Below are 439,723 nucleotides of genomic sequence, written 5' to 3' on the forward strand. Positions count from 1 at the left end.
GCTCTGACCCAGACCGGCATAGCCCCATCCCCTATCTTGCTTTTTGTCATCAGAGGCTTCATCCTGGCTTGTCCCGCCTGCCCCCAGTCCCAACTCTCGCTCATGGGTGCTGCAGCCTAACCCTGCCCAGTTTGCCCCCATCCCTAGCTTTCAGGCAAATCGGTAGCTATGATAGCCTAGCTCAGCATGGCCCACATTCAGTCCTGACTCCTGCACATGCCAATGTACTAAGATTTGGCCCAAGCCTGTACCCCCAAGCCCCCAGGACCCCGCCTGTGCCAGCAGAAGCCAGGTGCTCATGCTGGCAGGAAGGCAAATGTTCTCTTGGGCAGTGGCAGATGATGGACAGGCAGGCCCTGCACCACAGCCAGACGTGGGCAAGCTGGGCCTCAAGGGTCAGCTCTGGGTACTAGAATCAGACGCGAACATCCGGAGAGTAAATGGCCACTCTAGACCCCCAGACACCCTGGTGTTAGGGTTCTGGCTGTCCTACTTCCCAGCCAGCTTCCTGCTGATGTCCCTAGGAAGGTAGCAGGAGACCTATGTACTGTCCCTTGCAGCCTCGTAGGACACCCAAGTGGAGTGCCAGACTCCTGGCTTCAGCCTGGCTCAGCCCTGATTGTGGTGAACCAACAGATGGCGCTCTTTCTCTACCCCTGCCCTCAGCAAATTCTTAGAAACAATGAGGACAGGCCTGGCGTGGCAGCCTAGTGGCTGTGGCCTTGCCCTGCATGCACCAGGATCCCATGTGGCCACTGCTTCATATCCCTAGTGCTCCACTTCCTGTCCAGCTCCCTGCTTGTGGCTTCCCACGTTCTGAAGCCCCCTGGTCCCATGTGACTGACATGCAGCTCAACAGAACCACACCGGTCGCCTTCACGGCTATCTTTGTTTTGAAAAGGCCAGGGTAGCTGACTGGGTGGCTGCTGGGGTGGCTGCTGGGGTGGCTGCAGGGCCACTGGCTCTCCCGGCTGTTGGCCTTGCCTGCACCTCAGGCAGCTGCTGAGCCCTGCTATGAACCAAGGGGACCCCAAAGACAGACGAGTATACAAACACTTCTGTTTATTTTGAATAAAAAAGTGGCCAAAATAACAATACTAGTGGCTTGGCATACAAAACACAACGCATCTGAGGTGACTTCACATTTACAAAACGGCCACCATGTACAGCACAGCGTATTCACACAACCTTGTGGGACTTCCAAGTACCAGCCTCACGGCAGTGGGAGGGATCCAGAACAGGAAGAGAAGCCAACGGGCTCATATCGCAGACACTCTGCCAAGCAGTGCGCTGGCCTGGAGACAGCACCTGCTACCCTCTTCAACAGCATCAGCTAAAGTGAGACGCCCCCACACTGCAGGGTCCCCACACATGCCCATCCTCTCATCCCACTCCCTTGGCAACCTCCCCCTCTCTGCTGCTCCCAGACACCTCAGCTCTGACACAAGATCAGGGCTCAGGGCAGGCATGTCATCCGTGGGAACAGAAGGGCCAGAGTGCCAACAATGTGGCCTGGTGTGGTCTCAACTCATGCTGTGAGCAGAGCTCCACCCCTGGTCAGCGTGTGTGGTCTAGTGGGGAACATACTGAGAAAGTGAGGCCCCCTGTACCTCCTAAGGGAGCCAGAAGTCACCCCATGGGGTAGCAAGCACCTGCTCAGGTGTACAGGATGTAGTGCCCCCTGCCCCAGGGACTCACGGTCTGGCAGCGACCACTGCCTATGCCCCCCCCCCCCCCCCACACACACCCGGCGGGAAAAGCAGCAGCCATTGCTGGACCACAAGATCTTTCAAGCACAACATGGTGTGATTCTTGAAAGTTTTTTATTTAAACACAGAAAGTCTAAGACATACCACTTAATTAGATGCTAAGGCTTTAAAAACAAAATCTCGCAACCTTTCCATTTAAAAACAAACAAAAACAGGTGGCAAGAAACACGTAACCCAGGCCAAGCACAGGCCTGGGTGAAGGTGAGAGGCGTCAGGGCACACGGCGCAGGCTGGCTTTCCAGTAACACACCTGCGCTCTGTACCGCCTTCCTGTCGCCCACCGAAGCATAAATCGGAGCCCAGGTCTCAGGACAGCAGCGAGGCCTGGACCTCCGTCTGCCTCGCCGTGGGCGGGCCGAGTGGGGACCAGCGTGCAGGGGAGGTGGCCAGCACCACCTCTTACCTTGCCCATTGGGCCAGTTCACAGGGTGGTTTCCATTATGAAAAAAGCAAGATTGCATGATGGCAAGAGGCGCAACTTTCAACCCTAGAACTAGACAGCCACATCCAGCTTCCTTTGGTCGGCACTGGGATGCCACCGGACACTGCTCTGAACAACCCCACTGGCCACACTGCATGTCACACTCGGGCCCTCCCCAGACAGCTAGAATGCCAAGGAAACCAAGAGAAGCCAGCCTGTCTGCTTGTACAGAGGGACTGAAGAAAAGTGTCCACAAGCAATTTTTCCCAGGATGCCCGTGATAGCTGTGACACACGTCATCAGAGCACCCAAGCATGTGGGACGAAGGCCACGTCCCCACTGAGACCCTGTGGGCCCCAGGCCTGGGAGGAGCTGTGTCCCAGGGGCCACACCAGACAGCCACGGCAGCAAGAGGCCATCCAGTCTTCTTTGGTCCACACTCCGGCCTGGGGTTTGACAGCCTGCAAGGGGCAGACAGGAAGCCCCAAGAAGGCACAGTTCACAGCTGAGTCACTAGCAGGGCCCTGACCTCCAGTAACAGTCACCGTAAAAACCATTCACTTCAGCCAGGCAGAAAGGCGGGGTTTGGAGCCATGCCCTGGTCTCGTGGATTCACTTGGCGCCACTGGACTCACAGAGGTTGGGGAGGGCTGGGGGGAAAGGTATTCATTTGCCTGTGCTTTTAATATGCATTCTTAAAGCCAGTACTGAGTGCAGGGGGAGAGCCCAGTCTCTCCTGGCTTACTCCCAGGACAGGTCCCCGCTGCTTGGGCCATCACCACTGCCTCTCACACAGCAGGAAGCTGGAGCCAGGAGGTGAACTGAGGCCTTGGACAGCAGACACAGGTGTTTTCAGTCCCAGGGAAGTGGCCACTCTGGCTCCTGCTAACCTTCAACAATGTACATGAAGCTTTGCTTCGTGTGGCATCTTGGCATGTGATGAACTGTCCTGGCTCAGGGGTCAGATGCAGCTACGATCTGGTAGCCTGTACCCTGAGGCTCAACCAAGTGATTTGGCAGCTGACAGGGAAACGCGGGTTCAAAGCCGTGGACAGGGCCAAGCCACTGCCTGCTGTAGCACTGTCAGCAGAAACGTTAGTAACCCGTCGACCCTAAGGAAGGGAAACTCAGCAACACACTTTAGAAAATTGGATCCATTCTCAAATACGTCCCCGTGGGTTGAGAGGCCAGTAGAGCCCCATGGCAGCCGGCGGCGCCCCTAAGGCCACCCTGCGTTCCCCTTAGAAGCTGCAGGAAGCCCCACTCTGTAGTGTGTCTTATTTAATACCATTATAACCACAACAGTGCATACTTTAATATTTAATCATGAACCCTTAACACTTTTAACCGAATTAACCTGTCACACTCGCGAGTAGTCTGACCCACATGCTATGACATTAGCATCCTCCGTGGCTGTTTGGGAGAAGCCGGGAGATGTCACCCTCAGCCAGGGCTGCCTGCACACTTCTAATAACTTCTGACATGGGGAAATAATTGGGAGTTTGGTGCCTCTAAGAGCAGAGATGGAGTGCCTGACATCTGTGGGCTGGACAGCGGAGGGTTCCAGCAAGAATATCAGCATAACAAGCTCTCCACTTCTTATCTGGAATAACAGGAACAAATTCACCCCAGGCAGGGAAGACGTACCCTTGTGCGGGTATCAGCCTCCCCGCTATGCCATGTGTCCTGGCTGCAGCCGGAACCCACCAGACCAGGCTCACGCGGAGAGGCTGCCGGAAGACTACTGCTGCCACCCGGCTTATCACAGCCGGTCGCCGTGCGTGCTGACCCTGGGCACTGCTGCCACCCGGCCTATCACGGCCCGTCGCCGTGCGTGCCGACCCTGGGCACTGCTGCCACCCGGCCTATCACGGCCCGTCGCCGTGCGTGCCGACCCTGGGCACTGCTGCCACCCGGCCTATCACGGCCCGTCGCCGTGCGTGCCAACCCTGGGCACTGCTGCCACCCGGCTTATCACGGCCCGTCGCCGTGTGCCGACCCTGGGCACTGCTGCCACCCAGCTTATCATGGCCCGTCGCCGTGCGTGCTGACCCTGGGCACTGCTGCCATCCAGCCTATCACGGCCCATCGCCGTGCGTGCTGACCCTGGGCACTGCTGCCACCCAGCCTATCACAGCCTGCAAAGCCACATCGCTACCATCCCAGCATTCTCACTTCCGACTGAGCGATTCGTTGAGAGGGATGTCTGACATTCATCTTAGAAGTCCAGGAAGAGCCCTGGGCCCCTGTGCCAGGGCCGAGGGGAGAGCAGTACGCAGCACGCTGGCTTGTGGGCCCTCCACTGAGCTGCCCTGCTTTCTCCATGAGTCATCAGACTCCGGCTGTGGCTAGAAAACCCAACGTCCAGAAATATGAACGCCAGGAAAACTGAAAGTTTTAAATTTAATACTAAAAAAGGAAAAATTTTCTCCTCTATGTACAAGTGTCTCACCCAGGGTACCACAGTTCAGTGGGAGGCAGGCTGGGATGTGGGCAGACTCGAGTACTTGACATCCGTATGTGCAGGAAGCAGTGGGCCAGGCAATCTGACGATGGAATTAACACGTCACAGCCGTTTAACTTCAAACTGCCCCTGACCACGGACACACCGGACCAACTAGAGTCTTGGCTGCAACTGTGCAAAAATAAGAATTTCTAGAAAATGTTCCCCACGGGCATAAAGCACAGGAGGCGAGAGTTGCTCGTCAGAGCAGGACGGCAGCCTGCACGCTGCCACTTCAATGTTCGCTGGCACATGGTGCTCACACGCTCTCTAGAGCTGCAACACAGGTCCAGGCTCAGCAAGACCCTTCCACACTCTCCAGCAGGGATTATTCTGTGCCTAGAAATAACAGGCCATTCGTTTTGTTCCAAGTGCTTCAGTCAAGACACCGGAAGCCTCGTGTGCCCCACGGCCCGGAGCTGAGGGCTGAGGGCTGAGGGCTGAGGCTCAGCCCTGCATGGCCAGTGCCCTCTGCATGCAGTCGCTGTGGACAACGGCTGTGAGCCCCGGGGAGGGAGCGCGTGCGCAGAAACGAGCTTCCGGCGACCCCGTCCGTTGAGCGGAGCCCTGTCTGCGGCAGGACCAGGCAGCCCCGGGTGGAGGGCGTCTTCTACGGCACCCGCAGAGTGTGGGCGCTCAGAAGACAGGTGAGTCACAGAAGGGGCAGGGGCTCTGCAGCAGCCTCTTGATCCAATCAGGATCTGCAGGGGAAGACAGGAGTATGTTACACCAGCAGCTGGGACGGGCAGGGGCTTTATTCCCACCATTCCACAGGAGGGGACCTCAGTGCACGGTTCCCAATACAAATGTAATAACACATAAAGAAGGGTACTGAATAAACATTTCATAAAACTATGTTATGTAAGGAAAGGCCTGAGGTGGCCGAGGCACAGCGTCTCATGTCACTGCTGGAGAGGTCAGCAGCCCGCCCACATTCCATACAGGACCAAGGGTTCAAGTCTCAGCGGCTCCGCTTCCCATCCGGCTCCCTGCCAGTGCTCGGGGCGGATGGGAAGATGGCCTGAAGGAGCAGCACGCTCCTGGCTCCGCCCTGGCTCCTGCAACCATCCGGGCAAGTGAACCAGTGGATAGACTTGTCACTCTGTCTCTCAAAGAAGCAAAACCTTAAAAAAAAAAAAAAAGACTAGCTGCATCAGAGATTACTAAACGCCCTCTAATTTTTTAGAATTGCTCTGACTGGGAGGGAGAACAATGCGGCAGCCCTGGGTCAATCCCTGCCCCTGCCTCAGGGATGGAGCCACGCTTGGGCGCCACCCTCCCAAAGCTGCCAAGGGACACCTCTAAGTCAAGGTCAGTGTCATTCCAATCAAGTTTCAATCCTTCCCAGATTTCCTGCCCACCGTCAATTCTTAATTGCACAGGGCTCAACTGAGTGGGCGGAGCTCACGGAACAAGGAGGGCTACGGCCTGATCAGTTCTGAGGTGGGTGATGGGAACTTGGGATTTCTTAGATTCTCTTTAATTCTGTGTCTAATTCTAGTCTAATAGGACACATGCTGACAACACCACAGCGAATCAGCGGTCTAAAAACAAAAATCAGCAATATTATTGTTTTATTGAGAACTGAAAACTCCCTCAGATATATGGCTGTTTGTCTCTCAGGCAGCCATCGGACACGCGTGGGGTGTCAGCTCGCTGACGGCCTGCCTGCAGCTAAGATCTCCTTGCCAGTCTGTCATTTCCTGAGATGCACACAACCGACTAGAAGCAGCCCACACAGCTAGCTGAAGACAGACACCAGGCACGAGCCCCAGGCTGCCCTCGCACACGCCATCGGCGGGGTTTTCAGTCAGGCCTCTTCAAGCTGACCATCCAGGAACGAGTCACATGTCTGCAGTGACAGACCATGGACACAGTGTGGCCCTTACCATGTCAGAGTCCCACGACTACGGGCAACTCACACCGCAAAGGTAACTGGGCGGACCCACAGGCATTGGGACAGCCTGCCCACTGCTCCACCCATGCCCAGGCCGGGAGGGCATTCACCTTCTGGAGCTGGGTGCCGGGCAATGCTGTCATGAAGCAAACACCGTCGGTAGATCAGACTCTGGCAGGACTGGTAGGTTAGGAAGCACCTGCAAGGAAAGCAGACAGTGAGGGGCAGAGGCCTGTGTCTACCCACACGGGACAGCAGCAAGGAGAGCAGAGACAGTGAGGGGGCAGAGGCCTGTGTCCACCCACACGGGACAGCAGCAAGGAGAGCAGAGACAGTGAGGGGCAGAGGCCTGTGTCCACCCACACGGGACAGCGGCAAGGAGAGCAGACAGTGAGGGGCAGAGGCCTGTGTCTACCCACGCGGGACAGCAGCAAGGAGAGCAGACAGTGAGGGGGCAGAGGCCTGTGTCTACCCACGCAGGACAGCAGCAAGGAGAGCAGAGACAGTGAGGGGCAGAGGCCTGTGTCTACCCACGCGGGACAGCAGCAAGGAGAGCAGACAGTGAGGGGGCAGAGGCCTGTGTCTACCCATGCAGGACAGCGGCAAGGAGAGCAGAGACAGTGAGGGGCAGAGGCCTGTGTCTACCCACACGGGACAGCAGCAAGGAGAGCAGAGACAGTGAGGGGCAGAGGCCTGTGTCTACCCACGCAGGACAGCGGCAAGGAGAGCAGAGACAGTGAGGGGCAGAGGCCTGTGTCTACCCACACGGGACAGCAGCAAGGAGAGCAGAGACAGTGAGGGGCAGAGGCCTGTGTCTACCCGCGCGGGAGAGCGGCAAGGTGGGGCAGTGTACAGGGGCACATCACCACGTGGCCATGCCAGGGGCAGCAGGACGCGCGCTGACACCCAGGCAGCAGGGCCCCGCACGGAGCTCCTGGCCCGAGGCTGGCCCCGCCATGGCGAGCTTTCAGGGCATGGAGCAGCAGGGACCGACCGGTCTCTCGAACTCTGCCTTGCGTTAACTAAGTGGAGTAGCAACAGTGTCTTGGCACTAATGTAGGACTATGTCCACTGGCACGAGGGAGCGGCCGTGTTGTCCAAATGGCGTCCGTGGGAGCTAGCCCGTCTTCTGAAGCGTCTCACACACAGCACAACTCCGTTTCTGTGAGCAGCAAGGCTTTGCGCCTAGTGCCGAGCGTCGTGTTACTCCAGAAAGAGCTCTGCTGGAAACCCAGCCTGTCCTCAGGGAAGGGAAGGACAACTCGGAGCGACAACAAGCCGGCCGAGCACCGGGAGGAAGGGGCTCCGAGCTCAAGGCGGCCCGCGAGGAGGCCGCGTGGACGCTGGGCAAGCGGCCTGGACGGAGATGCACACCTCCTGTGCCTGAGCAGAGCTGGGCCGCTGCACCTGGAAGGCGGTGAGGAGGCCACAGAGAGGAGTGTGTCAGAGGACAAGCAGAAATGGTGCAGGCTGTGCCCAGGCTGTGCCCAGGCTGTGCAGGGCAGCTGCACCGGCCGCCAAGAGGCTCTGGTGTGGCCTCCTCAGGCACAGGCGGCTACTGCATTTGGAACACAAGAGTCACAGGATCTTTTTTTTTTTTTTTTTAAAGATTTAATTTACTTTTATTGGAAAGGCAGATTTAGAGAAAAGGACAGGAAGAAAGATCTTCCATCCACTAGTTTACTCTCCAAGCAGCCTCACAGCCAGAACTGAGCTGATTCAGAGCTAAGGGCCAGGAGCTTCTTCCGGGTCTCCCACGCAGATGCATGGTCCAAGGCTTTGGGTCATCCTCCACTTCTTTCCCAGGCCATAGCAGGGAGCTGGGTGGCAAGTGGGGCAGTGGGATATGAACCAGCACCTGTACAGGATCCCAATGGATGCAAGGCTAGGGCTTTAGTCACTAGGTTACTGTGCCAGGCCCAGTGACATAGTTTCAACAAGAACACAGTCCTGCCAAGTACAGACTTGAGGGGGCAGGCAGGAAGAACAGCTGAACAGAACCCAGGCAAGGGCTGCAGTGCGAGTTGGATTCCAATCTGAAATGCTGTCGGATGTTGACGCCTGGCCTTGGTGGGAGAGGTACAGGCCAAAGCTCTGCACTGAAGTCACCAGTGTACCAGTGACACACCAGCACTCAGCACCAGGGACAGCTGGACAGACCCAGAGAAAGCCAAGGACAAGGAGGCAAGGGCCAGTGAAAATAAGGCGGCCCCGAGCCCTGGAGGGCAGGTGCCACAGGGCTTCCAGAGGGCAGGTGCCACAGGACTTCCCGGAGCAGGCGGACCAACCTGGCTTGAGTCCTGGCTGTTCTACATTGGATCCAGTGCCCCGCTGATTGCCTGGGAGGGTGGCAGGGGATGGCCCAAGCACTTGGGCCCCTGCCCCCACACGGGGGACCTAGAAGAAGCTGCTAGCTCCTGGGAAATGCTTTCTAGCTGCTGACACTGCTCAGAAGCCAGCACTGAGCCAGTCGGGCTCCGGGCAGCGCTTACCGCAGCCAGATGTGGCCATTGGAGCAGACGGCCTGCTTGCGATCTGTGAACGGCAAGATCTCCTTGCACAGGCTGCAGTGCTCAGGGAAGGTCTGCTTGTTCATCTTCTTGGAGATGTGTCCGATCAGGACCTGGGAAGAAAGAGCAGGTGACAGGGTCCATGTGAGTGCAACCAAGCGCACTAGCAGGAAAGGACAGACGGAACCACACAGTGCTGTGCAGGAGGCAGACGGCCGCCTGCCAGCTGGCTGACCACAGCAGCCCACTCCGTGACCCGGGTGACCGGATGGAGGGCCTCTTGAGAACCCTCACCTTTTTAGCTGCCCATGTTCACTGCTTTTGAAATGAACTTCACCTGAACAACACTGTATCTTCAGCTTTATAAGAAAGATAATCTCTATAGGCAAAGATACTATATGGGATGCTACCAAGTTTGTCAAGCTATTACAAACTCAACAGGCGCCTTCTGTCCGATGGCAGAAGATCCAGCTCCAGTCCAGTCCGGCAGGCCACTCCCAAGAGCGCTGACCGTTGAAGGGCCTGGGACCCAGCATGGGAGCACAAGGCAGGAAAGACGGGATGGCGGAGGGTCTAGGCCTTGTCCCTGCTTGCATTATCTTTTGCTCTGCTTGATTAAGATTACCTTTAAAAATAAAAGTCTGGGGCCTGGCGGCACTCTGGCCTAGTGGCTAAAGTCCTCGCCTTGAAAGCCCCGGGATCCCATATGGACGCCGGTTCTAATCCTGGCAGCTCCACTTCCCATCCAGCTCCCTGCTTGTGGCCTGGGAAAGCAGCTGAGGACGGCCCAATGCATTGGGACACTGCACCCGCGTGGGATACCCGGAAGAGGTTCCAGGTTCCCGGCTTCGGATCGGCACGCATCGGCCCGTTGCGGCTCACTTGGGGAGTGAACCATCGGATGGAAGATCTTCCTCTCTGTCTCTCCTCCTCTGTGTATATCTGGCTGTAATAAAATGAATAAATCTTAAAAAAAAAATTTAAAAAATAAAAAAATAAAAGTCTGGACCCGGCGGCACTGTGGCCTAGCGGCTAAAGTCCTCGCCTTGAAAGCGCCGGGATCCCAGATGGGCGCCGGTTCTAATCCCGGCAGCTCCACTTCCCATCCAGCTCCCTGCTTGTGGCCTGGGAAAGCAGTCGAGGACGGTCCGAACCTTTGGGACCCTGCGCCCGCGTGGGAGACCCGGAGGAGATTCCTGGTTCCTGGCTTCGGATCGGCACAGCACCAGCCGTTGCACTCACTTGGGGAGTGAATCATCGGACAGAGGATCTTCCTCTCTGTCTCTCCTCCTCTCTGTATATCCGACTTTGTAATAAAAATAAATAAATCTTTAAAAAAAAAAAAAGTCTGAAAAAACACAAGTCTACTTCATGAATTTGTTGAAAAAAAAACTTCACTGGTCACTTTACTGGGAAGCACCAAAACCCTTTCTTGGGAGCAGCAGGTGTCCTTCAAGTTTTAAATCCATGCATACTTAACTTCCTGTGGGAGAAGCCACAAGACTTGGTTTAATTCACTAAAGTCCATTACTCAAGTTATGAGGGGTATCTTAGTTGTCAGAAGTTGATAAACCAGTTATATCATTTCTACATAGAATTTGCAAGTTCCAATTCCCTTAAACTTTCAGTATTTTTGGTTTTTTAGCCTTAAAAATTCTAAATTCGGGCTCCGGAGAGGTGGCCTAGCGGCTAAAGTCCTCACCTTGAATGTGCCAGGATCCCATACGGGTGCTGGTTCTAATCCTGGCAGCCCCGCTTCCCATCCAGCTCCCTGCTTATGACCTGGGAAAGCAGTCTAAGACAGCCCAAAGCCTTGGGACCCTGCACCCATGAGGGAGACCAGAGGAGGATCCTGGCTCCGGGCTTCGGATCGGCGCAGCACCGGCTGTTGTGGTCACTTGGGGAGTGAATCATTAGATGGAAAATCTTCCTCTCTGTCTCCTCTTCTCTGTATATCTGATTTTGCAATAAAAATAAATAAATAAAAAAAATTTCTAAATTCAGGATGTGGTGCCAAGGTGTAGTAGGCTAAAGCTTCTGCTTACACAGCCAGCATCGCTCTCATATGGCCGCCGGCTCAGGCCCCGCTCCTGCACTCACGACCCAGCTCCCTGTTAATGCCTAGGAAAGCAGCAGAGGATGGTCCAAATGCTTGGGCCTCTGCACCCAAACGGGAGACCCAGAAGCTCCTGGCTGCTGAACCCAGCTCTGGTCACTGTGGCCATTTAGGGGGAGGGAACCAACGGATGGAAGACCTTTGTCTCTCCAACTCTCTTTGTAATTCTGCCTTTCAAATAAAAAGGTTTTTTTTTTTTTTTTTGTAAAAAAAAAAAAAAAAACAGAACAAACAAATAAAACCTCTAATCCAGGGCTGCCACTGTGGTATAGCATGTTACGCTACCATTTGCAATGCTAGCACGCCATGAGCAGCTGACAGCCCAGCTGCTCCACTTCCAATCCGCCCCTGCTGAGGACCTGCTAAGGCCCTGCCACCACGCAGGAGGCTTCGACGGAACTTCTGGCTTTCACCAACCGGTCCAGCTGTCATGACCGCGGAGGGAGTGAAGCAGTGGACGGAAGCACACGCATGCGCTCTCTCACTGCCTCTCCTCTCCCCAGTCCTCCACTCCCTAACTACCTTTCAGACACAGCAGCCTTCTCAGAACAGACTCGGGATTCCTTACAGCAGGACAGCCCCCTAGCAGCCCCTTTCTGGACCACAGAGTGCCCACTCACACTGTTTCCAGCCGGGACACTCTCAGCTCCCAGAAGGCAGGACTGCCTGTTTGTTCTCACCAGCCTTGCCCATGCTAGTCCGGCTGGGCAGCCTCGTTCCCAACTGCCAAGGGGTGATGCTAAGGGCAAAATACTGGTTCTTAAGAGGACAGATTCTTCATCTTCTACGTCTAAAGCACAGACGTACAAATAGTACATATAATGACACTATTAACATTTTATAATCTGGCAATCAGGACAAACATTTCTAAGAATGTTCTAGGGAAGTGACAGTGGATACAAGCTTAAGACATACACTACCTGACCACACTGGACAGCACCCCAGGAACAGTCTAACTACTGCTGACCCCACACCCTACGTAATGTTTTACACACATTGCTGGATTTTTAAACAGGAGATGCACTGTCCTTAACCCACCATCAGCTGCTGTGGCAGGCCTTGGGCGCCCTGGGTGGCTGGTCTTGGGCGCCCCGGGTGGCAGGCCTTGGGCGCCCCGGGTGGCAGGCCTTGGGCGCCCCGGGTGGCTGGTCTTGGGCGCCCCGGGTGGCAGGCCTTGGGCCGGGTGGCTGGTCTTGGGCGCCCCGGGTGGCAGGCCTTGGGCGCCCCGGGTGGCAGGCCTTAGGCACCCCGGGTGGCTGGTCTTGGGCGCCCCGGGTGGCTGGTCTTGGGCGCCCTGGGTGGCTGGTCTTGGGCGCCCTGGGTGCAGCCCTCCCATTCTTTGACCTGGCTGGCTGGAGCCACGAAGCCATGTTAGACGCAGCTCCCCACGCCGTGACACAGCACGTTAACCCTCCACCTGGGACACCAGCATCCCAGTGGGTGCCAGTTTGAGTCTCAGCCCCTCCACTTCCCATCCAGCTTCCAGCATGTGGGCTGGGAAAGCAGCAGATAGCTCAAGTCCTGGGGCCCTGCACTCATCTGGGAGACCTGAAGAAGCTCTAGGCCCCTGGCTTTGGACTGACCACACTCCAGCTGTTGCAGCCATTTGGGAGGAGAGCTCACGGACTGGAAACTCTGTCTCTCCTTCTCTCCATAATCTTGCCTTTCAGATAAAAAAACAATTCTTAAATTCCATACACACAAAACTAACTTTCACTATTTTCTGTAATGCTTTTTGTTAATATCTTACTGACTTAAAAAAAAAAGATTTATTAATTTTTATTGGAAAGGCAGATTTACAGAGAGGAGAAACAAAGATTTGTCCGCTGGTTCATGCCCCAAGTGGCCTCAACGGCCGCAACTGAGCTGGTCTAAAGCCAGGAGCTTCCTCCAGGTCTCCCACATGGGTGCAGGGTCCCAGCGCTCTAGGCCGTCCTTCACTGCTTTCCCAGGCCACCAGCAGGGAGCTGGATGGGAAGCAGGGTTGCAGGGATTAGAACTGCTGCCCATATGGAATCCCAGTACGTGCAAGGCTACCATACCTGGCCCATATCCGATTGATTTTTTTTTTTTTTAAAGATTTTATTATTATTGGAAAGCCGGATATACAGAGAGGAGGAGAGACAGAGAGGAAGATCTTCCATCCGATGTTTCACTCCCCAAGTGAGCCGCAATGGGCTGGTGCTGTGCCGATCCGATGCCAGGAACCAGGAACCTCTTCCGGGTCCCCCACGCGGGCGCAGGGTCCCAAAGGTTCGGGCCATCCTCGACTGCTTTCCCAGGCCACAAGCAGAGAGCTGGATGGGAAGTGGAGCTGCCGGGATTTGAACCGGTGCCCATCTGGGATCCCGGCGCTTTCAAGGCGAGGACTTTAGCCGCTAGGCCACAGTGCCGCCGGGCCCCCGATTGATTCTTAAAACAACCTTAATGAGGTCCCAGAATGCTGGAAACCAGAACATCTTCAAGATTTTTTAGAATACTGGAAACAGTTTTTAACCTTTAAAGCAGTTACCTGAACAATACATTCTAACAATTCTTAAGATCCCTGCAAATATCCTACAAAAAAACGTAGCAAGCGATCTGTGAATGACTTACCATTCATTTGGGATAAGAACATCCCCCACCTTAAAGAAGACTCTAGGCAGAGACAGCATGGTGAATTCTCTGAATACAGGAGACTTACAGGACTGATATTTTAGCATGGAGTGTGCTTCCTGGAACACACGCTGCCCAGGACTTTGGCGGCTGATGGTTGTGGAGAATGAGTCCCTGATCAAGAAGTCTGTGTGATATCAGAATTCAGAATAACATACAGTGCACCTGTCAGGGCACAGCCAGTATGCGGCCCGTGCTGTGGGGTGGCCAGTCCAGCTGCCTCCTGCAATGCTGTATCCCATGCGAATGCAGGTTTGAGTCCCGGCTGCTCCACTTCCCATCCAGCTCCCTGCTGATGCCCCTGGGAGAGCAGTGGAAGATGGCCCTGCTCCCATGTGGGAGACACAGCTGGAGTGCCAAGCTCCTGATGCAGCCTAGCTCAGGTGTGGCTGTGCAGCCATGTGGGGAGTGACCGGGCAGAGGGAAGTCAATCTCTGACACTCTGTCTTTCAAGTAAATAAATAAAGCTTAAAACGAAAACAAGTACAATGTGTGGGACTCCCAGTCCTGGAGCCCGGACGTCGTCAGAAAGCTCGGATTCTGTGGAGTTCCCTTTGGGATTCCTACAACTTAAGAGACTGCACATCTCTGTAAAAATGAGACATGAGCAGGACCAGCATGGTGCAGTGGGCTAAACTGCATCTTGCAACACAGGCATCCCATCTCAGGGTACCAGGTGAGTCCCAGGTACTCCACTCCCTCTCTAGCTCCCTGCCAATGAGCCCGGGAAGACAGCAGCACAAAGCTCTAGTGTTCAGGCTGCTGCCCACCCGGGAGCAGAGAGAATCCCAGGTCTTGGCTCTCAGCCTGCCTTGGTTCTAGCTGCAGCACCCATCTGGGGAATAAACCAGTGGACAGGAGATCCACTGCTCCTTCTCTTCCCAACCCCTGCCCTCTCTGTCCTTCTGAGTTTCAAACAACATACCCCCTCCTAACCTACCTGTGACCAGGAAGGGCAGGGAGGCTGACTGTGACTGCCATGCCCACGCAGCCTCCCCGGGCTCACCCACAGCCCAGGAATCTCACCTAGGCACGTCAAGGTCACATCGAGGAGGACTTGATGTGGCTCCTGAGAGCTATGCGTGTGCCCTCTGCAATCCTCCCTGTGTCCTCTTTACTCCCGGCACCTACACCTATCAACTGCCTAAAAGAACACCCGAGTCCAAGTTTCATTTAGCAACTCGGGGAGGTCACTGCCCGCCCAGCCTCGGGGCCCCGCCCAGCCTCGGGGCCCCGCCCAGCCTCGGGGCCCCGCCCAGCCTCGGGGCCCCGCCCAGCCTCGGGCCCCGCCCAGCCTCAGGGCCCCGCCCGGCCACACCTACCCGGGCCGTCCTGTCATCGCACTCCTCGGCGGACATGAGGAAGTTGCAGAGGCCCCGCGTGGGGATGCTGGTGTTCTCCGTGATCCAGGTGTGCAGGTACACCTCCCCCAGCACCCGCTTCATGTGCTCCCGGGTCAGGTGCATCTCCACAGCTTCGATTTTCCCTTGGATTTCCAGAAGTTTCTCTTCCATGGGCTCACGGCCTCCGACCTCCCCAGCGGGGAGGAGCGCGTCCTCGGCAGCCTCCTCGGCGTCACCTTCTCGGCTTCGCTCCTGCAGGCCCAGCCTGAGCGCCTGCTTGGAAGAAGCGCCTTCTTCCTGCTGCTCCTCCTCGGCAGGGGAGTCAACCAGCAGGATTTTTGAGTCCTCGTGGGCGGGTTTCCATAACGCTTCCGAGGGTGTTTTCTGCATTGACTGATACAAGATCCTCAGGAGGAAAAGCTTGAAGCGCCAGAAGTAGGTGACCCCACTGCTCTCAATCTTTTTTTCTAAAGCCTCCTGCAGGAACTGAGGGATATGCTTGTCTTTTAAGATCTTCCAGCGCACAAGGTCAATTAAATCCACCTGCTTGAAGAGATTTTGAACCGAAGATTCCAGGAGTTGAGCCGCTGCCTCTTCGAAGGTCTTGAGAGCGACGAACTGGACCTGGTAGTTTCTGTTCACAGGATGGAGCCCGTTGACCATGCCCTCCGTCGTAATGATGGCCAGGTACGCGCCGCAGGGGCTCACCGCGATCCCGTGTGTCCTCACCGAGCCGAACACGTCGGAGAGCTTGATGAGCTGGTGTTCGAACTTCAACGCCACGTCCGTGAAGATGGGGATCAGCTGGCGCACCTTCCCGTCGCTTGAGCAGGTGTACACGGTCCCGTTCTGTCTGTCCGCCGCCATGGACACGATGGGCAGCGAGTGCAGGCCTGTGACGTGTGAGTTGTGCACATTCAGACCCGCCTTGGAGATGAGCAGCAGACACCAGAACACATAGGAGCCCCTGGCGGCCACGACCAGGCTGCAGCTACACTTCTGGTAGGGGTGGTAGAGCGGCACACACTTGATGCTGTGCACAGGCAGCTGGTCCGTCTCCTTCCACAAGACCACGGGCTGCCTTAACGTGAAGTAGCCTTTGACTGCTTTCAGGTTGACAGGCAGGATTTTCACAGGTCCAAAAGCACTTCCCACGATAAGGCCACTCATTTTGCGATTATTGTGCTCATATTCCCACCAAAACAAAACGCTGGGAGAGCTGATGCCGGACTCGATGGTGTTGCACGACGAGATGGACTCCTTCCCCACAAAGGGCAGCTGGAACTGCCACACGGCGATGTTGCCGTTTTCCAAGAGCACGGCCAGGAGCACACTGCCCACGTCTCGGCACTCGTTGTTGTGCTTGACCTGCTGGGTGGTGCAGATGCCCGACCACTCCATCCTCACCGGAGTCTGCATGCTGTGTCTCCTCTGGAACTCGGCAAAATCGCCCAGGCTCCCGTGGGCAGGGTCGTTCTTGGAGAGCCGGTAGCTGGTCTCATAGAGTCGCTCTCCGTAAATCTCTGTCAGGTCGGCCAGCTGCGCCCACTGGAGTCTGTTGAGGTTAGCCTGGATGGTCAGGCGATTGTCCATGGTCAGTGCTGCCAAGAGGCACCTGCCATTGGCATCGCAGCCCATGGGGGACCAGCTAGTGTATTTGAAGCCTCGCATGGGCGGCAGAGCCTTGCCCTCAGGGTTGAACACTCTGTCCAGCATGAAGGTCTGACTGACAGTGGGATCTTTAGAGGTGGCAAACTGCTCCTTGCACTCAGCAACCTCTGCTTTTGGACCCACCTGGAAGTAAGGAACAAAAAGCTTTAGACGCGTGTCTCCATGAGCTGATCCAGGCCACACATGCAAACACCATCACTTCCGTTCACTTTGGCACGACATTCGTTTTACAGACCAAGCATTCAGCCCAGAAGACGCCATTTCCGTAGCAGGGTCAGAACAAATGTTGTCACTGCTCACATTCTGGCTCCCATCCTCTCAGAACTGACTGAAGCAACAGGGATGAAGCCTGAAGAGTCAATACAGCCCTTATTGTTGTTATTGTTGTTTAAACAGATCTTCTAAATGTGTTTTACTGGAAAGGCAGCATCACAGAGAGAAGGAAAGACAGAGATGTACCTGCTGTTCACTTCCCAGATGGCTATGCCGGTCGGAGCTGAGCCAGTTCGAAGCGAGGACCCAGGGCGTTCTCCCAGGTCTCCCAGATGGGAGCAGGGGCTCAAGGACTTGGGCCATCCTCCACTGCTTTCCCCAGGTCGTTATCACGGAGCTGGAACCAGCGCGCCTGTACAGGATGCCTTTGTTGCAGGTGGAGGATTAACCTCTTACGCCTTGGCACCAGCCTTTATTCACCAAACAATCAAGGTGTGAAAAGACACGAACTTGGGCCTGGCACTGTGCTGCGGCGGGCTAAGCCCCCTGTGAGGCCCACATCCCAGACCAGGATCTGCTTGAGCCCCTGCTGCTTTGCTGCCGTTCCAGCTCCCTGTTAACATGCCTGGGAAGGCAGAAGACGGTTCCTGCCACCCACACGGGAGACTGGACAGATGCCAGGCCCCGGCTTCGCCACGGCTCAGCTCCGCCCATTACAACTATTTGGGGATGGAAGACCAATCTCTGTCTCTTCTTGTCGCTGTCTTCCAAATAAATAAATGAATCATCTGATAAAATGTGTGAAAATAAGCATCTATATACATCTTTCATACCATCTGATTTTTATAATACCTTGTTAACAATAGATTCAGCTTTTATAATCTGCATTTTTCATTCACAAACTATGCTAAGACCCAACCTGAACGGCCACATTTACTGTTTCCACAGCACAGCGTCCACTGCCATCAAATGACCCCGCCTGCAGTTCCTGGACGTTCCCAGCTCCACTCTCCCCACCCCATCAGCTCTCAGGCTCCCCAGTCTCCTGAGATGATCCTCACTTCCACTCATCCCCCCCGCCTTCCGGTTCATAGTAATTATATACGGGGGGAGGGGCGGTTTCACAATGGTGAGCTCTCCAGGAAGATTTTAAAGGAACATTAAAGACGGAGAAGATCAGTGGCCAACAGAAAGTGTTCCAGAACTCTGAAAAAAATAGCCAGGAAGGTGACAGCCACAAAGCGCAGAGGCCAGTCCAGAAGACGGCCCCTGGTACGCTGGAAGCAGGAAGCACTTGATCCACTGCCTCTAGAGAAACGATCAAAGACAGAGAAAAATGCATCTCTCGTCCTTTCTAGTGTCAATCTCCTTGTTCAAAGAGGCTGGTCCTCAGAACCAAAGGGCAGACCGTGATGAGAAGGGGGCACGAGCCTCAGACACCCACAGGGACGCGCGTCGCTTTCAACAAGCTGAACTTCCCAGGCACACAGATGAAGTCAGGAGACCTTACCTCATAACCCCCACGTCCTACACCAAGCCTGCACAATCAGGATGTGCCAGAAAAAAAGACACCCCTACTAACTAGATACAGTTACACCTAGTTGAGAATAAAATTCCTCCATGTGTGAACAACGAATAGCTTGGGAGACAGCAGGGATAACTAGAGACCAGCAAGGCCATTCATCCAATCTGATCCCACCCCTGGATGAGACCATGAGCAAGCATATAAAACGAATGGTAGACAGGAAGGGGCCCACCAAGCCAGCCAACTGTCCCCAAAGTGACCGGCAGGCTGCTAAGGACCAACTGTCCCTTGAACAAGCGTTCCTTGGTCAAGTCCTGGCCGTGACTGCTCCAGCAAGTCTCAGGAGTGCACCGGGTGCTGTGGCCAGCGAACCTCAGCAGGGACTCCCCGACCAGAAGCAACCAAACTTTTCTTTTGTCTCACAATAGCATCTTCCGCATTTCCATTCCAAAGGCTCCTCTAGAAACAGTATTAGGGAACACAGCTTGACTTTAGGAAGCTTTAATTAGGGCAGGTGAAGAGCTGCTGGAGGTGAAGGGCAGGACACAGGTCTGCGCTCTGGTGTCGGCCTTCAGTCCTCATTTCCACAAGACAGTAACAATACATGCCATTGCTAGGAAGTGGAGGACACTCGGAATCTTTGCTATTGAGGGAGACAGAGCCAGCTGAAGCTCCTTTAAAAGACCCGGGAGCAGTTGATATGGCGAGGAATGGAGAGGAAACCTCCTGGTTTGCAGGTTTATATAAAGGACCTGCTGGAGGAACAAACTGTGTATTGGGGGACTGTCTCTCGCTGTTGAAATGTAAACGGCTCAAGCCCCCCCTCCGTGGATGCCTACCTGACAGCCTTCTTTTAAAAGTCTGATCCTGTTAATAAACTTTGGCTATTGACCATCGGTCAGTAGTCCACGCGTGTTACAAGTTCCCTGCACCAGTTCACCGCTGCTGGAGAGCGAACAAGGGAGGTCAAGGAAAAACATGCAAAGTGTTAACAAGTGCTCCAAAAAAACTTTAGCTACACTCTTCAAGACACTTTTTACTTAAATGAAAGGTGCGGAGAGAGAGCGAGACTAAGCGAGACCTCAGCAGTTTCATTCTAGGTTCGCTCTCCAGAAGCCCTGTTAACAGCCGGGCTGGTGCAGGCTGACCCAGGGGACCAGCAACTCGGACACCCCTCTTGCGCATAGGAGGGACCCAAGGGCTTGAGCCTGTTGCCTGAGGATGTGCATCAGCAGGGAGCTCAAGGTGGAGGTGGGCCTGAGAGGAAAGCCACACCTGCACACCGAGTCTCGCATTGGGTATTAATGCAACTTCACACAAGTCTCCGATACAAACTTGCCCACCAGATGAGGAGTGTACACTAGGGAAAGACTAAGCTCATGGCCTGTGCCACCAAGGCAGCCACACAGGGTGACATGCGGGCAGCTCGGGCGTCCCTCCGTCCCACTCACGGTAGGGAGCAGGCCTTCTTGGTGTGGCGATTTGTAATACAACAACGGGTCTGAGTTAGCCTGTGGGCACAGAACTGGTTAACACAGCAAGCTGCATGAGGATCACACCTCTCCCAGTCCAGCTCCCAGGCCTCTGCCCACTGACACTGCTAACTGCTAAGTACTTTGTACAAGTGCAGACTCATGACAAGCTTTTAGACAACAAGTTCTTCAGGGCCAAGAATAGGATTCCAAAAGTAGATGGAAGTTTCTTGCCACAGCAGATGAAGTTAGTAACTTCCTAAGGCTTTGGACGGTTGGCACATAACACAACTAGGCACACAAACACACGTAGAATTTATCAGTACACAACAACATGATTCAGTATAGTCCAATGGGAAAGAAAAAAATTGTAGCCTTTCTTTGTTTCCTCACCAAATCTTTGCTTTCATTTATTTCACAGGCAGTGAGAGAGGCAGGCAGGCAGAGATCTCCATTCACTGGCTCCGCAGGCTGAGTGCTGGCAGCAGTCAGGGCTTGATCAAGGCCAAACCAGGAGCCCGGAGCTCAGTCTAAGTATCCCATGTGGCCAAGCCACTCCTCACCTGTCATGCTAGGCATCCCATGTGGGTGGCAGGGTCCATGTGGCTGAGTCGTCCCTCATGGCCCAAGCCGCCCGTTGCCTCTCACGGTGGGCACTCACAGGAAGCCTGAACAGGAAGTGGCACTGGGACTCAAACCCAGTGACCTCACTGAGGGCTGTGTGTCCTGCACAGCCCCTAACTGACCACCGCATCCAGTGCCAGCCCTGCGCTTCTAGTCACTGTCTTTTGCTTTTCAGATTTTCATCATTCATCTTTATTTTACACAAGCTCCATGCCCAGGACAGAAACCTTCATGTAGCTGATAACTAACACGTAAACTTAGGATTCCTGAGACAGACTCACACTCAAAATGACAGAATCAGCACCCAGGCTTCCAAGGGGGTCCAACACTTAGCCTTCTGGGGGGGTGCACACACCGAAGTGTGAGCCAGGATGCAGACTGTCGCTTGTGTGGTTGCAGTCCTGAGCGGACACATGCCCGCCCTCTGTTCATAGGCACAGCTGTCAGAGTGTCAACACAGACTCCAGGAGTTCACCGGCACACCGATTTATTCCACGGACCTCTCACCAACAGCTGCAGGGACACCGCAACACCAGCTCCCTGGGCAGCCCTGGTTTCCGACAGGACTGCTGACAGGAGACTCACATGGCACACATCCACACGGACGACACCCCTCATTTAACATGTAGGCCACTTACCTGTTATTAGAAGGCCACTTGTTACTAAATAATTGTAAAATGAGTTGGTATTTCATCAGAACACTAGGCTACTACCACACTGTTGATCCTTGAATGTAGTATCTTTAGCTTGAGCATGTATTATTACTATCATTAACTTAAACACTTATCTAAGCCAGAAATTATGTATCTAAATGAAATAATAAATAATGTATAAACAATAACAAAGAATGTATCTAAATTATGTATCTAATCCTCCCAAAGCATAGATAGGCAGCTTTATCTCCCTCTCATAGATACTTTGATCTTGTTATCTTGTATCAAAGCCCAATCTTTCTCTTTAAAAAATTCATTTTTATTGGAAAGGCAGATCTACAGAGAGAAGGAGACAGAGAGAAAGATCTTCCATCTGCTGGTTCACTCCCCAAGTGGGCACAATGGCCTAGAGCTGAGTCGATCTGAAGCCAGGAGTAACGAGCTTCCTCTGGGTCTCCCACACCGGTCAGGGTCCCAAGGCTTTGGAGCAACCTCTACTGCTTTCCCAGGCTACAGGCAGGGAGCTGGATGGGAAGTGGAGCAGCCAAGACTGGAACCGGAGCCCAATTGGGATGCTGGCATCACAGGCAGACAATCATCCTCGTACCATGTACCACGGCAGCAGTCGCCAAAGCCCCGTCTCTTACCCCTGCCTGTGCTGATTCCATCAATCACCTGCTGGCCTCTGGTCCACAGACACCCACTCCTGGTCCCCAGGTGTTCACGAGTGATGTCCAACAGTACTGCAGGGCTTGCTAGATGGAAACCAGCTTCGGGAATGGAGCTCCCAAGTTCACAGCTGGCCTCAGCCCACCGTCCCTGACTCTCCAGAAAACTCAGAGCTCACCTGTTGCAGCACCATGACCTACCCATGCAGCGGCAAACTCTGTTCACAACTTCTGCCTGCACATGTGCCCCAGGTGCCACATTCCTGCTCCTAGGAGGATCACTCTCTCCCCACCCCCAACAAACCAGACAGGGCCTGTGCAGCGGATGGCAGACAACTTGCCCAGCAAGGAGCCCCTCCCCCTGCTGTCTCCTTTACTTTCTCTTGCCTGGCCAACCTCTCCCATTACTGACACACACACCCCCTCCTCCAGGTGCCACCAGCATGCTGGGAAACAGGAAGTTCCATGCACCCCTGCCTGTCTCCATCACGCAACACTGGTTTGTTCATTTACTTGAGCCAAGCTGCCCACACTCTCTCCAGAGGATCACAGAGGGTCCCACGAGATCCTGAGGTATGCCGTGTGCCTCTGGGTGGGCACTGGGCACGGTGGACAGGACACCTTCGGCCAGTATGGGAACGGTGGATCCCAGTCCCACCTGAGCTTCTCAGCCCAGCTTCCCGCGATGCTGCGTCTTGTCACGCACAGCAGGTCGCACTTAGTGCAGACGGCTGCTTCCAGGCTGGCCCAAGCCCAGCAGGTGCAGCCTTCCAAGGAGTGAACCAGTAGCTGGGAGAACTCCCTCCATCCCGACCACTGCTACTTTCTGCCTTGCAGACGAACACACACTCCAGATGCCACATCTGTAACAGGCACTGGGCGTGCCATAACATCACGGGGGCTTGCTTCACCAGTGGCTGACACTGGACAAGGTCTGACCAAAGTACAGAAAAATCACTGCTCGGAACTAAGCCCATTCTCCACATATGGATTCGCACTCATACAGGGCTTACGATGTCCTGGCACGCCGTGCCTCTTTACTCGGGACTCACCAAGGAACCCGTCCTATACTGCTTAACGCGCGAGCACAGGTGAGCACCCGCGTCTGTGGGGAAGCCGCGGCAAGCCTCACAGAGCAACAGGGCTTCTGGTTTTAAAAAGGAAATATTTGCGTGCGAAAGACGGTGGGGATGGAAGCACGGTCCACTTGAGGAAGCCCCAAGTCACCAAAGTAACCGTGGGTCATCTATGCAGCAGAAAGCACTGAACCGACGCCGACGCTTCTTCGGGCTTTAAGACCTGTTTCCGGGGCGAAAGCTTCCACTCTACCTCCCCCCACCCCGAGACTTTGTAGCTGGTGAAGACGAGGAGTAGGAGCCACGGCATCCAGTCTTCCTCCAGCGGTCCGCCCAAGGTGCCAAGCAGGGGCATTCTCGACCAAGCCGCCAAGAACCAGCCAAAGAGACACCGTAAACAAAGCGAGCCGGCCCCAGACAAAGAGAGCGAGGGACAGCGGGGCAGGTCCGGGGCTGGGGCCCCAGGAGGCAGCGACCGAGCGCAACGGGCACCCCGGCCTGCGCACCTGGGGGAGTGCGGGATCCGGGAATCCCAGACGCGCGCGCTCTTTTTTGAAAAGTGCGCAGAACCCCCCGAGCCGTTTCCTAAGCCGGAGAAAGCCGGGTGGGGGGAGGGAAGGGGCACGGGCTGGGGTTCCCGCCGGGACGGGGAGGGCAGCAGGAGGAGGCCCCGGGGCTGGGGGGCTCACCTTGAGCAGACAGCTGCTGAGGGGTGCAGGCACCGAGGTGCGGTGGATCACCAGGTCCTGGCCCGGGTTGTGCACGTCGCAGATGAGCTCCAGCACGGCGATGCTGCGGGCGGTGGACACCGACACGCGGTGGTCCTCGGACCAGGCCAGCGGCTCCAGGCCGCTCACCGCGTACTGCAGCTTCACGGCCGGTTCCCGCCGAGTCACCAGGAGCCGGAACGCAGCGCTGGGCCCCGGGGCCGCCGGCTCCTTCCCGCCCGCCTCGCCCTCCTCCCCCGCGGGCGGCACGGGCCCGTCCCCCGCTGGCCGGGCCTGCTCGGCCGTGCTCATCTTCCCGCAGGGGCCGAGCTGGGAGCCGCGGCGCGCCGAGCCCCGCGCCCGCCGTCCCGCGCGCCGCCGCCGCCGCCCCCGCCCCCGCCCCCGGCGCCCTCCGAGGCGGGCTTTCTCCCGCAGGCCCCGAGCGCCGCCGAGCCAGGAAGGACCCCGCCGTTGCCAGGCGACGCAGCCCGGCTAGGTGGCCACGGAGCTGCCTGTGTACAGATATTGGGGGGGGGGGAGAAAAAGCGCCTCCCCGTGAAGGGGGTCGAACCCCAGGACTGCGGGCGGGGGCCGGGGATTCCTGAAGGCCCTTCTAGAAGGGGCTTTCACGGAGGGCTGAGGAGACTGAGGCGGTGTCCGGGGAAGGGCTCGTCGGCCTGAGGGAGCACCGCCTCTCGGGGTTTTCTCCGAGGCTTCCTTCCGGAAGGCTTCACACGCCGGGCTCTCGGCTCACGGCCGTTTTGCCTCCTCTCCCACCAGCCGAGCCGCGGGGCCCGCGGGCCGGAGCAGTCAGCCCGTCGCCCGCCCGGGGTCCGCCCCGCGGCCGCCGCAGGCCCTCCGAGAGGCGGCTTCTCGGGCCTGGAAAGGGCGGCGGGGCCCGGCGGGGTCCTCGCGCCCGCCGCACGTGCGGCCCCGCACGCCGAGCTGGGCCGGCCATGGCTGCCACCAGCGGCTCTCCCGGCCGAGGCTCTGAAGCCCGGGCAGCTGCTGCCAGAACCCTCTTCGGAGCCCCGGGGCGGGTGAGTTGTGAGCCGGGGTCCCGATCGGGGCGGGATTGCCGTGCTTGACAGACGTTCGAGGGGGAGTGACTGGCTGGCAGTCCCGGGAACCGCACCTGCCGCGGGGCTGGTCTTGGAAGGGGAGAAGGGGCGGGCGTGCGGGCTCCCGCGTGCGCTCGGAGGACCGCGAGGGCGCGCGTGTGGGGTGGGGGTGACGACAGCTCGTCAAGTCGTGAAGCGGGCGATCTAGTGCCCACACTGGGTTTTCCTTACCACCACCATCACCCCCCAAAAAGGGATGCACCACACGCTGAAAAGAATGCCCATTCAATGCATTGAAGTTAAAATTCCTTGAGATGATGTAACTTCAAACCCGCAGACAGCCACTGTCTAGACTTTTTTTTTCCCTTTTAGTAATAAGGAGGCTAGGATTCAGGCACTTGAGAGTAGTCGGGCTGTAGCTGTGACCTGTGGGAGAGGAGTGACACAACGTGGAAGGGCTGTTGGGAGCGTGGGGTGTGAGCTGGGCTGATGGGCTAATCTTGCAACACCCCAGCCCTGGGATCTTGGGGAAGGTGCCGTGAACCGTCTGAGCTTTGTTTATCCTCTCTCTAAATTGGGACCAGTCAGTGAAATCGTATACTTACAGATGCCCCCCACCCCCCCCTCCATTTGGGCCGCAAAGGCCAGCAGTGACCTTAGCAGCCTTGGGAGCTGCGGGGGTGCTAGTTCAGGAGGTCCGTGGGGTGCTGAGTTGTGCAACTCACATGTAGGAAGCACTGTCTGGAACTTGCCGTGAGTGTGGTGGCTGGTGTTCTGAGTGCTTGGGCCGATATCAAGAGGGGGTGGGTCCGTGAATGTGAGTGCAGTGCCTTTTCCGTGCTTTCCTTAAACGTCTTACCTGGGAATGAGAACTGTGCTCAGCCGGTTGGCCAGCGCCCGGATTCAGGCTGAAGGATTCGAAAAAAAACTTAGCAGCTTAAATTACACCCAGCGCTGTGCAAAGTATGATCTTCATTGTTTTCTGATTGTTAAACTGACACAAACTTGTTGTAGTAAATTTGGAAGACTTTAAAAACTCACCCTTAATTGCACCACTCAGCATGCCACGGCTGTTAACACTTAGATGCATGTTGTGTTAGAAAAATAACAAGTCAAATAGGAGTCAGACAAGGGTGTTTTCCAAGCAAGCAGGGCACAGGTAGTCAATGGCCTTAGGGCACTGGTGTCCTCATTGTCGGGAACCTGGGCTGTAGAATGGACTGGGGGATGGATGGCAGGCCCTGTCCCTCATGTGTGTAGGTAACACGCAGGCTGGCAGGTCACCACCACTCAGCGTTGGCCACGGTGTGGCCTCTTAGACTCTGAAAGTCTCCTGCCATGATCCCCTCACCTGACAGGTGCAGAGAAATGCCTTGCTTAGCATTGGGTGGGTGGTGGGCAGTAGGTGCTGGTCGTGGGGACAGCAGGTGCTGAGGCCCCCAGAGGGAGGGTGGAATGCTGGCCGTGGGGACAGCAGGTGCCGAGGCCCCCAGAGGGAGGGTGGAATGCTGGCCGTGGGGACAGCAGGTGCTGAGGCCCCCAGAGGGAGGGTGGAATGCTGGCCGTGGGGACAGCAGGTGCTGAGGCCCCCAAAGGAAGGAAACACAGCAGGAATTTACCAGAACATTGTGGTGAGAGGCGGAGGCCAGGTTCAAGGGCTTGAAGATCTTATCACAGCCCTTCCATTCTGGTCTGAACTGTGGGATACCTGTCGACAGTTACACTTGACAGCTTGCTTTTGGAGAGATATTGACATAAAGATTTGGGGTGAGTAGGCTGGTTTGGGGTGTAGAGTTTTGGGGTATTTCGTCTGAAGAAGAGGAGGGGCCATTGTGTGACGTCTGAGGGAGTGACTTGCATAAGAGGAAGAAGGTTTAGCCCATGCTGCTGCAGGCAGCACCCCTCCGCCCTGGAGGTACAGGTCGAAGGGGGCAGATCTGCGCTGAGCGTCTTCTATTCCTGGCTCAGGAACAGAGCAGGCTTCCTACAGGATGAAGGTTGAGGCTGCACGGCTCTCCACCAGGTAGCCTTTGGGTGCCCCAAGGTCTCTGGGCCCATGACGTTGGTGGCACCTGCACATTTCATGTCATTTTGCAAACGAGTCCGCTGATGTGAAAACCAACTTTGTCTTCCTGTAATCTGATATCTGTGACTCTTGAACTCTGCTAAAATGTGAAATACTGGCCAGTACTGTTACTCATGGAAAGGAGTCACGGCTACCAGACAGCAGAATGGCTGCTATGGCTTGGTTAGTCTGAGACTGACAGCCGTGGTTACAACAGGCTGGTGGATGACCATGAGCCGTGATACCAGGCCACCAGAAAAGTAAGGCTGAAGAAGAAGCAGAATTCTGGAACGCCAGCTCTGACTACCAGGGGTGGCTGCTGTATTCATGTCAGAACGGAAGAGAAAGGCAAAGAACAAGGAGGATTGAATGTTTCTTCTAGGGGAAGTTTGGACATCTGTGTTACGAAGTGAGGAGCAACAGGCAGGAAATACTTGGAGGAATATGGCCTGTGACTGGCAATCCAGCAGGGAGGTGGGAAAGCTAGTGGGGTAGAAGTGACGGATGGAGCAGAACGTGCGTTTGGAGTGGGAACAGTGTGTGGGACCGTCTCCAGAGCATCTGAGCCTGCGGGAGAGGTGTGGGGGGGCAGGCTGCAGAGCCAAGCCGGGCCCAGCAGCGACCAAGGCTCCTGCTCCTGGCACAAACCAGGCGCTGCCTCCTGCTCCTCCCAGCCCTGCCTGGCCGCTGCTGCTTTCCCCTGCCCGCCTCTTCACGCACATGGAGGTGAGGGCTGTGGGTGGACTCACCTCCACCTGCCCTGGTGGGCTCGCAGACCCCACTGGCCGCCAGTTCAGCCCCTGCTCCATGTCCATCCTCGTCGGGGTGGCTTAGCCGTTGGGTGGTCTGGCAGGTGCATGTGTGGAGCTGAGGCTGAACCTTTTTCCTGTCTTTTGTAAGAGGCTGACTTAAAGACTCAGACTGCAAACCCTGAACCGTTGCTTGACATACAGGGGCAAGTGCTCCCGGTGTGGAGAGAAGCAGTTCCATGGGCGGCCCAGCTTTGCTGGGAGGCCTTCCTCACGCCCTAAATGCACCTCTTGTTGTCTTTCCTTCTGGGAACAACGCAGCGAGCGAAAGCTGCCAAGAGGAAACAGCCGGCATCCGGGGCGGCTCCCCCAGCCAAACAGAGGAACACAACTGTTGGAGAAGCCGAACGGACTTCCAAGGGGCGTGCCCAAAAGGTGCTTTCTCCCAGGACGTACTCAGTTCCTCCAGGTGATGGAAAGCGAGAGGAGAAGCCGTGCATCAAGACGTCGTCGCTGTTTAAAAACAACCCTGAGATCCCAGAACTCCCCAGGTATGTGCTGGCGCAGGGCGCTCCGGGAGACGGGCAGGTACATGTGTGTGCCGTTCTCAGCATCCACACGGGGGCTGATGCCCGGGTTTGTTCATGCTTTGCAGATCTGTGGTAAAGCAGGTGCGCGAGACAGTGTTCACTCCTGACACTTTCCATGAGCTGGGCCTCCACCCGCATCTGGTGAGTACCTTGCTGCATCGGCGGGCCGGGCGTCGTGGTGTCTGTTCAGAGTGACCACAGCGGGACATCCCGGAAGAGCAGTCACTGAGGGGCTCTGCTGCCCGGTGCATGGCAGGGTCTCTGCTGCTGTGCGTGGTCACTCGTCACAGGCTGCTGAAGCCAGCTCTCTGTGCTCCCGGGATCTCATTTACTGGACTGGACAGTCACTGGATGGCTGTCGGGTTGGAGCCATGCGGGGTAGCATGTGTCACAGTGACCATGGGAGATGAAATGAGCTGGCCTTGTGTTAGTGAGACACCTGTGCATGATAGGAGAATTTCAGGAAAAGGAAGCTGCTTAAATGCGTTTCTAGCAACTGAAAAGCCAACAGGAATGAATTTTCCAGTCCTGCAAGCAAGCAGAAAAGAGGATGTTGATGTTCGGGGTCTTGATTTCCTCTGCTCACTGTCCCAGGGGGCGCTTGCCTCGGGGTGGGTTACTGGACCACTGCCCATGCCACAGGGTGAGGCTGGCTCCCTCAGCCTCAGGCAGCAGCCGTCTGGGGCTGTGTGACTCTGTTGTGGGGTCTGCTGTGTGCGTGGCAGGAGGCTTCTGGCCACGCAGGCCTCCCCTGGCCCCTCTCCCCTGGCTGAAATCTCTCTAGGTGTTGCCCCATGTCTCATGGGATTGGGGAGCAGCACTCCCCCCAGTGAAGGGTGCTGTTGGAGGAACTTGCTAAATACTGTCGTCATCATGTTTGCTCCTGTTTATGTCACTTGCATTAAACATGTTTATATAAAAAAATGGACCATGAAAGAAAAATGCTGTTTTTTTTTTCTTTTTTAGATTTCCACGATAAATACAGTTTTAAAAATGTCTAGTCTGACCAGGTAAGAGTCGCAGGCTCCCTTTGGTCTTCTCACTGCCGCAGTGGGTGTGAGCAGGTGATGTAGTTATGTCCGCATGTCTTGGCTTCAGGGAACTGCCCGGTGGGTTGTGACCAGTGGTGCGGGCTTGCCCCGGCCGCTGCCCCTCGGCTTCCCCGCCTGCAGGCAGGAGAGACCAGGTTTGCTCTGTCTTGTGCCCTGCCCTAGCCCGTGAGAGCCGTGCTGTTGTCTGTGCTGCTCGGAAACGACTGCCCCAAAGGCAGAATTGGAGTGTGTGATTTTTTGGTGTGGGAACTGGGGTGAGCCCAAAAGCCGGCAGGTGAAATTGTCTTAATGTTTGCTAGGTGATGACACTTGGGGAACAGACAGAAAGGCGTGTGTGCGCTAAATGTCCTCATTGTGAGCATGAATACTTGAATGACCATTTTTTAAAAATAAAAATTAGTAAGAATGTTGGAAGACTAAGGAACCCTAACAGTGCTTACTATTGTCTCATCAAGCAAATGTAAGTGATTTCCGTATTGTTTTCTTATTGTTTGTTTCTAAATACACGTGAGGATCCATGGGGAACATGCTGCCGGCTTTCTGGATAGCTGCAAGCTTCCCTTTGCTCTTTCGCATGACAATCGTATTAACTTTTCGTTGTCTCCCCTATTTCATGCTATAGAAAGCAAGAGAGCATGCGGCACACCTTTGTGGTCATTCTGTTTTTGCTATCATGCTCATCCAATTTTTAATACTTTTAATATTTATTTTTAGAGGCAGGTTCACTCCCCAAATGCCCTCAGTAACCAGGGGATGGGCCAAGGCCCGAGCTAGGAGCCAGGAGGCAGTGCTGGTCGCTGTCCAGCAGCAGTGGTGCACAGACTACCAACTGATGGTCAATACCCAAAGCTTATGAGTGGCATGAGGCTTTTATAGACTGAGGGTCACATAGGGTGAGGGAGGAGGCATTGAAGAGCCTTCATACTTCCCATAAGCCTGTCTAGAGAACCCACCAATTATTTCCACACCCTTGCCTGGAAGTATCTCTTTGTTTTGTGTATCCAATTAGTTGTTCCCATTCAAGTGATACCCAATCAGTTGTCCTACACCATGCCAGTCTCCCATATGGGTGGAGGAATCCAGTTACTTCCACCATCACTGCCCCCCCCCCAGGGTCTGTGTTGGAAAGCCAGCGTCACATGCAGAGCCAGGGGCTGAGACAGGACGCAGGGGTCTCCACTAGAGTCCCACCCCGTAGCCAAAATGCTGCACCCTCATTTAAACAGAATTTCATAAACTGGCCAGTTTCTGGCCAGTCTCTCACCATTTCCTGCCTACCTGCCTGTCTGCCTTTTTTTCTTAAGATTTTTTTAGTGGGCCCGGCAGCGCTGTGGCCTAGCGGCTAAAGTCTTCGCCTTGAACGCGCTGGGATCCCATAGGGGCGCCGGTTCTAGTCCTAGCAGCTCCACTTCCCATCCAGCTCCCTGTTTGTGGCCTGGGAAAGCAGTTGAGGATGGCCCAGGACCTTGGGACCCTGCACCCACGTGGGAGACCCGGAGGAGGTTCCTGGTTCCTGGCTTCGGTTCGGCACAGCACCTGCCATTGCACTCACTTGGGGAGTGAATCATCAGACAGAGGATCTTCCTCTCTGTCTCTCCTCCTCTCTGTATATCTGACTTTGTAATAAAAATAAAATAAATAAATAAATAAATCTTTAAAAAAAAAAAAGATTTTTTTTTAGGGCCCCGTGCAATAGCATATTGATGGTTTAAGTCCTCGCCTTGAATGCACCGGAATCCCATATGGGTGCCGGTTCTAATCCCGGCAGCTCCACTTCCCATCCAGCTCCCTGCTTGTGGACTGGGAAAGCAGTCAAGGACGATCCAAAGCTTTGGGACTTTGCACTTGCATGGGAAACCCGGAAGAAGCTCCTGGCTCCTGGTTTCAGTTTGACTCAGCTCCAGCCATTGAGGCCTCTTGGGGAGTGAACCATCGGACGGAAGATCTTCACCTCTGTATATCTGCCTTTCCAATAAAAATGTATAAAAAAATAAATCTTTTTAAAAAAGACTTATTTTTTTATTGGAAAAGCAGATTTACAGAGAGGAGGGACAGAGAAAGCTCTTCCGTCCACTGTCTCACTCCCCAAGTGGCCGCAACAGTCAGAGCTAAGCCAATCTGAAGCAAGAGCCAGGAGCTTCCTCCAGGTCTCCCACATGGGTGCAGGTCCCAAGGCCTTGGACCGTCCTGGGCTGCTTTCCCAGGCCACAGGCAGGGAACCAGATGGGAAGTAGAGGGACAGGAACATCAACCTGTGCCCGTATGGGATATTGGCGCATGCAAGGTGAAGATTCAGCCACTAGGCAGTTGGCCGGGCCCATCGCTGTTTTCAATTAGGTTCTAGAACTAACAATTACAGAAACTTAACTAGAGTTTTATCCTTGGAATTAGCAGTTTCTTAGCACCTTGAATGTTCAAGTGACTTCTAAGGTGGGAGCTGTTAGGATATCAGGGTCTGGGGCAGGTGCGCTGTGCCGCACGTGTCTGCCTGAGGACATAACTACGTGATGTGCTTTATGTGAGATGTGCTTTTTCTTCCGGGCGGCTCAGCGTTCAGAAGCGCAGCATCCCTGCACTGCTGGAAGGCAGAGATGCTCTCGTGAGATCCCAGACAGGCTCCGGTGAGTCGCTGTTTCACTTCTGCCCATCTTCCTGTGGCACGCAGGCCCCTGGCCATGGAGTGGGTTGTGCAGCGTGGTGGTGGGCGTGGGTGTGTGTCTGGGAGGAAGGCTGTGCTTGCTCTGGATAAGTGCATGCCATCCGTTGAAGGGTCCACCCGTCATGTCGTGGTTAGGAGTGCCCAGGAAATGCTCGGGTTCTGCTGTTCCTCAGATCCTGTGTCGGGACCGGCAGGTGTCATCAGTTGCAGACACAGCTACCAAACCTCATTCTAGAGAGTTGTGTTGCTTTCCTTGTGTTGAGCAGAGCTTTGGGGCGCGTACAGGCTGACCCAATGCCAACGTGTGTGTGAGGATTGGACGTTTCTGTGGTCTACAGATTTTACTGTGATTTTACTGATTTTGCTCTTTTTTTAAAAGGTAAAACTCTTGCCTATTGTATCCCAGTGGTTCAGTCTCTTCAAGCAATGCCATCAAAAATACAGGTGAATATCTGTGTGTTTCTGTCAAGGTCTGTTGTGCATTAGTAACTAGAAGCTAGACCATAGCAGTACAGTGGAGTTAGGGGTCAGGGAACGGGTGTTCATTTCCTTTTTTTTTTTTTTAAGATCTATTTTATTTTATTGGAAAGGCAGAGTTTCAGAGACAGATCTTCCAGCTGCTGGTTCACTCCCCCACATGGCTGCAGTGGCCGAAGCTGAGCCAGTCTGAAGCCAAGAGCGTCCTCTGGGTCTCCCACGTGGATGCCGGGGCCCAAGGACTTGATCCATCCACCAGTACTTTCCCAGGCCATGAGCAGGCAGCTCATCTGGAAGTGGAACAGCCAATGCTAAAGGTAGTGCCCATGCGGGATGCTGGCACCAGAGCTGGAGGTCAGCCGCTGTGGCACTGTGCCAGCCCCAGCATGTTTCTCTTGGTTTAGTTTTTCTTTGGCTGCATCTAAATACTGAATGGCAGAATTAGAGGATGTCAAGCCTGCTGCTGTCTGAGTGACAAAGAGCTCCATAGACTAAAACATTTTTTAGTCCAAATTGACGTAAATATATTATCGAAGAAATAGGGAGAAATCCAGCAAGAAACTGTGGAAGTAAAGCGAGGGAAAGCCCTCACGAGGCGAGTGGCGCAGTCATGCTGCTTCAGACGTGAGTTGTCACAGATACGGAAATAAAACAAGTGGAGGGGCTTGATGATGAACAGCGCAGCGGTCACATCCCAAAGGTGTTTCCACACATGCCTCTGAGCTGCACGGGCGAGGCAGCAGCTTTACCCTGGGAAGCCTGCCCCCCTCACGTTAACCACGTGCTGCAGCCCTGGGCCACGTCCACCTGCTGTGCTCCCGAGAGCAGGCATCGGGGGTCCTGCACCCAGACTAGCTGGGCAGTGGTGTCAGCAGTGGTAGGGTCCTAAGTTCAGACAAAGAAATGCTACAGAGCTGCAGGCGTTATAAAAACAGCGCCTTGAGCGAGGCTCTGGAGGCGGGCCACGTGAGTGCACGGGAAGCTCTTAGGGGGGCCTCTGTCAGTTGTGCTGACCGTCAGCGCTAAGGTCCTGATGCTGAGCATCTCACTATGGTTTTTGTAGTTTTCTTTTTAAGATTTATATATATTGTTTTTATTGGGAAGGCAGATTTACAGAGAACGCGAGACAGAGAAGGATCTTCTGTCCATTGTTTCACCACCTAAGTGGCCGCAGCTGCTGGAGCTGAACTGATCCGAAGCCAGGAGCTGCTTCCAGGTCTCCCACACGGGTGCAGGGTCCCAAGGATTTGGACCGTCCTCGACTGCTTTCCCAGGCCACAAGCAGGGAGCTGGATGGGAAATGGAGCAGCCAGGGCATGAACCAGCACCCGTATGGGATCATGGTGCATGCACGGTGAGGATTTAACCACTGGGCTATTGCACTGGTTCTGGTTTTTACAACTGTTAATATGTATGGAAAATAAAATGAGGATATTTAAGATTTCCTTGTATTATTTCGACATTTTAAGTCTGAAATTATTTCAAGTGAATAGGTTAAAATATTTAAAAAATCCATTTTCAAAAGTCCTGCACAGGGGTCTGGCGCAATAGCCTAGTGGCTAAAGTCCTGCTTTGCATGTGCTGGGATCCCTTATGGTTCTGGCTTGTGTCCCAGCTGCTCCACTTCCCTTCCAGCTCCCTGTTTGTGACCTGGGAAGGCAGTTGAGGATGGTCCAAAGTCTTGGGACCCTGCACCCACACCAGAGATTTGGAAGAAACTCCTGGCTCCTGGCTTCGGATTGGCTCAGCTGTGGCTGTTGAGGTCACCTGGGGAGTGAACCAGCAGATGGAAGATCTTTTTCTCTTCTCTCTATAAATCTGACTTTCCAGGAAAAACAAATATGTCTTTAAAAAAAGAAGAAGAAAAAAGAAAGAAGTCATGCTGAACAGTCACCCATTGAAGTGGCATTTGGGGTGGGTGTTTGGCACAGCCGTGACGTCACTGCTCTGGAGGCGTGTGTCCTGTGTCCATCTCTGTCACTCCGCTTCTGCTCCAGCGTCCTGCTCATGTGCACCCCAGGTGCCCAGGCCCCTGCCACCCAAGTTCCTGGCCCCTGGCTTTACTCCAGGCATTCAGTGAGTGAGCTAGCAGGTGGAGGACCTGCTTGTACCTTTCATGTAAAAATGAAAGTAAGTAAAACTTAAAAATGATTTTCTTTTCAGTTACTGCTTGCAAACTTGAGCTACTTTGTTGCCATGTTAATTAAAGAAAAGCAGATACTGTTAACTCCAGTCTCATAAATAATAGTTTATGTGCACATATACATTAAAAAGCTAGAAGAATACTTAGCAAATTGTTAATATTGGTTTTCCCTGAGGTGGATAGATGAATAATTTTATTTCCTGGAGGTAACTGATTTATTTTCTCATTACACACTTTACAGTGAGATAATTCATGTGAAATGCTTAGCACTGTCCCTGGCACGTAGTTAGAGAAGAATTAATGTGAATTAGTATCGACACGCAGTGAAGTCTCATCCTCTTGCCCGTGGAGTTGTTTTCGTTTGTGCCAAGCCCGGGCAGCTGTCGTGGGGCCTGCAGCTCAAGCACAGCTCTCTGAGGGCAGGTGAGCGCACCCCACGCAGGCAGTGCAGGGGGTGCTTGTCAGCCCCTGGTCTCCAGGTGATGTGGAGTGAATCGTTTCATCCACAGCACGTGGACAGGTGTGTGAAGCAGCCGCTGGTAGCACCTGCTCAGCGTGTTAGCCGCCGCCACCAGCAGCAGCAGCAGCAGCAGCAGCCGGGTCTGTGGCTTCTTGGAACAAGAATTTGATTTGCTTTTGTTGAAAGCCGTGAACAAGTGAAGCTTGAGTATGCATTCAGGAAGCGGAGAATAGAATTAGATAACACACGTCTTCCAAGAGTGTTCTGACGACCCCTCACGTCTACGTTTTGCCAACAGGCCGTTCTATCTAAGACTGGAATGTTCTGTGGAAACCCTGTTCCCAAGCCTCACTGGGGTTCACTTCTTTCAGTAATGCCCAGTAGAGTCCTTTGCAGCTCCTGGTTAAAACTTCTCTCGGGGAAGCAGCCAACTGAAGGCAGCCAGGAGATTGGTAAATTACGTTGGTGATGGAATAGGAGGGGCTGTTTTTCTGCGTTTGCAGGCTTTCTGTGTTGGGGCTCTGATTTTTTTTCAACATCACATCCATCCTTATTCACTTACGTGTGCCCTGCGAGGAATTGATTTCTCTTTCTTCTTCTCTGTGTAGTAACACCTTTTGAAATGTCAGACTCTGCTACCATCACGCAGTGGCACGTTGGTTCTGTTGTACTAACATGTTTACTGTTCCTGGCGTGGGCTGCTGTGTCGTCTCACAAGTTGATGCTGAGTACAGATGACTCCAGTCTCAATCCCAAATCCTTTTTTTCCTTTTGGGTAAACATTTCTTATGCAAAACATGACTCCCACATGAGTAATTGAATTTGCTGCTCGTCTCTGGCTGGCTTTACTTCCTTCCTTCATTCAGCGTGTTGGAGCACTTGTCATCCGCAAGGCGGCGTTGACTAGAGGGCCTGAGTCAGGCTACTTTGGTCTCTCCAGTTTTTAAACTTGCTTCTGGTTAGATACGGTGTATCTGGTTAAGCATTCCGAGGCTCCGACGTGTACACGGTGAGAAGGAGGCCATTGGCGGTCACGTAGGTCCACGGCTGCGTGGTCCTCCCCCGTGCCTCCCTGTGCTGCTCGTCCAGCAGGTGCACGGAGCTCGCACGGGGCGAGGCGGTGGGTTCTGCTCACCCTGTTGTCTCGAGTTGCATTGTGCATGTGAATGGCCATCACAGGCTTCTACTGTCAATTACTGACTTACTCCCTTATTAGGAAGTGCAGTTTTTATCATATCCATTATCTTGCCACAAACAAGACTGTTAACAGTCTGTGAAATATTCTACATCTTCCTACATACATACACAGCTGTGCTATAATTCGCATTTTATTTCGGTAGCTAATGCCAATCTCGACTCTTTTTTTTTAAGATCTATTTATTTTTATCACAAAGTCAGATATACAGAGAGGAGAGACAGAAGATCTTCCGTCCGATGATTCACTCCCCAAGTGAGCGCAACGGCCAATGCTGCGCCAATCCGAAGCGAGGAACCAGGAACCTCTTCCGGGTCTCCCACACAGGTGCAGGGTCCCAGAGCTTTGGACCATCCTCGACTGCTTTCCCAAGCTACAAGCAAGGAGCTGGATGGGAAGTGGAGCTGCCAGGATTAGAACCGGCGCCCATCTGGGATCCCGGCGCATTCAAGGCGAGGTGTTAAGCTGCTAGGCCACAGCGTCGGGCCCCAAACTTGACTCTTAAAGGATTGTGTAAGCAGGCACCCTGCCTGCTGGGTGCGCCTGCCTTCAGCAGTACTGCCAGCTGTTTTGTTTGCTCATCTGATGGCAAAAGGGGAAAATGCTTTATTGTGGTTTCTCAGAGCAAGGTTAAATGTCTTTCCATATATGAAGGTGTGTGTAGTAGTGAGGCTATGTCAGGCGAAGATTTATTTATTGGGCCCAGCGCAGTAGCCTAGTGTCTGAAGTACTCGCCTTGCACACGTCGGGGTCCCATATGGGCGTTGGTTCACATCCCAGTGGCCCTGCTTCCCATCCAGCTCCCTCTTGTGGCCTGGGAAAGTAGTCAAGGACGGTCCAAAGCCTTGGGACCATGCACTCACATGGGAGACCTGGAGGAGGCTCTGGGCTGCTGGCTTTGGATTGGCTCAGCTCTGGCCATTGCGGCTGCTTGGGGAGTGAACCAACAGACGGAAGATCTTCCTCTCTCCTCTGCTCTCTCCTCTCCTCTCCTCTCCTCTCCTCTCCTCTCCTCTCCTCTCCTCTCCTCTCCTCTCCTCTCCTCTCCTCTCCTCTCCCCTTTCCTCTCTGTATATCTGACTTTCCAATAAAAATAAATCTTTTAAGAAAAAGATTTATTTGTTTTTGTCACAGTGGCTATGGGGAGAGGTCTTGCATCTGCTGGTTCACTGTCCAACAGCCAGAACTGGGCTGGTTTGGAGCCAGGGGCTTCATCTTGTTCTCCCACAAGGTCTTGACCCATCCAGTGCCGCTTTCCCAGCCACAAGCAGGGGGCTGGAAGGGAAGTGGAGCAGCCAGGACTTGAACTGGCCCCATATGGGATGCCCGCGCCGCAGGTGGTGGCGTTACCCCACAGTGCAAGCTCTTAGTCGTAGACTTCTGTAAAAGATTGGCCCTTGCTTGCAGCTTTGCTTTTTTCTGCCATGTGTTGCTTAACTCACACTTTGATTTACTTGTTCTTCCATCTTGAATTCCCACAGTTTGTATAACAGAATCTGTCACTGTTGGATGGTTTCTGAATTTTGTGTCTCCTATAACAAGGTCATTTTAATTCCAGCTTTATTTCTCCTCAAAGCACTTTTGAATGTGCCTCTCCCCTACTAGTACAAAATGGCCCTTGTATTATTCCATATTTTTCTCTATTTTTTATTTTGTTCTTGATCCTATTTGCTCTTGAGATCTCTGTTTATATGCTAGTGTCATTTCTTAAACTTCCAAAGCTTTAAATTATTTTGATACATAGTTTTCATAAATGTATTGACTGTTTTTGCAAATTTATTTTTCCTTAGGAGTTTTGAAATCAGCTTGTACAGTTAGCTATGTTATATTTGCATTTATGTACATACTCGTTGGCATTTCGTTCAGGGTGCACCGCGTGTGTGTATTGGGTTAGAAAGCATTAGTTCATTGTTACTGCGGGGTCTCCGTGACTACATCAGTTGCCACTGCAGATTCTGCTCTCCCCTCGAGGTGTTGCCAAGGTTCCCTCTGTAGATTTTGTGCATTCTGGGGTTAGGCTGTTTATCTTTTCTGTTGCAGTTATTGGTGAGTTTTTTGCAGATCGTAATTTCTAGCATTTTATATTGGATGACTTTGCATTCAGCTGCTTGACTGGAATGTCTTACTTGTAATAGATTTTCAGCTGAGGTCCTGTAGGTTGTGGCTCCCTTCCCCTGAGACGCCTCTCGCTCCCCTGTCTGATTGCGGAGCAGGAACTCCGGAGCACTGCGGGGTGCCAGGAGGGTGGCAATGTTGTTGCCTCCGCTCCTTCGCCGCCAGCTGCCACTGTGCTCTGCCCGTCTGGGGTCTGCCATCTCGGTTCACGCCATTCCCAGCATTTCTCTTCTTGTCCACAGCGCAATGACGGTCCCTACGCCCTGGTAATAGTGCCAACGAGAGAGGTAAGCGGCTCGCCCACACTTTCCGTGATAGCCCTTTAACTTGGACACTGGCTTACCATTTGTGTTCCTGCTGTACAAACCGCTACGTGCTTTTTCTCTTTTGCTGGTTCCTAAATATTAAGATGAAAACTCCAAGCACTCTTTGAAAAGAGTAAGAATGAGAAAGCAATTCCATGTTATCAAAAAGCTGTTAACACTGTTAGATTTCTGACCCGTGACGGGACAGGGACGGGCATTGTGGTGCAGTGCGGTCACCTTCTGCCTGCGACACCGGTGTCCCATGTGGGAGCTGGTTCGTGTCCCAGCTGCTCCAGTTGTGAGCTGGCCTCCCTGATAAAGCTCCCACGGAAGCAGAGGAAGATGGCCAGGTGCTTGGCCCCCTGCCACTTCCTCCTGTGACTGAGATGGAATTCCTGACTCCTGGCTTCAGCCTGGTGCAGCCTGGTTATTGGGGAACCAGCAGTTGGCGGGCTGTCTCTCCTTCTCGTAACTTGGCCTTTCAAATAAACAAATCTTTGAAAATAAATAATGTAACATATTAAAAGAATCAACTCTTACAGTTTTTTTTTAAGATTTATTTATTTTTATTACAAAGTCAGATATACAGAGAGGAGAGACAGAGAGGAAGATCTTCCGTCCGATGATTCACTCCCCAAGTGAGTCGCAACAGCCGGTGCGCGCCGATCCAAAGCCGGGAACCTGGAACCTCTTCCGGGTCTCCCACACAGGTGCAGGGTCCCAAATCTTTGGGCTGTCCTCGACTGCTTTCCCAGGCCACAAGCAGGGAGCTGGATGGGAAGTGGAGCTGCCGGGATTAGAACCGGCGCCCATCTGGGATCCTGGCGCGTTCAATGCAAGGGCTTTAGCTGCTAGGCCACAGCGCCGGGCCCCATTTCTTACAGTTTTTAATTTATGCCTCATTTCACTTGAAAGGCCAGAAGAGACAACTGTTGGATCTGTTTTCCTCTCTGACAGCCCGCAGTAGCCGGGGCTGGACGGGTATAAGTCAGGGTTCAGAACCCAGTGCCAGCTGGGACGGGAACCTGGGCCCGCTCCCTGGGGCTGCTGGTGCCAGCTGGTGACTTACTTGTGGCACCAACACCCACCTCATAGTTGTTGCCTTTTTTTGTTCTCTGACAAGTTAATTCAAAGTCAAGAGCAGTTGGCTCTGAAGCTGCTACTGCAAAAAGCATCACCTTCTCCTGAAAGTTAAGCTGCTCAGGGTTTTTCTTCCTCAGAGGGAATCTGCTCTCTGATGTATTTTATCTGCCCACAGACGCAGTGTCGCGTTAGGGTGTCTGTTTTCTGTCACAGATGCTGATCATTTCCTGGCAGCAAAGTGTGGACTTGGAGACTTGAGTCAGCCTTTCAGGGCCGCAGTGCCCAAGCGCTCTCTCACAGCAGGGGCAGGGGCGGGGGGCTCCCTCATGAGCAGGGGCGGGGGGCTCCCTCATGAGCAGGGGCAGGCTTTTGTTTATTATTATTTATTTTTTATTGGAAAGGCGGATATACAGAGAGGTGGAGAGACAGAGAGGAAGATCTTCCCTCCGATGGTTTGTTCTCCAAGCTGCTGCAACCGCTGGAGCTGAGCCAATCCGAAGCCAGGAGACTGCTCCTGGTCTCTTATGTGGGTGCAGGGTCCCAAGGCTTTGGGCCGTCCTTGACTGCTTTCCCAGGCCACAGGCAGGGAGCTGGATGGGAAGTGGGGCTGCTGGGATTAGAACTGGTGCCCATATGGAATCCCAGCACATTCCAGACAAGGACCTTAACTGTTGCGCTATGGCACTGGGCCCAGGGCAGGCTTTTTTACCACAGCACACTTGCTCCTTCCTTGGGCTGTCTTAAGAGTACTAAAAACATGCAGAGCAGATATCTGTCTCGTTGGCTAACAGGATACTGCAGAGACATCTTGGTATTGTGTTATAACCTTACTCTTTACTGTGGTGTCCTGGGCCTGTGAGTTTTGCTTTGTTTTTGCTTCTGTGGATTCAAGGAAGAGCCGTCCGCCCGTCTCAGGGCGCTCTGCTCTGACACAAGCTTGCCAAGTCAGCCCATTGCACTGCTGTTCCGGCTTAGCCCTCAGAGGAGTGCGAGATGTAGGCTGACTTCTTCCTTTTTCCGTCCTGTGCACCTTGCTCTTGAACTGGCCTTGTGGCACTCTGGGAGTTTGAGCCAGCAGAGGGAGCACACAGCACCATTTCTGTGTGTGTCAAGGAGACGGGCGGGTTCTCACTCTGATCCCCCGGCTGACGGCCGCAGAGCCGGCCCTAGACCACGGTGTATTTCTGAGGTAGATTCTGTGGCAGGGCAGGGGAGTCTTCTGAAGTTTTCACTTGAGGTTAAAATTTGAATCTTTATCACTTGGCGCTGCCCTAGAGAGGACAGCAGGGTGGGGGGACCAGCACCTGCTCACGAGTTTACTGCTTACTGTTTACAGCTGGCCCTGCAAAGCTTTGACACTGTCCAGAAGCTGCTCAAGGTAAGATGGATCAGGAGCTCCATCTCATCTTCATGTGCTGGCCTGTTGAGGAGAGATCCCTCAGCCTGCCAGGGAGCGAAGCAGGCATCAGCCCAGAGAGGCAGCTCAGGGGACCTGTCGGGCCTCCCCGCAGCGGGGCTGGAATGCACCTTCAGTGCTGGCTGGGGGAAGGGAGGGGGCCGGATGGCTCCTGGGGTCCTTCGGGTTACCACTGGAAGCCGCTGGAGTCCTTCCCCAGCAGCCTGAGAAGGGGGAGGAACCGAGACTCACCCTGATACCTCCTGTCTGTAACCTCTCACCTGTGCTGCGCACTCACTTCCTTCTGTCTTTGTAGCCTTTTACCTGGATTGTGCCTGGAGTGTTAATGGGAGGAGAAAAAAGAAAAGCCGAAAAAGCCAGGTAGGAAGAGAGTGTGGTCTGTTCCTTTTTGAACTTGTCCTTGCTTCTGCTCTTTCCACACATGGAGAGCCTTGCCTGCAGCACGCTGCTTGTCCCATTGCACAGGGCTGGTGAGTCCACTGGGCATTGCCACCTGCGGACAGTGCTGCCTTTAACATGTTGACGAGCCACCAGCAGGTTCCCTCATGGTGAAGAAGTAGCAGTGCCCCGTCTTCCTGCCCTCTGTGACGCACAGACACCCACCGCCTGGCATGGTGCCCTTTCTTGTTTGGTTTGTGAAAGTGAAATCACAAGCAAACACCTTGGAGCTGGCTTTATGCAAATGCACTGATTCCTGGTTTCCTGTTCGCACCCACAGTGGGTGTCAGTGGAAGCTGTAGCAAGTATACCCCAAAACACCTGCCTTCTTTGTGAAATGGTTTGATTGTGTGCCTGTTAATGAACATCTCCAGCCATGTATGCTGAGCCCGGAACCTGTAGGTTTGGTTTTGCTTAGGGTCAGATTCTGCTGTCGACACAGCGACGGTGCGGCAGTTTTATTGCTTCCCACTACTGAGAAGTCTGTGGAGCCAGTCCACGACCTCGGCTCTCTCTGTACCGCTGGAGGAGGCTTGCATTTCCACAGTGACCTCATGGCTTTAGGTGGCTGCTGGAATTCCAGCTAGCGCGTGTTCTTGCCATACCTCTTCCCACCAGGGGTCCTGTGTGATGTGCGTGGTCACATCACTAGAACTTGGGCAAATGGCTGTACTTAGCTGCAAGCGGAGCTAGAAAATAAGACCAGTTGAAAATGTCTTTCCAGCTGTCACTGCAAAATAATGGAGTGGTGGTTGTCTTGGAGAAAACTGGGCTTGTCTGAATTGCTTTTGGGGCAGAGTATAGGCCCCTTGGTCACCTGGCAGTTGGAGTCCATTAACTGGGCCGACACTGCAAGAGGAGGTTCCCTGACACAGAACCTCTGAGAGCAGACCAGGTAACCATCCCTCTCGAATGTTCTCAATTGTATCTGCCTTGGTACAGAGGATAGGATTGTTTAGTTAAGATTCCTTTCAAAGTTTCTAACAGTTTCCGATCTTGGCAGTCAGTGCTATGGAAGCGGGGAATGTGCATGGGGCCCTCGACCCACCTGCCGCTGTGCGTTGCTGGGATGTCGGGCCGTGGCCACTTAAATAAAGCTGTCTTCCTTGCCTTTTTCGTGTGTGTGTTTATTGATGTAGCCTGTTTGAGTGACTTGCTTTTTATGCTATGTGATTTTTCCACAGAATCCGCAAAGGAATAAATATCCTTATCTCGACCCCTGGTCGTCTGGTGGATCATATAAAATCCACCAAGAACATCCATTTCAGCCGGCTACGGTGGCTGGTTCTGGATGAAGCAGACAGGTGAGCCAGTGTGGGAGGCACAGGAGGCGGCAGGGAAGGCCGTGTCTGCCACCTTCGCGCAGCTGCTGCAGTTTCGGGTCCCATTGATTCCTCCGTCGACTGAAGTTCTCTCATCACAGGATCTTGGATTTGGGTTTTGAAAAGGACATCACAGTGATACTCAATGCCGTGAATGCCGAGTGCCAGAAGCGACAGAATGTCTTGCTGTCGGCCACACTCACAGAAGGTGAGTGGAACGTGACGGGCCCTGCTTCTCTACGCCTGAGAAGGGGCCCCAGTGTACCTGAGCCTGTGCTCACAGGGACACGCAACCTCGGAGGAAGGTGGCCCAGGAAGCCTGCAATTCAGACTGGCAGGTCCTGCACACTTACCTTACCCAGTCAGTGAGGACTGACAGAGGAGATGCCAGGGCAAGGGCTGGCCACCAGAACCCGGGGACCGCCCACCGTGAGGGCTGGCCACCAGAACCCGGGGACGACCCACCGTGAGGGCTGGCCACCAGAACCCGGGGACGACCCACCGTGAGGGCTGGCCACCAGAACCCGGGGACCGCCCACCAGGAGGGCTGGCCACCAGAACCCGGGGACGGCCCACCAGGAGGGCTGGCCACCAGAACCCGGGGACGACCCACCGTGAGGGCTGGCCACCAGAACCCGGGGACGACCCACCGTGAGGGCTGGCCACCAGAACCCGGGGACCGCCCACCAGAAGGGCTGGCCACCAGAACCCGGGGACAGCCCACCAGGAGGGCTGGCCACCAGAACCCGGGGAAGGCCCACCGTGAGGGCTGGCCACCAGAACCCGGGGACCGCCCACCAGGAGGGCTGGCCACCAGAACCCGGGGACCGCCCACCAGGAGGGCTGGCCACCAGAACCTGGGGACGGCCCACCAGGAGGGCTGGCCACCAGAACCCGGGGACCGCCCACCCTCTGTTCTGAAGATGCTGCGCCCTTACCCAAGCACGTTTCTGTGTGTGATCCCACTTCGCTTGTAAGAGACACTGAGCATCACAGTGGCCGTGCCTGCAGCTCTTTTGTCTTCTGCCCTCGGGAGATGGACATGCTTAGCTCTCAGGTGGGGACACTGAGGCCTGAGAAAATTCCAGAATCAGCATGAGCAACAACACATCATTTGTGTGATATGCCTGATTTACCTGACATCCCGGTCCATGTTGTCTGAAGCACTTTCAAGTGGCTAGAAACAGTTTTTGTTAAAGATTTATTTTACTTATAAGAGTTAACAGAGAGAAAAGAATAGAGAACCATCTGCCAGCTCACTCCCCGAACAGCCACAAGGGCCTGGTCTAAAGCCAGGAGCTTCCTCTAAGTCTTCCGTGTGCACGCAGGGGCTCCAAGCCTCAGGCCGTCCTCTGCTGCTCTCCCAGGCCACTAGCAAGGAGCTGAATCGGAAGAGGAGCAGCCAGGACTTGAACCAGTGCCCATATGGGATGGTGGTGCTGCAGGCCCCCAGCATCAAGGGAACTTGAATTTGGAGAGAATAAATGAAAAAAGAGTCTGAGGTCAGAACTTGGAAACTGTCCTGTGCCTTCCTCCTTGTAGATTGATGTTGCACGTCAGGCAGGAGGCCCCGAGCGTACATGCTGCAAAGCCACCTGGGAAACCTGGCTGGCTGTAGTAACTTCAGGCAGGACAAGGCACAGGCTACTCCCCTCTGGATGGTCTTCCATGGATGAGTTGGAGTTGGAAAACACGGGTGTGATGGCTTGTTGGGGCTATTGGGAAGAAGTTGGGATGGGTCAGTGCTAGGATTTGGTTAGTGTGCCAACGTGCCGTGTGTCTGTTTTGCTGTTGCATTCTGTCCAAGGTGTGACACGGCTCGCCGATATCAGCTTGCAAGATCCGGTCAGTATTTCTGTCTTGGACGAGAGCCATGAGCGGAGTCAGCCAGAAAACAGAGCAGTCCAGGAAGTAGCTCCCCTGTGGTGGGGTCCCGGGCTGGATGGCTTTGCGATCCCAGAGAGCCTGGATCAACATGTGACACTGGTCCCCAGCAAACTGAGACTCGTCTGCCTGGCGGCCTTCCTGCTACAGAGGGGCAAGGTGCGAACGGTGGTCAGGCGGGCCCATACGGGGAGGAGGGCGTGTCTGTGTCTGCTGGAAATGCCAGAGAAGGCGTTCTCTAAGCTGTCTGCCTTGATGTGTACGTCATCTGCGTCTACACGGCGGGAGGGAGGTGTCCTGCCTGTGTCCCTCACGCTGGAGGGGCAAGAATCATGGTCAGGAATCCAAGGTCGGCGAGAGCCCGGGGTTCTCCCTGCAGTGCGCGGGAGTGGCACTGCGCCGGAATGCTGGCGTGAGGCGCTCACTCGGGATTCTTATTTGTTTTTGTTTTTTGTTTTTTTTAAGATTTATTTTATTTTTATTACAAAGTCAGATATACTGAGAGGAGGAGAGACAGAGAGGAAGTGGAGCTGCTGGGATTAGAACCAGCGGCCATATGGGATCAAGGCGAGGACCTTAGCCACTAGGCCACGCTGCCGAGCCCGATTCTTATTTGTTTAAAGAAAACTGTTGCTTACTGGGTTGCATGCATGTGGCTGTCGGCTCCATAAGGGGAGAAGCCTTGCCTCTTGCTTTTCTTTATTTAAGCCTTTATGCTTATTAGAAAGGCAGAGCTGCAGTGAGAAGGAGAGACAAAGATCTTCCATCTGCTGCTTCACTCCCCAAATGGCTGCAGTGGCCGAAACTGAGCCAGGAGCTGCCTCCAGGTCTCCCGCAGGAGTGGGGGGTCCCAAGGCTTCGGGCCATCCTTGACTGCTTTCCCAGGCCACAGCAGGGAGCCGGATAGAAAGTGGAGCAGCTGAGATACGAACTGGCACCCACATGGGATGCTTGTAGGTGGGAGATTAGCCAGTTGAGCCATTGTGCCAGCCACATGCCTCTTGCTTTTTTTTTTTTTTTTTGATTTATTTATTTTTATTGGAAAGTCAGACATATATAGAGGAGGAAAGACAGAGAAGATCTTCCGTCCAAAGGTTCACTCCCCAAGTGACCACAATGGCTGGAACTGAGTCAGTCTGAAGCCAGGAGCCAGGAGCTTCTTCCAGGTCTCCCATGCAGGTGCAGGGTCCCAAGGCTTTGGGCCGTCCTTGACTGCTTTCCCAGGCCACAAGCAGGGAGCCGGATGGGAAAGCGGGGCTGCTGCGATTAGAACCGGCATCCATATGGGATCCCAGCACGTGCTATGCAAGGACTTTAGGTGCTAGGCTATTGTGCCGGGCCCAAATAAATAATTCCTTAAAAAGCAAGAGGCATGGGCCCAGCATGGAGACCTGGTGGCTAAAGTCCTGCCGGGATCCGATATGGGTGCCGGCTCTAGTCCCGGCAGCCCCACTTTCTATCTGGCTCCCTGCTTGTGGCCTGGGAAAACAGTCAAGGACGGCCCAAAGCCTTGGGACCCTGCACCCGTGTGGGAGACCTGGAAGAGTCTCAGGGCTCTTGGCTTCAGATTCGTGCAGCTGTTTGCCGTTGTGACTACTTGGGGAGTGAACCATCAGACAAAAGATCTTCCTCTCTGTCTCTCCTTGCTGTATATCTGACTTTCTAATACAAATGAAATCAATTTTTTTTAAAAAAAGTTATTTATTCATTCACTTGAAAGACAGTTCTAGAGCAAGAGCTGCAAAGAGCTTCCATCGTCAGGTCCTTCCTGGGTGCCCGGAACTCCATCCCGGCGTCCACGTGGGTGGCAAGAGCCCCAGGCACGCGGGCCGTCTTCTGCTGTTTCCCCGGGTGCATCGGCAGGGAGCTGGATGAGAAACAGAGCAGGCAGGACTGGAACCAGCACTCACGTGGAAGGCTGGCTTTGCAGGCTGGGACCAACCCGCTCTACCACAACATTGGCCCATTCAAGCTTCTTGTTTGTTTGCTGGCATTTGGGTTTCTTCACCACACTTAGGAGATGGAAGAACAGTGGGTAGAAAGGCTTGAGGGTGAAGCTTCAGGGGCTGCCAGGCCCGTGTGTGAGCCTCCAGGCCCGTGTGTGAGCCTCCAGGCCCGTGTGTGAGCCGCCAGGCCCGTGTGTGAGCCTCCAGGCCCGTGTGTGAGCCTCCAGGCCCGTGTGTGAGCCTCCAGGCCCGTGTGTGAGCCTCCAGGCCCGTGTGTGAGCCGCCAGGCCTGTGTGTGAGCCTCCAGGCGACGGGAGCCGGCTCAGGACTGGGCACTCTGCAGCATAGGCCTGGTAATGAGAGTCATGTCATTTCTACGTCCTCTGAGGGAATGGAATATCCGTTTCTAGAAGAAAAAAAAAGAAGAGTTCAAAACCATCTGCTTAAACTCAGAACCAGTGTGGCTGTGTGTGTCAGAGGAACGCGCCCCTTGTGTCACTGCAGTTCGAGCGAGACCACAAGATAATCGTCTTTTTCTCGAGTTGCGAGCTGGTGGAGTTCCACTACCACCTCTTCCTGCAGACGCTGGCCAGCAGCTCGGGGCCTCTGGCCTCAGAGCTGTCCCCATCTGCCCACGCTCGACTCAGGTTCCTGCGGCTGCACGGCAACATGGAGCAGGAGGTGAGCCCCACTGCTCGTGCGGGGGCGGGGGCGGGCACGTGGATGGGGCAAACCGAGTCCCAGCAGCCTGACCCTCCTGAGCCACGCAGCTGCAGCCGGTGCCCCTCAGACTAGAGGGGGCATGCTGCTGGGTGGCCGCGGGCAGGGGCGGGCTGCTGTGCTGGCGCTGTCCCCGGGCACGGGGCTCTTCCACCCGAGAGAGCTCACGAGCCCCGCTTGGCCTAAGTCTGTCTCAAGCAGCTGTTAAGGCAACAGAGTGCCACTAAGGAGCTGGCACCAGGGAAGGGTTTTGCCTTTTTAGTACCCAGTGTGTAATTAGGGCTTGATGTCTTCAAATTAAGAGCATTAATGGAGCTAAATTGTGGATCCCATATGGTACTGCTGAGCACGGCTGCTGTCATTGTCAACAAGACGCAGCGCTGTGCTCGGAGCACTTTGGTGGGGAAAAGCTGGGGCCGGGTGGGGGGGGCAGCCCAGGGTGGGGAACGGCCGGGGCGGGGGGGGGGGCGGTCCAGGGTGGGGAATGGCCGGGGGCGGGGGGCGGCCCAGGGTGAGGCGTGTGCTTGGGAGGGGGGGCGTGCCGCCCCCTCCTTTGTGAAGCATCCCTCTACTCCTAACTAGGCCGCCCCGTGGGGAGTGCGGCTCACAGCACAGCCTGGGAGAGGATGGGAGGACGGGCGGCAGGCAGGGGCCTTCTTGTGGGAGAGGTTACAGCACGGCCAAGACGAGATAGATCAGACTAGGACCAGCTTCTAAAGTGAACGATTTATAACGGAAAAAGCCAGAGACAGTGTACCACAATCCTGCACAAGTCCAGCCCCTCTTGGCTTTGTCCGTTATAAATCGTTTGTTTTCATAATTAAGGACATGGGGATCCAGAAAAGTACATTTACTCAAGGTCACTCAAGGACACAGCCTATTTACAAGAGTGAGAGTGCTCCAGTCTTCCTGCGTTTCATGAACTGTGATTCAGTCGAGTGTGGGTTTCATTCTCTGCAACTGTTTGTGCTTCGGGGTTCTATTTTAAACCTCACTGTTTCTCTGGGTCTGTTGTCACCAGAGGCGTTGGCAGGACAGCCCGGAGGACGCTGGGGACAGACACAGGCTCAGTCAATGCCAGCAGCCCCAGCAAGTCGGGACAGAGTTCCGCAGCTGTTAGCTCCCTTTATATAACAGGGCTGCAGTCTAGCGTGGTGGGTACAGCCGTACCCTCTGGGGACAGGCTCCTGTCCTTCCTTCACTGGCTGTGTGACCTCGCATCCCTGTCCTGAAGGTGGGGAGGATGCCAGAACTCCCCCAGTGGCTGTAGCCTGCCAAAAGCTCTGTGTGCAGGCTCTGGCACGCGGTGGGTGCCATTGTTGGTGCTGTCTGCCTTTGGGGTAATTTACTTTTTTTAAAAAAAATTTACATTTTATTTCAATGTTTCCTTTTCACAGTTGCTCCCTGAGACAAGTAGGACATAGAAGGCAATATCCCCACCTTGCATTGTGCAAGTGTCAGGGTCAGGTGACTTACTGGAGTAGGCTGAGGTTGAAGCAAGTGCATTGACCCAGCTTGTTGCTCCGGCCACTGCCCGCAGAGCCTTAGAATGTTCTCGGAGGAGTGACGTGATGAGAAGCAGGTTGTGGGCGCTGGTGGGGCCGACAGCTCTGGAGTCGGGCCGTTTGCTTCCCCAGGTCCGCATGCATTGCTGGTTGACCTGTGCTGCTCTCGGAGCCCTGCCTGCCCCTCGGCCGTGTTGCCTTTTTTCCTGCCGAGCTGCTCTGCCTATCAACAGCTGTTGCAGTAGGAAATGGGGAGCTTCAGGGAGGTCTGTGCTTCCTGGCTGAAGCTTGTCTCTGAGTCACGAGGCCCTGTCTCCCTTCTTTTTGTAGGAACGAACAGCAGTGTTCCAGGAGTTCTCGCGGTCCGGAACGGGCATCCTCCTGTGCACGGTGCGTATGGCATCTGTCTCGTAGCCGCCATGTCTTGTCTCCTGACAACTTGTCTGAGGTTCACCCCTCGGGGGGTGGGAGTGCCAGGGGCCTCTTGGTGTGGTGGGTCTCTTTGCACCTCTGGCTTGTCACCTTACTGCTACACATAGCTGGCTGCCACCAGGCAGAAGACTTGGCAATTTGCTTACTAATAGTGGCAGCTGTTGGCCTGAAAATGTGTGAATCCTGGCAATTTCTAGCCACCAAAAACTTGTAAATTACAGCTATCGGGAGTAATTAGAGCTGAGAAAGTCCACAACAAAACACTCTGCTTTCCTTTTCCTTAAAGGAAAACCGACCATTTGGGCATGCGATGTCTCCTCACTTGCCCTCTGGCTCTTAGAACCCTGAGCTCTGCAGCCTGTGTAGCTGGATGCCCAAGGTCGGCCTTGTGAACGCGCATCTCTTGTGCCCTTTGGAGATTGGAAATCACCTCTGGATGTGTCCTCTTGGGATCCCTGTGCCCTCGTGGTCTCTCTCCCAGGGCTCACACACTTCCTGTTTGTGCCAGCTCAGGCTGTGTCATTTATTCTCCAGCGGATGGGTGGAGAGGCTGCTGTTTGTACGCTAAGGAAGTTGCTCTGTGAACGTAGCAAATCTGGCGGGCAAGTGCCAGGTGGAAATTGGGACAGGAAGCAACTAGACTGCCTTGCGAAGCCCTATGGAGTGCTGTTGCTTTTTTAGGGAACTCCATGACTGTTGCCACCCTAAAGGCAGTAGGGTTAGTTTTATTTCTAAATTTTGAGAGGGGTGTGTGTGTGTGTGTGTGCGCGCGCGCCTGCGGGCACTCACCTGCAGGGTCTGCCTGGCCACATCCTTGTCCCAGCCCTGAGTCTCCCCAGTGGGAGCTGCCCACAGTCCTGGGATACATGCTGCCTATGAGGCAAGGGTCCAGCTGCGTGTTTTTTTCCATAAGTTGGGTACTTGTGTTTGTTCTAGAAACCATCTTTAAATGCATAGTGCAGAGTGAAGACAGTCCAAATAACCTGCTTCATGGGGAAATGGATCCTGAATCCTTGTGTGGTCCAGTAATGTTTCCGGAACTTGACCCCCATCTGTGTCCCCTCAACCGACTTCTTAACCAACAGGCCCCTCCTTCAGCTCCTGGACTGTGTCATTCGGCCTCGGGCTGTGCTGTTCCACCTGCGTGCACCACCCATGGTGCGCTGTGCCCACTACAGGTCTCAGCTCACATTTCCCTGGAAGAGCTACAGTTCTTCCCTGCTGGCCCCTCCTCGTGCGCCCGAAGGTGGTTCTACCTAATGCTCAGACCCGGGCACCAGGCCATAAACTCAATGCCAGTGGGCACTTGGTATGTGTAAGTTGAACTGGATGAATAACTGGGCCCTAGAGACTACTGAGAACCACACCGGACATGCCTTTTCCTAGACTGAGAGGGGGCAGAGGTGAGTGTGTGTGGTGTTGCTGGGTGAACCCTTTGTCATGCGTGGGTGTTAGGTGAGGACTCGGTATGGCCGAGTAGTGAAGCACGGGTCACTGCGGTTGGGGTTTGGATGGGATAGGGAGCACACTTTCTGCCTTTGACCCTGTGGGGGCTGGTTGCTCCCTGGGGAGTTGTGGGTGTTGTAGTTTGCCGTGCTCTGTTGCTGCAGGCGAGCTGGCAGCCTCAAAGCTGACCCTAAGGATCTGAAGTTGAGGTTGTGGTGTGTTTAGCAGCTTTCTGTGGGAGGAAAGATTGTTGTTTCCAAGATACACATAGTTGTCAGCGGGGTCAAAGCAGTGATCACGCCTCTGTGGTGTGGGGCTTGCAGGCGGTTCTGTGAGCCTGCCAGAATGGCATACCGTGCCGCCAGAGCTCAGCGCTCCTAGGTCCCATCCCCCGCCAGCCTGGGTGCCGCCACGTGCACAGGAAGCTCTCTCACCCACAGTCCAGTCTCTCCAAGGCCTTTGGCTGTGGTCATTGGTTGTCCAGGTCACTTCCATTGCCAGCCTTCTGCCACGGCCTCTGGTCCTCCCTGTGCAGTTAAGTGACAGGAGAGAAACTGGAGGGGCTGGCCCGTGTCGCCACTTCTTAGCCGAGCCGCAGGCACAGCTCTGCAGTGCTGAGAGCTGCTTTGCTTACTCACTGTTCCTGCTCCTTCGACCGTGTTCGTTTACTGTGGCCTGGCACTTGTGGTGTCAGAGAGCTGTGGGCACAGGAGACATGTGCCATGATCGCTCACACCCAGGCCGGGGCGGGCACTGTCACTTGGTGTCCTTGGAAGCAGCCTGTTGCTTGCCAGGCTATCTGAACACTCTCCAGGAGCCTGCTTGGTGTTAATGAGGAACGAGGACCACGTCAGGATGAGGCAGATGGAGGACTGGCGTCTCTTGATAAAGAGGAATCATGTTGTGCATTGTTTTAGAGGTAGAAGGAGGTTCCTTCCCGGGTACCCTGCATTTCCCCAGACTGGCTGAGCGTCTTCAGGAAGACAGGGTGAGAAGTCCCTTCTCCCCTCCACCTCGGGCTTCCTGAGTGTGGAAGTGTGGGTTTCTTTGATCTTAACTGTAAACATCTTAAAAGCAAACCTTGTTAATTTCATGCGGCTTTCTCTCTCTCTCTCTCTCTCTCTCTCTCTTCCTGCCCCCACCAGATAATGTGGCAGAGGTGACAGGGGTGAGGGGACGGGGGCAAGGGGCACAAAGCCTTTTAGGAAGGAGTTGCTGGAAAATTTGAAGCCCACGTTCTCATTGGACTCAGAAGACATAACGCAAAATACTGTTTGCTCCTGCTTATGGGGAAGAAGCCGTCCTATAAGCCAGAGGAAAGGAGGTGGTTTCTGTTCCAGCGTCATGTTGGTGGGGTGACCCGCAGAAATGCCACCGAGGGTACGGCCACCGGGATTTCCTGGGGGCTCCTAGTTTTCTGGCTGCCGGAGGCTCTTTGTGCTGGTCCCTGGATGAGATGCCCTGCGGCCTGCCTATCCCTCAGAGGAAATCTGAGTGTCCTGCTAGGCCCCTCCCCTGGGTGCTGCTCCGTCCCCGTGCCTGTCCCTCCCTGGCTCGGGAGACACTGCTGTCTGCAGCTCCTTCCACTCTTCCTGGAAGCTGCCGCTGCGCCAGCCCAGGAGACAAAGAAGGCGAGGCCGTGAGAGGAGTGTACCCCAAATCAATGGAGGCCCCCTCGCTCTTCACCGGGGGAATGCCTTGTAGGTCAAGTGCGTCTTCTCCATTGTGTTGCACTTGAGTTCATGGAAGGATGTTTGGAGATTGTTTGCTGTTTACTCAGTCACACTAACTCATGTTGCCAGTTTTTGGCGGCTCCAGCCAAGATCTCTCGCCTCTGACAGCTTCTGCGCTCACTGTTTCCTCCTCTGATTACGCAGCCCAATCTGTCACCAGGACGGCGGGGGCCTGTACCCCGCTGATGGCTTTCCACACACGGCAATAATGACTTTTGGCAGGCCGGGAAGGCGTCAGAGGCGAGTTCGCTGCGTCCCTTCTCAGAGAGACGGCAGGCCCCTCTCCCTGTTGGTAAAAGCACTTTGTGAGGTGCTTGGGTAAATAAATGAGTCATTTTAATCCAACTGACAGGCTGGCGCCTGAGCAAGCTGCCTTCCATCTGTACTCCCAGGTCTCATGGAGGCGGTCGATTGTCAGGCCCGGGGCCGGCAAGGCCTCGCCTCGGAGTGCCTTTCAGAACTGACTTCAGGGATTCTTCTGCCCTAATGAGGTTAAAGAAATGGAGTGGGGCTGGCTGTGTGTGCGGGGCTGTGCAGGTCCTCAGCAGGTCACTTCCCTGAGGACCCAGTGCCACTGAGATGGTGTTCTGTGAGGACGGGGCCATTTCTGGCTTCTTGGTAGTACCCTGCCTCGTGTGTGTGTGTGTGTGTGTGTGTGTGTGTGAGAGAGAGAGAGAGAGAGAGAGAGAGAGAGAGAGATGCAAAGAGGGAAAGAGTGAGAGGATTCCAGGTGCCCTGCCTGCCCAGCCCCTTCTGGCCTTGACCAGGCTGTCGGCACTGTTGCATAGCCCTTGAGGTTGTTCTCTTCTCGGCTCTAGTGAGCTAGGTAGGACTAGTCCCCACTGCCCTCACTGCCACTGCCTCGGTGGCCAGCTGAGGCTCAAAGAGCTGCCCGGCCTGCCCGCAGCGTCCCCCTGAGCTGCCCTAAACTGGGAAGTTCCCCGGCCTGCCTTTCCCTTGCTCCCGATAGCCTAGACTGGACTAGAGAAAAGAAGCTAAAGGCAGTGGCTAGATCAGGTGTGTGTGAGCGCAAACAAGGCGGTGATCGTAGTGGCTCTCGGCAAGGTTGCCCAGCACCAGAGCACCAGGGACAAGGAGATTGTGTCTTTGCATCTGGCCAGAGCTAGCTCATTCACGCAGCGAGCAGAGACTGGAGGAGTTGACTTGCTGTTGCAGCGTGTTGTCCTCTGATGCCAGAATGCTATGTGCAGTTTGGGGTTTTACTTGGATGAATTTACTAAACCACATTGAATTTTTTATAGAATTTGTCTGTAATGCTGAGACAGCCTGTTATCTGCACTTGACCCACCACAGAGCACTTAAATGAGGAAGTCCCTTCCTAATAAGAGCTTAGACAATTGAAAACTCAACAGTTTTCTGAAGACATCAAGTGTGCTTAGTATAGAAGACAGCTCTGAACGTCAGCCTTCAGCTCTTAGAGTATGTGGAAACCCCTGGTGGGTGCAGCCCAGCCACCGTTCGCAGGGTCACAGCAGGTCTGGGACAAGTGCAGAGCTGACCCCATGCTCCCAGGCACAGGGTGGCAGGATGGTGGCGGGGAACAGTATGTTTCGCACGGAGACCGCCGGGACTGGTTCCTCCAGAGCAGCAGATGGGACAGGTGCCACAGTGCCCGCATCCCACGTTGGAAGGTCTGCGTTGGAGTTCTGACTCCACTTCTCATTTTAGCTTCCTACTGATCTGCCCCTGAGATGGCTCAAGGGCCTGGTCTCTGCCGGCAGGATGGAAGCCCCTCGATGAGTCTGGGCTCCTGGCTTTAGCCTGGTCCAGCCTCACTGTTGCAAGCATTAGGGGAGCACACTAGCTGGCAGGAGATCTCTCTCTCTCTCTTTCTCTGTTCTGTTTCTCTGCCTTTCAAACAAAAATGAAAATTAAAAGAAAGTGTATTTCTGAGCCATCAGGGATGTTTGGAAGTGTCGGGGGAGGCTGTTCTTTACCCCAGAGTTCACAGCTAAAGAGTGAAAGGAAGGTGCCATGAGCTTAGTCAGCAACAGCTGAACAAGGAGCCTCAGTGGACATTAAGCCTTGGGGAATGCTGGGAAGCCAAGCCCCATCCTCACACTGGCTTCACCTTACCCAGGGCCTGTTGCCCGCTGTGCGGCCCTGAGTGGCCTATGCCACCCTGAACCTGTGTGTGTGAGGGGCCGAAGAGAGCTTGTGGAGAATTCAATTAAATGCCAAGTCTGTGGTGGAGCAAGAGTGTTTTGAAATCCATGCGTGGTTGTTCTCATGGACTTTCTGAAGATCTCCCTCATCTTCCTGCAAGGACAGCCAACCTGAGCCTCACATGCAGAAAGCAGGTAGACAAATCCGGACTGTGGGGTGATCATCAAGACAGCTGGAGCCATCCGGAATGAGAGCCACCCAGACACTCAGTTCTCAGAAGGCAAAGGTGCTGTTCCAGCTTGAAGAAGTCTCCAGAACTCCATCAGTAGGATGGATGACCTGTGGTTCAATCCTGGCCAAGGAAAGGAAGATGACCATAAAGAGCAAGGCAAGGGCAGGTACCATAGTGTAAGGGTCGGGCCGCTGCCTGCAGCACCAGCATCCCGTATGGGTGTGGGTTGGAGTCCCAGTGGCTTCACTTATGATCCACCTCACTGCTAATGCGCCTTGGAAGGCAGCGAAAAATGGCCCAAATACTTGGCCAGGAAGCCTCTGGCTTGTGGCTTCAGACAGACCCAGCTCTAGCTATGGCAGCCATTCGGGGAATGAACCAGCAGGTGGAAAATCTGCTTTGTGTCTCTCTTTCTCTCTATAGTTCTTTCAAATAAAAATCAATCTCACTCTTATTTTTTAAAGATTTTTTTTTTTTTTTTATTGGAAAGAGAAGGAGAGACAAAGAGATCTTCTGTCCACTGGTTCACTCCCCAAGTGGCTGCAGTGGCTGGAACTGAGCCAATCTGGACCCAGGAACCTCCTCCAGGTCTCCCACACAGGTGCAGGGGCCGTCCTGTGCTGCTTTCCCAGGCCACAAGCAGGGAGCTGGATGGGAAGTGGAGCAGTTGGGGCACAAGCCGGCACCCCATATGAGATCCCAGTGGTTGCAAGGTGAGGATTTTGTCGCTAGACCATCGTGTTGGGCCCAAAAATAAATCTTTTTTTTTTTTTTTTTTTTTTAAAGAAAAGCATGGTAAGTACAGTTGGAGAAATTTAAATTCAGTTCATTAAAAAATAATGTTTTACAATATTAAATTTCTAAGGTGTGATAATGGTTTTGTGGTTATGTAAAATGCCTTTCACTTAGGAGATGCCTGCTCAACTATGTAGGACTAAAATGTCATGATGTTACAACTCGGTTTCCGATGATACCAGAAAGGGAGGTTTGTGTGCAGAGGGAGAAGGAGCAGGCAGCGCCCAGCCTCGTGGCCCGTGGGGTGAGCTGCCGTTTGCTGTGCCAGCATCCCGGGGGAAAGGAGCAGGCAGCACCCAGCCTCGTGGCTCGCGGCCCATGGGATGAGCCGCCATTTGCCGCACCAGCATCCCAAATCCAAGTGCTGGTTTGGCTGCTGCACTTCCCATCCAGCTCCCTTTCCTTCTCTGGCTTTCTCCTTTTCTCTGATGCTCTGCCTTTCAAATAGTAAGATGAGTTGTTAACATAAACAACGCAGAAGGTCGCCCAAGTCTCTCCCTGCCCAGAGTGACCATAGGGACAGTTTCATAGACTTTAAGACGCTCCACTGGTTTGCCCATCTGTGAGTTGACTCAGTGTGCCCAGCTGCCTGGGTACTGTGTTGAGGCCTTCTTCCTCCTCCTCCCTAGCCCCTGAATTTTTTTGTTAAAAAACCCATTGTTTTATCTTTAGAATTCTGCATTCTGGATTTTGCTAATTATATCCTCATGGTGTGGTTTAACATTTTCCTCTTTTCTCCCATGTTTTCTGTAAACTGGTAGTTGCCTCTATGGAATGATGGAAATTGGGTTTGAATTTTTAGCTTGATTCTTGTGTGCTTGGTTTGGTTGCTTTGGACAAGAAGACAATGTAGATGCCACTGTTTCCCATGGCACGGCAGCTGGTCATCCTTTTTGCTTGGTCTCAGTAAGAAGGTTCCTGAAGTAAGCCTTGCTGACGCTCCCCCACCCTGCCAGGGCACCTTTTGTAAGCTTTTGAGTGTTTCCTTCCAGGACCTCTTTGTGAAATGATACTTAGGTTTGTACTTCTCCATTTTGGGGCATGATATGTAGACTCAAAATACAGTTTTTTTGGTTTTTGATGTTGTTAAGATTTATTTATTTTAATGGAAAGGCAGATTTTACAGAGAGAACAGAGAAAGGTCTTCCACCCACTGGTTCTCTCACCACTGGTTCTCTTGCCAAATGGTTGCAACAGCAGGAGCTGAGCTTTTAACAAAACCAGGAGCCTCTTCTGGGTTTCCCACACAGGTGCAGGGTCCCAAGGGTTTGGGCCATTCTCCATTGCTTTCCAAGGCCACAAACAGGGAGCTGGATGGGGAAGTGGAGTAGCCAGGACATGCACTGGTGCCTATATGGGATCCCGGTGCTTTCAAGGGGAGGAGTCAGCCAGTGAACCGGCACACCAGGCCCCACAGAGAGAGAGATCTTTATTCTGATTAGAACACTGACAGTAAGCTAGGTGGGGCTTGGCCGTACTGTCTTCATTCCATCTCCTGCCAGCTAGCATTTTCTGCCGGCTAGCAGACACTGAGTGCCCTCCAGGTTGTAGGCCCAGGCAGCGCTGTGATGGAGTCTCTCACGGGTCTGTTGCTGACTGCTTTGCTGGCATGTCTGGGCAGACTTCTGGGTGGGATTTCACCACCTGGCTCCAAACTCCCAGCCCTAGGCCTGTACCACTTTGCATTGCTGCCTGGAGCGTGTGAGGGACATGGCACGTTTCTTGATGGTAGAATGCGTAAGGCCCTGGGAAAGCACAGGTAGACTCATCTGAGGGGAGTCCCCACTTGTCAGCCTCATGTCCTGGGGTGAGCCACAGAACCTCGCCGAGCCTGCTTTCCGCCCCTGTCCAATGGGGCGTTGTTTTGAGGCATTGTCAAGATGATGCAGGTAAGATGTCCAGCACCTTGTCGTGTAAGTGCTCCCTAAGTGCAGCGGGGATGTTCTCATTATGACAGTGGCACCAGAACAAGAATGCTGAGTGCAGATTTCTTGCTGAAGGTAAAGAGATTCCCGTTTGCTTGTCTCCCCTGAATGGTGAGACGGCGGGTAGTGTGCAGAATTTTTACTCTTCAGGTAGGGACTAGTTGAAAAGGAAAACATAAATCCCATTGCTTTTATAGTGTTCAGCTGTCTGGTTAAGTCTTTGAAGTGATGAGCAGCCCTGGCCTACTTTCTGACACTGCTCTCAGAAGGGCAGGGGACGACTCGGTCCTTCCTGCTCTCTGAAGCTAACAAGCAACATCCCCAGCGGATGTTTGGCAGCTACCATCGGCCCCCGAGACCTTGAGGGATGGCACAGCCTACACAAACCTCCATGCCATCTCAGTATCCAGTGTTGCTGATAGCTAACAGTTACAGATAATCCATGAACGTGTTCACTGCCAAGTGGCTTTGTGGATAAAATACAGATCAGGCAAGCATGCTACAAGTCCTCAGATGAAGCACTCCCTGGCAGGGGCTGCCTGAGGCCAGGACGGCCTCGGGATGACCTGCCCAAGTCACCCACTTGGCCCTATGTGAGCATTTCTTAACCTCAAAAGAACCTTGGTGCATCATGGGCCCCCTAAAGGTCTATGCAGAATCTGGAGGGGGAATATGTAAGCCTGTGTGCATGCAGGTGTTGGCACGGGCAGTGAGCACTCAGTTTGCACTAGATGATCCAGTGTTTCCATGACCCTCAAAAGGTTCAGAAAACTCACTCCTAAAGTTGTCTTCTCTCCTCTTCTTTGAAGGATGTTGCAGCTCGCGGCTTGGATCTCCCACAGGTCACGTGGATTGTTCAGGTAATTTTTTAGTTGTTAACGGTGTGAACTGGAGACAGGAATATATGATCGTGAGCTGATGCAGTCGCTTTAAGTAGAATAATGATTATTGCCCTCTTGGGTGTTGCCCTGGTAACCAGGCAGCAGCCAGTCTTACCTGCACCGTTCTGACATGTGGCACTGCCGCAGAAGGCAGTGGGAGTACAGTGACTGGAGGAGGCAGGGGCTCTCCAGCTCCCAGGCTGATTCATGTCGCCAACTCAAGTTTCCACGGTGTGAAAGTAATGGGAATCATGCGGCCGCTGGAGGCCTCACTGTGTATGAGAGGAGATGGCTCAGCCAGGTCCGTGCCCATTGGCCTGCAGGGAGCAGTTAAGTTTCTGACAGTGCCTCATGTGCCTCACGTACACCTCCACAGCGCCTCACGCACACCTCTACCTGGTCTCATGCACAGCTCCACAGCGCCTCACGCACACCTCTACCTGGTCTCACGTACACCTCCACAGCGCCTCACGCACAGCTCCACAGCACCTCACGCACAGCTCCACAGCGCCTCACGCACACCTCTACCTGGTCTCACGCACAGCTCCACAGCGCCTCACGAACACCTCTACCTGGTCTCACGCACAGCTCCACAGCACCTCACGCACAGCTCCACAGAGCCTCACGCACAGCTCCACAGCGCCTCACGCACACCTCTACCTGGTCTCATGCACAGCTCCACAGCGCCTCACGCACACCTCTACCTGGTCTCATGCACACCTCCACAGGGCCTCATGCACACCTTCACAGCGCCTCATGCACAGCTCCACAGCACCTCACGCACAGCTCCACAGCGCCTCACGCACACCTCTACCTGGTCTCACGCACAGCTCCACAGCACCTCACACACAGCTCCACAGCGCCTCACGCACAGCTCCACAACGGCTCACGCACACCTCCACAGCGCCTCACGCACACCTCCACAGCGCCTCACGCACACCTCCACAGCACCTCACGCACAGCTCCACAGAGCCTCACGCACAGCTCCACAGCGCCTCACGAACACCTCTACCTGGTCTCACGCACACCTTCACAGCGCCTCACGCACACCTTCACAGCGCCTCACGCACACCTCCACATGGTCTCATGCACACCTCCATATGGCCTCACGCACACCTCCACATGGTCTCACGCACACCTCCATATGGCCTCACGCACACCTCTACAGAGCCTCATGCACAGCTCCACAGCACCTCTCGCACAGTTCTAGCCTTAGACACTTTGCCAGAGGGTACAGGTGTTGGCATTAGAGCCTGGTAGGTTAGTATTGTCTTTTCGTTAGTCTCCATGATGGTATTTTTAAGCCCTTCTGTGTGAGGCCAGGGGATTCTGCCGTGCTTATTCATGTCTGAGTGGAATTGCATGCCTCCCTCTGACTAGGAAGTCTGACACCCCAGGACTGGAGGTGGTATCCTCTCACCGCAGGCTGCAGAGCCATGTGGAGAGAAGAGGTAGTTCTTAGGTATGGGAGGCCACACAGACAAAGCTGATCTCGGGGCCACCTTATGGGGTCAGTGTTGATGAGTTTTGGGTATCAGTGCAGCCTTTGTCATACTGGCCCTCTGACCTTTGACTCGTGTGGCAGCAAAGGGGGAAACAGGGACGAGTGGTCAGCCAGACAGTGACTGCTGGAGATAACGTGAGGTGGCCCGGGCAGCCACTGTACCAAGCTGCCTGCAGGGAGCCTGCCTGGTTGCGGGCAGGGGAGCTGTGCCTCCCAGGACCTGCAGTCAGGCCCCCACCCCATCCAGGGCCACCATTTCCTCACTACTGCTGCTGCTGCTAAGTGTGCCAGAGAAGTAGGCCAAGGTCGTGTGGGCATCCTGGAGACACTCGCCCCCACCTGCCTGCATGTTCACCTTGCAGTCACCTCAGTGAGAAGATGCAAATAGGAAAATGAAGAGACCTGTGGAGAAGTAAAATTAAAACGGAGATATTGGGACGAGAAGACATCTCGTTTTTCTGAAACTTGGCCACTGTTCCCATTTGCGTGTCAGAACCTTGTTACTTCCAATGAAGCCAGAAGATTCAGGCTTGAGTGACTTCTAGTGATTGTATTCGAGTAACCATAGCACCAGGATTTAATTCTTGGGCTTCCTGGAGGCAGGTGAGGGGCATTGCACTTCCAATTAATGGCAGCCCCTTGATGTGTGAACGCCTTCATTTGTGTTACCCTTTTTAGTACAACGCGCCGTCTTCACCTGCAGAATACATCCACCGCATCGGAAGAACCGCCCGGATTGGCTGCCACGGGAGCAGCCTGCTCATTTTGGCTCCTTCGGAGGCAGAATATGTCAACTCCTTGGCTTCTCACAAAATCAAGTGAGTCAGAAACCTGCGCAGGTTTGGCTGATCTCACCTAATTAACTTTCTGTCGCTTGGTACAGTGGTTGGGCTTTGTTCCTGACAATGAACCATTAACCCTTGTGATCCCTAAATGAGCCCCAGAATAGCCAGTGGCAAGAACCAGAGCCCAGTGCCCTCGGCACTGCCAGGTCTCCTGCGGCCGCTTCCCCTCCTTGGCCCGGCCCTCCCACACGGCTTCTTCAGACCTTTCTCAAGCAGCTTGTACTTCTTGCAGCTAACATGTGTGTCTTAAAAAGCTTCTTTTTTAAAAAATTTTATTTCTTTGAAGGGTAGTTACAGAAAGAGGGATGGAGGGAGGGAGAGGACTTGTGTCCAATAGTTTACTCCCCAAAAAGCCAGGGCGTCCTCCGCAGCCTTCCCGGGCATGTTGGCAGGGAGCTGGAGCCCTCACGGGTGGGATGCTGGCGCCGCACCCCGTTGTCCCAGTGTTTAGTATCTTCAGCCGGCTTGTCTTGTAAAAATCAGTTATGCTTTTTACTCAACATGCAGTTCTCCTCCTCCCAACACATAAAACATAGAGGAAATATTTCAAGGTGGTTGGCACACAGCCCATTGGCAGCCAGGACACTGCAGGTGCAGCCTCATGTGTCACACAGTTGGATGGTGGCACCCAGATTCTAGCCCTGGGCCCACAGACATCAAGAGAGTTGGGCGCAGGGGGAACCATCACAGAAACCATTTACCTGGGCCACGGAGATGGATTCGTTTTGTTTTCCTTCAAGTCTGTAGCTGCTGAAATAGCAGATCCTAATCGCGGGCATGTGAAGGCATGCAGCTCTTGACCCCGATCTACTTGAAGGGAGTTTTCCAGCTCAGACCCAGCACAATGATGAGTAGAAATACTTTGGGACACATGGGGAGAGGCGTGTGTCTGCCCAAGGTAGGAGGGCACAGGACCAGGCTCACACAGAAACAGCTGTGGCGGCTCGGATGCCACTGAGCACCCGGCCATGCTGTGGGATGGAGTGGCCTGATTTGTTGTGGTTTTCCTCACCCATCCCTGTGTTTTGAGTAAAATGTAAAATAAAACTAAGATCTTTTTTCACTGACCTACAGAACTGGTACACTTCTTGTGTTCGACGGGCTTGGTACAGGGCGCCCGTAGGACCAGGTGCAGGCTTAGTCCCACCTACAGGAGCTGGCCACGTGTCCACCTGCGGGTTAGCATGCGTGTTCACGCAGTGAGGCTTACTCAGACAGCACTGGCCAGCAGGAAGCTGTTCCTGCAAAGGAAGCTGCTGGAGATTGGCCCATTGGATACTTTGTACCTGGAGGTGTTGCTCCAGCTGGGGTTCAAGGCCCCAAGGCTGCCGGCTAGCTGGCACCTGTCTTTGTGGCCTTCCAAGTGTCAGGGCTGCGAGTCCCCCACACCTGTACCCACAGCCTCTGCTCTTCCCCAGCAAGTACACTCCAGGGAATACTAGGGCTTGGCTCTTGCTCCATTACCCCTTCCTCAGGCTGGGAGCTCAAGCTAGGAACTCAGCTCCATGCGTAGTTTTTGTGCGTGTGGTAGAAACATGGGACTACAGAAAGCATTTTGCAATCTGGTGTTGCAGCCGCATAGCAGACATGGAGTAGCGCTGCACCTTAGCAGCTGCCCCCAACTCCACACCTGTTTCTCTTCCTGTTTCCAGGTTGGACCCACAGCCCCATTCTCCACCCATTTGCATCAGCAGCTGTGATCTCCAGAAAGAATGAGTGATCCTATTGTCTAACACCAGAGGTGTCGATGGACACCGCTCCCTGCTTCATGTTAATAAGTACCCTGATTGATTGTTACCCAGGGTTCAGCTATAAACCGGAGACTGAAAGGGAGTCAGTGATTAGCACAGATAAAGATCAGTGAGCCAGAGACCCAGCAGGCACAGTGGCCTGTGATGAAGTTGTCACATAGAGTAGCGTGCGAACATTCATGTTGGTTGTGAGACGGTGTCCACATGCGAAGGGAGATGACTGCAGAGGACAGAAGGGACAGTGCCCGAGGGAGGACACTTGGGCCTTTCGGGTTGAGCGTCAGGGCTGTGTAGGAATCCATATCATGTGAGCAGGTGGGCATCCCCTGTGAGTTCCGCCTTGCTTGGGGACAGCCCTGGACCACTGCCTGCCTTGTGCCTGGACAGATGAGCCAGACAGGAAATCGGGGTGCTTATGTGTTAGCCGTGCTTTGTCCCTGACAGTTCCAGTTTGAGGAAAGACTTATATCGGATACCTGTACAAACTTTCTTTGACTTAATATAAAATAAATAAATAAAATATCAGGGCCAGTGTTCTGCCATATCAGGGTTGAGTCGCTACTTGGACGAGCAACCAGTCGTGTTCAGACTGCTCTGCTTCCAATCCAGCCTCCTGCTAAGATGGTAATGATCGATGGCCCCAAGTGAGAGACTGGATGGACTTCCTGGCTTTGGCTTGGCCTAGTCCTGGCTATTGTGGCCGTTTGGGGAGTGAACCAGTGGAGGGAAAATTCCTTCCTCTCTGTGTCTCCCTCTTTCTTTGATGTTATGGCTTTCAATAAGTTTGTTTTTTCATCTAACAAGATCTAGTTGCAAAAATATATAGTGGGAAGCAGCAGACTGGAACATTTTGGCTCATAAAAGTTATACTCTTTTATAAGATTGATTTGTTTATTTGAAAGGCAGTGTTAGAGAGATCTTCCATCCTCTGGTTCACTCCCCAAATGGCTGCAGCATCTGGACCTGTGCCGAGCCAAAGCCAGGGGTCCAGAGCTTCTGACAGGGTCTCCGTGTGTGTACAGGGACTCAAGCACCTGAGCCATCCTCTGTAACTTCCCCAGGTACACTGCAGGCAGCAGCTTAAATTGGTATGCCGCAGGGCCAGCCCCAAAGGCGTGTTCTTAAATGCAGAAGAGGAGGACATAGAAGAAAATGTGTATGCTTTGTGCCTGAAACTGAGGGCCAGGCAACAGGTTTCTGGGATAGGAATCAGGACAGGTTCGGGAAGACACAATACATGCTCACCTGCCTTTCAACTGAGCTGGGCACTGTGGAATCCACCCCAATAGTTTCATTAAGCAGCCTGGGCATGAGAGTGCCCCCTGGCCAGGGCCACCTCGTGTGAATGCTCGGAGCTTCACCTCTGTTTCCTCTGGACTCCTTTGAATTTGCCAACTTCTTGACTTCTTCCCACCTCCCCTTTTCGTGTGTTCCTAATGAAAGTCATCACTGGTTTATTTAAATGTAAATGCTTTATCAAAGCATGAATTCCTTGGATCAGGCGTAAGACGGTTCCCTGAATTTATTCTCTTTTCATAACAAAGTGAGGTGATAGAACCATAAATAATCATAGTAGCTTTGCTTGTTTCCTCGGAGGCCATGAGTTCTTAGAGATGAGAATAAGGCCCTTTGAAACTGTAAATCACTCATGCTCGTTTTGTTCCTGGTCACCTGGGAGGTGTGGCCCGCAACACATGTTCCTAGAGGCCCACGCTGTGAGCGTCAGTGCTGCCCTGCCTGGGCAGGCCCGGTCTCCCTGTGTGGGAGGTTGCGGTTCCGTGGCCGAGCGTGGACAGGTTGAAGTCCCATGTCTGAGCATGGACAGGTTGAGGTTCCATGGTTCCATGTCTGAGCGTGGGCAGTTGAGGTTCCATGTCTGAGCGTGGGCAGTTGAGGTTCCGTGTCTGAGCGTGGGCAGTTGAGGTTCCGTGTCTGAGCGTGGGCAGGTTGAGGTTCCGTGTCCGAGCGTGGACAGGGTTAGTCCCTTCTTGCAGCTTCCGGGTTGGACTCCATGTCCTGCAAGCCCTTTGCATTTGTCTTTCTCCCTTTTTGTGGAGAAGGTGAGGGACAGAGGTGAAGATGATAGGGCCTGGCTCTGTTTTCTCCTCAGTTTCCAGTTATCTGCCACACCTTCCCGGAAAGTCCTGGGCGGCCTCCCCTGCCCCTGCCCCTGCCCCTGCCAGGGCCTGCCCTGCCCTCTCAGATTGACTCTCAGGCTGGGAAAAGGCTTCACTTACCCCTGAATGGCACAGGGGTGCGGCTGCTCTCAGCTGTCAGCTGGCATGTTGGTCACAGTCTGTCAGAGCCGCCTCTGGAGGGGGTTCCACCAAAGAAGGTGCCCTTCGTGTTGTGATTTCCAAAAAAAAATCCCACGCACACACAGCACAGTCATTTGTCTTTTGATGGTGTTTTCCTCCCCCAAAACTCCTTCCCAAGAAACATCCCTCCAGCAGCTGCCGCCGCAGCCTACAAGTGTCTGCCCCAGATGGGGGATGGAGGCTCACACCCGGATGGTGCAGCATGGGTGTTCCAGCCCTCCTGTCTGGCTCCAGTTGTCTGCACGTAGCTCGATTGTCCCTCACCCTTTGATATCTTGTCAAGAGGGGGGAGACCTTCCAGTTGAGAGTAGGAAGCAATGGTGGCCCTGTGGCCCTGGCAGCTGCCCTGGCCATGGGCACTTTGGCTGCCTTTATTCTTACCTTTAAGAAGACTTTTTATTTCATCATGTTCTGTTCAAGTCATGGTGGCCCATCAATTCTCCCAACGTGACTATTCAAGCTCCATGCACAAATAAGGGCGCAGTCCCCAGGAAGGCACCTGGTGTAACCTTGGGCAGGACGTGTGCAGAGCCGCTGCCCACTGTCCCTACAGTTTCCCAGTGCTGTCTGCCTTCTGTGTGCCTGGGAAGGCTGCAGCTGCCTAGTCCCACTAGCATGAGGCCAGGCCAGTTGTAGGAAGTGATATTTTGGGAGTTTCTGGAAGAGCAAAGTGCTTACCTTTGTGTGCCCTTTCCTTTACAGTGTTCATGAGGTTAAGCTGGAAGACATTTTGTCTGTTCTGGGCAGGGACGATTGCTTCAGAGGAAGGCGATGGGGCAGTCAGGTGAGTTTGAGGATGAATCCTGCTTGCTGCTGACAGACGCGGTACGTGTCTCGGCTTGGGTTATTTCTGCTGTTGAACAACATGTGTGTTTGTAAAGACCGAGGACGTTAGAAGAGACCAGGTTCTGAGTGTCTTCCCTCTTCGTTTCTGGATGTGCTTGCTGGTCTCATCCAGTGAATGGGCCAGACGGCAGCAGGTGCCCCGACAAGGGGGGCCAGGCCTGCTTGATGTGCTGGGCCCTCACCAGCGGCAAGGACAGCCACCCACAGGTATCCATTCCAGATGGGCACGGAAGAAAAGCGGGAGTTCTCTGTGCTGCCTTGCAGACGTGCTGAGTAGTTCATCCACTGTTCACGTGCGCCTGCTGTCCACAGAGCAGGGGAGTCGCCATCATTAGGAAGAAAAAGTCCTGTTATCCATGCAGCTCCATCTGGGGGTTCTGAGCAGTTGCAAGCAGCCCCAGACATGCTTTCCTGCTGCTGTTCTGAGTCCCCAGGCTAGCCCATGGCTCAGTCCGTGTGTGTGTGCGCACGTGCACACACTCACACGCTCTTAAATATTTGTTTTCTTATGCCTGAAACAGACTAGAACTCTCAGTGCCAAATAGATGAATCTACAGGGTTTCCTTTAAGTCTTAGGGTGGACCTCTGTGCTGGCCTTGGCCCCAAGACAGGCAGCTGGGTTCACCCCACAGAGTCCCCAGGGAAGCTGCTGGCACAGCTGCCACTGGAGCATGCGCTCCCGACACACAGCCCGTTCCGTCCTCCCAGCAACCCTGCCAAGGAAGCTGAGACACGGGCTGAGAGTCCCCAGCAGCCGGCTGGGATCAGAAATTCTGCCGCCCTAACTTCGGAGCGTGGGTCTTTTAAAAGCAGTTGAGTCTGTTGAGGACGTGTAGACTTTTGTTTTCTCTGTAATTTTAGTTTTTCATTTTTCTTGAAAGGCAGAGAGACAAAGGTATCCCATCAGCTAACTCATTCCCCACACGGCCTGGGGCTGGGCCAGGATGACGCCAGGAGCTGAGGCTTGGCCAGGTCTCCACAGGTCGGGGCTGTGCACCCACCTGCACAGGCCATCTTCTGCCTCCCGGGGTCCACATTAGCAGGGAGCTGGCTCAGAAATCCAATCAGGGCTTGGAGCTGGGGCCTCTGTGTGGGGTGCCAGCAGCATGGCTGCTACCCCAAGGCACATCTCTTTATGTACCAGCATACTTCATTGGTATTACCTAAACCAAGAGAACGAAACTAGCTTCTTTTCCAAAGGCCATGTCAGCCATTTTCCTAGAGGTGAAATTTTTGTCAGTAAACTATACCTTGTGAACAGAAAAATTCCATGGGAGATTTGATCAAGGTATTTTAAACCAAGTTTGTGTAGAGCCTGCTGCCCCGTCAGCCTGTGAGCCGTCCGTCCCTTTTGCCAGTTAGTGCTCGGAGAGCTGACAACACTTGCAGGTTCAGGTTTCCAGCGCGCCCAGACACTTCACTGGGCGGCTCTGGGACTGGACGGGCAGTGCCAGAGTGGGGAGGAGGTGGCCTGGGGCAGCTCCCTGGCCTCCCCAGCTGTGGGATTTCAAGCAAGTTCTGGCCCCCACTTCTTCACATGAAAAGTTGAGGTGATCACACTGTTGCCATGAGGAGATGGCGTTACAAACAGCCCTGAGACACACACAGTACCAAATGATGTTTTCACAAAAATTATTATTGCTGTCATCCTATTCCTATTGTCATGTGGCTTCATAAATTAGGAGCAGGTGTAGACTTCAAGCCCAGACTTTCCTTTCGCTGCATTGTAACAAGTGGAACACTGGCATCTGTCCCTGCCCAGACATAAGCAGCAGCGAAGCCGCAAAGCAAGGCAGCGGGCGTCTGATCAGGCCTCACGTCACGTTTGCTGTCTCTGGGACTGGCTTTGGAACCGGCTCTTAGCCCTGAGCACAGATCACTGCCCTCCAGGGAGCTGGTCATTGTGTACATGCACACAGCCCGGGCAGTGGGAGCCCCGGCCCGCGTCCGCTGGAGGACGTGTCCCCAGGGAAGAACAGACTGGCTCGGCTTCCCTCTGCTCTTGGAGCAACAAGCCTTACTCATTTTAGTTTTTTTTAACATCTACCCTTCTGTGGCCTTCAGCCTCAGTTCTTCTCCCTAAGCCCTCTCCCTGGCGTGGGGCCAGGCTTGAAGACTTCCTGAGCCCGCAGAGCTGAGCAGGCCTGGGTTAGAGCCGGCTCTCGGCTGTCAGCGTCAGGCACAATAGCCGGCGCCTCTGTGACCTTGGGCAGACCACCACCTCCTGAGCCTTGGTCTCCCCATCTGTGAAACAAGGCGAACCAGAGTGTCTGTCTTAGGGGTTGCCAGGAGGTCTCAGTGGCATCAGGTAGCAGGTGTTCTGCAGGTCAGGCCTGGCGCCAGGGATGGGGACTCTGAACTCCTCCAGGCCATGCAGCCCACCGCTCCTGCCTGGGAGGAGTGATGTGAGCCGCTGTGATGTGTTTGAGGTTTGGGGGTCTGGCTGTCATGGTCACCCCTCTTTACCAGATACCTGGGGAAGCCACCCACATAGCCCTGGGGTCAAGTGTCTTGTGGATGAAGACCTGCCTTTCAAAACAAAAAAGAAAAACGTAGCTCAGTTGATTGTATTACCAATTATTAATAGGGGTACCTCCCGAGAAGGTAATTTTAAGTGTGCCATCTGTGAAAAGTATAGAGTTGGGCTGGATGCAACTTTTAATTCTATTGTGTGCTTTTAAAAAAAAAAAAAAGCCAGCACCATAAGTGTGGAGTGGTGTTGTCAGCTTGGGCAGGGCTCCAGGTCACACGCCTGCCAGGTGCACGCATGTGGCTTCAGCAGCGAGGCCTTGGGTGTGCAGAGACGCACACCTCGTCACGAAGCCGCCTCTCCATCCGGCTTCACTGCGGGCCCTCCTAACTGTCCCTTTGCCACATACGTTTTTGGGTTTCTGTGAACAGAAAGAAAGCGAATGAAGCATCTGTAAATGTATATTTCATATTTAGGTATATAAAATATATATAGCTGTGTCTGAGTGTGTGAATGTTCACCCACCTACAAAGAGAATAAATTTGATCTTCCAACTGTACCGGGAAGCACTCAGAAGGTTCTGGGGACCATGGAGGCAAAATTCAGTTTGGCAACAAAAGGATTAAAACAAAATCCAGTCAGTTAGCTTAGAAATATCATGGAAGCTGGCAGTATCAAGGCAGGCCTGTGCTGCCATGTGCGTACACACACATGCGTGTGCGCACACCCACACACGTGCACACCCAGTCATCACCTGAGACTCCTGCGTGGCTTGAGCCAGGGGAGGCTTTCAGCGTCCAAGTGCACACACAACCTGCACTTTTTCCCACAGGTTTCTTGGTCCTGTACAATGTGCCTGCAGACTTGCCCTGGCAAGACAGCTGCCCACTGGCCCTGCAAGATGCTGCAATCCCACCCATCAGAACCCCTGCCCACTCCCTGCTGGGTGGGCTCACCCATCAGGAGGGCGTTTTCTGAACTCTCCCTGGCCCACTGGTGAGCAGTTGGCTTCATTAGGCAGCCCTGTGTCCATCCTGAGAGCAGGAGCTCCATGCTGGTGTGCCCCCCACCCCGGGCTGACCCTGACCCACCCTTGTGCCTGATCCGAGCCTTTACCTGTGTGCGAGAGATGCCGCCGTGTGCCCTGCCCGCCGCGTGCCCTGCCCTCCGTCTCCAGTTTCAATTTAGGCTCTCTCCCCAGAAGGGAGCAAGAAAACGCCTCCTCGTCCTCAGGAGGGGCAATTGTGAAATAAAGTGTTTCCAGGTGCTGGGGGGAATCTGGGCGGATGGGCCACGCTTTCTCCTAAGTATGCTCTGTCTCCTGCCATTAACTTTTTCTTTTATTTTACTGAAACTGACCTCATCTTTTCAAACGTGTGAACCTAGTTTTTATCATTTTCTCCTAACATATTTCGCTTGTATATACACTCACATTATATATGTATAATTTTTGGTGGGCTTTCTTTTTTGGGGGGGGTGGAGTTGGAAGGAAAAGATGCCTCATTTTGAAACCTAAAGGGGGGAATAAGAAAAGCCCTTTGTAATATATTGCCATATTATCACTAAATCCCCTGACAGTTGTGACACAGAAGCAAGTCACCTGTCACTTAAGCTTGAGGTCTCTTTAATTTTCTCCTGGAATTCGCACCAGGCTGTCTTTAATTTGAGGCCTTTATTGGAATTCTGAAACCTCTCTGCCTCCCTGGCTCTCAGATCTATTCTGAGAGCTGTTACAGAATGTATACAATAACCAACAGAGGGATTCGGAGAGGGCTGCAGCTCTGTTTATTTAACACTCTGGAGGGATTTTGTGCTTATTCAGTCCTGGCTGCCCGGCTTTCAATATCGCTTTGACAACCATTCTGCCCTTCTCATTAATTTTAAACAGTTAAAACACAGGAAAAAGAGGAAAAAGTTTTCATTATTAAAGTGCTTTACTTTTTAATAACAGAGGATTCTGTCCGCCAGGGGAAAGGGCATCCTCACTAATTTCACATTCATATTAAAAAAAAAAGAAGGAAAAAAAACCCACAAGGACAGTGACAGTTGCGCTGCTGAGGTGGCTTAACGAAAGGAGGCCAGCGAAAAAGTTTGCGTTTCACATCAGTTAAGAGGGTAAAAAAAAATCGTTGTTAATGATAATAGCAAATGTCCACTTTGGTAACACAGCTCCAGAGCGACTTTTCTCCTGACATTTTAGCAGACAAAACCCTTAGGGGGACCATGTACTGTGAAATCAGCCAGACTGTCATCCACCAGAGAGGGAGCAGGGATGGGATTTGACTAAATGGAAAACATTTTCAGCTTGTTAAGTCTCTATTAAAACGGAGATGAGTTTCGCTCTAGAGAATGAGGGTTTCTGTCCTCTCCCCCTTTGTTCTCCCTGTCAGCCTCAAAGCAAAAAAGGGACCCGGGGGACGAGGTTGCCAGGCTCAGGCGCTGGCGCCCACCCTGACCGCTGGCTGGCCGGGGCACGGTGCGCCACTCAACTGGTCAGCGTCATGTGGCTCGTTCGCCTCAGCAGGTTGGAGAGTCTTCTTTTGGAACTCATTTCCACCTTCAGTGGCGTCCCTCCGAGCTGGCGTTCCAGGGCATGTGCGAGACAAGGGCAGCATTGCACTGGGTCTGTCGCACCTGATGAACGTTGTGTGCCCCCAGGACCCAGGGCGGTCTTTGAATGTGGCTTGCTGAAGTTTCCTGAAAACAGCACAGTGGTTAGGGCTGCATCTGAAGCTGCTCCAGGGAATCGGGATGTACGCTCTCAACCTCAAGGAGGGGGCTCCCTTCTTCAGGCGGGATTTTAGTGGGGTTGCCCAGACACTGTTGGAGGGAGTCAGTTCCGCTGATGAATCTGAGGAGGGGGTGGGAGGGGGTTTGCGATGGAGACACAGTTTCTGTGAGAGCAGCTTCTGCTCGGGGGTATTTGAAGTGCCCGAATTGGACTTGCACAATTCCACACTGCCTCTGATGGTCTTTTCCTCTGAACAGGAGTGGTAAGAGGTCAGGAAGAAAAGCAAGTAAATGCGTAAATAAATAGCTGGCCCCGATGGGCGCCCCTCGCAGCCATCCTCACCTTGACTTTGACATCTTTATAGCTCCCTTTTTTCCCTAGTAATATTGAAAGGATTACCCTCCGTGGCCCCTGAGTGGTTGCTGTGTGGTTTTACTGTTATTAAATCTATTATCAGCTGCTTCATTATTCCTGACTCTGCCTCTCCTGTGATCCTCTGCCACCCTCCCAGGAGTCCCATGCCGTTGGCCCCCAGGAAGTCCGCGCGCGCGCCACAGTCCTGCAGACGGTGTTCGAAGATTACGTGCACTCCTCCGAGGAGAGGGTCTCCTGGGCAAAGAAAGGTCAGTCGCTTCTCCGCTGATTGTGGACTGACCCTCACCTTCACCCCGGGCCCCGGTGAGGCCACCCAGGGGCCACTGCGCACCCGCAGAGCCTCCGTAACTCTGCAGGGTTGGAAAGAGGGCGCGCAAGGCTTTAAAGTGATATTAAATGTTAATTTCACCCTTCCCCATGTTCTGCACAAATGAGGCTTCATCTTGGCTTATGTCAGGCCTGGAGCTTTGACCCAACATCTTGGATCTCGGGGAAGTATTTTTCTCTTTCTTTGAAAACCAGATATATGAGATGACAGGACAGTAGAGACAGTTGAAGAGATGGAAATCAGAGATGAAGGTGAGAACTGGAAATACCAGACCTAAGCAGTTTCTATTAGAGGGTACATGGGAAAATGAGAACTCACAGGGCTGAGCAAGAGACACAGCCCGAGCACGCCATTCCTGGGAAGTGCGTCACAGTCGGGGACTGAATATTCAGACCTCAGTAGGATAAACGGGCCCCAGGGAAGACTGGGCGTTAAGCGTGGACCCTAAGCAGGGAGCCGATGGCCAGCGCTGTCCTCAGCCGTGGCGCTCCCCACTGGCGTAGCCCCCACGATGGATGCTGACGAGCCCTGGTCCATGGTGAGTGTCCAGCAGCCCACCAACACACAGGTGCTCTCGCATCCTGTCTTCTCTTCATAAATAGAAACATTCCCCAAAAACTGACTGAACTGAGCACTGTTCCAGGTGCTTGGGATATGTGAGCAATTAGAACAGACAATACTGCCCTGTTATCAGTGGGCTTGGGCTAGCGATGAGCGCTGCACCCATAATAAATGAATTGGTCTATAAAAATGATAAAAGCCCTGGGAAAAATGGGGCCAGGCAAAGGAGAAGAGGAGGAGTGGGTAGAGTGGATTTCTGAAGGAGGCCAGTGGAGTGAGCCTGGGAACTGCCAGGCTGTCCAGGGGGCACTGTCCCTGCTCGGGCAGCACCTGGTGCCGGAGAGCCGGAGGAAGGCTCTGACTGGGAGGAGAAGAGGCCTGGCAGAGGTAGAGGCACAGACGGCCTGGAAGCTGTTGAAGGGCTGTGAGCAGAGACAGGAAGTGGCTGCAATCGTTGAGAAGGTGGCCTGGCTGCCACACCTAGCCAGGCAGGGGTGAATGGTGGGGGACTTTAGGGACAGCTGTGGACCTCAGAAAGCGGACAGTGCGAACAGCAACATTTCAGAGTGTGTTACCACCTCTGGCACCTGATAACAAGCAGTCATTGGCTGTTGCCTGAGAACTCAAGTCACAACTGCAGGTGGTACCATGAGGTGCCCGGGGAGTGTGTATCCTTCTGGACCTTTCTACTGACATCACGCATGGTGTCTCCCCAAATGCCCTGTGAGTGCTCTCCTGAGAACACGCCTCCTGAGAAGGCTGGGCTGCCTTGTCAGACTGACTTGCCAACACCCTGGAATTGGCATCAGGTAGATGCTGTGGCCCAGTTCATGGGGGTTTCAGTTCAGGGGTTCCTTACATAATGACAATAAAATCAAAGCTTGCTTTTATGCAAAAAATAATTGAAGCCAGTGTATGTTTTTTTCATAGTACACATTTTGCTTGAACTTTTTGAAGACCTCCACCCCTCATACTTCATTGGGTGTTGTACTGTTAAAGTAGTTAATACAAAAATTGCCAGGTGGGACAAGGCTGGGGCACTGCGAATTAAGCCAGAACCTGCAGTGTCAGCATCCCAAGGGCCCCTGGTCTGATACTGACTGTACTGCCCGTCCAGCTCCCTGCTCGTGCTCCTGGGCTGGCAGTCAGGATGGCCCCTGCACCTGCGTGGGAGGCCCTGGCGCAGCTCCTGGTAAAGCCTGGCCCTTCCCTGCCTGGCGCAGCTCCTGGTGCGGCCTGGCCCTTCCCTGCCTGGCGCAGCTCCTGGCGCAGCTCCTGGTGCGGCCTGGCCCTTCCCTGCCTGGCGCAGCTCCTGGCGCAGCTCCTGGCGCAGCTCCTGGTGCGGCCGCCCTTCCCTGCCTGGCGCAGCTCCTGGTGCGGCCGCCCTTCCCTGCCTGGCGCAGCTCCTGGCGCAGCTCCTGGTGCGGCCTGGCCCCTCCCTGCCTGGCGCAGCTCCTGGTGCGGCCTGGCCCTTCCCTGCCTGGCGCAGCTATTTAGGGAGTGAACCAAAGGAAGAAAGATGCTCTCTCTCTCTCCCTCTCTCTCTCTCTCTTTCCCCTTCCCTCCTTATCTTTCTCTCTGTGTCTTTTAACTTTGCCTTTTAAATAAATGAATAAATCTTTTTTTTTTTTTAATATTTAAGAAGTTGCAATATGGGACACACACCAACTTTTGCACTACAGTTATTCTAAGGTGCCTGGGCCATCAAAGTAGAAGTTGCATGCAGTAATTCTTGAGAAGATGGTTTGAGTTTTTCTTGTCACCATTGAACTACTCACGTTCTGTGGAGGGGCTGTCTGTTGGTTGGGTTCCACCCCAGGTTGCCAGTGTGCTGGGTCAAACCCTTCAGGTGAGAGTCCCCATCTCCGGTAGGATTCTGAGGGCTGATGCACGGAACTCTGGACCCATAAGTTGATGCAGCCTTTTGCATCTTGATCTGCATATGCAAATTCCCACTACTGACTTGCTTTCCCTTTAATGTCATTTCCAGCCCACCTCATGAATAACTAATGAAGCGCCTGGCTTTTGCCATATTGCTGACACCCAGTTGGATAGTGGGCTGAGTGTGTGTGGGTCTGTTTTCCTTTTGCGTTTTCTGATCCAGCCTTGTTCAGAGCCAGCACTTAATTGTTGTCAGTTTCCTGTTCGTTTCTTACGTTTTTTAGCCAGGGATTCAAGTTGTAAAAATAGCGTTAACATATTTGGAAAATGGTTTGTTTGTTTTAACCTACAAATGCCCCATTCTTCTGTTTGAACCTCTTCCGCCCTGGGGCCTCCCTGGTGGCCTCCGCGTGCAGAATGTATGCCTCTGCTTGCCAGGATGTGTCTCCAAGTCCAGAAAAGCCACCCCAGTGTGACAGGTCACCCTTCCCTCAGCGCCAGCACAAGACGGCTGAGCACTTGGCCAGCTGCTCTGACACACCGCCGTCTGGCTGATTGTAGCTGCTGGTGTGTCCTGACCCCGTGCCCGTGCCCGAGGGCCACAAGCGAGGCCTGCCTGCCCCTCGCTGGGGCTCTCGCTCCTCTCCTTAGTGTGAGATGCCGCTCTCTGTGAGGGAGGAGGAGCAGCAGATGAGCTGTCCAGTGGGGAGTCTTCAAGTAGATGTCCCCTGACTCTTGCCCCGTCAGTCACAGGCCACAGAAATGGGAAGTGGTGAATACTCGGCCCTCATTGCTTGTAGGGTTGTCCAGCACCCCCAGAATTCCTTGCTTCACTTCCGCTGCCTTATAGCCCTGTCCTTCCATACACTTCTGGGCCTGCTGTAGCTGACATTTTCCTGCTGGTCTCAGTCATCCAAGCCCGGCGTCATTGCGCACCCGTGAGGCTGACCGGCCGTAGCTGTCCTGGGAGACAAGAGCCTGGAGGACAGGAAGTTGAGGACCATTACGCATCGCCTGGAGCTGCCTGACTAGTTGTCCTGGGGGAGGATGTCGCTACCATTTCTTGGCAAGCTCATTACCCCTGTGAAGCTGTGAAGCTGGGCACCTGCTTTTCCTGGGACCTGTCGGTGCTTGGCTCCCAGGGCTGGGGTGGAGAAGGGGAGGAAGGGAGGTGACCCGACGAGACTCCCTGCTCCCTCCCTACATAGGAGGTGACCAGTGCGGTGGCTCGGCTGCCACTGAGGTTCTGAGGTGTGCGATAGTGACTGGACTTGGGTTCAAAGTGGTGTTTCAGCCCAGAGTACCTGCCAGGGCAGCAGAGTAGAGGCGGAGCCCTCCTGTCCTCGTTGTGGGCGTGGCCCTCCTGGGACTGGGCTATGGGACTGTGTGTCTGGGAGCCCTGGTGGGGTCTGAGCCCTCCAGACTGTGTGGAGCTTTGAAGTGTTAAAGATTTTCTTTGAAAACCCTCGGTTATTAACAAGGGGAGTGAGCAGCGATTTCAGAGAGGGGTGCTGAGGAGCTGCCTCGGTTATTATTGCTCATCGATTGGGAAAAGGAGCTCACTTTGCTCAGTAAACAGAGCTTTGATGGATTCCCAGGATCCCTCCTGCAGCTGATCTGCTAAAATGACACTTTTTATTACTGTTCCTAAACGCCGCTCTCCAGGTGCCGCTGGGCTCTCAGGTTTAAGCTGTGGGCAAACTTGCCCGTCCAGTGGCTCAGCAGGCACCTGTGAGCCAGGCTGGGAGACTCGGCCTCCTGGGGTAGGGGGAAGAGGGCAGATGCCCAGTTTTCCTGCTACTGCATGTCAAGGAAGCACTACTTCCAGCACAGTCTCTTGGCAAAGGATGCCTACTAGGTGAGCCAGAGCCTTGCCTGCCCGCACAGGCTGTCTCCTCCCTGCCCAGGGCTGGGCTCCAGAAGCTGTATATTGCCCTGGACAGCGAAGAGCTGGCATGTGGGTTGCCTCTGGATTGGCCAGCTGGTGGCCTGGGGGCAGGCTGTGGTGGGAGCAAGCAGCCGGGCACCCTACCCAAGGGCCTTTGGGGCTTTTCAGGGGTTTTAACCTTTGTGTACATCAATAGCCCTCTTTTAAAAAAGAAAATTTTAATTAGGAAAAAAATTTTGAAATGTGTGTGTCTAATGATTTTCTTGTGTTGGTAAGAAAATACTGTCCTAATTTGGTCATTTCTTGGTTTTTCTCCAAGTCTCACACTATTCATTTATACAACAGTTATCAGATGCCTGCTTGTGCCAGCTGCAGTGCCACAGTATTTGAATCAGTTCAGCAGTGTCACTAGGTTTAGTTGAGTGATAATCGTGGCCTGCAGTGTTAGGGGTTTAGGTGGGTTTCAGATTTAGGGTCGCTGTGTCTGTGGTCACGTTCTGGTAAGGCATGGGGGCTGACAGGCCCTGGGGGTGGGCGGCTTTTGCCCTTGCACAGCCCGGTCCTGACAAGGTCCCCTTGCTCTCCCATCAGCTCTGCAATCCTTCATCCGCGCCTACGCCACCTACCCCCGGGAGCTGAAGCACATCTTCCACGTCCGATCCCTCCACCTCGGACACGTGGCCAAGAGCTTCGGGCTAAGAGATGCTCCAAAAAACCTTAGCATCCCAGCTGGAAAGAAGAAAGCAATGCTGAAAAGGTAAGGCGAGCTGGAGGTGTGCTGTGGCTGAGTTGGAGGGCGGAGAGTGGTGTGAGCATGGGTGAGCCGGCTGGAGGTGTGCTGTGGCTGAGTTGGAGGGTGGAGAGTGATGTGAGCATGGGTGAGGTGGGCCGGAGGTGTGCTGTGGCTGAGTTGGAGGGCGGAGAGTGGTGTGAGCGTGGATGAGCCGGCTGGAGGTATGCTGTGGCTGAGTTGGAGGGCGGAGAGCGGTGTGAGCGTGGGTGAGGTGGGCTGGGAGGCCAAGGCACTCCAAGTCTTACCCGGCTGTGTAGCTCAACTTGAGAAATCCTCTGTGTCCCCAGTCGGATGCAAGTCTCATGGGAAGGATTACAGCAGCAGGGCAAAGCTGTTGAATTGTCTGCACCGTCCTCACTAGAGAAACAGGGGAACTTGGCACAGTCAGAGCTACAGGTAGTTAGACCATGGCAAGCAGCTGGGCTGTGTACCAAGGCTGTGGTCGTGAGCCCTGTCCTTGCGGGTTCAGGAGTTGCTCAGGTCCAAGTCTGTAACCAGGGGACTCCCAGGGTAGCCTGGGCACCACACCTCACCCTGCTCAGTGCTAAGGGCCTGCTTGCAGCTGCACACTCAGGCTGGAGCCAGGGGTGTTTCCCAGAGCTGGCCAGGGGGCCCAGGGTAAAGCGGAGGCCAAGGAAGGGGTGTGGCCTGCAGGGCTTGGCTCCGCATCCAGCTTCCCGAAGCTGAGAGCATCTTGTGAGTACTTCTCTCCCCAGAGATGCTGTGTCATGGAGCAGCAGGTGCAGCCCTTCGCAGGTACTAAGCCGTGGGAACTGTCGCCATGCCAGCTTGGAGTGGACCAGTGCTGGGCACAGAGGCTCCTGCAGCCACAGCCCTGTGCATGGAAGAGCTTCACAAGCTGTGATGGCAAGACTGGAGACCTGGGCTGGCTGTTGCCGTGTGAGGGGCTCGTCTCCCAGGGAGCATGGAAGACGCCAGCTCATCTTGATCTTGGTGATCTTTGCTGATCTTGGCTCAGAGCCCCAGATTCTAGAACTCCAAAAGGTCAGAAGATAAGTCCTGTCTTGGTAATCCTCAAGCTTGTTGTGGAAATCGGAACTAGGGAAGCCTATACGGCCTGCTCCCACAAACAGTGGAGTCCAGACCCGGGACACACAGGGGAAAGTCTACGGACTTGCCCCTACTAGGCTCTCATGATGGGTGTGACGTAGCCCCGTGTGACTCTCATCTTGGGAGTTGTGGTGGGTGTGACGTGGCCCTGTGTGGTTCCCGACCTGGGAGTTGTGATGGGTGTGACGTGGCCCCGTGTGGCTCTCATCCTGGGAGTTGTGATGGGTGTGACGTGGCCCTGTGTAGCTCTCATCCCGGGAGTTGTGATGGGTGTGACGTGGCCCTGTGTGGCTCTCATCCCGGGAGTTGTGATGGGTGTGACGTGGCCCTGTGTGGTTCCCGACCTGGGAGTTGTGATGGGTGTGATGTGGCCCCGTGTGGCTCTCATCCTGGGAGTTGTGATGGGTTTGAAATGGTCCCATGTGGCTCTCATCCTGGGAGTTGTGATGGGTGTGATGTGGCCCCGTGTGGCTCTCATCCTGGGAGTTGTGATGGGTGTGACATGGCCCTGTGTGGTTCCTGACCTGGGAGTTGTGATGGGTGTGACGTGGCCCTGTGTAGCTCTCATCCTGGGAGTTGTGACAGGTGTGACGTGGCCCTGTGTGGCTCTCATCCCGGGAGTTGTGACGGTTGTGACGTGGCTCTGTGTGGCTCTCATCCTGCGAGTTGTGATGTGATGCTTTGGACTTGTGCTCACCCAGCACTGCAGCAGCTCCACAAGGCAGCCAGCAGCCCTCTGCCCAAGTGCCGTTCTGCTTCAGTGCCTGGCTCGGCCCGAACGAGGCTGTAGTCCAGCCAGTTTTTCCCCTGCCTTGGTCCCAGGCATGCGTGCTGGTCAGGGTTTGTGAGCTCAGCGGCCTCTGGAGTTGGCTGGCCAGTGTCTGCACATGTTGGCCAGCCTGACACGGGACTGAGAGGCAGCACAGTGCGCATCAGCAGTCTCCCTGTCCTGTGGCTATCTCAGCCATGCTGAGCCCTGGGACGACGGGGCCACAGCTGCCCAGTGATCCCTGTGGAGAAGCACATTGTCTCAATTCCTCTCCTCAGAGCCAGGGCAGTCCTAGTGTTTTGTTCTTAGCAGATGATGTACTCTGTGGACTGGAAGGTTCACTCCCGAGTGCTCATCCAAACCACAGCCCTTCCAACCAGGGTATCCAAACTCCTTCCCAGGTACTGGAAACAGAGCAGAGGCCGGGGCTGGGGGGGAAGAGGGGACTGGCTGCAGTATTGTCCTGGCCTCGGAAAGTCGCTAGGGAGGGAGCAAGTGTCGCCTCCTACCTCAGCTGAGCCTGGCTAGCAGATGGGCACCAGGACCACTGTAGCCCTGTGAGCCGGGACTTAGCAGGCTTTATTCAGGGAAGAATGGGCTGCTCTGCCGTTGGAGAGCATGTAGGATGGTCTGGGGCGCCTTTGATGTCTGGCTGGCGCAGCGGGAGCCCAAGGGTGAGTGACAGCAGCGTCACAGGATTACTCCACACACCACAATGCTGCTCTCTGTTCTTGCCGAGTCACCACTCTGTTACAACCACCTTCCCGTTGTCACGCCCTGCACCACAGACGGGGCACTCGAGGGTACAGTGGGTACTTGGTTTTGGGGGGGAGGGGAATGACTTCACAGCCAGTCTGCACATGGACCATATAATCGTGGCTGGGGAAGCAGCAGAGGAAACGTGACAGACTTTTCCACACCCCGGGCAGGGCTCGGGCAGACAGACGCCCGCTGCTGCTGTGTGAGGATGGGGCAAAAAAATCCCTCAAACCCCGCGAAGTGCGGGGCTGTGGCCGCCCGAGATCGTCTGAGCAGGGAGTGTGCGGACCCGCCTGTGGACCAGCGCTGACCTCTCCACACGCCCCTGCACGCCGGGTCAGGGCGCAGTGCCTGAGCAACTGCATGCTATAGGCACGCCTGTGCTGCCCCAGGCCAGCCCCCCTGACAACCCAAACAGGGAGTTCAGGGCAGGCGAGGCGGGAAACAGCCAGGATTTCCATGCAGTGACAACAGGGCTTCTCTTTATTCCTTTACTCAACTCCTTTTCAGAAAAACTAAATCAGTAATGTCCCTGAATGAGATCTCAGTAATCGGTGTCTACCAACTCTAGCACGTCCCCGCTCCGAAAGGCAACGCTAAACGCCTCCCCAGACACCCCCATGCACAGGTACACACAACGGGTGCTCTTGTGAAACATTGAATGGTCCCTTAGCGCTGCTCGTCACAGGGCAGCGTCTCCTCATGTGAGACACGGGTCTCCGAGGAAGCCCAGGCAGCATGGTCTCCGCACACCTCCATCTTAGCGGCAGCTCGAGAGCAGCGCTGGCTGCCAGGAGAGGCCAGCGCGTGTGCTGTGCCCACAGGGTGCCTGCTGCCCCCGGCTGTCTGACCCCCGTAATGCGGTGCAGGAGTGGAGAGCCCACCTGCACCCCACCAGCCAGCCTGTTGTGTATGGGCTTTGGGCGAGCCCAGCACTGCACCTCCACAGGTGTGTCTGTAGCCCCCCCCAAAAGTGTCTTTACCCCAGCTGCCTCCTCGGGTGTGTCTGATGCCACTCCTGGAGCTTGGAATCACTGGAGAGTCTTTGTGTCAGTGGGTGAATTATCTGGTTTCCCTATTCTCAACTCCCCCCTTTTAAGATTAATAGTGGCCGCTATTGTTAGAAGAACAATAGTCAATAGTGTAGATGTTCTCAAGCGAGCCTGGCTAAAGCATTACCTAGTAGTTCCAAGTTTACGTGCGGTAAAGCAGTAACATCGGGACCTCCCTGGCCCCTCGCTTCTGGCTGTGGCCAAGATCGGGCTGTATTCAGCAGGCGGGCCCTCTCGACAGAGTACCCCGAGCAGCACGCGGCAGGCCCTTCCCTACCCACTGTGCGCACAACGCGCTGGAAGTCTCAGAGCCTGTGTGCATCCTTGGGCAGCTGCGGCGTGCCAGGCATCTCCTGCCTGGGTGAGGCGCACACTGTACGCTTCCACACTGAACACGAAGCCTAGAATGTGCTAGGTCCCATCTTGGGCATTTTCCATCTTCCAGGCTTCTGCTGTGTCATTCTCTTGGCACTGGCACTGTTGCCAGCCCCTGCCCTCCCCCCACTCTTGTTTCTGGTTGTTAAGGTTCCCTTAGTTTGCGATGGAGGCTGAAGAGACAGACCTTCCAACTGCTGGCTCCCTGATGCAAATAGCCGCACAGCCAAGGCTGGGTCCAGCTGAGGCTCTGCTGCCTGCGTGTGCTCCCTGCTGACCTCCTGCCAGTGGTCAAGTCAGGACTGAGGAGCAGCTGGGCCCCCACCCCCACAGCAGGGGGTCCTGGTGCCACGGAGCAGTTGTGGGGATGGGCAGGATGAGGAGCGCATGAGCTGGGCATCTGACAGGGCACATGCGGGAGCCCCGTGTGGCACCTCTTTCCCCGTCTTCCATCAGCCTTGTAGGTGCCCCTGGAACTGAGGGAAGGAGCAGGGAGTGTGGCAGTGACAACTGTTAGCACACCCAACCTCAAAACCACAGAACTACCCTCTGGGACTGGCCCGAAGAGCCCACAGCCTCTCTTCCTGTGCAGCGAGGCCCACCTCGCGAGGAGCCACTGGCCTGCCAGCGTTGCATGGCCTTTTCAGCCCTTGCTATCCCTTAATTAGCTGACTGCAGCCCTGGCCTCCTGCCCGCCATGAAGGTGCTCTCAATTGCGTCAGGCTGGTTGTCACTGTGTACACAGAGCGGCCAGTCGTGAGATGGGCGGCTGCACTGAGCTACGTGTGTGTGTGGCTTGGCTGCACCCTGGTCAACCCAGGTTGTCCGTCTCCTGCTGTCCAGTGCCTTTATCCCTCGGCCTCTGCCCTATCTCAGGGAGCAGTGAGGAGCAGCTGCCTCAGCCCCTTCTGAACGGAGCGTTGCCTTCCCAGTCTCCCCTAGCCACCACAGAGCCTGCCTGAGTGCCACTCCCTTGCCCATCTGGCCCTGGCACAGAGCCTTTCAGGGACACCCCATGATGCTGGTGATTAAACCAAACCGCACACCTCCTCATGAGGTTCTGCATGGATGGGACTCCGCTGGGCCTTTGGCCTCTGCTGATGGTGTCCTGGCCCGGTCCTCCCCGCTCCTGCCGCAGAGAGCTTTGCCTGATGGGGTGCCCTAGATGCCCACCGGCCCTGTGGTGGCGGTTTCCTGTCTGTCCTCCCTGCTCCTTGTGGTGGTACAGAAGGAAGCCCAGCCCAGCGTTGGCTCGCTCGTTTCCCAGCCTCTGCCTTGCTACCTGGCACTGAAGGTGCCCTGTGATTCTGAGAGGAGGTCCTTTAGGGGGGTGATGGTGAGCAGCAATGGGGGTGGGGGGCACCTGCTGAGACCTGGAGAAGGAAACCTTGCCTGCCTGCCCAGTGAACTCTGGGAACCAGCCCTGTCTGGTGGGCACATGGTCTTTGTGGCTCCTGGTACACCTGCCAGTCTGTCCTTAGGACCGCTTTGTGGGGAGAGGGGCAATGCCCACTGCTGGTGTCCCAGCTTATGTACTGTGTGTGTGTGTACACATGTTTGTGTACGTGTGTCTGTCATGTCCCCCACCCCGCTCCCCAGGCCTTGACTGCCTCAGTAGGAGGCGTGGAGAGCTGCCCTCCTAAGGAAGGAAGTGGACGTGCTGGGCTGTCTGCACCTACCCCACCCTCCCAATGCCAGAGGACTTTCAGACAGGGTCAGAGCCCCCAGCCTGGGTCCTGACCACAGGAACTGGGGACACAGGTGTGTTGTGTGTGGGAGACAGGGTCTGCCGGCAGCCAGGTGCAGGCCCCCAGCTTGGGTCCTGACCACAGGAACTGGGGACACAGGTGTGCTGTGTGTGGGAGACAGGGTCTGCCGGCAGCCAGGTGCAGGCCCCCAGCCTAAAGGCCTGAAGGAGATGCCTTCCTAGGATACCACAAGCTCAAGTCAAAACAAACAAAGGATACCACGGACCCCGGCACTCTGGGACCCGGAAGCAGTGAGTGTTTGGAGCAATTTGTGGGGAGCTGGCTGGTGAGCCTACGGCCTAAAGAGGATGTGGAGTCGTCACTGACGTGCAGGGCCTGGTGAGCAGCACAGGTTCCCAGCCTGTGTGTCCAGGGAATGGGCACCGGTGCCCTGGAAGCCCACGCCTGCTGATTTGTCTGGGACACACACTGAGAGAAATAAGCTTGTCCAGCCTGGGACGGGGCCCTGGGAGGTGGTGGTCCCTCCACTGGCCATTACCACCATGCTCGCTGCGTGCAGTCACTTCGGGGATGCCGCAGTGCGAGGTCCCCCCTCCCTCTCCCTTCTCTGCATCAGTTGCTCCGGGCCCTGCTGGCATCAGGTGCCCCGAGCCCTGCTGGCAGACTCTGTGCCGTTACTGCTGGCCACACGCAGCTTTCACAGTTGGCCTTGTGCTCCCAGCACGGTGGTTTTTGTTTTTTTTTTTTTTAATCTGATACCACGCAGTTAGCAGCTCTGCCTCCCCATGCAGCACCCTGCTTGTCCCCACCCAGTAATGAGGTGATTAGAGGGCTTTCCATGACCCACTCTTCTGCCCACCTGGGTCACCTGCACACAGCAGGAACCGCAGGGTGTGTGTCCAGCCCCATGGTCAGCACTGAGAGCGAAGGACAGGCCCCCAGCCAGCCTCCCCTGAAAGTGTGGTACAGACGTTCACACCGCAGCTGACCGCAGAGGTGGCCGCGTGCAGCCGGAATGCCTGTTCCCCACTGGACCATCCTTGTTGTCCCTACCCCCAAGGAGAACTTGTCCCTGCTCAGAGTTCACAGTGCCCAGTGCCGAAGTGTCTCCTGAGTCAGAACTCAGCACCACCCTCATGTCACCCAGCTGTATGCGCACGGGGGGAGTCTGGCCCCAGCCCGCCACAGCCTCTTCCCCTAGTGATGCCAGGGCCTTGTGGCTGGCTGACCTGTATTTTACATGTCATCTTCGTCCTGCTCCTGATGTTAGAGCAACATCCAAACTGTGGATAAGGGTTTCACTATGTCATGAGGCAGGAAGGCTGCCATTGATTTGCAGTGAGTCCTATGTGGGCATGGCCTCCCTGAGACCTGCCCAAGGGCCTCCACGTGCAGGGCCGGGGCACCTTGGAGCCTGCCTGGCTTCCTAACCAGGATATTTCTTGATAAGAGCAGATAACCAAAGAAATGGACTTTAAGGCAGGAGAGATTGTGGTTGTGTGCATGGGGGAAACTGGCTTCTGTCAGTGCAGCCAGCCTCCAAGGAGGGCTTGTAGGCAGTGCTGAGGTTCAGCTTTCTGCCCTTCCCCACCCCCACCCCCAGCCAGGGCGTTGGAGTCAGATGCTCCGCCTTTGGTGCCAGCCCTTCCGCTGAGCAGCGGCTTACCTACACAGCCGGGTACCGCGGGGTTGCTCTGTGAGCTTGGGGTAAGAGGATGACCGTGTAGCCCTTCACCCAGCACAAGGTGGCTCAGAAGTCACGTGTCTCCAGCCCTCGCAGGTCAGTGAGTCAGGGTCCTCGTAGCCTTCCCTGAACCCTGCAGTCCAACCCCAGCCTGAGCCTGGCGCCGTCGGTCCCACTGCTCCTGCAGAGCTGAGTATGGCCTCAGCTGTGGCACTTCCTAAGATTGATGGGTGGATTGATGTGAAAAGCAGAGAGACAGTCAGAGCTTTCCTTTGTTGGGTGATGTCCCAAATGCCCACAACCAGAGGCTCTGGACTGGACCAGAGCCCCAGGAGCTCCAGGTGGCACTGCCCTGGGTGGCAGGAGACAAGCCTGTGGACCGTGGGCCACTGCCTAGCTGGGCACACGAGCAAGGAGCTGGGGTAGCGTGTAGTCGGCATTCTTGGTCTGTCAGGTCACTGACAATGTCCAGCAGGACAGGACAGGATTAGGGGTGGAGTCCTAGCCTGTGGTTCCAGGGACACCTGCCTCCACGTCTGCCCTGCGTCTCCCCATCTTCCCAGCAGTTGTCACGGAGAAGGAAACAGTGTGGCCCGAGTCTGCTGTCCCCGCTCCCGGGGTGTGTGGGCCACTGGGGACCATGGGGCAGGAAGCCAGGAGGAACCGCTCCTACGCAAGGCTCTGGGCTACGGAGTGGCAGAAGTGGGCCTGCCGCCTGCAGTCACAGCACACTCGGCTGGGCTCAGTACTCTCCAGTGCCCCCTGTCTCATTCTAGATGTGAGCTAGTTAGCAAATCTCCCATCGATGCAGCAGGCCCATCGGGCAGCAGCAGGCCCTAGCACCATGCCGGCCCTTGCTCGACCCAGGGCTCAAGTGCCATGTGTCCCCTGGGAAATGTCTTTAGACTGAGGCTGCACTCCACGCTCGCTCACAGACTTCCTGGGGTCCCCAGCAAGGCTCTCCTGGCCTCCTCTTGGACCTTGGCAGTTGTTTGGGGAAGGCAGGCAGCTGGCAGTGCCCGTCACCGGGGGTATTGGGAAGGCCTGTGAGGGAAATGCCTGGAATGCAGTGTCCCTGCGCCTGTGCTACCACAGGAAGGTTCAGAATGGGTTGTGAAACTCCTGTGGTGAGTCGGAAGGGTTTGCTGCAATCTGTTTATGTGTTTGTTTTCTCAAATATTCAGCCTGTCATTGCGAAGTCAGCTACTGAGTCTCCCGTGTGGGTGCAGGGCCCAAGGACTCGGGTCGTCTTCACTGCTTTCCCAGGCGCAGTTAAGCAGGAAGCTAGTTCTGAAATGGAGCAGCCGGGACTCACATGGGACGCTGGAGCCACAGGCAGCAGCTTTGCCCACCATGACCCAGGCTGTCGACAGCCAAGTGATTGGTGGCTGCCCCGTGAACAGGTGACTTTGCTCTGGGTCCCCCCACATGTACACACAGCCTCCAGAGTGGATTAGAAGCTACAGCTTAGGTCCTGGGAGAAGGACTTGACACTGCGTGAGTTGGTGGATCACCAGGTAGACTCCTGGCAAAAACAGTGACGCCTGCATAGACTAAACTGAGTCCTGACAGGATGACAGCACGGCAGGTTAGAGGAAAACGCACTCGGACGATTCCTCAGTGCTAGGATGGAGACTTTTCTAAGCATGACCCCGAGCAGTAGACACAGCCTGAGCAGTCCAGGAGCACTGAGATGACAGACCCCACCCTGCAAGGAAATGCGTCACCGACAGAGGCCTTCCCGGGGGGCCTGCTCCAGCAGTCATGCCAGCAGGTGTGCTCATGGCCCAGGTAGGCTGTGATTTCACCTGACTGGCACCTGTGGCACCTGTCCATCCTGCTGAGTAACCCAGCCTGGTGCGGGGTGGGGGCGGGGCTCTGCAGCCTGCACGGCCAGCCAGAGTTCTCTGTGGTTAGATAAACTGATCTGTTGCTTGGTAACTGCAGGATTACTGCAGTGGCTGCACAGAAAGCCTGTCTGATAGGGGCTCGGGTATTTGGGCGGGAGGGCAAGAAAGTTGGCAAGTTCCTGAGAGAACTGCAGCTGGCAGAGGACACGCACGCCCAGCACAGGCCCCGGGCATAGAGGGTCCTCTTCCCACCTCTGCTCTGCCCCTTTAGCCTGAGGCCTAGAACAGAAGGAGACAGGACTCCTGTGGGATGGCCGCAAGGTTCTCCCACCCGTGGGGGAAGGTTCTGGAAGCTGTGGTCCCTACCTGCTCCCCTGTCCTGTGGCTCCAGGGTCCTCCCTCAGCATACCTGTTGTGGTTCTGCACACTGCCAGGGTGTGCCTTCCTCTGCCTCGGGCTGCCTGGATTAGTCAGGAAAGGGACAGAGCCAGAATGTACCATGGAGGTGATGTACATTCTATGGGCTGTTGGGCCCCTGCTCAGCCATGGGCAGCGGACGGCCAGTGTCACACATGTGTGCATGCATGCCCGTGCCCGGGAGCCGTGCCCTCGTGAGAGCTTCGGCGTATATTTTGCTTGAGCAGCGGCTGCAGCAGACCTGGAAGCAGGAGCTTGTGCTGGCAAGAATATTCTGACTGATACTTTGCATATTTTGAAACTCATGTTGTTGCACTTAGCATCATACACCTGTGAGTAGCCGGCTTCAAACACAGGGGGGAGAAGTACGCCTTCCTGTCAGAACCTCCTCGCTCCGTCTGTCAGTCTGTCAGCGAGCCTGTCTAAAAATAAGCTTTTCCTGCGACAAGTGGAGCAGGGCGTGTGCTGCTCACCGCCGGGCCCGTCTCTGCCACCTCTGACACGCGTGGGCCTCCAGGGGGACACCCCGGGGAGCCCGGGCTAGCACAGTGTGTGTCCTGTTTAACCCTCACGGGACTCGAGGAACTCTCTCAGCATCATGGCCACCTGTCCAGTGAGGCCCCCGAGGACAGCCCTGCCCAGCCAGTAAGTGGCAGACACTTCTGAGCCCAGTTCCCTCCTTCTTCCTCCTGCACAGCCACGCACAAGCTGCCCCACGTGGCCAGGGAGGGCTCCCCAACAGCCCATGGTTCCTCCTCCCCCTCCCTTGGCCACTCAGGCCTTCCTGCCATCCTGCTCGGTGTGGTTCTCTGCTCCTGGACCCGCGGCCTGGGTTTCTGTCGGCTTCTGCCAGCGACATGCCTCCTGCAGCCTCTGTAATACCACGGTCATAACCATCTCTACCTCCAGGAGTGGCCGGGGGTGAGACACTGGGGCAGCTCACACGGACCACCCCAAAAAATGTGTAGGTGAATTTCTGGCCTTGCTGCACCACTCATGCTCCGCCTCCTGACGCCTGACCTCGCCTGTGCCTCCCCCACACTGCTTGACTTCCACATCTTCCAAACGTTAGCATGGGCAGCAGCACCCAGGCAGGGAGGACAGACAGTAGTCTCAGCCCAGGTCGGGTGCGGCTCTGTAGGCACAGCAGCGGCCCGGCTTCTGCCACCCTGATGGGCACAGCGAGGCAGGCTCCTGCAGTCCTCAGACAACACCCTTTCCCGGGGGTCGGAGGGATCGCCCGACACGGCAGTGTGGCTTCATCAGTAATTGTTTTGTCGTCGTTTTGGTTGAAGTCTCATCTGAAGACACATTTTACTCTTCAGTTTTAATAATCATTCGTGATTGAACTACAAATCGCCGCCTCTGATGTGTGATCAAATGGGAGCCTGCTGCCTTAGAGCACGCTCGCTTGGAGGCGGCACCGAGGAGGAGCTGCAGCCCTGGGTTCTGTGGAGATCAGGGCAAGGGGAGACTTCCCTCTAGTGCCCCACTATGTGGGAGCTGCGAGCCTGGGGCGGCCCAGACACCAGCCGCCCACACCCTGGCAATGGGTCTCAAGTTCTGGATCTGTGGACACTGGACCCGAGTGGGGCTGGTCGCCGTGGCGTGGCTGGGGAGCTGCTGCCCTGGGAGGAGGGCGACTCGGCCGCACCTGGATTGCCGTCGCGGGGGAGGGTGTGCAGACTTTCCCGAGAACACAGCACAGAACAAAGCCTTACTTTTAAAAATGCCATGATATTTTGCCACCATTATGAAAATCTGTCAGTGCTGTATCTAATCTTCTGGTGCACAGAATACCTAAACAGGCCCCACTGAAGGGATTGTACCTCAGTTAATACAAAAATGCCAGCCGCACGGTCTCGGAACCAGCTGCCACTCAGCCTCCTTCCAAATGAGAGAAAAGAATAATAAAGTTTCTTTTCCTCTGCTGTCACTGTTGTGCAGGCCCACCCTCGGGAAGCCGACCCAGAGCAGACGTCGCCGGCTGGCTGAGCTGCTGCGCTCCGAGTACTCCAGTGGGATGGAGGCTGGTGCCAAGGGCACAACGACCCAGAACAAACAGGGCGGCCCGCAGCCGCCCCGCAGCCTCCGCCGTGGGAACCGGCGGAAGCGCTCTCCGTGAAGGGCCTGCTGAGGGCAGCCCCCAAGTGTCCCAGGTTCTGTTCGGGCCTCAGTCTCGCAAGGGGCCCCGGACCCTGCCCGGCTCCCGTCAGAGAGGCCTTTCTGCCAAGCCTGGGTCCCCGATGGGAGGGGGCCCGATGGGAATAGGTGGGGCAGGGGGTCAGCCCGGGGCACCCGCTGCTCTTCACGCGGCTGCTGCCTGGCTGCAGGTGGCATGGACTGCAGCGGGCGGCCCTGGCCCTGCCCTGCCCTGCGGCAGTAGCCTGAGGCCCTCACAGCTCTACTAGAGAGCTGTTAGAGTGTTTGTGGCTGTGAGGAGGGCATTAAAAATCTTAAAAACCAGAGCTGAATCTGCTCAAAAAGAGGGGAAAAAATCAAGTAATCCTTGAGCAATGCTGTGCCCCAGAAGGCCCACCGAGGGCTTAGGGGCAGGCACCCGACGCGACGTTGGTGACGGTGGCTGACCCCCCGCACGCGGGCTGCCCTGACATGTGTGTCCCTCACCCTGTCCACAGGAACCTCTGATTGACCGCTGCCTTTGAAGTCAGAAAGCACCCGTTTCCACGCTTCTCTCGCCCATCCAACCCCATCTTGTCTTAGGAAAGGTCTGGGGTCTTTGTGTGGTGACCCCAGACCCCAGCTGTCCCTCCCCCACCATTGTGTTTTCTGGGAGGTTTGAAAGACCCCTGGAGTGCATTGATTTCCAATAAATGTAAACCCCAGGCCCTTGCCGAGATGCAAGAAAAGCAGCAGCCTGGAGTCTGATCTCAGGGGTCCTCAGGTGACCCCCCAGTCCGCGTGGACTCTGGCCCAGGTGGGAGGCTGCAGCAGCTTCCGCTGCCGTCAGGGCTAGACAGGCTCTGAGCCCCCTTTCTCAGTTTGGACGAGAGAAGGACCAGTGCCAGTGATTGGAGGTGATCCTGGCGGGAAGGGGCTGGAGCCTGGCCCACCTGCAGCCCTGCCCCCACAGCCTCTCAGTAGATACCCTCCTCTGAAAATCAGCGGCAAAATGTGGATTTAGCAGACAAAGGGTTAATATGATCCAAATTTAAATAACCTTAAAATCTCTCTCTCAGTATGGCTCTTGACAGATTATTCGTTTCAGACATCAATTAGGCAAAGCTGGGGCCTAATTCCACCACCGCACACACTCTAATTTTGTGTGTATTTTCAACCGTACCACCTCTTCCCACACTCACCCATTTCTCTGTTACCATCAGCTGGGTTCTTGCTTTGCAGTCGGAGTCTAGATGCGTGAGTGGGACGTGGCCGCCAGACCATTCTTCTCCAGCCACCTGACCGAGGGCTTTGCTGAGATCCCCGGTGTCCCTGTGTGTGCGTGGCCCAGCTAGGAGCCAACCGGAGCTCAGCAGGGGCCTTGTCCATGAGGCCCAGTGGGGTTGGGGTGCCCTCCCCCCTTTCCTGATGAGCCCAAATGTGGAGCAGAACATGGAGTGAATGAACATGCGGAAGACAAGCCTACCCCGACTGGACCTTGTCCCGGAGGCAGAAAGGGAAGGCCGCGCTAGCTGTCCTCCCCCCCCCCCCCCCCCGCGCTCCCCCGTTCCTCCTGGCCACCTCCTGCTGCCCTCTGGAAAAACCCAGGGCATGGCCCGTCTGGGCAGTGGGCACCTCTCAGATCAGCTCAGCCTCCACGCCAAGACTAGTGGGCACAGCTGGACCCGTCTCAGACCTGGATACCTCCACGCCTCTCTGCCTTTCCTCTTGTTGGGCCTGGGTCTTCCTCCCACTGCCCTTAAAGGAGCACTCCACCAGCCCCAGGATCGGGAGCAGAGAAACCAGTTTAACTGAGTGGGGGAAGGCAGACGCCCACCTCGTTGCACAAGTTGTAGAGTTATTACAGCCGGGAGGTTGCGGGAAATTTTAAAATATTGTAATTATCAACTTGTCACGAAGCCTTGTTCTTCATTAATGTAAGATATTAAATGGCCTCCGCCATACAAGGACATTACATAGTTGGGACTGGACCGGCAGTTTACCCTGGCGCTGTGTAAATGTGAGGGTGGGTGCCGCCGCCCGCCGCCCGCCCTGGCACCGAATGAGAAGCACACCAGTGCGAGTTGTGCTTTGATAGATTTTTAATATGATTTTAAGGAGTTTTGTTTGGTCTCATTCTTATTCAATGAGATTAATTTAAAGCACTTATCCCCTGGGTTTAAGTCAATCCGTGTAGGATTTGGGCAGGGTTTGTTGCTTAGGGGGTTTTGTTTGTAGGAGGCTATGAGAGACTCCTTTCCCACTTCATTAACCCTGAGTTGGGGACAATCCCCGGGCCCGCCCCACCACCACCAGGGCTGCGGATTTAGCAGCCCCTTTCACATGCAAAAAAAACTCCAAAGCCGAGCGGCTCCTTGACTTAATTAGCTGCTGTGCATTTTGCAAAAAATTAGAATAATACCCTTGCTGTCCTGGCCATCGGGGAAAGAAGGCTGCTGGGGTGAGGGTGTCTGGGGACCACAAGGGGGGGGAGGCAACAGTAGCGGGCCTGGCCATGGAGCTGGGCTCTCCCCTGGGTCAGGGTCTCCCACAGCCCCCCCTTTCCAGGCAGTCCTGCCCCGAAAACTTGCACTTCCCAGCCTCCGGCATCTCCTGTGTTGGGGTCAACTGTAGGTGTCTTGTGTGAGGAGAGCGCCTGCTCCCACCTCCCCAAAGAGGAGAGTCCAGGAGGCAACCCAGCCCTCGGGGGACTGGAGGCCTGGAGTAGTCAGACTGCGGGCCGGTTCGGGACCTCGACCCCACCTCCTGGGGCCGGGGTTGAGACTGCGACGAAACTCCCTGTCAGGACCCCTCCCCGATGAGGGGGTGGGGGAGGTGGAAGTCGGGACCGAAGTGACCCCAGGGGGTGTCAGGTGCCCGTCCTGAGCCTCCGCTACCCGAGTTGGGGAGGAGGAGGGTGGGGATGATGGGGGAGCCGCCTCGGAGCCCAGCTGTCGGCTGAGCCCGGCTGGCCGGTCACCAGCTGCCGGCGCCCTTGTCGCGGCCAGATGAGTCGGCTCAGCCAGGGCACTGCAGTCCGGCCCGGCCGACCCCCGCCTCTCCACCAGCGGCCCACGGGACCCTCTGCAAGCCACGAAGAACCGTATGGAGCCGAGAGGGGAGGAGCCACGCGCTTGCCTCATTGTAGAGATGGGAAAGCTGAGGCCCGGGAAAGGGCCCCCCCAAGCAACCCGTCCGGTCTGGGGGCGCACCCTTACGCGGTCCCAACAGGGAAGGAGACCGAGTCCCGGGCCGTGGGGAGGGGCCTGACGCAGACCCCACGGCAGCGCGCACGGGCGCCTGGTCGTTTGTAAGAAGTTTATTTCGACATTTAAAAAAGAGAAGAGAGCCGAACCGGGGAGGCTCAGCTGTTGGGGGGGTCGGGCGGAGGAGGGGCCCGGGCGGGGCGGGAGGGCGAGACCCCCTCGGTCCTCGGCCGCCCCTCCCGGCAGGGGGGACAGGGGCACAGACTCACAGTTCACGGACACAGCCACGGGCTCGTGGGTCACGAATAAATAACTTCATATACACTTTGCACACGGTATGTACAGTGCAGGCGCTCCAAGCAGGAGCCACAGGCGCCGGGTTCCCGCACCCCGCTTCCCCCGGGGTCTCCATCTAGAGCTTGGAAGTCGGGGGCTGTGGGAGGGGACGGAGCTGGAGGTCAACCTCGCCCGCTCCTGAGAGAAAAGAAAGGGGCTTCTGGAGGGGATAGGAAACCCACAGAGACCGCGGGCCGCGCCTGGAGGGCTAAGGGGACGCAGCCCAGGGGCCAGGCTTCGGCGGACCTGGCCTGTGACCCTCGAGGGGCACAAGATGGGAGGCGCCTGAGAAGGCCGGCGACCCCCAGCCCAAGGGACGTTGACCTGGGCGCGGGGCGGGCGGGCGCCTCACCGAGGCTGCGCGGCGCGCGGGAGGACGCCGGCCAACGGGGGCAGCGGCGGGGGCGGCTCACTGGCGCCCTGGAGTCCGTGGATGAGGATGCGGGGCACGAGGGGCCTCTGGAGCGCGGGCGGCGGAGCGCTGGGGCCGCGGTACAGGTAGAGCGCGGCTCCCGGGTCCAGGTTGGAAACCAGACTCTGCGGGTAGAAATAAGGCGACGGGAACATCCGCTGGAGCGCAGAGTAATTGCCCGCTTCTGCCAGCAGCTCCAGGCCGACGGCTGTCTGTCGCTTCCACTTAGTCCTGGGGACCAAAAGAGACGCGCACGGCGAGGTGAGGGCCGGGGACCCGCCGCAGGAGCCCACGCCAGGGACGGCGCTCCCACAAGCCCACGGCCCACGCCCGGCCTGCCGTGGTTCCTGGCCCCATTCTGCAGAAAAACAAACTGACAAGCCACCCTTTTGCCATCACCTCAAACAAGCAGCGGTGAGCCCGGGGTCTAGAGGAAGCCCGGTCCTGGATCCCGCTGCGGCGGGGGCCCTCAGCACCTCCGTCCCGCTGGGACTCCTCAGGAAGCAAGACCACCCTGGACGGTGGCGGGCGAGGCCCGATCCCCCGGTAGGATCCCCCGGGGCCAAGGCTCCAAACGTGAGCAGAGGCCGCTGTTGTGCACACACCCCCATTCCCAGCCCCGAGACTCCCATGGCCAAGGCCAGAGAAGGCCGACCTGGACCATCGGGCTCACCTGCTGGTGAAGCTGACGCTGGCCAGCCTGGGTCCCAGACAGTCACCCCCAGCCCCGTGCTTCTCCGGAATGATTCATCATCATCATAATTGTGTAATTACTGTAACGGGCCTTAATTATTGATGCCCGGGGCAGTAATCGGTATTTATTATTCATGGGGCTTGCCAGTGTTCCCAGCTCCTTTAACAGAACCGCCAGTCGTCTAAGCTGAGCGCTGCAGCCATCGGCCAGCGTGAGGGTGGCCCAACGTGGGCTTTACTTGTGTGGCTGCTGCACCTGTGCCTGATCTGCCTTTCGGTGGGACACCAGGAGTCAGGGCCCAGAAAGCACTGCTTTCCGGGTGCCCTCCTCTAGTTTCAGGGTCAAGGAACTCAGCGAAAGCTCACAGACCCACGGTGGCCACTGGGATGCAACTGTGACCACCAGCACCTGAGGGCCATGGCTGCTGGCTGGTTCTCTCTAGCAACACTGGAGACCCACACCCCGCCACAGCTGAGGCTTCCACAGGGAGACCCGGGAGCCCAGCTGGGTCATGTGGGAGTTCACCTGTCCCAGATGACTGGACACTGTATCCTAAGTCCACACTCCTCCTTGGGCCTTCACAGTGAGAATGTGCTCGGTCCAGTTTGCTTACTTACACAGAATGGAAGGAGTCTAGGGACCTTTCCTGTGGGCATTGACAGGCGCGCCAGAGCCCTGCCTTACCTGCGGTTCTGGTACCAGGTCTTGACCTGGGTGTCGGTGAGGTTGAGCGAGGCGGCGAGCTCCATGCGGTCCTGCACGCTCAGGTACTTCTGCCGCTCGAAGCTGCGCTCCAGCTGTGCCAGCTGATGGTCGGTAAAGGCCGTGCGCGCCTTTCGGGGCTTCTTCAGGCGCACGGGGGGACTGTCCCGGGAGCTGGAGATCTCGCGGTCGCCCTCCTCCTTCACTGCGGAGACAGCGGCGCGTCAGGGCCCGGCTGCTGCCCGCAGCCTCCCACCCCGGTGCTGGCGATCGGCTAAAAGCGGCTCAGACCGCCGCGCTGGCCCTGCCGCTCGAAGCGCAGCGAGCGCCGTGCGTCTGCCGGCCGACCGCTCACAGCGGCGGCCTCCCAGCTCCCCCAGGAGCAGGGCGTGAACCCCAGAGCGGTGGAGGAAGCTCCCGAGGCCTTGTGCCTCGGAGAGCTCCCGGGAGAAAGAACCCGAACCCCGAAAAAACTCAACCCACTTTCCGCACCCCCCCCCCCGCCGTGCGCCGGGATGGGACATCTGAGCCGCCCCTGCGGTGCAACCGGACCGGACCCGCCGCGTGGGGAGATGGGAGGGAGCTCCCCACCACACACAACCCACCCGTATCCCCGAGGACGAGGATGCGCTGAGCACCTGTGTCAGGTTGGAAAAACCCGCGTGGAGAGATAAAAACCGGCTCCTGCGCGGCAGTCCTGCAGAGGAAAGTCCTGTGCCCACGTCCCGCGGGCCCCGCTGTGGACAGGGACCTGCAGCGGTAGTGCTGCCTTCGAACTGTCAGAACCGGGCGCTGGGCCCTTGGAGAAGGCAAGCCGGCTCAAGGCGCCTTGCGTTAGGCACGCCCGCTGCCTGCTGGCTGAGTTTCCTTGAGGTCATTTTGCCCACCCTGGCACTGTGTGGCTATAGCCCACAGCCGGGCCCCTACCCTCCCGGGTCCAAGGATGGCCAGAGCCAGTGCAGGTTTATTTTTGTCTAGACGATTTCGTGGGTGCTGACTGCACAAGAACGGCACCCTCGGTCTCTCCATGGAACAAACGCACCTCCCTCCCTCCTTCTCCCAAAGCGAATCTGTGACTGGAGGGGGTCCCCATCTCTCCGAAGCACACAGCCTGGGCTGCAGGCTTCTGCGCCCCCACCACCGCCCTGATCTCTCTTTATTCTCTTTAACGGTGAGTTTCATCATGCCTGGCATTTGCTGTGACAGGGTGCAGCTGAATGTAGGTAGATTTCTCTCTGTAGGAAACAATAATCCGGTTAATTGAACCACTGGGGAGCAAGACTTTTCAACCGGAAAGGCAGCTTTGTTGCGGAGAGGGCAGCGGGCCCCAGCCCCGGATCTGGGAGCGGAGAGCTGCAGGAGGGAAAGGAATCTCCTGCGTCCTCCAGCCAGGCGTGGTCCTGTACCCCGTCACTGGAGCCAAGCCACAGTCTAGAGGGGATGGGGTGGGGCGGGGGTGAAGTCTCTAAGTGGATTTGAGGAAAGAGGGACCCAAACTTAAAACCCCTGGCTTGCAGGAGCTAAGGGCTGGGGTGTGTAGCCGGTTGGGGCTGCCCGGCTTTCTCTCCCACACCCTGGAGCCCAACTCTGCTTCCGCCTTTGGGACAGTCGGGCCTCAGCTTCAGAGGCTCTGGTCTGGAGCCCTGCTGACCCAAAGCTCCAGCCACGGGGCTGCTCTGGTTCCTGCAGGCCCTGGCCTTCCACAGCCTTCCTTCACCCTTCACCGCAGCTTCTTGCAATTTCCCCTTCACCCTCCTTAGAAGAAGTGACTCAGCGTGGAAGGCAGGGCCCCTCCCCTTGCCACCGGCCAGGCTTCCTGTCCCCCCCAGGCTTCCTGTTACCTCCACATTTCAGAATCACTCTAGACTAGAACACTAGAATCACTCTAGAACACCAACGCGACAGTGATGGGGGCATGAGCAGGGGAGGAGGTTTCCAGCTGCCAGACCCTTGTCTCTCATCAGACTGCCACCGGGACTGAAGCACGCGGGTATTCCAGTAAGCTTACCCCTCTAATATCAAAACTGGAGGAAAAGCTGTAACGGTGTTTTCTTGTGCACCCGCCCGTCTGCCCATGCAGCCAGTGCCAGCCGTTAGCACCACGGCTGGAGAAGCCTGTCCCTGCCCCGGCTCTAACCAGAGCCGAGTGATCTTGTCATGGCTGCAAATTGGAAATAAGGAAACATGATGTTCATCTTCTCTGTTGATGTTGCCTCCCCACCCCCACAACCTGCCTGTCTCTAGAACAAATTTGGCCTCTTGGATTAGGCCACGGAGGAGGAGCAAGGGTTGCTGGACTCACTGCCCTCTCAATCTCCTCCTGGGGGTGTGGGGGGGGGGGAACCTCATAATCTGGGTGTTTTCCAAGCCTGGCAGGGCCCAGCCTGGCTGAAGGAGCCTCGGCAGGTCGCACGGGAGGCTGAGAGGAACGGTCTGCGAGCCGGCGGCCTCACAGGGCTCGGAAGGCAGAGCTAGCTGCTAGCGAATTCTTGGCTGGGAGGAGGGCTACAGGAGCCTTCCTGCAAATTTCTGTGTGAAAACTTAGGGCCAACGGGGGTTAGCAGGTGCAGGGCCCCCAGACAATAAAGAAGCTGCTTTTGGAGGGGCATTTTGTCTTATGAAAAGGGGGTCCCAGAAATTATTTAAGCCACCAGGGCAGCAGGGAAAAGCCTGCCAGGTTCCCTTTTCTGTCAAATGGGGACACAGGGCTCTTCACCACCAGGCCCAGTAACCGTCACCCCGCGTATTCCTCTCCTGGTAGGTCTGACCGTGTCACACAGCTAATGTTGAGGTAGTGCCTGGGAGATGTTCTGTGGTTTTTTCCGTTTCTCCACCCTTTCCTCTCTCTTTCCTGTCCCTTCCTTTCCTTTCCTTCTCTTTTTCCTCCTATTACGGATCTTAGCTCTTTGGCTAAGTTAGAACGAAGACTGGACAGTCCGCTACATAAACGGAAACTGGGCAGGCAGCAAGTCCGCCATCGGTGACAGCAGGGCTGGTAGATGCAAGAACCCCTGGGTCTCCCACCCAGCCTGGCGTTCACTGCCCGTGGTGGGTTCAGTCGTACCCATGAGAACCTGCAGGTGAGCATGGATCCTTCCCTCTGAGCCTGCTCCCCACCAGCCTCCAGGCTGCTGTCTCTACTTCCCAGCCTGTCTTTCTTTATGCTGGTTCCACAGCACGCCATCTGCTCTTCCCAGCCTGGAAAGCCAGAGTCAGAGGGGCAAGGATTGTGAGGGTTCCCAAAGCACCTTACGGGCTTCCACTGCACCCGGTGGCTGTCGGTCCCCCAGCAGTGCCTGCACAAAGTCTTTTGCCCTAGAGCCACTGGTCCAGCGGGTGCCCTGCTGCATGGGGTTAGTACCAGCTGGAGTTTAGAAAGTTTGCTTAGTGCATTTGGGAACAGTCTGTCCTCAAGTACGCCGGACCCTTCCCAGCCCCCACACCGTCCACTGGATACAGCCACGGAACTGGCTGCGTGGTTCCCATGAAACCGACTGTTCAGCCTGGGCCTGGAGGGAGCCTGGAGGTGGGTGCACAGGCAGGTTCCCATGTGCGCGCGCACTCAAGTTTTTAAAACGCCAGTTTTGCAAAGATCACATTCCCGCCAAGTTGCCACCTCCGCTGCTCTTACCTTTATATTCAGAGTCGGACGACGCATTGCTGCCACCCTTGTCCAGCTTGTCTCTGAAGTCCTCCCCTGCCTTGGCTGCAAGGCGTCCGCCAGGCTCGGGGGCTGCCGGCTGCCCGCTGCTGGAGTAGGGTGCGCAGGCCGCGAGTGGCTTGCAATCGGCAAGAATGTCCCGGATCAGAAAGGAGGAGGTGACGGTGCGCGACTGGGCCGGCGCCGAGAGCTGCCCCTGCTGCAGGTGGGAGTCCAAACCGGGGCCCGGGGCTGCGCCAGGCCGTGGGGCGCCGGTCTCCAAACAGTCCCGTCCAGGCGAGGCTGGCGAGGAGCAGTCGCTGCTGCTCTCGGAGCGCGGACTCAGCTCCAGGGGCGACCCGCAGTCCCCGAGCAAGGGGTCCCCCTTGGGAAGGGCGGGGCTGCCCGCACGGTGGGAGAGGATGGAGTCGATCCCAAAGCCATTGGAGCCTTCCATAGCCAAGGCGCGACCCGACCAGTCCCCGCAGCTCCCCACCCACCCCCGGCCCCAGCCACCGCCGCTGCCCCTGCCCCTAGCTGCGGGCTGGCATGAGGAAGGCGGGCAGGGAGCCTGCGGGCACCTTGGACTAAGTTCAGCCTTGGGGGAGCCCGGGAGCGCTGGGCCAGCCTCCTCTGCGCATTAGATCCAGAAGGGCTCAGCGCATCTTCTGCAGCACCGCGCCGAGCCGCTGAGTCGAGGGGGGGTGGTGGGAGTGTCAGGGAGGAAGGGGAGGGCGGGTGCGTCAAGTTAGGGAGAGCGAAGGGGGAGAAGGACGCCCGAGGGCCCCTTTGGCACAGAGAAAACGCGAGAATGCTGGAATCTAAATAAAGAATGGCTATTTTTTGGGGGGGGGGTGGAATCTAAACCGCACCGCTTTTTTTCCAGGCCAAGCAGTGGCCGAGTGTGTCGGTGTCGGGGTCAGCGCCGAGGAGAGCCGCGGGCCCCAGCCGTGGGTTCGGGGCCGGCGGAGCGGAGCGCACCTGCCGGAGTCAGCACCGCGGAGAGCAGCGGCGGCCCGAGGCGCATGCCGGCCGCACCTGCCGGGCTCTGGGCGCCGCGCCGGGGCCGTCAGCACCGCGGACAGAGCTCGCCACGCACCTTCGCCGCCCCGGCCTCTAAAAAAAAAAATGAACTTGTGTCACTTTTACTTTGGGGCTGGGTGGGTATTTTTTTTGTTGTTGTCTTTTTTTTTCTGTTGTGTGTGTGTGTGCGTGTGCGTGTGTGTGCGTGTGTTTTAAAGGGGGCTCGCCCACGTGTCCCCGGAGTGGTGCCGCTGATTGGCTCCGTCCGATTTTGGGGGTGATGTCACGACTCCGCCAGCCGCCGGCCGAGTCCCCTTCCGTGTGATTCAAACAGACACTGAATTAATGCCGGCGCAGACCCCCCTGTTGGCCGGCGGCTTCCACGCAACTCGGCTTCCCGCAGGTGGGCGATGCGGGCCTAGATGGGGGCCATCCCCTGGCCAAGGTTTGCAGGGGCGCCCAGCCCAGGCCCACAGTTGTGCAACTACTTGGCTCCTCGGCGGTCCGCCCTAGACCCTCTTCCTGTGCCCCACTTCTGGTTTTTGTTTTCCTTCTTCCGGCCACAGAAAGGGGCTCCGTGCGGTGGAGAAAGACGAGTGTACAGTGAACCCCTCTCCCTGAGTGGGGAAGGAATTTCATGAAGTTGTTTTCGGGGCATCTCTCCCCCGGAACCCGCTGGGTTCTAGCTGTTTTCTGAGTGGGGCGATTTGCAGTTCTCTACAGGCGCTGAGGCCCCAGGGGAAGTGGGAAGGCCAAGTGGGTGCCCCGGGACGGGGCCGGCACAGGGAACGTACCGACCTCGGGAAGATCGCGCCCCCGGACGTCGGGAGACCTGGAGAGGCCCTTGCAGTCCCGAACAGGCAGCTCAAGGGACGAAGGGAGCCGTGGCCCCCGCCCCCTATAGGGGCCTCCACGGCTACCGCGTTGACGTTTGCGCCTGGGGACCGGAACGCACCGGAGCTTGCAAGCGCGAGTGTAGACTTCTGCGAAGAAAGGCTTCCGAATCCGTGCGGGGAGGCCGCGCGCCGGGGGAACGCTTCGCCAGCAGCGCGGGGCGGGGGGGGGGGGGGGCACTGGCTTCAGCGGTGCGAAAGATGCAAGCCCTGGCGCTCCCCACACTTCTGTGGTCGGCCTCCGGAGGCCAGGCAGATCTGAAGCGCGCCCAACGCCTGGTTCCTCTCCGCACCCGCCCCGGAGTGCAGACCTCGGCCGGCCGAGGGAGCGCAGCCCGTGCGCCCGTGGCCCAAGGCGCCCGCCCAGCGCCGGCAACAGGCCGCGAGCCCAGGCCTTCCCAGCCCGGCCCCCGCGCGCAGCCTCCCCGGCCGGGGATCCCGGAAAACGAACCCGGCCCCACCTGGGGCGCAGCGTCCGAGACCGCAGCCGCTGTGCGAGGCGCCCCGCGTTCCCTCAAAGCCGAGGCTCGGGACAGCCCCGCGAGGTTACTCCGAACGGAAACTTGGTCCTCCCTCGGGCGAGGTCAGCCGTGGCCTCACGCCCGGCTCCCCGCGCTCGCCTCCTGCGCCCGCCGGCAGATTGGAGGCGGCCTCACCGCCGGCCGGGCTGGGGGCGAGCGCGGGCGTCTCCCCGGGGACCATGGGCCCGGCTCGGCTGCAAGCTGTCGGGGAGGCGGGAGGGCTGGGGCCGCGGCCGAGCGAGCGGCTTTAGCGGGAGGGGAGGGGGCCATAAATCAGCCGGAGCGGAGCTGCCTGGCTGTTTCCCCGCCGCCGCCCAGCTTTGGGTCTCGCTCTCGCCCTCAGCACCTGCTCGCCCACGCCATCCCCAGGCCTGCGCCCGCAACCCGGAACACGCGTGCCCTCCCTGCCCTCGTACCTGGGGCGACAGGAGCCCCCCACCTCTCCAGGCTTGTTAGCGGAGATGACGCCCCTAAGCCAGGTCCTGGGAACCGGCCGGCCCCCCAAGGTCTCCAGAGCCGCTCTAGCTCCGGCTGAGGTTCCCGCCCACACCCTCACCCCTAGGCCTGTGGGTCTTAGGCCCGGGTCGGATCCCAAACCCAGCGAAGGCGCAGCCTCCCGGGCGCTGGGAGTTGCTAGGGAACAGAGAGGAAGAGGGGGAGACAACGCAGCCTCCAGGCCGCCAAGAACTGCGGGCTCGGGCTCCGGCCTGCTGCAGCCGCCGTGGGCTCCCGCCCTGGGCTCCGGCCTGGGCTCCGGCCTGCTGCAGCCGCCGTGGGCTCCCGCCCTGGGCTCCCGCCGTGGGCTCCCTACTCCGGCCGTCGGTTACGAGGTGCACGCAGCCGCTGGTTTTGTGTGGGATTCACGTGGGAAGTGAGCCCTCTCCCCGCCGACCGGTAGCCCCTCCGGAACTTTCTGCTTGAACCTTTCCTATCACCTATTTTCCCGCACTTGCCTGGGCCCCCTCCTCGCCCAGGCTCTGGGTCCCCAATCCTCGCCCACCCTAGGTGGTCTGGAAGGAGTGAGGCGGGATCCGGCTAGCCAGTGGGAGGCTCCAGGCAGCGGGGCTTGGGTCAGGGGGGCCGCTGTCAACAGAAAAGTCCCGGTGCCCAGCACTACGGGGTCTTAACTAGGGATCCAGCCCTGTGGGTGCGGGGGGGGGGGCAGGCGCCTGTCGCGGCTGCCCCCTTCCCACTTGCTCTTGAGATTTCTCTTGCTTCCAGTTCAGGCCCCTGGCCGCCCAGTTCTAGCAGACGACTGTCTGAAAACAGGCAGGTTTGTCGTGGCCCTCGGAGCACTCAGGATGAGAAGGGGCAGGCCCTCACTCTGCCTCCAGCGGGAAGCTCTCCCCCAGAGCTCCTCGGTGGGGAGCAGGGGTGGGAGGGAGCCAGACCGAGTCCTTCCAGCGCCTGGTGCTGGGGGCCCTGGGCTGGACTTGGAGTGGAGGATGGGTCACCCCCGGTTTAACCCTTTCTGTGTCTAGAATGTGGATTCCTTTACCTTTGGTTAAGTTGTTAGGTTCTTATTTTCAAACTACCGTATTAGCACAGGGCTGCTTTATCCCCCCCCCCCCCATGCCAGTTCTCTCTCAGCAGTTCCTGAAGCACCTGACTTGGTTGGAGGAGGCCTGGGGCCCCAGGGCTTGTTTTAACGGGATGGTGCCCATTTCACCTGCCCCTGGCCAAAGTCCCCAGGAATGTCTCAATTCTTGGATTGCCCACCACCTCTGGCAGCAATGGGCAGAGGCGTTCTGCAGGTTGGGACCCCTCTCCCCACCAGGGACTGCCTGCCTGCTGAGGTGGGTGTTGGCAGAGGCTGGTGGAGTGGGGTCCAGCCGCCAGACCCCGGTCCTAACAGGTGCACTGGGCAAAGACCAGGGCAGTGATGGACCTCAAGGTCACGCCCTTAACATTCTCAACCTGTGCGCGGGAGCTCCTGAAAGGACACATTCGTCCTTCCCTCTGGCTCTCTCCCTGCCCCCTTCCTCTCCTTTCTTCTGAGCGGTGCAGCCGGCTGCCGACCGGGCCTGCGCCCCCGAGAGTGGCACAAGGGAAGCTCATCTGTGAGGCGGCTCTCAGAAGGTGTCCACACACCTGATGCAAGCTGGGAGCTGCCCTGTGTTCCGTTTGCAGAATCTCTATTTTAAAAGCATAAAATTAACCACAAAACAAAAACGAAAGCGAAAAGCTCTACAACATAAGGGTTCCAGGCAGCAAGGGTTTCCCGAGTGAAAGGAGACGCAGCAAGGAAGGCCTGTCTGGGAGAATGCAAGAGCAAGGGCTTGACTGGACGCCAGACCCGCGTGGGCACCAGACTGGGCTCTGCTGCCGCCGGGCGGGCCTCCCTGGGTCCCCAGGGCTGAGCCTGCACCAGGAGGGGTGTCAGAGGCTGGGGGGAGCCAGGACGCCCAGCCGGCTCTGCCAGGACAGGGGCCTCTGCTTCCGGACTGGGTGGGCGGAGAGTGCTCTTCCCCCTCCACCTCCCTCTCTGGCCAACAGGAGCTCCAGCCAGGCAAGAAGTGCCTGTGGCTCCCTGCTACAAATCCTCCAGAACCCCGTTTCTTTTCTTCTGGCCAAGAAAATGATTAATTGTTTGGTGATAGGCAGGGCTTTGGGCTCCAGTTGAACAACCTGGTCAGTGGAGAGGAGGGCCTGTTTTGGACTGAGTGCTGCTGCTAAGCCGCCCCGCCCCTCCCCGGGCCCCTAGGTGGCTCTACGGATGCCCCAGCCTGTTCCACCTGCACACAGCTGCTGCATATGCCTCTGTCCCCAGGCTCCTGCACCCCCACACCCCAAGTGCCCCCTCTCAGAGAAGACGGCAGAGGTCAGGCAGATCAGACCGTTCTACTTGGTTACTGTGGTGTTGCCAAGAAACCCAGGCACGAGGGACAATGTTCTCTAATGCCAGCCAGCAGGGATATTTGCCAAAACAGGGGCACAAGACTGTTCCTCCTGGGAGGCCCATTCCTGCATGGCACCTATGCGATTACGGGACGGGAGTGGTGAGCCCAGGGCACCCCACTTTCCTCCATGTTTTACTGTGCAATTTTGGGGGCGGTGTGCAGGGCAGGCACTGGGACCAGTAGTGAACACTCCTGGCCTGGGGAAACCTGGTGGCCGCGCGTGTTGGGGGCTCCAGGCACTCTCTGACATTATTTTTTCCAGTTGAGAAGTTGGGGGGTGGGATGGCAGAGGAGGGTTAAAGTAAACTCCCAGTGCTCAGACTTCGGAGGACTCTGTCCCTGGTTATGAAGGGCAGGAAGTTGGTGTCCCCATCCCCTGCCCATTCCAGCTAGGATCATTCCAGGGAGGGCTGGGCTGTGGCCGGTGAGACATGTTGCCCCAAAAGATGAGAATCCCCTGGAATCCGCCCGGGTGGGCTTGAATAATTAACGGAGAGGAGGAGCTGGGAGAAAAGTGCTGGGACCCTCGGCCGCCGCCGACCACGGCTCACCAGTGGGTGGCGGTGTTGGACAAGGAAGGAGCCCAGGGACTCGGCTGCCAGTTGGTGTGGGCCCCGGCCGGGGAGGGTCCCAGGAGCAGGCAGAGGGCTGTTCCCAGGGCACAGTGCAGCCAGTCTCAAAGCGCCGGGTGCTTGAATAAACAAAGATTTAGCAGCCGGGCCTCTCCAGGGTCCAGGGCCAGCTGCACGCAAGGGGCGTGCCCTGCCTCCGGAACTCTGCTGGGTGCTTCCAGATTTACCCCATCCCGGCTCCATAGGGAATTTCCAAGCAAAGCACTGGACTGCATTCAAAGTATGTCCACCTGCCCGCAGCACTGCCTGACTCAGGCTGGGGTCCCTGCTTGCTGGCTTTTCACAGCAGGCATTCAGCACTGCTACTGCACTTACCTGGAAAGTGCCAGGCCCGTGCTGAGCACACGTGCAGGTTGTAATGCCACGGTGTGAGGATGCATCCTGCGGTGCGTGGAGGTTCCATCTCACAGACAAAGGAAGGCACACACTCAGGGTCACACAGAAACTCCTTGGCATGCAGGCCAGCACTGTGGCCCAGCAATAAAGCTGCTGCCCAGGACCCGGGCATCCTTATGGGTGCTGGTTCAAGTCCAACTGCTCTGCTTTCAATCCAGCTCCCTGCTGGTGGCCTGGAAAAGCCACAGAAATGGCCCAAGTGCTTCGGTCTCTATACGCACATGGTTTCGGCCATTGCAGCCATCTGGGGAGTGTACCAGCAGATGGAAGCTCTCTCTGCCTTGGCTGCCCAGTGCCCAGTGGCCGGGGGATGATGGGTGGGGTGGGGGGCTTTGGCCACAATGAATGAGGAGGCCTGGCTCCTGTGGTGGTGGTGGGAGGGGCACTGCAGGTCCCTGGGGTGGGGTGGGGTCAGGTTACACCTGCCTGGTGCAGTGGGGGCGGGTTTGGAATCACAGAAGCCCCTCCCCCTCTGTGGCTGAGCACCCGGGAGGGTGACTGGAATCAAGCATTGGTGCAGAGCCTTCTCACGGTACTCATTTCCTGCCAGCTTCAGGCGGACCTGTTCTGGGCCGACCCTGGGGACCCGGGCTTAGGCCCTGACCCCAGACAACACCTGCTGAAGAGGGAAAGCAGTGAGTGAACTGGGTGGGCTCTGCTGGGCAGCGAGCCCCCTGGGCGATGGCAGGGAGTGCCCTTTATTATGGCTAACTCTGTTTTTCATTTCAGATTTTGTCTCTTTTAGAGGCAGAGAGGGAGAAAGAATGAGGCCTCCCAGCTGCTGTCTCAGTGACACCATGACCAGGCTGGTTCAGGACTGAGGCTGGAGACTGGCGACACATTCCAGGGCAAAATTTGGGAGCCCTCAGGACCGGGGGTCTGCCTGGGAGAGTCTCAGATTCCTGGTACTCACAGCAGGGCATCACAGGAGGCCGACCACAGCACTTTTAATTGAAAATCAGAAGCAGCTGTTTTGTAGGGATAAAACAATAGGAAACAGGGAAGATGGGGCGGTGTAAAGAGGACCTGGGAGGTCCGCCACCCCCAACTCATGGTGGGCTCGCCTGATCAGCAGGGCCCAGTTCAGGGGGTGGGGAGGCCCCTCCTGCCCTCAGGGATCCCCGAAAGAGGACACTGTGCCAGGTGAGGCTGTCACGAAGCCCCATGTATGGGGGTTCTGGCAGCAATAGCAACAGTAGCAGCAGAAGCTGGAGAAGGCTGGGGTGGGGGCTGGGGCAGGGGCAGGAAGAAGGGTCTCGCTGGCCTCTGGAGAGGGCTGCTCAGGGGTGGGTATAGTTGCCCATCCGCAGGGTGCCCTGGCGCACCGCACACTCTTCTCGGTGGGCTTGGAATGCTCTCCTACGGTCGGCCTCAGTCGGGAAGGTGTCAAGATGGGCGGCCACCTGCGGACAGAGGGGAGAGCTGACAGCTGGCAGGTATGGCTGGGCCACGGGCTCCCACTCTCCCCGCTATCCCCATCACTCCAGTTGGACAGACAGTGCAGGAGCAGGTGAGTGAGGCAGCTGGGGTGGGGTGGCCACCCCCCGGAGTGCATCTGTCACTCACTTCAGTGCAGAGCAGCCCTCCACACACACACCTTTCGCCGGGTTCAGGGTGCCGATTACATGAGGCAGGCTTTGTGGGAGATATCCTGAGATCACAGGGTACCCCGAGAAGGTCGTCCCCCAGGCTGGGCTGCCACTGGGATCCCCCAGCCCCACCCTCTGTGCTCCACCCTCAGCTGTTTGCCAGGAGCTCCGTGGCCCCTCTACTTGGTCAGCAGGTGGAAGGCAATGCCGCCTGCAGCCTATGGGACAGGCTCCCAGGACTTTGCTGCCCAGGGGCAGTTAGCTGGCTAGGGACCTGAGGTGGGGTCGGTGAGGGAGTGGGGAGAGGGACACCTGGACTGACCTCCCCGTGCCCAACCAGGGAACTGGCTCTAAGTTCTGGATTCTTTCTGGAAGTTTCTACATGTGATCCACAGATGCAGAAAGGAGGTGAGGCAGGAACAGAAGCTTGTGAGAGCATACCTGGGAGAAGGGGACAGCCCCAGTGGGGACTGTGTCCAAAGCCCATGAGTCCCTGTGGGGAGCCACGTTTCCCAGGGGTGCCCAGCATCAGCTAAGCTGCAGGCTTGGGATTTGGGGGTTGGTCTTGAAATTGCCTGGGGGCTATGGTAACCCCAGCAGCAGTGTGCGTCCCATCCTGAGGCTCCTGAGCCCTCCAAGCTTGGAGCCCATGCAACCAGTGATGGCCACAGGGGGGCCGGGGGCTGACTGTCACCTCCATCTGCAGCTTTAGAAGCCCCCGACCCCGAGTGGCCTTACTAGAGTTCTGGAAAAAGCTCATCCCACGCTGTGTGCAGGGAAACCAGCTGGTAGCTGGCTGTGACACAGCACGTTAAGCCACTGTTTGCAACACTGACCTCCCCTCTGAACCAGGTTTGAGTCCTCCCATCCAGCTCCCTGTTAGTCCCCAGGGAAAGCAGCAGAAGGTGGTCCAAGTACTTGGGCCCCTGGCACCCACGTGTGGTTCTCAGATGGAATTCCTGACCCCTGGCTTTGATCTGGCCCAGCCTCACCCATCATGACTGCTAAGGCATGAATCACAGAGCAAAGAAACCGTTCTGGCTCTCCGTTTCTCTGTGTCACTCTAACTTTAAAATAAATGAATACATCTTTAAAAAAAAAAAGGGGGGGGGAGCGAAGCAGGGTGATGGCTCAATGGCTAAATTCTCACTTTGCAAGTGCCAGGATCCCTATGGGCACCCGTCCGGTCCCGGCTACACCACTTCCCATCCAGCTCTCTGCTTGTGGTCTGGGAGAACAGTTGAGGACGGCCCAACTGTGTGGGAGACCTGGAAGAAGCTCCTGGCTCCTTGCTTCGGATCGGCTCAACTCTGGCCATTGCGGCCACTTGGGGAGTGAACCAGTGGGTGGAAGATCTTTGTCTCTCCATAAATCTGATCTGTCTTTCCAATAAAAATAAATAAATCTTTTTTAAAAATTTAAGGCAGTAGCTGGCATATGGACTCAGTTTTCCTAACACCTGGGTCTCTCTGATACTCGGGGTGGGCTGGCTGGCCCTCGGCCCTCCCCTGCCTACCCCGGATGTCCAGCTGGCTGCCATGCTGTGGTCTCTGGGTCTCTGGGGCCATTCAGATTGGCTCCAGCGCTGCCCTGGTCACCACCCTGCTACGTGTTTTCCGGCTTAGAACATAGACATTTTATTCAATGCCCCTTTACTATTGTTATGATCAACAGACAGTTTCACAAAGCATATTTAAGGGGTACAGTCTGCTACCTTGGACTGATGCAGCCCCCACAAAACCATCCCACAATCGAGGTCCTAAAGTGCCCGTCCCCTGCTAGAGCTGCCTTGTGCCCCGGTGGGAAACAGCATGTGACATGAGTTACACTTTCTTTTCCAGAAATTTCAGGAGCACAATACAGTGTGCTACGAGACTGTCTACAATTTGTCACTAAGCGAATCTTGGGTCCCCTGCCCTGAGTCCCTAGGCCCTGTCTCTTCCCACTCGGCTCCCACAGGTTGCCATGGGTCCTCGGTGCTGCTTGAGGACCTTCCTCAGCCCTGGCACCAGGGGGACTGTGACCCCAAAAGGATATGGCCGTGTCCTGGCGCCCTGAGCCTGTGCAGGCACCCTTGCTTGGAGAAAGAATGTTTGTTGATGTGACCCAAGGCCGAGAGTGCCCTGGTGTGCTTGTGGGAGACAGAAGTGGACACGCGGTGGGGGGGGGGGGCAACCCAGTGATACCAGAGACCAGGAGAGGATCTTATACAGGGTCCAGTCCTGCTGAGCTCTGCCCACCCCACCCCACCCTCAATCTGGAACTGTAAGAGAAGGCATCCCTCCTCCCACCCCGAGCCACCATGTGTGGGCCTGTCTTGGCATCCTCAGGGCCATCAGGGAAGTCAGCATGCAAGGGTAGGGGTGCCCATGGTGGGTGGCAGGGAGGGGGTGGTGCTGACGGCAGGAGGTGCTTGGTGCCCACTCAGCTTTTCCCCAAGGATGGTCGCAGGAAGCTGCTCAGCCACATCCTGCGTGGGGAGGTGAGACATCAGACAGAAATCCCTGGTGCTTCACAAAACATCAGTACACCTGCCACCCACCAGTGACTGACCACACCCAGCTGGCACCTCTGGTGGGTGCGCTGCACTGGGCTGCCGGGGAAGCCTCCCACCTTGTGGAGTTCATACCCACCTGGAATTTCCTGGGGGCCCCCGGGAGCAACCAGCCCGGGCAGGTGAGGGCTGCTGCCCACTGCCCCACTGCCCGAGGGACTGCCGCCGTGCCCCAGTGCCTAGAATCCAAGATGCATTTCGGCAAGGTCGGAGGGGTGGACCAAATAAGTGAGCGAATACGTGAACAAATGAAGCAGAAAGCCTTCACCTGGCTCAGGTGTCAGCAAGGCTTCCCAGACCAGGTGAGATCTGCCTCTGGCTGGAAGGAAAGTGAGGGAGGAGGGCGAGGACAGGTGCCCAGCGGGGACCTGCGGGCTAGACAGGAAAGCCAAGATCTGGGGGGAGGGGAACACGCTCAGACCTGCCTGCAGCAACCCCAGGTCGGGGGCAGCAGTGCCCATCCTGCCTCCCAGACAGCCCTAAGTTCCAAAACATCCCCAGCGGGCAGTGGAAAGCCCCAGAAGGCCAGAGCTGGCACCCAAGGACCTTTCTCATCACAGCAGCGTCAGTGCTGGAGCTGGACGCTACAGGATCATGCCCCACTCGTACACTCACTCATACACACACTCACATACACGCTCATGTCTAAACAGTCACACACACACTCTCTCACACACTCACGCATGCCTCAGAGCAGCCCAGTGAGGCCAGACCCCTGCTGTGTCCATTACACAGGCGGAATAGTGGGGACCAGGCATCCAGACACTTGCCCTGGGTTTTCTGGTCCCTAGCTCTTCCTGACCCAGCCCCGTGTCCCTCAACCAATGTCCACTGAGCGAGCACAGAGGCAGTCACTGCAAGCAAACAAGGCTACACTGTCCCCCTGCAAGGTTCAGCAGGTGCGGGATCCGGATGAAGACCCTCATTACAAGGCAGGCCCCAGCCCCTGTGAGGTCACAACCCTGCGGACCCCTGGAGTCAGAACTACAGAGCAAGGAATGCCTTCTGAGTGGCTTCTAAATGAAGTCATCTGCAGTCTCTCCGCCTGGAGCTAAGAATTGGAACGGCTTTGGCAGGAGACAGCTTTGCTGAAGGAGGCTGTGAGTGGCAGCAAGGTCGAAGCAGGTAAACAGAGAGGCACGTGTCGCTGGCAGGGAGCCCTGCACCACCGGAAGGCCAGGGCACAGTCACAGAGCGTGCGGGGGTGGGGGTGCTCCCCAAGGGCGAGGACTGCAGGAGGTCCAGGGAGGCCCGGCTGAGATCCTGAGACTGTGTGCCATGCCCAGTGGACTGCCCAGGAGTACCAGAGCCAGCCAGGAGGAACAGAAAGGGAGGACTGTGTGAGAGCCCTGACATAACTCATGGGGGGAGACAGGATCCAGCTCAGCCAGGGACTGGCAAGATGGGCAAGATTGGGCTACGGTGAGCAATATTGGGAACTTAAAGGGGATTTGTTCTGGGCACCCATAAGTGAGCTGAAGAATACCCAGAGAGTTGGGGCGAGGAGAGGACTTGAGATCATTGCACCCCAGCTCTCCAGTGTCACAGATGGGAAGCAGGGGGGCAGAGTGGGATGCCAGGCCACCGGGTCCGTGAGTCCTGAACAGCCAGCTGCAAGGCTGCCTCCACTCTGCCCGCCCCTCCCCCATGGCCTCCACCAACTGCTCCTGATGGACGCCCTTCAGCGTGCCTGTGACAGTTCATTAACTTTACACCAAACTTTCGTATTTCCTGTTTTGCTTTTAGTATAAAAAAGTCATTACTTTGGGCCTGTCACAATGGCTCAATAGCTAAATCCTCACCTTGCAGGTGCCAGAATCCTATATGTATGTCAGTCCGTGACCTAGCTGCTCCACTTCCCATTCAACTCCCAGCTTGTGACCTGGGAGGGCAACAGAGGATGGCCCAGGGCCTTGCTATCCTGCACCAATGTGAGAGTCCTGGAAGAAGCCCCTGGCTCCTGGCTTCAGATCAGTTCAGCTCTGGCCATTGCAGCCACTTGAGGGTGAACCAGCAGGTGGAAGATCTTTCTCTCTGTAAGTCTGATCTGCCTTTCCAATGAAAGTGGATAGATTTTAATTGTGTGTGTGGGTTTGAGCATAACAGGGCCAAGGCAGGGGAGCCCTGTGCATTGGCCCACCCCCAAATGCCCACATGGTGGGGGCTGGGAGCGCCCGGTGCATTGCTAACCTGCACCGCACAAGGCACCAGGTAATGGCTTACCTGCTTGGGTCCTTGCCACCCATGTCAGAGACCTACACTGAGTTCCAGGCTCCTGACTTGGGGCCTGTCCCAACCCAGGCTGCTGTGGGCAAACAGGAAGTGGACTAGTGAGCTCAAGGTCTCCCTGTCTCAGCCTTTCAAATAAAATGAAAACAAGTACTTTTAAAACTTTGTAACAACTTGGTATTAGCAATTTGTTTTGTTATAAAAAATTTGAAATCCTGCAGATTTTTCCTGACACGTGCTCCATTTGAACTTTTTTATAAAGGTTTATTTTTTTATTCAAAGGCATATTTACATCGAGAAGGAGGGACAGAAAGAAAGATGTTCCATTTGCTGGCTCACTCCCCTAATGGCCGCAATGGCTGGAGCTCAGCCAATCCAAAGCCAGGAGCCAGGAGCTTCTTCTGGGTCTCCCACACAGGTGCAGGATCCCAAGGCTTTGGGTTGTACTCGACTATTTCCCAGGTCATAAGCAGGGAGCTGGATGGGAAGCGGGGCTGCTGGGATTAGAACCGGCGCCCATATGGAATCCAGCACATGCGAGGCGAGGATTTAATCACTAGGCCACCATGCCAGGTTCTGAGTTTTTTTTCTTAACTGCTTCACTATTTTAAAGATTTATTTCTTTTGGGAGTTAGTGGAGTGTTTCAACAGGCTAATTTACCGGCAAGTGCCATCATCCTATATGGGACCTGGTTCATGTTCCAGCTGCTCCACTTCCCATCCAGCTCCCTGCTTGTGGCCTGGGAAAGCAACCGCGGACGGTCCAAAACCTTGCTATCTTTTTTTTTTTAAAGATTTATTCACTTCCATTACAAAGTCAGATATACACAGAGGAGGAGAGACAGAGAGGAAGATCTTCCATCTGATGATTCACTCCCCAAGTGAGTGCAACGGCCGGTGCTGCGCCGATCCGAAGCTGGGAGCCAGGAACCTCTTCCAGGTCTCCCACGCGGGTGCAGGGTCCCAAAGCCTTGGGCCGTCCTCGACTGCTTTCCCAGACCACAAGCAGGGAGCTGGATGGGAAGTGGGGCTGCCGGGACTAGAACCGGCGCCATATGGGATCCCGGCGGGTTCAAGGCGAGGACTTTAGCCGCTAGGCCACGCTGCCTGGCCCCAAAGCCTTGCTATCTTGCACCTGCGTGGGAGACCCAGAAGAAGCTCCTGGCTTCTAGTTTTGGATTGGCTCAGCTCTGGCCATTGCAGCCATTTGTGGAGTGAACCAGCAAATGAAAGATCTTCGTCTTTTCTTCTCATAAATTTTCCCACAAAAATAAATAAATATTTTTTAACAGAGAGAGGAGTGATGGATCCATGTAAATTCTTTGGAAACGAAATAAACTGCGTTGGGAAACAGCAACGCTACTGAAAAGAACTGCTCAAGAATGTTGAAGCGTGAGAGTAAGTGACTAATGGATCAAGGAAGAAATCTAAGCAGAAGTGAAGTGAAAGTCAGATTACAAGAGAACTGAGTGAAAGTAGGCTGAACCCTGTGAGCCGGCCCGGAGGAGAGCGAGGCGCGAGGCAGCAGGCAGCATGCTGCGCAAATGCTATTGGCTCCGGGAGGCAGGAGGAGGAAACAGAGATGAAAAGACAAGGAAGTAGCTAAGCAGACAACTCTCCATGCCAGGAAAAAAAGAGCAAGCTCAGAGAAACGAGAGGGCAGGCGAGAGCCACTTCAGCTCCCAGCACCAGCTCTCCGCTGAGGCGTACCCTGGGAGGGAGGTTCCAGCCCCCGCCTGGGAGACCTCACCAGTGTCCCGCTCCCAGCCCCCGCCCATGTGGGCATTTGGGGGTGGGCCAATGCACAGGAACGGGCTCCCCTGCCTCAACCCTGTTATGCTCAAACATACACAAAAAAATTAAAATCTATCCACTTTCATTGGAAAGGCAGATCAGATTTAGAGAGAAAGATCTTCCACCTGCTGGTTCACCCTCAAGTGGCTGCAATGGCCAGAGCTGAACTGTTCTGAAGCCAGGAGCCAGGGGCTTCTTCCAGCACTCCCGTGTCTGCACCTGCCAGGTCCTGGTTGGTTTTTGTTTCTTCGTTTGGTTGTTTATTTTGACAAGGTTTAAATTTTTTTTTTTTTTAAAGATTTTATTTTTACTGAAAAGCCGGATATACAGAGAGGAGGAGAGACAGAGAGGAAGATCTTCCATCCGATGTTTCACTCCCCAAGTGAGCCGCAACGGGCCGGTACGCGCCAAACCGATGCCAGGAACCAGAAACCTCTTCCAGGTCTCCCACGCGGGTGCAGGGTCCCAAAGCTTTGGGCCGTCCTCTCCTGCTTTCCCAGGCCACAAGCAGGGAGCCGGATGGGAAATGGAGCTGCCGGGATTAGAACCGGCGCCCATATGGGATCCCGGGGCTTTCAAGGCGAGGACTTTAGCCGCTAGACCACGCCGCCGGGCCCGACAAGGTTTAAATTTAATAAGATATCAACAACACAAGGCAAAACCATTATTTCATTAAAATAATGAATAATTTTAGCTGTTGAAACTGTACCAGGAGCAGGCACTTTTGCTCTAAACATTGCCATTTAAGACCCCTGTTTTCCACCTTGAAGTACCAGTGTTCAATTCCTGGCTCCGGCTCTTTTTTTTTCTTAGAATCTTTACATAGTTGATTAGGGCACAAAGGGTCAAGGGCTACAGGAACATGGGTAAGACCATTGTTTCCACATTTTCTCTGTGTGTATCTGGGGTAAGGAGGGAAATAAAGGGAGAAGCCCCACCCGACCTCCCACCCCATCCCAGGGTCCCCAACGTGGGGTATGCTCTGAGGGTCTTGCTCAAGTGGTTCGAGAGTTCAACGGTTTTGAATTGCTGCCAATCTCACCATTCCAAGCACGGTGAAATCTCTCCAGAATCCACTGGCTGACATAGTCCACCTTAGAGTCTCCGTTTGCGCAGATCCTCACTGCCAACCGGTGGCTGGGGCAGATGATCGGTATGCTCTGTCCACCATCTTGTGTTGTGGCCCCAGTGTCCTCTGCAGGCTCTGATGGGCTGCCATGTCCTCCATGTGCACCTGGCTGTGCTGTCCACTGCTCTGTCTGAGCCTCTGAGGAGGACCAGCTTTAACACATGTACTCCACGGTCAGACCATGCAACCTGCAATTCTCTCCATGATCGGGATTCTTTTTTTGTTTTTTAAGATTTATTTATTTTTATTACAAAGTCAGATATACAGAGAGGAGGAGAGATGGAGAGGATGATCTTCCATCTAATGATTCACTCCCAAAGTGACCACAATGGCTGGTGCTGTGCCAATCCAAAGCCGGGAACCAGGAACCTCTTCTGGGTCTCCCACGTGGGTGCAGGAAACCAAGGCTTTGGGCCGTTCCTTGACTGCTTTCCCAGGCCACAAGCAGGGAGCTGGATGGGAAGTGGAGCTGCCGGGATTAGAACCAGCGCCCATCTGGGATCCCGGGGCGCGTTCAAGGCGAGAACTTTAGCCGCTAGGCCACGCCGCCGGGCCCATGACTGGGGTTCGAGATCATCAGTTCCGTTGCATGGATCCCCAAAGAAATAGGTCTAAAGTGATCCCAGATCTGTTTCTTGTGTGTGAATGCCATTACAGGGTCCAACACAGTTGGCCACCCCAATCAGCTTATGCACATGCTGGTAGTTGCATTTGCTGGGTAATTTCTGTTCCCAGCCCTGTCTTCCACTGGGACCAATGGGCATTGCAGTCCAGCCTGATTCTGCCCAGCACACACTTGGCCCTCTCGCAAACCAGTGGGAGTTGCAGCCTAGTCCTAATAACCCCCACCAGCCCTGCCCCCTATCCTGGTTCCCGTGCTTGCCATTAGATACAGCAGCCTTTTCCTGTCGGTCCCACATCCCATTCAGCTCTTATACATGTCAATGGTCACTGAAGTCTAGTTCAACCCAGCCCTACTTTGCAGCCCACACACATGCTGGAAGGTGCTGTTCTGTCTCGCCACCCCTGCCCGTCCTGGTTTTCATGCTGTCCAGTGGGAGTGGTAGCCCAAGAGGGAGGTGCTCACTTTTTCCCTACTGGGCCACTCCCACTCCCAGATCATGCTCTCTGCAGGTGGTTCTGCAGTTTAACTTGACAGAATTAGGCCCTAGTGCCAGCCTCTGCCAGCTGATGCTGTGGCAAAGCCCAACCAACCCTCACCCATTCTGATTTTGCTTGCACCAGTTAGAACAGTCAACCTAGCCTGGCTTTTCCCTGATCTAGCTCACATGAGGCCTACATGTGTTGTAGCCCTGCCTGGTCTGGTCTGCCCCCATCCCAACTCATGCTTTCCAGTGGGAGTGGTGATCAGGCAGGCAGGCTTTTCTGCCTCCCCCACTGGTTCTCACGTGTGCTGGTTGGGTGCTGCGGCCAGTTTGGCATGGCCCCCCCTTGTCTCGGCATTTGCCAGTGAGTGCTGTAGCTTGGCCCGGTCCATCTTCAACTCCAGCTCCTGCTGGTGGGGGTTACAGCCTAGCCCAGCCCAGCCGGCACCACCCTAGCCGTAATGTGCCCCAGTATGTGTTGCGACCAAACCTGGCCCGACCCACACTCTGTTCTGGTGCTCAGATTTGCCAGCGGGCGATGTGAACTGGCCCTTCCTGGTCTGCTCCCGATGTATGTCAGATGTATGCTGGTGGGTATCTTTCTGGCCTGGTCTGGGTTGCTCCCTTTCATGGTTCTTGCGTTCACCTGCAGGGACTGTGTCCTGCCAGAGGATTTGAACAGGCTCCTCTATCAGAACCTCTCCTAATGCTAGATCTTGCGCGTACTGGTAGGTACACGGGCCAGTACTACTCAGTCCACCTCCTGTCCTTGCAGAAACAGTAGCCTTTCCTGACTGGCCTTCACCCCATTCCGGTTCTTATTGTTGGATGTTTCAGCCCAACCAAGGCTCGTCCATACCCAGACACAGCTCACACATGGCTCAGTAAGGACAGAGACCTAACTTGGTCTGTTCTACATTTACCCTGGTTCTCCAGAGCACTAGATGGTGCTGGAATCTAGCCCGGCTCAGTGCACCCAGCCCCAGTCCACAATGTGCCAAGGGACACTGCAGCCATATCCAGACCAGAATGCAACCCCCAATCAGGACCCCGCACTCACCAGTAGGAACCCCAACCCAACCAGGGTGTTCTCTTAGCTCCCCAACCAGGCCTGTTCCCAGCCATAAATCACGCACGTGCCAGTGGTTGTTCTGACTCAGCTTGGCATAGCCCCTCACCTGCATTGGCCTTTGCCTTCGTTGCTGTGTCTGGCATTCCTGGCTCATGCAAACCAGCCAGTATAAGAGCCTAGCTCAGCATGACCTATGCTCCATCCTGGTTTCTGTTCTTGCTTGTGAACTAAGGTTTGCTTGGCCCTGCCCAGTCCGCCCCCTTGCATAACCAACCCACATGTTTGCCAGCCATTGGAGCTACTATGCCCAGCTTGCCCGACCCCCAGGCTTGGACCATGTGATCATCAGTGAGAGTTGTGACCACTAGGGGAGTTTTCCAAGTTCCCCCAGTTGACCCATTCACAGACTCAGATCTCATACATGCCAGTGGGTGTCAGGCCAGTGCCTGGCATAGTCTGCCCTTCCATTTGGCCTTGTATGAGCTGCAGCCTGGTCCACCCCACACCATTTTAGGATGCACATTAGGGTGCTGTTGCCTTGACCTGTCTAGACTGTTGTTGGTTCCTTTGCCCATGAGTGATGGCAAGTTCCATGGTCACATATAGCTCAGCCCATCATTACCCCAACTCTTGGGCTAATCAGCGGAACTTGCATTTCCACAGGGTTTGACTCACACATCCCCCACAGAATCTATCCTTGGACCTGGTTCTCTCACGTGCTGGTTAGGGTCATGACCCTGCCTAATGTGACCCATCCTGTTTCAACACTCTGTCAGGTACTAGTACCTACCCTGCCAGACAGGCCCCCAGCCACAGCTTTCGTGTGGACTGGCATGTGGCATTCAGAGATGCTCTACCCTAACGGCCCGCCTCAGGAGTCCCATGTGGGCTGGTGAATCAGTCTGGCCCAAATACATCTTACGGACTCTCCCCTCCAAACCACCAGGTCTCAGTCCCCACGCATGTCAGCAAGTTTTGTGACCCCATCGCTGGGAGTCACACAGGATTCATCCCTCACCTACACTCCTATTGGCCTTGTCCATGGATGTCTCTAGGCAGCAATTACATACCCTAAAAACCCCAGAGCTCGTAGCCAGGCAGCCAGTAGGCAGAACCTGGCACCCAGTGGGCGTACTGGCCGCCCAACAGCCTAGGACTCACTCACCATGTGGCAATGGTGTCCATGGGTCGAATCCCAAGCATGGGTCTGGCCTGGCTTGGGTCACCCCCCACAGCAACCACGCTGCAGGGGGCTCCCTTCGCCCCAGCCCCACGGATGAACCCTTGGTTGGTTTTTATTTTTCAGATTTTGAGATTTGCACCTCTTCATGCAGACCAACAGGAGAAGGACTTCCTGTGACAGAGTTCTGGGTCCATCCTCCCCTCAGCTGCTCCCCCAACCTTGCAGGACTGGCAAGCGCTTACTTCTGAACTGAGTTCTGCATTGGAGCTCCTTGCGGTCCACTGAGGTTTAAGCAGCCAGTGTGCCCCTAGAGCCCTCTCCCAGGGTCAGGCCTTGCCTGTGGAGCAGTGTGTACATGTGCATGTATGCATGTTTGTATGTATGCATGCGTGCTCATGCTTGTAGTGTGTGTGAGCATGTGAACAAGGGCTGGGTAAACCTAAGCCCCTAACATGCATGTTCCCAACCAGGAAGCTTTCCCTTGGGGCCTGACCCAATCCCACCACCAAGGGGAGCCAAGCCAGTGACTTTCAGGTCCCAATGTGACTCACCCCCAAATGCCCGCAACAACCAGGGCCAGGTCAGCCAAAACCAGGAGGCCCAGTCTCCATCTATGTCTCCTACATGGGTGGCTGGGACCCAAGCACTCAAGCCAGCACTGCTGCGCCCAGAGGAGTCCAGGCCCTCTGATCTGGGGTGCAGACATTCCCAGAGGTGTCTTAAGCTTGGTCCGTTAGCACTAGCAACACACAGACCCCCAGGTCACACCAGCACTCCAGAGGCAGGCGGTGGGGACCAGAAGGCCAAGGAAGGTTTTGAGGAAAAAGAGCCAGATAAGAAAGGAAGAAAGAAACAAAGAGAGAGAGAGAGGAAAGAAGGAAGGAAGGATGGAAGGAAGGAAGGAAGGAAGGTAGGTCTGAGAAAGAGCCAGTGGGGGAGGGAGGAAGAAGTGACAGCTGGAGGGATTTCAGTTTCGGTTTTTCTGAAGGTGACAAGCACGCAAGTGACTGCGAGGGAGACGGTGCGTTAGATTGAAAGGTCGTCTGCTCTAATGAGCTGCCCTTGAACATTATGGATTTGTCCCTGGTCAGCAATTTCTGTCAAGTTCGGGGCAGCTGGAGGTCAAAGGCGCCAGCAGAAACACAAACCTGAGCGGGCCCTCGCTGGGAACAGGCTGGGCCGCACGCTGCTGTGTGGCAGGCTGAAGTTTAAGTAATTAACGAGGGTAGCAATCTCTCCCGGGACAGCTGGTCCCCTAAGTGGTTATTCTGCCACTGGCTCTCATTTCTCTGTGGTTCAGAAATAGATGGAGCAAGGATGAGAGCCTGACCCTCCCTGCTGGCACCCACTGGGATGGCAAAGAACATCCAAAGAACAGACCTCCTGTCTGCAACAATGAGACCTGGAAGTGGCACCTGCTGTGAACCCTCAAGGCGCTCAGTGGGGCGGGGGACCACTAGCAACTCAGCGAGGAGCAGACACAGGCCATCTCAGCTCACCAGCCACAGGGCTGAGGGCAGACTCCCCTTCCCAGCCTTAAAAAGGAGAGTGAATTTGCAGCTTCCAGGAGCCACACCCATAGCCAATACAGACTGGATTCCGTGAGGCGGTCCAAGTGAACAGTGGCTGCGGATACATAATGGGGGCCACGTGGACCCCAGAGCAGGGTGGGTGTCCGGACCTCCCACGGGCCCCCCACTCCCTCCCGGGCAGGCCCACCTCTGGGCTCCAGGAAGTGGGAGTTAGAACAGACCAAGGGACATTGAGGACAGACCAGAGAGCTTCCCTGTGCTGGCTGACCGCTCAAACGCCCACAGCCGGACCAGACAGGCTAAAACTCCACCAGGTCTCCCTCAAGGGTGGCAGGACACATGTTCCCTCCCCCGTTTCGATAGTTTCATTTGGAGCAGAAAAATATTTAATATTGATGAAGTCCAGTTTATCTATTTTTCTGTAATGGACACAATTTAATCCTTTCATATAAATATCATCATGTTATTTATTTGAAAGGTAGAGACAGAGAAAGACAAGAGGCAGACAGATGCCTTTAGGGTGCTGGTTCACTCCCTACAGGCCGGCCAGACTGAAGCCAGGAGCCCAGGACTCAATTAGCAAGAAGCTGGAAATGAGAATACAGCCCAGACTTGAACCATGACGCTCTGATATGATCTAACAGCTGTGCCAAATGCCTCCCCCACACCCTGTGAATGGCATCTTAATGTGGCACCAAAAATATGGAACTCCAGCAATTCTGAGCGGCCCACTTTAGATGGCCTCTCTCAGGCAGGAGTACAGAGTAGGTAACCATTTCATTTCCCACATCGGCTCTGTCGATGATCAGATGGTGGGGTGATGGCCGAGTTCCACGAGGAAATATTCCAAGTGAGAACAGTACCGCGGTTGATTAGCAAGGTCTGCTGTGGCCCTCCACTCCTCTCCCTCTGGGGTCCGGGGCAGGTCCCCTGCACCTGTGGCTGGTGTGGACACCGAAGCCGAGGGAGGCAGACCGTGGCTGCCAGGACAAAATGAGGACAGGCACCTGCAGGGTGCTTTTGGTGATGGTTTTGATCTGTGAGACTTCTCCAACAGCTAGTCTGGCCTGGTGCTCCCTTTTGGCCAGTGTGTGGCCCTGCCTGGCTGCGCCCTGACCACTCTGGAGAACTGAGAGCCGGCTGCCTTGGGCGCCATCAGGCTGCATCCTGGGTCCCCACGGTGGCTCCATGGGGAGGTGTGTCCCCTGCACCTGCCATGGCAGCCTGGTTTTGGAATGCCTCAGCCCCAGGAGAATGTCGTGCCGGAGGCGGCCATGTCGGACGCAGGGAGACAAAGACCCCAGGCCATCCCCCATCTCTCTCTCACACACACACACACACGTGTGCATACACACACATGCACACACAGGCGCGGCCGCGTACGCACACCCCAGGATGCAAATGATAACCGCCGAGCCATCACTTGTGAAGCTTGACGGAAAATAATGAGAAACACTAAATCTTTTATAAGGTCAACACTTGCCTTAGCCGAGCAGCTGTCAAACAAGAAAAGAATTTAGCGCCCGAGCCACGAAACTTCCATCGGCTCATTAAGCCCAACAGGGCCCGGGCCTGGCGTGGCGACGGAGGCGCGGGCCCTTCCGTTTTGTGTCAGTAATTTGTGGCGGAGGAGGCAGCAGCAGCAGCCGGCGCCAGTGGGGCCTGGGGGCTGGCTGGGGAATCGTTAGCGCGCCAGGAGCGGCCTGGCTTCTAATTGGAAGCATTGGGCATTATCAACGGAGGATTTGCCTCAGTTCCCTGACAGCTACCGGGCCCAAAATGATCGCCCACTTGTCAGTGTAAAAGACCATTAAAAACAAACCGTTTTGATTTAATTGGAGGCGGTGCACTGTGGGGCCAGGTGAGGAGGCCCGCAGCCGCTCACCCGGCTGCCGTCCGCTCCCTCCCCACCCCCACCCCAGAGTGAGGGGGCCAGGGGGGTCGGAGCCTGTGTGTTTTTCCAGACTTAGAGCTTTTCAAAAAACTGTCTGCGCGAGGAGTGAATGGGAGCCTGCGGACTTCGCAGCCGCGCTCAGGCGATCTGTCTTCAATGGGGTTGTCAGCCGAGCGGGGAGGAGCTCAGCTGCCAGGAGAGGCTGGCGGAGGGCCCCTCCTCCCCTTTGCAGGGCTCCCATCGCCGGCGGCCTTCTGCTGGGCTCTGTCCTTCCGGGAGAGGGTCCTGAGGCACCCGACTGGAGGGGTTCTGCCTGGCGGTGGTGGCATATTCCAGAGGGTGGTCTCCCAGTGCAGCCTGTTAGAACATAGGCCATAGAGGGCCATGGGCGGGACTTCTTGTCTTTGATGCCCACATGACAGCAAAGGAGTGGGTGGAGGAGGTGGGTTGCTGCAGGTGCCCAGGCTGCTGACCCTGGCGCATGTCACAGTGCCGACTTGGCCAGCACCAGCCACTTGGTTAATACACACACACACACACACACACACCCAGGGGCAAGTGTTCCTGACACACCAGCATCTCCCAGTGTGACAGTGAGAGCCCAGGTGTCCGATGCCAGGGGCTGCCTGCCGTGCGGGTTGATTCTGAGGGTTGCACGCGAACGTGCACAGTGGGCACTTGATAAATATTAATCGATACTTGCCAGATCTCACGGAGGCCTGTGTATTTTGTATATTAATCTCACTCTCGCTCCCAAAGTGGGGCTCTCATTTGCTGCTTGCTGCTTCTCTGACAAGGCAACACATGTAGGCCCATGCAGCGCTGGAGGAGAGTGCTCGGGGGACACACGCAGCTGTCCATCCCTTCACACACCTCCCTGAGTGCAGCCAGAGGAAGGCTTGGGCTGCAAGGAGACCCCAGGGCCCTGGTGATCAGCAGGCTGCCCAGCGTCAAGTGTGGCTGCTCTGCTTACATGATGGGGATTCCCTAATTACTTTCTCTGGAAATTTACCTGCCAGTACTTTTTTGGGCAGGAAGCAGCAGAGCTATCCAGGCCACAGAGCTCCTCTGCGCTCAGTCTTTGATCTGGTGCTCCACTGCAAATCACATGCTTTGCTGTGCTGCTCACGCGGTGCCTGCTGGTGGGGGCCGTGGGACGACGCCGGTGTGCTAGCCAGGGAGGCTGAAGCATGCCAGCTTGGGTCCTCAGCCCATGGGGGCTGGGCCCTCAACAGCAGACTCAAGGGCTGCTGCTCTGTCATGGCAGTGACAGGTGGAAAGGATTCCTTCTAGCACCCTTTAACCAGGGACAACCTCTATGTGGGCGAGGTGGACTGTGTCTGGAACCACGGGGATATTCATGCCGTATCCTGGATGATATACAATTGTCTTGGGGGTAGCTCACTATTCCTCAGTGATTTTTATAGAGATTTATTTATTTAAAAAGAACTACAGAGCGACAGAGTGATCTTCCATCTGCTGCTTCACTCTCCAGTTGGTCACACCCGCCAGGGCTGGGCCAGAAAGAAACCAGGAGCTTATTCAGGGTCTCCATGTGGGTGACTGGGGCCCAAGGATTTGAGTCCTGTTTTGCTGATTCCCCCCATGCCATTAGCAGCGAGCTGGTTCAGAAGTGAAGCAGCCTAGACTTGAATCTGGCACCCATTTGGAATGCTGGCATCTCAAGAAGTGGATTAATCCACATGCCACAATGCCAGCCCCTCCTTAACAGTGTTGGCTGGAAGAGCAGACAGAAGACAGATGGATGGGTGAGTGAATGGATAGCTGGATGGATGGATGAATGGGTGGATGGATGGATGGATGGATGGATGGATGGGTGAGTGAATGCATAGGTGGATGGATGAATGGGTGGATGGATAGGTGGGTGGATGGATGGATGGATGGATGGATGGGTAGATGGATGGGTGGATGGATGGATGGATGGCTGGATGGGTGGATGGATGGGTGGATGGATGGATGGATGGATGGATGGATAGGTGGATGGATGGGTGGATGGATGGATGGATGGATGGATGGATGGATGGATGGATAGGTGGATGGATAGGTGGGTGGATGGGTGGATGGATGGATGGATGGGTGGATGGATGGGTGGATGGATGGATGGGTGGATGGATGGGTGGATGGATAGGTGGGTGGATGGATGGATGGATGGATGGATGGATAGGTGGGTGGATAGGTGGGTGGATGGGTGGATGGATGGATGGATGGGTGGATGGATGGGTGGATGGATGGATGGATGGATGGATGGATAGGTGGATGGATGGGTGGATGGATGGATGGATGGATGGATGGATGGATGGATGGATAGGTGGGTGGATGGGTGGATGGGTGGATGGATGGATGGATGGATGGATGGATGGGTGGATGAATGGATGGATGGATGGATGGATGGATAGATAGGTGGGTGGATGGGTGGATGGGTGGATGGATGGATGGATGGATGGATGGATGGGTGGATGGGTGGATGGGTGGATGGATGGATGGATAGATAGGTGGGTGGATGGGTGGATGGATGGAAGGATGGATGAACAATGAGATGGGTGTGTATGGAAAGATGGAGGGATGGCTGGATGGGTAGTTGGGTAGATGAGTGGATGTGTGGAAGGAGATGTGGGTGTGAATGTGTGGGTAGATAAGCAGAGGGATCGGGAGCTTGATGAAGCAAGACCCCCCCCCCCAGGAATGCTTAAGAGCCTCCTTCTGTGCCTTGCTCAGCTTATCCTCCAAGTGGGAGGAGAGTCATATTTTCTTCAAGATTCAGACCATGTCTCCTTTCCAAGGGATCTGAAGGTGCCCACGGACTGCCCCTGAGGTGAAACAAGCTCCCAGAGGTGTGTAAAGCAGAGGCTGTTGGGGCAGCCGGGGGAGGCCCTGAGGCCCTGGCACTGGTGCCTGCAGGCACGGTGGGCACTGGTGTCTGAGGGCACGGTGGAAACTGGGGCAAGGTGGCTGCACTGAGCATGTGCAGCCTTTTCCTGACACTGCCCTCTGGGATGAAATCCCCACCAAGCTTCTCCTGCTGAAGGAGTCACGTGCTGTGCTGTGCTGTGCTGCTGTGCTGCTGTGCTGCTGTGCTGTGCTGTGCTGTGCTGCTGTGCTGTGCTGTGCTGTGCTGCTGTGCTGCTGTGCTGTGCTGTGCTGTGCTGTGCTGTGCTGTGCTGTGCTGCTGTGCTGTGCTGTGCTGTGCTGCTGTGCTGCTGTGCTGTGCTGCTGTGCTGCTGTGCTGCTGTGCTGTGCTGTGCTGTGTTGTGCTGTGCTGTGCTGCTGTGCTGTGCTGTGCTGTGCTGTGCTGCTGTGCTGCTGTGCTGTGCTGTGCTGCTGTGCTGTGCTGTGCTGTGCTGTGCTGCTGTGCTGCTGTGCTGTGCTGTGCTGTGCTGCTGTGCTGTGCTGCTGTGCTGTGCTGCTGTGCTGCTGTGCTGCTGTGCTGTGCTGTGCTGTGCTGCTGTGCTGTGCTGCTGTGGGTAAAGCTGCCACCTGTGCACTGGCACCCCAAATGGGCATCCTGGCTTGAGCCCTGGCTGATCCACCTCCAATCCAGCTTCCTGCTAATGTGTCAGGGAAAGCAGTGATGAATGGCTCAGGTCTTTAGGCCTCTGCACCCATGTGAGAGACCCAGGGGAAGCTCCAGGCTCCTGGCTTCGGCCCTGCCTGTGGCAGCCATTTGGGAGGTGAACTAGCAGATGGAAGATCTCTCTCTCTCTACCTCTTCTTCTCCTTCTCTCTATTTGTCTGTCTTTCAGACAAATAATTAACTCTTGAAAAGAGAAAAATCCCAGGACCTGTGCTGGCTCTGTTCATTACGCCAGGAACAGTGCATGGCCGTGGGGCCCCAGGTCAGAGGTCGGCCTGGTCGCACAGGGGGGATGTCTCCTCACCTACACACAGGGGCCCCCAGAGGCCCTGCCTTGAGTAACTTCACTCTGGGAGGCTCAATTCAGCCCCCCGGAGACCATGTCTGCCCCCTCCCACTGCACCTTTTCGTGGTACTTCTGGCTCCGGAGTCCTCAAATAGTCACAACTCCCAGAACTGGACTGGTTGGAAGTCAGGAGCTTGGAACTTCTTCTGGGTCCCCCGTGTGGGTGCAGGGGTCCCAGCACTCGGGCCGCCCTCCACCGTTTTTCACAGGAGTATTAACAGGAAAGTGGATGGGAAGTAGAGCAGCCAGGACTGGTACCTTACAGGGTGCTGAGGTAGCAACAAGTTTTATCCCTCTGGGCCACAGTGCTGGCCTCACACCGTGTCTTCTGACAGGCTCCAGTGTGCAAGTGCATGTACCCATCTTGGTAAATAAGCACTTCTATCCTTTAAGATACAGTGAGAAGGAGAGAGGGGGAGAGAGAGAGAGAGAGAGAGAAGCAGCAGCAGCAGCAGAGGAGGAGGAAGAAGAGAAAGGGAGAGAAACAGAGAGAACAGAAGCGGAAGGGAGAGGGAGAGAGAGGAAGAGAAAAAGGAGAGAGGGAGAAAGAGGAAGAGAGGGAAGGAGGGAGAGAGGCCCTTTATTTGCCTGCAGCACCTGGGGTTGGACTAGGGTGAAGCCAGGAGCCCCAAACTCCACCCAAGCCTGCCACGTGGGCGGCTGGGACCCAGGTGTGCGTGGGCCATCTGCAGGTGCATTAGTAGGGAGCTGGATCAGAAATGGAGCAGCTGGGACTCTGATGGGCATGCTGATGCCTCACGCAGCATCACTCGTCACCCTGCCACGCCCACCCCTACACACGAACTTCTAACATGACTGCACAGGAGTGGGGCTGACACTGACCCAGGCACCCAGGTTTGTTGGTACCCCACTCCTGCTGGATCAGAACCCCAGCAGGGCATCTGGAGTCTGTGTGGTAAACCCTCCTCAGAGAGCCCCAGGCAGAGCAGGTGTGCAGGCTTCATCCCACAGACACACTGACGCTCAGGGACTGGCCCCAGCCTAACGCTGCAGTGTGCAGTGTCCTTCTGGGGTCCTAGGGTCGGGCAGGGTTAGGGCACTGGCCCTCCCTTTGCTGTCTTTCCCCTTGGTCCACTCTGGACACCCCAGATGTCTCTGCTGCTGTGGGAACTTGGCCTGCGCTGCCCCGATCTCGCTCCTCCCCAGCCCCAGACCTGCAGCTCGGGCCACTCACACTGCAGACATTTGAGTGTCAATGTCATGCCAGGCGGGCGCTTGCAACTCCTGCCTGTCTGAGGTGCCAGGTGATGGCAGACCAATTGGGCGCCTGCTTTCATCCCTGGGGCAGCTGCCCGGCATGCTGATGGGTTCAGGGACTGGGTAGCGACAGTGTTTAGGCAGGAAGTGTGAGTGGCATCAGGGCCCCTGACTCATCCCTCCCTTCACTGCGCTCCCGTGTGTATGACACATCCTGTCCTTGCACTCAGCGCCCTGCACGGACGGCGACACAGCATGATGGCTGTTCTGGTGAGACAGGGGACAGGATTCTTCAAATATAACAATGGGGCAGAGGCCCCAGGAGGGGCACTGAGTCGGCAGCTGTCACTCCTGGGACTGGAGACTGACGGGTCGGATGCACTTTGGCAGACACGGTCTTCTTTCTTTCTTTCTTTCTCTCTTTCTCTCTCTCTCTCTCTCTCTCTTTCTCTCTCTCTCCCTCCCACCCTTCCTTCCTTCCTTCCTCTCTTTCTTTCTTTGTAGCTGAGCAAGCCCCCCCTGGCAAAGTGGAGGCCTCAGGGGTGGACTGACTCGGAGCCCTCTGCAGGGTTTAGCTGAGAGTTAACTTCCCAACCAACTATGATTTGTAAGAGAGCTTAAAGGCGGGGAAGAAAATCCTTTTCTTAGATTCAGCAGCTTTCGCTAATCAGTGGCATCTCTGGGTGTCGCCGCTTGGCTGCTTGCTGATGGATTTTTTCCCTCCTCCATCTCTTGTTCCTGTTGAGGGAACCAAGGGGCCCAGGAGACCCAAGGCAGGGTTAGTCTACCACAAAGACAGGGCTCTGATCCAGCCCCGTCCAGAGCACAGGAGCTTGTAAATCAAACCGTTAGCTTAATAGCTTGGGCCATTATTCTAAAGCAGTGGGGCTGAAACCCAAAGCCAGATGAAAATATCGGCAATTTGTTCATACTTTAGTGACTGAACGACTATGTAATGTCAGCAGGGCCGGGCGCGGCGAGCACTTCGGCAGGTGGAGTGTGTGCTGGCGGAGGGGCAAGGGGAGACTGGTGCCAGCACCGTGCCCTCCCGAAACAGACCCTGGCGAAGAGCCCTTTCCAGGCCTGGCCCCCCGCTGCCAGGGGCAAATTCAACAAGGGCAAGCAGGCCCAGGCCAGCCATGTGGGAGCATTTCCTGAGCCATCAGCAAGAGTGTGGCTTGCAGGGGTGCTGGACACTGGGGAAAACATGGGAAGAAGTGCCCGGAGTAGCCATTCCTTACAAACAGGGGAACTGGCATTGCATGCGTCAAGTCAAGCCCACCACCTGGGAGGCTGTTACCCCACATGGGCACCGGTGCGAGTCCTGGCTGCTCTGCTTCCGCCCAGCTCCCTGCTAAGTGTACCTGGGAAAGCAGCAGAGGAGGATTCAGGCAGGTCCTTGTACCCATGTGGGAGGCACACAGGAAGTTCCAGGTTTCTGGCTCTAGACTGGCTCAGCCCCATGTGGTGAGTGAACCAGCAGGTGGAAGATCTCTCTTTTTTAAATTCTGCCTTTCAAATAAATAAATTTACAGAAAGAGAAAAAAACCTATTTTTTTTCAAACTAGCCCTACTTGTGCTATAAAATTTCCATATGCAAATGGGATAATTCAAGTCACACAGGAAGGAGCACCAGACAATGGACCTTTGCCCCAGCTCTGGGGATGCCGGGCTCCTTCCCCCCCTCCTTCTAGAGGCAGATGCCCAGAGAGACGGACATGTGCTCTGTCCAGACGGGGGGGGGGGGCGCCGCCTTGGGCCTTTCACTTGTTGAATCCCTCCAGGTGGCAGCGAGTTTGCTGGAAGCTGAGGTGCCAGGGGCTGCAAGGGCCTTTGCCATCTGCACCCCTGACACCCCAGCCGTGTCTTCCACAGGACAGTCCATCCTTTCGCCAGCACTGGGGAGCCCTCACCCCTCTGTCTGCTTGCCATGGTTTACACTTGGGGGACCAGAGCTGGTGTGGTGCACACTGGGCTGCTGTTGGGACCGTACAGTCTTGCCTCCGCATGTGGGGATGGCTGGGAAGGCTGCCCGGTGCCTGCTGGACAGAGCGCCGGCATCCACAAAAGGCCGGTGAGCGGCATGGGCCCGCCCAGGGTTGTACAGCACTTAGGGTTAATGCTAGCCTAAGGCTGCCGCCTGGGCTGACTTCTGGCCATGCATGCGGGGGCGGAGTCAACCCAAAGCTCCCTGCCCCATACCTCTGCAGCTACGCACCCATCTGTGCAGCCGTCTGTCCACCCATCTCCTCATGCCACGCTCGTGGCACAGCAGCAACAGGAATCGAGGCTGTCTTGTCCCACCATGGCACTGCACACAGGGCCTGGCTCAGGGCAGGGAGATGTGAGCCAGCAGAGGAAGGCTCCCTGCACCCTCACCCAAAGGGACTTCACACATGTGCCCAGGGCAGGGCACTCCGACAAAGGCCTAAGCGTTCACTTTGGGTCGAGCACTGGCTGCTTCGCATCTGATCCTGCTCCCTGCTCATGCACCTTGGAGAGTAGTGGAAAGTGGCCCAAGTGCACCTGGGGCCCTGCAGCCCCTGTGGGCCCTGCACCCCTGTGGGAGACCCGGAAGAAGCTCCAGGCTTCCACCTGACGCAGCAGCTCCGGCTGAAGCCACTTGGGGAATGAGCCAGCAGATGGAAGATCTCTGTCTCTTCCTCTCTATGTAATTCTGCCTTTCCAATAAAGTAGAAATAAACCGTCTTGGGAAAAAAAATGAGCTTTATCCTTTACCTTTCCACAAGGAAACAGGCTGGAGAGCTGGGCCATGCCCACCTGCCTCAAGGCCCTGGTCGCTCTGCCCCGCTCCCTCCGGGCTGGCCTCCAGGGACAACCTCTGGTTGCACACACATCACTGGGCACCCTGCCTGCCCGGCCGAGGCCCCAGCGGAGCTCTGCCCTCAGCCCTGTGGGGGGCTGGGCTGGGGTCCCAGAGGCCTCTCTCTTGGGGCAGCCCTCTGTGAGCAGCAGAAACGGTGCCCCTGCCTGCCGCGCTTCCGTGTGAAAGGTGTTTAATTATTCCTGACAGAGTTCAGCGTCGACATCTGTTCCCGAGCGGGCAGAGTCCATTTACGTTATCCATCACCCTGACAGCTCCAACTTTTTTGGAAGCCTTTCCTCCCTCCATAACGGCCCGCGGCTCAGCAGCCACAGGGGCGTCAACAAAGACCCTTGCCCCCGGGGTGAGGGTGGGGGACGAAGGCTTTATGCATCGCCTGGGGTGGGGCCTGCCTGCTGTCTGCTGGACCTGAGCAGTCCAGCCCCTGTGGGTGCTGGTAGCCTCTCCCATGGCTCCAGGCTGTGCCACAGGGGCTTCTGACGCCCTGCGCTGGGCTAGACACCTGCTGGGCTCTGGGAACCCATAGCAGAGGAGGGTAGGTGAAACAAGCGATTCAGTTCATTGATGAATTGTGGAATTGCTGAGTGCCTTGCAAGGGAGGGAAGGGCTCCTGAGGTGGTGCAGAGGGAGAGCCTGCACTTGGGCAGCACCCCGACTGCGGAGCCTCAGCTTGCCCACCTGCAGAATGGGAGCACCTGTGATTGGCACTGCTTTGCGACACCGACATCTAAAGCTGCAGCACTGCGGGCCGGGAAGGGCGGGGCCCGGGAACAAGCCCCGCTCTGAGTGCCCCCAGCTCCCCACCCAGAGCTCGTGGCCTCTGGCTGAAAACGGTCTCTCACAGCACCCTGACAGCAACCTCGGGAGCACTGCCAAGGCCTCTACAGCAGGAGTGCATGGGTGTCAGCCCGGACCCTGCCTGCAGACGCACCTCGCTTTCAGGCCCTGCCCTTTGAGCGGCGCAGGGGGCGAGGCAGTGACGAAGGGACATGTCCCTCCCTGCTCTCACCTGTACAGCAGGGACAAGGACATTTTGAGGATTAAATGCAGCTGTGCGTGCAAGGGGGCTATGCATGAAGCCCGACGGGGAGCAGACATGACCTTGTGCGCTGCAGACGGCCAACGACAGTATCTTAGAGCAATCTAGAGACCGCAAGTGTCCCTGGCAATCCCACTCCAGTTCTCTCTCGGAGGTAGACACCCCTTGGCTTATTCCTGCCCTGAGCTGCAGCCTTGAGTCGGGTACCTGGGGGGACCCAGACCCCTGAGATGTGCACTCCCGACACAGCAGTGTCCCTGTTCCCTGGGGAGGGGACAGGACGGCTCCCTTTAACCTGCCCAGGTAAGACCACCTGTGACCACCTGTGCCAGAAGCCTCGGACTTTCAGTGGGAGAGGAGGGCACCGAGTAACTGAGTAAGGCTGGGCAGTGCAGGTGTGCGGCACAGCACACCAGGGCATCCTTTACCCCACAGCCACAAGTCTCTGCCCCATGCAACATCCCTTGGAAGCCTGTACCCCCAGGGCCCACGAGGAGGAGCACCAGGGAAGTGACCCCTTCCACCTGCCCTTTCCCGCCAGAGCCTGGTCGTGTTGTTAGCTTTATCCACATGCGAGCCTGGGTGGCAGGCGCAGCTGGCGGGCAGCAGGTCCCTTGCGCTGACACGGACCGGTGGGGCCCCCCTTGGCCAGGACATGGGAGGCCGCCTCAAGCGGGGGCCAGGGTCGGGGCCTCTCTAGCGCAGAATGTTGGAGGGTGTTAAGGTCAGGGTGGCACCAGCCCCTTCATTGTCTGAATCACAGTTTGATGTAACCTGGCGGGTGGTCAGACCACAGCCGCAGGCAACCCTGCCTGAAGTGGGCAGCTGCCTTCCCCCGCCCGCCTGCTAGCACCTGTGGCCTCCTCTTACATGAAAAGCCCCTTCTGTCCCAGGCCAGCCCTGCTTCCCACCCTCAAGCCGAAAGCCCCACCTCCCATGTTCCACCCTCTCATGAACTTCTTCCCCATCGGGGTACTCCAGGGCTGCATGGCCCCCTTAGCTGGGCTCTGCCGCTGGAGCCCGGCACGTCCCCTTGGACAAATCCAGGTCAAGCACAGCCCCAGAGTCGCCACCCCAAGACAGCGCTGGGCTTGCTTTGCCTTCCCAAGAGCCCAGCACAGGAAGCAGTGCACCTGCACCCCCACTGCTGGAGCGAGGTGTGGCTCCCACAGCATCCTCAGTAGGCAGGTGCACGGGACAGCCCAAGGCTGGGCAACTTCATGTGCGGTGGTCCTCCCGCGCCCAAGGCCTGGTGGCCGCCACTCCCCTCTTCTGGGACCTTGCAGTTATGAGCTGATAGAGCCTGTGGGGAGTGACGACTGACCCTACTTGTGTGGACTGTTCTGCCACTTCAAGGCCTGGGCACCGACCTTCTGGAAGTGAGGCATGTGCCAGAGGGCGTTGAACTTCACGGGCGGCTTGTACTTCCTCAGCTGACTGCTCCGGGTCTCGTACAGCTTCCCCAGGGTCACCTGCAGGCCAGTAGCGGGCAGTCACCTGGGTAGGCCCTTGACCTGGAGGGCAAGGAGTTGGGGTCCTCCACGTGGCAGCCGGCAGGGTTATGCGCCCTGCCATGGCCTTTCTCGGAGCCCTGCTCCTGGGGGGTGCTCAGAGGACCCCTGAGGGGTGCTCAGAGGCAGGGCTCTGTCTGGGGTTATCCCAAGCACACCACTATTTCTGAGCTGGCCTTAACAGAGGCAGGGCTAGCATGGAGCCCTTGGGGTTTTGAGGGACCCCGTGGTGTTGGGAGACATGAATAGTCTGGTGGCGGAGGGGCAGTGGGTGTCACCATGGCCTCCTGTCTGCAAGAGGAGAAGCCCCCTTGGGGGAGGGGCCGGACTCCAAGCACCAAGGGAGCCCTGCTGTCCCTCGTCCCACGGAAACTGATCATCTCGGTGCTGTGGCTCCTGGGCTGTGCTGGGGACTGGGCCGTGGCCCTAAGATCCGTGGGATGGAACTCAATGCCAAATACATTAGCAGATGGCACACCCCCCCCCATTTTTTTAAAAACCTGTGAAAATTTTCTTTGAAAACTACAGCACTAGACAGAAACATCTCCCATCTACTGGTTCACTCCCTCAATGCCCAACACAGCCAAGGCAGGACCAAGCTGACGCCAGGAGCCAGGGCTCCAGCACCTGTCGCCTCTCAGGGTGCACAGGTGCAGAGAGCTGGATTGGAGACAGAGGCGAGACTCAAACCCAGGCACTCTGATGGTATGGGATGCAGGTGTCCTAAGGGTGGGGGTCTCATCCCAGGGAAATGGGGCAGAAGACCAGGTAGGCCGCCATCTGCCAGCCTAGGAGAGCGTTAGGAGCCAACTCCTGCTGGCATCATCATCCCACAGATTGGAAAGCGTTAAATGCTGTTGGCAGCCACCCCAGCTGGGTCTTTGTCAGGACAGTGGGGATGTGAACCGGCGCCCCTATGGGAATGCTGATGCCACAGCCGGAGGATTAGCTTGCTGGGTCACTACCCAGGCTCTGGCTCGCTCACCCCTAACTCCTGGCTCTGGCTTCCTGCTGATACAGGCCCTGGGAGAAGGCGGAGGTGGCTTACGGGCGTTGGCTGGCCGCCACCCAAGTGGGAGCTGGAGTTCCTGCTCCCAGCTCCAGCCTCATTGTGGGTATTTGTAGGGAAGACAGCCATTGGCTAGGAGCGCCCTCTCTTGTCTTTCTCTGCCTCTCAGATAAATAAAATCTTAAATAAATAAATGCAAGGAGGGACTGAGCCACAGGATGGCCACAGCCCTTTCCGGCTCAGAATTTCTAATCAGTGCAGCAAGAGACTTAACTCTCACCGCCACCACACCCCACACGTCACCTGCACATCTACGGAATGGGGGCAGGCCTCTAGCCCAGCAGTCACGGTGCTTGTCAGGCTTGGTGAAGCCTCCACCTGCAGCTCTGCCATCCCAGCTCTCCACTTCCCATCCAGCTCCCTGCTAATGCCCCTGGGGAGACAGCAGAAGAGGTCCCAAGTGCTTGGGTCCCTGCACTCACGGTGGAGGCCTGGAAGAAAATCCTGGCTCCTGGCTTTGGACCGACCCAGCCCTGGCCAGGTAGCCATTTGGGGAGTGAACTGGAAAATGGATACACACACACACACTCTCTCTCTGACTCTGCCTTTCAAATAAATTAATAAATCCCCCCCTCCTTTTTTTAAGAAAGATGTCCGTGGCCCACATCAGTGCCTGGGTTCGAGCCCAGGACCCTAGGCTGGCCCCAGCCTTGGGAACATTCAGGGCAGTAGAACACTAGTTTGCCAATCTCAATTCCTTTCTCCTTATCGGCCTCTCAACAGACCCTTAGACACCGGAGCTTCTTCCAGCCAGGCCACCCGGGGCCCGAGCCCGGGGCCAGCTGCACAGGACCCACGGGCCGCGTGGGACCAAAGGGCCACCTTTACCTTCTGCTTTTTCTCCAGCTTGATGGCTCTCTGTGTGGCCTTCTGTTCCTGCACCCACAGCTGCTGGTAGCGGTGCTGCAGCAGGTCGAAGAAGGGCGTCGAGGGCCTGGGGAGAGAGGTGCGCACGGGGCTTGAGGCCATGCCACCCTTCCTGTAAGCTGGTGTTCCTGTCACCCGCTAGGCCACCTGCCTTATTCCCAGGCCCTCCCAGGCCCAAAAACAGTGGGAGAGGCAGGTCCTTCCCCAGCGCTGAAGGTGCTGGTCCCCAGGGGATGGCAAACTCTCACCTTGGCCCAGCTGCAACCAGGTTCAACCGGAGGTAAGCACTCCGTCCCCTCAACCTGTTCCTAGCGTCTCCGCTCAGCATGTCTCCATCTGGGGACCCTCGCAAACAGCTCCTTGGCTGACCGTCCCGGCTGCAGTGCTCAGGATGCAGCTCAGGGCTGTGGGAGTCTGTCCCCTTCACAACTACTAAAGACTACTGCCTTCAGCATCTGTGCTGGTTCTCTTTGACACTGGTCCTGCACCAGCCTCGTCGCGCACGCCCATTCCCTTCATAACACTGCTCCCATCTTAGACAAGGGCAGGGGAGGCGGCCATGTGAATCAGACCTACTCAGGCTTTGTGTCCTGCAGCTGAAACCCTAAACAGAGTGGACAATGGCCAGACTCCATGAAAAACTGCAACTCTGTCCCACAAGAACCAGCCCAGGCAGCCCGCCTGCTAGGTCAGATCAAAGATGGAGGACATCGGAATGCTCGCTATTAACAGGGAATCCAGCAAAGCCTCTGGAACAATCCACAGCGAATGGGCAGGACCCAAGGCATGGCTGCCCGCTTTCTGAAGTGTTGGCTTCATTCCAACTGGGGCGCGGTCAGGAAGAGCTGAACCCGCAGCCCTGTCCACCTCAGGGCTGCCCACTGCGTGCACAGTCCCTGCTGCCTGCCCCGCAGAGCCTGTGTAGGGGCGCTTTTCTTTCCAAGAAGAACCTGGAAAACCCAGCGAAACCCTCGTCGCCAGCGGGGTGAGAGGACAGGAAGAAGGAGCAGAGGTGGAAGCTGCAACTTTTGCTGTAAATGTGGGTTTATAGCTTAGACTTTAAAACCATATAGCAGGTAGAAATCAAAGTATAAAATACCACCCTGGAACTCAGTATTTTCCATCTTTCTGTAAAACCACACGGGCCTATCTGTGTCCACTGTAAAGTTTGGAAGTGACCACAGCCCAGTAGCAATGAACACCCCCCAAGGCCCGGCCTGTGGTTCCTAAATGCTGTTATCCAATCATGGGATCTGGACACTTGGAGAAATGGCCTGAGATGTCCCTGTGTTGGCAGCCCCAGGAGGCCACCAGGGGGCAGCTTGGAGCAGCTGGGAACCACTGGTACGACCTGAGATGACCTTGGTGGGCAACACTGCTGCATCAGAATCCTTTGGCGTGGTCTCCTATTTACATATGCACTGGCACCTGCGCGGGGGTAGGTGTGTGTGTGTGTGTGTGATCAGGCTGTGAAATCTTACTATGAAAATAGTGAGGCCAGCTGCATCTTAGGGTGGCCAAGTGGGCGATGAGGGACAGTTCCCACAGAGAATTCAAGCTCGTATCAGGGCTCTGGGAACGCTGGTCTGGCCACTGACACAGGCAGAAGGGGGACAGGAGTGTCACAAGGGATGGGGCACTGCGGCAAGTGACCGTCATCACTGGCATCTTCATTATCGCTCTTCCTATGTATGCAAGGGTAACCTCACCAAACGACAAGCGTTCTGCCAGCCAGGAGGGACTGGGAGGTCTGAGCAGCACCTGCCACGGGTGGCGAGGGACAGGCACAGGGCACTGGGCAAGAACACCCCGTCGCAGACTCCGTGTGAGCCGCCATGGACCCGGAAGAGGGGGAAGGCCCCTGCCCTTCCTGGAGGTGCCAAGGGTGGTGTGGCCCTGGCCTCTGGCCTGCAGAACCGGAAGGAAGCAAATTCCTAATGTGGGGGGTTACGGCTTTGCCAACCCTGCTAGGAACTGCTGTGTGTGTGAGTGGTGTCCACAGCAGAGCCCGACACACAGAATCTCTGGTGGCTAATGGCGACTCTCCAGATGCACATGGGTCCAAGCTGCCTCCCAGGGGCATCTGAGTTCACCCTTGGACATCCCACTGTGACCTCAGGTCCAAAGCCAGCGGCACTGCATTCACTGTGAGCAGTTGTGTGACCAAGCTGTGGCTTTGGTCCCATGACCCAGGAGTCTCAGGATCGTGGGCCAGCCTCTGCTGCTTTCCCAGGCATGTCAGCAGGGAGCTAGATTCAAAGTGGAGCAGCTGGGACTCAAACCAGTGCTCACATGGGAAGCCAGCATCGTGGGTGGTGGCTTCGCATGCTGCACCCGGCATCCCCATTACAGCCATCTAACAAGCCTTTGAGGTCGTAATCAACACTTCACACCTTGCAACTTGTCCATGTTCACAGGCACTGTATGGCTTTGAGGCACGGCTCACACGCCCCCGGCCTCTTCCCAGAGCTGCCGCGGGCGTCCACAGCAGGCCTGTTTCCCAGCCGCTGTCCCCCGCTGCGGTGACTTCCATTACTTAATTATTGCACACCCCATGCACTGGAGCAGCCCAATTTACAGCTGTGCTTTCTAATGACACAAGATGTGTAATCTCAAAATATCGACCCCCAGAGGCCCCTTGCCACAGCAAAGCTGCCCTTCCAGCAGCGCCCCCGCAGCCGTCGTCAGCACAAGCCTGTCCTCGCGGCCCCCCAGCAACCTTGGCTGACCGGCTCTCCGGGAAAGCGCCGGGAAGGGGCTAGGAGCCCGAGGGTGCTGGACAAACCTTGGGAGGCCCCAGCCCAGGCTGTCCAGGTGAGATCCAGCAGGTCCTCTCCGTGTCTGCTCTGGATCATTAACTTGGATAAACAGGTGGAGGAAGTGGTCTGGTGTAGGGGAAACCCAGGGCATAAATCAGATGAAACTCATTACCATGATCCACAGGCCCTTCTGGCTCCTGCCTGCCCTGACCCTCACTGTGGTCCCCCTGGCTAACCCTGGCCCTCTGGTACAACCTGCCCCTGGCCCTGGCCCTGGCCATGCCCCCTGGCCTGCCCTGGTCCTCGCCATGGCTCCCCTGGCCTGCCCTGGCTCTTGCTACAGCCTCCTGGCCTGCCGTGGCCATTGCCGTGGCCCCCTGGCATGCCCTGGCTGTCACGATGGCCCTCTGGCTCACCGAGACCCTCACCACACCCCACAGCTCACCCCGGCCTTCCAAGCCCTTTCCCTTCTCTGACATCCTCCTGCCCGGGTATGTCCGCTCTTCTCGTCCCTTCAGGTCCCAGTGGTGGCATCCCCTCTTCGAGGGCTCACACAGGACCAGCTCACGTGGTAAGAAGACTCTGACAATGGACGCTGTCATCAAGTATCAGCACCGCCGACAGGAGGGGCAGCTGGGCGGGAGGAAGCGGCCCAGGCTGCTCTCAACAATTTGTTGAAAAGAATGGGAGTGAGACAGAAGAGGGAAGGAGACAGAAGGATAAGGCTTCAGGGGTTATACTTAATACTTGGGGCGTTAGCAATGCTCAGCTGGCTCAAGGGCCAGCATCCCTTATGGATGTTTGTTCGTGTCCCAGCTGCTCCGCTTGCCATCCAGCTCCCTGCTTACGGCCTGAGAAAGCAGATAGTTCAAGTCCTTAGGCCCCTGCACCCTGAGGAAGCTCCTGGCTTCCGGCTTCAGATCAGCTCAACTGCGGCTGATTGAAGAGGAATCAGCCGATGGAAGATCTTTCTCTCTGTGTCTCTCCTTCTCTCTGTAGATTTGATCTGCCTTTCCAATAAAAATAAATAAATCTTAAAAAAAAAAAAAAAGAAATTGGGTTCCATGTGAATTCAGATCAATGAAGGAGAAGAAGTGGACGGAGCCGAACATGGTTGGTGGACAAGGGGACAGATATCCCCACAGATGGTTCTGGAGTCCTGGCCATCTTGGGCAGGTGCAGGATAAAATCAGGGCAGAGAACCCTCTCCCACCAGCTCGCCTCTTACGTAAGGATGAGCTCAGATGGATCACAGATTTAAAACAGGTGAGAAAATTATCAAACTCGCAGGCCAGGCTAAAAGTTCTGAGGCTGGACACCAAAGCATGACCCAGAGACGAAACCCATGGGCCAAGTGGCACACTCCACAGGAACTGTGATGAAAAGACGGGCTCCAGGCCAGACCATGAGCACCCCAACTCCTGCATTTGCAAGCTGGTTGACAGCTGGCTCAGCCACTGAATGCCAAGGTCTCGAAGGCAGGGGTGGAATATTTGCAAAGCATGCTGTTGACAAAAGATTTAGATCTAGGATAAAGACGTTCCAAAGCTTTGCAGCAAAATTTCCAACCTTCTTACAAAATGGGTCAAGGCAAAACTAACGGGAATGGTGAGTAATAAACACCCAGCACCTCCAGCCACGCAGAGCACGGTGACACGTGCGTGATGTCATACGCCATGATGTCACATACCATGATGTCAAGCATAATGACGTTCACTGTAAAAGCCTGTGTCATACAATAGAGCTCCTGATTTGGACTGATGCTGTGGCTCCAGAGTCCAGCTGCCCACCAGTCCACATCCGGGGAGGCGGCTGCGGCAGCCAAAGAACTGCATTCCTGCACCTGAGCCTGGGCTGAATCCTCAGTTCTGGTTTCTGCCTAGCTCAGTTCTCACTCCTGTGGGCACTGGGGGGACTCACTAGAGAGGGGGTGCACGCTCTCCTTCTCGCTTTGCTTCTTTCTCTCCCCCTGCTTCTCAAGTCAAACATAACAATATGAAGAAAAATAATTACATGTGATAATACCATGTAACCACAATTACCTGTGACAACACAATGTAACCACACGGATGGAAGTATAGGCTCCTTGTGGCGAGACCTGCAGGGTGAGGAAGTCTAGTGGGGCGAGGCAGGGTGGGCAGGGCACCTGTAGATGCAGGTGCCAGGGGCGAAGGGGTGAAAGAAGGCTGGCAGGAAGCCCACCCACCAGGTGAGCTCTACAGGGAGATGGGCGGGGGGCACGGCCCCCTCTCTTCTGTCTACATGGCGGTCTTATGACTATTATAATCGGTACAGGAAAACAGAATTCCAAGTCCAAGAGATTGGCATCACCTGCTGAAGTGATGCTGCCGATGGGCGGGGTCACGGATGCCAGGTCCCAGGATGGGGCGTGTGGCCACTGCTCAGCCCCAGCTGGTACCCGCATATCCCCCACAGACAGCCAAGGATGAGCAGACATTCCCGGGGTCCCCCAGGGACGTGGGCAGAGCACACCCCCACAGTGTGGCGCACCGAGCTTCCGTGGCTGCCTTTCTGCGGGACGCTCCTGATTAGGTCCCATTTTCCTGTCTTCTAGCAGGGAGCCCCATCTGGGTCTCCCATGTGGGCAGCAGAGACTCAAGCACTTAGCCGTCTTCTGCTGCTTTTCTCAGGCCACCAGCAGGGAGGTGGATGGGACGTGGAACAGCCAGGACTCCAGCTGGCACCTGTATGGGATGCAACGTCCACCTGTGGCTTCTTGTTCCCCTTATGTGCGAAGGCCCTGGGCGCAGCCCCTCCTGCCTTGCTTCCTCCCACACACCTCCGGGTCCTCCAGACCCCAAACACGACCAGCACAGGCCCTCGGCCTGCTCCCTTCCCACAGGGTCTCGGAGGCCTCCCTCAGTTTGCCTGTGGAAGGTTGGCAGGCGTGAGCATGCGCAGTGTCATAGTGTTTCCACCTGTGGACTATAGCATGCCCTGGCACATGCCCCCAGTCTAACGAGAGCTCACTCCCCTAGGGTTCTGACCATCCCATCCCACCCCCGCCACGTGGCTGCCAGAGCTTCCACGTTGCCATTTCCTGTGGCACTAACCCTGGGCAGTGCCCCTCCCACACCCCACACCCCACACCCCGCCAGGGCACCTGTCGTGACCCTGCTAAGATCTGGGAGGAGTCGCATCCTGATCTCCCCACGGACACATAACCTAACCCCCCTCAACCGTGCCCCACTGGAGCCTGATGGAGCGGAAAACTGGGACTGCCACGCGGTGAAATGAGCCTTTCACAAGCCTCAGGTGAATTCCATCAGATCCGCCCTCGCTGCTCTGCGACTGATACCCCAGACCAGGGGTTGATCTCAGAGCGCAGGGAAATGGAAATTACCATTTGCAAACATTAGGCTGACACTTTGTGCGCGCGGGGGCTTGCGGGCTGACAGCTCTGATTCACCAGGAGCGCCGGGAGGATTAGAGGCGCCCTTTCATGGCAACCCATCTTCATCCACTCTGCTCATTAAAACTTGGTGCAGCCGGAGAACTTGGTGCCTGGAACTGGCGCAGGACCCTTCTGAGGGAGGCGAGTTGCGCATCTGTGGAGAGGCGTTTCAGAAGGGAGCCGCGGCTCTGACAAACTGGGCTTCAGGCCGGCGCGCGTTCGCAGCGGGCTGAAATAATTGGTCATCAGTGACTACTAATTCGGTTTAGTAGCCAGAGGCGATTTTTTTCTTCCTGGAAAATCAATGACAGCGCGGAGGTCTGTTCCACGCTGGGCGGCTTGAGACGGCTCCTTATTTGGCTCTTGATGCTTCTTCCAGTGGAGACAGCTATTTTGTTAAAATAAAATTAAAATCCATCTCTCACATGCCAGCAGCTGGCTGCTTCCAGAGGGCTGCAGAGGCTCCCAGGGGGCCAGGAGCCCAAGGAAAGGGGTGGACAGCTCTCTGGGCTGGGCTGGTGTTGGTGGAGTGGGGCGGGCTGGACTGGGCAGCGGGGCTAATGGAGCAGACCCACCTCATGCCCACCCCCCTGGGGACCGCCCCCAGTGCCCACTGTGGCTCCGGCTCCGGAGGCCACACTTGCATTCTTGGTCGGTGTGCTTGGGGCCAGCGCTCTCCTGCTCCCCTGGGCCCGAGGCACCCTGGACAGGCTCACCCCTCTGGCTGCCAAGGGACTTCCATGCCTCCTCGGATGCCCAAAGCTGTCGTGGTTTCAGGCAGGTGGTTCTGACCAGTCTTACCTGCTCTATACCCCGGATACTGTTCAAACCTTACTGGTGTGACTGTTTTGTTTTTTAACCAAAATATTGATGAAGATCATTAGATTCACGTGCAGTTTTAAGCCCTAACACAGAGGTCCTATATGCTGCCACTCAGAGCCCCATGATGGCAGACTTTCATAAAACTGTGTGACAATTTCACAGCCCCATGCAGGCCGGGGCCCCTTATCCAAAACGTCTGGGGCCGGCAATGGCCCGCCTTTTCTGTCTTTCAGATTTTGGAAATATTTAGCTGATCAAATGAGAGCTCCCAAGTGAGGGCCCAGGTGTGCACAGGAAGCACCTTTTGGGAACTTTCTATTAGAGTATTCTTAGAGCATCTGAATTTTGACTGTGACTGGTCACTGGTCAGGTGTGGCATTGTCTATGCGTGGTCATCAGGATGTTTTGGGGCCCCACCCCGTGGCCCGCAGGAGGCTGGGGCTGGCCGGAACAAGCGCCTGGCACGCTGCTGAGGAGGGGCTTGAACAGTGTGGTCACAGGGTCCACAGAGGGGGATTCAATGAGCTGCTCCCACCTGGGCACCCTGTGGAGGAGGCAGCAGCAAAGGATGGGCAGCCCGTGGCAAAGCCAGAAAGGTCAGTGACCAACCATGAGGAACCTCAGACCACTCAGAGACCCTGCAGGGGCCTCCGCACCTGGGAGCTGGTGAGAACCAGCTGGGCACCCTCACCAGGAGGCCACGAAAGTCGTCAGAGGGTAACAGGCTGGGCTCTTGTCAAGTGCACGACTCAGGGGAGGTGCTGTTCCCCTTCGCCCCACTTTCCCTTCTGGCAGGCGATCCCAGTGCCCGAGAGGTTAGGGAGCAGAGTGTCCACGTTGCAGGCCAACACAGGCAAGGCAGCAAAGGAGGAGATGGCGGGTAAGGGGCTGGCGGCGGGGGGAGGGGTAAGGGGCTGGCGGCAGCGGGGGAAGGGGGATGGGCTGGGGGTGGGGGGAGGGGTAAGGGGCTGGCGGCAGCGGGGGGGGGGGGGGAAGGGGGACGGGCTGGGGGTGGGTAACGGGGTGCCGGCGGGGGGTGGTCCACACCTGCCAGTGACCCTGCATGCTTGTTCATGGCAACTAAGAGGCACCTCTTACAGGCACACCAGGCTGGGGGGGATGAGAAATGCCTTGGAACCCAGTAACAGGGAGAGCGGTCCCCTAGGGCGGCTGGTTCAGCCAGTGGGCCAGGGCGACAGGTGCACAGACACACTGGTGGTGATCAGACAGGAAAGTGGAGGTGAGAACGCTGTGTGGAAGCAAGCATGTCCCAGCCTCAGGGAAGGGAGGGAGGCGTGAGGTGAGCCAGGATCACGGTGCGATGGTGGGGGACTGTCTGGGGTCCACAGGAACAGAGGCAAATGCTGCTGGGTGGTCCGATACAAGGGGCTTCGGAAGGCACCCGCTCCTCTCTGGCCTGCCAGTCCCACGGGAAGGAGACACTGGCACTTGAGGTTCAAGGTGCTGTCTCGGCACCTGCCAGTGGGCTCTCGTGGCTGTCAGCGAGAGGCATTCCTGCCAGCCATCGTCCCCAGGGGGCTCCCATCTGTCCGTGGCTTCACCTGCTACATCCAGACAAAACTGGTTGCCCATAGCGTGTGCCTTTCAGGATTTTTTGCTTTTTAAAAAATTTATTTATTTTTTTATTGAAAATCAAATATGCAGAGAGGAGACATAGAGGAAGATCCTCTGTCCAGTGATTCACTCCCCACAATAGCCGGAGCTGAGCCACTCCGAAGCCAGGAGCCAGGAGTCTCCTCTGGGACTCCCACCTGGGTGCAGGGTCCCAAGGCTCCGGGCAGTCCCTAAACCTTCCTCCAGGCCACAAGCACTTGAGCCGGGCAGCCGAGGCCCTGCGTTAGTTTTGAGTTACAAGAACTGGAGCTGGACAGAAAGTGGAGCAGCCAGGACACGCACTAGCACCCACACTGGATCCTGGCAGTTGCGAGGCAAGGACTTTAGCCACTAGGCTACAGTCCTGGGCTCACTTTTCAGGATTTTTAAACACTATGTATTTATTTTAATGGCTGTGTGTGTGAGAGAGAGACAGAGGCTCATTCCTAAGTGCACCTGAGCCATGGAGCTGAATGCCACCTGCCCCAGCTTTCGAGATTTTGGTGCAAAATATCAACCCTGGGTACCCCCGACTGCCCATGAGAGCACCCTGAAGAACTTCAGCTCCACCTCCATAGCCTAGCCTAGACTTTTCTTTTTCCATTTTTTATTATATTTTTGACAATCTTTACATAGTTAATTAGGGCACAAAGGTTCAAGGGCTACAGGAAAGTGGGTAAGACTATCATTTCCACACATTTTTTTCTCTATCTGGGGTAAAGGGGGAGGTAAAGGGAGAAGCCCACCCAGTCCCACCCATCCCAGGTCCCCGATGTGGGGCATGAATTGCTGCCAGTCTCGCCATTCCAAGCACAAGGAAATCACTGCAGAACCCACTGGTTGACATAGTCCATCTTAGAGTCTCCGTTTGCCCTGTTTTTCACTGCTAATATATGGCCGGGGTAGTTGATTGATTTGTTCTGTCCTCTGTCTTTTCATAGTTAGGGATCTGAGTCCAACAGTTCGATCGAGGAGATCCTTAAAGAAACTTCGTCTGAGGTGTTCCCAGACCAGGTTCTTGTGTGTACTTGCAAGTATGGGGCCCGGTACCCCATACTGGTGGTTGCAATTGCTGGGTCGCTTCTGTTTCCAGCCCTGTCTTCCACTGGGACCAATGGGTGTTGCAGTCCAGCTTGATTCTGCCCAGCACACATTGGGCCCTCACACAAACCAGTGGGAGCTACAGCCTAGTCAGAGTGACCCACAATGACCCCTACCAGGCCCGCCCCTGCCCTGGTTCCCTTGCTTGCCAGTATGTACAGCGGACTAGTCCAGTCTGTCCCACATCCCATTCGGCTCTCGTACATGTCAATGGGCATTGAAGCCTAATTCAACCAAACCAGCTCTACTATCCAGCCCAAACACATGCTGTTGGGTGCCCTTCTGTCTAGCCACCCCAGCCCCCTGTCCTGGTTTTCTTGCCCTCCAGTGGGGGTGGTAACCCAAGAGGGAGGAGCCCATTATTTCCCTGCTAGGCCACTCCCACTTCCGGATTATGCACGCTCCAGGTGGTTCTGCAGTTTAACTTGACAGACTCAGCCCCCACTGCCAGCTGCTGCCAGCTGATGCTGCCATAGCCTGGGTTTTCAACATCTCCCAGAGCTGAGCCTGGCAAACGTCTGCGCCCAGGAGATGGGTGGCTCGTCGTTTTGTGCCTTGGCCCTGCAACACTGTGTGTGGCCACATAGAGGACGGGTTGCAACCAAGCTGCCTCCTGGCTCCCACTTAGTCGTTAACAAGCATTTGCTGAGCACCAGTGAGGCCCTGAGCGGGCAGCGACCACGCAGGGAGCCATATCAAGGAGCGGAGCCGGGGCACACCTGCAGGGTGCAGTGGCCTCGGCCAGGCCGAGGGAGGGAAGAGTGTCCCCCACGGAGGGAGTAGCACAGGTGAACCCAGAGGATGAGAAATCCAGGGAGCCTCAGGTGGCAGCATGTGGGGTCAGTGTTGGGCCAGGCAGAGGGGCGCTGCCTCGGGGCTCCCTCTTGCTCTTCCGTCGCCGCCCCCTGGGGACCCTCTCTACACTCCACATCCTCCACTCGCCCTGGGTCTCACAAAAACAGGGAATAAGCGACTTGGAGATGCACTCTTGACACTGCCCCCTGCTGGCCATGTGGCCCTGGACGGGTGCCTCAGTCTCGCTGTTTGTGGAGACAGCTGATGCCACTGGATTGTCCTGGGGGACCTGGGGGTGCCTTGGGTAATGCACCCGTATGCTGCTTGATGTGCAGGGGCTGAAGTTCTGAAGCTGGGGTTCTTGTAACTCAAAATGAACACAGGGCTCGGCTGCCTGGCACAAATAAATGGCTGCTTCCATTCGATGGAGCTAGTCTCCTTCCGGACCTGGTCCACTGATCCCAGGCACAACATGTGGATTCTGTGCAGCTGGATATGGCCAGGGGCTGCTGGCTGGCTCTTCTGCCCTTGTGTCCCCTCACCCTGCACCTGCTCTGGGCACAGGCGGGTGAGGCCTCTGGCTCCACCCAGAGCAGGAGAGGGAGTGTACAGACAGAAGCAAGAGCAGAGCTGGAGTGTGTGTGCAGTGTGACAACGGGCAGGGACAGGGAGTCCCCGAAGGGGAGTGGCCGGCCAGCCTTGTTAGCGCTGACCTTGGCACCCAGCTGCTCCTGATGGATGGAGTTCGGGCCTGGACAGGCCCCAGGAGAGTGGTGGCCCTATCCATTACAGGCCCTCTGGCACCTCCCTGAGCCCTCCCTTCCCTGGATGCCACGAGCATCGGGCCAGGAATAAATCTCTGGGTCACAGGAGAGAGGCAGGGCAGAGCATGACAGATGCCTCTGCTGTGGCTTCGGTGACAAAGCCACCGTGTAGGAGGGACAAGGTGGGAGAGAATGGCGCCTGAGTAGCTGGCCATGCCTCCCAGGAATGAATGGGGAGCGGGGGAGTGAGCGGAGCTCGGGAGCGACAGTTTGTTTTAAAGATTCACTTGTTTGTGTCTGAAAGGCACCTTCCCATCCACTGTCACAATGGCTGGAGCCGAGCCGACCTGAAGGCTGGAGCCAGGAGCTTCTTCTGGTCTCCCACACAGGCATAAGGTCCCAAGGCTTTGGGCCACCCTCAACTGCTTTCCCAGGCCATAAGCAAGAAGCTGGATCAGAAATGGAGCAGCTAGGACATGAATCAGCACCCGTGTGGAATGCTGGAGCTTGCAGGTGACGGATTCAGCCAGCTGAGCCGTCACACCGGCCCCTCCACTCCCTTCTCCTGCTCCATCTCTGCCAGGGTCCCTTGGCACTAATCTCCATCAAGATCCAGCTCCAGAGGAGAAAGTGGGCCCTTAGAAGGAACAACTCCCTGGGACTGGTCCGGGGTACCCCAAGCCCAGCAGAGGTGCCCGACTAGGCAGTGACATAGAGGCCCCAGTGCCCGTGCTGCCTGCACCATTAAAACAGCCATCAGGGGCTCTCATTACTGAAGAGGCGCTGGGTGTCTCCTGCATGGGCCTGCATGGCAGGACAATGGGGTCGCGACACGGCAGCCAGGGTTGGCAGCCAGTTTCCCCCTGCACAGCACCACCTGTACCCTGGTGGAGGGAGTCCAGGAATGCAGACTGACTTCCTAAGCCAGGGCCTTGCTCTGTGCCCTGGCAATGTGCAGCCGTGGAGAGGGGACGGCGCCCTGCAAGGAGACAGGGCTCAAATCCTGGTGCCTGTGGCTGTGGGCACTGGCTTCACTCACTTCTCTGGGGCTCCATTTCTGTATCTGGCACATGGGGTTGTTGGTCCCCACCATCCCATGGCTGACTTGTGAGCACTCAAATGAGACGGGGCATGTGAAGTGCTCAGCGTGGCACCCGCTGGCCACCTGGCCAGGACTGCCAATATCCACTCCCTGTCCCACCTACACTCATCACCCGTTTCATTCTCACAGTCCCAGAGGGCAAGCCCTGCTCCCGCCCCATTGTCCTCATGACAGCTTCAGGGGCTGCACCTGCTCCACCAGCTGGAAAGACCTGGCGTCTTGCCTGCTCTGTGTGCACAGTGGTCTCCGTCATCCCATCCCGACACCAGCCCCAAGGTTCCCACCTCTGGGTGTTCTGCTCTTTATGGGGCCTTCTGAGAGGACTTGCAAACCTGAGGTTCCAGTACGACTCCATCAGCAGGACGTGGCAGGGAGGCCCTCCCATGTTTACGGCTCGTGCGCCCTCTTCCTGCAGCCCAGGCATGTTTGGTCCAGTGGGAGGGGCACACGCAGAGTCTGTTAAACGGCACTGGAGTCTCTGGGGCCTGAAAGGGTGGTCTCTATGCTTTCAGTTGTTCTGAGTCAAGGCCGTAAAGGGTCCCAGGCTTTCCTGAGCACCTGCTCAGTACTAGGCATGTCCACTGGACTCTGATGGAGCCACAGGGCCCCAGGAGTGAATTTGCAGGCGACTGTGCCCTGGAGGGAAGCTGGGGGGAAGCATGCTGCAGGAGGCTCCCAGGCCGGGCCACATGTGCCCCCTGGTGGTCAGCTATGGGCTTGCAAGTCAGGGGTCCAGCCACCAAGAGAAGAAACCACCCTGGGGCAGGGACTTGGGGTTACTTCACTGGCTTCCGGGTGGCCAGCTTGGCTCCTGGTCGTCGGCTGCAGAAGACACAAAACGACCGAGAGTGACGGATGGGCTCACTGTAAATTTGTAAAATAAATCAGTCTGGAGGGAGATTCAAAACACCTGTCAGATGGTGGAGTTTTCCTTTTTCTTCTTAACAGCCTGCAAAAGCTCCCCCATCGGTCACACTTGTCAGGATGTGCCAGTGACGTATCTAGGAGAGGCACACAGTGGTCACCAGCTCAAGGAAAGAAGGGCACCCACCTGCCCGACTTCCAACATGTTCCTCATGTCTCCGTAGCCCGAACGCTCTGGGAGGCTAGGTCAGCGGCTATCTAGACCAGACTGACGGGTGGATGAGGTCACACGTCACTCCTGGCTTCAGGTTCAGGTTTCGGTGTGGTCATTCAGTCAAGCGCTTATTCAGCCAGTGTTGGCTGAGGGTCTCGGCGGCAAAGGCACCGAGGTCAGTGCCTGAGATGCCAGGGTGGGCTGAACCAGCCCTGGGGTGTTTCCTTGTGGCCAGATGCTAGCAGACCTTCAGGACTCTGAGATTCCTGCGGTGGGAGGAGCCACTCAAGAGAAGGTGACACAAACGACACAATGGAAGCAAAGCAGAAGCGACGGGTCGGTGCCGTGGTGTGCTGGAGGAGCCGCTTCCTGTGACGGTGGCATCCTATACAGAGAGCAGTTGGAAGCTCGGCTGCTCTGCTGCCCACCCAGCTCCCTCATGTTGGCCTGGGAAAGCAGCATAGGCTGGGCCCAGTCCTTGGTCCCCCACATGCGTGGGAGACTCCGACGAAGCTCCAGGCTCCTGGCTCCAGCTTCCCCAGATCTGAGTGCTGTGGCCATTTGGCAGAGGGAGGAGTTCAAGCTGAGTTCAGCTGGAATTCCAAAGCTTTAAAACAAACAAGAAAAAAAAAAAAAAAACCCACCCTGACAGTGCAACCTCAGCTCCTCGGAACTCAGGAAGAGCAGCCTGCGTGTGTCCGAGGGACAGGCCAGTGGCACGGTCAGGCAACAGGCCTGACCCCAGTGCACGGCGGCCACTCCTGCTCACTCCTGGCTCCTCTTGTGCAGCGGGCAGGGGAGAGAAGAAACAAGCTATTTCTCACTGAGACACCCAGAGTTATGTCAAGAGGATGCCCCCGAGGTGCCCACACAAGTTCACAGGTGCTGCTCTAAGTGCAGGGTAGGGCCCGTCCACGTGCCGCCTGGCAGCAGGGCCTGCCCCACTAGCACCCTGCCTCAAGTGTGGCGTGAGACTCCAGGAGGAGGCCGGCGCCCCTGCAATGGGTGAAAAGCATGCCAGCTGCTCCCTCCACACCATCCCCTGGACTCAACCTAACCGACGATGCTGGAACAATTAGAAGCATCACAATCAAGACACACTGAGGGCATGTGCACATTTGCAAGTACTTATTAAAATGCATCAATAATTAAGTGCCTACTTAATGGTTACATTCCTGGCCTCCAGACAGATCTGTCGAGCGACCTGCGGCACAGCAGGCTGTGGCCTTACACGCTGCCCTGGGAGTGTCCCCCTCACCTCCCTAGCGGAATGCTGATGGCAGCGGCACGGTTAGAGTTGCCAGGGGGCGCCTGGGCTCCTTCCAGCTGCCTGACCCCAGGGGCGGAATCCACAGGCACCCGCTCACTGTCACATCCTGGCCTGGGGGAGGCAGGTGGCCTGGGGGAGGCAGGCTGGAAGTGTGAGTGCTCCCGTGTGCACAGCACACCTGCCTGCTTTGGCTCAGTCAGTCCACAGCAGCTCTGGCGGCTGGGAGTATCTGCAGGTCCCGGGTTAGGGTGGTGGGATGGGGGAGCCAGGACCACCATCCTGGGTGGGCCTGTGTGGTTCCAAGCCACAGAAATGAGAGAAGCCAGGGGATGCGGGGTGCATGAAGAGCAAAAGCCCAGCCCTGGAGGGGGGTTGACGGAGAAGAGGGGTACATTCCCACTTGCTCAGGCTTCTGTGTCTTCAGGAGCAGCAGCTGAAAATCCAGCTTATTCTTAAAAAAAAAAAAAGACTTATTTGGAAACAATATGGAAATAATAGTCTTACCCATTTTCCTGTAGCCCTTGAACCTTTTTACCCTAATTAACTATGTAAAGATTGTCAAAAATATAATAAAAAATGAAAAAAAAAAAGACTAGTTATTTGAGTGTTCTGATAGAGAGGGAGACACCGGTCTTCCATCCACTGGTTCACTGCCCAGTTTGCCACCATGGCCAATGCCCGGCCAGGCTGAAGCCAGTTAGTTCAGAGGCCCAAGAGCTTGGCCCACCCTCTGCTGCTTTTCCCAGGCCATTAACAGGGACATTAACTAGGACACGGACGGACCAGCGCCTGTGTGGGAAGCACCTTAACCTGCCACGCCATGATGCCGGCTCCAGAGACCGATTTATTTAAATCACTATATGAGTGACACAGCATCTTTGTGCGTTGACTTGGCCGCAGCCCTCCCCCGCCCCACCAGCTGGAGTCAGCTGACCCCTTTCTGAGGGACAGCTCAGATCTTTCAGCCACAAAAGCTCCGTGAATGCCAGGCGCCTCCCCTAAGCGGTGGTGAACACTGGCGCCCAACAGCCCGAGGGGGCAGGAAGTGATGCAGTCACCCCAGTTTTAGGCTTGGGTCCCATCTGGTAGGTGAAAGTCAAATGGGCAGGAGGAGCAGGTGGGTAGCAAGAGCTCTCTGCCCTCGGTGGGAATCAGGGGTGAGCGGGCTTGATTTGGGGCCATGGGGCCACCCTGTGCTGGCTGCGCCCCCAACGCAGAGGGGGTCTCCATGTGCATTTCTCTGCCTGTCAGAGGTAACGGGAACGCGTTTGCTCCCTGGTTTACTGGCCCCATCAAGGGCCACTGTAATCTGATTGGGGTTTTAGACTAGCTATTTAAGTCAAGAAACATGCACAGGGAGGGTGTGGAGGCGCGATCATTAGAGGGCAGGCTTTGGCCACATAACTTTATGACAGTCCCATTAATGGAGGGGCGGCGATCCGGTCACTGGGGTCTCTGCATCCAGGGGGAGGAAGGGCCGCAGGGTGGGGGAGCTTTCCCAGGCAGGTCGCGTCTCTCAGCAAAAGCTTCTTCACTAGCCACTTAACCTCCATTTATGGAGGAATAAAGCGAAATTGATGCTGATTTGGGCCTGCTTGGGGGATATTTGCGTTCCATAAAGCGCTTTTTGCCTGCAATTTGCCGAGCCGCCCTGTCACATCAGAGCGGGCGGCCACAGATGAAGATAGAGCTTTATGGCCACAATATTTGCTGCTAACAGCAACCTAATGCAGCATTTTCATTTTGGGGCAATTAATGTTAATGTCTGCCACGAAAATTGTCATTAAATACCATTTTAAAATCCATTCAATTTGCATATGCAAAGCCCACTTGCCATCACTGTGGATACAGCCAGCACTCTATCACTGCCTCTCCCCGGCCCCTGGTGGTCGCGCCCGGCTCAAGCGGCTGCAGATTTCCTATTGAAAGCCGGGAACTAATGGATGCATGGAGGGTCACAGCCCCAAAGCTGGTCTTCTGGGTCCCCATGTGGGCACGACGGAGTCGGGACGGGAAGCCTCCGCACAAGTCCGCACTGTGACCTAGGGAAGCTGTCTTTGCCTCTCTGAACTTCCAGCTCTCCCTTTGTGAGGGGCTCCTCTCCCAGAGGCTCCCACATGCTGTTCTTTGAAATACATGCATCCTGCGAGGAGGACCCAGTCCCAACTCAACCCTGAAGAAGTCATGTGAGGTTAGGGCGCTCAGCAGCCCTCCCTTGGCCTTCGCTGGACCGGGACTGGCTCATGGTCTGCACAGCGTTCTCATGACAACCGAGTGAAGTCGGGGAGCAGCTCTGCAGCCTGGCTGGGGCGCTGGTGCAGCCTTGGGGAGGGGAAGTGACCTGGAGATGTGAGGACAGGCTGACTTCTGACCCCACCTCCCTCTGACTGTCTTCGGTCTCCAGCGGGGATTAATCGAGTCCCCTGTGGGTTGAGCAGACACCCTAGGTCTCCCCTCCCTGGGGGGGCAGGAAGGAGGTAGTTTGGGAGAGCAGAGGATGCTGCTCCCCACATCCAGTTCCTCATAGCTGATAGCCCAGGGCCAAGTCCCAGGTCTGTCCTTCACTCCAGCTTCCGGCTATTCCTTGACCCTGGGAGGCAGCGGGTGACGGCTCGGGGGTGCGGGTCTCTGCTGCCCGCACGGGAGAACTGGACTGAGCTCCTGGTTCCTGGCGTGGTCTAGCCGCAGCTGCTGTGGGACCCAGCAGACAAGAGATCTTGTGTCTCTGCCCTTCCAGAGGGAGAGCAAGCAGTGAGGGAGGGCACACGTGTTGGGGGCTGCAGCACTGGAGCCAGATCAGGCAGCATGGCGAGGTGACACCTTGCAGGGCAAGGTGGGGGTGACTCCAGTGGTGGGGAGAGGATGAGGAGCCCACCGGAAGCGCCGCCCCCTGCATCTCTGGTGGCACACTCCTGAAAAGGGACATTTAGGATTGAAATGACAGAAGAATTTAATTTGCTTTTTACTTTCTGTATTCTGCTTGCGGTAAAAGGACAGTGAAGGGCAGTGAAACATTTCATGATAGAGCCTGGGAGCCTAAGAGATAAGGGGCACCTGCAACCTCCGCCCCTAATGGCATGGCCCCCTCCCTGTTTATGTTAATGATTCCCACTCCCTGCTTATGTTAATGGTTCACCCTTCCTGCTTATGGTTTCATGATTTTAGCCTTAGCTTAGCCTTTTAAAAACCCCTCTGTCTAATGATTCGGGGTCGATGCCTAGCTTCCTGCATGAGGAACTGGCCTCGGCCCCAGCGCGCTGGTAACCAAATAAAACCTCTTGCTGTTGCATCCTTCGGCTGGTGTGTGCTGTTTCACCGAGCGACCTCACGTCCCGTTCAGAAGGCCGAGTTTGGCCTCGGTCTTAACACTCCGGGGTCTGAGGTCTGGTGAACAGGACTGCATCAGTGGGACAAGGGGGTGTCTGGTCTCTAAGGCTGTGGACGGTGGGGGAGGTCCAGCAGGATACTGAGAATGAAGGCAGAGAACAGCCTACAAAGCAGGGTGGCACCTGAAACAGTGTGGCAGGTCCCCAATGAGTGAAACATGCGACCACCACATGGCCCTGCACCCCGTGCAGTCACAAAGCAAGCACTTGGGCAGGGGTCTGCGCACCCAAGTTCAAGCTCACAGTAGCATCCTTGATAACCAAAACATCAGCCAGTGCCCACTGACAGATGAACAAACGGATGAAGCGTGGTGTGCACACTCTGGGATATCACCAGGGCTGCCACACGCATGCGCCTGGAGGATGCCATGGTAGGGAACAGGAGTTGATCTTTCTAAGACTCGCACTCAGATTTGTGGACAGTAGACACTGCTTATCAAGAGGGGCTTGGAAGTGGAGGAAGAGGAGGAGGAAGGGGAAGGGGGTGATAGCCAGGGCTGTGTGGCAGCATGAATGTCCTTGACCTTACCGAATCACGCACTCACAACAGCAAGTCAGGCGGTGAAGACTGTGTCACATTAGGGAAACTGACACTATAAAGGGAATGAAGGAGGCAACACCAGTGTGATGGCAGAGTGCAAGGGAGGCCCGAGTCCAGGCCCAGGCCAGAGGGGTTCCTGCGGCATCAGGTGGGCAGGAGGGCTGAGCACAGGGCGGCAGAGTTCACAGGCCACCGGCTGGGGCTTGGGTCACTTGTAGGACAAAGATTGGTTTTGTGTTGCAGTGCAGGGTGGGTTAAGAAGCCCTGGGACCGGGGCACTGGCTAGTTCACAGGAAACAAAAGCGGGACCATCAGCACCTGCAGGTTATGGGGAGGGATTTCACCCCTGACTCTGGGGAGGGGCCAGGTGATTCTGGCCAATCAGATGGCATCAGGTTCCCCTGGCCTCTGGAGTTGGCGCAGAGGCCGCAACCCAAGCCTGGCCAATCAGGGTCTTTCATGCTAATCTTCTCTGTAGCGTTCCAATTTTAGTATATGTGCTGCCGAAGCGAGCACCAGGGTCTTTCATAAAGCCTAGCTACCGTGGTTGGTGGCAGAACCGGCAGGTGACCTCACTGGACACTCACTGGGCATTTGCCGTCCTTTGAGTCATGACACGAAGAGGACATAAGACGGTAACTCCTTCTGCCATTTATCCAGGCAAGGAGGAAACTTGTCAGAGAATGGAGCCCAAAGCACAGGCACAGCAAAGACTCGGAGCGGAGGTCAAGTGCCTGGATCCAGCCATGCCTGAAGCTCTTCCCTGGGCTTTTTCAATCATGCATGTCAGTGAGTTCCCCTTTAGGGGCGGTTGGGGCTGGCTTTTGATCACCAGCAATCCTCTTTGGACGGTCTTGCACATCCGCCTGGGGTGGGACACGGGGGCCCGGTGTGCCTCAGAGTGGCCTGGCCTGGCTCACACACCTGCTGTTACCTGCAAGAGAGCATTGTACACGGAGCAGGCCACATCCCAAAGTGCACGGGTCATGTAATTCAACCTGTGTGCTGGGAGATGATGCGGGGTGGGATGTGGCTGGTGCCCGAGGCAGAGCCAGCTCTAGAGGAGGGAGAGCAGTTGGTAACCAGGCTTGAGCAAACAACCTGGCAGGAGGGGCCGGGGCACGGATGGAGGGTATACAGCTCTGCAAGTCCTTCCTTCTCTGTGAAGGACACGGATCCTCATGAGCACTGACCCACGACCCCTGCCGGGCTGTCCTGGCCTTGTTGTGATAAAACATGGAGACTGGCAGGGCAACCCAAACCCAGCCCACCTGCTGGGGCAGGGGAGGGGGAACAGACCCAGCCCAGCACAGGCACATCCCACCTGCTGGGGCGAGGGAGGGGAACAGCACAGACCCAGCACAACACAGGCACATCCCACCTGCTGGGGCAAGAGAGGGGAACAGCACAGACCCAGCACAGGCACATCCCACCTGCTGGGGGCAAGGGAGGGGGAACAGACCCAGCCCAGCACAGGCACATCCCACCTGCTGGGGCAGGGGAGGGGAACAGCACAGACCCAGCCCAACACAGGCACATCCCACCTGCTGGGGGCAGGGGCAGGGGAACAGCACAGACCCAGCCCACCTGTTCTGTAGTGGGGTAGGGCAGCAAGAGCCATGACTGCTGGGAACACAGGAGCTCAGGGCCAAGTAGACAAAGGTACATCCAAAAGTTAATGGAGACGGGGAATCAGAAGATACATTGAGGGCCTGGCATGGTGGCATAGCCACCTGTGACACCAACATCCCATATGGGCACTGGTTCAAGTCCTGGCAGCTCTACTTCCAATCCAGCTCGCTGCTGACGCACCTGGGAGAGCAACGGAAGATGGCTCAAGTGCTTGGTCCCCTGTCACCATGTGGGAGACCAAGAGGAAACCCCTGGCTCCTGGCTTCAGTCAGATCTGGCCCTGGCTGCTGTGGCCATTTGAGGAGTGAACCAGAGGATGGAAGATCTCACTGTCTCTCTCCCCCCTCTCTGTAACTCTGCCTTTCAAGTAAAAATTTACATTTTTAAAAGATATGTTGATATTGCTGTAAAAATGTTGAAATCAATGCATTTTTTTTATAACATGCCTTCCTTGAACTTTCTGAAGACTCCCTTGTCTATACGCATTTCAATATTTTTTGTATCAAAAGAAACATCTCTTTCTTTTAAAAAGAAGTATTTATGTATTTATTTGAAAGAGTAAAAACGAGAGAGAGAGAGACCCCTCTCCACCTGCTTTCATCTCTTCCCAAATGTTTGTGACAACCTGGGCTGGGTGGGGCAGCAGTGAGAAGGCAGTTTCCCACGTGGGCGGCAGGGATCCAGGGACGGGGCCCTTCTCCGCTGCCCCCCAGGACGCACTGGCAGGCAGCTGGAGCACCAGTGGAGGAGTGGGGACTGGAACCAGGAACTTGGACACCCCACGCGGCAGGGTAGGCAGTGCACGAGTCTTGTTCTCTCACTGTCCGTGAGCTTTACGAAGCACCCTGACCCTGCACTTCCTCAGGCCGGCAGGGCCACACGTGGTTCTGTTTGTAGGGCTTGGCTAGGCCGTCACGGTCTGTATACTTTATCGTGTAGAACTCAAACTTGCTAAAAATATCCTCTTGGCCTACAGTTTGCGTCACGTCACCTGATGGTTTTCGGTCACCCGCAGTGTCTCCAGTCCTGCGCTACAGTTTTCACAGACACCTCTCAGCAACACTGTGCACCAGGCGCTGTTCTCTCTGTGCCAACTGGGACCTGTGCAGGTTAGAGTCTAGCTGCATGGTCTCCTTGCTTTCCTTACCTGGGTCAGTATTCCTGCCCAGGGCAGAGATAAATCTTGTTGAAATGACAGGAATTGGTGGCCAGCGCCCAGCCCGTGCGCCCGACTGCCCAGCCCATGCGCCCAGCCCGTGCACCCAGCCCGTGCGGGCTGCCAGCCGCCTTACCGGGCCCGGATCCCGAATGTCATGTCTGGAGGCAGGGAGGGCGGCTCCTTTTTCACACGTCGGTCATCCTGGTCGCCGATGCGGATGTCATTGAGCTGGCGGTAGAGGAAGTTTTCGCGGGCGGTCACCAGGCCGGCCTTGACCGCTCCGCGGTTCATGGCCACGTAGTTGCGGGTTAGCTCATGGGGGCAGGTGGGCTGCTGCTTAAACACGTTCCAATGGCTGATGGCTGATGGCAGGGGAGACAGAAACCCGGTACATGGGCAAACTGGGAAAAAAGCCTTGTCCTGCCCTCCATGGTGTAACCAAGAGGAGATGGGGCTCCCCAAACTGGCAACGAGCAGCTGGGGAGATGGCCGGCCTTGCCCAGCCCTGCTAAGCTCGGTGACCAAAAGACCCTGGGGTTTCTAGAGAGTCCAGGGCCCACCTGGGCATCTTCCATGGGGCGTGGCTCTCCTCTGGGCGAGCAGGGGCTGGGTCCTGAGTCCTTTTGGCTCCTGGCTTAGTGCACAGAGGGCAGCCAGCCCTTGCCTGGGTGGTCTTATGACGTCAGGACACCCAGACCCAGGCCCTGCGGGCTCCCCACTTACCGAGCCCTGGCTGGTGGTTTCTACCCGCGAGATCTTTCTGTCCACCCATCTCCCGCAGTCCCCTCCAGCCCCCGGGCACTCACCCTCCTGGACCCCGCCATCCAGCCCCCGGATGTAGAGGCCATAGTTGAAGTTGACGCCAGGCAGACTGCAGCTTCTCTCCCGGCTCTTGCCCAGCTCAGCCTGGGGGGCAGGGAGACGGGAGAAAGGCGGAGCTGAGTGTTGGGGTCTCGGGCCTACCTGCTCCAATCCTGCAGGGAGGCACCGCTGCCCAATGGGCCCTGTGCGAGGGAAGGCGGTGGGCGGACGGCTGAGTCAAGAGACCTGCCAGGTTCAAGATGGAAACAAGGACTCGGTTCTGAAGGCGCATCCGGAGGCCATCAGGGGGAAGGAGGCGTCTGTCCCACCTGACGCCTCCTTCCTGCCAGAGACAGCTCCACCCATGGTCAGCAGCACCCAGGGGGCCACAGATTCCTCCCCTCAGGGCGGAGACCTCAGTTGGACAGCTGCTCCCACCTCCTGGGTGTGTGGCGGGCACCTCACTGCTGCCCTGGTGGCCACCATGCTGCTGTGGCGCCCAGGGGACGGAGAGGAAGTATGTGTGGCCCGCGGATGGGAGCTCTTGATCCTCATGCCCAGAGCCTTGCTTCAGAAACTCCCCAGAGATGGTGCTGTGGCGTAGCCGGTAACGCAAGTGCCTGGGACAGCAGTTGGGACAACAGTAGCCTGCATGGTGCTGCTTTGAGTCCCGGATGCTCCACTTTGGATCCAGCTCCCTGCTACTGCACCTGGGAAAGCAGCGGAGGACGGCCCACATGGCTGCATCTATGTGGGAGAGCCAGCACCAGCACGGCTCCTGGCTTCAGTCTGGCCCAGCCCAGGTCACCCTGGCCGTTTGGGGAGTCAAACAGAAGGTACATTTCTCTCTCTGTAACTACGCCTGTCCACTATATACATCAAATTTCTAAAAAAGATTTATCTATTTTTATTTGAAAGACAAATTTACAGAGAGAAGGAGAGTATCCAGGACCAGAACTGGTGTCCATATGGGCGACTGACGCTGCAGGAGGAGTTAACCTGTTGAATCACCGTGCCATCCTCTCACCATGTTTTTCCTTAAGGAAGGCAACTCCCCCAGGTGGGCACCCCGCCTGCCCAGAGCTCAGAGCCTGTCCCTGTTGGTCCCTGGCATTCGCCAGGTCCTGACTGTTCTAGACACACATCTACTTCTTCCTGTACCTTCCCACATGTAGGCCACCCACCGCCCAGGAGTTGGGTCCCATTCCTAGCCCCACTTTCCAGGTGGAGAAGCTGAGGCACGGTGAGCCGAAGCAGGCTGCCCGGCACTGGGCCACAGCAGGGGGTGGGGGAAGGATGGCGCCAAAGCTAGGGTCTGAACCGACTGTCTCCAGGGCACACTCACAGCTTGCACACTAAATGGGTGGACGCCGTTCCCTGGTGCACACAGGCCAATGGCCGCGACTGCAAAGGAGGGCGCAGCTCCTCTTCTGTCCCCAGGGTAGCAGGTGGGGACTCCCAGGACAGGGCCACCAGGCCACCAGGATCTCCCCACTCCAGCCTCGCTAGAGACTGTCCAGAGGTTCCAGGGGCTGGAATCCCGCTCTCACCTGTTGACCTTTCTGCCCCCTAGGCTGGGTGCACAGAGGTGGCTGGGCAGGAGCGCCCACACGGGCAGCTCTTCCTGGTCTTCCTTGGCCCTCAGGCTGGGCCCCAGGCCCTGTGCTCCAGGCCTGCCCCTGCCGTCCATTCCAACCCCTGTACGTGTTTGCCCACGTTCTCCGCACTGGCCCTTGTCCCATTGAGCTGCCTGCAACACCTGCCCCCTGTATCAGCACAGGTTCAAGTCCTGGCTGTCCCTCTTCCGATCCAGCTCCCTGCTAATGCACCTGGGAAAGTAGTGGAGGACGGCCTGAGTGCTTGCTCCCCTGCCACCCACGAGGGAGACTTCAGGCTCTTGATTTGGGCCTGGCCCAGCCCTGACTGGTGTGGCCATTTGGGGAGTGAACCAGCAGATGGAAGATCTCCCCTCCCCCCTGATTTTGCATTCAAAATAGTCCTTTTTTTTAAATGTTCTAAAATTATCCATGGAGATGGTGGTACAACATGTTCAGAGCCACTAAGTTGTTATAGATGATGGGTGAATCTTGTGGTGTTTGAATGAAATCTGGAAGCATTGAAAATTATCAAGGAGTATCATTAAGTCATCACAACTTCACACTCGCCTTGCTGTTCATCTCATCACAGGAAACGGTACAGTCTATGGGAGTGGGGAATCCAGGTCTTATTTTTAGGTTGTAAGATTAATTTTGGGGTCCAGTTTGGTAGCCTAGTGGCTAAAGTCCTTGCCTTGCATGCGCTGGGATCCCACTGGGCACTGGTTCGTGTCCCAGCGGCCCTGCTTCCCATCCAGCTCCCTGCTTGTGGCCTGGGAAAGCAGTAGGGGACAGCCCAGAGCCTTGGAACCCTGCACCCGCGTGGGAGACCTTGAGGGAGCTCTTGGCTCCTGGCTTCAGATCAGCTCAGCTCCGGCAACTGCAGCCACTGGGGGAGTGAATCAACGGGCGGAAGATCTTCCTGTCTCTCCTCCTCTCTCTGTATGTCTGCCTTTCCCATAGAAATAAATAAATCTTTTTTAAAAAGATTAACTATTAAAACAGATTCTTTTAAAGTGGGTTTAGGTTCCCAGTAAAACCAAGCCTGGGTACCCCACTTCTGCTGCCCACTGCAGGGCCCACGGCCGAGGCAGTGCCAGTCGGCAGGGGGTGACGGGCTGAAGGGACCAATGAGTGAGGGGCTGTGTGTCACAGAGCTGCTGCAGCCATCGCCACGGACAGCAGCTCAAACATTCGTCTCCCAGGATCGGGAGGCTGGAAAATCAGACACTGAGGCAGACCTGGGGTGCAGGTGGGCTCACCCTGTGGAGGACAGCGCCCTGGCTCTCCAAAGCCTCCCTTCCCCCTAGAGGTCTCCCCCTCGTGACTGCAGCTGTAGCCTCCCAAAGGTCCTGCCCCCTGATCCTGTTGGGGTTGGGATTTCAAGACATGGCTTTTGTTTTATTTTAAAGATTCATTTATTTGAAAGGCAGCATTACGGGAGGGAGTACGGGGAGGGGTGAGGATCTTCCACCTGCTACTTCACTCACCAGATGGCCACAACAGCCAGGGCTGAGCCAGCTTGAAGCTGGGAGCCTGGAGCTCCATCTGGGTCTCCAAGGTGGGTGGCAGGGGCCCCAGCACTTGGGCCATCCCTACTGCCTTCCCAGGTGCATTGGCAGGGAGCTGGATGGGAAATAGAGCAGCCAGGACACGAATGGACACTGTCCTATGCGGCCAGCATCGCGGGCAGTGGCTTAACTCACTGCACCACAACACTGGCCCCTCAACATGTGCCTCCTGGGGGACACATGCCCACGGCAAGCTCCCTCACTTCCTTTCTTACTGAGTATCTCTTCCTCCCCCTTGCCATCCGAATCCCAGGCCTGGGGCCACAGCGGGGTGCCTGGCTCCCATTCCCGACACCCCTCCCTCGGGACTGCACGCAGAGCTCTGGCCTCTGATTTGTTTCTACGAATGATCTAGCCTCACTGGGGTGGCCGGGCACGCCTTGTCCAGGGCAGGTGCAGGTGGGCAGCACCCCAGGAGCTGGCTGTCACCCTCAGGCTGTGGGCGGGTGGCCGAGCAGGATGGCACCTCCATCTCTGTGTGTGTGTCAACAGCTGCCAGGGGCTTGCCAGCAGACAAGCTTGTGGGAGTTCTGCTCACACTGGGTGTTTCACAAACGTTGATTTCAGCCTGCTCTGCACCAAGCCCTGCCCGGCTGGGATCTCTAAGGTGGCAGAGGCAGACACAGCCCGTCTTTCATAAGGTTCAGTACATAGCACAAAGAATAGGGAACAAATGACAGGCCAGGGAGCCAGGGCGTAATGAGGGGAGTCCAGGGGGAAGTCCAGAGAGGAGTCCAGTGTGAGGACGCAGCACTGAGCACCATGCGGGAAGTGGAGCCCAAGCCCCTCTCACACCACACTGGCCAGCAGCACCAGCTCTCGGACTCCCAGGCTCTGGACCTGTGAGAAGCACGATTCTGCCCTTGGCAGACTACTCAGTCCAAGTGTGACCTGGCAATGGCAACATGACCTCACGCTAACATGAACTGACGTGGCTCGGCTATGGCGACTCTGGGCTTCGATCAGACTCCTGCCTTGTGGGATGCAAGACAGACACTCGGAGAGGCTGGGACATGCCAAGGTCCTGGGGCAGATCAGATGGCATGTCCCGTAGAGACCCAGAGCCCCTTCCCAGCACAGGCGTCCCTGTAGGAGATAACCCCCACCGGCTGAGGACCCCCTCCCCGGGGCGTGTGTGACGCTGATCTCACCACAGCTGCCCTTACTGCATGCTGAGCACCCCAGAACTTCCTAGGCTCCTCCTTGCACGCTGCCGACCACTCTGGGAGGTGAGTCACCCATTTCACAGATTTGAAAATGGAAGTTGGCAGAGGTCTGCACTTGCTCCCACCCATTCAGGAGGGAAGCAGAAGAGCCTGGGGGGGTTGTGTCCAGTCCCCAGGTATCCCCGCTCTGCACCTCGCCTCCCATGTCCATGCAGTCCCCGCAGCACAGGTGGGACTTTGAGGCTCAGAAAGGGAAGGCATCCCAGGTCCTCTTCAGCTTTCCAAGTCCGTGTGTTTCCCACTTCATGACTGAAGCTTTGAGACGCCATGTGCAAAATCCCCCAAGGTCTTTCAAGAGGCACGCCTTGGCATGGCACATCAGGCAACTGGGAAGCCCCAGAGACGACTCAAATCCGGCCCCGTGGCCAGAACGCGGGGGCTGAGCTGGACACAGAGAGAGACTGCCCCCAAATACACATGCTTGTCTCTGACTGCCCCGCCTTCTCCTGCCGCCTCCAAATTGCCTTTTCCCGACGTTCCTGTCATCAAGTGGCTTGGCTGGAACAGAGCTCAGGGTGACAGCTGTCCCCATGAGCAGACAGCTTCATTAAACCTCATTAAGACGTCATCCCTCTCTGCCTGATTTCCCAGCCCTCAACTCTAATTACAACCATCTCTCGCCCCGTCCCAGGGGGTCTTGGATCCTCCGGGCTCTCCTGCAGCAGAGCGGTTCCTTGCATGCCCCACCAGGAAGAGTCTGGCCCTGAGCACCAACTCCCCATAGAGAAACCCACCAGCAGTGCGGGGACCACGAGGACTTGGGGTGGAGGCGGGACAGGCCCCTGCAGTCCATAGAGCAGGCTGGGCCACCTGTGCCCAGGGTCAAGGGTCTCTGGTCTTGCAACCTCCACAATGCCCGTTTCCACGTGTACCCCTTCACAACAGGCCATCTAGGCTTACAATGCAGTCTGATCACTCCCTACCCCCTTTACACACATTTTTACCCCTTTTCCACTAAAGGCGAAAAAAACAGATGCATGGATGGCCTGCCCCAGCTCACGCCAGACAGCCCTGATGGTGCTCCCCCGCAAGGCCAGCTTTCTGTCTGGGAGCTCAAGGTCCAGGTCCTAGGTCTTCTGTGGGCATTCGCTCCCTGGCCAGCCAGCTCCTCCCCACCTCCTGCAAGTACCCATTCCCTGCTCATTAACCCTCGAGCCCTGCACCTAAACGAAATGAATGTTTAAAGTTTAGTGGCCAGAAAGCCTCTGCCCACATTCGATTAAAGCACAGTTATGGGAAATCCCACAGTTATTGCCTGGTAGTTATTAAATAAATACCACGTACGGCTTGTAGCCAGAGACGAGGGCACGTGCGGCCCCCAGTGCCGAGGGAGGGGGCAGCTCATCATTATGAAACAACTTGAGATCCTCGAATGAAAAGCACAATATAAATGCAAATTGTGATCATTATTAGCATAGAGGATATTTATTTATTTCCATAATGAGAGCCTCAGATAAACAATCATGTAGAATAAGGTGCATTATGCATCCAAGGGTGCAGGCACCACTCGCAAGTGCTGGCACAATGATGTTAAGATGGATCAAAGGTGCGGCAGACAGCGCCAAGCCAAGAGGCCCGCAGCAGGACCCAGCCTCTTACACAGACTACAGTGAGCACCCGGGTGTTTCTGCTTGTTTTTAAACGCCCCATGAAAGCGCTGGAAGGAATCTGGGAATGCCACGGCACTGTGGAGGGTGTGCAGTTAGAGACACAAGCCTTCCTGGTGAGGGGAAAACAGAACCACAGAGCTGGGCTAAACATCCATTTTTCTTTCCTGGATGAAGAAGTTTCCAGAAGCTTGTGCCACTGCAAGTCCTGCGAGTCCACAAGAGGCACTTTAAAATGCCTGTGGGAAGTGCAGTTAAAAGATGGCTGCTTCGTGTCATGACTTGGGAAATCCATGGGTGAGCTTTTCCTAATATGCGTTTCCATGAACTTAAAAAAAGTTTTATTTGTTCAAAAGGTAGAGAGGGAGAGAAACAGAGAGATCTTCCATCCTCTGGGTTACCCCCAAATGCTCCCACATGGCCCAAGCACTGGGAGCCAATATCTGCCATCTCCCAGGTGCATCAGCAGGGAGTTGGATGGGAAGCTGAGCAGCCGGGACTATAGAGCAGGCGAGACTACAGAGCAGGCGTTCCAGTATGGAATGCTAGGGCCCTAACTAGGGGCTGGAGATGCCTCCTATGTCTGGGTCACAAAATAGGCTTCGAATTCCACTTCTCCGTGAACTGTCTGCGCAGGGAGCAGTGGTGGGCCCATGGGCAGATGGACTCTGTCCCACAAAACAGAGCTCCATTTCCAGCTCGGCCCCCTCCTGGGTGGCCTCAGGTAGCCACCTGCCTGGCCTGTTTCCCACCTGTCCAGTCCTGCACAGCTGGCCCCAGCAACTCATTACCCATTGCTTCCGCCACTGCTGTGGCTGCTGTGAGGATCGCCAGTGTGGTTCTGCAGCTTGGGGTTCAGGGGTGTCCTGGAAAAAGGGGACCTTCTCTGGCTCCCATTGTGCCCGCCCAGCCACTGCCCTGGTCTGGTTGTCACGGCCCGGCCTGGGGCTGCCTGCCCGCTCCTCTCTGTTCCCTGGGGCAGCCGGGCTTTGCCTCCTCCAGCCAGCAGCGAGCAGTGGTTCTTGCTTTTTGATGTATGGGCTTTGCCGTCTTCAGTCACGGTGACAGGACCCCCGGCGTTCCCTCCCCTCCCCCTCGACAGCTTGAAATCAGGTCCTTCATTTGCATTTACATGATCTCGCTGTGCAGCTTATGAGATGGAGAGATTTATTTGCTACTTAGCTTGATGTTTGATTATACTCGGAGCAGGCGGGCGGTGGGCCACAAAGTGCACGGAGGCATCCGCTTGGAGCCGCGGCCCCCGGGGGCCGGTAACTCAGCAGCGCATTCAGGTGGATGCGGGGCTCTTTGCAGAAAAGCAAACGAACAGCAGAGGCTGCAGGGAAGCAAGGCTGTGCGATGTGCATCTTTGGCAGAAGCAAAGCTGGCTAGAATCCTCGGGAAAGAGGAGGAGCCCCAAGTTGCTCTTGTTCACAGGAACCTCCCAGGAACTTCCCAGAAAGTCCTCAGAGGTGGTGTGTCTGTTCCAAGGATGGTGCGGTTCCAGGAGAGCCATGCCTGCATGCCAGCTACACCTGTGTGCTCTTGGCTCGGTTCCTTGAGCGCATGAGCCCCAAATTCCTAATCTGAAAAAGGGGATCCTGTCGCCCACCTAAGGTCTGTGGCTGAGCGCTCAGTAATGGGAAGCCCACAGCCAGCCTGGGAAGTCGACGGGGGGTGGGGGGCGCGGGGAAGACGAGTCGCCCAGTGCCATGCAGGGTTGACCTCCAGCGCCCTAGCAGGCCAACCCCGGCTGTGTGCGGCACATGAGAGTGCGAGGCAGGCACACTCGGGCTTCCTAACAGAATGAGGAGCAGAGATCCACCGCAGCCAACCTACCCCCAGCACAGTGTGGATTCGAACGGAAACCACTCAGCACGTTCCTGCGATGCGACAGCTTGAGTGATTGAGAACGTAAGATCAGGCCAAGCCTCAGCTGGGATCCTGGCTTCTCAACTCCACGTCACTCCGAGGAAGTTACTCAACCTCTGCGCCTTCGTGTTCCTGCCTAGGGAATGGGTTTAAGGAGACTGCCCAACTCAGAAGGCTGGCAGAGCGTTTTATTAGGCAGAGGGCCTGGCACAGGGTGGGGGTGGGGTCTTATGAGAGCAGTCACATTAGCTACTGGCTGTCACCAGACTCCCACGGCTCAGTATTAGCAGTAGTTTTGTCTTCATCTGCATGAATAGAGAACCAGGCACACAGTTAGCACATCTGCTTGACGGTCCCACAGATAGTTAAACAGAACCACCCAGTATGGTAGTGCAGTGGGTAAGACTGCCACCTGCAGTGCCGGCATCTCATATGGGTGCCTGTTTGTGTTCCAGCTGCTCTACATCTGATCCAGCTTCCTGTTAATGGCCTGGTAATGGTGCAGGGGCTTGAATCCCTGTCTCCCATGTGGGAAGCTCCTGGCTTCGATGTGGTCCAGCCCAGTCATTGTGGCCTTTTGGGAGTGAACCTGCAGCTGGAAGTGAAATAGCAGCTTTGATTGCAAATCGATCAATCAATTAATCCTTGCAGAGAGAGCACCGTCCTACGTCCCAGCAATTCTGCTCCTAGATACCACCCAAAGGAGCTGCGACAGGTGTTCAGACGGGCACATCCAAGTGCACGTTTGTGGCAGCCCACTCATAGCGGCCACACGATGGACACCACCCACATGTCTGTCAAGGGTGGTCTGTCCACACAGCAGGATGATATCCAGTCGCAGTGAGGGAAGCAGCAAATTGTTGACACATGTTATGACACAGGGGGACCCTAAAATGTGCTAAAGGAACCCAGAGCTATACAGGGTTCTTAATGAATCAAGATGAAAAGTCCAGAATGGGGAAGCGGGGGAGGGAGACAGGCAGCCAAAGAGGCAAAGAGCAGAGGGCGTGTGGCTGCTCAGGGCACAGGGCTTCCCTCGGATGTGTCTGCACCAGAAGTGGAACACACAGCATGCACACAGCAATGCTGCTGAACTGCGCGCTCTAAGGTTTACTCATTTTTATTGGGAAGGCAGATTTGCAGAAAGAAGGGGAGACTGAGAGAAAGATTTTTTATTCACTAGTTCAAAAGGCCCTGAGCTGAGCGGATCTGAAGCCAGCAGCCTCTTCCTGGTCCCCCATGTGGGTACAGGGTCTCAAGACTTTGGACTATCCTTGACCACTTTCCCACGCCACAAACAGGGAGCTGGAAGGGAAGAGGAGCAGCCAGGAGATTCCCATATGGGATGCCAGCACTTGAAGGGGGGAAGATTAACCCACTGAGTATGGCACCAGGCCCCTGAGCTGTGCCCTCAACAGGTCTGATGGCCCATCTACATGAATCTCACCAGGGAAGGACATGTGGCTGCCACCAGAGCCATTTAGGGCAGATAATGACAGAGGGACCTGCGGTCCAGCAGCTCAGCGTGAAGGCAGTTATGACCATGTGGAGTGGGGGTGGGGCTTGGGGTGAGGTCTGAGGGTCATTGTGGTGGAGGCTGGCTGTGCCATGAGGGTCAGAAGCCACCAGTGTGTCCCTTGCTGGCTTCAGGTGGCCCTGCTGTACTATCTGTGTGGACAGCCAGGTACTGCTCCCTCCTCCGCCTCACCCTGCTTGTCCTAGGGGCCCCAGGGGGGTGACTTCCCTCCAAGCTATACCATCTCTTGTGGCTTGGAGTGGCACTGCTCTGTTGTGTGTGCTTTATTGGGACAGAGGGAGCTCTCTGAGGGCCCATCACATCAAGAGTCGATTCTATGGCTCCAAGGAAGAAAAACGGCAAGCCCATCTTGGGTTAGAATTCTGGCTCAGAGGCCTGAAGTGATGCCTCAAATGGCCACATCCTTGCCTGGCTGCACTAGGATCCCACGTGGGCACCAGTTTGTGTCCCAGCTGCTCCACTTCCCAGCCACCTGCTTACAGCTTGAGAAAGCAGTAGAGCTTCAGTTCAGCACAGCTCTGGCCTCTGTGGCCATTGGGGAGAGAACCAGCAGATGGAAGAGCTGTTTCTCCGTCTCTCCTTCTCTCAGTCTGATCTACCTTTCCAATAAAAATAAATTAATTAAAAAACAATTCCGACTCAGAGCCTCCCATGCTGCTGGCTTTGACCAGGTTCTCATCATTACCCCACTGAGGGCGTGGCCAGGCCTGAGACCCCGAGGCCAGGTGCCGGGGCTGGCGGGGCCCTGCTGCCACTCTCTCCAGTCTGCCCCTGCTTTAGCAAAGGCAGTGGCAGTCTCCAGCTTTGATGTCACGTCCAGCAAGGAGTGGAACAACTTCCTGGATCTATGAGGAGCAGGCAGCAAGTCAAGCAGCCAGCATCTGCCCAGCGCAGCGGGGTCAGTGGCGTGAGGGACAAGAGCCACTGCCACCTGGTCACTGCGTCAGTCCAGCCGTCAGGGGTCACAGCCCGCAGAGCCCAGAGTGCGAGGACTGGAGAACGAGGCCTCCCTGGGCAAAGGAGAGCGGGGAGACGAGGGAAGGAAGAGGGGAGAGCCGAGAATGATCTATGTACTTTTTCAAAACTTAAAACAGAAATCAAAGGGAAACTGAACTGTTTTAAGTTTTGACAGCTGCAGGGCCCATTCTGTTTGGTTGCTCTGTTTATGTTTTCGCTGTCTTTATAGATTCATTGAAAGTCGCATCATGTAATAGGGAAGAAAAATGTTCCGTGTTTCCCCTTGTTCCTTCCCAGGAACAGATGAAACCGCCAGCCTCAGTGACTTCTGTTTTGATGTATATTTTATAATATCTCATTGATTGTAAGTTTTATTTCCATGTCAAAAAAAAAGTGGTATTGTAATAAATGAGTGGGAGTTTAACACAAAATGGCGGCTGACCTGTTCGCGTAGCGGGGAGTGGGCGGCCTGTTAATCAGGCTGGGGTCGGCTGGGGAGAGGGGCCAGTGGCTGTGGATTCCACGTGGATTTCAGCGCACCTCACCGCTAAGGCAGGCGTGCTGCAGGACAGGGTCCCGCACCCTCCTCCTAGCTGCTTTATGATTGGTTCTGGTTGACATTTTCTGAGGACCTCGGCAGGCTTGCCTCCCTGGCGCCAGCATCAGGTGCCTTGGAGAATAAGGACGGGAGGGAGCAGGGGCACAGGGGAGAACTCAAGGATTTGGGTGGCGAAGCAAGGGACAAGTGATGAATACACAGCTGGCTTGCCTGGGGTGGGGTGAGGACAGGGTTGCCAGAGAGAGAGACGCTGGCCAGAAGTTAGTCAGCAGACCCCCATTCCAGGAGAGAGGAGGGTCAGGACACCCCAGGGGAGAGGGCTTCAGAGGGGCTCACAAGCCTGGTCGCAGGACAGGAAGTCCAAAGCAGAGGTGCCTCCACCGCCGGCTCCCACTCCCTCTGGCACCCCATTTTTTAGGCTCTCCACTTGGAGCTATGGGGCTTCTAGCTCCTGAAATCAAGGGCTGCTTCCCACACAAAGTCTGCTCTGCCACCTCCTCTTGCACACACCTGGACCCCCACTCCATACCTGTCACCTCCCTGGGGATGCCTCTCCCCCAGCCTTGCGGTCCTTTCCTCCAGCTCCCCCACCCAGGGTGTCCTGGACTGTGTGGGTGATAGTTTCTGTATTCTGCCTGCATGTCAGCTGCAGGGCCCAGGCCAGGTCCGTCTCATTCACTGTGATCTCCCCCAGTCTGGCCTGCAGCAGCTACCATGGCAGAGTGCCAGAGGGTAGCACGGGCAGCCAATGCTCCTCCCAGGCCTGGGCCCTCTGGGGCAGGTCTCCTAGAATCAGGTCTGGAATCTCTTCCCAGGTTAAACTAGGAGTTGAGCCACAAGGATTAAAGGCAGGAAAGCTCTGTCCATGGTGCCCCCCAATTACCCGGAGGAAGATGGGATCCAGTGATAGCAGCAATGGAATCAGGCAACTGATGGGGGGGGCAGTCTAGGAGGGCAGCCCGGAGGAGGCTTCCTCACCCATTCTCCAACCTCAAAGCTCCTATCCCTCCCAGGGCAGGGTGTTGAGTTAGCTGTTACCCAGGGACACTTTCAGCTTTAGTGTTCTCTTTCTGGAGGCCATCTGGACCTCCACCATGGATCCATGTCCCCTCAGTTCACATCCCCTAGAGCCTATCTCAGTCCACATTATCTGGACCCCCATCACCAACTTTGTCTCAGGAAAGCAGAGCTTTGACAGCAGTCTGATCTGGGCTCTGGCATCAGCTCCCCCACTGGTCAGCTGTGCGGGCTGGGCAAGGATCTGACCAGCAGTCACCTGGGCATGCTGCGAGGTAAGAATACCTGGTAGGAACGCGTGACATCGTTATTAGAGTTGACGCTTCCTGTGCCACTCCCACCCATAGAGCTGATGGCATCTGTCCCTGGTGACCAGCTCCTGTCCACTTGTCCATATGCTTTCAACTAGAACAAGCAGGGAGAAGCCACTGGGGCAGCCTTGCTAGGAAGCCCCAGCTGTAGGTCCACCTGCATACTTCACTGACCCCTGGAGAAAACATCTCCGGGTGTGTGCAAGGGGTTAGGGGGTACCCCCGGAAGTGGAGTTGCCCCAGGTACCAGGAATGGAGAGAATTTGAAGAACACTCTGCTGAAACCCTGGGACCAATCACCCTACACACAGCCCACCAAGGCCCTCCTTTGCATCCACACGCCTGCCTGTGCCAGCAACTGGAAACCAAAAATGTGCTGGGGCCCTGTGGTTGGAAAGAGGGGACTGCAAGGGAGAAGATCTGTGTTCCAGGAAGTTGGGACAAATGGTGGCTGAGCCCTGTGACCCCGGGATGAGTGGCCCAAGGTTGGCTTCGCTACCTGGGAACTGTGCTCAGTTTAACCTGGGGAAATGCCCCGCACCACGCCCCTCCTACAGGGGATGTCTAAAGAATTCAGAGTGAGCACACCCGTGATTGTAAGAGACCTGGCGGTGGTCTTGATCTGACTTATAGAATAGACAGATTTAGTGCAACTGAATAATTTTCCTCCTCTCTGCACAAAATCAAGAACGCCAGTCAGCCGGCGGCGATGGCTGGAGCGAACACACGCAAACTGGTACAGACCAGCCTGTAATTACCAAAATAGAAAAAGAACGGCGTTTTGTAATGAATGACAAGCTGCTGAACGGAAATCTAATTTGGTCTAATTAAGCAGCCTTTTGTGAGGATTTGTCTCTAGATGAAAAGAGGCAGCCAAAGAGATCTAAATGCAAATGAACTCCAGGATTTTGGTTTTAAAGGACCAGGGGCAATGGGCTCTCCCCGGGCCCCACCCGGGTTGCAGGAACCTTCAAACAGGACGCATTGCACCACGGACAGAGATGTTGGGTGCAAATCTTACAACAATGCATGCTTTGCCCCAAACTGAAATGCAAGTATGGGCACCTCACCCTTGAGCGCCCGATGACCATTTGTCAGGCGGGCAGTGCCCAGGACCACTCTCAGCTCCAGGAATGTACTGGAAGGACATAAAGGTCACTGATGGTTGGCTAAGGCCAAGGGTGGGGACCAAGACCAGCTGAGGCAAGAGCGCCCAGGGCAAGGACCAGGAGAGCCCAGCTGGTCCCTCCCAGGGGAGTCAGGAGGGCGGTAGATGTGCGGCCACACGCTGGGGAAGCTGCCCTAGGCCTTGCACTTTAGGGATTTTACAGGAGGCTGTGCTCAGACAGGGCAAGACCACCCAAGTCATCGCAGGGATTGGGGAGCCCCCTGGAGGTGATTTGACACTGGGTGGCCCAAGACCCCCCAGAGAGATAAAGACCATCTAATCTGGCAAAACACGCCCTAGACACAGAGGTCAGAGGTGACCTGACCAGTCTTTCTTCTGGACCCTGCAGGGTGGACAAGCTGGGCTGCACCGCCTGGGGAAGCGGCAGGGACATCAGACCTGTGTGGGTCAGAGAATTGAGAAGAAAAGAGCAAGTTTCCTCTCCTGGGTGCCACCATTTCCCATGTTAACACTTGATTCTTTGCGTTTTCAGAAACCGGGCGTTGGGATGGGCATTGTAGCACCACAGGTTTAGCCAAGCTTGGGAAGCCTGCATCTGCTATCAGAGAGCCCAAGATTAAGCCACACCTCCACTTCCGGTCCAACTGCCTGCTAGTGCAGCTGGCACGTGGCAGATGGCAACCCCCACGTGGGAGACCTGGATGAAGTTCCTGGCTCCTGGCTCCAGCCTACTCCAGCCCAGCTCTGGTGAGTGCTTGGTTCTCTTTCCCTTCCCCCATCACTCTGCTTCTCAGACAAGTGAAGTTTACAAAGCAGGATGGCGTTGACAGTCTAGAACAGGTGACTGGTCCTTTGCGGACAGTGGAAGGGACCAGAGTGCCTGAGTCTGAGTCTCTGAGCTGACACCTGTGTGGGGCCCAGCTCTCTCCTGGCCACGTGTCTGCAGAGAGGAGGAACCTGGCGCAGAAGCACGCTCAGTACCCCGTGCAGTGTTGGCTTGAAAGACCTCAGAATCCCAATTAGCTTAAGTGACTCCATTTGCTTAGCCTAAGTCACCCCCGCTTTAGCCTAGGTGAATCCTGTCACTCTAATCTGAGTCACACAAGTGCCGGCTCACGATGATAGGACATTCCTCAAGACAAGGTCCCCTTAATAGAGTTAACCAATTATAAGTGTGCCTGTGTGGAAACCCCCTGAACTGTGTAAGAACCCTGCAATTTTTCTACCTCTGGGTTCTAAAGAGCCACTGCTCCATCGACGGTTGGGAGCCAAGCTCAGACATGCCGAGCTTGAATCAACCACCCTTGTGCGTTTGCATCCATGTCCTACTCCCTGGTGATTCATTTGGGGAACTTGAGACTGGAGCAGCCGCGGCAGTGCCAGTGGCGGCGGATCATGGCAGCCGGAGCTGCAACACTTTCATGGTGGCTCACGGCAGTCAAAGCTGCACACAGGGCCGAGGCTGTAATGCTGTCCCGTCGGCTGTCACTGTCGCGGCCCCAGCAGATCCAGGCATAACACACTCCTGTGCGCACTGCACAGCTGCTGCGGGTACACCCAGCACCCTGCCACTCCGGACCCGTCAAGCATCCCTGACCCAGGTTCCCCTGTGAGACCCCATCCCGGCTTTGGGATTCTCCATAGCACCTGCTGTGAACTCACTGCATGTTCTACTAAGGCATTCTGACCATCCTTTTCCTCTTGCTCCTGCAACAGAAGCTTTGTGGGGCATAGATGTTCACCGCTCCTTCTCCAGCAGCTAGCACAGCACATGGTGCATAGTAGGTGCTCAGCAAATCGTTGCAGAGTGGCTCAATGAATGGATACATTTCTCTTTGTTGACTCCAGTCCCGGCTTTATAGATGAGTGCTGGAGAGGCGACTTGCGTCTCCAGGTCAAGCAGCCGACTGCCTGCCGGAAGCAGAACTTCAAGATGCGGGCATTGGCCTGGTTGTCCCCTTCTGCCTTGCCACCTTTCTGGCACAGAGAAGGCAACTGGCAGACACAACGGCTCTGGGTGCCCTGGGAGTAGGGGTTGATGTCACAGCCAGCGTGGATGGGAAGACCTTGCCTGCCTCCCAGCCCCAAAGCCCCTGAGCTCACTTCCTGCAACTATGCAGCAAACATGTCCAAAAGCAGCCTATTCTCACGGTTCCACATGCTGGAAACCTAGCGTCAAGGCATGGCCAGTGCTGGTCCCTGCCTCATGCATGCAAGGCTCCTGGGGGCCCCCGGCTGCCTGTGCCCCACCTCACGCTTGGCCTCTCCCCACGTGCCCATGGCTCAAGTCTCCTCCTCTCTTCTGAGGGACCCAGACACTGGGTTTAGGGACCTTCACAAAGTTGGTTTAAAAAAATGGCATTTCAAAAGGTAACTTTGTATCAGGGCAAACAATTTTGAAATCCACCTGTAGTTTTTCACTGCCGACAATTCCCATGAACTTTCTGAAGATGAGTCAGTCCTCTAACATGATACTGTGACATGTTATTGCCTCCCGCACTGACATGCACACCACGGCAGATGCTCGCACATGGCATGGGACAAACCGCATGGAGTGGGCATAGGTCGGTGCCCAGCGGCTGTGTCCTCATAACCAGATGCCCAAGTCTGAGTGAGTGCCCCTGGTCACAGCTGATGGGGACAGGGAAGCTCAGAGCCTGAAGAGACTGGAGAGCCAAGCAGCGGAGGCCCAGCAGCTGGAAGTGTTCTTGCCTAGCCCCCGGGGAGGTCGAAAGTACAGGGAGGGGGGTGGGCTTGATTGAGGGGCATTCCCGAAGTGCCCAGCCCTGGGCCCACGTGCAGGATGCCTCAGGTACCACAGAGATGGGCACTGGGCAGGGGTCCCAGAAGTGGTGGCCTCTGGGAGGACACAGAGGAAGGAGGAGCAGAGAGCTGGCTCCTGGTTGTGGAACTGCTTAGCTCTGGCAGCTGCAGGCTTTGGGAAGTGAACTAGCAGATGCAAGATAGCTCTCTGTCTCTCCCTTTCTCTTTAACTCTGCTTTTAAATAGGGACCAGCACCATGGTGAAGTAGGCTAAGACTTTCACTGAGGTGCCAGCATCCCATATAAGTGCCAGTTCACGTCCCAGCTGCTCCACTTCTGATCCAGCTCCCTGCTTACGGTCGGGGAAAGCAGTAGAGTTTGGCCCAAGTCTTGGAACCTTGTACCCATGTGGGAGATCCGGAAGAAGCTCCTGGTTCCTGTTTTCTGATGCGCTCAGCCCCAGCTGGTGCAGCCATTTGGGGAGTGAACTAGTGAATATAAGAACTCCGTCTCCCCTTTCTTTGTAGCTGCCTTTCAAATAAAAAATAAGTCTTAAAAAAGAGACTCCAAGAAGAAAGAGAATGGTATTTGGCTGAATGGTTGAGAAGTCCATGTGCCATGCAACAGCACCTGGGTTGGAGTTCCAGCTCGGGCCTCTGGCTCCAGTTCCTGCTAACACAGACCTTGGGAGGTAGCAGATGGTGGCTCAGGTGACTGGGTCTCTGTCACTCACATGTGAGACCTGGGCTGAGTTCCTGGCTCCTGGCTCCTGGCTGCAGTCTCAGGCCAGTGCTGGCTGATGTGAATATTAGGGGAGTGAACCAGTAGGTGATTCTGACCACCTGCTTTTGAATTTCAGGAGAGCCTAATTGTAAAAGTTAGGGTGTAAAATGCAGAGGACAGCCCCCGGAAGGCTTGGAAGCATAAATGCCTTGAGCTCCGGCAGGTAACAAAAGCCTTCTTGTTGGAATTGGCTCTATTTGAACAACAAAATGGTTAAAAGTTCTTCTTGAAAATGATGTGTTTCCTTAATATAAAACCCGGAAGGACCAAGTCTCTTCACTCTTCTACAGCCCAGAATTCCCACAAGAAATCAAATATAATCCTCTTTAAGAAGCTTTAAATAATTTTGAGCTTTCTTATTGACTTATTAAAATGCAGCTTAAAATGCGCCTTCCATGCAATCCTTTTACAAGGGTCAGGGATATAAAATTCGAAGAACTACGATTAGTAGATCAGGTGGAAAGACATGAGCAATCGGAGCCAATTCTGACCATTTCAGGGAAAACTTGCCTGGATTCCTGACACCCTCCGCCATCGCCTAGCCTCCCCGGAGTCCTGGGCTGCGCTGCCAGCTCCCATCTGAGCCCCTGGCCCTGTGTGCTAGCGGGCACTGGAGTCCCCTGTGTCCGTCCCAGCACCTTTCTCTGTAAGCGCCCTCTGAATTTCTTCGAAGCTTCTGGGGTTGGCGTGGGGGTACAAGAGGTTAAGCTGTCGCTGTGATGTCAGCATCCTACACAGAGCTGGTTCGCATTCTGATTGCTCTGCTTCTCATCCACCTCCCTGCTAAAGCTGCTGGGAAGATGGGAGGATGGCTCAAGTAGTTGGGTGCTGTGGGAGAACCAGGATGGAGTTCCCAGCTCCTGGCTTAAGCCTGGACAAGCCCTGACTGACAGCCATTTGAGGAGAGAGGTATTGGATGGAAGATTTTTCTGTCTCTCTCTCCTCTTCTCTGTATAAATCATAAAAAAAGAAAGAAAGAAAAGAAACTTCTTTTCTTGTCATTGCTTCAAAGCATTTAGAACCTTCCACAGACGGCCTTTGATCCCTGCACATTTGAATAATGCAGCCACATTCATCACATCTCATCAAAGTCAAGTCCCTTCCTGCGGGTGAAAGAGCAGAGAGCTGGGTGGAAGGAAGGGCAGGTGAGACGGATGGACGGCCAAGAGTGTGTGGCTGTCCAACAGACACTCCAATGGAACAGGAATTTGGAAAACTCCCAGAACGCTGTGACCAGCAGCTGCCCTGCACCTGTGACAGGGGACGCGCTGGTTTGCACATCCTCTGTTTACCTTGAAATCTCCCTCTGCAGACACAAGGCGACCCCCTGTGGGTGAGTGGGTCAGCAGGCAGGCTTGGCCGCCACAACCCACCTGGTGGAAATCCAGGCTCGATCTCACCAGCTGGACAACCTTGACCAAGTGACGTCACCTCTCCAAGCCTCAGTCTCCCCCGCTGTGAAAGCGAGACACTTCAGAGTGAGCTTTAGGAGACTCACATGTGGGCCCACAGTTAGGAAAGCACCAGCAGCTCGGCGTGGTTCAACACAGCGTTTCTGTATCAAAGACAGAGACACGATCACTCTATTGAGGCAAGTCACACACACACAGCTCCTGGCCCCCAAGACCTATCACTTTCCAAAGGACAGCATCATTGGAGCTGCTGGCAGTAGGGCTCTCCTGGGCACTGGCTCTGTCCCCTGATTTCATCAACAAAAACACAGGATGTGAGTGAAAATCAGAATTCAGACAAGCAATGAATAGTGGCACAGCGTAAGTGTGTCCCATGCTGCCTTGGGCAGGTGTGTTATTACGTGGGATGAACTTGCTAGTCTTTGTTTAGCTGAGCTCTGAACTGCACTGGATGTCCTGCACGGTGTCTGGCAATGCCAGCCCTGCAAGGTTCACACAGGAGTTCCCAGCACATCCTTAGAGGAGAGGCCAAACGCTTCTGTCACTGTCTTCAGAAATTACTCAGAATCAAGTGATGACCCCGAGAACATCATCAAGCAATTAGAAGGAAGGAAAGGGGTGCTACACCTCTCGGCGGGGAGAGGCACACCCCTCCTGGAAATCCTCTTTAAGAAGAAAGAGGCGTGTGGCCCTAACAAACAAAGCCAGTTTAGCTGAGCTCCCTATGACCTGCTGCCAGCTGTATCTCCTAGCACCAGTCCAGCGGAAAAATGTCCCAAGTGGGAGAGAATTGAAACGCCAGGTGTCACGAGTTTGTGCAGGAGCTGAGGGTGCAGCTGTGGGCATGCTTTGAGCAGGTGGCCTCATGCAGGCAGGTGGACACCTCTCTGGGGTGGACACTAGTGGCTTCCGCTCCGGGCTGCTCAGCTCGCTAGGGAGTTCCTGCGAGCCAGTCCACACTCCCTCCTGCTGACTGCTTGGCGGGACCTCCCAGTTCCTGCCTCTCCAATGACATCATTTCCTGTCGGACTTTAGGTCACAAATCCTTTAAAGCCTCTGGCTTTCGGAATCTACTGCTCTAATTGCTTCCTGGGCCTCAGCATCACCAGCGTGTGAGCGAGTGAGCAAGGCCTGCTGGCCCATCGGGTGCGGACTCGTGGCACTCTTAGGAGCCCACACGAGCATCTTTTAATTTCTTCTCCAAGTGGGGAGGAAAGCATTGTTATCATTTTTAAGGTTTTTTTACGGAGCCTGTGACAAATACAGTCACAGGGCTGCCCAGCTCAGGAGCATGTCAGCTTGATTCACCAAGTGCTCAAAGCACTGAGCTCCCTCAGGAGCCTGCCAACACTCGTTTCTCAAACAGGAATAAGCTTCCAGGCATTTGGCACAAGGGTTCAGAAGCCACTTGTCATCCTGACACAGGGCAACCCTGACCACCCAGCCCGTGAGCCCGGCTCGCTGGTGCTGCTTGTGCGGCTGCACACTGCCATGCTGGTATCGCTGGTGCTGTGAATTAAGCCACTGCCAGTGACGCAGGCATCCCACGGGAGCACTGGCTGGAGGCCCGGTTGTTCCACTTCCAAACCAGCTCCCTGCTAGTGCACCTGGGAGAGCAGTGAAAGATGGTCCGAGTTCCAGCACGGCTCTCTGGGCTCCTGGCTCTGGCTTCCCAGCCTCAGCTGTTACCGCTATTTAGGAGTGAACCTGTACACGGAGGATCTCTCCCCTCCACTCGCCCCATCACTCTTTCAAATATATATATATATATATTAAGGGCCCAGTGCAATGGCTCAGTGGCTAAGTCAATATATATATATTGAAACCATGGAGTAATTCATGGGATCCAAACAAGGCCTCAGGTGGAACCAATGCGGTCGCCTGGCTTTGTAACTTCATCAGCGTCATCTAAGACATGACCCAGGCGGCGGCCGAGCGCAGGGCCCCTGGGACCTCTCCACTCTATTTCTACCATTTTTGAGTCCGCAGTAATTCCAAAACCTAAATGTAAATATACATATAATGCATCTGGACTCTCTTTCCTGCAGCAGTGTGCCGAAGGCAAAGAAGGAGCCTTCTGGAAGCTGGGCAGTCTGTGCCCCTCCCCTCCTCCCTGGCCCTCAGCAGGAGCTGTGCCCCTGTTCAGCCACCGTGGTATTTTCCTTCATTATGCCGGCGCCTCGGAAGTAAACCTCTCTAATTTTCTACACCACAGCTATTTATTTAAATGCTAACTCGCATGATGAAGTGATAATCCGCGCGCGCAGGAGATAATTTATGAAGCATTTAAATTAAGAGGAGCAGCTAATTGGGAGCATGTGTCTTGTAAGCCTCACTAACACCAGAAAACTACAAATGAGGGGGGAACGGAAGATGTTTTTATCTGGCCTTCATCTGCACCTGCCAGTCCCCAGCCCTCCCATGGCTGTGTGGGTCCCCCGGCCCTTCACCGTGATCTCATTCTGGCTGGCCTGCAGCAGGTCCCCCTCCACCTTTTGGCCAGTGAGAAAGCCTTGTTTTTAAAAAAGAAAGCTTCCCAGCTCTGCTGCAAAGATGCTAGTGGTGGGATGAACATGTTTTTGTAGAGATTTTGGCTATTCTCCTGGGGAAGTGCTGCCCCGCTTTGTGAACACAGGCGGAGAGCTAAGCCTCAGCACATGCGTGCTGTTTGCTATGTAGGGGTGTGTGTGCGTGTGTGTGTGCGTGTGTGCACACACTTCTTCACCAGCACGAACGTGTGTGTGCTCATTTGTCAGTTCGAAAGCGAGGACAGACAACCAGCAAAGGAGACGCCGCCATCCCCGGTCACGTCACACTTAGAGTCTAACAGCAAAGACAGAAGCCGCAGGACACGCAGCACTCAGCTACCCCCTTGCCAAGCACTGGGAAGGTTCCTGGCTGCAGCCTGGCCCAGCCCCCAGCACTGCAGCCATCTGTGGAGTGAGCGTCAGATGCAAGATCCCTCCCTCTCTTCCTCCCTCGCTCCGTAACTTCCTTTCAAATAAAATAACTAATCTTTTTAAAGGTTTATTTATTTATATTGGAAAGGCAGACACACAGATAGGAGAGACAGAGAGGAAGATCTTTTACCCGCTCGTTACCCGCCAGGAAGCAGGAACACAATCTTCTAGGTGTTACAAAAGGGTGGCAGGGGTCGTAGCATCTGAGCCGTCCTCTGCTGCTCTCCAGGAGTTAGTAGGGAGCTGGACCAGGAGCAGAGCTGCCGGGACTCAAACCAGCACTCCGATGTGGGATGCGATATCACAAATGGCTCTGATTTATGGCACTGACTCCCTGGCCAGCAGGCAGAGACTCTCTCTGAGTGGCAGAGACCCAAGGACATTAGCAGGGAGCGAGAACAGAGGTGGAGGTGGGACTCAAACCCAGGAAGTCCAATACTCTGTGCCACCATGTCTGCCTCCTTGCACCAACTTTTCTAAAGCCCCTCATTCGATCCCATGTTTGGAGAAATACAATAGGGACACTAGCAAGTACTTTTTTTTTTCCTGGAGTAACTCAGGAACTGCCCCCCTTTGCACCACGCCTGCACTGTGGTTTGTAAACAAAGCTACTCTCCAAGGCAACCAGCTCACCCCGGCGACAGGGAGCCAGGCACTGTGTGACAGTTACTGATGGCTAGCCAGCTGGGCCTTTTTGTTCCCGGCTATGAAATGAAGGAGAGAGAGTGTGTGTATACAAACAGACGTGAGGCGCCTGTCATGTGCGAGCAGACCCCGAGTCCACCCTGGGCTTCTTCAGCTTCTCTTGCTCCTGAACATTTGCAGAGGGGGCTGGGAAGGACCCAAGCGGCTTTTAAAAAAATGCTGGCCACACCCTCAAGGGCATGGAGTTGCCATGGCCCTGTGCCACCCGCCTGGGCAGCTTGCACAACAAAGGCTGTCCCGGGGCGCCACGTGGCAGGGCCGCCGTCCGTCTCTCCCGCACACACCAGTAATTGCCTTGTTATAGCCATTGGTGTCATCGTTCATCGGCCAGTGCCAGGAAAGGCTTGGGGGAGCAGTTCTGCCTTTGCTAAACCAACCCCCAGCGTGACAGCCCCCCGCAGCCTTCCCTGTGTAGGCCCCCAGGAGGATAAATCCTGTGTGCTCTTTGCTGAATGATCATGAAGACATGATTAAAGTTCCAGATTTATGGCTTCCTCAGGCTTAGGAATCAGGTTGCCCTGGCTGCCAGAGGCTGGCTCCGTGGGCTGCAGGGACGAGAAAGCTGGGCCCACAAAGGGCTCTCCAAGCCGTAAGGCAGGCGGCCCAAGCATGTGCAATTACTGCAGGAGCCAGACTGGCGCAGCCGGGCTGTCTGGGGCAGCTCCGAGGCTTTTGGCGGTTAGGCAAAAGCCGTGTGCTGAACCTGGCTCCTCCTTGGCCGCCCGGTTCATTCCATAAGGGGTTTTGCCCAGGAGGCCCTGCACCCCGTGGCTGCTTGCATGTTCCATCTGTAAGAACTCCCCTGCTGACGGTGTTCCCTGAGGCACGGTGCAGCGGCTGCGGCCTGTTCAGCCAGAAGCGCAGGCTCAGGGCAGCTGTTCTGGGAGCCAGTGGCAGCAGCCTGCACCAACAGCTTTGGCTTGATGAATAGATGTGATTTTTTTTTAATTGATTTTTTTTTCAGGTGAAAAATCATAATTTAAAATGGGCCATCTTGAAGTGAGCAGTGTGGTGACATCATCACATTTGTCACAACTTTTTCCCGTCCCTCACGTTAAGCTGTCACTGACCATCCGTCCTCCACTGCCCCAACCTAGCAACTGCTCATGTACCTTGTTCTCCATAGATTCGCTGATTCTAGAATCATCTAAACTGTGGCTTTTCATATCTGGATCCAGCTCCCAGCATGATGCTTGACAGGATCACCCAGGTGCAGCATGGATCAGAAGAGCCTTTCCGGGCCTGGTGCAGCGGCCTAGCAGCTCAAGTCCTCACCTTGAATGCACCGGGATCCCATGTGGGTGCTGGTTTTAATCCTGACACACCATTTCCCATCCAGCTCCCTGCTTGTGGCCTGGGAAAGCAGTCGAGGACGGCCCAGATCCTTGGGACCCTGCACTCACGTGGAAGACCTGGAAGCAGCTCCTGGCTTCGGATCAGTTCAGCTCCAGCCGTTGCATTCACTTGGGGAGTGACTCATTGGACGGAATATTTTTCTCTCTGTCTCTCTTCCTCTCTGTATATCTGACTTTGCAATAAAAATAATAAAATAAATCTTAAAAAAAAAAAAAGAAGAAGAGCTTCCCTTTCACAGCTGAGTAACACCGCTCCCGGGCGCACCTGCCCCTCACGCAGGTGCCATGGCCATGTCCTTCCTCCAGAGGAAGAAACAGGGCTTTGAGAAGTCGAGTCCCCATCCAAGGCCCCACGACGCACCAAGTGGAGGCAGTGGGTGTGGCCCAGATGTCTGCCCACCAAGTTGCCCCAGAAATACACTGGGGTACGGGCAGTCAGGGCCGGGGTGACTCCATCCCATCCCACCTGAACCCTCCAGCTTGAGGGGGCTGCTAGTTCACAAAGTTGCGCGTGTGCGGTGCCCTGCTCAGGACAGGATGGAAGGCCCAGATACGCAGAAAGTTGTCCAAGGTCCTCAGCAAGTACATGCACGCATGTCCACATCCACACATCCACACAGTCACACACACCCTTACACATGGACACACATTCACCCACACGTGCACATGGACACACACAGCCAGTCACACACACCCTTACACATGGACACACATTCATCCACACATGCACATGGACACACACAGCCAGTCACACACACCCTTACACATGGACACACATTCACCCACACGTGCACATGGACACACACAGCCACACAGTCACACACACCCTTACACATGGACACACATTCACCCACACGTGCACATGGACACACACAGCCACACAGTCACACACACCCTTACACATGGACACACATTCACCCACACATGCACATGGACACACACAGCCAGTCACACACACCCTTACACATGGACACACATTCACCCACACGTGCACATGGACACACACAGCCACACAGTCACACACACCCTTACACATGGACACACATTCACCCACACGTGCACATGGACACACACATCCACACATCCACACACACACACTCTTACACAAGGACACACATTCACCCACACACCCTTACACATGGCCACACATCCACACACACACTCTTACACATGGACACACATTCACCCACACGTGCACATGGACACTCACAAACACACACACCCTTACACATGGACACACATCCACCCACACGTGCACATGAACACACACAGCCACACATACACACACACACACTCTTACACATGGACACACATCCACCCACACGTGCACATGGACACACACATCCACACAGTCACAAACACACACACCCTTACACATGGACACACATTCACCCACACGTGCACATGGACACACACATCCAGTCACACACTCTTACACATGGACACACATTCACCCACACGTGCATATGGACACACACAGCCACAAGCACACACTCATAAATACACACTTATCTGCACACAACACCAAAACACTCCCTTACAAGCACACAGATGTGCCTACCTACACATTCACATACATCATAAAAACATGCAAACACACGCACACGTTCATCAATCCAGTCACACACATGTACAATCTAACACATATGCATACATACACATACTCATACAGTCACATATAGAATCTAACACACATACACAAACACTGCAACATATGCACAAACCCATTCTAACCCACACACTTCATAATACTGTAACACACACACACACACACATGCGCTCTAGGACACAGAGAGGCAAACACTCCAGCATACAACCCACCGCCTAGGCTGCTCTGGATGCACAGGGATCATGGGACAGCCTGGCGTCATCACCTGAGCTCCTTGCAGGGGAGCGGGAGTCCCCGTGCACCTGCTGTCTCGTTGCTCTGGCTCACGTGCGGGAAGAGTGTGACTTCAAGAGACCTCTGCCACTTCATGGTTTCCTCATACTCCGACGTGCTGGTACACACCTCAGGTGTGCTGGCTGGCCCAGGTGACAGCAGAGGCAGGTGCACCCAGAGATACAGCCCAAAGCAAGCCTTCTGCTCCCAACCCTCCCCAGCGTCCACTCAAGAGGCTGCCCTGCCTCTCCCAAGCTCAGCTCACACCAGGCAGCAGGAAGTGACATTCGAGGCCAGACCGCACAGGCCCCGTGAGGTCTGTGGTATCTTTGCTGGACACAGCAAGGGCAATGTGCTTCCATCCAGAAAGTTCCACCAGGGAGTGCAGATCTACCTGATTCCAACTCCCCTGTCTCCTTTCTGCTCCGCCTGGTGTAGACCTGACCCTCAAGAGGAAGAGAACGTTTCATTTGCTGAGTCAAGGTCACTGTTGGGTTTGGCGCCCTACCTTCACAGGTGAGAGCAGGTGGGGAACGGGGGAGATGCAACAAAGGTGGCAGAACCCAGCAGCAGCTCCTGATGTGGGGAGAAAGGGGACCTTGCACGGCCCCTGCCACGACAGGCACCTGCCAGGCAGGCACAGGTGGACAGGCTGTGGGTAAGCAGCAGTCAAGTTTATTATTTTTTTTAAAGATTTATTCCATTTTTATTACAAAGTCAGACATACTGAGAGGAGGAGAGACAGAGAGGAAGTGGAGCCGCCGGGATTAGAACCAGAGGCCACATGGGATCAAGGTGAGGACCCTAGCCACCAGGCCACGCTGCCGAGCCCAGCAGTCAAGTTTATCACCGGAACTGCAAGCAGCACTTGTGCACGACCCAGGCCTCCAGCCCCGGGAGTACGGGTCCATCTTTCTCTTCTGATTTAGGGCCTGGCGGGGTGCTGCTTACCTGGCCCCGGATCTCATGCACATGGTAAGGCACTCTGGAGCCCCACACCTCCCACCCAGGGCTTTTCTGTGGCTCGGCACTGCAGAGCAAACAGGACCATAAACTAGATGAGGGAAGGAGGGAGGGAGGCAGGCGTTGGACCCCGAACTCGGTCTGAGGAACTTAGACCCCCACACCGGGAGGACACAAGCAGGTGCAGACTGCTTCTAATACACTTCCGGCAGGAAAGGGCCGGTCCAGGAGGGGGCTTCGGCGGCCGCAGGATCCGGAGAAGCCCTTGTGCCCACCTGGCCTCTTTATGCTGCTTTCCTGCCCACGCGTGACCTCCCTCTCTCCGCCGGCCTCCTCCAGAGCGGGCGGGAGCACTTTGTTTTCCGGCTACTGGAGGAGCTGTGAAATATTGCACAGGTGTCGCGCGGAGCGCTCCCCACGGCCCTGCCCCGACGGCGCGCGCACAGACATAAAAAGCAAACACCATCAGTAACCTGTCGCCGGGCCTCAGCAACAAGGCGCCGGCTTTCCTCCCTGCCGGGGCTGTTAGCAACGATGTATTTCTCCCTGCACTAAGCACCATCTTTCCCAAGGCTGCATTACAATGATTTATAAACCCCATTTCTGGGGAGAACGAATAGATCAAAGTGAGGAGAAAAGAAAAGGAGACGCGAGCAGCTGGAGGAAGATATTGAAGCATGAAACAAAAACACAAATGAAAAAACTAGACACTGACACCATCGAAGCTATTCCTTGCTTCACTTTTATCAGCGAGAAATAATAGCAAAATCCTGATTTTAATCCTTTTTCCCCCCCTCCCCGTTCTGCGATGCAGCTGCCTGTCAGTTACTAGGGCTCTCAGGCATCTGGCAGGCACAGGCGGCAACAGGACTGCTCGGGATAGCTCAAGCTGGCCCCAGGCCAAGGGCTTTGCATGAGGATGGTCTAGCCTCAGCCTCACCTTCCTCACTTCTGGGGGTGGGTGGAGCAGGAGACCTGTCTGGGGCGGGGAGTGGGGTGGGGTGATGTGAGTCCTGGGGGGGGAGGTTGTCCTCACCTGCTGGACAAGCATGTGGGGTAGCAGGTAAGACCCGCTATGTCCCATATGCAAGTGCCTGGGTTCAAGGCCCCCCAGCTCCCTGCTAAGGCAGACCCGGGGAGGCAGTGATGATGGCACAAAGCCTTAGGTCCTTCTATCCACACGTCCACAGTCCACACGGGAGACCTACCCTGAATTCCCCCAGGGCCATTTGGGGTTGAACCAGCTGAGGGGAGGCCTCTGTTCATCTCTTTGCTTTTTGAAGAAGTAAATCCACCTATGACCTTTTGAAGAAAGTCCAGCTGGAGCCATGGCTGTTGACTCGGTGGAGGGGTTACTGACCTGCTCTGTCCCGGGAAGAGCCCACAGACTGAGAGTGGGGGGAGCTAGACGGGACCACCTGTGAGGGATGCAGTGACGGGAATCTTAATGAGGCACATGCACACAGGCCCCAAGGACCACTCAGAGGCCAGGGCTGCTTGTAGCCACAGGGGAATTTTTTTTTTCTAGAAGGTTCCACTGAATACCTGTCACACTCAGGTAGATGCTTCAGACAGCAGCAAGCAGGGTTCCCAGGGATCATCAGGAGGCAAGGTGAGCCTGACCTAACAGTCCAGTTGAGAACAGAGGTAGGACAGGAGCAGCCGCCCAGGCCTGGCTTCCTGGAAGAGCTGGCTTTTGAAAGAGGCCTGGATGGAAAGGCATACATGATGCACCAGGGCCAGGGCCTCCTTCAGTCACCTGTGTGCAGCTGGCCCCACGCAGGTGCTGCATACAAATCCAGTGACTGAGCGAACAGGGGGGCAGGTGCTGCCCTCATACCTCCTCACTGAGGCCCCCCAGCAGCACCCCAAGCCCTGATGATGAGCCCCAGCAGCACCCCGAGGCCCCGATGATGAGTCCCACTGCACAGGAGAGTGGTGGAGGTGCTAAAGGTCACACAGAAAGCACGCAGTTGAGGCCGTATGAGAACTCAGGCCTGGAAGCCTGGCAGTCCATGCGGGCCCTCCCGCTGTGTGCCCAGGGTCCTACCACCAGGAAGCATGGTTTCTCACTGAGATGGTACAGAAAGCAAAGCACTCACAGGCTCGGCTGAGGTGATGAATGGCACGACCCTCCCTCCAGAGCCCTGGCGCTGCCCCGTCACAGATGCCACTGAACCTTGCCACACATGGCTCTCCATGCAGACTGATTTATTCTCTTCTTTCTTAAAGGCCAACCCCAGAAAACCCAGTGCACACCGGGCCAGAACGGGGGAGCACTCACACTGGGGCTATCACACTTGGTGACGGCCTCTCTCTGCATGCCCTTAATCAGCACTCACTTGGATACAAAGAGATTCTGAAGGGGAGAGCACAGGTTCAATTCAGACATGGATGACATCCATAGATGGCCCCCTATGCCCCCAATGACCAGGCGGCCTGGACACCTGAGGACCAGACCACCAGACAGCTCATCCCTGCCCACTCTGTATTAAGGGAAGCAATGGCCTCTGGCTTCACTTCTAAGTATCTTGCTTTTTAAAACATAGTATTTATCCATTTAAAAGGCATATTTATAGAGAAAGAGTGCTCTTCTACCCACTGGTTCACTCCCGAGTTAGCCACGAAGCCCAGGGCTGGGGCAGGCCGAAGCCAGGAGCCTGGATTCCATGCAGGTTTCCTGTGTGAATGGGGGGGTGGTCCAAGCACCTAGAACATGTTCTAGCTCTGTCTTAGGTGCATTAGCAGCGAGCCAGATCTGAATCAGGACTGCCAGGACTCAAACCCACACTCTGATAGGAATGCCAGGTAGCAGGCACTGCCTTAACGCTTTGTGCTATAATGTTAGCCCATGACTCACTTTCTTTTCCTTTTTAATATTTATTTAGTTTTATTTAAAAGCAGAGTTACACGGAGAAGAAAGAGAATCTTCCATTCACTGGGTTACTCCCCAAACGGCTGCAGTGGTCGGGCCTGAGCTAATCTGAAGCCAGGAGCCAGGAGGTTCTTCCAGGTCTCCCGCTTGGCTATAGGACATGAACCACCCTCTGCTGCTTTGCCAAGCCATTCTCAGGAAGCTGGGTCAGAAGTGGAGAAGCTGCGACACCAACCGGCATTCCACAGGGGATGCCCAGCCCACTACACCATGGTGCCAGCCTCCTAAGTCATAAAGGCTGATGAACCAGTCAAGTAATGAGGGAGTGCTTAATAAGCTTCCCTCCCTTCTAGGATGAGATTCAACAGGTTACAAAAGCCACTAGGGCTGGTTAGCTGCTTTCCCAAGGTCAGAGAAGTGGGTGTGGGCAGCTGTCCCTTCAGCAACAGGCAGGAACACCGGCACACTCCTGACGGCAGGAGAAACCTCATTCCAGAAACTTCGTTGTTTTCTGTCTGTTGGCAAGGAAAAGCCCAGTTGCACCCTGAACGTCGGAAGAAAGCGGACAGACTGAACACAGCTTGTTTGATATTCCCGCAAGCACTTGGCTGCACGGCACGACAAGCTCCTTGCTGCGCCCTCAAGCCTGATCTGGTTTTTAAACATACACATTCCAGACCTCCTGAAATGGGAGTTTGTAATTGAAATATTGATAAACTCTTTCCCATAAAGCAGCAGCTACTACAGACTCAGTAATAACTAGGAAATAGGCAAAAAAATAATAATGCTTTTTCACTGCTTAGCCAAGAAATACAACGGCAGAGTTTATTGCTTACAAAACACAGCTGCCTCTCCTCAAATTGGATAGAAAGAAAAAATGAACCCCGATAAATTATGATGCCCCTGAATTCCAAAGAAGGTACATCAATTATTGGGGGTGCCAGCACCATCCTTCGGGGTGCCCTACTCATTACGATCGTAATTTATTATTATTAGGCTTCGGTGCAAAGACGCAGGCTGATAAAATTCAAATCTATTACAACAAATGTCCCCCTTTCTCTGAATCAAGAAGGGACAACATCCTGCTGGCAAGTATTGTAAATTACAGCAGCAAATGAGGCGTCCATGCTCAGAAGAGAGAGTCCAAAAGACAATTAAGAGCGACGACACCACCGAGGACAAGCCGGGCTCTCCGAATCTGACCCCAGGACCCAGGAAGTGCCAAAAGAGGAAATAGCAGCAAAACCAGGGGGTGGCCAGTGACTCAGGGCTGCCAGCCCTGCCTGCCAGGCGGAAGTCCTTTGGGGTGAGACAAGATGTTTCAGTTCTTTTTGAGGAAACAAAATCTATCCACTGCTACTTCAGCCAACTGAAGGATACATGTCCTTCTCCAATGGGTACGAAAACCATCAGCTTTTTGACACAATGGAACGTCCCATTTGGGAGAGGGTCTTCAAATCGCTGGGCAACCCCTTCCTTTCTCAGAGCCCACCAACAGGTCTGCGTCACTGCTGTGTCACAGCGGCAGCCCAAGGTCTCCAGCCCTATTGCCTGGAAACACGGCTGAGGAGCAGGAACGCAGGCGCAGCATGCCGTAGATCGGCAAGTCACGGTGTGTCACTGCCGTCATGGTCAGACCTGCTCCCTTGGGTGTCCCTGGGAGCCCACTGTCCTGGGGTGGGTCCCCCTGGGCAGGGGTTTTAAGTTGGGAACAGCTGCATGGTCCTCTGTGGTTTGAAGCAGAAGGTCGCTTTCTTTAGGACTTGAAGTCAATGATCACACTCAACAGGGGCCTTCTCTCCTTCAGCGAGTCCTCCCTTAGCCTCTGGGCTGCTCCCCAACCTGCCCCTCCTCTCATATGCACAGTGGCCCGGGGGCCCAGAGCTCCTAGGATGGGAAGGGGTGTGGGGATTGGAGCCTGTCCACTTGCAGTGTCCAGTGACCATCATAGGAGTCTTCCTAGGAACAGGAAGTCTGGCTCTTCCCTTTGGCTGCCAAGGCAGGATGAGGATGCTCGCGGAGACCACCCTGCAGGCAGCGGGGGCCCTACTGGGCCTGCGGAGGCTGTTGGTGGGAAAGGACCATCTGGGGTCAAAGCTTCCTCAGACTCCTCAGTGTGGGGACTGGAGGGGGCTTGAGCAGGTGGGGAGATGCCGGTAAAGAGGCAACTGTGAGGGACTAGGATGTGGCACAATGGGTAAAGCCGCCACCTGTAACGTGGCATCCCATATGAGCACCGTATCATGCCCAGCTACTCCATTTCTGATCCAGTGCCCTGCTAATATGCCTGGGAAAAGCAGCAGAAGATGGCCCAAGTGTCTGGACCCTTGCAGCCATGTGAGAGACTCCAACGAAGCCCCTGGCTCCTGGCTTTAGCCTGGCCCGGCCCTGGCAGTTCCAAGCATGTTGGAGAGCAAACTAGCAGATGGAAGCACTCTCCCTCTTTCCACACCGTTCTCTATCAGTCCCCTTTTCGCTGTAACTATTTTTGTTTCTTTTTGAAAGATTTATTTATTTTTATTGGAAAGGCAGATTTACAGAGAGGAGAGATAGAGAAAGATCTTCCATCTGCTGGTTCATTCCCCAAAGTCAAAAGCCAGGAGCTTCTTCTGGGTCTTCCATGCGGGTGCAGGGTCCCAAGGCTTTGGGCCGTCCTCTGCTGCTCTCCCAGGCCACAAGCAGGGAGCTGGATGGGAAGTGGACAGCCAGAACCTGAACAGGCGTCCACATAGAATGCTGGCACGTAAAGGTGGAAGATTAGCCAGCTGAGCCATCGTACTGCCCCTGTAACTAATTTTAAACACGTAAATCACTCTAAAAAAAAAAAGAGGTGATATTGTGGTTAGCTGGGGGAACAAACCATTGGGCCTTAGCTTGGGGGGAAGGGCAGGAGTAGAGGGAGCAATGGGAGGCAGTGGCAGTGTGGCTGCGGATGGCTCAACAGACATGACTCCTAACATACACGCCCCTCCACGTGCAGGAGGCACAACTCCATACCCCCTGCAGAAATACACATCAGCCAAGGTCACCTGGGTGTGCTCAGGTGTGTGTCGAATGCACGGCACCAAGGGATCACCCACATCCACAAGTCCTGTCTTCCTGCAGACCCACTGCCACTTCGGGTAGTGACACTGCCACTGACTCAGCTGCTCAGAGCCAAGCCCTAGGAGGCATGCTCCTTCCCTCCCCCTCAACTCCTGGGCCACCTCCTCCACAGCCCTCAAGACTTCCCCCACACTTGTCCCCCTCTGCTGCTGTCCCTGACCTCTCACACAACTGCAGCTGGTCCCAGGCCCCCTCCTCCCATTCACTCGCATTCTGTGGCTGAGCGGTCCCATCCGGTCACTTCCCTGTGGAGCCTTAGAAGCAGTCCACAGTTCCAGGTGGGCAGTGCAGCAGAAGGGCTGGGCAGAAGCCCGACCACCAGGTTCCACTCCCCGCTCTTCTACTGACCCTCCATTGCTTCACAGGCATCTCAGCGAGCTAAGTCTCAGTTCCCCCACCTGCAGTCAGGATAACACGAGAGCGTACCTCGCAGAAGCTTGGCCCCTGTTCTGAGGCCATTGTTTCTTTATTGTTAATGGGCCAGGCCTTGTCCAGCCTCCGCCATATCCTGAGCGCATCTCTCACCTCCCAACTTCCTCACTCCTGGTCTCAGTGACCCTGTCCCCCCTGCAGTTCTCACACAGGGTCTCCTCCCTCCTGCTTCCCAGCCTCCCCACGGGTCATGCCCTTTGCCTGGAAGCTTCTCCCCATGTCATTTGCCTGCCAAGGTCCTCAACAGGCAAAACTCAACATCAGTGAAAAGACTGACACCCCCAAGCGAGGGTGAGAACAGAGCAGCTTGGACTCCCCTGCTCCACTGTGGGAGTCCAAAACGGGATGGTGGAAGTTTACCACGTGACACTCCTATTAAATAGTCCAGAAATCCCACTCCTAGGTCCCCACCCAAGAGAAATCAAAGGGTATGCCCACAAAGATGTCTGCAGGGACAGTCACATGGCAGCCTTATTCATGATAGCCCCAAATGGGCAGCAACCCGAAAGTCCCCCCACGGACACAAGGGGAAACACACGCAGTGCAGCTATGCCACGGAAGCTGCCAACACACGCCGCCCCATGGACTGACTCTCCAGGGCATCACAGGAGTGACAGAACAGACAGCAGCCTCTAGCAGGGCCCCACATATGGGATGTTGTAGGCGAGATAAAACTGTCCCGATGGAGAGTGATGGTTTCAACCATCCACAACGGATGCTTGGATTAAAGTCTGGCTTTCTGGCTTTGGGCTTGCCTGGCCCTGGTTGTTGTGGACATTTTGGGAGATGAGCCAATGGACAGAAAGCTTGCCTTTTCTTTCTCTTCTCCGCTGCCCATCCTCCCTCTCTCTCTGCCTTTCAAATAAAAATGAAAATAAAACTTTTTAAAGGAAGCCAACTCTTTAGTGAACCACCAAAGCTTTGTGATGCATCTACACAGTGTGTGTGAGCGTGCGTGGGGGTGTGTGTGCGTTCTGCAAACACTACAGCCTGATCGTGTTCCTCCTCCTTCCTGCATTCAACCCGACAATTAAATCAGCCTGATGCCTGGCAGAGCAGCGCGAGCTTGCAAACAGCCGGCACCTCCGAGTTGTGGTCTAATTAAACCACATGCCTCAACAAAGCACACGGCAGCAGCACCGCCTCAATAGGGGCTCCCCGTAAGAGAAGCAACACCATGGCTGAGGGCACCCTGTAGTGAAGTGAGTCTCTTCCTTCCACGGATACCCCCTGAGCACTGGGTGGGCTTATTAAGAAATATTCCAGGACTGGGTACAAAGAGGAGGTAATAGGCCAATCCTTGTGTTGGTCCAATTTTCTGGCATATTCTGCTGTCGAGCATTCTGGAGACGCCTTCGTTAATCCTGTTCCTTGTGCTCTGGCTTAGAGGTTCCTACATTGGGAACTTGGTGTAGTTGTGGAGGCTGGCCCAGGGCCAACGAAGGGCCCTGCTGACCTGCGAGGACAAAGGCTGTGCCTGCATCCTGACCTGTGCCGAGGGACGCCTAGAGACAGACCACCAAGGATCTCATCGCAACCAGTGGGTGGAGACAGACTCAAACCACCCAGCCAGGGTATAGACTTCTGCAGGCCCTGCTCACCATTATTCACCAGGCCTGAACTGTAGCTGAAATTAGAATCACACGGGATCTTTCTGCCTTGGTGGGAGTCCCCTCTACTGGAGAATGATCCATGACTTTGACCTAGTTCGCTCCCTGCATCCCCAGAGGAGCCAGGCGCCGGCAGATGGAAGGCCACGACCTCCAGCTGCATTCTGCCACAGGTTTTGCTCATTCGTTGATTGAAGACACACACACACTGCAGGGTGGAGGCTGGAGAGGCAGGCAGCTATGGCTCCAGCCCTTCTGGTTCCCCTGCTCCACCTGCTCCGGACGCTGGTCTTCTTGGGCCTGAGTCTTGCCTCTCTGTATCATGGGGGAGCTAGCAGTAAGCCCACGGTACTGCTGAAGGAGAAGGCGCCCACACACCACTCAGCATGCTGTCTGTCTTCATTGCGCAACTGCATGGACCAGAACGAGACAGCCACATTCAGGTGGCTCCTGTGCACACAGACCTGGGAGGGTTCCCCCAAAGTGGCTCGTGCGGCCAAGCCACTGTGCGACAGGCAGAAGCCCGACTTCATGGGTTCTTGGATCAGACCTCCAACATGAAATTCAAGCCTCCCCTAGAAAGGAAAGAACAGACTAAAGAAAAAAGCAGCAGGTTATTAATTCTAAGAGAGAATCTGGTCACGGGGAACGGCACGGAGACTCCCGCCTCAGTGAAAGCTCAAATCGCCTTGTGATCCAGCACTGCCGCTTCTGAGCCTGTAGCCAACGGAAATGACGTCAGTGTGGCCGAGACGGCCTCACTGCCCATCACAGCAGCCAAGACACAGACGCAACCCAGGCGTCTGTCGCTCAGCACCAGATGAATGGATAGGGGAACCGTGGTCCCAGGAGGAGCTCACAAAGCTCATGGAGACCTGAATGAAATGCTCCTGCAAGACCAGTGCTCGCCCCGGCAATCAAGACGTCTGTGTCCCACGTGGGACTCCCTGCACTGGCGTCTCAGCTCTGCTTCTTGAGTCTAGTTCCCTGCCTCCACAGAGCTGGGGAGCCCTGGAGAGGAATGGAGACTCAGGTTAAGATCCCGGCCTTGACCTGGCTCAGCCCTGGCCTTTGTAACTATCTAGGGCACGAACCAGCAGCTAGATCTCTCTCCCTGGCTCTTTCTGACACGTCCAAATAAATACATCTTTTTTAAAACATCAAAATCTAATTATTGTGAACCATACCTCAGCAAAGCCAGGGTGCGGTAAGAACAAGGTGAGGACGCCCCGCTGGCGGTGAGGCACTGACTGCTCAGGGCACAGCTCCCTGCCCTCGTCCCCTCCCTGGCCCTCCCTGTGGCAGCAGTCAGGGGACCTGGGAGAAGGACAAAGAGCAGCAGCACAGCTGCACAGCCTGCCTGGCCCCCTGGCCACCTGCATGGGCACATGCTAAGAGAAACACACAAGTCAAGGCTCAGCATGGCAAATCTACAGAGTTCCAGACAGTCAACAGAGGTTGAGCCTAGGATGGTGGCTGCCAGGGGCTGGGGGAGAGCAGGGCCCGCTCAGAGCCTCTTGCTGACAATGTCGCAGGATCAGGAGCTTTGCAGATGGACGCTGGGGATGGCTGTCCCGCAGTGTGACCATGTGATGCACTTCAGACGAGATCGGGCACGTTCAGGGTGGCATGGCCGCAGACTCGTGTGATGCACTTCAAAGGCCAGGACCCTGGTGCAGTGCCCAGCATTCCATACAGGCATCATTTTGAGTACCGGCTGCTCCACTTCCCTTCCAGCTCCCTGCTAATCTACCTGGGAAAGCAGCGAAAGATGGTCCAAATGCTTGGGCCCCTGTAAGAAACCTGGATGACGTTCCTGGCTCCTGGCTTTGGTCTGGTTTGGTTCTGCATTGTGGCCATTTGGGAAGTGAAGAAAACCATGAAAGATTCTCCCCCGCCCCCCGTAACTCTGCCTTTCCAATAAGTTCACCTTTTAAAAAAAAAGTGTTCATGGAGATGGAAATTAAAGAAGGTTAAGTCTACTTTGGTACAAATCATTTTAAAATCCATGCACTCCAGCTATTTTCCAAAAGTTCCTGGAAAAACAATATTATGAAAAAACTATATACATTTCACCAATTCTTTTTTGCACCAAAATAAACCTATCTTTTGATTCTGTTTTCCACTCAGTTTTAATGCCACTAAACTATATCCTTAAAAATGATAAGAACAGCAAATTGTAAGGTATGTGTATTCCACAAGTTTCAAAAACGTAAGAATATCTGCAATGGGCAGGTGTCAGCATGTTGGCAGTTGTGACAAACGGCTTGCCACACACCTGCACAACAGTTCTGATCACCGCAGGGCTTCAGAGGCCGGTGGCCAAGCACCTGTCCTCTGCCCCCGTCGGCGTCACCCTGCCTTGCCTTGTCCATCTCTCCTGAGTCTGCCCGCGACACCGGCCCACAACGTGGCGCGGCAGAGCACATCCTCAGCAGACAAGCCGCAGTCTGGCAGTGCTGGGGGGGTGGCTGCTTCTGCATGTCTCGCCCGTCCCTCTTCCCTGGCATGGATCCAGCCCTTAATTAGGCAGAGTCTCCAAGGACGGAAAATACTTCCTGCCCAAACGACAAGCTGCGAGCGGCTTAGGCAGCTATCTTTCCAGATGTGGCACGTGTCTCTTGGCAAGGCTGCAGGTGGCTCTAGGCTGGCTTGGCTGGGAAGCTCCTGTCTTCCATTCTTCTGTGGATGCCCAGGCTTCCATCTGCAGGCTCATCCCCCTCCCTCAGAGCTGGACATGAGAAGGGGAGAGGGAGGCTCAGAACCCATGGGGGAGCGGTGGAGTCCTTCATGCTGCAGGCCATGGGCTCCCAACCCAACCCAACAGTGTACAAGCAGCTCATGTGGAAGCCTCAGAAGGCTGCTGTCATCTGGCCAGGGCCCAGCAGCACAGAGCTGACCCTCAGTAAGTATCTGTTAAAAGAACTCAGTGGTTGATAAACAAAATGGGGACAGGGCCCAGAACTGCCAGGAAGTTCAAAACGCACGCCTTGCCCAGCCAAGCAGGTGGTTTGCAGGTGCATCTTGAAAGCCCATGTGTACCTGGGATCTTCCTCCCACAGAAAGCTGCTGAGTGGAGCTTTGTGGACTCCAGTTATCATCGCCAGAAAGGGCACCTGCCACTCGTCGGACTAACACAGGGAAACCACGGCATACAGACAAGGGCTTCGGAAGAGCATGCAAACTGCAAGCAGAAACATCTGGGAATCCCTTGTCCCAAGCCACGACACTACCACTTAGATGGCACAACCACCCACCCCACAAAGTGCCAGCTTCCCAAGAGGGTCTGCTTCACACGGGGTGGACACGGGCCTGTTTTTTTTTTTTTTTTTTTTAAGATTTATTATTATTGGAAAGCCGGATATACAGAGAGGAGGAGAGACAGAGAGGAAGATCTTCCATCCGATGGTTCACTCCCCAAGTGAGCCACAACGGGCCGATGCACGCCGATCCCAAGCCAGGAACCCGGAACCTCCTCTTCTGGGTCTCCCACACGGGTGCAGGGTCCCAATGCATTGGGCCATCCTCGACTGCTTTCCCAGGCCACAAGCAGGGAGCTAGATGGAAGGTGGAGCTGCCAGGATTAGAACCAGCGCCCATATGGGATCCCGGCACGTTCAAGGCGAGGACTTTAGCTGCTAGGATACGGCGCCAGGCCCTATATTCTGTATTATAAATCATTTTTCCTCTCTATTAAATATTTTAACTAGCTTTTTTGTTTTGATTGGCGTGATTTTTTTTTTAAAGATTTATTGTTATTGAAAAGCCAGATATACAGAGAGGAGGAGAGACAGAGAGGAGGAGAGACAGAGAGGAAGATCTTCCATCCGATGGTTCACTCCCCAAGTGAGCCGCAACGGGCCGGTGTGCGCCAATCTGATGCCAGGAACCAGGAACCTCTTCTGGGTCTCCCATGCGGGTGCAGGGTCCCAAAGCATTGGGCCGTCCTCGACTGCTTTCCCAGGCCACAAGCAGGGAGCAGGATGGGAAGTGGAGCTGCTGGGATTACAATCTGCGAGCATATGGGATCCCGGGGCATTCAAGGTGAGGACTTAAGCCGCTAGGCCACGCTGCTGGGCCCCAACGGGCCTGTTTTAAGGGGAAACAAGTTGGCTCCCCACGTTTCCTTTGGGTCCCTGCACTCAGTGGGACAAGGTCACGAAGAGAGCGATGCTTAGCGGGGCACTGCCGTTTCCTCCTGCCTCTCTCCATCTGTGCCTCACACGGAGCTTCCCACAGCACCCTGCTGGGACATGGTGCGTGGAGGCTCACGGCCGCCCAGGTCTGGTGCCAGCAGGAGGAGGCCCAGGGAACAAGCTGCTGTTTACGGTGGGAAACAAGCAGGGCTGCGGGGGCATGTCTTTGTATGTGGTTCTGGGTTTGGAACAGCACCAACCACTTGGTTAACAAGGATGCTTCAAGTTATCCACTTAACAGACAACTGAGATATTTCAAGAGGTACCATTTCAGGCCAGCACAATGGCTCAACTGGTTAATCCACCACCTCCAAGTGCCAGCAGCCCGTATTGGTGCCAGTTTGCATCCTGGCTGCTCTGCTTCCCATCCAGCTCCCTGTTTGTGCGTTAGGAAGCAGCTGGATGGGAAGTAGAGCAGCCAGGACTCAACAACTGACATCGTCACAGGCAGCAGCTCAACGGGCTGTGCTACAACACAGGCCCCCAAGGGTCCTCCTCTGGGGTGGAGGGAAGGTTTCAAAGCAGGGGTGCTGGCTGCATGGCATTGAGGGGCACTCGCTGCCCCTGAGTCATGAACTCCCAGATGGTTCACTGTATGCCGCGTGAATCTTGTCTCAACGGGGCGAAGCATAGGATTGACCTCGAGTGCCAGATGACCCGTAAGAAAGGGTTTAGGTGACGACATAAAAGGATGCAACAGGATGCAACATGCTTTACGACATACAGGCTTTTTCCCTTTGGGATCAATGTTGCCAGTTGCAATCCCATCAGCAGGTGAGTGTCTTCTCCCTATTCCCCCTGCAGATACATCCTCCCTGCTAGCTTGCAAGCTCCTCTGGGGGAAGGGGCAGGGGCTGGCTGTGTCCAGGGCTCCTGCTAACCAGATGGGTTCCCCACACAGAATAGGTGCCAAGTGAGCAACTGACGACTGGCAAGCGAGCTCCTTCTAAGCTGGCCGAAGGGAGGAGCCTCCTCTGGGCCAGCCCAGGCAGCTCAGCGGGGCCACGCGTCTAGGCAGATTCCCGGATGTTGAACCAGCAGGTGGAGACCGTGCGTGTCCACAAGCACCCAGGGATGCAGAGCAGCCACACGTGGAGAAGCAAGAGCCCAGGCATGCCGCCCCCCATGCCACTGAGGCAGAGGCGTGGGGTCCCAGGGTGTGGAGCAGCGGCCTGTCCCCCCAGAGAACACCCTGCTCGCTCTGCCTCCTCACGCGCTGTCAACTGGAGAGTCCTTGTTGTTACCGGGGAGGATGATTAAGCTAATTGACAATTTTTTCCCATGATTCCAAGGTCACCTGTCATTTCAAGGGAAACAGGTCCACTTCAATTCGGCACACTTGGTTTTCCCAGGTTTTCTGATGTGTGGCGGGTGGGGCAGAAGGGAGCATGTGTCCCCCACCAAAGAAATATGCACTTCTTCCCTTTGTGTCTCCAAGCATGTAAACTTGGTTTGAATCACAGCTTATAAATAGGTCATCTTGTACTTTCAAAATAAAAACCCGCCGTATTTCAGCGGAATAGAGGCTGTACGTTAGAAAGCTGCCAACTTCGGCACCGGCTCCCCTCGCCACGCAGTGCAGACGGGCACCTTGTCACTCAGAGCTGAGGACAGTTTTACTGAAATATCTCCTTGTCTGTAAATAATGAGAACTGCAAGAAGCTGCCTGGCTTGCAGCAGCCTCTGTTCCCCCAACTGCCCCCAAAGAAATGGTATGCAAATGACAGATTGGTAGGGTGAGCTTCCTCCCCCTACTCTATGCTTTGAAAACAAAGGCTAAAGGGGCTCCCACCAACCCTGGCTTTGTGCATTCAGGAGAAGGAGGGAATGGGGGGCAGGCGGAGACAGGTGAGGGTGCTGAAAGCAGGGGTCTTCACAAGCTCCCCATAAAGGAGGCGGTGCTGTCACTCAGCAGCTCTGTGGGGAACACACAGTTGCTCAGAAAGCGCCCTGTGGAGGACATGTTTGCTGAAGCATGGGCCGGTCCTGGAAGGTGGTAGGCAAAGTCAAGTAGCCCCCACAGCCTGCAGGATTCAGACCCGGGTTCATGCCCCATTCGACAACTTCTACTGTTCGTGGGATCTTAAAGTCCCTTCGCATCATCAAGTCCCTCTGCTTCCGAGCCTGCAGTGCTAACAGGCCTCGCTGAGCGGCGGCCGATGAGGTGATGACCATCAGGGCATCCGTGCACCTCCACCATGTCGCAGAGCTCTCAAACGCAGTCTGCTGTGAGGCTGGAGGACGCCTGACTCCTGGCTCCAACATTCACTGGTGGGGTGACTTCCAACAAGTTTCTATTCTTCCCCGAGCCTCATCCCCTCCACTGTAACATGGGACTAACAGGGTGACTGTTCTCATCAGGTCACGAGAAGGACTTGACATGTATGTTAAAGAATGTATGTTAAAGCCTGAGCCAGAGCCAGGCTTGGTCAACGGGACTGGTCACTGGGGACTGGTCACTGACGCTGTGGCGGCTGCTGCCGTCAATGGAGATCATGATGAAGGTGATGCTGATGACAAAGAGAAAGATGCTGTTACAATGCTGATGGTATGGACGATGTGAGCGTGGACGGCGATAACGATGTTTTGATACTGATGTTATTGATGTGTTATGAAATCAATGATAACACTGACATGAACGAGGATGAGGGTGCTGGGATGTCGATGATGTTATAACACTGGTGATGCTACGGACAAGAATGACAGTGTTGTAGGATACTGAACTAGAGGATGATGCTGATGTCAACACGAACGACAATGATGTTTGGATGTTGATGATGATCACGGTGGCAGTGCTAGTCCCCCTTCCTCCCTGAGGGTTGATCCAGATCGCTGAACCATGGGCTTAGGAAAAAGGAGAGAGGCCAGCTGTGCTCGGCGTCTCTCGGTCCGCGAGAGCTGACACTGCAACAGCAGACGAGTCAGGGAGCCCACATGAGACCACGAGGAGCCAACGTCCCAGGCCAGAACTCAGAGACAGGAGGGGCCAGCAGCATCTGCCAGCTGCCCACGTTGACTCAGTCATGAAGCTTCCTGGAGGAGGGGAGAAAAGCCAGCAGTGCAAGCACATGCAGGATGGCCCCGCCAGGAAGTCTCACTGGCTCAGCAGTTTCCATCTGCACGCTGCAGGTCCTGCTCTCCGGGAGCCAGGGCTGGGCACAGAGCAGTGTCACATTCAGTTTCTTCCTAGGCCTCGACTTAATGATATTGGTCATATTGCCCCCTGAAGAAATTAAGGATTCTCTTGCTCTTTCTTTTTTTAGTAAGCTCTTTTTTTAACGCTTATTTTTCATTTGAAATGCAGAACCACAGAGAGAAGAAGAGATGTATAGAGACATCCATTCTAAAATGGCTACAACTACCAAAGCAGACCCAATCTGAAGACAGAAGCCAGGAGCTTCTCCTGCGTCTCCCACATGGGTGTACAGGGTCCCAACCACTTGAGCCATTCTCTGCTGATTTCCCAGGCCACAAGCAGGGAGCCAGAGCAGAAACACAGGAACTGGGACACGAACTGGCATCCAGATGCAATGCTGCTGCCATAGGCGGAAGTTTAACCTACCATACCATGTGCCAGCTCTTATGCTTGAGATTTTAATGTGTGGTAACTATTACAGTGTTCTAAAAACATGTACACTTGCGATTTAATGAAAAGTAGTGGTGTACTAAGTCAGATCATGGCAACCAGCTCACCAGAGTCAATTACTAAGGATGTAAGACTTTGTAAACCCATTGTTAAACACAGACATTGTTAAAAGTCAAGTTACACAAACTGGGGAGAGGCTGACATCTGGCTCAGGGGTTAAAACACCACTTAGTAAGCTCACGTCCCACACAGGGGCCCGGTCTCAGGCCTGCCCTCTTAGTAAGCTCATGCCCCACACAGGGGCCCGGTCTCAGGCCTGGCCCCACTTAGTAAGCTCACGTCCCACACAGAGGCCCGGTCTCAGGCCTGGCCCCACTTAGTAAGCTCACGTCCCACACAGGGTCCCGGTCTCAGGCCTGGCCCCACTTAGTAAGCTCACGTCCCACACAGGGTCCCGGTCTCAGGCCTGGCCCCTCTTAGTAAGCTCACGTCCCACACAGAGTCCTGGTCTCGGGCCTGGCCCCACTTGTGATTTCAGCTTCCTGTAACGTGCACTATTGGAAGCAGCAGGGATGACCCAAGTGCTTGGATCCCCGCCACCCACAGGGGGTACCCGGATGGATACCTCCTGGTTTTGGTCTGGCCCTAAGCACTTAAGAAGTGAACCTATGGATAAAGATCTATCTTTCAAACAATAACTTTAAAAATTCTACAAACCTGCCAATAGGTAAGTGTTTTAAAAACATGGCTATAAACCATCAAAAGTCAGTACTTCCTAATCATTTCACCACATTCTGCTATTACCTATACCGTGTGCGGTTTGTGTCTTGTATCTTCATGATGAAAACACAATGTGCCCATTTCCCACATTCAGCGATTGTTCCACACTGCAGGAGTGCCCGTGTCCTGCTCTGAACCTCACGCTGCCTCTGGCAGAGCCCAGACTCCACCCAGACCGCAGGTGCCGCCTTCCAGCCCCATTTCTGGCAGATGCAGGCCTGTGGAGCACAGAGCACCATCCTTCTCCTGGGAGCTTTAGCTGGAGGGGAGGCAAGGAAAAATCACACGGCCATAGATCAATACGATCAACATACTGATAGCCTATCGACAGCTAAAGGAGCACAGGAGGCAAGCCCAGGGGTTGGCGTTGGGCTGCAGCAAAGATGTCAGTGAAGGAGCTCACATCCGCAACACAAGTGCACGGGTTCAAATCCTGGCCCCAGCTCCCTGCTGATGCAGGTTCTGGTGGGTGGCAGAAACGACACCAGTCACTAGGTTCCTGGTACTCACCAGGGAGAGCTTTGTCCCTGGGCTTGCGCTCTGTCCCTTGGCAGTCCTGGCCACTACGGGCACTTGGGGAATAAGCCAGCAGATAGGACTTCTCCTGTCTCTCTCTCTCTCTCTCTCTCTCTCTCTCTCTCTCTCTCTCTCTCTCTCGATCTCCATGTGCGTCTTTCTGCCTCTCAAATAAATAAATAAATAAATATGTTAAAAGGTCAGCTCTTGGGGGCAGGGTGGCCAGGGAGGATTTCATGAGAGCGGAGATGGTCATTTTTATGCATTTGACTTTTGAATAGGCTACCACACACAGGGTGCAACGCTCAGAAGCTTCAGGAGGATAAAATCCAGAGTACGCATCCTCCTTGTCCCTGCTGCCAAGTCCGACCAGTACCACAGCCTCTGTTATCACCTTCTAATTATCCTAACTGAAAATATTCTAAAGAAATACTCAGTATTTAGGAGAAAGAAAACGAGAATGAGAGAGCTTCCATTTATTGGTTCGTTTACCAAATGGCTACAAGTGCCAGAGCTGGGCCAGGTCAAAGCCAAGAGCCTGAAACTCCATCCAGGACTCCGACGCGTGTACAGGGACCCAGGCATTTGAGCCACTGTCCCAGACTCTTTAGCAGGGAGCTGGGTTGGAAGTGGAGCAGCCAGGACTTGAACCTGTGCCCAAACAGGATACAGGTGTTGCAGGTAGCCTCTTAACCTGCTGTGTCAGAACACTGGCCCCCCAGAAAAACTGTAAAGAGGGGTGGGGAGAGCCCATTTGGAATCTCCAAGCCTGTGTATAACTGTCCCCCCCATTCTTTCCACTTGTTATCAGGGTTTCCCTGCAGCTCCGGGTGTAGGCAAGGACGGCTTTACGAAGCAGCCACAAGGCTGGCTGCAGACAACATTTCACATTTTGCCTCACATTCAATTAACCCATGAGTCATGAACACCCCTCCATTGCTTCAAGTGTTCGTAATGCTCCGTTTTCATCGCTGTAGCAGTAACATCTCCAACCTTCAAAGCAGAAGGGTGGAATGCTTACAAGGGATGCTCTTTGGAAAGCTGTATTTGAGGCCTGCTTTGCGGGACGGTAGGCTTAGTCACCACCCATGATACCAGCATCTCAATCAGAGAACCAGTTCTAGTCCCGCTATTCCACACCTGATCCAGCTCCCTGCTTACGGCCCAAATACGACCCCTGCCACTTAGTGGGAGGACCCAGAGAAGGCTCTTGGCTTCTTGGCTTCTGATCAGCTCAACTCCAGTTGTTGCATTTGGAAAGATCTCTCCCCTCTCTGCAACTCTGCTTTTCAAATAAAAATAAAATAAATTTTATATATATATATTTTAAAAAGTTGTGCCAGGCACAGTAGCCTAATGGCTAAAGTCCTCGCCTTGCATGTGCCAGGATCCCATGTGGGCACCAGTTCGTTCCCAGATACTCCACTTCCCATCCAGCTCCCTGCTTGTGGCCTGGAAAGCAGTGGAGGACGGCCCAAGGCCTTGGGACCCTGCACCTGTGTGGGAGACCCAGAAGAAACTCCTGACTCCTGGCTTCAGATTGGCTCGGCTGCAGCCACTGAGGCCACTTGGGGAGTGAACCAGCAGATGAAAGATCTTTCTCTCTGTCTCTCCTTCTTTCTATAAATCTGACTTTCCAATAATAAATAAATGAATCTTTAAAAAGAAAAAGCTATGGGAGCCAGTCCTTGGTACAGTGGATAAAGCTGCCACCTCCAATGCTGGCATCCCATTATGGGTGCCAGTTTAAATCCCACCTGCTCCACTTCCCATCCAGCTCCCTGCTAGTGCACCTGGGAAAGCAGCGGAGGACGGCTCAAGTGCCTGGACCCCTGGCACCCACAGGGGGGCCCAGAAGCAGTTCCTGGCTCCTGGCTTCAAATCAGCCCAGCTTTGGCAGCTGTTGTGGCCATTGGTAGTGAACCAGAGGATGGAAGAACTCTGTCTCTCTCCTTCTCTCTTTCTCCACTCCCTGCCCCCTGCCCATAATTCTTTCAAATAAATAAAGAAATCTTTTTTAAAGGTTACATGGATCTTTATCTCTCTCAGCCTTTCTTTAAAAAATATTTATTTTTATTGGAAAGGCAGATAGACAGAGAGAAGGAGAGACAGAAAGATCTTCCATATACTGATTCACTCCCCCAAGTAGCTGCAATGGCCAGAGCTGAACTGATCTAAAGCCAGGAGCTTCTTCCGGGTCTCCCACATGGGTGCAGGGTCCCAAGGCTTTGGGCCGTCCTCCACTGCTTTCCCAGGCCACAAGCAGGGAGCTGATGGGAAGTGGAGCAGCCAGGGACATGAACTGGTATCCATATGGGATCCTGGTGCATGCAAGAAAAGGATTTAACCATTGAGCCATCGCTTCCAGGTCCTTCTCTCTGCCTTTCAAAGAAGTTAATCAAAAAATAAAAACTGGGGCCAGTGCGGTGGCATAGCAGGGAAAAAGGAAAGGCCAGGGGTTGAGATGAAGGTTGGGGATCACAGAGTGCACCCACTCTCCTGGAGAGGCACACCAAGCAGCACCAGCTGTCAGCGACCCCTGGTGCCGCAGCAGCCACCACTGCAGGTGCAGCCAGACTTTCAGACTCCAAGCAAAACACTCAGAAACAGGGATCTGGGTTCCTTTCATTGTCATTGGGCTCAAAGCTACGATTACTGATGACTAGAAATCACAAGTTTCAGGTCACCCCCGAGAGGCCTAGGGACAGCTCCATCTGGGCAGAGCACAGATAAGAAACCTCTCTCTACCTCTGTCATCTCCTGGAACCCCAAAATGCAAGTCACAGCATTAAGTAAATAAATACAACATGTGGGCAAGCTGGAGGCAGCCTTTCCGTTAGCCCGCTCTCAGTGTCTCCTCAGCCTTGGCGGGGAGAGGAAGGATTTTAATTAGCAGGGTTGGAAGTCTTCCCTGTGTTGTGTCCCGCCCCGCTGTCAGCTTACAAACACAAACCGGATCACGACAACCCATGCTGGCACCCCAGGGGCAACAGCAGAACAGGGAGCCACGAGGCCAAGCTCAGTGTCTTTGAACAATGTCTTTTCTCGGTGCATTCAAGTGTAATCCAAGCGTAATATTGGGCTTTATCAAACAGCTCAATAACCCGTCACACAAGGGCCCTTTCGTGCTTGCGGCTGGCCATGTGTCCCTCTCTTTTGTGCTCCAAGCTGCCCGGGCAGGATGGTTCTCATGGGACGGCCACGCCTACGCGAGCAGGGTTTCCAAAGGCCATCTAGAACCATGGTCCTCCTTCCCCCATACACAGAGTGTGTCACCCTGGACTCAGCCCTAGGGGTCTGCATCACCCCGAGCTGCACGCCCCAGGCTCTGCTTCTCCATAGGGTCAGGCTGCAAACTCGCCACAAGCCACCTGTGCCTGTGGCTCTTTCTCAACCCACTGAGAGAGTCCATGTTAAAGTTTGGAAATGAAAGTGTCTTAAGTTTGAATTGGAAATAAATCTAGGCGTTCAAGCAATGCCAAGGTTCCTCCTTACCAGGAAAATGTCTCCCAGGTACTCATTAAACTGTTTATTTATTCACTCGCTCGGCACGGACTTACAGAGCACCTACGTTATGCCGAACACCACAGGCCCTGGGAATGACGGGATGAACTGGGCCTGCCCTCCCAGAGCCCACAAGACAGACAGTCCCCACCATGGTCAAAGCCATGATGGAAACACACACCAGATATTACCAAGCCCAAGGGGGTACCCAGACCATGACTGAAAGTGGGCCCAGGAACACGAAGGGTTTCCAGAAGGGACTAAGAGCTGATTTTAAAGGAGGACTGAATGGGACCAGTACTGTGACATGGCAGGTTAAGCCACTGCCCACAGCACCAGCATCCCAAAGGCGTGCCGGTTTGACTCCTGACTGCTTCACTTCCCATCCAGCTCCCTGCCAAAGCACCTGGGAAGACAGCAGAGGCCCCTGCATCCCTGCAGCTTTGGCGTTGCCCACCCTTGATTATCGAGGCCATTTGGGGAGTGAAGCAACAAACAGAAAATCTCTCTGCCTTTTCCTTTCTCTCTGTTTACTCTGCCTTTCAAATACGTTTTCTATTTTTAATAGAAAAAAAAAAAAAGAGGAATGGCCACACCAAGCCAGGAGGAAGTGGCAGAGGGCAGAGGAGGGACAGCTCATGCAGGAAATAGCCTGTCCACAGGCTGGTGGCCATTCTATGCCACTTGAGTGTCTATCCCCAAAGAAGGATGAGCAGGTCAGGTACCACAGTCCCCACAGTCCCCTGGGAAGCCCAGTCGAGAAAGAGGACGCGACTACCTTTCCAGAGTGAGGGGTTCCAGGCCTACCCAGCCAACTGACCAGGGCTAGCAAAGATCAAATAGCTGGGGCGAGGTGGCAGGGAATCGTGCTGGTAGGAAATCTACCAGACATTTTCCTGCTATCACCCCCTAAACAATATAACAGAACAGCCACTTGCACAGCATTGCCATTGTATCTGGTCCTATAATGAGCTGAGGGAGGACTGACAGTACGCATGAGGGTGTGCCTAGGCGCCATGCAAAGGCCTCAGTGTTTCACACAAGGACCGTGAGCTCCCAGGCTGGAGGGAGGCCCGTGCCAGCAAGAACCAGGGCGCTTGTCACTGACTTGTTTCTCATTCCTTTGCAAGCCTTGCACTTAGCTCCTGGCATGCATTTACCTCATTTCATCTCTACAACAACCCCCCCAGGTAGGGACGTGATCAGCCCTCTTTAACTGACAGGAACTGAGGCCTGGGCAGGCGAGGCCAGCTGCCTGAGGCTGTGTGGAGAGCAGACAGCAGCAGGAGGGTCAGGACACAGATGTATCCAAGTCCAGGTTCACGTCTGGGTCTGTGTGGGGGTCTGGCTCCCAGCACCACTGGCAAGCTGTCTCCAAACGGGGTGCACAGCTGTCCATCCCTCCCCATCTGAAGCCCTCCAATTCTTCTAACTGTCGCTTAGGGACCCCATTTTGCCCCTTAGAGCCACAATTTTCTTCCAGATCTCTTACCCGACCCCAAACCCAAACACACTTCTACCTCATCCTGTCCTGAGACATTCTTGTAAAGAACGAGAAATTCTAATACATGAATTCACATCAGTCTCCCTATTTTTGATTCAGTGACGGGGGCGGGGCTGGCTGTGCCGTGGCACAGTGTGTTAACCAGCCACTTGCAATGACGGCATCCCACGTCAGAGCTCCTGTTCTACTTCCCATACAGCTACCTGATAATGTACCTGGGAAGGCAACAGAAGGTGGGCCAAGTATTTGGGCATCTGTCACACAGGTCAGAGACCTGGACGGAGTGCCTGCATCCCGTGGCTTGGCCCAGCCTTCGTCACTGTGGCCATCTGGGCAGTGAACCAGTGCATGGAGAAACTCTTTCCCCGTTCTGTCAGTCTGACTTTCAAATCAATAAATAAGTGAATCTAGAAGGAAGGAAGGAAGGAAGGAAGGAAGGAAGGAAGGAAGGAAGGAAGGAAGGAAGGAAGGAAGGAAGGAAGGGAGGGAAGGAGGGGAAAAGCAGAGGCTAGTGTGGTTAGTGTGGTCTTCAGCTTATGGTACCAGCATCCCATATGGGTGACAGTTCAAGTCCCGGCCACTCCACTTCCGATGAAGCTCCCTGCTTGTGTCCTGGGAAAGCAGTAGAGGACGGCCCAAAGCCTTGGGACCCTGCACCTGCACGGAAGACCTGGAAGAAGCTCCTGGCTCCTGGCTTTGGATCAACTCAGCAGTGTCTGGGACCCAGGGGCTCTTGCTTGGATCCTGACAAACAGGAGGCTTTCCAGTTTCCAAGTGGCAAGGGGCAGCTCTAGTCGCCAGGGAAAGGGGGCGGATGTGTTGCCACTCAGTTGTCCTTAGACTCCGGCTGAGAGCAGCCATTACTCGTTCATTGCGAGATTTTCTTTTCACCAAATCTTAGGGAGGAAAAAGGCAAAGGTGGGGTCAGCTTAGAGGACCTTGGCATGGGCGTCTGCCTTGCCACCTCCTGGATCACCATGGAAGGGTAGGAGACACAACATCCAAACGTCGTGATCAAGCAAGAGAGCGCTACAAGGGCGTCAGGAACATTTTGGGAAAGTTCTGAATGATGGAAAGTAGACGCCTAAAAGGTAAAGTGAGAGAAGCGTGCAGAGGAGTGAAGGTCAGGAAGCCTGGGGTGTGGGGCAGGGAAGAGCGGAGGTGGAGAGCGACGGTGTAGACGGTGCCACGTCCAGATCAAGGTGGCAGGCCCCAGGCAGCGGCGATCATGAGCTGCTGGTGGGGTGATCAGGTGGACGGAGAGTCGCCCCTCGAAGGTGTGAAGACACCAGAGGCACCTGCAGCCAGGCTACAGCGGAGAGAACAGACACGAGAGAGGAAATCACCCACGGGAAGCTCTTTATTCCCAGGAGTAAGATCACAAATCCACACCACCTTCCCAGGGGTAGGCACAGTGAGGGAGCAGAAACATCCCAGATAAATGGCAGCCAACAGCAGCCACACACCTGACAAATGGGAAACGCCATGGACGAGAGAAAGCAAAGGGCAAAACTCCTCCCAAAGACACAGAGTTCATACGGCGGACGGACGGAGGACAGTTGTTTCAGAGGCTGTGATTTCTGGGCGTGGCGTCTGGTGCAGCCACTGCTGTGGTTACAGTGCCCACAGCCCACCCTGCCTAGTTCAAGTCCTGACTCCTCCACTGCTCACCAGCCTCCTGCTAGTAGACCTGGGGAAGGCAACAGGTGATAACCCAAGTACACGGGCTCCTGTCACTCATGCAGGAGAACTGGATTGAGTTCCAGGTTCCTGCCTTGACCCTGGCCCAGTCTCCCAGTGGTCGTAGGCATTTGAGAGCTGAACCAAGTGTTAGAAGATCTCTTTCTCCCTGTCCCTCTGCCTCTCAAAATAATAAAAATAATACAATAAGTAACATTCATCCTTTAAGAGATATCTTAGCACATCACATCAAGTGTTTTAAACTTGTGATTCTTTGATTCACCGACATGATTAGATAGCAAAGTTTCACAAGTGCAACAAACATGTAAATGTTCACTCACCACTATCTTCTTAATCACAGACCAGTGCTCAACACTTGGGATTCCATAAGGTATCTGGACTAAAATAGTGGGTGGATGGATGGACTGATGGGTAAATGAATAGCTTTGTGGGAGAAAAAAGGAGGTTGCAGAGCCTGCCCTCAAGGGATGGGGGACCCAAGCTAGGGCCACTTGAGAGCTGCAGATGAGTGAAAGCCCAAGCAGCCGGGAGGACACAGACACACAGCAGCTTTGTCATGAGCTCTAAAAGTTCACCACCTCCACAGCCTTCAGCAGGACAGAGGCCTCAAGTTCAACACAGAAGACGCCACTCAGTGGTGACCTTGTCACGCTGGACACAGCCGCAGATCTCAGACCAGCACTGTCCAGTAAGTGGGACAGAAGGAGGCCATTGTGGGGGGATGGCCTGGCCCAACACTGACCAATCTGGGTGTGTGTGGGAGGGGCTGTTTATCAGATGGTGACGGACCAGTCCCCTCACAGCCTCTTCCCCAGGCGACAGGAATGTCTACACAGCAGGTACCTAGTTCCCTGGCTGTGTCCTGACTGTGCGCCCCAGTCTCAGGACCCAGAGCCATGGTGACAACTTCTGCACCCAGCAGTGTTGGAAGGAACCGCACCGCCAGCAGTGTAATGCGCAGCAGACAAAGGCATGGGCTTGATGGAACAGGCTAGGGTTCAAATGCACCCACAAAAAAATTGCATGTTGAGATCCTAACTCCCCCTACCTTAGAATATGAGCTTAGGGGCCAATGCCAGAATAACTCATTAACAGGGGTACTTCAAAATATTCATGGAAAACTGGAATTAAAAGATAAAGTCTATTTCTGTACCAAAAAATTCAAACTCATGCATGCTTTTCAAAATATATTTTTCATGAACTTTCTGAAGATCTTCCTTAGACATAGATTTTGAAATTTTTTTTGCACCAAAATGGACAAATTTTTAAAGATTTTCCAAAGATTTATTTTTTTTACTTGAAAGGCAGATTTACAAGAGGGACAGAAAGAGAACTAGATCTTCCATTTCTGGCTCACTCCGCAAGCGGCCACAATGTCCAAAACTGAGCCAATACAAAGCCAGGAGCCAGGAGTCTCCTCTGGGTCTCCTACATGACTGCAGGGCCCAAGGCCCTGGGCCACTATATTCTACTTTCCCTGGTATCAGGGAGCTGGATCAGAAGTGGAGCAGCTGGGACTCAAACCAGTGCCCAGGTGGATTCCAGCACCACAGGTGGACACTTAGCCTACTACACCGCAGCACTCGCCTCATAAACTTTTCTATTTTTTTTTATAAGGGTGCATTTTTTTTAATTTTTGATGATGTTTACATAGTTGATTAGGGTGGGAAGGGTCAAAGAATCCGGGAGAGTGGGTGAGAGCATTATTTCGACATTTTCTTTCTCTTCTTCCTGTATCTGGAGGAAGGAGGGGAACACAAGGAGAAGCCGCACCAACCTCCCACCCGTGTCAGCACCGGGGATGGGGAACAGCCACCCGACGTCACCCCAGGGTCTCCGGCTCTGATATGCTGCCGATCTTGCCGATCCAAGAATGAGGAAATCCCTCCAAGGCCCACTGGCTGGCACAGTCCACCCCAGAGTCTCCCTTCTCCCAGAAATTTGCTGTCAAGCTTCACTGGGGTAGTTAATCAATTTGTTCTGCCCTCCTTCCTCTGCCATGGTACCAGACGTCCTCTGCAGGCTCCAACGGACTGCCATATCCTCCATGTGCATCTGGGTATGCTGTCCACTGCTCCTGCTTCAGTAACTGAGGAGGCCCATTTACACATATGCACTCACTATCAGAATACAGGTCCTGCTACTCCCCACGGTTGGAGTTTTGAGTCCAGAAGTTTAGTTGGGGGGCCCTCTAAAAAATCTAGTCTGAGGTGACCCCAGATCTGACTCTAGCATGTACTCACCTGTACAGGGTCCAGCTTATTCCGTCACCCACATCAGCCCACACACACTGACAGCTGTAATTGCTAGATCAGTTCTGTCTCCAGCCCCGTCTCCTATGCAAACCAATGGATGCTGCGGCCCAGTCCAACCCTGCCCACCACACACCTGGCTCTCACGTACACCATCGAGAGCTGCAGCCCAGTCAGAGCAACCCCCAGTAACCTCCACTAGGCTGGCCCTCAGCTCTGGTTGCTGGGCCTGCCAGCATGTGCAGTGGACTGGTCCAGACTGCCCCACATCCCATTCAGCTCTCATACACATCATTTGGTGTTGAAGCCTAACTCAACCCAATCAGCTCCATCCTCCAGCCCATACTCATACTGCCACCTGTCCAGCCAGGCCCACCCCGTCCTGGTTCTCATGCTCACCCGTGGGAGCTGCAGTCCATCAGAGAGGTGCCCACAGTTTCCCTATGGGCCCACTCCCAGCCCTGGATCTTGTACTTTCCAGGTGGTACTGCAGTCTAGCCTGGCAGGATTTTCCCCCAGTCCCAGCACTTGCCAGCTGATACTGCAGCAAAGTCTGACCAGCCTGTCCTTACTCTGGCTCATGCCAGCACCCGCGGATACAGTCACTTAGCCCAGCCTGGCTCTCCCCTAACTCAGTTCACATGCAGCCCAACGGGTGTTGTTGCCCTGCCTAGCCTGGTCCTCCCCTAGTCCCAGCTCTCACGCTCACCAGCAGGTCTCCATAGCTCCTCTACCTCGCTCGCACCCCCTCTCCCTGTGTCTCACATGTGCTGGTGGCTGCTGCAGCTCAAAATGGCATGGCCTGCCTCTCCTATAAACTTATCTTTGAATTCCACACTCCATGAACAGCTAAGAGTACCTTTGTACGAGGTCGTACTGCAGCAGGGTGAGCCCCTAATCCAACACTTACTAGTTCCTTATAACTAGGGGAAGTTTGTGTACGGACATTCAGACAGAGAGAATGGCCTAGGACCCAAAGGCAGAAACACCCTGAAGGTGGTATCTGCAAGCAGAGACACAGAGAGAGACAAGACAGAGAAAAGGCACGTCCCAAATGTCCACACTGAAGCCAGGAACTCAGTCTGGGTCTCCCCCACCAAAGCAACGGGGACCCTCCTCCTTGAGCATTAGCAGGAAGCTAGAATTAGGAGTAGAGCCAGGATTTGAACCCAGGGGGTTCTACTATGGGATTTAGGCATCGCAACAGGTGTCTCAGTCACTATACCAAATGCCTGCCCCTCCACACCAGCTTTCAAGCTGCAGGGACACCAAGGGCGGGCATACACAGGAAGGAGGCTGGATGGGGTCCATGGGAGTCCTCAGGGCGAAGCAAAGGTTGGCAAAGCAGGCCATTCATGGTGAAGCGGTGGCAGAGGACAGCCCAAAGAGCAGGGAGGAAGGGCCCTGGGACACAAGAACTGGGGGCCCTGGGGCTCCAGGGAAGCCGGTCTCCGTCACTGAGCCCGGGCAGAGCCTGGCCCACCTGCGTCTTAAAACGTCCTCTCCCCAAGCCTGGCTGTAACTCACTGGCAGGCTTTTTAGATTGATAAATTCATCCGATTACCAGGCAGTGCCACCTTCATATTTAGATTAATAGGCGCGGAGTGATCACCTTTGCTGATTTAGATGGTGTCGCTCTAGGAAATTATTGTTCAGATCCATCTTCTGCTTCCCCTTTCCCGCTGCCCTCCCTGAATTATTCCTGGGAAAGAGACCAATTAACAGTGGCTTGACTGCTGTAATGCAGCCTGCTCTACAGTGTAGCAGCACCTAATGGAGTTTTAATTTCCCCGTGGTGAGTCAATATTTGCTTTAAGAAAGAAAAATGTCACCATAAACCGCTGCCCCAAAGGAATTTGGTGGCTTGGGGAAGGGGAGGCACTGAGCTAGTCATTTTGTCGTTTGTTTGTTTTCTGAGGTCAACAGGGAGTCTGGGACTGAAGGACCCCACGGACAGGGTGGCCACAGCCTCCACCCAAACTGGTTATTAACTTTTTTGCAGTACAAATGGGGATGACTGTCGGAAATTCACCCACAGTGTAAGAAATCTGCGATCAAGCCATTACGATACCGGGGAGGATCCAGGTCTACCAGCCCTGAAATGACTTGTTGGGGGGTGGCTAACTTCAGGCTCCCTCCGGGGGAGAACCTCGGCTTCCCCCTTAAGAGAATGGTATGCAAAAACCAAAATCAGCTCTAGAAAAAAAAATGTATTTGACTTTTCCAAATCCTGCAAGGAAATGATGTTCTGTGGCCCTCCACCTCATAATAAGCCTGTCCAAACATGATGCTGTGTGCCCGCTTGAAAGATAGTTTCATTTCCTCACTCAAAATCACTATGAAAAACCTGCCTTGCCAAATGAGCACTGTATATGAAACTCGTCAAGCCCTCTTTCTCTCTCTCTCAACACAAATAAAAGATAACTTTCTCTCTCAACACAAATAAAAGATAACATTGAGAGGCAGCATGTAAAACAGCCCTGACAAGATAGCAGGGACAAAGAGAGGCACAGGTTTTGAACCTCTGGCTTTTAGAAGCTGGAGGCGAGTACCAGGGAGGGGGGTGGGGATCCTGGCAGACTCTCCGGCCAGCTTAGGTAACAAGCCGACAAGTTCTTTCTGTGTCACTTTCCCTGTTTCCAATAAGCCCAAACATGACAAAAATCGCAACTTTCATAGTGACAAAAGCTGCCGAGGAGGAGAGGGTGGGGAGAGAGGGGAGGAGGGAGGGCAGGGACAGGAGGCCACTGTCTGGCCCTGAATGACAGGGCCTCTCCACTCCCAAGTTTATGGGTGCACCATGTGGCTGTAATTACCAGTTGTGACACAGTGGGAAATTATTCGCTGTGTGCTTAAAAATAAATAAGGTAAATGATCACCCTTTCATTAGATGTGTACTCATATCGGGTAAGTGGCTTTTTTTTCCCCCTATTAAGATTGCTGTTTGAAGGCCCATTGGCTGTAGATCAACTCATTGCTCCACTTCCCGTCTCAGGGGCCACTGCCTTTCAAAGTCACACTCGGTGCCTGGTCGGGAAAAGAAACAACGCCTAAAACTGCAGTTTCAGAGAGGGGGTCGGCGGGGGGGGGGGTGACATAAGCAGGACACCCAGATCGCACCTTGGTGTCCCCAAAGGCAGCACGCTCCTTTGTTCTGCTAAGAAAAATTAACCTCAATCTCAGCTCCAGGTCCCTAGGTTGATTACCATAGTCATTTAAATACTGTAATCTCATTTTCAGCACCCGGATAAGGGGCTGGGGGGCGGCATTGAGAGAGGGGATTGGGGAACGAGGCTGGAGAGAGAAAAAGCAAAGAGACAGAATAAATTACCTGACAAAGGAAACCCAGCCTCTCTGCTCACAGAGCCTATTTCGGATCCTTCCACTTGATTGGAAAAGTTGATGAAGTTTAAATGAAGCAGAATTAGAACCTCAGGCCGCTGAGTATTGACGGGGGCTGCGCAAGAATGTGCGATTCAACAGCCCGGTCTGGGCAGAATACAAGGGAGAGGCCTAAATGGTATAATCTTCAATCGCATCGAACATCCACACTGACAAGGCAGGGTAATGAGTTAGGCCAGATCAGGCCTGTTGGTTAAAGAAATTAATCCCTCCCGCTGCCCTGAGCTGGGCTTTGATGCCTATTGTGTGGGCCCCTGTCCCAGGCTATCTAAATGCTAACTAACTGGGAGGGTGAGCTGGACTGTGCTTTTCATTGCTGGCGCTAATCTGATAACAATTTCCTCACTCTGATTAGGGAGGCTGGGAGAAGAAGGGCCTCCCCCATCCCCGGTGGATGAGGAAGCAGGGGGATCTTTCCCTTGGAAAGGCTGAGCCCTTTGGTGGTTGGGGGGGGCCTGGGTGGTGCCGTCCTAATTCCCCCCTCCCGCCCCCGCCCCCCTGACTGCCCACGGACCGGCAGGTGCATGCCTTTCCTGAACTCCTCTCCTCCTGGAGTGCTGTCTCTTCTCCAAACTCCAGTCAGACTCTCCAGGCACCCTCTCCCAGGGACCTCTCAGCATCTGCTTCTTCAAGTCACAGTCCCTCCAGACTTGGCCTGTGGCTACATCTAAAATGCCCTCCCTCCTCCTTCGGGCCCTCCAGTCACTCTGGACCAGTTGAGGTCGTGGGGTTCCCCCTTTCCTCCTAACCCTTCAACACTTCTGCACCACGTCCCCGTCCCGGGCCCTGTGGGTTTCCGCCTTGTGCTGCCCCTAGGCGCACGTGCAGGTGCACTGCTAGGCAACAAAGCCATCTGGACGGCACTGACCCGCTCCATGTGGACGCAGATGACGTGGGTGTCAAGGGACAAGATTCCGCCTCCCACGGGGACACAGGGGTCCTCGCAGTGTGGCGCACAGCTCGCAAGGAGCACAGCCATGCCGCTTGCCTGTGGTGACAATGTGCACGTGTCACCTGTGAGCTCAAAACACAGATCTCGCAGCAGTGAGGGGACGTACAAGCAAGACCTGGCCCTGGGGAGAAGGCCAAAGGTGGCCACGGGTGCCACTAAACTTTGGGATTGGCAGCGGTTCTGACTTCAGGCTATGGAGGCACATGTCTGGCTGGGAACCCGGCCCCACCTGAATGTGATGCGGGGCTGTGTGGGAGCCTCAGTAACATTGGGCTTCCCCACCTGTAGCGTGAAAGCCAACACAGGGATAGTGTTATGGAGTAACAGGTCAAGCTGCCACCTGCCTGGCAGCATCCCATAGGCACAACAGTTCGCGTCCCAGGTGCCTCATGTGCAACTCAGCTCCCTGCTGATCCAGCTGGGGGTAGCACACAAGATGACCTGAGTCCTCGGCCCTGCACTGACCTGGAAGATCTAGATGAAGCTCCTGGCTTCAGCCTAGCTGGGCCAGTAGACGGAAGATCTAACCCCTTCCTACTTCTCTCTCTCTCTCTCTCTTTCTCTCTCTCTGTAAATCTGCCTTTCAAATAAATAAATCTTGCTTTAAAAGATAAGGGGCCAGCACCATGGCTCAACAGGACAAGCTTCTACCTTCAAGCATCAGCATCCCATATGGGTGCCAGTTTGTGTCCCGGCTGCTCCACTTCCCATCTAGCTCCCTGCTTGTGACCTGGGAAAGCAGCAGAAGACGGCCCAAGTCTTGGGACCCTGCACATGAGTAGGAGACCCAGAAGAAGCTCCTGGCTCCTGCTCTCCAATCAGATCAGCTCCAACTGTTGCAGCCATTTGGGGAATAAACTAGCAGATGGAAAATTTCTCTGTGTCCTTCTCTCTGTAAATCTGCTTAATAAAAATAAATAAATCTTAAAAAAATAAATAAAATGAGAATAATCACAAGGCTGGCTCTTGGGATTCTTGACAAGATGCAGAGAGGTGATGCATGAGAGGCTGGCACGAGGCCTGGGAAGTCAGCAGGTGCATTTCCACAGACTGCTACCAGCTGGGCAAGCACTCCCACATTCCTGCGAGGGGATCCTGGGGGGATCGGCCTGGAGAAGCAGGCACGGGAGCTGCCTGAGAGATAGAGCTCTCAGAAACACCATGCAGGCGCACGCCTCTTAGAAGTGGAGCTTGTTTTTTTGTTGTTGTTTTTTTTAAAGACCTGCTTAAACCTCTGAATTTATACCCACTGGGTGCCTAGAGAGAGAGCAAAATCTTCAGTGGCAGTTTATGAGGGCTTGGAGACAGCCGCCAAGCCCAGCACTCAGCCCTCAGGGACCCTTCTCAATGGCTCCAGCCGCTTCCTCAAACGTATCAGCAGCAAAAACACAGAATGGTTCCAATCCAGGCTTGTTTAACTTGCAAAAAGTAAACAAATCGCAGGCACTAACCCCAAACCATCATAGCGACGACGCACATCCAAACGTGCAGGCTGGTGGAGGACGGGATGAAAATCACAGGTCTGTTCCAGCAGCAGAATGGCAGCAGCTGGCAGCTGGGCCGCAGGCCTCCATCTTGGCCGCCGGCTGTCGCCCCAGTGCACATGAAACGTGGGCATGGCAGACCCTGGCGGATTTCTGGACTTGTCTCTCAACCCTCAGCTCTCTGCCTCCCTCATCCTCCTCTCCTGGCCCCTGCAGGTGCCTATGGCCTTCTGCTTCCGGCACTTCCTCGGCTCAGCACTTGGCTTCCTCTTGCCTTAGCTGCAAACACCCTGCCCTCTATCCCCGGAGCAGCGGGTCTGCTCAGGGCTTCCCACTGTGCCTGGGGACATCTCCCCTACAACATGACCCATAGCACTCACCGAAGGCAGCGTAGGCACCAGGTGGGGTCTCCCTACCCTGCTTCCACACACCCAGAACTCCTTCACACTCAACTTCCTGTTCATCTTCTCCAGGCTCTGCCTGCTCCAGGGTTGTCCACCGAGACCCAGCAGCACACAGCCTGGCATGGAAGAGCTCGCAACACATACTTGGCAAATGGTTCAAGGGCACGTAGAGGGTGGGCTCAGGGGAGACAGAGGTGGGACTTGAACAACAGGCACCCCAATATGGGATACAGGCATCTTCAATGCTGAGCCTCGGGCCCACCCTTATATTAAATTGTCTAAGCCTCAGGCCCCGGCACAATCTGGACCCACCTAGCACTCAACCTCTGTGCTCCTCACACACACTTGCTAAACTTCCCATTAATACTCAGCATGAGGGGCTGGTACTTGGTGAGATACCTGCTTCCCACATCACAGAGCCTGGGTTCAAGTCCCAGTGCTGCTTCTGATCCCAGCGTCCTGCTAACGCACAGGGAGGCAGCAGGTGTTCCTGGTACCCGACACTGGAGACAGGAGTGAGTTCCCATATGCCCAGTTTCAGCTTGGCCCCTTTCTGGCTGTGTAGGCGTTTGGAGGGGATAAGCAATCCCTCAGCATCACTTTCTGACTTTCAAAAAAAAAGATTCCGTGCAAGCCATGGGGCCTGTGTGACCGACAGTCCCCAGCCTCCCCATGCCCACGCCCAGCTGGGGTGGCCCTTGGCACTGAGCACAGACCCCCACCAGAGGCTGTGACTACCTCCTTTGCTGTGGGTGTTTATCGAGGTCTGCCTGTGTCTACCTGCTTAAGAGCTCTTCCAGGGCAAGCCTGGTGCTCCAGAACAGCTTCCCTGCGTTCACGGATTCGGCACCATGCCTGCAGCGCAGCCCCCAGGTGGGCCTGCTGTGGACAGCAGTGAGCAAACCCACCCAAGTCCTCCTCCTGTCGTCGTGGTACTCACAGACTCCCAGATCTCTCTGTCCACTCCTACTGAAAACCCCGTGTGCCAGCCGGCCCCTCTCCAGGTGCCCCCTCCCCCTCCTGTCCACCTGCTGTCCACCCATTTGGCTGCCGCAGCTCAACCCCACAGCTGCCCAACAGCCCCAAACACCCGCACACCGCTCCTGCCCACTGCCCTCTAGTCACTTCTTCTGGCAGGTTTCCCTGTGCAAAGTCATCCTATGCCCGAGCATACCACCCACTTCTCAGGAAGTTTTCTTTACTTCTCTCCAGGCATTTAAAAACATTTCTCAGTTTTCACTTTCATGTTTTATTTGAAAGGCACAGAGACAGACAGAGAGCACTCTGTGGGTTTACTCCCTAAATACCTGCAACAGTCAGGGGTTAAGGCAGGAAGCTGGAACTCTACCCAGGTCCTCTGTGTAGGTGCCAGGGACTCTAGTACTTGAGCCACCACCTGCCGCATGCGGGGTGCGCCCAAGCGGGCAGCTGGGTGGGACTTGGGTCAGCTTCTCCAATGCCAGCTGAGGGAGTCCCGAGTGGTGTCTTTGCTGCCACATCAAACGCCTGCCCCTAGAAACAACCTCTTAGCTCTGGGAGCTCATGGCCCTGTTCCACAGATGCATTCATTAGCAGCTTCAGCAAAAACAAACAGAAAAGCCACCTTCTCTTTTCTTAACCATCCCCTAGGAGGCAAATGGAAACTAGGAATGCAGTTCTACACAAAGAAGGCATTTAACATGGCAAGGCCACACTCCCTGGCATCCAGCAAACAGGCCATCAAAGCTTCCAGGGCAGTTCCCAGTTGCCTCAACAGAAACACAGAGTCGAAAGAGCAGCCCTCTTGATGCCTTCTGGGTGCCCCTCTCTCTGCGGAGTGCTGAGCTCTGGCTCCCTGGAGCTTAGGCTCTAACGCAGCAGCAGCAGCAGCAGCCGTGAGGCAGGAATGCTACTGTGGGTCACACACGCCGGGCACCTGCTCTGGCTCCCACCACACCTCAAAACCAAAGAGTGTCCGAGAAGCCAATCTCACTCATGCAGACAGATGCCAAAGGTTTTGCTCCACATCCCTGAACATATCACATTCTTCCCAGAGTGCAATGCTCTCCCACATGTGCATTGCCTGCTTCCGAAAGAACACCCAAAGACCCCCTTTCTGGCTCGACTTGCATTTTCTGCCGTTCTTTCCCAGGTCCCTCACGCCTGTGCTGGGACCCATGTTGACGCTTCTGCCCGCTGACCAAACCCTGATGGGCTGTGGAATGTTGGGTGAAAAGATACAGTTGTTCTGCTGCCCGGGGGGGGATCTATGGGCTCCACCGCACCAAGGAGAACACAAGCTCTCAGGTGGGTTCTGGTTGGCTGTGGGTTTAATCTCCAGTGAACTGAATCAGCTCCTTGCCAATGTGCTTGGGAAAGCAGCAGCAGATGGCCCAAGCGTGTGGCTCCCTGCCACTCATACAGGACCCGATGGAGTTCCCGGCTCCTAGCTTCAACCTCACCAAGCCTTGGTCATTCCATTGGAGGAGCAACCAACCGATGGAAGATTCTCTCCCCCTCTCTGTATTTAACTCTGCCTTTCACATAAATTTTCATGATAAATCATATGCAAGAGGGAAAACAGAAGCAAACCACATACAGCAGAGCAATGAACAGCCAGGCTCGATCCTGAGATTTGAAGAAACTTAATCATGCGTCACGGGCGCACTGCAGCAAGTGGCTCCCGACCCATCCCTGCACCTACGTCTGCTTCAGGCTTCTCAGACTTGGCACCGTTGGCCTTTGGGACAAGGCCATTCCTGGTCACGGGTGGGGATGCTATGTTGTGAGCTGCAGTGTGTTGGCTGGCATCCCTGGTTTCTTCCTGGAACATTCCCTCCCCAGTGGCAGCAACCAAAAATTCCTCCAGACATGTACCATCACCCACCTCATCTTAGAATGTTGTTGTCTACCTCAGATACATGATGGAAACAATATGGACATAATAGTATTACCCACTTCCCTATCCCCTTGAACCTTTTTTTTTCTTTTTCTTTCTTTAACTGTAATTAACTATGTAAAGATTGTCAACAATACAATAAAATAGATTAAAACAAACAAACAAACAAACAAACAAAAAAAAGAATGTTGTTGTCTCTTCCCAGAATTTGCTATCTCATTTCTGTCAATCCTCCCGTCCACGTTGGAGTGCAGGCAAAGTTAGGACTCACACTCTAGCGAGAAGGAAAGGCAAGTTGCTTGCCCCCAGAACGCTTGAGCGGAAGCATGGCATGGACACCAGCGACGGGGAGGCTTTTGCCCTTAGCCAGGGCACACTCATCAGTCCCAGGGTACAGGAGGAGACAAGAGGTGGGCGACAGGTTGGCGGGCGAGTAACAGCTTCAGTAGAGTTTTCACACTGTGGGCTTTTAACATTTACTTAAAGCCAAGTGACGTGAACAATAAGGGTGCTTACAGGAATACAAATACAAAAGTACTTTCAAACGTTCGTGGAAACATAGAATGACAAGGTAAGCTTAGGGTGGGGCATTTTAACACAGGGGTGAAGATGCTATTGGGACTTGTGTATCCTTACCTGAATGTCAGGGTTCAAGTCCCAGCTTTCCCTCTTCGTGCAGCTTCCTCTTAAGGCACCGCTTGGGTTCAAGTACTTAGGTCCCTGCTGCCCACATGGGCTTCTGGCTTTGGCCCCACGCAGCCCCAAGCTGTTGTGGGCTTTTGGGGAACAAACCTGCTGATATATTTCTCTCTATCTCAGTGTCTCTCTGCCTTTCAGATATATAAAATTAATTTTAAAACTCTAGGAAACAGAAAAAATTTGCTTTGGTGCCAAAAAAAAAAATCGAAGTCCACACATAGTTTTGCATAACACACCTTTTCCATGAACAGCCCTTATCACCATGATGATGGAAACCACACCAAATGCTCGCTTCCTCAAGTGCCCCCTGCATATTCACGGCTCCCCCATGCTCAGGTGTCGACCACTTCATTTTCCAGGGAGGAAACTGAGGCACCAAGGGTTCAGTGATCTCAGGGGTGGCACAGTGAGTGGGGGGCTGCGGTGGGGCTCACGCATGGATCTGCCTGGCTCCCCACCACGCTGGCTTTGCTCTCGGCAGAGCCGGCTGCGGGTTCAGAGCCGCCAGGACCAGCAGCACCTGTCTGTAAGCAACGGCTGCAGCCTTTTAACAGGCACCCCCCATCCCTCCCTGCATTTGCCTGATTCAGGAGCTTGCACAAAGACTCCACGGAGAAACTCATTTCAGGGCGAATCCTTCCCCAAAGGTATCTTTTTAATTTTTACAAAGATAGCCGTCTGACAAGCAGGACATGACAATCACAAGGTACACTAAACCAATGCAAGCACAGATAATAGCAACAGCTAGTCTGTCTCATGTCTTTCGCAGTCACCCCCCGGGTCCTGGGCAGGGGCAAGAGATGGGGCTGGATTGGACAGACCCCGGTTCTCAGTGGCCATAGCAGCGTCCACATGAATATGCTTGCCCGACCTTCATGTCCTGTGTCTGCCTTCAGCCCCCTGCTGCATGGGACACATTGCCAAAAGTTCAAGACTCTTGCAGTCACAGAACTAACACCCCAAACCTAGCAGCTCAAAGCATGGCAAACACTGTGGTGGGATCCGGCGTCAGCACTGAATTGGATTTAGTTTGTGGTTAAATTTTAAAAATAAAGATGTGGCTTATTTTTAAAAAAAATCTATTTGTCTTCTTCCAGTTCATGCAACCTTAGTAGTCTGAAAATATTTTCAATAAAAAACAGTATCAAAATTCTGTCTGCATGGGCCAGTGCTAAGTCAACACAACTTGGTCTTCCAAATAAGGAAAAAGCAGCCAGAATTACACAATGAATAATAATGCTTGTGCCTGGAACCCTCCAAAAGGTGCTGAAAGTCACCACTAAACTTGTTCACCCAGGCCTCAGAATTCTTGCGGGACCCAGTCTTGGCACCACAGCACTCTGCCGTCTACTGAAGGCAACTGAGTTCTGGGGGAAGCACCCACACTCTGAGGTCTGAGCCTCATTAAGGCTTCAAAGTGTGCGCACCCCTTTTGCTGGGAGACAAAGAGGAAGGCGGCTCTGCCAGCAGAGCACCTGCCCCCAGGCGGTGAAGACAAGCCAGTGGAAGGAGCCCCCAGGGGCTGGGCAGGGGGCTTAGTTCCTCCGCTTCAGCCTCCCTCCCCACAAGGACCTACCTGACAGCGCTAGAAAGAGGGAGGCTTTGATTTTAAAAAGAAGGGAAAAGAAAAATAGGAGAGTTGCAAGGATAGATAAGCCCACCTCGCTCCTTAGAAAAATGGAACCTGCCCAGCCACCAGCTAAGACCAGCCCATTAGCTCAGGAAGCACATTTCTTAATCCCTTCCAATGCGTTCCATTTTTCTATTATGTCATAATTGAACGTAAAAGGATGTGAACAATCAGAGGCATATTCTCTTGCGCAGAAAAAGCCTCATGCTGTGTTTCCACGCTGTGCACAAACCTAAGAAGCAGACTGACCCGCGCTGGGACGGCTGCTGTGTCCACCTGCTACCCCTCTCGCTCAGGTCTGCGCTCACGCCCAAGATTTGACAGAAACGTGAAGCTATGCGCGAGCACAGCACAGCTGCCTCACTTTGTAGTGCATCCACTTGGAGCACGTCGGCTCTAAATAAAGGCTTCCTCGTGATGATCACTGCCACATTCTTGGCCGAGATGCTGAGGCTTAGAAGCAAGAACCGGAGTTGGCGGGGACTGAGGCGCGTGCAGTACCTCGGGAGCCTGGCTTTCTCTCCCAGCTCCTCGCCTTGGGCTGACTGTCTCTCACTCCTGTTCAAGGCCCACATCCAGGTCTGTTTCTTCATGAAGCTCCCCCAAGCCCTGGCCCCATTCAGGACCGCTTCTGGGCAGTGTGATTCACTCATAAGCCTGCCTATGACCTTGCCTGTCTTGCTGTGTGTGTGTGTATAACAGGAGTTAACATTTCCTGACAGTGTTTTTTGAGGCAAGTGCTACACAAAGACACAGATCCCAGGTCCCTAACTAAATATTTCAGTTAATTCTTGGTGGGCAAGGCTGAATCCTAAAACCTATGCTCTCCAAGATGGCACTATGTCTTGTAAACCTTCTGGAAGTATCTCTTGGCCGTCCACAAGTACTGAGGCACGATCAAGTTCACCATGGGAGGAACACGGAGGAAATGATGCTGGAACCAGACGAGCTTGTGACTGCTCCTTCTGGCTGGCTGCTATGCCAGCTAAGGCTTCCCCAACTCACTAATTACATCTCCTATCCGAAAGCTCCCAGGGAGCAGGGGACCCAAGTCTCCCCCTCCTTCCACTCCCACATCAGAGCAGCCCACCCCACCCCCGGCTGGGCTGGGATTCTGTCTGTCACCTTCTCTCTGCACCCCCTAACTCCCCAACACTGTGTTTCTATGACTCAACTTTACAAATGCATGCACTTCTTCTTTGTGACATAAACACCCACAGAAAAAAAACAAAGTCAGCAATAAATTATGGAAAAATCGGGGCACCGTGATCGTCTGCGCTTTGCAAGTGTGCTCAAGTCGAGGCATCCGAGCCCTGAACAGAGCCGCCTCTCCAGGGCGACAGCAGAGTCAGGGCTGTCAGCAGAGCGAGCCCAGCAGTCTCTCCCTATAATTGTATTGACAGGCTATCAGCTGAGTTCCGACGGCAGAAAGGGTGCATCCGTGACAGGTGCCGGGAAACAGCCTTGAAGGCGATTGTCGCAGGATTCCATGTCGAGTCCCAGAATCCCGGGGAAGCGAGAATCTGGCAGGAGGAGGCTTGGTGCACTCTCTGGTTAATTTTATCCTTCCCACCCAGAGAGGCGCCCGGCTAACGGCACGTCCCTTCACGTAACAGAGCAGCAGCCCTTGCTAAGGGCAAACTCTGCCACCTTCTCCTGATCAGTGTCATTAAGTCACTTGCTCGGTGGGTTTTAAGTGAAGCAAGGAGCCGCTGAGCCCTACTTGGATCTCTGAGTTTCTCCCTGTTCACACGGTTTCAGTGGTACCTGGCAGACAAGCTCTTCAATAAGTGATGTGGATGCGTCCTGGTAAATTCCAGGGGTGTGAAACACCACAGTTGGGTTTGTTCACTTGGTGTCTCTGCATTTTCAATGAAAAAAAAAAATCCCATTCACTGGAGCAAACACTGTGGGCAACCGCCACCCCCTCCCAGAGGGCTGGAATAAATGCTTCAAAGGTGCTGGATTCTTCCACCAGAAATGTACATGTTTGGGTTCAGACCGAGACAACACCCAAACACAACACAGCCCCGTCACCCTCCCCGTGCCGACCACGGTCCTGCTGAGCCTTGCCACCCACGGCCAGGAGGAGGCAGACACCAGCCAGGCTTTGCGACAAGCCACGAAGCAGACAGCCACAAGCCGAGCTCCACGGAACGTCAGGGGACACACACGGGCATGGCTTCAAGGCTAAAAACATTAAACACTTTCAATTCTCCTCTTGTATTAAAAGCCAAAAATCTCAATTTTTCTAAAAATTATTCTATTTTTGTTGTTTTTGGTTTTTTTTTTTTTTTTTTGAGTGGCTAAAGTAATGCTGGGCTGAGGGAACTGTGGCCTAGCAGCTTAAGCCACCGCCTACAACATCTGTGTCCCCTGGCTGCTCCACTTCCAATCTGTTCCTAACATACTTGGGCAGTATTAGATGATGCTCCAAACGCCTTGGGTCCCTGCCACCCAACCTGGGAGACCCTGAGGGTGTCCTGGCTTCAGCCTGGCCCAGTCCCAGCTGTTGCGGCCATTTAGGGAATGAAACGGTAGATGCTTTGCTGTGTAATTCTGTCTTTCAGATAAGAATTCTTACACAAACATTCACACTGGGCTGGGAGTCAGTGACCATGACTTCTTAAACCAGGCTCAGCCAGGCCCTGGAGCAAGAAGCCCCGCAGTGGCGGCCTCGGTGCAGTCACCTACCAAGAAGGGTCTAGAAACAGCAGTGGTCAAGCTTTCTTTTCAAGCTCAACTTCTCTGCCGACTTTGGTTTGTAGGGGTTTTTAAAGAAAATCGTACAGGAGGTGGCAAGTTCTGAAATGTGGGATCCAGTCTTACCTGCTACAGAAAGGACCTTGGGGCCTTACCAGAACCTGGGAAGGGAAATCCGAGGGAAAAGCTGCCACCCTAGGCAGGAGCAGAGAACCCAAAGCTCCCTCCGCAGCCAGGGCAGCACGCGAGCGCCGTGAGCCCCGCACGCTGAGCAAAGGCCAGGGCCATCCCACCGGGCATCTCACCCACCCAGCAGACGTGCAGGCAGGGGCGGTCCGCTCGCTCCCGGACTCCGGGACCCAAGTCCAGGATGGAATGGGAAACTGTTGAGCTAGTGCCACCCAGCGGCCAGCCGCTGTTCCGGACACCGCCAGCGGGGAGGAAAGCGCAGACACGGACACGGTGTGACACACGCACCTACGCTCCCTATAGTATAATCCGCACGTGTGTGCCAACACCCCTGAGGCGGGCACCACACGCTCACTCATTATTTGAGAGTGACTACCACACACTCGTCACTTGGTCCTGGGGAAGAGCTGGCCCGCTCAGGAGTGCAGTGAGTGGCCCCAATATCAAAGCAGAGTCAGAGGCTGAGGATGTCCCCTAGACCTCAGAACAGGAAACACCTCGTCGCCCCAGGGCAGGGGAGTGGCACTGCAGGGCGGCTTAGGAAGGGCGCCGGGTCGGGAGGCCATCCTCCCACTTCATAGCCCCCACCCCGACACCATCCCTCTTCCACGGGCGGGGGGGAAGCAAGAAGAGAGAGCAGGTGTCTTCCCAGGAGCCAATTAACTGAGCTCATTCCAGCACAGAATAAGAGAACCCACGCAGACTTCCTCCCGCCCCCAAACCCACACTCGGGTCCAGAAGCCACCTCCTCTGGACACTGTCCTCGCCGCCGGGTCCCCGGCGCGCACCTGCGCCATCCGCTCGGCGCGTCCGGGAAGCCGCGCCATTTGTAAAGGCGCACTGCCCTCCAGCGGCGCCGGGAGAGTTCGCGTCCGGCCCGGCGCCCCCGGCGTCCCCAGCCCCAGCCCGCTGGCCCTTCCTGGCGCGATCCGGGCAGGGACGCCGGTGCCACGCCAGGCGCTGGCCAGGAACCACCTGCGCTGCAGATCCGCGCCTTTCTCCCTCGTGGGACTGTGGCAGAAGTGAACCTGTGAAGTTGGCGGGAGCGCACGGAGGCCGCCCGGACGGACGCGGGGCGAAGGCGGCGCCGCGGACGCGCGGTGGGAAGCCTCCGCTCCTCCCTCTCCCATCACTCCTCCGCTTCGCGGGCGCCCTCATCACCCCACTTCGGGGATGAGGGGCCGAGGGCCCTGAGGCTCAGCTAGGCGACACGCCCGACCCGGGGCGGCGGTGCGGGCGCTGGACACCGGAACGCGTGGGCGAGGCTCACCTTGACGATGAGCGGGTTCTGAAACATGGAGTCCCGCACGACCCCCAGCCTCTCGTTCTCCATGCCCGGGCGGATGTCGGCCACCGTCAGGGGCCGCCGAGGGGGCGGGCAGATCTGGCTAACGGTGCGGCGCACCGGCGGCTTCTTCTTCTTCCATTTCATGAGGTCCTGGTCGTCGCTCCCGGCCTCAGGCATCCTGAGGGCCTCGGCTGCGCGCTTCCTCACGTCCCGGCGGCAGCGGCCTCCGGAAGCCGGACCACGAGCCTCGGGCCGCACCACCGGCACCCCGGGGAGGGCCGCGGATGCCCGGCCTCCCTCGGAGCGGGCTGCGCCCACGTCGCCACACCCGTTCGGGGCAGAGGACGCTCGAAGCGAGACAGAAACCCCGCTGGTTCCTCGGAGCATCTTTCTGGCATGGCGCTGCAGACTGGGAGAGGAGCGAAGATCAAGGCCACCCCTGCGGGGAAAATGGGACGTTCCGTCTCCTTGGCGACGGGACGCCAACCGGCGCCCGCAGCTTCAGAGGTTTTCCTCCTGTGGAGTTTTCAAAAGTCTACAGAGAAAACCCGAGTTATCGCTGCTTGGGTTAAAAGCAACAGAACTCTAAACCGTCAACTACCTTTATTTCAATTCCAGGACACCAAACCCCATCTCCCCGCCTACTCCCTGCCCCGCCACCTGGCTCTCTCTGCTCCCCAAGTTTTCTGACAAAATGGAAATCCGCAATCCAGACGTGAGTGATTGCAAACCAGTCACCCTCTCGGATTGTGTTTTTCCACCGTTAAAGGATTGAGCAGGACGGGATCCAGGGGACTCGACTTTTTGCAACACGATGGAGAGAAATTGAAGAGACACTTTACCCAAGTTACACTGCCTAACTCAGCACGTCTGGAGATGGCATTTGGGATTCTGGGTTTATTAAGGTTAAAATCCACTTCCCCAACTCTTTATCTTGAAAAAAAAATCAAACCTACAGAAAAATTGCAAGTGCACCATAGAAGTTTGTGCTGGTTTCCAGTCCTCCCAGTTGCCACATCGGAGGAGTCATTTGGACATTTTCTCAAATATCATATTTGACCTACGTCTGTCACCATGCAAACAATGTGGATGTCTGGGGTGATTTTTGTGATTTTTAAGGTGGCAGAACAACAGGCAAAGTGGCTCATCTGGGTGGATGGCTTTATTTATTAATCCACCACTGGTTCACTGCCCAGATGCCCACAACAGAGGAGCCAGGAGCTGTATTCTGATCTCTCACCTGGGTGGCAGGGGCCCATACTCGAGGGTCATCCTCAGCTCCTTGTCCTAGGCCATCGGCAGGGAGCTAGGCAGGAAACAGAACAGCAGAGACGCTGCTGCTCCCACAGAGGCTGCTGTAGCAGGTGCACCTTACCTGCCAGGCCACCTGCCAGCCTAATCCAGCTTCTTTAAAAAAAATCATTTATTGGGCCCGGCAGCGTGGCCTAGCGGCTAAAGTCCTCGCCTTGAACGCGCCGGGATCCCATATGGGCGCCAGTTCTAATGCCTGCTGCTCCACTTCCCATCCAGCTCCCTGCTTGTGGCCTGGGAAAGCAGTCAAGGACGGCCCAATGCTTTGGGACCCTGCACCCGTGTGGGAGACCCAAAAGAGGTTCCTGGTTCCCGGCTTCAGATCTGCATAGCACCGGCCATTGCAGCTCACTTGGGGAGTGAATCATCGGACGGAAGAGCTTCCTCTCTGTCTCTCCTCCTCTCTGTATATCTGACTTTGTAATAAGCTGAATAAATCTTTTTAAAAAATTATATTTCCTGGAAAGGCAGATATACAGAGAAAAGGAAAAACAGAGAAAGATCTTTCTTTTTTTTTTTTTTTTAAGATTTTATTATTATTGGAAAGCCGGATATACAGAGAGGAGGAGAGACAGAGAGGAAGATCTTCCATCCGATGTTTCACTCCCCAAGTGAGCCGCAACGGGGCGATGTGCGCCAATCCGATGCCAGGAACCAGGAACCTCCTCCGGGTCTCCCACGCGGGTGCAGGGTCCCAAGGCATTGGGCCATCCTCAACTGCTTTCCCAGGCCACAAGCAGGGAGCTGGATGGGAAGTGGAGCTGCCGGGATTGGAACCGGTGCCCATATGGGATCCCGGGGCTTTCAAGGCGAGGACCTTAGCCGCTAGGCCACGCCGCCGGGCCCAAGATCTTTCTTTTTTTAAGATTTATTTATTTTTATTGGAAAAGCAGATATACAGAGAGAAGGAGAAACAAAGAGGAAGATCTTCTGTCTGCTGGTTCACTCCCCAAGTGACCACAACAGCTGGAGCTGAGCCAATCCAAAGCCAGGAGCCAGGAGCTCTTCTGGGTCTCCCACATGGGTGCAGGGTTCCAAGGCATTGGGCCGTCCTCGACTGCTTTCCCAGGCCACAAGCAGGGAGCTGAATGGGAAGTGGAGCAGCAGGGACATTAACCGGTGCCCATATGGGATCCTGGCGCATGCAAGGTGAGGACTTTAGCCACCAGGCTGCTGTGCCGGGCCCTCTAACTCAGCTTTGTAAGCTTCTCTGCACACTGCTTTTGGAATTTTTCGTCTGCATGATCTCTAAGCTTCCTTCAAGTTCTGCCCTTCTGTGGCTCACTCATCATTATCTTCTTCATTAATCACGCAAATATCCACTTGCACGCGGGTTTGCAAGTTTTCCTGAAAAGAAGACTGGATTTATGTATCAACATGGATGACACCAACACAACGCCCAGGTAGCAGCACAAACAGCCCTCTGCTGGTCACCCAGGGGCTGGAGCAGCTCGTGTGTGTGTGTCCAGCCCTTTTCACTGCCAGACTTTCACCAGAAGGCAAAGGTCATGCCCTTTCTAATCCAAGTGACTGAGCAGCCCACGCAGTGAGGGCCAGGACAATGGACGGCAAAAAGACCACAGACTGCTCACCTAGAAGGGCCAAGTAAGTCACCTGGGACAAGTTGTTGGAATTTCCCACCCACAGGTGGGGCTAAGAGTGCATGGTCACAACCCAGAGGACAGTTGCAGGCCAGACTTGCTGCCCGCATGCCAATGTTCATCTGGCAAAATGACGAAACCCGCAGTGGTCGAGAGTCACCTCTTCCGGGAGGCGTGACGAAGGCTTGCCTTCTAACCATCGGCTCAATGTGCACCGATCCCACCACACCCCACCACACCTCCCGCCTCGTCCTCACCACTCCCACTTCGCTCGCCACGCCCCAGCGGCCCTGGTCAGGGTTTTTAAATTGTTTCCAGTCTGACACACTCCCCAGCCTTGATGTTCCCTTGCCCTTCCATCTGTAGGTCTATGGAAATGTCACTCCCTGAAAATCTTTCCTTGGGGGCCTGGTGTTTTGGCCTAGCAGGTAAAGCTTCAGCCTGCACCACTGGCATATGGTTATTGGTTCAAGTCCCAGACGCTCCACTTCTGATCCAGCTCCCTGATTGTGGCCTGGGAAAGCAGCAGAGGAGGGCCCAAATGCTTGGGTAGCTGTACCCACATGGGAGCCCCGGTGGAGCTCCTGGCATCTACCTGTCCTGCCCGAAGCATTGTGGTCAGCTGGGGAGTGAGCCAGCTGTTGGAATTTCAATTTCTCTTTCTCCCCCTCTCTCTCTGTAACCTTCACTTTCTAATTTATTTATTTATTTTTGCCAAAAAAGACTTCCTTTTCATCTAAAGCAGCACCCAGTGTCCCCGGTCATTCTCCATCGCGTTACTATTTGACTATCCTTACAGAAGAATGTGTCATCATCTGGGTTGATTTGTTATCTGTGTTTCTAGATTATTCATCCCTCGACCGCAACTGGAGCTCAACAGAAACTTGCTGAATCAGCTGAAAGCAGGAAGGAATTCGTAAGGCAGTGGAGGAAATTTAATCTTCAACAAGCTGAGCTGGTAGCTTAGGCAAACGTTCCCCAGGAGGTGGCATCTTGGTTGCTATGGCAGCGTAACGCCAGTGGTACGGAAGTGACGCAGCTACTTCCGCTCCCGACAGCGCGGCACTTCCGGTTTGGGAAAAAGGCGGCTAGCGGCTCGGATGGTATGTTGAAAGCGCTCTGGGGGATTGTTGGGTGGTTCTCGTGCGCTGGCGATGTTGCTTCGCAGCTTCGCGGGACCTGCCTGGGCCGACGACCTCGAGTCTCACCCCGGGACCGAGGCTAATGTGTGGGCCTACAGGTGGGCGTCCACTTCGGGCCAGGGCTCGGCCTGCGTCACCCCGCAGCTGTGCTGGGAAAATCGGGGTGAGCGGGTGGCGGGGCGCCTGGGGGGGACGAGCGGGTGGCGGGGGCGCCTGGTGGGGACGAGCGGGTGGCGGGGGCGTCTGGGGGGGACCAGCGGGTCCCAGTTCCTCCTGGTGGGGACGAGCGGGTCCCGGGTCCACCTGGGGTGGGAGGACGAGCGTGTCACCCATATGCATCTGGGCATGCTGACCACTGCACGGGCATCAGCCGTTGAGGAGCCCCAGTCCTGGTACATGCACTCCAAGGTCAAACCACACATCCTCTGGTTTTCCCTGTGACCAGGATCTGAGGCCAGCGGGCTGGTTGGGGACTCCCCTAAGAAACCTCGCCTGGGGTGACCCCAGACCTAGCTCCTGTGTGTACCAGCTAGTACAGGGTCATGGTCAGTCTGACATCTGCACCAGCCAGTGCACATACTGATGGAGGCATTGCCCAGTCACTTCTGCCACCAGCTCCATATCTCGTGTGAACTGAGGGGTGTGTGTCCCGGTCCAGGCAACCCGCCACGGATCCATTCCTCACACATACCAGCAGGTGTCATGGCTTAATCAGGGCAGCCCTCATTAACCCCCCGGCCCACCCCTTCCCATCTTCGCATGTGCCCACCCCTGCTGCAGTCTAACCTGGCTCAGCCCACATTTCATCTTGCTCTTAGGCACACTCCCATGGGTGCTGTGGCTTAGTTCAGCCCTACCCACCCAGACCCGGCCCTCACATATGCCAACAGGTGCACTGCCTTGTCCAGCCTGGCATGCCCCCAGGCCTGGCTCATCAGGATATAAAGTTTAGCAGAGTGCCCTCAGTTCCTGTCAGGCATGCTCCCAGCCCTGGATCCTACACGTGCCAGGGAGTACTGCAGTGCAGCCTAACATGCTCACACACAGTCCTGGCACTTGCCAACTGATGTGGCAGCCTAGCCTGGATGGTCTGTACCATTCTGGTTCTAACCAGTGGGTACTACAGCCTGGCCCAGCCTGGCCCACCCCAGACCTGGCTCTCATGTGACCCAGTGGGTGCTGTGGCATAGCCTGGCCTCTCCCACACCCATTCAGGCTCTCAAGCGCACCAGCAAGTGCTGGAGCGTTACTCAGTCTGGCCTGCCCCCAGACCCAGCCCATCTGCATGCCGATGGGTGCTGCGGCCTTGCCAGTCTGGTCCACCCACGGTCCGAGCTGACGTACTCACTAGTGGGAACTGCAGCCCAGCGGGGAAGTACCCAGAATTCTCCTACCTGGCCTGGTGAAGGAAAGTCTAAATGGCCGAGTGGAGCAATGCTGTGTAAAGATTATTCAATGGACAGTTCACAATTAACCACAGCCCAAACTGTGCGAAGAAGCAGGTACAATTAGGAGTGCACTGGCTGTTTCGGTATTAAACAGCATATGGATTATTTTTATCTTTATTTACTTCTGTTTTTAACATATAACGTTTATTAGTGAGCTCTTTTGCATCCTTAGCTGGAAGTCTTCGGAATGCAGTGTGTGACGTGGGCGTTGCTTCGGTTCCCCCGTTGGCATGCCCACCCCTGCTCAGCTCCTGAGTCTAGCTTTCCGGTGCTGCGCACTGGGGAGGTAGCAGGTGGTGGCAGCTCCAGACTCTCCCGTGGGAGAACTCGCAGCTTTGACGTTGGCCCGAACCAGGTGTCACAGGCAGGCATTTGAGGGGCGAGCCCGTGGATGGGTGGTGTGTGTGTGTAGCTTTCAGTGAAGCCTTTTCTTGAATCCAGTCTGTATTTGACACTGAGTGCTGTGTGGCCTGGCCACATCGTCAGTGCTCAGTAGCCTCACGAGGCTAGTGTCTGCTGGTCCCTCCAGCACAGATCTGAGAGCTGTAGGGCAGCTCCCAGGCAGTGCTCAGCACCCCCTGCAGTGAACAGTGGTGCTCACCTGCCCAGCTGTGAGTTGTGTTTCCTCCAGCTGTTAGTGGCTTGAGGCCAACCAAAGAGAAAACATTCATTGATTCAAGTATGATTTATTAAGCTCCTTTAATGAGCCAGGTGCTGGCCTGGGTGCTGGGTCTAGGGCAGTGCCCATTGTAAACAGTCTGCTGGACGCATGAGTAGGTAGTCCACTTACAGCCCTCCTGCTTGCCCTGGAGACCGGTCATTCACAGGCTTCTGCGTTTCCTGGTGGGAGTTCCCGGCCTGGGGGCCCAGGGGCCTGCCTTTGGGGTGTAGTTCCGGCGTGCTGGCCTGGCCCGTCCTGCAGCTGCCCTGTGCAGGCTGTGTGCGAGGATTGGCCAACGCCATGACTGGCACGGTAATCGCCCGCCTCACTGTCACTGGGCAACAGCAGATGCTGCCCGGAGGAGGAGCGTACAGGCCACACTCCATGTGAGAACAATGAAGAGATGAGAGGCAGGTTATTACGGCCTTTGAACCATGTTATGTTTTATGTAGTCAAAGATTAAGCAAAAAAGTTTTTTTAAGATTTATTTATTTGTATTGCAAAGTCAGATATACAGAGAGGAGGAGAGACAGAGAGGAAGATCTTCTGTCCAATGATTCACTGCCCAAGTGAATGCTACGGCCGGTGCTACACTGATCCGATGCCAGGAACCAGGAACTTCTTTCCAGGTCTCCCACGCGGGTGCAGGGTCCCAAAGCTTTGGGCCATCCTCGACTGCTTTCCCAGGCCACAAGCAGGGAGCTGGATGGGAAGTGAAGCAGCCGGGATTAGAACCAGTGCCCATATGGGATCCCAGCATGTTCAGGGCAAGGGCTTTAGCCACTAGGCCATGCCACCGGGCCCAAGCAAAATCTTAAGAATTCAAAAGCAGGACACAGCCAGGAGAGAAGTGTGCTGCTGGCCAAGGTGTTGTTTTTAACCATATCATTTCCCGTTGGCTGCACAGTCATGCATCACAGAGCATGTCAGCCAATGGCAGGGCAAACATAGGACAGTGAGCCTGCAAGGCTGCAATGAAACTCAAAAATTCCTGTCCCCCTTGTGATGCTGTAACATCATCGCATCATAACACAACGCTGACATTGTGTGATGATGCTACTGCACACACACTGCAAACTGTGTGAAAATACAGCTGGGCCCGAAGGGAATGCATGTATTTGGAGAACCAAAACAAGGCATGTGTGAATGGAGCGCAGAGCTGGAAGGGAGAGGTGGGAGGGGAGCTGGTGACAGGGGAACGGCCTTGGGTGCAGGGCACAGTCCCTCAACTGTCTTTCTCTGAGCCTTAGAGTCAGCAGGGGCGGGGCCGGAGGGAAGCGCCGTGCACCTGCTGTGTACTTCCAGAAGTGTCATGGGACAAAATCGTAACTGCAGGCTCATGCTGCCGTGAGCTCCCTTCTTCCAGGCTCATGTTTAAAATGCAAAACTAAACTGGTACCCATTTCCCTCTAGGAACAAAATGGAAGAGGAATCCAACAGATTTGAAATCCTTACTCCGCTTCTTGACAAGAAAAAGAAGAAGAAAAAGCGCTCCGCCTCTAAGGAGAGACACCGGAAGCACTCCCAGGAGCGGCTCCGGGATTCGTCCCTGGTGAGGGAGCAGCCCGAGGCGACCCCAAGCAAGAGGAAGAAGAAGAAGGCTTCACAGCAGCCCAGGTCTTCCCCATTGAAACAGTTCCCAATCTGGGGTGACCCTGAAGAGGCCACTTCTATACCCAAAAAACACAAGAAGAAAACAAAGCGAGAGTTAGAGGTAGAAGAGGAGGCAGTTCCTGTGTACGCCCTTGTGGACAAAGAAAATATCGAGAGCACACCCAGGAACTGCAGGGGAGACTATGCTGCTTATGTTGAGAAGAACAAGGCGAGAAAGTCCAAGAAGGGACACCACGCAGGGGTACTGGGCGCAGCCCCTGAGTCCGCCGAGGAGGAGTCGGCGCTGCGTCCCACGGTGAGCAGGAAGAAGCACAGAGAGCAGCCCGGGAAGGCCGCGCGCCGTGACGCTGCCCAGGAGAGCTGGCCCGCCGGCCCTGCCCCAGCCCACGCGGGGACAGAGGAGCAGGAGTGTCTGCCTTCCACAGAGCTGCCGGGCTCTGCGGGCAAGCGCCGGTCCAAGAAGAAAAAGAAAAAGAAGCATAGGAGCCAAGAGGTGGAGACACTGGCGGCGCCTGAGAGTCCCGGGGCTGCATCCCCCGAAAGTCCCCAAAGGGTCGACAAGGCTGGGACAGTACAGAGTGGGGAAAGTGGGGATGCGCCTGAAGAGGCCCGGGACCCCAGCAGGGCAAAGAAAAAGTCCAAGAAAAGGAAGCACGCTTCCGTGACAAGAGAGGCAGCAGCTGGTGACACCTCTGAGCCCCCCGAACCTGACAGTCCCCCGGTAAGAGGTGGTGTGAAACGCAGGCCGCACGAGGAGCTCGCCCAGGCCCCTCCCAGAAGGCAGCGTATGGAAGAAGCACCCAGGTAACGTGGCGATCGCGTGCCTTCCGAGGGTTGCGTCTGACCTGGGCCTCTTCCTTCAGCACGTAACCCGGTGGCTGGAAGAGGTCACGGAGCAGGCTGGCCCTGTGCTTCCGTGGCTGAGGGGGCTGAGTGGGCTGGGCAGGGGAGCTGACCCCTCAGGTGTACACTCAGAACTCTCCCAGCGCTGCGTGTCATGCCTTGTATCCATGTGCATACAGGTGGGAGAATGACTAGCTGTGTAACACTTGGAATGGTACAGACCAGCAAGAAAGGAAGAAAATAGGTCTCATTATTTATATAAATGTCATTTGAGTATACTGTCTTCTGAAAAAAATATACAAGGATTTTCTGTAACCATTTTATCTCAGTTCCTGGGACCCAGCTGGATTCTCTCCCTGTTTTACTAAGTGACCTTAACCTTTGCTCTCTTGCCCTGGCTTAAAATAGTCTCACCTAGAAGTTCACTGGGGGCAGGGACTCCACCCCAAGTGGTGGTGGTTGGTTCTGCGGGCTCAGCTCATGCCCCGTGCCATCCCGCTGGGAATACTGGCAGAGCCCTGAGCAGCAGGCAGGCGTGTTCAGGGACCATGGTTAACCTCTCAGCTGCCCACTGTTGGCCTGAGGTTAAGTGATGGATGTGAACATTCCCGAAGGGATTGGGAGTGAGTTAAATTAGATACATAGGAAGTGGGCAGGAGACAGAATGAGGCCCTGGTGAACCATGGACGAAGCACCAGAACATTGATGTAACTAGCTTAGAACCAGTGTGGTGTACAGCCTCATTCCTGGAGAGGCTGGAGTCCTGGCCGGGGCAGAGGAGGGCTTCACTTATTAGTTAGTATCTTTCAAAAAAAGAAAAGCCAATGTAAGCAAATAGTAACCGGTAGGAGTGGGGCTTGGCCCCACTTGGCCCCAGCAGCTGTGTCTGTTTCCTCTACGTGGATCAGGTGACCTCAGTTTGGAGCTCCTGGACTGAGTTGGTTCCCCAAGATCCCGTCTAGTTTGCGCACTCTAGTCTAAGCTTAAAACTGTTGGGTCCAGCGATGTGCTGGGATCCATCAGACAAGTTTTCCCTTAGGGTAGAACCCACCAACGAAGAGGAAGAAGACCTGTGGGGGCTGGCAGACGACCCTGAGACCAGCTGCTCAGCCAGAGCTTGGAGGGACTCCCCTGACCCCGAGGTGGATCTGGACCACGCCGTGAAGGAGCTGCGAGAGTTCATCCCCGACATTGGGCACAGGGCAGCCGCAAGCGTGAAGCGCATGTATCGGGAAGACCTGCAGCGCTTCCGGGAGTTCAGAGCCCAGGGTGAGCTGGGGCAGACCTTGACCATGTGCGGAGCCGGCAACTGGCTGGCTTCTGAGGATGGCCCGGCTGTAGAGACTCCAAGAAGCATCTGTTGGCTAGCCTTTCTCCTCCTGTTGCTCTGAGTTCTAAAATCAGCAAAAGGAAGTGCCTGTTTCTCTTATGGCCAGTTCCAACCAAGTAAAGGAGGAAGGGGCTACACACTCCCCAGACAAGAAAATCAGTAGAGGAAGAGGAAGGGTAGGACACCGCAGCAGAAGCAGGATCATGGTCTTAGGACAGCTCTCGGGGGTTGACATCAGTCATGATCTCTCACTGGGACACGCGCTTTGAGGGTGAGCTGGTGTAGTGGGCCTCGTCTCAGGGTGGGCAGCTGTGGCCTTGACCGCACTGTGCTGCAGGGACGTCCCAGGAGGCTAGTGGAACACAGAGCCAGCTACACGCGGAAGGCTGGGCCTTACAGTTGAGCACGTGCTCAGGGCCCTGCACCAGCTTTGGAAAAAGCAATGAAGACACTGCTTGGGGTTCCCGCCTGCTGTGTTAGGGCATCCGCTCAAGTCCCAGCTTGTTGCTCGTGTCCGCGGAGGCAGCAGGCGATGGCTCGAGCACTTGCATCTCCCACCCAGGCAGGAGATGTCGCCTGCGTTTCGGGCTCCGACTTCAGCAGAGCCCAGTCCTCTGTTGAGGGGCATTTGGGGAGTGAATCAGTGAGTGGGAGCTCTTTTTCCTGTCTACCTCTGTGTCTTTCAAATAAAATGCAAGTAAACTTTAAGAAAAGAAAAAAAAGAGAGAGAGACCCTTAGCTTTGTGCGGTATATCACCTTGAAAATAGGCACAGCAAGCAGAAGCGGAGCAGCCTGTGGAGCAGCAGCTCACGACCCTGTCTGTAGGAAGGGCTTGGGTCTGCTTTGTAAAATTACATTTTTTAAATAGCTGTGGGAACACACCCTGTCATCAACACAGTGCCCCTCGGGAGGAAGTGCCCTGAGCCCTGGCCTCTCACCTATACATAGCTGAAGCAGCAGGTGACAGCCTTCCGGCTCCCTGCAGCCTTCAGGGCACCGAGCAGAGCGAGTAGAGAGGACTGCTTTTTATGTATTTATTATTTAGCTCACCAGACAGCACATTCCCTCTACCAGTTCACTCCCCAATGCCTGCAGGTTCTGACACTGGACCAGGGTAAAGCCAAGAGTCAGAACCTTCATCCAGGGCTCCCACACAGCCTCTGTCGCCAACACCTCCCAGAGGAAGAGGCCAGAGTTGGAAGTGCAGCCAGGACTTGAACCCGTGTACTCCAGCATGGGCAGTGCGCCTCAATGTGCAAGGACGATTTGTTGTGAATTTTTCCTTCAGCGCTGTCTAAGTCTCTAGTATAATCCCATCATTGATGAAGCAAGAAAGAGCGCTGTAAAACAGGAAGACTACAGAAAACTAGGGAAAGGGCTGGGCTCGGGCTACCTCTGCAGGAACGGCCGAGCTCCCTGGGGCACTGGGAGAGTGAATGTCAAGGCAGCTGCGGGGAGACACTGGACAGTCCTTGGGCTCTGACTTCTTACTGGTTGGTTTGCTCCTGCTCATTATTTGTTGTAATTTCCCCCTGCCAGGTGTCCCTATCAGATTTGGCAAGTTTTCTGCCAAGGAAAATAAGCAGCTGGAGAAGAACGTGGAGGAGTTTCTGGCCCTGACGGGGATCGAGAGTGCAGACAAACTGCTGTACGCAGACAGATATCCGGAGGAGAAGCTTAGGATCACCAATCTAAAAAGAAAATACGCATTCCGGGTACACATTGGTAAGCTCATTCCCTCTCTGACCACCCACGATCCCCTCCAAGTGTAGACAAGACCAGCATAGGCAGACAGTGCTGGCACAAGCCCTGGCACCGGCCACCACACTTAGCTGTCGTCAGTGCCATTGGGGATGGGTAGTTGTTCCCATGCCCAAGCAGTGTGCTTGGGTGGAACTCCTGAAGAAGTAAATGAGCAGCTTCCGGCTTTCCTGTTTGGCTTGGCAACAACTACAGTTGTGACTTTTCATCCTCTTTGTCTTGGTGTATGGCACTCAAAGCGTATCCTGATAGGCGCCTTGGTTTCCTGAGTTTTGTGGTCCTATCTGTGCCTGGTAGCAGAACCCTCCCACGTGCCTGGGAAGTTGGGGGGTCCTAAGGTGACAGGATGGGAGTGGGAGTTGAGGATAGTTGCTGAGGGGTGCTCTGTGTGGGCAGCACTGTCACCTCCCTCTCCACCGGTTTGGATGATGGTGACACTCCCAGGTACTGAGTACTCCAGAAGCTGAGGCCTGTGAGTACGAGTTGTCTCATGCGGTGCATCTGCCCCCAAGGCTGCTCTCCGCAAGACCCATGAGACGCCCCCCCACCAGGCCAGGAGTCAGAGGGTCAGGCCATTCGTGCTGGGTCCCTCTCAGCGCAGGGGAGGCCTGGGCCGCTCTGACCGCCTTTGCTCTGGTCGCAGGAAAGGGCATTGCCCGGCCCTGGAAGCCCGTCTACTACCGTGCCAAGAAGATGTTCGACGTGAACAATTACAAAGGCAGGTAAGAGGAACGCCTTAGCAGCTTTGTTCGGGTCCAGAATCGTCCCCCCGTTGGATAGCAAAGATGTGGATGCAATCAGCAGGCAGAGTTTATTGAGCTGGCTAGCCAGGGTCGAGCTCCTCACACGGACACACAGGACCGGTGGATGAAGCAAGACCCCGAGCCAGGGACAAGCCAGATTTATACGCCAGTTGGCCGTTACAGCAATTGCTGCCATTTGGGGAAGTAAAGCAGTGAATGATGGAGGATCTCTCTCTCTCTCTCTCTCTCTGTCTCTCTCTCTCTCTCTGTATATGTATATATATATATATGTATGTATATAAACTCTACCTTTCAGGTAAATTAATGAGTTAGATACATTTTTTTTCATAGCAACCTATGTACCGCAGTAGGTTAGAAATAAAAGGCAGGCAGTTCTGTGTGTGGACCCAGAGTGTGTCATTGTCCGGTGTGTGTCTTCAAGGCCCAGAGGCTTCTTCGGGGTCTCCCACATGGGTGCAGGGTCCCAAGGCTTTGGGCCGTATCCTTTCCCAGGTCACAGGCAGGGAGCTGGACTTGAAGTGGAGTAACCGGGACACTGACCGGCACCCCTGTGGGATGCCGGCGCTTAGAGGTAGGAGACTAGCCAGTGGAGCCATCGCAGCAGTCCCTTCAGGGTATTTTTAAGTAACATGAGGCATTACAATCACAGTGTGATGGCCAGGTCAGCTGTGAAATGACTCACAGGAGAGCAGCGGATGCAGCGGGGTTCCCTGGATAGGAGGACGGCTGTGTCCCAGGCAGGATGGAGAACAGCATGGCGTCTCCCTGTGCCACTTCTGGTAGAGTACAGTTCTAAATTATGAACTGATTACTTCTGATTTTTCCATCGACTATATTCAGGTTGAGGGCCTGGCATGGTAGCCCAGTGGCTGACATCCTCACCTTGCATGTGCCGGGATCCCATAGGGCGCCAGTTTGTGTCCCGGCTGTTCCACTTCCCATCCAGCTCCCTGCTTGTGGCCTGGGAAAGCAGTTGAGGACAGCCCAAAGCTTTGGGACCCTGCACCCGCACGGGAGACCCAGAAGAAGCTCCTGGCTTTGGATCGGCTCCACTCCAGCGGCTGTGGCCGCTTGGGGAATGAACCAGCGGACAAAAGATCTTCCTCTCTGTCCTTCTCTCTACAAATCTGACTTTCCAATAAAAATAAAAATAGGGTCCGGCGGCGTGGCCTAGCGGCTAAAGTCCTCGCCTTGAAAGCCCCGGGATCCCATATGGGCACCGGTTCTAATCCCGGCAGCTCCACTTCCCATCCAGCTCCCTGCTTGTGGCCTGGGAAAGCAGTCGAGGACGGCCCAATGCATTGGGACCCTGCACCCGTGTGGGAGACCCGGAAGAGGTTCTTGGTTCCCGGCATCGGATTGGCGTGCACCGGCCCGTTGCGGCTCACTTGGGGAGTGAATCATCAGACGGAAGATCTTCCTCTCTGTCTCACCTCCTCTGTGTATATCTGGCTGTAATAAAATAAATAAATCTTTAAAAATAAATAAATAAATCTTTTTTTTTTTTTTGTAAAGAATGGTTCAGATTCAAGATGAGTACAGGCAACTAAAACCATGAGATTGGATAAGAGGGAGGCCCCTGTATGGATTTACGTTTTTCTGGTTTTTAGCCATTTCTTGATTTAAAAGGCAGAGTTAGAGCGAGACCATCCATGTGCTGGTCCTCTCCCCAATGGCCACAGTGGCCAGAACTGCTCTGGGACTCCCACCTGGGTCAGGGACGCAAACCCTCGGGCCACCATCTGGTGCTTTCCCAGGTGCATCAGAGGGAGCTGGACCAGAAGTGGAACAGCCAACGCCTGTATAGGATGTTGGTGACGAGTGGGACCCTACCTGCTACACCACGGTACCAGTCCCCCCAGCTCCTTACAGTTTGTTTTCCTCGATTCCTTTAGAATGATAGTGCGTTTCCCCTTCCTCAGGTACAGCACAGCAGACATTGAGAAGTTGAAGAGATACCAGTTTCTGCATGGAAACAACTGGAAGAAGATTGGCGAGTTGGTGTCACGGAGCAGCCTCTCCGTGGCCCTGAAGTTCTCGCAGATCAGCAGCCGTAAGTGGGGGTCACAGTCCTCCCGTGGTGGCCAAGGCCTCGCCCAGTCGTCCTCAGCAGGATCCTGCTGATGATCTGATTTTAGGGTTTATTTATTAGACAGTTAGAGGAAACAGCAGGGAGAACTCTTCCATCTGCTGGTTCATTCCCCCGTGTTTCCAACAGCTGGTGCCAGGCTAGGCCAGTAGCTAAACCCATCCGGTGTCCCACCTGGTGGGACCAAGTACACGGATGTCACCTGCTGCCTCCCAGGGTGTGCCTGAGCAGGAAGCTGGGTTGGAACTAGAAAGGCAGGGACTCAGACCAGCTCTCCTGAGGGCGCCCCAAGAGGTAGCCGGCTGACCCACTGTGCCACACTGCCTACCTTGGCACTGCTCGGTTTCGGTTTTCTTAGAGCTGTTTCCTCTGCTAATTCATTTCATGTTTTTGTTGAAACCATGCAGCTTTTACTCATGAGGCTGATTTTTGTTTAAATACTTATTTTATTTATTAGAAAAGCAGGGGTGGAGATGGATTTCCATCTGCTGGTTTACTTCCCAAATGATTGCAATGCCAGGGGTGGGCCAGATCAAACCCAACACCAGGATCTTCTTCCAGGTCTCCCACACAGTTGCAGGGGCCCTAGGACTTAGGCCATGTTTCCCAGACGCACTAGCAGGGAGCTGGATGAGAAGTGGAGCAGCTAGGACTTGAACCTGCGTCCCATGCGGTATTTCAGAATTGCAAGTGGCAGCTTTACCTGATGTGCCAGTGTGGGTCCCGCAAGGCTGATTGTTCCCACGGTTCCTTCAGGAACACTCAGCACAGATCTAACTGCCAGTGGGATGGGAGCCAGGGAAGCTGCCCCTTGGGCCTGGGCATGCGGTCAGGAAGCTTGGTAGAGAGAAACAGGCCAGCCACGTAGCTCATTAGGTAAGGACTTTTCCTAAATCGCCTGGCTCATTTTCTCTTGTTTCATAAACAGTTTTCTTGGTTAAAGTCTTCACATTGAAAAGTCTGCATTTTAAGAAAATATTCTGAGCCCGGCGGCGTGGCCTAGCGGCTAAAGTCCTCGCCTTGAAGGCCCCGGGATCCCATGTGGGCAACGGTTCTAATCCCGGCAGATCCACTTCCCATCCAGCTCCCTGCTTGTGGCCCGGGAAAGCAGTTGAGGACAGCCCAATGCATTGGGACCCTGCATCCCGCGTGGGAGACCCGGAAGAGGAGGTTCCGGGTTCCTGGCTTCGGATCGGCGCGCACCGGCTGTTGCAGTCACTTGGGGAGTGAATCATCGGACGGAAGATCTTCCTCTCTGTCTCTCCTCCTCTCTGTATATCTGACTTTGTGATAAAATAAATAAATCTTAAAAAAAAAAAAAAAAAGAAAATATTCTGGGCCGGTGTGGTGGCATAGCATACTAGCTCTGTGCTTGTGGTGCTGCATCCAGTGTGAAGCTTGGTTTGTGTCCCACCCACTTCCAGTCTCACTTCCTGGTCATGTTCCTGGGAGAGCAGAGGAAAACGGCCCAAGGGCTTGGGCTTCTGTGCCCTGTGCGCGTCGTGGAAGGAGCTCCTGCCCTGGCCCGGCTCAGCCCTGGGTGCTGAGCCATTTGGGAGTGAACTAGTGAGAGATCTCTCTCTTCCCCCATTTCTTCCTGTTTTCCCTGCTTTCTCTCTATAACTCTGCCTCTCAAATAAAAATAAGTAAATCTTTTATTTTTTTTAATTTGGATATATTTTTGGCCTATAAGTTGTAGATGCCTTTTTTCTCTTAGTTTTAAATTTTCATCTTGTCAACTGGCCCAACCCCCCCTTGCAGCATCTCAGTGGCATGTCGCATTGCTGTCACCATGAGCATCCTTCTGCAGTGTAGCCCTTTGCTATCAGCAAAAAGGATTCAAGGCAAGCTGGCTGCTGGGCCGCTGACGCCTTTGAGGCGGGGACTCAGATCACTGTGGCACAGAGGGAAGTTGAGGCACCACCTGCGACGTCGTGTTCCGTGTCAGAGCGCTGGCCCAGGTCTGGGCAGCTGTGCTTCCCTTCAGCTTCCCGCCAGTGCCCCCAGGACAGCAGCGGAAGGTGATCTCAGAGCCTGTCCCTGCCACCCACGCGGAGACCTGGCTTAGGTCTGCACCAGCCTGGCCATTGCAGCCATTTGTGGAGTGGACCAGCACCTGGAAGATTCTGTCCCTCCCTATCACACTACCTTTTGAAGAAAGCAATGTGGTTTTTTGGTTTGGTTTGGTTTGGTTTTGGTTTTGGTTTTTTTTAAGATCTATTTTTTTTATTGGAAAGGCAAATTTAAAAGAGAAAGAGAGATGTAAAGATCTCCCCATCCGCTGGTTTTCTCCCCAAGCGGCCACAACAGCCGGAGCTGAGCCAATCCGAAGCCAGGAGCCGGGCTCTTCTTCCGGGTCTCCCACGCGGGTGCAGGGTCCCAAGACATTGGGCCGTCCTCGACTGCTCTCCCAGGCCACCAGCAGGGAGCTGGATGGGAAGCGGGGCTGCCGGGATTACAGCTGGCGCCCGTACGGGATCCCAGGCGTGCAAGGCGAAGACATTAATCACCAGCCTGTCGCCCTGGGCCCTGATTTGTAGTTTTTCGTATTGTGTTTGGAAACAACAGAACAAGCCTGTCCCTTTATGTCTGTAGGAATAAATCACGGCGCTTGGAGTAAGACAGAAACCCAGAAGCTGATCAAGGCCGTCAAAGAAGTGATTCTAAAGAAAATGTCTCTCGAGGAGTTGCAAGAGGTAGATTCCAGACTCCAGGAGAACCCTGAACAGCGCCTGGAGATTGTTCGGGAAAAGCTCTACAAAGGCATATCCTGGGTAGAAGTGGCGGCCAAGGTGGAGAGCAGAAACTGGATGCAGTGCAAAAGTAAGTGGTAAGTTTTAAGGCTTTTCACAGATCCCCCAGCAGCAGGTCTCCAGGTGAAGTTACCGAGAACCCAGAGGGGCAGGCCTTTGGCCGAGTGTGAAGGCGCTTTCCGGGGCGCCCATGTCCACGGCAGAGGCCCTGGGTCTGAGTCACAGGTCCCGGTCCTGGTCATAGCCTCCTGGCAGTGCAAACCTGGGGAGACGCAGTGATGGCTCCAGCAGCTGCGTGTCCCTGTGCTCGTGTGGAAATCCTGCATTGCGTGCCCTGCGTCTGGCCTCAGCCTGGCCTCACCCAGCCAGGGAGGGCATTTGGGGAGTGAATTAGCAAAGGTGAGAGTATCTCTCTGTCTCACTCTCTCCCCGTCTCCTTCACTCTTCCTCCCTCCCTCTCTTCCCCTCCTCCCAAGTTTCTCTAGCGTCTACTTAAATAAAATTTTAAAACATAAAAAAAAGAGTGTGGAACAGGCATCTGATGTAGGCATTAACACAGCCACATCCCATGTTGGGGTGCCTGGTCCTGGCTCCATCCCCAGTCCCCAGCTCTGCTGCTGTGGGTCTTGGTGAGCAGGAGTGTGGCCACTGCGCTCTGCGTGGGCAACCTGGGTGGAGTTCTGGCTCCCACCTTCAGCCTGGCCGATTTGGCCATCTGTGGAGTGCACTAGCAGATAAGGCCTTTGTCTCAGTCTTTCTGCTTCTCACATTAAAAAAAATAATGAATAAATATTAAGTACGAATAAGTGGAGTTTGTACCTTGGCTCAGCTGGCTAATCTTCCACCTGCAAGTACCAGCATCCCATGTAAGTGCTGGTTCACGTCCCAGCTGCCCCACTTCCCATCCAGCTCCCTGCTTGTGGCCTGGGAAAGCAGTTGAGGACGGCCCAAAGCCTTGGGACCCTGCACCCGTGTGGGAGACCTGGAAGAGCTCCTGGCTCCTGGCTTTGGATCGGCTCAGCTCTGGCCAATGTGGCTGCTTAGGGTATGAATCAATGAACAGAAGATCTTCCTCTCTGTCTCTCCTGCTCTCTGTGTTTCTGACGTTCCAGTAAAAGTAAATAAATCTTGTAAAACAGAAAGTGAAGGCAAGGAACGGTGCCGGCATTGTGCTGTTCTGATTAAGCCACTGTCGGCCGTGCTGTCATCCACACCGGGTGCCTCTTCACCTTTCAGCTACCCTGCTTCCAGTCTAGCTCCCTACTGATGCCCCTGGGAAGGCAGTGGGATGGCCATGTCCTTGGCCTCCCGCTCGTACGGGCAGCGGGGCGAGCTCCTGGGGCTTAGCCCACCCTTCGCTGTGGCAGCCGTTTGGCGAACAGAGAAGGAGATGCAAGGTCCTGTCCCTCCCTGACATCCTCTGCCCTGCTCTTTCTCCTCTTCTCAGCCTCCCCTGCCACTTCCTTTTTAAACTGATTTAAAATTGATCTTTTAGGAAGAAGGAGCCAGGTGTTTAGCTTAGTGGCAGAAGTGCCCGTGTCCCCTAAAAGTGCCGGGTGTGATTGGCGGAGGTGCCCATGTCACCTGAGAGTGCTTGGGTGTGATTGGCGGAGGTGCCCGTGTCCCCCGAGAGTGCTTGGGTGTGATTGGCGGAGGTGCCCGTGTCCCCCGAGAGTGCTTGGGTGTGATGCTCAGCTCTGCTCCTGGCCCCAGCCTCCTCCCAGGTGCACCCCGGGAGCAGCAGTGAGAGCTGAAGTCACCAGGTTCCCATCAGCCCTGTGAGTGACCTGCAATGGGTTCCTGACTCCCAGCTCTGACCTGGCCCAGCTGCAGCCATTTCGGGCACTTGGGGAGAACTGACAGGTGGAAGTGTTTCCTTACTAGCTTTAAGGAGGTTGGGGGTGACTGAATCAGGACAGCCTGCTTCAGGATCAGCCGACACACCCCGTCTGTTTTGGAATTGAAGGGAACTTGGCCCCTGAGTGCATGTGTGAGCCCACTGTGGTTGAAGTTGCTGGAGTGGGCCTGGCGGCGTGGCCTAGCGAATTAAGTCCTCGCCTTGAACGCCCCGGGATCCCATATGGGCACCGGTTCTAATCCCGGCTGCTCCACTTCCCATCCAGCTCCCTGCTTGTGGCCTGGGAAAGCAGTTGAGGACGGCCCAATGCCTTGGGACCCTGCACCCACGTGGGAGACCTGGAGAAAGTTCCTGGATCCTGGCTTCGGATACGCACAGCACCGGCCGTTGCACTCACTTGGGGAGTGAATCATCGGACGGAAGATCTTCCTCTGTCTCTCCTCCTCTGTATGTCTGACTTTGTAATTAAAAAAAAAAAAAAGTTGCTGGAGCAGCCAGCTGCGTGGCGTGGTGGGAAAGGGCAGCAGTGACGGTTACTTCTAAAGCTCACGTTAATCTGCTTGTGGTAGATATTGCTCTTGTTTGTTTTATAAAAGACAGAGAGACAAAGCGAGATCTCCTTCTATTGGTTCACTCCCCTCGATGCCCACACTAGCCAAGCTGAGCCAGAGCAAGCCCAGGAGCACAGATCTCTGTCTGGGTCTCCGACCTGGGGGCAGGACCCCAGGTGTTTGGGCTGTCCTTCCGGGGCATGCGTTAGCAGGAAGAGGGCAGGCAGTCCTCCGTCCTTCCGGGGCATGCGTGAGCAGGAAGAGGGCAGGCAGTGCTCTGTGCAGTCTCTGAAGGGACAGTTACGCTTCTGCACCGCAGCACCGGGCCCAAGGTGGTGCTGCCTGCTCCGCACTTTGAGCTGCTGATCTCACTGGAAGTTAGCTGTTCCTTCAGTGTTAGCTTTGGGCATTAGAGAACTCGTCGTTTGTCAGGTCACTAAGTCTGTCTTCTCGTGTGTTTCAGCAGCTGGCAGTGGTAAGAGACGCATCCAGCTGCTCTATGAACGGCCGAAACCAGGAGTCCTATAGCATAAGCTAAAGGCCTGCTTTCCTCCTTTATTTCTCTTTTAAGCTCTGTTTATCTGAAGGGCAGGAAGAGAGATGGAGGGATGGAGGGATACAGAGCTCTTCCCTCCCCCAGTCCACTCCCTGAGCGGCCACAGCGGCTGGGCCTGACCAGGCTGACGCCTCGAGTCAGGGGGTCTGTCTGGTTGGCAGTGGGCAGTGTGGCTGGTAGGAATTGAGGCACCCGAGCCGTCGTAAACTGCTTCACACACGGTCAGAAGCAGAGGAGCCAGCACTCGAATCCCACATCCATGTGGGATTCACACGTCCCAAGGGGCAGCATATCTCGCTGTGCCACAGTGCCTGCCCCTCCACTGGTCGGAGGTGAAGATCTGTGTTGAGAGGATGGCAGTGTGGGGCGTGTTCATGGAAAGCACTGACAGTAAGCCCCGCTGCTCGTCCTCTTCCTGCAGGACTGACATCCTGACCAAGAGGATGAATTACGGCGAGGACGTGTACCGCGGCGTGAACGCCCTGCAGGCGAAGATCATCCTGATTGAGAGGTACAGACACAGCCTTGCCTGCCTCTTCCCCGGCCCGAGGGCAGTGGCTGACTGCCACAGAGGTGCCAGGGTTCCCGTCTGTGCCCCAGCTGTTCCACTGTTACTGTGTGACCCTCCTTTCCAACTCTCAGATTACTCCTCTCAGATGAGCTTGAAAATAATAGCGTTAGAGGATTAAGTGAAATGTGCGTAAGATGCTGTGTGTACGCAGTTGGTGGCTGTGGTCCAGGAGCTCCTGCTGTGGCCCTGAGCCCGCTTCTCTGCGCAGTAGAAGTGAGGGAAGTTCAGAGCCCTCCTCCCAGCGCGAGTTTGCTGCTGCTGTTGACTGGTTTTGTCTCTGAGCTTCTTAGTGTGCCAAGTCCGAGAGTTCCGAGGATGGGAAGACATGGGCAGGCCCTGGGGGTCTGGGGGTCTAGTGGCCTGCGCCCGTGTCATCACGTCACAGGAGACGCAGCACATGCTGTCAGCTTGCCTGCTGGACAGCTTCGTTCTCCCTGCTCGCCGTCGTGAGCTTGGTGTCCACGGGTGCGCTTCCTGACTGATGCTGTGGCAGCATCCATGCCTCGTGAGACAGGCACACCAGGGAAGGCCTCTCTAGTCAGTGTCCACAGCATCCTTCCTCAGGAAACCGTGAGCCACCTGCCACTTACCTGACCCCATGAGCAGTGCGTGAACTTGTGCACATGGGGTCGTAGCACAAAGGGCCAAGGATACATGTGCTGTTGCCATGTGTTTGCGTGTGCTGAAAGGTGAACTGGGGCTCCCCTAGGAGAGAGCAGCATGGAGGAGAGACGGCTTGTGAGCTTGCGAGCACTGTCCCTGAGTGACATGGGACTGCCCGGGGTTAGGTGCCAGCCTCCCTGGGACCTCGAGCCTCGATGAGGCAAGGACGCTCGTGACCTACGGTCTGTGAGTGCACAAACATGCCTGTCATGCTGCTTTCTGCTTGAAGAGTGACGATCTGTTTCTCCCCGTAGATTGTATGAAATCAATGTGGAAGATTCGAATGAAATAGACTGGGAAGATCTTGCTAGTGCCATCGGGTAAGATCGTTTGTTTAATATTAAGCTGATTAAAAGGTAGGGATGAATTTGACTACATGACTGTATCAAATGTAAAAGAACAAGGTGCAGTTCGTGACATCGAGGGAATTTTGTGTAAATGTTAGTTTAAAATGTGCTAGAGGACCAGTTTGCTATAGCACGTTGAAAACTGTGTCAGCTTATGTTTGCGTCTGGGAGGCAGAGCGCGAGCAGCATTGCACCGCTCCACTCTCCAGATGTCCACTGGAGTTGGGCCTGGGCAGGACCCGGGCCAGGACCCAGGTACTCAATCCAGGATCCCAGGGTCACAGCGACGGAAAGCTGGAGTTGGTGGCTCCCCTGGGGGATGCGGGCATCTGACCTACAAGGCTGAGTGTCCACTCCTGAAAACGAACCTTCCGGGGCCACCAGCTCTGCTTATGATACATGGACAAGGCTTTGCTCTCTGGCTGCCTCCTGCACACCAGGCACAGAAGGTCTTGGTGGATGGGAGCCCTAGGAGTGCTTGGTTCTGTTGGCAGACACCACCGACAGATAAGCCAACTGCAGGCGGCGGTGGTACCACGGAGAAAGCTGGGGGCCTTCAGAAGCGCGTGCTCCGCGGCATTGCAGGACTTCCGGTGTCCTGTGTCCCCACTTGGGAGCGTTATAAACCCAGCTGGTCATTCCCTAGCTCTGTGGCTCTCAGCACAGCCCACACACTGAAATCATCAGGAAAGGGAATTTCCCCTGTCTCTGCCACCTGTGGAGGGTCTGCCGGGGGTCCTGTGGTCTTCCCATGCTGCCAGGGCTGCCCCCGGTCCTGGTTTTGCTAAGCCACCTGCTCAGTTCCTAGTCGTGTGTGAGAACGCAAAAGCAGTTAGATGCTCTAAGCCTCTTGTGGGGTTGTTGTTGAAAAGCCTTCGCAAGCTGAGTGGAAGCTGTGTCCACCCTGCTGGCAACACGGCGTGCACCCCACTCCCCAAGGGAACCCTCTGTGACCACCTGCTGACTGGGAACCACAGCTTCACTCACGCCTCACAGCTGCAGACGGGAAGGAGAAAGTCCTCCCGGTGCGTGCACAGGCAGTTGGTAGAAGTGGGCAGCATGCCAGTGGCCATCAGCAGAGGGAAGCGCATGTCCTGGGCCTGTGGGATTCCCACCTGTCCCCGCACACCTCCGCTGAAGACACCAAAGCAAAGTGAAGGCAACATGTGCAGGTCACTTCAAAGAGGGGCGAGCGACTGGCCTGGGCATTAAGCTGCCACGAGGGACACCCCATCTCGGAGTGCCTGGCTATCGTACCCAGCTTGCAATGTACGCCCTGGGAGGCAGCAGGGGATGGGTCAGAAACTCGGGTTCTGTCCGAGCCCCACAGACCTAGCCTGCCAGAAAGTGAGCGCAGGAAGGAGAGCTCTCGGCTGAAGATCTGTGTCTGTCTCTCTTTGTCTTTCAAATAAAATGAAAAATGAGTATGCACATCTTCTAAGTTTATTGTGGTGGAAACCGTATTTGAAATCCATGCCTAGTTTTGTCACAGTACATGTTGGTCAGGAACTTTGTAAAGACCTCTTGTAAGACCTTCTTAGGTTCAGAACTTCCAAGGCCATCACTGTGTTGTCAAAGCCAGGGCTTGGCTCTGGGGAGCGTCACATTGGGCACCTGGCATCGTGGGAGGAGGAGGGGCGCAGGGATCCCCGACGTCAGTGGGCCTGGCACTAAGTCCTGGATGTCACTCTGGAGCCCATGGGCTGAGCCGTGCTGGCTGGGTCCCTCACCTGCGAAGGAGCCTGGTAGAGCCTCTGGCGGGGCCAACTCAGCTGGAGCCTGGCTGCCCAGGCTGGAGGGGCAAGCGGGATCTGACCCTCTGCCCATCTGAAGCCACGTGTGAGACTTCATGAAAAAGAGGAAGTTGGGCTTTTATCAAGAAAATATGCCCAGGAAGTTAGGGTAGTATTTTGCCATATAAGATTATTTCAGATTTCATTGTTTCTATTTTACTTATTGTAAACTGTGTTATAAGTTGAAAATATGCCAAAACATCCTAAGCAGCTATGATTTTTGAGCTTTGTATAATAAAATATTGAGGAACATCCACCTTTGAGTTGTAGCCAGCATGCGTGGTGGTTTGGAACATAGGACTTAGAGTCAGAGTGCCCAGTGGGAGTCCAGCTCTGCCCCTCAGTGTCCTGCCGCCCCAGGCAGGGGCACTGTGCCCCGATTTCTGCCTCTCCCCAGGTGAGGGAGAGGAGGGTAGCTTCCTCATGGAGCCACTGGGAGGAACAGCTGTGGCTGCTGTTCGGTGCCCAGGGCTTGGCTGGCGTGCACGTCACCTTCTGCTCTGCTAGATGCATGTTACCTGCACTCGAGCCGGAAGACTCAGCAGCTGGTGCCAGCACATGTAGGCAGAACCTTCTCGGCCCACCGACTCTCTTTCTTTGTGTCTTTAATCAAGTAGCATGGCTTTTCATGCATGTCACATTTTGGAGATGGGAGAAGTAAAGGTTTATTTTTTTATTTGAAACTCAGAGAGAGAGGAAGATTTTCCATTGCTGGTTCACTTTTCATAGACTGCCATGGCCAGGACTGGGCCAGACTTAAGCCAGGAGCTTCATCCAGGCCTCCCACGTGGGTGCAGGGCCCCAAAGACTCGGCCCATCCCCCGCTGCTTTCCCAGGCGCATTAGCAGGGAGCTGGACTGGAAGAGGAGCAGCCATGGCCTGAACAGCAGCCAGTGGGATTCCTAAGCCATCACCACACAGCACCAGCTCCATGTGTGAGATTTACTGATTGATTCGAAAGGCAACGTTACAGGGAGAGACAGAAAGATGTGTCCTTTAAAAAAACATATATATTTATTTTTATTGGAAAGGCATATTTACAGAGAGAAAGGAGATAGAGAGAAAGATCTTCCATCTGCTGGTTTACTCTCCAGGTAGCCACAACAGCCAGAGCTGAGCCAATCAGGAGTCAGGAAGTTCCTCCAGGTCTCCCTCACGGATGCAGGGTCCAAAGGCTTTGGACCACCATTTTATGCTTTCCCAGGCCACAAACAGCAAGCTGGAAGGGACGCAGAGCAGCTGGGACATGAGCCAGCACCCATATGGGATCCTGGCATGTGCAAGGTGAGGATTTAGCCACTAGGCTACTGTGCTAGGCCCTTATGTGTCCTGTTTTTATCACACGATTGAACATAATGATTCCATGTTCAGGATCTGAACCTTGTGTCAGTGTAGGTCACTTGGGTTGCCTGAGTATGGAGCTGCTACATCCTCAAGGCAACACTAACTTTTTATCTTTTCATTTCTGAAGGGATGTTCCTCCATCTTTCGTCCAAACTAAATTCTACAGGCTGAAGGCTACCTGTGTTCCCTTTTGGCAAAGGAAGACTTTTCCGGGTGAGTGTTCTGCATATTGGCGTAGTTAAGAACTTGGCAAATCAGGAAACAGTGGCCAGTAACAACCTATGGTACCTGCCCACTGAGCTGTCCTGAGGCGTACACATTATTAGGGACATGTAAGGCGTAGTCACTGCCTGACTAGATCTCACTCTGCCTTTGCTGGCCTGTGCCCCCACATGCACACACAGACTCACACACACACATACCTGCATGCTTGCACTCACCCTCAACAGGTGCCTGCTCGCACAGACCACACAATACACGCACAGAGTTCCAGAAAACATTCAAGGCGCCCGGTTCCCTCCGTGTTGCGATTTGGGGGTGGTTTAGATGCCCAAGTCCCAAACTCCAGTCATTAGAGCCATGTGGGGAATGCCTTACGTCCCTGCGTCTTATCCCAGACCTGTGGAGCCCTGCAGTGCAGGCTCAGTGTGGAGTTTGGAGTTGTCGACGAAGCTTGCAGGTGGGGCGCCTGTGCTCAGCCAGCACTTGTGCCTGTGGGACCGGGCTTGGGGTGACACCGTCACGGAGTACGTGGTGAAACGCTTTCAGCGTACAGCGCTGGCTCTGTATGACTCCTCTTAATCCCATGACCTTGAGCAGGTTCCTGAATAGCCCTGTGTGGGGATTTCCTCCTCAGAAAGCGCAGCTGCAGCAGCACGTGCTGCCTGGGAAGGTTTCTGCAAAGGTGGAGTGAGTAGACAGGCAAGCCCCGCAGAGCGGGAGCCGCCCAGGGAACCGCGCGCTTGGCCGTGGCCAGGCAGAGCCTCACGGCTAGCTCTCCCTCCTGCAGAAATCATCGACTACCTGTACGAGACCAGCCTGCCTCTGCTTAAAGGAAAGCTGGAGAAGACACTGGCCAGAACGGGCAGTGAGGTGCAGCCCCCCGTGACCCCTAGGCCGGCCTTCCTGTTCCAGGACATCTTCTACTGTGACGACGAGGACAGTGAGGACGAAGACCCGGAAGAGCGGGTGTGAACGCACTGACCCTCCTGTCCGTCTTCTTGTTTCTACACTGTGTCCAGGCAGCCCTGTTTCAGGATTGGTACTTTTCTTATTAACTGGCACGTTGGCCAGGCGAAGGGGGTGCAGTGATAGCGCCACTGGTTAGTGTTTATATTAGTATCTTGCAGTGTGAAAACAAAGAGGTACATATATTTCTGTATGAAAATAATTGCAGCTCAGAGTTTTGTAAAGCCAGCTTTCCCTGGGTCACATCCTGTGGTTCATCCGGGTGAGTGCGGCAGAAATGGGCGAACTGGTTGTCAGTAACGTGGGCCATTCCGCTTTGTGTTCCGGTTGTCAAGCCTCGTGCCTGCGGTGTGGGTATTAGATCAGTATTAGTGGACAGTGTGGACCGGCCAGTCCTGTGTCACAATGTGTGTGTGTCTCCCTCCTGAGTGTTCAAAGTGCTCATTGCACAGTCAAGCAGAAAACCCAGCCGGCTCCTCCATGGCCAGTGGGAAGCAGGCTCTGTCAGCCTCGGGCCTGCTCCTCCCGCCCCATCCACCAGGGTGACCTCAGCACTGGGCTGTCCCACCAGGAAAGCTGAGCCGCCACAGGCTGCCGGCCACTGCTGCCCTCATAGCTGCCCGCCCACCCTGGCATGCCACCTGCCTCCTCTCTTCCATTGGCAGACCGCTGCTGCAAGGGAGTGTGGGGGGTGGTGAGCTCCAGGCTGCCAGGCGCATCACCGGGGTGCTGCTTTGTGGAAGCCTGATCCAGGCTGGGAATGCACATGCTCTGTGGCCAGCAATCTCATTTTCAGGAACTTGTCCTGAGGAGATCATAGAATTAGCCATCAAATTGTGCATTCATTATAACAGAAAAAAATATTTTAAAATGTGTTTCTTAATGTGTTAAGTGACAGTGTATTTCTAGAGTGAATTATTACACAGTGGTTAAAACTGATGGTGATAAATCTGAATGACACGCTATTTCAGAAAAGATATCTATTTTCTCAGTTTTGCAAACATAAATAAAAGGAAATTGTGAACATAGATACACTTGAAATGAGTGAAGTAGCCCCTGGATGGGCGGGGGCCTGCGTGTTTATAGGTTGCAGCTCTGGGTTGTGCCTGTCTGGAGACTGGACTCACCCTGAACCAGCAAGCTCTCAACTGCCACCACAGGCCGTGAGCAGTTTTACCTGGGGGCCACTCCAGCTGCTCTGAGTCCCCAGAGACCTGCTTGCTCCTTGACTATTGCCCATGGCTTCTGCACAGCCCACTCCCCACAAAGACATGGCCTCCAAGACCCAGCTTGCAATGGTTCTGTCTTAGGAAGCAGAAAGAGGCCCCCACGAGAGCCCACGCCGCCCTGTGTAAGCAGCAGGCATGGTGCCCGGGCCCCCACGAGAGCCCACGCCGCCCTGTGTAAGCAGCACACATGGTGCCTGGGCCCCCACGAAAGCCCACGCCGCCCTGTGCAAGCAGCAGGCATGGTGCCCAGGCCCCCACGAAAGCCCACGCCGCCCTCTGCAGGCAGGAGGCCGTGGTCAGCCCCAGCTCCGCACTGGGGTTCAGCCGAGAGGATTAGTACTTGGCTAGGAAGTTAGGGTCCCAGCGTGCCTGGCAGTCACCTGTACTCAATTCAGCCAGAAAACTTGGGGTGAAAGTTTGTGTGACTTCCTCACCTCCATCTCCATGCCTTTCCCCCAAAGCTTGTCACCCTCAGCTTACCTTATCCTGCAGAACAATCCAGGAATCTGCTGGGTGACAGTGGGGACAGTCGAGTAGGGCCTTGCATGTCAAGTGTGAGTCCAGGGGCAGAGAAGCCATATTCGGGACTCCTGAGGCATCCCTAGGGAGCTGAGCCCCAGGCTGTGGTAGCAAGCAGAAGAGCCCAAGAGAGGGCCGTGCTGGCAGGTGTGTTCGTCTGCATCCATGACGGTATTGGGCATCATGTGGAGAGCTCCCACTTAGAGTGAGCAGAGAAGGGAAGACCCCTCCAGGAGCATCTGCAAACTTCTGCAGGCCTGAACCAAAGTGACTCCATTTTGTGACTGATTTCACACCAACCAGCTCCCTGCTTATGGCCTAGGAGAGCAGTAGAAAATGGCTCAAGTCCTTGGGTCCCTGCACCCATGTGGGAAACCCAGAAGACACTCCTGGCTTTGGATCAGTTCAGCTCTAGCCGTTGCAGCCACTAGGGCAGTAAACCAGCAGATGGAAGATCTTCCTCTGTCTCTCCTCTCTGTAAATCTGCTTTTCTTCCTTTTTAATTGTGTGAGTTTCATTTTTGGTGATTTTTACATATCTGATTAGGGTGCAGAAGGTTCAAAGGCTAGAGGAAAGTGGGTGAGACCATTGTTTTGACATTCTCTTTTTTCCTTCCTGTATCTGGGGGGAGGGGAGAGATAAGGAGAGAAGCCCCACCCAGCCTCCCAGTCATCCCAGGGTCCCCAGGTGGGGCATGCTCCCAGGGTCCTGCTCAAGTGATCTTGAGAGTTCAACAGTTAAATCTGCTTTTCTAATAAGAATAAAATGTTAAAAGAACAAAGAAAGCCTTAATGGGAAGTTTAAATTGAAGGTGCGGTAGTAACCCACCCACCCTCCGCTGCTGGGGAAAGCCCAGCCACCTCTGCACACCCTGGCGTGTCCTCTGCAGCCCTCACTGCATCACTTCCTGCTCGTCACAGAGGCTTCGGCGCCCCTTCCTCCTGGCACTCACTGTCTGAGTGATCCCGTGAGAAACTTCCCCTACTTCCCTCCGGCATGGGTTTCGGTTTTATTGTTGCAATAAAGGGCTTCATGTTGGCTTTTCCCACACAATGTAAAGAGCCAACCTGGAGGCCCGGTGCGGTGGCCTAGTGGCTAAAGTCCTCGCCTTGAAAGCCCCGGGATCCCATATGGACGCCGGTTCATATCCTGGCAGATCCACTTCCCATCCAGCTCCCTGCTTGTGGCCTGGGAAAGCAGTCGAGGACGGCCCAAAGCCTTGGGATCCTGCACCCATGTGGGAGACCTGGAAGAGGTTCCTGGTTCCCAGCTTCAGATTGGCGCAGCACCGGCCGTTGTGGCTCAATTGGGAAGTGAAACATCAGATGGAAGATCTTCCTCTCTGTCTCTCCTCCTCTCTGTATATCTGACTTTGTATTAAAAATTAATTAATTAATTAATTAAAAAAAAAAAAGATCCAACCTGGGCTATCTATATCCCGCAGCAGAGTTCTCGCTGCACCTCCAAGTCCAGCTGCTGCCAGGTCACACTCCAGGGGCAGCTGCTGACCCCTGCCATCCACAAGGAAGACCTGCTGGAGTTCTGGGCTCTTGGCTTCTGCTTGGCCCGTGCTGCCGTTGCAGACCTTTGGGGAATGAGCTAGCAGATGGAACATTCTCTCTTGATCTCACTCGACCTTCCAAGTGTATGAAAATTAATACTTTTTAAAAAGCATTATTCCCACCCATAGAGAGGAATGCTTTTCATCCATTAAAGGGGATGAAGGACTGATACCCACTATGACGTAGATAAATCATGGAAACATGGTGGCAAGAGAAAAAGGCCAGACACAAAGGGTTACATGTTGAGTGGTTCTGTTTATAGGAACCATCCAGAATGGATACAGCCATAGAGGCAGAAAGAGGTGGGTAAGGCCCACGGGCTGGGGCGGGGAGAAGGGGACAGCTACTTCGTTGATCCGTTCCATCTGTGAGGGGGGCGATGGCTTGGAAAGACAGTGTTTGCACAGATGTTTTTCTTACAGTGGTTCCCATTAGAGACCAAAGAAACAAGTATTGAAAGAAACTGCATTGGCCTAGCGGCGTGGCCTAGCGGCTAAAGCTCTCACCTTGAACGTCCCGGGATCCCATATGGACGCCGGTTCTAATCCCGGCAGATCCACTTCCCATCCAGCTCCCTGCTTGTGGCCTGGGAAAGCAGTCTGGTGGCCCAAGGCCTTGGGACCCAGAAAAGCTCCTGGCTCCTGGCTTTTGATTGGCGCAGCACCGGCTGTTGCGGTCACTTGGAGAATGAATCACCAGAAGGAAGATCTCCCTCCCTCCCTCTCCTCCCCTCCCTCCCCCTCCCTGCTGCTGCACCTTGAAGGACAGCCTTCCCTCAGCTCGGGCTGGACGGGTGGGGCGGGGTGGAGCTGCTTTGTTTTCTTCCTCTCTGCCTCGGACTATTGCTTCCTAAAGGCACATGTCTTCCTTTGTAAAATAAAACTGTTCTTGAATGACTGCTACACCCATCCTGTTTGTCCCTACCTTGGCCTATCAAGGGCCTGTCACTACTGTCTAATTGTCACAGTACCCACCGGTGCATGTGTAACCTGGGACTTCATTCTGGCCATACCAGGCTGGAAGACCAACCCACACATGAGAGAAACAGGGCTGGTGGCAGGCCAGATAGGGCAGTTTGGGGTCCCCCAAACTAGGCCACAGCACCCACCGATGTATGCAAGAGCTGGGCCTGGGAGCAGCTGGGATGGGCTGGTCTGCAGCAACGGGGGGTTCACGCGAGAGTTGGCTGGGGACAGGACTGACTAGGCAGCTCAACCCACCATGGCACATGCATTGGTTGGTGCAGGGGGCACACTGAGCCTGACTGCAACAGCTGGCACACACAAGAGCAAGGTTTGAGGACCTTCCAAGTGAGGTTTCTTAGGGGGCTCCACAACTGGACTGCTTTGCTCAGGAAAAATCACAGACATGTTGTCCAAGCGTGGAGCACATGCTGCAGGAGAGGACCGTCTCAGTTACTGACCCTTATGCAAAATCAGAACGTACCTAGATGAACATGAAAGACAAGACAGCCAGTTCACCTAAGCCAAGAGCAGACTTCGGTTACCTCCTCAAAAGAGGGAAAGCAGGGGCCCAGTGCCGTGGCCTAGTGGCTAAAGTCGTCGCCTTACATGCACCTGAATCCCATATAGTGCCTATTCTAATCCCAGCGACTCGCTTCCCATCCAGCTCCCTGCTTGTGGCCTGGGAAAGCAGTCAAGGACGGCCCAAAGCCTTGGGACTCTGCACCCACATGAGAGACCCGGAAGAACTGGCTCTTGGCTTCAGATCGACTCAGCTTTGGCCGTCGCGGTCACTTGGGGATGAAAGATCTTCCTCTGTGTCTCTCCTCCTCTCTATACATCTGACTTTGCAATAAAAATAATAAATCTTTAAAAAATAAAAAAGATGGAAAGCTGGGCAATTTGAACAACACTTGAGACCAAGCTCTACAACTGTGGGCATACTGAGGTAGACAAGGACAGCCAACAGGCCTTAGAATTTCTCACCATTCAAGCAACACATTCAGAATGCTCTTCCTGCATACCGGGCCTCAAGGATGACATCAGCTGGCCATCTCTGTCCCTGAGTGCTGACGCTCTGTGCCACCAAGGGGCAGGGTGCTGTCTCCTTCCATCCCCTCCTCCACCGGCATGGTAGGGAAAACGAATCATTTCTCTCAGTCACCTGTACTCCTGCTCCTGCGCTCCTCTCCATGCTAATGGAGGCCCACGTGCGTGTGCTGTTGTGGGTGTGAGCAAGATCATGCCAGACATGTCTAAGGTCTATAAGGAGTCTTTATTAACCAAGCTTGGTGATAACAGAGCACGCTAGAAATAGCAAATCACAAGTCCATATGGCAATCCAGTCAATCGTAACCCCAAGAGGAACAAACGGTCATTACTCTCAAGTCTGTCCGTTAAGCTGAAGACCGATGTCCCAGCTTCCCCAACAATATAAGTTATCCTAAGAGACGTGCAATGAATAACCTGGACACACTTCCAAAGCTGCAGACAGTCACCTTTCCCTGGCTTCTCTGCCCACATTCCATCACTGCCAGGCCTCCCCTCTCCTGGAACTCCTGATAGCACACACATTAGAAATACAAACATCTTAGCATTGCTGTCTTCACTGTCCCGCCCAAGCAGTGGACAGAGGGTGAGGAACAGACACACAGGGCCACGTTCAGGGCACACCTGTCCTCAGGAAGCCAGAGAGCAGGCAGGTGCTGGGGAGGCCAAGAGTCGGGAGTGCCAGGGCGGTGGAGGCACCTGAGCAGGAGGGTGAGCCCCTCCCTATCACGGGCCTTCTGGGGGGCTTGTGAGGGGCGTGGTTATGCACCAATGCAATACCGCCCCCTCAGGTTCCAGGTGAGGATGGTGAGCCTCACAGGTGGTGGGAGAGTGGCTTCCAAGCCCCTGATCCTGAACTTGCTGCCTTCCTTACCACATGAAACTCCCCTCATCTTTGTAATAAATATTAAAATAAAACAAGAAAAGACAAAATTGTTACAAGGGACCAAGGGAGGTTATTTTTTTAAATTAATTTTTTTTAATTCATTAATTACATTGTATTATGTGTCACAGTTTCATAGGTACTGGGATTCTCCCCACCCCTCCCCAGACCCTCCCACCATGGTGGATTCCCCCACCTTGTTGCATAACCACAGTTCAAGTTCAGTTGAGATTCCCTCATTGCAAGCATATACCAAACATAGAGTCCAGCATCTTATTGTCCAGTCAAGTTCAATGGCTTCTTAGGTATACCCTCTCTGGTTTGAAGACAGAGCCAGCAGAGTATCATCCCGATCAATTAAAAGCTCCAACATACCATCAGCAAAAATTTACATCATTATGGAATTAATTGACATAGTAATGAGTAGCCAATATGTTAAAAATAAATGAGAGTTCTTAACCACCTTCTGTGACCACCTCATTGACATTTCAATTTTAGTTTATACATAACATATAACATACATAACATAACCTGTTATACATAACATCATATCATCTTAAATTAAGGCGAACATGTGGTATTTAACCTTTTGGGATTGGCTCATTTCCCTTAGCATTATGGTTTCCAGTTTGGCTCATTTGGCCACAAAGAACTGCATTTTGTTTTTTTTAATAGCTGAGTAGTATTCCATGGAGTAGATGAACCATAGCTTTCTTATCCAATCCTCTGCTGATGGGCATTTTGGCTGCTTCCATGTTTTTGCAATTACTGATTGTGCTGCTATGAGCATAGGAGTGCATGTTGGTTTCTCACAAGGGAGGTTATTTTATGATAAAGGGATCAGTTCAAATTGAACAAGTTAGAAACACATACGCGCACAGTAACACAGCTCTCAAGGGCACAGTGCTCAGTTCACTAACACTCCTACGAAAGGAGAGCTTCTGACCAAGCAACAATGAAACAAGGAGATCAATGGGAGAGAGAAGACAGAATCATTGTGTGGAAATTAAGCAACTGTTGACTTAATTCTACAACAGCGTGTTAATGCTCTACAGCAATCAATGTGTCAGAAAAGAAATCCAAAGAGGAATTGCAAAACATTTAGAGACAAGGGAAACCATCCCCTCCTGAATGAGAGGCATGCTCTTCCATTCCTGGGATAAATACCTGTTCCTGGTATTTCATCTTTTTAATATGCCGCTGGCTTTGTCTTGCTGATACTCTCTGAGGAATTTTGCATCTATATTCAGAAGGAATATTGGCTTCTAGCTTTATTTTCTTGTGAAGCCTGTGTGTGATTTTGGTAGCGTGTGGATAACGCCTTCACAGCATGAGTTAGGCCTGGAGAAATTTCAGAAGCTTTGGAGTTAATTCTCCCTTTAAAAATTAGAGGTGACCAACTAGGGTTTTTTGTTGCTGTGGGGGGGAAGTTTCTAATTGTTACTGTTTGCTATTTCTTCGGATGTTTAGAAATTCTTCCTGAGTCAGTTTGGACACTTTGTGTGTTTCTAGGAACTTGTTCGTCTGGCTCAGCTCTGTCACATATTGTGTCAATTCTGCTCCGATGCTTCATCGCTGTCAGGTTGAAAGACCCTCGAAACGGGTGTCTTCCCTCTGGAGAGGCCCCTTCCAAGGAACAAGACCACTCGTGCGGATGCAAACAGCAAGAGGTTTATTCAGATACACAGGTACCTGGGGCGACAAAGTCTCTCGAAGGACTTGCGCGCCCTAGGTTGGGGTCTAGAGGTTTTTATAGAATCTTGGAGCAGAAAGCGCGGTTACAGAAGCGAGAAGCATAGTTACAGGATCCTGATTGGTGGATTTATATGCGGCCAGGGTCATGGTGAAGGCAACTTTATTTTAGTACCGGGAATTTTCAACAATGACTAAATTAGCCTTGAGTTGGTTCCCTATCTTTGATAACAGCTGAATTGGCGCTGAGTTAGCTCTCTTTCCTAATATTTCTTCCTTATTTGGGGCCAGATGTTTGGCCACAGATGTGAGGTAAGCTCGTCCTGTCCTTGTCCGCTTCCTTCCCAGAGATCCTGCTATTCTTAGTTCTAAGCCTTGCAAAATGGCGTTTCCGCTGCTAAAGCATTTTTGATGAGGATCTTTCAAGGTAAGTTGTAACCTCACTTCTAGCTGGACTGAAACTCAAATTGCTTGTTAAGTCTGCAGTGTTTGCCGACTCTCAGTTCAGGTTGTTGTAACAGAATATCCTAGACCGGTTTTAGCAATGTTTGCTTCTCTCAGCTCTGGACTTTGGGAAGTTTTCCCCTGACGGAGGTAGATCTGGTGTCTCATGAGGGAGGGCTCTTCCCACGTGGCTGGAGCCAGGTCTTACGCTGCTTCTAAGGGCACTCCGAGCACTCCACTCTGCACTCTCCCAGCCTCCCGGCACCACCCATGGGGACCTGGGGTTTCAACAGATGAATGTTGGAGAGCAGACAGAAAGGTACAATGTGTAATACCAATCTCCTCAGTCATCAAAGAAGCAGCGCTTATTGTTGTGAACTTTATCTATTGTCTTACTTATTGAAATGCAAATTTACAGAGAGAGAGAGAGAGAGATATCTCCTGTCCCTGGCTCACTCCCCCAAATGCTGCTAACAGCTGGAGCTGGGCCTGCTGAAGCCAGGAGCCAGGAGCTTCTTCCAGGTGCCCCACACGGGTGCAGGGTCCCCAGCACCTGGATCGTCTTTGAGCGCTTTCCCAGGCACATTAGCAGGGAGCTGGAGCAGAAGTGGAGAGCCACAATAGTGGCCCCTCTTAGTTTCTTAAAGTGTAAGATGATTTGAGATCTTCATTCTTTTCTCTGTCTCTCTCTCTCTCTTTTTAATTTTTAAAACATTATTTGAGGGCCCGGCGGCATGGCCTAGTGGTTAAAGTCCTCACCTTGAACGCCCCAGGATCCCATATGGGCACCGGTTGTAATCCCGGCAGCTCCACTTCCCATCCAGCTCCCTGCTTGTGGCCTGGGAAAGCAGTTGAGGACGGCCCAATGCATTGGGACCCTGCACCTGCGTGGGAGACCCGGAAGAGGTTCCTGGTTCCCGGCTTCGGATCTGCGCAGTACCAGCCATTGTGCTCACTGGGGAGTGAATCATCGGATGGAAGATCTTCCTCTCTGTCTCTCCTCCTCTCTGTATATGTGACTTTGTAATGAAAATAAATAAATCTTTCAAAAAAAAAACCCAACAACATTATTTGAAAGGCAGAGGTACACAGAGAGAAGGTGTGGCAGACAGTGGTCTTCCATCCACTGGCTCACACTCCCCAGATGGACTCAACAGCTGGAGCTGGGTAGGCTGAAGACGGCGGCTTCCTTGGGTGTCCAGTGCGGACAGAGTGCAAAGGATAGAGCCATCCTCCAGTGCCTTCACAGGCTGAGAGCAGAGGACTGAGGATGGAGCAGCCAGGACGAAGCGGCACACCTATGGCATGCCAGCGTCGCAGGCGGAGACTTAGACTTATGCACTGATCAGCCCCATGATCTTTCTTCTTTTTTCTAATTTAGGTGTTTATAGCTATATATGTTCTTTCTTTTTAAATAATATTTATTTTTATTACTGATTTTAAAGGCAGAGCTGTAGAAACAGACAGAAGGAGAGGAGGGAGAGAGATCTGTGTGCTGGTTCCTTCTACTATGGCTGCTGGGCCAGTGTTTGGAGCTGGGCCTATTCAAAGCACGACCTTCTTGCCCGACGTGGGTACAGGGGCTCAAGCAATGATACAACTGCCACTGATTTGCCAAGCTCATTAGCAGCAAGTTGGAATGGAAGTAGAGCAGCAAGGACTTCAACCGGGGTTAGCCCATGGGATGCCAGTGCAACAGACAGTTGCTTTACCCACTATGCCACAGGGCCAGCCCCCTCATATTTTCCTCTAATCACTGACAGCAAACAAATCATTCATTGGCACAGGTATCAAATGTGAAAGTTTCTTAAAAATATATTTGTAGGGCCCGGCGGCGTGGCCTAGTGGCTAAAGTTCTCGCCTTGAAAGCCCCGGGATCCCAGATGGGCACCGGTTCTAATCCTGGCAGCTCCACTTCCCATCCAGCTCCCTGCTTGTGGCCTGGGAAAGCAGTTGAGGACGGCCCGAAGCTTTGGGACTCTGCACCTGCGTGGGAGACCTGGAGGAGGTTCCAGGTTCCCGGCTTCGGATTGGCGCGCATCGGACTGTTGCGGTCACTTGGGGAGTGAATCATCGGACGCAAGATCTTCCTCTCTGTCTCTGCTCCTCTCTGTATATCCGGCTTTCCAACAATAAATCTTTAAAAATATATATATTTGTAGAACAAGTGGACATAATACATCCTTGCATGTAAAGAACAGATCTAACGTGCTTATGCCATACACATGGAAAAAAATAGTAAGCTTAAGGGATAGGTCTTTAAAAACCCACGCACACGGCGTTGGACTGCAGGAGAAGATGGCAGTCTCCATAGGAGTTAAAGCTCCTTATGATCTTCGCTTGTTGGAGAACTTGGAGAAGGACACAAGGGAGTGGGTGCTGGTACAGTTAGGTGGGCTTGGAGGTGGCGAAGATACGACACGAGGTGTGCAGGCACGGTTGTTGGGTCATCGAGGACACGTTACCAGAACAGGATATATAGCCTGAAAGCCACATGTGGACCTAAACACCCAGGAGCTCCTCCGTCAGTTAGATTTGTAACAAAAACTAATAGTGGGAATGGTGGATGCACAGAACATACCAGTATTAACAAAATGGCAATGTTCATAGAGCATTAAGGTTGTGCTTCAGGAGCCGAGACGTCTAATGATGTCCAAAGAAGATGTGAAGCTTCCACAGCCACCAGGAGGACAAACATACAGCAATTAACTTTCGTGGATCTCAAATTTGTCTTAAATCAACAGCCTTCTTCATAGTAATGTCTTGATTAAATATCTCAATGCAAAATACCCACACATTCAGGAAAGAATTCCAGCTGATACACATGACGCAGACATTTGAAGGAATAGATTTAATATACGTACACCCAGTATGTTTTCAGGTCACAGGAGGGAAAGTGTGGCACCATTGTTCTTTCTCTTGCTGAGGCACTGTCATTTCAACATAAACCTGGAGTGCTCCAAGTAGGATTCGGTCTACAAGGTGCCAGCAAGGTGAGACGTGCCAAACGGAAGTGGAAACACGTGTTTTCGAAAAGTAAAAATCCTGAGAAGCACGAACAGCAATGGCACACTTCATCCATCTTGCTTAGTGACAGAGCCGCAGGGGGAACTGTTTAAAGGAGCAGGTACAGCGAATATTGTCACAAGCTGTGTTAAGTTTTGAAGCAGTGTGGGTGCTGACTACTATTAATATAAAAACATGTTCAGGATTGTTTTGATACCTGTATTTATAATAAAAAATGTTGGGGAGGGGTTGATGAATTTCTGTTAAAAGCTGTTCTGTGAGTTACAAGTAACAGACATGGTAAATATTTGTTTACAGTCTTCGTTAAGCAAACCATGCATTTAAGTTTAAGTGAAATCAACAAAAAAGAAAACAAGTGTATGGATATGTTATTTTGAGATTAACAATAGTCCTAAAATGTAAATAAAACATGGAACGTATCCCCCCACAAAACGAAACAAAACCCACGAGCTGTAGCATGTTCCTTTAATGAAATCCAACACTACAAGTGGACATTATGTTGAATGAAAGGAGACAGAACAGAATACACTAGCTGGAATCCCCCACCCCGGAGTTCTACAGGGGCCGGGTGAGTCTGGGGGTCTGTGGGGCGATGTGCAGCAGGGAGCATTGGAAAGAGATACAGGCACCTTCTGGGAAGAGGAAGAGGTTTTGTACCCCTGTGGGCTGTTTCTGTACCAGACGTGTGGAGTTGTCAACACATCGTATGATCAGGGTTGTATGTCAGTGTGTGTTTGCAGCTCCGTTGTGTGTCAATGCTACGAGGCCAGTGACGGGACATGTAGCAAAAGTGTAGACGTGTACAACTCCTTGGCAATGACCCTAGCAGTTAAGAGGAGGTTCAGTAGATCCGTTTCAAATAGAAACAATGGATTACTGATGACCCTAATTATGGTGATGAATGAGTTGCATATTTAAAATGGAAATCAAGGGGCTGGGTTGCATTGTGGCTGGGAAGACCATTGTTTAGAGCTCCAGCAGCCCCTACTCGCTGCAGGCTGCTCCACTTCTGTCCATTTCCCTGCCAATGGCCTGAGGATAGCCCAGGTGTTTGGTCATGAAATAAAATATGGATCTAAAAAACTCTGCTCCAAAATTGAGGCAGAGATAGCGCGGGCAGAGAGCAAGGAGGAGGAAGGTTCACATCAATTTGGGAAAAAGCTAAATGTGCTTCATCTACTTTAAAATGAAAATGCCAGTGCAGAAGGCATCTGGCTCAAAGGACAGCCTAACATGGAACTGAGATGAAGATGGTCCCAAGAGGGGCAGGTGCATGGTAAGGAAGTTAAGTCAATGCCTGTGATGGATGTAACTGCTCCATTTCTGATCCAGCTTCCTGTTAATGTGCCTGGGAGCACAGAAGGCAGCCCTTGTGCTTGGTCTCCAGGATGGAGTACGAGGTGTCTGGCTCAGCCTGGCCAGCCCTGGTCATTGTGACCATTTGGGAAGTGAATCAGCAGGTGCAAACCTCTGTAACTACCTTTCAAAGAAACAAAATCTTTTTTTTTTTTAAATTAATTTTTATTGGAAAAGCAGATTTACAGAGCAAAGAAGAGACAGAGAAAAAGGTGTTTAATCTGCTGGTTCACTCCCAAAATGATCGCAATGGCTGGAGCTGAGCGGATCCAAAGGCAGGAGCCAGGAGCTTCCTCCAGGTCTCCCACGCGGGTGCAGGGTCACCAAGACTTTGGGCCGTCCTCAACTGCTTTCCCAGGCCAGAAGCAGGGAGCTGGAGTATACACAAATTGGTGCCCATATGGGATGTAGTGCTTGGAGATGGCCAGTTGAGCCAACATGCTGGCCCTCAAAGTCTTAAAAAAAGAGAGAGACCAACTCAGTTCCAACCCAGTGAGGGAGCTGGTGAAGCTACTCTTTTGAGGGCAATGTGAGATTTGTGTCTAACGCTCCTGGCCAGAGCCCCAGTATGTCTCATCCTTGGAGAGCAGCATCCTTCCACCCAGGACCTCTGGCCAGAGTCCTGCTGCCATCTCCCTGACAAGGACTCCCTCATCTCTCCAAACTTAGCTACCAATCAGCACTGAGCATACTTTTCTTCCCTGGCCTTCCGCTCTGAGCCGGGTTCTGAGAGCCCTGCTGCTATCATGCATGTCTGTGGCTTCCCCTGGCTATCTTTATTTCATCCATTTCGTTGAGGCTTGAAGCACCTGGCCTCACACTACCACAAAGCCGTACAGCTTGCACGTGGCACACGCTTGACACATGAAATTGAGTAATTCTAAAAGCTGACAGCCCTGTGTAACTGAACACAACTTTTCCAAAGAAATCTTGAACACAGTAAAATATCCAACCCTCTTTTTCTCCTCGTATTTTATAAAATGTAGGTGGCTGGCTTTGTGGCACACAGAGTTAAGCTGCTGTGACACCTGCATCCTATATTGGAGTACCAGTTCAAATCTTGGCTGTTCCCCTTCGGATCCAGCTCCCTGCTAGTGTGTTTGGGAAAGCAGTGGAAGATGGCCCAAGAGTTTGGAACCCTACCATCCATGTGGGAGACCAGGGTGGAGTTTTCTGGGTGGTGGCTTCAGCCTGGTCCAGCCTGGAGGGTGGGGGTGGTTGGAGAAGGTGGAAGATGGGAAATTCTCTCCACATTCCCTTCTCCCCCTTCTTCCATCTTCTCTCACCTCTCCTTTTTTCCTTTACCCCTTTCCCTTCTCCCTCACCCTCTCTGTCATTCTACGTCCCAAGTGAATAAAACAGATTTAAAAAATTAAAACATTCGTGTGCACTGCTAGCTTGGTTTGAATGTCCAAAGTGACCGAGTATAGTGGCTAAGTCCCCCTGTTTAGAATACAGGCTCGTGTTCTTGTCTGGTCTGGACTGGTCTGTTCTGGTCTAGTCTGGTTCCTCACAATGTCCTGGGTGCCTGGGAATTTAAATTCTTTTGTAGTTACTTTTACTAAAACCAATTTTATAGCTAGTTTTAATAAAAACCAATTTAAAAACAGGTGACTAACATCTATGGAGTGAGATCTACCAGGGTGATTTAGATTATATCAGGGACACAGGATTTCTACCCTCTTGTTTAGCTCTTCCAAAAAACACTTTTTTTTTTTTTGAAGAATTCTTAGTAGCCATCAGATCCTTTTTGTCCGGGTGGGGGGAGGAAAAGAATTGTTTAAAAAGGATACACAATCTAAAACCCAGTATAGCTGGCAACGGTTGGTCACTTGGTTAGATCGTAGGGGAAGTCCCTGAGAAGGTTGGCAGGTGGGGGAGGGGATTAACGGTCGTTGCCCCTAGCCCCAACTTGGGAGTTCCCCCACCCCTGGGATGACGTCCTCGCCTGCCATTGGCCCGGGCTCCCCGCAAGCCACGCCCTCCCACCAGAACCTTCCCTCTGGGTATATATTCTCCGTTCCAGGCATGGTCCTTCTCATTCTGGTCTTGGGGTTCTCCTGGGTAAGATCTTGCCCAGCCAGGCACCTAGGTAGAACGCCCGGAAGGACTCTTCTTGTTTCTGGTGGGGCTTCTTGCCACTGATGTAGCTTATCTTCAGCCTCCTCTTATCAACGTGGGGGCGTTTGGTTTTTATTTTTAGGAAAAATTTCTTTAAAAAGCAAAAGTAACAAGATGCTTTAAAGACTTGTTTGAAAGGCAGAATTAGAGATTTTGCAATGATTTGAAAGACATGCTTTGACTTTTAAAAAAGATTTATTCGAATTAGTTTTTTTTACAGATTCAAGAGTTATAATTACTGAGGGCTTTTTGTTTTTAAAAATGAGTTTTTTGTTTAAGATTAGAGAGGCATAATTACATTTTTTAAAAGATTTGAATTAATTTTATCTTCTTTTTTCATTTTTTAAATTATTTTGGTACAATTCCATAGGCTCTGGGATTTCCCTGACCCCTTTCCTGAGTTAGTTTTCTTCAAGATTTATTTCAGAGGCATACTTACTGAGGGTTTTTTCCCCACATTTATTTGAATTAGTTTTTATTTTAAGATTTGAGAGGCATAATTACTGAGGCTTGTGTTTAAAAAGTTATTTGAATTAGCTTAAGATTTCTTGAGAGACAATTACTGAGATTTTTTTTTGTTTTTTTTTAAAGATTTGAGTTAGTTTTTTTTTAAGGTTTATCTTTTATTTTTATCACAAAGTCAGATATACAGAGAGGAGGAGAGACCGAGAGGAAGATGTTCCATCCAATGATTCACTCCCCAAGTGAGCGCAATGGCTGGAGAAGAGCCAATCCGAAGCCAGGCGCCTGGACCTGGTCTCCCACACGGGTGCAGGTCCCAAGGCTTTGGTCCGTCCTCTGCTGCTTTCCGGGCCACAAGCAGGGAGCTGGATGGGAAGTGGAGCAGCCGGGACACAAACTGGCGCCCACATGGGATCCCGGTGGGTTCAGGGCGAGGACTTTAGCCGCTGGACCATGCCACCGGGCCCTGAGTTAGTTTTTAAGACTTATTTGACAGGCATAAATACTGAGGCTTTTTGTTTTTTTAATATTTATTTGAATTAGTTTTTTTTTTTTCTTGAAAGGCGGAACAAGGGGGTGGGGCGGGTGGGCAGACGCTCGCAGTGCGGACACCGCGTGTGCCACGGCCCCGAGATGCCCTGGCAGGGGAGGGCAGCGCCCAGCTCCCACGGCGGACGGCGTGTGCCGACCCCCGACCCCTCGGCGGACGGCGTGTGCCGACCCCCGACCCCCGGCCCCTCGGCGGACGGCGTGTGCCGACCCCCGACCCCCGGCCCCTCGGCGGACGGCGTGTGCGGACCCCTGCTCCCACGCAGTCCCCAGTGGCTCCCTCAGCTGCCGCACGGAGCGCTGGCCTCCCAGGCCCCAGATGGCGCCTGCGTTCCGTCGCAGGTCTGGGAGAGCGGCTCGGCAGGCCTCACAGGGCCGCCCTCAGCGCCGCCCCTCCCGACGCTCCCGCGGGACTCGGTGTGGTGAACACCGAGCCCGGTCAGTCGGACAAACGTCACTAGTCGAGAGAGAGTTGATGCTTGCTACCAAGCGCTTATTCAAGCGAGCGCACACCGCACAGGACGGGGGAAGCCGCCGAGAGCGCCCTTGACTTCGGGCTCCTGGAAGTCTGCTGGGCTTTGGTTCCGGTCCAGTGGGAACCTACCGGCTTCGGTGACTGGGAGCGAAGCATGGGTTTTTATACAATTCAGTGGGTCAAGCAATCGGTTGTTTACAATGTTTTGATTGGTTATTGCATGTTTACAATTTATTTTTATTGGTTACTTTCATTGCACAAACATGTTTACTTATCTCCAGTTGGTTATAACTTATCTATCCGTAACACACTTGGCTTTCTCTTAGTTCTGCAAAATATGTTTTTTACGTATTTATCAAAACATATTTTTCTTCTCATCGTTTTTACCAGAACTTGTTTTTCATAACATGTTTACTTGCATTAGTTTCTTGACAGGAGTGATATGAGAGGTGACTCCATTTCACCAGTAGTCTAGGAAGATGGAGTCACTTCTGCTCCAAAGCTCCAACACACATACTGTATCCATGATCAAGTCACAGCATAATTTACATAGGAGTTCTATTACTATAGCTGTTCCTGGGTTATCAATTTCAGATAAAAGTGTATAATTTTTTTTTTAAAGATTTTATTATTATTGGAAAGCCGGATATACAGAGAGGAGGAGAGACAGAGAGGAAGATCTTCCGTCCGATGGTTCACTCCCCAAGTGAGCCGCAACGGGCCGGTGTGCGCCAATCCGATGCTGGGAACCAGGAACCTCTTCCGGGTCTCCCACGCGGGTGCAGGGTCCCAAAGCTTTGGGCCGTCCTCAACTGCTTTCCCAGGCCACAAGCAGGGAGCTGGATGGGAAGTGGAGCTGCCAGGATTAGAACCGGCGCCCATATGGGATCCCGGATAGTTCAAGGCGAGGACTTTAGCCACTAGGCCACCATGCTGGGCCCCATAGATTCATTTTTATCTACATCCATATTAAATATGTATTGACGGAAACAGTATAGATGCAGATGGAAGTAAATAAACACAGACTGTTCCTATCACTCGGCCGCCCAGAGGTCCAGTGAGTCGGCGCGCCGACCGGGCCCTGATTGGCAGGCCGTCTGCTTCCCCGCCTCAACCCAGCCCTCCGGAAGTGACGCTCGGCCTCACCCCGCTGCGGCCCTTCCCACGCACCCAGACAAGCAATCGGCGAGGGACCCGGGCTTAGGGCGGTGTCGTCCGCGCGGGGGCGGGGCCTAAGGCGTCATGTCGGCGCGGGGGCGGGGCCTAGGCGGAGAGTCCGTGCGGGGGCGGGGCCAGAGAGAGGGCGTGCGCGCGGGGGCGGGGCCTGGGACTCGGAGGCCCCGGGCGGAAGTATGGGTCCGCGTCCCGGCATGGAGGTGGGCTAGCGCCTGTTTCTGAACTGAAGCAGTGGAGCCGAGCGTCGCCCTGCCCGCCGCAGCCTGTGCTCCGGGAGTGCCGGCGAGGCGGGCTCGTGCGGGAGTGCCGGGAACAACCGTCGCGGCCCGTGAGTCCCGGCGAGTGGGGGCAGGGCGGCGCGGGCGCGGGCGCGGGCGCGGGCCTGCCCTCCCTTGGAAGGGTCGCGGCGGCGGTGGCGGCGGGCCGGCCGGCCGTATTTTCTGCTAGGGACCCGGTTCCTGCCGCCTCGCGTGAGCGCCTTTGCGTGTAGCACCTGTTTAGCTTCCTTGCGGCAGAGGGAGCTGTCCACGCCGCCTCGCGGCCCTTTCTTGCGTGAGTCGGGGTTGTCGGCGTGGCCTCCGGCCGGCCCAGCGCTCTCCAGACGGGATGGCGCGCGGACAGGGGCTCCGGGCCTGGTCCGCCCGCTCCGGCCTCCGGGGCCCCAGCGGCCCAGCTGCTCGGCAGAAGAGCCCGCCGTGTGGAGCGGTTTGCTGCGGGGCGGAGCCGGGCAGCTGATGGGCTGGACCGCCCACTGCCCGGGCCTCAGCTTGCTGCGGACCTTCTGACAGCATCAGAGCGTTGTCTTAGCTCAGCTCTCTCTCTTAGTTTCAGAAATGCGCTTTTGGGGCCTGAGTGTGTGTGATTGTGAGTGCACCCCTGCCCATGAGCATCAGTAAGCCCAGCGCGCTCACGAAGAGAAACGCTTCTCTGTAGGCCGGTTACCCAGGTAAGGATTTAAAAAAAACACACACTTTTAAGTCACTTGATCTGAGCAAACTGGCATAAAAGAGAACAGGTTCTTGGGACTTGGGGAGGGTGGGGCTGGTGACGGGGTTCAGCGCTGTGTACAGGGTCCTGGGGAGGGAGAGGCGCTGACCACAGGCAGCATGGAAGACTGGGGCACTTGAGGCTGCAGGGTCTCCTCATCTCCACCTTTCTGAGGTCTTGAGGTGAGTGTGCTGCTGTGAGGAATGTTAAATTATAGTACAAATCAAGCCCATAAACTAACCAGCTAACTAGACACCACAACAGGAGCTGGAGGTAAGTCTTACCTGGAGAGGCCTGGGCCAAGGTCGGGATTAGAGGGTGAGTGCGAGGCGCCTGATGCATTCCCAAAAATACAGGTAACCCTCTCCAAGTGTGAAATGTATTAATATGCTGCGTGCGATGCTAACTGAGAGGAAGCAAGGTTACATGCCGTGTTTGGACTGCCCTAGGAGTGTGCATTGTCCAGGTAACGCTCACCCCCCCTCACCCCCAGTAGTCTTAAACAGAGGAGGTGGGAGAGCTAGAGGCCCGGGCGGGGAGCAGCAGGCAGTGAGCCAAGATAGTGGGCATCTGAAGGGACCCTGTGGGACTGGCTCAGCTGGCTCACAGAGGGACAGGCTGTCTCAGGTGCCTGGCACTGCCGTGATGCCACCGTGAGCCGGGGCACCCTCATGCTCCCTCCAGGGACCGTAGAGCAAATAGGCAAAGTGTGTGCGGGTATAGCATACAAGGTGGAAGGCAGCATCATGTCTCCTAATCGGGCTGGAAGGTGAGAGGACAGTGAGATAAGCTGGAACTGCTACAAGTGCTCAGGGCTCAAGGGACTGGTGGCTCAGAGGTACTACCTGCTTCCTCGTGCAATGTGGTACCTCTCCTGTCCCTTCCTGTCCCTGGCAGACTTGGGCTGCCGCGTTGTGACCAGGCAGTGGAGCGGAGGCTGGAGGGGTTCAAGGGAGCTGGTAGAGGTGCTGTCAAGGCAGGCAGTCTCAGGCAGCGGTCAAGCTGAGTGGGGGAGGAGGGAGCGAGTACAGTTCGCAAGTTCCTCCTGCGTTGGCAGCGTTGTCCTTGGGCTGGCCGAGAGAGGACAGGCAGTGGACGGGACAGGGCTCCCTGGGAGGGCCATGTGCGAGAGGGAAGGAGAGACAGATTGTGCATTTGCTGGTTTGCTCCCCAAGTGGTCCCACTGGCCAGAGCTGAGCTGCTCTGAAACCAGAAGCTTCTTCCAGGTCTTTCCCAGGGGCCCAGGGTTTTGGGCCATCCTAGGCTGCCCCTCCAGGCTACAAGCTGAGAGCTGGATCAAAGTGGAGAAGCCGGAAGGTGAACCTGCGCCCACAGGGGATGCTGATGCAGGTGGGGGTTAATCCGGATTCCTGTCATCACTTGTCTGCAGTCCTGGGCCAGACTGCCCTGAAGTAGTTGGGTAATAGCTAATTAAACCTGCAGCAGGAGCTTCGCATAACTTCTCAGCCAGGAAAGCTTCTGGGGAGGTCCTGGTTAAACCAGTGGCTTGAATCATGTCACCCAGGGAAAGCGTGTTGAGTGCAGATGTCAGCAGGCTCAGGGTGGGTCTGTGACAACTTTGATGTTTATGCAAACCACAGCGGAAGGGGCGCTGGGGTAGAGGAAATGCCAGAGCAGTCTGCCTTTGCCCCTGTTCCCTTTTGAGTTTTACTAGCAGAGACCTTTCAGTTCTACAGAGACCAAACAGTTGGTAAGAAGTGTGAGTATTCAACTTGGTAGCGATAGGCTATAGTGCACAGAGAGCAGTGTGTGATGGTGGCAAGGCTCTCCCTCACACACACACATGCAGCAAGGCAAGAGAAAGTTTCTAGGTGTATTTGGTTGTACAAGTTGTTATTTATGGGTTCCGTGTTTGCAGGAGTCTGGGCCTGCTGTCTGGGGATTTGCAGGTTTCCTGAATGTTTCCCTCGTTGTTAGAAACACTTCAACGTGTGTACTTTGAAAACCCTGCCGAGGGTGTCGCTGCGTTTCTCGTCAGTTCTGTGTAGCGTTTTGCGTTCTTCACAGCATAGCCATGTATTACCTTATGATGTTCATTATTAGCAAAATGGCTTGTCGATGTTTTTTGTGTGTCAAAGGTAAGTTTTGCACTATTTTCTGAGGTTAGTGATTGCTGAGGTGGCCAGTAGGGCCTGCTGGCTGTGGAGGCGCTTTCTGAGGTCCAGGTCAGGGTCAGCAGCCCAGAGGACACCCGCTTCTCATGCAGCACAGGCCGGAGTGGGGCTGTTTGTTCACTCCAGCTGTCTTTTCGTCTTCAGGGACAGAATGAGCACGTGCTGCTGGTGCACTCCCGGCGGCTCTTCCACCGTCGCCTTCCTGAAGCGCTATGCTGCCAAGGCTCCGCCCGATGACTTCCGCACAGCCGAGGAAGACCTGTGCTACTGCCTGGAGTGTGTGGCTGAGTACCACAGGGCCAGGGACGAGCTGCCTTTCTTGCATGAGGTACTCGGGGGGGGTGACTGGGAAGCCGGGAGCCCCGCTCACAGTCCGGGACGTGTGGAACAACAGGGTGGGATGCTAAGATCTTCCACATTCTGGTGTAAAACGGCTGAACTAAGTGGAGGCATGTGCGGATTTTTGCTGCTTTGTCAGTGCATCTGTGAATGCTGTGTTTTTGTGTCTGAACGGCTTTGAGGTTTGTAAAAGTGACAGCATTTTTCATTTTTTAGTGGGTAAATAATATAAACCTGCAAGGGCAGGCTTTTCTGTTTTTTAAATATATATTTTTACTGGAAAGTCAGATATACAGAGAGGAGGAGAGACAGAGAGGAAGATCTTCCATCCAGTGATTCACTCCCCAAGTGAGCGCAATGGCTGGAGCTGAGCCAATCCGAAGCCAGGAGCCAGGCACTTCTTCCAGGTCTCCCCTCGTGGATTCAGAATCCCAAGGCATTGGGCCACCCTCGACTGCTTTCCCAGGCCACAAGCAGGGAACTGGATGGGAAGTGGAGCAGCTGGGATATGAAGTAATTCCCATATGGGATCCCAGTACGTGCAAGGCAAGGATTTTAGCCACTGAGCCATCATGTCCAGGACAGGCATATATATATATTTTTTAAAGATTTTATTATTATTGGAAAGCCGGATATACAGAGAGGAGGAGAGACAGAGAGGAAGATCTTCCATCCGATGTTTCACTCCCCAAGTGAGCCGCAACGGGCCGATGCGCGCTGATCCAATGCCGGGAACCTGGAACCTCTTCCGGGTCTCCCACGCGGGTGCAGGGTCCCAAAGCCTTGGGCCGTCCTCTCCTGCTTTCCCAGGCCACAAGCAGGGAGCTGGATGGGAAGTGGATCTGCCGGGATTAGAACCGGTGCCCATATGGGATCCCGGGGCTTTCAAGGCGAGGACTTTAGCCGCTAGGCTACACCGCCGGGCCCCAGGCATATATTTTTTTAAGGATTTATCTATTTTTATTGCAAAGTCAGATATGCAGAGAGAGGAAGAGAGACAGAGAGGAAGATCTTCCATCCAGTGATTCACTTCCCAGTTGACCGCCACGGCTGGTGCTGCGCTGATCAGAAGCCAGGAGCCAGGAGCCTCCTCCGGGTGTCCCACGCGGGTGCAGGGTCCCAAGGCTTTGGGCTGTCCTCGACTGATTTCCCATGCCACAAGCAGGGAGCTGGATGGGAAGCAGGGGTGCTGGGATTAGAACCTGTGCCCATATGGGATCCCGGCGCGTGCAAGGCGAGGACTTTAGCTGCTAGGCCACAGTGCCGGGCCCGACAGGCATATTTTATAGTCATCAAACTGAAGTGAGAGATAAAATTCTAAATGTGTGGCTCTTAGTTGGTTTAGTACATTTTCTTGGGGAAAGAACACGGATAGAGCTACAGATCTGTGCTGAGAAACTTGAAAAGTTTTTAAGATATATTTATTTTTTAATTGAAAAGCTGATTTACAGGGAGAAGTAGAAATAGGTCAATGTTCCATTTGCTGGTTTGTTACCAGGTGGCCACAACGGCTGGAGCTGAATCAATCTAGAACGAGGAGCCTCTCCCAGCTTCCCCATGCAGGTTCTGGGTCCCAAGGACCTGGGTCATCTTCCAATGCTTTCCCAGGCCATAAGCAGGGAGCTGAATGGAAAATGGAGCAGCCAGGAAACGAACTTGACCTCTGTAGGGGGTCCTGGTGCTTGCAGACAAAGTGTTATTAGTCTTTTACTGAGCTAATGTGCCACGTCTGAAACTTGAATTTTATGAAGTTCCCTGGTTATGTAGCTGTGTAACATCCTCGCTGTGGAGCTGGTGCTGTGGCCTTGCGGGTTAAGTCACTGCCTGTGACGCCATCATCCCTGTGGGGACCAGTTGGGATCCTAGTTGCTCCACTTCCAATTCAGCTCCCTACTACTGGCTTCAGTGTGATTACTGTGGCCACTGAAGAGTGTAGCATTGGATTGAAGAGGTGTCTTTCTCTGTCTTTGAGTCACTTAAAGTTTTATTAATTTTATTGGAAAGGCAGATTTATAGAAAAATATACAGAGGGAAAGATCCTCCATCTGCTGTCTCACTGCCTGAGTAGCCACATTGGCTTAGAGCCGAGCCAATCCAAAGCCAGGAGCCAGGAGCCTCCTCTGGGTCTTCCACAAGGGTGGAGTGTCCCAAGGCTTTGGCTGTCCACTGATTTCCTGGGCCATAAGCAGGTTGGGAAGTGGAGCAGTTGGGATATGAACCGGTATCTATATGGGCTCCCAGTGTGTGCAAGGTTAGGATTTAACCTCTGAGCCCTTGCATGGCCCACAAACCTATGTATGTAAGTATGTATGTATGTATGTATGTATGTGCGTGTGTGTGTATAATTTTATTTGGAAAGTCGGAGTTACTGAGGGAGAGGGATAGGGAGAGAGACAAAGATGTTCTCTCTGCTGGTTCACTCCTCAAATGGCTGCAATGGGCGGAGCTGGGCTGTGTGAAGCTGGGAGCCAGGAGCAGCTTCCAGGTTTCCCACGTGGGTGCAGGGGCCTAAGGACTTGAACCCTCCTCTGTGCTTTGCTAGCTTGTAAGGAGGGAGCTGGATTGGGAAGTGGAGCAGCCGGGATGTGAACAGGTGTCTGTGTGGTGCAGGTGAAGGTTAGCTGGTTATTCCACCACATTGGCCCCAATGGGAGCTGGATCCCTGTAGTTGGGACCTGGAAGAACAGACTTACAAGGCCGAGCTTCTCACTCCGTGTCCTCCTCCGCTACCCTTATTTTCTTACACGTTGAGAGGTGAGGAGACACAGATCAAGTAGAAGTTGGCATGTATCAATTCATTCCAAAATGCCCAGAAGAGCCCGGCTGGGCCCAGGGGAGCTCAAACTGGGATTCCCCAGTTCTCCCGTGTGGGCAACAAGAACTCGGTCACTGGAGCTGTCTGCATTAGCAGGACAGTGATGCCAGTCCCCAGGGCTGGGACTGGAACCCCGGGCGCCCTGGCTGGGGCTGTGGGCTGAAGGCCTGCCCTCAGATGGAGCCCGCTTGATGGGAGTGTTGAGATATTCCAGCAGAAATTGGGCGAAAGAAGTGGCTAGCCATTTCCATGTTCCTCTGTCACAGAGGTGTCCATGCGTGGACTTTGGCTTTTACTGCACTCTGCAGATACTGTAGTTCTTAAAAATGGAAGGTTTGTGGCAACCCTGCATTTTCCACAGTGTTTGCTGAGTTTGTGCCTCTGTCACCCTTTGGTGATTGTTGAAATATTTCAGAATGTATTTGTAGTGTCTGATTGGGTGATGTTGGTGATCTTGTTTTCTCTTTATTGAAGAGTTACAGAGAGGAGAGCGGGAGGATCTTCCTTCGACGGTTCATTCCCCAGCTAGCCACGACTAGCCAGGAGTGTTTGTCTGAATGTCCCACATGGGCAGTAAGGCTGTATTTGGGCCAGCTTCTGCTTCCTTCCCAGGCATGTTTGAGAGGAGTTGGGGCAGAAGGGAAGCAGCCAGGACGGGAACTGCATTGCGTGCTAGAGTTACAGACAGTGGCTTAACTCTCCATGCCAGAACGCTGGCTGCAGGGATCTTATTTAAAATCTTGTTTTACTTATGTGAAATGGAGGGGGTCCAAGAGAGAGCTAGATATCCCATTTACTGCTAGACTCCCTAACTGCCTGCACAGCTGGGGCTGCGGGGGGAGCTGCGAGCTTAATCCACGTGGTCCCGAGCACTGGAGCCGTCATCTGCTGCAGCTGGAATCGGGCGCAGAGCTGAATGACTCGCAGCCAGCCTGATAGGGCACATAGTGTCCCAAGGTTCCCTCACACCGGGAGAAGCTGAGAGCTGGCTCCTGCTGTCTGCGGAGCCCACTTCAGCAGCTCGCCGGCACTGGTAGCAGGGCTGGGACGCGGAGCGCCTGCTCTAGTCCACGCGGCGCCTTGTCATCGTGCCAGGTAGCTGCTCCGTCATTCCATGAACCGTTTGACGTGCTATTTTGGACGGCTGTACCTAAGGAAAAATAATGAATGCTCTGATTGTTATAACCAGAGTAAATGGAAAACTTGGTGGAAGTGATTCGCCATTCTGGATGACAAGAAGAGCAATGTTGATTCTGGATATCAGAATTAACAGGAGTTAGGAAGATGCTGCTTTCAGCCTCAAGGGCAACTTGGAAAGATTCAGAAGTGATGGAACTTGGGCCCGGCGCGATAGTCTAGTGGCTAAAGCCTTCACCTTGCAAGTGCCAGGATCCCATATGGGTGCTGGTTCATGTTCTGGTGGCTCCACTTCCCATCCAGCTCCCTGCTTGTGGCCTGGGAAAGCACCAAAGGATGGCCCAAGGCCTTGGGACCCTGCACCCGTGTGGGAGACCTAGAAGAAGCTCCTGGCTCCTGGTTTCAGATGGACTCAGCTCTGGCCATTGTGGCCACTTGGGGAGTGAACCGACTGATGGAAGGTCTTTTTATCTCTCCTTCTCTGTAAATCTGCCTTTCCAATAAAAGTAACTAAATCTTAAAAAAAAATGAAGGAACTGACTGCAGATGTGAGGAAATAGCAGGAGAAGGGCAATTAAAAGTGGAACCTAGGCATGCGATTGGATTGCTTGAGTCACATTGTACAACTGGGATCCGCGTGGTGAGGAGTTACTGCTTAGATGTGACAGGAGAGACATTTCCGGAGGTGGGACCTCCCTGCTGATGACGCTGCGAATGTTGACAGGATGACAGTGTTGGGTTATCCTACTTACTGACTTGGTGGAGAGTAGGAGCAGGATTTGAGACAACTGACTCCAGTTCTGAAAGAAATTCTGTAGATGAAATACGATCACAGAGTGCTGCTCTGGGGGAGTGTTCGTGAAGGAAGGGTCTGTCGGCGGCAGTGGCAGTGTTGTGACCTGTCGTGGCCAGCAGCTTGCCGCCTGCCAGCAGGAGCGGGTCGGACTGAAGGTTCAGATGCTGCGTGGCCTCTCTTAGGTGCGTGCCAGCACTTATTCTTTAGATTATGCTGTTGCACGCTTCCCGAGGGCGCAGTGTACTCACGTACTGGGAAAAGAAAAACTCACGTGACCTTGTGACTTTTTCTTTGTGAAGTTTATTTTTGTTTATTGGAAGGACAGATGAGTGGGGTAGACAGAAATGGCCGGTCTGCTGGGTCACTGCCCCGTGTCTGCAGCAGCGCGGGCTGGGCCCGGCGGAGCCTGGAGCCTGAAACGCAGTCGGGGTCTCCCCCAGCAGTGACAGGGACCCAGGGATTTGAGTCACCACGTGCTGGCACTCAGGGTGCCCGTAGCAGCAGATTGGATTGGAAGGAGAGGTGAGACTGCATGCCATGCACTCTGAGGTGAGCGTGCCCTGCTGTGCCGCACCACCTGCCCTCGGCTTGTTTTTTGTTTGGGAGTTCGCTTTATTGTTATGGTCTGGCGCCGGATATAATGCGAGCAAGGTATGTCTGTGTATGATGGCTAGCGTCTTTGCGCTTAGGAAAACCTTTCCTAGAATGACTGACATCTGGTGTACTGTGTTAGGATAGGCAGCACACTGTCTGTTTTCTTTCTCTGTAGGTTTTATGGGAATTAGAAACCTTACGTCTTATAAACCATTTTGAAAAATCGATGAAGGCAGAAATTGGAGACAATGATGAATTATATATAGTGGACAACAATGGAGAAGCTCAGCTGTTCGACTTCTCTGGCCAGGATTTTGAAAACAAGCTTCGCGTTCCTCTTCTTGAGATCCTGAAATATCCTTACCTGCTTCTGCATGAGCGTGTTAGTGAGTACTGGGCTGTTTCTCAAGGATGACGGGCTAAGAGGTTAGCTTCATCTGTGTTGGGATTTGTCTGCTACGATAGTTACAATATTGTAGTAGTTAGTAATAGTTAACATTTCTTACCACATTTTTTTTCTTCCCAACTTTTAATTGAAATTTTCAATAAAAGAACAAGCGATCATGTGAACAGCGTGTACCCACCCTGCAGATTCTGCCTTTGTCTGGGTCTTGCTGTGTTGTGCCTTCAGGGGATTTCTCTTCTTGGGGTGTGCCTAGCAGATCTCAGCCGTGGCACTGGGGTGGAGGCGACCAGAGCAGTCTGTGTTGCTGGGAGATATCTTTTCATTTGCTTGTCGACAGCCAAAGGACCCACCATCAGAGGATGTTTGATAACCAGTTAAGATTTATGTATTTGATTAACTGCTTTTCTATTTTTCTGTTTAGATGAATTGTGTGTTGAAGCACTTTGTCGTATGGAACAGGCCAACTGCTCCTTTCAGGTTTTTGACAAACATCCGGGGATCTATTTATTTTTGGTTCATCCCAATGAAATGGTGAGTGTGATGAGTATTGGTCAGTGGAAGAATGTATTTTATCTTTGTACGTATAGGTAACTTTGACAAATATTTTTCTAAAATTTTTTATTTGAAAGGCAAGGTAACAGAGAAAAGGAGAGATAGGTCTTCCGTCTGCTGGTTCACAGCGCAGAGGACCATGTGGCTGATGCTGAGCTGATTTGAAGGCAGGAGCTTCTTATGGGGATGCCACTTAGGTGCAGGGGCCCGAGCCTTCAGAGCCGTGTCCAAAGTGGAGCCAGCTGGGGCTTGAACCAGTACCCATACAGGTGCTGGTGCTACAGGCTGAGGTTAGCCTACTACGATGCCACTGTGGTGGCCCAGTGATGGATATTTTTAATAAAAGTTTTTGTAGGGCCGGTGTGGTGGCCTAGTGACTAAAGTCCTTGCCTTGAATGCGCCAGGATCCCATGTGGGCGTCAGTTCTAATCCTGGCAGCTCCACTTCCCATCCAGCTGCCTGCTTGTGGCCTGGGAAAGCAGTGGAGGATGGCTCAAAGCCTTGAGATCCTGCACCCGCGTGGGAGACCTGGAAGAGCTCCTGGCTCCTGGCTTTGGATTGGCTCAGCTCCAGCCATTGCAGTCACCTGGGGGAGTGAATCATTGGATGGAAGATCTTCCTCTCTGTCTCTCCTCCTTGCGTATCTGACTTTGCAATAAAAAAAAAAAAAAGAATCTTAAAAAAAATGTTTTTGCTGTATATTTTGTTTAAAATATTTGCTAACTGTTTTTTTCTCATTTTAAAATTACTGCAGCTAAGTAGAAGGTGTTGTGGGCTCTGTGAGGGGAGGAAGGTTGAGCATAAACGAAAACAAAATAATAAAACAAAAAACAAAAACAAGAAGGTTGAGCATAAGATAAATACAAATGAGGAGGAATTTGATTTCTTTTAACATCTTAGCTAAAGGATGACTCTTGATTTTTGTACCTGCCTGCTCTCATGGAAGTACCAGATGAAATATCTGAAAATATTTAACTAGATTAGGGAAAGGGGACCTGGGAAGTTTCTAAGTGCCCAAATGCAGAAGGAGCAGCAGGGAGCCCCGCAGCTGGTCTTGGCACGGTGTGGGCTGTGTGCAGGTGCCCTGCCCCGGCTGCTTGGAGTCTGAGGGTGAGGTCCAGCATCCTCGTGCCTGAGGCTAGGGGCTGTCCTGGCCGCAGTCTAGCTTCCTGCTGTGGCAGGTCCCCGTGCAGGCAGTGGCGTGAGACCTCCATTGCCTGAAAGACCTCGCTGCCCAGGCTTGGGGTCAGCCCTGCTGCTGTGTGCGTTTGGAGAACCAGCAGAGGGGAGCTCTTTGTCTCTCTGCCCCTCAGGTACGTATACATGTTCAAAAGATTGGAAAAAAGACATTGAGAGCAACCAAGAATATGCTAGTGAAAATTCTTGTGAAGACAGTAGTGAATTTTTTTCCTTATCTAACTTACAAGACAGAGAAAACAATTCTGAAAAGACAGAAGCCAAAGGGCTAGTGACACCCCTTAAAAGCCAACTTCCTGTGGGCCGGGAGTGGAACAGAGGCAAGAGAGGCTTCAGTGAAGGGGAGTGTGTGGCCTTTCATTTGTGTGTGGCCTTTCATTTGTGTGTGGCCTTTCATTTGTGTGTGGCCTTTCATTTGTGCGGGGTGAGCAGGCACTCCAGGTGTACTGCATGCAGGGCAGAGCTGGAGTTGAGCTCTGTTCTAAAGCAAGCATGGAGGAGAGTTGCAAGAGGTGAAAAATGTGATATTTAAATAAAGGCTTTAAGAGACAGGATAAATAATATAATAGGAAATTAACTGAGTTAGAGGATTCCATTCAGCAGATTCCTAAGAGGAGAGAGAGAAGGGCCCGGCGCCGTGGCCTAGCGGCTAAAGTCCTCGCCTTGAGTGCGCCGGGATCCCATATGGCGCCGGTTCTAGTCCCGGCGGCCCCACTTCCCATCCAGCTCCCTGCCTGTGGCCTGGGAAAGCAGTTGAGGACGGCCCAAAGCCTTGGGACCCTGCACCTGTGTGGGAGACCCGGAAGAGGATCCTGGCTTTGGATCGGCGCAGCACCAGCCATTGCGTTCACTTGGGGAATGAGTCATTGGACAGAAGATCTTCCTCTCTGTATATCTGACTTTGTAATAAAAATAAGTAAATCTTAAAAAAAAGTTTATAAAAAAAAAGAAGAGAGATAAATAGAAAATATATAAAGAACTACGAACTGTTACTAATATAAGTAATAATATTAACAGAAATCCTGGAAGAGGGAGCTGGAGCTAACGTGTAGTAGACTAAGCCTCCATCTGCAGTGCTGACATTCTGTATGGATGCTGGCTCTCGTCTTGAGTGCTCCACTCTCACTCCAGCTTCCTGCTTGTGGCAGTGAAGGATGGCTCAGGTCCTTGTGGTCTGTACCCATATGGGAGACCCAAAAGAGGGTCCTGGCTTCAGCGGGCTCAGCTCTGGGGCATGTACCATTGGAGGAGTGAACCAGTGGGTGGAAGATCCGTCTGTCTCTAACTCTGCCTTTCAAATGGCAAAAAAAAAAAAAAATTCTGGTAAAAACTCCGAAGAAAAGGTCAAGATGAAGAAATAGTGGAAAAACATGTAAAGACATTTCTTGAAACTTAGAGAGTAGTGTGCTGCTTTTAAGGACCTGTCTTAGAATGTCAAGAGAATGAAAACCCTATAGTAAGAAGAATGAAAATTATGTCTATCAGAGTTGAGAAGCTCCTCTTAGGAAATGATGATGTGTGAAGACACAAGAATCCAAGCATTTGCACAGCAGGAAGGCTCTGCTTGGACACCTGTTCCCATAGTGAAGTGTCGGCTTCCTGCTGCTCTGCACCCTGGCTGTAGCAGGTGGCGCCCAGGCAGTGGCTTCCCTGCCTCCCGTGGGGAGACCTGGCTGCCTGGGTCCAGGTGGTTCAGGGCGTTTAAGGAGTGCTTCAGCAGATGCGGGCTCTCTGTGTCTTTCTCCTTTTCAAATTCTTATTTTGAAAACAGAAGAATCAGATTGACACAGGATAGTAGGATTCCAGTTGGACTCAAGAAGATGATCAAGGAGAGGACTTTAGCCACTACAGTATCATGCCACACTCTAGACCCACATTATCTTTTAATTTTAATTTTGCATGAACTTTTGAGGTGCCCCTTGCATATAAAAAGTTAATAGTACACTTAGAATCAACCTGGAAACAGCACCGGTGCCAGTTAGTGGGTACAGGAAAGCAGAGCGAGCGAGCGAGCGAGCTAGCGAGATAGACGGACAGACCACAGCTGTCCTGAGACCGTTGGCCAAGGTTGCTCGGATCAGGGCTTTCACTTTGCTTGTTAAGAGGCTTTCAGCTGAGGAGTTGGAGTGAAACCCTTGCGTAAAACAGAACTGGTAGGACTATCCCTCGAAGAGTAAAAGAAATAAATTCACAGGTGGACGGAGACAACAGTTTGTCTTTGATATCTGAGTGGGGAAAGGGCGGTCCTCCCAAGCTGTCCTGAGACTTGGCTGTTGGCCCTGTTCGTGCGTCCCTTCCAGGATCCCCTTGCAAAGGCTCTGCAGAGGGACACAGGCTCAGCTGAGTCCTCGTCAGGCCCACAGGTGTGTGTTGGTAATGGCAGGGGTCCCTGTGAAAAGGGATTATACTCACAGAACTTGAATTTTGAGAATTAGAATTATGCAGATGTTGTATATAAAATGTGTGTACATTTATATATAAAAAGTGATATGTAAAAGAAGTACTTGAAAACCACCATTACAAGACCAGCCATATATATTTTTTTAAAGATTGAACTAGAACACTTAAAAAAAAAAAGCTTAGGTGGATTAATGACTTAAATGTGACTAAACACACTTGGGAGACAACGGAGCGGGTTACTTAGAATGTGCTTCAGTCGGCGGAAGGCACGGAAGGGTGAAAGATGCTCAGGAGAGGGCGGGATCTGGGTGGGAGAGCTGACGGGTGCACCTGCACACTGCCTGGGAGAGCAGGGCGCCGGGAGGGTGGGTGGGCTTTGGACCCCGCCTGGAGCAGGACCGCTAGGCCCTCAGAATGGTCGGAGAAGAGACTGCCAGCCCGTGGCTAGGTTACAGGAGCGGCTGCTCACTTGGGTCAAGGGTTCTCATAGCATTTACTCAGGCTGACTGTATTTCAGATATGATTTTGAGTACTATTGGCATAGTTAAAATGATAGTAATGCCTTACTACCGTATTTCCCATCAATGTTTACCTAAGTGCAAATGATTGTCTCGTAAGTGGTCTGTTAGGGCTGATTCTAATCAAGATTAAAGATCTACACATTACATTAATTACTATATATATGTTTTATTTACTTTTAAAAATTTATTTTTATTGGAAAGACAGATTTACAGAGAGAAGGGGATATAGGAAGATCTTCCATCTGCTGGTTTACTCCCCAAAGGGCCACAATGGCTGTTGCTGAGCTGATCTGATCTGGAGCTTGAAGTCTCCTCTGGGTCTCCCCACGCGGGTGCAGGGTCCCAAGGCTTTGAGCTGTCCTCGACTGCTTTCCCAGGCCACAAGCAGGGAGCTGGATGGGAAGTGGAGCAGTTGGAAAACAAGCTGGCACCCATATGGAATGCTGGCACTGGCAGGCAGGTTTAGCCAACTGAGTCATCACACTGCCTGCCCCCCCCCCCTTTTTTTTTTCAAAGTTTGGTTGAAAGAGTTACAGAGAAAGAGAACTCTTCCAGTTGTGATTTACTCCCCAGATGGCTCTAATGGTCAGTGCTGGGCCAGGTTGAGGCCAGGAGCTCATCCAGGTCTCCCACGTGTGTGCAGGGGCCAGAGCACTTGGGTTGTCTTCTGCTGCTTTTCTGGGCCATTAGCAGGGAGCAGCCGGGATCAACCTGGCCATGCATGTGGGCTGTTGACATCACAGCAACTTGAGCTGCCGCCCCGCAATGCTTGCCCCCTCATGTAGCCTTGAAATGTGCAGAGAATCCTGTTTTTATCCATCTTGTTGCTATGTGTAGACCATTGCTGGTCGAGTGAAGTAACGAACATTGTTTACACCTTTAGGTTCGACGCTGGGCTATCCTGACTGCAAGAAATTTGGGAAAAGTAGACAGAGATGATTACTATGACTTACAGGAGGTTTTAACTTGCCTTTTTAAAGTCATTGAGTTGGGGCTTTTAGAAAGTCCCGACATTTATACTTCTTCTGTTCTTGAAAAAGGCAAACTGATTCTTCTGCCTTCACACATGTATGACACCACCAACTACAAAAACTACTGGCTGGGTGAGTGCTGTCTCTCTGTGCCGTGTGTTGGTCAGAGTCCTGAGAAGGACGGCAGCTCCGGACGACTGGCTCCATAGAAGAGATGTCGGAGTTCTCAGTTCTAGTCATTGATCCATTGCATTTCTTATTATTGTTTATCTTAGCAAACTCCTGAAGAAGAAAAACCGCTGTCAAAGGAATCTTCTGTGAGAACCAGTGGTAGTGTAGAAAAATGTTAGTAAATGGTTGACATAAATGGAGTTTAACCACTAAGGGCCTCTTCATTGCGTTAGATATTGGTGGGCAGTGATGGTAACACTGTTTACAAGTTCTTTGTGTATTGACTCAAAGTAGGTCTCCCTTGTTTTCACTGATTCCAATTCAGGGGCGTGGGTCATGTTGGGATAACTTGTTCTTTGCTAGTGCTAGGTGAAGTATGGTGTGTCTTAAGATTGAAATCATTTTAGTTTTGTTGAAATGCAAGTTATGTGACAATCCAAGCTAGTACTGCTTCCTCCTTTCCGTTGGAGCAAGCCTAAAGCCCCGACGGGGGAGCAGTTGTGTGTGTGTGACTCAAACTTAAATGTTTGAGGAACTGGTTTTAGTTTTAGTGGCACGTTCCTGCCCTAATCAGAGAGGGCACTGGACTCCTGTTAACTTTGTCAGTTCAGGGAAGTTGTGACTGGTTTTACAGGGATTTGCATGTTGCTGACCATTCTTGAGGAGCAAGCCATGGACTCACTGCTGTTGGGGTCAGACAAACAAAACGACTTTATGCAATCAATACTTCACACCATGGAGAGACAATCAGATGGTAAGAAAGTTTGCTTGACACTTGTCTGTGTATACTGTGATGATGCACTTTAAAAAGGCTGGTGTCACCTTTTACTTTATTATTGTTTTTTGTTTTTATTTGTCTTTTTTTAAATTAATTTTGGTGTCACCTTTTGAATTGAGGTGTATTGTAGAAGAAAAGAGTTGACTTTTTATGCTTCAGGACACACATTCAAACTTTAGAATCTTCAGACTTTAATTCAATAGCATCCTTTCATGAGGGAAGTACTGAAGCCCGGAAGTCAACATTTTCATATCTAAAAAAGTAAGTGGCTGAATGAAAATCAACCTGTGGAAGAACCTTTGGCAGTGAGGCGGAAGTTAGTGTTATATGACAAGCCTCTCCGGCCCAGGATTTCCCGTTGCCTGCTTCCGTTTCTCCGTGAGTCCCAGGGTTACATTGTGCACAAGAACCATCAGCCACAGATTATTTGTTCAGTCTCTCTAATCCTGTCCCGGAGCCACGTGGGCCGGGCGGCTTAATATTTTAGACAATGCAGGTGGAGAACATTTCCATTGTCAGAACATTCTCTCGGACCTTGCTGCCTTAGATGGCGTAGAAGAGAAAGCCTCAGGTTATGCCCATGTGTGTTAACTGTGGAACCCCCTTCCCGTCCTCCTCTGCTGGATGTTGTTATCAGGCTGTTCATGGAAGATTTCCGCTTAAATAAATCAATACATTGTTCTAGTCTTTAGGAAGGAATGTATCACTAAAGATTGAACATGTTAGCTGTCTTCCAGCAGCTTAAGTATAAACTCATTTGTGGGAAACTTTAAAAGAAAATATTAGTATAAGATTTCTTTTCTTTTTTTTTTTTAAGATTTCTTTTTATTGGAAAGTCAGATTTACAGAGAAAAAGAGAGAGAGATTTTCCATCTGCTCATTCACTCCCCAAGTGGCCGCAATGGCTGGAGCTGAGCCAATCCAAAGCCAGGAGCCAGGAGCCATTTTTTTTTTCCCCCGGTTCTCCCATGCAGGTACAGCGTCCCAAGGCTCTGGGCCATGTCTACTGCTTTCCCAGGCCAGCAGCTCGGAGATGGATCGGAGCAGATCAGCCAGGGCATGAGCTGCCATGCGTATTTGGTGCTGCCACTTGCGGGCAGAGGATTAGCTAGTTGAGTCCATGCCCCGGCCCTGGGGATGGTCTGTTCTGTATGTTAGCTATTTTTACCACAGACCCAGGACACCAGACAGCACAAGTCATGAGAGGTCCATCATTTCTGTGGCGGGAGGTGGCTGCGGGAAAGGAAGGCATGAGGGGGGAAGAGAGAGCGAGCATGCAGAGAGACGGAGAGAGCGCCAGGAGAGGAGAGAGAAGGAAGAGGCACCTGGGGGGTGTCGGGGGTCGGCAGTGGGGCTGTGCGTGCACAGCAGTGAGAACTGCCTCGGGGTTGGTGGAGCAGGGCTGGCAGGCCAAAGGGAATCCTGAAGTACAGGCTTTGGTGGATAGCGCAGCTTAAGCCGAAAGGGCGTGAAGTGGGGCCCTGAGGAGGTCAAGACGTGGGGAAAGCAGGCGTCTGTGGTGGTGCCTGGCTTCAGGAGACGTGCCAGTCTTCCAGACCACTGTCGAGTCATTCCTTAACAGGCTGAGCTGGGAGTCTGGTCAGAGGCGCATACTGACGGTTTTCGCCGGTGGGATAAGGTAGTGCCTTGGAGCAGAGCTGTGTATTGCAAAATAATTTAGCTGTGAAGTTATCGCATAGGTTAAGTTCTCATTTTTGGCTATACTGTTCAATCTTACATATGTAGCCAGGCTAAATGGTCTTTTATATGTGGCCAGGCATTATAAGCAAAAAAGATTATCTCATAAGGTTTGGATCTCAAACTGTATCTCTAGAGAGTTCTTCACAGTACAGTTAGTTTTCCCGAGCACTTTCACAGGTCCTCCCCCAGGCAGTGGGGCCAGGATTTGGTAGCTGGTGCTGAAAGAAAACCCCCAATTGTATCTTTGCCTTGGGACTTGTACTGGTGGCGGTAGATAATGAGTGGGACAGAGACCATGCTGTGGTTGCTGTCTTGCTGTTTGTTTGTGCTGCTGCTCTGACCCGAGACTATCTCCCTTTTTGCCATTTGCCATGAAGAATAAAACAATTTTAGGTCCCAGTATGGTAGCCTAGCAGCTAAAGTCCTCACCTTGCGTGTGCTGGGACCCTATATGGGCACCGGTTCTAGTCCCGGTGGCCCTGCTTCTCATCCACCTCCATACTTGTGACCTGGGAAAATAGTCAATGATGGCCCAAAGTCTAGGGGCCCTGCACCTGCGTGGGAGACCTGGAAGAGGCTCCTGGCTCCTGGCTTTGGATTGACAACTCTGGCCATTGAGGCCACTTGGGGAGTGAAACATCGGATGGAAGAACTTCCTCTCTCCTCTTCTCTGTGTATCTGACTTTCCAATTAAAAAAAATCTTAAAGAAAACAATTTTAGCAAAAAAAAAAAAAAAAAGTTTTTCAACTTAGGAATAGAAATGAAGGAAGAGTCAGAACTCCCAGATTGCTTAAGCTCTGTAACAGTATTAAGTGAAAGCGATCAACTAACAACTTGGAAAAACATTTATGAAAAGATCCAATGCTTTCTATTTTTTCTAAAGATTTATTTGTTTATTTTTTAATTGGAAAGTCAGATATATAGAGGGGAAGAGAGACAGACAAAAATATCTTCCCCAAGTGACCGCAATGGTTGAAGCTGTGCCAATCTGAAGCCAGGAGCTAGGAGCTTCTTCTGGGTCTCTCACATGAATGCAGGGTCCCAAGGCTTTGGGCTATCCTTCACTGCTTTCCCAGGCCACAAGCAGGGAGCTGGATGGGAAGCGGGGCCTCTTGGATTAGAACCAGCACCCACATGGGATTCTGGTGCATGGAGGGCGAGGACTTTAGCTGCCAGGCTACTGCGCTGGGCCGGACCCAATGCCTTCTATACATTTGCCTTCTATACATTTGAGACAAAAGTACAGGTGTTGGAAACATTCATGTTTTAGTTGCAAACTTAAATTACCTAAGAAACCAAAATGTTATAAAGGCATGGTTATTGTCTGAAGTTGGTATTCTTGCCAAACAACCATAGAAACTAAATTTACATTATAGAGAGCAGTGAGACTCTAACATGAATAACCTGTTTGACCAGTGAACTTATGCAAAAACATTTCTTCGTAACAAATGTAAATGAAATGACTTAAAAACGTTTCTTCTTAACAAATGTAAAATTGCCTGGCAGGTTTAAGTCACATGAGCCAAAAATATTTTTGTGTTAATTTAGTGATATTAATTTTTTTTTAAAGATTTATTCACTTTATTACAGTCAGATATACAGAGAGGAGGAGAGACAGAGAGGAAGATCTTCCGTCCGATAATTCACTCCCCAAGTGAGCCGCAATGGGCCGATGTGCGCCGATCCGATGCCGGGAACCAGGAACCTCCTCCGGGTCTCCCTCGCGGGTGCAGTGTCCCAAAGCATTGGGCCGTCCTCAACTGCTTTCCCAGACCACAAGCAGGGAGCTGGATGGGAAGTGGAGCTGCCGGGACTAGAACCGGTGCCCATATGGGATCCCGGGGCTTTCAAGGCGAGGACCTTAGCCGCTAGGCTATGCCGCCGGGCCCTAGTGATATTAATTTATGAGTACGTTTTTATCGGTAAATCAGTTATGGGGAGAGCTCTTAATAAGTGTTAGACAAACAGTGTGTACACACATAATGTGCATAGCAGGACTGAGCAGCAAGCCAGTTTCAGCAAAAGTTTCCTAAAAACTTTGGATACTTTAAAATGGCAGTCAGTTGGTTAGAGTTACTTCCTGCTTTTAGTAACCTGAATTTAGCATGTTTTCCTAGGTGGTTAACCAATATAAATATTAGTGTTTTTAGAGGTGAGTACAACATTGTGGATGACGAAAAAGATTCCACGTAGTCGTGACTGATACCATGAAATTTCATCAACCAAATTGGGCCCCCTGTGGTAGTCTAGCAGCTAAAGTCTTTGCCTTGAACGTACCAGGATCTCATGTGGGTACCGGTTCTAATCCCTGCTGATCCACTTCCCATCCAGCTCTCTGCTTGTGGCCTGGAAAGCAGTGGGGGATGGCCCAACGCCTTGGGACCCTGCACCCACGTGGGAGACCCATAAGAGGCTCCTGGCTTCAGGTTGGCTCAACTCCGTCATTGTGGCCACTTGGGAAGTGAATCAACGGATGGAAGATCTTCCTGTCTGTCTCTCTTCCTCTCTCTATATTTAGCTTTCTAATAAAAGCAAAGTAATTTTTTTTAAGATTTATTTATTTTTATTGGAAAGGTGGATATACAGAGAGGAGGAGAGACAGAGAGGAAAATCTTCCATCCGATGATTCACTCCCCAAGTGACTGCAGCAGCTGGAACCGAGCCAGTTCAAAGCCAGGAGCCAGGAGCTCTTCCGGGTCTCCCATGCGGGTGCAAGGTCCCAAAGCTTTGGGTCGTGCTTCACTGCTTTCCCAGGCCACACGCAGAGAGGAAGCTGGATGGGAAGTGGGGCTGCCAGGATTAGAACTGACGCCCATATGGGATCCTGGTGCGTGCAAGGCGAGGACTTTAACCACTACACTATCGTGCCAGCCCAATAATAAATTCTTTAACCAACCTGAGAGGCACCTATTCATAAAGGATTATAGTTAGCATGTATAGAATTTTATAGATACTGTACCTTATAGGCCTCTGTACCTTATAGGCCTCTGGTAACATGTACTGATCCTCCGTTTATTTTTTCTATTTTTCTGATTGTTGCTGCATTTCATTTCAGATGACAGTATGGATCCTTTCTGGCCAGCACTACACTGCTTCATGGTGATTCTGGATCGCCTTGGGTCCAAGGTCTGGGGTCAACTTATTGATCCTATTGAGGCCTTTCAAACCATTATCAACAATGTGAGCTACAACAGAGAGATCCAAAACATTCGGAGCAGTTCTGTAAGGTCAGTTAAGTGCTTAGCAGAAGTTATGAACCTCTCTGTCAGGTTAAAGACTGACAACTGACTTAACAAGAGGGGGTTTCCGTTCTTTTCTTTCATTGCAGTAATTTCTGTTTGTTTTTGATGTTTGAAGGACCAAGTTAGAGCCGGAGTCATATTTGGATGATATGGTGACTTGTAGCCAGATTGTATACAGTTACAATCCTGAAAAGACCAAAAAGGTATAGAACATTCTATGAATTTAGATGACCCTGTATTGGTTTTATGTGTGGAGTGTTTCACATGACTAGTTAGAATTGCTGCTTTTATGATATGTAGCTTTTCTTAACTGCTACAAAAAGGCCTTCTGATGATCCAGGCTGCATTGTGTATGGGAGGGGGAGTGGGTTCTATACTGTGCACACTTGGGAACTTAGATTTTACTTGAGTTTATGGGTTAAGGGAGAGATAAGTAGAATTACTAGAAATCAAAGCCAGCTCATGAAAGAAGGCTGCAGAGTATGTGAATAGGATATATGTTTGTCTTTTCATGAGACTTTAGCATCAATGCATACATATATATATCTAACTAAGACAAAAAACTTCGAGAAATACATTTTCTTTCTTACATCTTGGGGGTAAAACCCATTATGAACAGTTGCTTGTTTACCTAAATTTCAGTATTTGTTCCGTTTTAGGATGCAGGGTGGAGATCAGCCATTTGCCCAGATTATTGTCCTAACATGTATGAAGAAATGGAAACATTGGCCAATGTACTTCAGTCAGATATTGGTCAAGACATGCGTGTTCATAACAGTACCTTCCTGTGGTTCATCCCTTTTGTTCAATCCCTCATGGATCTCAAAGATTTGGGTGTGGCTTACATCGTAGAGGTTATCCACCATCTGCACTCCGAAGTGAAAGATGTCCTCAATCAAACAGATGCAGTGTGTGACAAAGTCACTGAATTTTTTCTTTTGATTTTGGTGTCAGTGATTGAACTGCATAAAAATAAAAAATGTTTGCATTTGCTCTGGGTGAGCTCACAGCAGTGGGTAGAAGCGGTGGTGAAGTGTGCCAAGCTCCCTACCACTGCGTTTGCACGGAGTTCTGAGAGGTCGTCTGGAGTGAACGTGTTCTCATCACCGGCCAACTCTGTCCAGCTTGCTTCTGTGCATTTGATTCTGAGTCTGCTGAAAGAAGGTTACCAGCTGGGGCAGCAGACCCTTTGTAAGCAGTACCAGGACAAGCTGAATGGGTTCATTCGTCAGAAAAATTTATCTCTAGGTTGTCAACTGACTAGTCAAGAAACACACGAATTACAAACTTGTTTAAAACAAATTATTAGAAATATAAAATTCAAAGTACCTCAGTGTAACACTTCTGTGGATCCGACTCCTACCTGTAAAATTCCTTCTATATCTTGTAAAGAAGAAAGTGACCCCATGGAGAAGAAATGTAAGAAAGAGACACGTTGTCTAGATAATTCCAGCCCCACAGTTTCTAAAGAACAAATGAAAGCTGACGGACATCACATGCAAGAGAATGTATTGATCCAAGCAAGTAGCACTGTAGAAGATAATGAGGAAAATTATATGACGGATTTGAAACAAGGAGATGATCTGTCGGTTCAGTCGTGCTTAAAGCAAAATAGTAGAAGTCATTTTACTGAAAGAGCTCGTAGTCAAACCAAAACGAGCACAGGGGGGCAGAAGTCAGCAGAAGAGACCTGTTCATGCAACCTGCAGAAGTGTAGTTCAAGAAATGGTTCTGAAAGGGGGTGTGATGTAGGAGTCATAGCATCCGCGCCTTCTGTAACTGATCCTGGCTCTGGCTCGCTGGGAAAAGTGTCCCCATCTCCGTTAAAGGGTGACGGTAAGATCTCCAAACCAAAAACGAAGGCACAGAAAGACGAGATCTGTGCAAAGTTGTCAGACGTCCTGAAGAAGCAGAGCCGGAGAGCAGCTTCCGTCGGTGATGCTGTCAGCGTCGAGGAGCAGGTGGCTGTGGCTGACGCGAAGAGCTTACGTTCAAGGAAGGATGCAGCCGATCAGAGCAGGGCCGGCTTTTGGCAAAATCTGTCTTTAGTCCCCAGTGGTTTTCTGAATTGTGAAAAAAGAGAACTGGAAAATGAAGAGTTAGACAGCTATACTTCCCATGGAAACAAGTGTGAAAATCAGGAAAGCCCTGTTGGTAAGAATCTGGGCTGCTGTGCAGAATTGAGGCCTACCTCAGTGAATAAGACATCTCCCTTTAGAAATTGTGTGACTGTACGTGAATCAGGAGACAAGGACATGAACAAGAGTGCAGATGTGCTTTTGTGTAACCTGGCAGGAGACCAGGGCCCTGGCTTCAGTCCTAAATCGGACATCTTAACAGATTCTCAGGTAGACCGAGACCTCCACAAATTATCCTTAATAGCTCAAGCTAGTGTTATTAAATTTCCATCAGATTCAACTCAGAGAAGCTCATCCCCGCTACAGAGGAAAGTAAAAGATGACAAAAGACGTTTTAAAGCCGACCAGGATAATGCTGGGGACCACAGCTGCGGTCAGGTTATTATAATTTCAGATTCTGATGATGAGGAAGAAGAAAGGCTTCTGGATTTTGAGAAACACAAGAAACAGGACAAAAAATGCATTAAAGTCTGTCCAGAGCAGAGTGCTTCGGTAGTTTCTGGGGAAGAAAAGCTCCCAAAGGGAGAAATGGTGAGGTCCCTCTTGGAGGCTGAGGGCAGTGAGTCTCAGTTGTTTGAGTTTGAAAGTGAATCTGAGGTATACTCTGCTTGGCAAGAAACGAAACCGGAGAAGATTCCAGTTGAACAATCGTTTAGGGTGATGCGTGCATTCAGTGTCACACGTGCTTGGGACATTGCAAACAGTGGTTCTAAAGTGTGCCCTGGGAAGGGGGCCAAGGGCATGGAAGGGCACACGGAGACACAGAAGAGGGATGTTACTGGCGAGGAGTGTCGTGAAGTTGACATCAAACCTAAGAGAAAACGACTTGAAAAGCCTGTGGCCAAAGAGCCTGTGAGGCCTTCATCTTCTACCGGAAATGAAGAGCAGGCTGAGGAAGGGAGGCATCACTCTGGAAACCATCTTGAGTCTGCAGATGAAAGAACGGTGACTCCCGACTCCAGTGCTGACAGAGCCACTGTGGCTTTGCCCAGGAAACCTCCCTGCAAGCTTCGTACCTGCCGGAGAGGCCCCAGGAAGACGCCTGCAGAAGCCAGGAAAGGGCAGAACAGAAGTCTCAGCTACCTGAGTTGTAGAACAACTCCTGCAGTAGTACCGCCTAAGAAATTTCGCCAGTGTCCTGAGCCAACTTCTACAGTTGAGAGACTTGGTCTGAAAAAGGCTCCTCGAAGAGCTTTTGAACTATCCCAGAGATCTTTAGATTCTTTAGTTCAGTTACGTGACCATGGCAAAACTGTTGGAGTGGTTGAAACACGGAAGAAGAGTAAATTGATCGCTCCTCAGACTCTGTCTGTAAGAAATAATAAGAAACTGCTGGTATGTCAAGATGTCCGTTTGCGTAGGCAGGTGAGACCCAAATCCCAGCAGAACGTACAGGGATTCTGTGATGGTCACACTGGAGATGCTGCAGGTGCTGAACCACACACAGCCCAGGTTGGTGAAGCATCTGTGCCAGAATGTGATATGTCTGACAATGGAGAGCAGGTGGTAAAATGCACTCCCTCTGAACCAGAAACCCTAAAAGCAAATTCTACTTCTCAGGTCGCTGCTGCTGCTGCTGCTGCTCTGTGGAACCAGTGTGATTTTACAGTGGCAAATGAGAGAGTCCCAGCAGCTGAAGTAGTTGCTTCTACCTCGGAAGAGCCTGTGGGTGGAGCCGACCTGACAGCACGTGGGATGGAGGTGGCAGGTTTGAAGGAGCTAGAGCCGGAGTGCGGCAGTGACGCTGACGAGACTTTATTTTTAACCCAAAATGATCCTGAAGATATGGATCTGTGTTCACAGATGGAGACTTTCGATGATCAACTGATTGAAGTAATTCATGGAGCAGCTGATTCTGGAAGTGAGCTGCAGTCGGAGTCAGGGCATGGCCCAGCGTGCGAGCACCGAGCCTGTGCTGGGACCACGAGCAGCCCTGGCGAGCACTGCGCGAGGCCCGCGGAGGCTGGGGCGGCCGAGGACGGTGTGTTTCGGAAGCCTGCCTTGCCTGCTGCTGCTAAACCTTTGAGACCTTCCACTAGGAAGATTTTTACCTCAAGTAGCACTTCCCGGATTGCTAATCTTTCAAAGTCGTTGGAGAACACTTCTGCCCTTCGGTCATCTCTAAAAAATAAACCAAGTGGGCGACAGTCTCTTCCAAAAGAACCACTTGCAGTTTCTGCGGTCTCGTCAAAGCCGATGGTTGAAATCCAGAGCTTGTGCAATGTTGGCCTTCCTCAGGTTCCAAATAATCCCAGCAGGCAGCGCTGCACACTGCCGTTTGGGGAAAGCAGGTCTCTCCTCACTTCGTCTCCAACAAACACTCTCTTTGCGTCACAGTCTCTCTCTAATGCCTTTGTTAATGAGATCTTAAAGTGGAAATACGAGATGTTTTTGAACTTTGATCAGTGTGGTCCTCCAGCAAGTCTTTGTCAGTCCATCTCCAGACCTGTGCCTGTCAGATTTCAGGACTGTGAAGATTATTTTAACATCTTTTTGCCTTTGATGATACTGAATACTTTTGAAACAGTAAGTATATGAAGTGATGAACCTTCTGGGTTAGGTATTGCTTGGGGTTTTCTGTTAACGTGTGTGCCAGCCACGCTGCTCTAGATGGTGGGGACGCACTGGGTTGGCCCTCGCCTCTTTAGCTCACAGACTCACTGCAGGGTTGTTAGTATACGAAGTTCAGTAATAACAAAGGAAGAAATTTATCAGCAAATAAGTAAGGGTTGGTATCTCAGAGCAGCAGAAGTTTCCATGTTTTTGTTTATGTATTACCGTGTAGGTTCTGACTGCTTTTTCTTGAGATGGTAGCAAAGGGCAAATTACATTGAAGCATGCAAACAAATCCTGAATGTTTCTGTAGGTTTTTTTTTTGGGGGGGGCGGATTAGAGGTTAGTGTCTTCTCAGTGATCCTCCTGGAGTTAGATGTTTGGTTGTTCCCAGGTGTTACTCAACTTCTGGGACTTTCTCTTAGTTGTCATTCATCCACATACTTTTCAGATTCCAAAAATTTTCTGCTTTGTTGCCTCTGTTTTCTTTGTCCTAATGAGTTAATCTTGTTTTGGAAAGTCATTTTGATATTTTCATGGAGTTTGATCTAGTGACAATTTGACCTTATTCAGTCATGTAGTTTACACAGCATTGTTTCGTAGTTTTAGGCTGTACAGGTCAGCAATTATTAGTGGATTTGAGTTATGTTATTTAGTTGATAGTTTTAGTCTTCTTAAAAATAAGCCATTGGCTTCGACATGGATCTCAACTCTAGCCCAGGGGCGTGCTCATTCTGCTGGGAGTCCGCGTCCACTTCTGAAGGCATTGCTGGGATGGACTCGGGTAGATTTGGTTGGTTCTGTTTAGAACATGAAATGTAGTAATTGATTTGCCAGTTACTTCAGGTGGAGTATAGCAATACTTAGGGAATTATGAAAACAGTTTCAACCCTTAGAAACATTGAGTCTTGCATTCTAAAGTGGCTGATGCCAAGGATATCTATTTTTTTTTTAAGATTTATTTTTATTGTAAAGACAAATTTACTGAGAGAGGAGAAATGGAGAGAAAGATCTTTCATCTGCTGGTTCACTCCCCAACTGACTAGAGTGGCTGGAGCTGTCAGCTTATTCCAGGTCTCCCACGTGGGTGCAGGGTCCCAAGGCTTTGGGCCGTCCTCGACTGCTTTCCCAGGCCACAAGCAGGGAGCTGGATGGGAAGTGGAGCGCTGGGAAGTGGAGCGCTGGGAAGTGGAGCGCTGGGACGTGAGCTTGCACCCAGATTAGCCCGTTAGGCCATGGCGCCAGCTGGCACACTGGCCAGTTTGCTGAGGCCCGGGACAGTCGCATCCTCGGCCTTCCTGCCGTTCAGCTCGCCAACGAGCTTGTTGAGCCGGCTGTCATCTGCCTCAGTGCCCACGCTGTCCAGTGTCGTCTTGATGTCCTTGGCGCTGGGCGAAGCATTGCCCCAAGGGTGGCCAGGAGGTAGGAGGCTGCGTAGCATGTGGAGTGGCATCCATGGCAGAAAGAGAATATTTGTTTTTGAACCCTTGCATTTAAACAGAAATGTGAAGTAGATAAATGTGCACTCTTTTAGCAAGGGCCTCCCACCCTTTTCTTTTGTTCTCCAGTACGAGTGGCATTTCCCGTCCAACCTAAAACTTAGATTTGTTGTCTCTGCCCGTTAGCCTCAAATGTGACCTCTGTGTGGAGAATGGCAGCAGGGATTGGCTGGGGAAGGCAGCTGTGATGCTATGGGTCCAGAGAGTTAGCGGGGAGACTCCTCTGCTTCCTGGGCACCTTTCACGTGGTGCTGCGGCGACACAGATGGAGCGGGCTGCTGCTGCAAAGAGGCGCATCAGGAGGGCTGCCTCTGCTAGCGAAGCAAGAGCCAGAAAATGAGTTTTTGGGAGTGGGTAGGATGGTAAGGAAGTGCCAATGCATGCTTGTAAAGAAGCTCAGGGGGAAGAAAGAAGACATACTTAATAAGAAAATCGGAAATTTCCCCTAAATAGAAAAGAACTGGACAGTTGTGGTTGAGAGGGTTTTTCCTGTTGCCAAGGAGCTGTACACAAACACGTGTCCACATAAACATGCTCAGAACTGCTCTGAGTCTACAGAAGATGGGCAACAGGGGGCCAGTTCACAGAAGGAAAATCCTGGTGGAAATGTGCACGGACATTCACTGAAATGAGGAAGAATGTGGGGAGCAGAGGCTTGTCCTCAAGTGGTCTTTCATATTTGTTCTTGGAAAGAGGGAGATGGAGAGAGCTTCGTGCCCTGGTTCACTCCCTAGAAGGCACAATGGCCAGCAACCAGAAACTGTCCGTGTCTCCTGTATGGGTGCGGGGGCTCAAACAGTGGTGCCATGTTCCACTGCTTTTTCCAGGCCATTAATAGGGTGCTGGATCAGAAGTTCAGCCGCCAGGACACAGACTGACAGCCGTGTGGGTTATGGGTGTTATCGGCAGCAGCTTTACCCACTGTGCCACAGTACAGGCCCTGATCTCACGGTCTCATTCTGTGGTTTGCTTCCCAGAGGATTAGGTACCTGTGTCCATTCAGGCCATTGGTTTCTGCCGGATTTTCTGGGACTGTTCATGTCATTGGAGTGGATAAGTAAGCTGTACCTGTTGCATGTGGGGGGATACTATGCAGCAGGCAGTACTGGGCAGCTTTAGAAATACGGAGGAAAAAAATCTCACTGTAGTATAGTACTACTTCTCTAAGTACACACAGAAAACACAGTGAAATACCGCACTGTATAGTGAATGTCCGCTGGAAGCTACACCCGAAGAGTCGGAATTTAGAAGGAGTCACAAGGCCCTCCAGTCTGGAGCTGATCATGAGCTGAAGGTAGCGGTCTGTTCTCGCTGAGGTCTGGAGCAGGAGGGGGAACAGCAAGGCGGTGATGCTGGATGGGTCGAGTGAGTAGGCTCACAGCTCGAATGGAAGCGGTTGGAAGGAACGTTGTGAAAACTTGGGCGCTAGAGTGAGGAGATGATTCAGGAAGTGAGATCTTCAGTGAGTGTGTTGATAAGAAGGAGCTATATAGACAGGAAGAAATTGATGCAAGAAAATTGGTAAGGGTGAAGAAGGGACCCAGAGCACAGATCACTGTTTGTCTTCAGCTCTTGAAGGGAAGAGGAAGGCCGCGCATGGGCGTGTGAGCAGGAGCTGTCCTGTGGCCAGAGGCTGCGGGAACTCCCCGGGAGCAGTTGATGTTTAATCAAGGGTTTTTTTTTTTCCTTAAGATAATTTTCTTGAGAGCCCAGCCATCTGATTATGTTCAAAAATGTTTAGTTTATCCAGAATATTTTTTTACTTGATTTGCGAGACAGAGTGACAGCAGGCAGTGTTTGTGTACTCTTGGCTCTGTGCTGAGCTCGGTGTGCAGTGTGCCGACCAGAGGCCATGGGGGCACTGGGGAGTCAGCAGTTGGAGCAGTGCAATTTTTAATTTGTAGAGTTTTGATGAGCTTAAGTGAAATAACCACATGGAGCTACAGAGTGGACAAGATAGTTCTAGATACTTTCATGAAACTGCCACAAAATAATCATTTGTCACTAAGAGTCTATGTGCTGGATTTTGCTCCTGTTTACTTTGAAAAACATTGTTTCTTTGAAGACATTCTGGTTTGGTCTTGCTTTGTTAATTTGCTCTTTCTGTACAGGTGGCCCAGGAATGGATCAGCTCTCCAAACAAAGAGAACTTCTACCAGTTACATCTGCGGAAATTTCCTGGTGAACAGAAAAAATACAGGGAGTTTGTAGGTGAGTGCTTTTTGTTTTTTAAAAAGACTTATTTATTTTTGTTTTTCTTAAAAGATTTCTTTTTATTGGAGAGGCAGATTTTCAGAGAGAAGAAGAGACAGAGAAAATTCTTTCATCCGCTGGCTCACACGCCAAGTGGCTGCGATGAGCAGAGCTGAGCAGATCCAAAGCCAGGAGCCCAGAGCCTCTTCTGGGTCTCCCATGCAGGTGCAGGGTCCCATGGCCTAGGACCATCCTCGACTTCTTTCCCAGGCCACAAGCAGGGAGCTGGATGGGGAGTGGAATAACTAAAACGCGAACCGGTGCCCATATGGGATTCTGACACATGCAAGGCGAGGGTTTTGCCACTAGGTTCTCGTGCCGGGCGCTCTTCTGTTTCTTAGTTATATTGTTTGTCTTGCTTTGGAGTTACAGGAGTTCCTTATCTCTGGAGGCAGGTTACTTATCAGATTCATAACCTAACAAGTATTTCCTCCTAGTCTGTGGGTTGCCTTTTAATTTTCCTGTCTGAAGAGCAAAAATCTTAATTGTGATGTCATCTAGTTTATTAACATTTTATGTAGCTTATGTTTTTTGTGCCCTAAGCAATGTTTGCCTAACCCTGGCTCACAAAGATACTCTTGGAGTTGTCTTGTAAGCTGAATGGTTTAGTTTTCGTGCTCATTTGGACAGCTGTCCCTCGGTTTGGTCTCTGTGTCTACTCCATGGCTGCTGATGTTGAATGTCTGCTTTTATTGATACTCCTTGAGAAGACTGTTCTTGGATCCAGTACAGTAGCCTAGTGACTAAAATCCTTGCCTTGTACGTACCGGGCTCCCATAGGGCGCCAGTTCGTATCCTGGCTGCTCCACTTCCCATCCAGCTCCCTGCTTGTGGCCTGGGAAAGCAGTGGAGGACGGCCCAAAGCCTTGGGACCCTGCACCTGCGTGGGAGACCCAGAAGAGGCTCCTGGCTCCTGGCTTTGGATCAGCTCAGCTCTGATCATTGCAGGTACTTGGGGAGTGAACCAGTGGATGGAAGATGTTGTTCTCTGTCTCTCCTTCTCTCTGTAAATCTTACTTTCCAATAATAGTAAATAAGTCTTTTAAAAAAATGGAAAGACGGTTCTTTCTGCATTGATTACTTTGGCGCCTTGATTGCAGATGTAATTTTGGACACTTTGTTCTGTTTTCTTTATTTGTATATCTGCCTTCTACCAATACCTCAGTGTCTTCATTAGTGTAACTTTTTAAAGAAAGATTTATTTATCTTTATTGGAAAGGCAGATTTACAGGGAAAGATTTTTCATCTGCTGGTTCACTTCCTAAGTGGCCGCCATGGCCTAAACTGAACCGGTGATTTTTATTGGAAAGGCAGATTTATAGAGACAGTGAGATATAGGTTCCACATGTTCTGGTTCACTCCCCAAATGACCGCAACGTCCAGAACTGAATTGGTCTGAGGCCAGGAGCCAGGAGCCTCTTCCAGGTCTCCCACATGGCTGCAGGGTCCCAAGGCCTCGGCTGCCTTCCCAGGCTACGTACAAGTTGAGAGCTGACTGGGAAGTGGATTTCCTGACACCCAAACTTCTTCCCCATGGGATGCCAGCGTGGCAGGCAGAGGCTCGGCTTTTAAGATTAGTTTATTTGAAAGTCAGATACAGAGACAGAGAAGCAGAGGCAGAAAGCTTTTCCATGTACTAGGTCATTGCCCAGGTGCTCTCAGTGGCCGTCACTGGGCCAACCTGGAGCCAGGGGTTAGGAGCTTTATGAGAGTTTGCCCTATGGAGGGCAGGGGCCCAAATTGCGGGGTCGTCTTCCTCTGTTTTTCATCGGCTGTAGGCATGGAGTAGCCACTTCTGTGCCCATATGGTACACAGGCATTGCAGGAAGAGCCCCAGAAAACATTTCTGAAATTTTAATTTGAGAGCCAAAAAGGCGGGGACAGAGAGAGAATGAGCTTTCATTTCCTGCTTTATCCCCTGTGTGCCCATAGCAGCTTGAGCTGGGCTAGGCCAACACAAGGGGCCAAGAAGTCGACCAGACCTCTCCCGTGTGTGCCAGGGACCCAGCTGCCCCACCAGCTGGTATATTCAAGGGCAGCTGTGATAGTTAGCGGAGCTGGAACACAATCCAGTAGCAGATATGGGACATAGATGTCTTCCAAATGCATGTCCAGATTGTTTTTGATTAAGTCTACATGGTTGCTTTCATAAAATACACTGGACTGTGTACTTGTGAATTTAATGCAGTGGTTTAATTTTTGTGTTAATCTTATTTAAAATAATTTTGTTAGAGTTATAGAAAAACTGGCTTGTTTTTTAGTGTATCTAGAGGAATGTGAACTGGCTAAACAGCTTCACCCAAAGGAAAATGATTTGGTGTTTTTGGTTCCTGAGCAACTAAATGAAGAGACGGAAGATGGAGAGAGAAATTGTGTACAAGATCTCCAGAAATACCATTGTGGTTATGTTCATAAATTTCGTCGCACTTCAGTCAGTAAGTAAATGAAAGACACTAATGAGAGACCTGCTGGGCACAAGCCCAGCCTCTTGTTTCCCCCCCCAAGTTGTGCCTGCTCGGCCCTGCAGATGCGCCTGCGCGGCCCTGCAGATGCTGTACACCACAGGACATATTTTCTGTGTTGATTTTTCATCATGCAGTGTTTGTTTCCTAAACATAATATGGAAAATACTCTATTTTTATTACTTTTAAAAGCTTTGTTTTATAACGTTCTCTTCTGGTATACCACTTCGTTTGTCATAAAACAATTTGCAAACTCCTCTGTTACATCTTGAAATAATTTACAACCTTGGTTTTGTGGCTAATTACTGTGAAGAAGAGCCAAACACTTTAAGGCAGCTTGAGGCGTCTACTGTTCCATAACCTGCATCCATTGTGTTAAGGAGACTTCTCTGCTGGAGGTAGTGCGAGGTTGCCTTGACTTCAGCAGCACCTGTCATACGGGGCAGGGTGATTTACAGGCACTCCCAGCTCCTCAAAAACTAGTCCCGGGATGGTAAGTCATCTTTTCAAGGTTGTCATCAGCATTGTTCGATACGTGCTTCTGAGAGATCTCATCGTGGATCAGTACTGTATGTCTGATGTCTATTTGAGATCTGCTGGAGTTTTTTTTTTTTTTTTAAGATTTATTTATTTTTTTATTGGAAAGGCAGATATGCAGAGGGGAGAGACAGAGAGGAAGATCTTCCGTCCGATGGTTCACTCCCAAAATGGCCACAGTGGCTGGAGCTGAGCCAGTCCAAAGCCAGGAGCCTCTTCTATGTCTCCCACGTGGATGCAGGGTCCTAAAGCATTGGGCCGTCCTTGACAGCTTTCCCAGGCCACAAGCAGGGAGCTGGATGGGAAATGGAGCAGCCGGGATATGAACTGGCGCCCATATGGAATGCTGGCCCATGCAAGACAAGGACTTTAGTAACTAGGCTACTGTCCTGGGCCCAAGATATGTTAGATTTTTGTAACCTGCTTGGCCAACAGTGCATACCTGATTTTCTGTTTGACATCTATTTGACTTCATTTTCCCATCTCCATGAGTAAGGCCTCACTCTTAGTTGCCCAACCCCAAAACCTGGGAAGCATCCATGGTCCTTTTGTTCTCCTATACCTGGGATCGTGGCTGGGAATTTTTTTCTGCCAAGAGCCATTTGAGTATTTACATCATTCACAGGCCATATGAACTAATTAACCTGAATAGTTGCCTACTATAGATGTGTAAAATTCTGTGTCCTGTCTATCATTGCTTTGGCGGGCCAGAGCGAAGGTTCCACTGTATACGGGCATTTCCCACCTCTATTCAACGTCTGGCTGATTAGTAAATCCTGTTGACTTTCTTTGCAGTAGATGTAAAGTCCATTTCTCACCTCTGCTATATCCTAGTCCAAGGCACCGTTCGCTTTTACCTCAGTTCCTTCACACAGCCTCTTTTTGCTTCTGCACTTTTCCTTTGAAGTGTATTCTTTGTTCTGCAGTGAGAGCAGTGCCTTTACCATGTCAGGTAGCCCCTGGGACTCCTCTGCCAGAGCAGTCTGGGGGCGTCCCGCCTGGTGCTGTGTGGTATTCAGCATCATCCCACAGGGCCTGCAAGTACCTTCTACTTTCTCATCTCGCTCTCCTTGCTTTTCCTTCGAGTCATATTGCCACATGCTTGTCTCTGAAATGCTTTTGACACGTGTCTCCGACGTGGTCTTGATGGTTGCTGATCCTCTGCCTGCTCCTTGCTCCTGACAAAGCATAGCTTCTTCCCCTTCCTTCAAGTCCTTCTCAAAGGTTATCTCATCAGGAAGGCCTTTCCTGAGCAGCCTCTTTACATGCTTCTCCCATAACGTCATCACCCTGCTCTGTCTCCCTGCTTCCTCTCCAGCATGCACCACCGCCTGGTGTATGGTCATCTGCTTGCATCATGTAGAAAGTGCGTCTGTGGTGGACAAACAGCTGATTGTCAGGAACCGTTCTGTAACTAGTTCTTAAGCCAGTTACTTACATCACGTATTGAACAGAAGGCAAATTGGAGGATAATGTACCTGACTTTGTTCGTTGGTAACTAAAATTGATTTTTCTCCTTCTCCATAACAGTGCGTAATGGGAAGTCTGAGTGTTCCCTCTCCATCCAGACTCAAGACGATCTGCCAGGCAAATCAAATGAAATTGTGAAATTTAAATGTGTTGTAATCAGTTCTCTGGTGACTACACAGAGGAAGTTGAAGGCCATGTCTCTGCTGAGTGGTCGGAACCAGCTGGCCAGAGCCGTCCTGAAGCCATGCTCCATGGACTTCTGTATGCAAGAGTTACCAACTATGTCATCGGAGAGAATTGTGAGTCATTAGCGTATGATAACCAGTGAAAGAAAAGTTTATTGGGATGGTTTTTTTTTTTTTTTTTTAAAGATGATGTCATGCTTTTGAAGATTTATTTATTTTATTACAGTCAGATATACAGAGAGGAGGAGAGACAGAGAGGAAGATCTTCCATCCAGTGATTCACTCCCCAAGTGAGCCGCAACGGCAGGTGCGCGCCGATCCGAAGCCAGGAACCTGGAACCTCCTCCGGGTCTCCCACGCGGGTGCAGGGTCCCAATGCATTGGGCCGTCCTCCACTGCTTTCCCAGGCCACAAGCAGGGAGCTGGATGGGAAGTGGAGCTGCCGGGATTAGAACCAGCGCCCATATGGATCCCGGGGTGTTCAAGGCGAGGACTTTAGCCGCTAGGCCACCACGCCGCTGGGCCTTGTTTTTTTTTTTTTTTTTTTAATTATTTATTATTTAACTTCATTAATTACATTGTATTATGTGACACAGTTACATAGATACTTGGGTTCTCGCCGGGCCTTGTTTATTGGGATGTTGAAGTGTCATTTTTAGTTGCTGTATGTCTCAACAAAGACATGTTCATGCAGAAGCACAATGGTATTTCACGTTAGTTTTGCGAAGTGTGCCATTAGATTAACAGTAAATACTTGAAGCTGTACGGGAAGAGCAATTTTAAAAGGTTAGATCAGTGTCCTGTTGGAATGTTCTGTAGGTGGTCAGTGTTCGTGAATGAAAGAGACGTGAACCAACTGATGTTGCACATGGAGATGATATGTTGATCTTGTAGCAGCATAGTTTGCAATATAAGAAGTGTGTACATTCTAGGAAATGAGTACAGGGAAATGCAAAAGGAACCTACTGTTTTCCCTCTCTGTTCTGTGCTAGGACTTTGGTGTGCGTTATTTTAGTAATTCTCAACTGTTCAGGAATCTCACGTACAATGAATGGTACAGTGAGGTTAGGAGTGTAGGGACCTAGCTTGCAGGGGAACCTGAAATTTATCCTTAAACCTCATTGTGAAAACAATGCCTTTTCCATCATACTACATTGTGGTAAAGCATCTTGGGATGCTTTTACTGTCTGGAGAAAATTGACTAAAATGGAAAAAAATAAATAAAGTATAGATTAATGTAATTGATTATAAGAATCTCAAAGCAACATGAGTATTTGTAGATACACTGAAGCCGACAGACTGTAGGTAGTAATAATTACCTTTCCAGTAGTGAAAGTTGTTCTTAAAGGTATTTTTATGGTGTTGCCCAGTCATGGTAAATAAACCTTTTGTTTTGTGTCACTGTAGAAGAAGCTCATTGTCACAAATGTGGTTTCTATGTAGATTGATTACTTACGGGATTTCAACGAGGATCAGAAGAAGGCAATAGAGACTGCGCACGCCATGGTCAAACACTTACCGTCAGTCGCCAAAATCTGTTTGATTCATGGACCACCGGGAACAGGAAAGTCAAAAACAATTGTCGGCCTTCTCTATTGCTTGCTGACAGAGGTGGGTGTGGCAAGGAGCTGGATGCTGTGAACTGGTGTGTCGTCTAACTTGGCTTGAGTTAATGACATGTAAATATTAAAGTGCCTGTTCCTTTTGCATCTGTGTGTATTTTGGATATTATGTCTAACTGCAATCAGAGAAAAGGGTGGCAGGGGAAGGGAAAGTTACATAAACTTAAACCATCAGAAAACCCTTCTTGTGTGAAACAAGTCCTACAGACTGAAATGGCTGTCCCCAAGATTTCATAGTAGCTTGCACCGCTGCCAGGAAACCATCCCACATGTGTCGTTTTGTTGATGAATATTGATTAAGCAGGTTTTTGATGAACTCAGTCACAAATCTTGTGCCATATTAACTTTGTTGTATCAATATAAGATAGAGATGCTTTTATTAATTTTGATATCTTTATGGGAAGTTTTGAAAATACATGGAAATAGAGAAAAACTTTGAAATTATGAAATAGAACTCATTGGCATTTGTGTGTGTGTGTGTGGCAAATCGTAGAACCAGAGGAAAGGACACCCTGATGAGAACTTCAACGCCAAAATCAAACAGAACCGTGTCCTTGTGTGTGCACCTTCTAACGCAGCTGTGGATGAGCTCATGAAAAAAATTATCCTCGAATTCAAGGAAAAATGTAAAGACAAGAAGAATCCTTTGGGTATGATACATGGGTTTTTAATTTTGGTTTGGTTTTTGGTGTTTAGTGTGGGCAGTTTTGAATGACAGAGCAGGTATGTCCTGGTAATAGCTTCTCCTTGGAGCTGTGGCCCATGGATGCGTGTCAGCTCACTTCACCTGCCAGTTCTTTTGTTGAGAAATTGTGCCTTGCCAGGTTTCCACGGCGAAACCTGGATGACCCAGTGGACAGTCACAGAGCGGTGAGTGTCCCCTAACCCGCCGTCTGCTTGCGGCCACTTCAGAAAGCTCCGAGACTCAGGTGTGTGAAGTCAGGGGGGCTTTTGGAGGAAGTGACGTGTAAGGTGAGGTGAAACCAGAAGCCCATTTAAGATGTCGCCTGATGTAAGAAATTCAGTTCTTCGTTGTCTCACTGCAGAAAGCTCAAGCTGTGTTTGTGGTCCGGTCCTCTTGTCGTTCCCTGTTGGTGTGTTTCTCCGCTGAACCTCCAGACAGCACGGTGCTGTGGCTGCGAGCCCTGGTCCGGGTCAGCAGCACTGACGCTGCCAGCTCTGCCAGGACCACTTGCTTTCTAACGCACATTAAAATGGAGTATTTTATTGAAATGATAGTTTGCCTAACAGACATATGTTAAGCTCATTAAGGTTTTTAATGTTTCAATTTTTTTTTACGATTTATTTTTAAGAATTACGAAGAGAGATCTCCTTTCTGCTAGTTCATTTTCCTGATGGGCCAGACCCAAACCAGGAGGTTCATGTAGGAGGCTTCCCACGTGTGTGGCAGGGACTCAAGCTCGGGGTCATCCTCTGATTTTTGTCTCAGACCATTAACTGGGAGCTGGATTGGAAGTGGAGCCCCAGGGTCTCTAACTGGCACCTATTTGGGATGCCAGTTTCACAGGTGGCAGCTTAACCTACACTGCCACAACACTGGCCCCAAATTAAAGATTTTTTAGTATCTCTGCATTTTACTCGATGTGAATTACACGTCAGTGCTGATTTAAAGAGAGCCAGACCCTCAGGTGCGTAGACACCAGACACGGCCCACCTAGACAGCACTGCGCCTGTCCGGGAAGCCCTTGCCTTGGAGACCTGATTCCCAACTCACTGTGTCTTGACCCCTGGAAGGTACTCTTGTGCCCCTGTGAGCTCACCCCGCAGCGTGAAGGGTGGAGCGGCCTGCTCTGTTCATTGTGGCTGAGTTCCAGGTCACCATCTGCTTTTCTGATGGCAACAAAAGGGAGGTACACAGTTTTGACACCTTCAAGTAAATGTTGATTAGAGATGACCTTAAATCTGGAAGAATGGGCCAGGCTTGGATCAAAACTGAGCCTCAGGTTCTGTGAGGATTAGCTGTTCACCCGGGACATAGTCTGTGCTACGACACTTGCTGTGTGCCAGCCACTCACTGTTACAGGCAGTGACTAAAAACAGAACCTTATTTTGAAGGGACTTAGCTTTCAGAGGAAGGGGAGAGACAGACCTATATGATGTGTCAGGTTGGGGTAAATGCTACTAAAACTTGACACAATGGCCATAGTTTAGCCTAATGATGCAGAAGATTTTTCAATACTAAAATGTAGTAACCTGAATGAACATGGTGTAACGGACAGGCTAAGTGCTGTTTATAATGGTAACAATTGTTATGCCCAGAATGTCCATTAGCGAGATTGGGCAGTAGCAGTACAATATGGAACATAGATTCAAACACTTGTGCTGAGTGCTCTGTCAAGGATTGAATGGGCAAATAAGATTTTATTTTGGAAATCCAAATATGCATTAATATGTACCAGTGCTTGATAGTCCATTGTTAAAAAGTGCTGCTTTTGTTTGTTTGTTTGTTTGTTTTGTTTTTAGTTCAGTTTATATTTTATTTGAAAGAGCACTGCATTCCTCTTTAACTGGCCCAATGCCTGCAGGAGCCTGGTGAGGCCAGGCTGAAGCCAGGAGCCAGGCATCCTGTGCGTCTCCTGTGTGGCAGACAGTTCAGTCATGGCATGCTGTGTGCCTGACTAGGAACATGGAGCGAAACTGGATGGGAAGTGGAGGCGCTGGGACACCATGCCTGCGGGAGGACATGTCAGGTGGCAGCCTCCTGCACTGTACCACAGCGCCTGCCCGTGTGCTGACGTCGCCAGGCTGTGTTCTACAGAACATACCGCGGCACAGCAGCCTGGGCAAGTGGGGAGTGAAGGGAGCTCGGGGGTGGGTGTTGCAGCAGACTTTTTTTTTTTAAAGATGTATTTACTTTACTCCAAAGTCAGATATACAGAGAGGAGAGGAGGAGAGACAGGAAGATCTTCCATCCGATGATTCACTCCCCAAGTGAGCCGCAACGGCTGGTGCTGCGCTGATCCGAAGCCGGGAACAAGGAACCTCTTCCGGGTCTCCCACACGGGTGCAGGGTCCCAATGCATTGGGCCGTCCCCGACTGCTTTCCCAGGCCACAAGCAGGGAGCTGGATGGGAAGTGGAGCTGCCGGGATTAGAACCAGCGCCCATATGGGCTCCCGGGGCGTTCAAGGCGAGGACTTTAGCCGCTAGGCCACGCCGCCGGGCCCCGCAGCAGATTTTTATGCAGCGACTTAGGACAGCAGAGTTCTCCCAGAGTGATGGTCCCCGTCCTGGCTCTCGCAGTCCCTCTCCTGCCTGTGTGCGAGAGACCGCAGACGGTGGCCCAAGTGCTGGGACCCTGCCATCCACGAAGGAGACTCAGACAAAGTTGCTGGCTCCTGGCTCCTGGCTCCTGGCTCCTGGCGTTAGCTTGGCCCAGCTGCAACTGCTAGAAGCACTTAGGGAGTGAGCCAGTGGATGGAAGATCTCCATCTTCCCCTCTCTTTATCACTCTTTCAAACAAATCCTTTTTTAAAAAATACAATAGGGCCCGATACAATGGCTCAAATAGCTAAATTCTACTCCCGTTGCACACTCTGGGTCCCACATGGGCACCAGTTTACGTCCCAGCTATGCTACTTCCCATCCAGCTCCCTGCTTGTGGCTTGGGAAAGTAGTAGAGGACGGCCCAAAGCCTTGGGACCCTGCACCCGCATGGGAGACCAGGAAGAAGCTCCTGGCTCCTAGCTTCGGATCAGCTCAGCTCTCGGCATTGCGGCCACTTGGGGAGTGAATCAGCACATCAAAGATCTTTCTGTCTCTCCTCTCTGTAAATCTGACTTGAGCCCTGCGGTGTGGCCTAGCGGCTGAGGTCGTTGCCTTGAAAGCCCCGGGATCCCATATGGGCACCAGTTCTGTAAATCTGACTTTCCAATAAAATAAATAAATCTTTTTTTTTTTAAATTGAGAAGGCAGATATACAGAGGAGGAGAAACAGAGAGGAAGATCTTCCGTCCGATGACTCACTCCCCAAGTGGCCACAATGGCTGGAGCTCAGCCAATCCAAAGCCAGGAGCCAGGAGCTCTTCTGGGTCTTCCATGCGGGTGCAAGGTCCCAAGGCTTTGGGCTGTCCTCCACTGCTTTCCCAGGCCACAAGCAGGGAGCTGATGGGAAGTGGAGCTGCTGGGATTAGAACTGACGCCCACATGGGACCCTGGCACATGCAAGGCGACGACTTTAACCACTACACTATTGCTCCGGGCTCTATAAAATAAATAAATCTTTAAAAAAAATAATAGAATTCCAGCTGTGCTCTGTGGTATTTATGTGACTTTGACAGCTTTGACTATGGGTACTGGCTTTGTAGGAGGATTGCTAGAAGATTCTCTGAAATCATGTATCAGAAATCCCTGTTCTGGTTCCAGGTAGTTGGTTTATGTCAGCTCCTTTCTCTGATTGTTAATGTATTTGTTTAAGAATAGGTGTTACATATAGAGACGGGGTTTGTTGGCAGTATCCTTACTGATCTTTAAGTGTAATTTTTTTTTTCCAACAGGAAACTGTGGAGATATAAATTTAGTAAGACTGGGTCCTGAAAAATCTATTAATAATGAAGTTCTAAAATTCAGTTTGGACAGCCAGGTTAACCACAGGATGAGTAAGTATTGAATCCATGGTATTCTGGTGTCTTCTCTGGTCTGTTTCTGGGCACTGAAGGTCATTTGGAGACCCTCGAGATCGTCTAGTTCTGGGAACTAGTTGTGCTGTTTGCTGTGTTTGCTGGAATTTGCGTGTGATTTTTGACTTTTCCTTGTCATTAGAGAAAGAGTTGCCGTCTCATGTTCAGGAGATGCACCGGAGAAAAGAGTTCCTGGACCGTCAGCTGGATGAGCTTTCCCGCCAGCGCGCTCTGTGCCGAGGCGGACGGGAGGCACAGGTATGAGCTGGCCCTGTGGGAATCGTGTCCGAGCGGTAGCTCAGCGCAGGTGCACATACTGCTTGTGGAGCATTGGCTGTTGCTACTGTCTGGAGATAGCACATACTGAAGTGGCGTGCCTTACTAGGTGGGTCAGCATCCCCTTGGTTGTTGTAAAAGCAGTGAATGTTTTAGGCCGTGCACGACAGCTACTCAGCTCTGTGGTAGCGTGAAAGCAGCCATCAGTAATAGACAGACAGATGAATCTGGCCATGTTCTAATAAAACTTCATTTACAAAAGCAGGTGCTGTCTTAAATCGGGCTGATTTTTTAAAGCTACACTGAAGTTATTAGACCTCTCAGTTAAAAGTTAAACCTACTTCAAATTAGGTTAAACAGAAAGGGAATTTACTAACTCCCATCTGGTCAAGCCAGAAGTGGGTCAGCTTTGCTAGAGACTGGGTTCCAGAGGCTCATCTGACGCCATTTTTCCACCCAGTTTTTGATTTGTTTTGCTTTGTGGATTCGCCATTTCTTCTCCAGTAGAAGACAAATCCCAGCATCCCTGGGCTGCAGAAGCGCACGTTGGCACCCCAGTGACGGTCTCCCAGTTCCAAGGAAAGATCCGAGTATTTCCTGTGTGGGCAAGCAGGTTCAAGCCGTATTTTTAAGGAAATGGGTCGTGCTTTGATACACCATTTAATGTGCTCACCAAAGTGGCCAGAGGAACCTGGGGTGTGAGTGACCATCTCGTTTGAACCACCTAGAATTCAGGGCAGGAATAATGCTCCAGGGCTTTGCAGGCTAAGTAGGAAAACAGCATTTTGTGTGGGACGCGAGGCAGAACCACACCGGACGCAGACGTGAGAAGGTGCTGGGGCTGTGCTGGTGAAGAGCAAACGAGCTGGAGTAGTCAGATGTTCACGGGTAAAAAGACAGGCTTAGTCTGGCCGTGAAAGGTGGTATACTTGAAAGCGTTTTAAAATACTTGATTTACTTTTAATGGTGCAATTTGATTTTTTTCTAGAGGCGAGAGTTAGATGAAAAAATTGCCAGAGTTTCAAAAGAAAGGCAGGAACTTGCTTCTAAAATTAAAGAGGTAAGTAATTTGCTGTAGCGTTTTCTTGTTTTTTAAGAAGATTTTTTTGGAATACCAGAAAGTATTTCTCTAAAACATAAGATCTCTCAAAATTTCCTGATGAGCCAGGCAGAGTGGAGGACTCTGCACTTGAAAACAAAGTCACGATGTTATTAATGAGGGCTGTATTTGTTTTTTTTTAATGCTCCAGTTTTGGCAAAGCTTGTCTATCTACAGAATCTAAATAAACTTAGACTTGACTATGCAGCCTATTTTGAAGAATTGCTTAGCTGCTTTACCAGTGCTGCTAGATCACCACATAAAGGGGGAAAGGATCCATGAAATTAAAAGAGGGCCCAGCGTGGTAGTCTAGTGGCTAAATTCTTGCCTTGCACATGTGGGCATCTCATATGGGCACCAGTTCATGACCCAGCTGCTCCACTTTAAAGTCAACTCCCTGACTGTGGCCTGGGAAAGCAGTAGAGGATGACCCAAGGCCTTGGGACCCTGCACCCGCATAGGAGACCCAGAAGAAGCTTCTGGCTCTTGGCTGTGGATCAGCTCAGCTCCAACCATTGTGACCTCTTGGGGAGTGAATCAGAGGACAGATCTTTGTCTCCTTCTCTCTCTATATCTGCCTTTCCAGTAAAAATAAACAAATCTTATCTTTAAAAACAAATTAAAAGAAAACCTACTTCCCCCTCCTCAAAGACAAAATCAAACCAGAGGGAGAGCAGCACGTTGCAGCTGGTGGCTGTCTGTCCCGACGCTGGGACTGCAAGCACGAGGAGTCATGGGACCAGGTGATGCTTTTTTTTTTTTTTTATAAGATTTATTTATTTTCATTACAAAGTCAGATATACAGAGAGGAGGAGAGACAGAGAGGAAGATCTTCCGTCCGATGATTCACTCCCCAAGTGAGCCGCAACGGGCCGATGCGCGCCAATCCGAAGCCGGGAACCTGGAACCTCTTCCAGGTCTCCCACACGGGTGCAGGGTCCCAATGCATTGGGCCGTCCTCGACTGCTTTCCCAGGCCACAAGCAGGGAGCTGGATGGGAAGTGGAGCTGCCGGGATTAGAACCGGCGCCCATATGGGACCCCGGGGCGTTCAAGGTGAGGACTTTAGCCGCTAGGCCACCACGCCGGGCCCAGCCTCTCTTTGTGTTTTCCAACAGTAAATCCTGAGTTGTGGATTTACTGTTGGGCATTTAATCACCAAAGAACAAAGGGTACCTGGGCTTCTTGTTCTATAGTGTTCCTGTGTCCCTTAAATGCAACAGGAAGTCTTGGCCAAGCAGAAGTGATTGACAGTTGAAAATGAGATGGATTTATCAGCGCTCAGAGCCTGTCCACGCTCAAGCTGTTTCCAGGGATTAGAATTCGTTGGTCTCCCACTGCCAAAGCCCGGCTCCACCACAGGCCTGTGTGGGTCCGTGGGTCTGTGGGTCGGGGAGCAGCTACTTTTCAAAATATCCAAATGCACTCCCACCTTGTCCCGCTTAGGAGGATGAATGCTTGTCATGAAGTGCACTTCCAGGGCTGCCATTGGGGATTATTCTGGAAAGAATAGTTCGAGTGCAGAAGTCTCTCCCACAACAGGGAAGTCTCGGGAGCCAGCAGTGACCACATGAGGGTTAGCAGGCACCACTCTCATCTGGTCTGCTCTAGTGCCCAGGCCGGGTTTGCCAGCGGGTGTTCGCTTTCCTTACTGATGCTGCAGGGCAGTCCAGCCACCCGGCAGGTCCCCATTTAATTGTGAAACAATCCAAACAACCTGTTGATGCTTCTTTTGGTGTTTATTGTGAAAAATTAGATACATCTATGCAAGTGGAGAAAACGGTAGAATTACATTTATTTTATTTTTTCATTTAACCTGAGGGTCAATTCTGTTACAATTTGAGATATGTAAGAAAGAAGTGATTTTAAATTATCTTCTTCCTATCTTAGTTCTGGGTAAATATGAAAAAAAACCCTCTAACCAAGTGTGGCTTCCTCATCTCACCCCATAGAAACAGTAGATGTGGTGCTGCGGATGAATGGGTCATGACGATGGGTTCGTGGATTGTGTGAGTGTTAGAAAGCGGCTGGCCGTGGGGAGCCATCTGGTGTCCCAGTCTTTACAAGTGGGGTGACGGTGGCTAGGGCGGGTGTAAGGAAGGAAGCGCTGCGCTGCAGCTCCTAGAGCATGGGCTCTTTGCAAGACGATGGAGCGTGTGGTCACGCCTGTCAGAATCTGAGGATGCTTAGGTCCCTGTAGAACATGGCATGTCCTCCATTAACTCCTTTTTAAAAATAAACATTTTCATTTTGTTTTTCCATGGATTTTTATTTCTAGGATTTATTTATTTGAAAGGCAGAGTGACAGAGGGAGAAAATGGAAGGAGAGGGCGAGTAATGGCAAGAGAAAGTCTGTGTGTGACTGTCACTGGTGATAGACCCCCCATATCTTCAGTGTGTGGTTGTCACTGGTGATAGACCCCCCCATATCTTCAGTGTGTGACTGTCACTGGTGATAGACCCCCCCATATCTTCAGTGTGTGGTTGTCACTGGTGATAGACCCCCCCCATATCTTCAGTGTGTGACTGTCACTGGTGATAGACCCCCGCCATATCTTCAGTGTGTGACTGTCACTGATAGACCCCCCCCATATCTTCAGTGTGTGGTTGTCACTGGTGATAGACCCCCGCCATATCTTCAGTGTGTGACTGTCACTGGTGATAGACCCCCCCCATATCTTCAGTGTGTGACTGTCACTGGTGATAGACCCCCGCCATATCTTCAGTGTGTGACTGTCACTGGTGATAGACCCCCCCCCATATCTTCAGTGTGTGGTTGTCACTGGTGATAGACCCCCCATATCTTCAGTGTGTGACTGTCACTGGTGATAGACCCCCCATATCTTCAGTGTGTGACTGTCACTGGTGATAGATCCCCCATATCTTCAGTGTGTGACTGTCACTGGTGATAGACCCCCCATATCTTCAGTGTGTGGTTGTCACTGGTGATAGACCCCCCATATCTTCAGTGTGTGACTGTCACTGGTGATAGACCCCCCCCATATCTTCAGTGTGTGACTGTCACTGGTGATAGACCCCCCATATCTTCAGTGTGTGACTGTCACTGGTGATAGACCCCCCATATCTTCAGTGTGTGACTGTCACTGGTGATAGACCCCCCCATATCTTCAGTGTGTGACTGTCACTGGTGATAGACCCCCCGTATCTTCAGTGTGTGACTGTCACTGGTGATAGACCCCCCGTATCTTCAGTGTGTGGTTGTTACTGGTGATAGACCCCCCGTATCTTCAGTGTGTGACTGTCACTGGTGATAGACCCCCCATATCTTCAGTGTGTGACTGTCACTGGTGATAGACCCCCCATATCTTCAGTGTGTGGTTGTCACTGGTGATAGACCCCCCATATCTTCAGTGTGTGACTGTCACTGGTGATAGACCCCCCCCATATCTTCAGTGTGTGACTGTCACTGGTGATAGACCCCCCATATCTTCAGTGTGTGACTGTCACTGGTGATAGACCCCCCATATCTTCAGTGTGTGACTGTCACTGGTGATAGACCCCCCCATATCTTCAGTGTGTGACTGTCACTGGTGATAGACCCCCCGTATCTTCAGTGTGTGACTGTCACTGGTGATAGACCCCCCGTATCTTCAGTGTGTGGTTGTCACTGGTGATAGACCCCCCGTATCTTCAGTGTGTGACTGTTACTGGTGATAGACCCCCCGTATCTTCAGTGTGTGACTGTCACTGGTGATAGACCCCCCATATCTTCAGTGTGTGACTGTCACTGGTGATAGACCCCCCCCATATCTTCAGTGTGTGACTGTCACTGGTGATAGACCCCCCATATCTTCAGTGTGTGGTTGTCACTGGTGATAGACCCCCCGTATCTTCAGTGTGTGACTGTCACTGGTGATAGACCCCCCGTATCTTCAGTGTGTGGTTGTCACTGGTGATAGACCCCCCGTATCTTCAGTGTGTGACTGTTACTGGTGATAGACCCCCCGTATCTTCAGTGTGTGACTGTCACTGGTGATAGACCCCCCATATCTTCAGTGTGTGACTGTCACTGGTGATAGACCCCCCATATCTTCAGTGTGTGACTGTCACTGGTGATAGACCCCCCATATCTTCAGTGTGTGGTTTCACTGGTGATAGACCCCCCATATCTTCAGTGTGTGACTGTCACTGGTGATAGACCCCCTATATCTTCAGTGTGTGACTGTCACTGGTGATAGACCCCCCCATATCTTCAGTGTGTGGGTCATGGAGGCAGAAACTGTGATGAAAAGAGCACCTGTAATAGTTTTTCCCCCAGGATTCTGCGGCTGTGCAAGTATCCAGTCAGAGTTAAATCGAACTTGACTGAGCCCTGTGCATGTCCAGATGTTTAGAACACAGCTCTGACCTCGTTAGGGAAGAGGAAGAGTGAGCAGTGTAGCTCCTGGTGGTTTTTTTTTTAAGATTTATTTATTTTTATTAGAAAGTCAGACATACAGAGAGGAAGATCTTCTGTCCGATGATTCACTCCCCAAGTGAGCCGCAACGGCCGGTGCTGAGCCAATCCAAAGCCGGGAACCAGGAACCTCTTCCGGGTCTCCCACGCGGGTGCAGGGTCCCAAAGCTTTGGGCCGTCCTCAACTGCTTTCCCAGGCCACAAGCAGGGAGCTGGATAGGAAGTGGAGCTGCTGGGATTAGAACCGGCGCCCATCTGGGATCTTGGCTCGTTCAAGGCGAGGACTTTAGCTGCTAGGCCACGCCGCTGGGCCCTCTCCTGGTGTTCTTAAGCGGAGACAGTTCTTCTCCTTTACTAGTGGTCTGCTCAATGTGGCTGCGTGAATAGAGTGAAAATCAACTTAATGTATTTCTGTTAGCTGTTTATTTTCATGAAAATGATGTGAAAACTGTTTATTAAAATTCTAAGTTGAGCTCAAAGTTAATCCTCCCAAATTTGAAGAAGTCCCAGATCACGGGTGTTATCCTTTGTTGCTACTGAGGGCCGCTGAGTACCTCCTGTACGGCAATGCTGCTGCCTTGCTGGGAGAACAGCTGACGAAGGTGCTGTGACGTGTGAGTGGAGAGGCTCACGGTCGCCACCTCCTCCCAGATCTCAGACGTACACATCGAGCCCTGATGGAGTGTACCTCATTGCGGCGGTGAGGTGGTAGTGCCTTATAGTAGAAGTGAGCAACCTGAGCCTCTGGTAGGCAACAGTTCAGTGTGATTGAGCACTGTGAGAGTGCACAGATCACTCGGTGTGCTTTCACCGTGGTGTGTTACATTATAGAAATTTGTTTTTCTTACTGTTTTTGTCAGCTTTTCAATACCTGAGGGGAACTGCTCAGAGTTTATTCAGCTTACAGTTTTGGAGGTTCCTAAGTCCAAAGTCAGGTGGCCCCTTGGTCAGGAATCTGGTGAGGCAAGAGGATGGCAAAGGGGTGATGACTTGTTAGGAAGCAAAAAGAGTAGCTGTGCCCAGCTGGGGCTTGTAGCCCCAAGTCCCAAAGAAGAACCATGACCCAAGGTGTACCGAGTGACCCAAAGGCCACTGGAAAAGACACCTGCTCCTGTGTCAGAGTGCCTGGCTTGTACAGCCACTTCCGTTCCTGACTACTTTCCTGCTAACACAGACACTAGAAGGCCACAGTGATGGCTCAGGTGGCTGAATTCCTCCACCTCTGTGGGGACCCAGGCTTGTTCCTGGCTGTGGCTAAGAGCCTGCTGAGGCCGTTGTGGGCCTTTGGGTGGTGGAGGGGAAGGAATCCTACACTGTTCTCTGCCCTGTGGCTCTGCGTCTCAGTAAAGCCTGTGAGAGAGCTCCCGCAAGGTGGCCATGAGGTCACCGTCACAGCTGCGTGGACTGCGGGGAGCCAGGGCCTGGTCAGACCATAACGCTGGGAATGCAAAGTTCATCAGACTCACATTTTTGTTGGTACTGTTACAAAGGTAAAAGTATTACAGGCTGTATTACTTAAAAATAACAGAAAAATGTGCATTCAACTTAATTCAAACCCTGTTTTTATTCAGATAATTGCTTCACAACTGAGAATTATTTAATTTCTATTCAGACACATGGCTACGTAAATATGACTACAAAAAGAATTGTTTCAATCTACATTGAGAAAATTAAAACCTGAATAATTGTTTTATTGGATTTAAGTCATATTCTAAGATTAGACTGCAAATTAGACAGTATTCTTCAGTGGTTCTGATTATCAGGAAAGTTTCTAGATTCGAGATTTCTCCTTTTACTAAAAATTTATTCGTCACGTAACAGATTGTGGATTTAGGCCTGTCACAGTCAGAGTTCACGTACAGGTCTATGTTATTCTGTCAGGTCCAAGGTCGGCCCCAGAAGACACAGAACATCATCATCCTGGAGTCGCACATCATCTGCTGCACGCTGAGCACCAGCGGCGGGCTGCTGCTGGAGTCGGCCTTCCGCGGGCAGGGGGGCGTCCCCTTCAGCTGTGTCATTGTTGATGAGGTCAGTGAGTGCTCGGTCAGAAAACCGTGCCTGGCACTATGAGAAGTGAGTCTTGAAGGATTGTGGCTACTGAGGTGTCTGCAAGAATAGCTCTGTTACGCCTGGTCTCTGCATAGCTTGACGTGTGTATTCTCATGTTGAAATGTGTTTCTAATGACCTATTTTTCCAGTAGCAGATTGTTGCTGACAGCATTTCTGCTGGCGTGATTACTTGCTTATCTTTGTAATATTTCTGGTTGGCCTTTTGAAGCAGTTTTTAAATTGGCCAGTTTAAGAGAGGAGGAGGAGGAGAAGGGGAAGGATGCAGTGGAGCGCTGGTCTCTCCCTCGGACGCTTGCCATAGCCTGACCTGGGCCAGCCCAAAGCAGGGGCCCGGGATCTCGGTCCAGTCCCCCATGTGAAGAGCGGGGCCCCAAGCACGGGAACCTGTCTCCTGCAGCCTCCTGTGGGCCCATCAGCAGAAAAGAGAGGCCGGACAGGAAGCCACGCACTGTGGGCACGGGATGTGAGCACCCTGAGTGGCCTCCTCGCCGTCTGGCTGCCTGCCAAGTGCCCATGCTGCCTTAGGCAGCTGGCAACCACAGACTCCAGCTGGCAGCTTTTATTCCTCTAGTCCGCTCCCTCAGTAAGCATTTGTTTGGTGCTTACTGTTTGTCAGAAGACAGTGAAATGGAGCATGAGATGCAAATGATTGATCTGGGAGATCCAAGGTCGCATATTTGCATCCTATTAATATGTATTAATTTAAAAAACTGAAAAAGAGTGAAAGAACAGAAATGGAAGTGATGAAATACTGGAAGAAACAAAATGTTCAAGCCAGCTTGTGTCTGTTGAGACACAGCGAAGACAGGCGATGCAGTTCAGGCCTCACCTGGTGCTGCAACCGCAGAGCCCAGGAGAAAGCCGGGTCCCAGGCTTGTGCCGGCGGGGTGAGACCACACACTGCAGACAGGAGGGGCCTTCCGACTTGGGGCTGGTTCCCCAGGAATGGTAGCACTCCTGCTGGCTGCTGCAAAATACCTGCTCGGGGTGTGTGTGTGTGTGTGTGTGTGTGTGCGCGCGCGCGCGCGCGTGTGCGCGTGTGTGTGCGCGCGTGTGTGTGCGCGCACGTGTGTGCGTGTGTGTGCGTGCGTATGTGCGTGTGCGCGCGTGCGTGCATGTGTGTGCGTGTGTGTGTGCGTGCGTGCATGTGTGTGCGTGTGTGTGCGCGCGTGTGTGTGCGCGCATGTGCGTGTGCGTGTGTGTGTGCGTGTGTGCTCCCACAGAAAATTGGTTTTGTTGTTCTTTGTTCTGCTTTATTTTGTAACAAAAAAAGGAACTTTCACTGATAGTACAGGACAGTTTTCAGAATATTGAGAATGAATTGAATAAATCCAATGTGCATAAATTAATAGGAAAAATAATGAAAACTTTCTTGCCCTTACAAACTTACCAAGGCCGGACAGTCTTGTGAAGTGGAGACGCTTACCCCACTCATTCATCGCTGCAATAAGCTGATCCTTGTCGGGGACCCGAAGCAGCTTCCTCCCACCGTCATTTCCATGGTGAGCTCTTGGTTTGGGTTGCTGGTCAGTGGAAAGGACTTTGTTTTCTTTAGTATCTTGGAAGGACGATGTGTTTCTTGGGTTGTCTCTCACAGGGAAAGGTAAACAGTAAACGAGGAAAGAGAAGCGCTGTTTGGGTCTTAGTGCAAGTCCCTGCCTGGGCTGCTGGCTGTGCTGCTGGCTGCTGGCTGCGGTTCCGTGTGCATGGCCCGACAAGCCTGAGGCTCAGAGACAGATCCCCTGCGGAAGGCCGGGGCGGGCGCAGAAACACAGCAGAACGGAACAGCACTTGAAAAGCAGTGCAGAGAATCCCAGCTTCCTGACAGATTTAAATGTATGCAAATTGGGAGGCAGTATAAAGAGAAAAAATTGTTGTTGTAAAAATGACAGACTCTGGGCCTGTATTGTGGCACACTGCATTCCATATCAGAGAACTGACTTGAGTCTAGGCTGCCTTGCTTCCAATCCAGTGCCCTGCCGATGTGCCTGGAAGGCAGCAGGTGACCCATGGCACCCAAGTGGGTGGAATTCTTGGTTCTTGGCATCAGCCAGGCCCAGCCTCAGGTGTTGTAGTTTAGTGAGTGAAGAAGCAGATGGGAAGATCTTTCTGTTGTTTTCTTTCTGTTATTACTCCTTTCAATTAAATATTTTTAAAAATTAAAAAAGAAAATGTATTCTTTCTCATGCTCATGGTGTGTGAAACAGGCTTGGCCAGACTGCACACACGGCTTTAGAACGAGACTCCTCCCGCCATCCCTGCACAGGTCTCAGAGCACATTTTTACTGTGAGATTATTTAAGATAAAAGGCTTGTTGAATTCTTGTGTGACACTGTGTATTGAGAAGTATATAGTGATTGTCATGGATGACAGTAAGACACCTTCATTTTGTTTTTTTGTTTGTTTAAAGATTTATTAATTTTTATTGGAAAGGCAGATATACAGAGAGGAGGAGAGACAGGAAGATTTTCCATATGATGATTCACTCCCCAAGTGACCGCAATGGCTGGAGCTGGACCGTCCGAAGCCAGGAGCCAGGAACTTCTTCTAGGTCTCCCACGCAGTTGCAGGATCTCAAGGCTTTCAGCCATCCTCAACTACTTTTTTTTTTTTTTAGGATTTATTTTTTTATTTTTATTGGAAAGGCGGATATACAGAGAGGAGGAGAGACAGAGGGAAGATCTTCCATCCGATGGTTCACTCCCCAAGTGACTGCAACGGCTGGAGCCGAGCCAATCCGAAGCCAGGAGCCAGGAGCTCTTCTGGGTCTCCCACATGGGTGCAGGGTCCCAAGGCCTTGGGCCATCCTTGACTGCTTTCCCAGGTTATAAGCAGGGAGCTGGATGGGAAGTGGAGCTGCTGGGATTAGAACCAGCACCCATATGGGATCCTGGTGCGTGCAAGGCGAGGACCTTAACCACTGTGCTATTGCGCCAGGCCCATCCTCGACTACTTTCACAGGCCACAAGCAGGGAGCTGGATGGGAAGCAGGGTTGCTGGGATTAGAACTGGCGCCCATGTGGGATCCCGTTGCGTTCAGTGGGATCCCGGTGTGTTCAAGGCAACAACTTTAACCACTAGCCTATTGGCGCCAGGCCCTTCATTTTGCTTTTGAGGGCGCTCTTTCAGGTTACAGGTTGTAACACATTACTTGGTTTGTGAAATCAGGTAACAGTCTCAGTAGTCTGGGTTGTAGATGCTCTATGAATGGGCGTGTGGAGAAGAAACTAATCTTCAAAAGGCTTGTTTACAGTGGTATTCAACATTTTTATTTGTGAGAATATAGCCAGTGATAATTTGTTCAAATCTGTGTTTATTCCTTTGCTTTCTTTATTGCTGATTTCCTTCAGATGCGTTTCTCTTTGCGTCAAAACAGCTTTCGTGAGAATCCCATCATTTCATAGGTGGTGTGTGAGTGGTTTGTTTACAATAGGAGATACCCTGGGCCCGGCGCCGTGGCCTAGCGGCTAAACTCCTCGCCTTGAACACGCTGGGATCCCATGTGGGCGCCAGTGCTAATCCCGGCAGCTTCACTTCCCATCCAGCTCCCTGCTTGTGGCCTGGGAAAGCAGTGGAGAACGGCCCAAGGCCTTGGGACCCTGCACCCACATGGGAGACCTGGAGGAGGTTCCTGGCTCCTGGATCAAAAAAAAAAAAAAAAAAAAAAGATGGGAGATACTCAGACTTACAGTGAAAACTGTGACCCTGACAGTTGCCAACATCACCTCTGAGGCTGGTTTTCAGTGATCTTACACCACCTGAGCCTTACTGTCACGCCAGCAAGGAAAGTAGAGCTCAATTCTTGAGAATTCCGACTTTATTTTGTGTGTCTCAGAAAGCACAGGAGTATGGCTATGACCAGTCAATGATGGCTCGCTTCTATAAACTGCTGGAAGAAAGCGTGGAGCGCAACATGATTGGCAGACTGCCCATCTTACAGCTGACTGTCCAGTACCGGATGCACCCAGACATATGCCTCTTCCCTTCCAATTACGTCTACAACAGGAGCTTGAAGACCAGCAGGTGGGTTTTGTTTGCCGCTTGCAAGCTGACTTTTTGTAAGTATAGCTGCTTAGTAGAAAGATGTGTTTTACTGTGTTCTCGAGTCTCATCATATGAGCATAAGTCACAGATGTTTAGTAATTTTCTCTAGTTGTAGAAACCATATTGGTTGCTGCAAATGCAGTTTTTAAAAAAAGGGAAACAAAGATCACTCATGCTGCTGTGAGGCGGAAGCAGTCGCTGAGCGTGTTGTGGGGCACTGGCTGTGCTGCCAGCCCTTCCCAGCCGGTTAACTGGGCACTGGCTGGGGTTGCGGGACATGCTTTGCTTTTTTTTTTTAACCTATAAGTAATTTTCCATTTATAGGTCTCATGCTTTAATTACATAGATAATTCTCCCTGACATTGGAGTAGAAAAAGAATTTTGGATCTGCCACTGGCAGTCACTTCTGTAAAGGAACGTCTCCCTTGCTATTCCCAGCTCCCGCTCCCCAAGTAGGAGAGAAATAGTAGTAACAATGAAATACTCCTTCATGACTCACACTGTGAATGGTGGCTGATGTTTTACAGACTGACTGAGACCAGCCGATGTTCATCAGACTGGCCGTTCCAGCCTTACCTCGTGTTCGATGTTGGAGATGGTTCCGAGAGACGGGACAATGAGTACGTTCTTCCTGCAGTTCCCAGCCATGTTCCCCAAATGGATTCGATATTTCTGTTCAGATGGACAGTAAAAACATTTTCCATATATATACCTCTGCCTCTCAAGCAGAGAGGCCTAACCAGGGATATGACTTAAGAAAAGGGTTCGGAGGGTAGCAGAGATGGCTGTCTGGGTTGTCTCTGTCTGCCCAGCCCCAGGTGGGAGAGTGGGTGTTACAGCAGCAGGGTGCGCCCTGTCCTGTTGGTTCAGGAATAGCAGTGAGCAGAGTGTAATTGGGAGTATGAGGCCAGCATGGGTGACGATGAGGACATGAGCCTGCCATACCCTGGTGTTGAGCTCTGGTAGCATCACTGCCATTTAGCCAGTAGAAGGCAGCTCTTGGTGGCATGGCGTGTATGGCCATTAGCAGCTCTTCTGGAAGGCATGCATGTGAAGGCCTCCCAGTGTTTGGGAAGTAGCAAGTCTTTAACTCCTGTCAGGTATTTGCTGTCCATGTCTGCGCTGTTAGAAGCAGCGTCCTGATCATTGCTGTCCTAGTTGAGACGCGCGGTGATGGCATATTCGCTTGAGTCAGTGATGAAGCTTGTCAGCCTTGCCTCCTGCTGCCACAGCGGACAGACTGCGTGGGACCTAGTTAGCACTTGGACTCCTGTCAATTTGGATGTTTTCTTTTTCGTCTTATTTAGCTCATATGTGAACATTCAAGAAATAAAATTGGTGATGGAGATAATTAAGCTTATCAAAGACAAAAAAAGGGATGTCACTTTTCGGAACATCGGCATCATAACCCACTACAAGGCTCAGAAGACAATGATTCAGAAGGATCTGGACCGAGAGTTTGATAGAAAAGGGTGAGGTGTCCTTCCAGATACTATGGGACTGTTTTGTTTAAAAGGCAGGAAGGAAAGGATTCCTGAAGGGGACACGTGGCACAATGGGATTGGGCACTGACTCTAATGGGCGTGTGATGCTGGGTGCCCGTCTGGCCCTTGGTATGCCTCCTGGTGATTGGAATGTAAAGTGCTATGGCATGTTCATCTGAAAGCCAGTGCAGTCATGGTTTACTTTGAATACATTAGGTAACCCTTTTATTGCCTTTATTTATAGAGTGAAGATTTTATTTATTTATTTTTGGATTATTTGTGTTTTGAAAGGCAGTGTGACAGAGAGGGAGAAACACTGAAATCTTCCGTGCACCAGCTCACTCACCAGATGACCTTAACGTCTCGGGGTGAGCCAGGCCAGAATGGGAACTGCATCTCAGTCCACCGTGTTGGGTGCAGGGGCCCGCGCTCTGGAGCCAGCCTCCGCTGCCCTCAGGCGCGCCAGCGGGAAACGATCTGAAGTGGAGCAGCCGGCACTCGAAGCAGTCTCTAATACGGGGTGCTGGCAGTGGGCCCTGAAGATGATTTTTGGCCTCCTTACGCCAACATAGAGGTTAAATATTAGAAATATTTTAATTCAGCTGTTTCTTTTATATTTTCACTCGTTTTTATTGGAAAGGCAGATTTACAGAGAACAGGACAGAGAGAAAGATCTTCTGTCCATTGGTTCACTCCCCAAGTGGCTGCAAGAGCTGGAGCTGAGCTGATCTGAAGCCTGGAGCCTCTTCTAGATCTTCCGCAGGGGTGCAGGCTCCCAGGGCTTTGGGCCGTCCTCGACTGCTTTCCCAGGCCACAAGCAGGGAGCTGGATGGGAAGTGGAGCAGCCAGGATACAAACTGGCGCCCATATGGGATCCCAGTGTATGCAAGGCGAGGACTTCAGCCACTAGGCTACCGTGCTGGGCCCAATTTAGCTGTTTATTAACCTAGAAACAAACATACAGGTTACTGAAATTGACCAGGAGAAAGGTGAGCAGATCTATATAACAAGCTGAGATTCTGAGTTAGTCATCAAGTACTTCCTGATAGTGAAAAAGCCTAGCAGCAGGCCTCCCAGGTGAGTTCCATCAAGTCCTGAAACAGTCACAGCAGTCCTCCAGACTCCCTTGCTAATAACTTTGTGAAGGCAGTGTTACCCTTATGCACCACAGCTGGGGAAAGGGGGCACCTCCAAAACCCAGACGACCGTGGCAGGCTGACGGCGCCTGCGCACGCAGGTACAGCGCCCCCTGCAGCACAGGCAGGAGTGCGGCGTTGTGAAGGGATTCTGTGTGTCCAGCTGGGAGGGGCGGTCCCAGGAATGCAGTGCTGAATCCGTGAGGGGAGGAGTGGGGTAGTGTGATGGCTGCGGCCGGCCGAGAAACCGCCTCCCGTGCTGCCCAGTGCCCTGTCACAGGCGGGCAGACAGGCAGGCCCTGCGCAGGTGTACTCAACCGTGAGGCCCCAAAACCTTACCTCTCACATCCCTGCTGAGGGTGCACTGTTGCTGCTTGTATTCTGTGGATTCTAGCCAGATCAGTTAAAAAAGAAACAGTGTTTTTATATTGGCAAAGAAGAAAAGAAACTATGTTTTTTGTAGAGGATGGCCTGACCCCATTTATAGAAACACTAGCAAATCCGTACTAAGACACCGTTAACTGAGCAAAGTTGTTAGGAGATAATGGATCAGTTTACTGCAGGTCTATTATTTGTCTCTGTGCTACAAGTAAATATTATGAAAGTAATTACAGGGCTCAGCAGTGTGGCCTAGCAGCTAAAGTCCTCACCTTGAGTGCGCCAGGATCCCATATGGCCGATGGTTCTAATCCCGGTCGCTCCACTTCCCACCCAGCTCCCTGCTTGTGGCCTGGGAAAGCAATGGAGGACGGCCCAAAGCTTTAGGACCCTGCACCCATACAAGGGATTCGGAAGAAGCTCTGGGCTCCTGGCTTTGGATCGGCGCAGCTCTGGCGATTGCAGCTGCTTGGGGAGTGAATCATCGGACAGACCTTCCTCTCTGTCTCTCCTCCTCTCTGTATATCTGACTTTGCAATGAAAATAAAGTAAATCTTAAAAAAAAAGTAAGTATAGACAATCCCATTTATGATGGTATGAAAAAGAAAGTCCTTGAACCCTCCCTTGTGGCACGTGGTGCCAGTGCCACTCGAGCATGTACCTGTGTCCTTGCTGCCTGGAGGAGCCTTGGGTGAAATCGCTGGCTCCTGGCTGCTGCCTGGCTGAGCCCTGGCGGTCGTGATCTTTTAAGAAGAATAAAACAGACGTAGATGTAACAGGCCAGAGACTTGTACACTGTAAGTGTTGAAGGAAATTTCTAGTACCTACATAGACAGATTAATGGGTAAGAAGGCCTTGCTCTTGGTAAGGTGGGGCCTCTCCAGGTTGATCTCCAAGTTCAGCTCAGTATCCATCAGAACTCCAACTGCCTTTTTGTTGGACAGAAATTAGAAAGATCATGAACAAATATGGATGGATGTCTCAGTGGCTTCATATTAGCAACAGATGTTTAGATATTCCACAACACAGAATAACCAGAGGGAAAATGGGCAGAGTGCACTTCATAGAAATGAAAGGCTTTTCTGTGTCAGAGGATACAATTCAGAGAAGATTATAACGAAAGAAAATAGTTGCCAGTTGTGTGTCTGATGGGAGGCTCGTATCTGGGCGATGTGAGGGATTCTCAAAGTCCAGCAGGAGCAGGGAGTTTTTGAAATTGGCAAAAGATTTGACCTTTTTTTTTTTTTTTAAGATTTATTTATTTTTATTGGAAAGGCAGATCAGATTTACAGAGAGAAGGAGAGACAAAGATCACCCGTCTGCTGGTTCACTCCCCAAGTGACCACAATGACTGGAGCTGAGCCGATCTGAAGCCAGGAACCAGGAGGTTCTTCCTGGTCTCCTGTGTGGTGCAGGGTCCCAAGGCTTTGGGCCGTCTTCTGCTGGTTTCCCAGGCCACAGGCAGGGAGCTGGGTGGGAAGTGGAGCAGCCAGGACATGAACTGGCATCCATATGGGATCCTAGTGCTTGCAAGGGGAGGATTTAACCATTGAGCCAACATGCCAGGCACAGGATTTGAAAATATTTTAGAAGAAGGTACAGAAATGGCTACTCATCAATAAAGACATGAATGTGAAGGAAATGCAGATCACAGCAAGGGAGACTCCACATTGCACTGTGAGGAGCACAATTTTAAAACCAGTACACTGCTGGGAGGTTGTAAAACAAGGAGTGACTAGACACCACTTTGCCTAACCCTCGAAATGTTCTGTGTAGACTGTGTTAGACCCAGAAAGTCCTAGTTACCTGCTGTAAAAGCTAGCAGGAATATTCGGACAGGTCTGGGCCTTGTTAAGCCAGTGCTTGGGACAGCCACATCCCAAGGCGGAGTGTTGGTGTGAGTGACAGGTGGTCCTGTGATCCAGCCTCCTGTGCATGCACCTGGAAGGCCCACAGCTAATGGCCCAAGTGTGCTTGGGTCCCTGCTGCTCCAGGGACACCCGGCCAGGCCCGGACCGTTGCAGGGACAGGCAGCTGATGGGAAAATCCATCTCGAACGCTGCCTTTGAAATACATAAATACCTAATGATCACAGTATTAGCCATAATATCCATGAAGTGGAAGCAGCCTAAATACCCTTCAGTTGTAAATGGGTAATAAATCATGATAGGGCTGTACAATGAAATGATCACTCCAGCAGGAAGTACTGAACGTGCCCCAATCTAAGAAAACTGTGAAAGTGTGTTGGGGAAGGAGCCAGCCCCGAAGGCCATGTGGTTGATGATTCCATTAATCCATGAAATTTCCAGTATAGAAAAATCTTTGTAGAGACAGTAAATTGATCAGTGACTGCCAGGGCGTGGGCTGAGGGAGAGGTTGGGACTAGCTGGGAAAGTATCATGACAAATGTTTCTTTGGAATACTTTCATGTGACTCTGTGTTGAAGGTGATTTTACTTAGAGTCACTGTGTTTCTCTGTGCTGCGTAGACCAGCAGAAGTGGACACGGTGGACGCCTTCCAGGGGCGGCAGAAGGACTGTGTCATTGTCACCTGTGTCCGGGCCAATGCTCTGCAGGGCTCCATTGGGTGAGTAAGTGCCTGTGCTTTGGTCAGCTGCCAGTGGACCAGGCCCAGATCCATTACCAATCACCATTAGAGATCACCACCAGTTCTTTTCTTTTCTTTTCTAAGATTTATTTATTTTTATTGGAAAGTTAGATATACACAGAGGAGGAGAGACAGTGAGAAAGATCTTCCGTCCAATGATTCACTCCCCAGTGAGCGCAACAGCCAATGCTATGTATGCTGATCTGAAGCCAGGAACCAGGAACTTCCTCTAGGTCTCCCACACGGGTGCAGAGTCCCAAGGCTTTGGGCCGTCCTCAACTGCATTGCCAGGCCACAAGCAGGGAGCTGGATGGGAAGTGGAGCCACCGGGATTAGAACCAGCAGCCATATGGGATCCTGGCGCACTCAAGGCAAGGATTTTAGCCGCTAGGCCATGGCGCAGGACCCTGTTTTATTTTCTGTTACAAAAATTCCTTCGGTAGCATGAAGTTGTGTGACTTGCAGGTAAGCTGACCTTTTTTCTTACTGTCCTATCAACTTTGAAGTTTGAAAAGCTTGTGGAAAAATGAAATTAGAATGTTTTATTTTGATGCAAAAAATTTTTGAAATCCCTGCAGGTGTTTTGGTTGTGAGCTAAGTGGTTGGGTTTGGTGCTTCACAGGGCTCTGTCACTGTCCTGGGGTGGTTTTCTTCTCTTGCTCCAACTGGGCTGTGCCATCACGCGCTGAGGGCGCTGAGGGATGGCAGGGCATCCCCTTGGTCTCCGGGGCCTTGGTGTTGTGATGCGTTCTCGCTCACGGAAAGCGGATAGAATGTGCATTACGGGTGGTTGATTTGTGTGGTTAATTCTTACAGAAGGTGAAGGTAACTGCCCAGCCCCTCGGGACGGGCCGCGTGCCCACGTGAAGGCCGGTTAGCACCGAACCACTCAGTGCCTGTGTACATCTGTGCTAGTGCCACAGGATCTGAACCACATATGCAGATTTAAATTTACGAATAAAGGAATTGGTGTATTTTTAAGAGTACTAAATTATTTTTGAGAGGCAACAAAGCAGAAATTAACAGAGGACAACAAGCTTTTATCTACTGATTCATTCCCAAGTGCCTGCTGCTTATGGCCCTGGGCCAGGGAACGTTGCAGCCTGCAGTGCTGCCTGTGCGTTCTCATTAGCGGCGTGGGCTCAGGGAGCCGCGGGACCGATGCAGGTTGGCGGCTGCAGGCGGCCTGATGCTGGGATGCGCGGCTCTGCCCTAGGGCATTTTCTGAGTACTTCCAACTTGCACTGGAGCTAGCAGTGGCTTAAGCCTGGAGTGTCAGTGTCGCATTTCAGTGTGGGTTCAAGTCCGGGCTGTTGTGCTTGTGCTACAGCTCCGTGCTGATGTGCCTGGAAAGCCGGGGAAGGTGGTCCAGGTAACTGGACTTCAGCCTGACCATGATGACCGTCTGGGGAGTGCACCAGTAAGGTCAAGATCTCTGTCTCTGTGCCTCTCCCACTTCCTTTGTAGCTCTGCCTTCCAAATAGGCATTCTAACAATGCAATCTCTAGTCTCTCATCCAAATCGTAGAAAGCAGACAGATACACCCCTTGGCATTCAAGCACCAGGGCTTTGACTCATCGCTGCTTTGCGTGGGAGCTGCTCCTATGGACCCTGGGTGGGGGCACAGTTAAGGTAGCACTGGGATATTTTTTTTTAAGATTTATTTATTTTTGTTGCAAAAGCAGATTAAAGAGAGGAGAAAAGACATTTTCCATCTGTTGGCTCACTCCTCAAATGGCTGCAATATCTGGAGCTGAGCCCATCTGAAGCCAGGAGTTCCTTCCGGGTCTCCCACACGGGTGCAGGGTCCCAAGGCTTTGGGCCGTCCTCCACTGCTTTCCCACAGCACATGCAGGGAGCTGGATGGGAAGGGGATAAGCCAGGATATGAACTGGCACTCATATGGGATGCCCGTGTTTCCAGGGGGAGAATTAGCGAATTGGAGCCGTCCTGCCAGGCCTGAGCACTGTGATTCAGGAAGTGGAAGGAGCACTGGAGAAGCTGATGAAAACATTGTACGTGTCAAGTAAGCGTGCTAAGTGGTTCTGTAGATAGAATATATATTTTTTTACTTGCTTAGGTTCCTGGCAAGTTTGCAGCGATTGAATGTCACTATCACGCGAGCCAAGTACAGCCTCTTTATCCTTGGACATCTGAGGACCCTTATGGTAGGTGCATTTCTGGAAGCCACTGGATTGGAGGGTGTAATAAATGCATACAGGGCTTTTAGTGAATGCTTGAGCTGTCCACCAGAGGGCATGAGAGGTCCAGGCTGGGCTTCAGGCACCCAGCTCAGTGCTGTTCACCGAGCTTGGCCTCAGTGCGCTAGCCTGGAGCGCGCCTCTGCCAGAACAGGCCTTCCCGGTCCCGCAGGCCTTCCCGTGCCGCGGGCCTTCCCGGTCCCGCAGGCCTGCCCTGGGAGGTGTCCCAGCTGCGTGCAGCACAGGCTGGCCTGTTGTACAAGCTCGTCCTTCCAGAGAGCAGTCAGCTCATGACGTCCCCCGTTTAGCTGAGTGCCACGAGAGGGCAGTGCAGTCCATGCTCTGCTGTCGCACGGCCTGCTGCGGTGCTGTGCCGCCCTGAAGAACTCATGAAAAGCATGTTGTCCTGAGTGTGCGGGTCACTAGGGAGTGTTTCTCATCTGCTGACATTGTAAGACGTAGAACTGTTCTCGATTAAGGACCAAGATTAGGGCTTGGCAGAAATAGACCATCTGCTTCCCTGTGCCGGGGCCTCAGGAGCCCAGTGGGAGCCTCGGGGTGCTCGTGTGTGTCTGCCTGCAGCGTGCCGGTCATGGGGCTCGCCTGCAGTGCGAGAGTTCGGGTGAGCCTGGACTGTCGGGTGGAGTCAGCGCTTGGAGGGGTTTACCAAGCCCAGCTGCTGCCGCCGCTCTGAGGACGGCTGTGTGCCATTCACAAACTGAGACGGCGCTTTAGTTACACTTTCAGCTTTTATGTTGTTCTTGGAAGGATCATTGCAGGGCTTTAGCTGTGCTCTCAGTCTCTCTGTACGTGCTTAAATGCAAGAGTGCAAATGAAACCGTGAACTGAGCCACGGCTGCAGTACCTGACTTCTGGCTGCCAGTCCCAGGTCGTCATTTCCCGGCCCCGCAGTGTCCTCCACCCCACGTTCTGAGACCCTTCTCGTCTCCACTCTGCGCCTCTTAGTGCTGGTGCTTGCTTACTTGAATATGTGTATGGAAGGTTTTCAGGCAAGATGGAAACACATAGCTTCCTGGACTGTGTTCTGGTCTGCTAGGTCTCCCAGATGCCTTCCAGGGCCTCCGTTGGCAGGTAGCTGGGTCAGGATCAGAGCCAAGGGCGGAATCTGCCAGTGTCCTCACGGGCACCAAAACTACTAGGCCAGACACCTGTCTCCAGGCGAGGTGCTGTGATGGCTGGTGGTGCCCAGGAGAGGCATGGCGAGGGCCAGCCTGGAGTCAGCAGTGTCCTTAAGCAGAGCACGGCTGTGTGAGATGGGGCGGAGGCAGGGCAGGCTCTGGTTGACCGACTTGGACGGAGTCCCGCAGCAAGTCACCCTCTGGAGCCCGCTGGGGGCTAGCTGCGCCTTCCTCCTCTTATACCCTTAGTCTTCCTGAGGGTTTGCTGCTTTCTAAGGAGGTGCAGGTAGTGGTGGCTGTGCCGCAGCAGCGAGCTGCCAAGGACAGGGCAGGGGAGCCGCGGACTGCAGGCTCCACCTCCCACATGCTTGGCTTCCCATCCTTGCTGCTGCGCTGGAAAGGACCAGAAGGCAGACAGCACTGCTTCCGCTGTGTGGGCTTTGTAAGACTGAGTAGTTACACCTGCAGGCCAGGGTCCGCTTCAGGACTTCTGCCCCGCGTGAGGCTGGTGATGCTGTCCGTATGACCATGCACCCGTCTACCCTGTCCCGGACAGTGAGCCTTAGTCCTGAGTGACCGTGGAATGTGCTGAGCCCAGCGAAGGGGCTGTGTTTCTAACTTTCCAGTAGCTGTATAGGCGCCACCATGCCTCGGGGAGGTCCACGTGTCCACGCGTGCCGTGCAGGTGCAGTTGTTTCTTAAGTAACTTGCTTTGTCATCTCGGATTCAGGGTTAGCTTTTCCTTTCAGCCTTGCGTATGGGAAATGGATTGTTAAGCATTCGTTCACGAAGGCAGCCGTGTTGTTCAGAAAGCTATCCGCTGCCTGCCAGCCTGCCCCCCCATCGTGTGTCTCCTTGGGGTGTAATTGCCTTTCCCTTTTGTTTCAAGGAAAACCCGCATTGGAACCACCTGATTCAGGACGCCCAGAAGCGCGGAGCCATTATCAAGACCTGTGACAAAAACTACAGACATGATGCCATGAAAATTCTGAAACTCAAGCCTGTGTTCCAGAGAAGCCTGAGCCACCCGCTGGCCGCCGTGCCCGAGGCTGCCAGGCCCCAGGGCGGCCTGCCCAGCAGCGCACTTGACAGCGGCATCGCCAGGACGTCCTTTGCATCCTCTCTCTACCACACGCTCTCCGACACCAAAGTAAACACTGTGACTCCCACGGTCCCCGAGAGGCTCCCGGGCCAGGAGCAGCTCCGGGACCCACGGCTGCTCAGGAGGATGGCCACCGAGGCCAAGGGGGCTCTCCTACAGGAGCCTCAGCCAGTGAGCCCCCAGCATCCTGGGGCCACACCCCCCTCAGCAGAGCCTGGCTTTCCTGTGGCACGACAGGATGCAAGCAGGGCTGTGCAGCAGGCTGCTGGCCGCGCAGCTGCTCTGAGCACCCACAGACTGTACGGGCAGGGCGGGCCTCCGGGTGCTGGCCCTGATGCTGTGAGCAGCAGGAGAAGGTATGAACTGGAAGGGGAGCTGGGCCCCCAAAGGGAGGCCAGGGCCTTCGGTGAGGACAGGCACGAGAGGTACTACACCCGGAGGGCCTCTAGCTGGGACAGGCGGAGATGGGAGAAGGAGGAGAGCGGCCCCAAGAGAAGAAAGCTATAGTGGAGCCCATGGCCGGACTGGGCGCTCCGGTGACAGCCTGTTGCGCCATGGATCATGCATCCTGACACCTGAGCCTCTTGCTCACCTTCAGGGTTTTTGTTTGTTTGTTTTGTTTATTTGTCGGTTGGAGAGTTCTCAGAGGGCCCACGTGGGTCGAGCCGTGTCCTTGAAGTTGCGGACTGAATGTCATTCTGTTCAGAGCTGACGCCATAGTGAGTGTTGCAAAGTTGAAATGTATATTTGTATAGCAAATAACGAATACTTTTAAAGTTTATTCTAGTAGACTGTTTTCTTTTCCCTGCTTAAAATGTTAATGGTTTTTCAAGAGAACAAACTTTAAGAAAAGGTAAGAGAAGGGCATATCTCTGAACTGTTGTCACCCACCATAGGCAGATGACAGCTGAGCAAGCTGAGTTAGTGGGGACTCTAATTCTCCTTAGAAACAGCCACAGAGTCTTCCTGAGCCGCAGTTCTGTTAGGCACAGTCCTGCTGATGCCACAGGCCTGGTGACAAGACACCTTGGCATAGCTCATTCCACTTGTGTGACGAGTTCATTTACCTGTCACTAAGATGTTCCCAGGCCGTTGGCCTTGTGGGCCCAGTGTGTTTCACACCTTGTTGCTGGAGGATTTTGCCCCCTTAGCCACCCAGAGCTGTCTCGTGTTCCAGATCTCATGGGGAGCTGCGTGGCAACATGGGAAGCACCGATCCAATCCAGATAAAAGACTATTCCAGGCTAAAAAGAAACACTTTTACCGAGGGAGCTAGCGAAGGAGTCTGGCGACCACCTAGTGGTGACGGGGACTGCTGGTGAGCACGTGGCTCGATGCTGATGCCGTCGGGGGGCCTGCACTCTGCCCTCAGAGCAGCAGCTGCCTGGAGGGATTGGTCTCCAGAGGCAGCCTCAGAGCTGTGCTGGCTGGGCTGGGCAGGGTAAGATGGTGCAGGACAGCTGGCACTGGGTCGGGGAGCCCACCTGGGCCTTGGGCAGGAAACCTCAGTGTGAGTGGAAGCAGCCTGGCCCCCTGGCAGAGACTTAGAGTCCAGAAACTCCGCTTGTAAAGGCGGCATGGCAGAGCAGCTGCCGTAGGATGTGTCTCTCGCTTCATGCAGACACGCAAATTAGAATGTGAGTTTTCCCAGAATACTTTGCAGGCAGAATATGACTGTGTCCTGTTCAGGCTGATCCCTGGGCTCGGGCTGTGTTCAGCCGTCAGTTTACCTGTTAGGCTTGATCGCACTAGAATCAGGAGCACAGCATCCTTTCTAAAGCCCAGGCCTGTGTCCTGTGCCAGCAGAATACAGCTGGATGAGTTGTGCCAGTCCTGACAGAGCTGCCCCTGCACTGGGGCCGGGGGACAGCACAACCTACTGTAAGCGAAGTCAGCCTGGCCTTTGGCCTTGCACAGCGGGAGGAGACACCGCCCTGTCTCCTCCGACACTGTCACTTGAATGTGAATATTTGCTGAAAACCTCAGTTGGCTGATTTGTAGATAATTTGCCTTTGGTTCATTGTGCATAGTTGATTCCATGACATGTTTTTGTGAATTACTTGGAGCAAATTCGATAAGTACCTGCGAATAATCTCTATAAAGTGTATTCTTTTCTAAAGTAGTTGTTTTGCTGCGCCTCCAACATTCTATACCCTGGACTGGGCTGCAGCAGTAGTCCTCTTTGTTAAAACCAGAGTTTTCAGGGAAGATGGCAGAATTAAAAAGTAGAAACAAGAATGCTGTCGTGGGCTGCCAGTTACTTGTTACTGAAGGCGCCAGTGTCGTGGGGCAGGCACCTGCTAGGGGTGGTAACTGCCCTGCCTGCCCCTGCTCTTGGGCTGGGTCTGGGGAGAGGACAGGAGGAGGAGCACATGGCGTGGCCTGTGTGGGGCGTTCCTGCAGGGGGTGCTGCGGAGCACAAGTGTGGGAGCAGGATGCAGATGTCCCCATTAGAGGTTAAGTGAACATCATACAAGTGGAATGCGCTCTTGGCAAAGCAACAGCTTCAGAAAATACAGCCTGGCTTTCCTACACTTGGGAGAAGCACTTGGCCTTTGCCTCACGCGGCACCCCGAGCGTGCGTACACAGCGCAGTCCAGCCGGGCTGGCTCTGACTGCACACGCCGGGTTACTGAAGAGGGAGTCGAATGGAAACGTAAATCTGCCAGAGGACCAGCGAGGGCGGAGTGCCGCGTGATGGTCACTTCATTTGCAGGATTCATTGCCACACCGTCCCTGCCTCCTGGGCCTCGCCATTCATTGAGGGATAAATAATTCAGGAAGGAAAAATAAAGTCTCGCTTCAGGCTCAACGATTTACAGTGGTTTGTGCACCACAGAGGCGGTTTTCGTGCCCAGGAGAGCCCTCCATAGCTGAGGTTGCCGTACCCCATGGCACAGGAGGCGGTGCCAAGCCAGGCACCCCAGCTTCCTTCCCCAGGGCCAGGCTGCAACATTAGGCAGCCCCTCTCCACGCGGATTTTGTGGCCATCCAATCGGGTGTGTCTAGAAGTCCCACTGGACAGTTCAGTTTTGGGTTGGCCACAGGTTTTTTTTTTCCCAAGACTGATTTGAAAGGCAGAGTTAGAGATGGAGGGAGGGAGAGCGTCATCGCCTTTCTTGTCTCAAGGGACTGGGCTTCAGAGGAGGCCGCGCTGCCAATGACCCCTGGCCTGTGCTCGGGGCTTCCTGATTACAAGCACAGCAGTGCCAATGCCATCTGCCCTTGCTGTGGTCTGAAAGTGTGTGTGTTCCCCCCCCCAAACTGATACTTTGAAAATTAACCCCCAAAGTCATAATCATATGCAAAGCGCTCAACAAACTCTGTTAGTGTTCAATTACACTGTGGTGTATCAAGTTTAATCTCCGCCTGCAGTACCAGCATTCCATGTGGGCATTGGTTTGAATCCTGGCTACTCCACTTCCCTTCCAGCTCCTTGCTAATGCACCTGGGAGAGCAGCAAATGGCCCAGGTCCTTGGGTCCCGCCCCTGCGTGGAGACCTGGAAGAAGCCCTGGCTGGGTAGTGGCTCTCCCCATTGCAGCCATTCGAGGCCAATAGATGGAAGGTCTCTCCGTCGTCTTTCTTCATAAATCTTGGAAATAAAAATAGATGTTTAAAAATAATAAAAATAAAATTTAGAAGCAGATCCACTATGGAAAAATAAGTAGGACTTGGCCTTGTGCAGCAGGGCAGCTGAGTTAGAAATCCCTGAGATTATCTTTGGGGTTGGGGTGTGGCATAGTGGGTAAGGTGACCACCTACAACAATGGCATCTCACATTGGCATTGATTTGTGTCCCTGATGCTCTGCTTCTTCCAATCCAGCTAATGGCCTGGGAAAAACAGCAAAGGATGGTCACATCCTTGGGCCCCTACCCGACACATGGAGACCCAGATGGAGTTCTTGGCTTCTGGCTTCGGCCTGACCCAGCCAGTACTGGTGATGTGGCCATCTGCAGCATGAGCCAGTGGGTGAAAGCTCTGTTCTTCTCTTTCTGCAACTCTCAAAATAAATTTTTGAAAATTAAAAAAAAAAAATTGGGCCCGGCAGCGTGGCCTAGCAGCTAAAGTCCTCACCTTGAACTACCCGGGATCCCATCTGGGTGCCGGTTCATATCCCTGCTGCTCCACTTCCCATCCAGCTCCCTGCTTGTGGCCTGGGAAAGCAGTTGAGGACGGCCCAAAGCTTTGGGACCCTGCACCTGCGAGGGAGACTTGGAGGAGGTTCCAGGTTCCTGGTTCCCGGCATCGGATTGGCGCGCACCGGCCGTTGCAGCTCACTTGGGGAGTGAATCATCGGATGGAAGATCTTCCTCTCTGTCTCTCCTCCTCTCTCTGTATATCTGACTTTGTAATGAAAATAAATCTTTAAAAAAAAAAGAAAATTAAAAAAAAATTTATTGCAAAGTCACATTTATAGAATGGAGAGACAGAAAGATCTTCTGTCTGCTGGTTCACTCCCCAAGTGGTCACAATGGCCAGAGCTGAACCAATCCAAGGCCAGGAACCTGGAACTTCTTCTGGGTCTCCCACCTGGATGCAGGGTCCCAAGGCCTTGTCTATCCTCTATTGCTTTCCCAGGCCACAGGCAGGGAGCTGGATGGGAAGTGGAGCTGCTGGGATATGAACCAGTGCCCATATGGGAGGCATGCATATGGGGAGGACTTCAGCCACTAGGCTACTGTGCCTGGCCCCAAAGTAAGTATTTTTAAAACTTTTCCCATTATTTCTTCAAATTAATGTACTGGGTAGCTGTGGCAGTACAGTGGGTTAAGCTGCCAACTTGGGATCCTCACATTCCCATGTTGGAGTATCAGCCTGGTGCTAGCTACTCCTGATTGACCTTTGTGCTGGCATGCCCGCCGGTCCTGGCCGAGGATGTGGGGCTTCTGCCCACATGGGAGACTGGATGGAGTGGAGGCCCTGCCTTTGGCGTGGCCTGACCCCAGTGTTGCAGGTGTTTGGGGTAAAAGCAGTGATGGAACAGCGCGCTGTCTTGCCCCTCCCCCTCAGATCAGCTTTTCAGACGGCCGTGCCGACTGGGCTCGCAGCCTGGACTTGCCTGGGGACCTTTTGATGTTGCTTCAGCGTCTTTTTTCCAAATTGGGCAACTTGTATCAACATATCCTCAAGTTCATGGATGGATTTGTGAACTTTCTGCATTTAGATACTGTATTTTCCATTTCTGAATTCCTTTCTCTTTTTGCGGAGTTCTCCACATGCAGCATGGTCGTGAGAGCCACTGTGGAGACCTTGTCTGGTGGCGCTCACCCTGGAACGTTCTTGGGAAAGGAATCTGCCATGCCCCTTTCCCTGCAGTGTGGGGTCCCCATTCCTGTAGGCCACTGTAGAACAGTAAATCGTCCTCAGTGCTAGTCACCCCTTCAGCAGCCTCTCCAACCCCGCACTGGAGTGGTAGATGGTGACCTGAGGGACCCAAGTGGCTGTCACCCACAGCCCAGCACTCATTCTGGGACATCTGTGGCTTTGGGCAAGTGTATGAGCTTGCCACCTGCTCCACTGATTACTCCTGCACTCCCAGGGTTATACTTACAGGAAGTGTAAGTTGCTTCCACAATACTAATTGTCCCTTAAAGGACACAGGCTAGCTCTTTGGCCAAACTCCTTTGCTGCAGGGACTTGCCTAGGGTCTGCCTGACAGGCCCCATGTGTGGACCGTGTCCCATGTCCGCAGCGAGCACCCTTGGTCCTCCTGCCTCCTGGACCCCCAGTGTGGGGGAACACCATCAGGGATCGAGTAGCGCAGATGAGGGAGTGACCGGGGGAGAACCGTGTGTGGAGGTGGCAGCTGGCCGGGCCTCCCACCCGTTGCACAGGTGCAAGTCCCTTGCAGACTCTGCCATGCCTGGAACCGGTGCCCTTGGCCTTGCCCTGTCGTCCTTTCATCTCCAGGCAAGACGGGGCACACCTTAGGACAAGGTAGGGACTGTGATCCAATGGGTCTAAGAGCCACTGCTGTCACGGGTAGGGTCTCTGGCAGCTTAGTGCGGGACAGCCCTCCCCTACTCTTGCCAGAGACAGGAGGCCGTAGGCGAGGGCAGCTGGGAAGGCCGGGGGCAGGGGTTGAGTGTCCCTGGCGCTTGTGCCTGACACGCGGTGGTGCTCACTTAAGGACAGAAACACTTCCTGAGACGCGCAGCGTTAGCTGATTGTCCCCTGTGTGGTTGCAGGGTGCTGTGACACACAGCCGTGTGTTCCTGGGGTTCCCACCGTCTGTGAGCTGGCCCCTTGATGAGCTGTCTCCAGGCACAGTGAGGAGAGGCGGTGAGCATGTGCTGGCCCTGGATGACTTAGGTGAGTGGGCAGAGACTTGCCAAGCCTGCCCTGTGAGGCCTGGGGACGCAGGAGGCAGTGGTGCAGCTGACCCTCCTGTGCCTGAGCAAGCGTCACACACCTCCTGGGGGAGGAGCACAGCGCCAGGCTCACAGTGTTAGCTGGCATCGCTGAGGAGGGCTCCCCACCGCCCTGTTTGGCACATACTGGTCTCTGCTGGGCCCCACACCTGTGCCGTCCCTCACCTAGGGTGGGTGTGGCAGGGCGAGGGGTGTAGCAGCTGATCCCTGCGGCCTGGTGCTGGGAGCCAGGAAGGCCAATAGGGGGCAGCATTGGGCCTCCCTGGCCGTGACCTGGCGTTTCCCCGCCCCCCTTCTGTGCTGTAATCCCTTCGTATCCCAAGGCCTCAGCTCAGCTCTGGTGACTCGGGGGGGACTGAGGTCTGGGCTGCCCTGCCTGGAAACTGCTGGCAGGAGCTGGTACAAGTGGTTGACGGTGGGGGGTGGGGCTGGGGGACACTCCAGAAGGGGAGGACCCTCCAGAGGGGGTGCACCCTGCAGCCTGGAAGACGGTGGCCACCCCCACCCGTGGGTTCTGACTAGCCATGGCCCGAAGCCCCCACCAGGCCCTGAAATACTCATCATGGCCATCTGGACACAGCATGGCGCTGGTCATTTGCCTAGCGCTGGGCCCGGGATCTCTAGGGATTTTTTTTTCCCTCTTGGCTTTTGGAAGCCTCTAACATGTGGAAGCCTCTAGCCTGGCCACACCTGCTCGCCCCGCGGGGCTGAACTGCAAGCCCCACAGCTGTCCCCAGCCCACCGGGACTGACACACGGACACCGGCGGGAGGCAGCAGGGGGCATTTTACTCCGCGGTTACACTCGACCAGCCACCCCGTGGGCACTGCCTCCCGCGCTCCCCGCCACAGGGGGACAGTTCACAGGAACAAAAAATAGTTCTCTAGGAAACACAGTTGCCCGCCCTCCAAAAAGAAGCCCCCTTCGTGCCGCCTCCCCCAGGCGGTGAGTTCTAGGGTCACCTAGGCCTGGGGGAGGGTGGTGCTGGGGTCTGGGGGTGGAGGGTGTTGCAAAGGAAAAAGAATACAAAAGAGAGCCGGGCCGGCTGCAGGGAGCCGGACCGGTGCGGGGAGGGCCAGCAACAGTCCAGTGCTGCATGTGAGGTGGGGGAACGGAAGGCAGGGGGCGGGTGGGCTGCGGCGGGGGACCCTGCGGAATAGCACCGGGGAGCAGCTCGGACCGCCCCCTGCGCGCCGCCGCCCGGGCTCAGCAGCCCAGGCGAGCAGCCAGGCCCAGCAGCAGCAGGCAGCCGAGCAGGGTGGCCGGGCGCGGGGCCGCCCCGGACGCGCCGTCGCAGTCCAGGCCGCCCTCGGCCAGGTCGCAGCGGGCCTGCTCGCAGCGCACGCCGGTGTAGCCGCGAGGGCAGGCGCAGCGCTGGTTCCGCAGGCAGGTGCCTCCGTTCTGGCACAGCAGCTGGTCGTCGTCGCACACGTTGGCTGTGTGGGGAGAGGGCAAGGGAGGGGGCACACGGTTAACACAGGCGGTGGTCCTCTCTGTGCCACCTGGGGCACAAGCCCCTTAAGGGTGCGGGCTGGCCCCTGCTGTACCAGGGTGGGAACTCAGCGTACACCTGAGCCCCAACCCTGCTGGCCTAGGAGAGCTCTTCCCCAGGTTCCTGCTGCTGTCTCCCCCACTCCAGAGCTCTGCACCTGCTGGTGCCTGTGCCTGGGGGCGCCCTTTCACCCTCTGCCGGAGGGGGGCGGTACCGGCTTTGCTGTCCTTCCATAGCTGCCCTCCCAGCAGGTGCACACTCACGGTAGCAGCCTTGGCGCCAGTAGTGCGTGGGGAGGCAGTCGTCGCACTTGGGGCCCGCCGCGCCCTCGCGGCACTCGCAGAAGCCGGTCTCGTTGCAGCGGTCGTGCACAGAGCCTATCTGGTTGCAGTTACACTCTGCACGGGCGGGGCAGGCAGCGCACGGTCAAGGGCTCCCCAGTCGCCTGCCTCACATCACCCCCACCAGCCGTGCCTTCCCAGCTCCAAGGAGCTATAATTCCCGCAGGTGGCCAGATGGCCCCGGAACCCTCAGGCGGGTGGGGGGCGAGGTGTGACCCCCAGCTGCAGCTCCTTTTCAGGCCCTGGCCTTTGCCCCACCAGGATCTCTGCTCTTGGGAGCGGGCTGGGAGTCCCCGAAGCCCCAGAGCTGAGAGGAGAGGAGGAGGGTGCTGGGGTGGGGGCATCTCTAATCGGATCCAGGGCTGCTGCGGGGCGTCTGCAAGCTGGCCCTGAGTGACGTCACGGCACAATCCCACGCGGATTGCTTCAGCACTGATGGAATTAGCCGAAGGCCACTGCCTGGTGCAGGCTGACAGCTCTAGCTGTAAGCTGTCAGAGCTGCCTGGTGGGAGGGCCACGGCTCGGGCGGCCAGGGGGGTAGGTGGGCAGGGTGAGCCAGCCTACTGGGGCTCCTCCCCACCCGCTGTTGGGTGCTGGCTGGCTGGCTGGCGGTCACCTGCCCCAACCCAGCCGTGTCCCTCCTAGATTCCTCGTTAACTCTAAAGGCAGTTTAGGCAGAGCTTTGAAGCAAGCAGGGCAGGGGACAACTACACAAACTCCACCTCTGCTTAGAAAACCTTTGGAGGCAAGTTCCAGTCACAAGAACAGCTCACAAATCCCTGGTCTGGGGGCCTATGGCATTGTGGCACTCAGGGTTACATTGCCACCTGAGATGCCAGCACCCCGTACCGGCACTGCTTTGAGTCCTGGCCTGTGCACTTCCAATCCAACTCCCTGCTCACACACCTGGGAAGGCAGTGAGGGGTGGCCCAAGGGCCTAGGGCCCTGCACCCAGATGGGCGACCTGGAGGAAGCGCCTGGCTCCTGGCTTCACCCCGGCCCAGCCCCACTTGGCAAGTGTGCCAGCAGATAAGAATCTGTCTCCCTTCCTGCTCTCTGTAACTCTGCCTTCCAAATAAATAAACCTTGCAAAAGGCCCAGAGAAGAGGAGAGCTCAGCAAAGCGAGCCCGGGGCCTTGGACCTGCTTCTAGGGGGCTGGGGGTGGAAGCCCGGGCAGGGGCAGACTCCTGAGGCCTCTGTGCTCACCAATGCACACGTTCTCATCGTCCAGCTCGGCTGAGCCGTTGCGGTAGTAGCCCAGGCGGCAGTGCTGGCAGTGCTGGCCACGCGTGTTGTGCTTGCAGCTGACACATGTCACCACGTTCAGGAAGTCGATGTAGCTGCAGCGGTTGGAGTGGCCGTAGCACTCACAGTCTGGGCCGGCCGAGTGGGAGAAATGGAGAGGGTCGGTGAGCACTTGGGGAAATGGAGGCACAGGTGAGGAGGGCCTGCCTCCAGGATGCACAGGGCACGGAGCAGAGGGGAAAGGTCATCGCTCCCAACATCCTAAGGAGAACAGGTGCAGGCCCTGCCCAGGAAGTGCCACCTGTCCTGGGGGCAGGCCAGGCAGTGCCAGGGTTATCACAGGGTCAGGCCGCTGGACTGTGAGCTGGCGGGGGGCATGCCCAGGACCAACACACTCCCCACTGCAACCTTGGTGAACCCGTAGGCAGATGGACGCATGCGTGGACATGGGTAAGATGGATGGGCCAGGAGCTTCCTCACACTGCTGCTTTGGAACATGATGGGGGGACAGGATAGCCATCTGCCTGGCTTCCTGAAAGTCTGGTTGGCACCAGAGGGACTCTGAGAGTGAATGCTCTTTTGGGTACGTTCCCTGGTGTATCCTTGTCCCCTGGTCATGGCCCAGCTTCTGCCTCCCATCCCATGTCTGTGCCTCCCCCACCCTGTGTGTGGCTCTCTGTCCATTCCTGCCCAGCTGCACAGGTGCATGGACTGGCCAGGAGCTGGGGCAGCTGGGCATGGCACCCTGGGATTGGAGGGGGATCGTCCACTACCAGGAGGGGGCAGGGTGTGGTGAGGAAGAAAGAGGGAGTCCCTCCCTGGTGGTCCCTCAATATCCACCGTGAGGATCCAACATCTTCACCACTGCCCAGCAAGAAATATGGCCACCCTCCTGGGAAAGGAGATGGAGGCCCAGGACACTGCAGTCAAGGCCATGGAGAACCTTGAAGGTGGGCCAGGAAGAGGTGGGAGTGGGCATCTGTCCAGGACCTTCCGGAGCTTGCTGCCTTCACTTGTCCTTCCCAAGACGAGAGAGAGGGGAGGTGCCCTCCATGAGTCCCAAGGGCAGTGTCCGTCAGTGACCCAGCTGTCCTAGATTCTATGTCCATCAGTGGGAGCCGCCCCTGGGTTCCTCCCCGGGGGAGCCAGGGCAGGCTATTTCTGACATTGCTCTGTCTACCCAGCACCCCTGGCCATGATGCCCAAGTTGGCTTCTGACTCATACCTGTTCCCGGATCCCTGGGGAGGGAGGGAAGAGCCAGCTTCACCTTGACCCAGCTGATCAGGGCAAGTACTTACAGAGGCCCTGTAAGTGTGGGTCTGTGCCCTGCCTCATGGTTTTCCAGTGGAGGCCAGGGCTGGGTGGCAGGGAGAGAGCGCTACTGGTGTGGGCTGACCTGGGCTGGGCCTTCCTCTTACCTGGGAATTCTTCAATGGGCATCACGTGTGCAGATTTGGGCTTGAGCTGGGCCAGTTTGGAGCCCTTGGTGGGGACAGTGGCGGAGGAGCCCGTGGCTTGGAGGAACAAGAAACATGCTTTCGTAGGCCCGGCTCTGGCTGCCCAGAGCAGGGTGGGCTGTCTAGGCCTGCATCTGGGGCAGCCTTGTCATCTGCTCAGCTTTGAGACAGGGAGGGCACAGGGTCCCTAGGTGGGGACCTAGGAGGCACCTTGCCCCAGGGTCCTCTGCCCCAAGACCAGCTACACATGCCAGCTCATTCCTGTGAGTGACACCTGTCCTGGCCAATATCCCACCCCCCTCCCCAAAGCATCCACTTCTGAGTCTAAAGTTGACACCTGCCACTTCAAAATCCAGCTTCCCACTCGCGCATGCTGCTAAGGTTCCGGGTGCAGCCTACAGCCCGCATTCCAGACTGCTCCTCACATCTGTCATTGCCTCAGTTTCCCTCTGGGAGACTGTGGGGAAGGCAGTCCCCCACTCCACCCCACCTTTTCTGTGTCCCTACCCAGAGCAGATGCCTTGGTGTGGAAACCCAGCCTTGAGACCCTCCCCGAAGAGTGGGGCCCGCTCCGGAAGTAGCTCCCAGCAAAGGACATGTAAAGCTGTTCATGGCTGAGGTTGGAGGGCCAGGGCAGGGTGCAGGTGGGGACACTCAGCTGGACGGAGACCACGTCCTTCCTGGAGGGTCAGGTGCCGCCTCTGCCATCCTGAGCATGCCCATGTATGCACACCCGGCGTAGGATGGTGCAGCCTCTCACCTCTCTCCCCAGCCCTCCTTTCCAGGCTCTCTGCAGTCCTGAGCCCGGTCCTGCCATCTGACACCTGGCACGAGCCACCTTCTCCCTCTTTCTAGGTCACCTGTACCTCTTCTTGCAGGAAGCCCTCCTTGGGCTCCCTTAGCTGCCCAAGTGTCCTCGGAGCCAGGGTGGGTGCAGACAGAGGCTCATCTAACTTGAAGTCCCCAGATGGAGGGGCCTGGGGCTGTTGGTGATGACTGATGGCTGGGACAAAACCGTAAGAGCCCCACCCTCCAGGAAAGCCTCTCTCCACCCCTCCCTCCCGATTCCTGGCCGGCCCCTTTCTTGTGCACCTGTCACTTTCACTCCAAGGGCAAGGTCCTCCCACCCCCCATACCTTCTGCAGGAGCGGCTGCCTGGGGCTGGGGGAGGCTCTCCCCCAGTGGGGTGGCCGTGGAGGGCCTGGTCCATTCTTGCCAGGAAGAAGAGAAAGCAAGTAACATGAGGGTGGCAGCGGGGGCAGGTGGGGGAGCCCGGGCACACACTGGGACATCACTCCCTGCAGCCCCGCGAGTAGCAACACTGGAGGGGAGGCTCTGTCTACACTGGCTGAAAGGGCGAGGTGAAAACTACAGCAGAGGCAGTGTCTAAACCGAGGAGGGTGCATGCGGATGTGAACTTAGACGGGAGCTGTCTGTTCTGCAGGCTGGTCCCTGTGTGGACCCCATGCTTGTTGAGGAGCACAGTTAGGTGGCGTCCCATCTCAGGCAGTGGGCATGGCTGCAGCTGCCAAGGGTGCTATGTTCTAGCCAGGACACGGTGCCCCTCTGATGCAGGAGTGTCCTTGGACATGTGATTGGTCCCCCAGGTCACTGCCCTCCCAGGGCCTTGTTCCGGGCTGGATCTCAAAGAACAAACCCAAGACCTGGGCAGGAAAGTGCTGGAGCTGCTGCACCTGGGAGTCAGGAGCTGCCGGACATCAAACTGACATTAATGTGGTGTTGTGGGAGGCGCAGAGGCTGCCAAGTCAAAACTGGCAAGGGCTTAATTAGAGCCACGGCCGCACCAGCCCCAGAGGCGTCCTGCATCCCAGCTGCCTTCTCAGCACCCTCTGCAGCCACGGGGGGGAGAGGACAGACACATCCCAAGGCATCTACTGCTGGGAGACCCCTGGAGGGATGAGGGGCCCGTCGGGGGGCAGGGGAGTTGGGCTCTGCATGGGGCATGCTCAGGTGTACAGGAGGCAGTTCTGGTGGTGGCCCATGCCACGTGCCAAGACCAGATGGAGGTCCGTCTGTCACTGTGGAACGAGGAGGAGGAAGAGCCAGGCAGGCAGGAAAGCCCCAGGGCCTGGGGGCCGTGGCGTCTGCGGCCAGTGAGGCTGTGCATGTCCCAACCCTGGGACAGTGGGCAGCTGCCGCCACTCAACAGCAGCTTCATGGAGTCTAAGTGCTATACCGCAAAATCTGGAAGTTGCTCTAAGCTTCATTCACCACACCCAGGGAACAAGGGAGGCAATAGCTGAGCATTCCCCGGGACAGCCTGCTCTGTGCCAAGTGGACCCGGTGTGCTGGGTGACTACAGAGGTGCGGGGCGCTCCTGGTACCCTGGGGACGGCTTAGCCTCCTCCCAGCCACAGGCCCCAGAGTCCTCATCACGGATTCTGAGTACTCCCCTTCGCCCGGTGTTGTGTCAGAGCCAGGGTGTAAATGTAAATCAGGCTTCCTGACGGACTCAGCCAGTTCTACGGAGCCCGCCCACGGACAGGGCTCCTCTTTGCCTGAATGTCAGGGTGACCCTTCTAATCAATGCGCCAGAGCAGCAGGTGGAACATTCCAGAACTGGGTTGGCTCCCTGGCTGGGTGCTAAGCAGGCCCGCACTAGGGTTCAAGCTTTGACTATTCTAAGAGCAGACACGAGAGGCAGACAAGAGCAGAAAGGGGAGCAGTGGGGGGTCACTGGTTGCACCCTGGCACCCACCTGTGGGCTCTGGCATGCTGTGGGCCCGGGGAGCTAAAGCAGTGGGCTTAAGGGGGGTGGGAGTGGTGGGGCCCCTCTGCATGGCCACAGTGGCCATGGGGGCTTGGGGAACAGGCTCTTTCCGGGACCTGCTGATGCCTGGTGAGAGACGGAAAACAGTGAGAGGATGTGAGGGCAGTGGTGCCACGGGGTCCAGCTTCCTTCCAGTGCCCGCTCGGCTGTGGCGTCCCTGCAGGACCTGAGTCCTGGGGCATGGCTGAGACCTAGGGTCCGCCAGGGCCGTGCTAGTTGACCTTGGCAGTATCTTTCCCTGCAGGGGTAGTGAGGATGATACAAGATGCTGCAGCGTCCTGCCCGGCACGGAGCCTGGTGTGGTGAGCGGAGGAGAACCCTTTCCAGGTGGCTTCCTACAGCCCTGCCCCCACCTCTGGCGACTTGGCAGGACCCCTCGTCCTTCCAGCAGATGCCCCCATGCTAATCACCGGGGCAGGACAGGGCAGACCACCCCCAGCCCCACCAAGGGCCAGGTTGGCTGTAGGGACTTCCTGGGAACAGTGGCTGTAGGCAAGAGGTCCAGGTTGGGAAGGGGCAGGGAGTCCCAGGGTTGGGGTACCCCAGGGACCTGCAGAAGGCCCCACCCTGCTTTCCAAAGCAGCAGGAATGAAGCTCCTAGGCGGGCTGAGTGGCTGGGCCACAGAGACGATAATCATGATGACAATGAGGGTGACAATGGGAGGGCGTAAGGGGGAGGGAGGGGACGGGGCTGAGCCCCAGGATGTCTGAGCCCCCTTTTCCCCCCTGCGTGCAGCACAGTGGGGCAGCACCAGGCGTGTACTTACTGCCCCAAGCAGAACCTGCAGCGGCACCTGTTGGGGTAGAACAGAGGTCACAGAGTGGCCAGCCCCCTGGGAGTCATCTCCATCAGCAGGGCTGGCTGGCTGGCCAGGAGCCCGCCTCCCAGGGTGCACGACGCATGGGGGGAGCTGGTGGGGGCAGCAACCACTGCTGCCCCTGGAGAGCTTGAGTTCCCCTCCCCAGGAACTCGGTTCTCCCAACAGCCCCAAACAGGGAGGTTCCTGAGGCGGGTCCTAGGGCTGGGGCACTGGGCAGGGTGGGGGTTGGCTGTGAGCCCGAGGCAGCCCTCACCCCTGGGTCTCTGCCCGCGCTCCAGGAAGCCCAGATCACGATGGGAGCAGGGCCTCCCCATCCCCGGGTGAGCATGTCCTTTCCAGCACCAGAGGAGGACGGCGAGGCCTCTTCTTCCAGCGGCCCCCAGAAGGGACTGGGTGACACCTGAGCCTTGTCTAAGGAGCAGGGGCGAGGGAGGCTGTGGCCTGGGACACCCCCTCCTCCCTTCTCTTAAACAAGGCAGGGAGGAGCACAGACTTGGGGGAACCTGGTGGGGGGCAGTCACAGAGTGGACTGACAAGGGCACGGGTCCCTGCCCAGCAAGACTCCGGGGTAGCGGATCTGAGCGGAACCCGCAAGGATCACGGCTGCAGCAAAGCAAGCTCCAGCAAGCTCGGGTCTCAGAATGCTGGACGGTGACAAAGGCAGGGGCGCTGGGTCACAGTGCCCGAGGTCAAGGGCAGCTCCAAGGGAGGGGGCAGTGTGGTGGAGGGGAGCCTAGCCAAGATGAGCCTCCTTGTTGATTTGGGTTCCTGCGGGTAGGGGCAGGTGCAGGCTGCATCCCCGTTGCCCCAGGGAAAGTGGGCACAGGAGCAATCCTGACCCAAGAGCCCCTCACCCCTTGACCTGGGGGTCTATAGATGCTCCCAGCACTACCACCTCCTCCTGCTGGCCGGCAGGGGTGGGTCCAGCTCTTAGGCCCTGCAGGGAAGAGGGGGGCTAGGGTCTGTGGTCCCCCAGTGAGGGATCTGTAGGCTCGGGCCTCGAGTCAGTGGGCATCCAGAAGCAGGCAGACGGGAGGGCATATGGCTGGGTGGCAGGGGATGAAGCATGGGGGGCTTGGGCAGCAGAGCCAGTAAGTGGCCTTGAGTCTCAGTGCTGGACCTCAGTGTGCTCATGTGGAGAATGGGGGCACTGCAAGGGCTGGGTGAGAGAGCATGCCCATCGTTTCAGTCTCAGGAGAGAATGAAGCCCCAACCTCAGCCGGGGCAAGGGCACCGCATCCAGGGTCAGCTGGGGGATTCTCTACCACATGCCACGGTCTCCTGGATACACCTGTGCTCGGTGCTGGGGGGCCCCCAAGGCGTCCCTGTGCACACACAGGTGGACTTGCCCAGCTCCCCTGAGCGAGATGCAGGGAGGACCAGGCAGAGAACAGAGCAGGCTCAGACAGTGACAGCCCAGTCTGGGACTGCAAAGGGACTTGCTGCAAGGCTGGGAGCCCGGCTAAACGCATGTACACGCCCAGGCACAAGCAGGTGGATTTGTACATGCTGGCATGTTTCTGCATGTGCGCATGTGTGCCACGTGTGTATGTGAGCTTGCGCTCCTGGGTGGGGCGTAGAAGGCAGGGAGAGCCCGCCAGGACCTACAGGCATTGGGGGAGCCGTGAGGCAGCGGCAGGTAGGAGCCAGCGCGCCACGAACGCGTGCGGAAGTTCTTCTTGCACTTGCCGCAGTCGGGGCCCGTCGTGTTGTGCTCACACTCGCACTGCAGACTGCCCTCCCGCACCGAGCACAGGTTGGCATGCAGGTTGCACTTGCACCTGGGGAGAGAGAGAGGATCAGAGAGCCCCCTGCTGCCCGGTGGGCAGGGGAGGGTTGGCTGGCCCAGCAGGAGACCCTGGAGGCCAGCAGCTCAACCCTCACCAGGTCAGCTGCCCTCGTGAGTCCCTTGGCAGCCCACACTGTCGGCCTGTCCCCTCCTCTGATGGTGCTGGAAGGTTCAGCTGCGGGAAGCCGTCAGGGTTCCTCAGTCCAGGATGCTGATCACGTCTGCTTGTGATGGACTGCAGTGGGCTGACGGCTAGCAAGTTTGGCCACTGGCTGCGTGTTGTGTAACTGGCGGGGTGGGGTGGCAGGCAGCATCCACAACCTCGGAGAGCAACCGAGAGGAGCCCCACTCCCAAAGCCAGCCAAGTCATCCCCACACGCTTTATTCATTCAGATGTTCACAGGCAGCTAATTCTGGAAATTGGTAAATTACAGGGGAAGCAGCGAGTATTTATCCTGCCTGTGCTAACAGCAAGTGGCTGGGGTGGGGAGTGGTGGGTGGAACCGCCCGTTTCTGGGGTTTGGGATGGACCCACGGCAGCGGCAGGTGGCAGGGGTGTGACCTTGGAAGCCCACATGTGCCTGATGTTGACACACCGAGTCGTTCAGGAAGTAAACAGGAGGAGTGAAATCTGCTTAGTGCCAGGGCCTGCTGAGGCCATGCTCCCACTGCTGCGAGCCGGGCCTCTGATCGGGGCAACTGCGTGCAACAGACACTGACACGGAGGGAAGGGTGAGGAGACAGGCGCAGGCACCCTGGGACCTTGGCTCTGTCAACCTGTGTGAGCCAAGAAAAGTGGGACATCCCAAGACCCTGGAAACACATGGTGTCAGGTGGGGGAGGGGAACCCATTCAATGTGACGCTGGTCTTGTGGATCCAGTGTTTTGAAAGGTTCTTATCATCTTTTTATTTTTTTTAAGATTTATTTCATTTTTATTTCAACGTCAGTTACAGAGAGAAGGAGAGACAGAGAAATCTTTCATCTACTGGTTCACTCCGCAAATGGCTGCTACAGCCAGAGCTGAGCCAGTGCAATGCCAGCAGCCTCCTCCAGGTCTCCCACGCGGGTGCAGGGTTCCAAGGCTTCGGGCCGTCCTCGACTGCTTTCCCAGGCCACAAGCAGGGAGCTGGATAGGAAGTGGGGCTGCCAGGACACAAAACGGCACCCATGTGGGATGCCAGCTTTGCAAGTGTAGGCTTAACCTCCTACACCCTGGTGCTGGCCCCCAAATGGGCAGAAATGGGTACAGAGCTGCTTGTGGCCTGGGAAAACAGTGGAGGACGCCCCAAAGCCTTGGGACCCTGCACTCGCGTGGGAGACCTGAAGGAGGTTCCTGGCTCCTGGCTTCAGATCAGCTCAGCTCTGACTATTGCAGCCATTTGGGCAGTGAACAAGCAGATGGAAGATCTCTCTCTCCTTTCCCTGTAATTCTGCCTTTAAAATAAACATAAAGAGAGAGTGAGAGCAAGCAATAGTGTGAGGGAGGATGGGAAGACGCTGGTCCAAGATGTGGCCAGGAGGGAGGAGGAAGAGGCGGCAGCTGCAGCTGGTCCAGCAGCAGCCCTGCGAAGCCTGACATTTGCTCTGAGTAGCGGTTTGGCTCACTGGGGTTGCTCCCTGGACATGGTGCTATCTGGGAACAGAAGCTGGGGCAGGAGCTGCTGAGACGGCCAGGGACAGTGGCCTGGACCTGTGGCGGCACCTGCATCTCCCAGGTGCATTCTCAAGGGAGTTGGATAGGAAGTGGAGCAGCCATGTCTTGAACCAGTGCCTGTATGGGATGCCAGCGCTGCAGACAGCGGCTTGACCCGTTATACAGCACTGGCTCCCATGCAGCTGGGCTTTGACAAACCAGAAACAATGTCCTCTGGTGACAGGGCTTCCCTAGGCTGTGTGACCTCAGGTGTCTGTCCAAACCACAACTCGTCCAACATCAACAGTGGAAGTGCAGGACAGCAAAGGCCATCGTACCTGAGGGGTGAGGGGAGGCGGGATGTGTACGGCTGAAGCTCTGCACCTCGGCTCAGCTTCCCTTTGCGCCTGAACCAGTCAGGTTTGCACTTCCACCACAGGTCAGCGGGCTGGGAGTGGGGGGCGGGTGCAGCTGGCTTGGAAGCTGGTCCCACTCTCCCACCCCCATCCCCGGGAGGGAAGAGAGGTGGATCGCCAAAGTCCTGCTCATGCCTTCCAGTCGAGGGGCCCTGAGGTTTTACAGGTGCAGCATGAAGACACCTGTGCACCCCACCCCATCTGGAGTCACATGCGGGCCTACGATGGGCTCCGTCCTGCCACGTGCACCCTGCTCCAGTCCCCTGGGAACAGAAAGTGTGCTGGGCATGAGCCTTTTCCATCAAGCAGGCAACACTCTCCCGGGAACCCCCCAGCCAGTCAGGGTCTCAGTGCACCTTAGCTCCTCAAATGGTCTGACAAGTCCTGCAGGGAGGAAGCAACACCTGCTTGGCCTTGGAAGGTTTGAATATTTCCTTCTGGCCTTCTATTTCACCCCCTCTGCTCTGGCTGAGCGAGCTGGGGAGGAACCCCGGGCAGTGGAGATCCAGGAACCTGCCCCATCCACACTGCTCTTCAGAGGAAGGGATATTTTTAGCTATCAGCTACGAGAGGAAAAGATGCCATCCACCTGGGTTGGTCACATTGACCTTGGCTTATTAAAAATGCATACCAGAGCAGCACCATCTGAACAGCATATTGTGGCGGTGATGACAGGAGTCCTGGGATGCCAACGCAGGACGTACCTAGGCAGCACAGGTGTGGAGCCGGCAATGCAAGGTCACCCACTCGGTCAGCCGCTCTGCCCTGTCCTGTCTTCTACAGGAATGTGGCTACCTGACCTGGCTTCTCTACCGCCCGGCTGGACACTGGAACGAGCTGAGACCCTCCTCCGGGCAGGCCCTGGTGGCCGGGCTGCCCAGGACCCACGTGCTGAGACAGGCTGCACTCACAGCAGGTGCTGTGAGGCATCTGGGGCCTGAACTCACTGGCTCCCTCTTGGGGTTCCTGTCTCCACGCGTCTCTCCGTGTCTGTCTGAGCTTGCCTGCAGGTGCCTGGGGCTCCCTCTGCCTATCCCTGCCCCCTCCTAAAGCTGGCACCCAGAGACCAAATGCCATCCCTGCAGGGAGGCTGCGCCATGCAGCCCGTCCCCACTCTCCCCCATCATATGCGGGACGCATGGGAAGGTTTCCTGCATTGTTCGCTATTTGCAACTGGATTTCTTCCAGATGTCCAGCTCACCAAATCTGTGAGCTTCAATGTGTCCTGGCCTAGGTGCGGTCAGACCAGAAGTCTGACACTGAGTAGGTGAATGAATGAACGAGCGAATGAGTGAATTAGATGGGAAAGTCAGCTCTCAAGGGATGGACCCTAACTTCATACAGCACACACACAGGGGGAACTCAAGAGACCTGAAGACCGTGACAGCTCCCAGAACAAAATCCAGGGGCCAATCCTCACAACCTGTGTTTAGGGGTGCGCCTCAGCCCTGGCCCCAAACCACAGGAGACAGGACAGTCTGGGGAGCCGGACGGCATCTCAGCTTTGTACCTTTGTGTTTCCGAGAGAAACCGAGCCACAGCAGGGGAGAAAACCTGTGTACACTGTGTCCGCAGCAGGTGGCTCAGTTACAGGAGCACCACATCGGGGAAGGAACCTGCCCAGGCATCTCTGCAACAGAGCCAGCGAGCCCCGGGAGGGCTGCCCCGCCACCGGCCAGCAGGGCAGGTCGGGATCCTGCCCGACAGGACCGGCGAGGGGCTCAGGAATGCTGCGACTTGCTTACAAAGCGAGTGTCCCTCATCACAGCCTGGTTCGAGTCCCGGCCACTGCAGTTCCATTCCAGGTCCCTGCCAATGAGCCCTGGGAAAGCAGCAGTCTGCCCAAGTGTTTCAGTCCCTACTACCCACATGGGGCCCCGGTAAAGCTCCCGGCGCCAGCCTGGCCCAGCCTGGCTGTGGGACCCATTTGGGAAGTGAGCCAGCAGATGAAGGATCTCTCTCTGTCACTCTGCCTTTTGAAAAGATAAGTAAGCTTTTAAGAGCACAAGTATTGGGGAAGAGGTGGAGGGACCAGGACTGTCATGCCCTGGGTCGGGGGGAAGGGAGGGACAGTGGGGCAGCCGCTGTGGAAAGGAAGTGGGTTGTGCAGGTGGCACATGAGCGATGACTGCCACCCATCTGGGACAGCCACTCGGAGGCCCTGCTGCCAGGGCCGGGCACGAGAGGGTGAGGCCTCAGAGGAGCAGGGCAGCCTCACCGGTCAGGGGGACGCAGCTTTTGCAAGAGAGACTGTGGGAGGGGCTGCAGGGGGAACGCGCTGGCTGCCCCCATCTTGGGCACTTGCGAGGGAAGGCTGTGTGGTGTGCGAAACTGTGGGTGCAGGCGTGGATGAATACGTGAACGGGATGTGGGGAAGCCGTGAGGGACTGACCTGAACACCCACAGCCTGGGCAACGTCTTCTGCACACCTCTGGACAGCGTCTTGCTTTTTGTACAAACCTCCCACATCATCCCTGCAGGCCGCCAACTGTTTGTTCTGCACAAGGAGCCAGTGCTGGGCCCTTCCCATGATCGGTGCAGCTCCTGCTCCATTCCGCAATTGGGGCAGCCGAGGCCTGGGTAGGGACACCCCTGGCTGTGTGGGATCCAGCGAGCCTGACACCAGAGCTGCGGGTACACTCAGCCCTGTCCATTGTGGCTCATGCTGAATTTGCTTGTTTGTTTGATAAACAGAGAGAGAGATCTTCCATCTGCTAGTCCGCTTCCCAACTAGCCGCAACAGAAGCTAGAACTTCATTCAGGTCTCCCACGTGCATACAGGGATCCAAAGACTTGGGCCATCCCTCTCTGCTTCCCAAGGCACATAGCAGGGAGCTGGATTGCAAGTGGAACAGCCAGGATTTGAACCAGCATCTACACGGGATGTGGGTACCGCAGGGCGGAGGATCAGTCTGCTCCACCACAGAACCAGGCCTCTGCACAGGTTCACCAATGAGTCTCCATTTTGTTACCTGAGAGTGCAAGCAATAACCCTGCCTACCTCCATCATGACGTGGGTCGTTCACGAGTGACCAACAGAACGGATGGAGGGCCCTAAGGAACACACCTCCGCTGCCTGCCCAGCCCCACCTACACAGGGCAGGCTCCGCTTGCATCCTCAAGAAATTCACTGCCCATCTTGGAGACACAGAGATTGAGTGTCCATCTGCTGGGTCACTGCCTACATGCCTGTGTCCGCCAGGTCCACGGCGCGGGCTGCGGCCAGGAGTCAGGCACTTCTGCTTCCACCCCGGGATGTGCACCTGCTGCAAGCTGGGATTCAAAGCTGAGTCAGGACGTGAATCTGGGTTCTCCACTATGGAATGTGGGTGTCCAGGCCTGGGTTTAACTGCTGCCCTAAGCCCCATCTCTATCCCCACAGCTTGGGGTCTGCGCCCTCTCTTGGTGGGCTGTGAGACAACAGTCCTCTTCACAGCTCCCCCTGGGAAACCCTCATCAAGTTGCTGAACTTCCTTGGGCCTCAGTCTTCCAGTCTGCAAACTGGGTGATGGCTAAAGCAGGGGCCTCCTAGAGGAACATGCCACAGAGACGCTGTGGAAATGTCAGCCTCTTGCCTGAGGCTGGCGGTCCCAACAGCTTCTCACGCACCGTGTGGCCGCTCCGACAGGGATCAATCGCTGGTCTCGAGTCCACTGTGTACACAAGGAAATGACGCAGCGGCCCCCGACTGGTGGGCAGTGGCGCCAGCGGTTCCCGAACGCATGCGCAGAGCCACGGGCCCCTCCTCCCGCTTCCTCCTTCCATCCCTCGCTCTATCTCTCCTCCCTTCCCCGGAGGGCCCGGGGGATGCAGTAAATACAATAAATGAGCAAACCGGCATCAGTAACTGCCCGTGCTCACCCCTGGACGGAGGCTGTGCAGTACTGACCAAGTCTGGGTGGAAACCTGGCAGCGCCACTCTACCCATTTCCCAGGTCAGGGTCAGGGGTCAGGGCCGGGCTGCACCCAGTTTCTGGGTGGAAGATGCAACTCTGAACTGGGACCTCTGCTCTCTGGGCCGGCTCTGGGTCGCCTAGGCTTGCTTCAGACAGGCCAGGAGAGGGGGTCCTGGAGCCAGGGCCTCCCACCCCGGGCCAGCTGCCCAGACCCCAATCGTGAGTTCCCGGTCCAGCCTGGGAGATGGAACTCCAGAAGCAGATCTCTCTGGCCTGGTGCCCAGAGCAGGGTGGGGAGCACCTCCTGAGCAGGACTCCCCACTGAGCCCCAGAAGGGCCCTCCTCCTCCAGGGATCAACTTTCTCAAGTGCTTTGTGGAGGTGACCTTCGGAACCATCCATCTCGCCAGAGAGCAACGCCCGGGCCGCCTGCCCCCTACACAGCACTTTTCGGCTCATCCATCAGAAGGCATTATTTAATCATGAGCAGAGGGACAGAGCCCGGCCAGCCAGCCCTGCCCACCAGGACCTGCTGCTCCCCCACCCCCCACTGCAAACTCAGGGTTTTAACTCTTTCTGTGGCTCTGTCCATGCGCGAGGGGCGGGGGGGGGAGACAGGGAGAGAGGAGAGGAGATAGCTGGAGAGGGGGAAGAGCAGGAGAGAGAGGAGAGGGAGAGAAAGAGAGATGAAGGCAGGAAAGAGGAACGGGGGAGAGGGAGGGAGAGAGAGCTGACTCAGCACCCCGATTCCAGCCCTGTGCTGATCAGCTGGTGTCCTTGACCAAGCGACTTCTCTGGGTGTCAGTGCACTGGTCACCCCAGGAAGCACCGTGGTGGCTGTGCAGCTGCCCGGAAGGCACCGGCATACAGTGGGCACTCAGCACTTGTCCAGGGAGCGACCTCCAGGCAAGGGTGGGTGGCTCTGGGCGCAGCATCTGGCTGTTTCACTGGGCAGCCGCTGCTGGGCCAGAGGCAGGGGCCCCGGAGTCCTGGCCAGCCTGACCCCGCAGCCCCTCTGGTGCTTGTATCCTGTGCCTGCTCGGCAGACACCACGGAGCAAGAGGGCCACTGCCGGTGGCAGTCACTTCCCCACACAGCCCTGATCCGGCCGACCTGTCACCAGCAACAGAGGGAGGAGCAGCGTGTGTGCGCACACACTTGCTGCGGGTGAAAGGTCACGGGGTATCCTCTGCCAGCTCCCCAGGGGGGCTTCCCAGTTCTCTGAACCCTTGCACCCCATCCCCACGGGCCACAGTCACGCTGGTGCTCAGTCCCTCACCAACTGCCTCAGGCAAAGTGCATGTCACACAGCCCAGGGAATGGGGGATGGCGCGGGGGTGGGGTTCCCGACAGCCACACGCAGAATGGCTAGGTGCCAGCTGGAGCCAAGCTGGAGCGTGCCCTGCCCTGCAGGGAGATGCTCATCGTGCCCAGGAGATGCCAGCAGGGGTACCATCTGGGCACAGGCCTGGCACAGGCCAGTGCCATGAAAATCGTGAGCCGGGCCCTTCCCCTGCCCGCCAGGGGAGCAGGGCATTTGGAGCAGCTCCCAGACAGGAGGCTGGTGGGATGTAGGTCAGCTTGCGGCTGCCAGGAGGAGTGATGTCACCCAGCCCCTGGGGACACACAGGGAGCGGCATGCTAGAGGCACCCAGGGTGAGCCCTGAGAAACCGGGTGCAGAGGCCAGGGCCTGGGGGACCCCTCCCCTCCCTGCAGGTCACCTGCATGACCCCTGCCCTGACCCCTTGCACAGCAGCCTGGACTGGGGTACCCCATCCCCACCAGCCACAGCCACACTCCTGCTCAATCCGCCGCCCACTCGTGTCCTAACTCCTTGACAGCTACCAGGAGGGAGCCCATGGCTGTGTGGGCGCGTTCAGGCACAGCCCTGGGCGATATGGCTGTTCTCTGGGGACAGGAGCCAGGGTGCAGCTGCCTCAGCCACCTCTTGTCCAGATGTTGACATCCCTCATCAGTGTGCCTGTCTGAGGGCTCCACTTCCATGCAGCTTCTTGCTCACGCTCACGCACCCTGGGAGGGGGGCATGATGGCACGGGGACCTGGGTCCCGGCTGCCCAGATGGGCTCCTGGCTCCGGCCAGGTCCGGCCCTGGCTGGTGAGGCCATTTGGAGAGTGAAGCAGCGGATGTAAGAGCTGCCTCAGCAGACTGCCTGCTGCTTGTGGGGTTGGGAAGGAAAGCTCCCGGATGTTGGGAGTTTGGGACTGGCCAGCCTGGCCGCTGACCTGAGACTGGCGCAGGGGAGGGGAGGGCTGGAGCTGTCGAGGTGGGGGTGGCGTGGAGGTGCAGGGGAGGGCCCAGGCCGTCCGGGCCTCTCCAAGGAAACACGGACAGACCAGCAGCCACTGCTCCCGGAAGACAATCAGGCCGGCAATTGAGTTCATTGCTGAAATCAGATTTGGGCTTCTGCTCCAAGTCCGTTTCTATTAAGTGCTTTAACATACATCACCTCTCTCCGGCTGCTGATAAACCCTGTTAGCCGGCACAGAACCACAGGCAGCAGGCGGGAGGCTGGGGATGGCGGCGCCTCGGGGGGTCGCCATGGCTGTAGCCCAGGCATGCAAAAGGCCCCCACCGCCTGGCCCCATGGGGACAAGGAGCTCTTTCCTCCCCCAGGGAACACGGGGTGTGGTGGGGGAAGGGTAAGCGGCGGCCGCTGGCAACTACATTCCTGTTCATTTGCTTGTGAACAAATGAAGTCACAAATGAATGAATCCACCCCCTCCCACACACACACAGCATGCCTGGCTGGCTCAGAACCTGCTGGCGTGGGCAGTAGGTACGTATGCCTGGTGCAGCCCAGGTCTGGGACAGGTCTCCTGGACAGACACTCACTAAGCCAAGTGGGGGGTGGAGAGAGCGACATGGGGCGCTGGACTGTATTCCAGCAGGCGGTGGGAGAGTGAGCTGCAAGTGGGGGCTGTGATGGGGGGAGGGGAGGGGCTTCCCAGGCTGCTGGGGGGTGGCTTGCTGGCTTCCTGCAGACACAGCTGCTCAGGGAAGGGGTGATACCTCTCCTTGGGGCAGGGCACAATGAGGGGCCTCCTGTGGAGGGCAGGCAGGTGGAGCAGGCCGGAGTGCAGAATGTGGCAGAAGCCCAAGTGCAAAGAGGACAGCTAGAAAACAGGCCAACAGCATTGAGAACCCAGGGCCAGCGGTGTCAAGACCCACCAGGACTTGGGTGGCCAGGGGTGGGCATGTGGGTGGCTGCCTGGTGTCCAAGCACCCTGATGCCTGGGTGGGGGGTGGGGGTGTGTGTGAGCCTGCAGTACATCGTGGATGCAGGCGGAGTGTGTGCAGCCTGCGGGGAGACACAGATGTTAGAACCTAAAATGCTTGGTTGGCCCAGAGCCGTGGCACAGTAAGCTAAACTTCCACCTGTAGCACCAGTATCCTGCATGAGCACTGGTTCATATCGCAGCTGCTCCACTTCCCATCCAGCTCCCTGCTTGTGGCCTGGGAAAGCAGCAGAGGACGGCCCAAAGCCTTGGGACTCTGCACCTGCATGGGAGATCCAGAAGAGGTTCCTGGATTTAATTAGTTCACCTCTGGCGGTTGCAGCCATTTGGGGAGTGACCCAGCAGTAGATGGAAGATCTCTCTCTCTCCCTCCCTCCCTCCCTCCCTCTGCTTCTCTCTTTGTAACTCTACCTTCCAATACAAATCATCTTTTGTTTTTTAAAGCATGCTTGGCACCGGAGCCCACATGCCCCAGGTGGGCAGGCAGCATTAGGTCTGCCCTACAGTTGGTGGTGGGGTAGGAACAAGGCCTGTCCTGCTCACGGGTCTGCAACCTGTACCCTCTGGCTCCCCAACCTGTCTGGCCCAGGCCCCAGGAGCCCCGATTATGGCTTAGGGGCTTTTCAAGTCACCAAGCTGCCTGTAGGGTTCAGCAGCCTGCAGGGTCTGGGCTGTACATCCTTGCTCCCAGGGGGACAGCTGGTTGGAGTCCTCTCTGTGGGGGTCACATGGACCACACCGAAAGTTAGAGTGAGCTGCTGTTTCCTGGGGCCAAGGCTGGAGAGAGAGAGCCAGACACAAGGTGGGATCCCCCGCTGGCAGGCTTCCTCACTCTCCTCTGGACTCGCCCACACCTGCTCCTGATAAGGCCACCCTTGGTCCGCTGTTTGCCAAGCTCATGGGTCCCGCAGCAGCAGCGGACATGGGGCCTGCTCCATGGCAGCATCTTCCTGCTCAGATGGGGCCCCTCGACCCCTGGGCCCCCCAGCTGGCTCCACCTGCTCCACATTCAGCCTCCTTGCTCCAGCGTCCGGCAATCTGTGCGGGCTCAGGGCTCTCTGTGTGCCTCCTATTTTTCTCAGAGGCCTTGCACCCTTCTCAGCATCAGTTGGCACCTTCTGAGTGCCCAGCTTCCATGCCTGTGCACTGCCTGGTGCAAGGGGCATCTTATGCCCACTAAAGGTCCAAAACAGAACCCAGCCTGTCTGAAGAAGTTATTGGCACTCCTCCACATCTCAGGATCTGCCAGCCACACCTGAGCAGTTCCACAGAGAACCAAGGCGGGTTTACCTCAGCAGGCCTGGTCTATGATCACCCCAACCTGGGAGCTGCCCTGTGTCTTTCCATGGGGGCCAGGGAGGCAGCCATAGATACCAAACAAGTGCAAGCCCCATCACATGGGTGCATGCCCCAACCACACAGATGTACGCCCCCATCCATACAGGTGCATGCCCCATCACACAGGGACACCCCCCTTCCACACAGGTGCACACGCTCCATCCACACAGGTGCACGCCCCTAATCACACAGGTGCATGCTCCCAGCCATGCAGGCGCAGGTACATGACCCTTCCACACAGGTACACATCTCCCCTCACCACAGTTAAAAGGAGCGAGCAGCACAGACAGGGTCAAGGGCAGCATCCTGAGCCAAACATGCCCACGTCAGAGTGCCTGCTGCAAAGGTCCCCTTGTAGGACATTTCAAAAGACAGAGCCACGGTGCCAGGCAGCAGCTGAGTGACTGCTGGCAGCGGGGTGTGCAGCAGGGCCTTCTTAGGGAGAGGAGCAGGGCTGCAGTGTGATCTCTTCAAACGAGCCTCCAGAGGGTCAATGTTACAGGAGGAAAAGGCCTCCACAAACATTTTACAAACCACCCCCTTCACACAGAGTCATCCCAGGATCTGGGAACAGCCCCCAGGTCCCCATCGCCTCACAGTCCCCTGGATTCCTCCTGTACATTACCTCTGCACAACCCTCCAAACCTGGTCCAGGCTCACAGACCTGCCTGCACTCCCTGCTGCTCCCCAGTAGCCCTAAAATTCCAAGTGTTAGACTTCCCACACTGCAGCCTCCCTGCCCACAGCCCTGCAGTGCCCTCACCAAACTCAGGACTGGGCAAGCCTCCTTCTGTGGCTGCCAGCTCCTCTCTCACCCCCATTCCAGCTCCAGGGCACCTGGCACCTGCCCCCTCTCACCCTCCTCAGGCTGGGTCGTGCACCACTCTTATATTGCCCTCAGAGTGTTCCAGCAGGCACCTGCAGGCTCCTTGGCCACTGAGTGGGGTTATTCCCACATTCTTTCTCCTGGCACATCAGCCACACAAGGCTCTAGGACCAGCCCAGAGCAGGTGTCTGTTAGGAGCTGAACTGTGTCCCCCAAAAGGGCTCATTGAGACCCTATATCCACAATGCTTTTTGAGCAACCTTATCTGGAACTAGGGCCTTTGTGGGTGTGCTTGAGCTATGAGCTGGTGTCACCAGCCACTGCCAAGGCTGATGCCTACAGAACAGCCAGCCAGGGTGTGTCAGAGAGCAGACAGGGCAGGCCAGCAGCCGCTGGAAGCAGGGGCAGAGGCTGCAACAGCCCCGCTATGAGAGGCTCCAGCCAGCAGCACCTTGACCTCTGGCCTCTGGAATCAGTGTCAATCGATTGGGTTCTGTTATTTCATACCCATCCCGGGGCTGGTGCAGTGAGTTAGGCTGCTGACTGCAACGCTGCATGGGCTCCAGTCCAGGCTGCTCCACTTCTAACCCAGCTCCCTGCTGATACGCCTAATCCTGCCACCCACGTGGGAAACTTGGAAGGAGCTCCTGGCTGACTTGGTCCAGCTCTGGCTGCTGTGGCATTTGGTGAGTGAACCAGTGGATAGAAGATCTCTCTCTCTCTCTGCCTTTCACAATAAATAAATAAATAAAACAAATCTTAAAAAAAAGCTGCCTGGCAGAGTAGCACACGCTGGAATCCCATATGTGTGCCAATTTGTGTCTTGGCTTCTCCACTTCCCATCCAGCTCCCTGCTTGTGGCTTGGGAAAGCAGTGGAGGACGGCCCAAAGCCTTGGACCCTGCAGCCACAAGGGAGACCCAGAAGAAGTTCCGGGCTCCTGGCTTCGGATCAGCTCAGTTCTGGCCGTTGTAGTCACTTGGGGAGTGAACCAGCAGATGGAAGATCTGTCTGTCTCTCCTTCTCTCTGTATATCTGATTTTTCAATAAAATTTTTTTTTTAAAATTACAGCTATAAAAAAGAACACAAAACTACTTTTCCAGGGGCTCTGCCAGCTCCCCTGGGGAATGATATGACAATGGGGGCCTCTCTCTGAGCAGGCACCCACCCACAGCAGCCCCGGACACACTGTGGCCCAGGGCAGTCTGCCCTCAGCAGAAGCCACACAAGGCCTTTTCCCTGGAGCCAGCAGGAGGCCGTCTCTGCTGAGGCAGGCCAGCCACACCCCAGGGCCGTGGCCACAGTCACAGGGCGGCCGCCACGCTGCACGGCTGGTGGTGAGCCGGGCTGGTGGGAGGCCAGGAACTAGCTATGACGGCTGAGATGCCCACGGGAGCCGAGCAGCATCTGTGCTTCCAGGAGCCCACAGGCCTTTCAGGTCCACCCTCCTCCCTCCCAGGAGATCACAGCCCCTTGGGAGAAGGCTGTTGCGGCCAGCCGCCTGCAGGCCACACGCACGGCCCATTTTCAGCATTCTCGCAGTCCCACACTGACTCGCCAGGCTGCCACGGAGCCCCTGAAGACCCCTCTCCTCGCTCCTCTTTCCCTCTGAAACGTTTCCGTTTCTTTCTTTGCTGGCTGAGCTGTACTATCCCCCACTACAGTGACAGCATTGCACATTCCCGCCAACAATGAATGGGGCTCCAATCTGGCCACATCCTCACTACACCTGCTATTTCCTGTTTCCCTGGCAACAGCTCCTCTATCTAGGATGCTCATCTATTTCTCAGCCCTTGAGCCTCGGTTCTCACCTCTGGGTAATGGATGATGAGCTCACGGGGCAGCTTTGAGACCTGACCTGGGAGCCTGGCTCAGCCACACTCTGTTGGGGCCTGGCTTCTCACACAAGTCTGCACCCCAAGCCCCTGGGCCGCTGTGTGCCCTTGTCTACCTCTGTCTTCTTGCACAAGCCAGAGGTCAGTGGGCATGGATGGAGCCAGGACGAGGCCAGAAACATGGAGGGAAGAGCTTCGAGGCAGGAGGGCAGGACCCAGGGGGAGCGGCGCACAGAAGCCACCTTCCTGTCCAGCTGTTGTGTGCTCTCCTGCCCCCAACCACTCCCCCCACCGTTCCCCCATGAGGACCCACCCCCACATGAAAGGACTGTAGATCTGGAAGGGGAAGCTGCTAGGGTGTCCCCAGGGCAGAGGGCCACCGTTGGGCCTGGGTTTGGACCTCTGCCTGTCTCGCTGTGTGACCACCTCATCCTCAGCGGGGAGGGATCGCAGGGTGGGGATCAGGCCTGGCTTGTTCTGTAACCTGGGGAGTTAAATGGCAAGGACAGTCTCACGGTGCCCAAACACTGGGCTCGGCAGCAGGACAGCCTGCTATTGTGGCCAGGTGGCGGCAGAGCTGGCAACACCACGGGGTCCCCAGGAATGGCTTCACCAAGGAGTGTCCTCCTCCCCAAGTGCACAACCAGGCGCTCTGGCGGCGTCACCTGCTACTGTCCTGGCCAGTGGCAAGCTGGCTCTGACGTGGGGACCCTGCTTGAGTCCCTGATGGAGCTCAGGGCTCCCTGGGGAAGCCCAAGGCAGGACAGAGAGCAGGTGTGATCCTGGGAGGGTCTGGGTGTCACTCCCTGTAACCCTTGAGCTGCGAAGCCCGGTGGGAGTGGAGGGCTGGAGGACGTGTCTCGCTGGCCTGGGTCATGCAGAGGCCGAGCACCAGAAGCCTGGGATCCCACAGCCGCGCCCACAGACTGGTGCTTCCCACAGGAGTCCTGCTTTTCAGCATCCCATCCCGGGAGCAGGCATCAGCCCAGCGGTGTAGATGGGGAGTGCCAGGACGCAATTCCGGGGCCTGGGGCCCTGGCTCCTCCCAGCTGCCGGCCAACGCAGCCTCTGGGAACAGCGATGGCTAGAGGGATCAGCCTGCTGCCCCTCACATGGCAAAGCTGGACTCCGTTCCTGGCTCCCAGTCCTGGCCATTGTGGATATGTGGGGTGTGAACTAGCCAGTCTTGTGCTGTGTGTATGTGTGTGTGTGTGTGTGTGTGTGTGGTGGGGAGGGACTGGAGACCACAGGTCCAAACCCCGGGCGCCTGGCTGTGCAGCTGCTCCTCCCCCATCTGCTGCCGGGGCTTCACTCCCGCCACAACCTGCCACTGCCTTTGTCCACATGCAGTCTATGCAAAGCCAAAGAATACGCAGACCCAAGCTGAAACAAGAGCCCTTGCTGGCCCTGCTGTCCATCACCTCTGCCCCCTCACTCCACCCTTGCTGGCCCTGCTGTCCACCACCTCTGCCCCCTCACCCCACCCTTGCTGGCCCTGCTGTCCACCACCTCTGCCCCCTCACCCCACCCTGCCTCAGCAGCGGGTGCCCACCCCACCCCCTTCTCAAGGTTTATCCAGGACCGTGCAGCAAACTGCCTTTTCTTCCCAGCAGGAATGTCCTCCAGGTCAGCAACAAAGCCAGCACTTGGTGGCTGCCCGGGGTGGGACGTCCCTGCTTGGGGCCCCAGCCGCCTTGGGCCTCACTTCCGCCCCCTGCTAGGCTGCCCCTGTCCCTGCATGCCACTTCAGAAAGCACATATTACAGGCCAGGAACTATTCCGAGGGACTCCCACGTTCACTTGCCAAGCCCTTGCACAATCCCATGCGAGGGTTCTGGTCACTGGGCACGCCACATCACGCAGGGGCCCAGCTCCTATTGACTGGAGCATCACCTGCCCACAAACACACAGGCCCTCGAGGCCGTTGCTGGACTGGTTTCGCAGGTCATGACAGTCTTGGGCCTAAAGTGCCCTCAGGACCTCCTCTCCAGAGCCAGGTTAACTCAGCAGGCCTAGGGGTGGGGGAGTGTGGTGTCCACACGCTGCAAAGCCAGAGTGGCCTTGGCCCAGCTCCCAGGAGACCACTGTCCCCCTGGGCTCTGGGAGTCTATTGTCTGCTATGAGGGTCTATCCCTGTTGGCAGGGGTCTTGGGTCCTGCAGGGGGTGTGTACACGAAGGATGTAATTTACGTTGCACAGCAGGGCAGCCGGCCATGCAGTATGCCCCTGATGTCTGGAGCAGAGGCTGAGGTAGACCCTGCGGGCAGGGAGCCACACCTCTGTGGTCAGCTTGCCATGAGACCCCTGGCTCCAAGGCTCAGGCCGGCTGCCCCAGCTGGCAGCACCACACCACCCACGTGCGGTCACACATCATCGAGAGGGGCACGTGCTGTCTGCAGACCTTCCCCAGGGAAGCTTGGCCTCTGTGTCTCCCGTTCCCTGCCCCTCCGCACCTCCTCCTGTCGTGGAGGGTCACCTGCCAGCTTTCTCTCCAGAGGGCAGCGACTGCGAACTCCGCCGCTTTGCCGAGTCCCTCTGGCACATGATCGCGCCAAGGATGGTCCTGGACCACTGAGTCCGCGGCCAGCCACCAGGCTGTCCTCCCAGCCCTGCCTTCACAGCCCAGCAGACCCAGACCCTCAGGCTTGCGGATCATGCCTCCGCCTAGGGGCCAGGTGACATCCCAGGCGACAGCCTGGTGGCCCGGCCGCAGACCTTACCTGCCGACGACCTCGATGTTGGAGATGGCGTAGAAGTACTTGTAGAGGTTTTCACGCTGCACGTAGGTGCCGCCCAGCGCCGGACGCAGCAGCCGCATGCGCAGGTCGGTGAGCGTGAAGAACTCCTTGAGCCCCTTGGCGCTCTCCAGGCGCGTGTAGAGATTGTCCATGTTGCGCAGGTCCGGGCCGGCGAAGATGGCCAGGCGGTCCCGCACCTCGAAGCGCACGTGCTTCTCCTTCTTAGAGCCCGCCCAGCGTGAGTACTCCTCGGTGCAGAGCACACGGTGCGCGCTGGAGGAGGACATGTCGCGGGCGCGCCGCGCCGGCATGCCAAAGGCCTCCGAGCAGTCCTCGGCGTAGAACTGGTAGGGCTGCCATGTGCGCCCGTTGTCCAGCGACTTCTCCAGGACCATGACCGTGGGCCGGCCGTACTCGAAGGTCACCACGACATCGTCCGTCAGCTCCACGCTCTTGTTCCACGACAGGGTGATGTTGGCCTCGAGCGGGCTGGGGTAGCGGCTCCATGTGATGCTCTGCCAATAGGTGACCAGCCCCTCGTCCTCCCTGTCCAGCATGAGCCGGGGCGGGTGGGCCAGGTCCGGGTTGGAGGCATCACATTCATTACTGCACAAGTAGGGGTTCTCCTGCAGCAGGCAGACAAGGGGAGGATGGACACAGGCCGCTGGCCACAGTGGGGCTACCTGGCTACCCAGCAGTCACCCAGCCCGTACCCCAATAACCAGGCAGCAGGGCAAGTCTCCTACGTGAGCATTTCACACCTGTCTCCCCAGGATCTGCTGATGCTCAGCTTCTCAGAGAAACACACACACAACCGCTCTGGGCGATACCAAGAAAGGCAAGTGTCAGACCCTTCTCCAAAGTCCCCCACGGTGACGGCAGCATTGTGGTCTAAAGTGACCGTCTGTAATGCAGGCATCCCACACGGGCACCAGTTCATGTCCCAGCTGCTCCACTTCCCTCCCAGCTCCCTGCTAGTGGCCTGAGAAAGCAGCAGAGGACGGCCCAAAGCCTTGGGACGCTACACCTGAGTGGGAGACCCAGATGGAGCTCTGGGTTCCTGGTCTGATCCAGGGCTAGCTATTGTAATCATCTGGGCAGTGAACTGACAGACAGAAGATCTCTCTTCCCTCTCTCTCTGTAACTCTTGACTTTTGAATAAAGAAATCTTTAAAAAAAAAAAAAAGTCCCCTATAGTTTCCTATCACCTGGAAAATAAAGTCCCTGCTCTTGGCTCTTGGACGCACTGACTGTACCCTTCTCAACACACACCCGGTGACACTGTGACCTGCCCTCCCCACACCTGGCACTGCGGCTGACCCTCCCAGGGCCCAGCCTGGCGGACCCTCCGTCCCAGAAGCCCTGCTGACCCTGCCTCTGAGCCTCTGCTTTTCCTTGTTGCTACAGCCTTTTCCACCGCTGTCGGCCTGACGTCCCCACTCACACTCTTCACACTTCAAACACCCCCATGCCAGGATGCCCCCAGCCCTTCCATCAGCACTGTGGGGTTGGGGAACCCCTTGGGGTGCCTCCCCCATCCCCATCCCCTGCCCTCCTCCCTGTGTGCCATGCTTTATCATGAACTGCTCAACGGCGCGAGCCGCCCGGCAGAGGACAGAAGCTGAGCAGTCGTGGAGTCCCGAGCCAGATCCGCACCCAGCCCTGGGAACAGCATCAGCTGTGATGGGAGTCTCGGCACACACAGTCCACATCCCGAGGGTCAGAGAGGCAGTGGCTCCTCCTGTCCTGTGCCCACGGGTGGCCAGGGCCCGAGGGGGTCAAGGTGGAGCATGGGGCCATTCCAGGTCAACGGCTGCTGACCCTGCACGTGCCAAACCACAGGTGGCATGGTCGAACCTTGCTGCGCTCTGTGTGAGCCAAACACAGCTTTGGAGAGATGGTTAACGAACAGACATGTGTACACATGCAACTGTACAGGTGTACACAGCACCGCTACACACCAGCCCTCAGCTGTTAGGCCGCTCGCTCTCAGCCACAGCAGGAGGGGACACACTGCCCTGCTCCCACCAGCCCCGCCAGGTGACATGCCTTCGGCTATGGGCTTGATCCTCTATGTTGAAGCAGGGCAGATGCCCAGGCCCCCTGAAGGCCCTTCAGTGGGTAGGGCCACCCTGGCACGTCCCACCACAGGCTGCCCACGGCCTTCTGTGGCCCTATTAGCCCTCTCCGCAGTCCCGCTGCATGCCAATGTCCTCTGTACCCGGCCTGCCCTGGGGCCCTGGCACGAGGCAGGGAGCTCTCCCTGGAGTCTGGCACCTGTCGAACAGAGGGGAAACAGGCTTCCCTGGGATGGAGGTACAGTACTTCAGCGGGTTAGGTTTCTCCCCTCCCTGCCTGGTTCACTCGCACCACGACACCCCAAGGAGGGCCCTGGCTCAGGTACATTGTAGGGACAAGCTGCCTCACACCCTGGCCAGTGACCCTGCTTGGTGGCCCTGAATGCAGTACAGTCAGGTGGCTCCCTGGTTTCTGGGGCTAGAGCTGGCAGGCGCAGTGGGGAGGGGAGCCTAGGACATCCCCCAGGCCCCTGTAGACTGAGCTGTGACTATGACGTCTGGGAGGAGGGGCGGCGTGCAGGTGCAACTAGTCAGCCCTGCCCTCCCTGCCACTAGAACGTCCATAGATGTCCACACGACACCCATCACTTCGAGTCATCAGTGTAACCCTTCCCCTGCTGTCCTTGTCCCCTCCCACGCACCCCATGCTCTCCATGGTGGGGTGGGGGAGCCCAGGCTCTCTAAAGCCCCAGCTGTGCCTGGCTGTCCATCATGGGGAAGACTGGTGCCTTGAGCCCAGGCAGCAGACAGGGTCCTCCGACCTGGCCTCTCCCGAGCTGCCCTGAGCAGCAGATGGTGAAGACTAATGAATCAGCCTGCAAGCCGCCCGGCCCTGCACCTGCTGGGAGCAGGCGGCCACCAACGAGCTCAGCAAACAGATCCCAGGCCGCTGCCACCCCCGTTCGCGCTCTCTCCTCCTCGCTCTTGGACATCCCACCACCCTTGCACCAGCCTTGAACCCTGGGGTCTGGATCTCCCCTGAGCCACAGGTAGGGGCTATGCTGGACCCACAGCCCTCCTAACAGGGGAGGGTCCCCAGCATGAAGTTGAGGATTCGAACAATCCAGAAAGCAGCATCACCCCCACCACCTGAATGAATTCCTTGGAATTGACCCCAGAAAAATGCAAAACCAACAACCCTTCTCATAGAACGCCACACGGGTGGAAGTTCTGTGTCTCCCCTTACTTTGGGCCTGGGGTGGCCAAGCTAGCTCTGGGGCACCCCTCCCCCGAGTTCCATCCCCGCTCTGTCCTTCCTTTGCGAGGAAGCTTTGTCCTAGGCTCTGCTTTCCAACCTGTATCAAGCAAGTTGATGTGAACAAAAGGCTTCAGAAGTGTCCCTGCCAGGGCAGCTGGACACACCAGCTTGGGGACCTCTCAGCCGAGATGCCCCATTTATCGGAGGGAACACGGTGAACAACCCAGCCCGGCCACCCTGGAGCTGTGGACAGGAAACCACAGCCACTGTCGCCCTGGGTTGGCTGTGTCGGGAGATGGGTGGCACTGTAGTTATGGCTACTTCACAGGTGGACCCTGATTGCTCTGGCCTTCGGGGGGAACCTCACGTCGGGAATCCTGGGAAACCCAGCGTCTGGGGAACCTGGCATGCATGCTCTTCCCCACAGAGGCAAGCCACCTTGGAGGTCAGGCAGTGCAGCCGGGGGAGCAGCAGGGACGATGCACAGAGGCAACAGACAAGCCTCCCACTCGGCCCTCCAGCCAGAACCAGTGTAGGGAGAAGCCGTCTGACAGGACACCTTCAAACCCTGGTAAGGCCTCCTAGCTGCTTTCTTTCATGTTATTTTCTGCACACGAGGTACAGTTGTTAAGTCAGAGGCCAGCTTGTAAACAGCGCAGACAGGGCTGCAGGCAAGGAGACAGAATTGAATGGGGATGCAGGTTGCTAGCGGGGGCAGGCCCCAGGGTTGGAAGGAACAGCCATCTACAGCTCCCAGCCACAGCCACTGAGGCAAGGTGTCGCGTGGCAAGGATGTCATGGGCGGTGCCTGGCCCCACGGCTGGAGCCAGCAGCCACGTCCAACCCAGAGCCCCCTGTGCCCACTCGCATGTCCAGCTGGGGCCCCTGCAGGGTGGGGTTCTTGTCTTTGCCGTCTGCGCCGTTCATGTAACTTGTGTCCAAGACACCAGTCCAGCCTTGCTGCTGCCACCGAAAGTCAAAGAAGCGGGACACACACCCTCCTTGACTGCAACGAGGGGCCGGGGGGAATTCTCACTAACAGATCACTTCCTCTTTATGGGTAAGAAAAGTTGCAGCAGGAATAAATTATTAACAGGGCGGAAACAGAGCTTCTGCTAGGAGCCGCTTCCAATTCCAGCTGCCCCGACGATGGTCTCTAAGTCTCCAACCCCCAGCTCCTTGCTCGCTTGTCTCCTTCTGTGGCTTCATTGACCCCTGCCCCCCTGCCCCTGCCCCTGCCCTTTGCTTCTCTTCTCTGAGCCAAAGCCCTGGGCAGCAAGGTCACTGGAAACTCGCCTGCTGGAAACCCACCCGCCGTCCCCCTGGGAGATGCTGCTTGGGGCAAGGTTTCGTTTTTTCTTTTTCTTCCGCCAGGCCCCAATCAATTCCCCAGGGCACAGGCAAGACCAGAGTCTCGCGGGGGAGGCGGCAGCTCAGGGCTTGGCCATCCCAGTGGCCACGCCCCGGGGCATGCGCTGGGCACAGGCCCACCTGGGCTCTGTCTCAGGCCACCTCCTATGCATCTCATCTAGTCTCTCACCCCACACAGCCTGCCAGGAAAGAGTGCCGAGAATGCTCCCTGAAACTTTGTCTATGGTTTTCCTCCTAGAACCTTCTGTGGCTCAGGGCACGAACTGAGGTTCATCCACTTTGGGACCTCACTCCCTGGCCCAGGGTCGTGCAGAGACAGTTGGCAAACACTTGCACATTGAGCTGTGGGCCTTGACTGTGGACCTCAGGGTTGCCTGGGGCCCGAGTAAGGCGGGCAGCTCACTCAGCACCCTGGCAGCAGGTCCTGGGACCCTTGGGGGAGGGGCAGAAGGGCCAGGACCCCACCTATGGGCGTCCTCCTCTGGCATCCCAGGCAGACAAGGGTTAATTTCTCTAGGAATTGAAAACTGAATCCTTTAAAAATAAATAAATAAAGCACCATAGGAAAGCAGGCCCTGGGCATATGTGGCTCCCTCCCACGGCCAGACTTCCAGGAACGCTGGGCAGGGAAACTCCGTCCCCCCAGCAGGCGGCCTGTGCCAGATGAGCCGCAGCCCCCACCCAGTGGGGGTATCTGTCCTGGCCGGCACCCTCACCACCACCACGGCAGGTGGGTGATCACCTGGCCAGGCTCTGCTTTGCCAAGCCGTTTGGGCCTGGGCTCCCGCAAGGCTCTGAACACTTTTCTGACAATGGAGAGGGGGCTGGGCTGGCACTTGCTCCCCCCACCCCCAGGGCCAGTGAGTGCTTGGGAGAGCTGTTATCTCTTCTCCTCCCTTCCTCCCACTCTTCCTCTCCCCTACTTAGCCACCTCCCCTCACCCCTACTCCCTTCCTCTCTTCCTCCCCTCCTCCTCCATCTCCCCCTCCCTGCACGCGGCTGGACCTGTTCATCCTGACAGCCGCCTGCCTGCTAAGTGCTAGCCTCTCAGGACACTGAGGTCCCCTCTCGCTGTCCACGCCACTCCCCACACAGCTGGGCGTTTTTACTGAACTCTTTCTATAAAAGTAAACACGAGAAGGAGGGGAAGGCACTAGGTGGAGGGGTGGGGCGGCTGGGCGAGCAGCCGGCAAAGTGCAGTATTGATTGGGGAGGATGTGCGGAGAGCCCAGCGCCCTGCTCCGTGAAAGCCTGCGCAGGGCGCGAGCAGACGCTGACGGCCTCCTGGAGCGGCCGCTGCCCGCATGAATATTGCATCAGGGACACAGGGAGGGAGGGAGGCCCGGCTTCACTGCGGGGCTGGGTGAGGGGCAGGGCGGCTGTGTCCCTCTGAAGAGGTGGGCACAGGGCAGGTGCCCCTCCCTGGATTCTGGGGGCTTTGGGCCCTGCTTTCAGCAACACAGCTGAAAGCAGGGGCTCTGCTGGCAGCTCTGCCCCTTCGGGCTCCTCTGTGGGGTCCCGAGTCCCACAGGCCACAGACCAATTCCTCCAGTGTGTCCCCACCTCATGAGTGCTCTGGGAAGCCAGGGGGGCCACCTGCACCTCTTGGGTGCTCAGCTGGAGTCTTCAGTCCATGCCTCCTCTCAGCAGGGCCTCTCTGCCCCACCCAAGGATGTCTCAGCAATGGGTAGCCCCTGGGTGGCTGGGACCCTAGAGGAGGCTGGCTGGGGCACACCTGGGCACACCTGAGCGGAGGCAGTCGGGGAGGGGAGCTGGCCTGGTAGCGGCTCACCGATTGGTTCATTCACATGCTCGTCAGCTCTCCGACTGGAGCTGACTGTCCATCAAAACACCTGGCAGGTAGAGGAGGAACACCTAGGAGCCACGGGGTTTGGCAAGGTTCTTCCACCGGAGGCCCCAAATCTGCTCCTGCAGCAGGCCCAATCAGGCACCCACACCCTCACTGTGGCAGTGGAGGACCCGAGGAGGGGCTGGCGGGGTGCTTAGGGAAGCTGCTAGGTGTGCTGGCCAAGGCCAGGCAGGCCGCGAGAAGGGGGACAGAGACAGGACCAGGCCACGGCGCACGATGCTGCAGGGAGCCAGGGGTTAATGCACAAGGCGGCGCTGGGAGCGAGGAGCTGAGGCCACAGCTGTGACATTTAGCAGCTGCAAAGCAGCCCTGCTTCTGGCTGCCTTCTCCTTCTAGGACCAGAGATTAACCCCCTGGCAGCACACTGGGCAGCCTTCCTCCCCCTCACCCCACAGAGCACCCAGGAAGGCAGAACTGGGAGGGGGCCCTCACGGCTCCAACAGAGGGGGGAAGCCTGGGGGGACAGGGCCTCTCCCACTTGGCTCCTTTAAGAGGGTTAAGGCTTGGCGGTGCGGGGGCGGGGGGCGCGGGCAGTGCATTGCGGAGCAGTGCAGGGGTTCTGGCTGGGGGAGGTACTGTCTGGGCCAGGGACGTATCTGGGGTTGAGGTCTCCCCATAGACACAGACCTCAGCATGGCTGGGTCTCATTTGGCTCCCTAGGGTGTGCCTACACCAAGGGCAGCTAATCAGCAGGGAGGACGCCACCATCCTGCCCTGGCCACTCTCCCATTTATTTTTAGGTCCCTTGCTAGGTGTTGGTGGCATACCTCGCCTCCCCTTTCCTAGCAAAGCAGCTCAAGTTGCCCTGGACAAAGGCATTGCTCCACGCACAGAGCTGCTGCTGATAGACATGAACTACGTGCATGATCAAACAAACGGCGGGGCATGGCGGACTGCGAAGCGTCCCAAGGGGCAGGGGTGAGGTACACACCACTGCCACCTCCTGCTCCCCCCGACCAGCAGCCATCCTTTCTGGGGCACACGGCATGCCAGGCCAGGCTACTCAGGTACCCATAGGCACAGCACACACACACAAGCCAGCCAGGCCCCAGGGAGGGGGCGGGGCGGGGGGAGCAGCCCGCTTGGGAGCCTCGCAGCTGAATCCACTCAACCCACAGGGAATTGGGGGAGGGAGCCAGATGTCAGATTTTTCTGCTTGGAGGCTGTGTGACCTTGAGTGACAGCCTGAGCCTCTCTGAACCCAGAATCTACATATCCGAAAGGATGGAAAGAGGGTCCAAAAGCAAATGTCCATTAGGCAGAGTCCTGCTCCAGGCCACTCAGGAGCTGGGCCCCAGCGCTACGTCAGCCAGTTTCCGATGGTGCAGGGAGGGCATGGGGCAGGGACAGCTGGCTTCTCTCCCTGCTGCTGTCCCCTGCCTTAACCACTCGGGATCGCCCCGAGTCTCATCCACCCTGATGCTCTCCCATCCCTTTCTCTCTCAGAATCCTCAGGGGACGCAGCAGGAGGCCGCGGGAGGCCCTGTGAGCCCTTGGCTTGTCCTTCACGAAGCTCCCAGGCCGTATGCCCCAGGACCATTGTACAGGCTGAGTTGTGGTGATCGCCAGCCCTCCCAGAGCCTCCCCCACACACCATGTCTGTGTCCTCTGTCCTGGAGCTGCTTCTTCAAGGAAGCCATGGCTGGAAGTGTCCCTAGGGACCAGTGAGGCACAGCTTTGGGGGGACACGATGCTCGTGGGAGCTCCCCTAAGCAGCAGCCAGAGAGCGAACACTGGGATACGTCCACCTCCCAGACCCTGCACAGCTCCGTCCCCTGGCTGGTCTTCTTGCGGATGGGACCCCAACACTAGATGCATATGTGTATTTCCAGGAGCCTAGGACTTCCCAGGAGTGGCTTCAGCATTTATTTAGCACTGACTGCATACCAACACCACCACAGGTGGCCAAGGGGGTACCCCACTAGGTGGAAGAGAGGTAAGGGAGAAATGGGTACTGGAGGCAACCAGGGCAATGCACGGTGTCCCCGCTCTGAGTCACCAACAGTACCTCGGCCTCAGAGCTAGGATAGCAGGGGGGCAGGAAAGAGTGTGGGGTGGAGAGAGACGGGGGTGCAGCTGGGCCCCTCAGCCGCAGGCCTCATCATGGCAGTTGTTGATTGCCTCTGCCCTGAGTTTAAGCCTGGAGCTTATCATTCAGTATTACAGCCTCAGTTTTCCCATCTATAAAATGGACAACCCGGGGTGCTGGTCATTTCTCCAGGACACACTATCCAGCAGGATTTGGTGGAAAACTGCACAGAAAGACTGAGGGGTTCAGGGGTGCAGTGGAGCCCTGCACCCATGGCCGGCTGGTCTGGGACCTGGGTGTCGAGGATATGAAAGGGAGAAAGAGCTGGACTCCTCCAAACAGCACAGCACAATGGGAAACCCGAGACCCACCACTGAAAAACAAGGGCGGGCCTCGACCCGGCTCAGACGGACACCACACCTGAGCCCCAAGCAGGTGCTCGGCTCAGCGGCTGGGATGCCTCTGTCCCCTACCAGCAGATCTGAATCAGCGCCCAGCTGGGCTGCCCCACCCCAGCTTCCTACTCCTGCACACCCTGGAGACAGCTCAGATGCCAGCTCAGGTGCCAGGGTCCCCAAGCACAGGAGACTGGATGGAGTTCCTAGCTCTTGTCTCGCCCTCAGCTATTGCGGGCATCTCAGGGAGCGAATCCGCCAGTGGAGCTCTGTCCATCTGTCCATCTGTCTCTCCCTGCCCCCGACTCGCGTATAAATAAATGAAGGTGGAAATACAAGAAACCAAAATGCTGTAAGAGCAAAGACTATAAGACTTTTAGAAGAAAAACATAGGAGTAATACTTATGACCTTGGATTGATCAATGTTTAGACGAGATGCCCAAAGTGCAGGCAAAAAAAGGAGGAATAAACTGGCCTTTATGAACATGGAAAATGTGCTCCAAACAGAGTGCCAAGAAAATCCATGGAACAGAGGAGCTATTCCCAAGAGACACTGGACAAGGATCTGGCCTATAGAAACAACGCCTACAACTCAACAACAAAAAGACAACCACATTTAGCAACGGGCAAAGGACTTGATCGGCAGGTCTCCAAGGGAGACACAGACATCCGGTAAGCTCAGTGTCACTGGTAAGCAGGGAAATGCAGATTCTGATCCCAGGGGTCCATGCTGTGACAGAGTGGGTTAAGCCACTGCCTGTGGTGCTGGTATCCCACTAGTTTGAATTCTGGCAGCTCCACTTCCCATCTAGCTCCCTGCTGATGCACCTGAGGAAGCTGCAGAGGACGGCCCGAGCGCTTGTGCCGCTGCATCCATGTGGGAGACCTGGGGAAGGCGTGGGCCCCTGCACCCACGTGGGAGACCCGGGGAAGGCGTGGGCCCCTGCACCCACGTGGGAGACCCGGGGAAGGCGTGGGCCCCTGCACCCACGTGGGAGACCCAGGGGAAAGCTTGGGCCCCTGCACCCACGTGGGAGACCCGGGGAAGGCGTGGGCCCCTGCACCCACGTGGGAGACCCGGGGAAGGCGTGGGCCCCTGCACCCACGTGGGAGACCCGGGGAAGGCGTGGGCCCCTGCACCCACGTGGCAGACCCGGGGAAGGCGTGGGCCCCTGCACCCACGTGGGAGACCCGGGGAAGGCGTGGGCCCCTGCACCCACGTGGGAGACCCGGGGAAGGCGTGGGCCCCTGCACCCACGTGGGAGACCCGGGGAAGGCGTGGGCCCCTGCACCCACGTGGGAGACCCCGGGAAGGCGTGGGTCCCTGCATCCACGTGGGAGACCCGGGGAAGGCATGGGCCTGGCCCAGCCCTGGCTGTTGTGGCCATTTGGGGTGTGTCCCAGCAGATGGAAGATCTGTCTCTCACTCTGTGTAACTCTTTGAGAATAGAAGGCAAGGACAGAAAGCAAGGACTGGCATGGAGACAGAGAATCAGAACTTGTGCAGGACTGGAGGGGACGTGCAATGGTACAGCCTCTGTGGGGGGCACTCTCCAGCTCCCCACAAGTCCAACATGGTCTCACCACGGGACCCAGCCACCCCACTTCAAGCTGTCTACCCGGTGACGTGAGAACCTTACACACACCTGCTCTTAGCAACAGATTCACGGAAGCTCCACAGCACAAACAATTCAAGTGCCCACTGCCTGGTAACTGGCACACGACTACAAGATGCTGCCCCAGAAGTGACTATAATGCAACACCAAAAAGGAACGAAGTACAAGACGTGTTACCACTGTAAGAGAACAGAGCTACGAGAAGCTGTGAGCTCTGGCATCCAAAAATAGACAGGTGCACAGAGGTCATGCTGACCGGTGAGGGCTGGGGGTTGGGGACTGGGGAAGGACAGCCCTAATGGCCCATAAGGAGAGGGTTGCTGTGAATCCGTGCAAGCCAACAGGTCCTAGGAGATTCCCAAAGGTAGCTGTATTTTACCACCATGAAAAAACAATATGTTGGAAGTTTCACAAACATCTTGTTGATCCGTTCCACGCTACACCAGGCACAGGCATGGACAGGCTGGACGCCCACTTTGTCTGCCTGACTCAGTGGCCTGAAGTGATCCATTTAGCCAAACCCCGGGGCCAGACAGCCAGGGAAACAGGCGTGGAGCTGGGGCAAAGGTCTCCTGTCCCCAGGGCTGGGACGCCCAGCTGGGGGTGCTCTCGGTGTGAGAACCTCGTTTTCTTAGATTTAAGCAAAACTGCTACACGCACCTTCCCCTCTGCCATGATCAGCCTGAGGGCTCGTCTCCTGCCTGGCACCTCGCCCTCCTCTGCCACACCACTTTTATGGCCCTTGAGCTAACTTCTAGAACCCAGCCCACTCCTGGATGCCTGGTCACATGGCACCCCCATTTCCAGATGAGAAAACAGGCTTGGTGTCAGCAAGGCATGTCTCAGACCTGGGGTCTCCAAACCCAGGGGAGCCCTGAGCCCCATCAGTCCCAGCCCAGAGCCCAGGTTCTCACCCACAGCACTGGCTGGGCCTGCCTGTGTGGCCGGCCACCTCTCACCTGCCTCATCACGCGTGGGATTGGAGCAGTTTGCAGAAGGGGCAGCAGCAGGGACAGAGCTTAGGCAGCTGCGTGGACACGCAGTGAGAGGATCCCCCCTCCCCACACTCTTTGGGAAGACTTGCCAGCCCTTCATTTGCCTTGCCTGTTGCCCTCCTTGGCAGGGGTATGGTATGTGGGGACAGGGGTCCTTGTCCAGACCTACGCCCTTGGAAAATCCAGCTGCTCAGCTCTGGGAAGGGCGCAGGCACTTATGGGCCTCCCTATTATTCCTCCCCAAAGACACAGTCACAAGCTCTCCTCCTCCAAGCAGCCTTCCTAGATCACACCAGCCTCTCTCCCCACTTGTCTGAGCAAGGACTGAGCAAAGAGAGGAGGTGTCCGGCCCAGGCACAGATATAGGTGACAGACGAAGGGGAGGTGAACCCCAAACCCTGGGAGCTGGGGTCCTGGTATCAGCACACCTGCTTCCACTAGCCCTGAGGGGGAGGCATACAGCCCAGGGAGCTCATATCGGGTGCTGAGCATCACACAGCACTACAGTCCAGCCTCTCTCTCTTTAGGGTCTCTATGGATAAAGCACACAGTAACCCCCAGGCGTTCCCAAAGTCAAGACATGACAGGGCCAAGCGAGGGCTGATGCTGGGGCTGGGCCAGAGCAGAGCAGAACACGCTGCGGCTTGGCTCTGCGAGGTGCGGTGAGAGGACCCGGGCCACGCCCCTCTTTGCAGCTAGGGAAATAGGCCTGGGCAGCAGGTCCCGCTGGGAGGCAAGCACAGAGCCGCACTCTCCAGGCCTGGGCCACCCCGCTCCAGCTCCTGCCCAGAGTGAAGTGTGGTCTCTGGCCTTGGTGAAGGCGGCCTTCGGGTGGGGCCTTGGCCCTCAGCTCCGATCCTATACTTCCAAGTCTTTCCTTCCACCCCAGGCAATGCTGCCCTGGTCCCGGGAACAAAGCATCCACGGGCTGCCCACCGCTTCCTCCACCATCAGCTCTGTCTGTGTCCAAATGCTGCGGCCCCTGGACTTCTGGTTGAAATGCGGAGTCTGGGGCTTGGCACTACGCCATTGCCTGTGACACCTGTGACCCACAGTGGGCGCCGGTTCGAGTCCCAGCTGTTCTACTTCCCATCCAGCTCCCTGCTAATGTCCTAGGAAAGCTGATGTCCTTGGGTCCCTGCACCCGCAGGAGAATCCTACAAGAAGCTCCGGGCTTCGGACCAGCCAGATGCAGCCTTTTGGGAGGTGAACTGGTGGGTGGAGGATCTCTTTCTTGGTCTCTCTCTCTCTCTCTATGTGTAAATAAATAACAAAATAAAGCAGGGTTGGGTGGGGTCTGGGGCTCTGCATTTGTAACAGGGGAAGCTTGTGCTGCTGGGTGGCAAGGCAGGGGTTGGCACTCTTCCCCCACCCCTGTGTCTCAAGCGGCTCACTTTCCTCTACAAGGCACAAAGAAAGGGCCTCCCCCAACCCGGGGACCCAGGCAGGAGACTCCTTGGGTAGAGCACCACTTGCCCAGCTGTGTTCTCCCCATCCCCAAGGGCTCCCCAGTGCAGCTTCTGCCTTTGAGGGGATGCCTGACCAGAGCCCACCACCTTCTTCCCCTCCCGCCCAGTGTGCTGGGAGTGGGGGTGGGGCCGCCCCTTCCCTGCCCGGCCTCATGGAAATCATGTCCTTGCCCAGAAACCCTCGGCCCGGGAGCTCATCCCTATTAATTCCTGTTGTGCGTTCAGAGCCAATAGGCTTTTATTTATTCATTCATCTTGTCTTTCGCCCGCCTCCCCTTCCTCTCCAGCCTGAAATTTACAATGCAGTTCTCAACGGGTCCTACCAAGGACGAGAGGCCTGGGCGGGCAATGGGGGATCCCCACCTCGGCTCCTCTGGCCCTCAGGGTGCCCTGGGACAGGCAGGCCCACAGGCCAGGCCAGATGAAGGGGCAGGAGCAGGCAGCCACTGGGCCTTTGCCAGTAAGGTGGCAGCGGGCCGTCTGATGCCATCAGGGTGCCCCCTGGTGGCTGTCTGCAACAACATGGGGCCGCAGGGGATTACGTGCCTGCCTGAACAGGGGCCGGTGGGCAAGGAGGCTATGCCCCTTGGAGGGCAAGCAGGTGACAGTCGGGCCTTGGTAACCTGGCAGGCCCTGAGAGGGCACTGGCGCAGAGTGCACCTCCTACAGGAGCCAACGAGGCACATAGTGCCCAGTCTCCATCACTCAGGCCACCTGCCCAGCTCAAAGCTCCTGCTCCCAGGTCCCCGAGGCAAGAGCTGGACACAGCCTGGGATCAACTGTTCAGTCCATCAAGCAGGTAAGCCGACCCAGGGGCAGCCCTGCTGGGGATCTTGGGCTGCTGCCCTTCTTCCTCTGACTTCCCAGCAGAAACCAGAAAGGCAAAAGCAAGAGAGCTCCCTCCGGGAGGCCCCGGCTCAGCCGCCCAGCTCTGTGGCAGGCAGGCATGTGAGGGCCAGCCGGCTCCCCCTGCAGCTGCCTTGGGTTCTGAGTCAGGGCGGGGATGATACAGGTCCAGAGCTGAGCCTGTCCAGAGCCAGCTGTGGGCAGGAGTGGGCCTGGGGGGCCCTTGATCAAGATCTCCAGTTTACAATGCGGTGTCTCCCACCCCATCCATACCACATTTAGGCAATGCTGACACTGCACAGACAAGACACGGCTGGTTCTGTCTTGGGCTCAGATCTGCACTTAGCCCCAGAGCCCTTCCCGTCCCCCTGACTGTCAGGCCCAGCCCCCTGGCCCGACCCTGAGCCAGGGAGGCCCTGCTGAGCCTGCCCAGGTAGGGCTGTCCCTGCACTGTCCAGCCACCTGCCTCTTCCCCTCCAGACCTCCCCCGCTGGCCCAGGGCCCAGCCACCACCCACGGTGACTGCCTTATCACCTCTGACAAGCCCAAGGGGGGGGACCTGCCTGGCTGACTGCTCTGAGATGTGTCTGAGGTGGCCCCATGGGACCAAGCTGTCCTCAAAAGCCCCAGCATGGGGAAACCAGGCCAGCCCTGCCAGGGCCCCAGAGGCCTGGAGACCCTGGTCAAGGACACTCGAAGGATCCGAGTCCTTCCTGCAGCCTGGCTGGGCTGCCCGGCCTTATGCCAGGGAGTGAGGGCACCTCTCCAGGGACAGTCTCAGCTCACTGACACTGTACCCAAGGAGAGCCTCTATGGCTGGGCCATTTCCTGGTGTGTGGCCTCCCTGTCCACTGCCTTGGTTTGCCCATCTGAATCATGGCAATAACGAGGCCAGTACGGACACAGCACCTGCTCCACGCCAGATACATCCTGAGCACTTCACGAGGACCTGCTCGCTTCAGCATGCCATCGCTGTGCCATCTTATCCCGCCCTCCGCTTAACTCGGTACGGGCTGGGCCAGCCTGGTGGAGGGAGGGACACTGAGGGATGACGTCCCACACTAAGGGACTCCCTGTGATCCCTGCCACCACGTCTGTGGCTGCTGAGGTCTCACAGCCCACTGAGGCCAGCAGCGCCTCCTCTGCCCATAGCTGGCCACCTGCCCTCCCTGACTCGGCCATGGCCTGTGGTCACGGCACGTGGGAGTGGGGCTGGAAAGAATGCTGGCTGCAGGGTCCACCAAGAGTCCCTTGGGACTCCTGCAAAGGGCCAGCCCATCCTGGTTGCCCAGTCCAGTCTGCACAGCAGGACTGGATGGGTTGGGGGCTTGTACCACATGGGGGGGAGTGGTGGGCATTGTTGCAAACAGCACCTCCAGTTGACTTCCTATGAGCCAGGCTGGGAGACTGCAAGTGGGCGGGGCTTCCATCGAGAACTGCATGACCCTGGGGTCTTTGTGGGAGGTACAGAATGCCTCTCCATTTCCATGGGTGGGGGTGGACAGATTCCTAGGCCCAATTCAAATTACCTGGCCCACCCATGCATCTGAAGATCTCCCGCCTTCCCCTCTACGCCCCCACCGGGCCTGAGCAGCAGGCTGACTTACATGGGAGCAGAACCTCTCTGGGGGGTCGCCGCACGTGATGCCGGAAGGCTCCACCTTCACCTTGACGTAGTCCTTCAGGCGCATCACCTTGGGCTGGCAAGCATAGAATTCCCAGGTAGGGCCCTCGTCCGTGGTCACCCAGGATTTGCAGATGTCGTAGGCCCCGGAGGCCAGCGGGAGCAAGTGTAAGAGGAACGCCAGCAGGTGTAGCAGCATGGCTGTGCAGTGCCCAGGGGCGTGGCCCCCAGAGGCCCCAGCGAGGCGGCAGTGACAGTGGTGACGATGACAGGGTCAGGCGGGACTCACGACCTCAGCTGGAAAGGCCACATCTGCCGGGGCCCAGGGTGCTGCACGTCTGCCGACAGCCAGGAGCCGACCCGGAAAATTCAGAGCTGGCGTTTCACAGACTGCTGTGACGGGCAGGTCAGAGAGCAGCACTTGGCGTCCTCCTGCCCTTGGTGTCGCACCTCTGTCGGAGGAGGTCAGATGAGGAAGACTCTCAGATGGTGACGGGGGCTGGAAACAGGATAAGGAGGGCATCCGCCGATCCGGCACAAGGGTGGATCTGATTGCTTTTAATTTTTGTCCTTTCAATCAATCCAGGTCTTTAAAGGGCCCTTAATTGGCGACAGGCCGCACAGTGACTGCCCCCCTCCCTGCCCCACCTGCATTGCAAAGACGCAGCAGAATCAGGGGGTGCAGACACTAGCAGGAAACGCATGCCCTCCGTGGCACTGGACTAGGCATTTCCAACTGATCAGAGATTTCTCTTCGCAGGGATCCAAAGTGCCAACAATCGCAAGGCCAGGGGCTAGAAGACAAACACAACCGAGCGGGCTTAGTCTGGGGAGAAGCTCGGCTCTGCTCTGGCGTGGGGCTTGGGCTGGGGCAGGAAGTGGAGGGGGGCAGCTGACCTTGGCTGTGGTCATTAGCAACTTCTGACCAAGTTATTGGGACTTCAGCTCTCAGTGCATACTGGTACTTGAGACCAGGCGTGTCTTACGGAGGCATGTGAGGGAGCGCTCATTAATGCTGGCACCTGCAACAAATTAAAAGGGTGGGGGAGGCGGGGTGGAGATGAGTGTGAACAAAAGCTCTCGGGAGAGATGTGCAAAGACGAGGCTGCATTAGCGAGGTCTCCTGAGAAAACTGGGTTATTTTTATTGATATCAGAGTTGCGCATTTGGAGAAGGTGCTCTGTGAGACTCCTCAACGCTCCACCTCCCTGGAGTGTGTCCTGGTGCCATACGTCCCGTGCCAGGCTGTCCACCGGTGCTGGGACAGGCAGCTTGGAGGCGGGTAGCACTGGGGACCCACATAGGCCAACAGCTCCCCAGCTTCCCTGGACTCGGAGCTCAAGAACCCAGGGATGGGTGACTGCATTGTCCCCTGGGCTTTCTGACCCAGGGCAGCAGGTGGCCGCCTCCCTCCTCCTTCCCCTCCCCTGGAAGGTTTCCCCATCCTGTGCTATTCCAAACCTTTGGTTGTCATTGAGAGGCTCAAACAGATCCCCTAACACCCTACAGTGCAGTCAGCTGCACTGGCCAGTAACAGGGCAACAGTGCTGCCCATGGAATGTGATATTCTACTCGCCACGCCCCTGCGTGTTGTATTTAAATTCCCACACCTGGTGGCTGGGCAGGCAGGGCGGGCACAGCCTGAGCCTCAACTGATTGTCCTCTTGAGCCACTGGACCTCAGGGTCCCTGAGAGTTAAGTGCTTAGAGACACCCCCTCATCCATCTAGACACACATAGGCCCCCCCCCACACACCCCGTCGCAAAGCCAAAATGACAGCGGCGGGCAGACAGGGACCAAGGCTGGGTGGGCGCTGGCTAGGTGCCTCCCCCCACCTCCACCCCCTCTCCCCAGCCGGCGCTGCAGGCTTGCCTTTTCCGCCTGCCTTGGGCAACACGCACCGCGCCAGGGCTGCTAATGCAAAAGGATGAGGGCTTCGCCAGTGCGCTCGCTTCTCCCTGCTCACCTCCAGTGGCTTCGGGAGAAACTTGGGACCGAGTCTGCGCGGCCTTGAACGCGCTCCTCGCCGCAAAACTCGCGCGCAGAACGTGCCAGGCATCTATTTTTGCAGCCCAAGAAGGCGTAGTAAAAATAAATCGGTGTGGCCACCAAGGTCTGAGGGCAGGCAGCCCCGCACGCCGCCCGCAACCCAGCGGGGGAACAGGTAGGGGGTTTGCGCACGGTTCAGCAGGGGCTTGGGCGGCAGAGGCCAGCGCGGAGGAGCCGCGCTCGCGGGTGGCCTCTCTGCAATCTGCGGGCTGCTTCGCGGTAGTTAGTGGAAATGCCACGCATGCCCTGGGACAGGGTGCGGTGTGGGGGGGGGAAGCGGGGAGGAACCCCACCCCATCCCAACCAACAAAATCTGCAAAGGGTGGGAGTATGTTTGTTAATCAACTGGGCGTTGCAGGCACGCCTCGGCGAGTTGTGCCCAGCGCCAAGATCACGGTGGGGCTGGTGTTATTTATCTATCCCCAAAAGGAGAAAGGGGGGTGCAGGGCGCGAGAGTCCGCGCCACGAAGCTGTGGCCAGCAGGAGAAATTTCAGAGGAAAAGGTTGTATCCTGGCGAAAAATAAATCTTCCCCTGATATTATTAAGGAATGCAGCACGCCCAGAAACACATGGAATCAATGCGCTGTGTTTCCTTTCAAGAGTCCTCAAGAACGGGGGTGGAGTGGCGGGGCGAGCTGATGGCCTGCGCATTAAAACCCGAAAATTAGATTTTATCAGGATTTCTGAACTCGCATTTCTCGGTCTGATTGAATTAGCGCCTCTCGGAGCTGGCCGGGCTCACCAGCAGCCTCCTTGGGGAGTGGCCGGCTGTGTCCGCGCCCTGGGGCAGAACTTGCCGCTGGGGACGTGGGGTCCCCCGGGGGCGTCTGGGGCACCCAGCCCCCCACCCAGGGGTGGGGTGGGGGCCGTTCCCTTCCTCGGGCAGCGCAACTGGGGGTGGTAAAGCCACAGTTGCGGGGCGGGGGAGGGCGAGAAAAAAATGTGGTGGCCCCGCTGGGCCAGGGTCACCTTCCCGCCCTGCGCTCCGGGGAGGGTGGAGTGCGGAGGTGCCCAGCGACCGGTTCAGCTGGCACTTGGGGGTCTGGTACCTCCGCCCTCGTAACGTCCCGGGAACCCCGAAAAGTTGTGCGCGCGGAGGGGCGCGGAAGGCGATAGCGGGGGCCGCCCAGATGCGAGCGCGGATGCCGGAGCTCGGGGTCCGCGCTGCAAGCCCGCGGCAGGCGGTGCAAGTAACCACGGCCGCGCGGGGCGAGCCCGCAGCTTCCCTGCCTTGCTGAAGTTAACTGCGAGTGGCGCGTGACAGTCCCACGGTCTCGGCTCCTCGAGGTCGTGCCGGCGCCCAGGACGCCCCTCACTCACTCAGCACCGCCCCCTCAGTTAAAAGGCCCGGAACTGGGCGCCCCGCGGGGGGGTTCCCCAATCCCCGCCGCCCCCCGTCCAGCCGGTCCACTTACTCCGGAGCGGACCGACCCCGCCGCCAGCCGTCCGCTTCCCACCGCCTCTACTCCCTGCACCTGCGCGCCACCAGCTCGAGTCCGACTCCACGGCGTCCCCAAGTCCCGCGAGTCCCTCCCCGCACCCCGCCGTCCCTCCCCCCACCTCCACGCACGGAGAGAAGTTTCCAGCGGCGGCCGCCCTGGGAGCTTCTGGTTCCCCAGGGCGCAGAGCCACGGGGAGGGCCCTAGTGCGTGCCGGCGGGCAGGTGGCTCTGGAGGCTGGGGCAGGGGAGTGGCGCGAGGGAAGGGTTAACGCCGGGCTGCGGGCGTCCTCGCGGTTCTCCCGCCCAGCAATCAAGCCACACACACGCAGGGGACGGAGCCGGGGGTGCGGGGACCCGGCTGGAAAGCCGAGCGACGCCTTTAAGAGGCTGCAGCCGGCGCGCACTCACACGCCCCTCTCCCGCGGCGCCAGCCCTCCGTAGTAGCGGCCGCCGAGCCACAACTTTGTGCCGCCCAGCCCGGCGAGGCTGCGGGAAGTGGCTCCGGGGTCCCGGGAGAGGCACCCTGGCTCCCCCGAAGCCCTGGGGGACAACCTGAAGCTGGGCTGGCCACGCCGCCACAGCTCTCCCCATCCCCGGCCCCGGGCCCCGCACTGCCGCTCCCCGGCCGCCTTACCCCGACTCGGAGCGGCTCCCCGGAGCGCGGAGACCCGGGAGGCCGAGGACCGCCGCCCGCCGCCGCCGCCGCTGCGCCTCCTGCTCGGGCCCGAGGCTGCGAGGCCGGCGCTCGTTCCCCGCACCGCGGCCGCCGGCGCCGTCAGACGCGGGCCGGGGCTCCCGCCGGCTGCCCGGGGCGCCGCCCGCTGCTGTCCCGGAGACGCGGGCCGGGGCAGGGGGCGGCCGCGCGCGCCGGCCGCATCGCCCGCCCGGCCGAGCCGAGGTGGCCGCTAACAAGCACAAACTTTTGGGGCCCCCCGGGCGGCTCGGGGAGGACCCGCGCTTGGCCGCCCAGCCGCCCCCGGCCCGAGTGGGCTTCGCGGCGCCTCGTCCGGGCGCGGGGGCATTCCCCTGGCGTGCGCGGGCCAGATGGCGGGGCGCTGCCCGGGCCCCTGCGCTGCGCTCCAAGTTAATGCCGAGGCCAAATCCTCTTTGCCTTCACTCACAAGCACCATCGGGCTTTTATCTCCCGGTCTGATCCCGGCTGCGTAACTTCCTCTGTGTGGCTTGAACACACCATCCCACCACGGAGCAGCGGCCTTCTTAAAGGTGCAGGAAGAAAATACTGCGAGACTCGGGGGACGCGCCACGGCCCGGGAAGGGGCGCCCCAGCGGGACCCAGCGCTCAGCTGGGGAGCGAGCCTGCTTCGGGGGTCGCTGCCTAAACATCTCCTCTACCCTGCCCAGGGGCCAGCGGGTCCCCGCGTGCAGAACACGTCGTCAACCGCCGGCTCCGGGGGTCAGGCACGGCCCGACTGCAGTTCCCCGGTGCAGAAGCCGGGAGCCTGTTGGGTCGACAGCGTCCATGGGTGTGGGGGCTGCTGTCCATCGGCGCCAGGGAGGTGGGTGGCCCTGGGCGTCAGTTCCCCCACCCCCAGCAGCGGAGGGCGCAAGGCTGCTCCACCACTCTTCCTCTCTTCCTGGGAAGTGCTGCCACCCAGCCGCCCCGAAGCAGTGGGTAACGGGTGGGTGGGTGGATTTGGGGAGATGGGGGGAGCACACAAGCAGAGCCTGGATACCAGCTGACACACTGCCGCCTCCACCCTGATGGGCCCTGCTTTGGAGAGAGCCGAGCCAGCTCCCTGGGGAAAAGTGTGGAGTAGGGGGCCAGGAGGGTCTTGGCCCAGAAGGGTGAATGAGGGAATGAGCCTGGGAGCAGGGCGTGGGCAGAGGCCGCTGGGAGTTGGCACCACGAGGCAGCCGTGGGCTCTCTAAGCCCCTGAAGGCTGGCTGCCAGGCTGCTTGCTGGCAGGACTGTGGGAAGTGCTCCTGAGCCTCCCAGGAGCTGGGATGGGGTTCAGGTGTGCTTGGGCAGGGTTCTCACCAGGAGCAGTCACAGTCAGGCTATCATTTGAGTACATCAAGAACAAAGGGCCCCAGGAGACAGAGAGAGAGAGAGAGAAAGAGAGAGAGAGGAAACAGCCCAAGGTCACAGAGGATGTCTACAATGGTATGACATGTATGGTATGGCCTCTCTGGTCCGCAGGCCACTCCACTTCCCCTCACCTCCACCTTAACCCATCCCTGCTCTTGGCTGCCCCCCACCCACCTGGAGAGGGGCTCTAGCCCCCCAATAACATTTGCAGTGTTGTGAGTGAGGCAGCAGGCAGTGGATGCGCAGTGTAAGATTGGCAGCTGCTACAAAGTAACAGTAATAATGATACTCTGACCCATATTGAACACCTGTTCTGAGCCAGGCGGCTGCGTTGCAGAGTGCTCCCCAGCCCGCTGACTTAGCTGTCCCCAGCAGCTCTCCCAAGGTCAACCATGGGCCAAGGTTGACCCAGCCAGGGCTCTCAGGGTCCTGGGTGGTACTCTGCCACTGCCTGACTCGCTGGTTCACTCAGAGTACAGGCTGCCTCAGTTTCCCCACCTGTGAAGGCAAGTGAGGAGGCCTGCCTTCTCCAAGAATGGATTCAAGTAAGACCATGGAGGGCCTGCCTCTGCTTGCCTGGACTCCCACATCCCTCACCCCGCCCCTGGAGGTCATGGAGCATGCCTCCCCAGGCTGGCCAGTGCAGCCTCCCCAGGCCAGCCCCTAGCTGTCTGCTGCCTGCTCCCTGTCTCCAAGCATGCAGCAGCAGGAAGCTCCTCGAAGCTTGGACACAAATATATCTCAGTGATGTGATGTTTAAACACTACGCCTGCAAGCAGCAAGGAAGGGCCTGGGGTGGGCTCCTGCCCTGGGTGAGTGATGACCCAGGCCGGCCCAGTCTGCAGTCACCACCCCTCCCACCCCAGGCTGGCTCATTCATCCCCAGGAGACACCGTACTCCTCCATCATCTCCCAGCCAGGTGCTGTCAGCTGCATCAACAAGACCTGGTGGAGGCTGCTGCTCTTCACACGGCCAAGGCAGCTGGGGCGCGCCCTGCCCATGTCTGCCAGGGCGGCCTGGGTGTTGTGGACACAGGGCTCCCTGCCTCTGAGGCCTCCCTTCAAGTGCTTGACCTCTGCAGCCAGCGGCTGTCTTTCTCCACGTTGCCAGACCCTGGAGGCGGTGGGAAAAGCTAGTGGACAAAGCCTGAGTTCTGGGTTTTCCATGGCTCAGCCCTTACCCCGCTGTGTGGCTGGGCAGGGTGCAGTGGGGAGTGGGGGTGGGGTTCCTGCTTCCCTGTTCTTCCACATCCCTGTTTGTGCCCCCAGGAAGGTGGTCCCTGGGCTGCGATACACTCCAGAGCAGGCTCCAGGAAACGGCGTTCCTTTCAAGGAAAATGAAGAGGTGCTTGTTTTCCCAGCCAGGGAGCAAATCGGATTGCAGCCCTGGAGGGACCAGGTGGCCAAGTGCTGCGCGGCTCTAAACTCCATTAGGGCACCTTCCCAGGGATTGCCTTTCCCCAGATTGCAATAGGAATGCTGAGCATGGCCGGGGTGGGGTGGTGCGACTGGCAGGAAAGTGTTCATGAATCCCAACCCCCCCCCAAATAAAACAAAACAAAAAATAATCCTTGGCCGCTCTCTCGCCAGCAGCCGCCTAATCATCCTCCTCATTGGTGGGATTTGGGGGCTCCTGTGCAGTTTTAATTTGAATTGGGTGTACACAATGTGCTTCAGAAACATCTGTGGAACAATGCATTTTACTCCATCTCTCTTTTTTTAAAGGAGTTGCGCCTCATTCTTCATAGCTTCACGGCATAGCACCAATGACGGAGGGGGCCGGCGGGGATGCGTGCTCCTGTGTGTGCGTGTTCTGTGCTGCTCCACTCTCTTATAATGAGGCGGCATGCCTGGAGTCAGGAGGGAAAAGCCACGGTAAAGTTACAGGCAAAAATCACCCGCTAGCCTTGCGATGAGGCACAGCCCCTGGAGACTGCCCAGAGCGGCAGTCACTGGCCCGGACCGAAGAGAGGCCAGGCAGGCAGACAGATGGAGGACCCGCCTGCAGTCGCTGATTGAAGGCAAGTGCACACCCCCAGGTCCTCAGCCCGGCCTCACCCTCCTTTGCTCTGTTTGCTTATGCCAGACCAAGACTTGAATTCTTCAAGAAACTCTGTCCCTGTGACCTTGAACAGCTGAGCAGTCACTGTAAGTTGGCAGCCCGGGCCTGGGGACTCACCCAGGCCCCTGGGCAGCTTTTAAGACTTCCTGGGCTGGCTGGCCTCTTACAACCAAGGCAAGAGGGGTTAGGGGAGAGGGACCGAGCCCCAGGGCCAGCCTGGGGTGACACCTTGGCATGCAGAGGCAGAAGCTCCACCCTGCCAGTTCTTGGCTATAATCTTCAGACATCCTCCCATTAATTATTATTACTGTATTAATCATACATGTGATTAATTCAGTAATGGTGATTCATAATTGATTGCATTTTAGATAGTGCCTTTCATCCATGCATCTCCCAAGATGTGTGCTGCCGGCCACAGGAGGCGTGGAAGGCAAGACGTGCTCTGCCACTCTGGTCTTGCTCGATGGAGCTTGCCTGGCATCCACAGGAGGCTCCAGTCCTCAGCTGGGCTGGGCTGGTCAGCCCCGAGAGCAGCAGCTCCCTGCCCGCGCAGATGGAAGGAGGTCTGCGCACCTGTGTTCTCTCGATGGGCAGGCGTGTCGGACATGGCTCTACCGCCTGCCTCTCTTGCTAACTGTCTGTGTGATCCTGTGTAGGTAAGTCCCGCCCTGCCTTAGTTTACCCAGATGAGAAATAAGATTAATACTTGCGTCTGCTGTGAACCATCCCAGGGTGGTGGCAGCAGTGAGCGTGCCATGCTCAGAACCTGGTGTGTCAGCCACTCAGAAAGCACCAGGTAAGCGAGTACGGTGGGCATCTTTGGCGGGGAGCTCCAGGTCTGTGCCCCCCCACACCTCTATTTTTTGCTATATAGTGAGAGCACAGGTCAGCCTGGGAAGTTCGTCCCTGATCGTAAAGGAGCAGGGGCTGCCAACACAGAGTTGAGCAACCCTCACCGTGAACTTGACCCGAGGACTCCCCTTGGTCAGCCTCGGTTGCCTCACCTGGGACTGGGAGGTTATGGTGATGTCCCAGTGCGTGGCTTCCAACATGTGCTTAGCATGAGCTGGCTCAGGTGTCACATACCCAGACCCCGTGCACAGCTCCTCCCTGGTCATCTGTGGGTACCCTCTCCCCCCGGGCCACCCCCTGTTGAGATAGATGGTTAACCCTGCAGGCCTGCCCTACATGGACTCAGTCTCTGGTCTCCCCATCTGGGATTTGGGGAGTGGTGGTGGTGCAGGTGTGCAACAGCTGTCGGCTCTATTGGGTTGTCACTCAGCAAGGATCTCCCAGGCCAAGGCCCGGATGACCGAAGGTCAAGGCCCCCACAGTGAGGAGGCTGACTGATGTGTCAGAAGAATAATGGGCATCTGCGGGACCGGTCTCTCCTGTCAGTCCAGCCCCAGGGGAAATTGATGGACATGCCAGCCCTGCTGTCCCCTCATGAGACCATCACAGCACACCCCTCCCCCAAGCTGCCCCAGGCTCTAGCCACTGGAGTCCTTCCCCTCGGCCCTGCCACTGCCTGCCAGGTGTGCAGAGACCAGCAGGGAAAACGCACCTTCAGCAGGAAGATGCCACTGCTCTTGTCTGTGCCGCACCAATAGGAAGGTTTCCATGTGTACGTGCACACACATACACACACATACCCTCCCCCACCAGCATGGAGCAGGTGGTCTGTCCCACCAGGACGGCTCAGCAGGCGTGGCCTGCATCTCCTATATGTGCTGATCACGCAAGAATCAACCCAGTTACGGGGATCCCTTCCCCTCTTCTAGGCCTTCCCCCCTCTCTGGTCATTCTAAAAAGATCCCTACATAGATACACCCCACCCCCTGCCTAGAAGGTGAATGATACCCCACATCGCACCCACAGAGATGAATGAATAATAGAACCCAGGTTGGAGCTGGGAGCCGGAGCCCCTGGGACGAGAGGCAGTAGATAGTTCTTCAAAACCCACAGGGAAAGAAAGAAGGACCCATGAAGGTATTTCTCTGCCCAGCACCTGCCAGGACTCACCCTCAGGCGTGCTCCGGGCAAACAGAAGGCCGCCATTGGCCTACCGGCCTGCGCTGCACCTGCAGCCGCTGAATCCACGCCTCATGACCTTGGCGTATGCCCTTGGTCCCAGCCCTGCCCCCAGGGATGGCTGTGCTGCTTCCCCAGACAGAGTACTGCTGACTCTGCTTTTACCCTGCGGGCTGGGGGACCCAGTGGGACGACACCCACAGCATCGCAGCTGCCCTTGCCCTTGGCGCTGGGCGCTAGGCTCCCGCTGCCGTGTAAGGGGTACAGTGGTGATACTGCATCTGCAACATGCTGCAGGGGAGGTGAGGGAAACCTCCGGAAGCCAGGAGCACTTCGACCTTTGACCCTGGACAGAATCTCTGGCAGAGGTCCTTTGCTTGCCCAGAGAGGCCAGTCTGGGGACAGGAAATCCTCACCCCACCTCTGGCTTTGAACTTGGAAGACACAAAGGAAGTGAGTGAGCATGGTGCTGTGGTGGGAGGCGGCATCCGCCTTCACCCCCCATGCCCACCCTGCACAGCAGGCTGTGTGCCAGGCCTTAGATGGGAAAGCCAAGGCCCAGAGAGGTGAGGAGGCTTGCTTCTAGTCCTACCTCACAGTCCAGGGCATGACCCTAACCCCGCCCCAAGGTCTGTTCCTGGCAATCATCAAGACCTGGCCAATCCCCTGTCGCCTTCGCTGAATGTTGAATCTTGGGAAGACATTGGGCTGGTAGTGCCTAGGGGCCTTGGGAGGATCGGTGGTGCCCAGAGATCCCCCATGCATGTCTTCCTTCCCTCCTGCTCACTCCACAAAAAGCAGTCTGAGCTGAGCAGGTACCGACTATTGGCAGGGTGACAAGTCCCTAGGGAGAAGAGGGGTAGGTGACGGAAGGTGGGCCCATTGAGCCTGACATGAATACGCCTGGCCCTGGGAAGCCAGTGCAGTGGCACAGCCGCAGTCAGCGAGGCTTGAACATCCAGTCTAAGCTCTGTTGTGAATGCCAGGGGTGATGAGGCTGGCCCAGTGCCTGGTGTCCCCACACCAGACTGCTGCTGTCCACTGGGCCTGCCTCATCTCATGGCTCCACAGGCTGAGATGTTGAAGCACGTAGTATGTTCACTGGCAACTGGGGAGTCTACACATTGAGGCTCCCTGGTTGGGGAGGTCCCCTACCACCCTGTTTTCCCAGCGGCTCAGGATTCTTTCTGTGAAACCTTCAGGTCACTTCCGGCCCTCCCTAAAACCTTCCCCTGGGGCCCCTGTTTGGAACAGCCTCAGGGCCCTCCCGACCTTGCTCCTGCACAAGCCTGGCTTCCACCTGCTGCACCTGTTGTAGGTGGTCCCACACAAGCCTGCCTCCACCCTGCACCTGTTGTAGGTGGTCCCGTACATGCCCCCTCCACAGTGTACCCATAGCGGGTGTTCCCACACTCACCTGGCAGCCATGTGTTGCACATCCAGGCCTCACTGCTGCACACAGCTGGCCACCATGTCCTGTCCCTGCAGCTGCAGGTTGCTCGTCATTCTGATGCGGTCACCGCCCATGCAGAGCCAGAGCTGGAAGGACAGCGGTTTCCTCCTGTCCTGCAGGATTTCCTGTGGGGCATGATGTGTGTAGCAGTCGTGTGGACACTTGCCTGGGGGCCTCTCCCACGCGGTGGAAGCTGCCCATGTTTCCTTTTGGAGTTCTGCGGCATCCTCTCTGCGCCCCAGCCCCATTCTGCCCGGCAAAAGCAAAGGGAGGAGTGGGTGTGTCAGAGGAAGCAAAGGTGGCCCAGGGAAGGTGAGTCTGAGGGCAAGGCGCTCTCCTCTGCAGACGAGCTCTGCTCCAAGAGAAGGTGGAGGGTTCCATCACCAGGGGGTGGGGGCAGGAGGGCTGCTCCCTGTCGTGGACATCCCACAGGACACCATCCCCAGAGTTGGGGCAGCTTTTACAGGTAAACAGCTAGTTACCTACCTGCTCCTGCTGGGCCCAAGTGTGTGTGGGCACTCAGCTTGGTGACACCTCCCTTCCTGGACCCTTGCCCTGTCTGGTTACTGCCTATCCTCCCCTTGCCCAGGAGTGAAAACTGGGGCACAGGGCGGCCAAGCTGCTGGCCTGGATTGCCCAGCTCACAAGAGACAGAGCTTCAGGCCTCACCACACAGCCCTGTGGGAAAGGGGTGCTCATGTGTATACCAGCCAAGTGCAGGCCTCCCCGGGGGCTCGGACCGCTTCCCTTTAGGGACTGTGTCAACCAAGTTTTAATGGCCATGTTGACTAGTCCCACACCACTCTCTGCTCCTGACTCATTCTGTGTCCCTCTCTGTCCTTTTCCTTTGTAAGCGCCGAGCCCCTGGCCTCGAACAGGCGTTTGCGTGCCCATCTCCTGTGCAGGCTGAGATGTCAGGGGTGGCGGGGCACACACAGGGAAGCAGGCGCGGGAAGGGAAGCTGCCGCTGAGCCTGCTGCTCCTGCGGGGATCCCTGGGTGCGGGGCTGTGTTCCATGGCAACGGCGTTCGCACCTCCAGCAAGTGACAGGGCCCGCCAGCTGGACCCGCTGTTACAGCACAGCCTGCACCAGCAGCTTCCACTTGAGTGACAGAGAGGGCACCAGCTGCCCAAGGCACCAGCCAGCAGCCTGAGGCCGAGCCGCCTGGCTTCCTGGCAGCTACTGGGTTGGGGTGCACAAAGACAGTGGGGGGTACACGGTCTGCTGGGGGCAAGGAGTGCTCACTGAGAGCTGAGTTCACTTCCCAGCTCAGCCAAGAACTGGACGTTCTGCTCAGAAGTCAGGTCATCTCCCAGAGACTCAGTCTCCACATCTGGAGAATGGGTTTCACAGCACCCTCCCCTCCCCCGCTCCCACTGCCCAGGGTTGTTCACATTTTCATTTGAAGAAAGCTAAAGCAATCTGTTCGTGATGAATGTCTATTTTCTTTGGAAAGATTGATTTTTTTATTTGAAAGGCAAATTTACAGAGAAGGAGAGATAGTTTTTCTATCCACTGGTTCACTCCCCAAGTGGCCGCAACAGCCAGAGCTGAGCTGATCTGAAGCCAGGAGCCCGGAGCTTCTTCCGGGTCTCCCACGCGGGTGCAGGGTCCCAAGGCCTTGGGCCGTCCTCCACTGCTTTCCCAGGTCATGGGCAGGGAGCTGGTGGGAAGAGAAGCAGCCAGGTCTCCAACCAGTGCCCATATGGGATCAGGCTGATGAGCCACCATGCTGGCACCCACTCATAGTTAATTTCCAGCATCAGCTATCAAGGGATGCCCCTGTTGGGCAAACAAAGGAAGTCTTTCAGTGCTGGACACCTCACTGAAACTCACTGAAAATTATTATCTTTTATTTGAAATGAGACAGAGGGTCCATGTGAGCACCAGTTTGAGTCTTGTCTACTCCAGTTGTTTTTTTAAGATTTGTTTGTTCATTTGAAAAGCAGAGTTACAGAGAGTAAAAAAGAGAAACGAGAGATCTTCCATCTGCTGGCTCAGCCCCCAGATGGCTGAGCGGCCAGGGCTGGGCCAAGACAAATCCAAGGGCTAGAGACTTCATCCAGGTCCCAACCAGGTGCCGAACACCTGAGCTGTCTCCATTCACTCCCCAGGCCATCAGCAGGGAACTGCATCCGAAATGGAACAGCTGGGACACAAACTGGCATCCTTCTGGGATAAAGATGTTGACTTTAACTGCTATGCCACAACACCAGCTCCTGCTGCTCTGCCCGTCCAGCTCCCTGCCTGTGGCCTGGGGAAGCAGTCGAGGACGGCCTGAGTCCCGAGGACCCTGAACCCAGGTGGGAGACCCAGAAGAAGCTCTGGACTCCCGGCTTCGGACTGGCTCAGCTCTGGCCATTGTGGCCACTTGGGGAGAGAACCAGTGGGTAGAAGAGCTCTCTTTCTTTACTTCTGCCTTTTAAATAAAAGGCAGACATCTAAAAAATTAAAAAGATAGTCTGTGGGAGGGGGTCGTCAGGTCTATGCCAATGCCATGCCGTGTGACAGAAGTGACTGGTGCAGCTGTTGCTTGGGTTCTTGGCGGCCCTAGGACCAGCTCTGATGGGCACCAAAAATCGATGTGTCCGTTGGCCACATGATGCTTGAGAGGACTACTGAAAGTTCCATGAGAAGAAGGAATGAAAAGATAGGAACAGGCCCAGTGTGGCAGCCTAGTGGCTAAAGTCCTTGCCTTGCACGTGCCGGGATCCCATATGGGTGCCAGTTCATTTCTTGGAGCTCTGCCTCCCATCCAGCTCCCTGCTTGTGGCCTGGGAAGGCAGTCGAGGACAGCCCCCTTCCTGGTTGATTAAATCCTCAGACTGGTGCTGTGTCTCTAGCCTCTGGCCTCTCTGTAGGGGAGGGGAACTGCAGGGGCAAGAGCCAGGTGGGGACAGGCAGGAACCCAGACTTCTCCGTGGGACCAACAGGGGAAGGGACCTAGGCTGGGGAACAGGGCAGATACTTCCTGCTGGGCCGACAGCCTGGGTTCCCCCTGACTTGTTCCTGTTAACTGTGTACCCCCACTCTCACCTCCCCAAAAAAGGCTCAACCTCTAAGCCTCAGACTCCACCTGTTACTGGCTCAGTGCCCCCTTTGCAAGTGCCCCCAGGACTCCTGGGCCCTGCAGAACCCTGCCCCAGGCCATGGTGGGCACCCCCCCAGAAGGTCACCATTACCACACACCAAAGAAGGGGGTCAGCCCAGGGCGGTGGGGGACTAGGCCCACATCAGCCCAGCCTTCCCAAAGCAGCAGGTGCCTTCAGGCCGGGCCGACCTAACAGGCAGGGCTCCGTTTCACAAAGCTGTCAGGTTGATTTTTTTTTCCCCGATGGGGCTTTATTCTGTAACATGACTTGTGTGGATATTTATATAAAAATTAGTGTTACATTGAGAAAAAAAAATGCCACATTGGCCCCCTCCCTTCTTTCCCAGGTATATCTGACCGCTTCTCAGAGGGGGGCTCTGAGCTGGAACGTGCCAGGGGCAGGATCAGCCAGGGCCTTCCTTGGTCGGGGTGAAGGCCAGCTCCTGGCCCCAGCCAGCTCGCAAGCTGCAGGATGAGCACACACTATGTGTCAACAGATGCCAGGGGCACAGACGGCGGGCATGGAACCCTCCCCACTCAGTCGAGGGGGTCCCCCCAGGGCAGCGCAGGGTGGGATTCCGAGCTGTGTCCGTAGCCAGACACCTGCCCTGGGTTAGACCTACCAACACCTGAGTCATCGGAGTCAGCAACAGCAGTCAGGTTAGCAGGACGTAATTGGATAATTCAATCACTTTCCATAGAGAATTGCGATTTAATTAAAGAACATGGAGGACAGAGCCAGACGGCCGGGGAGGTCGGGTTCGATGGTCCAGAGAGATTAGAACAATCTGGCAAAATGACGGGGGTGGGGAGCACCATGGAGTTGTGCTGGCACTGGCCAGGTCAGCTTGTGCTCTTGGGAGGGAGGGAGCTAGCCACAGAGCAGCAAATTCAAAAGCTTAGCGGCTGGGCAAGGGTCCTCATGGGGAAACTTGTAGAAACTCAGATCCACATGGTTGCAAATACGTTTGCACTTGTACAACCCTCATGCCCTGGAGTCTGGGATTTCCAGCTGTGCAGTCCTAGGCTACCACCTAACCTCTCTGAGCCCATCTTTGAGGTGATGGCATACTCCAGCTGAGTAAAGCAAGGGGTTCTAGGTAAGGCTGGTTTTGTAAGAGCCTTTCTTTTCTTTCCTTTTTTTAAGATTTGTTTATTTTTATTACAAAGTCAGATATACAGAAAGGAGGAGAGACAGAGAGGAAGATCTTCCATCCGATGATTCACTCCCTAAGTGAGCGCAGCGGCCGGTGCGCGCCAATCCGATACCGGGAACCAGGAACCTCTTCCAGGTCTCCCATGGGGGTGCAGGGTCCCAAAGCATTGGGCCGTCCTCGATGGCTTTCCCAGGCCACAAGCAGGGAGCTGGATGGGAAGTGGAGCTGCTGGGATTAGAACCAGTGGCACCCATATGGGATCCCGGCATGTTCAAGGCGAGGACTTTAGCCGCTAGGCCATGTTGCTGGGCCTTGTAAGAGCCTTTCATAGGAGGTGTGGCCAACGGCAGCTGTGTGGGTGTGTGTGTCCATATGTATACAGGTGTGTCCACGAGGAGTAGGATTGGGAGGGGAATATTTGGGACAGATCCGGGGAGGTTGTACTCACAGTTCCATGGGGCAGAGCTGGCATCACTGCCCTCCTGACCAGAGTTAGGGAGGGCCAAGCCCTCAGGGCTGGTCTGGGTGCGCGCCCTGTGTGGCAGTGATAAACAGAAAAGGTGGTTGGCACACATCTTGGAGCTGAGGACAATGACTTCCACAAAATACCTGATGGAGACACACTTTTCATGCAACATGAGACAGATACAGGCGCCTCCACACGCTCTGCCTGCCTCCCAGTTCTCAGAGATGACCGAGGTTGCTGGTGATTAATGAGGGGCGAGTGTTGCTGTTATCATTCATGCTCTCTTGACACCTGCTGTAAGCAGGCTCCAGGTTGGGCTTCGGCGGCCTGGCAGCAAGTCGTGGAGCTGTCGGACAGGCTGAGCCCACGGTTCCCCTGCAGCGCCACACTCTCGCAGGGGGCAGGGGGATCATTTCTGAGTAGCAGGTGCAAAGCGAAGACGCCATAGGGGCAAGAGGCAGGCAAAAAGGTTTCACTCCCACCAGCCCAGGCAGCACAACAAACAGGACAAAGTTCTCCCTGCGTCCAGCCCTCCTCATCCCCTCCTCAAACCTTCTTGTAAGCCTTCAGCAGCTGCCCCTGCCTGGCCAGGCCCTGGGGCTGCAGCCCCCTCGGCTTGGGGCCTGTGTTGCTAATTGGCGCTCGCCCAGGCTGTGGTCAGCAGCCCCCCAGCAGGAGCTGCGCGGGCAGCCTGCCCTCACGGCCTCCCCGTGTGTGGCTTCCTTTCAGTGCCCCTATTGAAGCGGGCCCTGCATTCTCTCTGTGTCCTGCCTCTCCCCGGAGGCCCGCATTGTCCCTCTCAACCCAGAAAGCACCCTGGCGTTTAGCTGCAAAATAAAACCATCAAAAGGCATGTCTCTCCTGCTTTCTGATTGACGTGGGGTGGCCCACGTGGTTGCGGGTGGTGAGTGAGGGCAAAGGCCTTCAGCAGGTGCGGGCTGAAATGCTGGCCAGGGTGGGAGCCCAGCTTTGCAGACCCTAAGAAAAGGGGCTGAGACTCACTGTGCAGGTGGGGCCGGAAGGCCGAGGGCCTGGGCGTGAAGGCGGTTGAGGCCTCGTTAATATTCAGCACCTTGTCCCTGACCCAGGGAGGAGCAGGATTCTAATTCATCAGCCCCCTCACGGCAGCACTTTTAATCAACAGGTCTCCTGATGCCCTTTCGCCACCCAGGGAGATAGATCACTGAGGGGATGGGGTGCCCTGTCCTGCGGAAACCCATGGCAGCTTGCAGCTGTGGGTTTGCTCCCAATTTGGAAATCCCATGTAGCTTGGCACCAAGACTGGACACTGTGTGGAACTGAGGGCTACTGGTCATGCAACCCTGACGGTACCTCCTGGCCACCTCGGGTTGAGGGGTGAGTAGCCATAGCCCCCTCCTCTGCCGGGAAGACGATGCACGGGCAAAGACAAGAGTGTGGGCTTGCCTGGCAGACCCAGGGGGCTTCCTGAAGGAAGTGGCATGAAGCTGCCGCTGGAGGTGGGCAGCAGAGAGAAGGGGAGGTAGGGCCCAAGGGCAGCAGAAGAAAGCAGGTGTGTGAGCTGCAGGTCTGAGCACAGAGCAGCGTGTGCACGGTGGACAAAAGGCAGATGCAACCCACCAGAGTGCCCACAGATCATGGCCAGCGAAGCAAAGTGGTACGCAGCCCTGGACAAGGAATAGAATATCGGCTGGCGATGCATTGTGACTGAACCTAGTCCCACCTTCAACAGCACCGTGTGAAGTACCCAGAAGGGGTGGGACCCGAGCCGGGCAGTGGGAGGGTGGGCGGCTTTTTCTCCAGGGTGCTAGAGATGTTCTAGAAGAAGGTGGCACCCAACAGTGAGGATGCTAAGGCCATAGCCAATTCTGTGTTATGTGAACTTCACCCTGACAGTGAGGGAGAAGAGTGGCAGAAGCCAGGCAAGAAGACTTAGGCTGCGTGTTGCCTGGGGCCTGTGGCTGTCCCAGCAGGGTGTCCTCGGGGACTCACCAGGCTGAGTCGCCTGCCCCACCATTTAAAAAATAAATTTTATATATATATATATATACACACACACACATATATAATATATATACATATAATACTAAATAAATTATATATATACATATATAATTTATTTATAAGACAGAGTCACACAGAGAGAAGGAGAGACAGAGAGCAAAAGATTTTTTTATCTGTTGGTTCACTCTCCAGATGGCCGCAACGGCCTGAGCTGAACTGAGCTGAAGACAGGAGCCAGGAGCCTCCTCTGCATCTCCCACATGGGCATGTACCAGAAAATGCTGAAACAAAGTCCAGCACCAAAGGGCACCCCGTCTACACAATGAACAATAGCAGCAGGTGCTCCAGCAGATTGGGCCCTCTCTGGCACCAGGGTACAGGGCCAGGTTTGCCTCCCATGTGTCCCCTGGCACCTACTACGAGCAGTCCCTCAACCGGGCACAGCCCTTACCTCTGGCTTCCAGGCTAGAAAACTGCTCTCCAGAGAGGATGAGCTGCCTGCCTCAGGGAAGGAGACAACCATACCCTCCAACTCCACGAAACTCCATTGCCTCCATGCCAAAAAGTGGGGCCCAACCTCCCCCCACTCCTTGCCCTGACTGTGCACCCTGCATGGCTGCAGCCTTGCAATACCATCTTCCTCCTCCTCGCCCCATTTCCAGGTCCTCCTGCAGATGGCGCGCTCAGGAGGAGGACCTGAGGGTGGCTTCCAGGTCACGGCCTTTCACCGGGGCCTTTGCGTGAGTGCGCAACGACAGTGGGCTGATGTCTGTGTTCCCTGCGAGGGCCAAGCTGAGCCTGGAGTTGGCAGGGCCTTCACCTCCTTAGTGATAGCCACGGGAGCGGCACGTGGGGACGCAGCACAGTTAACGCCAGGCCTGTGTGCACACCTGCTGGTGAGCATCGCCCCCGGTCCTGGCACCAGCGTGGCCCCCTCGCAGACCTGCCAGGCACAGACCTCAGACATGCCAAGGTCAGACTCCTCACAGCTGTGCCCTCCTGGTGATCACATAGGGTGGCACAGGGGCTGGCTGGGAGCCACTGCGGGTACAGATGGAAACTTCCTAGGGTGAAAGACGTGGGGCAGGAGGCATGGTCAGAGGAAAGGCCAGCGGGGCTCCCACGGAAGGGGGCATTGTCCTGGTGGCTGTGGCCAGGAAGGACTTGCCCCATCTCCCTGGTGACAAGTGTGGGGGTGCTTATTAGCACTGCACAGTTCCTGTCTGTCCCTAGGGATCAGTGAGCAAGCCTCAGAGATCACACACTGATCTAAAATACAAAACATACAAAAAGGGGACAATGGGGAGACGGGGCATTCACAAGTGACTTTTTGGAGGTTTCTTGGGCAACAACACCAGCTCAGGGCCTCTGGGTCTCCCAGCAGCAGCCAAGGCTCAGCCGGGGTCTGAGAGAACCCTCACAGGGCTGGATCCCAACAGCAGCAGGCTCCAGGGCTGGGGGCTCACTGTGGGCTCCACGCAGGGGCAGCTCTGGATCCTGTCTTCAGCTTATGGAGCTGAGCCAATCTGAAGCCAGGAGCCTCTTCTGGATCTCCCACACAGGTGCAGGGTCCTAAGGCTTTGGATCATCCTTCACTGCTTTCCCAGGCCACAAGCCAGGAACTGGATAGGACGTGGAACAGCCAGGACACGAACCGGCGCCCATGCGGGGTCCTGGCACGTGATGGGGAGGATTAGCCAATGGAGCCATTGCTTCAGACCTAACTCTGGTGTGCCTACCAGTCACTCTGACCCCTAAGATGAGCCATCTCAGTAGCCATTTGATTAAACTCTGTAAACCATGACAACTGGCTGAGCACTGACCCCAGCCCTCCTCCCGCCCTCCCTGGGGACTGAGGTCACAGCCCCTCTAAATGGGGCACACACTCACTCCTTCCACAGGACGAGCCCGGGCTGAAGGCAGTGGGGGCTGCACTAGCGCTGAGGTCTACACTGGACCCTAAGCAGGCCGAGGCAGTTGGGATGGGGGGCAGCCTGGACTGGAGATAGGGGAACCCCTAGACAACATTCTCCATTCTGTTGTGTACCCTGGAAAACATGACACCAAAATTCCTGCCCAAATTCCCGAGGTTCCACCAAATTCCACCCCAAAACACCAATTTTACTCTTTACTCTGCCCATTGTCCCGTGCTATAAGCACAGCTCAGTGGCTTGAAATCTGTTGTTCTCACCCTGTTGCAGGTGCTGACTGGACTCCGCTGGGTGGCTGTCCTGTGGTCTTGGGCTGGGTTATCTGAGGCTGGGACAGCTCACAATAGCCGGACACTCATCATGACCAGCCTGGCCTGGACATGGAAACGACCCAATCTTGGTGGTTTGGGATGTGGGCTAGCTGGAGAGGGGCAGCTCCAGGCCATGGGGGCACATCCTGGGAAGGTCACACTCGTGGGAATTGGGGGCCACACTCTCCACTTCCCAATCCATCATCATGCTCTTTGAACCATGCAGGGCCTGATTTGGGAACATCCTTGGGCAGTGGACTGGGACTCTCAGGGTGGAACCGGACAGTCTGACCCTGCTTGTGTTTAGTGCCCAGAACAGTTCCCACCACCACCGCAGGCAGCTGTCCCCTCTCTGTGCCAGCTGAGGCTGGGGAGCCAGGCACCAGAGTGGAGCTGGACCAAAGGACAGTTCTGGGCAAAGAATCCTGAAGTGACTCATGCGGGAAACAGGAGCAGGACCTCAAGAGATGCCCAGCCCACACCTTCCAGTTTTCATAGTGCCATGGCTACCATTGCATCAGTGTTGGTACTACTACCATTCCTGTGACCACTGCAGTACCGCCACCATGACCACCGCTGCTGTCAGTACTGCCAGAAGTGACCCCATGGCATGTTTGCTTGGCTTTAGCACAGCTGTGATGCCAGGGCTGGTCTCCAACTGCAAAGCGGGACAAGTGTGGGGCAGGGAGAACTGACCAGAAAACCCCTAAGAAGCCCCACTGAGGAGCTCACTCGGCAGTTTTCACCCTTCATCTGGGTTGTTTGTGGTTGAGTGGAGCCACGCGTGGCGCCTAGCAAGTACCCAATAGATGGCTATAGATGTGGGTCAGATCGGCCATGGATCCAAACCCAAGACTGATGCTCTGACAGCTGTCCATCATTCCCTTTGATCCGCACAACAATCCCACCTCTCCCCCAGCCACCCAAGGCCACCTGCTCCTGGGGTTAAGACCCAGGCCCACCCACACAGGACACTCCCCTGTTTGTATCACACTGAAAACTTCCACAATGGGGTGACTGGGGTGAGGGGCTGCCTAGTCTACCCTGTGAGGAAGGGGGTGAGGTGCAGTGGCACAAGTGGCAGAGCAGGGAACTGGGCTTCTCCTACAGCCTAGGGCACCGCAGCCAGACCAGGACCGGGCACTGCCAGCCACAGACCAGGAGCAAAGCCCACACTCTGGGAGCCAAAGCAGAGTCGGAGGACTCTCTGACTTGCAGGAAGCCCTCTGCTCACTGGCTCCTCTCTCTGCATCTGTGTTCCCATCACCTCTTCAGCTCGGATGCCACCCAGGGACTTACTCATCGCTGCCAAGACCCTCTCTCCAAAAGCAGCCCCACGTTGAGCAGCGCAACTTATGACTGCAAGGTGTGGCTGCAAGGACCCACCCCCACCCACAGCCACCATCCCTGTCCACTTGTCTCTTTTTCTCTGACCTGCCTCCAGCTCCAGCCAAACAGGACACACTGCAACGTCTACACAAGGTCCGGCCAGGGCTGTCGCCCCACGGCACAGGGAGGACAAAGCCTGCTGCATTGCCGCCTGCACTCCAGGCACAGCCGGTCCCTCTGAATGTGTGTGTGAGGCACTGGGACTCCAGGCTCCTGGCTGCGCTGGGAGAGAGGGCACGGGCACTCTGCGAGTCAGGGGTGCTCTGTAGGCTCCTAGTGCTTCCCAGGACCCCCGCTACAGGACTGGAGCTCTGTCCTGCATTGCCATCCTGTGTCACCCCTCGCATTGTCTCCTTGGGCAGCTGTGAGCCAGCTGAGAGCCCCAGGCTGAGCGAGAATGGCCCAGTGTGGTCTCAACTGTGTGCTTGCTGAGTGTGCAACTTCCACGGGCTGGAGGGGGACAGCATATGGGTGGCTGTGGAGAGAACGGCCTCACCAGTCCGGTGTCCCCAGGCTTGGGTTCTAGCCCACACCCTACAGCTCCCCTGCCAGGCAAGGCAGATATCTTGGGGGGCCTATAGCTGGCCTGGGCTGTGGGAGAGGAGGGCATGGTCAGGTCCAGGGTCCTGAGGCCCTGCCAAGTACTTTATCCAGCTGCTACCTGAGCTAAGGAAGGGCTTGGGATCCAGCCCTGGGCAAGACGGATACAGGCCCTGCCACGGGGACCTCGAATTCCAGCAGGTGGGAGCAAAAAATAAGGAATGAATTGACACATGGGAGAAGGGCTACTGGAGTATAGACCCCCGTCTGCCTGCAGGCACAGCCCAGCCGGGACATAGGAAGGTGGCAAGGCGCTCCCCTGCAGGGGCAGGTGCAAGCGGGCGTTGCATCCCAGCTCCTCTCCTGATTTCTGCTCCCTGCTGCCGTCTGCCCTGGAGGTGGTGAGTGCTGGGCCAGGTACTTGGTCCTCTGCTCTTCATGTGGGAGACTGCTCTCACCTGGCCTCACCTTGGCTCTTGCAGTTGTTTGGGGTGGGGGTGGGGAGGGAGGAGTAAACCAGGGGCTGGCTAGCTTTCTCCTTCTTTTCATCTTTCAAATCACTATGAGAATAAAGACATAACACAATTTAAATATTATTTATTTTTGCTTTTACAAAAAGACAAAGAGAGTGAGAGAGATCCTCTCTCGGCTGCTTCACTCCCCGAATGGCTGCTACGGCCAGAGGTGGGCCAGTCCAAAGTCAGCATGCTCTTCTGGCTCTCCCACATGGTGCAGGGGCCATTAGCAGCTGTCCTCTCTGCTTTCCCAGGCCATTAGAAGCGGAACAACCAGCACAGGAACTGGCACTCTGAACGGAAACGCTGGCCCCACAGGCAGCGGATTAGCCCACAGCACCACAAAGCCTGCTCCATCCCATTTGCTTTGGAAGTAACCTAGTTCTCCCCATTTACAGGCAGGGAAGCCAGAGCCTGAGAAGCAAGTGGAGTGTTCACCCACCACCCACTGCCCATCCTCCCCTCGCCTGCCCCATCCCAGCCCCATCTCAAGTGCAAGCATGGCCTGCCTCAGGGCCCAGGTCCAGCAGGGCTGTTGTGGTGCCACGTGACGAGCGGCACTGCATGGGGCTATTCACTGCCCTCCACATCCGCACCCCTAATGATTCCCACCCCTCCTTGCCCCAGGAGCCACGCCTCTGCACTCTGCCTCTGGAGGGGGCCGGTGGTGGACACCTCCTCGGTGTGACACCCGACAGGTGACTCTGCCAGGTGGACACCTGCTCAGTGTGAATCACATGACAGGTCAGGGGCCTGTTCCCCGGAGCATGTCGCTTCAAGCTAACCCACATGGTCACACCCATCAGGACTTTGCTTCTTGTTAGTTGGCGTTTACCAAGAGTGCTGCCAGGGACATTCTGTGAGCGCTTTGTTTTTGCTCTCATTTTAGTCTTATATGAAAGGCAACGAGCAAGAAGAAGCTCTTCCATCTTCTGGTTCACTTGTTCACTCTACATGGTGCAACAGCCAGGCCTGGGCCAGGCCAAATCCAGGAGCCAGAACTCCATCCTGGTCTCCCACGCGGATCCCCTACGCCCTTGGATCAAAGTTGCTGCCTTTCCAGAAGCATTAGGAGGCTGGATCGGAAGTGAGGCTGCTGGGATCCAAACCCGTGCTCTGTTGGATATGGGATGCCAGCAAACCCAACTGCGCCACAATGGCGGCCATATGCTAATTTTTGGAAATGTATCATCACTTCTCTTGGGCATATGCCCATTGGGGGAACTGCTGGACCAGAGGAGGACTCTGTTTTGACTTTTTGGGGAACTGCCAGATGTTTTTCAAAGAGGCTGTGACGTGTTAAGCCTCCCTCCATGCCTTGCAGGAGGGCATGAGGGTGCCAGTCCTCAGCAGCGCTTGTTGTGAGCTGCTACGTGTTCATTCTAGCCATCTGGGCAGCTGTGAGGTGGCATCTCATCTCAGTGCAGCCTGGCCTTTCCCCAAGGGCTCAGAGCCTTGAGCATGTTGCAGTGGGTATGTTGGATCAGTGTAGCCAGAGCATGGACCTATTTGGGTGGTCCCTGGCCCAGGGGCTTGAAGACCACAAGGAGTCCTCTCTCCTTTTCTCTATGGCGTCTTTGGTGTCAGGTGGGCCCTAGTCTCTCAGCTGCAGCAGCTCTGAGCCAGCCACACCTTCCAACTCCTTACCCATGGGTAGACGACTTTCCTCCAGAGTCGGTGTGAACTCCCAGGAGAGGGGCTGTTGGTTTGGCCTGGGTCACCTGCTCACTTAGGGTGTTGCGTAGGGCAGAGGTGCGTACAACCTGCTGCCAAGTGCAACCGTTCGCACTTTGATAGGGCGTAGGGGTGACAGGGAAGGGAGGGCTGAGTCAGCTTGCCATGGGGGCAGGTGTTTGGCCTGGCGGTGAAGTTGCCAGTTAGGATGCCAGCATCCCATATGGGAACGCCTGGAGTTGGCACCACTCTCTGTGCCCCCACTCCAACTTCCTGCCAATGCAGACCCTGGGAGGCAGGTGTGGTGGCTCAAGTTCTTGGGCTCCTGCCACCCCCACAGGCGACCTGGAAGATGTCCCTGCATCCCAGCCTCAGCTCCAGCTGGGCTCGCCGGCAGGCATCTGGGAGAGCCAGCCTGGATAGCAGCTCTCTGTGTCTCTCGGAGGAACTCACAAGTTTTCAAAACTCAGCTTGTGACTTTAGTGGCCTGTCCCTGCCCGCAGCCTGTCGCTCTGCCTGGCACCGCAGGAGTGGCCATCTTCAGGGATCCTGGCTCCTGCGATAGCTGGACAGACTCGGCTTTTCTCTGTTTCAAGCTCCTCATGTCACCTTCCCATGTATTATCACACCCAGAGCCCACCCCAACTCTTCTTTAATATTTTTATTTCGAGTCATCTGATGTTTAACTTAAATATATGTGCTTTAAAAGGAAACAGTGTATCACCATGGTAAATGGATGGAAAATCAGGAGCACTCGCTACAAATATAAGGTAACTACAGAAATAAATACAAGGAGAAGCAAGCACTGGTTGGTGAGTCGCTGCAGCTGACTGCCTGTGGAGGCCAGGCAGACGCAGGCATCGGAGACACCAACACACCCGGTGTGAGAAAGGGAGCAGGGGACTGTGGAAAGGAGGTGCGCTCTGTGCTCTGTCACCAGCACAAAAGCCCTTCCAGTGGTTACCAGCGCTGTGCGTCCCCCGAGCTGGCAGCAGGGACAGCTGCCCAGGAGGAGCCTCCGTGGGGGTGCGTGCACCAGATTCCAGAACTCCGGATGGCTGGGATCGCTATGCCAGCCATCCTCTCTCTACCCTTGCCCCTCAGGTCTCCAAGGTCTGAGCCAAAGTTTGGCTCTGAGAATCAGAAGAGTTGAGGCCCAGAAAGGAAGTGGGGAGGTCCAAGCACAGGCCTGCATTTCCCCAGCAGTGACATCAAGAGTTTCAGTTTGTCAGTGAGCCTGCTAATCTGCTAGCAGTCCTGTCCCATGTTGATGACTTCAGTTCCTGGAGCCTGCACCTGCCGATCTTGCTTGGTTTTTCATAGCAGATCTGGGCTCTGGGTTGCTGCTTTTCAGTTTTGGGGCTGGGGGTGGCGGGAGAAGAAGGAGAAGCGGGTGGTGCTTGGGCCTGGCACAGTAGCCTAGAAGCTAAAGTCCTTGCCTTGCACGTGCCAGGATCCCATAAGGGCGCTGGTTCTAGTCCCTGAGGCCCCACCTCCCATACAGCTCCCTACTGTGGCCTGGAGAGTTGAGGATGGCTGAACCTGCACCTGCTTGAGAGATCTAGAAGCAGCTCCTGGCTCCTGGCTTCAGCTCAGATCAGCTCTGGCTTTTGTGGCCACTTGGGGAGTGAACCAGCAGACCGAAGATCTGTTTCTCTTTCCTCCTCTGTAGATTAGATTTTCCAATAAAAATAACTAAATCTTAAAAAAAAAAAAAGAGGATGCTGCCGGTGGTGGGAGGGGCAGAGGAAATGGCCCCTTCAAAAAAGAACTCAGGGAGGTGGTGGGAGAGGCGGCCAGAAGGCTGGAAGGTGGAAGTTTGCTGATGGAGAAGATGTCCCTGTTGGCGGGAGACAGCTCTGGTCCAGCCGCCCGCCATCTTGTCTTCCCGCCAGCACCCCTGGCCGCTGTATTTGGACAGGTGGGCTGGGTGCTGAGACTGGGGCATGTGGGAAGGGAAAGCCCCTCCCTGGAGCCACACTGGCCCTGACCTAAAGACCGGTTGCAAAAGAGGAATTAGGTGACCAGCTCAATTTGGCAGCCTAAGGATGCCATTCCCAGCCTGGGCTGCTTCTGCATTCTCTTGTGTTGGATCTGGATTCTTCCGCTGGCTTAGAACTCGCCCCTCCCCTGCCGTGCAGCTGCAGCTGCCTGCCCAGGATGGGGACTCCCCCTGGGCAGGCAGGTGCGCCGTCAGCACCTGAGGGCGGCAGGCCAACGTGGGCCCTGGAGGAATCGCCTAACCTACTTAGTATTTTGGGAAATTGATGAAGTCAAGTCTGAAGGCAGCACAGGCGCTCAGCACCGACGGAAGCTGGGTCCTTGTGCTCCCTCATGTACACCTGCAGCTGGAAGGCTGGTGAGGCCGCCTTCCTGCGGTGCCCACAGACCGCCTACCATCCTAATTGACTGTCTCCAACATCCACCCATTATGGGAGCTAATCTGTCTGATGAATTTTCCCCATGCAAGGGGACCCACAGGTTGTCTGGAGTGTCCCAGACAGAGTTGGCCCCGCCGAGCATGGGGAGCCTTGGCTGGCACCAGACCCTGGGGCCCGGTGGTCTGGCCTCTTCCAGCACCGTTTGGTGCACATGATGTTGGTGACAATGGTGATGATGTCATGATTTACTTCCCGGGTCACCAAGCAGCCTCAGAAAGTTACAGGATCTCCACCCAGAGGCACCTGGCACTTGGCCAACCCGTCTTCCCTGGCACCCCTGACCAGCTGCATCTTCGCGGTAGGTTGCCCACAGGTGCACAGGCTGTGTTAGCAGCAGCACAGCAGAGGCATTCCTTGCTTTCCCCTCTCCCACAGGGCCTCCTGCGGCTCTCAGGCCTTCGTCCCGACCTTTCGTTTGGCTTCATTTTGCCTCTCCTTGCCCTCCTATCCGTTTCTTCTTCCAACCTGAGGGCTCTTCCCAGAGCACCACGGACGCCTGCTGTGGATTTGTGTGAGTGCATTTGGTGAGGGTTGCTAAGCGGAATGACAGTTCGTATCTGCCCAGGAACGAGTGGTTATGTAAAATCAGCCCAAAGCGGGTTCCTGTGCCACGTGCGTGAGGACTATTCCTCCGTCGTGGCGCTGGCGACGAGGCTGCTGTGTTTGGGGTAAAGCGAGAGGAGGGGATGGGGGAGGCTGGGCTTGTGAAAGTTCCAGGCGTGCTTCCAAGCTGAGGTTCCATGCTTCAAAGGTTTTGGCATTCTTAGTTGATCTGACTTTATCTCCTGGTTTATAGCTCTCTGCGTTTATGTTTTATAGAACAAATGCTCTTTAAAACCGACTACATGTCGACTGCGGCAGGATCCACGGCTTAGCGTGTTTAGCAAATGACATCTTAGGAGGGACGTGTTGGAGGTAAGGAGACCACACAGCCTCATCCTCAAACGACAACGTAAGGCCCTCGTTTGCATCCTGGCTCGAGCCTGCCAACTTTGGAAAGGCCTTTTGTTTTCCCAAGCAATCGGGGCAACAACAGACCAAGATAAAATGTCATCAGAAATGATACTGAGTTGTCCTACATATACTAATGATGCTGTGGTTATGTAAAAACAAAGTCTTTATCTGGTCGAGATGTATTCTGCAGTAATTACTGGCGCAATGATTTGATGTCTGGGATTCACTTTAGTGTTCCAACAAAAAAAATTAAGAAAAAGAAGAAGGGAAAGGCTGGATGGGAGGAGATGAAATAAGAACAGAAAAGCGTTGCACCTGTTCAGACTGCATAATGAGTGCGCAGGGATTCATTGCATTTGGTGTGTGTTTCAAATTTTCCGTAATAAAAAAGTTAAGCTTTGCAACACATGCCACTCTCAGGTTCCTCCCTGCATAGCCAGTGGTAGGCTGCATGTTGCTTTCTGCTCAAGACCCTGGGTGGGCGAGGGTGGGGTGTTCTCTCTGCTGCATGGACCCTGATTCTTAGGCTAAGATCACCGATGTGGCCTGGATGCGGCTGAAGATTTGCCTGCTGGGCTCGGTGCCCCTGGGGGTTCAGAGGGTGGTGGTGATGTTGAGCTGGAGCTTGGAGGAACCTGACCGGATGTGGGGGAGGTCCACTGCCCCAGGATGGGCTTCACGAGGGTCTCCTGGGACTGTGGCTAGGCCCTGAGCAGTGAGCTGTTGGAAAAGAGCAAGTTGGGGAGTCAGCGTCTGGAAGTCTCCTGCTGCGTATGGGACCTGCTCAGCTGCTCCACTTCCTCTCACGTTTCCTATCTTCCTACCTTCTTCCTGTCATGCATCCGGTAAGGAAGGAAGCTGACTCCGGTGCGTCCTATTTGAGGGACTGGGGTGGAGGTCCTGACTTTTGGCGCGTTAGGGAACGAATAAGCAGATGGAAGAGCTTTCTCTCTGAAAGTAAGCTACGTCTTTTAAAAAGAACAAGCCTGCCCGTCTGCTGCTCTCTGGCCTGCTGCCTGCCCGCGTGTTCCCACTAAGAGATGAGGGTTTGACCTGTACTTCCAGTCTCCAAAACCCAGAGCTAAGGAAACCCCTTTCCTTCATAAGATTCTTGCCTTGGGGGCAGCTGGGTGAGGACAGCCCCTGCTTCAGTGGGGTGTCTCCTCCCAGCCTAGGCAGAAGCATGCGTGCAGTAAGTGTTTCCTATGTGAGAACTTCAAAGGGTTTGTGGGAAACGGCATTAAAAGATATGCTCATTTGGGTGCAAAAGTACTGCAAGTTGAAGCATACAAGGAATCTTTAAACATTCACAGAAAATATGTACTGTAAGACCATGCGTGGATTTTAATTTTTTTTTCCTTTTTGCACCAAGAGGTGCACAGGTGTATTTATTTTCCCACTGAGGCCAAGTCTGTAGGGTACTGAGGGCTGCTGGAAGATCACATTTTATTACAACATCTGCCTTAATATATCATAAGCTTTCTTCTGACACATGCTCAGTCAGAATGGATAAGAGGTGTCCACGCAAACACGGATGGGAGATGGCCAGCAGTGCCCTGCCTCCTTCAAGGTGCTTTTAGCAGAAGGCAGAGTCAACAAGACATTGATGAATTTGCATATGGCCCTTGAGCTGGAGGTGCTGCCCATTGCCGGCAGAAAGGATGCAGACACTGCTGAGGGAGTTAGAGACACCAAGGTGGGAAAGTAGCGGAATAAGATCTGCCTTCAACCACAACTGGGGAAAAGGCTAAAATGGGGTATTCTCCAGAGAGAAGAACCAAGCAGAATCCTCGGCGCCAGAGGTTCAGGCAGGGTGTGCAGGGAGCTGCAGGTGTGGGGTGCAGGAAATGACCGAGACAACCCCCCAGACCCTCGCCTTAGCACAGCATCCATTCGGAATCTCCCCTGGGCCATCCCGGCTCCGTGGAGGCCAGAGAGCCGTCTAGCTTCCAGAAACTTCGTCCTTAGATCGAACACTCTAGGACAGGAGGGGCTGGCCCTGGATGGTTGTTGCTTTGGGCTGGTCAGTTCAGCTCTCCTCCACACCTTCAGGCAGGCTCTTTGCAGCTCTGTGCACCAGCAACCTAGGAATAGAGCGCGTTGGTCGGCGACTGAGACAGTAGGGACACTGGCTGCTCCGCATGGGCAGAGGCCGCTTCACCTGTGTTGGGGTGCTGGCCCCCTTTCTGCTCAACACAGATGTAAAATTCACTTGTTCATCAGATACTCCATGACAATTGCCCACAAGAACACTCCAGGTGCCCCAGCCAACAGCTGCTGCCCAAACTCTAGTCTGGAGCGTCCTGTGCTGGGCCCCGGTCGTCACCTGCCTTTCCACACACAGAGATGTGCAGGTGGCCATGTTCTTTTCTGGGAAGATTCCATCCTCTGGGTAATCCCCAGAGGTCATGAGCATCGCATGGGAGATCGGCCAGCTTTGGGGCGCCGTGGCAGAAGTGGGGAGGCGGAGCTGAAGTGGGGAGCATGGAGAAGAGGGTGAGAATGCTGTGCCGTGGCTCGTTGCCCACCCCACGGAGGCCGGAGCAGCCTCACTCGCCACAGGCTTGTAACCACTCGGGGTCTCAAGTCCACAGCTCTGTGAGAACAGGCAGCTGGCAGCTTTGAGTCAAGTGGTTTGCTTTGAGTTGGTGGGTCTCGTGTTGGCAGATTGAGGGTTGAAGTCAAGCTTGCCACTCTGAGCGTGTGCCCTTGGGTCTTGGTTCTCTCCTGTGCAGGATGGGAAGCTTGCTGGCACCACGTTCTGAGAGCCGTGGGAGGTTTAGAGCTACATCCACGGGCGTGCTGTCAGAGTGCTTGGCTTGAGTCCCTGCTACTCTACTTCCAATCCAGCTCCCTGCCAATGTGCCCTGGAAGGCAGTGGATGCTGCCCCAGGCATTTGGGCCTCTGCCACCCACGCAGGAAACCCGAATGGAGTTCCAGGCTCCTGGCTGCAGTCTGGTGTAATCCTGGCTATTGCAGGCATTTGGGGAGCGAACCAGCAGATGGAAGATCTCTCTCTCCCCCTCACTTGCTGTCAAACCTTCAGAAACAGTACTTGATACTGTGCCTGGCCCTCGGTGAGCAGTGACGCCTGCAGGCTTGCTGCCTGTGGAGGCAGCTGGCTACATGTGTGTCTGGATGTGTCACAAGGAGATTGTTAACACCCCTGTGCCCTGTCCGGGCTGCAGCACTGGAGGGATGGGGCAATGCCAGCCATCCCACCCACCCGCCTTCCCCGTGGGGAGTCTTGGCTCATAGCCAGGCCCTATACCCCTCCTCTGCACCAGACCCTTTGGGGACAGACGAAGCAGCCCAAGCCCATCCCCGCAAAAACTCAGCAAATGCTGTGCCTGTTTGTCCCTGGGCGCCGGGCCACAGGCCTGTCCCCGCCCCTCCCTTCTCCTGACTCCTGATCTATGGCCACTTTTCCTGGTTTCTGAATCTAAATGTCACCAGCGAAGAAGAGAGTGGCTTCATGCCCACATGCCCTGGGTATGCAGCCCAGCTCTGCCTCTCTTGTGCTGGGGCCCATGGGAAGGGTCCCCACCTCTTTGGAAGACAGACTTTTCAAGCACCGTGGCGATGCCTGAAGGAGACAAATCATCTGGCTTGCAAGCCCATTTCCTGGCATGAGGGGAAGTGCCCAGGAAACTGTATTAAGCCACCACAGAGCTAATAGCTGGCCAAGTGACCTTGACCATGGCTGCCCATGTGCGTTATTCTATTCAATAAAACTCAAGGACTTGTTTCCCTTTGCTTAACTTTGTGTCTGTTGCTTCCCCCACAGGGCACGCTATCTTGAAGCTGTGGACTCTGTGACCTTGCCTTTGGCATCCCCTCCCTGAGGGGTCTGAACTCACAGTCATCTCCGAAAGCCCAGGTCCCCATTTCCTGCTGGTTCACAAACAGTCCAAACAGTTGGATGGCTGGGTGGGGTTGAAGAGAGCAGAGTGGTGGGGAGGAGGTGGGCAGGGGGAGGGTGGCTGGCGGAATTCAGCCACAGTGATGGGCACAGCTGGTCAGTGAGGGCTCTGACAGTGAGCGGCTAGCCCGGATGCCAGGCCACCCCAAGGAGGGGTCCACACTGACCCCTGTGACCTCCACAAAGCCGGCTGGGGCAGGGAAGCTGGGGAGGCCTAAGGCATGCACGAAAGCCGTTTGAAAAACGCTGGTGTCAGCTTCTCTTCTGGCCTGTCGAGAAACGTACCCCAAGAATCTTCTCACACACACGTTCTAGTCCCCAGAACCCCCACAGACAGGTGCCACTGTTGGAGCAGCACAGAGAAGGGGGCTGAGGCCCTGGGAGGCTCGGGGACTCAGCCGGGACCTACTGAGAGCAGGCCCCTGATTCTGAGGCTCAGAACTTGCCCTGGCCTCAACAGACCCACCTGTGCTGTGAGAACCATGCAGGTATCTCACCTTAATCTGGTCCACACAACTGCTTACCATGCGAATGAATCCAGGGGTAGCTCTGAGTGCTTTCATCTGAATGCACCTTCCCATTCACCCATTTCGCAGGCAAGAAAACTGAGGTCAGTAGAAGCTCAGTAACGAGGTCACCATGGGGCCACTGGCAGAGCCTGGCCTGGACTTCTGCCTTGCTAGGGGCTAACTCAATGCTTTCCTTTCCTCTTGATTGTTTTTTTTTAATGACACTGCTGTCATTTGTGAGGACCGAAGTACCCAGGCAGTGGTCCCAAGGGGGACCAGGTAAAAGCCTCTAAGGTCCAGGAACCAGTGACCTGCTGACCTCAGCCCTGTCTTGCATCAAATGCAGGACCCCGACTCCCACAGCCCCAGGACTGCCACCCTGGCTGCTCTGGGCAAGAGAGAGAAGGGGTCGTGTTGGGCAGGAGGCACCTCCCGAGCCAGGAGTGGCTAACCCGGGCACCTCGAGGGAAGAGGCAACCCATGCCCAGGGCCAACGCTCCAGCTCCATGGAATTTACTTTTAATCAAAATCGTTGCTCTTGTGAGAGGCAGATGGAGAACATTCCCCCTGTCTGGATGACTCCCCAGCCGCCCACCCCAGCCGGAGCTGGCTGCAGCCACAGCCAGTAGCCAGGGATGCAACTGAGGCTTTGTAGATGGGCTGCAGGAGCTCAGTGACTTAAGCCACTTGGGGCTGGATCAGCCGGAAGCTGGAATCAGATGCAGGAGCCGGGACAGAACCTGGGCACGCCGACGGGAAATGCAGGTGTCCTGAACACCAGGCCAAACAGCTGCTTCCTCTGCATGTTTTAAAACAGTGTTATTTTATTTTTCCTTGACTTGAAAGGCAGAGTCACACACACGCACACACACACACACACGCACACACACACACACACACGCACACACACACGAGATGTATCTGCTAGTTCACTCCCCCAGCCAGGGCTAGGCCAGCTCAAAGCTAGGAGCCTGGGACTCCACTCTCTGATATAGGTGGCAGGGCGTTGGGTTGTAAGCAGAGCAGCTGAGATGCTAATGGGATGCCGCTGTCTGCTGCCGGAGTGGTGGCTTGGCCCACTGCATGGCACCTGCCCCCGCTCTGCAGGTCTTCTTCAGTCAGCCTCTGGGCAGAATGGTCCTGGACCACATCTCACATTCAGGGCCTTACCTGGCAAATCCTTGGATACGAGGCATGCAGGAGCCAATCTCCTTCTCCAGACTGCCTGGTCAAGCTAGCAACCACTTCTCAGTGCCCTGCTAAGCACACAATCAGGCATGGGGTCACCTGCTGCCTGCCTGCCACCCCACCCTGCCCCACTCCTTGGAGAAGGCACCCAGTGCTTCCTGTGGCCACGGTGCACACACACGATCAATATCACGCAAGATAAATCAGCTGCAATTGACTGCAGGCTGTACTGTCACTGGTGACGATGAAAAATGATCAGCACTTGAATCCACTGCGTTTTTATCTTTAAATCTTTCTACAGAAGCGGTGTCAATACCGGAGCACTAAATAATCTCTAGATAGCAGGAAGAAGCAAGAGTATTTTTTTTTTTTATTTGCGGAAGATGGATGTAGTTTTGACGAAGGCCTTAAATACTGAAGCAAGGAATTAGCTCTGTAAATGCCGGGCGGTGACTGGCCGCCTTGTCAGTCCTCCGAGGACGCTCTGAAGGCCCATCTCCACTCTTCCATCAGCGTTCTTTAAATAACAGTGCTTGGCTCCCAGCACTGGGGTTCTTTCTAAGCCCTAATGAACTCATCCATCAAGGCCGTCTTCCCCTGGCCTAGCTCGGCCAGCCAATGGGGAAACCGAGGCACGGGTAAGCATAGTGTTGACTCTAACCCAAGTCACAGAGGAGCTCAATTCCCCCCTGGAGTCAATACTTTGTCCTTGAGAATGCGACAGGGCCAATGTCACCCTGCACCAGCAGATGAAAGTTACATGAGCAATGTGGCAGCGGTTCCCGTCGTCAGAGGCCTGCGGGGCCCTGTGAGGTGTGGCGCTGACGGGCGTTAGAGATGCAGCGGAAGTTAGCCTTGCCCTTGCGTGAGCTTCCACCAGGGCGGAAGGACCCGAGTTAGGAACCGTGACTTCAGTACACATGGAGCAGTTGGCATAGCAGAAGCTGGGTAGAGGTGGCCCGCCCCACCCTGCTTCCCAGCCCAGCCAGGCCGGCTGAGCAGGTTTTACAGGAGTTTCACAAGATGGCCGTCCTGCAGGTGAACCCACATGATGAAGGAGGCAGCGTTTCCAGTGCTGGAGCCAGACCTAAGCTTTAATCCTGGGGCCTCCTAAGCTCAGGCAACCAGACACCTCATTGGGCAACTTGTTTTGTGAGAGGAATCCAACCAGGGTCCGCCTCGAGAGCCCTCAGGCTTTTCAATACTGTCATTCTTCAAATATTCTGAAAGAGAAGAGTACTGGACATTGAGCCCAGCTTCGGTCATGAGGGCATGGGGCAAGGTGCTCAACTTTGGGGCAGAAACCCTTTTCAGGCCAGCAATGTTATGCAACAGGTTGTACTGCCACCTGCAGCGCTGGCATCCCATCCGGGAATCCATTGAAATACCGACTGCTTCACTTCTGATCGAGCCCCCTGCTAACGTACCTGGGAAGGAAGCAGAAGACGACCCAGACTGCTTGGTTCTCTGCAGCCATGTGGGAGACCTGGGTGGAGTTCCTGGCTCCTGGTTTCAGCCTGGCCCAGCTTTGGCCATTGCAGCCATTTGAGGAGTGACCCAGTGAATGGAAGAGCTCTCTCTCTCTTTCTCTCTCTGCCTTTCTTTAGTTCTGCTTTTCAAATAAATACGTCTTTGTGTGGGTGTGAGGCAAATTGTTTATTTGTTCTTTCTTTCATTTGGAGTGTCCTTCAATGACCTGGGATTCTTCCAGCTCTGAGATTCCAAACCTGAGTTTCCTCCAGGTCTCCCATGTGGGTGCAGGGTCCCAAGGACTTGGGCTGTCCTCTGCTGCCTTCCCAGGCTATAAGCAGGGAGCTGGATGGGATATGGAGCAGCCAGGACATGAACCAGTGCCCATATGAAATGTCAGCCCTGCAGGAGGAGGAATAGCTTACTAAGCCATTGTGCTAACACCCAGCATGTCTCCAGCAGCAGTGTTTTCCTAAGCCATGGCAGCGGGTTGCAGGGGAAGCCGGATCTTGAACACACCCGGCCTCTGCTTCTGTGCAACTCAGTGGCAGCAGGAAAGAAGATAAATCTTTCCTTCTTTTTAACAAGCCCCTTTGCAATCAGCTCTAGTGAGAATCGTTACAAAACATACAAACGCAGTCATTTTCCCACTCTGAGAAGCAGCCACGGGTGCCTTGCTGACTTGGGAAAGCGTCACATCTCATCAAGGTGATCGGGTACGGCATCGGCAACCAAGGAGGGGGGAAGCTGATTGATGGGGCTCTCAGCTGCGTGAGGAGGAACTTGCTACAGAACACTGGAGAGGAGCACACAGGCAGGGAGCTGCTGGGCAGGAGCTGGGTCAGTGCTCACTGAGCCTGGCACAAGACTCAGGGACACTGGGCCCGGAGCATTGGCTCAACTGGCTAATCCTGAGTCTCCAAGCTCCAGGATCCCATATGGGCACTGGCTCATGTCCTGGCTGCTCCGTTTACCATGCAGCTCCCTGCTTGTGGCCTGGGAAAGCAGCAGAAGATGGCTCAGGGTCCTTGGTCCCCTGTAACATTGTGGGAGATCCAGAGGAAGCTCCTGGCTCCTGGCTTCAGATCAGTTCAGCTTCGGCCATTGCAGCCGTTTGGGGAGTGAACCTGTGGATGGAAGATCTTTCTGTCTCTCTTTCTGCTTGTAAATCTGCCTTTCCAATAAAAATAAATGCAATCTTAAAAAGAGAGAGATCCAGGGACACTGAAGAAGTGTTTTTCCAACACCACCTTCCCTCTGAGGTGTGTCCTCTGTGAACGTCAACAGGACCAAGGGACATTCTTGGTCATTGTGGTCCTGAAGAGCTCTGGGACCCTCCTAAGCCTTCTTGTGGTTGGGGTGAGGAGGGGCGTGGCTGGGGTTCTGAGGCACTACCTGGGACAGAATGCTGCATGAATGCCAATCAAAGACAAGAAGCAACTTCATGGGGAGCGAATGAGAGACATGAGGGGTCTGAGCTGCTACCCCAGACACGCAGCTGATCTCACAGGTCCACCGTATCCATTGCATTAGATGTCGAAGAGCTGCTGTGGAAGAGTGGGTCAGACACGTAGTCATTACCTTTTTTTTTTAACAAAAGGAGTGGGAAAATAGGTAAATGTGAATTACTACAAAAACTTACAGGAACAGAATGAAAAACTTAACGGTGCAAAAGATTGAAACCTTGCATAGTATTTCATCATAACATGCATTCCATGAACTTTTTACATGGATTTTTTAAAGATATAGTTTATTCTCTTACTGAAAAGATAGATTTACAGACAGAAAGGTCTTCTGTCTGCTGGTTCACTCCCCAAGTGGCTGCAATGGCCAGAGTTGAGCTGATCTTAAGCCAGAAGTCAGGAGCTTCTTCTGGGTCTCTCAAGCAGGTGTAGGATCCCAAGGCCTTGGACCATCCTCTACTACTTTCCCAGGCCACAAGAAGGAGCAGGATAGGAAGTAGCTGTCAGGATAAGAACTGGCACCCCTATGGGATCCCGTCAGATGCAAGGAGGACATTTAGTCACTAGGTCATTGTACCGGACCATATGGATTTCAAACCTTTCGTATTTCAAAAACCTTTTGTAGCTGGGGCCAATGTGGTTGTATGGTGGGCTAAGCTACCGCTTGTGACACTAGCATCTCATGTCAGAGTTCAGTTGGAGTCCTAGCTGCTCCACCCCCAGTGCAGCTCCCTGCTAACACGCTTAGGGCAGCAGCAGAAGATGGCCTGAGAACTTGCACCCTTACCCCATCACCTTTGCAGGAGCTTCAGACGGATTTCCGGGTTCCTGCTTTGGCCTGGTCATTGCCACCATATGGGAAGTGAACCAGTAGAGGGAGGTTTCTCTCTCTGCCTTTCCAATAAAGGCAAGATTCTTTTTTTGTTTTGTTTTGTTTTAATTTACTCCAAGTAAATCTTTTAAATCTACTTTCTGGTAACTTTTTCAATATCTCCACGCATGTGTGCTTTGATGGGTAGAAGTTACCTCTGGACATACAGCTGTGAAGTGAACAACCCTCGTTGATGACCTCGGGTACAAGTAGAGGGGCAAGATAGACTTTCCACAAAACTCTTTGAAATTCTGAACAATGTGAAAGTATTACTTATTAAAAAGCAAAAGAGAAAAATTCTAGAGTGCATTGATGTTGTAAAATATAAATGAACTTACAAAGCCACTGCTACAGAGAATCATGGCTCCAGTGTCCGCCGCCAGCCTCCTGAGACCTGGGGGACCAGTCCCACTCCTCACTTCCCCTCCCTCACCCCCGGGGCCCTGCTGGCTGATGCTGTGGCTCGTCCCACACGGCTATCTCCCTCTTGCCGGACTTCGTCCTCTTCTCCTGTGCTCATCCTTCAGGTTGCCCGGCACATTTTTCTGGGATGCTGGCATTGTGCCAAGGCGGCTTAGCTGGCTGCCTGTGGCACCAGCATGCTTATGAGGACGCGTTTGGAATCTCAGCTGTTCCACCCTTGTACATTTGGAAGGTGAACCAGTGGATGGAAGGTCTCTCTCTCTTGCTTTGTAATTCCACTGTTCACATAAATTAATCAGCAAATTAACTTTTTTTTTTAAGTGACTGCTTGCTGTGGGAGGCCTCCTTGCTCAGCAGCGCTGTGCCGGGTGCTATCCATGGTGCTGAAGACACAGTGGCCAGCGGAGCAATCTGCCCTCTCAGAGCTTAGAGGCTAGAGCAATACAAACTGAATACACTCATGAAGGTTAAACAGAATATGCGCAACATTTGTGAATACTCCCTTTCACGCTCATAGTGTCATTCAGGCTGTGGGTTACACAGTGGCTGCCATTATGACAAACAGCTACGTGCCTTGTCTGTGTCTGTGCAAGGATTTGCTGACCCTGACCCTGAAGGGACTTGCTAAGTAAACCGTCAGAAGCAGGAACCCAGGAATGGAAAAAGGGTTTCTGCAGAATCCACTGAAAGGAACATTCTGGATCTATTGAACCTCAGTCAAGTCAAGCCCTAATCGGAGCAAGGGGGCAGGAACTCCCTCCTTGGGAGGTCACGGTGTCTGACACGCACACTTACACACATGTCTGCCTAGCCCCTATATTGGAAAGCCAGGGCACAGAGAGAGTGAGGACAGGCTGGACAAGTCACCTCTACCAGCTGTGGTACACTGCCCGCGTGCTGTACACCCTGAATCCGACCTAGTGACTGTCACTTAGTCTGTGCTGAGGGCTTCCTCATTGTGAATGGGAAGCATGTTTTTGATAGGGGAGCAAATTCCAACTGTTCTTGATTCCCGGGGGACATTTTCCTCGTGCCCTTGACCTGCTGCCACTAGTCACAGGAAATACGTTACGGTTAGGGTTACTTGTGTGAATCTGAATGGCAACCAAGTTTCTAGAGGAGCCATTTACATGGCCGCTGCACTCTGTGTGTGTAGGAGGAGGTGGGTGTCATCGCTTTCTGCTGCTGAAGACTGCAGAGCACCATGTAAGTGTACAGCATGGAAGGCTCCGAAGTTTTGTGGGTGGGAACAGGCGGAAAAACTCGCGCTTAAAAGCGGAAACCTGCCCAGATACAGAGAAGGGGAGATCTGGGCTGGTTAACGAGAGCCTGAGGAGTACTCTGACCTGCTGCTCCCCCACTCCGAGGCCTGAGGGAGATGTGGGCAGTAGCCTTGGCACCTCGCAAGCACTGAGGCCAAGTACAGCTGTGCCCTGGGGTCGGAGACCCGGCTCTGCCCTAAGCTGTTGCACGCTGGGTCGCTTAACTTCCCTGGGCCTGGCTTTCTCATCTCTCTCACAACACCCTTCTGGGATCCCCTGTGATGGAGTCTAGTACTTCATGATTCTCAGATTCTGGGAGTCTTCCATTTAAGATTCCCTGGGAGTGGCTGTGTGCCTTAACACTAATTTTGTAGTACTTTCTATATTTAGAAAAGAAAAGAAAGTAGGCTGGGGAACTACTTTTTTGTAGATAGTGTGGTACAGGACATCTCTTGGAAGACACTAGAGAAACACTTGAGCTTTGCAACACCCGTGTCTGCATGCAAGGGTCCTGTGGCAAGGACTGAGCTTGACATAGTCCTGAAATAACAACAGAGCCAGCAGAGCTAGGGTATACAGGAGAAGGGGAGAGGCGGGGAGGCAGGGAGGTGCACTAGAGCCTTTCGGACAGAGCAACAAGCTTCCATCTTGTTCTAAGACACAGAGAAAATGAGGGAGAGAATGCTCCGAGCCATCAGCTTTCTCCCCAAACGCCCGTGAACCCTGGCCAATGTGAAGATGGGAGCCTGAGGCTGAGGCTGAGTTTGGAGCCAAGAACTCAATGCAGTCCTCTCATGTGGGTGCCAGGAATCCACTCTGTTCGTCATCACTGCTGCCTCGCAAGCTCTACATTAGCAGGGCGCTGGAGTCCGGAGCCAGGGCCAGGTGTCAGGCCCAAGTTATCACATTGTGCAATGCTGTGTCTCAGCCGCTAGGCCACTCCCTCCTGCAGACAAATTTTAAGAAAGGGATTACATAACCTGATTTATTATTTTTTAAAAACATTTTATGTTTTTATTTAAAAGTCAGAGTCACAGAGAGAGAAGGAGAGACAAAGAGAGAGAGAGCTTCCATTTGCTGGTTCCCTCCCCCAGAGGGCTACAATGGCAGGACGGGGTTAGACGCAAGCCAGGAACCAGGAGCCTCATCTGGGTCTCCCACATGGGCAGCAGGTGCCTGAAACAAGTAAGCCATCTTCTGCTGCTTTCCCGGCTATCAGCAGGGAACTGGACCAGAAACAGAGTAGCTGGCTCACAAGCCAGCGCACACAGGAGATGCTGGCTTGGCAGGGAGTGACTTCACGCACTATGCCACACTACCAACCCCTGATTCATGATTTTTTTTGAAGATGACTTTTGCTTTTGTGAAAAGATTGGGCCATAGGCAGGCGAGAGTGGGCGGTGAGAAGAGCAGAGAAAAAGCCTTGCCAGTGTTCCAGGTTAGTGAGGATGGTGGCACAGACCAGGGAGGGCCAAGCAGGTGGCCAGAGGGGGAGTCACATTCAAATGTTACGTTTTGATGGTGGAACAATCAGGACCTATTGGCTGGTGGTGCAGCATGCCATGCGTAAGAACATGGAGGCAGGAAGCAAATTCTCATCGGAGCTTTAAAGGTCAGGAGGGTGCCATTCAGAATGCAGAAGTCGGCCGGCGATTGGGCTGCTCCTCATGTGGTGGCTCCAGCGTGCTTGCTCTGGGCAAAGCAGCGGTGGGCAAGTACTTCCTTCACCTCTGTTGACAACGTCGCTGAGCTGGCTAGCGCAGACATAAATACAAATTCATTGCAAATAGTCCACACAACCCAAAGCGTACTGACGGCAAGGTGCGTGTTCCTTGGCATGTGATCTTGTGTTTCCAAGTTATCTAGAACAAGGAAATAGGCCTCTTCTAAGAAGAAGAAAAAAGTCTCTAAGATCAAAACAGAAGTCCAACGTGGCCCTGTTAGGGGTGGTGACGATGGCTTGGGTGGGGTCCTTCCTCATTTCTCTGGCTAACCTTGCTGTGTGTGTAGACGCCAATGCTGGCATCTTGACTATGGCTGCTGGTGGGCTATGGACTGGACAACGGGCACGCATGTGGCCTCGGCTGTCCACTCTCTTCCCACTCTGCCGTTCCGGCAGGTCTAGAGCAGTGCCGGTTTGGCACCTCACGCTGCACCTGCCCCAGGGCTGGGTGCAAGGCATGCCAGCACTCCAGGGCTGTGGCTTGCTGATTTAATTCATTCGTCTAATGGGAACACATTGCCGGGGTACTCAGTTTTCTCTGTTTCCCCAAAATGTTTTGAGGTTTTTCTCCTGACAACTGTGCTCATTGCAGTCATGGTGAAAACAAAATGAAGAGGAGCCTCCTGGGCCACACAGTTCCAAACGATGTCGGGAAACATTGGCTTCCTGGTGGCTGTCGTCGCAATTATACCCACAGAGAAGGAGAATGAAAGGCGAGGCTGAGGCTGCTCGATTTGGCTTGGAGAGGGGGCAGAGGCTTGGAAGCTTTGCGCCTGGGCAGAAGGGTGCCAAGAGCTCTCCGCTGGGCAGGGGCAGAGCAGCCACAAGATGCAACAAGAGACAGACTGCAGGGCTGCTTAGCCAAAGCCCTGCCAATCCGAGAGCCTGGTACTGTGCAGGGCTCCAGGGAAGGGATGCAGGCACTGTGGGGCACTGCCTCAGGGGGGTGACCCTTCTCTCTCAGGCCTCTCACGGTCTTGCTGACAGCAGCTTCCTGGCAAGCCCTCACGGTCTCTTTTCTCAGTAAGAGCGCATGAAACAGCAGAATCCGCCAGTGCCATTGTTTTTAAGGCAGCATTGCACTTTCTGGAGGCGCCTTTGGACTATTGATTCCTAAACGGGGAGCAGGGATGTCCCCCTGGGGGAGGTATCAGAGTCTTCGAGAGAGCTTTTCTCATCCACTTTCTATCCCCATCGCCCACATATTCTAATTTTGCTGCCTTGGGGAGAAGTGGGCCTCACTGGCAGCTCCAGCTACTATTATTGGCGGAAACACATTAGTCATTCATTCAGCAACTGTGTTGCAGCACCGACCATGCGCAGGGCACAGTCCCAGGCCCTGGGGTTGGGTTGGAGCGGGGGACGGGGATGAGACAAAACGTTGTGTGCACCTTGTGGGCTAGATTTGGCACAAAACATCAGGTAACTGTGACAACCAAGGTTTTGCTTAACGAAGATTTCTCTTCTTTGCTGACGTTTCTTTTTGAAAATGACATGGGTTGGGACAGGAACAGGGGGTGGAGAGGGGGAAGGGATGGCACTCGCTCAACAGGTTAATGATCCTCCTGCAAGTGCTGGTTTCCCATATGGGCATACCTGGTGGGATTGTGCCCGGTGCTCCACTTCCAGTCCAGTTCCCTACTTGTGGCCTGGGAAAGCGATCGAGGATGGCCCAAAGTCTTGGGACCCTGCACTCACATGGGAGCTCCTTGCTCCTAGCTTTGGATTGGCTCAGCTCCGGCCGTTGTGGCCTTTCGGGGAGTGAACCAGTGGACGGAAGAGCCTTCCTTCTCTCTGTAATCTGCCTTTCCAATGAAAATGAATCTTATAAAGAAGAAAAATCTCAGGGGGAGTATTAATGCCCACTGCTGCCCAGGGCCCTCCCGAGTGCCAGGAGTCTGCTGCTCAGTGATTGCAGTGAGAGCAGTGAGGGGTCAGCTGCCTCCTGGGATCAATGGGAACAGGCAGAGGTGACCATGTCTGATATTGCCCTGTAGAAGCGACAGCAAAGGCTCCACAGATGTGAGAACCTTCCTTGGGGCCCCTGATGCGTGACTGGCGGAGGCCAGACCACCCCCCCACGTGTGTGTCCTCAGGGCCGACGCGTGGATCCTACGATCCTGCCACTGAAGTTGGGCCAGTTGCGTGGCCGTGGCTCTGGCACTTGTGGGGAAGGCACAATGAGGATTTGCATCCTGGTGAATATTGAGGTGATTCATTTACACATTGACATCTGAGCAATTGCCGAGCCAGGGACACACACACACACACACACAGTCTTGCTCTCCAACAGAGGACAGAATTTCTCAAGCGTGCCCATCCACAGGAAGGAGACATGGAGGCTGATGAGCACCAGGGCCAGGTTGAGTCTGTGCCCCGCAGTGCCCTCATGGGCTCTTCAAGGTGGCAGTTGAGAATGGTGTGGGCAGGGAGAGGAAGACTTTCTTTACAAAGCTGATGGCTCAGGCTAAAGGCCCCCAGGGGATGCTGGAGGAAGTGGCTTGCGTCCTCAGGAAAGCAGCCGAACGGAAAGCGTCCTTGGCAACCCCCAGGCTCAGCTTGGTTTGGCATTCAAGGCCGCCAGCTGTAACCCCAGAAGCCCCGAGCTCTAGAAGCTCCTAACCCTGCCGGAGATGTGGCCTGCTGCTCAGCCACACAGCAGCACACCAGGCTGCAGGCTGTCAGCTCCGTGTGCAGGGTGCTAGGGTGTCAGGGGAGCACCTCCCAGGAGACGGGCGGAGGCCAGGTTGCCAGTTTCCATGCATAGGATGTTGGGGTGTTGGGGGGCAGAGTGCACTTGTGGAGGCCAGGTCATGAGGCTCTCCTGTAAGGATGGATGGGACGTAGGTCTCATGCAGAGACTTCCCAGGCTCCCCTGCGCTTCTTGGTGCATTAGCAGGGAGTGAAATCAGAAGTGGATCAGCCGGGAGTTAAACTGGTGTTCATATGGGATGCCCGTGTCTTGGGCAGCAGCTTAACACACTGTGCCACAGTGCTGGTTCTGGTCACTGTTCTCCTTGATGACTGCGCTGGGATCCAAGGTGCCCACCTGGGACACCCCAGCATGTGCGTCCCTACCCCCTACTGCCTTCTTTCCATCCAGGTCTGTTCCAGGCAGCTCCATGTAGGCCACACTGACACCTTTCCTGGCGCCAGCCCCTAGTCCTGCTGGGGAGGAATCCAGGTGGTGACAGGTGCCTGCCGTTCTGACCCCGACTGCCACCTCACTTGCTCTGGCTGCGGCAGCCGCACTGATGGCCGGCACAGGTGGACGGCTCTGTGGCCTCGAAGGATCTCCAGAGCGTTTGATGTCCTTTGCAGAGCTCTCTGCCCCCCTGTGACTTACTTAATGAGGCTGCAGGGGCTGCAGGGACTGGCTTTTCCGGAAGCCTTCTCCTGCCTCTTGAGTCTGGGAACCCGGGCGACCTTCCCTCCTCTCCCCTCCTTTACATTTTGGAAGATTTTTAATTAGAGTGAAACATGCGCAGAGTTTAAAAGTCAAATAGGCCTGTAAGGCTTATTTTTAAAAATAGCCCCCTTGCGCACCCTGCTGACTAGCCCCCTGGGCAGCACCTTCAACTCCTGTGGCTTGGCTTTGATTTTCCAGTTAGACATTGCCTAATGGGCTTCCGCCACAGATAACGAGGATTTAGCTCTCTTCCACACACCATGCATGCACACACGTGTCCACACGTGAGTCATATGCACACACACATGCGCTCCTCCTCCCAACATCAAGGAGTCCCATTCAACCAAGAGGCAGCTTTGTGTCCCACGCCTTCCGCAAGTGCTGTTGGCTGGTGGACACCCAGCGTACCATGACTCCATTTCTGGGGGCACCTGAATTTCTCTGTTAGTCATTTTGGGGAGTTTCGCAGTTTCTTTCTTTTTTTTTTTTTGAGATTGATTTTATTTTATTGCAAAGTCAGATATACAGAGAGGAGGAGAGACAGAGAGGAAGATCTTCCGTCCACTGTTTCACTCCCCAAGTGGCCACGACAGCCGATCCGAAACCAGGAGCCAGGAGCTTCTTCCAGATCTTCCCCATGAGTGCAGGGTTCCAAGGCTTTGGGCAGTCCTCGACTGCTTTTCCAGGCCACAACTAGGGAGCTGGATGGGAAGAGGGGCCACCTGGATTAGAACCGGCGCCCATATGGGATCCTGGCATGTGCAGAGCGAGGACTTTAGCCACCTAGGCTACCGTGCTTAGCCCAATTTTGTAGTTTTCTATAGACAACATAGTTGTCTATGGTTTTATAGCCAAACTTGGAACACTAAAGCTCTTGCTAGCCCACTGGTTCTGTGTTTGCACCCTCCATGTTTGGCTCAGTCAGAGCTTGCTGTGAGGGCCCAAGGTACCCCTGCATTTTGGAATTGATACCTGCCTGTCTCTGATGCATTCACTGTTTCTGGGTTCTCTGGGGGTGCTTTGGTCTAAGGGCTCCTCCCTCTCCGATGCGTGAACTTGTCCATTACCACAGAAGGCACTGACCTGCTGAGGAAGGCAGCTGGGCTATCTGCACACTGTGTCAGAGGGCCAGAGTCAGCCCTATGCTGGATCCCAGTTCCAGGTTCCTGCCAGCGCAGACCCCAGGAGGCAGCAGGTGGCGGCCCAGGCAGTCAGTCCCTGTCACCCATTTGGGAGGTCTGAATTGAGTTCCTGGCTCCCAGCTTTGATCTCTGCCTGGCTTCTGCCCCTGAAGGCATTTGGGGCACCAATCAGCATATGGTCTCTCTCTCTCTCTCTCTCTCTCCTGGCCATGCTCATATGCACCTGCCCTGTCACCTGCCACCATGGGATGATGCAGTCAGGACCCCTGGCCAGATGTAGTCCCTTCTGATCTTGGACCTCTTGGCCTCTCCAACTGTGACAACTGAATCTCCAATTCTTAAATCACCCCCTTCGTGTGCTTTCTCTTACAGCCACACCGATCCCGCTAGGAGAGCCAGCTACTCAGCTAAAGATGTCCCTGCAGACCGTCTGCCTTCACTCTCGACCGCCCTATGGCTTCTGCCCGGAGACCCAACACTCCGGGGAGGAGCGAGTGTCTTAATTAGGCTGCTCTGCAGCTGTTTGGGGCGGGGTGGGGGGGGTGTGGCGGGGAGGGCGGGAGCTGTCGGTCCCTGGTGGAGGCGGAGGTTTCGGCGACAAATTCTGCACAGAGCTAAGCCGGGAGCCGAGAGCTGCAGATTTGTCAAGTTGCTCCGTGATCCTCAGGATCCGGCAGCGATCCAGAGCCGGCATGTTATCATCGTCATTATTGTCTTATCTAATCCGTTTTGCAGGACGACCATTTTGAAAATGGGGGAAAAATACAGCCTAACATATTTAAACATATATTTTTATTTTTATGGAATGCAAAAATAAACGCCTTGATGTACATTTCCCAAGTGCCTGCCTGCTGCATTCCTAATGCAATACAACATGACTCAGAGTTAAATTTAAAGAGAGAAGCACATATGTTTAAAGCAGGCACCAACTTTCCATCTGAGCAGAAACAGAGTCAAAAGTATTTTTTTTAGTGTGCGAGTGGCCCGAGTGCAAAGTGAATTTTCTCCAAGCCATCTGGGAAGTCTGGTGTTTTCAATGCCTTCACAACTCTAATTTTAAGCCTTTATTTGGCCTTTAAATAACAATATCTTTTCTTCCCATTGGAATCTGCACCAGATTCCACGTTTATGGTGCTATCAACTCCAAAAAGAGACCTATCTTTGAGAGCAAAAAGAGCAAAAGTTATTGAACGTATTACTCTGCAGATTGGCTCTGGGGAAGGAAAAAAAACCCGCAGTCTGATATTTTGCAAATGAAGTTTGACATATTCTGGGTTGGCATATTGTGCACACCAAAAACACGCTGTTGGTGCCCGGAGGGAGAAGCCCAATTACAGCCCTTCAGCAGCACACAACTTGAACGTGAGGACTCGGGGAGCCCTGCAAATGACCTTCAAGTTGCTCCCAGGGGAGGCTCAGGCGCCAAGGGTCTGCTTTTTACCTGGAAGCAAAGACACACGCCGAGACTTAGAGAGAGAGAGGCCTGGTCCAGCTTCCCACCCGACACAGGGATCTCCACTGTGGAGTCCCAAACATGTGATTGATTCCCACTTGAATACCTTCAGTCCCTGGGGAACTCACTACCTTTCAGAGCCCAGAAAGTGCTTCCCAAGGCTGGGCTGAAGTCATGTCCCTTCCAGCGCCCCTGTCTGCAGTGATCGCCCCTGGAGAGCCCAGGGGGCCCCTTCTCCAGTGTGGACATGGAGGTCAGTTGAAGGTCACAGCCATGACCTTCCGCCTGCGTGCACCTGCTCTACTCCAAGCCTCACAAGCCCAGTTCTGTGAACATCAAGACCCAGCAGACTCTCTCCAGGAGGAAAAATGGTCGATTTTCAGCATCTGGTCCCCCGTAGTGGGTGGGACAGAGAGACAAAGGAGATCCCCAAAACACGAAGATTTAGCCAGCATTTTGTGAGTTTTGCTTGCATCCCCGGTCTTCGTCTTCTCCCACAGCCTCTAGGGATGTTCCCTCTGTGAGGTGTGCACTTGGCTGGAAGCCATTTAGATACCAAGAGCGAGGATCTCCAGGGGAGTGGGCTCTGGGACCCTCCCGCTGAAATGGTCCCTTACACCTCCCACTCCTCCCTGCTTTCCTCCCTTCACTCCTCTGGGGAGCATCATCCATGACGACTCCAGCACTGCCCTGATGGGATGCACCTGCTGACGCCCGCTACCTTGACGCCCGCTAACTTGGCTCCATGGTGGATGCTCACACAAGGTGTCCTGTTGTGTGATCTCGCCTTCTCTCCTCTCTTGTCACAGTTCCGCCTACCCTTCCCCTTCTCTTCCGATCTCCTGGCCTTCCCCAGGACTTGGCACTGGCCATCCCATCTGTTTGGAAGGCCCTGATCTGACATCTGTAGGCCATTCAAAGATCTTTTGGGAGCAACCCATCAGGGCATCCAGCTCCCGGTCACTCTGGCCGTTCTTGCTTTATTCTCCACAGAGATCACCGCTTGGCGTCCTGTACATGTTATCATTCCCTTTGGCATCACCTACTTTCCCTCGCTAGAATGTCCGTCCCATAAAGCACGGACTTGATCTCATTGCCTGCTCTGCTGTGTCCCCTGGGCCTGGCTCCCTACTGGCATGGAATACCCAATTAACCGACACCCACGGGAGGAGGCCGGAGCATCCATCTGGGAACCTGGAGCCTCCTGCAGACTTGGGAATGGCACCATTAGCTCCACCACCGCCTCTTCCACAGCCCTCTCTGTCCCTTACACAAAGTGACGCTCCCTCCTGTATGTCCTCCAACCCTGGGGCCGCCGTGCAGGTGGCCTGAAACTGCGAGTAGCTTGGGCTTGAGTGGACCTGCGTTCCCGTCTCGCCCTTTAGCAGCAGTTCCCGGAGAACAATTACTCAGCCAGATGCCAGCAGGTGCTGAGAACGCACAAGGAATAACAAGCCATGACGTAGTGCTCTTCCCTGTGTTTTCTCTAACTAGGTGTCGTATTCTCAGTGCTGCAGATCTGTCCTCCTGGGTAAGCTGCCGAGGAGAAGCGCAGCATGGTTAGGATCTTGAAGCACGCTCACTGTCTGCTCCCACTGTGGTGTCTCATGCTAATCTGCTGCTTGAGTCGCTGACGCCCTGTATCCGAGTTGGGCTGAGTCCTGGCTGCACAGCTGCCAGTCCAGCCCTCTGCTAATGTGCTTGGAAAGCGACAGGTCTGTGGGTCCCTGAACCCACGTGGGAGAAGCTCCTGGCTCCTGGCTTTGGCCTGATGCAACTGGGCTGTTGTGACCATCTGTGGGATGAGTCAATAGATGGAGACTCTCTGAATCTGTTGCTTGCTCTTCAAAGAAATCAACAAATCAACTGGAAAAAAAATGAGAACTTGGGATCAATGTAGTGGCTTAGCAGGCTAATGAACCGCTTGCGGTGTAGGCATTCCCCTATTGGCACCAGTTGGTGTCCTGTCTGCTCCACTTGCCATCCCGTTGCCTGCTGATGGTCTGGAAAAGCAGCAGAGGATGGTCCAAATCCTTAGGCCCCTGAACCCATGTCAGAGACCCAAAAGAAGCTCCTGGCTCCTGGCTTTGGATCGGCTCAGCTCTGGCCATTGCGGCCACTTGGGTGTGAAGCAGTGGGTGGAAGTTCTTTCTCTCTCCTGCAAATCTGCCTTTCTAATAACAGTAAGCAACACATTTTTTTAATGGGATTTCAGTTAGCATGTGCTAGGTTGGCTATCATAAAACAATAATCTGAAGTGATGGTGACAATATAAGTGCTAGCGACCCTTCTGTATTCCTAATGGGAAGGTAAACCAACCCAATCATTGTGGAAAACATTTTGGCAGTTTCTCAAAAGTGTAAGGAATTCTGTGACCTAACCATTGCACTGCCAACCATTGTCCCTGAGGACGGAACCTACGCGTTACGCGATCACGCATTCCCCATTGTTCATGGGCACCGGCAGGAACTCGGATGCTCGGCAGCTGTCGAGCGGAGCACCGATCCGAGCACAACCACTCCTTCGGCCGTAAGGAGGAAGCAGCACAGACCTGCTTCAGTGTGGGTGAACTCGAACACATGGCACCCAGAAAAGAAGCCAGGCACTGAAGGCTGCACACTGTCATCCCATTTCTAAGAAACTGGCAGACTTGGCAAATCCAGGGTGACAGAAAGTGGTTTCCTGGGACTAAGACGGCCGGGAATGACCGTGATGGTGCCCGCATGTCTTTGTGAATACCCCGAAGCAGCAAACGGCAACACTGGGCAAAGGTGAATTTTATGGCTATGAATTAGACCTTTTGGTACAGTCATGTAAACTTTGGCTTTTGTTCATTATTTTTATTGGAAAGGCAAAGTTACAGAAAGAGAGATAAAATTTGTTTTTAAAGATTTATTGTTGAAAGGCAACTAACTAGAGAGAGGGGGAGAAATTTTCCATCTTTTGGCTCAACCCCCAAATGGCTGCAACAAGCCCGAGCTGGGCTGGTCCGCAGCCAGGACCAGGAGCGTCTTCCAGGTGTTCTGCACGGGTGCAGGTCCCAAGGACTTGGTCCATCCTCTGCTGCTTTCCCAGGCCACAAGCAGGGAGCTGGATGGGAAGTGGAGCAGCCACTTCTGTACATCTGAGGTACCAGAGCTACAGGCAATGGCTTTTAGCTGCTGTGCCACAACACAGGCCTCTGAACTTTTTATTTATTTTATTAATTTGCAAGTCAGGGAGCCAGACACACAGAAAATCAGACAGACACACACACAGATTTCTGCTGCTGGTTTACTCCTCAAGAAACCAGGAGGTGGACATTCAGTCCAGATCTTCCACATTGGTGGCATGACCTGCTGCCACCCTGAGGGCACATCACTGGGACCTGAACCCAAGGACTCCAGGATGGGATGCAGGTGTTCCAAGTGGCATTCTAACTGCTGCATCAAACTCCAGTTCCTTGAGTTATAGATTATTGTGGCTGTCGCTTTTAAAATATTTATTTAATTTTTATTGGAAAGTCAGATGTAGAGAGGAGGAGAGACAGAGAGAAAGCTTTTCCTTCCAATGATTCACTCCCCAAGCCAGAGCTAATCTGAAGCCAGGAGCCAGGAACTTCTTCTGGGTCTCCCACGTGGGTGCAGGGTCCCAAGTCTTTGGGCCGTTCTCAACTGCTTTCCCAGGCCACAAGCAGGGAGCTGGATGGGAAGCGGGGCTGCCGAGACATGAACCGGTGCCCATATGGGATCCCGGTGCATGCAAGGTAAGCACTTTAACCACTAGGCTACCACACTGGGCTCTGTGACTGTCATTTAAAACAAAACAATAAACAAAAAAACCACTCATCATTGAGTGATTAAATACTTCATAAAACAGATCACCATGATTAAGTTTTATCTACTCTGATCCATTCTGAAGGGAGTTACACAAGCACCAACCTGCTGATTAGAATCACTTAACCATTTTTGTTCTTTTGAGAGAGAGACAGAAAGAGAAGTGAGAGTTATTTGATCAACTCAGTGGTTGAGGCTGGGTCAGAGCTTAAGCCAAGAGCCAGGCACTCAATTCGGGTCTTCCCTCAATCACATGAGCCTGCGTTCTCAGAGCCAGGGTATGTACCTACAGGAGCTGGAGCCGGGAATCGAACCCAGGTACCTTGAAGTGGACCTCAGACATGTCCGCATGAAGCTCCCTCACCCAGCATTTGGTAGAGTTCCACACTTCCTTCCTGAGCAAATAGCACAGGACATGGTCAGCCTCTGGGGCAGCAATACATTGGAATCTCTTCAAGCTGCCTCCTGTAAGGGAGTACCCACTGTGCTACCTCCTTCCTTCCCAGGCAGTGACCGCCACGGTGGGCAGTATGCGGGCTCCTGACCCCAAGAGGCCACCTGGACCATAGTTCTGCCAGAAAAGGCCCCAAATAGCGACTTAGGATCTGAAAAACCACAAGGCATTTTGAATACTCACATACTAAAACAATTGCACCATGGCCAGCATGCTGTCTGCAGTGCCCACCTTCTGTATATAGGCTGGTTTGATTCCCGGTGGGTCCTCTTCCAATCCAGCTCACTGCTAGTGCTTCTAGGGAAGCACTGGAAGACGGCCCAAGTGTTGGGACATCTTGGTACCCACATAGGCGACCTGGATGGAATTCCAGGCTCATGGCTTCAGCATGGGCACGCCCTGAAAGTTATAGCCATCTGGGGACTGAATGAGCAAATGGAAGATCTCTCTTTCTCTTCCTTCCTCTCTCTCTTTGAGTAACTCTGCATTTTAAATAAACAAATTTTTAAAAAACACACCCAAACTTTTCATCATGGAAAATATCCCACCTGGAAAAGCAGAGCGATTCCCATGGTATATCTCAGAGTTTATTGGCTACACCTATGTCATCTCCCAGTCCCCCGGACCCCACAGCCCCCTGTACCCCCTGCCACCAGCCAGTCCATCATTTTACAGTAAACCTAAGTACAAGCCTCTAAAAGATGACTCTCTATAAAGCACACAAGGCACAGTCAAATCTCCCCTATTGTCGTACAACCTTAAAAAAAAAAATCCCAGTTTGTACTTTTAGTGTGCTTACTATGATCTCCATTCTCCATGGAAACGTGACTGGCATCCACCACCACTCAGCAGAGCGGCTCCCGTGTGCCAGACACTTTCCTGGAGGTCTTCCTCCTGCTTGTCCTGGGACGCTGCCATCAGTCAGAAGGAGCTGCTGTCGCTCACCCACCCCATCACCCCAGCTTGGGGAGGTTGAGTGGTCCCCAGTGGAGTGGGGACAGCCCAGCCAGGCTGGCTGACCCAGTCTCCGCTTCCCCGTCCTGCCTGTACACTCCAGGGCTGATCTGACCAGCTCTAGTGGCAGGTGGCCACTGTGTATGGGAGCTAAAATGCAACAGACATGGCTCAATCTGTGATGTGCAGTAAAATACATAAAGAACTTCAGATACTTTGCATAAAAATGTCAACTACCTTACTGGTGAGGTTTATACTGATTGCACGTTGACATGATAACATTTTGGATAAATGAGGTGTATTATTACAATTAATTCTCATCGCTTCTCGGCTAATTCTTGGGGTTGGTGTTTTTTTTTTTTTTTTATTCATTGGGTTGGTGTTAAGCCTGTGATCCTGGCGCACCATATGAGCACTGGTTCAAACCCCGGTTTTCCTATTTCTGATCCAACTTCATGCCAACGTGCCTGGGAAGGCAGAGGAAGATGGTTCAAGTGCTTGGAACCCGACACCTATGTGGGAGACCCTATTGGAGCTGTGGACTCCTGGCTCTGGCCTTCCCAGCCCAGGCCATTGCTGTCACTTGGGGAGTGAGCTAGCGGATGGAAGGTCTCTGTGTCACTCCCCTCTCTCTCTTTCTTTGTCTTTCAGCTAAATTTAAAAATATTTCAAAAAAACCACTAATTCTTGTTTTTCTTTGCTTTTTTATAAACTGCATTGAAATAAACATTGAAATATACAACCTTTGAATGTGGGCTTCAGGGGTGGCCAGGGCAAGCACAGTGTCACATAACCATCACCCCGCACCTCACCTCTGTGTCCACCCAACACCCGCATACCCCCACCCTGGATCCCTGGCCACCGTGTCTACTTCACGTGTCTGAGAACAGGCTCTTACAATTGCTTCTCGAACTTCCATAAAGCCTTATTCAGCTACTGCTTTGCTGATGTTGTTTAAATCTCAGGATTTCTCTTCCTTCCGCCACGCGTCAGCTCCCTGGCAGTTGTGCAGGTCTTGGAATTTTGTGGCTCTCAATAAGTCACTTGGTGTTGCGGCTTCGGGATTCATCTGTGCTGTGGCGTGTCAGACTTTTCTTGTTTCTCCCGGCTAGATGGCACTCCATCGGATGTGCCACACACCCTGTTCACTCCTCTGTTGGTGACACCACGTTGCTCCCGCCTGGGGGAGACTAACGCGGCAATGCAGAAGGGTGTGCAAAGATCTTGAGTGCCGATTTCACTTCTGAGTTAAAGTGCAGAAGTAGAATTTCTGGATCATATGGTAAGTTCACTTTTTCTCTGAAGAGCTACCCTTCTGTTCACAGTGGCTGTACCATTTTTCCACGACCACTGGGAGTGCACCAGAGTTCCAAAAAAAATCTCCACATTCTTACCAGCTCTTGCTATTGTCTGAGTTCGTTTATGTGTTTAGAGTGGCACATGCACGTGCTTGCAAACACACATGGAACGAGACGGAGAGAACGACCTCCCACCCGCTAGCTCGCTCCCCAGATGCCTGCAGTGGCCGAGTTTGGGCCAGGCCAAAGCCAGGAACCAAGAACCCAACCCAGCTCTCTGTGTAGTAGCATGAATTCATCACCTGCTACTTCCCAGAATGCACAGTAGCAGGAAGTTGGGGTTGAGAGTAGATCTGAGATTTGCACCTGCTAGGGATGCAGGGAGTCTTCAGCACTGTGCCAAACACCATCCTTGTCTGGGATTTCTTGATAGCAGCCGCTCAAATGCGTGCAAGGCTGTTTCCTTGTTTAACTGTGACTATTAAAAAGCACATAGCTTGCATTTGTGGCATATATATCTTTCTTTTGGACAATGAGCTTACGGAGGCTGGCAAAGAAGGATAGGTTTTGATTCCCAGTCCTCTGTGCAGATGAATGGGGGACCTGGTGCGGCTGTTTTGGCTGATGATGTGTGAGCAGAAGTCTGTGGGTGCTGTCTCTCCTGCCTCCGTCTTCCCACCTGTCACCTGCGGTCTGGATCCAGCCATGGCAAAGTGCAGACAAGGTGAAGGGTGGTGGGCAGACTGACGAAAGGGGGCTACCTGAGGGGCTGCTGCTCTAGCTCCACAGCATGTGTCTCAACCCTTGTCACGTGAGATCAGCCCCCACCTTTCGTTTTGGACATGTGAGTCACAGCCACACTCCTCAAAGGGGCTCACTCTGTGATCACTCAAACTGGAACTCAGCACCCACATGTCTGCCTTCCAAAGCCTGAGCTCTCCCCGTGTCTACCCTTCACAGCCCCCCGAGAAGAGGAGGCATGGAAACCATGGTGGTCCCCCGCCCCACTTTCCCACATAGAGCAAATCTTTCCCAGTCAGACAGAAAGCACACATCAGTTGCAGGGAACGTGTCCATGTTTTGCACAGATGCACAAGTTAGCATGTCTGTAACTGTGCAGATCAGGGTGGCCTAATGCAGCTGACCGACAGCAGGGAAATCAAGGAGCATGTAAAGCCATTAAACTAAATCCTCGGCCCTCATTCCAATGATGCTTTACAAGAGTATTTGGGAGGAAGGCAGGGGGAGGGTAAAGATTCATTTTGCAAGCCCAGTGTGGTAGTCTAGTGGCTAAAGTCCTCACCTTGCATGCGCTAGGATCCCATATAAGTGCCAGTTCATGTCTCAGATGCTCCACCTCCCATCCAGCTCTCTGCTTGTGGCCTGGGAAAGCAACAGAGGACAGCTCAAAGCCTTTGGACCCTGTACCCATGTGGGAGACCCGGAAGAAGCTTCTGGCTTTAGATTGGCTCAGCTCCGGCCATTGCAGCCACTTGGGGAATGAACCAGCGGATGGAAGATCTGTCTGCATCTCTTCTCTGTAATCTGCCTTTCAAATAAAGAAATAAATGTTTTAAAAATATATATTTATTTTGTTTATTGGAAACGCAGGGTTACAGAGAAAGAGGAAGAGACAGAGAGATCTTCTACCTGCTGGTTCACTACCAAGATGTCCACAACAGCTGGAGCTGCGCCAGGCCAAAGCTAAGAGATGGGAGCTTGCTGCAAGTCTCCCACATGGATGCAGGGCCCGCCCAAACACCTGGGCCATTCTCCAGTGCTGCCTTAGCATTAGCAGGGAGCCAGACTGAAAGCAGAGCAGCCAAGACTTGAACCAGTATCTGTACGGGATGCCAGTGCCACAAGTTGCAGCTTTACCTACTACACCACAGCTCCAGCCCCAAGCAGAGTATTTTCGGTAAGCAAAAGTGTCTAAGTTATACTATGAAAAGTAAAAGTCACATGGGGGAAGGGTTTGGGGTGAAGGGGGGAAAATTCCAGTACATATGAAATTGTGTCATGTAATACAATGTAATTAATGAATAAAAAATAATAATTAAAAAAAAAAGAAAAGTAAAAGTCAGAAAACCATGTGATTCTATTTTGTTGAAGAATGTGTTTGTGTGACCAGCCAAAAGGTTATGTGTTAGGCTTTGCAGGACTTCTTCTACCCGTGTGGGCTCGTTCTGCAAGGTTCCCAAGTAAGCATGTATTTTGTAGGTAAGAAAAATGAAGAGGCACATTAAGTGAAAATCGGATGCCAGCCTCAAAACAAACAGTTGGTTCCTTTGCCAGGAAGTTCACGTACCTCCTTGTGGTGCTTCCCCTGAGAGCTGGGACTGTTGGGTTGGGTGGAGGTTGGGGGTCGGAGGCGGGAGCTCTTGCAGCGAAGTCCCTGGTGCTGTAGCTGCCAGCACTGCTCTCTGCTTCCGCATTCTGGGTGAAGGTTGGGGTTAGTAGCTTCTACACGGGCAGTTCACGGACCCTCTTGATTAAAACTCACCATCCACATAACTCAGTAATGGAATGAGAGGGCGAGTCCTCCCTTCAATGGGCTGCGGTGAGGCTGCTCAAACAACCTGACTCGTTCCACTCCAATTTGGCCTAATGGGTTGGTAAAAGGGTCCTTTTCTGAGATGTTTGGTACTTAATTACGTATGAACATGGCAGACAGCAGAGGCCCCTAACAACACGCTCGGTGGTTGATTAAGTGAGCATGCAAGTGAGCAATCAATAATTTACTAAAATATTTAAAATACCTCCTGGCTTCCTGTGCTGGGAAGAAGAAGGCTTCCGTATGGTTCTCTGTTGGCTGCTCAGCAGGTGGAGGCCTCCCTGTTTCTCTGGTCTTCTTGCTTTTATGCTTGGACAATTCTATCTACCTCCTCCTTAGTGTACGAGAGGGGGGGTTCTAAAAAAATACAGAACCTTCTGCTAAGACCAACTTTGTCACGTGCCCAGCCTCCACCTGCAGAAGAGGAATCCAGGCTGTGTGACAGTTATTACAGGTTTTTGTTAAATGCCGTTCAAGATCTTTCTGGCTTCTTGCTACAGGTGCCTACGCCCCCCACACATTGTACTGCACACTCCCCCGCTTTGCAGACTTTGCTCAGACTGGTCAGTACCACCCACTCCACCTGGGTGGGCTGAGCTGAGCTGGAGGCTTCCCCTCTGTAAGACAATATTCTGCCTATCTTCGCAGGGTCTCCAAAGCTCTCCATGCACATCTGCTACGTTGCCCTTGCACAGCACTGTGCCCCATGTTCATTTGTGTGTGTCTCTTCTACGGAACTTTGTGTACGTGCAGGTTCTCTGACTGAGTGGACACTGTGGACTCAGCCAATGGATACAGGAGTGCAGGAGTCCAGGCACGGCGCTTGTCATCCGTGGGGATGGTGAGTGACTCTTTCTTCCTAGAGGCAGCGGTGTGCCACACTCCTGTCCCTCGGTGTCTGCTCTTGGAGTATGAGCTTGGGAGGACAGCCAAGATGGATCAAGATTCAAGAATGCAAAGGAGTTCCACGTCTCCCCCCTGCCAGTGGCCCAGCTCCAGGCGGGTCAACTGAGGCAGCCCTAAGTTCACTTAGCCACCCGTGCGACCCTTGTCATCTTGCTCAGTGGTGTCAGTTTCATGCTACCAACCTGATGGGCGAAAAACAGGAGGAAAAATTTCACAGGTGGGCAAAGGAGAACTCTTAGCCATACTTGCTTTAGGCTCGTCATAATGTATCATTTTAAGCAATGTAAATAGGATAGGTGCTCTGAATTTGAAGCAGGGAAACATGGAGGGACAAAAATCTTTGGATATCTTCTTTTTCAATCCAACAGTTTTCGATGGGCTGACATTGCAGTGTAGTGGGCAAAGCCATTAACTGTGACATCAGCATCTCCTAGGGGGCCAGTGTGAGGCCCAGCTGGAAAGGTGGATATACAGAGAGGAGGAGAGACAGAGAGGAAGATCTTCCGTCCGATGACTCACTCCCCAAGTGAGCGCAACGGCCAGTGCTGCGCTGATCCGAAGCCAGGAGCCTGGAACCTCCTCCAGGTCTCCCACATCGGTGCAGGAGCCCAAGGCTTTGGGCCGTCCTCAACTGCTTCCCCAGGCCACAAGCAGGGAGCTGGATGGGAAGTGGAGCTGCCGGGATTAGAACCGGCGCCCATATGGGATCCCGGCAGGTTCAAGGCGAGGATTTTAGCCCCTAGGCCACGCAGCCGGGCCCTATCTGTTAACTGTTAACACACCTGGGAAATGGCAGAAGCCAGCCCAACTGCCTGGAAGACCTGGAAGAGGCTCCAGCTTCCTAGCTTCAGCCTGGCATGGCCCTGGCTATTGTGGCCACTTGTGGAGTGAATCAGCAGATGGAAGATCTTTCTGTCTGCATCTCTCTGACTCGTTCAAATAAACAAAAAGCAAATTCTAATAATTTTGAAATCTGTGCAGATGCAGCATGTTCAAGAGGCTCGTGGGAAATGTTGTCTTATGGGCAAACTGCATGGATTTGGAAAACGTTTTTGCCCTGAAAATAAACGATTGGAAGGAACCTTGCATCCTTGCAACACGTGGTGTCGTTTCGAAGGACTCCTGTGAATGCCTGCTTGGTCTCCAGATCTACAGGCCGCCTGGGTGTGATCCTCAGAGCACACCCTCCCATCCCCAGCCCGTCTTCACACTGTGCTGCGCTGATAACGACAGGTGGCTTCGTCACTCTGTGGCCCATCCGAGGCAGATTTGGTTTTAAATCCTTCTGGTGACATTCTGCCCAGCCACCCAACGCATTGTTCGGCATCTAGTGAGTCCTTAATAATTAGTAATTGATGAGGGCACTGTCTCCATGTGAACGCTTAAGCCACATGCTCTCTGAAGATGATGGGAATTGCAGCATATTTTAATTAAACACTGACAAGTTTAATTCTGATTGCTCATTCTAATACTTGGGAGCTGGTAGCACCGAGCTAATGGCTTGCTCATTCTGCAAGATATTAACAGCGGGGTGCTGCCTTTCACCCAAACATAAGATCATAATAATTAAAATCTGATATTGCTCGAAATGAACTCCTTGAAAGTCATTTATATCCCACAAACATAACACAGATGCAGGCGTAGCCGTGCCAGTGTGTTCAGAAATATATAGCCCCACGGAGGAATCCAGTCCATTCCCTTCGAAAATGGAAAGTTTTCTGTTGGCGTGATAAAAGACTCCTTACTAGGTACGGGGGAAATAAGTATTTCCACAGATCAATTTTTGACTTTCCCAGAAGAGGGGAACCACAGAGAAATCCTGAAAACAAATGGCTGTGGAGGCAAAGTCTATTTGTGCTTTATTACCCCAATCAGAGTCTAAACCACCGAATCAAACGAGACAGAGGAAAAAGTGTGTGTGTGTGTGTATGTGTGTTTGCGTGTGTCAGGGAGGACTGGGAATGTGTGGGAGGCGACAGCATGGGGGTGAGAGACCAGAGCAAACCAAGAGATGGAGCGATTAGGAGGGAAGGGACCAAAAAGGCAACACAGCCTGTCACGTTAACTCACTGCTTCCGAAGCCCGCCCGAGGATCCGCTGGGTCCCAGGCATCAAGACCGCACAGTGTTTTTAGCAGAGCTCACGCCTTAACCAGAGCTCCTCCTACGTCCGTGCTGGGGTGTCAAGGGAGGCACGGACCCCAAGACATCGTAAGCGAGACTCTCACGTTGATGAGTATACCTGGGTAAGGGCAAGCAGTAGAATGGCACTGGCCTGCTGTCTAGCACAGCAGGTTCAGCTGCCCTTGGTGACACTGGCATCACATCGGGCACTGACGGTTTGAACCCTGGCTCCTACATTCTCAGTTCAGCTTCCTGCCAACCTGCCTGGGAAGGCAGCAGAAGACGGCCTAAGAGCTTGGGTCCCTGCCACCCACACGGGAGACCAACGTTGAGTCTAGACTCCAGGCTGTGCAGGTCACTTAGGAAGAGAACCAGCAATCAGGTAACTTCCTCTCTCTGTCATTCTGCCTTTTTTTTTTTTTTAGATTTATTTATTTTTATTGGAAATCACATACACAGAAAGAATGATTTTCTGTCTACTGATTCATTGCTGAGCCAATCCAAAACCAGGAGTCAGGAGCCTCCTCGGGGTCCCTCACACAGGTGCAGGGTCCAAGGCCTTTGGGCCATCACGTCCACTCTCCCAGGCCACAAGCAGGGAGCTGGATGGGAAGTGGGGCCGCTGGGATCAGAACCGGTGTTCATATGGGGTCCCAGGAGGGCAAGGCGAGGACTTTAAGTTGCTAGGCCATCGTGCTGGGCCCTCCTTTTATATTCATAAAGGCGTGGTCTGGTGTGTCCCCTGTTGGGGACAAGGTACATGGTGACATGAGTCACATTTTAGAGTTTATCAGGAACTTTCCCAAAGGTAAAGAAGAATGATAATAGAGCTTGACCTCCTCCAGTCTTGCCTGGACAGGATGGACACACCAAGGTCCAAACTGGCCAAACACACATTGCCTTTCCTTCTACTTTCTTCACTTATGTGAAGTTAAAAAAAAGGGGGGGGGCTATGAAAATCTTATAAAAACCACTTACAACCCAAGGGAGATTGAAGAAGAAGCAGCAGCAGGAGGAGGAAAAGAAGGCTCCCTGAAATAGTGAATTACAGAACACGTGCAGGAAACCCACGACTGGGAGTGGAGCGAGGAGGGTCACTGAATGGACAGAATCGGGGTAGGAATGAGTTGGTGTCAAATTTCCTCCGACAGACCTCCCCGCAGCCCCAACTCCAGCGCGCCTGCGTGCCAGCGGGCATCCGTGGGAGAGCCTTACCTGCCAGAGCTGCTCGGCCAAGCCAGGTTTTCTCACTGCTTCCTTGGCTAACGAATCAGGAGCTGGGCTCAGGAGGGCTCAGCCTGCTTTCAAGGGTGCGGGCTTCCCGGCAGCCGCGCTCTCGGCGCTATAAATGGCAGCGCCGTGAAGAGGCGGTGATGCCAGGAACCGCAGGCAGCTCTGGAAACCCACCGTGCTGACGTTCACGTGGGCTTATGAACCCATGCCAACAACACCTAAGAGTTGTTTGTTTCGCGAGAGCAACACGGAGGCCTGGTGTCTGCACAGAATTTATGCTTCCAGAACAAGCAGATTAGAAATGGGCTGGTGCAGTGGGCGTTGGGGACTTCTTCAGGAAGTCGATTAAAGTGGACCAAACAGTTTCAAAGTCCTTCTCGGCAAGGCCCGGGGAATGCGAGATTTCTTTTTTAATTATCGTGTGGTTTTTATCATCTTGTCAATGCCCTAAAGTCCCCTGCCTTCTGGGATTTGACCAGGATAAAGCCCAGGATTCACTCATGTGGTTAAATCCCAAATGTTTAAATCAATGGAGCTAAGTGGATGGAGATTTGATCCAGTTATGGTGTGTAGGAGTTGGTGGACCTGGTGGGAAGCCCTCCGATCATGGGGGGCTTCAGGAGAGGTTGGTGAGGAAGGCTGCCCTGCCCACTGTCTCCATATCCACAGCCATGTTGCTGGCCATTTGCAGAAGCCACTGTCCCCGCATGGACACATGAACAAGGACACTGGCCTTTGAACTGTGAAACTCCAAACCTGGGTGTCAAAATTAATCTCGTTCCTTCCCAGCTGGCTTGTCTTGGGTATTCCATGGTAGTCCTGTGGGGCTGACTTACCATGTCGCCCCTTACCAGTAGAGAATTTATACAGAAACAAGTCACTGAGGGCCCAGCAGCGTGGCCTAGCGGCTGGGGTCCTTGCCTTGAGCGCCCCGGGATCCCATATGGGCGCCGGTTCTAATCCCGGCTGTTCCACTTCCCATCCAGCTCCCTGCTTGTGGCCTGGGGAAGCAGTTGAGGACGGCCCAAAGCCTTGGGCTCCTGCACCCGTGTGGGAGACCTGGAGGAGGTTCCGGGTTCCCGGCTTCGGATCAGCGCAGCACTGGCCGTTGTGCTCACTTGGGGAGTGAATCATCGGACGGAAGATCTTCCTGTCTCTCCTCCTCTATATATATCCGCCTATCCAATAAAAACAAATCTTAAAAAAAAAAAAAGATTTATTTATTTTCATTACAAAGTTGGATATACAGAGAGGAGAGACAGAGAGGAAGATCTTCCGTCCGATGATTCACTCCCCAAGTGAGCCACAATGGCCGGTGTTGCGCTGATCCAAAGCCGGGAACCAGGAACTTCCTCCAGGTCTCCCACACGGGTGCAGGAGCCCAAGGCTTTGGGCCGTCCTCAACTGCTTCCCCAGGCCACAAGCAGGGAGCTGGATGGGAAGTGGAGCTGCCGGGATTAGAACCGGTGCCCATATGGGATCCCGGCAGGTTCAAGGCGAGGACTTTAGCCGCTAGGCCACACTGCCAGGCCCAAAAATAAATAAATCTTTAAAAAAAAAAACAAGTCACTGAAAACTTATTTTTGTCATGATCGTAAGCCCACAGTTGCAAAATAATGGAAAGAATTCCTGTATTGTCTTCATCCAGATCTCACAGCTGTTAACATTTGACTGCGTCTGCTTTCTCCTTCTCTCATGAAATGAACATTCCCATGTTTCGGCTTCCATGAAGATACAAGAATGTTCTTTTATCCTTTTGGGGTGTATTTTCCCCAAAGACAGCCTCTGCTGTAACCACAATATAGTGACAAAAATCATACAATTATTCCTGATAAAGTACTGCACATGCTTTATTTAAGCAGGGAGGGAGAGAAGGCGGGAGGGGAAGAGGGGGAGGGAGAGAGAGAAATCTCCCAGTTGCTGGTTCACTCACATGGCTGGGGGCTGGGCTAGGGCCACAGTCAGGAGCCTGGCAGGGACACATTCCCTTGGACCATCACTGTTGCCTTCCAGATTGGCACAGGCCAGAAGTTGGATTGAGGAGCCAGAGGCAGGACTCCAACCCAGGCATTCTGATGAAGGTTACGGGTATCCTAAGGCCAAATACCCATCCCTGAGCACACCTGACCCACAGAACTTGCTCAGGCTTACCAGTGGGGAGCATTGCATTCAGCTGTCGTGTTTCTGTAGCCTCTTTTAATCTGGATTGGCTCTCAGATTTTGTCTTTTTTTTTTTAAGATTTATTGTCTTTGTCTCATCTGGGAGGGAAAAAGTGGGGTCCCCCTTCTTGGGTCACTAGTCCTGCGGGAGGGCATGAAAACTAGGACGGGGGCTGGGGTGGCTAGACAGAGAGGCACTCAACAACATCCATGAGGGCTGGATGGTTGAGTTGGTTAGATGGAACTAAGCTTTAATACCCATTGACAAGTACAAGAGCCAAATGGGATGGGGGACAGACTGGTCTACTGCTACACATACTGGCAAATCAGGGTAGGGGGCGGGCCTGGTGGGGGTTATTGTGGGTCGCCCCGACTAGGCTGCAGCTCCCACTGGTTGATGTAAGGGCCAAGTATGGGCTGGGCAGAACCAGACTGGACTGCAACACCCATTGGTTCCAGTGCAACTCGGGACTGAAAACAGAACCAACCCAGCAATTGAAACCACCAGCTGATCAGGGTGATGGACTGTGCTGGGCCCTGTGCTTGCTAGAACATACAAGAATCTGGTCTGGGAATACCTCAAAGTTTCTTTGGAGATCTCCCCAATCAAACTGCTGGACTCAGAACCCTAACCAAGAAAAGACAGAAGACAGAACAGGTCAATCATTCAACTCAGCTATATGTTAGCAGCGAAATATGGGGCAAACGGAGACTTTATGATGGACCATTTCAATCAGTGGACGACCTCATCGAGCGAAACTGGCAGCGATTCATAACTGGAGAACTGTTAAAACCACTTGAGCACATATCTCAGAGCATGCCCCACATCCGGGACTTGGGGTGGGCGGGAAACCGGGTGGGGCTTCTCCCTCAATATCCCCCTTTACCTCAGATACATGATGGAAACAATATGGACATAATAGTATTACCCACTTCCCTATCCCCCTGAACCTTTTTTTTTAAACTGTAATTAACTATGTAAAGATTGTCAACAACAATACAATAAAATAAATTAAAAGAGATTTATTGTCTTTGTCTCAAAGGCAGCGTGATAGAGAGGGAGAGACAGAGTGAGAAAGAGATTTTCCACTTGTTTGCTTACCTCCCCAGTGGCTGCGATGGCTAGGGTTGGGCCAGGCTGAAGCGGGCAGCCAGGAACTTGGGCCTGCCACCATTCAGGAGCATTGGCAGGGGGCTAGATCAGAAGCAGAGCAGCCGGGACTGAACGGGCACTCTGACACGGGAGACATCTTAACCCATTGCACCCCAGTGCCGGTCCATTTCTTTGTCTTTCACAGTATATATATGAATGCTTATTCATATTTACCTGAAAGGCAATGAGAGAGATTTCCCATCTACTAATGGACTGTCCAAACTGGATGATGCTGAGACCAGGGTCTGAGTACCCACCCCGGCTCTCCCATGTCCCAGGACACGCACCAGTCAGAAGCAGGAGTCAGCTGCAGAGCCGGGCCGTGAGCGCCAGCAAGCCACAGTGGGACGTGGGCCCCTTCACTGGTGTTTGAGCCGCAGCCCAGTGCTCACCTTCAAGTCCAGTCACTGTACCTTTCAATGCGAGCTTCAGCGACGGCCTGAGCAGATGGCAGGAACGTCACA

At 54.5% G+C, this 439,723-nt stretch overlaps 7 protein-coding genes, 1 non-coding gene and 2 pseudogenes across 10 annotated transcripts; 5 read left to right on the plus strand and 5 right to left on the minus strand.

Moving 5' to 3' along the window:
- Window positions 1-5,239: 5,239 nt before the first annotated feature.
- Window positions 5,240-24,209, minus strand: GTF3C4 (general transcription factor IIIC subunit 4). The gene is made up of 5 exons (XM_004593466.2): window positions 23,806-24,209; window positions 15,194-17,008; window positions 9,083-9,213; window positions 6,701-6,789; window positions 5,240-5,394 (listed from the first exon to the last, which is right to left on the minus strand). Exons 1-5 carry the CDS (start codon window positions 24,133-24,135, stop codon window positions 5,330-5,332), a joined length of 2,430 nt encoding a protein of 809 aa, XP_004593523.2. The 5' UTR covers window positions 24,136-24,209; the 3' UTR covers window positions 5,240-5,329.
- A 231-nt stretch (window positions 24,210-24,440) lies between these two features.
- On the plus strand, window positions 24,441-88,731 carry DDX31 (DEAD-box helicase 31). The gene is made up of 20 exons (XM_058672220.1): window positions 24,441-24,863; window positions 28,020-28,249; window positions 28,354-28,429; window positions 29,255-29,298; window positions 31,891-31,961; window positions 32,379-32,443; window positions 38,632-38,676; window positions 41,114-41,155; window positions 41,490-41,554; window positions 42,817-42,936; window positions 43,056-43,162; window positions 44,762-44,997; window positions 47,289-47,465; window positions 49,340-49,399; window positions 58,509-58,559; window positions 60,763-60,902; window positions 65,701-65,782; window positions 71,557-71,668; window positions 76,670-76,835; window positions 88,505-88,731. The coding sequence occupies exons 1-20, from the start codon at window positions 24,780-24,782 to the stop codon at window positions 88,680-88,682; spliced, it is 2,151 nt and encodes a 716-aa protein (XP_058528203.1). The 5' UTR covers window positions 24,441-24,779; the 3' UTR covers window positions 88,683-88,731.
- Window positions 88,732-92,552: 3,821 nt separating this feature from the next.
- BARHL1 (BarH like homeobox 1) lies at window positions 92,553-98,459 on the minus strand. 2 transcript variants are annotated; one of them, XM_004593467.2, is made up of 3 exons: window positions 97,660-98,459; window positions 94,011-94,233; window positions 92,553-92,863 (listed from the first exon to the last, which is right to left on the minus strand). In XM_004593467.2, the coding sequence occupies exons 1-3, from the start codon at window positions 98,123-98,125 to the stop codon at window positions 92,569-92,571; spliced, it is 984 nt and encodes a 327-aa protein (XP_004593524.1). In that variant the 5' UTR covers window positions 98,126-98,459; the 3' UTR covers window positions 92,553-92,568. The 2 variants fall into 2 exon arrangements, with proteins under 2 accessions (XP_004593524.1, XP_036352574.1); XM_036496681.2 differs by lacking the exon at window positions 97,660-98,459 and adding an exon at window positions 95,181-95,210 and having other exon boundaries at window positions 94,011-94,240.
- Window positions 98,460-104,978: 6,519 nt separating this feature from the next.
- On the minus strand, window positions 104,979-222,947 carry CFAP77 (cilia and flagella associated protein 77). Its single transcript, XM_004593674.2, has 6 exons — window positions 222,718-222,947; window positions 154,847-154,946; window positions 154,174-154,402; window positions 132,564-132,669; window positions 130,526-130,627; window positions 104,979-105,436 (listed from the first exon to the last, which is right to left on the minus strand). Exons 1-6 carry the CDS (start codon window positions 222,910-222,912, stop codon window positions 105,314-105,316), a joined length of 855 nt encoding a protein of 284 aa, XP_004593731.2. The 5' UTR covers window positions 222,913-222,947; the 3' UTR covers window positions 104,979-105,313.
- Window positions 151,708-151,765, minus strand: LOC118759936 (U6 spliceosomal RNA; annotated as a pseudogene).
- A 2,660-nt stretch (window positions 222,948-225,607) lies between the features above and the next one.
- TTF1 (transcription termination factor 1) lies at window positions 225,608-248,930 on the plus strand. Its single transcript, XM_058672846.1, has 11 exons — window positions 225,608-225,651; window positions 230,312-231,316; window positions 232,395-232,624; window positions 234,226-234,411; window positions 235,091-235,169; window positions 237,134-237,264; window positions 239,896-240,130; window positions 243,440-243,529; window positions 244,507-244,572; window positions 247,864-247,949; window positions 248,746-248,930. The coding sequence occupies exons 1-11, from the start codon at window positions 225,608-225,610 to the stop codon at window positions 248,928-248,930; spliced, it is 2,337 nt and encodes a 778-aa protein (XP_058528829.1).
- Window positions 248,931-259,563: 10,633 nt separating this feature from the next.
- LOC118759916 (ubiquitin-conjugating enzyme E2 variant 2-like) lies at window positions 259,564-259,974 on the plus strand (annotated as a pseudogene).
- Window positions 259,975-266,595: 6,621 nt separating this feature from the next.
- Window positions 266,596-329,019, plus strand: SETX (senataxin). Of its 2 annotated transcripts, none has more exons than XM_004593468.4 (26): window positions 266,596-266,759; window positions 267,257-267,377; window positions 269,698-269,881; window positions 275,410-275,620; window positions 276,062-276,171; window positions 281,194-281,413; window positions 282,087-282,206; window positions 286,988-287,159; window positions 287,290-287,377; window positions 287,834-291,838; window positions 295,476-295,575; window positions 297,879-298,052; window positions 300,147-300,385; window positions 301,715-301,882; window positions 302,387-302,543; window positions 306,410-306,511; window positions 306,675-306,790; window positions 307,797-307,868; window positions 314,205-314,354; window positions 315,791-315,898; window positions 318,232-318,419; window positions 318,968-319,060; window positions 319,748-319,912; window positions 323,927-324,025; window positions 326,127-326,214; window positions 328,276-329,019. In XM_004593468.4, exons 3-26 carry the CDS (start codon window positions 269,705-269,707, stop codon window positions 328,993-328,995), a joined length of 7,842 nt encoding a protein of 2,613 aa, XP_004593525.2. In that variant the 5' UTR covers window positions 266,596-266,759; window positions 267,257-267,377; window positions 269,698-269,704; the 3' UTR covers window positions 328,996-329,019. The 2 variants fall into 2 exon arrangements, with proteins under 2 accessions (XP_004593525.2, XP_058528942.1); XM_058672959.1 differs by lacking the exon at window positions 266,596-266,759 and adding an exon at window positions 266,873-266,983.
- On the plus strand, window positions 284,094-284,223 carry LOC118759946 (small nucleolar RNA SNORA30/SNORA37 family). Its single transcript, XR_004996484.2, has one exon. It is a non-coding gene; the product is annotated as a small nucleolar RNA SNORA30/SNORA37 family (small nucleolar RNA).
- Window positions 329,020-335,630: 6,611 nt separating the features above from the next.
- On the minus strand, window positions 335,631-376,685 carry NTNG2 (netrin G2). Its single transcript, XM_058672688.1, has 9 exons — window positions 376,217-376,685; window positions 360,725-361,368; window positions 344,620-344,792; window positions 342,958-342,984; window positions 340,536-340,610; window positions 339,361-339,456; window positions 337,903-338,070; window positions 336,618-336,752; window positions 335,631-336,298 (listed from the first exon to the last, which is right to left on the minus strand). Exons 1-9 carry the CDS (start codon window positions 376,430-376,432, stop codon window positions 336,069-336,071), a joined length of 1,764 nt encoding a protein of 587 aa, XP_058528671.1. The 5' UTR covers window positions 376,433-376,685; the 3' UTR covers window positions 335,631-336,068.
- Between the last annotated feature and the right edge of the window lie 63,038 nt (window positions 376,686-439,723).

The sequence above is a fragment of the Ochotona princeps genome, chromosome 14 (genome assembly GCF_030435755.1).
Source record: "Ochotona princeps isolate mOchPri1 chromosome 14, mOchPri1.hap1, whole genome shotgun sequence".
Taxonomy (NCBI): Eukaryota; Metazoa; Chordata; class Mammalia; order Lagomorpha; family Ochotonidae; genus Ochotona; species Ochotona princeps.

Bases quoted from the DNA above. Each gene is read 5' to 3' on its own strand.
- GTF3C4 (XM_004593466.2), bottom strand. From the start codon at position 24,135: ATGAGCACGGCCGAGCAGGCCCGGCCAGCGGGGGACGGGCCCGTGCCG. The intron at 17,009-23,805 runs GTGAGCCCCCCA...CCTTACTTCCAG, and splicing joins TCAGCAGCTGTCTGCTCAAG to GTGGGTCCAAAAGCAGAGGT. The intron at 5,395-6,700 runs GTGAATGCCCTC...CTTCCCCTGCAG, and splicing joins CCGGCACCCAGCTCCAGAAG to ATCCTGATTGGATCAAGAGG.
- DDX31 (XM_058672220.1), top strand. From the start codon at position 24,780: ATGGCTGCCACCAGCGGCTCTCCCGGCCGAGGCTCTGAAGCCCGGGCA. The intron at 41,156-41,489 runs GTAAGATGGATC...CTGTCTTTGTAG, and splicing joins CTGTCCAGAAGCTGCTCAAG to CCTTTTACCTGGATTGTGCC. The intron at 44,998-47,288 runs GTGCGAACGGTG...GTGTCACTGCAG, and splicing joins TCCTGCTACAGAGGGGCAAG to TTCGAGCGAGACCACAAGAT.
- BARHL1 (XM_004593467.2), bottom strand. From the start codon at position 98,125: ATGGAAGGCTCCAATGGCTTTGGGATCGACTCCATCCTCTCCCACCGT. The intron at 94,234-97,659 runs GTAAGAGCAGCG...CTGTCTCCGCAG, and splicing joins GTCCGACTCTGAATATAAAG to TGAAGGAGGAGGGCGACCGC. The intron at 92,864-94,010 runs GTAAGGCAGGGC...TTTGGTCCCCAG, and splicing joins ACCTGGTACCAGAACCGCAG to GACTAAGTGGAAGCGACAGA.
- CFAP77 (XM_004593674.2), bottom strand. From the start codon at position 222,912: ATGCCTGAGGCCGGGAGCGACGACCAGGACCTCATGAAATGGAAGAAG. The intron at 154,403-154,846 runs GTGAGTGCCCGG...CCCTGCCATCAG, and splicing joins GGATGGCGGGGTCCAGGAGG to CCATCAGCCATTGGAACGTG. The intron at 132,670-154,173 runs GTAAGGCGGCTG...CTCTCTCCCCAG, and splicing joins ACATTCGGGATCCGGGCCCG to GCCCTCGACGCCCTTCTTCG.
- TTF1 (XM_058672846.1), top strand. From the start codon at position 225,608: ATGGACGGCAAAAAGACCACAGACTGCTCACCTAGAAGGGCCAA. The intron at 225,652-230,311 runs GTAAGTCACCTG...ATTTCCCTCTAG, and splicing joins TGCTCACCTAGAAGGGCCAA to GAACAAAATGGAAGAGGAAT. The intron at 237,265-239,895 runs GTAAGTGGGGGT...TTATGTCTGTAG, and splicing joins GTTCTCGCAGATCAGCAGCC to GAATAAATCACGGCGCTTGG.
- SETX (XM_004593468.4), top strand. From the start codon at position 269,705: ATGAGCACGTGCTGCTGGTGCACTCCCGGCGGCTCTTCCACCGTCGCC. The intron at 298,053-300,146 runs GTAAGTAAATGA...TCTCCATAACAG, and splicing joins ATTTCGTCGCACTTCAGTCA to TGCGTAATGGGAAGTCTGAG. The intron at 306,791-307,796 runs GTATGAGCTGGC...ATTTTTTTCTAG, and splicing joins GAGGCGGACGGGAGGCACAG to AGGCGAGAGTTAGATGAAAA.
- NTNG2 (XM_058672688.1), bottom strand. From the start codon at position 376,432: ATGCTGCTACACCTGCTGGCGTTCCTCTTACACTTGCTCCCGCTGGCC. The intron at 344,793-360,724 runs GTAAGGTCTGCG...CTCTCTCCCCAG, and splicing joins AACATCGAGGTCGTCGGCAG to GTGCAAGTGCAACCTGCATG. The intron at 336,299-336,617 runs GTGAGTGTGCAC...CTCCCCACACAG, and splicing joins CTGGCGCCAAGGCTGCTACC to CCAACGTGTGCGACGACGAC.